Source organism: Emys orbicularis, chromosome 5, assembly GCF_028017835.1.
Source record: "Emys orbicularis isolate rEmyOrb1 chromosome 5, rEmyOrb1.hap1, whole genome shotgun sequence".
NCBI classification, from domain to species: Eukaryota; Metazoa; Chordata; order Testudines; family Emydidae; genus Emys; species Emys orbicularis.
Window position 1 is genome coordinate 56872187 of NC_088687.1, and position 545994 is coordinate 57418180.

Genomic DNA, 545994 nt, shown 5'->3' on the forward strand with positions numbered 1-545994 from the left:
AAAAGGTCAAAATCTGTCGAATGTTAGTTTCATATGATGTGTTCACTCAGCTCCAGTCACATTAGTGTCAAATAAGGCCATTTCATCTCCCATTGAAATGACTGGGAGTTTTTCCATTTACTTTGAAGACAATTGGATTAGGCCCAGTGAGAGGGACTATTACCCCCTACTCTATGACATGATGTCTCTTCTATGACTTCTGGACACCAGAATAGCTCTCCCCTCTCCCCAGCGGGCCTCCACTGTTTATTTTCTGCTCATATTTATAATCTCACTAGTTCCCTTTTAATTTTTCCCTGTCCTCTCTAGTGAATGCAGTACATCACAATTTAGAACCATATGTGAATTAAATTAATATCAGTACAAACTAATTTTAAGAGTAAGTATTCATGAGGCACTATTATCAAAGGTTTTATTAAAATCTATACTAGACTTCATTTTCAGTGTTCCCTTCATCCTCTTATGTTATAATTCTACCCAAAAAATGCAATAAAGTTTGTCTAGAAAACTTTGATCTTTATAAATCCCAGGTACTTACTGTATACAGTTTAGTAAACCTAATATTTGTACCACTATTTTACTAGTGTTATGAAAGCAACTGCATAAATGCATTTACATGATCTTTGAAAATCATAACCAAATTTGCTTTTCTCCAATCTTATTGCTCCTATTCAGTTAACTTTTCAAAACTAATTGCCATTATTGTACTATATATTTGTTAACAAAATCTCTTAACACACTAGGATGCGTATTATTTCTATCACTCTTTTTGTAATTTTCAGATGTTTCAAGTACCCTTACCTGATGTTTATCAATAGTTTTACAAGGTTTATATTACTTTCTCACTATCCACACTTCTTGTCTTTATTTTATTTTTTATTTATTTATTTATTTTGCTTAAGACAGATTAAATACTTTGGCCTCACTGAGAATATGAAGAATTCTGTAAATATAAGAGATTACAAAATGAATGGAATGTGAAAGATGATTCAAGCAATGTGATTGGCTCAAGTACAGGGCAGTAATTCTCTAGGACTGCCCTATTCATACCAATAGAAACTGCTTTGCTGATAAAATAAAAAAAATCCACATGCCTATGTCTTTTTTCATTTTCATCTTATAATAGCAATAATGACCTCAGTGTAGAGCATTTCCTGGGGATTAATGGCCGGCTGTGGTTAATGGCCCCCGGCTGAACGTTGGGACATCCACTCCTCTTAACCAGTCATTAATCTCAAGTAAATGCCCTGCACCTCAATTGTTATTGCAGATCTCTGTTGGAAAAATAAAGTGAGTTTTCTCAAACAAAGTTAAAGTCTACTGTGAACCTCTTTGTGTCATCAGGGCTAAGTGTGTCACAATATGCTAAATAGATTAAGAAGTTGTTAGTTCCCTTCTCTTCAACACCATTTTCCAAAACCCCTAAAGAACACTGTTCGTGCAATGGGTGTTTGTCTTCCTTTTTTCCCCTCCCAAAGACTTCTTGGACCAAACACACACTGCCTAAAATAGAGATATACTCTCATATTTACTGAGGCATCCTTCTAATTTATTCAATTACTACACAGAACTATAATTTGCCCCGTTACTAACAAACTATTACCAGCTTTTTTTAAATTGGGCACTCTTGCTCCATTTCTTTCCATTTTTTCCTAACATGCCAACAGAACCTTGAAATAACTGCCACTCTTACAAAGTCACCACATGCATGTTCAAGATCAGCCAACTTTTCTTTCACTGTGATTTCCATTAACCTTTATATGTGTTGACTAATCTACTGCAGAATTACATGATGAAGCATGATGGTTAAAGATAGACAAGAGGATTAGCTTTGATTTCTTTTATTGCGAGTTATTACTAGACCTCTTCAGTGCCCTCACTTAAGTTCATATCCCTCATACCTTACAAAGCAAATCTCTAAGTACCTTTGTGACCATCAATAATACTCACATAATAAATGTGTTTAATTCCATCGTTCATATATTATATTTATATATTACACAAAGAACATTAAGGTTGCAAAACCAATCACTGAAAAGTTAGAGAATGTCATAATTAAGGGTTGCCAGTGCAACATTAATTAGGCCCTCTTGTGAGTATGTATTATAACACAGTCTTTAATTTCATGATCATATACTATTTTTTCCACACATCCCCTGCACATAGAATGGAAGGTGCTCACCTTAATGAGCAGCCATTTTGTATACTGTTTTCTCCTCATTGTTCAATGTATGGTCCCAGACCTTATTGACTGCACACTATACAAATGCTGCTCCAAAGACAGAATTATTTTTACATCATCCCTGTGAATTGAGGGGATAGTATTATCTCCAGATCAGAAACAAAGGCACAGAGAGATTAAGGCCAAAAGTAACCACAAATTTTGGGTGGCCAACTTGAAATGCCTTAGGCTTAATTTTTCTGGGTACTTATCAATTTTATTGAACTTTATAAGTACAAAGCACTAAGAGCGCCAGAACCTTTGTAGAAGTGACGAGGGGCCACAAGCACCAGAACCGGGGGAGCCAGGAGGCGATGCCTCCCCACTTTTTAACATAGGTGTAGTTTGGTGGGCAGGCAACAGTGCTGCCCCCCCCCACAACTTAAAGCCTCAGGCAGAGGCGGAGTGGCATTGACAGGGGCTGTGCTTCACAGCAGCATTGCCACACCCCCAAACTGCAAGCCTTGGGCAGGCGCAGAGCAACACCGGCAGGGGCTGCACTTCGTGGCAGGGGAGCAGTTCAGGCACCATTGCAAAGCACAGCTTCTATTGATTTCAATTGCAGTTGTGAGTGCTCAGCACTTCTGGAAATCAGGTTCCATGTGTTTCAAGTCAGACATCAGATACTGAGGAACACACAATTAGCAACCACCTGTGAAAAGTCAGATTTAAGGGACTTGCCTAGCATAACGCACAGGAACTGTGTGGCAGAAGTAGGAATAGAATCCAATTATCCAGGGCAGCATTCAACTGCCTATCCATGAGACCATTCTTTCTCTTCCTTGTAGCGTCTAGGAATTAGGTAATACTCCTTTAAATCGTTTGGAAGAACTCTAGTGCAGTGGTTCTCAAAGCTGGTCCGCCGCTTGTTCAGGGAAAACCCCTGGCCACTTCCCGCAGCCCCCATTGGCCTGGAGCGGTGAACCGCGGCCAGTGGGAGCCGCGATCGGCCGAACCTGCGGACGCTGCTAGTAAACAAACCAGCCCGGCCCGTTCAGGGGCTTTCCTTGAACAAGCGGCGGCCCAAGTTTGAGAACCACTGCTCTAGTGGATCTCTCTGTCATCTGTTGCAGAGCCATCAGCTTATACATAAGAAGCTATGTATATTTGTATATAGTTAATAAACAGAGTTGTTTGGGATCCAACTATGCCAGTGCAGTTTTGCCATATTAAGTGGAGAGCAAGGATGCAACAATTGGCAAGGATGATGGGATCCTAAACCAGGAATACAGTGGGATACACTGCAGAGGTCTAAAGAAAGTGAAACTAAAACTGCAACCTGCAGCACTGGCATTGTGCATAATCTACTAATAGAAATCAAAAAGAGGTTAAAAATATCTGGCTGTTTGGGGAAAATGGACTTGTTTGATTGCTCAATCAAGAACTGGACTACCTATATCAAGAGACAATATATAAAAGCTAATGGTATCAGTGAACAGAAAAAGTGATGATATAAAAGCTAGTATCAGTTTTACTGAGGCTAGGTCTACACTACAGCGGGGGGTCGACCTAAGATACGCAACTTCAGCTACGTGAATAGCTTAGGTCGAATATTCAGCTACGTGAATATTTTAGGTTGACTTACCTGGCTGTGAGGACGGCGGCAAGTCGACCGCTGCCGCGCCGCCGTCGACTCCGCTGCCGCCTCTTGCCGCGGTGGATTTCCGGAGTCGACGGCAGAGCGATCAGGGATCGATTTTATCGCGTCTTCACTAGACGCGATAAGTCGATCCCCAATAGACCGATTGCTACCCGCCGATCCGGCGGTAGTGAAGACGTGCCCTGAGATATTGGGGCTCAAATCTATAATTTGCTGTTCAGTTTACCAGCTCCTATTAAACCAGCAGACAAAATACTTGCTGAGACAATGGAAGTTCTACAGAAACAACTATCCCCAAAGCCCCTGTTGATATTGCAGAGCGTTCCACTTTTACAGATAGAATCAAAAAGAAAATGAAACAATTCTTGAATGTGTGGCTGCATTAAGGAATTTAACAAAGCATTGCCAGTATGGAGAGAGTTTAAATAATGTAGTAAGGGACTAGTTAGTGTGTGGTATGTAAAATGAAATAATCCAAAAACAGTTATTGACTGAGGCTGATTTGACCCTTGAAATTGCTATTAAAGATGCCAGAGAGTTGCAACAGAATCAGATATATGCAACAAATAAAGTGGGGGTCAAGCAAAAAGGACAACATGAAAAAACCTCAAAGGTTATCTGCTTTTATGATGGCAAACAGTTTCATAATGCTAATGATTGTTGGCTCAAAGTCAAGTCCTGTAGAAACTGCAAGAAATTGAAGCACATGTAGAAGATGTGCAGGTCAGTGCGAGAAGCACAACCACCACCTTACAAGGGCAATACCAGAGAATTTCAGATTCATTAGTTTACAGAAGGCAACATGGAATCCATGGAGAATGCTGTAGCATCTCTACAACTGTTTAATTTAGAAGACAAACGAGGTATTGTTTGGATTCCTTTGCAAGTGGAAGGGATAAGACTTAAAATGGAGCTTGATTCAGGGTCTGCTGTTTCTGTAATTTCACACTAGGATTATCAGAAACTACTTAAAAGGGTGAAGTTGCAGAAGACCTCAATACGTCTGAAAACATATACAGGGGGAATCTTCACTCCCTTGGGTGTTGTTATGGTGAAAGTAACAACTGTAAACAGCATATGCTAAAGTTCTATGTTGTGAAGCAAAGGGTCATGCATTCTCTTGGCAGAGACTGGCTGAAAGAGATTGAGCTGGACTGTTTGCAGGTTTAAAAAAAATTAAGCACTCCAACCCAAACCAAAAATTAGCTGAACTTTTAGTTCTTATGCATAGTATAGTTTGTCTACTGTCAGCTTTGATTATATTGGTACCTATTACTTTTTGTAGAGATGAATTTGCCTGCCATCCTTAGAAGATCACATTGATTCACAATTCTTTTTTCAGTTTCCTACTAGTGGGCATTAGTGTGTAAGAGAGAGGGGGTCAACAGATAAGATATAAAATCTGGCTTTTCACCTGTAGCATATCTCAGTCAAAACCACTGTGTGACACAGCTTTTATTTCAATGAGCACACACGCCACTCCACAAGATGATACAGTCTCTCAGATTTTGTAGAAGCAGTTTTCATTCAGCTGTGTTCTTCCATCCAGGTTATTTACAAACAGTTCAATAAAGTAAAGACTATTTCAAATAAGGAATAATTATTAAATTGTTCTTAAATTAGGTATTAGACGGGGGAAATTGCCCATGTTGTACTGTATTTGTCAGAAATTTAAAAATAGCAGAATAGGGATAGATACTAAATTTTTCATTTGGCTCTCTAAGACAGTTGAAATGATCACATGGGCAAAGAGTTTCTTATTGGCTACATATCTGAATAAACTCATGAGCAATGTTTAGTCCAGCAATTACATTACACATTATACATGTCAACAAAATGTGCTCCTGACAGATTTGTTGCTAATAAGAATAAGTGATAAGTTGTGCTTTGTGCTAAAATTTTCTCATTTAAGAGACTGATGCATATATCTGTTTGATATAGTAAAATAAGATGACACTTAATACTTGCATGCTCTGGCTTGCCTTTTTTCTTTTTTTAAACACAAATCTCCAACCGCATCTTCACTGGCCCTTTGTTCTTGCAGCTGCATGTTTACAGGCACAAAAATGGTCAGCGGAATGTCTAAATATGTGAAAGCATCCATAAAAGGGTAGCCACCACTTGAATATCTTTCATGTTCAAAGCAGTTTATAAGCAAATAATAATATCACCATTCTATAGATGGAGAAATTATGGCAGATGTAACATGAACTGCTGAAAGCCACAGAAGGAGCTCTCAGGCTCACATGAGTCCTTTGTTAAAAGAATGAGCCTTTATGCCCTATAAAGGCGAACCTCGTCTTTCATTTAAGAACATTGTCTTCTAGCCCTGGTCCTTCAAAGGTAGTCTTTCAAAAGTAAACTGATGCACATCAATTATTGCAATCAACAAGAATACCTAGCTGGAAGCTGGATATAACCTATAGGTCACCCAACATAAACTGACATCAAAAATGAGAGAATAAATCAAATGAGTCTATTAATTTCTAAATATATCCCCAAAAAATCACCTCACGACCAAAATCTTTAGGTTAGCCCTGTGCAAAGTGCTGGTATAATCATAGGCAAAAAAGGGTTAAATTTCAGGGGAAGCAGAAAAAAAGTGTTTTGCAACCCACCTTAATGTTCAGGTCAGCTTTGCTAGTTAAAATGTTCAGCCCCCGCTGAGCATGCCCACTCCATGACCTCAGCTTCTACTGCAAAGACAACTCCATGCTATATCTACCTCTAAGTATGCAATGTAGTCCATGGAGTACACACACTCTGTATAGTCCCTGCAATCTTTTTCCCTCTGCTTCAGCAGCACTTGAGCAAGAAGAGAGAAGACAGGCCCAAACTACTCCTGTGACAGACGTGCAGGGTTACCACACAGGTAGATCCACAGAACCTGGAACACCATGGAGCTCTGATTCTTGGGGACACCTGAATCCCAACCACACCAGAGACCATGACAAAACAGTATTCACTGAAATAAAAATAAATTCCCTTTCACAGGATTCCTGACTTCTTTCATCTGATGCTCGTAAGAGATAATTTTTATTCCTATGAATGTGCATGGAAAGAGAAAACGACATGACAAAGTGACAAGAGAAATCTCTTTGTGGATTTTGGAGTTAGCCAGTCATGAAGCAGAAATAATATCAAACAAGGCAAATAGTGAACGATGAACAGAAAAAAGCAATAGTCACAGGAGTTAATAATGAAAAATCCATAGGCTGAAATGTATTTGTATAATCCCAAAATAATTGTGAATAACAAACTGAGCAGGTAATATCAAGTGTGCTCCTGGATAATTTGACATACAAGCAGGATTATATTAGTTAAAAAAATATATGAATAATTCATGCAGCTTTCATTATAGCTCACAGAGGGGCTTGGAAGTTGGAGTAGATAGAGCTGGTAGCATCTGTACCAGCGAAGGAAACGTGCCGAAGTAAGGACTTTTATACCCCTGAGGACTCAATAGTGGCTACAGAGTGAATCTGCTGCTACTCGGAAGCCTTTGAAGTGGATTACCTTTTCCCTTTGTAAATCCACAGTGTACAGTCCAGCTACTTGAACTATGTACTGGGATTAGTCTCATAAGTGTTATATTTACTGCGTACTACCTTGCTCTACAATATTAATATTTATTATGTAATGTCTCATTCCTGTTAAAATCCACATTGCGGTTTACCTATTAATTTCTCCATGAACTGTAAAAACACAACACCATATTGCTTCATTTTTATAGCATCTCTCAACAAAATGTATCCCAAAATGCTTTGCAAGGCTAAATAGTAGTTATTGTATTAAAATCAGGAGAGGAACAGCAAGAAGTGTTCTGTAAAGGAAGAAAAACGATTCCTGCTGTTTCCAAACCTCTGCTAAAAAGATACTAGAAATCTGGTTTCCAATAACAGTTCAGTAGTAAAAGGTATGTGTGATAATAGAGGCACGATTGTATGAAGGGACAAAAAGACCTGACTACTGCCTAGGACAATGGGGTCCTGGTCCATGGTTGGGGCTCTTAGGCGCTAAGATAATACACAAAATAAATAATAACTCATCAAAGGAGAGTATAAGGAGAGTCAAGAAAAATAAAGTATTGGATGAGGCAAGATCCAAGGAGATTCTTAAAAACAAGCATGGCAATACCGACATAGACCCTGAAACCAATGAAAGCCATTGGTGTTGTTTAAGAGTGGTATGGTGTGGTTGCATTTATTTCTTTGTGTAAAAAGGAAGGCAGCAACATTCTACACATATTAAAGTCTAGAAAGCTAGAAATTTTAAGACTATGAAGAAAGGAAATACAAGCAAAAGGAGATCAAAGCTTCACTGAAGAAATATACTACACACACTACAGTTTTAATGCTCTTAAAATTCAATTTCTTATTTCTAAAGACACCATTAAACTGTATCACCATCTGTTTAGGTAAAACTATTTATAATTATCAATACATTGGAATATTTATTAGGTAATAGTGTACAAGTATTTGTATACATTGCTTCCAAAAGCAGACAGCAAAGGAGCTAAAATGAATCTTACTCATAATTGTTAGATTTAAAATGATTTGTTGAAGTGAACAGGAGACATTTTGATAAATAGGATTCAAGCCACTGCAGCTATGCTATGTTAAAACAAAACCCACACCCTTTAATTTTAGAAATTATTTAAAGTGGTCAGATATTTTGCATGCTCTGTACACAACTGCAAACACACTATAGGTCAAACAACATGATCACTTGCTTGATAAAAGTCACTTTTATTTTAAGCAACATGAGAATATTAGCTTGATTTGTTCTAAGGCCACATTGTAAAGGATGCCAACCATTCAGTAGAATAAGACATTCACATAAGTCAACATAAGTTAACAAGTATTTCAAGAATTTTAGATTAAATTGGAAGCAAAGAAGTCAGTCTAACATTATTAGCCAAGGAGTTTTCACCACCTTTATGAATTTAAATTATTTAAGCCAGTTTCAACATTTGAGGAACTTCCCCAGACTCAAGGGAGATATTAAACATATACATCAGTAGTTCACAGATTGCTACTGCTAGTCATAAGAATCTGGTTTTAATTCCATCCAGCTATTATTTTTTCTTAAATTTAATTGCATTTAATTTCCTAAAAACACCAAAGATCAAACAGAGGAAAAAATAAACTTACTAGCAATAGACAAATTAAAATGATTCACTTCTTTTAAGACCTGAACAAAGGCAGGTACCTCATTATCCAAACTAAAAGGGCAACAAATTGTGAACCAATTTACATGGTAGCAATGGGCACTTAACACTCATATGACTGCCTACACTAGTTACACACTGAGCTGATTAATCCTGGAGTCTAGAGAGCTAGGGTCTGGGGAAACTATAGAGAAAGGAAAGAAACAGTCCAAGGAATGGGAGATAATAAACAATTGAGCCCTGTTTGCATGGAGGTAAGAAAGAGATGCAGGCTTATACTGTGGCCAGGAGCTATTGAGATGCTGAAGGGTGGACAAGGAACTAATGTAAACAATCTCCCTGACCCATCCTTTATAACTTTAAGAGCTACAGTAACCATACCATGGGTCCCATGTGGAGAAAGAGAGGTACAGACTAACAGTTCTGTCATTTCATCATGAATAGGGAAGTTCAGGCAGGACAGCTGGATCTACTGAAGTTTTATTGGCACCATCTTCTCTCCCTGAATGACAGCTCAGTTTCAGAGACCTCAGCCAGGAGATGATAAAGGGCCTCATGATCTATTCAGTCTTCCCAGCTGTCAATCAGATGGAGAGGAATCTGTTCTCTCAAAAAACTGTTTTTCTTAAGGTCACCCTCAATAAATCCAGTTACCACATATGGCTTTCAGGATGGACAGGGATTGTGGCTCCAGCCATGGGAGGGGTTAGCCATTTAAATGCCATATGCCTGCCTTAGGCGAAGAAAGGCCTTCACCCTCAAGAACTAATGAACTATTTGCAACTATGGAAGCTGACCATGTTGTGAATCTGCTGAAGAGTTGTCAAGGATACTACATGAGCCCATGGAGCTCATTTGTAGTTGTTTATTGAACACTGGGTGAATAATTCCCCATTAGTTCATTCTATTACCTTAAAATGGAGACAACAGCAGAGTTCCTCAGCTGGTGTAAATTAGCATTGCTCCACTGAAGGCATGCTTGTTTACACCAGCTGAGGATTTGGCTGAAAATCTTTGTTTCATGTATAGTTTCTGATAAATCAATAATTGCAGAACAAAATTTCTCCAGAAATCTCTCTCCAAATTCCAATCAAATGGGTGAAACTGCAACGTTTTGTCATTCTAAATCTAGTGTTAGGTGAGTGATACTTTTTGTAGAATCATTCTAGATATGTATGTAATTAAACTCTTTCATTTTATGATTTTATCCATATTTCTGTAAAAATTCCAACAAACAGGCCACACTGAAATGGACATTCTTATTGATATCTGGTGCATCTGGAGAAAACTGACATCTGGGGTGCAAAAGGAAGGTCATGGGAAGAAAAGGTAATTAATATATATAACAAAACATATGTATATGAATAACTCTATACATGTTATACATACATAGATACATATTATGATCTATTATATACAAAGCTGGTAGCAATGCCTATAGTTAATGTTGTCTAACACTTAAGACCCTGTTTTAGTTATATATAACTTTGCCAAAATTTAAATTCCTGAAATTTTTCATGTCAGCTATATGCCTCAGGATGATTTTTCTGTCTTTTTCTTTTCTTTTAACCTTCAAAAAACTAGTTCAGCTGTTTCTGAGAATGAGCCTGGGGAGAAATATGTCATTTTGCCAGTGTTAAAAAATTCTTACAACTGTTTGATTGAGAAACTCTTGTACCTTCATACTTTGGAGAACGGACTTCAGAGATGTGCTTCAGAGATAGCTGTCTGCCTATAATTGCTGTTCTGGCACTGGGCAATGGAACAGAGAAGGCAACTGTTTTTCTTGTGTTGTCAATGTTCTTCGTGTTGGAACCTTGGTGGAAAAGGAGGAAGCATTTTGTCTTGAATACAGAGGGATGAAGAGATAAGGGCCAAGCAGGTGAGAGGGAGTATGATAGGAGAAGAGGGGGTTAAGAACTGGTTATGGGGAATCGAAGCAGGTAAAATAGGAACAGAAGGGGCAGTAGGTAAGACATACTAGAGGACAGCTGCAGAATGGGGGCAGGGGATGGAAAGAGTTAGACGAGTCTATAATCAGTATAGCCTGCATCCTTCCAGAACCTGGGATAAAACCCAGATTACAAATCTGGCTGATAAAGCTAATAGTGTTGACTTAATATACTTAGACTTCTGTAAGGCATTTGACTTGGTACCACATGACATTTTTTATTAAAAACCTAGAACAATATAAAACTAACAAGGCACACATTAAATGGGTTAAAAACCAACTAACTGATAGGTCTCAAAATATAATTGTAAATGTGGATTCATCAAAGGGTGTGTTTCCTGTGGGGTCTTGCAGGCATCAGTTCTCAGCCCTATGCTATTTAACATTTTTATTAATGATCTCAAAGAAAACATAAAATCTTCAGTGATGAAGTTTGAAGATTACACAACAATTGGGGAAGTGGTAAATAATGAAGAGGACAAGTCACTGAGCTCAATCTATTTACCTTAACAAAGAGAAGGTTAAGAGGTGACTTGATTACAGTCTATAACAGGGGTCGGCAACGTTTGGCACGCGGCTCACCAGGGTAAGCACCCTAGCGGGCCGGGCCAGTTTATTTATCTGCTGACGTGGCAGGTTCGGCCGATCGCGGCCCCCACTGGCCACGGTTTGCCGTCCCGGGCCAATGGGGGCGGCAGGAAGCAGCGCGGGCGAGAGATATGCTGGCTGCGGCTTCCTGCCGCCCCCATTGGTCCGGGATGGCGAACCGTGGCCAGTGGGGGCCGCGATCGGCCAAACCTGCCGCATCAGCAGGTAAATAAACTGGCCCGGCCCGCCAGGGTGCTTACCCTGGCGAGCCGCGTGCCAAACGTTACCGACCCCTGGTCTATAAGTATCTACATGAGAAACAAATATTTAACAATGGGCTCTTCAATCTAGCAGAGAAAGGTGTAACAGGATCCAATGGTTGGAAATTGAAGCTAAACAAATTCAGACTAGAAATAAGGCATAAATATTTGAAAGTGTGGGTCATTAACCATTGGAACAATTTACCAAGATTCACGGTGAATTCTCCATCACTGGCAATTTTTAAATCAAGATTGGGTTTTCTTCCCCTAAAAGATCTGTTCTGGGAATTATTTTGGGGAAGTTCTATGGCCTGTGTTATACAGCAGGTCAGACAACATGATCACAATGGTCCTTTATGGCCTTGAAATTTTAAGATAAAAGGATGGTTAAGGTAGTTGAATGCTGCTCTGGAGAATTGCATTCTATCACTGCTTCTGCCAGAAAGTTCCTGTGTGATGCTGATAAATCATTAAAACCACACTTTTCATAGGTGGTCACTAATTGTGTGTTCCTCTTCTTCTGGATGTCCTACTTGAAACACCCAGATTCTGATTTACAGAATTGCTGAGCAAATGAAGCCAACAGGAGCTGTGTTTTGCAACTAAAAATGCTAAGTTGTTTTTTATATAGTTGAATGATACAAAAGTAGGGTGAAAATCAGAAAAAAAAGAATAATACTTTTTGTAAAACCTGGGAAATTTTCAGTAAATATCAGTTCAAACTGAAAACGAAGGGGCTTAAGTACATGACAAAGTGTGCAGTTATATGAGAAACCAATACAACGTGTATATTTTGAGTAATAAGGGTGGAGGTTGAAACACCTTCAGCTACTCGAGGTGCAGATGTACCTGTCTGGTCTTACTCTGTATTATTGGTTTTTAAACTTTTATGAAAGCAAACTATTCATTTTTTAAAAATTAGGCTCCTTTAATATAACAACTTTTTTCAAGATAAAGTGTCCCTCTAGTAAAATATTTCGGGTTTCTCCCAAATATTTAAGGTATTTTTCAACTATCGTGTTGTCCGCCTGCTCAAGACAATTGCACAAAGCAGTGCAGAAATTGCTTCTTAGAGTCATATCTACCCTTGATTCATATGCGCAACTCCCACTGACATTGGTGGGAGTTCCATAATGGATCAAGTATAGTCTATAGCACTTCGTATTAATTAAGAGAATATTTCTTTCACTTTCATCCATTGAATAGTTAAACTGTTTAAAATGTTGGGGGAAAATCACAGAGAAATACAAATGCATTGATATTACTATGGGATTATCAGTGGGAAAAATTAGTCCCAGACAGTGAAATAATACTGGATATGCAGATGGTGAGAATCTTTGACAGACAGTGAAGTGTATCCATTCATGATGGCAGCCATTATATAAATACACTGGGTGCTCCTAGACAGTGTATTCCATTCTGAAAGTTTTCCTGGTATGAGAGAGAGATTCCTTGTATATGCTGGGTCAGAATGTACCATCCTTACTCATGCTGAGTAGTCCTTCACTCCCAGAGTTAGTGATTTAAAAAGTTTGTTACATTTTGTACATTTGTACTAAGTTACGGTATCTTCTGTTAGTGGCTAGATTTTTCCCTAGGGTGACCAGACAGCAAATGTGAAAAATCGGGATGGGGGTGGGAGGTAATAGGAGCCTATATAAGAAAAAGACCCCAAAATTGGGACATCTCATCACCCTACTTTGCCCCCTGTACTCATGCTTTCTGAGCACTCAATGGAACAACTCTTGAGAATAAGTTTCAGAGTGGTAGCCGTGTTAGTCTGTATCAGCAAAAACAACGTGGAGTCCTTGTGGCACCTTAGGCCTTGTCTACACTACGAGAGTACTTCGATTTTAGTTAATTCGACTATGTGGAATCGATATTACAAAGTCGAACGTGTGTGTCCACACTAAGGACAGTAATTCGACTTTGTGAGACTTTGTGAGTCCACACTAACGGTGCAAGCGTCGACATTGGAAGCGGTGCACTGTGGGAAGCTATCCCACAGTTCCCGCAGTCCCCGCTGCCCATTGGAATTCTGGGTCGAGCCCCAAATGCCTTCTGGGTAAAAAAATGTGTCGAGGGTGCTTTTGGGCGCCTGTCGTCATCCGTCCGTCACTCCCGCCCTCCCTCCCTCCCTCCCTGAAAGCGCCGGCGGGAAATCAGTTCGCGCGCTTTTCTGATTACTGACAGCGCGGACGCCACAGCAGTGCGAGCATGGATCCCGCTGCGACCATCGCTGCAGTTGTGGCAGTTCTCAACGCATCGCAGCTTCTCATCCACCTGTACCAGAGGCAGCTGCAGATAAATCATGAGAGGAGGCTACGGCACCACCGTGACGGCATGAAGTCGGACACTAGCTCCGACCTCTCAGAGAACATGAGACCCAGCGCCCAGGACATCTCGCTGTCACTGGGTCTTGTGGATACTGTTGAACGGCGATTCTGGGCCCGTGAAACAAGCACGGAATGGTGGGACCGCATAGTGCTGCAGGTCTGGGATGAATCCCAGTGGCTGCACAACTTTCGCATGCGGAAGGGGACTTTCCTCGAACTGTGTGAGTTGCTGTCCCCTGCCCTGAAGCGAAAGGACACCCGGATGCGGGCAGCCCTGACTGTCCAGAAGCGAGTTGCCATAGCCCTCTGGAAGCTCGCAACGCCAGACAGCTACCGGTCCGTCGCTAACCACTTTGGTGTGGGCAAGTCTACCGTGGGGGTTGCTGTCATGCAAGTAGCCAAGGCAATCGTCAAGCTACTGCTATCTAAGGTAGTGACCCTGGGAAACGTGGAGCTCATCATAGATGGCTTTGCCGAGATGGGATTCCCAAACTGCGGTGGGGCTATAGATGGGACTCACATCCCTATCCTGGGACCGGACCACCAGGCCAGCCAGTACATCAACCGAAAGGGATACTTTTCCATGGTGCTGCAAGCACTGGTGGACCATCGGGGACGGTTTACTAATATCAACGTTGGATGGCCTGGCAAGGTTCATGACGCTCGAGTTTTCAGAAACTCTGGTCTGTTTAGACGGCTGCCGGAAGGTCTTTACTTCCCGGACCACAAAGTAACTGTTGGGGATGTGGAGATGCCTACAGTCATCCTCGGGGACCCTGCATACCCGCTAATGCCCTGGCTCATGAAGCCCTACACTGGCGCACTGGACTCAGGGAAAGAACTATTCAACTACAGGCTCAGCAAGTGCAGAATGGTGGTGGAGTGTGCTTTTGGCCGTCTCAAGGGGAGATGGAGAAGCCTACTCACTCGCTGTGATCTCAGCGAGACCAATATCCCCATTGTGATAGCTGCTTGCTGTGTGCTCCACAATTTGTGTGAGAGCAAGGGGGAGACCTTTATGGCGGGGTGGGAGGTTGAGGCAAATAGCCTGGCTTCTGATTACGCCCAGCCAGACAGCCGGGCGATTAGAAGATCCCAGCGGGACGCGCTGTGCATCAGGGAGGCTTTGAAAGCCAGGTTCCTGACTGAGCAGGGTCTCCAGTGACTGTTTACTTTGTGGACACAGATGCTGAACCTGCCCCCGTTTCTTTACCCAGTTACTGTTGACTATCCTTCCAAGTTACATACCCCCTTCCCCACCTTCCCAACAAATAAAATCTGTTCCGTTTTGTTAATGAACAAAGTTCTCTTTCTTACTGTTTTCGCGGGAATGTTTTAAACCGGGGACGCAGACTGTGGCGGGGGGCGGGTTTACTGTTCTGATGCAAATGATGCTTCTAAACTCCGGGAATGACAGGCTCCGCAGTGCTGGATTGGTTGTTTCAACGCAGCCTGCCAGCAGTCCTGGGCGGGACTGCGTGTATGTGTCGGCCAAGTGACTTTCTGGCAGGGGGCGGAGGGTAACAGACCCCCTGCTGCGTGGCTCTGTGATCCAGGATAAGGACCGCAGCATAAGATCTCTAACTGCCCTCCCCCGCCACAAAGTCACAGATCAACCCCCTCGCACCCCAGAACATGAAAACCGCCTCCCTGACTGACCAGGGCAACTGGTGACTGCACTGTGTATGTGTCCTGATGCTGGACCTGCCCCCGCCTCTGTAGCCTGCTACAGGTGACTGTCCTGTCCAAGTAACAAACCCCTTCCCCCCCCTCAGACAGAATCTCCTCTAAAAGACACTCTCGGAAACAGTACTTAACAGCAACAGATGTTTTATTATGAACCGCACATGAAAAGGGGGGGGAGGAAACTTGGACGTGGGCTAGTGTGAGATGGGTAGGAAAGGACTTTTCAAACTTTGTGGAACAAGAGCCTTCCATTGCTGCAGCAGTGTGCAGGGGCCGACTGAAAGTGTTAACGGCCCTTGCCGCCCCTCCTTCTTTGGACTTTTGGTGAGGGGGGTGTGGGACTTGGTGGCGGGGGAGGGCGGTTAGAGATAGACAGCAGCAGGGCTCTGTCCTCCTGCCTCCGGTCTTGCAGAACATCCACTAGGCGCCGGAGCGTCTCCGTTTGCTCCCTCATTAGTCCAAGCAGGGTTTGAGTAGCCTGCTGGTCCTCCTGGCGCCACCTCTCCTCCCGTTCCATGACTGCTCTGTGCATTTGTGACAAGTTCTCCCTCCACTGTGTCGTCTGGGCTGCCTGCTCTCGTGAGCACTCCATAAGTTCATAAAACATGTCTTCACGCGTCTTCCTCTTCCTTCTCCTAATCTGCGCTAGCCTCTGGGAGTGTGATGCCAGGCTGGGTTGGGAGACGTTCGCAGATGTGTCTGTGGGAATGTTAAAAAGGGAGTGAATTCCTGAGACAGATAAATGAAGTTGCTAACAAAGAACATAGTCTTTCTCTGTGAACAACACCATGCACTGGACCTTTCACATGCGCACTCAGGACAAGGTCGAATTTTCGGCCCTCGCCTTCAGTGCCTGGGGTCCTGCAGTTGCGATCAGAGAAGCGTTGCAGGACACCTCTACTTCTGTTGCAGGAAAGCATGGTAAGCCGTAGACTTGTGGCAGCTTAAAAATGTAATAGTAGCACTGGGCTCCTTTCGCACTGAATGCAAGGCCACTCTCTGCTGGCAGCAATCAGGGAAGCATGAGCTCTGCCCCTGTCCCACCACCTCGCGGCTGTCCCCGGGAAAGCTCCCTGTATGCTGCCCCTCTGCCGCCTCCACCGCGTGGCTGCAAAGCAGTCCCAATACTAACATTCCCCTCCCTAATTTAAAGCAGGGCGTCATGTGTGATATCACTCTCATGAGGATCTCGGAGACCGAGAGGGGAAGGATGCTTCGGGAGACCATGCAGAGGCCAGGGCCGTATGCCGCCATGCTGTGCCGTGCCATGATCCCGGACTACCTAATGGACTCATGGCGTGGGAACGTGTGTTACCATGGTGGACCGAACAAGATCGCCCTGCCGCGGAACCTGATGCGCATGATTGAGCGGTACCTCCAGGAGAGCTATGCCGAGCTATCCCAGGAGGACTCTCTGTCCATTCCCGGGCACATTGACCGGCTTTTCCTTTAAGTGCAGCATAAGGGACTACAGAGTGGAGCGTCCTGTGGTGGACTAATCATGAATATCCGGACATTATTTGATTTTTTATACATAGTTAGGACTAAATAGTTGACTAAGCCAAATAAATCATGAACACCAAATTGCTAATATCGTTAATATTCCTGTTTTGTTATAAATAAAAGTTTCTATGTTTAAATGAGTGAATGAAAAGCCCATTCTTAACAATATAAATATTCCAGTTATGTTAAAATTAAATGTTTAGATGTTTAAAGCACTCACTGCTTGATCCTTCCCCTGATTCGGTGTCCGGGGTAAGGGCTGTGGACGGTTGGTAGGGGATCTCAGTAAGGGTGATGAAGAGCTCCTGGCTGTCGGGGAAATCAGCGGTGCAAGCGCTGTTGACTGCCTCGTCCTCCTCATCTCCTTCCTCATCTTCCCCGTCACCTAACATTTCCGACGAGGAACCGGCCGTGGACAGTATCCCATCCTCGGAGTCCACGGTCAGTGGTGGGGTAGTGGTGGCGGCCGCACCTAGGATGGAATGCAGTGCCTCGTAGAAACGTGATGTGTGGGGCTGGGATCCGGAGCGTCGGTTTGCCTCTTTGGTTTTTTGGTAGCCTTGTCTCAGCTCCTTGATTTTCACGCGGCACTGCGTTGCATCCCGGCTGTATCCTCTCTCTGCCATGGCTTTAGAGATCTTCTCGTAGATCTTTGCATTCCTTCTTTTGGAGCGCAGCTCTGAAAGCACGGATTCATCGCCCCACACAGCGATGAGATCCAAGACTTCCCGATCAGTCCATGCTGGGGCCCTCTTTCTATTAGATTGCACGGCCATCTCTGCTGGAGAGCTCTGCATCGTTGCCAGTGCTGCTGAGCTCTCCACACTGTCCAAACAGAAAATGAGATTCAAACTGCCCAGACAGGAAAAGGAATTCAAATTTTCCCGGGGCTTTTCCTGTGTGGCTGGTCAGAGCATCCGAGCTCGAAGTGCTGTCCAGAGCGTCAACAGAGTGGTGCACTGTGGGATAGCTCCCGGAGCTATTACCGTCGATTTCCATCCACACCTAGCCTAATTCGATATTGCCATTTCGAATTTAGCGCTACTCCTCTCGTTTTCGAGGAGTACAGAAGTCGAATTTAAAAGAGCTCTATGTCGAACTAAATAGCTTCGTGGTGTGGACGGGTGCAGGGTTAATTCGATGTAACGGCGCTAAATTCGATATAAACTCCTAGTGTAGACCAGGCCTTAGAGACTAACAAATTTGGGCATAAATAAGCTTCATAAATCAGATGAAGTGGGTTTTAGCCCACGAAAGCTTATGCCCAAATAAATTTGTTAGTCTCTAAGGTGACACAGGGACTCCTAGTTTTTTCTTGAGAATAAGTTACTCCTCCAAAAGCATGAGTATGGGAGGGCGGCAAAAATCTAGCCACTACTGGGGGATACAATCAGAAGTGGTCAAACTTACAAAATGTAAGAAACTCTACTGTATAGTAGATATGTCACATGCTTGACTAAATTTTAGGAAGCATGACACAAGTGAATTCCTGTCTTTGAGCACTTTCTGCCATTCATACTAGGATAAATTTAATCAGCATACCCCATATCCTCTTCAGAATCATTCTGGCTTCTCCACATTCCATTGCCTTATCCAAATAGCCTTATGTCCTGCTTAAAATTGCTCTAATGAATACTGTGTGTCTAGTACCCTCAGTAAACTGGTGCTGCTGGCATTTTCCATTCCTCCTGTTTTTTCCGTCATGTGTAACGGAATAATTACTGCTTGTTCTCAGTCTTGTGGTACTTTCTCTGTTTTTCAACCTGCACTAATTACTTGATGCAGGTTTTTTACTACCTCTGATTCACCATCTTTTCATACTTTAGTTCTGATTGCATACATTCCTGGTCTTATTTCTCTATTCATCTCCTTCACTAGCCTCTCCACATCCTCCAGAGGCATTTCTTTCTTGGTGTATATTGCCAGCATCTTGTACCACTGCAGCTTTATTTTGGTTTTATTTTTGTTTCTCCATTACTTATGTGGTACCTATTTTTAAGCAAACTGTAAAAGAGTCCTTTTATAACACATATTTCATTAATTCCAGGGCTATAACTTTTCAGTCATGGGATTCAATATCTTAAATAATTGTAAGAATTTTTTCTGTTTGATTCTTCCATTATTTTTTCCTGCAAAAATATTTACAAAGTCAGCTTCTATCTTAACTCCTGACATTGCCCTTCATCTGTCGTCATCTTTACCTCCTTTCTGTCTTCATCAGTCATCACTAGGACATCCAGTGTGAGATACAAAGGGGAGGGGCGGAGAGGGGAAAAGGAAACAAATTGATGTGAGCAGTAGAATCATAGAATCATAGAATATCAGGGTTGGAAGGGACCTCAGGAGGTCATCTAGTCCAACCCCCTGCTCAAAGCAGGACCAATTCCCAACTAAATCATCCCAGCCAGGGCTTTGTCAAGCCGGGCCTTAAAAACCTCCAAGGAAGGAGATTCCACCACCTCACTAGGTAAAGCATTCCAGTGCTTCACCACCCTCCTAGTGAAATAGTGTTTCCTAATATCCAACCTAGACCTCCCCCACTGCAACTTGAGACCATTGCTCCTTGTTCTGTCATCTGCCACCACTGAGTACAGCCGAGCTCCATCCTCTTTGGAACCCCCCCTCAGGTAGTTGAAAGCAGCTACCAAATCCCCCCTCATTCTTCTCTTCTGGAGACTAAACAATCCCAGTTCCCTCGGCCTCTCCTCATAAGTCATGTGCTCCAGACCCCTAATCATTTTTGTTGCCCTCTGCTGGACTCTTTCCAATATTTTCACATCCTTCTTGTAGTGTGGGGCCCAAAACTGGACACAGTACTCCAGATGAGGCCTCACCAATGTCGAATAAAGGGGAACTATCATGTTCCTCGATCTGCTGGCAGTAAGAAGTAAGTGTACAGAGACAAAGAAAAAAGAAAACAGAGTGAAGGATATTGGGGTGCAGAAGTGTGAGAGGTACATCAGATAGCAAAAGATGAATGGACAATTGAGGATGGAATGAAGGGGTTAGCAATAAGGAGGGAGAAGGAAGGAGGATGAAAGACAATGGGAAACAGATAAAATATAGATAGCAGAAAGAGTCACTGCAAATGGAGGAGGCACAGGACAAAAACAGAACAGACGGAGAGGAAGCAGAAAACAAAGTAGGGGAATAAAGTGAGGAAACATAGGGGAGATTGTCCGTATCAAAACAACAAAAATCGGATCAATTATTTTTACCAAAATTGGAGATGCAGAGATCATAATGAGGAACACTATGGCCCTGTGTAGAGGGCTTAAGACAATAAACAGAAGGCACATTTTAAAATAAATGAGTACACAGTGAATAGAGCAGTTGTGCTGCTGTGCACTCTAAACAGGAAAAGGGTACATGAGTTATTGCCATTAGTCCAGTATATATCTGCCATTTAAAAGGCAAACAGCATACTAAAAAGGCATGAACAAAGTAACTTATATGCTGTCATATGTTTTTTCTACTACTTACTTTTTGATAACCTGTGCCTTGCAGTGTCTTGCATAAATCTATTACAGCTGGCAGGTCATTACTGTCATCACTCAATGAGGTACTGTAAATGTGAACATGGATATATTGTTCTCATTGCTTTTCTCAATGTTTGCTAAGATGTATTCTGTCCTGTTCCTGCTAAACTCTATAAATATTTTTAATGGAAATGGAATACACATCAAAAGACGTGATATTATTGCTTTATGAGGCACTGGTTAGACCTCATGCTCAGTTGTGCTCGTTTTTCCACAGAAAGACTATTATTGAACATTGTAATGGGGTAACCAGGATAAATTCAGCTTTTGAGATTATTTCTTATGAGGAAAGGCATGTTGGCAGCTCCCAGTGACTTCAAAGTGTACCACTTGTGTGTATCTGAGGGTAGAATTTGGCCCATAGAATTTATTTGCATAGAGGTAAAGAGAAAACTTCAAGGTAATCAAATAGAATCATTCAAAATTATAAAAAATATGAGAGAAAAATTATGCTTATCTCTTCATACCACTTTGAAATGTATTAATTAAAAGTGCTTGGTTAGTATCATTATGCACATTTTACAGATGGGGAAAGTAAGGCAGAGAGGTAAAGTGTCTTGCCATAAGTCACACACCAAGTCAGCGGGAAAGAAAGGACTAGAACCCATGAGGGAAATTCTGGTCCACTGAAGTCAATAGCAAAATTTCCATTGACTTCAACAGAGCCAGAATTTCATTCCAGTCCTCCAGACTCCCAATCCACTGGCTCTATCCAAAGGACTAGGAATGAGAAACTATTTAGACCAAAGAGAATGGTGAGTGGGGAAGAAAGGGGGTAGGCACAGAACAATCTAAAAAATAGTAACTAAAAATAATCAGGAAATTTAGGCAGAATCATTTAACATGAAGTGTAATAAGTATATGAAACTGACTGCCAAGGTTATCAAAGCTGGGATTTGTGTCAAAACTGTGGGAGTAAGGGAAAGTGATGGAAGGAATGAAGAGTTATATATATTTAGGGTCTGAGTGACATCTGATTTTCAGGGAGTTAAGTGTGGGTTTTTGAGAGCCTGAAAGATGTGTTATTTTTAGCAAGGCTCTTGCAGACTGTCTTAGAGATCCTTATTTGTAGCAGCAGCTACAATTTGTAGCTTGAGATTTCTATGCTTCTGAGTAATAGCTTTGGGATACTGAGGCCCATGCTGATGGGAGATGGGTTGTGGTGTCTTGGGCCTATTAGCTCCTTTTGTGTGGAAAGAGGAAACTAGGCAGGGTAAAGTTATTGTTTAATAAATAAAATTGTTTATTAGCTATAGGTGGGTGGTGTTTGATAACTGCTCTAAAGGTTCATCTGGATTTTTTTCGAGAAGCACAGGATGCTGGCTGGCTGTGAACCTACTCTTCAATTCATATTATTTTATTCAAGTTTAATGGCAAATAAGGATTACACCATCCATGATTGTTAGGGGTGTATAAAACTTGACTAGACAGCACAAAGCACTAGAAAATATACTATAGGAAACAATCCTGCACTTGCAGGGAGACAGACTAGATGATCTAAAGTACTTTTTTTTTTCTCTCTCTAGAGTCTTTGATTATAGTAATACATATGAAATAGTTCTTTGATCATTACATTTACCTCCCAACCAATTAAAGTAATGTAGAAAATAAACTTATTTCAACAGCACATCATTAACCTTGTTTCTAATGCAGAGCTTGTAAAATATTGAAGTGTGCTTGCTGTCCTCTGTGTTTCCCTCCATCTGAGACCCTGGGATACTAAAGACAGCCTGTTTTCTAATTTTGGAATTATGTACAAAACGTGGCCACTGGAGCACTTTTGTTATCTAAACAGTTCCCTATAACAGTTAAACATAGAGAAGCACAATCAAATCTTATCTGATAGATTGGTAAGTAGGATGTGCTAAGATATTTCAACTGCTAAGCAAAACTAAATATGCAGCACATGCTGAAGCAACAGTCTGGGAGCCTTCAAAATTCTTCCATTCCTGCAAGGTGAAATCCACTGAATAACACTGAGTTCCTGTAAAAAAGACATACTTTTCTTTCAGGATAACTGGAATTAGAAGCCTCCAGGACAAATGGAGAAACCATCATTTCCAGGGTTCTCTGGATTCAATTAATTAATACCCTACAGTTAAGACCAGGAGCATTATCTGAATCGGTCTTAGGTATTTCTATAGCACCTACAAGCTACTTTTTCTATAAGTACCTCTTTAATGGTTGTACTCTGAAAAGTGACTCCATAAAAATGGAACTGTGGGATTACGTGATTATTGTCTCTCAGTGATTTTATGACAAATTTCCTACGTTTACAAGTAAAATAATATTTTGTTTTCTAAACACCAGCTGTGCAAATTTAGCCTGAAAATCAAACAGTGTTCTTTCTGGCTCATTCTTCAGTAATAAAGTTTCTGCATTTGGAACATAAAGTCATAAGCAGTTCTATGATGCTGAATGAGGAAAGGACATCGGACATAGGCGGTTAAGAAGCAGAGTGGAGTCCCCAAAGTTTCCACAGTGGAGGCAGAGCTATCTGAGGAACCCTTTGCTCAACTGGCTTTAGGACCTCAGCCACCTGCCTCTCCTCAGCAGCTTCCTAAACTCCTGTGCTCAAAGGAGGCCTGCAAAGGAAACAGCATGAAGTGACCCTTATGAAATTTCCTGGACTGCTGTCTCTCTTCCATAAGACTCTGCCCGGGAGGGTAAAAGATAACTCATTAGTAACATCTCTTGAGCATGTGGCCGATTCTGCTGAATTTTATCCTGTATTTGCAGACCTTGGGGTAGATCCTCAGCTGGTGTCAATTGTCAAAGCTCAGTTTAAGTCAATGGATCTATGACAATCTGCCCCCTTCTCTTCTAAGTGTGGGTCTCAGTTACCGGTCAGCACAAATACTTTCATATACAGTCCCAAAAGAGAATTTCCTAGTGCCCAGATGCCCATGATGAAATCCTGGCCCCATTGAAGACAATGGCAAAAACTCCTATAGACCTTAGTGGAGACATGATTTCAGCCCCAGAGATCCGCTCAACTGTTGGGGCATTAACACTTTCCAGTAGCTTACCTCATACATCCCTCAAACATAGGGTTACTTTCCTAAATTTAGGAAATAGACCAGGAGATAGAAATGCAATAAGTAAGGGAAGGAAACCACCAATTTAATCTTTTCCTCTTCAACAAAATATTTACTTTAAAATTTAATTCCCTACTACCATTTCTTGATTATGATGTTAGATATGTATCAGTGCCTATGAAAGATTCTGGGCACTGGTTGGAAAAGAAAGACTTTGTTACCAGCCAGGAGGTCCAAGAAATCACCAACCAGGAGCTTGTTTCCACTACAATCAGAAGGAAGCACTGGACATATTTGGGGCACGTACTCCTGATGCCAATAAACAGACTCCCATATGAAGCTGTTAAGTAGAATCCAACTGGTGTGAGGAAACAAGGTCATCCAAGAGAAAAGACAAATAGCAAATGACGAGGGATGGAAGAGACTAGTTTCCACCCTGTGCACCAGTACTGATATGTAAAGTAAAAATGTAACAATATGCCATCAATCTAGTCATGGAAATTTGGATATACACATAATTTCACACTCACCATCCAAGCGAGCACCTTCACCCAAACTGAACACATCCTCACAGAAGATCTGAAAAAACTGGAGGAGTACTATTGATTATAGTGACTCCAACTGAGCCCTAAAAAACATGTTTCCACATTCCATGTGCACAACCACCATTCAAATATGGGCCTGAATGTCACCTTCTGCTACACCAAAATCAGGCACAAGGATTTTCTGAAATATCTCAGAGTGGTTCTAGATCGTAGCGTGGCATACCATCAACATCTGATGGAGACCATGTCCAAAACAAAGACTAGGAACAATATCTCCTACAAACTAGTTGGGACCAGTTGGAGAGCAGATGCTCATATCTTGCAGAAAGCCACCTTAGCCCTCATCTTCTCAGCAGCTGAATATTGTATGGGCAAGTATCGTACATACAAACTTGTTGACATGCAATTGAACACTGCTGTGAGAATTGTCACAGAAGTGCTGAAGTCAACAACAATCATTTGGTTCCCCATATTCATGCATATCTTATCACCATCCCTCTGAAGAGAAGCAGCAATAATATGTGAATAGACTATGCAGTGATGAACCCAGACTTAACTATCTATGAAGATCTCTAACCCCCTGATCCCCAAGATACCACTTTACGTGCAGAAATCCCTTCTGATTAGCAACCAAAGCTCTGAAAACCTTGGGACTGTCACCAAAAGACAAGCGGAGGAGGCTGTGGGAAAACCTGAGTATGATCCTACAGAGCAACCACTTGCTTCACCATGCCATGTAAGATATGAATCACAGTGAACTACATCAGAATATCACACAGGTGTTGCAATTACCTACTACACAAATGGAAAATGAAGGACAGTTTGATATGCAAATATGGAAAAGACATCCAACCATGGAACATTTAGTGAACTTCTGCCCTCTTAAGATCCTTCTCCGGAGGGACAGCTTTGATTCATTCCATGTCACCAGAAGCCATACAGTGGATGACAAAATTGGAAGTTAACCTTTAATATTGCTTTTTAAGTTGCCATACAAAAGAATAAGATGACAGTGTGTGTTAGCTGTTTCCACTGTCCATGTCTACATGCAGCTGGCATAATCTCTTTAGCAAAGCCACCACCTTCTCTGGGTGACAGGTCACTGCCAAAATACCCTTCTCCATTTCTCATGCCTTGTCTGCCTCCTGGTTCTGAAATGAGAATTGTATTAATGCCAACAGTTGGAGCATGTCTTTGCCCAGAGCTGGATCCATATCTTGGGCATCAGTTGGAATGAAGGACATGGACAGAAATCTAGAGTGTTCCAAGCCAGAAGTGGGTGAGCTGACAGCACTTATGCACTGGGGCTCAGGAAGGACAGACAAGTTCTCCCACAACACACCACAAAAGAATTCACAGAGCAGCACAGCTTACCGCAGCATCAAGAACCATGGAATATGCCCCCAGAAGCCTTATGCCTCACACAGATGAGTAAAAGCACCAGTGTGGACACAGCAACTTGAGAATGGCTCAAGTATGGCATGCTATGTGGACATTCAGAGCTGGGCTAGGCTAACCCGGGTGCTGATCATCTATATTAGTTCTGCAGTAAAGACATACCCTCTGAACTATGCATCTGATTGCTAAGCAAGGGCCAGGGGATGCAAAAGGGCCATCATTGTGCATAATTTTACAGAAATGTTTCATTATCTTCTGTGTAGGGGATGTTAGCTTACATGAGGCCACATAGCTTGAAACCACACTAGTTGTTGTTTGGGTGCATTAGGACTCAATTATCCACACAACAAGCTTCATGTGGACATGGTGGCTGTGAAATTCCTACCTGAGAAAAACACTCTCTGCTAAGAATCTTCCCCAACCCCAGTGCCCAGGGCTTTGATTCACATACTGTATTGGTGGAAGTCTGTGTGCCTGGCTACCTGCATAGGGCATAGTCATTCTCTAATGCCATCATTATAAAGCCAGGTAGATGCCTGCAGGTCCCTTTTCTCTACAAGGCTCTCAGCCTCACATTGATTTCTCGGAACATTCCTCAGAATCTCAGACAAAGAATCCAGCTGCCACTACTGCCAAAATGACCCTACAAGATGTAGAAAGCATCCACATCTAGCAATGGCTGCATAGGGAGACTTTCTTCTTTGCCATGACCTTGGTCTAGAGAGAAGGCTGACTGATCCCTGTGGAAACAGACTACAATACAGAGGACAACTTGTCCAACGTTGAAGGAATGTCCTCCAGTTGCCACTGAAAGCTCCCATTACTCTCATTGGTACTGGAGAACACATAGCCTGTCCTACAGCAGTAGAAGCTTGAGTATAGGCAGTCCCACTGCAGAATACTTTTGTGATAGCTATTCTACAGACCAGGAACCCATTTTCTCTCCTGTTGATTTCCACAACCAGATGCAAAGGCTCTTTTAAGACCCACCACATTTCTCCTGGAAGGAGCTACTTCTCGAATACCCTTGGCCCCTGGGGTTCACTATTACAGTACCCTGCCTCCCAGACTACTCACAGTAGCCACAACACACTATACTTCCCAGAGCTCAGCATCACCAATAAGGTAGCCATGGCTGTTCCCCTTACTAACTACTTTGCACATATCCCATAGCACAGGTGTGAGGAGGCACTTTCCCCTTACTTCCCTGTTAAATTATACTGTAATATGGCCACAAGCCCTCTCCTTTCCCATTTGTCATCCCTTAGGATCAATGGAGACACATGGCCTGCTAAACCCAGGGTTGTGAGTTCAATCCTTGAGGGGGCCATTTAGGGATCTGGGGCAAAAAAATTGGTCTTGCTAGTGAAGGCAGGGGACTGGACTTGATGACCTTTCAAGGTCCCTTCCAGTTCTATGAGATAGGTGCCTCTGAATGTACAGAAGTGGCACATATACTGTATGAACTGGAATAAGGAGGCACCAGAACAGAACAGCTTGGCTTTAGACAAAGTAAATGTAGAAGTGCATGAAGCATAGATAGGCAATAAGCTCTGCACTCGGAGACCGTTGTTGGATCTGTGCTTACGCAGCTGTATTGCCAAAAAATCGGTTACAGGTAAATATTCTCTTCTTAGGAACTATTAGAATTTGAAGCCCATACAAATAATGCCAATACAAATTGTAAGAACATGAACATGATCATGACCATAGCACAGATTCTGCTTTTGCTCTCCTCTGTTGAGATCAGGGTGGATAAAAATCCACCGCGCGCCGAGGGACGTACTGACCATCGCTTCCAGCAGCTCCCATTGGCCTGGAGCAGCAAACTGCGGCCAGTGGGAGCCGCGATCGGCCGGACCTGCGTACGGGGCAGGTAAACAAACCGGCCCGGCCCACCAGGGGCTTTCCCTACACAAGCAGCGGCCCTAGTTTGAGAAACACTGGTTTAGAAGATATCATTAGAGATACTTAGTTTTGCAGTTCTTAAACTGTGGATTTGTGTCTCCAGAGATAACGTGCTTGTTAACAACAAAAATGTTTTAAAATAAATAAATAATATATAGAGGTGAGAAATAACAGACCTCAACCCTATTGTCCCTCTGCAAATTTGTGTACACAGAGTCAATCCTTTACCTCTCTCTAAAAGTGCAAACTTTCAAAAAGTTCAATGAATAGAAGATTGTTGGGGGCGGAATAGATCTGGACAAGGAGAAGAAGTCTGGAGATAAACGTGAGAAGGGAGGGCCAGGTAGTAGAAACAAAAGTGAAACTGTTTGAGCAGCATATTCCAGAAGTTTTGAGGTCTTTCTGAATGTAGCCTTCATTGATTTGAGATCTACCATACCGTTCTCTCACTAGAAGGGAAAACCTATAATGGCAGCAGGCCATAAAAGAGACCCAGTTTGGGAATAAGAACCATTCAAGAAATATATGTTTGCTCCTGCTGTTTTAAAGAAAGTCACACCAGTGAACTGGTGGAAGTCACTTAAGCACTTGGATTCAGAGACTGTTGAAGTGATAATCTCACTTTTATCAGTAGTAGCTTCTTCTGCCGGTGTAGAAAGAATATGGACTAATTCATTCCAAACTGAGAAATCATTTGGGACCTGAAAAAGCAGGAAAGCTTGTTTTTCTTTTCCAGATTATGAATAAACAGGAAAATGAAGGTGAGGACGACTGAGTTAGCTGCAGAAGCCAATATTTTAAGTTTCTCATGTTGCTCTGGCTGACAAAGTCGATTTTTTTTAATATTTAATTTAACTATTTTAGTTAAAAACAATTTTAACAAAAACCTGATTATAAAAAACTAAATTCAAAAATTCATATGCTTGTTTTGTTAAAATATTATATGTTTGCTGTTGAAAAAAATCCAGAATACATAACATTGTTTTAGTTAAATAAAACAATTTAAATGTCTCTCTGGCAATGTTCTCCTCCTAATACAGCATGGCAAGAAAATCCTCCAAATATTAATGATTAACCTGTTGAATTGGAGATAGTTCACCTCCCAATGACTTCATAAATATCTGCTTCAATTACCTTTGGTAAATGAAATAACCAAACAATCATTCATTTTCTGATATAACTGTAAAATTAATCTGAAAAGTTTTCAAAATAAATCACTGTTTCAAAATGTATAGTGTGTACCTTCTAAAAATTAAACCTACATCTATCTCTGAGTTGTGAAGAATATGTATTAAGGTTATAGCAACCAACAAGAATGCCCTTTTATGTTATTATTTATGTTATTTAAATCAAATCCACCCTGGTTGAGATGCTAAGCTATGCATTGGTGTTTCTGAATTTCACTCCCCTTTGCTCCTCCCACGTCAGTGTAAAGGGAACTTGGCTGTAGACCATGCTCCTGGCAATCTAAGTAGGACAAATATCCAATCTGTTACATGCTGCAATGGTTCGTGGGGTACATAGGACTGTGAGTCACCTTGTTATCACCCTGCCTCCAGTATTAGTAAGTCTCGCTTGTGCTTAACTGGGTGTCAGCTCCCTGACACCACCAGCCTGTTAGCACTCTCCTCTGGGCTATGCCAGTCCTTACTTTGTCTTTCAGGTTAACAGTAGGTGCACCCCAGTCCCGGAGTCCCTTTGACGTATTCCCCTGTATTGCCCAACCCCGTATCCACTGATCACTCACAGAAATACCAGGTCTGCTGTCCCCAAAGGAACGGTACACACCAGCTTGTATGATTCAACTCAGGATCAGTACCTTGCTTAATATCACAGCACTTAGACGTATTTACAATAATAAATAAATAATAAATAAATAAAATTTATTATCAAAGATTCACGATTCAAGTGATAATGAGTAAGAGTATTGGAAACAAATGGTTACATGTAAAACAAAATCATAACATGTTTTCTAGAAACCAAACTTAACTGTCTAAAGAAGTTTATCTCACCCTCAAAAGTTCTCTGCAGCTTTTCAACAAGATTGGCTGAGATGTACGGAAACAAACTGCCTATTTCCTTCCTAGGTGCAGGATAAGGGGGTGTTTTCTTTGCCTTCTACACATCTCCCCGAAGTTCATTGTCTGTACTCAGAGACACTATACCCCTCCCCCTCATGGCTTGTTGTTCCTGAGTGCTGCTTCTCTGTTGACTCAGCATCTCTCCAATAACTTTGTATATAAATGGGCATCCATTGTGTTAGCTTACAATGCTTAATTTACATCCGACAGAGTGACAGATCAATAAGCATCTCTTGTCTGACAGAAAACCTGTTTCTTCCCTTCTCCTGGTGACTCATGCCTTGATACAGAATCTAAGCATATATTTTCAGTATATATACACATAGTTTCCTTATACAGTATCTGTACATCTATTTCACAATGGTATTGATAACCAGTGTGACCCTGGCTTTTATTTAAGACCTCACATGGCATTCCTTGATGAACAGACTGTGCAGACCAGAATCAGGACATTCCTGTAATCCTCTTGCCAGCTGACATTAAGCGGTTCTTGGGTCACACATGCTCAGTGTCCACTATTGGCATCTATGAAAGCAAGGGACACACTTGTTCCTCCCACTGCTGCTATCGGATCTTTGAGAGTCACCTTATTTCTTTACAACTTTCAAAGGCCACCTTCACTTTGTAGATCAATCCCAAACAGTCATGGAAGAAGAATCTGCCTACCGTGGCCACATGACAAACTCCCCAAGAGAGACAATGCATCTCAGAACTGAGATCTTGTCAGACATCAACAGTGGAACAGAAAAGACTCCCCCAGCTCCCCAAGACACAGATTGTGTCACTGAGGATGAATCCTCTGACATCCAAGAAGTCAGCTCCCATCTCCATGTTCCAGGATGTTTCTCTAGGTACTGATTCTGAAGTCCATCTTATGTTAGAAGTTCAGGTGGTGAAAACTATGAAACCCCTTGACTCAGACCATAGCTCTACGTGTTACAGTGATGCTGAATCAATCATGCTAAGCCACATCAGTCATTCTGAATAGTAGTGCAGTAGTTCCACTCCTTAACTAACTTGAAACAGACCTTGAACCTTCCATGAATGAACAGACACAAAGGCTCTTTTAAGGGCTACCACATAATCCTGCAAAGGAGCTATGTCCATATTACCCCTCACTAATACACCCAGTACCCAAAGTAACTTTCCTGACCTTTGCGTTAACTTGAGTGTAGATAACTCGAGTTAACTCTGCAGGGAAGACACAGCCAAAATCTTTGTGACATGAGACCTAAGGCCTCCGCTAGCTATGGTCCAGACACTGTCCCTAACTCCCTTATCCCAACCTAAACCTGTTTTGTGTGTGTGCATGCGCGTGTGAGAGAGAGTGTGTGTGTTGAGGGTAAGGGAGAAGTGGAAGCACCTGCTATAATTAAAATGAAATGTAGACAACAGTTTGGTTAGGAATTTAGTTTGTGGAAGCAACCTTTTCCCTTATGGAACACAGTATAAGGCAGATCAAACATTAGGTCTGGAGCTCACTGATTCTCCCAGCTGGTGTTATTGCTGCCAAGAATGCAGTCTTCAAGGACAGATGGGACAGTGAATATTCTCCTAAAGGTTTAGACAAAGATTCCATCATTTTGGTAACAACTAGATCTAGTAGTTGTTGGTAGGTTTACACACAGGATGAAAGGTGTGACTCATTCCTTTCAGAAATCACTTCACTATAAGATGTATGAATAAAGAAGATACTTATATGGAGACATAAGCTGATATGGACGTCAGATGAACTTTGAGTGAACTTAAGACCAAGCCACACTTTAAAGATAAAATAAAATAATAAAATAATAATAATACATAGCCCAGGATAGTAGAAACAGTAGCAGATGCATAACCATCTGTTTCTGGACAGTCCTAATAAAAAACATCTTCCAGTTTATTGCATAAGTTTCCCTTGTAGATAGCCTGTGACTTTGCAAAAGAATATGCTGCACCTTCTTAGTGCGCTCATGGTCCAAATCTCTTAAGGTTTCCTGATTCATGCAGTCAGCTATGACAGGAATTCTAAAAGAGCCAGGACTCAAACTGGAGGCTCTACTGCCTTGACTAGAAGGACAAGGTACGAGAAATGACATGCGCAATCAGGCGATATCCACAAACCTGTTGTCCTGTTTTATCTTCTTAATTATTTTCAAAAGTCAGAGATAAATGCATTGAATAACACCTTGCTTTAGTCCAGCAGAAAAATATCACTTAGGGTACCAACAACTCTTCCTCATCTGGAGCAGAAGTGATGATAGTTCATGTTCACTTTTGTTGTAAATAAGTGAGCAATATATCCATGAAAAAATGTTCCAACTTCTGCGTCTATCACTTACTATTCATGTTGGACACTGATTCCACTGCACATCATCTGCAAGGACCTTTCCTGGAAAATGTACAGCAACAGGAAAGATCTGATAATTGATGTAGCACTTCCAGAATTGAACTGCTTCTTGACGTAACAGACTGCAATGAGCTTTTCCCTGTTGTTTGATGTAATGCATTTCAGTAGTGCCATCTGTCAGAACGTGGATTATTTTCTAGCCAGTGTGCGGAAGAAAGGATTTGAAAACCAGGTGAACTGCCCTTAACTACAGAATTTTATACACAGCCTGGCTTCTGCAAGCTTTCAAATTCTTTATATAATCAGGTGATTGATTTAAGCACCCCATCCTATCCCTTGAGGCATATATTACAATTACTATCAAATGTTCTTAAGGATGAGCTGTTCTGCCCTATATAGTTCTTTCCATATGTTAGGGAATCCCTAATTTCCCAAGGAATGGTCACTGCAGACTAGATGTTGTCTAACTGAGGTAAGTAGACTGTCCTTAACCCCGCTGCAGGGGCTTTGAACTGAGTCTGGCAAACAAAGTGATTTAAATGTGCAAGAGGCCATGAATCCTAGCAACCTAAAGAAAAATACTATTCTTTGTTATTTGTATTGCAGCAGTGTTTAGAGGCCCCAACAAAAATTGGAACCTCACTGTGCTAGATGCTATACAAACACAAGAAATAGACTGTATTCTCGGTATGGGACTTCATTCTGGGTATTAATTAAATGGGATAGACTATCTCCAGAAATCTGTCCTATTATGGATATGCTGTAGCTGTCGTGGAGTCAATGGTGGCTCTCATAAAAGATGGTTTTGGGGTTGCTATACATGTTGATTTATCAGACCCACTAACTGAAACATATTTTAATAAGAGAGTATGGTATATTGTTTGCAGAGCAACATGTACTCCTTGGGCTGATTGGTGGTTTTTATCAGTCAGTCAGTCAGTCAAATATGGCTATGAATCCTCTGTTGCAAATCGGCTTCCACTTCTACCAAGTGAAGATTGATGAAAATTTATGGAGCCATTAGTAGTCCAAAACAGTGCACTTTGTTCTAATAGTGGTCCTTTCTGATACAAAATCTTAGATACTTCCTGCATACTCCTCTGCCGGATATGTGGAAATATGCATCTTTGAGTTTGAGAGCCCAAAACCAATCCTGTAGTTCTAGGAGGGGATTATAGAAGCTAACATCACTATCAAGAGCTTGAATCTGCAGACTCACTTCAGTTTTCTTAAGTCCTTCATACTGGAACAGAACAGTAAGTCTGACTGACACAATCAACTACTGGGACAGAATAACCCTCTGAATTTAACAACAATGCAGGCTCAACTAACTACCCTGCTGCTAACAAAACAAAAAGCTAATTGGAAAATGCAATTACGTGATTATTTACAATAAGTTAATATGAATATGCTTGATGAAGGGAGGAGCAAAGGGAGTTCCAACTGTCTTGCCTGTGGCAGTTGGAAGGAACTGAAGGCAACGGAACTGAAGATTATTATATAAACTCACACTGCTTGTTCTGTTCCAGGGGGAGCATGTGTTCCGCTCCAGCAAGTACAGCTTTCCAGGGGGGTTTCACTTCAAAATCAAGGGCATTTCTATGCCCCAGAAGCTGGCAATCTGTATAGACACTTGTTGGAGAAACACTGTTCTAAGTGACAGCAGCATGTTCCCCAAGAGTGCTCTAGGCACCAAGAAATCAATGAAGTAGTATGGAAGTCTCCAGAGTTAGATTATTTTGACACAGCTGAGTAGATAGGTAGCAATTCTAAAGTTTCCAGTATTTTAAGATAGGGACATCTTTCTTTAAAAGTTTTAATAAACTTTTTTTAAGAGATTGAGAATTGTGTTTAGCCAGCTAACTTATCTGTCTGATATGTAACAGGGGGAGAGGGAGCAGAGGTTTAACTCAATGGCATCCTCTATTGGACACTGCCAAAGATACGATTTGACGGGCAAGTGGTTCTATGTTTCTAACATTTCTTACACTTTAAATTGTATCAGAGGGGTAGCTGTGTTAGTCTGAATCTGTAAAAAGCAACAGAGGGTCCTGAATCTGTAAAAAGCAACAGAGGGTCCTGTGGCACCTTTAAGACTAACAGAAGTATAGGAGCATAAGCTTTCATCCCATGAAAGCTTATGCTCCTATACTTCTGTTAGTCTTAAAGGTGCCACAGGACCCTCTGTTACTTTAAATTGTAATTCTCTCAAGCTGGTTTCCAAGGTGTATATTTTGAGGTAAAGCTCCCTTTTATCAGACTTAAATAGAAAGCTGAAAATCCCAGATTTAGCATGTAAATATGTTCATTATCACTAAATGTAGTTCTCCATGTGAGCAGAAACTCACAGCTGATGAGTGCTTACTGTTTCTTTCTTTCTTTTTTTTTTTTTTTTTACAGTAGAAAGGAGCTCCGTTGGTTCATTCATCATGCAACTTTGAAAAATTAAGTGTTTTAGAGGAATCAGTACTTTCCAGTTAACTCAAAAATAGAAATCTTTTATCATGTAAATTAATCCTTAATTGAGAAAACATTTATATTTAAATTTTCTGAGAGCAGAAGCACACTAGGGAAGCACACTAGGGAACCTTTAGTGCAAACCATCAGGGTCTACACAATCTAATTAATGCACAACACATTAGTGTGTTTTAGAACTAACATCTCTAGAGCACATTACCCCATCATGTAGAGAAAGCTACAGTGGCCATCACCATTTTGATATGGTCAATGTCCTCATTGTTTAAATGGGTATAATGCCTATTTGCCTAACTCACTGAGATGTTGTGAACAGGTAAAGCACCATATAAGTGCTAAATATTATTAATTATATTACTAATTATTATTATTAAACCTATATTTTATTCTCAGCTCCACCATACTTCCTGTGTGACTCTGGGCAAATTGTGCCTCAGTTTTCCCCAGCTATAAAATGAGGATAATACTTCTCTACCTCATGTGGTGTGTGAGGCTTATTGTTTGTAAAGCATGTTGAAATTCACAAGTTGAGAAGGTACTGTAGCATTGCAATTTGTTTTATTATATGGGATAACATTAATCTTTCACCAGTATGAAAGTTCACAAAATAACCCTAACATGAAAATCAAGAGGCAGTGTGGCCAAGTGGAATTGCGGGAGGGGGGGGGGAGGTGAGAGAAGAGACTCAGGAGACATTGGTTTAATTTCTGGCTCTGCCACTGATTTATTTGGACAAGTCATGTCCCTCCTTGTGCCTCAGTTTCCCCATGTATAAAATGGGGATAATGGTATTGACCTCCTTTGTAAAGTGCTAGATAAGAGCTAGATATTATCATTATTAATAATAATGATTTGTCAGATTAATGTAACTCTTCAACTCTATGCATATTTATAAATAGTTTGGAATATGTATTATTCACACAATAGAAAAGAGCTGAAGGGCTAATAGATCAGTGCACATTCAAGGTAGGTGAATATTGAAATACTCTACCTAGATGACTGCTAAAAAGTGCCCTGGCTACTCACTCCCACATGCTTCAAATGTCTCACATATGTTACATATCTTGGACCTGCTAGGATTTTATGTTGCTAATGGAAGTAGGACCTTTTTAGAGGCAGTACTTGAGAGACTTTGACGGTGTTGGTTGACACAAGGATTTCATTTGGTGTAGTGCTGGCACGGCTAAGATGGAAATATATCAAAATGGTGATGGCCACTGTAGCTTTCTCTACATGATGGAGGAATGTGCTCTAGAGATGTGTTAGTTCTAAAACACACTAATGTGTTGTGCATTAATTAGATTGTGTAGACCCTGATGGTTTGCACTAAAGGTTCCCTAGTGTGCTTTAATATAGTATTCTTTCAAACATTAAAGTCACCGGAATCTATTGAACCGATTAAGGTTCAATGTTAGTGTGCATTACCCACCATGTAGACAAGCCCTGTTTCAGAGGTAGGTCAGGTTGTCAAGGCACTTGGATAGATTCATCCTAGCTGACAAAGGGAAGCTCACTGCACTCCAATGAGGATTCGACTGCCACCTCCATGGATGTTTCATGCTGGGAAAGTGCAGCTTTAGTACACAGAAATTCAGTGCTGGCTGCAGCAGGATATTTGCAGGATTGATAACTTTACTCAACTGAGTTTCTAGCAGCAACAATAATTATTAATCAATGAATTTATACTGCCACATTGTAATAAGGAGGCAAGGCATCTGAAGTAACGGACTCTCAGATCTCTTAGGCCTTTAAAGATTACAGGTGACAGCCTGTGCTGCATCTCTTAAATATACTTATGCTTTGGAACTGAGACATTTTTTGAAGTGGAAACCTGATTATAGTATTTTAATAAGCTTAATAATTAGTTTAATGTATTTATAATCCTGGACTTTAAGATCTGTGGGGCAAAGCCCATGTTCTTGTATTTATTTGTATAATGACCAGCACAATGGGGGCCTAAACCTGATTTGAGCTTCTGGGTTCCACTGGAATATGAATATGAAATAATAAAGTAGATTTGAAAGACACTGGTATAAAGGACAATCTAGTGGTATACTCCATTTGGGGGAAATGAAAGTTTGTCGTCCATTGTTAAAAAGTGGAGATCCAGGGAAAGATGGCGTAAAGTCTGAGTTATTTATACAATACCCAGTGTGGTGATTTCCTGCTCTTACCAAATGTTTAATTCTAACTGAATGAGTAAGGAGTGCATTTTAGTGCAACAGTGGAAAAGAAATGTACTGCTGTCGGAAACCAACCAGGAAGAATCAGCTGTGAAAACAGCTAAAAGACTGTTACGCAAGGCTGTTTCTTTTGGTTCATACCCCTTCTTAGCATTTTTGGCACACAGGAATACCACAGCACATGGGTGCCAAAACAATCCAGCACAGGCAGTGATGGAAAGAGGACCGAAATCCTGCTACCAATGAGGCGAGATGTTTTGCAGCCAGAGGGATGGGAACTCCTCCGAGAGGAAATGGCCAACAATCAGAGGAAGTGGCACTAGAGTACAACAGGTCAGCCAAAGACCTACTGGGCCTGGAGACAGGCACTCCTGTGAGTCTCCATCCATCTGAGAGACACCAGAAGGAATGGACTAAAGTGGTTGTGAGTAGTGCAGTGACACCAAGATCATACAAGATGATTATGCAAGAGGGACAAGTAATCTGAAGGAACAGGAGACACTTATGAGCCAGCAGATACAACACCCAGAGAAAGCCTACAGAGATATAGAGATCATCACAGAACAGAGAGACAGAGAACAATCTGGAGGCCAACTCCACAGACAGATAGTTTGATAGACTCGGAGACAGGTGACAGGAAGAGAGAGACAGGCGGTGTGATTGCCTGTTGAGGAGCTCAACTACCTCATAGACAATGGAGCCAGCTGAGTCTGTGATAAAGGAAAGACTCCAACTAGGTATGTGCTAGCAACCTCTGCTGAAGTCACATGAGGTGCAGGCCTGGGTGTCAATTATTTGTTTTTAATGTTTATATTAAAATGTTTGTAAAATAGAACGGTGTCTCACAATTAGGGTCCTATGTAAATCACGATTTCATGGAGGGCATGGAAATCACAAAAATGCCCCCAAACTGCAATTTTTAAAATATTATCTTACAGTGCTGTGCACATGCCTGTGTGGAAGACCAGACTGCTGTGCACAAACTTAGACAATGTCAAGGATGGAATGAATTACCAGCAAGCTTAGTCAGTTACAAAGGTGGAATGAATGTCACCTGCAAACTTAATCAGTATTCTGCAGACACACTGACTAAGTTTGTTGATGAAATTCATTCCATTATTAAAATTGACTACGTTTGCTAGTTAAATTCATTCTGTGCATATTTTGTGAAATTCAATACTTTTCCATTTACACTGTAATTAATTTTATTTTAAAAATAGTGATTTCCACAGGGCCCTAATCATGATCAGTGGAACTGGAGTCCATATTCCATGCTGAGACTGTTATGAACAGGACACTTGGGAAACTGGAGAACAGGTGCAGTAACCTGGAAGCAACTCAACCACATGAACAGAGCAGTTCACGGAGTTTAATAAAGTTCCTCTTGTTCAACTTAACCTTTATTTAACTTCACTCTGTGTTAATGAAACAGGACCTGTAACTGTTATACGTGAAGCTCAAACTCTGTGGCAGGTGAGAGTGTTCACAACTCGATGGGGAGTCAGTGGTAGTTTATACTGGCCAAAAGTACTTAGGAAGTACTTGCCTTAAAGAAAGAAGACTAAAGAAAGAGGCACTATTTTTTTACATTTCTCAATCCGGTAATCTATGGACTCGATCTTGCCCTCATTACTCGGGCCTAGTGAGTTCAGTTGATACTGTTTAAGGATTTGGTTCAATATTTTTTCACCACAGGAACTCTCTGTTTCAGCAGACTGTGGTGTGTAACTGAGCAAATACACACGTGCACGCCCTTTGCAGAAGGGATTCGGAGCACATCCTGTGCTGTACTCTGAGGCTGAAATGTGTAGAAAGGATACCTTTTCATTCTATTGATCCCAGCACAGCTTCTCTGTGCACAGCCCAAGAATGAGAATCGTGCCCAACTGCAACTATTTGCTCCTAATGAACAGAGAGTATATTTCCACTGGGGGTGGGGGGTGCACCCACTGGAGCTAGCTTTCAGGGAGCTAGCCTGATAAAAATAGAATGTAGCAGTGGGACCAGGCTAGCCACCGAGAGCATTGACCCACTGCTGGATGGGGTAGCCACCCTCCTAGACACATACTCAGAGTAGCTAGTCCCTCCACTTGCAGTGCTGCAGCTACCATTTTTAGCTCTCTGACTCCATGGGAAGATTTCCCCTCCAGCTGGGAATCACCCCTCCTCCCCCCTGCAGCTCCAAGTGTCCACTTCCTCTCAAGTTCATTAGGAGCACACTCTGCCTCAGGAAACCCCCGGTGTTATGTCACTTCAATTTGACAGATGGGAAACCGAGGCACGGAGCAGCACAGTGATGTGCCCAAGGTCACACAGTGAGTCAGTGGCACATTTAGGAACAGGTTTCAGAGTAGCAGCCGTGTTAGTCTGTATCCTCAAAAATAACAGGAGTACTTGTGGCACCTTAGAGACTAACAAATTTATTAGAGCATAAGCTTTCGTGGGCTACAACCCACTTCATGCATCCGAAGAAGTGGGTTGTAGCCCACGAAAGCTTATGCTCTAATAAATTTGTTAGTCTCTAAGGTGCCACAAGTACTCCTGTTACATTTAGGAACAAAATCCTAGTCTTGTGTCTCCCCTGCACTGACCGCTAGACGAGTTCTCCGGGGGGCGGGGGGGGAGAGAAAAAGCTAGAGCTACCTGGCTCCTGGTGGCTCTGTGCACGCATAGGGAGTTGGAGAGGGTGGAGCCCCCAGGGACAGGACCCAGCAGCGGTTAGATGTGGGATGCAGGTTGGCCCGGTGCTGTTGCATTAGGATGTGTTGGGGTCCGGCTGGGCATTTGCCTGGGCGGCTGGTGCAGCAGGAGCAGCCAGACTTGCTCTGTCTCCCCCGTGGCAATGTGGGGGGCTGGGGTCAAAAATCAGCAGGCTCCGGTTTTAGCCCAGAGCGCTCTGCCCCACCGCAACTGCTGCCGCGGCAGCCCGCAGCCAGCCTGAGCCCTCCCCTCTCGCGCACGCCTACCCTGTCCCTGTCCCGTTCCCCCCCTGCGCGCGCGCGCGCGCTTTCCCCAGTGCCTCTCGGTGACGTGAAGGGGCGCGCGGTGGCAGCACCTCCCCGCGCGCTGCTTAAAAAGAAGAAAAGAGAGAGCGAAACATGAGAGCCGTAGTGAGCTGCAGCCACCGCCGGCCGCGGAGGAGACATCACCCCAGCCAGGCGGCTGCTACTGTCCTACCTAGAGAACATCCTTTCTATGGGACAACAAGTGAACTGCTGCCGCCGCCGCCGCCTCACACTGCAGCAGGGGGGGACCCCTTGGCCCAGCACTCACCACCAGGGCACAACAGCACCAATTACTAAATCTGTGTCACTTGCACAATTTTAGCCCCACAACTCCTGAGCATCCTCCCACTAAGCCGGTTTTTTGGGGGGACGGGGGAGTTCTTTGCCCTTTAGATTTTTTTTATCACCATCACTCTCCAGCCCTCCCCCCGTTTTGGGGGTGCTGATTCCCTGCTTTGAAGTGCAAAAAGAAAATCAGTCGGGGAGGGGGGAGGTTCGGTTTGTTTTTTTCACTCACACGGTCCAAGGCATGATGCTGAAGATGCTCCCGTTTAAACTGCTGCTGGTGGCCGTGGTTCTGTGCTTCTTTGAGGGGGATGCCAAGTTTGGGGAGAGTGGAGCAAGGAGGAGAAAGTGCCTGAATGGTAACCCACCGAGGCGCCTGAAAAAGCGAGACAGGAGGATGATGTTCCTGGAGCCTGCCAGCGGAGGGGAGATGATGTGTCGTGGCTTGTACCCTCGCCTGTCCTGCTGCTCCAGGACTGACAGTCAGGGGCTGCTGCACATTGAGACTAAGGTAGGCACCACATGAGGCTTTTTGCATGGATGCAAACTCACTGCTAACCTGCTGGGTGGTGTCTGGTTTGATCTAGCAACATGGGTTTGACCATTACTGTATGGGAGGGTGGAGTGGTCTCATAAAATGGAAGCGTTAAAGCGATTCTGGTTTATTTCCTTGAGAGTTACATAGACCTCGCTCCAGAGCTGTTCATCCGAAGGGAGACTTAGTCAATTGGGAAGGTATTTTTAAAAGAAAGTTCTCTCCCTCTTACAACGAAGGGTTTTTACAAATTTGCGAGTTTCCGTGAGATCTTACAAATCTCACTCATTCATATCGTCCCATCTTGCTCAAATCAGCAGCTGGGTGCACTGCTGCATGTTTATTGGCAGTGCCCTTTTCTCTCGAAACATGGACTTCAGGTACAAGGACCCTGTGCTGAGGGGATGGCTTGAGAAGAAGGAAGACTTGAATGGCTTTTTTGGATTAAGTTTGTGCATTGGCAGCAGTGAACCTGTGAATTAACTTGACGGTGGTTTCCGGTTTATTTTTCTGGGGGTTAAAAAGCGTGTTCAATTTTCTCCACGTGTTTGGTCAGTAAAGGATTTGGATAGTAGATGGTGCTGGTGCATCAGAGCTTAGTGATCTCTAGTCAAGGCTCTTGTGTTACACATGATTACCTGTATCAGCTAAAAGGGACTCGACTGTTATTGATTCTCACACAGAAGGCATGAGATATTTGCCTTTTCACACTGTGTGACAATGCATATGCGTAATTTAAAATTGAGTTGCTTGAAAAGAAGCATCTCATTGGAATTTTAAAATATTTAATTTATGCTTCCTTTAGTAGCTTAATTTCTATTTATTAATGTGTTTGCGATTTCTCTAAGTTGTCCATATATAATTCTGCAGGATCTTATTGGATAAGCATGGCAATGATATTAAGTGTGTACACAGAGAGGGAAATTCCTGAATAATGTCATTAAGAATCACTGCACGTGAAATAAACAATCAGGTGTCTTCTCCTCCCCTCCACCCCTTTCACTTTCCCCCTCCCCAGTTTAGGTTTAATTAAGAATTCCTCAGTTACAACACTGTAGTTGTCAAGGTCTGAGAGACTCTTGGAAAACTTGTGTTTCAGTCTTGCTGGCCCAAGCATAATAAAAAAATACCCAGCCTGAATCGAATTTTTATGCTCAGTTCACGGTAGATTTCACTCCATTCTCATGTAAACAGCTTCTACGAATCAACATATGTGTCTGGGTGGTATCTCTCACTTTGTTTTGTAACAAAAAGCCATATTGCATCATTTAATTTGCTCAAGTCATGCAAATAGGAAAAAATCAATAGGACAAAAAGGGGTCGACTTATCCTCCTCCCCACTAAACTGCTGCCCACACACAGAGTCCTGTTGCTTATGGCAAAAGAATAACAACAACACCATTGTGTTTGTTAGTTGGTTCACTAATGGGTGAAACTGGAGAACATCATTCTCCTTCAGTCCCCAGCTCTGTCCAAATGTTCATGCCTTTTGAGGGAGCATTTGTCCTACCCCCTCTATTCCCAGATGAGTGAGAACAGTCTTACTGCAGGTTTTCAGCTGCAGCTCTCTCTTTATTCTTACCATATGCAGCAGTAGTTTGAGATTCAGGGCAGATATATTTCTTCATGCTGTCCAGAGACAGTGTCATTAAGCTCCTGTGTGGTAATTCAATTAAACTACAAAATAACTACATTCAGATAACCTTAAAAGCCTAATTGAAGTGCACAAAAGTCAGACTAAGGACTGGAAAATATGTCCTTAACTCACCCTGTTTGTAATATATAGGTATTGCAGCACATATGTTACGTGAGATCACCCACTGTTTGGAGACCCCTGCAATAGTTGGTTTAATGTGCTGAATTAAAGATGGAGTTAAGACAATTTTGAATTTCCTAGCTATTGTAGGGTTTTGTCCCTTCGTGTTATTTGAATATGTCTTTTGTTTAATTTCTTTGTTTTGTAGATAGTAATAAATCCTTGAAGTGTATGAAGTTTCAAAACAATATACCATAACATCTATTTCTAAGCATTAAAACTTACTTTATAAATATAGATTTATACTTTTTAGTGGATATTATTCTAAAAGGTTTTAAAGCCACATTATTTATCCATTAAATGTCAATGGTTACAGCTATCTTAATCTGTTTTATCATGTAAATGTCTATTTAGACAATTTTCCAAAATACATGTAATTTATACTTGATAGAAGTAGTGACCATTCCACAAGAGACATTACAGTATCATGCAAAACACTTGGAGGGAACTTTATAAAAATTGGGTTTTTGACACTATATTACACAAGGGCTCCAAAAGCTGGACATCGAACAGGTCTTTAATCTGATATAGAGTCATATTAATCCACAGGATTGAGTGTCCATGACATTAATAGGAATCTGAACATTAGCTTTTTCTAGAGCAATTTGAGCTTGCTCAGCAGGCATTTTCAATTTCAGATTGGCTTCTTGGTTAAGATGCTGTGTGTCAGCCCTGGGACAATTTTATGATCAAATTATTGATCTGTCTTTATGATGACAATACTTCCAGTCCCTTAAGCACAGCAAAGCAGCAATAAAGGGCACTGCTTTAATAAGACAAAATTAGACTGTCTCTAGTAATATTTTTGCATAATGTTGGCATTTAACTCTTTGTCTTCTAGCTTTCTAGAATATCCCCATTTTATCACTAGGTTCACTAAAGCCAGAATCAAATATTGTGACACCAGAGTTTTTGAAGGTTTGCGTATAGCCAGATAGGCACACAAGTCCTCTCTACCTTGGATGGTTTCACAGCCAAGGCTGTCAAGGAATGGGTGAAAAGTAATTGTTTTCAAGTGTGCCCTTTTACAATCATTTGTTTGCTCTGGCTCTTTCACGAACAAAGGCTATTGTTGAACACATCCAACTAAACAAATAACTCATCTTGGGGTCCCTTTAACAGCTGCCTTGGTACAATGATCTATTTACATATTAGCCTAAAATTGAAACTGAACTCTTTAATGACATAATCCAGCACTATAGTACAGAAGAAACATATGTTCAACCCAACAGCTGAACAACCTTGTAGGCATATGATTTTTAGAAATAATTGTTAGTATACCAAATACAGTTTAATTAAACATCTTAATTCACTGCCATATATTTTTGCTGTTAACATCAAACCCACACTGTTTTTTGACAAATAAAATAAACACAGGGTATGCAAAACAGATTGCTATATTACATTTATAGAATTTCGGTCTCTTGTGTCTTTCTGTTTCTCCCTCTTTTCGCTATTTTTGTTGTTGATAAACCAGTCTTGTAAGCTGTACTTTCCTGTATTCCAGTATTTCTCTTACCTTTCTTCTACCAGTCTTACTTTCCTGTGGCTAGAGATTAAAGGATGATTTTACAGATGTTGTAAATTAGTCAGCAGCAGGCATAATCATTACTACGCATGCTACAATAATGTTTGGAAGTTTTACATGTTTTCCCCAGCAAACCACTGCAAATTTGATGGTTTCACATATAACTTTTAAAATTGATACAGGAAATTACTTTGCATTTCTTTAAGAGACCAAAGATATTGTCAGTTTTAAAGGTAAAGGTCATTATTATATGTTCACCAAAAATACTGTGTTCTAAACAGTGTTTCAGCCTTGGGCTAAATCTGTTTAATTGACTTCAGTAAGGCTATTGATTTATTGAAACCAAAGCTAGAATGATGGTTCTATCTACCTTCAAATAGGTATTTCTACTGCAGACCTCACACAGAGCAAAGTTTTACCATCCTACTATGCTCAAATAGCATGAAACTTAACATAAAAATATTGTACTTGATTTTCAGATAATTTATTGAGTCCCATTACCTAATCTTTTGATTAGTTATTATATGACCAAGACACATTCCAAAAATTGAGAGCGGGATTAAATTCCTCAAGGACTAAAATCAAACCCCTTGTGGATGGCAGCTGGTCAGGAGGATTAGGGTCCTTTTATTTTAGCTTTAGCTATTAAAATGGAGTCAAGCATTTTTTACTTTAATATAACTGGGCAATTAAATGCATTTTTTCACAAGGAAAAATAAATTAGCTTTTGACTTTTTGTATTTTTTTCTCATCATGTGCACTGGTACCTTCCAATAGAACTATAGCAATATGCCTGCATCAGTTGTGGGGTTAATGCAGTAAACAAACTCAATATTTACCTCTTTGATTATTGACCTATGCTTCGCCACATACCACTACCACCAATGTATCCCAGTACTTGAATGAGATGAAGACAGGTGATTCTAGTGGACAGAGGAAAGCACTTTGAAGAGTCTGGAAACATGATGTAGTTTCCTTGGTGGTAAATACACACTCAAAATTGGGCAATTCAATCCATAGATTAAGAGTGCTCCTGGATTCCTCACTGATGCTAAACTCTCACATATCAGCATCCACAAGTTGTCTAACCTCTGTGGTTGGCTAGGAGACTCTGTTCCATCATGGTGAACAACGGCCTGGTCTCTGTTATATAGGCTTTTGTCACTTCGCATATGGACTACAGCAATGCAATATACCTAGGCATGAAGCCATCAGCCTGAAGGAAATTCCAACTGGTACAGAATGTGTACTCATGGGCTACCGTGCGCACATAAGACCTATTCTCCACTGGTTTCCTATAGAAGAAAATCAAGTTCAAGATCTTGGTTGTTATCTTCAAGGCCCTCAATGACCTGGGCCCAGAATATCTAAAAGGATCAGCTAAAATTCCTGGATGAAGACCATGGCTGACAACTCTGCTCCTCAGGCATAATGAAACTTTCTACTATAAAGGCAAAGATCATCTGTGCAGGAAACTGAGCTTTCTCGGGGATTAGTCTGAGACTGGAATGAACAGGAGGAACTAAGGGCCAACATTAATCTCACCACCTTCTACTCCAAATGCAAGGTGCGCTTCAGCTTTGCCTTCTCTAATACAAACGTGTGTCAGTGTGTACACTTAAAAAACAAAACAACCCCATACCAAAACAAAACACTACACTGCACACACAATTCTCTTATTGTGGAAAGGACAAGAGAGAGAGCCAACTACATGTGACAGATGTTAGTCATGTCGCTTAATGCACTGCTAGAAGGCACTCAGATACTATGATGATGATGGCAATATAAGAACTGTACAGAATAGACTATTTAGGGTCTGATCCTGCAGACTCAAACCAGAAAAACTCTGAAATTAATGAGGATTCTACCAGAGAAGGCAGGCCAAGTACTGTTCTACTTACTGACATTAGTGGGTCCAATTGAAGCCAATGGGACTACTTTGAGTGACTGCTTGTTTTGGGGGATGGATCCTTTGGCAGCACATGGAAGGGCTGAATAGGGCATGATTAATTTCATTTTTCTGAAGAGGGTCTGGCTTTCAAAAGTCTGAGAAATGCTTCCTTAATTCAAAAAAAAAATGTAGGTTTATTCAGAATTAGGATTGCTGCAATTAATATTTTGTATGTGATTTTTAAAATGCCATATTATTGCTAATATTTTGTCAGATTTAAAACAATAAAAAAAGCACTCTCAGATATTTGGAAGCAAAGTTATATGATTCTCATCCAGAAATAAAGTGATGAGTTCAAAATTATATTACTGGCCTTAGGCATTCTAGATGATTGATGAGCTGTGGAACAGCAATTATGAGTCAAATTATGGGCCAAAAATCTCCATGCAAGTTAAATTATTTGATTTACCTAGGGTAATTTAGCAAAATTACTGCATGTTTTCTGAAAGGAACTAATCAATATTGTTACAGTAGAATGAAACATCACAGAGTCCTTCACAGTGTGAAAAATAGTAATATCAAATCCACTCTGAGATCTGAGAACTTGCATGGTAGAAGAAAGGTTGTATAAAATGTTTGTAGCATCACTTTTAAAAAAAAATATATTAGAATTGTTTATAATTATGCTAAATCAGTAATAATGAGATGCTGTGCTTTATGTTCTGATAAGGCCTGATCCAGCTCACAATATCTTCAGTGAATGCTGGATTGAGCCGTAATGTAATTTTGGGTTGAGAGATCAAAAAGCAAACCCCTTAGTACCATGTGGTTTACAATAAGTTATGAAGTGCATAATATTACAGACTAATAGTGAAGAATGTGCTGTTTTCCCTTAACATTTATTTTTCATGGTATGCTGACATTGCATTCCCAAAGCTCTCGTGTTTACTTATACAAATTATCAAGCCTGGTGTAGTGCTTAAGTAAGTATTAAGGACAAAGTTAAAATTGAATAATAGGACAAACTGTATGTTAAGGAAAATTTCATATTTTCTATTTCATATAAACAGAAATTACTGAAAATCTAAGGCTTTTTCTACCAACAGTTTACATTGGCATATGCATGAATATAATTGCATTGAAAAGCAGAAAACTCAGAGGAACCCCTTGAGAATTCCACCATAGGAGGTTCAATAGTAGGCTCACAGTACAATCCAAAGCCTGCATATTTTATAAATACCTGGAGATTGTTTTTCTAATGTGTTCTGACTTTAGAAATTTAGTTTTAAATCTTTAGGTAACTTTTAATCTGAGCCTCTTATGCATGTAATTTAGATTTGGAAGTTGTATTTTTCAGCATCACCTATAAGAGAAGTGGACATAGGGCCTGTTCCTGCAGCCCTCGCTTATGCCAGTAATTCTTATTTATGTGAGTATTCCCCCTGATCAAGAATTACTCACACAATTAAGAGATTGCAGGCTTGAGTAGTGGGAGTAAATTAATTTGCATTTGGAAAGAGAAGCACTTGTTAGTACTCTAAAATCTGATGATTTATTGCATGTGATTCGCTTTCATAGTATTAATTTTTCACTTAGCATGGTGACTTAAAATATGGCACATTTTACTGATTCATAACTGTACTGGTTACATTAGCATGATTTACTTACATTATTTCAAAGAATCTTTTTGTATAAGACAGGGAAGTAGGTCATGTGTTTATTTGTCTCTGGTTTGTGGCTTGCAGATATTTTCTGTTACCAACAACACAGAATGTGTGAAGCTACTGGAAGAAATCAAATGTGCACACTGCTCACCACATGCTCAGAATCTATTCCATTCACCTGAGAAAGGGGAAGCATCTGAAAGAGAACTAGCTCTTCCCTTCCTGTGCAAAGACTATTGTAAAGAATTCTATTATACTTGCAGAGGTCAAATACCAGGTAAAAACTATAGCAAAATAATGGACTGAAAAAAGATGTCTAAATTTAAATGCTCTCTATTGCTTAAGAAATCTTGGATCAGATCCTGCAGTCCTCCATCGGGAAAACCCCAAAGACATTAAGGACTGTAGAATCAGGACCATAAAGGTAGATCTTTCCTATTTGAGTGAATATTTGGGTTTTTTCTTCCCAGCCTCCTCTTGAATTTCTAGAAAAAACAGTGATATATGTTATAACTTTTCAAATCTCCAGAATAAGTTATTCTCTGTATTGAAATTTCACTTTGTTCACCCAAAGAGTAAAAACAATTAGCCAACCACAATAAAGCTCTTCTAACTGATACATTGCTTTTAAAGTGAAAGAAAAGAGAAGCTGTAGTATAGTGTAGGTACTATAAAGATGTTGAATATTTAAAGTGTCCTTTTCTGGTTTGGTAATCACATACATTATTGTTTTTAAACATATGCACCAGAATTCAAAGCCCACTGAAATCAGTGGGAGTCTTTCCACTGACTTCCGTGCCCTTTGAATCAGTTCCATGATGCTGTTAACAACATGGGACCAAATCCCACCCTTAACTGACCCTGAAGGGCCCTGCCATAGTCACTGGGTTTACCTTGGCATAACCAAAAGTGGAATTTGGCTCGTGGTGCCTGTAGCCATCACATAAATGTCATCTTTACACAAGGTAGTTGCATTTTAAAAAAGTTAAAATATTGTCTTAAAAGATTATGTTAAACAACATCATCAGTAATTACAGGACTAAAACATTTATATAATTATGAGTGCCCTTTCTTCAACTGTTCTTCTCTCCTTATCAAAACACTGTTGGCACCACAGAAAAAAGTTGAACTAGTGTGATTTTTTTGAGCAGTGAAATTTAAAATAAAATAATGTAGTTCTGAGTTAGGTAAGATCATGACAAATTTGCGAATAATCATTTATAACATGAACTGTTCTGTAAAACTGTAACATAAAACATCATAGCTGTGTAATAGGTATGGCTTTAAGTGGGCAATGCTTTTATTGCTTATGTACAGTATGTACTTTGTTTTCTTTGAACTCCCAGGGGTGCGGGACTTTTCTGTAGTGTTCTCTTATTGACTTACAAAAACATTTTGAATAGAGTTGCTTTTTCCCTTTGGTGTGGTTTAACATGTATCTAAACCCATTCAAATATGAAAATATTATTATTGTCTTTATAAACTACAGAGATGTTTCTAAGGCTTTCTTAAACCAGCTGTTTCTTGCTCTTTATCACATTCCCCAGAGCAAAGCAGAATAGATCATAGTTGCCAAGACTGCCTGCCGAGCAGAGATAACAGAGTAGATACTGTAAACGTTTGGCCCATCCTGGAAGCCACCACAAAGAGTATTTTTTAAATACAAGTTTGTAACTAACCCAAATGATGAGTGTATTCTGCTGAACATTTACATCATCTTTTCATTAGAGTCTAAGTTTCTGAGAAAAATGCTCTGTAGGGAAAAAAAGTTAAGGAGGGAGGAGGGGGTAGAGAGGGAATGGGCTGAGCAGCACAGGAGCTACAGCCTCAGGATCCTCACTCCCCAGATCAACATATGTGGTGACGAATGACAAATTTATTTTTCTACAAAGTTTGTGTATATGTAAAACTGCTGAAGTGCATCAAGATGTCAAGTGCTTTTTGTGACCACCCAGGTTGCCTTGAAAGATAACCAGATGAAAGCATAACTTTAGCACTGGACAGAGCACTGTGCTTTGCAGGAAAGAGCTTACAAGCTAGCTAGAATAGGATTTTTCCTACATCAATCAGATGCTAATAATCATTCTAAATACTTGTTCTGAGAGTGGGCTGCACTAACAAAAAGTCGTTGCATACTTATGTCGGACAGGGTTAATTGATTTGTTTGGCAGAGTGGTCATTGGCACATGTATTAATATTTCATGAAGGTATTGAGATTCAGGTCACACTTTTGGGGAAAGTGACCTATAGAATTCTAGTGTCCTTCAAAATATATATGTACATTTAAAAGCAAATTCATAGTTCATTTGGGTTTTATAATCCATGTGTGAGATCTGTGTTTCCCATTTGAAAGTTTTACAAACTTGACTAGTATTGAAAAAACAAACAAAAAGAACCCACAACCTATGCTTCATTATTTAGATTGCTTGACATGAACTGCAAAGAACAGGTTCCTGTGAGGCAATGTGGCTTGGAGGAATGTGCACAGGGCTGGGAGGTAAAAAGGCCTGCGTTCTAATCATGGCTCTGCCAGTGACTCACTGTTTGGCACTTAGCACATCAATTAATTTCTCTCCCTCAATTTCTCCATCTGTGCAGTGGGAATAATACCCAACTACATCACAGGGGAATTACAAGGAGTAGTTGGTGATGGCAAAAGTGCTTTTACTCCATAAAGTGATATAGGAATGATAAGTATTTTTATTGAATAGAGCTGGTGAGCAATTTTTGGTTGAAATGAAATTTCAACTTTGGAAAAAAAACTATTTGTTTTTGTTAAATTGTAGTTTCATTTTCAGACTAGCTCTATTACTGACTAGCATGAGAAATCCATCCACAGTTCTCTCTCCATCTGCAAGTCAAAAATATTAGAGGGTACTTAGCCTTATGGGACTGATTCATTAAGAAATACCTATGAAAGTAGTACATTTTCCCCACTAATTATGAGCTTGAGTTTGCATTTTTATGCATTCAAAATACCCAATTACTTCAGCAGGAGTTTTGAATACACAAGGAATGAAGGATCGGGTCCATCCCCCCTGTTTTTGCACAAGGTCAAAATATATATATAGTAAGCTGTATACAAATAATACTTGGAAAAATTGTGTGGATATGTACTACATGAGGATGTAAAGAATGGTATAGAAGCTCCCTATTTTATCTCAGATGTCTAATCTCATTTTAGCATCTGAACTTTACATAGAAGCTCAGTCTGAGTGAGTGTTGGGGCACTGAATTTAAGTCTGTTAATGTAATTTATTTAATTATGATTTTTAAGTTTTGTAAGGTGCTCTTAGGGATGGGTGGACCTATTATCTATTTTTCTTATATCTAAATAAATAAAGGGAGGGTTTATTTTCCCTTCAGCCAATAGCATAACTTCCATTAATGCCAATGGAAGCCACATGCACCGAGGAAAAACCTATCCCTGTCTCCACAGCCACAGCAGGTTCTGACATCCAAGCCAGGGGAAGGATTTTGGGGTAGTCAAATGTAAGGGGAAGAGCAGTGGCAGACTAGGGGTATGTCTACACTACAGGATTAATCCGAATTTATATAATTCGAATTTAGGAAACCGATTTTATAAATTCGAATGTATTCGGCCACACTAGGCACCATTAATTCGGTGGTGTGCGTCCAAGCTACCGTAGTAGCATCGATTTCCAGAGCGTTGCATTGTGGGTAGCCAATAACATCTAATTGCCAATAACATCGAATTGCGGCCACACTAACCTTAATTCGGATTAACAATACCGATTTTGACACTACTCCTCTCGTCGAGGAGGAGTACAGAAATCGAATTAAAGGGCTCTTTAATTCGAATTAAATGGCTTCGTTGTGTGGACGGGTCAAGCGTTAATTCGAATTAAAGCAGCTAAATCCGAATTAAAGTCGTAGTGTAGACCAGGCCTAGGGCTAGGGACAGATATTCTATTGCTACACTATCCTCCTATTCTCCCCTCCCACAGAAGAGTAGATGCATTAGGACAACGGAACCAGCTCTGTTATTGACTAGCACCAGAAATCCATCCACAGTTCTCTCTCCATCTGCAAGTCAAAACTATTAGTAGGTACTTAGCCTTATGGGACTGATTCATTCACAGAGTGGCTCCACAATTGCTCCATGGCCTGGGGAGAGGATTCTTTTCCATTCTTTTCCATATCATGGAAGCAACTGACATTAGCTGGGGTTCAACAGCTTACCTGTCCCCTTGTGCCCATTATTCTTGTTTTTAACAGAAATTGGTTGAGGTGATTGTGTGCAGATCCAGCTCCAGATGTTACCAAAGTCAGAATCTAGATGTGGATTTTAACCAAGTGGCATTCAAACCAAAATGGCAGAAATGTTGGGAAAATAACCGCTCCCTGCACTGTAATTCCAGGAGTACTTTCATAGTTATTTGGTGTTTGCTGAAAAATGTCAAGGGCTTACAGTGTGGCTGTCTCTAGTGGAGGCTGCAACAGTTCCACACTGCTGCTGGGTGTATGCAGGCCCATTACCACACACCTGAAAAATCCACTGGGATTAAGTTGTGTGACAACCTGACCTGGTAGTCTCCAAAGGTTTCAGCAGGGGAAGCATGTGGCTGGAGTCACCTCAGGAACATAGCTAAGAGTTGAGGGGAGTGAGGTGAGCATGTTTTTTGTCAACAATTTCAGATGTGAAGCTAGAAATCTGCTCACTTATACCCCCCAAAACTTTTCAAAATCCATCATCATGGAACAAAGAAACCACAAGGAAACAGAACAATACTTTCCTTAGTCATTAAAAATATATATATTCTCTATCTCAATGAAGTTAGCAGGAATAAAGTCATTAGGTCAGATACCCAGGTGGCATAAATCAATGTAGCTCTATTTAATTCAGTGGGCTAGACGTTCATGCTGTGCACAGCCCAAGAAAGAGGGGAGTGGTGTGAATTCTGGACTTGACCTACTCCAGGCATGGTACAGGCCCAGGATAAGTTAGAGCAGCCGCTGCTTTAATTTACAGCAGGTTCCCCATGATTGTGGTGGATAAAGGCTGGAGCCGGATCAGAACCTGACTCAATCAGTCCACTGAAGACTCCTCTTTAAAGTTACAGAAAGGGAGAAGAGGCATCCACTGAACAAGATGCCAAAGGAACAATTTGAGATGTAGGAGTAACCAGAAAGTGATGGAGGTTATAAAAGGTGAGGAAGAATAAGATTTCAAGAAGAGGAGCATGGTCAATGGGTTGAAAAGCAGCAAGTTAGGTTGATAATAGTTGGAGATATAGTAGAAGATTTTGTCAGGAAGATGATATTAGGAACTTTGGTGAAAGCTGTTTCAGTGGAGGGAGAAACCAGATTAAGAGTCTAGAAGGGAGCTGAAGAAGAGGAATTCCAGACAGCAGTTGTAGAGAGTATGTTCAGTGAGCTTGGAAATGAATGGGAGAAGAGAAAATGTAGTTGGAGAAGTAAGTGAGGTCAAGGGTGATATATATTTTTTTATGATGAGGAAATTAGAGCATACTTTTAGTGTGAAGGGAATGAACCATTGGAGAATGTGGGATTGAGGGAAAACGTTAAGAAAAGGAGAGTGGGGAGTAGAGAGATCAGGATGGGAAGAAGGGAAGGGGTTACTGGGGCAGTTGGAGCAGTTAGAGGAGGAGAGCAAACAAGAAATCTCAGTTTTGGTGATGGGGAAGTAAAGAGAATGATTTGGAGGAGGAGTTAGAGAGAGAAGAAGGGAGGTCCCATCAGATCTTGTTGATTAAAAAAATCAGTGACATCCTGACCTTAGAGAGGTGGGAGCAATGGAAGGTTTAAAAGGGAGGCAAAGTTGTAAGAGAGGTGGCTGTGGTTGCAACTTTGCAATGGCAGAATTGAATGAGAATGCAGAAGTGGTGCTTCTTGACTAGTGAGATGGAAGAGCTGTAGGAGGAAAGAATGAATTTGTAGTGGTAGAAGTCAGCATGGTTTTGGGACTGCCATCCAGGATGCTCAGCTGGATGAGTTCAGGAGCAGAGGAAGTTGTTAGTGAGTGAAGCCAAAGCTGAGGGTTGGCTGGGTGACCTTGCAATGGGAGAGAGGGTAGAAGGAGTCAAGGGTGATAGAAAACATAGTGAGATAGGGATGAAGGGGTGAGATTGGGGGGAGGAGGGAAATAGCTTCTGAGCCTGGAAGCTCCAACTAGGGCCGGCTCCAGGTACCAGCTTACCAAGCAGGTGCTTGGGGCGGCCACTTCGGAGAGGGGCGGCACGTCCAGCTGTTCGGCAGCAATTCGGCGGATGGTCCCTCACTCCTGCTCGGAGCGAAGGACCTCCCGCCGAATTGCTGCCACAGATCGCAATTGCGATCGCAGCTTTTTTTTTGTTTTGTTTTTGTTTGGCTGCTTGGGGCGGCCAAAACCCTGGAGCCGGCCCTAGCTCCAACCTTCCCTAGCAAGTTTTGGATCCAGATTGATTCCCAAATCCACATGATGGGTTTAGATCTAGATTTCTTGATCTGAACAAGCCTCAACTGCAGGAATATACAACTGGGAACTTGAGCTCAGATTCCTCTCTCTTTTTACCGTTCATTTTTCAAATATAAAGAAATATAATGCCCCCGGGATCCTAGCAAAACAAGAGAGACTTAAAATGAGCAGAGAAAATTGGTCATCGCCTGTAAGGTTCTTTAAAAACATAGCAAGAGATACAGAAATTAAGAGGGCCACGCTTTACAGCCCTTAGGCATAAACCCCAGAGAAGTCAGTAGCAGCTGTACTTTACTAAGAATAGAGTAAAAACTGTAGGATTTTGACCCCTTATATAATGTAAATATTTCTTTATTGAGACAGTTTGCATATCTGATCAAGTATATGTAATATATGGCAGCAAATTTTTTTAAGTAAATGCTTTCTTATTACATGGCAGAATAATACTTAAGGGCCAAGTTCTGCCTTTTTATGCATATGCCAGACTCCCGTTGAAGTCAATGGGAATTGCACAGACATCCAAAGATAAATTGACCTTAATTGGATGGAACATATACAGGGTGGGGTTTTGAAAAGTGCTCAGAGTTGGCCTAACTCCATTAATTTCCATAGAAGTAGTTAGACCAACTCTGAGCACTTTTCAAAATACCACCCATTATGCACAACTGGAGTTGTCCTTATAGAGGCACCATCTCTTTTTGACAACTTAGCAAGTTCATCCATTGACACTGTAGAGTTTCAGAGTTCAGTTCAACCCTCAGTTTTTAAAAACAGAGTTATAGAATATGAAAAAGGAATGGGCTTGTTGAATGGCAAAAACCAGTTCAGTACATTTCATACTTGCTTACATGCTAAAATACTTCATGATACAAATAGCTACAGGCATAAAGTCAATCACTTTATGTATAAGTAAAGAACATTCCATATGGCATTGGTTAAATGAGTTTGCATCTGACTGTTATTAGAAATGAACATATACTGGCTAAAGACTGTGATCCACACATACTCCCATTTATTCTTATTGAAGACAAAATTTCAGAACAAAGAAATGTGTCCTTAATAAAAATGGCATATTGAGCATGTAGTAATTCTACAGCTCCAAATGTCCATTGCACTTAGCTTGATTGTCTGTTGTATGTAGAGAAAGAAACTACTAAGAGCTCGGTCGTGCCCTCTGAAGTCAAATAATTCAACATCAAGATTCTGGATTGGTTTTGGGTCTAGCTTGACATCTACAGAGCCTTGGAATACTGTTCCATGTTTATGTCACAATTAATCTTCACTTATTCCATATGAAAATTATGTATCTTATTTTCTCATGCATTTCTTGTGCTAGTTCCTATAAATTAGAAACAGCCACTAGCAGCTGATATTTGCTGAATCTCCAAATTCATGCCAATGAAACCTTCATACCACAACACACAATCACGTGTTCCAAATTTTATTTTCTATTACCCAAAGGCAGAATTTGGCCCATTATTTGGAATGACCGGGATATTTATTTATTAAAGGAGGATTCATATGAGAAGAATACATGATTGTGAGTTGAAGTCCAAAAGTTTTATTGACATAAGTTTGGGATAACTGCATTACTTACAAATGGTGAAGTTATATGAGAGTTATGCTGATGATCCCAACTGAGTGGCAATAAAACTTTTATACTATGTACTGCATCATTATTAATTCTATATATACCATGGCCCAAATCCTGACCCATGCAAAGTCTCCTTTTGCATTGTTCTGGCAGTGCAAAGGGAACTTAAAGATGTTCTAAACCAGACTACTTTGCTGATTTTATTCAAAACCCCAAACACTAGATATCATGAACCAAATTCTGCCTTCTGATGTACATATGAGTTTGATAAAGAGGATTAAAAATGTGTGAAACTTACTAGAAATAGGTCTATGGGTAGAAAGTAATAGTCTTGCTGTTATTGGAATGTATTGAAAAGTCAACAGCAGCACTGTTCTTTCTCATAGATCTCTATTTCTTTTTTTTTTTTCCTTCTGGTTTTCAGACTCCTTCTTTAAATAACCCCAAACCTAAAGAACTCCTTTCAGCTAAAGACAGTTTACAGAACCCATACACACTTGCTTTAGATAGGCTACAGGTATAGCTACAGAGCAGGATGAGGCACTCCCTCTTCTTAGGTGCTGGAGAGTGAAGAACTAGTCTGTGATATTGAACCTCAGGTTCTCCTGTGCTAGTGCAGAGTACTAACCACAGAGCTGTAAAGATACCTGAATATAAATGAAGTTCTGTTTTATCCTTAGTCCTCTCTTTTTGAGACAACTACTCATGCACCATTTATACTGCCTGTCTTTTGGTGCCAATGCTTCATGAAGTTTTTAAGATATTGATATGAAGTTTTTACACCCTTTCATAAATCAATGGAAAGTACCATCATTTATTTGAATGGCAGTTAGCAACATAAAAACAAAATGAAAACCAATACTCTGTAATATAATGTTGTTGAAATAATAATGCTAAGGGTCAGCTATAAACCAAAACAGCAAGAAAAAGTTAAATTAAGGCTGCAATAGCTTGAGCTTTACAACACATTGTCCTTCATTAGTGGGGTCTGCTGACTTCAACAGGTGCATGGCCACCTTAACTGAATTTTCTCTCACGTTTTTATTACTGACACTTAGTATTATTTTAACATAGTTGTTTTTTTCCTGTTTAATCACATTGCAAATAATGGGTGATAAAAATAGAGAAGAGTAAGCCACAAAAGGTATTACTCCATCTATCTGTGTTTAAAGACAGAACTTTGTTTAAAGTGCTTATTTTTCCACTCAGAATATAACCCATTTGAACATTAGGTTGAAGGCACAAAACCTGCAGCCTTGGCAATACACTAAACACTTTTATGCTCTTTTACATTTTTAAGGGTTTCTCCAAACTACAGCTGATGAGTTTTGCTTTTACTATGCAAGAAAAGATGGTGGCTTGTGCTTTCCAGATTTTCCAAGAAAACAAGTGCGAGGCCCAGCTTCTAACTATTTGGACCAGATGGAAGAATATGACAAAGTGGAAGAGATCAGCAGGTTCATAAAGATAAATGCTGTTTAATCTAAAAAAACTGACAAATCTTTGTGGTTTTCACAGTGAATCAGCTCAGTCTGTGCTTATGCTCAGCAGCTGTGTCCTCCAGATGTTATTTTCTTCTGCTGCTGTTTAAGTGCCTTTTTTTTAAATCACATTAGCTTAGATACTTTTGATATGTAGGTAACTAACAGAGTATTATGAGCCAGGCTTCTCTGTGATTCATATGTATTTCAAGTGTGTCATTTTGATCTGAAATTTATTACTAATAGTTTACAGCAGTATGGAAGTTCTCTCTACAATAATTTATTAGCAAATCTGTTTTTATGCATATGGCATTTTTTTCTCTTGTACATTTTCCACTATTGTGAATAAATTGGATTATGTTATTTAAGTATACTGCTCCAAAATAAGGCAAATTTTATCAAATTCTGAAGTCATTGGGATTTGCAATGCTTACTTTAGGAGAGAATTTGCCTATAAACATTTTACTTTCCTCTCTGTGAATTTTGCTGTCCCTCGCCTGGCTCTCAGATCTCAGGCTACTTTACTTTAACTCCCAGCTATATAAAGACAAATTTTGCTCTTGGATGTACACAGGTTACTCTCATTTACTTCAATAGGAGTGGCCACAGTGCACCTGAGGACAGAATATGGCCTTTAGAATTATCCTTGTAATACCACTTTAGGAAACTTGTATTGTAGTTCTCAGGGGCAATGTTATGTGAAAGTTCTGTGAACTGTATCTATTGCAAAATAAATAATAATAATAATAATAAAGTCTCACTGTTTTTCTTTGATTTCTTTAGAAAGCACAAGCACAACTGCTTCTGTATTCAGGAGATTGTGAGTGGTTTGAGGCAGCCTGTTGGTGCAGTGCACTGTGGGGATGGATCACATCGTCTCTTTATCCTTGAGAAGGAAGGATATGTGAAGATTTTCACTCCTGAAGGGGACATAATTAAGGAACCGTTTTTGGACATACACAAGCTTGTTCAAAGTGGAATAAAGGTTGGAATTCTTTTTTATTTCTCTCTCAACATCTACTTATATTTTAATCTAATTATTTATTACCCTCCCTGTATGTGCTATTCATTTAAAATCAAAACCATGGAGAGCATCAGCAATTTTTTTCAGGAAAATATTTTAATTTAAAGAAAAAGTATTCTAAATAGAAGATAAGGAGCAAATATGAAATATAGTAGAGTTCCAACTGATAAGGAAAGAGAGCATAATGAAGGAGTCTGCTTTCTTTGGTTAAGTAAAGGGAAAAGACATGATTATAAGAACTGTATTCATATTTTTCTCTGTGCTTTTATTGTTTCCTCCCCTTGAATGTAGCAGAGGATGTACAGCACCAGGATTACAAAGTTATCTCCACATTTACATCATTTAGGCTTGATTATGCTATTACTGAAGTTCGCCAAACTTTGGCATTGACTTCCGTGGGAGCAGGCTTGAGCCATTTAAGGAATTATTCCCACTTGAATCTTTTGGTATTACCAGTGGTTATTATAGAAGCATACAGAAGGGGGAGCTCTCACCACACCATCTAAGAAGGAGGGGGAGCTGTCCTGTGTTTTTTAGCATAGGGGGAGCTGTGCTTCCCCTCCCCCTTCCTTCAATCCCTGAGAACTACAAAAACTGCCCATTGTCTGTGGTATAATCTAAAAATGTGCAGCACACAACCTGTACCCTAAAAAATGTTATTGCACCTCTAAACGCATGCCTACAGATTAGTGAATTTTTCTAATGATGAAGCTCTTATTAAAGCACTGTGCAGAAAGACTACTATTGACTTTAATGGGAGCTGGAATGGGGCCCTGATGATTGGGCAATGATGTGACTTTATTATTCCTGGAGATGATGGTTTTCAAGGCAGTACTTCTAGATACGACAATAACATGATGGGATAAATAAACTTAAGAGAATCCAAAGGCTACCAGGTGATATTTTAGTCAGAACCCATCTATATTTTATTCCAGTATTTACTTATCATGTAAATGTTTATGCTGATAACTCAGCTGAAATCCTACTATGCGATATGTAAAATTGGAATTAAGCTTTGTAACCAGGCTTTGCATCAAATAACTGCAATCTAACTTCATAAAAAGCCTCCTTAGCTGAAATAACTCATGGACTTGCTTCAGTGAAATGAAAATATAAAAATAAAAATGAGCTATGTTGATTTAAAGTATTTATTACATGATAAATAGGCCTTTTGTGCATCAGATACAACGCCAACAGGCTGGTTTCAGATAGACCTTTCTGAGAGGGTGTTTGGATAATTTTGGGTTTGTTTTGAAACACAGGAATAAATGCAAAATACAGTAGTTTCTTTCAAACAAAGAACTAATTTCTATGATTTTATGATTTATTGAACCCTTGCCTTTGTGCCTATGTGAATCGCCTTCAGCTACTGAGCTCTAAGACAAAAGACAAAATACACAACAAATATAAAAGGATCATGTTCTGGTGTGATGTGGTGTTCTGAGTGTCTTTACATCATGGTGATGGGCATAATATAAAGGCCTAGTTACTATTAACAGAGATATTCTAGACCAGGGGTGGCCGACCTGAGCCTGAGAGGGAGCCAGAATTTACCAATGTACATTGCCAAAGAGCCACAGTCATACATCAGCAGCCCCCCAGCAGCTCCCGCCACCCTCTCCCACCCATCAGCACCCCGCCAATCAGCACCTCCTCACACCTCCTGATCAGCTGTTTCATGGCATGCAGGAGGCTCTGGGGGAGAGGAGTGAGGGCACAGCAGGCTCAGGGGAGGGGGCAGGAAGGGGTGGAGTGGGGGCAGGGCCTGTGGCAGAGCCAGAGGTTGAGCAGTGAGCACCCCCTGGCTCATTGGAAAGTTGGCGCCTGTAGCTCCAGCCCCGGAATCGGTGCCTACACAAGGAGTCGCATATTAACTTCTGAAGAGCTGCATGTAGCTCTGGAGCCACAGGTTGGCCACTCCTGTACTAGACAAAGCACCACAATTTTCAAAATTGGGGTAGTCTCCCCTGGGTCTATATTGAAGCACCCGAATAAGTGGCTTGGTTTTCAAGAAGTGCTGAGCACCCAGCAGCTCCCACTAAAAGTAATGGAAGTTGCTAAGTGTTCAGCACTTTGAAAATTAGCCCACTTATTTAGGCATATAAATACAGATTTAGAGAGACTAACTTTAGACTCCTGATATTTCAAATCTTGGCAAAGTGTTTATAAGTCTGAATTTGGGATGGCTGCATTATTGATGGGTGGTGAAGTAAATACATGTGAGGCAGTCAAATGTACATGATAACTGCAATTTATGACATGGTTCTGCAGTTTATCACATGGATATCACCAAACCATGTGTTGTGAATACTCACACAAGCACTCCTATACATCTCTTTTCTCATATATACTGTATACACACACATACTTCACTTGGTTCACACAGGAACCCTCCCAAGCAAAAAAACAACGAGGAGTCCAGTGGCACCTTAAAGACTAACAAATTTATTTGGGCATAATCTTTCGTGGGTAAAAAACCCCACTTCTTCAGATGCATGGAGTGAAAATTACAGATGCAGGCATTATTATACTGACACATGAAGCAAAGGGAGTTACCTTACAAGTGGAGAACCAATGCTGACAGGGCCAATTCAATCAGTTTGGATGTGGTCCACTCCCAATAATTGATGAGGAGGTGTCAATACCAAGAGAGGGAAAGTTGCTTTTGTAGTGAGCCAGCCACTCCCAATCCCTATTCAAGCCCAAATTAATGGTGTTAAATTTGCAAATGAATTTTAGTTCTGCAGTTTCTCTTTTAAGTCTTTTTTTGTTGTAGTATGGCTACTTTTAAGTCTGTTATAAAATGTCCAGAGAGATTGAAGTGTTCTCCTACTGGCTTTTGTATGTTACCATTCCTGATGTCTGATTTGTGTCCATTTATTCTTTTACATAGAGACTGTCCAGTTTGGCCAATGTACATGGCAGAGGGGCATTGCTGGCACATGATGGCATATATCACATTAAGGCAAAAAGTTGTTAATGGGAATTATAGCAAAACATTATGGGCCAGCATGTGTTTGCATATGTCCTAGAAATACTGCAGCAGTTAGTTATTGTCTAATGTCGAGACACATATCTTTAATAAGCTAAATTAAAAGTTTTTAAAAAGGTAAGCAATGAATAGCCAATTCTAAAGCACAAACCCAGACTTAGCTCTTTGTGCCTAAATATTGCACACAATGGAACAAATTCTCCTCTTGGTTAATACTAGTACAACTCAATTAATGTCAATGGAAAGCAGAATTTGTCCAAATAAGTACTTTAGCCCACTATTTAGCCAGTGCAAATCAGACCATTAAATAATTTCAGTTAATTCCTAGATGATTTACACCTGGATACTCTAATTTCCTACGGCTTTCTGGAGAGCACAGTGTTAAAAAAAATTATTAGTGTGATACATTAGGTATGAATCCTAGGTATGAATCACCCTTTTGTCAAGACTCCTCTCCCCCCGAACCTGTCCCACCTTTCCATAGTCCTGACTGACTCATTCCATTTGACCAATCTACAAAAAAGGGGAGATCAGTCAGCATTGGGAACAGGGCCGTCTCTAACTTTTTTGCTGCCCCAAGCAGCAAAAAAAAGCGCCGCCCCCTGAGCCCCCCTCGCCGAGCGCCGCGCCACCCCCCCCGAGCACTGCGCCCCGCGCCGCCCCCCCCGCTGAGTGCCGCACCGCCGGAGCCCGCCCCCCCCCGCCGAGCGCCGCCGGAACACCCCCCCCCCGAGCGCCACGCCCCGCGCCGCCCCCCCCCCCCGCGCCGCCGAGCGTCGCCGGAACCCCCCCCAGCGCCGAGCCCCGCGCCGCCCCCTCGCCGAGCGCCGTGCCGCTGGAGCCCACCCCCGCCGAGCGCCGCCGGAACCCCCCCCTCCAGCGCCGCGCCCGCGCCGCTCCCTGCCGAGCGCCGCGCCGCCGGAGCGCCCCCCCCCCCCCCGCGGAATGCCGCGCTCCGCCTGCCGCCCCTTACCAGGTGCCGCCCCAAGCATGTGCTTGGTTGCCTGGTGCCTGGAGCTGGCCCTGATTGGGAAAGAGTCACCACCATAGAGCCAGTAGTGCTAATTTAGCTGGAAGACTGGGAGTAAAGGAAAGACAAGCAAGAAGCCAAAGACAGTCCAGTTAGAGGGAATGATGGGTGTTCTAGTGCTTTCTAGTGGGTGGGGGGCTTGAATGGGTGGAGGCCTTTTTGCATTCTGCAGAGGAAGAAGGAAGGAGAAGTAGCTGGAAGCAGGACACTAGCTGATAGGTGGGGAGAGGAAGGCAGGAGAATGCTGAAAATGAGTACACGCAGCTTAACTGCGCTAATAGTTATATAAAACACCCAATAACTTGAAAAAGTAGAAGTGAACAAATAAAACTAAATATTCCCTAATGATTATTTTAAAAAAAGGAGTTCTCAAACATTTTTACAGTGTATATCATTATAATAGAACATCCTGTGGGCCACCTCCCTTCTCATTCCCAATCACCTTCCTTCCCATTCACAGTCACATAACATCCCTGTGGCAACTACAGACACCGTTCACATAGAAAAATAATACCGGGGATAATAATACCTGATTCTGGCAAAACGCTCTGGAAAGGAGCAATTTGTAAAAGGCTCTAACATGTTGCACTTTAACTGCCCTGTGTAGACCCTGCTGGCACAATCAAAAAGGTATCTAGTTCATGTTAACGTAATCCCTGTTTCAATTTTTTTTAAATGCAGTTATTTCTCCAGAATCTTTACAGTCTGCATATTTTGCTAATTAGTGCTTCAGGACATTAGTATGCAGATTACTGACATAATTGACCATGAATGGCTCAGGTCTGTTGTAGCTGTGTGTGGGCTGTCTGAATAAGAGATCTCTTCTCTTTACAATACAAAAGGGGGTTAAACATGTTTAATTCTCACTAATGTAACACTAATGGAAGCTGTCTGTGTACATTTTTGTTACAATGAGCCTGATTCTCTCCTTACAGCGGTGTAAATTCAAGAGTAACTACTGTGAAGTCAATGGAGTTTTAGTAATGAGAGATCAGAATCACGCCCAAAACGTTTAGGTGCAGTGTTTTTCTAAATGACAGATTTCAGAGTAGCAGCCGTGTTAGTCTGTATCCGCAAAAAGAACAGGAGTACTTGTGGCACCTTAGAGGCTAACAAATTTATTTATTTTTTTGTTTTTCTAAAGGTGACATTTTGGCCATTTTTTTTCTCAAAATACCAAAAAAGCTATTTTCTCAGTTTTCCCATCATTTTCATAGATTCATAGATTTTAAAGAAGAAACAACCATTAGATAATCTAACCTGACCTCCGGTAGAACACTTTCATCCAGTTACCTGTGCATGTCATATGAAGATTTCCCTCTGAAATGAATAAGAACTGTTGACAATTTCCCTCCCTCCCTTCATTCCCCCCCCCCCCCCCCCGCCGCCGCCCATTTTGGGTTTGGTGTAACTAAGAAACAATATTTTCACTTTTTGATGAAAATGTACTGGGTTAGGCTGTGTGTGTTACATTTTATTTTTACAACCAAGGTTTAACCTCCCTGAAAACAGCAGTTTAAAAAATTTCTGTTTAATTTGTATTTATATCTGAAAGACTGAGGGCCTGTCTATATACCAAGTAATAGCACAGTGGACAATGGACTGCAAAGCTAGTTGAACTTAATTCAATATCTCTCAAAGATATTGCAGGAAATTGCCATATCTGTCACTGGGATGAAGAGGAGGAAGCCCCCATATGTGGTATGGTCCCCTTGTACAAAAAGCAAATAGCCAGGAACATTAGTGGTGGTCTGACTAGTATTAAGTCCCTGACTATGGCATTAGTGGTCAGCTCCGTGAACAGAGAAACAATGCACAGGTATGGTGAAGCCAATGACTATATTGTCAGGGAATGAGCCACACTGCCAGTGGTACAGAGTGCAGAGGTGTTTTTGCTCCTCTGATCTGCTTGGTGATCCACATAGTGGAGTTTGCTGACAGTGCCCATTTCCCCTTCTGTGAAGCAGCTAGCCTCAACACACAAATGGGATGATCTCGTGTATTTTTCACAGTTGTCCCCCTGAAGATTTTTAATTTTTAAGCTTCATTGCAGTCAATGGGCATTTCTGCTTAAAAATTGATGGCACAATACAGTCAAGTTTGTTGAGTGAGGGGAGTTAATTCTCAGGGTTTTAATCAAAAGAAAAGGGGGATATTATATGCACTCATATGTACATAGGGTGACCAGATGTCCCGATTTTATAGGGACAGTCCCAATTTTGGGGTCTTTTTCTTATATAGGCTCCTATTACCCCCCCACCCATTGTCCCGATTTTTCACACTTGCTGTTTGGTCACTCTATATATACATAATGTACACATTATGTTAGCATAAGCACATTAAGGCTGAGGAAATATTTCATCACAGCCCAAAGACATACTGCCTAAACCTGTCTTTTCAAGTGAGGATGGTGGTGGCCTGAACGTTAAGGAAGACACAGAGACCCAGCATTCATGGGGAAAGAAAGTCCAGACCCTGGGGACCCTGGCCAGAAGCATGTTCCCAACTTGTCTCTGCACATCTCTCAACACTAATCTTCACTGGCAGCATGGCTGGCAGACATGTCCTGCTACCATAGTATTTCCTAAATTGGCCATCCCCTCTTCTTGTCTTTGGAAGCCCTGGATGGGGCTTACTGCAGAAGCTGGCTACCCTCCAGTATTTTTCAGGCACATTTCATTCTGGCCACAGAGCGGGAACTCCTTGGCTCTCCCACCCTCTACCCAACCACGATATCTATTTTGGGGAGCCTCCAGTGGGTAGTGCTTGTGTCAAGGGGCAACCAAGGGAGTTGGTGGCAAGAGTAGCCTATCACATAGACTCTGATATCTTGTTCCCCTGATTTTTCAGCCCCATTTTTTGGCCTAATAAAATTGATTTTGAGTTACAAAGCAGTATTCTACACGTGTTCCTTCCAAGTTCTATAACAAGGACAAAATTTACCAAGAAAACACGTTTTCTGATTTTTGTCTTGCATTGATTTTCACGGCATAGTTTGTTTTAAGATTTTTTAACTACTGATCATCTAGTCTGACATCTTGCATATCACAGGCCACTGATTTTCACCCAGTTAGCCCTGTTTTGAGCCTAATAACTTGTATTTGACTAATGCATATCTTTCAGAAAGGCATCCAGTCTAGATATTAAGATATCAAGAGGTGACAAATCAATCCATCATTTCAATTTGTTCCAGTGGTTAACCACCCTCACTGTTAAAAATTGGTACCTTATTTCTAATTTGAATTTCTCTGGCTTCAGATTCCAGCCATTGTTTCTTTCTCCATAAGATTAAAAGAGCCCGTTAGTTCCTCGCCATGAAGATACTTATACAGCTTCATCTCCTCATGAAGATATTTTTACACTATAATCAAGTGACATCTCAATCTTTTTTTTTTTTTTTTTGATAAGCTAGACAGATTGAACACTTTAAGTCTCTCACTGTAAGGCATTTTCTCCAGCACTCAAATTATTTTCATGGCTCTTCTTTGAGCCCTCTCCAATTTTTCAATATCCTTTCTAAAATGGACACCAGAACTGTGCACAGTATTCCAGTATCAGTCTCACCAGTGCCATATACAGAAGTAAAATCACCTCCCTACTCCCCTATTCATCCAAGGATCTCATTAGCCATTTTTTGCCACTGCATCAACAGGGAGCTCAAGTAGGGTTGCCAGGTGTCCGGTTTTCAATCGGAATACCCCGTTGAAAAGGGACCCTGGTGTCTTCTGCCTGCTCTGGCTCTGCGCAGCTCCCCGGAAGTGGTCACCATGTCCGTCCCTTAGACGCAGGGGCGATCAGGGAAGCTCCATGTGCTGTCCCAACCAGCTGGAAATGGCGGCCAATGGGAGCTGCGGGGGCATTGCCTGTGTGTGCGGGCTGTGCGCACCATGCAGAGCCACCTGACTGCGCCTCCACCTAGGGGCCAGACATACCGGCCACTTCCGGGAGCAATGTGGAGCCAGAGCAGGCAGGGAACCTGCCTTAGCCCTGCTACACTGCCATCCGGGAGCCACCTGAGGTAAGCGCTACCCGGCCAGAGCCCGCACCTCAAACCCCCTGCCCCAGGTCAGAACCCCCTCACACACCTTAACTCCCTCCCAGACCCCACACCCCAACCTCCTGCCCCAGGTGGGAACCCCCTCCCACACCCAAACTCCCTCCTGGAGCCTACACACCGCACACCCTCCCGCACCCCAACCCCGTACTCCAGCCCTGAGCCCCCTCCTGCACCCCAAACCCCTCATCCCTGGCCCAAGCCCGGAGCCCCCTCCTCCACCACAAGCCCCTCATCCCCGGCCGCACCCCAGAGCCCACACCCCCAGCCACAGCCTGCACCTCCTCCCACATCTCAACCTCCTGCCCCAGTCCTGAACCCACTCCTGCACTGCAAACCCCTTGGCCCCAGCCTAGAGCCCCCCTCCTGCACCCCGCGCTCATCTCCACCCTGACCCCAGAGCCCGCACCCCCTCCCACTCCCCAAACCCCTGCCCCAGCCCAGTGAAAGTGAGTGAGGGTGGGGGAGAGCGATGACAGAGGGACGGGGGACTGGAGTGAGTGGGGGTGTGGCCTCAGCGAAGGGGCTGGGCAGGGCAGGGGTGGGCCTCAGCCACTAATTGTTGCTAAATCATTTTTATTTTATTGTAGCATTTGGTACTAGAGGCTTTAATATATATATATATTGACTATCGAGTTATAGAATCAGCAACAGGACTGCATTATAAGCCAAGCAATTCAATTTTACCCAAAGTGTCTGAAGTAGAAATCTGAATGAAATGGGTATCCTTAAAACTGCCTTTGCGGCGTTATCACACCAAGTTATATTGTATGGAGATCAACTTTAAAATAAAACAAAACACATAATAATCTTTTATTAGTAAGACTAATGAAAACACCAGAATAATAGGGCAAAGCCTTTGAGGCCTCTAAGAAAAAAAAGAAAACCCAAAAGAGAAAACATATGTCAGTGAAATGATGCTGATGATAGGCTGTTAAGAATATATGAGCTAGACGCCATGATCTCAGACACCTTCTGCTCCATCCCCCGGCTATGAATCTTTTTTCCTTGTCACAATGGCTTAAATTTTAATAGAAAGTTTCCATAAATTTTAAACCACATATGCGTCTTCATTTCTTTAAACCATCAAATTACCTAGTAAGACTATCTTTACATACTTATGATTTCAGAGTTTTTGAAGTGTGATATTCTTATAAAGTTCCTTGTAATTATTTTAATGGTCAATACTTTTCTGAAGTTGTTACAGTGAATACAAATGTAAATGTCACTTTAATTGTTTTAAGTACACATGCTCCATTTAAATTATTGAATCACTTCTTATGAACACTTAAAGTCTAGATATACCCTAACAGCTTAACTGTTCAATGCAAGGTTTCAGAGTAGCAGCCGAGTTAGTCTATAGCCGCAAAAAGAACAGGAGTACTTGTGGCACCAGAAAAGCTTCAAAAACAGACTCCAACGAGAAACTGCTGAACTAGAATTAATTTGCAAACTAGATACATTAACTTGGGCTTGAATAGAGACTGGGAGTGGCTGGATCATTACACAAATTGAATCTATTTCCCCATGTTAAGTATCCTCACACCTTTTTGTCAACTGTCTGGAATGGGCCATCTTGATTATCACTACAAAAGTTTTTTTCCCCCTCCTGCTGATAATAGCTCATCTTAATTAATTAGCCTCTTAGAGTTGGTAGCGCAACTTCCACCTTTTCATGTGCTCTGTATGTATATATATCTTCTTACTATATGTTCCATTCTATGCACCTGATGAAGTGGGCTGTAGCCCACAAAAGCTTATGCTCAAATAAATGTTAGTCTCTAAGGTGCCACAAGTACTCCTGTTCTTTTTGTTCAGTACAAGTACATTAAAGGGGACTAGCAGGTATTAATTAGACTATCTATAAGGCTGGGAGTCAAATGCCCCAAATATTCCAGAGCTGCTCAGGGTGGCAGGACACTCATGAAATGAGCTCCTTGCCTCCACAAACAACTTTCAACACGACTGCAGGGTTAGCATGTGAAACTTTTAAAGACACCAAGAAGATAGAGTATAACTACATGATTACTCAAATAATAAAATATAATATTGTGCAAGCTATCTCTAAAACTTTAGATACAAGGTATGTATTTGCAGTTGTTACACTGAATTGAAGATGCAAATGTACCTTCAATTATTTTGACTATGCCTGATGAGTAAATCATCTTGAGAATTGAAGGTTATGGTCCTGATTCAGCAAAGCACTTAAGTAAATTCTGAACTTTAAGAAAGTGCTAGGACTTAAGCATGTGCTTGAATGCTTTGCTAAATCGTTGCCTGAGGCGGCATATTTTGAGCCCTGAATGCACTCTACAAAGTACACACAACTCCTTTTTTAACCCCTTTTGCATCTGACAAGATGAGGGCTATTTCTATTCCAAACTTTAGCTTTCATCTCTCAGCTGAATTGGCAATAGGGCTGTTCAAAAAAACATTACAGTTATTTATTATAAGAATACTGGGTTTTGGGGGTGGGTTCCCCTCCCCCATTATCTTTGTGCTCAAAGTAGCTGAAGAGTTTTGCTCAAACTCTGGAAAAACTCACCCTGGGGCAGAAACCCAACTCGGGAAAATTTTAAGATGTTACAAACAATTTAAAATGAGGTATGAAATGGAACCTGTTATTCAACCTTAATTAGAGCAGTTGCTGCCACTTCCATTATATTATAGGCCTATACTATAATCAAATGACTGACAAAGCGTTTGACCAAGTTTAATTAAAACTTGAGAACAAATACGATTTTTTAATAAAATCAATTTCATCCACAAGTTTACTGCATCATCTCCTTGGTTGCTCTGAGACATCCAAAGTATTTTTGCATAAGATGTTGTATTATCTATAGCTCTTAAATCAAAAGATAGAATGCTATGACTACTTCTAAAGAATCTAAGGAGCCTCGTAGCCACTAGGAGAATGGGTACTATTGAAAAAAATAAGATAACACGATAAAGTATTTTATAATCAGTCTGTTTATGAGTAAAATCAGATTATTTGTTATTCTATGACTTCTGTGCTCAGATATACGTTTGCCCAAAGCTCTTCATATACACCATTGAACAGTGGTATAAATATGTGTGCTTGTTTTTGAATCAGGCATATGGGCCATTTTCTGACCTCAACCAATGCACACGCTTCCCGGTGATATCAATGGGCATTCTGCTACTGACAGAGGCAGATGACACCTGGACAGAATTCACACTGATTTTCACATACAAATATCACTAAGCCCCTCACCCTCTCTTTTATAGGAATAACTCATGTAGAAGAGAGGAAATTCCAAGTTTCAAAGCAAGGAATGTCCTGTGAATTCTTGCATTGGGGAAAGGAGGTTGCCCCCCTTCATTTTCCCCCAGGAAAAATGTGGGTTTTATGTATTAACCCATGGTTTACAGCCAAGAGCTGTAGGAGGCAAGGGAATCGGCACAAATGAGCTTGCTGCCACTTTGCCACCTGACTTTACTGGTTCCTGCAAAAGCCATGATTCTGGTGGCTACAACCACTATCCCTAGAATCTCCCTTCCCGAGGGGTGGAAGTTTTCCACAGCAAGAGGGCTGTGTTCCTCTGCAGGCTTTGGAAAGGGAGTGGGGACTGGAAGAGCCACCTGAGCCTCCTCCCCCTTCCAACTTCATGGGTCTACAACTCAGCACCATCACTCTGTGGGCTTTTCCTGGGGGAAGTGGAACTCTCTCCTCCTGAGAGACCAGGCTGTTGTCCACATGCAAGGGGATTCATGTAGTCCCCTAAAATAACAATGCTATACTGTGAAATACAAACATGCAGTGCTATCCACGTATGCCAGTTGTGCAGGATTCTGCTTCAGAGCCAGCAATGTAGGTGTTTTGTTTTGTTTCATTCCACAATTCATACCACCTGGAGTCTATGTTTTAGCTGCCACCTTGCTTCTACATTCTCACCACAGGAACCATGTTAAAACCTCTGTAAGATGTGTGCATAGCCTCAAGGGGAATAAAATTGACTACTAGCATATGACAGTGATACACGATGGATTACTGTTTTGGTTCTCTGAAATGCATCAATTGGAAATAGGAGTGTCTTGGCTGTGGTAGGGGACAGATTGGGTTCTACTACACCCGACTCCCTTTCCAGGTCCTACTTTGTGCCTACACAAAAACCACCCAAAGCACTATTGTTGTGCCTCATCAATCCACTAACAGACTACTGGGATGGAAGTAATAGAAATACTCCCTGGCAGCTGCAGGCTGATAAACTCCATCACGGGGCTGAAACAAAGTTACTTCTTCGAATCACATGGGATTGTCAGTAATTCAGGAGGTCAGGATGGGAGCAGGCAGGCAGGCTTTGAGCACGATACACATTTCTGTGGCCACGCCCAATCGTTGACCTGCACACTGGGAATCACAATGTAAAGGCAGCCTGCACTTTTGAATGCCTTGCCAGAATTTGGACAGAAATTTAGGAAGGAAGTGGTGCCTAGGAGGCACAAGTAGCCCATTCCAAAAATAAGGACAATTTTAAATATAAAACAAAAAGAATGTCACTGTTTTATGAAAACCTTGAACACAAATAAAATATCCTCCCTCCTTAATTAGACACGGGACATAAGAACATAAGAATGGCCATGCTGGGTTAGACCAGTGGTCCATCTAGCCCAATATCCCGTCTTCAGACAGTGGCTGGTGCGAGATGCTTCAGAGAGAGTAAACAGAACAGGGCAATTTATCGTGTGATTCATTCCCTGTTGTTCAGTTCCAGCTTCTAGCAGCCTTATTTCTAGCTGTAAAGTCTACACGTGCTGCTCAGTAACCACTATGGAGCCTAAGCATTGTGCATTAAAAGGTAGATGGGATTTTTATAAGGTGGTGAGCTTAGAGAGGGTAATAACACTTTTCTGAGGGTTTAAGAAAATGTAACTGAATTCAGAGGAATGAAATGTGTAATCAGTCTTAATAGAACACCTTGTATGGAAAATTAAATGTACCTGCTTCTCCCATTGACCTTTTACAGATCACAATTCTGATCCTAAATAAGGATACACAATAGTTCTTTTAAGGAGGCTTGCATCTTACCATCATAAAGCAATGTTGTTTGCACGTAAAATCATTATCCTTATAATTATGGGTAGCATATGCCTAAATGTTCTAGAGCATTTTTTTTATGAGATTGAAGTAGATAATTATAACTTAAGCTAGCAGTTGTGGGGCACTGCAATGACTTTCAGGTTGTAAGCCAAGCAGATGAGGAATTGTCTGTTTATGCTAAAGAAATTTCAATCAACAAAACATTATACTGTAGTTTCTGTTGATTTTGGGCAATGTCTTCTAGACTTGAGGAACTGAGAGGGGAAAGAAGATAATACTTTATCATTTTACATGCACATGTATAGATTTTAATGTTCTGTGTTTCCTTGAGAGGAATCCCATGGTGCCAATTAACCTAACTTATTCCAAAACAATTCTCTGTTTGGAAAGAATAATTTTCATTGTGGGTGTTCCTTGAAATTGTATGCCTTATACCCTGTTATTACTGAGATGTGTGTAGTACAACTGAGTGTGCCAGCTTCTTTTCCATGCACTGTATAGATTATAGCTGTATCCCACACACAGTGCTAGATAATCCCTGTTTTAATTTTGTTATGTGTACAAATCCTTTTTGAACATTTAGCAATTTTAAAATGTAAAAGGCCATCTTCCTCTCCCATGTCATTTGTTAAAACCAAATGTGTTATTTAGAAGTGATCAAAACCAGTGAATAACATGGCAATTTTCTAATTAAAAGGAAACTATTGCTTTTTTCTGAAGCCTAACAGGCAGATCATGTTATCCTGCACAAAAAGGCAGCAAGGAGACAACGTGAGGTAGAAAACTCTGTGGCCTTGAGGCAACAGAATTTTGAACATATGATTTCCTCTAGTGGGTCGGGATTTGATAGCCCACTGAGGGAGGAAGATACGTGCTCCTCCCCTTCCTCTGATCCCAGACATCCCAAAATCCATGTGAAGGTCTTGAAGATCTCAGGGTATCCATGAATGACCAGCACGCTCACACAGAGTGCCCCAATTTCCAAAATATTTCCCCAAGCACCTCCTCATATCCACCATGAAAGCATGACTCTTAGGTGCTATATGCTTTTTGCAACCCTACTCACAAAACGGGTCATATCTCAGTTCTCTAAAAGTATTTAAAGGTGCAGAGCCCTTTAAATCTTGAGAATTAATGCTGACCACATCAACATTAATTCCTTCTGCTATTCCCCCAAGATCCCAAAAGACCAGCTTTCCTCTAGCTCCAACTCCCCTCTTCCACAACCACCAATGGAGCTCCACTTCACAAAACTCCCTTCCTCTGACAGATTATTGGTTGTCTCATCAAGTTTTCCATGGATTTTATCCCCTTTGCAGTTAAAATTTGAGAGGGTGATCTAGCTCTAATTTCATGGTGTATGTATAATCTTAATTTTTTTTTAAGTAAACAGCTAATTCATGATCTTACTGAAGAAAATTAAAATAAAAATAACTCCAAGAAAATGATGAAAGTACTGAGTAGCTGACATTTATTTTTGTTCACCAACTGTAAGTGTCTGCCTGGATTCTCATATTTCCATAGTTTTTAAAGAAATAATTCCATAAATCAATAAACCAATATCCACTTAGATTTAATTTGAGGAATGGAATATATGATCTGTGGGACAGAGCACTGAAACATACTTTTACACATTTGTTTTTAATTTACAGTAGATATTTTTCAAAACCTTGATCTATATTCACTGGCACTGAATTACAGTTTCTGAAGTTGAATTTCAAAGATTTTTTTAAATACTAGCTAAACAATTATTAGTTCTGAACTGAATGCCCTAACTAAGGGTGGGGGAGGGGACTGTTCTGTGTTTGCCATTCTAAAAATGCTGGCCTTGAAATCACACCAGCCAATTTCTTGATCATTGTGACAATCCAGATGCATCATTCGGGTTATCACTGATATAAGAAATTCCAACAAAGCAATAGATCCAACCACATGGGCCCAGGTGAGTGGCAGTCAAGTGCCAGGTCATTTTGCTTTTTAAAAACTTTATTTTATATAATTTGATATAAGGAAACTGCCACTTGCCTGCCCCTACCATCTTTAGACTTTTTGATGACTCTGAGGTCTCATATTTATATTCTGGGGTGGCCAGCAGGATTTACAGGACTTTAAAAAGAACTTTTAAAAGATAATGTCAGAAAAAAAATCCCAAGGAGACTTTTTCAGATCATATGAATTTACCATACTGAACACAAACATACAGTACCCAAGAACTACTGTAGATACTTTTTAGTTTAGTATCAGGGTGGTCTGTTGTCACAGTGCAGAGACCTCATCTAATCTCTGAAGATTAGGTCACTGAATCTACTTATCTAGGTACTTATAACACACCAGTCATCATAGTAACTAAGTACAGACAGACATATGTTTCCTTTTCCGGGCCTGTACTATATACACAACACACTACACTCAGGGAAATGTAACTCCTGTAGGGCATGTTTTGTGCATTTTAGGGTCCCAACAGACCTACTATAGAACTGAAAGTTCTTTTAAGATAAAAAATAGCAATGGTAACTGTTCTACTACTGCCTCATCCAAAATCCACTGAAATCAGTGGTAGTCTTTTCATTGACTTTAACAGGCCTTGGATCAGGCCCCTTGTGCTGTGAAGCATCACCTGGAAAAAGCATCAGATACTACAGCACTGAACATCAATATGGTTTCCATATTAGCCAACCTTATTCTTCCACACAGAGTGTAAATGTTAATAAATTTTGTGGCATTCACAGTATAGACTGCTGTGTAAAAGAGACTTGGCTTAGCCAAGACAAACTAATTTGTAGTAGCAATATTAATATTCTTTTGGGTTGATGGGCTGTATTTGATTTACTAAAATGTCCATCTTCTACTCTTTTCCCTCCCTCCACAATTTTTAAGGGTGTGAACTATAGAAGCAAGTTAAATGTCTATATGATAATCATTTTGAACTTTTCTTTATAGAAAATGCATACCGTTCTTTTAAAGTTTGGATGTGCAGCATGGAATATGAATTATATAATATTGTATGCATCCTAGGAGCATTATTGAAGATGTGGCTGTACAAAACTGACACTCTTCGTCCGGTGTCAGGCAATGTTTAGGTATGCTAATGCATAGACTAAACCTTGAACACTTTAAAGGTCTGGCAAAAGAAATTACATTTAGGATTATAGTAAAGGCAATGCAAAAAAAAAAAAAAAAAAAGTTGGCAGCTTCCACTGAAGCCATTTCTCCCCCATAATTGGATCTGCGATATGCGATTATTGAAGCAGTTAGTGTTGTTTCAGTGATTTCTCAGTTGGGAGAGGGAGAGATCAGCAGACTCTTGTCTGTAAACTGAAGATCTCTACTAAAGTGTGTGTGTAAACAAGTCATAAACCTCAAATAGAGCTTAAGAAGCCACCCAGGAGATTATACAAAATCATAAAAGATTGTCAACAAAATTACTCATGGATAATTAAGAAGCTGATAATTGAAACAATGTAAAATCCCGTTCTGTAGACAAATATCCCCAAAGGCCATGTCAAAAGTTTGAAACAAGCAGAAAAATCAATATGTAATTGCAGTATTAAGGCCCTGTCTAGTAGAAAGCAGTCTCTGTGGCTCTCCATCCACCCACTAGCCTTTCCTTTTCCTTGAAAAAAATCAGCCTGTTGCACAGCCAGCATCCAGGGCTTTCCAAGGTTTCTGGGGCTGAGAAGGCCACAGATATTTTCAGCTGGATAAAGCCCTAAGACCTTTTGGTACTTTATTTTGTGTGGCTATCTTGAATACTTGTTTTTTTTTTTTTAAATAATTAAAATTAAATATAACAAAATTAAATTCAGTCCCGGAAACTTCCAGAGCTGCCCACTTTGCTATAGTACAATATTGCAGGGTATTACTGTGTAATGTACAACTTCAAGAAGTTTTCCTTTTATTCTAGTAAATATTTGGCTTACTTAAAGAATAATAAACTAATGGTATGGAACAATTTTCCTTTAGAAACAATACATTCTAATTATTTTGCACATATAGCATATAAAAGACTAAGATGGAAATTTCAGTGTTCAAGGTAATTTAGATGGTCCTTCTATTAGATATCTGAGTATACTATGCCAAATTTTACAGGTATTTTCAATCTGAATACTCAGCAACAAGCTTTTTAATGGAACACCACAGCCAGGTAACTAGTTGAACACCAACTTCATTAGTTGTAACATCCTAAACTCTGTGTATCCTGAATCACTCTATATGAATGCCTCTAAACAAAAAATCCAACAAGGTCCCCTACAAAAAACAGCACTGCCATCAGTTGTGGCAAAGTGAGAATTATTAGTAGTTCATGGAGTGTTTAGAATGATCTGTAATGAAACCTGAAGGATCCTTTCCTTGTTCATAAAACAAATACTCACTCTGCAAGAGACCAGCCTGCACTGTTATAAGGAAAGGAATAACTTTACATATGAGACTGTTTCTATTTGTATGTATTATCCATACTGTATCCATTGCCATACTCTGAACATTTACTAGTGATGGACAGGAAACCTCAGTGCTGCCTTTGATTTATTTAATTTTCTCAGGTTTTACAATTTGTCCAAAACACTAGAGTGTATATATATGTTCACAGAAAACTGAAGGAAAACATCTGATACGCAGTATTGTATACAGCATAAAGGACGGTTTTCTGCCAGTAAACAGCTATGGAAATGCAGCACCAGATTTCAAAGTGGGTTCTAAAAGTACATTAGTTTGGCTAGAGAATTAACATTTTGCACTTAACAACACCCTGCCATACAGAAAAAAACCTCACAGACCAGAGTTTTAAGTCAAAGGTCATTCAGAGTGTCACTTTGGCAGAGCTGGGACCAAGACCTTCTTCTCCTGACTCCTAATTTAGAACTTTATTTACTGTGCTGCTGCTGCTACTGCTTCTTCTTCTAGTGCGACCTGTGCTATAATACCACTTTTGCCTGAAAAACAGATGCTTCCCAGCCTGTGCTGCGCAATGCTTACACTTCCATTTGAAAAAAGTTAGGTCCCTCCCATGCTTAAATGCTATTCTCAACTACATGATTCTGTGCTAGATTACAAACATTTGGAATTAGGATTCTTGTTTAGTTTATTGGAGGTATACACCCATGATACTCTGTTTCAATATCTACTTTTGGAAACCTTATCATTTTCACTTAGAACTTCTACAAACGCTGCTGTTCTAATTGCACTGCCTTTTTGAAAAGATCTTTGGATTGGATTAAGTCAAATTAATGTGTTTCCAAGATCATGGTCAGAATAAATGGAGGCAAACAGTTAAACAAATTCCTACTGTCTTGGTTCTTATAGTAGCAGCGGAAAGAAAAGAGTCAAATACATTTAATGTTTTATTTGAGTAAAATACTTCTGGCAAATTGCAAATACACAAATTAATTGATTTGTGTGTCATTAGCACAGTCTATTTTTAGAAATTATTTTTAGTCTACTTTGGTAACATGGACAAAAGAGTACAACTCTGCTCAAGTATCAACACTTGACTTTAGTAAATTTTACTGAAAATTGTACTAAAGAATAATTATTGGATTTAAAGTACTAAAGAAGTTCAATCTAATATAGACAATTACTGTTGAAGTTATAGGATGCAATAATTGTAGCTGCCTTATACTGTCTTGATGTAAGAAATATATAGATATAGTATTTCCCTGCAATCATCTTGTTTCACTGAGAAGTCTTTTATGGTGAGCTAGATTTTCAAAATGAGAAAAGACAAAAACAAAAACAAGACAAAAGCAGAAGGGACCCCTGGTCAGCGAAATTGTGTACATTCTTTCAAGTGACATGTTTATGAGTTGAGGAAAGCAAGGTATCCACCTCAAAGATACAGTATATGCCATTCTGATTTTTAAAATTGCTATACAGTTTATTATACTAGTGAAGTTTATTATTATACTAGTGAAAGTATGTTTTCCTCAGGTTCCTGGTCTACCAATACTTATTATTTGACATGCCTATTACTGTACATTTTAGACTGATCTCAATTGTAGGGAGTGTCTACTTCTATTTCCTGCTGGTCATGCAAACATCAATTTACAATCTTCCGGCTATGTTTACTAAACACAAATGTAAGTTTAAAATACCACTAAAGGGACCAGCACATTCAAGGAGATTCTAAATTAAGGCTACTGTTATTTCTTTATCTCATCCCAAAGAGCTTTGATATTTTATGAGTCTCGGAACAATTGAGAAATTTATGAGCCTGATTTTCAATTGTTATGGGACATTCATATTCCCAGGTTGTGTGCAGAAATCGAATTTGAACACAAGTACCCAGGAAGATGTTTAACTGACCCTTTGCATACACAACTTGATATTTGTACATACAATATTTGCACTTGCAAAACTGCATATGCATTACTTTAAAAATCAAGCCGTATATTCTCTACCAACTCAAGGAAGTGTAAACAGGTGTTTCATATGGATTTTGCATCTTTTTAAATTAACTGAGGATCACATTGGGCCAGTGTTTAGAAAAACAACTTTTTGATACCACAGACAATTACTTCTTACAATAGCTTGTTCTAGAGCACAGAAAGGGGGACATTGTTCTTGACATGGGTCCTGTGTTAAATATATGAGTTGATTCAAGAAATAGGTGTGGCTGAGCCACTAAATGAAAGTGACCATAATATAATTAAGCTCATCATCCTCCCATAAGGATAATACTATGAGATATTAATATTGCAGTAAATTACAAAAAGGAAGAGGATTTTTAATTGAGGAAGTTAGAAATAGCCTGAAGAGGAATGCAAGGAAATTAAAATCCATAGAATCAGCATAGAGGCTGCTTAAAGAGTCAAAAAGTATGCATATCGTAGAACAAATAGGAATCAGAAAGGTGAGGAATATAGCAAGATAGTAGAGCATAATCAGGCAAAAAAAATATATCCATCAATCAAATTGATTTCAAATGGAAATCCAGCTCAAGTAACACTATTAGAGCAGAGTATAAATGCAAAGCAGAGAGTAAGGGCAATAGCTTGCCATTGTTTCACATACAAAGTAAATGGGAGTTTTCTATAAACATCTATGGCAGGAGATGGTTCTATGAGGACTAAGGGGAAATTTGAAGAACTAGTAACCAAAGATATGAAGAAATGCTAATGAAATAAGAATTTCCTTAAGTAAGGTTATCAGAAGCAGCGGCCTTTGCAGAGTCTGTACATTCATTAGACAAATAGGGGATAAAAACAAAAAAAATTAAGAGATTGCAGAGAACTTAACTGTTTTCTTTGCATAACAATGATTGGGAAAGGTACACCCTAAAGTTGCTCTTTACACACAGCAAAATTGAGACAATGTGAGAAATGCTGTAGCCCAAACAATCTGTTCCATTTTGCATTTAGATGTGATGCTTGGAGTATCTTTCCCAGATCTGAATAAGAGCTCTGTGTGACTCAAAAGCTCATCTCCCTCACCAACAGAAGCTGGTGTAATAAAAGATATCCCTCACTCACCTTGTGTCTCTAATAACCTGGAACTGACATGGCTTCAACTAAACTACATAGAACTGGAGAGGGCATCCATTACTGTGACATGTTAAAAAAGACTATTTAATTTGAGAAAAGAGGAGTAAGAAGATATACTAGGGCTATAGGAAGTAATAAATGGTATAAAAGAAGGGCAAACAAGTGGTCCTTTTCCCTCTTTCCTATAATTCACAAACAAGATGGCCAATGATTAAATTAAAAAGCAGAACATTTAAAACAAAAAAAAGGAAATGCCATTTTAAACAACATAATTGCCCTATGGTACTCAATGCTGCAGGGTATTATAGAGTCAGTTCAGTACAATATAAGGAAGGGTTAAAATGTATCTAAATAATAGAATCAGTAATAAAATTGGTGAGGAAAAAATTACAAGAGCTACACAGCTCTCCTTATTTAGAAAGGTGAAAAGTGATGGTCAACAACCTCTGTATGTATTGAAGGTGTCAATTGAAGAAGGAACAGCAGCAGCACAGTAAATAAGGCACTTGAATAGGAGTCAAGAGAATAGGGTCTTGGTCCCAGCTCTGCCAAAGTGACAGTCTGAACAATCTTTGACTTAAAACTCTGTTTCTTAGTTTTCATCTCTGTAAAAACAAAGCTGCAGATACTGATATTTACGCACCTTTGTAAAATCCTTTGAGATCTCAGATGAAAAGCACTAAGTATTATCAGTTCTCATGCTTCAGGACAAACTGGTCACCAGCGGGGGTGAAAAGAAAACTTTGTCTGTGATAACAGAGTTAGTGTATAATATGGTGTGGGGGAGCTGGCTTCTCCTTAGGAACTATCAGAAATTGGATACCAGATTCTAACGGTAGAACAGACATGATGATCAGTCCTATTCTTTTCAGTATCTCATGACAGGTTTCCTGTTGTGTAAATCTCTCTGCTGAATTCCCTGCTCCACTTGAATTAGTGCACTCTCAAGCTTCCTCTGCTACAGACATATGCATTCTGGGCATTCTGAGGCACTTTTGATCATCATGGCCCCCAAGACAGTCAAATATTGAGCAGCTGTAGTAGGTCCCAGCAGACAGACTGACAAACCTAAGAACCTGTGATGAAATTACCCAAGATATGAACCTGTTACTGGGAGAATCAGGAGATCTGAGGTTGGGTAGGCCTGTATGAGATTGCAAAAAGAGGTGGAAACAACTTGGGATGAGGGCTTTGTTGGTCAGATAAGGGAACTATATACTTGGGGTGAGAGGGAGAAAGATTTGGTTGGACTGAGATGGAGGAAAGGAGAATGGAAGAAATTTGCAGTTTGCTATTCAAAGTTCGAGTCCCTTTTCTCCTGACCATCCCACCAGAGTCTTCTCCCATCTCTTTGGAAATCAAGTGCTTCCACTCAAACCTTCGACTAGAGATAGATGGGACTTGTGAAGCTGAGAGGAGACTATTTGCTTTGCTCCATTCTACTTAAAGTGTTGGGTCACTGCTTCAGATACGGCTGGCTCCAGTACACCTAGGGATTTGCTAACTTCTTTTGAACATTGATATTTAAATAATATTTTCAGTTTGTATACCTGCAAATCACTTCAAAAAAGGAGATGCTGCCAAGGTTTTAATAGCTGTAAATTGACTTCATGCAGAAAGATCTGAGAGCAGCAGTGAACCTTGACAAGTGAACCTGTAAGACATCCCCCTCCACCAAGGAATAAAATCCTTACAATTACTTTTAATGGTTTGGTTCTTAGAACTCTGCTGTCACAACAGAAGGAGGATACTTAGAATCAGGTATTAATTATATATTGAAGGAATTCAGTGCTTTCATATTTGATATATTTTTAGGTGGGGATGTTAGTTTTAAATAAGCCATATACAGTATTGCCAACCCTATGCATTCAAATATCATGAGATTTAAAAAAAAAAATACATATTGAGTTCTTTTTTTCTTTGTCTTCTGAGCCTTTGAGATACACTTATTTCACATTGTCAAGCTTTCCTCTGCAACCCTGAAGGCAAGAAAATTACTTTTTTACAAATTGAAAGCTGACATTATACTAAAATTTTTGATTCTGGGACTATAGGAAAAATTCTAAATATTGAGAAACTTGTAATAAAATAATGAGAGTTGGAAACACTGCATATATAGATATCTCACACACACACACACACACACACACACACACACACACACGTGAAAACTGTAGCTCCCAGAAATAATAGAAAATTAATAATGTTTAACAAATGGCTGAATCCCTGATGTGCTTTGGTATGTCTTCTTATGTCCAATCCTACTTTTTTCCACACACATCTTCTTATGCATGCAGAAAGACAGCAGGATCAGATCACATGAAAGAAAAGAGAGAACGTACTGGTTTTCTGGAGGGTATTTGTTTTGCTTTAATTTTCATATGGCAATGGGGAGTTTTCCCATTATACTTAATACGTTTTATGTGTGCTTATGATTTCTCCTCTATCAGTTACAAGAACAATTGCAAGGGAACATTTGTGAGTTTATGAATTTGTAGAGGAATTGATTTTACTACTTTTTAAATATTTTTAGACAGTTTCATTTGTACTCCCCAGGCTACGATGAATTGTGTACGTATATGGCCTACTACTTTTTTTTTTGTTTTTTTAAAGTAGTTATTGTACTGTTGCTCTTTCTGCTTTGGGAGTATAATTTTTGTTGCGTGGTAATGCAGTTTTAATTTTTATGTACCAGGCATTTCTAGAGAATGAATTCTGTGTACATTAGTCATTTTGCTTTCAGGAATTGTTCTATTTGACTGTAATTTAGTATAGACCCAACATTCTGTCTCTCTGTAAAGGGATTTGAAAACTCAAATACATATGGGCTCATGCTTTGCCTGTGGTGGTAAATTACAGTGTTCAGCCTCTTTTTAGGAGGAAGCATGTCTATGGATTGGATTTAACCAAAGAATAACTGCCAAAATATTGTAACATATTGACTCAAGATAGGCACTTTTTCTATTTTGAATTTTAGCAAATACAGCATTTGACAAATTTCTATATAAATCCAAATAATACCATGTGTAGATAATCACATTATTCAACATTTATGAAGTGCCCAAGTCTAGCAAAAATATAAAAATGCAGTAATAATGACATGAACTACTGCTTGAACTACTTTGAAAAGTAAGTAATAGTGCCATTCATTCCTTAAATCCATTACCAGATATAGCCTTTTGATAAGACTGGTCCAGTTCATCTGTACATTGCATATGTAAGAGGAAAAGATAATCGGCCTGATTCTAAACTAAGTTAACTGATATAAAATAGGAGCAATGACAATTATTTCAGTTGATTTTCACTGTGCTGATCAAAATTAGGTCAAATTTGCAAGTGGCTGGATGTATAATTAATGCATATCAGAGTATTTAAAGTGCAAGAGCATAAAGAACCAGCTCTGTGCCATTGGCAGAGGCTATGGACTTAATGCTGCAACCCTTGAAGTCAATGTCAAAGCTCCAGTAGACATCGGCGGTCCAGGGTCAGGCCTTCCAATGATATATTGCCATCGCTACACTGTGAAGACAGGAATGCTACGTAGGGATAGGGAGTAGTGATAAAACACAATACAATTTTTCAAAATGTAGAAAACTTTAAAATAAATATGCAAAAAGACCAATGGCAATGGCTGGACATTCTGTAGGGAAAAAGTATCCCCTAAAAATCTCTCACCTAATTCATGTAAATCTAAGGCCAAGATTTTCAAAAGTGACTACTGATTTGGGGCTGTCAACTTGAGATACCAAAAAGGGACCTGACTTTTTGAGCTGATCACTCAGGCCCCTTTAAGCTGTCTCATGCTAAGCACCCAAAAATTGATACACCACTGGTCATTTTATGAAAATTTGGGTTAAAATCCCTTTAAAATTTTGAAGCAGGAGAAATAAGGACAAGCCTATGGCCATTTCTGTTAACATTTGGTTGGTTATGTTATGCTATAGCAGTCCATGCTGTTATAAGTTGATAGATAATGCATGGAGAGTTATGTTTTCTGAATAAAGAAAAGAGATGAGAATGTATTTCCTAGTAAATGAGAATCAGTCAAATAGTCTGTGGTGTGACCCTGATTTCCTTGTGCACCCATGGACTTCCATCAAAACAGGACCAAGCCCTTGGTTTGTACCAGTTGACAAAGTTATTGCTAAATTGCTACTGTGGTCCTTCTGTCATTCCTGGCCTGATGTTTTTTTTTAAACAATTTACAAAGATGGCTTAACTTCAGAGAGATTTTATTAATGGAATCCATTCCACCCAGAAGGTGTTCTTTATAACAAACAGGAAACATCACTAACCCAAAGTCTGAGCAATGGAAAGCTACATAGATGATGTCACACATTACAAATATTATTTGTACTTGCTCTTTATTTCAAGGGAAATTATGAGAATGACATCATAATGATGACTGACTTTTATTAGTGTTTTCTCTCTGAAACTCTAGACTAACAGTTATAAAGAAAAACAGCTTTTAAAATTCTGTACCTGTTATTCTTTTCCAATACTCTTAGTGATTTTATTTCTTATTGGTAAAATCATTAATATTAAAAAACACCATGGATACTATCAACTTTTATTCCAGTAATTTGACATAAACTTAAGTTTTACTATTTTTTGGCACACAAAATAAAATTATATTATTTAATGCACATAAAAGATAGGAAATGATCACATCTTCTCTCAACTAATTGCTACTTGGATTGGCTTGTGAACCCATAAACTCTCTTGGACCAGTTGTAGCCAAATTTCTTTATAGTGATTTCTTACTATAGAAATAAATTATGCTTGCTAAGTGGTCGCTTGAATTACTAGGCTTTGCACTGGAGATTGTGTTTCTTCAACTAGGGGAGGAGAGGGCAAATTCCTCCTCTCCCTCTCCACAGCATCCACAGCCATGAAAATACCTGAATACTGCAGAATCAGTACCGCTCTGTTTTTCAACAGGGCAAGATATAGGGAGCCCACACAGGGCGCTGACCACCTGCATGCCATGGGTGTGGATTGGGGCTCTGGACTGGCTATCCATGTCAATGCAAATCCAGTGGTGAGGGGCACAGTTTTGATAGAGGCCCCAACTCCATTAACCTGCCCCAGCACACACTTTGCTTATTCAGGCTATATACTGGGGCCAGGATTTGGCCATAATAGCATTACTGTTCAAATCTCTGTGGTATTTCTGTTGTTGCCTTTATCTCATTAGTGTTCACGTCTGTTTCTCTAAATGTTAATGCCCACTTCAGCAAAGCACTGAAGTTAATGGAACCACTAAAGTGCTTATAGCGAAGAACATGCTTACATTCTTTGCTGAAGTGGAGCCTCTGTTTCCCCAAGAAGATTCAGTTTGATAAGAACTGAACATCTAATACTTCTGGACCCTTATACAAGTTGGGGCTGTTAAATAATACTGTAATAGTGTTCTCTCACCATAATGCATTATTTTAATATGTAAAAATCGCTCAAGTCGGGGAAGGATTAAAGCATAGACACCACAGTCACCTGTGCTCAGGGCCCAGCTCCTGGGTCAGAGGTTGAGATCAGAATTTCTACTGTCATTTTATTTTTAAAAATTATGTTCCTAGCCCTTATGGAGGCAAAGACAAGCTTGAACACGTGACCAGCCTGAAACAGGCACTCCAGGAGATGTGAACTGCCCCATTCATCTTAACTCTGAAACCTTCTGCCACCTCATGGAGGGACAAAGGCACAGCATTGAGGTAGGGCCATTGGGCTCCACATGGGTTGTGCCTACGGCCCCAGATTATTTTAATTCATCCTACCTGGAATTTGCTGATTTTTTTGAAAAAAATCTACACTTCTTTCCAATAGCAGGACTAATAAAACAAGACAAAGCAACACAATCAAACCAACTGAAAACTTGCAATAAAACTAGGAAATATTCTCATTTAAGGTTTTCATCTTTTACCATATTTAAGATCTTAGTCCTTCCACCTTCACCTCCCCCACCACCCATCCACACACACAGCCAGTTTCTTACTAGCATATGCCAGATCATGTAAATTTGTGGCCTCTAACAAAAATGTCATATTTTAAGTGGTAAGAAACATATCGTACCACTTAAAATATGACATTTTCTCCCATGCTGACAAATCACTTATTAATTTACAGTCTGAAATTTACAGTGACCAAGAAATCTTATTTATTGATGGTGCTTTATTTGCATAATACTAGACTGAGTCAAAACAAGCACAAATAAGTTATTTCTGAGGTTGATTTTTATCACTTTTCTAAACACAGTTGCAACATTGTGTGTATTGGAACAGAGTAACTTAGATCATGCTACCTTATTGAACCCCTTTTGGAAATGAAGAAAGATGATTTTCAGTGTAAAAGTGAACACACATCCATAATAGATAGTAAACAACTAATCATTGTAACATATGTCACATCAATTAATGTAGATAAGTTGATTAGCAATTTGTTTTATCTAAATAATTGTTAACATTGCACTCTATTTTATCAAGGGTTCACCGGGATTAGATTTGAATTTGTTATTTTAGTAAACTATACCTTTAAATTGTTGACATATAAGTTGTATAAATAGAAACTCTATAAATCTCTTCAAAAATGTGCTTTTTATGTATGACCTTTAAGTCACAGCAATCTGTTGCATAACTCTGCAGGGGAAGTCACATGGTGGAAACCTCATATTTCCTTAAATTTATGGTTGTTTCTTGGTGGTCTGAAAGATTTTTTTTTTTAAAGTTCCCTTTCAAAGTAGTAATCTGACTAAATTGTTTAATGTTTGCTCTAATGCAGGTCAATGTAAGTTCTTATTTAGATTTATAATAGGAAATATATAATGTCAGATAGCAGTGAAACCTTGCTAGCAATGTCAGGGATATCAGTGTTATGTTTCATTCTAATGAAGTGAAGATAATGCATTTAACTACATGACCACCATATTAGCTATAGTCTATGAAGAAATCTTTGTAGAAAGTAGGGGTCATGTTAATTAAAACAATTATGTACTCTTTACTCTAGTCATGAATTTTCTTCAGTACAATGCCTTTTTGATTGGTAAAACCCATCATCAGCTCTGTATCACATCATTTTTACTGACATCAAAAGAGAGGTATATATCAACTAAAAATAGAACCGAATCAGCTGCAGTATGGTGTCTTGTTTTAGAACCATTGAAATCAATGGAGCTTGAGTATATGCTTAAGTGCTTTGATAAACTGGGTTCTTAAACAACAAGATCTATGTATCAGAGAGACAAAATGGATGAGGTAATATCTTTTGTAGGACCAACTTCTGTTGGCAAAAGAGACAAGCTATCGAGCTGACAGAGTTCTTCTTCTCTAATATCTTGGGATCAACACACAACATGGCAGGGCCGCCCAGAGGATTCCGGGGGCCTGGGGTCTTCGGCGGCGGGTCCCGGGGCAGAAGGACCCCCCGCCGCGGGTCTTCGGGGCACTTCGGCAGCGGGTCCCAGAGCGGAGGGACCCCCCGCCGCCGAATTGCCGCCGAAGACCCAGAGCGGAAGAAGCTCTGGGGCCCCTGGAGCGAGTGAAGGACCCCACTCCAGGGGCCCCGAAAAACTCTCGTGGGGGCCCCTGCGGGGCCCGGGGCCTGGGGCAAATTGCCCCACTTGCCCTCCCCTCTGGGCGGCTCTGCAACATGGCAAACAAGATTCCTGTACTCAGGAATTGGTCATTTAGGAAATTTGACCCCCCAAAGGAGTTTGTTTTGTAAAAAGAAAAACATCTGCGTTAACAGAAAAATATTGCTTTAAGTTAAAAGGTGCAGGTAGGATGTAATTACTCTGATAAAATAATTGTTTATTCATGGTCTCCAATCTCCACAAAAATGCCTAGGATGCAAAATAAAAATTTGCAGCATGTAATGGAATAAAAATTAAACACCATTCAGAAACATAGAATACTAAAATAAATAGGACAACCATAATTCAGACAATTCCTTAAGAACTGCAGCACCTACAAAATCCATCGTTTTCATTACTTTGTTTTCCCCAACACCGGAAATAAATGCCCAAGACATAACAGTGATAATCTATTACATATTCTTGGGGTCTGCCCCTGCAAATACATGGTTTCTCAATGAGAGAGGCTAGCTGGTACTACCATCAAGAAGTAGTTTGAGGAGCTGGTGCGGAGGGAAGGACAATAAACTGTGATCTGGTTCCTTAGGTAGCTGGGACACCATCCATTTAAGGCTTTATATGTCAGTGAAGCAGATCTGTAATTTACTTGCTCCTCTATTGGCAGTCAGTACACAGAATTAAAGTGGACTAGATTTTCAAAGTTAGGGGTGTACAGTTGTATGCATACATTTGTGCTCACCTAATTGCTTGGGGGTGGCGGGATGGATAAGTTACGTGTGCATGAACTTACAAGCCAAGTTGCATGTGCCTACTATTGAAAATTCAATGCTCTATGTTTAAAAATTCTCTCCTGACAAGCAAATGTCCTTTCACAATTTGCATTAGCTGCAAATGAGTGAACTCTTTTGTTGATAGCTTAAAGCAGAAGGAATAAATATAGTCAAGCTGTGTGATGATGAGGGGTTGGGTGGCATTTACTGCCAAAGAGCAGGGAGTGCATTCAGTCAGAGATGAACTTGGTAGAAACAACATTCTAACCATCTCCAACACCTGCTTCTCCATCGTAAGTGCAGTCAAGGACAACTTTGGCTGTTTTCACGGAGTAGATGCTGCCAGGCACAGAATTCACCCATGCCCATCTGCCAAAATTTCTAGCTGGACTAGGTTCAGCTCAAGCTAGTTCAGCTCAAACTAGTTCTCACACATCCAAGCTGCATTCCCCTTCAGGCAGGCTTCCAAGCTGATGACAGCCTGAATAGAATCCATCAGTCAAAAGATGTACAACTTCATATCATTAGCACGAGTGATGTTTTACCCCGTGGTTTTCAGTGATCCTATTCAAGGACCTCACATTTGTACACGTTAAACAACATGGGGAAAGAAAGGGTGGAACCCTGTGTAACATAATGCAAGACAAGAACCTAGGTATGGACTTGAATTGGCCATTTTGACTTCTTGGATCCTGTCTTCCAGGTATGACTTGAGGCACTGGAGAACAATTAAGGAAACATCTGCAATAGCGTTTAGCCATGATAAGTGTACACCATTGTCAGGAGTGACAAAAACTGCTCACAGATCTATAATAGCCAACCTAGAACAATAGACAATATGTATCAATCAGATGAACATTGATCACCCTGGCCATCTGTATCATGAGCAGGCTTGAAGCTAGATTGGGTCTGGTCTCAGATCTGGGCAGTTTTGAAACATAATTTGAGTGCCCAACCTATCCCCTTTCTCCATAACCTTCCCCAAAAAGAAATGTTTAGCCACTGGTCTATAACAAGCAAGGTCAGTAGTTTCAAAGAGAGTTCTCTTGAGAATACTCACTGAATACTCACTAATCAGAGAGCTTAGAACCTTTCCCTCTCCATGCTAGGGCATTCATTGTTCTCATTAGTAACTGGAGAACCATCTCTCCTGAGGTTTTCCAAGTCAATGAGAGTGTAGGTGGAAAAGCAGTGGGATCTCAGATGAGTAGCTGTAGCTTTGTGTTAAAAACTGAAAGTAATCCCAGGCAAAGAATAGACACAGAAAACTTTGATCTGACCAATGTATCACCAAGATGTGCCTGACGCTGATGAATCGTTCTTACACATAGGTTTGAGACCAGAGCTGGGCAGGAAGCAGTTTTTCCGTCATGTGAGAATGAGAGATTTCAAAAAATTTCCTTTTCCCAAATGAGACAAAAAGTTGAAATCTCAAAAATTATGATAAAAATCTGAAAATTTTGAATTGGGTTAATTGAAACACTTCCTTTAAATTTCACCTTTTTATTTTTCCTTTTTCTACTATATTATATTCCAAAACAAAAAGTTGTCTCAAATTGAAAAACAGAAATTTGCATTCCAAAAATGTCAAAACAGGACAATTTCAAAAGTTTTTCTCAACACATTTTTGAACTGGGAAATTCGTTGAAATTGACACTTTCCCACGGAAAGTTTCAGTTTTGATGAACTGCCATGTCTGAAAAATTCCTGACAAGCTCTAGTTGAGACATTGCCCTGGTCATTCACTGATGATTGTCTCAAGACAAACGCACATTCCAGTGCTATACATCTGCAACAGCTCACTGAGACACTCAAATACTCCTCTAATTATTCCATACCCATGCCATGCCTCACACTTTTTTGTTTTATAACGATACATGCTATATACATTCCTTCACCGCAATGTGCAAAACTATCTTTGCATTCTCAGAAAGAAACATACTTTTCATTCACATATTTTAAGCCAAACCCAAATGGAATTAGTTTTCTGGATGGATGTTTCCTGCATGTCTGCAATTGTCAGCACTGCTGTGGATTTCCATCATTCTGCTAGTATAACATATTTTGAGTGATGAAGAGCGAACTGTAAATTCTTCACCATCCTGCTTTTTCCATTTGGAATATTTCATAAAAATACTCATGTCTTTCTCCAAATTAACAACACTCTTCACACTATTTTACCTGAGAGAATAAGTAAAATAGAGCTGTGTGAATAGTTCATAGCAAATAATATACCTGATGAATTTTGCCTCCTCTTCTGGCTCACAAAATATTCATGAGTAAACCAAAATTTCTTTCGATTTATTCTTCATTTGATTTTACTGGACAAATTGTGTGCATTTTTAATCTATTGGCTGGATACAAATAATTTGCAGTATTTGAAATCTGAGCTGCTCATTAATTGCATAAATATGTGATATTCTTTCTGTTCTCTGGTTGGATGACCAACAATCACAAGATGAGATTGAAGAACACACTGGGCTTTAGAATCTCAAAGGGAAATAACAACCTAAGGAGATTTAGCATGTAAACATTTTCCTTTCTGGACCACACAGATCTTGCACAAGGCATCATTCTTAGAAATACTGGGATACCCTAAGATTTATTGGTTGGAAGATTTTAAATTTAATTTTTTCTCATCATATTCACAGAAAATAACTCATGTACATGCACAGTTCTAAGGGCAAAAAGTACAGTCAGCCTTTTCTAGCTCGTTTAATTGAGTTTGTGCCAGAGTTCAGGTTTGGAGTACCATGGCCCGATGTTCCACAGCATCTCTCATAAATATACAACTTCCAGTGCAAACTGTCCCATGTACAAGTTCAAAATTCATCACCAAGCACAGAACTTTGTTTGCTTTCTGCAAGCATTTGTGCAAATAAGATTACTTAATGTTTTTGTAAAGCCATCACTAAAGAGGCACAATCACAAAAATAAAATAATTTGTATGAATAAACAGTTTTTTTTAACCTCATTTGTCCAGTTCTCAGTAAAATCCGCCCCATTATTTGGTATGACAAAATGGTGAGGAATACATATACTGTATGACTCTTTGGAGTCAAAATTCTGATTATCCCAAGTATTTGAAAAACCACTAACATATGCAATTGAAATCTGCTTTGGAGATATATGTCACATCCTTATCAAAACTATGCTGAATATCTGATACTAAATATAGGCAGAAATATGCTTCTCCATGCCTCCAATTTTCTGCAGTCCAAAAGTTCTTCAGATGTTAAGGAATAAACTAGCATTCAATTTCTAGAATATGCACACACACATTCCTCAGCTGGTGAAAAGGTAAAGTTTTTCCATATTTCTATGTCTGTTAGCAGCAGGGCTCAGACTTTAAGTCTGGGTCCCTCATCTTCACGAATAGGCAGGATCATAACTTGAATACTCGGAACAACTACAGTTAAGGTTTCATATGCTTTTCCATTCCAGCCCTCATTTTCAGGCATCAGTAGCTTTTACCTTTCAACTTTAAAAAAAAAAGTTTAAGCTGCTTCTGAGAAAGTAAAATATAACAAAAACAACCAAATTTTATTAATTATAGTTAAAGATTTAAAACCTTTTTTTGAACAGCTTTAATGCCAAAATGTGTGGGTGTAAAAAGCAGAAATCTGGCATGGAAATAGCCCCAATTGAGGAGGAGTGCCTCTGTCCCAGCAGAGATTAATATTGGTTTGACTGAATGAAGACCCATTGAAATTATGCTTTTCTATAAACAGCACATTTTTAACAATGACAATGCTAAGCCTATAATGTCTGCAGCTTAAATCAGGCCATGCAGCACATGCATGATGGCCTAGTTCATCTGTGCACTGAAAAAATTCACAAATGGTGTATGTTGAATGAGGAGTCTCTCTACCCTATTCACTGCACTTCTTGTAAAATGTGTATTATTAAAGTGTGCATTTTGTATGGAATGCATTTAAAGGGAGGTGGCTCTGGCAGTGTTCCTTCCTCATTCATTGCACTCCTTGCCTCATTCATAATATCTAGCCTAAAGACAAGACAGGAGACCCTGTCCAAATGGAAATCTTTGTGCCTTCTCCTTAGTTTTTGGATGTGTGTTTTGTCCATAATATGCTCCCCACAAAGAACATTTAAATGAATTTCATGAATCCACACTCCCTTGCAGCTGGAAAGGCCAAGTGGCTGTTTTTAAAAGACAACAGTTCACAACTAGTAACCAAAGAGGAGATGCAGAAGAGCTTGTAAGGCAGGGCAGTGCAATATCCAGAAAACTACGCGGTCACCTTCCCCACCTACATTTCACTTAAACGTGGTTATTATTCAGTACCTAGCATTTGCACAAATCAACATTCTGTTTTTAATTTACTCACAGATGATAATTGCCATTATTCTCTGGTGAATTATACTCCTAAATTTCCATATAAACTGGTCATGGTAAAACAGCATGAATTTGTTTTCAATTACTGGAGTCCAAAGTTTGTTGTAGGTTGGTCCATTTTACATAAGCACTGTCAAACTTGCCATGTGTTGCTGCATACACACTTCTCTTTTCTCCTCTCTCAGTAGAGAAAGACTTTAAAATACAGCTGATTTCAAAGTCTTATGGGCTTGTGTTTACATACATGACAATTTGTTGTTTTTAACAGCTCAGGGAGATCTTTGCACTGTAGTAAGATTTTTTTTTTAAATGGTGTACGTTTATTTTTGTAGCTGTGATAGAAGCTGTGATGATCCGTTGAAATATCATACTGTTTAAAATCAAAATTTTATACTGATTGATGACAATGTTTACAGAAGTCGTTGACATCTTTCTCCTGTTGGAAACAATGTTTTTTGAAAAAATGAAATGCTTTTCAAAAATAGCATTAATGACAGGTAGAGATGTGTCTTGGATATATGGCTAATGGCTAAAGCCTAAGAAGACCAAGGCTGTGTTCTATGAGGACTGCAGTCAACTTGGGTCATTGGTAGAATAATTTAAATTGCTAAATGGGTTAAAACTGTACTGTTTGTGTCCCTATAGGGGAAAAAGAATCTAGAAATAGTATTAAAATGTGGCCTAGGAAAAATGTTTCCTTTTTTTGTTTGAAAGGGGTAACTTTTTGAAAATGTAAAATCAAAGTTTGTTATGATTGAAAAGTCATTACTGGCCTTTCATTAAAGTGTCCATGCATTAATTAATATTAATATAATGAGCCAGATTCTCAGACCATGCCAGCTTTCTCTCTTGGACCCTTCACAATAATTTTATAGGGATATTCATTGCAATAAACAGAGAGGCAAGACATGCATTCACCACATAGAGATGGAAAAGTCCTATTAGATCATTTGACCCATTCTCCCTGCCAATGTAGGGCTGTCCCTAAATTTTTTAGTGCTTACTGCAGTCAAGTTTTACAAGTCCCAATACATTGGGCTTCTACCACCTTCCTCGGGAGACCAGTTCCACAGCCGAATGGATCTCAATCTCTGGCTACAGAAAGACCACCAGGAGCAGACAGTTTGTGGTGGTAAAGTACTGGGGAGTTGAGATATAGGACAGCAGAATTGCCAAAAAGCGTGGCTAGGAGTGGGATGGGGCAGGACATTAGGGAGCATACTTATTCATTGCCTTCCCTCAATGGTTTCTAGTGGTGAAGCACTCAGAGTCACTGATGACTTTTAAAGCTGTCATTCCCCGCAACAAAATCCCAGGGAGGACAGAGGTGGAATCACCATCTGCTTTTCCCATAGGATGAGTACTGCCTAAGGTTCAAGGGGCCACTCTGGTGCAGGAAAATGTGTAATTCACATCTTCTTAAGCCAACTTTAGTAAATACAGTAATTATCTGGCCTTTATTTTGAACCTCCCTCTTCCAGTTCTGATTCCCACTGTTTTCTGTTATTCCAATTCTCCTAAAGTAGAACAGTACATGAAGTTTCCCAGTCCAGACACAGACCTAACATGGGCTCACCGCCACCTCCTATAAATCACACTCCCAGTCAGATATCTCTCTGCCCAGAACCTCTCAATTATTGGCTGGCTTTTGGCAAGTTTAAAATTTTTAACTGCTTCCAACCAATAAGTGGGAGCTTTGCTAAAGCAGGACCCATGTCTTACTTGGGGAGTGTGAAGGAGGCAATCTGTGGGTTTGTGTTATTTTGGTTTCTGGATTTGTAAATTTCATATACTTTCTTTAGGAGGACTGGAAGAAAGAATTGTATTGTCAGGGGACCAGGATTGCCATTTGGATTAAGTTAAAGACTTGCCCAGCAGAACAGCAAAATCTGGACTAGAGGAATTTTTTAAAAAATACAGAGGACTAGGACTAGAAGTGAGAGGTCCTGCATTTAGTGACTGGTTTCCTCAAAGGAGTGAAGGTAAGGAAAAGAAAGAATAAGTTATAAAGCAATCAAGGGCATATGAAAGTTTTTGTTCTTGCTTTAATTAAAATCAGAAGAAAAATGGGAACTAGTGGGGTCATTTTTAACCTACTAGCGTTATCTGAAAATCCTAAAAACCCTTGTCTACATTCTGGCTCACTCTAAGCTCACAAAAAATTCCTTCTTTATTGGCAAAATTATGATGTATAAAATATATAGTATGCTCCTGCTAAATAAAATATATTCCTATAAATACTTATACTCCTCTACAATTCCAGAAAAAGCCTCCCTCAAACTTCCTGTACAGTTGTTCTCACATAACATCTTATCATCGATTGCATTTCAATATGCCTAATTTCTGGCTTTAAGGGCTCATTTGCAGTTTGCAAATGACATACAGAACTAGCCCCTAAAATAATTACTGTAATGAGAGTATTGACTCGTACAATTGAGAAATAAAATGTCACCAATGAGATTCTGAGTGAGGCACTGATTTTTGTTTGCATGAATTTTAGAGAAGAAACCTGTAAAATGGTGCCTGAACCACAATTCCATACTTATGTGTGGGTATGACAGCAGAAAAAAAGGTATGGCCAGCACTGGAGGGACAGTGAGAGTTTTGCATGTGGTCAGAGAGCAGAAAATAACGTATTACTCTGAGATACAAGACTAAAGGCAGGGAAATATCTCAGAGGATCCACGGTAGACGTGGTATATCTTGACTTTAGTAAAGCTTTTGATTCTATCTCACATGACCTTCTCATAAACAAACTAGGGAAATGCAACCTAGATGGAGCTACTATAAGGTGAGTGAAAAACTGGTTGGAAAACAGCTCCCAGAGAGTAGTTATCAGTGGTTCACAGTCATGCTGGAAGGACGTAATGAGTGGGGTCCCACAGGGATCAGTTCTGGGTCCAGTTCTGTTCAATATCTTCATCAATGATTTAGGTAATGGCATAGAGAGTACACTTACAAAGTTTGTGGACAATATCAAGCTGGGAGGGGTTGCACATGCTTTGGAGGATAGGATTAAAATTCAAAATTATCTGGACAAACTGGAGAAATGGTCTGAAGTAAATAGGATGAAATTCAATAAGGACAAATGCAAAGTACTCCATTTAGGAAGGAACAATCAGTTGCACACATACAAAATGGGAAATGACTGCCTAAGAAGGAGTACTGTGGAAAGGGATATAGGGGTCATAGTGGACCATAAGCTAAATATGAGTCAACAGTGTAACACTGTTGCAAAAAAAGCGAACATCCTTCTGGGATGTATTAGCAGGAGTATTGTAAGCAAGACACAAGAAGTAATTCTTCCGCTCTACTCTGCACTGATTAGGCCTCAACTGGAGTATTGTGTCCAGTTCTGGGCGCCACATTACAGGAAAGATGTGGACAAATTGGAGAAAGTCCAGAGAAGAGCAACAAAAATGATTAAAGGTCTAGAAAACATGACCTATGAGGGAAGATTGAAAAAATTGGGTTTGTTTAGTCTGGAAAAGAGAAGACTGAAAGGGGACACGATAACAGTTTTCAAGTACATAAAAGGTTGTTACAACTAGGAGGGAGAAGAATTGTTCTTTTTAACCTCTGAGGATAGGACAAGAAGCAATGGGTTTAAATTGCAGCAGGAGGTTTAGGTTGGACATTAGGAAAAACTTCCTAACTATCAGGGTGGTTAAGCACTGGAATAAATTGCCTAGGGAGGTTGTGGAATCTCCATCATTGGACATTTTTAAGAGCAGATTAGACAAAAACCTCTGGGAATGGTCTAGATAATACTTAGATACAGGGCTGGCACAACCCATTAGGCGACCGGCGCTACAATTTGGGGGGCGGCGACCGTGGCGGTATTTCAGCGGCGGGACCTTCCACCGCCCCTGTGGGGGGCGGCATTTCAGGACAGGACCTTCCGCTGCCTAGGGCGGCAGAAAAACTGGCGGCGCTCCTGCTTAGATAATACTTAGTCCTGCCATGAGTGCAGGGGACTGGACTAGACCTCTCGAGGTCCCTTCCAGTCCTATGATTCTACGCTTTCTACAAATTATAGAATTACAGATAGGAATCACATCAACCACCACATGCGCTGTGGACCCCAGTAGCTGTTTAATAACACATAGCAATACACCCACTTTATAGCAGGAAGTAAAAGCTACAGCATTCCAATGAATTCCTCTCTCTAGATATTCATACTACACTCATCACAATGGTATCTGAGTGACTACCGGGGAAACCTTTGAGAAGCATCCTGTAATTATCTACATTGGATTTTAGCCAACACCAGCGCTAATAATTCCACTTTCTGGGAGGTTCATTAGGGTCATTAATGTCTCTGGGCCAAATGCTGCCCCTATATAAATGCACAAATAACTCGCACTGGCTTCAGTGGGATTTTTGCATGTGTATCTGAGGTCAAAAAATAACTGAAGTTGGAAGATGTTGCTAAATGAAACTGAAGAGATACCAGTGTGCCCTAAAGATGGAAATATTCTTCTCTAAAGTGTAAAAGGGTTTATTTGGAACAACAGTAAACTATAAAGCAAAACATAACAAACCAAATCTTCAGACACCTACAAAATACATTGTATTATAAACAAGGAAAAAGCATAACAACATCTTGGTGACAGCTAAATGTTGAAGGCTCCCAGCTACGCCTCTTTCTAGCTGATGCACGCAGCCTGAGTGTCGCTGCTCGGAAGCACCAAGCCTGTCTAAAGCACAATGCCTCTTGGGTTCTGGGCAGAGCATTGAGAGAGGTGCCCCTTGCTGCTGATCAGGTGTAGCTAGCAGCTGTCCCTATGCAGAAGGGCAACATTTGCTCCTTCCAGATACCTACCATCTCAGGCTGCTCTACCAACATGGACACTCTTTCCTGGTTTGCAGCTGTACAGGTCTTCTGAGAAGAGTGGAGGGCTCCCCTGCATCCTCTCCCCCCACCATATTTAGACGGGTCATAATCTGGATCAGAGAAGGTGAGAAGAAACAGGCAGCTGGTTAAGAAATATTCCCTACCATATTAATACACCTCTACCCCGATATAATGCAACCCGATATAACACGAATTCTGATATAACGCGGTAAAGCAATGCTCCGGAGGGGGGGGGCGGGTCTGCGCACTCCAATGGATCAAAGCAAGTTCGATATAACGCGGTTTCACCTATAACGCGGTAAGATTTTTTGGCTCCCGAGGACAGCGTTATATGGGGTAGAGGTGTAATTCAAGACTTGAGCATCTTTCTCTGAAGTGTTTTTTCTGAGACAGACACTTTTGTAAGTGAATGAAAACAACTCAGTGTTGCAGCCTTACAGATCACATTTGGTGAGACCAAGCAAAGTCTCATTCAGAGACTAAAAGAATTCAAAATCCAAGAATTGGCTAATTTGGATTTACACTGCTCTAAAAATGAATACATGTATTGGACACACACAGTTTTTTTAATAAAAAACCCCAAAACAACAGTGGCTTGGCAAATGGAATTTACAGTAATGACAGAGGCAGAAACAGACCCAAGTGTCTGGAGGTGTTTGCAGTGCAATAGGAGAATGGAAATAGCAGTTTGGTAGGTCTAATCTACATACTACACACAACCATGCCATAGGTGTAATTGTTTTTCCTTATGGTAAATGTTTTAATTTACAGAGGCCCCTTGAATGCAGATGATTAGACAAAAGGGTAGAGTTTTTTATTTTGGATTATTGATCCTCTGTGTAGTATCTCCCAATCCCCTTCCCCTAAAATTCCTGGCTTTTTCTGTCCCTTCTTTTGCCCGCTCTTTCCTGACCTTTGACAGGAAGGCTCCTCATTTCCTCTTTATGATGAAGGAAGAAAGGCTTTGGAAGGCAGTGTGCGCCCATGCAACAATCTTGTTGCTGGGTCCCACTGCTGCAATATTCAAATTCCCTTCACATGCTGGGGCCACATGTCTATAAAATTTGCATGAAATGTTGATTTAGTTGTGACCAGGCAGAGAGTCTAATGCTGATTTTGAAGCCTATAGTATGAACCAATAAGGTAAGGCGATTCAAGCAGGAAGAGGGTCTGTTGGTATTTCCTAGGGAAATTGGAGGTTCCTAGGTGAATTTTCCCAAGCCGCAGAAGGTATGAGTGAAGCTCTGGATTTTTCTTGTTTTAACTGTAACCCTTCACTCATCCTTACTTAGTGGTACAACTCCGATAGCTAATGGGAATTGTTGCAGAAATTAAAGGCCATTTTTTAATAAGAGCTTTCACATTATCAAAAACATACTTAAGTTACTTTACAAAAAACCCACAAAATTAAACATATGGTCATGCAGATTTGCAATGAAATTTATTACATGGGAAACAGATTAAATGAAAGGCTACTAGCTGATGAGATTATACAGAATAGCCCATACAGTAATATATTCAAACAAACATTCTAAAAAATTACCACAGAAGTGATTTAATACTGAGTCAAAATATTTAAAAAAATATTTTTGACACACACACATACCCTTTTCTTTAAGTGAAAAGATGCTGTTAATTGCCAACTTAAATTGGGATAGTCCAGACCACAAGTTTATTAAAAATTAACACATGATACTATTTCACCCCCGGAAGATCAACTGGACTATGAAATAGTTTTTCAAAGTAAGCATTTGTAGCTTTATTACTGGAATTGTTTACAATTACACTAGACAAAGCACTTGAAAATATATAATAGAGTCCAATTTTGCATGCGTCAGGAAGTGGATTAGGTAACATGTTGGGTTAAGAGATACAGTGGTCACCCTTAAAATCTCACTGATTTTACCTAAGTTAATTAGATACACATTCTTTCTCAAAAACTCTGCTCCTTGTGTGTGTTCTCAAGGTTGTAGCCACTGACTCGAGACAAAAATACTTTCTTACTGCTCTTTTAATCCTCTCAGTACTGCTGAAGCAACACAGCTGAAGTCAGTGGAGTTACTCCAGTTTAACATGAATTAAGAATCTGGCCCAGTGATTCGAAATATTGGAGAACTATTAATTTCCAGACAAATTTACATTAAGGTGGAGTTAGTTGACAATATTGATCAGTAAATTAGGGATAAAACACATTAAAGGGATGTTGTAATTTATCTAAAATCAAGCATTACAAATCCATGAAATTTTGAGTTAAGGTTACACTTAAAAGAAATCCAAACATATTAAGATAAGGAACCCAGATACTTTGACATGTAGTGACATCATACAATAACCATGCCTTTATCATGAAGGTATTTTAATGTCTGGTCCCAGATTAAATGTTACTGATTTTTAATGACACGTGATTTTTTTTTCATGTTTTCCCCTTTATAGCATCGCTATATCCAACCTACTCCCCACAAGGGTCACCACGCACTCCTTGGCTGAAGCTAAGGAGCCAGCCCAATATTTCAAATTGACAGAAAAAAAAAAACAATTTTTAAAACAATTGTAGTGCTGGTGAAAAGTGACCAATTGCCAGCAAAAGGAGTTGTCGATCAGTCTCCAGAACTTCACAGAAAGTGGCAGTGCCAGCTTTCTTGTTATGTTCTGCCAATACATTTCACCTTATTTTGGATACACCTTCAAAGGGATCAGATAGTAGTTTCATATTTCATGGACTCCCTGCTAAGACTGCCAACAAAAGGTGTCAATGGCTAATGCCTGAAAATATTGCTGATCTTCAGATAAACTTGTATGTGTCCTCCAGACTTCGCTGGAGATCAGTTGCAGCCTAGGGGTGATTCAGAAAGATAGACTGTTTCATGAAAAGGATGGTGGCAAGTTATTTCAATGATGACTAAGAAAGAAAAAGTAAAATGTGGAAATAAACTATCCATCACATTTCTCATTGTGTCAATTGGCTTGACAAGTGTGCAGTATGCTCTCAGGTTGCCAGTTGCCAAGAGTATGAAGCCTGAGGGGTTGCTGTGGAGTTTGGAAACCAAAAATCCATTAATGAAAAAGAAAACAGATTTTTTTTGAGAGAGCGAGAGAGAAAACTTGAAGCCTTGAAAAAAATCAGCAAGACTGGATTATTCTGATTCGCAGTGTCAACATGAACTCCCTATAGAGATTTTATCTGGTATCTCTACCGACCTGTTCAACAATGTAAAGTGCATACCACTGCAGAAAATTGATCCTTACCTGCACAGTAGGTATGGTTTCAAAAGATACAGGACCTAGAGAGCTACCAAATCTGAAACAGTAGTTTCATCAAATAATGCTGTTTCATACTGTATTAATGGCAGGGCTGAACATCTGAGAGCAATTGCTTTCCAAGGCCAGGAAAAGCAAATACTTAACAATTCAACTTGATGAATCAAGTTATGTCTCTGGTGCTGCAGAGGTTCTGGCATTTGAGAGATGTTTCTTGAGGTTCTGTTGAAGGCGACTTACTCATTTGTAAAGTTGGGACAGGATAAACAGGAGACTGCTTATCTGAGACAATAAAAGTTTTCCACATTCAGTGAAAGCCATGTATTGCCATCTGTGAGAACAGTGCCAAAGCAATGACAAGTATGAATAGCAGTCTGGTCACATGGATGCAAAACACCACATAGCTTCAGTGTTTCATAAACCACAAATTTCTTGCTGCTAAGAAAATGCCTGGAAATCTGTGCCAGATCCTTCATGAAGCTGTTGAAGTAGTGAACTTAATTAATAGCTCTCCATTCAATTTTCTGTTTGTCCTATTCGGTGAGTAAGTCTTCACTATCCACCGTATTGGCGGGTAGCAATCGATTTATCCGGGATCGATATATCGCGTCTCGTTAAGACGCGATATATCGATCCCCGAACGCACTCACCGTCGACTCCGGAACTCCACCAGAGCGAGCGGCGGTAGCGCAGTCGACGGGGGAGCCGCGGTCGTCGATCCCGTGCTGTGTGGACCCCAGGTAATTCGATCCAAGATACTTCGACTTCAGCTACGCTATTCGCGTAGCTGAAGTTGCGTATCTTGGATCGATCCCCCCCCCCCAGTGTAGACCAGCCCTGTGATATCTTTCACCAGCAACTCCTCTTTCACACTGAGGGGAGATAGCTCTCATAAAATAAAATGCTAAGCAGAATCTTCAAATTAGGAGAAGAATGATCAACAATCTCCCCTTGCTGATGTCTTCAATAATTCACCTTGGGTGATAGGCTTCAATTTGAGTTGCCATCTTTGAGCATCTAAATGAGCTGATTCTTCTCTCCAAAGGAAGAACGGGAGTGTCCGTCTACGCACAACAGGGTAGAATCATGCATCAGAAAACTTGGAAATGTATGCCCTCTAGTTTGTAAAAAAAGAAACTCAGATTAGCTTCCTGTTTCAGACTTGATCAAGGTAACCTGGTAAAAACTCTCAGGAACTCAAATCAGCATCTAAAATAAATTCAGACCCAGCTGCAGGACTATGTTTTTGATGAACCACAAAAGAGAAAAAGATGCAGATAACTCAGTAGCACTGACTAGGCCACTGCAAGACAAAGTGGCAGACTTCTCCTCTGACAACATCTCATAGCTGACTTTCCCTAGCCAAAAACTCAGCTGATTTTGGCTGCCTCTGAAAAAGAAGGATCCAGCTTTAGTTGTACAAACTATGAAAGGTCTCATCCTATTTTCATCCTTGTTTCTCTAAGCCAGGTTTCTCTTCAGTGATTGTGAAAAAAACAAAGTATTGGAATCATCTCTCAAGTGAAAATAAATTTAAACTGTGCATTTTCTGAATGAGGCCTCCTGTTGAACATATCCCAACAGCCAAGACAGGCTCATCCATAACACTGAATTGCAAGTATCAGAGGGGTAGCCGTGTTAGTCTGGATCTGTAAAAAGCGACAAAGAGTCCTGTGGCACCTTATAGACTAACAGACGTATTGGAGTGTAAGCTTTCGTGGGTGAATACTCACTTTGTCAGATCTGAAAGCGAGTCTGACGAAGTGAGTATTCACCCACGAAAGCTTATGCTCCAATACATCTGTTAGTTTATAAGGTGCCACAGGACTCTATCACTGAATTGCAAGTGTATTTAAAAGATTTCACTCTCCTTTTAATTTAGAATTCTATATTCAGTTATCACAGGTGTGGTTATGGTTACAAAAAATTTTGCCTGCATTTGAATGGGGTTTAAAGTCTTGGGAGGAAAAAGATCACAAAACATTTCTTATTACCAGCTCCGTGAGTCTGAGGAATCCTGACCTAAGCTACCAAATAGCCATGATGTAAACAGTCACATATGAATTGAATTTGAACCATTGATTAGAATATTCTGTTTATTTGTGTGCTCTTCTGCAGATGACAGTATATTACCTAAAAGGGTAAAACAAATCTATATGCTCTCTTTTTATTTAAATACAGCAAAATGAAATTTAAGCCGTAGTAAATTACATATATTTTTAGAAGCCAGAAGCTTAAATTGCCTTCTATTTAAGTACACTGGTATTTGCATTGTCACAGTATATTATATAGATTTGATGCATAACATATAACTGTACTAATCTTGGTGGTAATCATAACAACAAGAAAAGTTGTTTGGGGATTTTCTATTTTTATTTTTAAGAATAACAAAAACCTTTCCATTGAATGGCCACATGTAAAACTATGGTTTCTGTGTAGAGAGACCGAAGCTGCTTATTACCTACAGTATGCTAGCTATGATGAACAGACCACCATAGTTGTGACAACTAATGTAGCTGCCTCCAGGGTAAAACAAAGGTTTACATATTACACAAGCAATTTAACTGTTTTCTAAACATATTGCCAAGACAGTGGGAGTTGGCAGCCAACACTGTGTTTTAGGTTTTGGATACTTGGATTAGAAGTGACTGCTGATTACAGACCTTTTTATTTGTCTTCTACGAACTACAAGCATACTAGTAACCCAGCAAAGAATTCTTCACAGCACTTAAACTTGACTTCATGGCTTCCCAAAGATTACATACACAAATCACTCCACAAAAGTGGAATAAGAGTCTTGTGCATAGATAACTACACAAGACAATTGTCTTGTTCTAACTCTTAAAGAGTAGCTGAAAGTGAAATGTTTTATAATCCTTTTTGTGTAGTAATCAGGGAAGAAAGAAAACAGTTTGGGCAAAGATTATCCACTTTGTGTTTTTCATTTGACTGCAGGGAGGAGATGAAAGAGGACTGTTAAGCCTTGCATTCCATCCCAATTATAAGAAAAATGGAAAGCTGTATGTGTCTTATACCACCAACCAAGAACGGTGGGCCATTGGACCTCATGACCACATCCTTAGGGTCGTAGAATACACAGTATCCAGGTACCATTAAAAGTCAAAAAATCAAAAACTTTATGCTGTTCATCACTCTTCTTCCTTTGGTATTCCTTATTTTTTAAATGAATTTTAACATTACAATGGATATATTTAGGTTCTTTCAGGAAGTACCACTGGGTTAATTTCAAGCAATAGTTTTGAAACAGCAGTGAGTATATTGCCTCATTCTGTTTTTTTAATACACTTTCAATTATCATTTGTATTAGTCGTTCCCAAATTATCCTGTGTAATATCTTTTGTGACATAGCGATTTCTATGAAATTGTTTGATGTTTTACTATAGAGTTACAATAGCTCTTCTGTCATTTGACTAAATTTAAGTTTATTGTTAAAAATAGGAAATCAGGAATGGCATGTAGCCAATCAGTGGCTGCTAGCAGCAAGTATCTCCAATGGCTTGTGATGGGACACTAGATGGGGAGGGATCTGAGTTACCACAGAGAATTCTATCCCAGGCATCTGGCTGATGGGTCTTGCCCACATGCTCAGGATCTAACTGATCTTCATATTGGGGGTCAGAAAGGAATATTCCCCTGGGTCAGATTGGCAGAGACTCTGGGAGTTGGGGACAGGGAGGTTCGCCTTCCTCTGCAGCATGGGGCATGGGTCAATTGCAGGTTTAAACTAATGTAAATGGTGAATTCTCTGTAACTTGAAGTCTTTAAACCATGATTTGAGGACTTCAGTAACTCAGCAAGAGGTTAGGGGTCTGTTACAGGAGTAGGTGGGTGAGGTTCTGTCGCCTGCAATGTGCAGGAAGTCAGACTAGATGATCATGATGGTCCCTTCTGACTTTTGAGTCTATGAATCTATTTTTATATCTTTATACCTCAGGAAAAATCCACACCAGGTTGATATGAGAACAGCAAGAGTGTTTCTAGAAGTAGCAGAGCTACACCGAAAACATCTAGGAGGACAGCTTCTGTTTGGCCCAGATGGCTTCTTATACATTTTCCTTGGTGATGGAATGATCACTCTAGATGATATGGAGGAGATGGATGGTTTAAGGTACAAAACCTGCCAATAGATAGGTTCCTTTTTCTTAATTATTTGTCTTTGCCTTTCGACAATAATTAGGGTCAGACATTTGAGTCCCCCAGTGTTGTGATCAGTCACCACAAACACAGAGGGACAAACCCTGCTCACCTTACTCATGCTACTAAGCATCATTGACTTTGGAGCATGAGTTAAGCAAATATTCTCAGTACATTCTTGCAGCTGAAATAAATCTTTTCATACTTGTGTGTTATCAAAGCATTTAATTAGCTGTCACCAGCAGTTGTGATTAGATTTAAACTAGGGCTGTCAAACGATTAAAAAAATTAATCGCAATTAACCGCAAGATTAAAAAAAAAGTCCCAATTAATTGCAGTTTTAACCGCATTGTTAAACACTAATAGAATACCATTTATTAAAATATTTTGGATGTTTTCTACATTTTCAAATATGCGGATATCAATTACAACACAATTACAACTTTATATTATTTTTATTATAAACATTTGCACTGTAAAAAGATAAACAAAAGAGACTCTGTGTGTTGGGGAGGAAGAGTGTGTGTGTTGGGGGAGTGCTCTCTCTTTAAGCAGAGCATTCAAGAGCCTGAACACTTTTTCAGTCAGCAGCTCTCACTCCTGAGCTAGCAGCAGCACGAGGCAGGCCCCCCCTGTTCCCTAACCGCAGCCCAGCAGCAACTTGGTACATGGGTGGAGGGAGGGGGACACCCCGACATCAGCCCTCTACCTCTCCCCCAGCACCCCTGACTGCGCAGCCAACAGGAGGCAGGCTCCTGGTCCAGAGCAGCTTGGCCAGGGATGGCTCCATGGAGTGGGGGGGAGAAGCAGCAGTGGAGCAGGATGGCTCGCCCTGAACATGGAATGGCCTTCCTCACCCATCCCTAAGGCCAGCCCTCATTACGAAGTCTCTTGTCCCTGGTCACCTCCTGCTCACTGCCACAGCCTGTGCCTCACTCCCCGCCCAGCTGCCTCCAACTCCCATCTCCAGAGGTGTGCTATTAACACTCATTAAAAAAAATAACATTAATCTGTTTTGAGTTAATCACATGTGTTAACTGCAATTGACAGCCCTAATTTAAACATGACAAAGGCTCCCTCTCCTAAATAATTTTTTTCCAAACAGGCCAATTTAAAGAAGCAAATGTACTATAAGAAAGGTTACAGACACATACTGAGATAAATCATGGCCCTGCACCAACCAGATAAACATCCAGACAGCAAATGAAGCAATCCTATTTCGGGTGCTGCCCCTACAGCTTTGTCCATCTACTTGGTTCATTGTGCTAAACTCCAGTTGGAATAACACTTGCTTGTCATTTAGAATAAGTAACGTATGAGTCCAGATGGAGAGATCTTCCCTCATTAACTGACAGGAGGTGCTACACTCAGAGGCCTCATCACCGCTGATAGACAAGCAGATGTTCTGTAGCTTTTGCAACAAGCATATTATCAGTGGCAAAACTGAAGAATAATTCCAACATTTTATTTTAAATGTATATACAATAATGGGAGACTAAAACAGATTGAGGATTGGATATGGGAAAGGACAGAAAGCAATTAATTTAAATATTTAGTCGATGCATGTTTTTGCAAAGAAGTTTTGATAGTATAATATAAATTTGAGTTATCCTTTTTCCACCCCATCATGAACGTTATGAGAAAATGTTTTTGCCTTGTTCTATTCCTTGTGACAAAAGAATTCTTGTTCACTACTAACATCAACATTTCCTATCAAAGCTCCATTCAAAGTATGAAAGGACTTTTATTTTTACATAAGCCATAAACCACCTTTGGAGTTCACTGCCACTAGATATCATTCTTGAATCCAAGAACAGGATTCAAAACCATATTAAATATACAAACACACACATTATATAGCTATATAATGAGTACAGCCACAGTTACCTTAGATAGGTTAAAACATAAAAGGGATGTAAACCCTCATGTTTCAGGGCATAAACCAATTGTCAGGATTTGAAGAAACTTCCCCTATTGGCAGGTTGTTTCATAAAGGAGCACTAAGTACCTCCTTATAAACATAATCCTGTCAGAGATAGGATAATGAACTAGATGACCCATTGATCAGTTCAGGGATGGCACTCCCTATGATTCCTATGTTCCTTAAAAGTAATCTACATATGGCTCAGTGAAATAAGTGAGCCTTATTTCACTGAGCCATATGTAGCTCAGTGACCCTTTATTGCTTCATTGTAGTACTATATAGATGAAATATATCAGCTGAAGTACTTTTTAAAATCAATTGTGTTATCCTCCAACTTTCTCAGTGATTTTACAGGTTCTGTATTACGTCTGGACGTAGATACTGATTTGTGCAATGTTCCTTATTCCATACCACGGAGCAACCCACACTTTAACAGCACCAATCAACCCCCTGAAATTTTTGCACATGGACTCCACAATCCAGGCAGGTAAGTAAGTTATATTTGTCATCGTTGAGGAGCAGATACTGTTGCGATCCAGGTGCTTCTTAGGCTTGCTAATTCCAGGACAAATTCTGCTCTCAGATATTTTATACATGCTTCTATTGAAACCAACAGGAGTGACAGACATCAGAGGACAGAAATCCACCTATAGAGTTAAGATTTAGCACCCAAAAAAAGGAATTTTAAGGAATATGTCACAGAATCTTGAATAGCACCCCTTTGAGACTGGGCCTTTGCAATACATCCATCAGGCCAGGTTGGGACCATAGTTTTGTAACTAGGTTTCCTACTCAGGGCTGGATTAACCCAGGGGCTTTAGGGGCTGCAGCCCAGGGCCTCGGGCTAAGGGGGGGCCCACAAAAATAAATGCATAATTTTATACAATTCAGTGGTCACCAACCTGTCGATCGCAATCAACAGGTCGATCCTGGAGCCTCTGCCAGTCGATCGCGATCTCCAGGCCACTAAAAGTCCAGTGGCGCAGCAGGGCTCAGGCAGGCTGCCTGCATGCCGTGTTCCCATGCCGCTCCCAGAAGCAGCCGGCTGCTGGCACGTCTCTCCGTGCCCCTGGGGGGAGGAGGAGAGTGTGTCTCCATGCACAGCACCCAGCACCGTCCCCGCAGCTCCCATTGGCTGGTTTCCGGGCAATGGGAGCTGCGGGGGTGGCGATTACGGGCGCAGGCAATGCACGGAGACACGCTCTCCTCCTCCCCCCCAGGGGCGCGCAGAGATGTGCCAGCAGCCGGCCACAGTCGCTTCTGGGAACGTCGTGGGAACACAGCATGCAGGCAGCCTGCTGTGCTGCCGGCTGAGAGCCACCTGTGGTAAGCACCTCCCGGCTGGAGCCTACACTTCGCATCCCCTCCTGCACCCCAACCCTCTGCCCCAGGTCAGAATCCCCTCCTGCACCCAAACTCCCTCCCAGAGCTGGCACCCCCTCACCCTTTCCTGCACCCCAACACACTGCCCCAGCCTGGAGCCCCCTCCTGCACCCAAACTCCCTCCCAGAAAGAAACTAATATAATAGCTGTTCTAAGGTAAGAAGTAGGCTATTTTGAATTTACTTAACTATATTCTACATGTTCTACTGAAATGTAACCACAGAATGGCTTTATGTTAATTAAAAGCCAAGTTTAGTATAGCGTTAATAGCCTCAATCCATAATTGTGATCATTTTGTTTTAAATTAGGAAAAAGACTTGTATACAGGGGCCCCACAAAATCTAATAGCCCCGGGCCCACAAGAGAGTTAATCCGGCCTTGTTCCTACTGAGCAGTAAAATGCACTGTTTCTTTGTAAGCAGGCCAATCATTTCTCTATTATGAAATTGGAAATATGGTAATGGTATACAGGAGATCTTCAACTTTAGAGAACTATTTCAAATCAAGGCTGTTTTTACTACAAGTTGTTGCCAGCTAGTGTATCTTTAATAGCACATCTTAAATGGTGGTGTCTCTCCAATGCCTAGTAGATGCATGGCTAAATAAGAAAAAATACCAGCAACATTTGAGATTATTTCACACCCTGAGAGACCCCAAGGAATACAGGGCTATAGAAGCTGAACTACAATATCTTCTTGCCCTTAGAGATAGTTGCTTCCTGACTAAGATGGAGGTACATTTATAAGACAGTTCAAGGAAGTTTGCACTGCTGCTGCCCAGGCTGTACCCGTCCTGAGCAAAGAAAGTGTATTGTTGTCAATAAAGCCCTTCCCAGAGCACTAAATTCACTTTTAGAAAGGAAAAAGAAGGAATGCATTCTTGTCCATATGCCTGTTTTCAGGATATTGAAAATTTTCTGTAGTATTTTATCTTGATCTGAACATTTGTTTAAAATGCCTCAATCAGAGGCAGCAAGGTCTAGTTGGCTAAATATGCAGATGAAATGCAGGAACTTTTATATTATATTCCCAGCTCTGCCAGGTACTTATTCTGTGGCCTTGGGCAAACCAATTAGCTATGCCTCAGATTCCCTATCTGAAAAGGGGGATAGTAATTTTGGAGGGGAAGAGAGGGTGTAAACATTAATGTTTTTACAATGATCTGAAGATATAAATCACTAGATACGTGCTTAGTATTATATTAAGAATCTTTTGATACACCTTTGTACAAAGGAGTGAGTTAAAGTGTGGTATATTAAGAAATATTTCACACAGTTTGATAGCAATAATTCTAGAGTCAGCAGAAGTCAGCTAATAAAGCCATCAGCAAGCTGCTTAAAACCCTCAGAGGTTTGTACAGATTTTTCATAGTTCAAAAAATATATTTGGTAGAAAAAAGGCACAAAATGTTCAAGTAATAAATCATCTTTTGAAGTGGCAGAAACAGAAGTATTTTTAAAATAATGGGAGAGACATCTGTTAGCTTTAAGAAAGAAAAGAGAACTCAATTAACCACTGCAACTTAAAATGAAGTGTAGAGTAATACAGAGTAATGGCTGACAGGTTAAAAAAGTGAAACCTTTTCTTAACAGAAAAAAAGGCAAGTAGAAAACAAACGGAAATATCTGGTGCAATCTCAACAATAACAAAGAGCAGAGGGAGTCACATATTTTGTAGTTCAGCAATTAGGGGCGGTAATATTAATGGGCAGATCTACACTACAGCCTAAGTCGATATAACTTATGTCACTTAGCGGTGGGAAAACATCCTACCCCTGCGCAACACAAGCTTTGCGCTGTCCACACCAGCGCTACGTTGGCAGGAGACGCTCTTCTGCCTACATAGCTTCCACTTCTTGCCAAGGTGCAGTAATTATGCCAACAGGAAAGTGCTCTCCTGTTGGCATAGCACGTCTTAACCAGATGCGCTGCAGTGGTGCAGTTGCATCCAGGCAGCTGTGCCGATGTAGGGCTGGAGTGTAAACTAGCCCAGTAACATCTAAGGCCATGTTTTGAAAAACAGAAGAAATTCAATTTGGTTAAAAAAGGAGTTGTTCTTTGCTTCCTTTCTATGGTCCAACACTGCTATGCAATAAGAATCAAGTTGCATAGATTTGGTGAGCCTTACAGAATAAAGCCGGTTAGAGTACCAATAATTTCAAACATTATTCAGCAGAGCTCAATTCTTGGTGACAAATAGGAAAAAAGTCTATCCATTCTACAGAATATGTCATGAGGCATAGGGAGGGTTTGTAGCTGTAGTTTTGTTTTTGTTTTTTTTGTCACAAAAGTATGAACGCTTTCTTATGCACACAAACTTATTTTCTTTGTGATCTGGGCACAGTGAATAATATACTCCACAAAAATATACAGACCACAAAGAGAATAGTCCTCCAAAATTTGACTTTTTATTCTATTAGTAGAGAAATAAGAGTCCATAAGAAGTACAACCAGCTTTCCCCTTGTCAGATCATGTATTTTATGACTTTTCTAACATGCTTTTTGATGCACAGGTGTGCCGTGGATCGCCACCCAACAGATGTAAATATTAATTTAACAATACTTTGCTCAGACTCAAATGGAAAGAATAGATCTTCAGCAAGAATCTTGCAAATAGTAAAGGGGAAAGACTATGGTAAGTTTTATCCAAAACTATTATGACAAACAGCCTTCAAAAAGTCTGTGGAATAATAAATATGGTAGTATTGCCATATTAGCGTGTATTGCCATAGGAAAATAGAAAAAAACAGATAAAAAGGAATATTGTAAGCTTAATAGGAAACCAATGAAAGACAAAGTACAAGCAAATAAAGGAAAGAAAAGAAAAAAAATGTAAATGACTGAGGTCTGTTGTTATCCATGTTTGTTACCATATGTGACTGCTTATAAAGAAAATTTTCTGAAAGATCAGGAAGTGATGAAAATGTATGCTTACTCATTCACATGTAACCTCTTAAGACACAGAATTTAAGTCTTAGGCAATGTGCCTCTTGTAATGGAGTCTAAATGAGAGGCAAAACAACAGAGCACAACTATGATGGGGTGACTAGGAGACGATAATGGGACTGAGGAGAGGCCAATTAACCAGATAGGCCACAGCTGAGGGGAATTAGGTGGCCTAAGAAATCCCCTGAATTAATATGGAGCAGGAACAGGTGGGGCTAGTATAAAACCAGGAATCTGGCAGCAAAAAGGGGCTGCAGTGAGGGAACCTGTAGCCACTCTTTGAACATTAGAGAGGGAAGGAAAGAAAACTAGATTGAGAGGGTGTAGGAAAAGACTCAGGGAAAGGGCAGCAAGGTTTAAGATGGTGCAGCCCTTGGCTGAGTAGAGGATCCCTGAGCTAGAGGGCAAGCCAGAGTTCCCTAATAGCCACTGGGAACTGGCACAGATGGGAAGATGGATGGTCTTAAGATGGGAAGATGTGGATGGGAAGACTGCCGGAGATAGTGTGTATGGAGGGACTTTGATATCTGGGAAGGGGAGGACTCTAGTGACCTGGCAGGAAGCCATGAAGCTAGAGCACCCTGAGTCACACAGAGAGAGAGGTGGCAGAGCAAGCAAACAAGTTGCAGAAGGGGGCGTAGGACCTGGAAAGAGCTAATCCCCAAAGCAGCCAGGAGGAGGTGCCCTAGCAGTGAGTGGGACCCTGTTCCAACAATCAAATAGGGAAACTACTGAACACTATTTAAATTTCAGTTAAAATGTTCAGTTTGGAAATGTACAATATAATATTACTTCACAAGTCATAACATGGCGCACAGTACATCAGGAAACTTGGATTTTAAAGAATTGTACATAATTTATTGACTTGGTGCTATTATTGCTAAATAAGTCTCTGAATTATATTTAATGTTAAAGTCTGATGCTTGCTGAGGACACTTGCAGGTACAGACAAAAGCCAGATGACCACAGCCCAGAGCTATCTTCTGCCTATGTTGAACATTTAACAGCTTCTAAATTCATTGTGGTAAAGTATGGTAAAGTTCAAAGCAGTGTCACTTGTATGGTATCAAGGACTGACCTAATTTCATGGGACATAGGTCTTTAGACTGACCTATGTATACCCATTTCTCCCCCAATCTGTACTGTACTTTGAAAGTAGTACAGCTGAGCTGGCTCATGCAGTAGTCCATATATGTAATACAGTCACTTCAATTTTAGTTATTTCACATATTTGGTGTTGTCATTTTATGAATGCCAAGCCAAAGAAAAATGTGATTTAAAATGGATTTGGTAAACCACTGCTCCAATGGAATTTTGACTGCATCTCTACCGTAGATCAAACTAAACAATATTGTGGTATGGAATTGTGTCCATCCAGAAGAACTTGCCAGAGCTTGTGCAGTGGTCAGTTGCTTAAATAAAAGAAAAAAATCATAATTTTGCTTTCTCCCTTGTATAATTTCATCCCTTATGCTCATAATTTAACCTGGGAAATTCAGTCAACAAAGACTTATAAGTGGCAGTCCAACTGCAACAATATTCATGTAAAATAAAAATATCTATTGGCTGTGACTTTCATTTAAAATTACATAATCGTAACAAAATCTGAGCTTGGTTTTAACCTATGTAGTCTTTAAATATAGTTTAATTGCATACATAGGATCATTTACACATTAACATCATTGAGGAGATTATCTGATATGATTTAACAGTGCACTTCTGTAAGACAAAAAATGCATGTAACTGTTGTCAACCCTAGCAGCAGTATAATGGCCTCAGCCTAAATAAGAAACTACAGCCAGCAATACTGATGCATGATACTGAACAGTACAGGCTTATTGCATTAAGAAACTGACCTTAAAAGAAGGTAGCTTTGGGCAAGATTTTCAAAAGCACAAGTCCCGCTGAAAGTCAATGGGACTTGTACTCCTACATCCCTAAACCACCCCCTTTATTATTTATAATCCTGAAGCATAACAGATCCATTCTCTGGGTGAAATTCCAGTCACATAAAAGTCAATAGCAAGACTCCCATCAACTTCAATAGGATAGTTAGGATATGACCCCTTTGGCTCTATTCTTCTCTCAGCCTTAGGTTAGGCTATGTCCCTCTATGTTTATGATGGTGTTTTCTGGTTTCCCTTATACTCAATTTCCTGTCTTATACATCCTGTACATCTCAACATTGGTGCAATTTAAATGGCAATAACTTTTCTTCATATAGTATTTGCATAATTGTTTTTAATATATGAAATTGTATTTGATCTAATGCTATGGTAGTTCCTTTTTAGAGAGCGAGCCTTCACTTCTAGAATTCAAACCATTCAGTAGTGGACCATTGGTCGGTGGATTTGTATACCGAGGTTGCCGATCTCAGAGACTTTATGGAAGTTATGTGTTTGGAGACCGCAACGGGTAGGTTTCTTAAAATCACAGTCTTAAAATATATTCACTTATGGTACATATAAAGCAACAATAATATTTTGCATGTTTGCATATTAAAGGATTTCTGCCAACCTTGCAGTGTGGCAATGCCATAGAGAAATCCCCAGGTTTGGAAACAAGATAGGGACCACTACTTTCTGAGTCATGGCATTCTAATGAATAGTAGCAGAGGTGACATACTTGATCTCTAGAGGAGGTTGAAATGGAGATATTGATCCCAAATGCTCCTCAGGGACCCCCTAATCCACCCTGATCCTCCAAACACCTATGCCCATGCTTAACTTTTAAGTACACGAGTAGTCCCATTGACTTCAATGGATCAAGCATTTAAGCATGTGTGTAAGTATTTACAAGATCGGGGTCTAACTGATTAACAGTGCAGCTTTGAATCTTGGTCTCATGGAAACATCAATGATAGAGAAAAAATAATGCTTTCTGGATGAATGGGTGCAGTCCTGTCTCACCAAGTAAGAGAAATGCTTAGTACCCATGTGCAAGAGAAACATTTTACAAAGTATTTTCAGGATATATATATTTACAATACTTTGGGCTCAATTCTGCCACACAGAGATACTAAGCAACCCGAGTAAGGATGGCAGAAGGATGAATGTTATGCTTTTTTTGTGTTTGTACAATGCCTGCTGGGAAACTATACTGTGATTAATTTTATAGAAGTGTCCATGGAACTACTTACTGCAACTCCTTTTTATTATCTGGACATTTTAAGTTCTCTTTTCAAATGCTATATAACAGTTTGCATTGTATGTGTTTGATTACAGAAATTTTTTAACGCTGCAACAGAGTCCTGTGACCAAACAGTGGCAAGAGAAACCTCTATGTCTTGGCAACAGTGGCTCATGTAGAGGCTTCTTTTCGGGACACGTTTTGGGATTTGGTGAAGATGAATTAGGTATAATAGAAAAACCTCTTATTAAGTTACAAAATAAATCTTACCAAAATTACATGCTGCACCATATAGTATTATAGTAGGTGTTTAATTGAATCAGTCTCTACAGCATAGCTTTTCTTTTCTTTTCAATTCTTTGACCAAGATTGCTATAGTATTGTCCCTCCTACTCTTTAGCGTCTATGTAAGAAGCAACAGGGAGAGTGACCATGAGGTAGCAGAACGGGTGAAGGTCCCTATTTTCAATCTCTGCACAAACGCAGAGGGTATGAACTTAAGTGAAAGGCACAAATGTAGTTTAAGTTCCATGAGCATAAGACACACATCAAAAGGAGGTCAAGAATTGGATGAAAATATCTAAATGCCATTTATTCCTCCTGTTTCAGCACTTAAAATTCTCATTCATGCTAACTGGATTTTGCATAAAGACCAATGAGAGATTTTCTTAAATTAGTAATTGACTTATATTTGCCTCTCAACACTCATTTAAATAATTAACTATGGAAGTTCAGTGCCATAGTAGGATAGGACACTAGCCTTTCACCTTTAGAAATCTGAGTTCAAATCCTGAATTTGGTGTAAAGGAAAAATGAGTTTGATGATTTCACACTCATGACATCAAAAGTTCATTAACTCCACTGACACAATTGGCAGGAATGTCTTCTTAATAGATACCAAGGATTTGTGTGGCAATGGGACTGCAATTCAATAGGATGTTTGCACAGCATCTAGCTCTAGCTGATGCTATTCCTTCGCTTTTATGAACAACAAATGCATACACCACCACCTTTAGAAAGGAAAAACTTGGTGTTAGATGCTTTCTAGTATATATAGTTTTTAAATCATAATGGATATTTGTCAGAACAGCCCACAGGCAGTTAATCATCTTTGTAACAAAGAGCCTGTCATACATTGCACATATTCACATCACAAAAAATAATGTACATGTATATAACTCCATATTTCAATAGTAAAGTTATTGAATGGGCAGATGAAATTCCCCCTCCTCTCCTCCCCTCCCCCCAATTTTGAAGTTATGTCTAAATTTTGAAATTCAGAAATCTTCAACTAGCTCTATAAAATGTTAAAAGTGAAAAATTTGGTTTTAAATTTGCATGACAAAGTTTGTTTCACATTTCTAGTTTTAATTGGTAAGAATGGTTTCATACATGTTTTCAAACAGTACAATTACATTGTATTTTCCAATGATGCAAGATATTTATTTCATGAGGTTTTCATCATCTTGCAAATAGAGCTAGATGATAAGTCAGAGGTACAACATATTATTAAAGAACACTAATTTACTAGATCTATTTCTTTAACAGGTGAGGTGTACATTTTATCAAGCAGCAAAAGCATGACACAGTCTCACAATGGGAAACTCTACAAGATTGTTGACCCCAAACGGTAAGCATTGCTTTATTCACATCACAGACTCAGATCAATCTGTTCTTAAGCAGTTTAATAAAAACAACTGGGGCAAAATATAAAATAAATACTCTGTGAAACAGAACCAATTATTTATGCTTCACTTTTCCGCGTAGCTCTGGTCATGTAATGCTTGAACAAAAACTGAGGGAAATTCTCAAGAGGCTTCCTAGCAGCAGATGTAGGAGCCACCAGCTGGTACACAAACACTCACCAAAAGTAACCACTATAAAGTATTATTTAAATGTTATAACACGATTTTTTAAACTCTCACGGGCAGCCTATATCTCATCTTCCTCAATCTCTGGACCTTACCCGACTGTAGCCTTGATGCTCATATTTTCAGAGTATTTGGGTACATTTGTGGCAGCCTAGACTCCCATATTTACAGTAGAACCTTTTGAACCAATCCACATAGAAGATTCTGCTGGGATTCTGAATCATCAGTGCCTACAGCTGAGAATATACAGTACTCACTGGTGGCAGGACAACAAATTCTTCCTGTCTTAGTGACTGATGCCCAAGGCCAGCAGGTGTGCTGTGCAAAATGGTGTAGTAGTTCACATATGGAACTGGCTGACAATGACTATATGAGGAACATACACATTTCTCCCCAAAGCATTCCTTTTTTTCTCCTGCATGGGAGGTCCCACACAGAGGAAGGACACATATGAGGGCAGATCCTCATTGATTTGCCAGCTGAGGATCTGCCCAATGGTTTCTAGAGATGTCCCTGCCTCCAGGCAGTAATATGCATGGATTAACTTGCTGTCATCCACCTCTTCTCCAGGTAAGTTTGTACAATGAACAGTGCACCCCAGAATTTATCTGTGACCAGAAAAGCAAAGGCCATACAAGAACCTTCTGTTTCCCCACCACCAAATGAATATTCCAAATTGTGTATGAAGACCTAAAAACCAGCAACTATTTCTAACAGGCCCCCAAATCCTACCCAAATGATTTATAAAACAAAATCCATAGACTCAATACAATTATTCTGACTTGTGATAAAAACAGTGATGAAATTAAAATCACCCAAAAAGGTTTTCCGAGGTGTAATTAGCACCAAAAGTTGTACATCAAAAATGAGAATTGTCAGACTCAAATGGACAAAAACATTGCCCAAGTTCTTTCTATACTACCCTATACACCAGTCAACATATGAAGAAGCAAATCCCTTTACCCTAATTTCAAGTTCTCTACAATGCAACTACTTCCAAGAGAATGATTGGGGATCTGAAAACTTTGCACAAAACCCCTCCCTTCCATACACCAACGTCCTCATCATCAGGGGTAACGGGAGAACAGGGCCGTAGCAACAAAGAACGTGGCCCCCTCCGAACGGTGGCCCCCTCCGAACATATGTCCGGGCGGGGCCCCTTATAATGCAGAAACTGGAATGCGGTATTTATTTTGCCACTTTTAGGGGCCCCCTTCCTTGCGGGGGCCCCCTCCGGTCGGAGGGTACGGAGGGCGCTCGCTACGCCTCTGCGGGAGAAATGCAGTTAAAGGGAACTCACCTTAGTTAGAGAGGTGGCCTTTTCTTCCCCTGGCACCAGCAGCTTCATCAGACTAGGCCTGTGTCATCTTAAGCCTCTTACACCTCCATCCTGCAAAAACATGCACACAGGCCACAAGATTGAACCCAATGGTAACACAAAAGAAAACAGGGCAACAACCATTGAACCAGTTGTACTAATTACTTTCACCCAACCATCCTTCAGAGAACTATTAGAATCATTCAGATCTGCCTGCTGCTTAGATCTACTTCAGCATATTTTCCTGTTCACATCAGGATAGTCCACTTATTCATCATCTTTTTACTGCTCCTATGAACAATTTGTCTTCTAACAAGAGTTGAAATTCTGAATGTTGTTGCTGGTACAGCACATGATAATGATGTGAATGTAGTAATAAATTAATTGAATTTAGAACTAGTGACAGTACAATTCTAAGGGTCTGTGATTATTATCCCACCCAGATATACTGCAATTATTTAGGAAGCAGATGTGAGTACAGTCTGTCAGTCAAGGTTATTATGTGTGTTTTATGTATGCTTTCTAGAATTAAAACATTTTTTCCCAACACAAATCTTGCTAGCCTCATTTTGATTGTTTAGTCTGTTGGTGTATGGGTTTAAGTGAATTTTACACCTTAAATCCATTATTAGTATCCAGTTACAAGGGGCTGCCTTGTTTGACCTTGGCTTTGTGTTCTTGTTGCCTTGTCTAGTAGGGTGGTCTCAAAATGACATACCTGAAAGGCCAGACCTCCCATTGCAGTGCTCCTGGTTAGGTAATTCATGTGTGGGCAGGGGGGAAGATTTGTGTTTGGTTACTGGAGAAAGTAACTTGAGCGCTATAAACATTGTCCTTGTACATTGGCATACATTTGAAATTACGTGGATTGTGGCAAAGTACATAGTTTTTGGACAAAGGAGGGTTTGTTGTTTGTTTTTAACTATTATCATTTTAGGATTTTTTTTAGGTGAACTGGACTCAGTCCAGCATCTTGGCATGTGAGCATCATTACATTTTAAGCATTAGTTTTTCATTCATTGCTAGCATACTGGTGATCAGGTATGCATTTAAGAAAGTCAAAGCCTTTGAAAAATTTAATGTCTAATGCATCATTCAGGATATACATTTTCATCTCCATACAAATATCATTTATCATTTGTTTCTGATAGTGCCCACTCTGTGCTAGCTGCTTTACAGACACACACACACAAAAGTGTAATCCATGTCCGAAGAGTTTTAAGTCTAAAAAAGAAAACAAAGATGAAGTGTAAGGCAAATGACCATACCGTACAAATAAAGTTGTCAAGATGGTTGCCTCTCAATAATACGTTTCACAATACAGTGCTGTGAAAGAGATGTTAGATATACAGACTATCCTAGTTACCCTCAATCTTGCAATTATCTATCAGCTGTTTCTTGTCAGCACCTTGGTAGTAGTGGGTCTCAGGAGACATGTGAACATGGAGCAAGTAGCAGCTTTGTTTATCAGCTCAGTGAGAACATTCCACATGGACAAACATAGCCAAATGGTGAGTGTTGGCTACAAAGGAGTAACTCAGACACGCAGAATAAGCTTCCTCTGCCAGGGGGAATGTGTTCTGTTCCCCATTCCTAGCAGCAGATCCACAAAACTACCTGCTACTGCTACCAACTAATGAAGTTACTCTTTTAGCCCAAGTGGTAGAGGTTCAGAGTTTGAATATGGAGGAGATCTGAGGTTTTATCTCTGCTAACCATAATTGGAAGTCATTATATAACCACCCCATCTGGCAAATAAAATTTTTCCCCACCACTGTGACCTCACAAACAAATTTACAGTATCAACCATTGCAAAGCCCCACTTCAAAACCTCAAGCCATGTGGTCTCTTTAAAATTCTTCCACAATTGATTGTTTAGTCAACAGCAGAAGAAACCACCCTCGCATTAGGATGTGTGGAGAAAATCCAGCAACATATCCAATGGAGTCTTCTGACCTCACTTTCTAGAGTATGATTGTCTTACATGGCAGTCAGGCTGAGTGAAATCAGAGATAGTTCATTCAGAATTAAGGTATCAGATAATTCAACTTACAGTAACAGGACCTGAGAGTGTAGTTATTCTATCTGATCTATTTGAAGTGGTCTCTTTTGGTTGAAGTTAGTGAGTCCTGAGTGAGGTTTGGTGATTGTGTGTCTGTGCAGAAGACGTAAGCCTGTGCTGGGATGGCAACATAGCAAACTTGCTAGGCAGAGGCCACTTCAGGCAGAAAGAACCTGAAGCCACAATCCTTCAGCTTACAAAATTAGTGTCACAAGGGAAAAGGCTGCAAGTGCAATAGACAGTCCACTCTCTATTTCTGATAGAAGAGACTGAGTAGGTACTCCTCACAGACTGGGGAACACAGCAAAGAGACATGCAATGAGTATCGAGGATTCTATTGTCAAATATTGTTAGCTGGGTATGCGGAGACAATGAGAACCATTTGGAGAGTTGCCTGCTAGGCCCGCAGTGTTGTGCAGATTTCCTGACACATCTAGACAAACTTCTAGAAGGACGAGGAGGAGCCTGTGGCAGTGGCATATACTGGTATAAATGACACAAGGAGGTGTACAAGATTAGTTCCGGAAGTCAACGTTGGATTATTAGGAAGGCTTAAGTCCAGGGCTCTAAGGTATCTTTCTCTCGCATGCCTCTGGTTCCATGTGCTAGACAGGGGGAACTACAGCAGCTCATTGTGCAAATGAGATTATGTGTACAGAGGAGATGGTCACATTGTAGGCACTAGGGAAGGGAGAGGCTAATATGGAAGAGATAATTAAAATGGAACCAGACTGCTGGCAAGGAAAATAAAGACGGGTAAAATTAAACTTCTAATCAGAGGAAAGCTGACAGATGCTGAGCTGCACACCAGTTGGGCAGAATCTTCTGGTGAAGATGTCAATATCAGAAGATACACTAGGTATCTAATAGGAAAGAAAAGGTCAGTAATCCCAGCTCTGCTAGAAGAAGGATGGGTTGAGGCTGAGGCATCCAATAAGATATTAGGATTTCAGATAAAGAAGATATATAAAAATAGGCACACAATCATAATTAGGCTTGTTTAGATGAACGGTTAGCATATGATACGCTGGGTGTAAATCTACAGTGCTAGCATGCTGCACATTAACTGTCTGTGTGAATCGTACTACAGTACCCTAAAAGTTTCCTAGTCCACTGTGATCTATTCTGCTTTGAAATGACAGCAGGTCAATATTACTTATCAGTATGGATGTATACTATATCAGAGTCAGGCATATCTGCGCCCATACAAAAAGGAAGGAGACAGGCAATTTTAAAAAAATCTTATTAAAATGGCACTTGTCAAGAGATAATAGGATCCAAAGATTTACTTGTCACTAATATCAGCAACTGGAAGGTATCATAGCTAATGTTGTGCTTTCTTCATGCTTACAGGAAGAGGAGAATGATCCTAGCATTTACAGAAAAGTAAAACTTCAGCATCAGGTATATTAGTTAAAACAGTAATTAAAGACAGAATTTCCTAGAAAAGAAAACTATGCCTCTCCAACCTATTAGAATTAGAGGGTATTAAGGAAAATATGTTGCCATGATATGAGAAGTTAAGTGTTGTCATGGATTATGACTTGATGAAAAGATAGAAAATAAGGAGTAGGAATAAATGCATACATTTTCAGTATGAACAGAAGTCAGTGGTGGGATGTCCCAAAGACCCATAGTAAAGCTGCACTGTTTATTTATTATCTGGGAAAAGGGGTCAACAGCGAAGTGGCAACATTTCTGGAGGACAAAGTTATTTAGGTTAAGCAACAACAGAGAAAATAAGGAGAAATTCCGGAGGGACCTAAGAAAGTAGTGCTTGGTCAGCACAATGGCAAATGACAAGTGCTAGATAAAACACATTGGAAGGAATCATTTGAACTATGTTCACATGTTGATGGTTTCAAATTAACTAACTCAAGGGAAGAAGCAGACATCATTATGGACAGTTGAATTAAAACATCTTTAAACATGTTCTGTGCTTGTACAACATCTAGCACTATGTGGTCCTAATCCATCACAGAGACTCATAGGCACTACCACAATACTACTACTACTACTAATAAAATAATAATTAACAATTAAAAATTAATACGTTAAATTGTGGAAAGTGCTCTGAAACCATTGTGATGAGTGGCTATGATAGAAGGGCAATGAAAATGGTCAGACATATAGAAAGACTTCCACATATAAAGAGAGGATGTAAAAAACCCACTATTTGATGTGGATACAAGATTAATAAAAGGTGAAATAGTGAGATATATAAAATAAAGAATGGTTTGTGGTAGGTCATTTGGGCACTGCCCTTTGCCCTCATATTACAATAACCAAGAGACAGTCAATTAAAATAAACTGAAAGGCAATACATTTACAACTGATAAAAGGACTTTTGTTTATTTTACACAATGCATAATTAACCTATAGAACCCACTACCAAAGATATTGTTGAGGCACAGAGCAGGATTCAAAAGAGCAAACAAACATGTATAGAGATAACATTATTTGTATTATCATAGTCATGGACCAGGACCCCATTGTGCTAGGCGCTGTACAAACACAGAACAAAAAACACCCCGCCCCAAAGACTTTATAATCTAAGTAGAAGACAAGTGACAACAGATGGAGACAAACTGGAGTACAAGGAAACTATGAGGCCATATTGGTCAGCAAGAATGGCAGTGCTCTCACCCCAATCACTGTCAAATTTTTTGTAGGTATCATCATCATCACTACGCTAGTTAAGGATACTGCCTGCCCATCACTCCTCCCCCCACAAAGAGAGAGAGAGAGAAAACAACTCTTAGGCTATGTCTACACTATGGACCTTACAGCAGCAGAGCTGTACCCCTGCAGCTGAGCTGCTGTGAGGTCTCCTGCGTAGCTGCTCTATGCTGGCAGGAGAGAGCTCTCCCGCTGGCATAATTTAACCACACCCAATGAGCGGCAGTAGCTGTGCGGTGGGAGATCATCTCCTGCCAATATAGTGCTGTCCACACCAGTACTTTTGTTGGTGAAACTTATATTGGTCAGGGGACTGTTTTTTTCACATCCCTGACCGACAAAAGTTTTGCCGACAAAAGTGTTAGTGCAGACAAAGCCTTAAGTTCTTATGCTTCAGGACCTAAATCAAACATTGCCTAGGGTTAGAAAGAAACTCGCCAGACATAGGTATGGAAATCCATTTAAGGAAATCCATTCCTTCCTCTGAATCATCCAGTATTTGGCACAGTCTGATACACGATTCAACTAGACAGACAATTGTTCTGATCTAGTATAGCAATTCCTTAGTCCCTGTTTATTTTTGAAAAAGAGGGCAATATCTAATACCTAATCAGGTGCTCCATGGACTTTCAAGGTAGAATACTTCCCCATACATTATGATTAGTCTTCACAGTTCTGGACTACAACATGTCTGCAAAGCATCTTTGGGCAGGCAGGAGTTGTTTTGAGTTGGACTGAGCTCCAAACTTGCTTAACCCTACAAACATGTTCCATTCAGTTTAGCATTCCTTTTTGACACTCTTCTGGGATTTATGATATCAGAAGAATATTTACAAATGAATTTATTCCAAACAAAGGCTTGTGTCTGGGGCGCTTTATGTCATTCAGGTGATTTGAAGCTAAGGTGAACGCTGTTCCAAAGAACTTCAGCTGTTATATCTTTTAATACAACTGTCTCATATGTCAGGCATTTGCCATTTTCAGAAAAATGTAAAAATAATATTTAAATGTAGCATTCATGAAGATTTTGGTTAATGAGAAATGAGAATAGAAATACAGTATTAGACCCATTCTCCAAAAAAAAAAGTCCATGTTTGATAGTTCAGACATATACTCTGAAAGCACTTATTAAAGCTGTCAACAAAATGAGCCATTTTATTGGTGAACCCACCCAGGTGGGCCATACAATCTCCTTCTATCCAAAAAGTTACTATCCCTCTAAGTCATTTAAGAGAATGGAAAGTCAGAATTAATGTCTAATTATATTTAGTTTAGTCTTAGAATGCAAAATTCTTATCTCATTTACCTAGCCACATGCAGTTACTATTCCCATAAGAGACACTAAAGAGAAATTAAAGCTCTTAGTAAATACCAGCCTAGAGAGTTTCACTTTACAGAAGTACACCACAAAAAGTCCTTTGTAACCACTATGGAAAAACTGAGGGTTTTTTTTTTAATCACAGCACAATCCACTGACTGTAACGGTTTTGTTTTCATTTTCTTACTGTTTCTAACATTGGGTATTAAGGAGCTTTCACTTTTTATCACTTTATAAGGAAAAAACAGTTCAGTTTATCTTTTGACTATTTTCTGAAGCCTGCAGGAAGCCAATTCCTCTGCCATCCCAAAGAAAGTCATACATAATAGAGCAGCTTTAGTCCAGTAAGCCAGTCTTTGCCAATTCATCAGTCAAAGTGTTATGCAAGTGGCCCCCTAAATTGATAAATTCCCACAGTGCCTGTTGACCCAGCTGCCAAGTGCTCATGCAGCAGGTGTTGTTTTCATGACCACCCTGACAGTAATACAAACTGTTTAGCAGTTGCATTGACCTCTTAGCTATTAACATTGATACAGGCTCCACTAGGGACTAGTTTTCAAACATGACAGAATTTCTTAAGACTAGAGGTCATGAACGAGTATACCATATAAGAATAAATTTTATAGGTTGCTGAGTTTAAATCTAAGAACAGTGAGGTTTTTTTCCATATTATTCCCATGTAGTAAATCTGGAGACAAGTAACGAGCTTCTGGCATGTCTCCCAGTACTTAAGGTATATTTTTATTTTAGAAACTGTACCTGAAGAGATGCAATATTTATTCTGTGGCAAGTAGTAAATTATAATGAAACAAACTTATTTTCACTTGCAATTTGCCCTAGAAAAAAGCAAAGTTAAGATACTTTTTGCATTAATGTGTGTTTGTCTATCATTTTAATAACTAAATCTAATATTTTGGGGAAGTGAAATATTCTCCTATCCACATAGCAGTGAAACCCTTTGACATCAGAGTCAGGATTTGCATGGGTATGCCCTATTCCTAGAACAAACAAAGAGACATCTTTTGGTTGTTTTACTCACCAAGCATTTTAAAAATATTGTGCCAAATTCAGCCTTGATGGCACTGCATTCACTTCAGTGGAATTACATGAAAGCTGAATTTTGCCTCCTAAATTGTATTGCTCCATGTGTACCTGAATAGAATAGCAACACACATTGCAATTAAGTCACTCACGTTCTGCATGTGGTGGAACTATCAAGAGATTTATTAAAGATGCCATGAAATGAAAGATTTTAATGTGAATTTTAATTTATTAAAACCTGGCTTATATTTGTATTCCTTAACTTCCATTAAATAATAACAGAGGTTACTCTTCTATTCCTAGTACAGTAATGCATATGTAAATTATTTTACTATCCTGATGTCTCAATTTGCTGAGTATGTCAGACCTTTATAAGACAATGAGTACCCCGAGACCAAATGCAGCTTTTATTCTATGCTCCATATATCTACAATGATTACACAGATTCATGAATGTATACTTTAACAAGCAAGATATCTAATACTGTACTGTTTATATGAATAGTTCTTTAAGATATAGAGTCTGAACAATTCTAGTTACATAGTAATTAGCAGCAGCTTTTTTGGTTGACTTCCTAGGGGCCAAATCCTACACACGATCAGGTTACTGAGCTGTGCACTTGAGTGTTTTATAGGGATTAATGGGAGGAGTGAAAGACTCTTTCCCACAGAACATCATGTGGATAGTGAGCAACTCTATGGCTACAGCTGCCATGTACTGCAACTTGGAGATTGTGGAGATGTAGGTGATACATACATGAAGTCACTGACCTTAATCTGGTCCTGAGTCCAAGAAGGGACAGTAGGTCAATAACTTTATGGAGCCCCATCTATTCTCCACATCTGCCCCATCCTCCATGTTCTATGTCAGGAGTCACAGAAGAACTACCCATGTGAGCAAAATTACAACATGCTTAAGTGTTGGCATGATCAGGCCCTCAGTCAGATTCAGGACTAATTTTACCTTTGTGGGATCCAGTTCAAAACAATTGTTCTGTGCCTGAAAACATTCTGCCCTTAAAGATCTGAGAATCATAAATTGTAAGTTCTGTGGGGCAGGAACTCTCACTTTATGTACACGTTTAGCAGTGCTCTGATCTTGAGGAATGCTTTTGGGCTCTACCATAATATACATAAGGAGTATTAGTAAGATTTTTCATATACAACTCAACAATCATCAGAGGGTTTTGTTTCACCTGCCTTTTTAATCAATCTGGTCACTGGGCTCTTTGCCAACCCGAATTTTGCCATCTTCCCTTCCACTCCAGCCCAAGTAACTAATGATGTAATCAATATTGATGAAGCGTTACAAGTACAGCTTATTGATAATTAATATTAGAATAAAAAATCAGAGTTTTATTCACAAGTGTCAACAGCAGAGAGAAATATTTGAAATTGCGTAAGTGATCAAACAGGCTTAAGTTGATATAAAATACATGATTTCCACCACATTAGTAGAATACTAAGAAGACAGAACTTACCTACCAGTGCTAACATAGATCAAGCTGTTTGATTAAATAAAAAAAAATCAATTCATGAATATTTTCACAAATAAAAGTTCTGGGTTCAGTTTCTATCATTTGTAAGGTCAATCTTTACTTCAAAATATTTTTCAGATAACTCAGCACATCTTCATTTTTACATGATTCATTCATACATGGAAGCCAGACATTCAGGCACACAATTTTGAGACACCTTTGGAAAATTTGGCACACTGTGTCTATCTGAAATTAAGCACATTACAAAGAGGCTATGGGAAGTCTCTCTACCTAGGCCCTGCCTGTGTACTAGCAGATTTTCCTTTATCACCTCTCTTCCTGCCACCACAAATTATGCTTTTGTTTAATATTATGTCCTTAAAATGCACTTCTACTCAGAAAAGGGACTTTATTGAACTGCAACCTGATACTCAATGCATCCTACTATATTTTATTACTATGATTGCCATTATCCATATAAATACCTAATCCTTGTTTAAAATCCTACTGAGCTCAGACTTCAATGATAACCTGTTGAAATGATTGCCACTAGGCTAACTGTACATTGTACAAAAAAATATTTACTTTTACCAGTTTAATTTTTTCCCTTGAATCCCCCTTCTTTTGACACTATGAGAAACAGCCAACGGGAGTGCTCAATTTACCCTGTCCGTACAGGCCCATTTTGTATAGTTCCCTCATGTTCCCTCTCAAAACAGTCCTCATCTTTTCATTTTCTCCACACATGAATATTGTTCCAGTCCTTGAAATAGTTTTCAGCATCAGGCTCCACACTATTACTTTTTATTTTATTTTTTTAGATAGGGCAACTAGAGTAGAAGTCAGTATTCAGAATAAGGACATAGCACTGATTTATAGAACACTATAACATTTTCAATACTGTTTTCCATCCTATTCCCTATGCATCCTAGCATATTACTTGTTTTTGATTCAGCAGAGTTTTCATTGAGCTGTCCAAAAACTACCATGTTCTTTTTCCTAATTTAAAACCCAAGAATGTGTATGAGGAGCTCAAGTTATTTCTTCCAACATGCATTATCTTATATTTGCCAACATTGAATTTCATTTGCCATCATGCTACCCATTTACCTAGCTTTTTAGATCCTTTGGGAGTTCCTTACAGTCTTCACTAATCTAAGTAATTTTGCTATACAACCAGTCCCATCCAGGCTCCCATTCCAACAATCAACTTACCCATTTTAGTAGCAAGCCTATGGCTGTCTCAGAAATTAAACTCTTTCAGTGAGAATCCTACCAACCCCCAGCTGCTAAATTCTTCCCTGATGACCAGACCCACTCACCAAGTTTCCAGCGAGCGACATGTATGGAAATGCCTTCCCCACCACTGGCACCACTTTCGGATCTCCTCCCCTTATGGCCCAAATTTTGATTAACAAATCCACCTCACTCAGCTGCCAAACACTCATTTAGTCCCAATCCATCGAGTGCATACTCTCTTTAAGGCACCTGAAAGTTTCTTAGCGTGGGTCACAATATAGCTCAAATAAACACAAAGGTACACCATGAATGTACGATAAGAGATCAAACATTCAAATGAAAGTTTCTTAGTGATTCTCTCAAGAAAAATACTAGGAAATAAAATGCAAAAATTGATACTAATACAATGTTAAAGCTGATTATTTAAACTAAAAACACAGAGGCAACTGAAAAATTAAGGATATGACAATAATATGGGTCTATATGCATACAGTCACGCCTGCATTTCCTATGAAATTATGCTATTCGTTATACAGGTGGTGGGTTCCATCTGTTCTTTGACAAGAAAAGCAAAAGGCTTAGATGTACATGTTTCACAAGATGCCTGTGATTGTGCATGGAATTTTATAAACAAAACATATCAATGAAATGGATGTTTGAGGCCATATGACATGTGAGCAGATCTATAGTTACAGTTACTCCCAAATTAAAATTAAAACCATATTTAATAAATAATAAATAACTATACTTGAACTGTATAATTAATAGAAAATTCTGCAGCTTGGTTTGCTTTATCACTGGAAAAGATTCCACTGAATCTATATCCTGTAGGACTTTTTAATGTATTGTGTGATGAATATTATGTTCTTATAAGACTTATTAGTTGCCAGAGTGATAAATAAATAATGGATTCCCTGAATTGCATGCTGTTTGAATTAAAGTCATGTAGAAATATATTTTTCTAAAAAAACATATGGTGGCCATGGCTACTGCAGAAAGCAGTACAGTAATTTCTTTAGTGCAGAACATATTCTGTGCTTTTGTAAATATTGAGTGCCATTGAGCATCTAAAATACCTCTATCTAGAAGCTGGCAGAAAAATTACATTACATAAAACCTATGACATACAGAATCCTGCAAGAAATATTGGTGCTCAGCAGTAAATTCTTTCTGTCAATTGAACTCGACATCCCTCAAGGTATACTCTCCATTTACACTGGTATCAAAACTACAGCAAAGTTTGATTTCATTATGAATGCACAAGGCAAAAAAAATCTGGAGTGTCAAATGGAAGTTGTAGAATGCGGCAGTGATTTTGCTAGATGTTGCAAAATGGCTGTACGAGTCATAATATATGACATAAAATACCGCCATTCAGAGTGCTCTCTGCAGGTAAAAATCAGAAACCAGGCACTTAGCTAAAAGAAAAGCCAACAGAAACAGGAGGCAGAGACATTCTAGCCTGGAGTATCTGAGCACCTAGAAGAAAAGTCCACATAGTCCTGCTGGGTGACTTCCATTGAATAACACCAAGTTCCTGAACAGACGAGACACAGAAAAGCAGGACCAGTGGAATTTTAAGGTTTCAACAAGATATACTGTTAATCAGGAAGAAGAGGAAAAGAGTAAAGACACAGAAAGCTATTGTAGTTATATATCTTTGGTACCTCTGCCCTAATTAAATTCATTAACATCCCATTATTGTCTATATAATTTCCTACTGAGTAATAAAATAACCTTTAGTTATCACTCTTACTTTAAATATTCAGTATTTTTGTGTAAAATATATCTTTGCACCCTGTAAAGGCTGGCACTATAGGATCTTGGCTAAAACATCTAAAAAAGGACAAGTGATAGAAACCCCATTGCTTTAGACATGTAATAGTGAGCTAAAAGTGTGCAATCTTGGACTGGCATGGCAATGTATATGATGAACTAATGGGCCTTTAACTACTGTGCTTCTATGACAGTTATGTGATGCCAAAATTTTAATAAGGGGCTCCCTTAAAAATCATAGACTCATAGGACTGGAAGGGAATTCGAGAGGTCATCTAGTCCAGTCCCCTGCACTCATGGCAGGAATAAGTATTATCTAGACCATCCCTGACAGGTGTTGTCTAACCTGCTTTTTAAATGTTCTGCCTTAGTTGGCAATATATGTGATATTCCTCACCAGACTCCACCATCTTCCTCATCCCTTACCAAAACCACCACTAACTTTGTATTCCCTCCAATTCCCTCACCTCCTAAAGATCCAGCTGTTCCACACTCAATCTATAAATCCTGCCCCCTCCCCCCCATATGCTTCCCTCTTTCCACCATATTATGGAGTTTTCTCTAGGTGTCTCCCCTACTTGAATCTCCTTGAACTTCACTGCCTTTTGATTCATTTCAACATCCAGTTCAGAATTGTTCTAAATTTTTTTAGCCCTCCAGCCTACCTTATTTCTCTCTACTGCCCTTCCAACTCCATACACTTGCCTAGCAGCAGCTTTCTCTTTCCCTCCACACAACTATTATTTTATTCTCACTGTTGGTGAGAATCTTCTAAAATCCCTTAATCTCTTTCAAGTTCTGTCCAAAAATCCCTTTTGTCCCTTTCCTATACTTTTTTCTCTGCTCCTCACCCATTATTATTAAAGTGTAAATTGTCTTGATTTGTCAAGTATCTATTCAGAAATCTAGGCAGCTCCTAAAATTTAAACCACATAATAAAAAACTTAAAGTGTTCAATAAAATACTTTGTAAAATATATATTAAATAAATACAATTGTTCCAAATCAAAGACAGTCCCACAAAAATGAAAATCACTAACCCTGCCATATTATGGGACCCTAGTTAAATCATCATTCAGCCTCCAGCTCCTCCTCTTATGGACCCCAATTTCCCCAAATGGCTCTGAGACACGAACTCTGCAGTGCATGTGAAAGAATACCAGGCTTCAACAGACTAAGCATGGAAAGTGAATTCCAGTACAGAGGATGTTTAGCTCACTTAAGCACTGCTGCTGATCTCAGTAGTGGCAGTACAGGCCCAGGGAGAGAGGCAGCCTCTTAGCTAAACAGTTGCAAAATTATTTAGGGCCTTTTAAGATAAAATCAAATTCTTGAGCTCCACCAGGGAGCTCCATCAGGAGGCAGTTCATCTCTCATAGCATTGGTGTTCTGTGCTACCTTCATATGTGGTTTCAATACATATTGTTTAATTCTGAATAATACCTTAGAAGACAGTTTGTATGAAATGATGCGTTAGAGAGAAGGTGGGTGAGGCAATATTTATTGTTGGTGAGAGAACAGAAGAGAGATTGGTCCAATAGAAGATATTACCTCACCCACCTTTTCACTCTAATATCCTGGGACTGACACGGCTCTATCAACACTGCATACAAAGATGCATTGTACTGTATTTTGCTAAGAACATAAAATGTGTCATCCTTCTTTGAATGATGGTTATGAGAAAAAGACTATTCCCTTAGAACCCAATCTTGCTCCCAATCTGGCAAAACCTGTATTGGTATATGTGACAGATATTGCAACCAGATGCAATATCTTTGGAGACCATATTGTGTTAAGAGTATTAATAGCTTATGTATTACTGCGTGCCAGGGACTGAATGCAATTCCTAGAGAGAGAGTTGCCACAGCTCCTCTAGGAACTAAGAACGGGGGAGAGGTGATTACAGTGAATCACTCAGATTGTAAACACCTCCCACGAGGTACCAACCCTGTAGGAGTCTTGCATATCCTAGTTCAAACTGCTTTTTTCCAGAAACCAATAGACAAAGAAATGGCTTATGGTATCAAAAGACTGTGTTTCAACTAACTCAGGGCCTTCTTTCTGATCCAGCAGATGGACAGGACCTTCTGTCCCAGGAGCCACCAACCCTTATGAAAGGGTTGGAAAGACTTGGCCTATTATGGCCCAGTAAGACTGATGGATGACCTCTAGCAAGCTTTTAGCATGTGCATAGGAACTTGAATTGTTTTATATGCTTTCTATGTAAAGTTTTTACCTTAAGAATAAATGTGCTTGTTTAGAAAGAGCTGTATGGTAACTGCTGGCATTACAGTGATCATAGCCCTCAGGAAGAAAACAAAGCACAGGGGCTGGCCTTCAGGCAGACTGGCTTGCTGGGAATATCACAGTGAAAGGCAGGGAGCTGTGCAGCGGCTGGGCAGGAGAGAGAGAGAGAGACAAGTCACCCAAGAGAGGTGATAACTGGGATCCGCAAATCCTAAGTGGGTACCCTTGAAGGACCGTGGAGGGGGAATACAGGCGACTTTATCCTGAAACTGTGACAGTTACCAATGAGAAAAGGAGCATGCCTTTATTAAGAAAAAAGTACAGTTTGCATTCCATGTTCACTGTCAACAATGACAGTCTGAATGCAGGAAAAGGAATTATATGATTCATGATAAGGTCTTTAAAAGATTTCAGCTGACAGTATTCTTATAATCCTTTTATGTGAAAAGAGATTTGTTTTCACTTACAGTATTCACATGTTTTCTATACAAAACGGAACGCTTTTCTATATGGGCCATTTTAAACAGCTTTCTTTAGAGGAAATAGAGAAAAAAGCAAGTTTTTTTTATTTCACGTGTGAAAGCATTCTCTCCCCTTGACCCTGATTTTTAAATAAGTAATTGGCTCGTATATTTTTCTACAGACCTTTAGTCCCTGAAGAATGCAAAAGAACAGCTCAGTCTGCACAGATATTGACGTCTGAATGCTCAAGACATTGTCGGAATGGGCACTGCACTCCAACGGGAAAATGCTGCTGTAATCAAGGCTGGGAAGGAGAATTCTGCAGAACTGGTTAGTATTTAGGTTCATGGCAATGAGTGAAAATAGCAATTACCTACCCCAAAAATTGGCTTTAATGACTTGCTGAGATAAAATCTTTGATAAAGCAAATTTACTGTAGCTTCTAGAAGCACAGAACAAACAGGCGCTTTGATACCATGGTGATGGGTGAAGTAGAAGACTAGATGAAAGATCTACAATAAGTAATATTTAAGGCTACAATGTGAAATCCTTAAGTAGAGCATGCAGAGTTCCATTAATTAACGGCAATAACATTATAGACTACAATATACTTCTATTTTACCTTTCAACCATGTTGTAAAATACAAAGGAAATTCTAGTAATATAAATCAGGAATCAGATTTCAAGAGACAGTTAGGTGCCTTATTCTCACTGAAATCAAAGGGAATGAGGCAACTAAATACAGTACCTTGAAAAACCTGAACCTGCAGTCTCCCCCAACATAGAATTACCACTGACTAAAATAAGAGTTACCTGCTGAGAAGGGGCTGCAGGATCTGTCCCTACAATTATTCTTTTGCATACTTTAAAGTCAGCCAGTTTGATGTGCTCTTTTATTTAAAATGCCTTTGCATTTTTATTTTATTTTTCCCTATAAGATACTGTGACTCTAGTTAATGTGTTGATTAAAGAGAATTTGATAAATATTTCAGCACAAGATATAACTGATAATTGTAAAATGTTTATAATCCACTGGGAAAATTCTCTGGGTTATAAACACTTACATATCTTAAATCCATCAAATTGTTGCCAAGCCTTCTTTTTTTTTTAAATCTATGTTCCAACTTTTTTCTGGGACCCAGTACTTTGCTCTGGGTGTGTCATCAAAGGAAGCAAAAGTTAATGAACAAACCCTAATCCCAGAGCTGAGCTGATGTCTGAGCTGATGATGGCTCAGACAAGGATGTGGGTATACAATAAAAAGCAAGTAAGACAGATGATGGCAGCACAGCACTAGATGGGAAGAGAATCCCATAGAGCAGCACAAAAGGGCAGACCCTCTGCACAGAAGCCCTAAAATCTGCAAGTCTGTACTCTGGACAGTACCCCTTCCACTTTCCCTACCCAAGGGGAGCTCCAGGAAGAAGCACTCCGATGTGAATCTAATGGAGTGCTTAATCATCTCTCCCCTTCTCACAGGTTGGCTGTAGGATGATCTGATATAGTCCAGTACTTGCAACTTAGGAAAGAGCAAGGATTCTCTCTTTACTACATGTCAGACTACACTTAGCAATGGTGCTCAGATCTCTGGATGGGACCTTGTGCCACTAACATATTCTAAATAATAAAAGTAAATAATTGTGTGTCAATCTGGTTCTAAGAGGGGCTTATAGTGAAAAATAGAAATTATTAATGAAAACCAAGAGACCTGAGTTTTTACACATCTATTTTGTCTTAGACATCATTAAATATCATCAGGGTGGCATCATCATGACACAAAACAGCTGAATATTTTCATCATAATACTGCCCATCCCAAACAAAGGGCTAAAAAAAGTTACACAATTGCAGTTACTTATTGTTGGTTTGGCTAATATTAGTTAGAACTCAATATAATATTTACAGTTAAAAATTCTCTGGAAATTCTGAGTAATTGAGTAATAAAGAATTGCAGTGGTAAATTTTCAGGGATCTTTTAAAGCGACACTAAGTGCCTAAGGCCCAAATTTTTCAAGATATTTAGGGATTGACTGTCAATGGGATTTAAGCTGCTAAATGACTAAATCCCCACTTTTAAGAAAGAGATTTAAGCTCCTAAATCAGTTAAGTGTTGCTATGAGGAGCACTGCAAGACCTAAATATCTTTTAAAATGTGGACCTAATGACTTAGGAATTTAAGTCCCATTTTTAAAAGTGACTTTGGGCCAGATTTTTAAAGGTATTTAGGTGTTGCTTTGCTCAGCATTGTAATGTCTAACTGACATAGATGCCTAAGTCTCACTGAAAGTCAATGGGACTTAGGTGCCAAGTAACTTTTGAAAATGAGATTTAGGTACCTAAGCCAGGGAGAACAATGCCTAAATACCTTTATAAACCTGAACCCTAGATTTCCAAGTGCCTAACTCACTTTTTAAAAAGAGACCGAGGAGCCTAAGTCAATTAAACACTTTTGAAAATTTTGCCATAAATCAAATAGCTATTTATATTCTCAATCCATTACTTGTGAGGTCCTCTTAGAAGCATGAAAACAGTATTTATTTCCTTCATAGTTCTGGGTATCCATTCTGCAACTTTTTTTTAGCACCAGTTTGGTCTTTGGGGACATTAACTCCTTCATACTCCATACTTTTAATTTTTTTTTCTTATCATCACAGTCACTGGCGCGAAGTAGCTCTCATGTCATGTGCATGCCTTTGATTTTTCTATTTCTTAATAAGATTCTCAACATGAATTAGAATACTTTTTCCCCCCCACAGCAAAATGTGATCCAGCATGTCGACATGGAGGTGTCTGTGTAAGACCCAATAAGTGCTTGTGTAAAAAAGGATATCTTGGCCCCCAGTGTGAACAAGTGGATAGAAACATCCGAAGAGTGACAAGGGCAGGTATTCTTGATCAGATTATAGACATGACATCCTATTTGCTGGATCTAACCAGCTACATTGTATAGTTTCTGGGACTATTTGGATACTACATTTTCAACGGGCATTTATTTTGAATCCTGTCATTTTAAAAGGACTGTTATCCTGCTATAAACACCGGTGATTCAATTTACTTTTATTAATTTAACTATAATTTCCAGACATGTGCAGATAATTTTTTTTCATGTGTATATATATATCCATACATCGGCACAGATGTATAGATGTACAACACACGCAAAACCCCATCATAAGTGTGGTTGCATAACTAGTGGAATTTTTGAAATATATTTCTTCATGTGAAATAGTTTACACAGTGTTTCCACTTAAACCACATTTTCATCAAAGGACTCTTATGATGTCATAATGGATTCTTTGACATCCCAGCAATTTTACATCTGTAACTATCTGATTATAACAATAAAGAGAGGAGTTTTGAAACATTACTGTACAAACTGCTGGATTTAATTAAATTTAGTTATAACAGTTTTTAAGGTGAAATAAACTACACTATGAGATAATATTTCCAGACTCCTTAATGCATTCCTAAATAGGCAATTCATTGTAAGATTGTAACCTTCACCTTCATCAATGTATCTCTATTACAGAATGTTATGCACTTACTTCTTTATCTGGCATAGATGCAGAAATCTGGTTATCGCAACTTAATATCAAGATTGTTTCAAGTGTTTAATAATTAAATTATATCAGCATATCTCAAAACGAGTCATCCTAGAAGGTCTGCTTTTTATCATATATATTATTTAACATTGGGCACTGGGTTCATGTTACATATTTATATTATTTTATTTTATTTTTATAATATAGACATCACCTAGATGAAACAGCTTTACCATGTCCTGTAAAATACTAAAGTTACATTTTTCACCAACTTAATTGGAATGACGGGGAATGAGAGAACAAACACTCTTAAATGTGTTGTGGATCTAATCTAGACATGTATCCTTGTGTCAACATGTATTCCTTTACGACGGATGAAAAAACAACCACCAATCAATCTTTGTAGAATTCCAGCATATCATAAAAATGTTTATAAACAGTGCTTTTCACTGTAACAGGACTGCCCAGATTATACATGATTAGGCTGTTACAGATTTCACACTGAATGGAACTTCACTGGACAAGAGCTCACTTTAGCAAATCTTGGCTACATAAGGTGTCACTTGTACAAAACATTATATGACAATTATTGCCAAATATGGTTTTAAATGTAAATGTTCCTTGAAGAGTTAACAAAAAATGAATTTTTGTAAATGTATCAATAAATTTGGTGTACATGCTGTATTCAGGTTTTTTAAAGCATTAGTTAATATTTTTAACTATAGATACCTTCAGACTGGGGGACCACCCCCAATCCACCCCTGCCCCTTGATCCCCTGTGATGTGTGGCCAGATCTGTGTGTTCATACCTGTCACATATAAGGTTTCCTTTGCACTACTGCCTTACAGAAAAACTTACCTACAAAGAGAGAACAGAACAACCACAGTGTTCCCATCGTAGTCCTATAAACTGCTGTTCCTGTATCAACAGTGGATAGTGGTTTAAGCAATGCAGTCTAACATAGTCCAGCAAGATTTCCCACCAATAAGAAAATGACCTCTATAGGACAGTGACTTTTAACTAATTTTCCATTAATGGATGTTTTCAGTCTCTTATTTTAATACATCTGAAATTTGCAAGGGAAGTATGCTTGATATTTGTCCCGATCTGTGTTAAGAGACTGGCTAAAGTGAACAGAAAGCTATACTTGCCTTCCATATACGATTACTTGGGTTTCAGCTGACCTCGTGCCAAATGGAAATTGGTTGAGAAATCTTGGTTGAGTGCTTAGTGAACAATAGTCTGCATTAAAAAGTGCATGCATAATTTTGCACAATGTAGATTCAAGTGACAGTCTATTCAAAGAAGTCTCAGGATTAAATGAGCATGGAGACCAAATTGCCCTCTTACCCCAGAAAAGGGTGGTCCCTTCTAGTCACACTAACACTTCATTGGCTAAGCAGTGTGACAAATCTTGCAATGAACCCTGCAGTCGCCTGCATCTGTAGGTTAATAGCAGCTCTTTGTCTCCACTGCTTTCTGCCTATAGTCTTTTTACTGAATTCCATCACAAAAAGTTTTACAATTAAAAAAAATGTCCTGACAACCATTTTTGTAAATTGACCTTACCAACTAATCTTCCCTTATTCAACGTGGGTGACATTAACAAAATGTGAACTTCTGGTGAATGAGCCAGCTGTCTAAATCTGTCAAATTGTGCAGTTTTATTATGCATTATACTATTCATAGAGTCAGCAAAACAAGAATAAAGTTACTGCAGTATTATTTGTAACATTTAAATATCCAACACAACTAGCACTTTTTTCACTTCCTTTAACAAAAGTAATTCCAAGCTGTAACTTACAGACTAACATGGCTACCCCTCTGAAACCTGTTCATATCAGCAGTGACTCAAATATTTTCAGTACCTAACTGAAGAGGAATGATATACCATTTTTACTAGTCACTTTCAAGTTCTTTGAAAAGAACCGAGCCCTAAGTGACATTATCTATTTTGGTAAAAGACTAAATTCTTCTAGTAAGAAGTTATCCAGAGTCACGGATGTTAGCTTATAACAACAAAATGTCTAGTATCCAGAGGGCCCCTAGTTACTGTTACTGGTGAAAAGAGACATCAGCACTCCATTAAAGACTGAGGGTAAAATCCTGGCCTCATCAAAATCAATGGCAAAACACCTGTTTGACATCAGTGGGGCAGGATTCCATCCTAAAAATTTAAACATCCATATCAATTTATAAAATAAAATCCATTTGACACATTCCAGAAAGATTGCAATACTTATTACTAAGAACCGATCTAAAATATCGGGGGTGAGGGGAAAGGGGGAGATAGAGAGGAGTTTGTGTTTCATTGCATTATTAAACATCTTTTCCATCCCGTGGAAGCAGGCCTCTCTCCATTAAGCCCCTCAGGGTGTGTAACATAACATGAGGACTGTCCATTTGAAAGAAGTTTGAATTGCATATTTTTCATTAGAAGTTTGAACTGCATATTTTTCAAAAGAAATTACACTAAATATTGAAAGGGGTGAGTAAACTAAGGTCACCCTCCTCTCACCTTTTCCTAACATGACAGTCTAAAATGTTAAAGAAGTTTGACTGCAGAGAACTGACATGCAAAAATTAAATTATTTCTGTAGCACTCTTATTGCTAGTTTGCTATTCTTATGTATTCAGTAAGAGTTTTCCAGCATGAAAAACAGAGCTTCCAAATGAAACTGGCTAAATGGGGCAAACAGCTAAGGAGACCAGGTAGGGTTTTTTGCATGTGCTTGAGTTTCTCTCTCCTGTCTTTTATTTTAATAAGGTCATTATGAAACACATCCATGCCTTTGTTTCCATCACAATATACATTTCAAACATTCCTTCAGGTGTCTTTCCCCTCAAAGAGGAAAAAATGTATTTATATCAACATAGCTCTATTCTAGCTTCCAGCTGGATTGAACCCATTTATATTTCTCATTTTACCACTTTACCACTGGCTAACTCTCTTTCCTCTCTCTGAAAAAAATAGCATGCACCACTGATCTGGTGGAAGGTCTAATATTTGCATATCCATTGAACCATCTTCTCTACTCCACATATGACAGTATGAGATGCAAAGACTTGTTCTGTTAAGAATTTGACATAAAACTAGCCCCAAATTGTTCTACTTTCTAGTCACAAAAATCATTAAGCTGATTTTTCTGACTTGTCCAACTGCAAATATTAGCCCAAAATCGTCCCTCAGATTGGCACAAAACGTCTTCCATTGGTTTTAAGGGAACTACACGTGCCCATCAAAGAGCAGATGTTGGCCCACAGTGTCTACAAGTCCTCAGAGGTTACTGTGTTCCATGCATCCAAATTATCCAAATATCAGTATCAGGGAGAACTATTCTGAACCGGCAGCCATGATAACTTCAGCATCTTTTGCTTCTCCCATTCACTTCTGTTAATTTTGGCGTGATAGCTCTTTCCTCATAGCAAAGATCAGTATTTCCATGCTGTTTCTGCTCACTATTTTTTAATCCATATTATAGACAGATGCCTCACTAAAGTGGCCTTCCCATGGCACGTTACATGCAGAATTTAAACAAAATACTGGTATTTTTAAGTGATAGTTTTGATTATTCTGCCTGTGTTATTTTTTTGGTCGATTGGTTTGGGGTTTTTTTCCACTTCTAATACTGTAGCTTGGTTGGCATTGGTCATTCACTATGTGCTGTGGTTCAGGAGTAGCAGTCTCGTGTCCCTCACTCTTAGATCATGAAGCTCAGTAGTGTCAAGGAGGTAACCTGCTTGAGCTAGGCAGTTGTTTATTATACAGTCAAACTGCCGGGTAGTTCAAAAAACAGCACTGGCATTAGCTTTGAAGGGGATTGTTTCCAGTCTAGCCATCAGAACCCTCAAATGAGAAACAAAAGGGGATTCCCCAGAATGAAGGAATGTGGATCCTCACAATTCTCTCTTTCCCTAGCATTGGATTACAAACAAGGATGAAGCTAACTTGCACACACGTGTGCCTGAGGCCCCAATCCTGCAAACACTTAAGCACAGGAGTAAATTTACACGTGAGCAGTCCCACTGAGTTGAAGATTATTCACATGTATTAAGTTAGTCACATGCATAAATTGTTGCAGGATTGGAGCCTAAGGGAGAAAACTGATACTGCCTAAAAAGAAATATTGCTCAGCTAAATTTTCACTGATTGTGCAAGTATTTAAGAAGGTATTAGATATTTAAAATAATCATTAATGTTAACTACCAAGTTAACAGTCTATTGAATTAGTCAAAATGTAATCTCATTAGAAGAACTGATCAAAAATGAGAAAAATATCATGACAAATTTTTGAAATGTCAAAGTTGTTTCCATTTGGTAGGTTTCAAAACTGACCTATTTGGGGGATTTTTAATCAATTTTTTACCCTAAACATTGGCAAAATGGTTTCCAATTTTCTTCATTTACCAAAAACCAGGTTTTCATAACCATTTTACCAAAAACCTACTTTTCGATTAAAAAAACCCTACTTTAATAAACATTTAAATAAAAAGTTTTGAAAAAAATGTTGAAAAAGTCAATAGGGTTTTGATAAAATTTTCATCATTTTCAGGGGAGAACTGGGGAATATTTCAATACACTTTTCATTCAAAATTTTTTGACTAACTCTACTTTTCAGAGTATATAAGTATGAAAACAAGAGTGGAGACCACTTGAATGCTTAGCCTTCAATTACTTTAGCGTTTCTCTGAGGGCCTGATCTAAAGTCCACTCTAGTCAACTGAAAGACTCCCACTGACGTTAGTTTTAGGATTAAGTCCTTAGAAGATATCCACTTACTCAGCAGCAGGACTTCACTGCAGATATCACTGCATACATTATCCCTTCAAGCCTGTTCCTGCAGCCATTAGTCTCGATGGAAGTTTTACTAGAGCAAGGACAGCAGATCCAGGCCTGTTGTTATGTACAGAGTATATCTAGTCCTTTTTGTGTTTTGTTACAGGTATTGCCATCAGTTATGTGAGGATTTTATTCTGTTGCCAGATTATTTTTTATTTGTTTAAAAATGTGTAGCACTTGACCCACAGTAAGTTATTCTCCTTTCACACACTTGTTCTTATCTTAGGTTTTTGAATATATGTGAGTAGGCAAGAAGGTAACTAAAAACAATGCCAATGGTCCCATTTTATGAGCCAACCATAACAAGATACTGAAGTGGACCCCAACTGGACATATAAGGTAAAATCCTGGATCCACTGAAATCAATGGCAGAACTTTTATTGATTTCAAAGGGGCCAGGATTTCATCTATTGAACTTAACAATTCACTAGAACCTTGGACACATTTTCAAATATGGCGTAAGAATTCTACACCATTCAAATCCAATCGATGGCCCCAATCCTGCAAACACACAAGTAGTTAACTTTACTACCATGAGCAGTCCCATTGGACTCAACGGGACTATTCTCAGTAATAATGTTAAGCATGTGCATAAGTGTTTGCAGAATCAGGACTTGGGTGTTTGCATACATGCACACAATATACTGGGCAAAATTATGCCTGCAGATATGCACATCCATTGACATCAATGGGTGTTGTATGCACATATTCAATGGTAGAATTAGACATGCTATATATTCATAGTAAGATCTTCCAAGAAATCAGAGTACTGCAAATAATTCCATGTGGATTTACAAAAGATGTTCTGACTTACAAGGCAGTATTACTAATACATTGTCTTGGGAAAGAACAGTGTCACCACTTTACAGCCCAATATACATACATAAGTAGTGACATATACCAAATATGCAATGGCTTAGATATGATGTGAGATTTCACTAGATAGCAAAGAGACTGATCACTCATCCATCCCCAGCCCACTTATAAGGTATTACTAATTACTAGTATGGGCTGTATATATAAAGGCACCATACTTGCTGTCCTTACTCAAACAAAATTCCCACAGACTTTAGTAGGAGTTTTCTTTACAGAAGGACTGCAGGGTTGGATTTGAAAGGAGCAATGGATAGATTTTATTGTTCTGGATGACCTACATATATTTCTAGTGATCATTTCAAACCATGTATGCTAATAGAAAACTCTTTACTGAACATGTGTACTACAATTCCTACAGTACATATACTGGCTTTTATAAACAAATATATTGGAAATTATCACTAGAAATGTGTTCAAACCAACAAGATGGTATCACATTGCATGAGATTTTTGTTTTAAATTCTACAAGCAAACATCCATCCCATTCCGAGTGACAAATGTGGCCCAGTGCATTAAATATTTAAGTTTCTTTGACATTGTCTAGGATATTTTCCCATTTGTTTAGTTTTGCAATAAAAATAAAACTGAAACAATACCTGATATAACAATATTTTAAAATTTCAAAGGTCTCCAGGACATCTTGAAATGTTAGAGAAAGTGCATGCGTGCACATGAGTGTAGCAGCTGTGTTTGCCTTACCTCTTGGGGACTGGGGTTTTTTATTTTTTTTATCTGGAGGATGTGTGTTGCTACAAAGAGTAGGAAGTAGTTTGCATCAGAAGGTGATGTGTTAATATGACATACAAATCCAATTAGTCCAGACATTTCTAGAAGGAGTCACAAAACGTAATGCAAGCCCAGCATAGTACAAGCTAGACCCCATTCACACCAAGATAAACAGTCATAACAGGTGGAAACTCAACTGATGCATTTGCAGTAATCACCATTAATATCAGAGACAATAATTCTCCCAGTCAGCCTGCTATGCCCACATGGATAATAATGCAGGAATAGAGCCTCATTTGCAGCTATTAGTATTACCATTATTTTCCCAGTATTCTCTTTATAAATTTTCAGAAATATCATACTGTTTTTATTTGAATTAGGCAAAAAGCATATTTGTAACAATTTTAATAGTAGCCACTGCAAAAAAGGGGAAATTAGCAAAATTTGACATTTGAGGACCTTACTATAATGTCATTCCTCTGACCACATATTGTAGTGTTATTTTTTGACAATAACTATCAAATACGGTACATGCATTTTAAACGTGGGAAAATATCTTCACTCAAACTATGTTTAAATATCTTTAAATCGTATTACATTACTTAACACCTACAGGCAGCACCTATCCAGCAATGCACTGGAGCGCTCGAGTAATATTAAGTACATGAGTAATCCCACTGAAGTCATGTGCTTAAGGTTATGCGGGTACTTAAGTGTTTTCTTGGATCAGGACCATAATCCATAGGTTTATATGTCTAAGTATGTGGTTACAAACCACGATGTACTGTGTGTAATTTCTTTAGGCAAGCAGAATGGTCTAATGTTTAGAGCAAAGAAATTAGAGTCAGAAGACTGGGTTTCCTGCCACTGCCTCTCTATGTGATCTTAAGCAAGTGATTTAATCTCTCTGTGCCTCAGTTTCCGATCTACAAATTGGTGATAATGCCAACTTTTGTAAAGCGCTTTGAGCTCTTTAGATGGAAAGTGCTATGTAAGTGCAAAGTATTATATTATTATTGAAGACCATGTATGTATACACACTTATGTAATATATAATATATGTATAATGCATATAAATTCTAACAAATATATGTGTAATATCTTAAAAACTGAACAGCAGTGTCTTGATGAAGTGGTAAATGCATAGAGTTGGATTTATTGTTAATCTGTGGATTTAATTTTTTTTTTAGACAAAAGGATGTTTAAGTGTATAATTACTTTTAATTTAATATATTTATGTACATGCATGCCTGGAGTTCTGGTTAGGTAGTGTTATTCTGTGTCCTTTAAGCTAATAAAATATATGAAACCATCTTCTGATCTAATGTACATGTGCTACTTTAAAAATTATTTTTGTTCCAGTATTTTTTTTAATTGTTATGACTAAATGCATAATTTAAAAATGCATTGAAGTGTTAAAATTTTGGACTGGCTTTTTAAACTTTGTTGTTAAGAACAGTCGATTCATGCCCGAGTAAAAATATTCATTGAAATGTACACCAGTTTCATTTGTATAAAATCTAATCTGCTTTCATAAAATGTGACTTGGAACGCTGCTAATATTCTGTGTGTATCTATACTTTTTTTGTTTCCAGATAAATATGAAAGTAAAAAATAAGACCATTTTGTTGAACAAGACACCTGTTTCATTGCACAAAATCTGTATACGTGTGTGTGTGTGTGTGTGAATAAAGGCACAGGAGACACTTCAAATGCATTTGTTTGGGGATCAGTTCAATGGCTAATGGAAATGGTTTTATTTTTAATTTGTTTCATTTATTTAAGATCTTCAGAAGAGCAAATTAATGCAACAACATATGTTATTTAATACTGGATGCATCACTCCCCATATTTTAAATTAAGGGGTCATAAAATTGGATGTAATTTAGAATTCTCTCTCTCTCTCTCTCCTCACGTTAAGTGTTGGATTCGGTTTCCACTGAAATCAATGTCAGAACAAATCAATCCTGGGAGCAGGAACAGGCCCAGAATACATGCATTTCAATACAGCAGAACCCCTGCTAATTCTTATTTTGTTAATGCATAGCCTTGATCCTTCTTACAAAATACAATCACAATACAAGAAGTGGTTTTATCCCTCTTCTCAGTAAAGATTAGTAGAAGAACTGGTTGAAAGTTTTCACCTGGGAGCAAAAAATAATTAAAATATGTTTCAACTAAATCAAAATGTTTTGTAAAAGTATGTTTGTTTATTTGAAATTTGCCATTTTTGATGAAAATTTAAAAGCAAAAAATGTTGATATAACTACCCTCCCACAAAATTAAATGAAATTTTTCAAAAGATTTAGTTCAAAATTATTTTTGTCAAAAAATGAAGTTATGAAATTGTTTAAATCACATAAAATCAAGTTTTTCATTAAATGTACTTAACCTTTTTTTGGATCAGCTCTAGTTAATAGCAAAGTTCAATAGTGAGATGTCACACTACACTTTTAGCTAACTAATTTTACTAAATATACCACTAGATGATGTATTATATATAATTTAATAAGGGTGTGACACACCAGAGTGCTGGTAAGAGAATGGTCTGTATTTCTTGGCCCCCGTTACATAGCTTGGTTCAGGATTATAAAATTATATACCTCCCAGTCACATGGTAGGAGTCAGTCCTCAGACATCAATAGCTATTATTACATCTTCTCTCTTCTTTGGAAAATTAAATGCAAACCAAATATAATGGCCTATGAGTTCGAAAGAGACCAATGATTTTGAGTGCCCAGTTTGATAATCCTTACCAAAGCATGAGTTTCAGGAGGTTCTGAGCACCCACACTTTAAGGTGTCTGATTTTGGCACTAAAAAATGGAGGCAGCCAAAAATCACTTGTCACTAGACTTGTCACATATACCAAAACTGACCACAAACTAATAGAGCTAATTAATAAACCATCTGAGATCAGAATTTGGCATTGTGTAGGTGACATGGCATTACTAAATTGCAACTTACGAAGTATGAGCTTACATTTTTCCCTGCCTTCTATCAGTGGTGTTAAATAGCACTGTAAAATCGGTTTGTTACTTTTAAATCTCATTTACAAGGTTTAGCCCGCTCTGTGTCTAGTTTTTGTGATCAAACACTGACGCACTATTAAAAATAGATATGGATGCTAATGGTAAAGCATAGATCAAAGGGGAAACAAACACAAAATTTTGAATTATATCATCATTTTCCCATTTTTTTAACCAACACTACCATTAGTGATGTGGGAGGGTGGGCAGCCACACAGTTAGGATTCAGATCAAATTTCAGCTTTGCGCCAGTTTGGATATTTGATTTTACTTCAGCCCTATCTCTGATTAAAAATAGCTGCTGCAGCAATTGTTCTTTTTAATTTAGATAAATATAAATTTTTGTTCTTAAGTAGAGGAAAAACTTGGGACAAAAAAGAGTTTAAAAGAGAATATGAAAGAGAGGAAGCAATGAAGATGTCAGTGCAAAGAACAAATGTGGTTTTATTTTTAATGGGCTGTATCTATTCCATTAAAAAGAAAACCAAAAGAAACGTGCAAGGTACAGTACTTAATTATAAGTACAGTGCAGCATGTGGGTCTGGTGACATCATAAACCACTTGAGTGGTTACAATTACAAATTCTTGTAATTTATTAATAAGTTATGAAAACCCACTGACATATTTATAAGCCTTGGAATTAACAGCTACCTTTCATTTCTTTTACAATATATAACACATGAATTTTACGTAGAGAATTATGTACATGCAACTGTATATTGCTAGGCCATAATTCCATCAAGGGCTTCTGATGACATCTTAAACACCACAGGCCAAATTCATCTCTGACTTCAGGGGGATTAAGCTAGGAATAAATGTGCCCAGATGAATGAAGCTTGTGTGGTTTGCCAATGACAGCAGAACCCCCAAAAGGAATTCCAGGCTTACCAAGAATACTTTGTCCTCATCATTTTAACTCATCTTCTCAATCCCTGCCCTCCTAATAAGCCTCTCCTGACTCTACTTTTTTTCTCTTTTGACCAACACATTTAGCTCTCTCTCTCTCTTGCTTTCCTTTACAGCCACTTCCTTCAAGTTGTGCTGCACTAAATCTGCCATTTATTTGCAGGTTTCTAACCAGATTAATTATGGCAAAGGGTTTGGGATTGTTGTTTTTTTGAACAAAAAAATTCTAACTGGGAGATCAGCTCCTGGTTTCACTCTTATGTAAAAATATACCACAGGTAAATGTGTGATAGAACCTTTAAAAGGGCCAGCAGAGTTGGGCTGGTTTGTTTTGGGGGAAGGGTTGGTTTGATTTCATGTTTAATGGCATGCCTACATCCTATGTACATTTCTGATAGAACTGGACAAAAGTAGGACACAGTTTTGGTTTGGCAAAACTTCCTGGGTGGTTTTTGTCTTCCAGAATCTGTACCACTCCTCCATTTAGTCTGAGTCCCATTATGTCTGAATGCCCAAAGCTTTGGGATAAGGCAGTTAGATACATGATTCTGATTTTGATCTGCCACTAGTTCCTGGTATTTTAAATTGATCATTTAGCAATGATGTTGACACTTATTACAGTTTGGTAACGAGACCTTATTCCACTCTCCTATTGATCTTATATCGATGTAAGATCAGTATGAGACTTCACTATTCACTTCAGTGGCGCTATTCCTCATTTACACCAGTATAAGTGGGAGAGGAATCAGGCCTCCTTAAGTACCCTGGTTCTCCCCTCACACTGGTTTTACTTCAGTTTATGTCCATTCAGTTCAATAGTTTACCCCAGAGTGGAATCAGGCCCCTAGAGTTCACTACAGTTAGGCACAGAATGCTAAATGCCTTATCTTGCACTTTCTGACATCATGCAAGTTGTGCTATTGACGTCAATGGGAGCAGGAGCAAACCTATAGACATACAGTATAAGAAAACTGAAATGTTGTGATGTCAGAAAGATTTGTAACACAGAGGAGAGGTATCACAACCGCTGATTATAGCTAAATGTAGCCTTCAGATAGATATATAGGCCACTTTCACTGCACCAAAAGACATACTTGCACCTGAGGGCAGAATTTGCCTCCTATAGTTTCAAAAGAAAGAACCAAACCTTGCAACACCTTACTCAGGAGAGTGTTTTTAGGGTCACATCACTATGACAGGTGCAGATATAGCTTTCAAGGTGCTTTAACTTTCAACTACAGAGAAATAATAACCTGTGTGTGTGTTTAGTGATTTAAAATGAAAGTCAGAAGTCCAGAATGCCCATGGAGCAGTAAAGCGCTAATGAAAGGTGTAGACACATCTGAATTGGAGCAAAATGTCTGTTATAAAGCACAAGATTGTTAGTGCAGCTGCAGCTTTTAATTGCGACTGAAGGCCTTGATCACTCCAGTACAAGGAGGCAGAGAGCAAAGGAAATGTACAAATCTAACTATAAATGGCTATTTCACATCTATGAATATAATATAAATTTGAAACTGAAAAAAGTGACAGAAACATATCCCAGGCGGTCTAGTGATTTTCAACCTTTTAACTTCACAGTTCAGATACCTATTGCTTCTTATGTGTGTGTATATATGTAAATGTATATATATATACACACACCTATAAGAAACGTCATGTCCATTACTGTTTATCTATATCCCCTATGAATGCATGGATTGAGAAATAGTAGATTAGATAGTTTTTAAGTTGGATACATTAATAAAGACAAATGATACTAAAGTGGCTAAAATGGGCCAGGGATCTAGGTGTAAAGTATCAAGGTACATCTAATAAACCCATTACCCTGTAGGAAATTAAAATAATTCTACAATATATAGATTGTTTTATCACAAACTACAAGAGGCCTCCACTGGTTATCATCTCATTTTTCCTCCTATTATAACTTTAAAGACCTGGTTCTCCATTATAAGGAGACCAAGGTCATGATTTTTGGAAACTACCCTCTGCAACTTGAGCGGCTGATAGAAGGCCATCCTGTAGAACAAGTCTCTGTTTTTACTTATTTAGGGATAAAGTTTTATCATTCTGGCCACTGGTCTCTTACCATAAAGACTTAAAATAAAGGGACCATATGGAGCTGAAGTTTGATTTAGGGGCCAAATTTTAGCCTTAGAGATCATTCAATATATTTTTGAGGACACTTAATTCTCCTAAATTCTACCTCACCTTGTTTTTACATGTCAAGATGGCTATTTTTACTGTAAGTAGTAGAGCTTATATTACTTTTCTTAAATATTGGTCTAAGACAGGGGTAGGCAACCTATGGCACATGTGCCAAAGGTGGCACGCAAGCTGATTTTCAGTGGCTCTCACACTGCCTGGGTCCTGGCCACCGGTCCGGGGGGCTCTGCATTTTAATTTAATTTTAAATAAAGCTTCTTAAACATTTTAAAAACCTTGTTTACTTTACATACAATAGTTTAGTTATATAGTATAGACTTACAGAAACCTTCTAAAAACATTAAAATGTATTACTGGCACACGAAACCTTAAATCAGAGTGAATAAATGAAGACTCGGCACACCACTTCTGAAAGGTTGCCGACCCCGGTCTAAGATCTGTACTTTTCCAGATTTTAGATTGCCTCATTTTTGCCTTCAGGAGATGGAGGAACCACCAGGATACTCCTTATTTTCATGGTATAAGACCCTCCAATTTATTATAACTAGGTTGGGTTTTTCTATTTCTCACTTATTGTCAATATCTTTTAACCGACATAATCAACTACTCAAACAGAGAAGTGACAGATATTACCTAACAAGAAGATCTGGCTATGATTCATGATTCTAAATTTGCCTTTTGGTTTTCTTCTTTGAAGACAGGACACGTTTTTGAAACATATTTGTATGAGTTATCAAATTATCTGTTATGGAAGGCAAATACTCAGTTAATATTCCAACCCATGGGAATTGCTGTCTTTAAAATAGTTATGGAAAAGTTCCTTCACGTCTTCATTTTTGCTCATGTAAAATTGAAGCATTGGAAGATCTACCTCATTATCTTTTGGATTGTAGAATTTTCCAGCTTTTGAGAACACTCTGGATTTTACTTCTTTTATATAAAAAAATAATGTTATTACCATCTCAAAAGATAGCATTTTTCGGATTTTTTTAGTAGTAATCAAATCTGTAGCAATTTTTGCCCTTATTCAGTTCTGATTGACATTTTAATGTATTACATGGATACTGATGTTGGTTTAGGTTGTGTATGGATTCTTTCGTATTTGCAAGAGACATATGTCATAGGGGATTTAATAAAATTGAATTGACTTGAATAATAAACCCACTACCCTGTCAGAAATTAAAATAATTTTACAATGTACAGGAGTCATACTTAGCTGCTGTAACTGTTTATGTACCATAACAGTATCATACATTAGTGCCTACAAAACATGCTAAAAGAAATGCATTCTTTGTATTTATTCTATATATTTTGTTACAGTATGGCTTTTTGTTTATGAAGTTAGGCATGCAGACACTTTGAATTATATGGTGTTTACTATGAGATAAAAAAATTCAAATCACTGTAATCTAAGTTCATAGAACCCAGTATTGTTGGCCCTTCAGTTCCTTTATTAGCCCAGAATTATAATTTATCACAGATTATACAGGTTGAAATGCCTAATAAAATGAATGGTAGGACTAGAAAATTATTTGCTGTTACTGATCTCAGCTGAAATTATTCCTGATAAGGTTAGTTTTCATATCTTATCTATTACTACGTGTCATATGCAGATTTGAGGTATTTTGGGGTTTGACTTTTTTCCCCCCATTTTGCATGGGATCACCTCATTCATATATAGACAGTGGGTTTCAAACTGTGTACATTTAAAACTGTGTATATCCTTATATGGATATACTCTATGTGTAGCACTTAATGTGGAATCGTTTAAATGTTTGCAGAGATTATTGTTGTAAGAATAGGGTAAAATGTTTGGAATGGCTCTGCACAAAGTATTAAAAGCATTGTTTGTAATCATGTGTGTTGTAATTTCTGTCTTTAAAATATTTGTGGCTGTTGAAAGGCCAAATTGTAGACTACTTACGCAGGCAGAACTCCTCTTCAATTCTGAAGGGAATGTTGCCAAAAAGAACTACAGGATCAGGACTGAAAATGGTTGGTTTATGTGTAATAATTGGTCTTTGTTTTATCATTTGTATTATCATCAGTATAGCCCCAACTGAAATCATGTCCCCATTATGCTAGGCACTGTACACACACATTTAAGAGACAGTCCCTGCCCCTAAAGAGCCTACAGTCCAAAAAGACAAAGGATGAGATAGAAGACAGTGGCATATAAAGCACCAAGTTATTTTCCTTTATCCCTTTTTCTAGAGAACTGCAGTCCCTTCACACTGGGTGAGTTTTGCATATCTCCCTAGACATAGGTGTTCCTGTAGGTTCCTACTGGGATGCAAATTAAGATATTGGGTTAGTCTTGATTTCCCCCCCCCTTATGACAAGCCCACAAACTCCCCCTTTATTTTGAGTGTACTAAGACATATCTAGGATGCCTGTTTTTATTTGGCCCCAGCAGCAGAAGCAGACAATTTATAAGGAGTTTATAGTTTCTGCCTACTGGACCTGTAAGAGAAGATTGAAGAGCAGCTTAAAAGTCACTTCATTCTGAAAGGGATGACAATTTCTAAAAAGGGATGGTGGAACAAGCCCGTGCTGGGGATGGGAAGCAAGACAAAACAATTGCAATCTGGAAGAGGAAGAGTCCCATTTTATAATATTTCAGCTCCTGGACACCCCAGGTAAAATCCTGACTCCACTGAAGTCAATGGGAGTTTTGCCATTGACTTCAGTGGGGCCATGCTGAGAAGGCTTCTATAAAAAAAATAAACCTAGACCCACGAAATAAGTTGTAATTAGGCAGCTAAACTGAAGACATCTTGCTAATGCTGATAAGGGGGACTTGGGGCCAGATTTTCAAATGTATTCAGTTCCCTTTTTGGCACCTAAATAAGGGTCAGATTTTCCAAAGGGCCCAGAAGTGTCCAAGAGACATGATTCATTTCAAATATGCATAAATATGGAGCACAAAACGTAGCTGACCCCCCCCCCATACTTGAGGCAGGAACGTTAGTCTTTCATTCCTTGATAGTATGACAGGAGCATTATGAATGATATTTCAGGACAGAGGGCTTCTCCCCCTCAATGTGACTTTAACAGAAGGCCTGTGCAATAGGGCTAACCTTCTGCGCTTCATGTACATTGTCTGCTGAATGAATTAACACCCCTTCAATATCTACAGTTTAAATATTTGCCTCGGACAACATCACCAATGCATTGAAAGCCATGGTTAAATGAGTACTTTCATGCATTTTCTCAATAGATAACAGAAAGAGAAAGCACTGCTAGTTTTGTTGTTCACAACACCCCACCTATGATGCTTGGGAGTATCTATCAAGATCTATTCAGTGACTACTTTGCACACACTTAATCTGGCAGAAGAAATGAGTGAACAAGAGATCTTCAGTGTCAACCTTTATGTTACTAAATTCTTCAGATCAGAAAAATACAATTCATATTAACAGGAGACGAGAAGATTGGTGAAACAGAACCCTAACTATTGGTTTTTGCAATGGCTAATGGCAAACAAATATTGAGGTGGCTTGATTGTTGTTTGGAATAGTTATTGCCGGACAATTTGACAAGAGTAGAAATCTAAGACTGGACAAGTGGTCTTTTTCAGGGTAATTTCTCTGTCCTAGATCACATAAAATGCTACTGTAAATAATGTATCTGCAAGCTTTGTCCATTTCACTGCCAAAGTAAATTGACTTCAGTTTAAAACAACAGCCTTCTGATGCTAGTGTTTTTAAGCTTCTTCCACCTGCAGCGGTGAATTACACACTTCCTTGCAAAAATCTGAATAACAAAAATAGAAATTGCTGAACTATGACATTAGTAAAAGTGAATATCTGCTGACCTATTGGTGGTATGCAGAGAGGACTCTAGCTGATGTAAAGAGACCTTGATGTGATATTGGGGAGGAGTTTCTGGATATAGAGGAGTATCCTAATGTCCTATAGACTAGCTAAACTGAGACCTCTGCTGACCAGTTACTTACAGTTTGTCTTTCAAATCCAAAGTGGTGATCCTGTCAGCTTCTGGCTGAATAGACTTTTGGTGACATCTGAATATGGATACATTGTCTAGAATGTACTCCAGCTCCGGTGCAGACAAAGAATTTTCAGCATGAATGTTGGCATCGTTTCCCTCTTTCCACCCCCACTTTATCAGATTGCTTCCTGAGCCCCTCCCTTGAAATTTTAGCATTTCTGAATGTGAACCTAACAAGTCATGTCTGAGTAGAAAGTTCACTCCAGTACAATAGTTTTGCCAGTGCCAGAACTCTACTCTTGGTTTTCTTAAATCAGAATATTTGGAAAGCAGTGGTGGGCATGATGCAGTTGCTCACCTGCTCCTGGAATTCCGGGCTCTCCCCTTCATAGTTACATGAGGTCATTATCAACAACACATTGAATTTATTTTAAGACTTTTCATCAGGAACAAGCTAACAACAGGATTTAGATGCACCCTGTTAATGTGCTTGACAAAGGCATAATTTAAAAAATTAAGACAATAATGAGCATGTATGGAGCTCATTGAGATGTCACCGTTCAACCCCCAGTCACAATGCAATGTGTTCTACCTGCCCTGTCAGTCTTGTGATGGGTGAAGCCAAAACTATAAATTAAGTAGGACACCAATCATTTATTAGGGGGAAAGTGGGTTTGGAGTACTACAGAAATATGTACTAGTAGGAATAATATGACAATTTATGGTTAAAGGGAATAGAAATCCTCAAGGAAATCTTAATTCTAAAATATATATTTTCATTTTACTTTCATGAGTGACATTTTACAAATCTGGAAGCTGCTGCTATCTTCGGTGTCTGGAAATTGCTAGTGTTAGCCTCAAAGTTGCCTCTTCTTCTTACTAACCAGACAAAGATAGAGCTTACATGTGTCTGTCCCTCTCACGGTACAGTTCTTTTCCTTGTGTGGCCTCCAAAATGAGCAAAATAAATTCTCTGCAAATCACAGCTTCCAGTTTCCAAACCACAGTCATCACAAGATGGTTCTTCTCCAGTACCTGCATGGCTGCTGCAGCTGATATTGGAGCAGGGTGGAGTTGTAACCTCTTGACTTTTGTGTTACTTTAACCTCATTTTATTAACAATAAATAAAACTCTGAACTACATACAGTGGTGGTATTTTACTTCTTAATTCTTCTGACCTGGGATTTGAGTCTCTCTCTGCCATCGCTGCAGAGTCCTACACAGACCTTTCCCTCCTTCATTCAATGCCCACTGAACTGCATGTATTAAACCATCCTGGCAATCTGAAAGTAGCAACCAATGAGTCATCCCTGCCTCATTCACAGCACAGCAAGTATAACGGGTAGTAGTAGTAACCAGTCAGATGCATCAACATTTAATATACACATGTGCCATACAGCTGCATTTGCTTTGAAACACTGAAAGATTATTTAAATGCACTTGTGTTGGGAAAACAATTACTGCATTGTTAAAATGTATTACAGCACATGGACTAATTACATGAGTTACTTCTGGGCAAACACTGAATACCTTCCATGTACTAATCCAAAAGGTCACTCATTCATAAATATATATATATATACACAGAGAGAGAGAGAGAGAGAGAGAGAGAGAGAGAGAGAGATACACACACAAAACTGTAATTTGCAGAGCACTTTGTAATATTGTGATGCAAATTTCTACTCAACATAAATGTTAGTCAATATTATCAAGCCCCTTGCCTTTAAGATGGTATTGGACTGGGCACAACAGGTCCTGACACTTTCTGATGTGCCTCAGTGACTAATTAAATCTTTCACATACTCTTTTGGCTACAGTACACCCTTGGGCATATAGCCCCAAAACATGCAATGTTTGAAATGTGTAGTGCTAAGACATGGTACAAAGGCTGCCAGGCCTGCAGGCCCATTCCACCTCTAACTAAAGGATAAAAGAAGGATGATTAGCCAGTCTGAACCTGAAGGATCAAGCTCTTGACAAAAACAGCTCAGGCGTATCAGTTATTCACTAATATAAATGACTTTTGCAAACTATCTAGATTTCTACACACAAAGATCTTATTTATTTGTGTAACACAAAACCCTTGAAAGTCACCAAAGTCACTAACTCAAAAAAATGCATGTACAGTATTAGAATATGCTCAAATTATCACCTCTCTCTTTGAATCCCTCTCCTGGATCCTCCCTCTACCCCACCACTCTCTCCCCACCTCACACCTCCATCCCACTGTTAGTGAGATTTTCAAGTGTTCATCACTGGACTAGCTTGGCTCCCGCTCCCATTGAAGACGTTGGGGTTTTAACATTTATTTCAATGAGAGCAAAGTTAGGCCAATGCTGAGTGCTTGTGAAAATTCTACCCTCTCTTTCTCTCCACAACGTCCATCCAGGGCCGGCTCCAGGCACCAGCTTACCAAGCAGGTGCTTGGGGCGGCCACTTCGGAGAGGGGTGGCACATCCAGCTGTTCGGCGGCAATTTGGCGGACGGTCCCTCACTCCTGCTCCAAGCGAAGGACCTCCCACCGAATTGCCGCTGCAGATCTCGATTGCGGCTTTTTTGTTTTGTTTTGTTTGGCTGCTTGGGGCGGCCAAAACCCTGGAGCCGGCTCTGCATTACTCCCTGTGCTATTTACTCCCATTTGCCCTCACTAGTCTATTCACCATTAATCTTACCACACAGTTAGCAGAGAAACTCAAAAGTACGTCCAAAATAATCTTCCCATTCCTCCAATGACACCAGTTTAGAATGCGTGTTCGTCTGCTTCTCTCACAAATGACTCCACATTTTCTTCCAGACTTCCCCTACACACTGAATACCTTCCCCGCACTAATCCAAAAGGCCACTATACCCTTTTTAATTTCAAAACTCACAAGAAATCAGCCAAATAATTAAATCTAAAATGAGCTGCAGCTGGTATAGTTTTCATTTATTTATTTTTATTTCAAATTACTCTAAACGAACATTGCCCATACAGCTTACCTAAACACAAGTGAAATTATATTATCATTACTCTCATCCTCCCTTAACATCTATCTACTGTTTCTTACAGTCATTTTCTGTGCATTGTTATAAATTAGATTGTAAACACTTCAGGTTGCCAGCCCTCCAGGATTGTCCTGCAGTCTCCAGGAATTAAAGATTAATCTTTAATTAAAGATAACGTCATGCAATGAAACCTCCAGGAATACGGCCAACCAAAATTGGCAACCTTATAAACTCTTCAGAGCAGGGATCATGTCTACTTGTACGGTGTCCCACTACTGACCAGGGCCTCCAAGTGGTATTTTTAATAGAACAATAAATAAAATAATTAAGACTCAGAGCAATATTAAATATAGGGTGACATGGATTAGTCACTATGTACCAGGGCTTGATTGTCTTTTGAGGTCATTTTGTAATTTTTTTCTGGGCCACAGTTGAATTCGGTTTGGAAATTCACCAATATATTGTTAAGTGCAATACCACGTCTGTAGAAGGTGGACAAGTCTATATGCTTCATATCAGTCCCGATGTCAGCCATGGGCATGCACCCTTCCAAAGAAAGGAATTACAAATGATTCCCTATGAAAGATCTTTCACTTGGGGGTTCTTGGGATCTTGTTTAATGGACCAACTGGCCAACGTACTACTGATGAGAAATAAAAGAAAATGGCCTCAGTTCTTACAGTGCCTGAAAGAATTGTTTTTTTTAATTCAAATTACCCTAAAAGAGTTGATTTCTGGGCAAAGAAAAGCATGAGAACATTCAGCCCAATATGTAGGCTTTGGGGTTTAGTTTGGGGTGGGGGTGCTTTGTTTTTGAAAAGGGAACAACAACATTATATGGCACTGAAAACGGGGGCTAGTTTTTAATCCTGCTAATTTTTACACACATGCTTAACTTTAAATACATAAGTAGTTTCATTGAGCTCAATGGGGACTGCTTACATACTTCAAGTTAAGCACATGAGTAAATAATTGCAGAAGCAGATCTTGAGTGAAAAATACCTTCGCACCTGTAACACTGCTAGTGTGATGTAACAGGTTTTTTTCACCTATTGGTGAGTGTACAGACTGTGCATCAGATGCCATTGCATAAAGATGGCTAACAAGAAATCTGTTCATGTTATATCACACATTTGGCACACTTAACATGTTGTTTTCTTGGTCTCCCTGGATTAGCTTGCATTCAAGACGTATCTGTGTGAATGGACAAACTAAAATCTGGAAATTTGTGGACTGCTGTAGTGCATGCTATTTTTTTTCTTTTAAAAATGTCAGATGCTTCCTGACATGCTTAGGCCATGGAAATGGAACATATTTTCTCATTAGATTAATTAATGGCTCTGCTTGGGTGGCATAATTTAGTCTAAATTTCCTTTACTTTAGTATTCTGTCATACCTAAAAGGGATCTTAATTTTGTTATGTTTTGTGGTGTCTTTAAATTTTTATGACTTCACTCTGTTTAGTCTATGGGTAATCCTTCTTTTGAAACCTAATGTCCTAGAAAATTTACTGGTTTTTCTTAAAACTGGCACTTTTTACATTTTATGGTCATTCTTGTTTCTTTACTTCTCCTTAGAACTCCATGCTGGTCCTTAAGGTGTAGTTCACAGCTTGGGGAATGTATGATTACATCGTCAAAGTAAACTAAAGCAGTACGATATATTAAACCTGACAAGACGCTGTTCATTAATCTTTGAAATATAGCCAGGTGTGATGTAGTTAAGAGACTTCCAACAAAGGAAAGCTTAACACAGCTCTTACTGGCTCAGCTAGAGGGTGACTTCCCTTACCTCATCTGGGAGAGCTGCTGCCTGGGTGGGGACTGCAAGCCGGGGCGTCATTTCAAAAACATTTGGTCTGGGGGGAGGGAGGGGAGAAAGAAACAGGGTAATCCTTTTCTATGCCAATTTTTCTCAAACCTTTCAACATATGCTCTATTTTCACTTCCAGGTTAGAATACTGAGCCCTGACTAGAGCTGGGGTGAGATTTTTGTGCATGAAAAAAATTAAGAAGTGAATTTTAAACAAGTAGAGAAGACCATCACAGGCACTGAGCACAAAACACGAGCTGAAATTCACATGTTCCATATACGTTGATCAGTATTAGGCTATGATTTGATCATGACAGGGTTTTTTTTTAATGAAAATTGTATGAACATGGTGAAAAATGCAAAATTAATGGAAATCAAACAAGGAAATATTTCAAAGCCCTCATGGCATTATTTTGTACTCCAAAATAAAATGTAGTCCCCATTTTTAGTTAAAGCATCATCGATTTAGTAACTGCTGGACTAGAGAACAGCTTTGTGAACCAAACTGGGATCCTCAAGTTTGAAAAATATTTAAAATTTTTAGAATTATTTTTCAAGCTCATTTATTTGCTTCTCTCACGACTGTCTATACATTCTAGACATGCCCCCATCCATGGAACATCCTTCCTGAGCTTCTCCACGAGGCTTCATCCCCTTCTATTTCTGCCATAGGACAAAAGGCGATAAGAATGTTCAATTAAAGCAAGATTAAATCCCCATTAAAGCTAATGGAAATTGAGCATTCATACCCCTTAGATGGCTTTGCAAGTCTCAATCACAATGACTACAACTAATGGGTCAAGGACCTTCATTTTATTTATAAGCAAAAAATTATATTTTGCTCTACCCTGCTGTGCCCTACACTTTGCTGTATCCATGCAGTTGCTGTAATCTGTGTCCTATTGCCCACTACTTCTCCCTATCATTTCATCATCCCTTTTCATTGTGTCCTGTTGGAAATTAGATTGTAAACTCTTTGGTACATAGACCATGCCTCCTCATTCATACTGGTAAGCATTTTGTTCACATTTGAGTGCTGTAAAATAATTGTATAAATAATACATTAGCACTGGGCTATAAAATAATTTACACAAAACTTTAAATTTCTAACTGAATTCACTACACCTGTGTTCCTGACCCTCATATTCATTATTGCAAATATTCTAGCAAAGGTGGGTTTACTGGCAGGAATGATTCACAGAGGAAATTTTAAAGAAAACATTGAAGAATATTAATGGAAAGTGAATTTTGAATTTGATAACATGAGTATTTACACTGGAAACCAGATTCTTCGAATTATGTTTATCCAATTGGAGAACAGAAAGACGCCATGTGATCTGTGTATCCAGTCAAAACTAAGTTTGAATGCTGTCTAACGAACATTGCAATTAACTGTTTGCTAACTATCTTCAGACAAAGTCATTCATTTAATGTATGTATGTATTTAATGAATAATTTCCAACAATTGCATATAAGGCTATCTTAAGAGGTTCACAGACTATTTGCAAACAGAAGTGAAAATCATCAAATAAATTATTCACTACAAAGTATTCACCCAGCACTAGTCTAGGTTCTGTTGCAACTTCCTAAACTAACACTACATTTTTTCCATGTACAGACTGGATAAATTCCTGCCTTGGGACTACAGTCAAGATGACTTGGCATGAAGTAAGTAGCTCTTGTTTTTGCTAGAACTGTAATAGTGGTGTACAGTAGTCTTACAATGCTTGCACTATGCAGGGCCATTACAGCCTTTTTCTACACTACTTTCTGTTGTAGAACAGGAATTTGGCAGAGACAGTAATATTTCTAGCTAGCTACATATTTGAGAAGACAGTGATTGTATAACAAATGTGTTCCTCTGAATGAAATGCTATTGACCATAGTTTGGCATATCATATCTGCAGCCAAAGCATTAGCCAAAGTTAACATTGTTGCTGGGTACGACTGTAAACCAGCTAGCTGGCTAACCAGCATCATCTGTCTTCATGAGATCATTGAAATGGATCCACCTCTATATATATTAGTGTTCTATGTATTACTGTTCACTTATTTTAATGGACCAAAGCAGGGGTAAATATTTTGCCATTAAACTCAACGTTCAGATACGGGTAGACCCAAAACCACTATTCCTGTACACCAAACTCTGGAGAAGTTTGGATCCAACTCCAGACTTGAATAACCCCTATCACCATAACTGGACAGACCAAATCCTTAGAGCCAAAAACACAAACCTACATTCCTTTTCAGGGAGACACCAACTATGGAAAATTTCAGAAAGCAGGAAGGTTTTGAAAACAGGGAGTTATTGAGAAACTGTTTTGCATCTTTAACTATGGTCAAGTCCCTGTTGTTTCCATATCCTAATCTGTCAATTGACCACATCTGACCTACCTATTCTGGATTATTTTTGAACTAATATTGCTGTTTATAGGCTTTTAATATTAAATCTGATTTCTAGCAGGATGACTCCAGAACCTTGAAGTTGATATTTATTGAGTAAGATTTTTTTCCCTTCATCCATACATGTTCCAATTCACTGGAAAGAATAGTATGGCATTTCCATTTACTTTGAATTTCTATTGTCAAATTGTATTGCAATTATTTTATTTAGAAATCAGGTATAATTTGTTACAAGACTTGTTAATATTTTACAAAAATATTGATTTCTATTTATTTAGACACAGAAATTAAAGTTAGAATATTGCAAAAGTTGTTCCAAATCAACCCCAAAACTTTGGGGTCAAAGGTTCACTAATTTACTGTATATTTTGTTAAGTATTTAATAGTTTCTATAACTAAGTATTAATTTATTGATTTCCACATTCTATAGACTCACTATGACACAAAGTGATGCTCAATGTGTCTGTATGATTAAACTGGAGTTTAAGTAAATGTTAGAATGCACAACTGTAGCTCAGAGTACAGAAAAAATCTGATTATAATGACAAGTAGTAGTCAGAGGTGGACTTCATTCCTCAAGTGCTGGTGATTGTCTTGGGAGTGGTCAGAAATTTCCTTTCTCATCGAAAAATTTTAATGATGCTGGAACAGAAAATTTGGAAATCCCAAGGATTCTAGGGCCATTATACAGCTGATAGAGTTCAGAGTAAAACTCGCAGAAGTTGTCCAGAAGCCCAGCATTCTCAGCCCACAGCTCAAGTACCAAGGAGCCAAAGTCTTACCACCTTTACAGCATGTAAGCAGAGTTGTTTGTTCAGTCAGCAGACCTAATGGCTAGGTCCTACAACTCCAGTCCCTCTTTCAAATTCAGTGTGTCCTGGGCCCCCAGGATGGGATTCAGCTGGGTTAGCTTCCTTGCCAGTAACCCTTGTCCTGCCTGTCTCAGGGAGAGGCATAGGGGAACCTGGGCCCTCCCACTGCCCTGGGAGGGCCCAGGGTCCTGGTTCAGGGCCCTGAGAGTGTGATAATGTGGGATGGCCTGGGTTTGGCCCACCTCCTGCTCACCTTCCCCAGGCTACTTCTTACCACACCCACTGTCTCAGTTTGGGGGATAAGTGTCATTGGGTTATAGTCCTTGGCTTCAAATCCCAGAGTCTTGGGGTTGATGCAAGCAACTCTCTGGTACCCCTGCACAGTTTTCCCTATGTCTTGGGTAATGTCTAAAGTGGAAGAGGGAAGTCTCACGGCCAGACCTCCTCAATAAGGGCTTATTTTTCTACTGTTGCAGTGGAGTGTTCCTCCAGGAAGTGGCTTCTCTCCTGCCCCCTCCCCATCCCCCCCAATCTGGGCTGCTGGAGCTTTCTTTATACTGGTCCTTTCCCCAGGAGCACGCTTGGCAGTGCTGAGGGGTGGCCCCAGTAGGGTTCCAGCCCTTCCCCTGTTTCAACATGGGGTTTATAAACCCCATCATAAAGCACAACATAAGACTCATCTGTTTATACAGTCCTTTCTGCAATGGTAGGATTGGCCAAGCCTTGTTTTGCCATAAGAAATGAGCAAGCAAGAATAAAGCCATTTAGAAAATGGTGAAATTTGTGACAATATGGCAAATCTGACCCTTTCAGACGAACATTGCTCACAAGTTTTAGAAATGGAACCTAGAGATCATGGCAACAAGCACAATGAAAATGCATTAGACAGAAAAAATTGTGATTCAATTGCATATTTTTGTTCTGATTCATTCTGCAAAGTTTCTGCTATTTGCTATGTTTCAGCCAGGTTGTAATGAAGTGGCTCTTCCCCAATTAAAGTGTTAGGCATGTCCTTCTGCAGTATGAGCTTGCATTGTAACTTTGTGTGCTAGTAAAAACCTCCTGCTGTTGGTGAGTATGTACCTCACCAACAGTTGGTTTCCAAATATTTGTGATGAGCTGAAAAGGCTTGACTCTTCTTTGCATGCTGTTTATTAAACTCATGATCCCTGAGTAATCATATCTGTTACACAAAACAGGTATTCTGACATCCACAGAACTGTACTCATGTCTAGATAGTTTTCTTTAATGCTGGGCAGATGGTGGTTAGTCCATCAATAGAAATGCATTAAGGGATGAAACTCATCCCAAAAAGTAAGTTACAATGTGTGCATTCCACGTCTTGAAGAAAATATGCACATTTATTAAAAAGGAGTGGTATGTAACTTGAAGTGACCCCCTGGGACCTGTTCAAACAGTATCTATAATAGTCAAATTGTAAATGCAGGTTCATTATGCGAGTAAATCAATAGCAAGCCAGTGTGGCTTCCTTCAAATGAGATGTCACTTAAAATACAGTGCAGCCTGCCTACATAAAACCTCTAAGTGTCTAATACTATGTCAAAGGTAGATAATATTCCAAACAGACATACTGTCCATCCTGAGACTGAATTAAATCATTTGTATCTCTCACTCCTTCTCTTACCCACCACTCTATCTACTGAAGACGACTATGGTTAAGGGCTAGTTTTCATCCTATAAAAATCAATATTATGCCAATTCATAATAATAATTTGTATCTATTTAGCTCCTTCTAGCTGAAGAATTCAAAGCATTTTAGAAATATTAATTAATCCTCTTAATACAAATGATGAAGTAAATATTATCACTATTATTCAGATATTATCACTATTATTCAGAGGAGAAACAAAGTGGGAGGGAGGCCAAATTTTGACCAGATTTTCAGAGGTGCTGAGTACCAATGGCTTCCAAAATAGCCCACTTAAATAAGTGACTAAATATGAATTATGTGACTGAATATGTAAATGCAGCTGTCATAACTATAAAGGGAAGGGTAACAGCCCTCCTGTGTACAATACTATAAAATCCCTCCTGGCCAGAGACTACAAAATCCTTTTACCTATAAAGGGTTAAGAAGCTCAGGTAACCTGGCTGACACCTGACCCAAAGGACCAACAAGGGGACAAGATACTTTCAAATCTTGGTGGGGGGAAGGCTTTTGTTTGTGCTCTTTGTTTTGGGGGGAGTTCGCTCTTGGGGCTAAGGGGGACCAGACATCAATCCATGCTCTCCAAATCTTTCTTAACAAGTCTCTCATATTTCAAACTTGTAAGTACAGCCAGGCAAGGCGTGTTAGTTTTATCTTTGTTTTCTCAACTTGTAAATGTACCTTTTGCTAGGGTGTTTACCTCTGTTTGCTGTAACTTTGAACCTAAGGCTAGAGGGGGTTCCTCTGGGCTCTTTAAGTTTGATTACCCTGTAAAGTTATTTTCCATCCTGATTTTACAGAGATGATTTTTACCTTTTTCTTTAATTAAAAGCCTTCTTTTTAAAAACCTGAATGATTAATTCCTCCTTGTTTTAAGATCCAAGGGGTTTTGGATCAGTGTTCACCAGGGAGTTGGTGGAAGAGTCTCTCAAGGCTACCCAGGGAAGGGAGTTAGCCCATTGGGAGTGGTGGCAGCGGACCAGATCTAAGCTGGTAGTTAAGCTTAGAAGTTTTCATGCAGGCCCCCACATTTGTACCCTAAAGTTCAGAGTGGGGAAGGAGCCTTGACAGCAGCGAATTATGTAAATATGTAACTAAGACACCTATCTTTGAAAATACTGACCTAAATAACTTGCTGGGTGTCACACAGCAAGTCAGCAATGGAGCTGAGAACAAGAACTCAAGAATCCTACCTCTCATTGTCATGCTCAAACCTCTAGTCCAGACTCAATTACATCTTCTCATGCACCCACATGCTCTCATTCCACCACTCAGACAGACAGACTTTTAAGGAGGCCTGTGTGACTTTAGAAAGAATCAGTTAACCAACCAGCAGAAACCTGCCCCACCACCTTTTGCAGGTTTCTCAGAACACAGCTGCATGGGTTTAGATAAAAAAAGTTTGAGTTATTTACTCATTCATGCTTGCACACCTCGCTACCCTTCATGTCAAGCTTTACATAAAACCTCAGGTGAACCAAAAGGTTTTTCTAAACATGTGTGGAAGTTTGTCATACCTTATGCCCACAAACTATTTGCCTGCTAAGAAAGCCAAAAGCTGTCGTGTTTTCAAAACATTAGTTTCTGCTGAAATTGGATCCTTCTCTAAACAGAGTGGGAGGTTAATTAATTTCATTCTATTTGCCTTTACACTTTGATTTTATCTTAAATATTAATTTTTGTTAAGACCACCCATCAACTAATTTATTTAATGTAACTTAATCCTGAGTTATCTGATCAATATTTAAAGATAGGCACAACTACACAAAAAGGTGCTTGGCATTTTTTCATTGTAATCATTTGATTACATTCTTATATCACGGATCTTTGTCTTTTTAATATACACAGTCAAATCAATCAAATAACATTTAAGAAACCAATGTGCTATTTTAGTGGTGAGATATGAGGCAGAAGGGCAACACTTATTGCTGAAAAGGTCTACACAATTTAACTTTGCAATCAATACTCCTCAAGCTTCTAATTCAAGGAAGTAATTAAAATCAATATACCTTTCTTTACCACGGCTGTATTTGCTACTAGTCAAAGGAGTGAAAGGTTCCCCCCACACACACCCCACATGGACAATTGTTTCAAATAATTATCAGTGCTGTAGATATATGAAAAGGAATAATTTTTGATTCTGTGGAAATTAAAGCAAGCATAATATATTATAAAAACCAGGCATGGTGATGTGTCATTTCATCCTGAATTACACACATTTTTTGCTTCAAACACCACTTAAGCAATTTCAATTGTTAGGAAAGGAAAACTTCAGTGGTTAAAGTTCTGTGATGCCACAGAAGATTGGGAATAACAGGTGTTTCAGTTCAAAGGATTGATTAAAATAGTTGGTGCTGTTTGGATATTATGCTACAACCTAAAACACACCAACACATTCCTAATACAGTGTTTGCCTGAAGAAGTAACCTGCATTACACAGGAGGAAACAGCAGGACTAACCCAAACAGCAAAATACTTGCGTGTTAAAATATTTGATGTGTAATATGTTGACTTTTTTAAATAACTTTTCCGCAACGTTTATCATCGTGGATGTATTTTCAATATTTCTTTTAAAATATGCCACCTAGTGGACCTAATGAATAAACTCTCCGTATATAATCTGCCAGTGTTGCATGTAGCATTACAGATTGTGCCACTTAGTAGGCTTGCGACCAAGTCTACCAAAATGTGGGCTTCTATCTGACAGACAGCCTTTCAGTGTATTCCCCCTTGTTTCTGGATGCTTCTGCAAACCATCTGTCTCCAGGAGTTAGGAGGTCTGCTTAAAAATAGAAAATAATTGAGACTGTCCTAGCAAAACATTGTTATTTATGAAAAACAACCTGTGCACTGTAGACTGTCTCAAAAACTGTGTAGCACAGAAAACATATGAATGGGGGAAATGAACTGCAGTTCAGGTATTAGTCTCTCTGCCAATTAAACTATGTGTGGAATCTGCATGAGCTCTTGTTCAGATATGGATATTCTTGAACATTCTTCCTTAGCCTAGGAAAGAGATATTCAATAAGACAAGAAAAGACCCATCAACTCATGAACAACAGGGAAGCCCCCGCAAATAACACCAAAGCTTCAGGAACAGCTGTTTGAATGGGTTTGGAGGATAAAGAGAAGCAATAAGACTGAGGAATAACTCCCAACTCAATAACTTATAACAGAGTAAAAGGAATTTCCAAATATGATTTGGAAAAATACAAAAAAAGTATTTTTTGTTAGAAAATTACATTTCAGAGTATTTTTTAAAAGTGTATTCAGAGAGAATGAGCGAAAGAAAGACACCACATTTCTGTTAAGCAATTGGAACGAATTGCTCCTAAAAATGTAGGTTGCAAACACAAGCAGCGTGACATTTAGCCAGCAAATATTTTTTAAATTATTTTTTAAAATTAGCCACAAAATGTTGTGATTCTTTCAAACTTTATGATTTTCAGAATAGAAACCTCATTTTTATTAGTTTTATTATATGACAGGAAGAATTAAACAAAGAACACATTGTACTGAAGATCAGTCATGAGGAGTGAATTTCATAATAGTTTGCAAGACATAAAACTAAATAGGAGCCATGTACAGTGTCTAGCAAAATCAGTGCAGGTTTCATTGATACATTTCTCCTAGAATCAGGCCTGAAGTGTACATTTACCCATTAAGAGACCAATCCTCCAAAGTCGTGAGTGCCCTCTACTCCCACTGATGAGTAGAAATTGAAGGTGCTCAGAACATGATGGCTAAGGCCCAAATTGACAATTTGTCTGACTATATTACACCTGTTTTTCCTATACAAACTGCTAAGCTGAAGTATTTTCAGTCACTTTGTCTACAGGATAAGAAAAGTCTGAGGCAGGCATGTGACATCTTTTTAAGACAGCAGCCCAACAAGACAATTTTAACCAGTCTGTTCCCATCACATTGTTACATTATAAGCCAAGTAACTGGGACTACTGGATTTTGAACATTTATTTGCTGCAATTTTAGGAGCAGCTTTTTTGAGCTCAGGTTGTTACATTTAAAAAAAAAAAGGCAAATAGGGAGTGACATTATGTGCCTGGGAAATTCAAGTCAAATATAAAAGGCTAAAAAGATATAAAGCAAATCTGTACACAGGGATTCTCAAATTAATACTGTGGATCAGCTCACTGTCCACCATGCAACATCCCTGTTGCAACTATGAGAAAAACAATGTATTTTGTTAGCTGTTTTTTAATTAAATGTAGCCACTAAGAACAAGGAGGAAGAACCAGTGAGCTCTCCCACAGACCATCCTTAAGTGTTCCACTGATCACTGTTTGGCTAATGCACTACAGCTGAAATTGTGCCCTGCCATGAGGCATGTACAGTATGTACATGTACACTCAGACATTTGGGGTTGGAGGGAGGGTTAGCACAGAGGTGCCATCTCCACAGAACCAGCTTTCAACTCGGGTCTGGATTGGCTGCTGCAAATTTCTGCTGCACACACTGCTTCCACTTTGAAAAGGAGTGGCTTACACCCCAACGAAAGGGGCTAAACTTGAGAGCAATTGGGAAGTGCCAAGAGTTCAGAAAATATCAACATGAGAGTTAGGCTGTGGTAACTAATATTGAGTATTTGCTGAGGAATAGTAGTGCTGTATGGTCATTTTTTAAAACACGTATTATGGTAGTACCCAAACACAGCAATTGGGACTGGGGCCCATTGTGCTGGGGGCTGTCCAAACATAGAGAAGAGACAATCCCTGTTCTAAAGGGTTTATAATCTAAAAGACACGACCAGATGAAGGTAGGGGATCGTTTTAATATTTTACATTTAACTAAAAAAACCCTACGCAAAATGTGTTTCTGCAAAAGGATATAACACATTGAGGGGATAAAAAATTAGCTGCCTCTTTTTACCATTTATCTTTTAAAATTAAACTTGGGGTGGGGGGACATTGTCTTCAAAAGCATATATTTGGACTGGGCGCCACATTCTCCACAGCAGATTGGTGGGACAAACAGCTCTCTCCTTGATAAGATGTAATTGTAGTCAAAGATATCACAATAAGGGTCACAGGGCACAGTACAGCTTCAGCAACTGTGGAATTCAATAACTGTTCTCATGTAGCATCATTTCCTTTTTTATAAGCAATCAGGTGACTAGTAAGACAGTTTCATTTATCATTTGAAGTTATTTTTCAGTATTCAAATAGATATAATATATGGGACTGATTTCTTTACCATGAGGTCTTTCCATCATGTTTATTTTTGGTTCCAAGCATTTATGAGTTTCTTATCTCATAAGAAATGGTATAATGCACAGGTTTTTGAGAGTATGGAGGTAAACTCAGGTGTAACATGAAGAATTGTCTATTATGAGGAAAATTGCCAAATTAGTCATAACATTTTTAATGGTTTCCCCATACGCTTATGTCCTCAGGTAACCAGGCATCCAGTAGCACAGTCAGTACGTATTGCCAGCATGTGCTTTGCGTGATGCATACATGCATATTGCCTGAGACGCAGAATAGTTCATTATTAAGTAATATTCCTAGAGTTGAGCAAAACCAGTTGTAACATTTAAACCCATGTGTGCTAGGGTTGCTTTGAATGGTTTATTCTGCATTCTTTTGAAATGGATAGGGAAAGCTATGATTGGCTCCATATGATCGGAAACAGTGATGATAGCAATGATTTATGAGCAGTCATGCTGACGCAGTATTTATCCAATGATATATTATGTACAGACAACGAAAGATGCTCCTTTAGTAGCACATAAGTGACTGAGGTAGGTTATTCTGAAATGACACCTACATATTCAGGTTGTAAAAGAACTACAATGGCCTTAAGACAATCATGGACAGTAGAGTCATGAAGGAGGCAAAGGCGTTTGTTCATTTATACCTATCTTTGAAAACCCATCTGCATTAATCCTAACACCTTTTCTTTGCAGCTAGTACATCTGGGTAGGCTAAATATTGCACGGGTTAGGATGGAGAAATACAGATGCTGCTTTCCAAGTTAGAAGATACCACATTTGTCTCTTGTTGCATGTCACTTCACCACAAGATCATTCTTGGGGTATTTTTGATCTTTCCTAATTGGTTGCAATGTGGATTCTTTTTCTGTTAGGAGTTGCACTTTCAGTTGTTTCCTCTTTTCAGTCAGTTTCCAGATGTTGTTAGTTATACATTTTTTCCCGGCACATTGTATCCTTTCCTGAACTTCTACACGATTCTCTTCTGTGTACCCCTCCACCCCCCACATTCATCTTATGATCTAAGTCAAGCTCTTGAAACCTGTTGTAAATTAACATTAATTGGCAGTTCTTTTTTCCAGCTGTGTGTATTTCTTTAGAACACATACTTTGGGGGGGGGGTTCACCTTCTGTGAGCACATTTTGGAGTCCACCAAATTGTATCCATTTCCAAGAATAACTCAGGACTCACCTTAACACCTTGTAGAGATCCATGTAGGGCCAGATTTATAAGTGCTTATGCAGCATTCCAGTGGGATCGAATAATCCACTGGGACCTTAAAGGGAAACTGCAATTTATTCTTAAAATGTTAGAATCATTTCATATAGTTGCAAACATGTGTAGAACACCAATAATTTCTTAATTTGAAAAATAATTTAAAATGATCAAAGTAACAAGAAGCCACCATCTTCCCAGTCAGCTGATTGTTTATGAGAAAGGAAGTGCTGCATGAGAATGGTTAAGAGAATTTCACAGTTGCTGAAGTCCATTCTTATTAGTCTTTTATCTTTGGTTTAATCTGAATGATTCACACTTTCTGTATACATTTTTACAGTACTGTATCTAATGCAAATTCCCTTAAAATTGCTGTATGAGAATTCCTAGCTTCTTGTATGCATTCATCTGTTTCGTTTGCTCCTATAAGTTACAGGCCAGATCTTGAAAACACACACACACACTCACACTTAATTTGATTTCAATTTTGTGGTTAAGCCCTTAGCTCTGTAATAGACCAAACTAAATCTCTAGATCCAAACAGCCCTATACTCTGGGAAAGTCAAGCAGGAGGAGATATACTCTTTCTTGACATTTGTCACAGGTAACCAGACAGAAAACGCCTGGGAGAAGTTCTCGATACAAGGTCTACAGTGAAGCAGAAGGCAACACACAGTATTAAAAGACAGTAGCTTTTCCTGTGGTTCTTTACCTTTGTCCAAACTTTTTTCGTCTATAGCAAATAGAGGCAGATCACATTTTGTGCCCCTCATGTTCTGCCAGTTAAGAAGACTGTAGTGGGTGACATTGACTCTGGTCCCACATTCATTTTCAGCAGTAAAATTTGATCCGTCTTATTTCCAGTATCCAAGTGCAGTTTTCACATAAAGACATCAGCAGAGCTCCTCATTTTTGATAAGGAAACGGAAAGTACTCCACCAGTCCTTCCCTTGACTCCCATATTGATGCTCCATGATTACCAGCCAGGCAGTTCCAGAGTGATGAATATAACTTTTTTACCGTTCATTGGCAGAAGTGCACATTGGGGCTCCTCATTCCCTGGAGGAGGTGGAAGTAAAAACCAGTGGAGAAACTAGGGGAAACAGCCATGCAGGGAGAAGCTATTAGCCAGATTAGGCACAGATGGTGTCCCTAGCCTCTGTTTGACAGAAGCTGGGAATGGGTGACGGGATGGATCACTTGATCATTACCTGCTCTGTTCATTCCCTCTGGGGCACATGGCATTGGCCACTGTCGGAAGACAGGATACTGGGCTAGATGGACCTTTGGTCTGACTCAGTAGGGCTGTTATTATGTTTTTAAGCAGTGAAATACTTGTGGCAAGTACATATAGGATTTCACAATTATTATTTTTGTTGATATGAAAATAATTTATAATGCTAAATTTAGAGATATTGCACATTTATTCAAGGAAGGGAGTAGCAAAATTTGTACTTTTCCAGCAGTGTACCTAAATAGATGCAAGGAAGGAGAGCAAAATTTGACAACTATGCATTCTGGCCCTTTGTGACACACTTTGGAGGCCTTTACAATGTATTCAGTTTTTAGGGAGTTGACAAGCATATCTATACACCTCTGTTGCATAGCTTTCTCATCTTTTCCTGAGGTAAGACACTTCTGGCAGTCTTTTCACATTTTACAATGACAATATACTGCCTAGTTTGTTGTTGAATATAACCCCTTTCCCCCAAACAAGCAAAAACAAACAAGCATGCCAGTTTCCATGTTTTTGATTTAATTCTAACAACAGAGCTCACAAATATTTCCTCGAGGGTATATTTTTTTTAAAACAAACTAATGCAATTATCAGAATGACCATTTACCTCACTGAACTGATTTACTGAGATGGCCTCCCACCCACCTTTATTCCTTTACTTATTGTGTCATGTTGAATTTACATTGGAAGCAATTTGGGACAAAGTTCTTGGGCCAGGATCCTTAGCCAGTGTAATTTGGTGTAGCTCCACTGAAGTCAATGAAGCTAGACTGAAGCTAGTGGAAGAGCTGTTCTCTTTTCTGTGAAGTGCCTAGCACACTTTTGAGTGCTTAAAATAATAAATGATTTGATGAATAAGTTAGTGTCCAGCAAATCAGAAGAGTTCTCCTTTTGTATAACATTGAATGAAAACTCTGAAGAACTGTAACTTATTAAGCCAGGTCACAGCCCCAACAAGACATATACCGGGGTAGTCAATAGGTGGATAACAGGCAAAATCCAAACATTTCCCCCCCCCAACACTTTTGAATGGACCCCAAAATCTTTTTATTTACTTATTATCTTTTTTTAATCGGTATTTTCTCTGGAGTCTGGACCTTGACTATACCTTGACCAACAAATTTGGACCTTGACAAAAAAAAATTGATTATCCCAGTCTACACTTTTGCTACATCAGAGAATTTTGGTTTAAATTCAGTGTTTAGAATTGCTTTGGCTCAATTACCACCAAAAGGGGAACAAACTAAAAGATTAGAATTGATTTAAATCAAACTTGTTTTTATTGTTGATTAGAGTAAGTGATTTAAATCACCTTTAGCATTTGAATAAAGAAATAAGAAATGTTCTTGATAATATACCAATGTTTTCTATAACCAGCTGCACATCAACAGTAATTTTGCTGGCCAAGCTTGGTGTTTAGACAGTTATGGATCCCAGTGGAGGGATGGAAAGACCAGAGTTCAAATTCAGTTTACTGTGGCACTTATCCCAGCCCTGAATCTTAGCCATGTGACCAGCAGTGCTTACTGTCACTTTAGCAGGGAAACATGGTAGCTCAGGCATTCAAAGAATACTGTATATAGCTCATATAGAAGCCGAGAGTTTTGTATGAAAATGGCAAATAACTGGAGTCATGTAAAGAGAGGTATCATGTTACTAGCATGGGCTTTATGAACAATTGAGATGATGAATGTTAATATGGGAGTGATTATAATATAAAGGGGCACATCCAGTGCTCTGACCACCCCTCGTGTGAACCACATATGCCCAGACGCATTAACAGATAGCATCCTGTTCTGCCAAGGAGAAAGAATTGGGAGAGAAGGAAAAAGGGAAGCAAGAGGTGATGCCCAGACAAGCACCACACAGAGCTACAAAATAATCACAGTTCACCCAGTGACATTAGTATTTCATAGAATCATAGGACTGGAAGGGACCTTGAGGTCATCTAGTCCAGACCCCTGCCTCATGGCAGGGCTAAGTATTATCCAGACCATCCCTGACAGGTGTTTGTCTAACCTGCGCTTAAAAATCTCCAATGATGGAGATTCCACAACCTCCCTAGGTAACTTATTCCACTGCTTAGCTCAGTGGATTGAGCATTAGCCTACTAAACCCAGGGTTGTAAATTCAATCCTTGAGGGGGCCACTTAGGGATCTGGGGCAAAAATCAGTACTTGGTCCTGCTAGTGAAGGCAGTGTGCTAGACTTGATGACCTTTCAGGGTCCCTTCCAGTTCTAGGAGATGGGTATATCTCCATATATTAAAAAAAAAAAAAAACACACACTAGTGTCCAACCTAAACTTCCCTTGCTGCAATTTAAGCCCATTGCTTCTTGTCCTATCCTCAGAGGTTAAGAACAACAATTTTTCTCCCTCCTCCTTGTAACAATCTTTTACATACTTGAAAACAGTTATGTCCCTTCTCAGTCTTCTCTTTTCCAGACTAAACAAGCCCAATTTTTTCAATCTTCCTTCATAGGTCATGTTTTCTAGACTTTTAATCATTTTTGTCGCTCTTCTCTGGACTTTCTCCAGTTTGTCCACATCCTTACTCAAATGTGGCACCCAGAACTGGACACAATACTCCAGTTGAGGCCTAATCAGCACAGAGTAGAGTGGAAGAACTACTTCTCGTTTCTTGCTTACAACACTCCTGCTAATACATCCCAGAATGATGTTTGCTTTTTTTTGCAACGGTGTTACACTGTTGACTCATACTTAACTTGTGGTCCACTATGACCCCCAGACCTCTTTCCGCAGTACTCCTTCCTAGGCAGTAATTTCCCATTTTGTATGTGTGCAACTGATTGTTCCTTCCTAAGTGGAGCACTTTGCATTTGTCCTTATTGAATTTCATCCTATTTACTTCAGACAATTTCTCCAGTTTGTCCAGACCATTTTGAATTTTAATCCTATCCTCCAAAGCACTTGCAACCCCTCCCAGCTTGGTATCGTCTGCAAACTTTGTAAGTGTACTCTCTATGCCATTATCTAAATCAGGGGTTCTCAAACTGGGGGTCAGGACCCTGCAAGGGGTCGCGAGCTGTCAGCCTCCATCCCAAACCCCGCTTTGCATATCATTTATAATAGTGTTAAATATTTTAAAATTGTTTTTAATTTATAAGGGGGAGGTCACACTCAGAGGCTTGCTATGTGAAAGGGGTCACCGGTGCAAAAGTTTGAGAACCACTGATCTAAATCATTGATGAAGATATTGAACAGAAACAGACCTAGAACTGATCCCTGTGGCACCCCACTCATTACATCCTTCCAGCATGACTCTGAACCACTGATAACCACTCTCTGGGAAGGTTTTTCCAACCAGTTTTGCACCTACCTTATAGTAGCTCCATCTAGGTTGCATTTCCCTAGTTTTGTTTATGAGAAGGTCATGTGAGACAGTATTAAAAGCTTTACTAAAGTCAAGATATACCACGTTTACTGCTTCCCCCATAGACAAGACTGTGTGATATCACCTCAGCATGACAGTATGTAATCACAATAATATATTAGTGCATCCAAATTGAGCACCTTAGCTTTAGGCCTTCTTCAGAAGGTGTCAGGGGGTGGAGACACTACAGAGGCATGCCTCTGGGGAAAAGAAACACCTCCCCCTGCTCCTGAGAGATTTCCACTTTCCAGTCCTCGGAGCAGTATTGATGGACTCTAGGAGAGGCTGTAAACTCAGAGTAGTAAACAGAAACAATTGTGGGGAGGGGTCTTGGTGCACAGCATAAGAACATACCATAGTTCATGTTCTCTAAGTGTAACAGTAGCCACCAGAGTCAGTGGATGTTAACCACTGGCATATGACAGGGATATTAACCTTCATAATCCTAATGCAAGTCAGGTGATTGGGGCTAGGAAATAAAGTTCAGTGTCTTATCAACACTATTATGTCTGTCTATTTATATAGGGAGGTTTATTATCTGCATCAGTCAGGGCTTACTAATAAAAGACAACCGAACTTGATTTTGTACAGCTTACATCATAGTCAAGTCATAGCCCAAAGCACTTTAAAATAAAATAAGAGTAGTGCAGATATTTTGTATGTAAATATGTCAGCCAATTTCCACAGCTCACTCACAGCCTTGGAGATTTGAATCAGTTTTATAGAAGGAATATTAGTCAGTATACCAGAAGATTCCCTTCCTTTTTGAAAAGGCGACAGGAATCTTGAACTTTTTATTTTTAATCTTTAACTTCCCCCAGGACAGCTGTAAAAGGGATCTTGATTTATGTCTCATCAGAGATATGTCCCCATCCCAACAACAGTACTATGCTGTAAAGTCAGCAGTCGCTACAACAAGCAGCCCTGAGGGCACTTGAACCATCTTGAACTTAGAGACAAGGATACTAAATTGGGGGACTGACTTTCTCAGGGGATTGGTAATGGTCTAGAGAACTTTTCATCTTTTGGTTACTAGTTCAGAGCTATCCCAGGTCAATAATGACCAAAGATTGCTACCACCTGAAGGCTGGTTGGTGACCTCAGTAGAATGGTGGTCTCAGTCCAGTTCCTAACCTAGTTGTCCATCTTAGAAAAGCCACTGGCACAGCTGCCACCTTTCTTGGAAATGTCAGCAGAGGGGCCAAAGACTGTCTAGGCACGGAAACCCCAAACTGTAGTCTTTCCAGTTCAAAGTCAGAGCCCATTGATTAGTCAGTCAGGATGCTGCCTGTGCTGCTTCTGGCATGTGTTTGAACAAAGATCTTCAGATTAAGGAGTTTTTAGTCTGGCACCCGTACAAACACTAAACTCACAGACAGAATTAAAGGAAAGCTAACCCATGCTGGAACCTAGAGTTTCAGAATTTTTTTGTTTTTGTTTTAACATACAAAAACTCATTTTCTCTCCTTGAAAATCTTATCATCTCAACATCTGAGACATTGATATTGATTGAGAACAATATTATCATATGGTCGCTGCCTGTCCATTGTTCTTGCTTATTTGTAGAGCTGATCAAAAATTTCCATCCCAAGGGAAATACCAATTGTTTTTTGTCCCAAAAATGTAAACTTCTCTGAATGAAAAGTTCCAAATGTTGATTCAGAAATGTTGAAAGGTTTTGTTTTGACATTTTTGATCAGAATGAAATATTTCAACATTCCCAAATCAAAAAGTTTTGTTTTGTGTAAGTTCAACATTAAACTGAGTCTGTCTGAGCTGCCTAATGGGAAATTCAGCTTGGATTTCTTGTGCCACCATTCTCCCGTCTGGGCTGGGCTCCCTGGCCAGACTGCATTTCCCATGATGCACCATGGTGGCCCTGCCAGAGGGGAAACTGTGGTCCTGCATGGCAGATGTAGTCAGGCAAGGGAGCTCAGCTCACCGCAGAGAATGGAAGCATTAGGCATGGTGGAACCTTGGGTAGACACAGATTAATGTCAAGCCAACCTAAAACAAAGTATTTCAATTTGGTTTGACATGCCAAACTTTTAACTGAGGTCTTAGCCAAAATGTTTTGTGTAGATCTTCCTGATGGAAAATTGAAAAATGTTGGTAAAATCTGTGGAAAATGTTGATTTTGGAGAAACCATGTTTTCTGTGGAAAAAAAAAATTAAGGGAAATTCCCAACCAGCTTTATACCTACATACTTTTTCTCATACTTTATAAAGTACATACATAGGAAACAATCCATTATACCACCACACCTACACTGAATATTCCTTAACATTAGGAAAATATCTATTTGGAATCACATCTTGGTGCTTCGATAGCAATGGCCAAACTGAATTACTGTAAGTACAAACAGACTAAGCAAGGTGTCTACAAAGGAAGGATAAACAAGTATATTATAAGGTTAATAAATCTTAGAGGAAGAGAGTATATTCATTTACTTTCCTGGTTGCCCCTCAGTGTGGAGACAGAGCTATTTATGTGATAAAATCCATAAGACACCAGATTTGTAGGAGCTCAGAGGGTAAGAAATTGGTAACAATTGAAGGTGAGGGGCTCACAGCTATCAGTAAATCTCCTTACTTATTTCAATATGTGCTTGTGTGATGTTCTGAACCTCGTGGGAACACCCTACACCCCCATGTTCATCCTTATAAAATGATTGTGTGGTATCTAATGCAAAGTTTGTCATGTCGGGTGTCTTTGGAAGGCTCATGATGCACCGAGCATTGTTGTTATAGTGATGTTATAGTAATTGTTGTTACAGTAATGTTATAGGTTATAATGTCATGTATATAGTTATGAGGCTGAAAATGTGTCTTCATGGCTTAAAATAAACCCAGGCAAAAACTCTCCAAGAGCAGAGAGGCAGTTCACACCTCATCAGGGCATGTATGGGACAAACCCAGCCCAGCCTCACAGGAACAAAGGAAGCTGGTCTAGGCAGCAACAAAAGGATCTGTTGGACTCTCGAGTGAGTCACCTCCCTTTCTTTGGTCAGTTTGGGACTGCAATGAGGTAATGCTTACCAGAGAGGGATAACTCAGTGGTTTGAGCATTGGCCTGCTAAATCCAGGGTTGTGAGCGGGCCATTTAGGGATCTGGGGCAAAAATTTGCCTGGGGATTGGTCCTGCTTTGAGCAGGGGGTTGGACTAGATGACCTCCTGAGGTCCCTTCCAACCCTGATATTCTATGAATCTGAAGGGGGGGCAAAGCCAAGAGGGAAGAAAGAACATGATCAAAGGGAGAGACATTTGCTATGCTCTTCCTCTCTCTTCCACCTCCATCTACAGACATTACCACCAGGCAACTGAAGCACTGATCAAAGGGGAGAGCCTGGCTGAAGAGCAACCAGCCAGTCTGTGGTGAGAAGCATCTAAGTTTGTAAGGACATTGAAAGTGTTAAGATCAGCTTAGAATACATTTTGCTTTTATTTCATTTGACCAAATCTGACTAGTGTGCTTTGACTTAAAATCACTTAAAATCTATCTTTATAGTTAATAAATCTGTTTGTTTATTCTACCTGAAGCAGTATGTTTGGTTTGAAGTGTGTCAGAGACTCCCCTTGGGAAAACAAGCCTGTTCTTTGTTAAATTGATGAACTCATATAAGCTTGCAGTGTCCAGTGGGCATAACTGGACACTGCAAGATGGAGGTTCCTAGGATTGTTTCTGGGACCGGAGGTACTGGCTAGTGTCATTCGGTTGCACAATCCAAAGAGCAGCTTACATGCCACAGGCTGTGCGTGAACAGCCAAAGAGTGGGGGTTCTCACAGCAGAGCAGGGCAGGGCTGGCTCCCAGAGTCAAGGATTGGAATGACCTAGCAAATCACCGGTCCAGATAACATCAGAGGGGAACGTCACAGCTTGAAATGCTTTGTCCTACTTTGTTAGCTATTCTGCAGAAAACTCTTGCTAATACAAAATGGTTTTGCAGTGAATTTTGGCCAGAACACTTTAGAGTTCTACTCTATCATTGACCATTTACAAAATAAAATAAATTTTAAAAAGTAAGGTTGGCCAAATGCAAACCACAAATGAGAAAACCACCAAGAAAGACCATCCTCACTGCCAAAGCTTAACGTGACCTAATGGGAGGACAAGAGGTTAGAGTTTGGTTTTATGATGCTTCGTGTAATATTTGGCAATCTAAAGGGGCTGGGTCAATCTTCCTGATCCTTAAACAAACATTGATTTTTTTTTCATTTTTTCATCATCATAATACTCTGCATTCTATTCTCCTGTGACCTAAGCCTCTTTCCCGCCGGGTGGGTTAGGTTTAGAATGTCTCTGTTCACTTACTAGTGTCATTTGCATCAGCTGGTTCCAGATGTGCTTCACCTCCACCCACACTAGGCTTTGCAGGTCCAGCAAAGTGCAGGGGGAAAGAGGCGGGTGGGGAGAAAGAGCCGTGCACTGGCAGCACATCAATTTGCTGGCAGCTTCTCACTGCGTTTATTATTCATAGCACTGGAGGGAGGGCTGGGGGCAGGGTGACTCACACAACATCTTGTCTAAGCTGAAAACCAATACTAATCCACACCCCCGCAACTGAGAATCAGATCTGGGGTGGGCCAGAGTGGCCAATTTTGCTCCAAGTGGATATCAGGGCTCAAGAGACCTGCTGCTCCAGGCTCTGAAGGTCACTTGCCATCCATTAAAAACAAAACAGGGAATGTCAAACTTAGCCCCCCTCAGTGCTTCAAAGAACCAGTATCTATTGCATTATTCTCTATGAAAGATGTTAGCATTAATATTTTTAACTAAAATGAGAGGTGTTGTGAAGTGAGACCTTTTAGGTTCTCTTTTTTTACAGTATTTTAATATGAAAATATTTCAAAAAAGCTAACAGTGCTGAGTTAGTATTTTTTTCTAATGTTAAATAAAACATGAATAAATCATCATAAAACAATTATACATCTAGGAAAAGAGAAAAGATCATTACACTCCATTTAGCTTAAATGCAACCCTACGTTTAGAATAGAACAAGAATGAATAAGAGTAGAGAAGGGGCATGAGTGGACGAGAGCTGAGGAAGCGTTGTTCCAGGTCAGCCATAAAAATGTTGGCATATTGTGGGGCCATGCGGGTGCCCATGGCGGTGCCACTGGTCTGGAGGTATATATTGTCACCAAATTTGAAATAATTGTGCGTGAGGATAAAGTCACAGAGCTCAGCAACCAGTTGTGCTGTGTCATCATCAGGGATACTGTTCCTGACAGCTTGTATTCCATCTGTGTGTGGGATCAGAGGTGAGCTGGAGCCAGTTCCCACCGGTTCGCAGGAACCGGTTGTTAAATTTAGAAGCCCTTTTAGAACCGGTTGTCTGGCGAGGGACAACTGGTTCTAAAAGGGCTTTTAAATTTAACAAAAGCTCCAGCATCTCCCTGCCCTTCCCCCGGCCCCAGCTCACCTCACTCCGCCTCCGTCTCCTCCCCTGAATGCTCCCCTGGCTTCTCCTCCCCCTCCCCGGCTTTCTGCGAATCAGCTGTTCACGCGGGAAGCCTGAGAGGGCTGAGAAGGAAGCAGTGGCTTCCCGCAGGTGAGCTGGGGCAGGGGGGCTGGGGTGCAAGGAGGGCTCCAGGCGCCGCATGGCTCCGGCCCGACCCCGACCGGCATGGCTCAGGCCCGGACCCCGGGACCGGGCCCGACCCCAGCCAGCCAGGTGGCGCAGCTCCAGCCCCGCCCCCGGCCGAGCGGCTCTGGCCCAGCGGCCCCGGCCTCCGGCCCCCACCTCCAGGCAGCGCGGTAAGGGGGCAGGGAGCAGGGAGGTGGTGTTGGATAGAGGGCAGGGGAGTTGGGGGGGTGAATTAGGGTCGGGGTGGTCAGAGGGCAGGGAACAGGGGGATTGAATGGGGGCAAGGGTCCCTGGGGGGGCAGTCAGGAAGGAGCAGGGGTTGGATGGGGCGGTGGGGGGCAGTCAGGGGCAGGAGTTCCAGGGGTAGTCAGGGGACAGAGTGAAGGGGTGGTTGGATGGGGCAGGGGTCCCGGGGGGCCATCAGGAATGAGAGGAGGGGTTGGATGGGGCGGCAGGGGGCAGTCAGGGGACAGGGAAGGTGGGTGGATGGGCAGGGGTCCCGGGGGGGGGCTGTCAAGGAACGTGGGGGGTTGGATGGGGCAGGAGTCCCGGGGGGAGAGGGGGGCACGACCCCCTCGTGGGGTGAGGAGGGAACGGGTTGTTAAAATTTTGGCAGCTCATCACTGTGTGGGATGTTTGTGTAGAGAGCCTCCACATCCATGGTGGCTAGGATGGTGTTTTCTGGGAGATCACCAATGATTGTACAGTATCTCTGCACTCTTGTTGATTGATAGAATTCCATTTCAGTATAATGCTACCCGCCTACCACATGAGAATGCTGTGTGACTTTATTAACTGGTGTTTATGAAGTGTGCTGAGTTCTTTGATCAGAAAGCACTGTAGAAGTAGAGCCCTGCAAATCTGCAGATATCTATGGACCATGTATATGCATCGGCTGCAGATACAAATTTTGTATCCACGCAGGGCTCTATGTATAAGCACAAGGTATTATTTTTATTATTTTTTATTATTTTATTTTTAAAAGTCACTAAACTAACTGAAGCTTATTATTGTTTAATAGAGAGCAATGACCAGAAGACAAGTCACTCTAAAGGTACATCAGTGGTTTCCAACATTTAGGAGGTCTTCTACTAGTTTACCAGACTAACACTTAATCTATCAGTCAGTGACTTCCATTGTTTCCGACCTCACCTATGTCTGTTTTAATGAAAAGTGAAGATTGGGCTTTCCTTTCTCCAGTCTCTTATAAGTCTGGGGTCTATCTTGAAGTGGCCTTTGGCTGCTCCAGAGTGCACTTTCAGAAAGCAGTCCAGGCTCCTAGGGCATAGCACGGAGGTTCATTTTGAATGCAGAGTACCAGTCCCAAAAACTTGAAAAAATAGTGTGGCTGCTATCAATCCCTATATCACCTTACCTAAATCTGGAGACCTCAAAGGGGTATAATAAGAATTGTTTATTGTCCCATTCATCTAACCTGCCAGTTGCATGCCATAGCATATAATGGGTAGGATCAGAGAACAATAATTAAATTGCCTGGATTTAAGGTATGTAGAGAACATTGGAATCCATTTCAAACTTGGGAATTTTGTATAAGAGAATTAAAACTCCTGTTCAAAACTTCCCAGGCATAAGCAGTTCAGGGGCATAGTGGTACCATAATCTTGTTGGTTGGTTGGGGGGGGAGGGAATACAGCGAGAGGCTGTCAGGAAAGTATTGAATAGCTGAAGCATTAGGTATTTTAAAATTAATTATATTTTGTGACCAAACTAGCAACAGCAGAGGGGTTGGGGATTGCATTATAGTGCAATAAAAACCTCATAAAACATTAAAGCAAACTCACACATCTGCAGACAGATGGGAGGTATTATGTAATACCAGTCATTGCTACAACAACCTTTCACCCCACTTGCTGCTGCAGGAGCAATGTTCATTACTAAGTACCTCTGTGGTTTCTCATTCCTCTCACTCTCTCTGACATGCACATACACATTACTTATCAAAGCGATGTCTTGCTTTAAGAAAAGGGCTGTTACACAGAGATGGACACAACAGTGGTGGATTTGGTGTTACAAACCCAAGACTAGCGCTGATTGGGATCCAAGTCCCATTTTATCTGAATCCCCAAAGTTCAGTAGAGGGAAAGGTTTGGACAGTTGATTCCAGCTTTAGACCATATTTAATGATTTAATAAAGAATAGTCAGTGGGAAAATTCCTGAGCTGAACCCTAGGATTTCATTTAATAGAGTCCTAGATTCAGAAGGATCATCTAGTCTGACCTCCTGTATAACACACACCATAGAACTTCTCAAAATAATTCCTATAATAATTTCCATTGTTTGTTTTTGGAAAATGTAACAACCCCTCCATTACATTCCCTCCTCAGATTGCCAGAAAGCATGTGTCTCAATTATATGCAAACATTAGGTGATAATGTGTGAGATGGGTTTTACAGTTTGGCACAAAGGATTACTACAGAAACCCTCCAACAATCAGCAATGAGTTGTCCAAACCACAAAGGACAATGAGAGATGAATTAGGAATGCTTAAAAGTTTGTTGCCACCAAATTATTTGAACACAGTCAGTAACGAATACTGAGGATACATTAGTGTTCTCCCCTAGCTGTTTTCTTCTCTGCAATATATTCAGATCAGCTCCCAAAGGTCCTGAATGAAATAATAAGTTACTAAGATGGGAAAACAAAGTCTCTTTCAAACTTTGAGGCCTGGTCTACACTGGGGGGGAAAAAGGGGGAAGCTAAGTCAGTCTAAGTTACGCAACTTCAGCTATGAAAATAGCGTAGCTAAAGTCGACGTACTTAGAGCTACTTACTGCAGTGTCTTCACTGCGGTAGGTTGACTGCTGCCACTCCCCCATCGACTCCGCCTACACTTCTCGCTCCGGTGGAGTACCGGAGTCGAAGGGAGAGAGCGCTCGGCAGTCGATTTATTGTGTCTTCACTAGACGTGATAAATCAACCCCCACTGGATCGATCGCTCCATAGATAAGTGTAAACATACCCTTAGTTTCCTTCATTCCTTACTTCTTGTTGACCTACTCTAAGGGTATATCTACACTACGGGATTACTCCGAATTTACAGAATTCGATTTTTGGTAACCGATTTTATAAAGTCGAGTGTATGCGGCCACACTAAGCACATTAATTTGGCGGTGTGAGTCCATGTACCGAGGCTAGCGTCGACTTCCGGAGCGTTGCATTGTGGGTAGCTATCCCATAGCTATCCCATAGTTCCCGCAGTCTCCTCCGCCCATTGACATTCTGGGTTGAGATCCCAATGCCTGATGGGGCCAAAAACATTGTCGCTGGTGGTTCTGGGTACATCCTCCCCCTTCCTCCGGGAAAGCAATGGCAGACAACCATTTCGCGCCTTTTTTCCTGGGTGAACAGTGCAGATGCTATACCACGGCAAGCATGGAGCCAGCTCAGCTCAAGACAGCAGTCATGAACATTGTAAACACCTCGTGCGTTATCGTGCAGTTTATGCTGAACCAGAACCTGCAAAACCAGGCGAGGAGGAGTAGACTACGGCAGCGCGGCGATGAGAGTGATGAGGACATGGACATGGAATTCTATCAAACCACGGGCCCCGGCGCTTTGGAGATCATGCTGTTAATGGGGCAGGTTATAGTGCTGTGTGGGTGCCTCAGTTTCTCCTATGCATTTCTCGAATGTCCAGGGGTGTGTGATTGTTGCAGAGCCCTAGGGGGCAGTGTGATGCTGACTTCACAGAGAATGGCCGACACCCTGTCTCCTGGCAACTAATGGCCTGGGATCCTCCTCTGCAAAGGTGCCAACTGAAGGTGTTGGAGAACAAAGAGATCAGGTGACCTCCTGGCCCAGGAAAGAGACAAAGGCAAGAGGAGGGGCTGGAGAGTTTTCAGTTTGGAGCTGGCGGGGGAAGGGGAGGGAAGCCCAGACCTGTGTCTGGATTCCCTGGCCCCAATATGGACCTGACTGAGGGGGTCCTGTTGTCTGTACCTGCAAGCTCTGTTTTGGACTGTGTTCCTGTTGTCTAAATAAACCTTCTGCTTTACTGGCTGGCTAAGAGTCATGGTGAATTGCAGGAAGCCGGGGGTGCAGGCCTTGTCTCCCCCAAACTCCGTGACATAGGCTAAAGCAAGTATAGTCACTCACTTCCACTTTTGGTTGGAAAGGGAACCTTTTAAAACGTTATGGTGCAAGCACAATAAGGTCTTTCTATCCCATGTAGGTAATATGTCATGTTTAGTACTCTCTGCTGGAACTATTTATACATCTCTTTAATGTAGAAATACGAAGCTTAGATTAATTTTTCTCTTTCATTATCGTTTTATATTTTATTCTACTTCCTGGCTCAGGCCTGAAAACTCAGAATTTTAAATTTTTCTAGCAAATTGCCAGTAATAGTACACTTCAAAATGTTTGCAGGATTTTCTCCAGACACCTGCTGTCAAGTACCACATGTAAGAGGCTTATGCAGTAAATGGCCTCTCATTAGAGAGATTTGCCGTATGCCATCATAAAGAAACCTATTTTCTGCTCTAACTTTTTACTATATTTTTCTCAGGAGTACAAAAGTGAGAATGATTTAATGTTCAGATATGCTCCCAAAATATGATTTTAACAAATATTTATCAACAAAGCGGGACTATTTTCTGTTTGTGAGAGAGCAGTGTCAGTGAGCCACAACGTCCTAAAGGTGATGCTTATTCCAATTTTCGTATTAGCACAGTACACAATGTTACAATGTTCAAAATGTATAAATAGCATCTGCTGACTTGTTTATCTTGAAATACACCATGTTACAGTAAAACCAGTCATGGAATAATCTGAATCCCATCAGAAGAAATTTTGCAAAGTAATCTGACATCAAAAATAGAAATAAATAAACAGGTATTTAAAGAGAACCATAGCTTACATACCAGGGTACAATTTTCTGTTTATTAATTCTGTAAAACATTTTATTCCAGAGTGTTGACGATATCTGGATTGCTTGTAGATTAAGTTATATCAGCCAGATATGGAAAAATGGTCAGCACAAATGTTTATTTCATTGTGCATACAAGAGTAAACATAGACGCGATGCCAATGTCAATGTCCCACTCTCAATAAGGCTGTAGAAAACTCTACTTATAAAGCCAAAAAAACATAAGAACTGCCATATTGGGTGAGACCAATGTCCATCTAGCCCAGTAGCCGGTCTCCAATAGTGGCCAATACCAGAGCTTCAAGGGAAGTGTGATCCACCCAGTCTTCCCATCCTGGCTTCTGGCCGTCAGATGTTTAGGGTTGCGCCAAACATGGGGCTGCATCCCTAACCATCCTGGCTAATAGCCATTGATATACCTGTCCTTCATGAACTTATCTAGTTCTTTTTTTAACCCAGTTATACTTTTGGTCATCACAACATCCAATGGCAATGAGTTCCACAGCTTAATTGTGTGTTGTGTGAAAAGGTACTTCCTCTTCCTCTTGTTTGTTTTAAACCTGACACCTATTTATTTCATTGGGTGACCCCTGGTTTTTGTATTGTGGTCTATTCACTTTTTTCCACACCATTCATGATTTTATAGGCTTCTATCATATCTCCCCTTAGTCATATCTCTTCTCAGCTGAACAGCCCTAATCTTTTTGTCTCACCTCATACACAACCTGTTCCATATCCATGGTCATCTTTGTTGTCGATCTCCAAACCTTTATCAGTTTCAATATATCGTTTTTGAGATAGGGAAACCCAAACTTGATACAGTATTCAAGGTGTGGGTGCACCATGGATTTATATAGTGGCATTATGACATTTTATCTTATTTTTTACCCCTTTCCTAATTGTTCATAAAATTCAGTTAGCCTTTTTGACTGCTTTTGTCCACGGTGAACTCCAAGGTCTCTTTCCTGAGTGGTAACAGCTAATTTAGACCCCATCAATATATATTTGTAGTTAGGATTATTTTTTCCAATGTGCATTACTTTGCACTTACTAACATTGAATTTCATCTGCTATTTTGTTGCCCAACCACAGCAACAAAACTCTTCGCAGTTAGCTTTGGACTTAACTATCTTGAATAATTTTTTATCATCTGCAAACTTTGCCACCTCACTGTTCACTCCCTCTTCCAGACCATTAATGAATATGTTGAACAGCACAGGGCTCCAGTACAGATCCTTATGGTACTCTGCTGTTTACTTCGCTCCATTCTGAAAACTCACCTTTTTTTCCTACCCTTTGTTTCCTATCTTTTATTCAGTTACTGATCCATGAGAGGACCATCCCTGTTATCCCATGACTATTCAGTTTATATGGAGATATACCTATCTCATAGAACTGGAAGGGACCTCAAAAAGGTCATTGAGTTCACCCTCCTGCCTTCACTAGCAGGACCAAATACTAATTTTTGCCCCAGATCCCTAAGTGGCTCCCTCAAGGATTGAACTCATAACCCTGGGTTTAGCAAGCCAATGCTCAAACCACTGAGCTATCCCTCCCCCCTGTTTCCTTAAGAGCCTTTGATGAATGACCTTATCAAAGGTTTTCTGAAAATCCAGGTACACTATAGGGACTGGATCACCCTTATCCATGTTTGTTGACACCCTCAAATAATTGTAATAGATTGGTGAGGCATGACTTCCCTTTACAAAAGCCGTGTTGACTCTTCCCCAGCCAATCATCTTCATCTATGTGTCTGAGAATTCTGTTCATTATTACAGTTTGGATAGTTTGGTACTGAAGTTAGGCTCGCCAGCCTGCAGTTGCCAGAATCGCCTCTGGAGCCCTTTCTAAAATTCGGTGTTACGTTACCTACCCTCCAGTCATCTGGTTCAGATGCTTCCAGTTATTCATATTTCACTAACTGTAGAAATCCCACAATGTCTTTTTTAAAAAGACAACTTCTAATACTATTGAAGATGATAAGTACCAACATTCAGTAACCAGTCTGAATCTAATGATGGGAATGGCAGCACGACAATGTGTACATTGTGATTATGTTGTGGGCCCAATTCTGAGCTCTTTTACTCTGTTATAAATCATGGCTAATGCCACTAAAGTCAGCAGAGTTACACCAGTCTAAACTTGGTGTGAGAGAAGAATCAGATCTGACAAATCAGGCCTGCAAACACTGCATACAGATATACATATATAGATAGATGTATATATATTTAGAGAGAGATTTCTATATGTATAAATGTATGTACATAGGGGTAGTTAGGATGGTGGAAGTGTATCTTTAGACAGATTAAATGAAGAAGCTAGGATAGAAGACATCCTAGAATATTGTTAACGAGAAAAATTGCTCTCTTTAACCTCTGAGGAGGACATGAAGCAATGGGCTTAAATTGCAGCAAGGGCGGTTTAGGTTGGACATTAGGAAAAACATCCTGTCAGGGTGGTTAAGCACTGGAATAAATTGATTTGGGAGGTTGTGGAATCTCCATCATTGGCGCTTTTTAAGATCAGGTTAGATGAACATCCATCAGGGATGGTCTAGATAATATTCAGTCCTGCCATGAGTGCAGGGGACTGGACTAGATGACCTCTCAAGGTCCCTTCCAGTCCTACAATTCTATGATTAATAGATATCAAGGCCAGAAGGGACATTGTAGTGGCTTTGAGTGGTTTCTCCCAGTCAGCTTCAGAGGGAGGCCACTCTGCCTCACTACACCACCTAGCTATTGATTGTCAATTGGCAGGGGATTAGCAAAGTATAGTGTCAGTTAACGGTCTAGGGCCCTGGCCCCTCGGACTCGGGTCAGGTAACCAGCAGTCAGTCATTCAACCTCCCTCGCTTGGGAAGATGGCAATCACAGCCAGGTTCTAGCCCTCTGGGCGGGACAGAGCAGTTAGCAATCTTTAGCTCAGCTCCCTGGCTTGGGCAGACAGCAAACAAACACAGGCCTTCCAGCCTCAAATGGTTAGGCTGCACTCCCCCTTCCTCATAGAAAATATATACTTGTCTATTAAATTCTTCTATTTTTAAAAAGCTATAGAAAGATTATTAATTTTCAATTAATTTTTTAAGACTTTTCAATATGAATCATGCTCTCATGGACATATTAGACAGATCTTCAGCTGGTGTAAACTGGCATAACTCCATTGAAGTCTCATGATCGGTAATGATTTACACCAGCTGAAGATCTGGCCCACTATGTTGGAATCATTGCTGTCTGGCTCACTTTTTAATTGTCCTGTGTAGATATTCTCTCTCTAGAATCCCACTCACTATCGTAAGTATAAAAATGGCATGTGGTAAGCAGTGCAGGTGGATAAACACTAGCACAGGTAAAGCTGTGTACATTTGGCAAAACAACAGTTCAGCTTGTATAGTATCTGCTAACTAGCCAAAAAAGATTCTTTATTTTTGTAGGAGGATCCTCCACAATTATTTCAGAGAAAGTGAGAGCTGTCCCACAGTGAAGCTGTTAGTAATAAGGAAGGGTTGAATTGATTTTGATAAATTAAGAACATACCCTTCACCCAAAGCTCAAACCAAACCCCAGACTGTTCTGTCTGCTGGTTCTATCTTCCCTTCGCTAGCAAGCAGGAAATATTAGAAATCCTTGAGTCAATGGAGCTCCATTGGGAATGGATCACTTGATGATTACCTGTTCTGTTCATTTCCTCTGGAGCACCTGGCGCTGGCCACTGTTGGAAGACTGAATACTGGGCTAGATGGACGTTTGCTCTGACCCAGTAGGGCCATTCTTATGTTCTTACATTAATTTATTCTGGCTGAGGATACAGCCTCTCATGAGAAAACCTCTTCATATGATATTTCCAACCCAATTTTGTAGTTCCAAGAACTATTGATAGTCCAGTTAATCAGCAGGGCCCAGTCTCTCAGCTGTGACAGAGAACTTGGTACAACTCAAGAGGAGGGGGAGCAAATATAGCTAAAGAGAAGGCTGTTCAATCTTCCTCCAGATACCAAATGTCCCCCTGGACACCTCCCAACCACACCCTTCCCCTCCCCCCATATCCCTGAAGCAGGATTGAGGGTGGTGATGTAGGAACCACTAAGGTGTCTACAGAACACAGGGATTCCCTCCGTTGGTTGGCTGGCTTTAGTGCCTGCACTGCCAGAGGGGTGCAAAGCAGCCTAGAAGCAGCAGAGAACCAGGCCCTATAACTTTGGAATATACATCTAAAGGGACCTTTAATGATTTTCCTACTGCTACTGACAGTCTTCCTTCTACAGGACAAGCGCCCTTCTTTATCTTCTTCAAAGATTGTATGTGAAGAGGAGGGGGCAGTCCACCACTGCAGTCTACCAATTCAACAATAGCCAGGTAGTAGCTCAGCTGAGTTTTTTCTACATAATATTAAATAATAAAATAATAACATGTACAGAGAATTTTTTATGTTCAGACTCTTTACTAACAATAATTACAGTAATTAGTAATGACAAGCCAAATCCTGCAGGTCTGACTCAGGCAAAATTCCCAGTGACTGAGTAAGATGCAAGCATGTAGTCCCAGTTGACTGGGTCTTCTGCAGCACAGAGATGGTCTGCAAGTATTTTAGCTGTGGTACATACAGCCACCCTACTTGTAAGTGGACAAGCTGGTACACTGATGTTCACAGATAGCCAAATTTGTTTCAAAATTATTTGGGACCCCAGTTGCAAGAAAGAGCACTTGCATCATAAACCAGCAGAAAATGTGGGTTTGCTATTCCAAAGGCCCTCTTAATCAGTCAGTACATGGCTAACCCGCCACGGAGGTTAGGAAGTATGTGCGATCCAAGAAAGTAGGGTGGAGTCCGCTGAGAAGAAATTGTTAGTTGCTCAAAAGTGCAGCTTATGCCAATTCAAGAGGGAAAAAAATAGAATAATTTCCAAAAAAGAGGGAGTATAAGTGAAAGTCCCAGTTTGTGCTTAAATCCATTTACGTGGGATTTTTCATTGCAGCATGTACTGTTGTCTTCTCGGGGTAAGCAGTGATCACCATAGCAATCTCCACATCACATGAGTCCTCTGGAAACGCCGTTTAATAACATGTGGCATGCATTAACCCTGCAATGCACAGTACCATCCTCTAGACAGCTTCACATCACTGTCTGATAGGATTTTTCTTTTGTTATTTTTAGTATTTCCTTCAGAGCAGATAATTGTTTCTCTCAGAGACAGTATTAAGGGGTGTCAGGTGCAGCCCCCTAAATCCCTACAGAAGGGTCCTTCTCTACACAAATCTCCATGTTCAGTCATAGGTAGGGACTCAGATTCCACTGCAGCACCATTCCACTTTCCTCTGGACTCCGCGGAGGGTGATCTGTGTGTCTGGTGTCTATGCAGGAGAAGTGGAGGCCAGAGAGATTCACATTATTCTCCTTCTGGACTAACAGAGTGCGACAGGGTCTATCAGGCCTTTTCTTGCCCCCGCCACCCCCTCCTGGAGGTTCCCAGAAACCCTCCCTGCTCAGGCTGGGCTACCAATAAGACTTGATTCTCCAGATATCTAGAAGGGCTTAGGGCTAGGAGACACTGACCAATCGGGAGCCAGAAGGCTAGTTAAGAAGACTTGCCTGCCCCTTCCCAGGGGCAGTGTGGGGTGAGACGAAGAGAGAATTGCTCCTCCGTGGTAGTCCAGAACTGCTGGGCCAGACCTGCAACTAAGCACTTGCCTTTGAAGTTTTGTTTGTTTATTTAAAGGTAAAGGCAGCCAATTTCTGATCTTTTTATTTTTATTTAACAGTATCAAGCCTGATGGTGAGCTTACTGTATGGGCCAAGAAGGCAACCAATACTTGCGGACCAAGGCAGGGAGTGCCTGCAGTACCATGCTTGGCCAACATGAGTCACTATAGAGCAGCCTCATCTGTGACAGAGTTTGCAAAGAAGAGGCACGCAGCCTGAGCTACCTCCAGGGTGGAGATTTCCAAGAGGAGGGTCATAGAACTTTTATGGAAGTACAGAGCCTCCATGTGGATACACAGGCCTGGTCTACACTGGGGCGGTGGGGGGGGGGGGGGAAGGGGGATCGAGCTAAGTTACATTACTTCAGCTACGTGAATAACATAGCTGAAGTTGACGTACTTAGATCTACTTCCCTTGATGTCTTCACTGCGGTAAGTCGACGGCTGACGCTCTCCCGTCAACTCCGCCTATGCCTCTTGCCCTGGTGGAGTACCGGAGTCGACGGAAGAGTGCTCGACGGTTGATTTATTGCGACTAGACTAGACGCGATAAATTGACCCCCATTGGATCGATCGCTGCCCATCGATCCAGCGGGTAATGTAGACAAGCCCTTACATGGCCCTGGCCTCTTGCTACACTGCTAAGATCTGTGGGGTTTGTGGTCTGCTCAAAGTGCTCCAACCTAATGGAACAATGTGGAAAAGTCTGCACATCATAGAGTTTTCCTCCTCTGAGCCCCATCCCATCACACAGGACAATCTTACTACTACTATCCTTATAAACTTAATTTCTAACTTAGTTTTAATTCATCATAAAGAAATGTCCTTATCTCAAGTATCTGAGGGACATCAGAAATTCAGCGGCACAGAATGTCACACTGTCTTTCTCAAATTCACCTGTCATCCATGCTGCCACTTGTTTTTTGTTGTGAACTTTCTGCAAAGTTCTATGTTTTTGGCCTCTAATGAACAAAGTGCTGCAGAAATTCCAGCTGTCTCTAGATGGCTTGTTTCCTCAGCAGTATATTTGATTTTATATCGCTTATGTTTTCCCAAATCTCTACCCACTACCTCTCGATTCCCAACTTACCCAGCAATCCTTATGGGGGTGATGGAATAGAATGGTGTCATATTGCCTGACCCTTGCATAAACATTTATTTAAAATACCCATATACAATATTTTTAAAAACTAAATTTTTGATCTTAAACCTTTTTGTGGAACAGTCCAGACACTTATTCTTTAATTAAAGAACTAATTTCGCAAGCTTTTATTTTTTTAGTATTAGCAAAATGTCCTAACAGTGTCCTTACTGTAGTCTTGCATGAAAGTAATCACTTTTCTGTACTTTTCCTATGACAAATTTATTCTTGCTATATGCTTTTATTGGCTAGTTCAGCTGGCACAACTTGACTGACAATGAGCCAGAAGATGTGAGTTTAGGGAAAACTCACGGCTCTCTCAACCGTTGGCACAGTGGAGGATAAGTGCACAGCAGAAGTGATGAATTCAAGCACAGCCCTGGGCATTAATATTGCCTGTCTGCCAGCCAGCCAACGGGTACTGCTGACACTGGATGTAAAGGCAGATATTCACACCCTTGTAAATTAAAGGAAGGTGTTAACAATTAATTGGAGAAGAAAGATGAGGCAAAGTGTTACAGGTATTCTTCAATTGCTAGAGCAAGTGAGCAGCTGTTATCTGATCCCCCTTTTAATAGGTGAAATGAGTTGCTTTACAAATTAAAATAACTCCTGATCCAATTTAAGAATTTTCTTAAAACAGAGCTGTTATTAGGAGGGAAGATTATGGAGTCACTGTGGACAAAATAAAGTAGCTAGATTATCATGATACGGGTGATATTTTATTGAGTGTTTATATCTGTGTAAAAAAGTGTGAGTCTCAGACATCTGTAACTTCATGTGCTACTGTCACCTGGGACCCTATTCTTGAATCATGAGCCACTCCAGCAAAAAGTCTGTTAATCACCATTTTAATAATATCTGCTTTTTGCCAGTGTAATATGATGCCACAGGAAATACCAACCCTGTTGGTATTGGGTGGCACAGTTATATCCCACCCCTATTCTTCCTTATCTTCGTTCTTCTCCTCTGCTAGCACTCACAATATACTGTATGTATGGAATAAAAGCACTGGCCACCTTTCTGCAGTAAATATGACTCACTGTGTAACTATAATCTCTAGTGATACTAAACCATAACATTACCGGTCTTACATTCTATGATTCATTGCAGAGAAACATGAAGAAATGAAGTAGATAAAGTAATCAGAGCACGGCAGTCACCACACTTCAAAATTCTCAGACTTTATATTTTGTCATTGTGGTACCATGGTCAATAGACCTTTTCTAAAAATCTCTTGGCCTACAGTCATTAATATAAATACCCTCAGCATGCAATTCACCCCTTCCAGAGACCCTAGGCACTACTGAAGACCCATGTAAGACCTGCAAGACAAAACTGGGGCTTAAATGGTACACAAGACCCTGTGTTGGTCCTCTGTTCTGGGATATTCAACCCTGCATGAATAAAATATGTCCCCCCGAAAAAATTCTCAGTTAATTCTGAGGTATCACCTAATATAGAGTGTGAAACTGTATCATTAATTACAGCAAGGGAAGATATTTTGAACTAGTGATATTTTTATGCGTTAGAATCATAGAATGTAAGACCGGAAGGGAACAACAGACATTCTAATCTGATCTCCCCTATATCACAGCCCACCAACCCCACCCAGCACCCGCACTAAACCCAACAACTGAAATTAGATCAAAGTATTACAGCTCGCAGCAGATTAGACTATTATAAGAACGGCTATACTGGGTCAGACCAAGGGTCCATCCAGCCCAGCATCCTGTCTGCCAACAGTGGCCAATGCCAGGTGCCCCAGAGGGAGTGAACCTAACAGGCAATGATCAAGTGAACTCTCTCCTGCCATCCAACTCCACCCTCTGACAAACAGGCTAGGGACACCATTCCTTACCAATACCCATTAATGGACTTAACCTCCATGAATTTATCTAGTTCTCTTTTAAACCCTGTTATAGTCCTAGCCTTCACAACTGCCTCAGGCAAGGAGTTCCACAGATTGACTGTGTGCTGTGTGAAGAAGAACTTCCTTTTATTTGTTTTAAACCTGCTGCCCATTAATTTCATAGAATATCAGGGTTGGAAGGGACCTCAGGAGGTCATCTAGTCCAACCCCCTGCTCAAAGCAGGACCAATCCCCAGACATTTACCCCAGTTCCCTAGATGGCCCCCTCAAAGATTGAACTCTCAACCCTGGGTTTAGCAGGCCAATGCTCAAACCCCTGAGCTATCCCTCCCCTACTTCTTATATTAAGGGAACAAGTAAATAACTTTTCCATATTCACTTTCTCCACACCACTCATGATTTTATATATCTCTATCATATCCCCCCTTAGTCTCCTCTTTTCCACGCTGAAAAGTCCTAGCCTCTTTAATCTCTCCTCATATGGGACCCATTCCAAACCCCTAAACATTTTAGTTGCCCTTCTCTGAACCTTTTCTAATGCTACAAGCAGAGAGTAGGAGTGACCAAAGTGCACCAGTGCCCAAGGTCCCTGAAATGTCAGGGAAATGATCAAGTGTGATATACCCAGATAATCCTGACAAGTGACCCACACCCATAGGCTGCAGAGGAAGGCAAAACCCCTCCAAAGTCACTGCCAATTTGACCTATCTATTCTCAATAAATAGATGCAAACTCAAAGGAAAGATCAGATGTGATCCATGGCAGCCTAAATCATCCAGAAACTACCAACAGTGTTGTGGACACAGCACTTTGTGAAAACTGTGGGAATTCTGCTTCTATAGATTCGAAGTGGCTTCAACCAAGAATGAATCTGAGGATACACAAAGATATAATAATACTTGCTCTAATATAGCACTTTTCATCAGTGGATCTCAAGGCACTTTACAATCTTTAGTGAGATGGCAATCAATATTCAAATCCTTTCTCCAGCTCAGGTGGAGGAGTGACTTAAACCAGGGGTCTCCCACATCCCAGGTGAGTGTCTTAACCACTAAGCTAAAAGTTATAAGGGAGGGCCTCCTCTCTGGGGCTGGTCTGTGCAAGTTCACCTATAAGTGCCTAATCCAGTAGGTGAACTCTGAGGACACTTACTAGCTCTGGCCCGACAGGGAAGTTAGGCAGAGGAACACCTATCTTCTCCCAGTTCATGAATCATCCCAGGGCGTAGGCATCTAGATGCCTGGCATGGATAGCAATGGATGTGTCCAGAAGCAATAACATAGACACTTTTCAGCAAAAAATGTAGGTGCCAAGTGATTTTTAGCCACCTACAGGGTTTGGCAGCAGCTGAATGGGGGTTTGTGAATCCCAGTGGCAATGATACTGGGATTTAGGCACCTAGAATGGCAGTTAGATGCCTAAATCCTTTTGTGACTCTAGTCCAGAAAGGCTAAGTGACTTGCCCAGTGTCATGCAGGAAGTCTGTGGAGGAGCGTGGAATTGAACCACAACCTTCATAGATGAAGGAGACACCTGGAAAAGAACCAAGACTTGCACTGACACTGTGAAATGCAAAACAATGATAATGCTAGGTGAAGGGCTAGTGTGATCACTAATAACAATGTATTAACTTATTTACCTATTTAAACAAGACGACTTTTAAATTGTCTGGAAATATCAAGCTGTGCACTAGCCAGCCTACGTAGCATTGTAATCCCATTACTGTTACCCTCATTCCACCCCTCCCTTTCTTTGGATTATTTGCTATAGTCCCTTGTTGTATCTTGTCTTAAATTTGACCGAACTTCATGGCAGAGCCTCTGAGCATTCCTGCAGCACAAATGTACTGTAATGTAATGCCAGCAGATACATTTTCTTTGTATTATCTGTGCTTCAGCAATTGAATACCTCCACCACTCCTGTTACATATGTACTAGTAACTAGGGTAACCAGACAGCACTGCTTGCCTCAGGATAGTACTGGTTTTCAATAATCGTCATAAGAGCAACAAAATCTATTGGGAGAGGGAGTTATATATATCACTCCATATTACCTAAGGAATATTCCAGGTCTAAAGTGTTTATACCAATATCTATACTAGTATCTGACAACATCTACACTAGTATCTCTCCCGTCGGCATAGAGCGACTTCACCAGACGAGCTGCAGCAGCGCAGTTACATCAGTACAGTTGTGCTGCTACAGCGCTGTACATGTAGACATGCCCTAAGTGTCAGACAGGGTGCAAGAGGTGGACAAAACAGACAAATGGGTTGAAGGAGGATGGGAGGATAATGTAAGAAAATGAAAAGAGTTTAGCGGAACAATGGAAGTCTCGGTTGTCCAATTGCCTCACAGGGGTGATTTATAGAGGGATTTAGAGGAGTACTTTGACTTTTCATCTGTGACTATCAGACACTCTAGACTGGGTTTTCTTAAAAAAACACCTCCTCCCTTTCCTAAATAGATCCTAGATATGCTACTGCATTCAGCAGAGCATCCCAGGCAAACACAGGGAATGCTTAAAGCAGGTTTGCTTTTGGTTCTTTGGAGAGGAGGGGGAAAGCCCACCTTCCAAATTAAATGTGAATTCAATTTGAACCAAGAAGTTTGGGTGACACATTGTGTCCATAGTTTTAAAAGGTTTCCAGAAAGAATAGTGGTGTTCAGAACTATATACATTTGATAGGAGAGGGATCAGATATGTTGGCAAGCTATTTAACTGGTTGGGAAATAAAGGCCCTGTCCAGCTCCCATAGAGTCACAGAAACTTTTCATGGACTTCAGTGGGAGTTGTATCAGGCCTGAAGTCTATCTCACAGGAGAACAAGAAAATAGATTCTGTGTCCAGAGGCAGGAGTTCTTCCAGGAAGTATCAAAGAAGATATGGACAGAGGAACATGTACAGTAAGATCAAAGACATTTTCTCTAGCATCACTGACCACAGGAACCAAAATGAATATGACACACAATTTTGACGTGCATAGGTCTCACGGTACAGGATAATCAGCCAAGAGACTCAAGTTATTTAATAATGTGTATTTAAAATCCACTAATGTGGTTGAAAATGAACGGAGAGGAGGAAAATAAGTGGATCTTCTCCAAATATATTTTCAAATACACAACAAAGTTAAAAGTGGTAAGAATTTTAAAACTAAGCTATTTGTGATATCTTTGAGAAGTGGGAAATGACAAGTAAGTTTTTGTGGTAAGGAGTTTATTTTAAAGAAATAGCAGTGAAAGAAATGACACAGTGGAACCATTTTGTGTGGTCCTGTTCATATTTCTATTGGATAGACAGAGTGCTGAGTCCACCATAAGCTTTGATTGACAGCCAAATCTGACCAAATATGATTTTAAGCTAAAATATTTATTCAAAAAATTGTTTATTATTTAAATTTCAAAACAAGCATAGCATTCAGACTAAGAACTAAGCTCTCGCCAAATTTTATAGAATATATCCTTACTATGGTTGTAGATTAAGCCTAACTCTAAACATTTTCTCAATGTACTATGTTGAGAAAACAGTTTTATGTTTTTAAATTTTATTTCTTAAAAAATACTAGCACCCATCCCTCAAAAGGTTGCTATTTAGGGGCAAAGCTGTACATTTTACCAAGATGCTGAATACTTTAAGAACTGAAACCTATTAAATATGTAAATAATATATTCAGCCTGATTCTTCTCTCACTAGTTTTACAGTGGTGCAGCTCCATTGATTTCAGTGGAGTTACTCCTGATTTACACCAGCATGAGAAAAGAATTAGGCCCTAAGGCAGGGCAAATGCAAGCTGCTGCATCTGGGGAAAAGAATCCAAATGTAGAAGCCCCGGCATAGGCATCCGGCCCTTCAACTTCTGAAGATTATCGCATGTGGCTCGGAGGGTCAGTAAGTTTGGCCACCCCTGTTACAGTGTTTCTTTGTGTGTGTCTGGCAAGACCATGCATACTTTTGTTCAATTCTGGGCATCTCAACATTAGGAAGATATGGGGAAACTGGGGAGAATTAGTGAAAAAGTAGAAAATTTTTAAAAAGTTTCTGTAGGAAGGAAGCTTAAATATGCGCAGCTAAATACGAACACTTGTACTGGAAGATTAGTGGGCTTGGCTAGAAGATGACTAATAGCTGCCTATGAGTATTTGTAAACACCAAGGTCTTGTTTCAGTTTAAGCCGCAGTCCCACACTGGAGGTGGTACAGAGGGACAAAACTCAGCAAGTGCTCCCAGAGAGGGCAGCCACTACATCAGTGTGCTTTTTGCAGTGCATGGTCCTTCAAAGAGGGCCACCTCAGAAGGCTGGTGTGTAAAGAAGTAGAACCATGGCCTTCCTCCCTTTACATCTGGATTATTCAAGGTGCAGAATAACTTCTGGAAGTGCTGAGTGCCTTCAATTTACATTGGCTTCAATAGGAATTGAGGGCACTCAGTTTCTCCAGGAGTTGCTCAGCACCTTGCAGAATCAAGCCCTTGGGTCTTGACCATATGAACACCTAATCTGTGGCAAGCTGGGGTGTAAATCTATGTCACGCTATCCTGCTGCTCACTAAGTGTCAGTGTGGACCCTGATGCCACACTGTAACAGCTCCCTATTATGCTTTGATCTACCCCACTTTAAAACTGAAGTAGATCAAGAGCGCACTGGGGAACTGTTAGTGTGCAGCAGGCTAGTCTGGGGTAGTTTTACTGTTCATGTAGACAAGCCCTTAGAGAAGGTAGTGCCACTGTGGGGTCATTTCTTTCCTATCCTAAGTGCACAGACTGAAATTGTACGGGCCTTTCTGCATGGATCCAAAGAGTGGAGGGCATAATTTTACCTTAAGGAGGAAGAGGAAATGTTTACGGTTTTGGCCATTAGGATCTACAAGATAAAATTAAGAAAAGGTACATTTAGGCTGAATGTTAGGAACAATTTCTTAATGGTGAGACCTATGACCTGTGGAATAGTTTTGATAGGGAAACAATAGTTGAAACCCACTGCCTGAAATATTTGAGTCTGGTCTGAGCAATATACAGGAGAATATACTCTAGTGAATAATTCTGCACTGGTAGGTATATGCACTGGATGACTCAATAATCCTCCGTATCTCTAATTTCCATGATTCTTTGTCACAGGAGCTGTGTCCTAGCCATAAACACTATCCTATGCGTGATATTGTACCTCTGGAAACATGCCCAAAAGAATACAAGGGTAGGGTTGAAGACATTTGAAATATTTGATTTTGTGGAGTAATTTCCAATATTAGAAACTCCCCATTAGAGGGTAAGGGTCCTATCCTGCTCCACTGGAGTGAATGGGCACTTGCCACTGACTTGAGGGAGAGCAGGATTGTACCCTGAAGATGCTATATAGAAAAAAGAATACACATCATGCTCTGGATGGAATGTTTCTTAGATTTGAAAATATTTTTAAAAATTAAAAAAATCCTATGCTACATATCACTAGTTAAAAATCAAATACTTCAAGATTTAACTTTTCAGTGTTTGGTAGTTTTTAGATGTACTTTAATTTTAATCTATTGAATGCAATTGTAAAAGCATTGAAGCCAGATCCTCAATTGGTGTAAATCAGTGTAGCTCTAGTGAATTCACAGTTGTCATGTCATTGAATTTGCACAGCAGCAGAAGTGAATTTTCAACATGCAGTGCAGATAACTGCATGATATTCACAGTATGAATTTATGTACAGTGCCAAGTGTTTATGTTTTCTAGCATAATGTATGTATGTTTTTAGTGTGTGTATTTCAGATCCACGTCTTAGCTTTTAATGAATATATTTTCTACAGCATTGCATTCTGTAGGCTCTATGTGCTCTCACATATAAAAAATGGCTGGGATTTTCAAAGCCAATATTCTTAACAGTACTTCAGACCCTTATGAAAAAATCATATGAATGTAGTTTACTTTTTACTTGTGAGGGCTCCTCAGGGCTTAAATTGAAAGAAAGCAAGGTGAGCTAAATACAACTGTTCCGTTTTAGTGGAATACACACAAGAACAGAACAGAAGGGAGAATTCTTTCTGTTAAATGATTGCTAATCAAGACCCTAGATTATTACTTTTTCACAAGTTCACTGGTTGTCCTGGAATATGTTATTAAATGTTGTTTCGAGAGGTGGGTAGAAAGAGGTGGGCGGAATGGATATCAAATTATTTTATAGGCTGCTTACTCATCCACTGCTTGTAGGTTGAAAATGAGATCAAACCCCAGTACAGTATATGTGTTTCAGAGAATATTGAAATGAAATAACTATCAACTACATATTTTGTTTGGACAGAATCTGCATTCTATTTTTTGTACTACAGCTCTAATATAGCCAATAATATAGCCTCAAACAACTCTGTACTCAAGAAAACCAGGTAAGTCCTTTCTTTAAACATTTTCTGTAGACTTGGTTATCCTGCAATTAAAGAAATGTTTGTTTTTCATTATAAAACCCATTTTGAGGGGTTTTCAGAGGTTTTGAGGGGGTTCAGATAATTGAATTTACATTTTCTTGAAATGTTACAGTTAAACCATTTTCTCTGGTTCTACTTAAAGTATCAAAGAATGCCATTTTCCTGTTTCAAATACTTTTTGATTTCACTCAATAAACATGAATATTTAAAAATACTAAAATTTCTGTTTGCCATAAATGTGATCTGACATGTTTTTCCATTTAAATTTCTATGTAAAAATAAAGTAAAACTCAGTTTTTAACATTAACAAGTACAGAACAGTCTCAGAGTATCTAGAGAATACTACACATTGACATGTTATTCTTGCTCAGATTCTAATAGCACTTAATAAAGCCAGAAACCTAGATTAAATTCTCAGTTAAAATTATGTTAAACCAAAAATACTATTAATGATGATGATGATGATAACTGTAGCACCTAGGAACCCCAGTCATGGACAAGGACCTCAATGTGCTAGGAGCTGTACAAACACAGAACCAAAAGATGGTCCTGACCCAAAGAGCTTACAATTTAATATGATAAGACAAGAGATGACAGATGGATACAGACATATTGGGGAGTACAAGGAAACAATGAGACAGTATTGTCTAAACAGAAAAGATGGACACAGGGGGAGGAAACGGGTAATACACACAGCAAGAGCGAACAATGTGATGGCAGCAAACGTCATGTTAGTTCCATGATTTATTTTCTTTCTTTTTCTTTGTTCTTTTTTGGAGGGAGGGAATACTTAGGAGGGGATCAGCTAAATCAGGGCTTCTCAAACTGGGAGTTGTGACCCCACAAGGGGTCACACGGTTATTACGTGGGGGTCGCAAACTCTCAGCCTCCACTCCAAACTCTGCTTTGCCTCTGGCATTTACAATAGTGTTCAATATAAAAAAAGTTTTTAATTTATAAGGGAGGGGTCACACTGTGTGCTTTCTGTGTGAAAGGGATAACCAATACAAAGGTTTGAGAACCACTGATCTAAATGGAAAGAAAAAGGAAGGGATGAGGGAGACCAGGGTAGGGGAGGAGAGGGGCAGGTGTGGAGTAAAGCTGGGGTGAAAAGACTGTGAGGGAGGGGGAAAGTTGGAGCAAACGGCCAATCAGCACAGGGCAGAGAAAGTTTGGACTGGAATTTCCAGAGTCCAAAGGTACCAGCTTTGGCTGCTTCTGGTGGAGTCTCTGTCTGACTGCTCTCCTGCAGTTTGCCTGTAAGATCATAGCCCGGGATGGCGAGGAGGCAGTCTAGGTTCTAGTGTCCCTAGATTGGGGAGTCTCTCCTGCATAGTTCTGGGTCCAAGGGGTTCCTGGGAGGAGGGGTGGCCCCAGTGAAAGGCCTAAACACCATTCAAGTCTCATTTGAGACTTCAGAATAAGGCTTACATGGTGCATAGGCCTTCTGCTCTCACTTTAGACAGGGATGAATTTCAGCCTGTGAGTTTAATGAGTATTAGAACCCAGATTTCCAGAGATGAAATGTATTGAGCCTTCATGCCCCATGGCATATGTATGGAATTTGCTCCTTATGGAATTTTGTATAGTAAAATGTGCTTTAGAGTGAGATTTTCAAAAAGTGCTCAGTGCTGGCCTAACTCTGCTTCCATTTTCATCAGCGGGAATTCTACTACTGACTTCACTGGGAGCAGAGTTAGGTGATGTTTAGCGCTTTTGAAAACGCCATCCTTACTCTCTTTTATCATATGTAATTCTGTCTGGATTTGTGTCCTGTCTTTGATAGGGTTAACAACATTCAATATTAGCACCATTTGCACTGCTTGGATGTTTTTGCTTATATAAAAACATGTTACAGTTATGCACTTCCTGACTGGCTGCTCAGATTGTTCATTCTTCATAGGTCTGAAGAAAAGAGAAAACCTGTTACAGGTAATTGTTAGGCTGATTCTTAAGGCAGCTTCTTGAAATGTCAAATGCTACAGCAAGCATATCAGGCAAAGGATTACTTACATTTACTTTATGAAAGAGAGTGTTTAACGAGGCTTTATAAAAACACCTTACAGATCTAAATAGGTATTTTTTTAAGTATTCCACCACAACAGTGGACCACCCAATAACAGTGATTGGAAGCCTCAGCAGACCCATCCTTAGAGGGCTAAGTATATACCCTTAATTTTATAGAGAGTTTAACTGTATTTTAGGTTATTACCTCATGCTCCAGAAAACACCTCAGTATTTAATAAAAATGAGGGTAGAACACTGATGTAGTTAAAGCATTTAGCAAAATCATAAAATAACTATGCTTCACTATAAGTGAGTGTTTAGAGTTCATTTGCCTTTAACATGTACTCTGTTATAGTATTTCATAACTGTTCACAGAATCAATACTTAATATTCATTTACATATATTGACAAAACATGAGAATGTGAGTCCAAAGGCTGTAACTCTACCAGTCATGAACTGACTGAGTAAGTTAGGCTCCTGAAGCACAGCATCATGCTCTACTTCATCTTACTTCCATTCATTCTGGAGTGCCCAAGCCCTCACTCAGGCAAAAGTGACGATGGAAGCCTTATTCCAGGGGTTCTCAAACTGGGGGTCATGACCCCTCAGGGGGTTACGAGGTTATTACCTGGAGGGTTGTGAGCTGTCAGCCTCCACCCCAAACCCTGCTTCACCTCCAGCATTTATAATAGTGTTAAATATAAAAAAAGTATTTTTAATTTATAAGGGGGGTTGCACTCAAAGACTTGCTGTGTGAAAGGGGTCACCACTACAAAAATTTGAGAACCACTGCCTTATTCCTTCCATGCTTAGTCACTCAGTTACCCGGGTGTAACTCCAGAGTGACTCCAATGATTTCAATGGAGTTTGGGGAGTTTTACTTGAGTAATGTCTGAGTAAGGGATTGGACTGTAGGAATTCAGGAGACATATTTAAAAGTAAAATAGATTATCTCCAAAGTTAATTAGGACACCAAAGCAAGACAGGAGCAGCAAATAGTGACCCTCTTTTCCAGAGTTAGGGTTGGGACTAGATTCACAAGGAGAACTTTGGCATCTAACTGCCAGTGTAGGTGCCTGAGGCTGACATTTAGGTGCCACTGGCATTCACAAAACCAACACTCACCTGCTGCTTAATACAGTCACTTATAGTCCCTAGGCCCTAAAGTCCTGTAGGACCCTAAACATCTGCTGGTGGGTATGTACAAATCTGCCTAAATCCTGACACTGCCAAGCAGCTTGGTGACCAACTCCCAGTGGGATTCACAAACTAGACATTCCTCTACCTGCCGGACCTGATCCAGTAGGCATGATCAGAACAGGGACTTGCTCCCAGGACTCCCATCTCCGAGGTGATTACCTAACTACTCAGCTACATGAGGGTATTCTGTGGTCGGTTTCTCTCACTCTCTGCTGTTGAAGCTGTTCCATTGTGTATGGAATACTTAGTCATTGGGCCAGAAAGAGCATGAAAATGGCTCTATAACCAGTGGTTAATGCACTCACCTGGAAAGTAGGAGACCTTAGTTCAAGCCCCTGCTCTAAATCCATCAGAGTGGGGATCTGAATTTATGTTTCCCACATCATGTATGAGGGCCTTAACCACTAGGCTATTGGTTATAAAGGGGGAAGGCACCTCCTCCTGGCTGTCCGTTTTTGTGGGTTAGGTGTTCTCCAAGTTCAGACACCTTTGGGAGAACTTAGTTAAACTTACTTTTATATTAAGCTGTGCTTGCTTTCACATCAGTATCAAGAGGTGGCCTCTTGGATACTGGCTCAAAGTGACAGTATATTTTCCTTCAGACCGCCCCGTCCCATTCCCATGGCCAATTAAACAAAAGAATCCAACTCTCCATTGCTCCTTCCAAGATGCCCTTTTATGGTTGAATTTGACTTGCTCTTTAATGAGGATATCCAAAAAGTCTCTAGGGTTCCTTAAGGTCCACAGCATTGGGTTCTGACTCTTATTCATCTTTGTTGCTTACAGGACATGGTGTGTTTGTGCTGGCATTAATAGGCATTATCTATAACCCAGTTCTACCATCCAGACTCACAGCAAATGGTGCCATACCCTGTAACTAGTCCAATTTACTTCATGACATGTTAGTAAAAATGCCTGAGCCTTTTCTATACTGTACATTTAGGACTGACACAGCTGCACCATAGCTGGCTGTGGCTTTAAAACTGATCCTAATTTTTTGAGTGTTGACTCACCTTTATAGTGAGAACTTGATTCTCTCTTAAATTAGATCAGGTTGAGATTATTTGCTGCCACTCATGTAGTGATTAATAGGTAGCTCTCCATGGTGTTCCAGTTTCTTCAGTCACTGATTTACTACATATTGAAATGCTCATGCATTTTACAAGTAGATTTTGGCATTCCAGATACTTGGCTGCTCACAGTCTCTAGCATACAAATTGACCTCAAGCCCAAATTCTGCTGCTTCAGGTGCTCCCTCTAAAGTTTCACTTCATAGATGTGTCCATGCTGTAACTCAGAAAAGTATCCTGACAATCACACCTGGCCTGAAAGAAAGCAAAACATCCCTTCTTAAAAATCCTAGTGTATTAGTAGACTAGCAAGGAACTAGTATCATATGATGGGCCATTTAACAGGTCTTTCCCTCCCCACACACGTCCTCAAAAAGGAGGTGATATACTGAGTGAAGAAAACAGAAAGAGAAGTAGAACTTTATAGGAAGAGATCCTTGCCCAGATGCAAGATTTACTTAACTTTTAAATCCCTCATTATTAACCTGTTTTTTTTCTGGGTCACAGAGCAGACTAATTCTCAGATTAAGCAGAATGTTGCCTGGACATTAACTACTTTGTTAAATCAAATATCTATCTTAGTACTAGGCATAGTGCCTCTCATTTGGGTATGCTACCACTATTCAGTATCCAGAACTAAGACGGCTAGTATGAATGTTTGGTCTGTTCTTCTAGAGTTGTTTGAAGACTGGTTGTGCTTTAATCTTCAGAACTAAATGCTATAATTTAGAACCCTAGGAGAATATTGGAAAGAGAAAAGTTTAATATTAGATACTTTAGTGTTGGATAATGTACTGGGTACTTCTGAGAAGGGACAAAAGTCTGTATATGGTGGAAGGAATTAGAAAAAATGCTATCAGTAACAAAGTTGATAAAAATATATTACATTTTCTGATAGATAAAATAAATACTAGTGAAATGTTCAGTCTGAATTTTAAGAGCAAACACTGAAGTGTGGTTTTCTTCAGTACAGTGATTTTGCTGTTTTATAGATGTTGGATCCTGCAGTCAATGGGAGCTTTGTCCATGTAAAGACTGCATTTGCAGGATCAGGCCTGTTATGAAAGCGATATTGGGTACTAAATTTGGCTGGAAACATCTGTTCAACCAGGCCAAAGAAAAACCAGTTTGTCCCTTCACTTTTCACTATGTTATCAGCAAAGCTGTATTTTAGTAAATATAAAGTATTCACACTGATACCAAAGTAATGCATGCTGTCGCATTAAATTATATTTCATTGTATTATTAAAAATAACAAATTGGTTTTAATCAATCAGATTGAATAAATGGCTGAACATTACACAGACAAAACATTAAACAGAAAAGCAAGCAAAACATTTCAGGCATTCACGGAGACAGAGTTTCTTCCTTCATACTAGCACCAGATTTTCAAAAACTGGCCTCTGGTTAGGAACGTGCAAGTGCAGTTTTATACTTCTAATTATTTGTGGGTTTAATTAAAGTCCCTTGGCATGTAACTACTTTTAGTTGCACTCAGGTACTGAGACGTCCAAGTGGAGTTAATTATTCCTGAAAAGTTGTCTGTGCGCCCAGTTAAAGCTGGACTGGAAATGTTGCCTGATATCTGAATTACCTAATATTGTATCAAAATCTATTGAATACTATCTCTGCACTTTGTAAGTTAATACTTAAAGTACTGTGGCTGCGAATCCAGTGGAGGCAGGATTAGTAGAAATGGAGAGATATTGTTTCCAGATCGGACATTAGTTTTGTGCCTCCCTGTGGAAATGCTGATACTGAGCAAACATCTAGTGTGAAAAAAAATCCAAACCTATTCATTTTATCCTATTTCTTCACATAAAGGATTGTTAACCTCATTACTTAAGCATAACACCAATTTGTGGAAGGAGAAATTGAAGTGCTACTCTCTGATACATTCTAAGCATGTCTTAGAAATTGACAGCATGAAAGCAACTGTCGATTGAGGGTGAGGACTTTAAAGCTGAAGGTGGTGGTGAAGATGACTTTTCAACTACATTAATCTCTTCTCCTGGAACTTTGAATATTGATAGCCAGGTTCCTAACACTCCCCATCTCAGTATTCTGCATATTGGTATCCACCATAAGGACCCCTTCCTCTGTTATGCTTGGATGACAAGTATCAGAGCCATTAAACTGTATGAACTTACTTAAGAGTATGTGTGGGCACCACACTTTAGGAAAGATATGGACAAATTGGAGAGTCCAGAAAAGAGCAGCAAAAATATAAAAGATTTAGAAAACATGACCTATGAAGAAAGGTTAAAAAAAACTCTTGAGAAAAGATGACGGGGGGGGGGGGGGGAACCTGGTAACAGTTACACTAACAAATACGTTAAGGGCGGTTACAAAGAGGACAGTGATCAATTGTTCTCCATGTCCAACAAGGCTAAGACAAGAAGTAATCTGCAGCAAGGAAGATTGAGACTAGAAAGTGTCTCCTAATATCTAACTATAAGGATAGTTAAGTACTGGAATAAGTTAACAAGGGAGGTTGTGGAATCCCCATCATCGGATGTTTTTAAGAACTGGTTAGACAAACATCTGTCAGGGATGGTCTAGGTATACTTTGTCCTGCCTCAGAATGGGAGGATGGACTAGATGACCACTCAAGGTCCTTTACGGCCCTACCTTTCCATGATTATTTACATGGCACCACATATATGTAGGGTACTTTAGAGACAACTTTATTTTAAAAAAAAAATGATAGCTCTCTGTCCAAGGAATTACAATCTGAAAGCCCAGTTTTACTCTCACTGGCATCAATGAGAGCTTAGAGTTGAGTCCAATGAGAGCTCTAAACTAGACATAGAACACACGGAATGCCAATAAGCAGAGTGGAGGGATGGGGGATGGGAAGGTGTGGGTTCCAACAGTGAAAGACCATGAGATATGCTCTTTGTTACATAAGTATGCCTCTCATTAGTTCCTTTTACTGCGCTTGCTGCCACCGCCAGCACCTTTTTTATTCTTAAATGTTCATTAAAATTTGCTAACAGAGTCTGAAAAGAGGACATGAGTGGATGGCACTCCTGTTATTCTTCTTCACACTTAGTTAATACAATGAAATCTGCAGCTGGAACCCTTCCAATAGGCAATGCTTGTCTTTAGACAATCACTTTCAGGTATCCCCACTGTTTCCTGTACAATTTCATTTGACTTTAAAGACCAGTGTCATGGGGCACTCTACTCACCGCTAGGGGCACCTCCTTGTAGCCACGTCTGGGGTGACCCACCCTTCTGCTGCTAACCCTGCCATCTATTTCTCATTCCCTGTGACTCAAGCTACTCTGTCTTCATGGTTTAGCCCGCCGGCCAGATCACTATACTCTTCTGCTTCCGGGGTGGCTTCGGGTGAACACCCCATCACCCGATGGTAGTAGACCAGCCTCTACTAAGAACTGATTTTTGCTGATAGCTTTGAAGTACTCAGCAACACTTTTTATACTGCATTTTAAAATGGCTCTTATTTTTATTTAATAGTTTAGCAGTATTACATTTGATGGGCCCAATTGTCCCATCTGTTGGACAACACAAAGTATGGAAAAAAGTGGAATATGCTCTGAGTGCTTAATATAAGTGGGCAAATTATCCAAAAGCAAGAAGTCCTAGTATGCTGTCCCATGAGTAGGCAGTAATGCACAACAGCTGAGCACAAGTCATAATGGCTGAAATTCACCCAAGAGCAGGGAGCTATCTCAGGACCTACGTATCACAAAAGGGCCTATCTGGAGGGCTTAGGTGGCATTTAAGCAGTGCATAGACCTTGTGTTGGTTCCCCTTTCATTCACTGTACACAGAAAAATGGGGAGTAATCTGGAAAAACAGGACATGGCTACAGTCTATAGGAAAGTGATATTCCAAAATACTAAACGGAGTTATTGTTCTTGCAGAACGGCTCTGTATCACTGACCCAGAGCACAACTGATATAGCTTACCTAATAGGTGTTGCTGCAGTGTAGATTAAGACCACACATGGCAATCCAGGAAAAAATGAAAAGTCAGTTCAAACCCAGCCATTGTTACACCTGTACATTAAATCAACAGGACTGAACATCTGAAGCCAATGATCTTCTAGCTTCCCCTTATAACACAACGGTTATTATGCAATTATTTATTATCAGTACACAAGTGTGTGGTTTACTGAAAGCAGAACACATTGGGGGAGCACAAATAAAAATCAAAGGGAGTACTCTCCTGATTTTATTATTCGTTTTCATAGTCAATTAAATACCTCTTTCTTTCCCATTAACAGAAGCTGCTACAGAATTTCCACCGAAGAGGTCCAACTTCCCATGGAGTGAACAGGTCTTGAGTATAACTTAGAAGTCTGGTCATAGGCTACCAAGCTCGACCACATCTGAACATGAGCTCCTAGTGCAATGCTGTGGTCAAAAGGGCAATGCGATCCTTGGATGTATAAACACGGGAATACTGAGTAGGGAGGTTATATTAACTCTGTATTTGGCTCTCATGTGACCACTGCTGGAATACTGTGTCCAGTTTTGCTGTCCACACTTCAAGAAGAATGTTGAAAAATGTGAAAGGGTTCAGAGAAGAGGAAAGAGAATGATTAAAGAATTGGAAAACATGCCTTATAGTGACAAACTCAATGAGTTCAATCTGTTTAGCTTATCAAAGAGAAGGTTGAGGAGTGACTTCATCATAGTCTATAAGTACCTACCTGAGTAACAGAACCATGGTAATAGTGAGCCCCTCAATCTAAAAGATTGGAAGCCAATTCAAACTAGAAATAAGGCACCTTTTTTAAGAGTAGTTAACCACTGGAACAATTTTCCAAGGCCTGTAGTGGATTCTCCATCACTGGCATTTTTAAAATCAAGACTGGCTGTTTTTCTAAAATATATGCTGTAGTTTGAACAGAAATTAATTCAGGAAAGACCTATGGCCTCTGTTATGCAGAAGGTCTGACTGGATGATCAAAATGGTACCTTCTGGCTTTATACTCTATGAATTTATAATCGGAATCCTGCTCATTAGTAGAAGAGAATCTGAACCATGAACATTGGAGCTAGACCTGAACCCCCTCTGCAAGGTTTCAGAGGGTTTGGCTCCATTGTTCAAGTCTATTCATGATCATTAAAAGTTATCATAAAACAGCTTTCAGTTTAGAGTTTCTAATAGAAAAGCAAAGCTTCAAGTTGTTGGTGAAGAAGTAGTGCAATCTACAGGAAAAGAGGGATTAACGAAGTCAGAGAAACGGAAAAATGCAAATAAAATCATTTAAATTGGAAAAAACAAACAAACAAAAACGTTAACTGCTATTTCCTCCTCTCCTGGCCACATTCAATATGAGAAAAAAAGTAATTACCAAAGATAACATTTAACAATTTAACTTCTAACAGGATGACATTTATCAAGAGCCATATATTATAATGGCATTAAGACATTCCAAGGGTGTTTTACTGGTTCATGTATATATTACTCAAGTGGCTGAGGGCACTTGGTTTCATGGTGCATCCAAAGTACGTATTAACAGGGTAGCACAAAGGAGTATCTTAAAGCTACATTTACTGAGTCACTTAATCTACTTTTTGGAGAACAAAAGATCAAGCATATTCCTGTTAAATAATATGTGATATCTTGTCACACAGACCACTTGATATGTATTTTGATGGCCATGGCCCCCAGTTCAGGAAAGCATTTAAGAACATGCTTAAGTCCATCCCTATTCAGCAGAGCACTTAAACACAAGCATGTGCTTAAGTGCATTGGTGTATTGAAATGACCTGCTGAATCGAGGCCTAAAAGATTCATAACTTAACATCATAGAGGAAAGTTCTGTGAGAGTAACATTGTTGTTTCCCATTCCTTAAATGACACTTTTCTCTATAAGGGATGATGTGGACCTAGCTAATTAATTTAACAGAATTCTTTCCAGAAGAATAATACCCAAAATATTTTCACATCTGTAGGAACGTTTCTGAATGGAATAATGAAATAAATAATAGTCATTCTTACCACTTACATAGAACTTAATATTTTCAAATAATTTCACAAATCCCCCGTCCTCTAATTTGTATTAATAACAATGATGAATCCAGGTGTGGAGGGCTCTACACAAACGGATCTCTCTCTTTGGAGGATGAGGGTACCATTCCTCTTCCTCCCTGTGCCCCCTCACTCCCCCAACTTTGTGGAGCCCCACAAAACTTACATGGAAAGCTTAATAGAGCCCAGGCTATAGTAACTTTTCCCCAGATTCAACACCTGGGAAGCCACAGCCAGAAGGGATCCCTGCCAACACCGCTCCACTGAAGCCATATTTAGAGAGAGCCAGGAGTACTGATAGTAAGGCTACGTCTTCACTACACGCCTGAATCGGCGGATAGAAATCGATCTCTCGGGGATCGAATTATCGCGTCTCGTCGGGACGCGACAATCAATCCCCGAATCGACGCTTGTACTCCACCAGCGCAGGTAGGAGTAAGCGCCGTCGACGGGGGAGCCGCGGAGGTCGATTTGCCGCCGTCCTCACAGCGGGGTAAGTCGGCTCGGATATCAGCTACGCTATTCGCGTAGCTGAATTTGCGTATCTTAAATCGACCCCCCCCCGTAGTGAAGACGTAGCTTATTAGTGTGTGTGTGCGGGGGAGGGGGGGGAGGGTATAGTGCCTCTTCACGGCTCCAATTTTGAATGGCTTTTCCACAGAAAGGGTCCAACCACTCCCAAGATAACACTTGGGAGCAAACTCCAAGAGGGATTCCTTGTGGAATTTTTTACAAAATAAGCTTTTCGTTCTGGAGAGGACAATCTGGCCAATAATAACAACACTAAGCACTTACACAGCCCTGAACATCTGACTGTCTCAGATACTTCATAAGTATTAGGGTCAACATATTCATAAGGGAGAGCTTAAAGTTCAATTCCTAAGTTCACATTTAGGCACCTAAATAAGTGGCCTGATTTTTAACAGAGCTGAGCATGGAGCGCTCGAAGTTTGTTATTCCCACCACTGTGGTATTTAAGGTCATACTGCTGCTCCCACAAGAATAAAGTTTGCATAATATCCAAAAGGAGTATAAAATGAATGCCGTGTTTTCCCAGTTATTCTCAGTATGCGAGAGACAAAGTAGGTGAAGTAATATCTTTTACTGGACCAACTTCTGTTGGTGGAAGGTACAAGATTTTGAGCTACACACTTGAAAGCCTGTAACTTCTACCAACAGAAGTTGGTCCAATAAAAGATTTTACCTCACCTACCTTGTCTCTCTCATAAAATAAATGTGATGTAGAGCTCCAGTAACAGATTGGCGCCTCATTGTGGTTTGTTTGTATGTTTGTTTGAAATGCTGTGGTGAAATTACTGGTCAGGAGGAAGTAGGGATAACCAGGATAAGAATAAGTGTTTAAACTGACAACCTTGCTTCAGAAGTGCCTGTAAAAACAATGACGGACAATTCACACTTCAGACAGCTGCAATCCTAAAAGCACTCTTGATCTCAAGAGTGGTGTGAGTTTGCATGTCAAAAGACAGCTTCCTGTGTGGGAAGAAGGGCAGGAAGAAGAGCTCTATCTGCCTTTAAAAATCCCACAGCTGTCTGTAGATAACCAAATGTGTGATGACAGACCTTCTGGAAAGTTTCAGATGCACTAATATCAAACATACCACTTACAGACAGAACTGTTTTTACATATGTTCTAGTCACATTCCTGTTGGCTCTCATGTGCATGAAATACCTCTGCAACAATTACTGAATTACCCTTGTTAGTGTCTTCCTTTCCAAGATTAGATAAATGCTGAAAGTCACAGAAGGAAAAGAAGATGACAACAAACTAAAAATAATATATAGTAGTTTCAATTTTTCACTGGTTTGGAGCTGTGAAAGCTTGCTGCCTGCGCTTCCTGTTGTACCTCACTGACCAAGGCTTGCACAGTACTGTAGTGAGGTGGGACAGGGAGGGTTTATACATCTAGAAAAATAAGGTTTAACAAGAACTATGAGAACTAAATGATGCTAAATGATAGGTAGGAGTGTCCATATAAAAGAAAAATATGCAAACACACATGATGCACTCGGAAGAGAATGGATCTATAGGTCAAAGCTAAAACGTAATAGGCTGGAAGTCAAGGAACTTAGAACATGATTTGTCAGATGTGCTGAGCATCCTCAACTCCAGCTGACATCCATGGGAACTGAAAATCTGAAAAATCAGGCTTTTCGAACAGGAATGGTCACTCAAGTCTCTGAGGCACTGCAGTTGCCTTTCTTGCTACTGCAAGCTCCCACTTCCCCTCCAATCGCAGTCAACCCATCACATTCCCACCTTCCCGTTTCGCCTCTCCATTAGCACTGCTTTGAACTCTTGCTCTCTATCCCATCTTCCACACCTTGCTCCTGCAGCAACAGACATCTGAGAAGAGCCTCACTCTTATATTGGAAAGCATTACCACGTGCACCTTCAGCCTTAGGGCAAGTACATCTGTGTGGGCAGAAACTGTGTCTGAAAGCTGTGAAATTCTGACAATTCCCACTGAAGTTGTGTGAGCTCAGCATCAGACCTGTAATCCTTAACAGGGCAGCATGAGTGATAAGCCATCTCACAGTAATGTATTAGACTAATTCACCTACATTTTCATCTTTCTAAAAAGATTCAAATGCTCTCCTGTTTGTCCCAAATGAAAGGAGTAATGTCCACATGAAGGGTATACATTTGTAAGATGCATGTCAAGAATGGACTCCCTGATAGAGCATGCTCTAAGTGTTATAGATGTAGACCCAAACTCTGTTCTGAGTTACACAGGTTTAAATATGCAGGAAACCAGGTGAAGTCAATAAGTTATACTGTTCAAGATTTATTCTAACATAACTAAGATTACAATGTAGGCAACAGTATTTGTTTTAAAGGACCAAAATACAATACAAGAAACACGAAAATAAAATGCATTTTATGTCTGAAACGGAAATATATACTGAAACGGCATTACTGCAAAACTAGCCTTTAGAGTTATAATTTTACTAGAAAATTTATTTCACAGGAAAGAAAGGACTGGGATTTAGGAGATCTGGGTTCAATTTCCAGCTATGCCACAGACTTCCTGTGTACGTTTAAATAGGTCACTTAATCTCCCTGCGCTGCAGCTCACCATCTATAAAACAGGGATAATAACACTTCCTTCCTCCTACTTATAGTCTACCTTTTTTATTTTGGCCATGATCCTGTACAGACTAAATACATGCTTCATTTTCAGCATGTGAATAGTCCCATTCATTTCAACCGGACTATTCATGTGCTTAAAATGAAGTATGTGTGTAAATCTTTTCAGGATTGGGCCTAAGTAGAAAAGGTAGAGAGAAAGGAAGTAGTATTATTCCTGGTGTACAGCTGGGGAGCTGAAGCAAGACTGTAAGATCTTTAAGGCAGGGACTGTCTCTTACTATGCATTTGTACAGAGCCTAGCACAATGGCATACCAATCGCAGTGGGGCATCTAGGTCAGGGGTGGGCAAGCTTTTTGGCCTGAGGGCCACATCTGGGAATAGAAATTGTATGGCAGGCCATGAATGCTCACGAAATTGGGGTTGGGGTGTGGGAGGGGGAGAGGGCTCTGGTTGGGGGTGCGGACTCTGGGGTGTGGCCAGAAATGAGGAGTTCAGGGTGCGGGAGGGAGCTCCGGCACGGGGGAGGGGAGTGGTGTGTGTGGGGGGGGGTGAGGGCTCCAGCTGGGGGTGCGGGCTCTGGGGATGAGGGGTTTGGGATGCAGGAGGATGCTCCAGGCTGGGATCGAGGGATTCGGAGGGCAGGAGGGGGATCAGGGCTGGGCAGGAGGTTGGGGCGTGGGGAGAGGCTCAGGGGTGCAGGCTCCATGCAGCGCTTACCTCAAGCAGCTCCCGGAAGCAGCAGCACGTCCCTCCTCTGGCTCCTATGTGTAGGTGCAGCCAGGTGGCTCTGCATGCTGCCCCGTCCGCAGGCACCGCCCCTGCAGCTCCCATTGGAGCGCCGGAGGGGGCCATTGGAGCGCGTAGGAGCCGAAGGGGGGCCATGCTGCAGCTTTTGGGAGCCGTGTCGAGCGGCCCCCGACCCTGTGCCCCGGCTGGAGCAGGGCAAGCCCCAGACCCCGCTCTCCAGCGGGAGCTCAAGGGACGGCTTAAAATGGCTGGCAGGCCGGACCCGGCCCACAGGCCATAGTTTGCCCACCCCTGATCTAGATGCTACCATATGATACAAATAATAATGATATAAATAAATTGCTACGTGATTCTCTTTGGACTCTATCTATTCCTAATTTGGGTTTTTATAAGGATGTGGGCCCTGACTCTCCACTGCTTTCAAGCTGTGCTCAAGCACAGCAGAGAATGGAAGACACAGAGAGCCTTAGTGTGGCCCTATGTTACTTAGCCACCCAAGCTCAGCAGAAATTGGAGCAGCACTGACATACGATCTGTAACTCAGCATAAAGCTCCCATAGCAGACAGGAGAATCTAGCCTTTGCTATGAAAGGGCTTATTTTCACTGCAGTGTTAACTCAAATTATAAACTGAGTGTTGCCCAGAACTTGAGTTCCATCCACACACACACAATCCTTTAACTCAAGTGTGTTGGTGCTTTTAACTCATGTTGACTGGTCCATGAGGCGCTATAGTCTATAGCCTGAATTAGCACAACTCATAAGCTGGTAACACAATCACTTTGTGCAGTTTAAGTGCTATTTTGAAGCGTGGCTGCTCCCTCTTGAACTGGACTAATTCAAGGGACGTTAACTCAAATGTAGATAACTTAAGTTAACTGCTGTGGAGATAGGCTAAACACAAGCTGTTTGCCAGTTAAGCTCTCAACTCCAACTCTCTTTGACAAGTGCTAAATCAGGCATCCTCCTGTCAGAATTTACTGATGGTGAGCCTTTAGCTTATTTATGTCTCCCACCTCTGTGGTGTGTGCACAAAAATGAGGTCACTTTTTAGTTAAATTAAAGGATTTTTTACTCATTCCTACTGGCAGGAAATGTTTTAATAAGAGCTGGTCTGAAAATGCTGATTTGTCAAACCTGAATTGTTTTGTGAAAACAGATTGCATTCACCAATTTTTCATCAATTCACCTGCAAGGTTCCTGGAATCTTGTCTGACAGACATGTTTTTGTCAGAAACAAAACGTTTTTGTGAATTACCTGCTAACTCATCTGGCAGGCTGCTGGGAGCCCAGGCTTCCAGGGTCTATGGTGCATGGTGGGACTGCTGAAGCACTCCATTTCCAAGGTTTCCAGATTCCCAGGCCAGCTGTCTCTCTGGGCTACCAACTACCGAGTGAGTAGCCCTAGAAGCCAGCTGGCCTGGAAGTCCTTGTGTCATAGTACTGCCCCAGGGAAGCATACTCTGGGGGTCTGGGCAGCTGCTAAGTGAAATAAACATTCGTCAAAAGAACAGGAGTACTTGTGGCACCTTAGAGACTAACAAATTTATTTCAGCATAAGCTTTCATGGGCTACAGCTCACTTCTTCAGATGCATAGAGTGGAACACACAGACAGAAGATATTTATACATACAGAGAACATGAAAAGGTGGAAGTACGCATACCAATTGTAAGAGGCCAATCAATTGAGATGAGCTATCAGTAGCAGCAGAAGAAAAAACTTTGAAGTTATGCAAATTAGACAATTAACTTAGGCCTAAACAGAGACTGGGAATGGTTGGGTCATTACACTAATTGAATTTTTTTTCCCCCATGTTAAGTTCTCCTCACACCTTCTATGGGTCATCTCGATTATCACTTCGAAGTTTTTTCTTCTGCTGCTACTGATAGCTCATCTCAATTGATTGGCCTCTTACAATTGGTATACGTAGTTCCACCTTTTCATGTTCTCTGTATGTATAAATATCTTCTGTCTGTGTGTTCCACTCTATGCATCTTAAGAAGTGAGCTGTAGCCCACGAAAGCTTATGCTGAAATAAATTTGTTAGTCTCTAAGGTGCCACAACTACTCCTGTTCTTTTTGGGGACACAGACTAACACAGCTGCTACTTTGTAACCAAACATTCGTCAGTTTCACACCTGCATCTGCATAGCAGCAGTGAAACTGACAAGAATGTCAGTCAGCTGTTGCCATGGTTCTGGGGAACTGATTTCCATGTGTCTATGTTTCCAAAACAATTTTTATTTTTAAAAAATTGGTTTAATTCCAAATTGTAATGAAAAAGTTTGAATTATTAAAATTCCCATCAATTGGAAATCCCTAGTTTTGGCCAGCTCTAGTTTTAACTTTTAGGATATTTCAAAATAGGCATTAAATTAATTAAGGGCTCCTTTTCATTTGAATTCAAGAGATTCTTAGGACTTAGGCTAATGATTTCTTAGGACAGCTGAAGCTTATGTCTTTCCTTCCAGTGTTACCTTAAATTTCCAATCTTATATTATTTATCTTACAATAGTACCCAAAATGTGCTCACTTCTTTCCCGATACAATATCTGTCCTGACCAATATAAATTCTGAGATGACGAAAGCTAAGTGAAGGGTGAAGGAAAGGAGTAACAGATACAGGAACAGTGGTCAAGGTGATGACTGGCATACAAAATTTATTAGAGTATATGTAAAGTATCCCCTACCGCTCCCAATGGTTTTTCCATTTGCTCTATTAACTGCAATTATTTTTGTTCACTTTGTTTTTAATTTTTTTAACTGTTTCCTGCTTTCAATAAGAAATAAAATACAAGACTCCAGCTAAAATTACAAAAAAGCCATACCTTTGTTACAGTTTAGTCTGAAGAATGGCATCATCAAAAAACATAACTCCCACCAACACTCCTTAGCGATTCTGTAAACTGCTTAGAATACTGTAACCTAACCTTAATTTCAGGATTTGTTTTTGATACCTTGCCTCAGATAGAAAATTTCCAGCTTTTCAGCCATAATGGAATCTCTGATCACTCTCTCATTGTACATGAAGAAACTGCACTAGCACAAAATAACATGTTTTTAAAAATCATTATTTCTTTAGATGTGAAGCATCAATCTAATTTTGTGTGGTCAACATGAAATTTACAGCAGAACTATGAGGCCTACTTAATGTATCTAAAACTACGTTTCCCAGCCACGAATGCAACCATATTTGAAAAACCAGACAAAGTTTATGGCAAAAAAATGAATGAAACACAAATAAAAATGTATGTTCACTCTATGAAGCTGAAGGGCCTGATCCAAAGCCCAGTGAATACAATCTGTTTTTCCATTGATTTCAGTGGGCTTTAATAAGGTCCACATGTAGCAAATTACTAGACAGTATTTTTTAAAAAGCAAAACATGTTTATAGATGGGGTTTTATCTTGTTTGACTTCACCATTTTTTCTATATTGTTTCATTAACAAATCAACAAACTAAAGAGCAGTTTGTTCACCTTTTACAAATGAATCAGTACAGATCCTTCCCTCCACTTTCTACTCATATATATTAATCACCGGGGACGACAGAATATCAGATGCTCTGACTGGGCTGCAATAGATCATCATGCAACACAGGTGGCCTCCTGCCTCCACCTCCTGTCCCTGACAGTATTACTCTGGGCATCTACTTAACATATGATTCTTTAAAAATGTTATAACACTTGAAAAACAAACAGCTGGCTGAACTCCTTGCTTCAGTTTCTTGGACAGCATGCTACTTGGTAAGTGATCAGATTTTGATACTGCTACAGTAATAACAGGAAATCATCTGTTAAAATCTTGGTCTCCAGTTGGAGAGGAGTGCCAGTGTAAAGAGGATATCTGGCTTTATAGCAAAGGCCTGTAAAAACAGTTTGGGGTTATTTATGGGCCTACAGGGAAGGCTTTGTGATTGGAGCTGAATATAAGAAACCTAAATATGGAGATACAATGCATTTGTGCGAAACATTCACAATGCCACTTGCGAGATAGCTAGTCAGACTACTAAATGATCATCGGTATAGAAAGAAATGTTACTGTTGAACCAAGATGTCTGCTCCCTAATCAAAATGACTGACTATAAGAAAGCAACCAAAGCTTGATATGTGGGGATACACCTATAAAATATTGCTTAAAATATTAGAGAAAAGCATAAATTAGTCAAGAATGACTTAGTGTAGAATATTAGCCCATTATTGAATGTTAGATGGAATATTTAGCACAATTCATTGTTAGACACATCACTTTTATAAAGATGCTATCAATGTTTGAGTAGCCTCACTCCGTAAAATTGGCTCTCCATAAACCTATAAAACAGTGGTCCCAAAACTGTGGGGTGCGCCACCCTAGCGGGGCATGGAGGAACATTTGGGGGGAGATGGTGAGGGCCCGGGCCAGCCACCACGGGCGGCAGGGATGGAGCACCACCCAGCCCCGCTCTACCCCCAGCTGCATCCCCACCCCGCCTCCAACTACGGCCCCAGCCTCGGACCCATGGCTCCACTCCCAGCCCCAAACCTGCTCCCAGCCGCAGCCCTGGCCTCTCTGCCTGGCTCCCAGGCTTGCTGCGGCTCCAGCCCCAGCCCCGATCGTGGCTCCAGCACCAGCCCTGGCTCCCAACCATAGCTGCTGGGGTAGGGAGAGAAGGCACAGACAGGAGTGTTCTGTGTAAGTGTTCTGCACTGTTCTTTGTAGGATACACCTTTGTGAGTTTTTTGGTCTTTTTATAACCCTCCATCTCCCAAGTACCAAAGTTATTTAAGACCAACGATCACTATATTTCATCATCTGAACTTTTGGGCATGCTGTTTGTTTTGGAGGTTTTCAGCTATAGTAAGCCAAACACTGATCTAACAATATTATGGTTTACAGTGTAGTATCATTACTTCTAGAATACACCACACAGTAAGTTCTGTAAATGTTTATGTTGTTGGTCATTTTAAAGTAACAAACAACACACAGCAGGAGAAGCGGTTTATTGACCAGCCTGTTGGTGAAGTATATTTGTCCACAAAATTAAATAAGAAATAATATTTTGAGCTAGCAAATTATCTCCCATTATCAATTCTGTTTAAAATGTCCAATATCGCCTTGTAAGGAAAACACAGCCAGTTGTTGACTTTCTCCCTTTGTTGATGCAATTCTGTATTCCAGTTTTTTCAATGAAAGGTCACAGAAGACAACTAAGAGGCATGATACTTATGCCTACAGCACAGATGAGTGTCTGGAGTAAAAAAATGTTATCCCTATTATTAGTTTTTACCCAATTATACAAATTCAAATTCATTAGTAGGCAACATAAAAAACTGTAGAAACAATTTCTAATATTGCTCAATACCTATTGTGTGCTCCTAACATCCTAATTAGGTTTGTCCGAGAACATGAGACTGTTGATGCCTTTTTGGATGGTTGGTTATGAAAAAAGAAAAAAAAAATTACACGTGTACCCTATCAAACCTTGCCATTTTCATATCTACAGAACAGAACGGCGGTTTGTGTTTATTTCAAAATAAATAAAGGGGCACCCAGTAGGAAGACACTTGGGGACCTAAGATAAATAAAACCAATCCAGTACCAATCAAAACACCACAACAGACCCCTCTGTTTGGAAGCCAGTTTCCTCAGAAGCCAATCTGCAGCAAGTCAGTATGCTTACATTAACTATAATACATTAAAGATTTAAACATGTACTGACCTTATAAGAAGGGTTTAGAATAGTCATTTGCATTTGTTTGCCCTGATGCTGCATATCAAAGAGCAAGAAAAAAATATTTGTAATTTATAATCATAATATTCTTGCATCTATACAAGGGCTTTCAGCCTATAGATCCCAGATCACCTCAAACTTCTACTAAAGTATTGTATAAACTTTACACAGAGAATTACACAAACCACCACCATGTAAGTGCAGCCAGTGCAAAGAGTGAAATTTAACATTACAGTTTAGCACAGGTATCAAAGGATATTACATCCAACTGAACCTGCAAAAGGTACAAAGGGTGGCAGGATAATCAACAAAGTTGGACTCTGGCTAAGACACCAAGGCTGATGCCGCATTCCACTGTTGCATGAATAAAAGTTTTCCATTGTGGGGGTAAATCCTGCTACCTATGTGTTATGGAACCATGGCTTACCCTCTGCAGCTCCAAGGACATGTCTGGCTGTGGCAATGCAAGAGCATATGAAACAGGACTGGGCTGGTTAGATTTGATACTACAGAGTCTACTGGCCACTGCCCTCTGTTGAGCAGGAATACAAGCTTCTGCAGCCTAAAGCCAGAAGGGTGTGATTTTCAAAAGTGTGCTAGTTAGGAGCACAAGTCCCATTGAGTTTCACTGGAATTTGTGTTCCTAGTTCACTTAGGCACCTTTGAAAAAATCTCACCCATATCTCATCCAGGCTCATCACAATGCTCACTTTTGCAGCCATGAAGTTGCTCTACAACCCATGGGGATGATTTATACAGTCAGTTCTGATTTTCAGGATTTGTCCCTTTTTGAATGGGAATTAAGACAGTGGGGAAAGAGTAATATTACTGATGTACATAATAAAACATAACTTTGTATGACTCTAATACACTGCAGAATGCTGCAAAGGAAGTTCCCTGAAGCTAAAGAACTGTAAGTGTTGCAGAACACGGGTTCATGATTACCTTTAATGGAGCTGTGAGGCCAAGAAGGGTGGCTTTATAGCACATAGCAAGGATGCATTGTGCACTCTAATTTATTTTCCATAATTTTTTTCAAGAGTTTATGAAATATTTTAAGGGCAGTGCATTTTAAATAAATATATACCTTTCTCTTGACAACTATTAATTAGCTGTTATTGTTAATAAAATAACTGGATGAGTTTGCCTAATATATGAGAGAAAAAGTAATCTGTAGAATAAGAAAATGGAAAGAAAAAAAAAGTATGTTGCATCCCACAGTATGTTATTTGGCATCTTTGATTAACAGAACTGAATAGGGGTGTAGAGCAAGTATTTGACACTAAATGTAATCTATGTCACTGGCTGAAACTTGGTGAATGATAATAGTACCTCATCTACCTACCACTGAAATTAATGGGAGTTTTATCTTTGGCCAAATCCAGTTTTCTCCTGACGTCAATAATAATTATTTTCTTTTCTTGTCCATGGTTTGCATCCAATCTACTACTAAATAAATGACAGGACTGATGGTTGTGAACACCAGCTGGGTTCTTTAGTAGGAATAGTAGCCTGAATTCAGGACTGGGGTTTCTAAATTACTGTCCATGTCATCCTTTGGGATATTAGATTATTTTGGTTTTCAACACACATGCCTCTTGCCTATCATTATTTGTTGAGTAAAGAGCTAGACATGTCACAGAAGAAGGAAGTATCCCTACGTAAGGGACTGCATATTTTAAAACGGCCATCTCCTGCGAACACCTACTATATGAAGCATGAAATCAAAAGGACTCCTCATAGCAGTTAGCACCAAAATCCATAGTACATGTTTGCAGTAACATAAAGCACATAAAAGCCCTACTTTGAGTCCCACACTAACCTTTGGGAGTTATTGCTCTCAGAAAAGAAAATGTATTTTGTATAAGACAATAGCAAAAGGGAAAAACAGTTATTAACAAGAATACTGAGCTTCCCTCCATACAAAAAGCTATAATTTTGTCAAGATATTCTAGGAAAATCAGAACCCACAAGTGGAATTATAGATCTTAGGTCTAATCCAAAACCCACTGAAATCAATGAGTATCTTTCGACTGATTCTAGTGGGCTTGGGATCAGGTCCGTAACGGGGAAAATTCATTCCTAATGTTACTGCACTAAAGGCAGTAGAGTTCAACCAGAGATGAATTTGCACGTTTATGGTAGCACATTATTTAATGTAAATACAGTTACATAAAACTGATCTCAGTGTTACATTTCTGAGCCTCCTTTTTTTTTTTTAACCTCCCTGCTCCCGTCAGTCCTGTGCCTTCTTTTCCTCCTCTGCCCTTCCTCTAGTCTTCACCCATGTTTTCTTAGCCTCTTCTCACATGGCCTTGCCCATGTTTTAATTATGCTTCCCAATTTTAATTATTTGCAGTGTGATTTTCAAATCTTTTGTCCTAATTTTGCTCCCATTGCAATCAATAGGAATTTACCAGTGTGTTCTGGTTTTTTTGGAGGGGTGGACAGAGTTGGATAAATGATGACTGCTTTTCAAAATTCCACCCATATATATCAGATTTTAAAAGGAAGATTGTTAGTTTTCTGGTCTCGCTTTTTTTAATCACAGTGTAACCACTGAACAATAAGAATGCAAAAACCCATTAAAAAATAAGATTACGTGCTTCCATTAGTTATAAATAGGCCATGCACAAGTTTCTTGTTTGCCTTGTGGTGGTTTTTATTTCAAAATGGCTTATCTTTTTTCTTCTAAGAAACTCCATAACTTAAGTATAACATTGCTCAGATGTATACAGATTTTTATTTGAATTCTTACTATTTTATGTGATCCATGGGACTTCAAAGGGTGCCAGGAAGCAATGCTAAGGAATGTTGCCTGTGCATTCCTGGCATGTCTATTGTTACATTAGAATGATGTAATGGTTACATTATATCTGTAATGACAGGACAATATAAAATACAGTTAGAAATATTCACTTTCCTTCTAGATTTCAATTCTTTTTCAGTTATACAGAAAAATGAAACCTACATCGAGACCTATTAGAATAAAAACCCAGTTAAATACATTTCTCACCAGAAACAAGACATGCACAATACCACAGTGGAGTCATTTCAAAGACATAAAGAACCCTCTTAAAAGAATGAACATCCCGTACCCAGAAAAAAATACAGTAGTAATAATTCATTAAAAATACACCTAATTAAAACACAGCTTTTTTGGACTGACCCAACCAAAATATGCAGTCATGCCATGAAGTATTCTAATGCATTATCAACAAATGGAGAAACCACCTGGAAAAAAAGAATATACATGTTATGTGAACCACAGTTATCCATTTCGTAGCAAAGCAAAGAGAAAGTTCTTTTATACATGTTTTGAAAATCTAAAAACTTCCTACAGCCTTTGTAAATACAATTAACAGAAAATGTGACTATCGAAAGCAGATTAGAAATAAAAAAACAGCGCAACTAAAACAGGTTAAAGTTACACACAAAAAAGTTAAAGTATATAGAGACACAATTCCACAAGAATAAGTCCTGTCACTTTTTTAACAGGAAAAGATATTTGAAACAAAACTGATAACAAAATCACTTTTATTGTTTCTTCATAAGAAGATTCATCTTATAGAGCGATACATCATGAAATCAATTGTTGTACATCTAGGAAATTTACCAATAGAGCTTTCTTCCACTGGGGTGTACACTTTAATTTGTCTCATGTGAGTGTCTCTTCCATTCTGATGATTGGCTAAAACAGCAATCTGAATCATAAATGTGCGAATAGGCTTCTTATGAGAATCAGTTAAAGGAACATGAATCCACCCACTTGGTTCCACTAATTCAAGTTGCTATAAAAAAAAAAAAAAAAAAAAAAAGTTTTAATCCACTTAACATGAATTACCACAAATATTTAAAAAATCTGCTCTACACAACATGTCAGATTTAGCTACATTCTAAAAACCAATTTGAAGAAATGCAGTTTAATAGTTCAAGCTAAATTCCTTGCTGGTGTAAATAGGTGCAACTCTATTGATTTCACTGGATTTGTGTATGCATTCCCCAGCTGCAATTTGCCCTTTAGTTGATGTTTTGCTAACTTAAAAACAAAAATAAATTGAAAATATCAGTAGAAAGATGGATATAAAGTTATTAGTTAACATAGTAAAAATGTTAAATTAAAGCAACATGGTTCTAATCCTCACATGTAATACATGTATCAGAAAGAAATTGGGACTAATGTCAACCTATAAAGCTTCTTTCAATTTGTTTTAAAATTTTGATCCAACCAATCTGAACTCTCAAAGGATGGAATGAATACATTATTTGGATTTTTACATAAATCCACAAGAAGTGAGGATTCCAAAATTCCACAGATTTTTGTGGGGAGGGAAGTACAGCAGAGATTGCGGATAGGTGGAGGATTTCATGATGACATGTAATGTGCTATCTGCCAAGTTCCATGACTGGTGTCTCAGCATTCCAATGTAGCCAGTTAATCAGATCTTGGTATGACAGCCTCCATTTTAACTTGGCATTGACAAAAAATGGAGTAAAGTGCAGTATAGTCATTTTTCCTCTAATCCTACAAAATTGATGTCAAAGTGTGCAGAGTTATAATCAAAGTCTAAACCACGTCATCTGTGGTCAACATGTGGAAATGGGGCAAAATGCTATGTAAAAAGTTGAGGAACAACTTATCTTGTAGCTACCCATCCTCAACAAAGCACAACTAAGATAAATTGTTTGTGAAACACTCACATGCTACAGTGCTGAGACCCATTAAAACCCATGAGGAAATTAGAAGAAAACAAATTATTAAACAGCTGTCATTAATTGAGTACGATCCATTCTGTGCACTGAATGAGACAGGAGTCCTGTGGGAAAAACAGTGCACAAGAGGGCCAAATTAAAGTTGCACAAAAAACCTTCATTCTGGCATTTCCTAACTTTTCAGTGTTTGACTTTGCAACCTGGGGGGGGGATAGCTCAGTGGTTTGAGCATTGGCCTGCTAAACCCAGGGTTGTGAGTTCAATCCTTGAGGGGGCCACTTAGGGATCTGGGGCAAAATCAGTACTTGGTCCTGGTAGTGAAGGCAGGGGGCTGGACTCAATGACCTATCAAGGTCCCTTCCAGTTCTAGGAGATAGGATATCTCCATTAATTTATTTATTTTATTTAACATGCTTCTAATGCAACTTTGTGTGTGTAGTGTTGTACAGTTTTTTAAAAACAAACACTGACTTTCACATGAGTCGTCAGGATTGGAACAGGCACCACAGACTTCTGTCACTTGCACTATGGGAATAACTGATAGCAATACTAGGTTGTTATTCTATATGTGGACCAGCACTATAGAGGGACATGTTGCTACTCGGTTCCACAGATATTTGCTGACAGCATAGGAATGGTAAGACTCCAGAATCCTGGGTCCCATTCCAGGTTTTGGATGGGAGTGTGCTCTGCTGGGAAATGATACTTTTCTCCATTTCTCTAGCATGACCCCTTTGGCCCCATCTGTCCTTATCCTGTCTCTTCTCCACCTTGGCTCTTTGTCCTGGTCCCATTCTCTGCATCTGCCCATACATCTGGCCAAAATTCAGGGATTTCCGTTTGCTAGAAATTTTGGTATTTTCTAATTTGCCTTCATTCTGACTAGGAACAAAAGCAAATTTACTGAAAATTCTCAGCGAACTGGAGATCCCTGAAAACTATTTCAGAAATATCAAAATATGGTGTTCCTGATTTGATATTTTTGTCAGTTTCACAACTGCTATTGGGTGAATAGGAGCTGTCAAATTGACAAGAATGTCAATTTCAATTCAACACTCAGTGCCAGGGAGCCTGCCAGCTCTGGGTAGCCCTGGCTGGAGCTGTGGCTCTCCGGGCTGCTAGACTCCTTGCTTGAGCCCCACGGTCAGGGAACCCCATGGATTCAAGACTCCTGTGCCTACAGGCTGCCCACTTGGGGGGCGGGGAGGGAGGGCTAGGACAGTGTGCATGGCATGCCTGCTCCAGACCCGGGGGCCCTGGAAGCCAGTCCTAGGACTCCCAAGCTCCCAGCACTGCAGGGAGGACCCTGGAAGTCCTGAGAACCATGGCTTGAGCTATCATACAGAGCCCTAGCAACCTCCTTGCTGCAGACCAGAGAAACTAACAGCCTAGAGTCCCAGCTCCAACCAGTATGACCCGGGCTACTTCTGTGGAGTGAGCAGATCTGACAGCCCCATGACTCCCTGCCACAGAGCCTAGCAACATTGGGAGTTTCAGCTCCAGCAGAGGTTCCTAGGGCAGCTGCCACAGAGCAGGGAACCTGCCAGAAACATGGAACCTGAAACAGAGAGGTTCACCATGGAAACCTGACTGTGTTTCAACTAAAGTTTTGTCAAATCTCTAACAGATTAGACTAAACATTTTGCTTCAGCAAACTGATGTCTCATTAGTCAGAAAATTTCTCACCAGTTCTACCCAGCCAGTCCCAATCTCCACTCCTCAGGCCTCTCATTCCAGTCTCAGTCTCCTTGCCCAGCAAGTCTTAGACTCCCCCTCTGGACTTCCCATCCCAATTTCCTCACTGCTCCAAGTCCCAGTCTCCTTGCCTAACTGTTCTCAGTTCCCACCCCACCAGCTCCTTGTCCAACTAGTCCCAGTCCAATCCCCCGCCAGTTCCTCATTAGATCTGTTTCCCCCCACCATTTTAGCCTACAGTCACCTTCCGTGTCCCCAACCTCTTTCTCTGTTCCCACTGACTATGTCCCTATCTCCCTCCCCAGGCTCCTCATTGACAATCTCATTAACCCACCCCCTTGTCCCAGTCTCTTGGTCCAGCCAGTTCCAGGCTTCCCAAACACCCCAACTTCCAGTCCCAATTTCTCTCTCCCCCACCCATCAGGCTCCAGTCCCAGTCTCTTCCCTGCTCCCCCAGGGTCCTTGTCCAAGTCTCCTCTCCTCCTCCCCTTAGGTTCAGATCTTGACCCCCTTGCAGTCCAATCAGGCAGCTTTTTCTTCCATGCTGCTTGGCGCCCAACAGGCTCTCAGTACAGGTGCCTGAACCCAAACTCAGCATGGCGCACAGCAGCCCAGAGCTGTGATTGCAGGAAAATCCTTCTAAATCCCAGGCTGGAGCATGCCTAGTGCAGACAGAATCTTCAGGGAATTTAGCTGCTAAAAATCTAAGAAGCCTCTACTGGGCATGTGCTTACTACTATTTTTCACAGGCTCATAACTTGTCCAAACTTGGACAAATTTTCATGAGGACAAGAAAAGGCTTAACCTTGGCACCAGTGCACCCCCGTAACAAACTTCAAAGCCCTGCACCAAAGCTTGGAGGTGCTAGAACTTCTCAGTGAAGTGGCTGTAAAATTTTTGTTAACACAGGCCAAAAAAAAAAAAAAAAAAAAAAGCATTTTCCCCTAATCTTGTTCTTAAAAACAGTTTAACTATTTTAGCTGAAACTTTCTGCACACACAAAAATTCAGCCTGAGGCAAATACCTACCATAGACAATTTTAGGCCAAATGGTTAAAGTTTGGTAAAAGTTATGAGAAACTGAAAACTGGCTCTTATAATGCTATATAATAAGTAATATAATATAATAATAATAATAATATAATATAAGAAGTATCAGGAAACCTTAACTATAGGTGGCACTAAAGCTCCGCCTATAAGAAGAATGTATAGCTGTTAACCTGTCTCAAATGACTTCATTGTCAACTGTATTATATGTGAGCAATAAACACCTATTCATATGTTCTATTTCAAATCAATTGTGCCAAGATTATAATTCCCTGGGAACCACTGAGTCACCAGCAAAAGTCCATTATAAATGGCATTGTTGTATTTTAAGTGACTTTCTATAATTTTTTCTCCAGATGCAGGCCATTCACTATATCAGATTTAAACAGCTTTTCATCACAATTAAATGCCCTGGGCAATTTTAAAATGTCTGCCAGAATGACTAATTACGTAACAGATTAAAAAGAACAAAAGTTAAATCTGATTTTAAATCTATTTAGGTGTGTCTCATTAAAAGATAAAATAAAAAGAACTGAAAAAAGCAGCAGTTACAAATGTTGATTTTAAATATTTTTAATTCAGGGCATCTCCTCCATCTCTTTCTAACCTGGTCTACAGTGTAATGATTGAAAAGATCATTGTATTGAATTTTAAATATTAAAATTTTTGAGATGGTTGGCAGTTGAGAAGGTATAAAAGATAAGAACTAAAATAAAAACACAATACAAAGTTAAAAAAGTTAAAATGGCGGGTCAATCTCACTGCTTTTGCCCTTTTGTGTTCTGCTCTATGACCTGATCAGTCTGTCTCTTCTGTCATCTCTGCTTTCAGGCCACCTCTGATTTTTCCCATCCACCTGCTCACCTCTGCCTACACTTTAGAGACATACGTATGTAATAGCAAAAAAAAAAAAAAATTTAAATACATCAGAAGCAGGAAGCCTGCTAAACAACCAGTGGGGCCACTGGACAACTGAGATGCTAAAGGAGCACTCAAGGATGATAAGGCCGTTGCGGAGAAACTAAATGAATTCTTTGTATCGGTCTTCACAGATGACGATGTGAGGGAGATTCCCAAACCTGAGCCATTCTTTTTAGGTGATAAATCTGAGGAACTGTTCCAGATTGAGATGTCATTAGAGGGTTTTGGAAGAAATTGATAAACTAAACACTAATAGGTCACCAGAACCAGAATGTATTCACCCAAGAGTTCTGAAGAACTCAAATGTGAAATTGCAGGACTACTAACTATAGTCTGTAACATATCATTTAAATCAGCTTCTGTACCAAATGACTGGAGGATAGCTAATTGGAGCCCTTTTTAAAAATTGGCGTCACGAGTTGATCCCTGCAATTACAGGCCAGTAAGCCTAACTTCAGTACTGGGCAAACTGGTTGAAACGATAGTAAAGAACAAAACTGTCAGACACAGAGATTAACATAATTTGTTGGGGAATAGTCAACATGGTTTTTGTAAAGGGAAATCATGCCTCACCAATCTACTAGAATTCTGCGAGGGGGCCAACAAGCATGTGGACAAGGGGGAACCAGTGGATACAGTGCATTTGGGATTTTCAGAAAGCCTTCGACAAGGTTCCTCACCAAAGGCTATTAAGCAAAGTAAGCAGTCATGGGATAAGAGGGAAGGTCCTCTCATGGATGGGTAACTGGTTAAAAGATAGGAAACAAAGGGTAGGAATAAATGGTCAGTTTTCAGAGTGGAGAGAGGTAAATAGTGGTGTCCCCCAGAGGTCTGTACTGGGCCCAGTCCTATTCAACATATTCATAAATGATCTGGAAAAAGGGGTAAACAGTGAGTGGCAAATTTGCAGATGATACAAAACTACTCAAGATAGTTAAGTCCCAGGCAGACTGCGAAGACTACAAAAGGATCTCTCAAAATTGGGTGACTGGGCAACAAAATGGCAGATGAAATTCAATGTTGATAAATGCAAAATACTGCACATTGGAAAACATAATCCCAACTATACATATAAAATGAAATTAGCTGTAACGACTCAAGAAAAATCTTGGAGTCATTGTGAATAGTTCTCTGAAAACATCCACTCAATGTGCAGCAGCAGTCAAAAAAGCGAACAGGATGTTGGTAATCATTAAGAAAGGGATAGATAGTAAGACAGAAAATATCATATTTCCTCTATATAAATCCATGGTACGCCCACATCTTGAATACTGCGTGTAGATGTGGTTGCCCCATCTCAAAAAAGATATATTGGAATTGGAAATGGTTCAGAAGAGGGCAACAAAAAATGATTAGGGGTATGGAGCATCTGCCATACGAGGAGAGATTAATAAGACTGGGACTATTCAGTTTGGAAAAAAGACGACTAAGGGGGTATATGATAGAGGTCTATACAATCATGACTTGTGTGGAGAAAGCAAATAAGGAAGTATTATTTACTCCTTCTCATAACACAAGAACTAGGGGTCACCAAATGAAATTAATAGGCAGCAGGTTTAAAACAAACAAAAGGAAATATTTTTTCACACAACACACAGTCAACCTGTGTAACGCCTTGCCAGAGGATGTTGTGAAGGCCAAGACTACAACAGGGTTCAAAAAAGAACTTAGATAAATTCATGGAGGATAGGTCCCATCAATAGCTATTAGCCAGGATGGGCAGGAATGGTGTCCCTAGCCTCTGGTTCATTCCCTCCGGGGCACCTCGCATTGGCCACTGTCGGATGACAGGATACTGGGCTAGATGGACCTTTGGTCTGACCCAGTATGGCCATTCTTATGTACTCTCACACTACACTAATCCATGTTATAATTTTATATTTGCAAATCAAAACACAAACTATATAAAAGGACAATGAAATTGTATTTTCCAAAACCTAATTAACCTGATTCTTCACTGTCTTGCACATTCCATAGTTATTTACAATTGTGTCAAATGTTTCTGAAATGCTACCACTGTAATTTATTGCTGTTCTCCACCCAGCTAGAACTGGTGTAAGTGATGATTAAATGTGTGTGAGGTACTGCAGAATTAGGCCCAATATACTGTTAAATGTTTTAGTTTAAATTCTACAAAGATGATGAGATGTAAGGGCAATGTGTTCTATATTGGCTTTGCTGACCTCCTTCTGCGCTAAAAAATCCAACCTATATTAATCTCTTTGATTTAAGAAGAGCATTACTACAATAATTTTCCCTCCAGAGACACCACCACTTAATTAAACCTATTGACATTAACCTCTTAATTCCAAATTTACTTTGTTTAATTTGGGAATGGAGTCAGAGAGAAAGGCGAGTCCTTGAGCAACTGGAAATTGAGGAAGAGCTGAGCAGGTGGAGTGTGAAGTGGAGAGGAGATGACAGTGGAAGAGGAATTAGGGAAGGGCAAATGGAAGCTGTCAACAAGAAGCAGCATGACAACTGGTAGGGACAAAGAGGAGTTACTCTCTGGTCAGATTTTGTGGCCAAAAAAATTTCAAAGGAGTGTTACAGATATTTCCATCTCAGCTGGTTCCAACACATGGGATTAAGCTGTTTTACTGCTTCCTGTTGTGACTTATTTGACCTATTAGCTAGTTTCTTTGGGTGACAATTATCCAATTCCCAATTACTCTGATGTGTGTAACACACTAAATTAGGGCAGAGGCCGGATGGAATCCAACTCCCATCCCAGAGAGAGATTTGTAGGCTATAACACAGCCCCTCCATGGTCACTACTCCAGCACTGATACTGGAACAGCAGCCACCACTGCAAGCACTAGTGCCATTGGATTTGCATAGTCATTGATCCCATACTTCCTTCCTACCTTGTTCCCAAACCTCCCTCCCTTTGTGTTGGCTTGTTAAAGACACTGCACAAGTCCCAACTCCATTCTTGTAGCAACTGCACCCCTGTCACAATCACAGTTCAGGGCTCAAGCAGTACAGAGCATACCTTATAACAGTAGTCTGAACCAGGGTTATTTTCATCCTATAGATCCCATCGCACAGTCCTTTCTCAGGCAAAATGCCTATGAACTACAGGAGATCCTATGTAAGTGAACCCCTTCTTTTGTACTTGACCCCTATTTAACTTAAACACTAGGAAAAGGGAAGAAAATTATCTCATTGCCATGCTTCATATATACTATCTATGATCACTTCAGAATGTTGCATCAATGAAATTGCTACATTTGCTTCCTCTTTTCTGGTGTACCATCTATTTGTTTACCTTATTTTGGGTAATTAATATCCTTGAGCCACTGAACTATTCCTGTTCCCATTTGTGGACCCCTTCCATTTCTATTAAGAGTATCAACAGCACATATAACAGCTGTGGTAACCACACTTTTCAGATACTGAGACACAAACTGGATGCTATAAGCATTCTAGAGTGATTTTATGCTATATCAAAGTAACACAGACATGACACTATGGGTACCTTAAAAACAACTTTGAAACTTTGTTCAATTTTTCTGAGAGAGACTTGATTTTGCTTTCAATAATCTGCTTCATAAAGCTGTCAAAATGGCAGCTTCCTAAATGGCAGCTTCTTTATTATATTCTGACACTTGCACTATTTTAGTGATTTACCAATCTTTAAAATTAGATGTAGCTGTTAGAGTGATCTATATTAATTGATCTTGCCTTTTTATATGCTATTGCTACCAGGGAACTTTTAAAAAAATCCAAGCTCTTCAAAGTAGCAGGCGTTCTCAATCAATAAAGCATTCTTCCAAAAAAAAAAAAAAAAAAAAGGGAAAATTAAAAGTCAATCCCAGAGGGAATAAATCCTACTTTCGGAAATATAAGGGATTTATCAATGTACAGAATCTCTCAAATATGACAGTGATCAAATATGGAAAAAATTCCTTTTCTATTTATCTGTGATTTCCTGTTACAGTGCATATAGCTCTCCATAATAAGTAAGTGGCAGGAAAAAAAAGAGCCCAGTCCCAAAAAAGGTGATTTCCTCCCTCCCCCCACCCAATAACTGCCATGCAGCACAATGTAGCTACCAGGGTTTAACTTCAGCAGGCTTCTGCATAATTCCAGTACTGGAACTGTCAACACATGAAGTAGCAGATTCTGGGCTTCAGCCATCTCTTCACTTAGGAAGGAAGAGAACCAGTTAACAGCAATGATGCACCAGTTCCAGCAAACAGTGAAGCAGATCCAAGAGAAACTTCAGAAGTTCCAAGTGAGTCAAAGGAGGGACACCACAAGAGCAACTTAACAAGCAACACAGAATCATAGTCAGTCAAAGAGCCTACTGTGAAAAGCAAGCTCTTTTGCTCTAGTGAAGCAACGACCACCTAAGGAGGTGACTTTGTGGTCATCATCAGTCACCTCCCTTAAAATGATCAAGACATCTCACTTCAGTCCATTAGGTCAGAGGAGCTTTCTATTCACTCAGGCCAGAGTTCCTGAAGAGTCATGGGGAAAGCAGTCCTGTTCCAAAGAAGTTTCAGTAGTGTCTTTAGCAGCAGTTAAAAAAGAACCTACATTAGCTGCACTAAAAACTGAAAACAAAAGTGCCAGATTTTAAAAAACAAACAGATTTGAACAACTTCAGAAGAGTAGAAAGAAAGAAGAGTTGAAGAAAACAGAACATGCTGGAGAAGTAAGAAGGCTGAAAGAATGAAGAAAAAGCATTCTTGATAAAAATTTCTAGTGACTGTCTCTTCCTTCAAACCACAGACTATTCAAATGCAGGTTAAAGCACTGCCAAGAAGCACCAGTGCCTATCTACCAAAAAGTTATGTCTAATTGGAATAAATAATGACAAAATATATAAACAGAATGGCAAGTGGTCAATGAAGTTGACTGATATAACGTACTGTAACATATTTGGCACAAAAATAATGAACACAAGGCCAAAGAGGTATGAAGGTTAACTAGACCAAGGAGACTTTGGGTACGTCTATACCCAGCTGCTAGTTCGGCGGCTGGCAATCGAACTTCTGGGTTCGACTTATCGCGTCTTGTCTGGATGCAATAAGTCGAACCCGGAAGTGCTTGCCGTCGACTGCGGTACTCCTGCTCGGCGAGAGGAGTACCGCGGAGTCGACGGGGGAGCCTGCCTGCCGCGTGTGGACCGAGGTAAGATCGAACTAAGGTACTTCGAACTTCAGCTACGTTATTCACGTAGCTGAAGTTGCGTACCTTAGTTCGATTTGGGGGGTTAGTGTAGACCAAGCCTTTATCTTACAGTTAAAGTGGACTCAAAAATGTGCTTATATTATGGAGAAGATATTCAAAATGCCAAACAGCTTGTACATACTGTTTCTGTAACTTTGGGCATGCAAATCACTTGCAGAGTTTTTGCCCCTATCACTTCCCCACACAAACAGTAATAGCTCAGAACCACTGACACTGCACTACATTTACTTCTTTATAAGTACACAGTGTACCTGTACAGTGCATTTAAAAAACCGCATGCAGACTGACTCAGTATCAATGTATAAGAAGCTTCTTAGCTCACTAAAACAAAGACTTCCACAACTTCTCACTCATCTCCACTCCAGTCAGAAAAAAAATCTCAGGAAATTAGACATTCCTTGTTACGTGCCCAGAAGATCAACATCTCTAGTTCAGTCAGAGCAGAGGACAAAGCTCATTCCAGACTTGAGGGCCTTTCACTGTGAACCCTCAGCCAAGAGGCAGACACATCTAAAGATTCTGAGCCAGATTCTCAACTGGTGTAAAATGACAGTTTCCATTAAGTCAGTAATGATTTACTTCAGCTGAGGATCTGGTTCTTTAAGCCACCCTCTGACTGGTTATAGTAGGACAGCAACAGTCTCTAAAGTAAACAGGATTCAAACCATACAGGACTTTATGGATCAATACTCCATGAATGGTACAAAGAAATTGAATCAGGATAGTGTAAGCTCAGGAACAAAGATAATTATATAAGCTCCCTATAGAGGCATCACTAAATAAGCTTCAAAGTGAATTTTGCACATGTAAGTCATAATTTGTGTGCATAAGCTGTAATAGAGAGAAAATTGCATTAAGAACAGTTACTTACAGGACAGTAACTGTGGTTCGTGGAGATACTGTTAGTGTGGATTCCAGTATAGACATGCATGCACTTCATGCACGTGAAATTAGATATTTTTGAATTGCAGAGTCTATCAGGTTTGCACACATGCCCTCTGGTTCCTCATGCTCTTTTGTAGGTGCATAAAAGGTGATGCGGCTCCCTTGCTAGCTGGAGAGTCTGAAAAATAAGGATGAAGGCAGTTTGTGGGATACATACATACTAACTCCAACATCTGGAAGAACCACAATTACTGTGGAGTAAGTAACCACTCTTCCTTCTTTGAGTATGTGTCATGTGAATCCCCACTGCAGTGACTGGTAAACAGTACCTCTTCTGAACAGTGGGATGAGGAGTATCAGCTGCATCAGTCAAACAGAGATTATAATACTGCTCTTCCAAATTTAGCAGCCAGGGCAGATGCCAAGTCCATTGTATAATGCAAATGTTAGTGGGTTACTCCATGTCACTGTCTTGCAGCTCAAGGAAATTGGCACATTTCTGAAGCAGTCAGAGGATGTTGCTTGAGCTCTGGTGCAGCAAGCCTTGATGTTCAGTGGGAGAGGTACACCGGCCAACTTGTAACGAGACACACATTGTGAGGAGATGGTCTGACCTTCAGAACTCCCAGTTATAGTCAGAAATACTGGAGAGACAACCTGAACAGTTTGGTTCTGTCAATATAGTAAAGTTCTGCAAATGTCCAGTGTACGTAACTTCTCTCCTGACATAGTGTGGGGCCTTGGGAAGACAACAGGCAGGTTAACTGATTGATTCAGATGGAACTGTGAGATCAGCTTGGGGATTAATTTAGGGTGAGATTTCACCACCACCGTGTCCCTATGAAACATCATGTAGGGAGGGTGATCTATAAGTGCTTGGAACTCATTCACTCTCTTTCTCAGCCAAAGAGATAGCAACTAGGAAGACAGTCTTGAAAGTGAGGTGAAGTAGGGAGTATTCTGAAAAAGGCTCAAAGGGAGACCTCAGGAGTCTCAAGAGGACAATGCTGAGGTCCCAGGCAGAAGCAGATTCTCTGACTGCTGGTTAAGTATGTCACAGACCTTTAAGGAACTTCAACACTATCAGGTGGGAGAAGATGGAGCATAACTGAACAGGTGGATGACATGCAGAGATTGCTGTGAGGTGGACCTTAATGGAGTTGAAAGAAAGGCCAATGTATTTCAAATGCAGGAAGTAGTCAAGGATCTTAAGTCTGCATAGGGTTCAGGTTATGCTGGACTGCTATGATAGAACCTCTTCCATTTAGACAAATAAGTCTTTCTAGTGGATACCTTCCAGCTCTGTATCAGGATCTCCTGAACTTGTCTGGAACAGTCCCTGTCCGTGGTACTTAACCAGCCAACATCCAGGCTGTCAGATTCAGGAACTTTGGATATGGAAGAAGTAATCTGATTGTGGTGCTGTGAAATCAGGTTCAGGCAGTCTGGGAGCTGAGTAGGTATATGAATGGATATCTACGACAAGTGTGTCAGTCAAAATTGCCTTGGCCAGTAAAGAGCTATAAGAATGGTCATGGCTCTGTCTCATTTGATTTTGAATATCACACTGGGGATCAGAAGAATTGGTTGAAAGAAGTAAAGGGGGTCTTGATTTCACTGCAAAAGGAAAGTGTCTGGTAGCAATCCCACACTCCTGGCCCTTCTGGAACAAAAGTTCTGACATCAGGCATTGTCCTTGGTAATAAACAGGTCTATCACCCAAATCCCCCAACAATGAAATATCAACTCGATGATGAACCTCCACAGGAACCATTCATGACTGGTCACAGACTGTCTGCTCAGGAAGTCCACGGAGTTGTTGCTGACTCTCAGAAAATGAAGAGGCTTATCCTGTGCTGGTTGCACCATGTCCAAATTTTGATGGCCTCCATAGAGGGGGGCAATGAGCAGGCACCTCCTTGCTTGTTTATAGAATGCATCACAGATGTTTTGTTCATCAGGATCTGCACTGTAGAATGTCACACAGGATAGTCTGATGGCTCTGAGTTCTACGACATTTATGTTAAATCCTATGACTTCCAGAGACTAGGTCCCTTGCATTTGTAGGTGGTCCAGATGGGCTCCCGACCCTGTATCTGACACATCTCTATGATTTAAGTTCTTGTTGGGGGAGGGGCTGAGAATGGTACCTTCTTGGATGTTTTGGGGTTCTACTCACAATGTCAGTTCTGAGAGGATATGAAGTGGAACAGAGACCTTCCTGTCCTCCGGCAGCTCACCAGAGGGTAGACTGACCTGAGCCAGGAGAAGTCTTGCAAGTAGCCTCATGTACGTGTATGCAGACATATGGCCTAATACTCGGAGGCAAATCCATACAGTCGTAGCCAGGTTTGATTTTAAGTTGAGCAGAAGCTGTCCTCGTGTAGGTATGCGCTCTCCAACCTGGAATTTATTGTAGCTCCTATGAGCACTAGTGTTTGTGATGGGATGCAAGACTATTTTTGTAGTTCACTAGAGGCCCAGCTGGGCGAATACAGTAAACATATTCCACCGTCTTCTGCTGAGAGCTGTATCTGATTAGTCAGTCGTCCAGATAAGGGTTAACTTTAAGGCCCTGTGTTCTCAGGTGAGCCACTAGCACACTGCATTTTGTGAAGACTCATTACCATAGAGAATCTGAATGGCAGTATCTTGTACTGATAGTGAGTTGGCCCCACTGTGAATCTCAGACACTTCTTGTGGGTCATGTGGATGACTATATGGAAGTACGCATCCTGTAAGCTGAGAACAATGAACCAGTTTTAGGCCTGCATAGATGGATTGAGGGAGGTAAGCATTATCATCCTGAATCTTGAGACGCTGAATGTATTTGTCATATTCTAGACCTGAGGAAACTGAACAAAGGCTCCCTTTTTCCTTTGGATAAGGAAGTATGGGGAGTAGAACCTCTTCTCCCCATGTACTCCGAAGGAGCCTCCTCTATGGCTCCTGCAAAAAGCCACGAGGCCACTTTTTGTAACAGAGTCTCATGGAAAAGGTTCCTCAAGAGGGATAGGGAAGTGGGTTGGGTAGGTGATAAGGTAAACACAGGCGATGATGTCCAACATCCACTTGTCCAATGCGATAGTGGACCAAGACCTTTACTCTGATGCCACTGGGTGAGCAATGAAGGCCAACGATGGGACTCTCTTGGGATACTGGGATCTTTTCCTTGGCAGGTACTCATGTTGTTGACCCTAATGGTAGGACAGTGTCCTCTGCGAGGACTGGTACTTACATTGCTTTCTGTAGGGTTCTGGTGCATAAATCCCTGGCAACTGTAGCCGATGAATTTTTCAGGGAATGGAGCTTTTCATCCCTTCTTTTGCTAAATAGTTCTATCCCTTTGAAGGGCAGGTCCTCGATAGTGGCTTGCACTTCTTTTGGTATTCTGGGCACTAAAAGCCAAGGGGACCATCTCAAAATGAGAGCCATGACCATTGACCTTGCTGCCATGTTGGCTGCAACTATGGCTGGCTAAAATGCTAGTCTAGTGACCTTCTGGTCTTGTGACCTTTTTCGAGGAGAGAAAGGCCCTGGACCTGGATTTCTCCCGCACTGCTGATACCACCAGGGACCATGGATTTGGAGTGTGTGTGGGCAGAAATGATTAAAGCCCTGTGGGGGCACTTGGTATCTTTTTCCCTATTCATTGAGATGTGGAAGAAACAGTGGTCAAGGTTTGCCAAAATTCCTTTGCCAGCTCCAGTATGCCCTCATGGATTGGGGGGGGGGGGGGATCAATTCTGGCTGGAGTTGTAGAACTTAGTATATAAAAAAGCTTGTGGGACTTCTCCTGTATGGCTATGGTTTCAACATCCAGGGTCTCTACAATGTGGGATAGGAGATCATGGAACACCTTGAAGTCATCAATCACTGGAGATGGGGCTAGTGTCACTTGCCTCATTGGACAATGAAGACTAGTCCATCAGTGGAAACAACAGTTGTTCCTCCACTATCTCCAGATGTGGGGCCTAATGTCAGGCTCTGGTGTTGATGACCTGCCTAACAACGACACTGGAGAGTGGGATTTCATCATCTTCCTGAATGCACAAGAGGGGCATCTTCTCTGGGACACCTGTGATGGTGGTCTCCAATAAGACCAAGATGGCAAGCTGTAGGGGTACTGGTCTGAGGTAGGCTGTCCCCGTGCCATTTATGCCTCACCTGGGGCAGAGCTCTTAGTGAGAGCCCTCTTGTACCATTCTTGGGGTCATTCTCTGAAGCACCCCTAGTTGCCGCAGGTAAAAACGAGTAGCCTGGCAAGGGTGAAGAGGAGCAGATCTCTTCAAATAGTGGTGTAATTGAATGACATGGCCTCTGTACTGGTTCTGGTGCTGGTTGCCACTTCAGTGAGGAGGATGTCCCTGAAGGGGACACTGATAACTCTGTGAGGACATATCTCAGGTTCTCGATCAATTCTGCCATTTACAGCAGTACTGGTGCTGGAACTCCTTTCTCTTGTGCCAATCCCATTTTGGCAGAGGACGTGGAAGCTCTGTTTTTGGAGGAGTGATATTTTATGTCCTTTTAGGATGATCCTGTGTAGTGTTAGGAGCTATGTTCATACTCAGTCTGGCTCTGCCTCTCAGCGTCACTTTTCTGTGTCCAGGGCAGCTTCTTTGCTGCCTTCTTTTCACTACATAATCCTAGTGCATGCTGCCTGCTCAGGGGAGTCATGGAGCAATGCTGACTCTTTTGTCTCTGCTTTGATGGTGATTGTTTCCTTTGAATCTGAAGTGACCTGCATGGATAATTCAAGGAGATGTAAACTGAGCCAAGCAGCATCCCTAAACGTGCAGGTCCTTCAGAAAAACAACCAGCATACCAAGCACCTGTCTGGGTTCTGGCTCTCCCCCAAGAGGAAGAGGCATCAGCTCTGTCCATCAGTTAGGGGGATCAGCCCATCACATGACTGGTAATGTTTGAACCCTGATGCTTTTGAGCTCAACATGAAGTGTGGTGGTTGGTGTGAAGTGCTTCGCTCCATTGTAATGGAGTGTATTGGAGAGTCTTCCACTTTTCGGGCTGGGGGGGGGGGGTTGGTGTGGAACATAAAATTTGGTAAAGGAGGGGGGGGGGAAGAGATGGATGTGAGATTTCTTCACTAAATTATTTGAAAACAATTAAAGTAGTAGGCCGGACACTTGCTGGGTTCTCGCTCATTTCCATACGTGATAAGAGGGCACAGGATCATGAGGAGACACAGGATGCAGGCATGGCCCCAACAAACATTACTATTCAAAAGACTATGATCTCACATGCATGTGGCACATGCGCACCTACCATAGGATCTAAGCAGAGACATACTCAAAGCAGAAGCAAGTGATTTTCATGTGTACAAAGAGGCCATGTCAGAAGGTAATATATAAGAGTACACTATCAAGCTCTGGTTTATTTCATGTGCTCTTAGCTTCTTTGGGGGATGGAGGGGGAGAGAGAAAGGTAGGGGTGAGAACTAGTGCAACAAGATTTTATGCCCGTTCCTCAAAGTATAACCTATAATAATAAAAAAGAGAAAAATATGCAAACAAAATATATTTTGACAATTTTTAAAAGACTACTAGCAAACTGAATTTAGTATTTCTTCACCATTATACATGGTAACAAATGAAAAAAAGTGACAGATTTTTGCAAAAAATGAAACAATTACTATAAAAACAGTATTGCATGCATTTTTAGGAGACAGACTTTTGTAAAGGGGGGAAAAAAAACAAAAGTTGGCAGCCACAACACATTTTGTATAACTTAAAATAGCATCGCAAGTCACCTCACTATGGACTATCTTTTAAAATTGTAAAACTGACAGCCATCTGAAAGGAGACCTAACAAGCACCAGGGGAACAGTTAGTTACCAGACCTGAGCAACAAAAATCTGTCGTAGTAGTGCTGACTGTGTGCCATAAATCAAGATTACAACAAGGTCTCTGAAGAGAGTGCATAAGAAGCAGAATTCGGACATAAACTCAGAGTGGAACTTTCCTGGGTGGCCATTCTGAAAACCCCTTTAAAGCTCACTCCGTAAAATCTCCTAGCTTTGTGGTTCTCTCATCTGGAGAGTTCAGGAAGCAACATTCATGACCTGCCAAGAGATGCTGACATATATGTTATGTCAGTGGATGTGTAGGACTTTATCCCAACTTTAAGAGTTTATTTATCTAGAAAGTAGGTGTGTAAACATGCCAAATATGTTTTAAAGAAGTATTTCCTTGAGTATTCTCAAGTCACTTTTGCCCAATTAAGGGACAGAGATGTGGAGACAGATATAAAAATATAATCTAATAACTTCAATATTCTAATTTTCATAGTTCATTCCAATAAGCCACCCTCTTCTCGTCCCACACTTGAATGTTTTAATTACTGAACATTTCCTTAGTATACAGCATTAGAAGCCAACACACCAATAGGTGGATCAGGATTTTCAAAGCTTCCTGAGGGAGTTGAACTCCAAATTCCCAATAAATTAATGAGATTAGGATATTAAAATCTCCTAGATGTCATTGAAAATCTCAGATGCAGCGTCCTGCATTTTGCACAGGAAATTCAAATCCTCTTTACATTATTTCTCATGTTGGGTAGTAGGTCAGATTAGAAAAGACACGCGTCTGTATTGGAAAAGAAAGCTGTTTTCATCACCAACCTTAGCAGCAAGTTCATACTGCATGATTCAGGTCCACTTTGGGGAAAAAGAGAAAATGTGTACTTAATCTCTGCCATCAGGTATCTATAACATATTGCCACATACTGTGCGTATACAAGCATGGTACACACAGGTAGACTGTGGCCTACTAGGGTATGTCTATATAGCCTGTGGAAGTGAAATTCATAGCCCGGGTCAACAGACTTATGCTAGTAGAACTTGTGCTTTAAAAATAACTTTGCAGACAGTGCTTTGAAATTGCGGCTCAGGCTCTGAAGCCTAGGGAAGAGGGTGGGCTTCACAGAAGACTGAAGAGATATGGAGAAAGAATGGGACTGGAGTAGCTACCTATCCTCCATGATTAGTTATGGAGGGGGACTGAATGGCATGCACCCTAGAATATAGGGGAAGATAAGTGGAGTCCCTGTGGGCAGTAAATAGGGAAGCCTTTATTTTTATGTATTTAGTGATTGATTTTCAACAAAATGTGATTTTTGTCTTAAAATGAGATTTTTTTTTAAACAATCATGATTTTTTGGAAGGGGAAAGGAGTCTGACTTACCATTTTTGAATGCTTGGGATAGGAAGTTCCTTACCTCAGGAACTAGGACTGACAGCAAAATCTCAAGCTTCAGGTTCTACTGTTCTAGTTAGGAATCTATGCATTAGCAATATTCACATCGCATTTCCAAAGACTGCAAGATACGTTATTTCCCAGCAATATTTTCTGTTATTTTCTGAAGTAAAGGTTTGCAAAATTGTTGAAAAAACTGCACTTTATTTCCTATGTCTGCAATTTCCATTTGTTCTGTTTCTAACATATATAATGGAAACATTCTGTTTATGAAAGTGCAAAAAAAGTCAGCTCATAATTTTCTTTCAAAATTGTTTAGCCATACCCAGGAAATCTGTCTAGACATAGCTAAGGTTAAAATATACAACATGAACATTTGAAATATTGAATTATGCAATATTAAAGGGTTTTTTTAGTGCATAAAAATCTAGCAGTATTGAATTAAATCCTACTGCAGATCAATTAAAAAAATACAAGTGGAGAGAACATAGAACCTTCATTTATATAGCACCTTTCATCTAAAAGGATCCCAAAGTGCTTCACAAATAATAAAACAGAGCATCACTGAAATGATGCAGCCACTTCTGGGGTGGAAGGCAGCAACAAATTCAGCAGGCAAGAGAAGGGGAAGATCTGAACTAGAACAGCAGAGTGAACCTCTGTTCTTACTAACCGTGCTTGAGAGCCATACAGAGTAGAAAGCAGCTTGATATTTTTCCTCTTCAAAAAGATATGCACACACAAACTACTTGGTACTCAGTTTTCTCTTCTGGAAGGATGAAGCTTTAGAATGATCTTGCTGGGATTCAGTCAGACTTCTGACCAGTTTAATTATAAGCATTTTGTGAAATTTCTTTAAATTATAGTAAGTGACATTTGAATGCTGCCAAGTCAACCAGCCTACTAGTGTAGAGGCAATATGCCATTCTGTTTTGCAAAAACTGGATTCTGAAGCAAAGGATTTCTAATTCCCTGGGCAAACACAGGATTGACATTTCCTAAAGGAGCTTCACTTGTTCTAAAGGGGGTTTGCTTGGGAGCTTTATCGCTTTTCACTTCTCCTACCAGATGAAAGCCCAAAAAATGACTACATAAAGAGCTTGAGCCACATTCATTATTGGCACAAGCAGGTGCATTTCCACAGAAGTTAGAGTTGTTCTGATTACACCAGTAGTAAAGTATATTTATGTCTAGATGAAAGACATGGAGTCAGCTGCTGGTGACAGAGATATGGAGATTCAGCTGGGATGGTTGGAAAACTTGATGAACTCTGCAAGTACCCAAATTACTTGTAGGGAGGGAGGGTCTATGCCAACTCTGAATAAGCAGATGCGGAGAAGGAGAATTATAGGTGGGTCAAGGCAGGTGGCACTAAATCTGCATTTACTTGAATCCAGTGTTCATGATCTCCTGCATGTACGCTGCAGAATGACCATGGAGAGGCTATGCTCTGGTCACAGAGGTATCATGCTGCAACCCCACCAACAGGATTAAATTCCATTTGCTCAAACTCTATATACCTCTGCCAAGTCACAGATTCTGTTACCTTTACTTTGAAGAACAAGCATAATTTCTCCTACTGTAGAGCACAGGTAATTTCCCCTAACAAAATAAACCTGATTCTTTGGATGTAAATTTCCATTTCTATTCTGGATGATCAAATTGTCTTGAACTGAATTCACTAAGAACTGAAACTTTGTTTCTGTAACATCACCTGTTTTCAGTTACAATCATCTTTCTCCTTTGTTAACATTCTTCTGAGATGAGACCTTGTATATAATATGATTCATGATCAGCCTAGGCCCAGGATTGACTGTCTTGGCACCATACTTATCATAAATCCATGATACTCCAGAAACTATATCATAATGGTAAATTCTCAGAATGGAGAGGGGGTAACTAGTAGTGTTCCCCAAGGGTCAGTCCTAGGACCAATCCTGTTCAACTTATTCATAAATGATCTGGAGAAAGGGGTAAAAAGAGAGGTGGCAAAGTTCGCAGATGATACTAAACTGCTCAAGATAGTGAAGACCAAAGCACACTGTGAAGAACTTCAAAAAGATCTCACAAAACTAAGTGATTGGGCAACAAAATGGAAAATGAAATTTAATGTGGATAAATGTAAAGTAATGCACATTGGAAAAAATAACTGCAACTATACATACAATATGATGGGGGCTAATTTAGCTACAACGAATCAGGAAAAAGATCTTGGAGTCATCGTGGCTAGTTCTCTGAAGACGTCCACGCAGTGTGCAGAGGTGGTCAAAAAAGCAAACAGGATGTTAGGAATCATTAAAAAGAGGATAGAGAAGAAGAAGGAGAATATATTATTGCCCTTATATAAATCGATGGTACGCCCACATCTTGAATACTGCATACAGATGTGGTCTCCTCATCTCAAAAAAGATATACTGGCACTAGAAAAGGTTCGGAGAAGGGCAACTAAAATGATTAGGGGTTTGGAACGGGTCCCATATGAGGAGAGATTAAAGAGGTTAGGACTTTTCAGCTTGGAAAAGAGGAGACTAAGGGGGGATATGATAGAGGTATATAAAATCATGAGTGATGTGGAGAAAGTAGATAAGGAAAAGTTATTTACTTATTCCCATAATACAAGAACTAGGGGTCACCAAATGAAATTAATAGGCAGCAGGTTTAAAACAAATAAAAGGAAGTTCTTCACACAGCTCACAGTCAACTTGTGGAACGCATTACCTGAGGAGGTTGTGAAGGCTAGGACTATAACAGCATTTAAAAGAGAACTGGATAAATTCATGGAGCTTAAGTCCATTAATGGCTATTAGCCAGGATGGGTAAGGAATGGTGTCCCTAGACTCTGTTTGTCAGAGGGTGGAGACGGATGGCAGGAGAGAGATCACTTGATCATTACCTGTTAGGTTCACTCCCTCTGGGGCACCTGGCATTGGCCACTGTCGGTAGGCAGGATACTGGACTAGATGGACCTTTGGTCTGACCCAGTACGGCCGTTCTTATGTTCTGTATTTGTTTCGGTTCTTTTGCTGTGTGTACAGTAGAATTTTCCAGAAAGAGACAAGAGTGAATTTCCCTTACTGTGATCCTGAAATAGATCCTGGGAACACTTGTCAAATCAAATGGTAGCATTCCCCCCACTTCCCCAACTCCGATCATTACCATCCATAGGCAAAGCAAGTCTGTGGAAATATAAATGGGAATATAAAAACAAACCTATTTTAGAAATCTATTTAGATGTGTCAGATGGAACTGTGCTCTGCTTGTTACTGCTTCTCTGATGCTAGAAATAGGACAGAGAGCAATCTTTGATGGGAAAGAGGGTAAATTGCTCTGATTTGAAGTAGATAATTCATATCCTGTTATTTCCATTAGCTGATTGGGAATGGGACAAAACTGTGCCTGTGATCCTTGCACAACTCCATATAGTATCCTCCCTGGATAATGTCCAGTGACCTCATTTTGATCAAATCTGTTGGTAGCCATTTGCTCCCAAACTGAAAGAGCATGACGCCAGCTGGGGGTGGGGAGGGGAAAGAGAGTCCAACTTCAGATAGGGTTGAGCTACTGACCTTCTCAGCACTCTGGCTTGGTTCCAGCTATCACCTGCAAAGTGGTTTTCTATCTTGTACTTCAGGGACTGTTTCAACATGCTATATGACCTGTAGTCCCTTCTATAGTGTCTGGGAGGAACAAGGATTGTAAAACCACTTTTCTGAGGACTCTGAATAGCCTCTGCTTTTTATAAAGTTTCTCCCTGTAGCACTGAGAGAGCTGGGAAGTGATTTGCCTGCACCTTTGATATCAATACTAAGGCCTCATATACCCACATGAAACAGATTTATGTCACACACTTTCGAGGAGAAACCCTTAGTCTTCTTTTATATTGAGAGGATCATACTTACAATACTGACCACTCATGCCAACACTGCTTGTGAAAGCATATGGACCGTGTCAAGTATATTTCATACACTTATTTTTGTAATAAGGCTGATGTTTACAGGGCTTTCATGCCCTGGCTGCTTGTGAAGGGCCTGTATAGTGAGGAAGTCACTCTTCCAGGTTTAAAAAAAAACTCTCCCTCAACAGAAACCCTGAGTCCCTGGCCACCAAGGAAGACAGACACATTCACGTTTGGTAGCTACACCAGGCTGAAACTGGACTAGTAGACATTGACAAACTTTATGTCCTTATAGCATGGAGGCCGGGGGAGCTAGAAAGAGGTAAACGGTGGGCCAAGAGACCCACCGTATTGCTTGTTCTGCCACATCTGGGCTGTGTTGCCACTTCATGGTCAGACACTGCAGGGAGGATGTGAAGTTGATGGTGAGGCTTGGCTACCTTAAGCAGCAGCTGGGAACAATAAACTGGATATTAGGGGATAGTGATAGGCAGATACTTTCCTAGTCTGTTAGGGAAGGCAGGAAATCTCCACTCCTTTCATCTTCCCAGAGAAGGGATAAACCACTACAGCTTGTCTAGGACAGCCAAAGACATCCTAAACACAGTTACACACTACTCTGCCTGAAAGTCTATCGTCTCTATATCTGACCCCCCGCCCCCTTAACTCTGATTTGGACAGCTGGCTTTCCTCCTTAAAAGGAGGAAGAATTCCGAGGATGGGTGAGTAACCACGCCCAGAGGAATCAGCACTAGTCTTTAGTTTGGCTTTTTCTGTGTTAATGTGCCACTCTGCACTCTGAGAAAGTGAGCAGGGGAATTGGATACTGAGGATTAGCTGCCATGCTGAACTCACTGAAGCTGAGCAGGGGAACCAGTGCTGATTATATTTATATCCCCTTTGGGAGTTTGTCCCTATGAGCTTGCGTCAGAGATGGCAGTTGCTGATGCTACAGGGATCAAAGTGAGATTTCCCATTTGGCATGCTTCCATTTGGCATCACTGCTCCAGTGCAGATGGGGAAGGAGCTGCTTGCCCCTGGAGGCAGTTTTTCCAATTGCCTTCCTCTGTTGCCACTACCTTACAGGTCTGGTTCTGCCCCCAATCTGCATGGTGTCTGAAGTACCCATTTTAATATATCTGTGGACCTTACCACAGAAGAGTAAGATGCATGTACAGGTGTCAACAACATAGCTAAAGAGGTTGTGAACATATAATAGCGTCAGTGTAGTCACTGCGTTGCATACATCGACTGTTGCTGCTTTTCAGAAGCCGTCCCAAAATGCCCCATACTGACAGTTAAGTCGGTGCAAGCGCTCCTGGTGACGACATGCAAAAGCAATTTAATTACTAAGGTGGCTGTACATCCATGTAACTTAAGTCAACTTTATTTTGTAGTGTAGACTTGTCCTAATATCCTGGGACCAACACAGCTACAACAACACTGCATACAATCATTTGACTTTGGCAGCTAAGCTACTAAGATGACATCAGCAACATTTAGTCAGTCAGAAAAATGGATTGACTATAATACCTTGAGCAGCAAGTTAAATCTGCTTTACCTAGCTTGAACCTAGTGTTCTCAATTACCTGTGAGACAGTTTTTCTATTTGATATTTTATGAACCTGAGTAGAGATCCAGAATCTGCCAACATACTGCACTGAGTAGTTTGGCTGCCAATGTCTCTAACAATATGCTAAAGAGCGTAATAACACAAAAATGAAAACAGGCATACACAAAGACTAAAATGCTTCAATTTTAAAATAAACTTTATAATAAGTGTCTTGGAAACTACAATTGGGTCAGATCTGACCAAATCTGGGGTTGATCTGATCCAAACAATATTATAGAAGCCATTCTATTTGAGCCTGAATGCAAGAACCAAGTAACAGTTGCAATACCAGATGCATTCATGTTATTTTAAAAGATCATCTACCACGATACACTTTACCTAAAAAAATTGAAATGAGATTTGGCATATTCAATTGGTAAGAGTTAATATTTAAATCTTTCTTTTCCTGACATGCCCACAGCCCCACTCCCCACATACACACACTTCCACGTTCTCTTTTCAAGCAGAAAAGTGAGGGACATCTGGCCCTTTTCTAATATATTTATTTATATCACAATTGATACAACTTTTATTTATATCACACAAAAAACTCTCTACTCACTTCTTTACTTTTGAAGTGTTAATGATAATCTGTGGAAAGAATCTTGTGAGCCTACCCTAGTAAACTGTAATCCAAAAATCCCTACAAATTTTAAGACACAGGGACTAACAAATATCCTATCCCACTTCACTCTGCAAATACACAGAGCCTTTATTCCAAGAAGAACTTTCAGTAAAAAATGATGTGTGAACAGCAGACACTGATGTTCACACAAGCATACTGCATACAACCCAGCAGGCGATTTTTCTGGGTTTTTTTGGATTATACTCTGAAGGTGCTGGCACAATGGAATTTCAATACCATAACTGCTTATTTGTCTATGTGCCAGCTTCTGAAATAACAGGTAAACACAAAACAAAACAAAAAACCACAAAAAACACAAAATAAAACCCCCTCTCTTTATAAATTTATGGGAATCACAAAATGTTTTTAATTCTCCAGTTCAAATGATGTAATTTATAACCATGACACAAACAGAGAAGCAGCACAAAAGAAGGGAAAATACAGAAATAACATAATGTTCCCAAGGTTCAGTTTACAAGGACCTCACACAAAGTTTTTTTTTTTTTTGCAACTCTTACTAGAAACAGTATTATTTGCTAAAAATGAAGTAGCTGCCAAAGCTATGATCCATCTAAAGCAAACATGTTTAAGATGGAAATAGAGTGTTAATGCTGAAGAAAGGCAGAATTGAGTATACAAATTTTCTCTAAAAACTGTTCGAGACGGCACTACACTAAGTTTGTTTTTTCAGCTTTTTGATTGAAAATGGATTGCATTTACAGATAGAATTCTTAAATTATATAGCTACCTTAAAACAATAACAGAAGTAATCAAATCTCAAACTTTCTAATTAAACCTTTATTCCTTCAGTAGGTTATTGGGAATTCAGCACTAGTCTTGGTTCACATGATAGAACAATGGGAAAATTTTCCGAATGGTTGAACGCTAACTCTGACAAGTGTGGAGAGCCAACTACAATACATTATATGGTAGCATAACCTGCCACCCACATTGCTGAGAGAACAGCTTTCAAACACATGCATTGAGCTGTAAAACCACAAAATCCCTTATTACATATTGTCTCTTACTTTAGGTGAAATATACCATCTTTTCCCCCATTTACAGATCTGCGGGGGGGTTTTAAAACTGTCATCTGTTAAGTTTATTCAATAGTTAAAACAGTCTTTTACAAACTGTTTCACAAATGCTATCTTGCCTGTTTTGTTTTTACACAGGCAAACAAATTATCACTGTCTTACAGTATACAATGAAGTCTGACATGTCTTCCACAGTTTCCCACAGCTTATTTAGCTATCTGGTGCTGTTTCTTTCCATGTGACATTAACCAACCTTCCGTAAAATGACAAAAGTCTAACGTAGGTGGCATCTGTATAAAACAGATTTAATTTTTGAAGACTTATTTCTGGGATGAAATGTTTTTGGGCTTTCTGATATTTTAATGAAAAATACATGATCAACAGTCATAAAAAGTCATACTCAAGATTATGTTCTTGATAGGAAATGTAGATGTACTGTATTTACTGTGATTATTTTCTATTTCTATCCAATACAAATGGATTCTGGGGATTATATTGTCATAGGACGTATGGTTCTGGATATTGGTACACTCATGTAAATAGTCAGCACTGCAGAATGACAAACATACTCCACCCTCATTACAACACACCGTGATTCCCAGCCAAGAATTCTTGTCTTGTCAGAAAAGGGTGCATTACAATAAAAAGCAATCCAACAAGCCAAATTACACAAGAGGACTCGAGCCACAGCAATGTTAAACTACAATTGTTAGGATATATAGCTCTGACTGGGGAAAGTGAGATATTTAACGATTTTATGAATGTACATGACTTCCTCGCTACAAGAAAGATCACTTAAATTTTTGCTGTGTACAAACCCTGCTCAGTTAATGATTTTGCCCCATGTTTGCTGATTGAATAATAGCATTCCAAGATAGTTAGAGAATATACAGTTTCTCCTGGGGTTTTCATTTGCAACTTTGTTGGCAGGGAAATTTTATTTGCAAGTGTTTCTATTATACTGACAGGGTCAATTAATCCAGTGAACTATTGGTCATTCTGTCTGATAGCTCAGTGGACTATTCAAGCGGGCACTTTAATAACTCACAACTGAATGCAGCCAGTTACCCTGGTAAACATTACAGCACTGACTGTCCATGGGGATTTAAGCATGTTTATTTTGGTCACGTACAAAGGTAATGTGATTTTTTTCACATTTTGACACAATACTAATATAATTGGAGATTAATTTTAAATGCTTTTTAAAACAATATTGATTGGCTCCTTTAGATTTAATAGGAAAAGGTTCAAGTATGTGGATGCTTGGATACAAAAGCATTTATTGGTCTTTCTTGGAGTGCCAGGAGGTGGCCAACATTGTCAAGGAAAGCTAAAAACAATGTTCTTGGTCCATCTTAGTGATGAAATTAAATGAGAGGCACTTTCAAGGACTCAAAAACATGTTGGATGTAGTAGAAAGGATTAAAAGCTACAGATAAAGCCCCTGAAGATGTATGCCTTAACTGAGTAGCAGATACACAAGAAGAAAATACAGAGAATAAGGGGAGGAGGGAGGAAGTAGTACAGAGAACAAAACAGGGTGATACATAACAGAAATACATAACCAAAATAAAGACATTTTAACTACATGGGGCAAATTCATCCCTGGTGTAAAGAAAAGGTTACCTACCACCTTCCGTAACTGGACTTCTTCATGATGTGTGGTTCCTATCTGTATTCCACTGTGGGTATGCATGTACTCCATGCACTTGAGACCAGAACATTCTTACAAGTAGCATAGGCATGGACCAATGGACACGCTTTCCCTTCTCTGCTGAGAGAGAGAGAGTGAGTGTGTGTGTGCGCGCGCACTCTCCAGTTCCTTCTCTATCATGAATCAAGTGTCTTGATCCAAAACAGGGGGGAAGGAGGACAGGTAATGGAATACAGATTGGGACTACACAACTTGAAGAACTCTAGTTACAGAAGACAGGTAACCGTTCTTTTTCTTCAAGTGATGGTCCGCGTGTGTATTACACTGTGTGTTACTGACAAGCAGTATTCAGAGGAGGGTGTGAGGACTTCTGTCATATTTATGATTGTAGGACAGCTGACACAAAGGATCCATCAGTTGAGTAGGCTTACGCTAGGGCATGGTACCTTGTGATGGTCTGAATAGAACTCCACATCTCTGCTTTACAGATATCAAGGAGTGGTACCTGCCAAAGCAGTTACCAAAGCAGCCTTTGCTCTGGTGGAGTGGCCCTTCACTCTGCAAGGTGGAAGCACATCAGATAACTGGTAACAGAGCAAGACAGAGCCCAAAATCCACTTGAATAGTCTTTGTAAATAAAGATCATGATTACCTTTTATATGTTCCACTAGGCCTACACAGAGCCCAGGCTAAAAAAGCTTTGCTCTTTGAAGATAGAACGCCAATTCCCAACATGTGTCCAGGGAATGGAGACTGATCCTCAATGGTGGTATGAGGTTTAGGAATAAACAGTCACAAACTGGGACATAGGTAATCTGGCCTAGCAGTCAGAGCTGGAATCATGGGCGGTGCAACTCCTGCATTTGGGGAGGCTAGGCCTGAGTGCCTGAAGCTCCCTAGAAGTGGAGGAAGCCCCCACTGGTGCCCAGACCGTGGCCCTACCGACTGCTCCACCCCAAGGCTCGCCCCCACTCGGCCTCCTCCTCCAAAGCCCCGCCCATGCTCCACCCCCACTCCACCCCAGGCCTCACTCCCATTCTGCCCCCTCCCCCGAGACTGCACTGAAGTATGTCCCAAAAGTAATGTCGGACTTCTACATTAATTAGACGATATGCCTCACTGTATGTCAGGAATCAGGACCTGCAGCTGGGTCTGGGACTAGTTAGCTGCCTGTGATGGGGTATATCTACCCTGCACTGACCCAGCTGGGGTTAATCACACACTGGAATGAAGAGGCAATGCCCCTTTGCCCCTGCTGGACATGCTCAAACTGGAGACAGGATATAAAAGAGTGTGGCCCAGCTCAGTCTGGGCTGGCTCAGGAGGACAGCAGATGCATGCTGCAGGCTCCTGCCAGGGAGTTGCTAGAGCTACAGGCTGCAGAGGCCCGGCCTCCCCAAATGCAGACATTGAGGTGCAGAAGGTCTAATACCGGTCTGCATTAGCCTTTCTTTTGGAGATGAGGAATTATTATGAATAAAATCCCTTTCCTCGATGTTGAAGTAGTACTGACTCAATGGCACTTATTAGAAAGAGGAAGTCTACCTCCTGTAAGAGTCGCCCCTTATGACAGTGGTCCCAGAAAAGGGACTAGGACACTATGGTGCAACCAAAGTGGACAGTATTGAGAACCTATTTGTCCATTGTTATTCTCTACTATACGTGCAAAAATTGAGCAAAGCAGCCACTAAAACAGATCTTGGAAGTGGGGGGACCTTGGGTAAATTCCCATCAAAAGTACTATTTGACAGGCAGTTGTAGCTGGAAAGAGGTGGCACACTCTCCTTGTTCTGCTGCACCCTCTGACACTTACATGGGGATTCATACCCTCTGGTGAAAGAAGGGCTGTGTGTTGGTCTAGGCTGAAAAGGTTGGTTTGTGTATTTCCTTTTGGGCGCTGAGGTGTATATCCTCAGAAAACAGGGGTCTGCCCTTGAATCATTTAATGACTACAATGACTCATCAGTCTGTTGATTTAACAAGCAGTCCCCTTGAAAAGGAAGGCTCCACAGTGGATTGTACTTCCCTGGGGAAACCTGAGGAATAAAGCCAGGACTCCCTGCATATAACATTGGTAGTTGCTATCAATCTAGAGGCTATATCCGCATAGTATACTGCACCTTGAAGGGATGATCTGGCTATCAGACTACCCTTGTCAATAGGGACTTGGAATTGCACTCTGTCCTCCTGAGGGAGTTTGTCACTAAATTCCAAAGCCTTGAAGTAATCGCTGAAATCATACTTTGCAATAGTACTTGGCTATTTAGAATTGTAGGCTGTAGATGTAAATACTTTTCTCCCTAGAAAGTCCAAGCATTTGGCCTCCTTATCTGAGTAAATCTTGTGTGTTGTCATCTACTCCTTTCTGTATAGCCTGAACAACCAGGGAGTTGGGGCCACAATGTGTGAAAAGAAACTCTGCTCCCTTAGTAGGAAAGAAGTACCTTTTTTCTGCTCTCTTACGAGTGGGTCTCTTGTTGCTGGGGTGTTCCATGCCACTTTGGCAGATTCTAGTATAGTATTGTTGACCACGAATACTATTGCAGTAGGTCCTGTACTCTGCAGAACGTCCAGGAGTTTGTGGAATGACTCAGACTTCCTCCAGGGGAATCTGAAGGGCATCAGCAAATTTCTTAACTGCTCCTGAAACTGTTTGTGATTGTCCAGTGAAGATAGTAATGCTGCTGCAACCGCCTCATCAGGAGAAGACGACCATATGTCTGATTGTACCAGCGGTACTGAGAGAGCCAGCTGTTGTTTTTTCTTCCTCCATAGGCTCTGGAAAGAGTTTAGGTGGGTCCCCTGATTTAGAGGGATGGTGAGAGTTTTGGTAAAAGGATCCAGCATGGGCTGAGGTAGACCTCGTGGCATAGGATACCACCCAACCCAGGGGAGCACATCATCTTATATCATCATATTGTGCCTCAGGAAATTCTGGAACCTCTATCAGGGCTGATGACTTTTGGAGGAGGCAATGGTGGTCCTTCCACAACAGGATCGCGTAACTAAGAAAATGTGGGCTCCATCTCCAAAGGTGGCGCCGTTGGAACCATCAGTGAGGAAATACCCCAACCAGTACAGGGAACAGGAGAACTATTTCTTTCATAATGTTCATGAACAGATATTGTCACAATCTCCCTTGTAAGAATTAGTTCTGATAGGATGGAAGATTCTGGATCCAGTGGGACAGTCATGTCCTCCAAAGTGGGATATTTGCCGCCATGAGGCATCTTCTCCCTGTGAACTTTCAGTGTCTGCTCAGAAGTGTATGTCGGTGCAGACGGTGTCTGGAATGGTCATCCGTCCTTCGCTGGTACCGACTGTCATACTGGTCTAAGCTCATGCCCCTTTACTAAACAGTGATGGTCCCACTGCTGCCAATGTTGCCAAAATGGAGGTACTCCTAGTTTTGGCAGCCTGCAGTTCGGTACCATGATCTCGATGGGTTTTTGAGCTTCCCTGCACCAGACATGAAGAGTCACCAGACCTTGAGGTTGTAGGGGAACCAGAACCTCCTCTTAGAAGTGGATCTAGAGGGGGATTTTTCCAAGCCTCAGGGTGAGCCTGACACAAGGAGTCCTTGGCTCTACCTTTGCCTGCTCCTGTATCTGAAGTTGTAGTGCTGGGCAGCACATTCCTCAATGCCACTGCCCGCTGGATGTGGGGAGTCTGCCCAACCCAGATGCAACTTGGGCCTGATAGCGCACTCGATGATATGTTTCCTAAGCCGTAACTCCCACGCTTGATGGGTTCAGGATGGGAAGAGGTGACTGGTACTTCACTTAGTGCAGACACGAGCTTCTCCAAGGCAGTAGAGCAGGGGTCCCCAACACGGTGCCCGCAGGCGCCATGGCACCCGCCGGGGCATCTAAGTGAGCCCGCATACTGGCCGGCGGACGAGCATCCGCTGAAATGACACCAAGAAGCAGTGTCATCCAGAGGCGTCACCGCCAAAATGCCGCCGATTTTCGGCGGCATTTCAGCGGCGACACCTATTGATGTTGCCGCTTGTCGGTGGCATTTCGGCGGATGCTTGTCCGCTGCCACGGTCCTCTGTGGCTCATCGTCTGGCGGGCGCCAGACGAAAAAGGTTGGAGACCAGTGCAATAGAGATACCTCTTGTGGTCATCGCTGATCAGGAAGGAATGAGGACAAGAGAAAGTTCTTGATGCCTGGAATTCTGGGCATAATCAGAATCCCACAACAGGAAGGGTATGTGTGGGGAGCAGATTTCTCTTGAAATCTAAGAATTTTTATATGCAAGATTTACATTTTATAATATTTAGAGGTTGGATATAGGGGGGTGAGCACTGTGGACACTGGAGAGCTCTGTCTCAGACCATGTGGAGGTAAGAAGGAAATGGAGAAAGTCAGTCTGCGCTGATCTTTATGCCCTCAGGTTGGCGCACAAGAAGGGAAAAAGCACAGGCATGGACCAGTGGACATTACTAGCAAGAATCTTCCTGTCTCAGGTGCATGGAAAACATGCATGCATACAGAGGAATACACATAGGGATCAGCACTCGAAAAACTAGGATTTCTCTGGAGTTTCATTCCTACTGTATCTCACTGACTATGTAGCAGTCTGCTACATAAACTGTAACAATGATGGTCTCCCAAGTCCCTGCAGTCTCAAGTATTAAACAAAGAAATTAGCCTTATTTGGTTTCATAGTTTATACATTTGATTTCTTGATTTTCTTGGACCAAGCTCATTGACAGCAAAGGGGAATAAGCCACAGCTGCTGGTGCCCAAGTGTACAACACAGGTTGACACAGTCCCAGATGAATTAGTATTATCTGACAATATGCATTTGCTGTGTCCATTTTCACAATCTCCTGAATTGATACAGATGGTAGTCTGCTCTATAGTTTTACGATGCAGCCACCAGCCAGAGGACACAGGCTTCCAACTGCATACTTTGGGGGTTGATTCCACCCTTACTTAGCTGGCTTCATGCCATGATAAAGTCATTGCCTTTGACCAATGTGAGAAAAAGAATTAGATCCTTTTTTCTTCTTGCTTTGTTTCCTTCAAGTTTCCCATTATGCATGTCTGAAAATTAAGTGCTCCATTCTGCAAATTTCCAGAGAGGCCATTGGTATAGTGGAAGGTCCAACCTTCTTACCATGAAGGCTTAACCCCTTTTGGGGAAATTCCCTCCTGCCCTCCCCCCAAAAGCCTCAGCTGCAAAAGGTTGTGGAGCAACACGAAGCGGAGGAGATCTCATGGACATAAGCTCCTAGAGCAGTTGCCTAGTCTAGATTTGAAGTATTTCTCCTTGTGGAGCCATGCAGTCTGTAAAAGTTACTACAGCTTCCATGATAATGTCTTGAGAGGTGTGGGAGATGAAAGGAAAAAGACCAAGATCTCAGTTCCAGACAATTTTTTATTAAAAGTCTCCAACACTACATACGGGTCTTAACTACCCAAAGAAAGTGATAGCTGGAGATAACCCTGGATCAACCACCTCACTAACCTCTTTTCCACCATTTGAGGGCTCACTTCTTGGAAATGGGGAGGGAAAGAGGAACTTCCTCTTCCTGCCCATCAACTATTTCTGGGAAGGCTTAGTCTATAAGCACCTTGCCCCTCATTTTCTGAGCCATTATTGCAAGTCTAAGGAGCATTTAAAGCAGGTAAGCAAAGTAAATGCTGACTCGGCCTTGGGAACGTGGCAATCTTCTGTAGCCATATGCTGCCAGTTTCGGCATTATATAGGTGCTACAAATATTGAATTACCCAACCATCCCCACTTAGATTCTGCAGCTGTACAGCTCAGGGAACAAGTGGGGTCAGCAGTCACAGAGGGAGCTTGGGCTAGATAAAGCCTTAAGTATGGTGAATAATGCAGAAGTGTAACAAGACTGCATTAAAATCATTGAATGTGAATAGAATTCATGGCCAGTTAAAGTACTACTGAAACCCAAGTGATTAGAAAAGAAGAAATACTATGTCTTTTTAGCCAAATAAGTTAGGTATTGTCTACATGAGAAAGTTGAACTGGTATTTACACTGACACAATGAAACTAACACAAAAGGATGTGTAGATACTATTTTGATTTAGTTTAAGTTGATGAAGAACATGTTTAACTAATCAAAATAAGCCACTTTTACATTGAAATAAGTGTGTCCACACAGCCTTTTGCATCAGTATTATATTGGTTTAAAAGCTAACTCAAATAGGTGCAACTTTCTCACGTAGCCAAACCCCTATAGAAAAAAAAAAACTATTAAAACCAAAGTGTCTAATAACAAAAAGTCAAGAACTCACAAATAAACAGTCAATTTATAAAAACGTTACTAACAAAGTCCAATTAAACAGTGATTATTCTTCAATTAGTGGGATGTTGCGTAGAAAAATCCCCAAATGGGGTTAAGGTGTGCAGATGAATCTAAGTGAGCGTAGATAAATACTAGCAACAATGAAATCAACTGGACTTTGTTAGTCTAGTACTCAAACAACAAGGTAGCAGCTAATTTATAGTACAAAATAACTGCTTGGTGCTTTGTGTAATGAAATAATATAATGCCTCTGTTATATTTGCAAATAAATTGTTAATTTTTAAACATAATTGATAGCAAGTTCACCTTGGTTAGTTTTCAACAATCCCCGAATTAATAGCCTGCTTGGTTTAGGAACACTTTGTCAGGCAATGGACAACTTTTGGTAGTAACCAATATCCAGATATCCATCTCCAAGAGCTGAAGATGGAAAGTATTTTACCTACCAGCGCTGCTATAAGCACACTTAATTCTAGACAATTTCACTTGCAACAGGTACACAAGAGAAAATATCTACATGCAGAACAGTGCTACCTTTCATTTCCAGTTGCCAGCCTGAAATAGTAGAAGGGGAGAAAGAAGGAAGAGAATGTGAATGCAGTGTTGTCTAGGGATTGGAGCACGGGGCCTCATGTCATGACTCAGTATGTGACCTTGAACAAGTCACTCAACCTATTTGCAAACCATTTAGCCCACCTTTAAAATGACTACAATACATTCACTCTGCATAATTCAAAGGAGTGTTGAGAGCTGCTACACTATACAGACTATCAAAATTTGCATTTGACTGCCCACTGAGCTAACAAGCAACTGTTTTTTGTTTGTTTGTTTTTTGAGATTACAAGTGTGTTTCATAAAGGTAATAGTGTTGATGTACTATACTTCTGTAAGGCATTTGCCATCATACCACATGATATATTAATTAAGAAAGCAGAACAATACAAAAATAATATGGCACAGATTAAACACTGGTTAATTGAGCAGTCTCAAAATGTAATTGTGAATGGGGAATTAGATCTCACGGAGATTAGAGAGGCTACAAAAAGAGAAAACCCAATAATAATGAGGGATTTCAACTATCCCCATATTTACTGGGAACATGGCACCACAGGCAAGATGCAGAGATAAAATTTCTAGACACCATTAATGACTGCTTCTAGGAGCAGCTAGTCCTGGAACCAATGAGGGGAGAGGCAATTCTTGATTTAGTCCTAAGTGGCTCACAGCATCTGGTCCAAGAGGTGAATATAGCTGAATCGCTTGTAATAGCAGCCATAACATAAATAAATTTAACATCTTTGTAATGGAGAAAATACCAAAGAAACCCACCACAGTAGCATTTAACTTCAAAGTGGGGAACTACACAAATATGAGGAGACTAGTTAAACAGAAGTTAAAACAAACAGTCACAAGAGTGAAATGCCTGCAACCAGCGTGATACAGGCTTAAATTAAATGTATAACCCAAATAAAAAAAGCAATAAGAGGACAAAAAACATGGCCACATGGCTAAACAGAGTAAAAGAGGTGGTTAGAGATAGGCTGACAATTGGAAGACAAATCCTACTGAGTAAAATAGAAAGGAGCATAAATTCTGGCAAGTCTAATGTAAAAGTATAATTAGGCAGGCCAAAAAAGAATTTGAAGAACAACTTGCAAAAGACACAAAAACTACCAGCAAAATTGCGTTTAAGCACATCAGAAACAGGAAGTCTGCCAAACAATTAAGTGGAGCCACTGGACGACTGAGGTTCTAAAGAAGCACTCAAGGAAGACAAGGACATTGCAGAGAAACTAAATGAATTTTTATGTGACAAATCTGAGGAACTGTCTCAGACAGAGGTGTTGATAGAGGAGGTTTTGGAACAAACTGATAAATTAAACAATAAGTCGCCAGGACCAGGTGGGATTCACCCAAGTGTCCTGAAGGAACTCCAATATGAAATTGCAGAACTACTAACTTATTGCTTAAATCAGCCTCTGTACCAGATGACTGGCAAATAGCTAATATGATGATGATTTTTTAAAAAGGCTCTAGAGGCGATCCTGGGAATCACAGGCCAGTGAGCCTAACTTCAGTACCAGACAAATTGGCTGAAACTATATAAAGAACAGAATTATTAAACACACATACATGAACCTGATATGTTGAGTCAACACAGCTTTTACAAAGAGAAATCATACCTCATCAATTAGAATTCCTTCAGGGGGTCAACAAACATGTGGACAAAAGTGTTCCAGTTGATATAGTGTACTTGGACTTTCAGAAAGCCTTTGGCAGGCTCACACACCAAAGGCTTTCAGCAAAGTAAGCAGTCATGTGATAAAAAGGAAGGTCCAATAACTGGTTAAAAGATAGGAAACAAGGGATAGGAATAAATGGTCAGTTTTCACAATGGAAAGCAGTAAATAGAGGGGTCTCCCAAGGATCTCTACTTGGACCAGTGCTCATCAGCACATTCATAAATGAGCTGGAAAAAGGGTAACAGAGAAGTGGCAAAGTTTGCAGATGACACTAAATTACTCAAGATAGTTAAGTCCAAAGCAGACTGTGAAGAGTTACAAAGGGATCTCACAAAACCAGGCAACAAAATGGCAGATGAAATTCAATGTTGATAAATGCAAAGTAATACACATTAGAAAACAATCCCAACTGTATATAGAAAATGATGAGGTCTAAATTAGCTGTCACCACTCCAGAAAGAGATTGTGAAGTAATTGTGGATAGTTCTCTGAAAACAGCTGCTCAATGTGCAGCAACAGTCAAAAAAGCTAATAATTAGGGCTGTCGATTAATCGCAGTTAACTCATGTGATTAACTCAAAAAAATTAATCACAATTAATCGCACTGTTAAACAACAGAATACCAACTGAAATTTATTACATATTTTGGATGTTTTTCTACATTTTCAAATATATTGATTTCTATTACAACATAGAATAGAATTTGTTTTTCACAGTGCAAATATTTGTAATAAAAATAAATATAAAGTGAGCACTGTACAATTTGTATTGTGTTGTAATTGAAATCAATATATTTGAAAATGTAGAAAATATCCAAAAATATTTAAATAAATGGTATTTATTATTGTTTAATCACATATTTAATTGTGCTTAATTTTTTTAATCGCTTGACAGCCCTACTAATAATGTTAGGAACCAGTAGGAAAGGGATAGATTATAAAACAGAAAATATAATTTCATTATATAAATCCCTGGTACACTCACACTGAATATTGTGCACCATTCTGGTCATCTCATCTCAAAAAGATATATTATAATTGGAAAAAGTACAGAGAAGGGCAACAAAAATGATTAGGGGTATGGAACAGCTGCTATATGAGAGATTAAAAAGACTGGGACTGTTCAACTCAGAGAATAAACAACTGAGGGGAGATAAGATAGAGGTCTATAAAATCATGAACAGTGAGGAGAAAGTGAATAAGGAAGTGTTATTTACCCGTTCATGTGTTATGTGAAGCAGGCATCACCCAATTAAATTAATAGGCAACAGGTTTAAAACAAACACAAGGAAGTACTTCTTCACACAAGGCACAATCAATCTGTGGAATTCATTATCAGGGGATGTTGTGAAGCCAAAACTATAACTGGGTTAAAAAAGAATTAGATAATTCATGGAGGATAGATCCATCAATAGCAATTAGCATAGATAGTCAGGGACACAACTGCACGCTCTGGGTGTCCCTAAACCTACAACTGCTAGAAGCTTGGACTGGACAACAGGAGGTGGATCATTTGATAAATTGCTCTGTTCTGTTCACTCCCTCTGAAGCATCTGGCACCACCAATTGTGGGAAGACAGGATACTTAGATGGACCATTGACCTGACTCATTATGACCGTTCTTATGGAATCATCATCAAGAGGCTGTACAGTAACTCCTCACTTAAAGTCATCCCGGTTAACGTTGTTACGTTGCTGATTAGGGAACATGCTCATTTAAAGTTGTGTAATGCTCCCTTCTAACGTCGTTTGGCAGCCGCCTGATTTGTCTACTGCTTGCAGAAAGAGCAGCCCCTTGCAGCTAGTTGGTGGGGGCTTGGAACCAGGGTGGACCAGCAGCCCCCCTATCAGCTCCCCCTAAGTTCCCTGTGCAGCAGCTGCCCAGCAGGCTAGCAATTGCAGCTCTCCCTCTCCCCCACTGCCATATGCTACTCCTGCCCTCTGCCTTGGAGCTGCTCCCCGAGACTCCTGCTTGCTGTGCGGGGGGGGGGGAGGGAAGGAAGAGGGGAGCTAATGTCAGGGTGTCCCCCTCCCCCCTACTCCTGCACCCCACTTACCCCATCTTCCATAGAGCAGGGGGGACACATCAGGGGTCAGGATGGAGGGAGCTTGCAGCAGCTGCAATCTCAGCAAGCTGATCTAATTAACAAGGCAGTGTACTTAAAGGGGAAATGCGCATATCTCCCTCCATTCCTGCTGCCTTGTAGAGAGAGAGTTAACCCTTGAGGGTTCAGCCAATTGCTAGTTCATCATTTAGCAGTAAGGGAAATACTCCACCCTCTGACTCCTCCACCTCAACCAAGCTTCACAATCATCATCACGGTGTACCAGTATTAAATTGTTTGTTTAAAACTTATAGTGTGTGTGTGTAGGTAGTCTTTTGTCTGGTGAAAAAAAATTCTCTGGAACCAACCCCCGCATTTACATTAATTCTTATGGGGAAATTGGATTCACTTAACATCGTTTCGCTTAAAGTAGCATTTTTCAGAAACAAAACTACAACGTTAAGTGAGGAGTTACTGTATTTCTACTGTGGTCCTATAGGATCAGCTCTTGGCCCTTAACTATTTAACGTTTTTATCAACAACCTGGAAGAAAAAATCATTACTGATAAAGTTTGCTAATAACACAAGGATTGGGGAAATAGTAAATAATAAAGAGAAAAGGTCACTAATACAGAGCAATCTAGATTGATTGATAAGCTGGGTGAAAGTTTTTGTTCTCTGTTTGTACAGCGCCTAGCATAGTGGGATCCTGGTACATGCCTGGGGCTCCTAGGCACACACTATCACAAATAAAATATTCATTTAAATTCAGCCAAATGTAAAGTCACATCTATGAATAAAGAATGTAGGTAACATTAATAGACTGGGGGGCTCTATCCTGCAAAGCAGTGATTTTGAAAGAGTCTTAGGAGTTATGGTGGATAATCAGCTAACCATGAGCTCCCAGTACTGTGGCCAAAAGAGTTAATGTCATCTTGGATATGTAAACAGGAGAATATCACGTGGAAGCAAGGAGGTTATTTTACCTCTATGTTTGACGCTGGACACAGTAGTAAGTAGTGGGCATGCCAGTTCTGGCATCCACATTTCAAGAAGGATGTTGACAAACTGGAGAGGGTTCTGAGATCTTTCTTTGATAGGATAACGAGTCTTGTGGATAAGGGAGAAGCTGTGGATGTGGTATACCTAGACTTTAATAAGGCATTTGATACGGTCTCGCATGATATTCTTATCGATAAACTAGGCAAATACAATTTGGATGGGGCTACTATAAGGTGGGTGCATAACTGGCTGGATAACCGTACTCAGAGTTGTTATTAATGGTTCCCAATCCTGCTGGAAAGGCATAACGAGTGGGGTTCCGCAGGGGTCTGTTTTGGGACCGGCTCTGTTCAATATCTTCATTAACGACTTCGATATTGGCATAGAAAGTACGCTTATTAAGTTTGCGGATGATACCAAACTGGGAGGGATTGCAAGTGCTTTGGAGGACAGGGTCATAATTCAAAATGATCTGGACAAATTGGAGAAATGGTCTGAGTTAAACAGGATGAAGTTTAACAAAGACAAATGCAAAGTGCTCCACTTAGGAAGAAAAAATCAGTTTCACACATACAGAATGGGAAGAGACTGTCTAGGAAGGAGTACGGCAGAAAGGGATCTAGGGGTTATAGTGGACCACAAGCTAAATATGAGTCAACAGTGTGATGCTGTTGCAAAAAAAGCAAACATGATTCTGGGATGTATTAACAGGTGTGTTGTGAGCAAGACACGAGAACTCATTCTTCCGCTCTACTTTGCTCTGGTTAGGCCTCAGCTGGAGTATTGTGTCCAGTTCTGGGCACCACATTTCAAGAAAGATGTGGAGAAATTGGAAAGGGTCCAGAGAAGAGCAACAAGAATGATTAAAGGTCTTGAGAACATGACCTATGAAGGAAGGCTGAAAGAATTGGGTTTGTTTAGTTGGAAAAGAGAAGACTGAGAGGGGACATGATAGCAGTTTTCAGGTATCTAAAAGGGTGTCATAAGGAGGAGGGAGAAAACTTGTTCACCTTAGCCTCTAAGGATAGAACAAGAAGCAATGGGCTTAAACTGCAGCAAGGGAGGTCTAGGTTGGACATTAGGAAAAAGTTCCTGTCAGGGTGGTTAAACACTGGAATAAATTGCCTAGGGAGGTTGTGGAATCTCCATCTCTGGAGATATTTAAGAGTAGGTTAGATAAATGTCTATCAGGGATGGTCTAGACAGTATTTGGTCCTGCCATACGGGCAGGGGACTGGACTCGATGACCTCTCGAGGTCCCTTCCAGTCCTAGAATCTATGAATCTATGAAGAGCCATGAGAATAACTATAAGGCATATTTTCCAACAATGACAGATCCAAAGAGCTCAATCTATTTATTTTATCAAAAAGAAGGTTAAGGGGTGACTTGATCATAGTTTATAACTACCTACATGGGAACAAAAATTTGACTATGGGCTACTGAATCTAGTAGACAAAGGTTTAACAAGATCCAAGGACAAGGTGAAGCTAGACAAGTTTAGACTAGAAATAAAATGCAACTTTCTAAGTTTGAGGATAATTAATCATTGGAACAACTTACCAAAGTCTGTGGTGGATTCTCCATTACTGACAATTTTTAAATCAAAATCAGATATTTTTCTTAAAAATATGGTCTAGTTCAAACCACAAATTAACTCAGGAAAGTTATATGGCCTCTTATGCAGGTCAGACTAGGTTATCACAATGCTTCCTTCTGGCCTTATACTTAGGGCTCTTTGTTTTCAGTTTTTATTTTATTTAATTTTTCCCAGGAATTTATTAATGTTTATTACCACAACAACAAAAACAGATGAAAGTCAGTGCAAAAACTAAATATTTATTTTGGTAGATGGAAAGACGGGAGGAAGTACTGAGTAGATTAATGCTTTGAATTACCATTCATCAATGTGGTTTGCTCCAGAACTAAAAGAGAACTGAAAATACACCTCTACCCCGATATAACGCTGTCCTCGGGAGCCAAAAAAATCTTACCACGTTATATCGAACTTGCTCTGATCCGCTGGAGTGCGCAGCCCCGCCCCCCCGGAGCACTGCTTTACCACGTTATATCCGAATTTGTGTTATATCGGGTTAGAGGAGTACAATGCCACCCCTCTATAAGAAAACAATATATCTTTAATCCCCAAATAAAACTTTTAATTTGCATAAACAGTTTACTGTTGTAGACTTAGAACTATTAGCCTATAAATATTTACATTTAATAATTGGGCCACACCATTTGCAGTGCAACTACATCCTTTTCTCCCGTTTTTGTTTTTTCAAACTTTTGGATACTTCCTTGTGTTCTGAAACTTATTCTGATACAGATTTTCCTTTTCTTCCCATTTTAGTATGTCAAATCTTTAAAGTTATCTGCTAGCAGCTTGAAAGGTGTATGTGGTGGGCGTGAGATTCATCAGTACGTTCACATGTGCATGCACTTCAGAGCTTGTGAGTGTGCCCGTTTGTTCATTTTGTGCAGCTTCTGGACTAATATATAGCCTTACTTCAACAGGCAGCTTTGCACATACACACAGACTAATGTATTATCGTAATACATGTACCTCGTGCAATGTACTGTATTTTCCTAATAAAACAAGTTATTTCATATATATTTGAATGATACAACAGTAGGGTGAAAAAAATCAGAAAAAACTAAATACTACTTTTTGTAAAACCTGGGAAATTTTTGGTAAAAACTGGTTTAAACTGAAAACAAAGGGGCTTACTTATAATACTCTATGGATCAATGAGTACAGCTCTACATTACCATTATGAAAAAGTTAGGGAAAAAATGTACTGTGTTCTTGCTCTTTACGGGCCCAATCCTGTAGTACTTATACAGATAAAATTCTCATTAAAGTCAGTGGGAGTTATAGCTACACAAGGGCTGCAGGATTTGTCCCCTGGATTCTGCTACTCAGCCTAAAATACCCAATATATTATCATGTTTCCATATTGATTTAAGAAACTTTGAGAAAACAAACCTAACTTTAAATTTAGGAACGGGGTCTCATCCAGTATGGAAACTCCTGAAGTCCATCTAGTCCAGTATCCTGGCTCCAACAGTGGCCAGTAGCAGAAGCTTCAGAGGAACAAAGACATTTGTTCATAGTGCAGATACAGACAGGTATTGGAGTATCCATGTACTTCTGTAACCATTACGGACGGCTGGTCAGAGCTCAGGACAGAGTCATGAGATCTAGATTCTAATTCTGACTTCCACTAGCTCACTGCATAACCTTCGACCATTCACTACCCCATCTCCTGTGCCTCAATTTCTTCATCAGTAAAAAGTGAGAATGTGTCCACAAAATGCTTTGAGATACACGGATGAAAAACTAATATAAGTATTTGAGACTCCACTCCTAGCTGGATGCATCCAACATTTTTTCTAGAAGACTAACATAGTAGGGATTGGAATTATGGCTATGACGTGCTGGAGCAGGCTCACAGCAACCTTTGTTAAAATTCCTCCATCAAATTGAAGGGTTGGGGGTTTCCCTGGCTCTGATGGAGCATGTTCTTCATCTAGATACTGCTAATCATCCATGCCAGAGATATCTTAATGAAACCCAGAGGAAGGGGGGGGAAAAGATTTTCTAAAAAGAAAGCCTTTTCTCTATTTGGGAATGCACAAAACCGAACTAAGTATGAGGTATCTTGATTCAGTTTCATTGGGGGGAGGCGGGGGGAGGAGGGGGAGAAGATCCCCTCAGGCTCTCATACAAAATCTTAATGCACATACTCCAATTGAAACCATAGAACTTGAGCACAGCTACTCTATCAGTATATCTGATCTATTTTAATGGAACAGAGTACCAACATTTACAGTGTGCATGCTTGAATATGTAGAATCTGGTTGCCAAGTGGTATTGCCTTCGTTCTTGGTTAGGAGAAAGCATTTTTGTTGAAAATGGGAACACACATTCATTCCCCAGTTCCTCACCCCTTCTGGCACGTACACAGAGCCCTGGTAACAAGGATTTTATTGCAGATTAAAAGGAAACATTTTCATGGGAGCTGCTTGTTAAACATTGGCAGCATATCACTAAGTCAATATTGATATATCAGTTTTTAAATGCTCTATTGATGTTCACATTTGTATATCTTTGCTAACTGTTCCCAAGGCAAATTCAGAATCCCCCGTGACACAAAATTTTTAATAAATCTGTGGGATTTGACCCCAAGTAATAAGGACAAATTTTGAAAGACGTTTCAACGTGGCCTCTGTACATGCACGTGCTTGAGTCACCAGTAGATGCAATTTTTGAGCATTATTGCTGGTGTACAAAGTGGTGAAGTTTACATACGCAAATTCTATACTTGTATACTCAAGCGCTCAAAAGTTGCATCCATGCAAACAAGGGGCACAATTCAAAATCTGGACCATAGTGACCATTACTTGAAATTGTCCACCAGCTTTCCAGAAGGCTTCTTATTTCTAACATAATAAAGCTATAAAAGCAGCCCCACAAATAGTTATATACAAAAACAAGTCATGTCCAAAGTCACTTGCACAAGTGCACCTTAAAAATGTATCTCTATTACTTGGGATCCTTCCCATCTCCACTGAACCAATACAGAGACTTACACTAACTACTCCTGCAGCCTTACAATTCAAGTATGAACAGCTTTAAATTACCTGCTAGCACTTTTAAAACTATGCAATATTTCTACTGATTCTTTTAATTTTTTTAAAAACAGGAAGGCTGTGCTTCATATTGATGTAGTAAATTAATATAGGATATGAGAAATTAAAATAAAAATATAAATTTATACAAGTTGTGTAATGGCTTATTAACTCCATTCGTATTTAGCAGATGACAAGATGTTTAGCTAAGTCTATAGTATCCAGTAAGTGAACTAAATGTATTTGTCTCATCCAAAAAGTAAATAACCATATAGCAAGTCACATATGTTGATTTGTTCACATGAAAAATAAAATGTCTGGATCTTATTTAAGTCTTCTGTTTGGTTTCAGGAAGACACCAGAATGACCGATGAAGTTCTGAAACCGCTTTGGGAATTAGTTTTAGGTGAGGCCATACCATCACTGTGTCTCTATGGAATATTGTTTATGGGGGTTCAGACATAAATGCCTGAAGTTCACTCACATTTCCAGCCAATGCAATAACAACTAGGCAGACCATATTCAGAGTGAAGTGATGTAAAGAGCATTCTGAGAGAGGTTCAAATGGAATCTCCATGAGTTTCATGTCTATACAGAAATCTCAGGCAGGAGTAGGTTCTCTGACCTGCGGGAAGTGTGTAATAGCCCTTTGAGAATCAACAACAAACATGGGATGAGAAAAGAAAGTATGACTGTGCAGGCAGTCAGCAGGCTGAATTCACCACAAGATTAAAAAGGGCATTCTTTGTTCAGCCCTATTAAAGTGCAATAAGTTGTCAAGGACCTTCGGTATCAAGATCTGGACTGGGTCCAGAACATTTTGGGCTGCCCGTATCAAGAACCTCTTCCATTTAAAAGACTAACTCCTTCTGGTAAATGTTTTCTTGTTCTGTATCAGGATTTCCTGGACCCCAAGGGAGCAGTCTCTGTCCGTGGTACTCAGCTAACCAACAGCCATGCCATTAGCTTCAGCAACTTTGGTCTGGATGAAATATCTGTCCATGATGCTGCCAGATCAGAACCGGGTGGTTTGGAAGCTAGATCAGAGGCTGACTGGACATATGGAGATCTGTCAGCCAAACTGCCTTGGCCAGTACAGAGCTACAAGAACTATCGTGGCTTTGTCCCTCAATCTTGGAAATTACCCTGGGAATCAGTAGAAAGGCATAAAGCAGGCCTCTGTTCCATTGCAGGAGGAAGGTGTCTGACAACAATCTTGAACTCAGGCTTCCTCTGAAACAATAATTCTGACACTTGGCTATGTCTATACTACATTTCACCGGCAGCGGCGTGTAACGTAGGTGTAGCTGCACACCACAGCGAAAACCAGGCTGCATCTATAGTGTAGTGCGTAGCTATACATATTAGCGAAAGGCTTTGGCATAGAGGAGGCAGTGGGGAAAGGCTGACTTTCCCCAATGCCTCCCCCCGACTGGAGACTTTCCCTGCTGCTTCCCTCCTGCCAGAGCCTTTTCTTATGGAGGGGGAAAGCTCCAGCAGCAGGAAGCTGACAGATCCTTTCCCCGCTGCTAGAGCCTTTCCCTGGGGTGGGGAAAGGCTCTGCAGCAGGGAAGACTAGACTGATCTGAGCCAGAGTTGAAAGGACCACAGGTGAACTCTGGCAAGCAAGGTCAAATACCAACATGTGGCCTAACACTGCAAGGCATGTCCATATCTTTGTAGCCCATTTTGATACTAAATGGAGTATGAATGCTTGTAACAACTGGAACCCGTCCTGGGGCAGACATACTTTTTCTGATCTGGAGTGGAACACAGCTCTTATGAACTCTATTCTCCGTGATGGGGTGAGTGATGATTTTTCATAGATCACTGGGAGAGCCAGCCCCGTAAATAGCGATGGGGCACATTCCAGGTTTGTTGCTACCCTCCACTGGATTCTGCCTCTGATCAGCCAGTTGTAGGGGTGGACACAAATGCCTTGCCATCTCAGGTATGCCACTATCACTACTAGACATTTTGTAATAAATTCTCAGTGCTGCGGAGGGTCTGAATGGCAGTACCTTGTAGTGGTAATGGTTTGGTCTCATGGTGAATCTCAGGTATTTCCTGTGCCCAGGTGGACAGCTATTTAGAAATGCACGCCCTGCAAATTGAGAGTCATGAACCAACCTTTGGCCTGAAGAGATGGAATGATGGAGGCAAGTATTACTATCCTGAATCTGAGGTGAAGTCCAGCTTCTTGGGATCTTTGTCTTTTAGTATGCCTTTTGTTGATTTTGACTTTTCCTGCACTGCTGCAATCACCAAGGCATATGTAAGGCAAGGAATAACCCTTTCCACATTTTAATATAACATAGATTCATCGCTTTAAGCAGAAAAAAAATTTGCTGGTCTTGCAGTCTAGTTGTGTGTTGTGCTGCCAAGACAAGAAAGTAGTTCCTGGGATATTTGTGAAAGCAGCATACTCAACCTCCTAATGAGGAAATTCCTCACATTTCTCTCCAGACATCTCCTCTGACCAATGCAGCACAAGTAGCATTGACAGGTTTCAGAAGCAGTCATGTATAGCTTTCCTCCATTACAGAGAGGATTGCTGGGTCTTGGAGTACATACAGAGCCGCTCTACCCCAAGAAGTGATTCTGTTAAAATGGTATTGCATATTTATATCTGTGGTTTCCAGATCAAACTGTGCTGCAACTACTGTTAGAAGATGCTTTTCTAACTGCCCGTGCCACAGGCTTAACCCGGAATCAGAGACAAGCTGCATAAAGGAGAAATGCTGTCTGACACTGGAGGGAGTGCTTTGTCATGCATTACCGCTGAAAATAAAGGGTCTAAAGGCCTAATTATGCCCTCCGTTACATCCATGCAACCCCACTGTCTTCAGCTCATTTGCACAAGTGTAAATTAGAGCTTAAACAATACTGTTGATGTACAATAAACAAAAGATTCCATCTTACTAACTCTTAGCTGGAAGGCTCTGCAGTGTTATCAGAAGTAAAAGTTTAAAATTAGTCACTAAAGGAAGCAGATAGGACTCTGACATAAATTGGGAGAAGATCTTCTGAAGAAGTTGTAATTTTTACATACTCACCTTTCAAAATAGAACCATACCTTCGAAAATCACTTGCAAATATTTTATGATCTAAAAGACTAAAGAAGGATTTGGAATGTGATTAACAGTTTTGAACATTTTTTTCTGTAAGTGTTTTACCCTTTCGGAGATAAATGCAAATGGGCTTGATGTACAGTTGCAATTCCTAGCTTGGTACACTTCAATAATACTTTGTATAAGCAATATGGAAGACTGTATGTGCATTTACATATATTACATCTTAATACATTAAGATTATGCTAATCTAAAGAAGAATTCAATTTACAAAAGTACGCCTATTAAGCAATGCTTGTTTGCTGGCTAACTACAACAGATTTAAGAATGTGAAGAAGCTGTTTTCAGATCATTCAAGTAAGGTGCGGAGTATTAATGTGGAATAGTAATGGATTTCGGTGCGTTAACAGGAAAAATGGTGGCTATTTTCTAAGGTTGCAAGCCTGCTGAAATCTGGATTCCTTACTAGAAAAAAGCAGAAAAATAAATTAAATTTACACTATTTGAATGAATTGCCAGTTTTAATGAAAGATGTTTTTATGAACTTTATTTATGAAGAAAAATTTCTCGCATCCCTAAATATAGGGATTAATGATTTCACCAGTCACATTCCCTACTAGTGATAGGATTGGGTAAGAAGACATAACCAATACTGGAATATAGTTTCCTTTATGTGCACAGTTTCAAATGTTAAATACAGAAAAGGGGCTAGATTCACTCCTGTTAGAGCAAATGGGTGTAAGTCGCATCTCTTTGCTGCAGTAGGGCCAAGTGCACGTGAAGGAGAGATTCATCCATAAGGGAGAGCAGGGAGTACATCACTACCTTCTTTTCTTGAGTGGCTCTATTATGCAAGAACGGCTTTAGTTTTCTGACTGAACTCCACTGGAAGCTTCCTAGGTGATGCAATGAATCAATAACATTGTCCAGGCAATCTGGCCCACCTCTTTTCCCTCTGGCCTTGTATCAGGCAGTTTTAGGCCTTTGGGTAAAACAGGCCTTGGAGACATCTTGCTCTCCCTCTGGCTGGGTTTTCCATCACCAGGTATACACAGATAAAATAGAAGAAAGAGGCTGAATATAACCTGATATTCAGCCTGCACTTAGCATTGTAACACTTCTTAATAGATAACTTTTCACAGTTTAAATATCTTGGTGTGGGGAGAGGGTGATATGATGAATAATCGGTAGAGACCAGAAACCCAGCATAAAATTTTACTCATATCATTCACATTTTGACTATTTTCACATCACAGGGAAGTGTAACATCTTGAACCATGCACTGAAGTCTGGCTCCTATCCCAAAAGTGCCTCTGTGGGCTGGCCCAGTAGTATTGTCTGCACTGCTGCATGCAAGAACTCTGCTTCATTTCCAGTCTCAATTTCTTGCTCCCTAGGCTGGAGTGGAATGATGCAAAGAAATCAGTGCACTTAACCCCTGGAGAGGAGGGATTACCTCACATCTCCCAACACTCGTTCCTGCAGCTGAGTAAGGGAGTAATGCTTCCAGACTCCAAAGGGAGTCCGGTCCTCCTCAGCTTGAAGGACAGTAGTGGTGATGTATTCCTCAGAAGAAGGGAATGTACTGAGGGGGGGGGGGGGAACATTTAATCTTTATGACTCTAAAAAGGTGCACCTGGGTCTCAAAATATCCACCCTAGGGTAGGGAAATGCTTAGTTAATTATTTAAAAAAAAAAAAAAAAAAAAAACCTAGGCTAACAATGTTTTATTCTTTTGAAAACTCTGATTGTTGTCAGTAGAAAGAAAACACATGAAGGCATCATAGGATTTTCATTAAACTCCATGAACTGGGCAAGTATCCATGGAAAAATATAAAAAGATTTAGTTGGATTTTCCACAGAGTTAATCAGTCCTGAAACCAACGGAATCATTGTATAATGAAGTGGCTTTTGCTTTAAAGATCTTGTAATAGTTCACACTGCTTTAACCACTTACTTCTGAGTCAGAGAAGCTGAAGATAACAAAAAACAAAACTCAGTTTCATCACTGATGAAGAGTTTAAAAAAAAGTAAAACTACGTTTTGAGAAAAATTTATTACAGTTCCCTTACAATTCCTAAAAACTTTATAATTTTCTTTTTGATATTTAAACTGTAGCACTTGATGCCAATATTTCACATGGACAGCCCAAGGAATTAGCTATTAATCTTTTACAGCATAAAAGTGTTGCACTTCATTAATTAGCAGCCTGAAGGCTACATGTTCTTCCCAGATTTGCAGTAAGGAAATGTATGTACACCTGGCATGTATAAGAATTATTGGTCTCATGTGAGATAATATCTTTAATATTAGTGAGTAGGTACTAAAACACCTCAATATAAAAAGGGAAGCAAAAGCTGTTTTGTGTGTAATTACTTTTTTCTCTACAAAATTTTAAAAGGAAAGATTTTATATGAAAAATATACAAAGGGAAAGGTGGAAAAATACTCCAGATTAGCCTGAGAAACAGCAGATGACAACAATCCAGTATATAATTAACAGCATTTGTGTCTAAGACAGTAAAAAGATAAGTCTCAAATTGTCTATGAAGTACTAAACACACACAACCTCAAAAGTGGAGTTTACTGCTTTACTTAGGTTGTATGTAGAATATTATATTAAAACATACCATTATAAAAAGATAATTACTGGAAGAATGGATTTTAGGATATGAATCCAGGATAGTAATTACAGACAACAGTGACATCTAGTGGATGCTTTGGAAATGAAACAAACTAAAATTACAAACAACGTAAAAATTCAACTCCCACTTTGATATAGTAGAGGGGTCGGCAACCTTTGGGAAGTGGTGTGCCAAGTCTTCATTAATTTAAGGTTTTGCGTGCCAGACCAGCAGCGTGGGCGGCAGACGGAACCTCAGACCGGCAGTGGGCTGAGCCGCTGCCGGTCTGGGGTCCCGGCCGGCAGTCCCTGCCAGCCAGGGTCCCAGCTGCTGGCCCCGCTCAGCCTGCTGCCGGCCCGCGTTCCATCCATCCAGGCCGACAGCAGGCTGAGCGGGGCCGGCGGCCGGACCATGGCTGGCAAGGGGCCACCGGCCAGGACCCCAGACCGGCAGCGGGCTGAGTGGCTCATCCCGCTGCCAGTCTGGGGTCCCGGCCGCCGGCCCCACTTAGCCCGCTGCCGGCCTGGGTCCCATCCATCCAGGCCAACAGCGGGCTGAGCGGGGCCGGCAGCTGGGACCCCAGCTGGCAAGGGGCCAGCGGCCAGGACCCCAGACCGGCAGCAGGCTGAGTGGCTCATTCCGCTGCTGGTCTGGGGTTCCATAATCCAGGCCGGCAGCGGGCTGAGCGGGGCTGGCGGCCAGGACCCCGGCTGGCAGTAGCGTGCCACTAAAAATTGGCACTTGTGCCGCAGGTTGCTGACCCCTGTTATAGTATATAGCACTCTCAAGCTGCTGTGACATAAATGCATGAAAAAGATCCAAAAAGAGACCAACAAGAGTGGCAGAGGAAGTGAATTTTAAAACGATGTGGGATTCACTTCTTTAAAAAACAGGAATAAAGTTTTTGTAACCTCACTTCAGGATTCAACATTCAGGATGGAAATATGGTACCTTAGGATTTATGTTAATAAACTGAGAGATAACCACGTGGTTTACAGGGGATGGATATAAATGTGGTGCCAGGATGAGATGCACTAGAGTTGAAAGCTATTCTGGGGCAACAAGTTTATCACTTATCTCCCCCCTCTCTGTTTCTGCACACCAATATTTATGTGTTTTGGTTTGTTTTGTTTTTTTAATCATTTAGGATTTCCTACCCCACTGGAGCAGCTACCACAATGCAGGACAGCTGAGGTCTCCCACTGTATCAACCAGCAGCTGATGATGAGGCATTTTAATTAGCAGGTTAAAGTGAATTGAACAATTTATGATATCTACTCCTGAGTAGTCCAACTGCTTTATTTTCTTTTTGGTCAGCTTATTTGAGACCAAGAATTGTCTCAAATTTGCTTTTACTATTTGCCAAAAAGACTTTGTATTCAAAATGCAAGCTATCACTTAGAAACCACATTGGGGGCAGAAAATTATTCAATAGCATCATAGGGATAGCTCAGTGGTTTGAGCATTGGCCTGCTAAACCCAGGTTTGTGAGTTCAATCCTTGAGGGGGCCACTTAGGGATCTGGGGCAAAATCAGTACTTGGTCTGCTAGTGAAGGCAGGGGGCTGGACTCGATGACCTTTCAAGGTCCCTTCCAGTTCTAGGAGATAGGATATCTCCATTAATTTATTTTTTATTTATTTATAAACCATTCAGACTTGTCATAGGCTTCATGACAAAAAATTTTATCACTAAATGCCAATATGGAGTTTAAAAAGCAAGATTTGGGGAGTTAATGACGTAATGATTTAACAAAGCCAGCAACTTTACAAAACATTCCATACTCAATTTTGACTATGACTTTCTCAAGGCCTTAGGCATAAGCCTTTATTTTCATGGAATTAAATGGAAAATGAGTTTCTAGTTTTGAGAATTTTGAGAAGTATTTTTGACAAATAAATATAAGATTTTTCAACATATATTTGCATTATACCCACGTGTATGCCCAACAGTTGCTGGCCAGTGCAAGAGAAGTATCAAGGAAGAGGTCACGAGTTCCATTAATAAATAAAGAAATAAGGAAATAAATAAAAAAGTATGAATACCCAAAAGCAAAGTAGTATTTACCAGCATACCTGTCTGTTTTTCAACGTACTTTTACTGATAGTCTTCAATTGTAACCTAATCCAAGCATTTTTGATCTCACATAGTTTTGAAGTACTTCAATTTTTGGAAGAGTTAGTACTGTGATTTTCCCCTCTGCAATGACTATTGATTACAGTGTAGTCAGCAGTTGGTAACTATGAAATGCCCCTTTACACTGGCAGAACAGTGCAAAGGGGCCTTAAAGTAAATGAGATTTAGACCTTATTTTTGGAATTTGACCGTAGCTATAATCGCCTGATCCAAAGCTCATTGGAGGCAGTGAGTCTTACCATTGGCTTCAATGGAATTTGGATCAGATCCCAATTCACCAGTGCAGCTCTAGCTTCCTAGAAGTAAGAAACATCTGATTGCAAAGAATATTTATGTAGCACTGTACACCTGTACCACCCACTAAAATTCTTCTTCCTAAATTCTTAAACCCTTATCTCTAGTTAGGCACCAGAATGTCTTAATTGCCCATTTGTTTCATAAAGAAATTAAGAAAGGTGATTCATGGTTGACATTACCACCTCTGCTAGTTTTCAGTCTAACGCTACAAAAGCATTTAAAACCAGAGCCTCCACATCACAGTACAAGTACACTTTAGGTGGTAAAACTACCATTGACTTCAATGGGAACAGCTAAACCAATACTGAACACTTTTGAAAATCCCATCCCTTATAAGATCTACATATTTAGGCCTTGTCTACACTGGCAAGTTTCTGCACAGTGAAGCAGCTTTCTGCACTGTAACTCCCGAGGTCTACACACTGCCAAGCCACTTAGTGAGCAGAAACTGCGCAGTTGCAGCGCTGTAAAAAAATAAAAAAGAAAAAAAATAAAAAATAAAGACGACACCCCATCGAGAGGCGTACAGCTTTCTGTGCTGGGGCTACCGCGCCGCGGTGCCAGTGTAGACACCCTGATCAATTACAGCACTACAACTGGCCTCCGGGAAGTGTCCCATAATGCTTGTTCTCACCCCTCTGGTCATCGGTTTGAACTCTACTGCCCTGCTCTCAGGTGACCAACTGTGAGCTCCACCCTGTAAATTCCTTGGTAATTTTGAAAGTCCCCTTCCTGTTTGCTCAGTGACGCGTGCAGTGGTCTCAGCCCATCTTTCCAGGTGACCATGCCTGCTCACACACCAGCCGATCCCTCGCTTGGAGCAATGCCGAGCTGCTGGACCTCATCAGCATTTGGATAGAGGAGGCTGTCCAGTCACAGCTGCGCTCCAGACATAGGAATTATGATTCCTACAGACAGGTTTCACGATGCACGACAAAAAGGGGCCATGACCGAGACACACTGCAGTGCAGGGTCAAAGTGAAGGAGCTGCAGAATGCCTACCACAAGGCGCGGGAGGCAAACCACTATTCCGGTGCTGAGCCCATGAGCTGCCAGTTCTACAAAGAGCTGGATACGATACTTGATGGCGACCCCACCTCCACTGCAAAGGCCACTGTGGATACTTCGGTGGCTCACATGCCAGTCGAGAGTGGACCAAGCCCGGAGGAGGAAATCTTGGACGAGGATGTGGATGATGCAGAGGATGACTCGCAGGTCAGAGATGCATGCAGCCAGGAGCTCTTCTCTACCCCAGAGGAGGCTAGTCAGTCACAGCTGTCAGAGCTTGGTGAAGTGCAAAACAGGAGAGGAGGCCCCTGGTAAGTGGCTTTGATTTTGGGAATTGCTGAAGCGAGTTGTTGGGGGCAGGAGGGTTGCAGAAAGCAGGCTTGTGTCTGTATGATGAGCACACCACCACATGCCTAGTCTGAGCGGCAGAACAGGGTGTTGATTGATTCCCTCTTCACAGGAATCTGCCGCAGAGATCTCCACAAAACTCTCATGGAGATACTGGGCAATCTGCTGCCACAAGTTCTTTGGCAGACTTGCTTTGTTTTTTGCCCCATTAAGGGTAACTTTCCCAAGCCACTCTGCCATTGCGCCGGGGGAGAGGGGGAGAGGACACACACCATTGCTGCACACAGGCAAGCGGCATAAGGGCCAGGGTTTGAAAGCAATATTTATTTCATTAATTGAAAGCAAACAGAGCCCTACAAAGCAACAGGCAATTTTCTTAAACCTTCACAGTGCATCGTATGCACCAATCACAATTACCTCCTAGCATTACAAGCACTGCACTCCCGAGCATAGCAACAAATATTAGTGGCTTTCAGCTTCAAATTGCTGCCTCCAGGCATCCCTGATCTTTATGGCACCGTGCTGCACCCCTCTAATAGCCCTGGTCTCTGGCTGTTCAAATTCAGCCTCCAGACGCTGAGCCTCAGTGGTCCCGCCCTGAGTGAAGCTTTCACCCTTCCCTTCACAAATATTATGGAGTGTACAGCACGCGGCTATAAGCATAGGAATATTGTCATCGGCCAGGTCCAGCCTCCCATATAGGCAGCATCAGCGGGCCTTTAAATGGCTAAAAGCACACAACAGTCATTCTGCACTTGCTCAGCCTTTTGTCGAGCCGCTCCTTGCTGCTGTCAAGGTTCCCCATGTATGGCTTCATAAGCCATGTCACTAAAGGTTAGGCCGGGTCTCCCAGGATCACAAGGGACATTTCGACTTCCCCTACGGTGATCTTCTGGTCTGGGAAGAAAGTACCTGCTTGCAGCTTCCTGAAGAGGCCAGTGTTCCGAAAGATGCGTGCATCATGCACCTTTCTGGATCAGCCTGCGTTAATGTCCGTGAAATGCCCACGGTTATCCACAAGCGCCCAGAGAACCATAGAGAAATATCCCTTCAGATTAACGTACTCTGTGGCTAGGTCATCTGGTGCCAGAATTGGAATATGAGTGCCACCTATTCCCCCACACCCCGTTAGGGAAGCCCATTTGTGCAAAGCCATCCACAATGTCACGCACATTGCCCAGAGTCACGGTCTTTCAGAGCAAGTCCAACAGTCGACTTTCCCACTCCGAATTGATTAGCGACCGATCGGTAGCAGTCTGGAGTAGCCAGCTTCCACAGTGCAATCACCATGCACTTCTCCAACAACAGGGCAGCTCTCATTCTCGTGTCCTTGTGCTGAAGGGCTGGTGACAGTTCATCACACAGTCTCATGAATGTGGCTTTCCTCATCCGAAAGTTCTGCAGCCACTGCTCGTCATCCCAGACGTGCATCACAATGTGATCCCACCACTCCTCAGTGCTTGTTTCCCGAGCCCAAAAGCGGCATTCCACTGTGGTCAGCACCTCCGTGAACGCCAGAAGAAATCTCGTGTCGTAGCTACTATGCGTGGCGAGATCAATGTCACACTCCTCTTGCTTTTGTAGTTTAAGGAATAACTCCACTGCCACTCGTGACATTCAGTGAGAGCGAGCAGCATATTGGTCAACAGTGCGGGATCCATTCCTGCAGACCGAAGAGGCAGAGTGCACAGTACACAAACCCTTGAAAGATGACACCAAATGCAGACAAAAGGACAGGGATTGCTGTGATGCGAAGAAATGCATCACGGGTCATTGGGACAGGACCCAGGATGCCCCACAACCCCGTCCGCCTTCCCACAACAGTTAGTAGCAGAAGAGGAAGAGATGCTCTGTTGGATAGCTGCCCAGAATGCACTGGTCCGAATACCGATGCAAGTACTGCAAGTGTGAACACGGTATTGCGCAGGCAACTGACAGTGTGAACACACAACAGCATTTCCCTTCAGCATGCTCTGAGCGGCAATGTTGCTGCCGGCGCTATAGCTCTGCCAGTGTAGACATGCCCTTAGAGTTATAGAGCTTTATTATGAGGAGAATGTAAATAATGGCATTGGATATTGCTGGGATCTAATTTAGGGAAGTATTTACATATTCCAAGACTACAAGAAATTACCAAAATAAAAAACCCACATTCCCTGCAAAGGCAAAGCAAAGTTTCTGACAACATATAATGATGGCCCACTTGGTGGTAATGCATTGTCCCACTATGTGAAAGACCTGGGTTTAAGAGCAAACTCTTGCAACTCCTATCCCCAAAGCCAGTGACACATGGTGAAACATACAATTCTGAAAATAAATAAGGTCATGAAAAAATTATATACAAGTTTGCATTTGACATCTCACGTTTCTAATTTTCTCTGAAATTCTATTACTGCCGTAGAAATGGTGACAATGTCTTCTTAAAAAAAAAAAAAAAAAAAAAAAAAAAAAGATAAATCATAATTATCAGATGAAGAATCACTGACCTACCCGGATTTCCTGAAGGTTGTGGAAGTTATTTCCTACTCTGACAGAGATCTTGCTTGGGGTGTAGCTTTCATCAGATTTGTAGTCTGCATAAATACACAATGTCTTCACTGTTGTTTTTCTTCTGTAAGCGAGAAGCAGCAAAGGCTAAGTAAGCATCCTAAGGAAAAATTATCCAAGGAAGGGTTTCTTGAGATTTTGTCAAGAATGAGATTTAAATATTGTAAAACTTGATACAAAATGTGACACTGCTGATTTTAGGACCACTAATGCAGTAGCAGCTAGGAATTTACATATAATTTTTATAAAGTACATACATATAAAACAACTTACAATGAATAGCAAACTACACATGCCTACAGAAACATTAGCAACCACACTGTCAACACGTCAAACAAAAAAACCCAACACAACATAAAAATTAAACACAAGCCAATGCAAATATATCTTTCATCATGCACTATGGTGCCCTGTTAAGGAAAGCAGTTCTGTGAGGGAATCAACAGAGAACAAGACTCAATTGCAGAAGTCCTGACCTCAGTCTTGGGAGAAGTCAACCACGTTAATGGAGTGCAAGAGTCTTGTAGCCAGTCGTATCTGCTACAATGGAATACAGCATGAAAAGGTGTCCCAGCTTTAATTGGCAGTTAAATCAGGGCACTAAATATCATCACGCATATCTTGAACTGTAGCCAAAAGCAAACAGAAAACTAGTGCAGACATATCACCCTATCTTAGAGGCTGTGATACTGTAGAGATAACCCAGCACAGCACTCACCTGGCAATTGCTTAATTGGTCATTTGCTACAATAAAACTGTAAGAGCATTTATAAAACAGATTTTGCAAATGAAGTAATCTAACTGGCTCCTACCCATGTTACTAAGAGAGAGCTCAATTCTGCATTCCTTGTCAATCAGAATTTTGAATGCACTTTCATGAGAGTTGTAATCACAATTTATTAGCCTTATCATATGCAACAAATCACACAAATATTTAGTACCTAAACTGGATGTTCACCAAATGAGGCTGTGACCCATCAGATTGCCAGTAAGTTTCTAGATTATCATCTCGTAACTGGTCCACTCCGAAGCCTAATGGAAAGAAAAAGGTTTACAGTCTCCTGTATTGTGTTCCGTTGCTGCTGGTATTACACAAATCATTTCAGCAGGATGGCTACCATGACCCTTGTAACGCAAGTTCACACATGTGAGAAGTACTTCTAGCCATTCAAGTTTTCAGATCTCTTTATTAAGCAAAATGCATGCAGAAGAGCTTATTCTTATAAACCCAATCCCAAATTGTGCTGAGCATCCTCAACTCTTATTGAAGCCAATGGGAATTTAAAAAATTCAGCATATCCCTGAATTAAGTCCCAAATCTGCAGATTACTGTTCTATTTTTTCCAACATCCAGAATTGTGCTAAACCTTTTACAGAACATAATAAAAGAGGAGGTCTGTCTGGCAAAGACTATAAACAATATTGTAAAGTTCTATTTGCAAAACAGAACTTGGAACTCTTAGCCACAAGCTTCACTAAAACTCAGTGAGAGTTTAAAAAAAAAAAAATATGGTGTTAGTTGTCACTTCCATTCACATTTCCAAAGAAAGATGCCAGAATTCTGATAAACCAAGTAAGATCTGCAACAAAGATTAATGTAAAGCACTTGGCCCACTTTTGTTGTTAGAACTCTCCTTGTAAATTTCTGATATGTTCCCAGCTGTGCTCTGCAAGTATTTTGCAGACAGGCTCTTATATTCTGTAGTACTTTAAATGGGGGGTGGGGAGAAGATAATCTAATTTTAACATTATAATCAGTTAAAATATTTTTAAGGGATCCTTATATTTAAGGCCTTTTTTATTTGAAAAAGCCTGAAACACTCTGTAAAAGCAATAACACTTTAATAGTGCAGTTATACTGGATACCTGTGCTGCTTGGGAGGTGGAAGGTGTGTGGCCAGACTGCACCCAAAGTATGCTATTATGAAACACACAACACTTGATATGTTTTAACAAGCTGTAAGTGTCCTGGTTATTCGTGTTCTCTATCCCAAGGCTCCACCTTGAAAAGTAAGAGGATCTGACTAAGGAATAACCTCACTGGGGATATCCACTACAGTTCCTGTGGCTGTATTTGGGTTTAGAGTAAGACAGGAAGGTGCTATAGAAGAACAATTATTACGGTTATCCTTGGCCACTTTAACCTCCCTCCTTCATATTACTCTCCTCCTGGCCCCCGTATTTTGTTGTTTTATAAATACACCTCTACCCCGATATAACGCTGTCCTCGGGAGCCAAAAAATCTTACCGCGTTATAGGTGAAACCGCGTTATATTGAACTTGCTTTGATCCGCCGGAGCGTGCAGCTTTACCGCGTTATATCTGAATTCGTGTTATATCGGGTCGCGTTATATCGGGGTAGAGGTGTAGTAGGTATTTCTGAGGTAGTGGGCCAAAATTACTTTAAATTGTTGTTTATTATGGGTCTGATCCTAAAAACCCTGAGTGGAATAGTACCAATAAAGTCAAAGGGAGTACCCATGTAAATGAGTGACAACTACATGCATGAATGCTTACAGGATTGAGCTCTATACACGTATAATACACCAGATACAATTACATAAAGGAACCATTGTAAAACTAACATAAAACAGAATAGTTTGCCATGTTACTATACCTGATTTTTCAGGTCATTCATCTATTTTGTAATCAAAAGGCTAACCTTTACTTAATCATTATTTTAAGTAATGATAATATACTTTATAATAATAAAATGCCAGACAAACAACTTTAATACTTAACTATATAATATTTTTAAAAATAAAGAAACTTTACTCTTTTGGATAAGCTGTCTACTGAATGAAAGTACACAACTGGGAGACTCCTCAAGTACACGTTTCTCTGGCAATACTTTTATTCACTGACATTATCTCTTAAATGAAGGAAGTCTAAATCTTATGATTTTTGTTTTATACCAGTCATGATTATTTGTCCCTTACCATTGCCAACCCTTTGCTACTCTTTCCCTCTTTTACTGCCATTCAACCTATTAACTTCATCCCCTTTGCTACTCCCCCACATTAGCTACAGTTCAGTTAGTTAGTGTTAGTAGCTCCATCTGCAATAAATAGTGAATATTAATAATCCAAATCTAAAAGTACATTGTGTTAACCAAAACAGAAATATATATGTGGACATCAGATCAGGAATGCTCAACCTGAGCACAGTCTCATAACCTACAATGACCCCTGTTCCCACACCTGTTGAAAATTGATTTAATTATTTTCTGACAGATATCTATGTAGCAGGGACTTGAATATGTCCAACAAACACAATATGGTCAAAGAGCTACTCTTGCTTGGGAGACATATTCAAAACCATTGTATCTCCATTGAAGATTATTGTTTTATCTTGCTCATAGCATTTAGAGTACCGCACTATAATGGCACGCCTACCCTTAAGTGTTGCTGCTATGTCAGCTGGGGATAGTTTTTTTGTTTTTTTTAAATTACATAGCTATGTTGGCAAAAGCCCCAATGTTGACACAATAACACTGGCAAAATACACCTCTACCTCAATATAACACTGTCCTCGGGAACCAAAAAATCTTACCGCGTTATAGGTGAAACCGCGTTCTATCGAACTTGCTTTGATCCACCAGAGTGTGCAGCCCCCACCCCGGAGCACTGCTTTACCGCGTTATATCCGAATTTGTGTTATATCGGGTCGCGTTATATTGGGGTAGAGGTGTACTACTTTTGACAGTAGAGTTTATTTCATTCTCTGAACAGGTATAAGCTATACTTGGAAAAGCACATTTCTGCCAGAATAACTGTGTCTACACTAGGAGGGTTTTTTGGGTATAGCTATCCTAGCAAACTATTTCTACGTTAGACTAGACCCAAGTTATTTCTAATGGACTGTAATACAATGTATGCTTAATTCATTTTTATGTCACTTTTATGTATTCTTTATTCACTTGAAGAGAAGAAACAGAGGAAATAACAGTGATCATTTGCTGATTTATCTAGTTTATAAATTAATACTAGCTTATTTATGTGCAATTTCATCATCATACAATTTTAGCAAGGTCAAAAAGATTTTATTCTCCTCAAAGGAAAAAACCCTCCCTGAATTTCACAATTACTTGTTTGTTTTGTTGTGTTTTACAATTTACCTGGCTTACAGGACGAAAGGGACCAAACAGCTTGAGAGCCTATTTCCCGAACAGTACCAGTCCTTTCCAACTGCTTGGGATCAGCACCTGGTGGTGTCTTGTTAGGTGTGGTCATTTCCCACTAATAAAAGAAGAAAAGATGGAGCGTAAGATTATAAGGTACTCTCTCATGCTCATCTTGATGAGAAAAATAGATTTTGAGCCGCTCAGCTAAGAGTTTTACACTGTCAGTTCCTAGAAATACACATAAGAATAAGGTTTATTTCTTTAACAACCTTCATGGAGCATGCAAAAGTCTCATGTTCATAAGAATATTTATCAAATGCCATTTTATGTGCATTATCTGTCTCTTCATCTCTCTTGTTGAAGTTATTCCACTTTGTATAAAATACCTAAATAGTCACCGGGCCAGAGAACAAGAATGACTCTATTACATGTGGGAGGTGGGAGACCCAAGTTCAAGTCCCTGCTCCAATGAATATTTATACAAAGCCAAACAAAAGCTTCAAAAACAGGAGAGACGGAGAAACACACACCCCAGAATACCCTCTATGCCTGGGTCTCCCACATCTAGAGTAGAGATCTGAACCCAAGTCTCCCCTCTCCCAAGTGAGTGCCCTAACCACAGGGCTACACATTGTAAGGTGGGCACCACCACCATCTCCCCTACTTTGTGGAACTACCTTTTAAAAATACCTGGAAAGAAAATGTTTTGGTTGAATGATGTGTTTTGAAACAGACTTTTTCAATTTAGGGAAATTATTTGGAAGTTTTGTATTTGGTTTAGGTCAAACCGTATATGATTTTTTGGAACCATCAGCGAATCAAAAAATCAGTTGTTCGCCCAGCTCTACTAATGACCACAGTAATGACCCCTACTGGGTCAGACCAAGGGTCCATCTAGCCCAGTATCCTGTCTTCCGACAGTGGACAGTGCCAGGTGCCCCAGAGGGAATGAACAGAACAGGTAATCACCAAGTGATCCATCCCCTGTCGTTCATTCCCAGCTTCTGGCAAACAGAGGCTAGGGACATCATTCCTGGCCATCCTGGCTAATAGCCATTGATGGACCTATCCTCCATGAATTTATCTAGTTCTTTTTTGAAACCTGTTATGGTCTTGGCCTTCATAACATCCTCTGGCAAAGAGTTCCACAGGTTGACTGTGCATTGTGTGAAGAAATACTTCCTTTTGTTCGTTTTAAACCTGCTGCCTATTCATTTGGTGACCCCCTAGTTCTTGTGTTATGAGAAGTAGTAAACACCACTTCCTTATCTACTTTCTGTACACCAGTCATGATTTTATAGACCTCAATCATATCACCCCATGTCTCTTTTCCAAGCTGAAAAGTCCCAGTCTTATTAATCTCGCCTCATACGGAAGCCGTTCCATACCGCTAATAATTTTTGTTGCCCTTTTCTGAACCTTTTCCAATTCCAAGGTATCTGTTTTGAGATGGGGCGACCACATCTGCACGCAGTAGTTAAGATGTGGGCGTACCATGAATTTATATAGAGGCAACATGATATTTTCTGTCATATTATCTATCCTTTCTTAATTATTCCCAGCATTCTGTTCACTTTTTTGACTGCCACTGCACATTGAGTGGATGTTTTCAGAGAACTATCCACAAGGACTCCAAGATCACTTTCTTGAGCGGTAACGCCATCATTTTATATGTATAGTTGGGATTATGCTTTCCAATGTGCATTACTTTGCATTTATCAACATTAAACTTAATCTGCCATTTTGTTGCCCAGTCACCCAGTTTTGAGAGATCCTTTTGTAGCTCTTCACAGTCTGCCTGGGTTTTAACGGTCTTTAGTAATTTTGTATCATCTGCAAATTTTGCCACCTCACTGTTTACCCCTTTTTCCAGATCATTTATGAACATGTTGAATAGGACTGGTCCCAGAACAGACCCCTGGGGGACACCATTATTTACCTCTCTCTATTCTGAAAACTGACCATTTATACCTACCCTTTATTTCCTATCTTTCAACCAGTTACCAATCCATGAGAGGACCTTCCCTCTTATCCCATGGCAGCTTACTTTGCGTAAGAGCCTTTGGTGAGGGACCTTGTCAAAGGCTTTCTGAAAATATAAGTTCACTATATCCACTGATACATGCAAGGCTGTGCATGAAATGGCACATTTGCAGCTGCCTTGTTATCTACACATACTGAACAGGTACTTATTCGCCCCCATCACTATAGTATCTGAACTCACAATCTTTAATCTATTTATCCTCAACATCCCAGTGAGGTAGGGAATTGCTATTAACCCTAATTTACAGATAGGTCAGAGACAGGAAGTGACTTGCCCAAGATTACACAGCAAGTCTGTTGCAGAGGATGGAACTGAAGAAGCCAGGTCTCTCAAGTCTTAAGCTAATGCCCTGTGATTCCACTCTCTCACTCTCTCACACACACACACACACACACACACACACACACACCCCTTTCAACTTTTATCTGTTTTAATTGCTTCCTTTTCCCTCATGTTAAATTTTATTGTAGTTCAATTCCCTCAAACGTTCCTATATTAGATACTAATGCTCACCAACAGATCAAACGATTATATTACCTGTTTTTTAACTTTGTCATTATTTGTTTAAAACAGCTACTTTAAAAGTAATATCTAGTTTTTCCCTACTGCTTCAGTAACCATAACAATTTTAAGAATCATTTGCTGGAATTAATTATCCAATTATAGCATAATGGAAAAAAATTGACGGAGACCTTTAAATTGCATTAATTACCATCACTGGAATAATTTTTAATCTAATGAAAGCAAAAAAAATTTCCAATTCCTCAGATCTTGTTTCCAAATTGTTTGATGTTTTGAAGATTTTAGCCAGTCCTGAAGAATTACAGGATATCTGTGGTCTGCGACCAATAGTTTTTCTTTTTACTAATCATAAATTGAATTTTTGATTCTTACACATTGATGGAAGAGAGAAGTTTTTCCTGGCTTCATGAATCTTGAATAATGTACTGTCTACTAACTAGACCAAGGTCACAGAACATTTAGTTGCTTGTGTCACGGCAAAAAATATAGTAGATGAAATTTTAAATACACTTTGCAGATTCTCACATTTATACAGAGACCAACCTTGCCACTCTCTCCCACCTAGTCACAATTAATGTAACAGTTTGGGACACAACACATCTTCGCTCCACCAAAGAAAATTATATCAGTGTACTCCAATTTACAAGAGCTATTATCATGTTAGCTTTAAACATAGTCTCTAACAAAACCTCACATTCTTAATTTTTTTAATAATAAGTTCCCTTCTTGAAGTAAAAGGAAACCCCATAGTTTCCACAGGCAAATCTCCACTTGTACAGATACCTTTGCTTTTCCTTCCAGTGGTCATGTTTTCTGTTTAAAAGTGAGCTATAAACCCCTTAAACAAGCAGAAGAAATCACTTTGCAAATGTGGACTATTTCAAGGAGATGGATAAACATATTCCAGACACTCATTCATTCTAGAGACTTTCCAGCAGAATTCTAAAGTACGGTATTTAAAAATCACTTCTTCCTGAAATTTTCCCAGAGTTTGTTGTTGATGTCTGAAAATACATTACAATCTCAAAGCCACAACTTTGAAATTTCTCACAAGACTCAGACTACAGAAAACCCCAAAACAAGGTAACATTGAAAACTAAAAAAGCAATTATTTGGCTATATTTTCATAAGAATTTATGTTTATCATCTACTGTGGCCCTGACCTAGCAAAGGCATACTTTACACATTGTGAGTAGTCCCATTGACTTTGGCCTTGGCTACACTTGCGAGTTACAGCACTGTAAAGCCACCCCCAGCGCTGTAACTCACTCCCCGTCCACACTGGCAAGGCATTTGCAGCGCTGTATCTCCGGGGTTGCAGCGCTGCATGTACTCCACCTCCCTGAGAGGAATAGCGAGTATTGTGCTGCCGCTGCAGCGCTGCGGTGCCAGTGTGGCCGCCCAATGCACTGTGAATGGCCTCCAGAATTATTCGGCAGTATCCCACAATGCCTGTTCTAGCCACTCTGGTCATCAGTTCAAACTCTACTGCCCTGGCCTCAGGTAACCAACCATGTGACCCACCCTTTACATTCCCGGGAATTTTAAAAATCCCCTTCCTGTTTGCTCAGCCCGGCGTGGCATGGAGTGCTATCAGCGAATCTTTCCAGGTGACCATGCCTCCACGCGCCAAGCGAGCCCCAGCATGGAGCAATGGCGAGTTGCTGGACCTCATCAGTGTTTGGGGGGAGGAAGCTGTACAGTCCCAGCTGCGCTCCAGCCGTAGAAATTATGATACCTTCGGGAAGGTATCAAAGGACATGATGGAAAGGGGCCATGACCGGGACGCCCTGCAGTGCAGGATTAAAGTGAAGGAGCTGCGGAGTGCTGCACAGAAACTGTTGAAAGATGGCGCCAAAGGTGGACGGAAACAAAGGGATTTCTGGGATGTGAAGCGATGCATCACGGGGCGTTGGGACAGGACCCAGAATGCCCCGCACCTACGCCCCCTTCCCACAACCCACGGCGCCAGAATGGGAAGAGGTGCTCTGTGGGTTAGCTGCCCATAATGCACCGCTCCCAATAGCGCTGCAATTGCCGCAAATGTGGCCACGACAGCGCGCTGGGCAGCTGTCAGTGTGGACAGACTGCAGCGCTTTCCCTACTCAGCTGCACGAAGTCAGGTTTAACTCACAGCGCTGTACATCTGCAAGTGTAGCCAAGGCCTTTGATGCATAAGTCTTGGCAGGATTGGAGCATGAAAAGTCAGACACAACTTCTATTTTCCCCCCTGCCCCCCCATCTCCCCTCCAGATCTGCTACAGCCCTTTCCAGCTCCTAATCCTATATATCTTGACATCTTTATGAAGAGAGGACTGCAGAATATAAAATTCCAAGTTGCTTAAAATACAATGCAAGAATATGCAGAAAGATAGGACCAAGAAAGCTTTACCATTTACTCAGACAAGAGGTATGGGTGAATTGCTCAGGTACAATTATCCTAAACTTCTGAGGTATGGGTGTTCAGCACCCTAAGTGAAAAAGAATTAACACCCAATACAGATCTAAAGCATATTGTGAAAGATCAAAGGTTTTTCTGCAACCACCAGGATACTAAAGATTGGTTGTCTGAAAAACAATTGATGCCCAAGCCTCCCAATAACACTTGGTAAAAGTCTCAAAAAAGACTCTCTACATTTTCAACCAATAAGTATGATATTTGCAGTGACAATGAGGAAGATTTTGATCAAACATATTTTACACAAGGGGTTCTGAAGAGAGACATCAAATTTACAAAAGCAATTAAAGATTTCAAAGCAGGATTATCAGATGATAGTACAATGGCAATATTGTTGCATTCTCAGTAAAGATCTGGCTTGATCTAATTAATAAAGAACTGGAGCCACACAAGTATAAAATATAAAATAATAGCCATTCAGAGAAGCTATGGAACTTTTCCCAAAACTAAGCCAGCATGATTGACCCCAAATACAAAGGTTAGGGTCAGAAAATGAAGAAGAGGCTAAAATGTGGCCATTGCAATATAAACCTGAATGACTTCCCTTCTAGCACAAAGGGTTGTTGAAGACCCAGATGTCCAAATCTAGGATTGCAAAAGAGATTGCCACAGTCCACTGCACTAAAATGGTGAGAAAATATACAGGAAAATCATTGACAATAGAATGGCTGAATTCAGAATGTTGTCACTTTTTATGAGCTGCATTCTGTCCAACCAGTTCAGCATCTATACAGCACATTTTTAATCACATTCTGATTGGTTTGTTTGGAGCTTCATAATAGGGTAGGTGCCAGAAAAGTAATCAAGTGGTAAGAGCACATTAGTGTGTAAAGGCAAATACAAAAGAGTTGTAGGCCTGCAAAGTGAAAACTTGATTAATGGGTTCTTGTATTTTATTTACAGATTTGCAAGTTATTCATTGTGAGTAATGTGCGTCTATTTCTGAATAATAAATATGCTTACCAAGTGATGTTTTCAGATCAAATGTTTTAAGAAACCATCATAATTCTTTTGGGGTGAGGGAAAATAGCAAGGTAAGAGTAATTTCCACTTTTTTCTTCCCTGGGTTATGGAAAAATCACAATTAATCTGGCTGAAAATCTCTTCCTCTCCTCTCCCTGTATGGCTCAGACCTTAGCAAAAGGGAGGAGGGGAATGCTTCCAGCTGAAATTTCTAGGGAGGCATCTTCTCCATCTAGCAAACCCCTAATACCACCAGATCATCTTTAAGTTTCTAGTGATAGCATTACAACCTTGAAATTTAACAATTTAGCTTCTAAATGGCATTAAGCTGTACATAAAAGGATTTGTTCCGTACAACACCACCCCCTCCACCTCTCATTTCCTCCCTTTGTGCTATTCCACAGCAACCTGATGGCAACACAATTCACCGGGGGAAAAAACAACAAGGAGTCTGGTGGCACCTTAAAGACTAACAGATTTATTTGGGCATAAGCTTTCGTGGGTAAAAAAAAAAAAAAAGTTTTTACCCACGAAAGCTTATGCCCAAATAAATCTGTTAGTCTTTAAGGTGTCACCAGACTCCTTGTTGTTTTTGTAGATACAGACTAACACGGCTACCCCCGATACTTGACACCGGGGGAAAGACACCTCGGTGTACTCTTGGCCAAGACTAAGAAGGGTATGTATTTTCCAGAAACTTGTAACGTCTAAGGAGAGGGCTGAAGGGTAAAGGAGTTCTCTTCTCTTTGGGATGTCTCCATGAAGTTACCCAAACAGCAGTAATCTTAATAAATATGAGATTTATTAACAAAGAAAATGGAATTAAAATAAAATGAATGGCTTAACATATCTAGACTTATACTTTTCATAAGATAAACTATATAAGGCATTCTTAGCTTAGCTACAGAGGACAAAGGAAAAAAAAGGAAAGAATACTTTGACTACTCTAGTCTGCCCATCAGACCATACTGCTGTCTACAGACAGATGCATCTCTCTTGATACTCATTGTCAAGCCCCAATCAGATATAGGGATACTAACTGTTTTCCCAAATAATTTTCTCCTCTTACAACCCCATCCCAACCCACAGTTTTGAACTCACTGCTTTCTCCAAGAGTTTGTCTACACACTGCTTTTATACTACTTCAAATACATTAGTTTGAAACCTATATAAAGTGGTTCAACCATCTAGTGTTGACACAGTTATATCATTATGCAGTGCTTATACCACTATGGTTTATTCCCCTAAACGTAAAGGAATAAGCTATACTGCTGTAATTGCTTGTACATTAGGGGTTGTACCAATAATTATTTTGGTTAAAATTAAATACATACACTCCTGACCAAAACTTAAAATCAGTGCAAGAATTGCAAACTTGTATTAGGCCTAAGAGATAGGCCACTGAAAACAAAGGGATCACGTACACTGCCCTGTAGTTTGGACTACCTTGATGTGAATAGCAGTGCATACCAAAGTGCTGCACTGTAACTCCCCTGTGTGGAAGCAAACTGAAAGGTTTCTAGTACAGTCCTCCTCAAAAAGGACTATGTTAATATGAACTAGGAGCCTTTTAGTTCATGCCTGCAGCATTCCACACAGGGAAGTTACACTTTGTTGTGCACTGCTGTTCACTGTAGTTTCAACTGAGGGGCAGCAGAGACATAGCAAAAATCTCATTAACAACAATTCACAATAGTCTCTCTAAAGGCTTAACAACCTAGCACAGATACCAGTTTTGAGGGACCACTCTGGCCAGTCATATCTAGTTTAGGTCAGGCTTTTTTACAACTCCACCAAGATACTATTTACTTTACTAAAAAATATAATTATGGGCGGGTCCCCAGGCCCTCCATCACATTCATGATAAGGGGATTTGAAATTAAATAGTTTAGCCAATCTTCAAGCCATATCAGGTTTGCGGATTCCTGACAGCCTGACCATGTTTCGCTCCTACACGCAATCTGGCAAAGTTACTAAGATAAAAACTACGCCACATTTTGGGAAGTGTAAAAATAGTACCAATATACAAAATAAACCCCTAAATCTAGTCAACACAGCCAATTAACTGTATCCAAACTCAGCTCTGCAAAGGGAGCGGGGAGGGGCAGTTTGTTCAGGTGGTGTAACCAGAGTCGCATACTTTTGGCTTAAGAGAGAGGACTGATACGTAGATACAGACTTTCTGACCCTAACCCCATGTCAGTGGTTTATGAAATATAAGGGTCCCCTCAGAGCGGAGTCTGACACACCGAGAGGTGCACCTAGCAAAAGCCACCCTGTACGGGGGTGCTTGCTGGCGGATCCGAGAAAGGCCTGAACGAGCCATGGAGAAGGGGCTTCGCTCTCACTCCAGTCAGCGGGTTCTCAGGCCGGCGGCCCCGTGCGGGGAAGCGGGCACTGCCCGTACCTGTGCAGTAGCCAGGCAGAGGCGCAGGTGCCGGCTGTGGCGGTGCCAGGTCTCAGCACCACCAGGGCCCCTGAGAAACCAGGAGCGATGAATTCACCTTCTAAACAGAGACTCTCGGGGCTCGGGCCACCAGCTGCCACCGCTCCCTGCTGGGCCCGCCCCTTGCTACGGAGCGGGAGGGGGAATATGGGAGACAATCTGCCCGGAGGAGAAGGAGAAGGGGACACTCACGTTACAGCCGCCCCGCCCACTCCGCAGCTCACTTTCCGCTCCGTCCCCCAGCGATGACGTTACACAACAGACGCGTCCTGAAGCGTCTCCGAAACTATCTTAGCCACGCCCTTGCCCTGAGGCGTCGCGCTCTTTTAGCGCCCACCTGTTCTCTATGGTGAGCGTCTCTTCCCCTTCCTCCTCGCGTCTCTATGGTTAGTAGCTCTAGCTCCGCTCTGGGGGTGGCGGCCATTTTGGCCGGGTGGCAGTAGGAGCACGTTGTGTGTCTGCCTGCGAGTGACGGGACCAGGCTAGTCCCCTACCCACCTACTCGCCCTGGCCGTTTGGTTTCCTTCCCGCCCTCCGGTAAGTGGAGTCAATAGTGGGGTTGGGGGGTGCGGCACGAGTCCTGGGGAGACCCATTCCCCGGCCAGGGCCAGGCGGCGCCGGCGAATCCTTGCACCAGCTGGTACCGTCGAGAGGCGCCGCGTCTACGACAGAGCAGGAACAACCCCCGAGCGGGGTCCGGCCGCCGCCTGGCTCTCCCCGGGGGGGGCTCATGTCTACGCGATAGCCCCGTCGCCGGGTGCTGTTAGTAGAGCTTCTCCCTTAGCCCGGGAGGGGTGCGAGGCCCGGCCCCCTCCTAGGGTGACCAGATGTCCCGATTTTATAGGGACAGTCCCGATTTTGGGATCTTTTTTTTTATATAGGCTCCTATTGCCCCCCACCCCCTGTCCCGATTTTTCACACTTGCTGTCTGGTCACCCTCCCTCTGCTGTTTAGCGCCCCCACCCAGTTGCTGCGGTATTGGGGCCCAGATCCCCCCCCCCTTCGGTACTGAATGTGTATGGGGGCACCAAACACGCAGCTCCATTGGCTTGTCAGACCATAGCCTCCCCAGTGGCAACACTGGGTTTCCCCCACACACACTCTTGTTGGGTGATAGACCCCCCCCCACCTACTCTGCCACGGGGAGAGGCCCCGATGCCCCAGTTTGCATCTGGTGGTGCCTTTGGCAAGGTGAGTCAATCTCTGTGTGCTCTAGTTTCCCCATCTGTAGAATGGACACTAATAGTCACATCAGGCTGTTGTGGTGAGAATGAGTTGATGTTTGTAAAGTTTACTTGGATGGTAAGTGGACTGCAGAGAAGTGCAAAGGATTATTTTTACTGTTGCCTGGCTATCATAAGGGCAATATTCACATAGGAAACTGGTTTGTCTTTTTCCACATGCTGTATCATTTGTGCCAGACCTCTCTATTAGGGGAGGTTGTCCCTATATTTTACAAGTAAATTTTTAGAGCCCTAGCTAAATGTCTAGTAGGAAGCTTTCCTTGCTGGGATGGTGTTTACCTGCAGAGCTATCAATTTTTGCAGAATGTGCATTTTTATTTTATTTTAAATTCTAGGACTTGTGGTTGTGAAGATAACTTTTTGATGTGACAGGTTTCAGAGTAGCAGCCATGTTAGTTTGTATCCGCAAAAAGAACAGGAGTACTTGTGGCGACTTAGAGACTGTTCTTTTTTTTGATGTGAACTGATATTGTGCTGTCTGCCCACAGACCTGGCTCATCATAGCTTTGCCATGCACCAGCAGCAGAATGAAATTGACAGCTATGTCAATTTCATTCTGCTGCTGTTGAAATCAGCAATAAAGGTAGATTCTGCAGGAACTCCATCTTAAAGGAGAGACTATCATATGTTTTGTTTCCTGTAAAAGCCAAAAATCTCTAAAATGAGGAAAAAGGAGAGAAATCCTCTTTATGGGTGCATACACTCAAGGAGGAAAGATGTATTAACTAACAGAAGGTAAGAACATAGCATAAAATCCAAGCAAACAAAAGGCATTTGTAGTTTTCAGTGTTAATATTAGTTAGTGGGGAGATTAGTGTTTACCTCTACATGCTAACGTGTTAATACTACAACTCCCTTTTTCCCCCGCTATAATTTTATGTTGTGGTGTCTAACACAAGGTAAGAACACACCCTTTTCCCCAGTGAAGACAAGGCCTGGCAGTAGTAAAGGGTGGGGGCTTCAAATTTATACAATACCTTATAGCCAGAGATTGTTATGAAAGATGGAGATCTGCCAAGCATGGTCCAGCACCCTAAGTAAGAAAGAGAGCAGTGAGATTCTTACCAACAATAGGGAAAGGCTTTGCTCCAGGACCTTTTAAAAGTGCTGTCTTATGCATCTTTAGCATATTTAGTCCTCTGATGTGTAGTTGTCTGGTAAGTCTTTTGATTCTGACATTACATTCATCACTCTTTTAATTCAAACTCTTAGTCCAAAGGAGTTAAAATGTGTCTCTCTTTTCTCCCCAAATGTATCTCTTTATAGCTTTCCTGTGCTAGCAGATATCACAATATATATATTCATCTCCTTTCCCATTCTAAGGAAATATTTGAGGATGAGGCTTCTTACATTGTATATTTTGTTGGTGTATGAATGAGTCACAATTCCTATTGTTCAACACTATTTAACATGTCCATCCATATTTCTATTTCAATGTTATTTGACAATGTGATGCTACTTTCCAGTAAACAGAAAGTTGTTAACCCTTAGCCTTGAGTTCTTTGCTTCCATATGCAGAACGTGCCTCATGAGCAGTCTGTTAAGATTAAACTTAGGGCATGTCTACACTGGCAGTTTTATCGCACAGGGAGTTACAGCGCTGCTCAGAAAGCACTGAAGGGAAACAGCTGTTCTGTGTTGATACTGTCAGCTGCCTGCGCAACAGCGTGTTCACACTTGTGGCATTTGCAGCAGTATTCGGAGCGGTGCACTCTGGGCAGCTATCCCACAAACCACCTTTTTCTCTTCTGCTGCTAAGACTTGTGGGAAAGCGAAGGGGGTTGCAGGGCATCCCAGCAATCCCTGTGCTTCCGTCTGCCTTTGGCGCCATATTTCAACGGTTTGTGTACTGCGCGCCCTGCCTCTTCAGGCTGCAGGAATGGATCCCGCACTGTTGACCAGTATGCTGCTTGCTCTGACCAACACGTCACTAGTGGCAGTGGAGTTATTCCTTAAACTACAAAAGCAAGAGGAGTGTGACATAGATCTCGCCATGCGTAGTAGCTACGACATGAGATTGCTTGTGGCATTCACAGAGGTGCTGACCACAGTGGAACGCTGCTTTTGGGCTCGGGAAACAAGCACTGAGTGGTGGGATCACATTGTGATGTATGTCTGGGATGACGAGCAGTGGCTGCAGAATTTTTGGATGAGGAAAGCCACATTCATGAGACTGTGTAATGAGCTCTCCCCTCCCTGCAGCGCAAGGACACGAGAACAAGAGGCGCCCTGCCGTTGGAGAAGTGCATGGTGATTGCACTGTGGAAGCTAGCTACTCCAGACAACTACCGATCGGTTGCTAATCAGTTCGGAGTGGGAAAGTTTACCGTTGGAGTCGTGTTGACAGAAGTGTGCAGGGCCATTAATCCCATCCAGCTCCGAAAGACCATGACTCTGGGCAACGTGCATGACATTGTAGATGACATTGTACAAATGGGTTTCCCTAACTGCGGAGGGGTGATGGATGTCACACACATTCCTTTTCTGGCACCAGACTACCTAGCCACCGAGTACATTAATCGCAAGGGGTATTTCTCAATGGTTCTCCAGGCACTTGTGGATAACTGTGGGCGATTCACAGACATTAACACAGGCTGGTCCAGAAAGGTGCATGACGCACACATCTTTCGGAACACTGGCCTCTTCAGGAAGCTGCAAGCAGGTACTTTCTTTCCGGACTAGAAGATCACCGTAGGGGTTCTCAACATGGGGGTCGGGACCCCTCAGGGGGTCACGAGGTTATTACATGGGGGGTCGCGAGCTGTCAGCTTCCACCACAAACCCCGCTTTGCCTCCAGCATTTATAATGGTGTTAAATATATAAAAAGGTGTTTTTAATTTATTAAGGGGGTCGCACTCAGAGGCTTGCTATGTGAAAGGGGTCACTAGTACAAAAGTTTGAGAACCACTGCCAAAGGGAAGTCGAAATGCCCATTGTGATCCTGGGAGACCCCGCTTACCCCTTAATGCTGTGGCTTATGAAGCCATACATGGGGCAACTTGACAGCAGCAAGGAGCGGTTCAACAACAGGCTGACCAAGTGCAGAATGACTGTTGAGTGTGCTTTTGGCCATTTAAAAGCCTGCTGGTGCTGCCTCTGTGGGAAGCTGGACCTGGCTGATGACAATATTCCTATGCTTATAGCCGCGTGCTGTACACCCTATAATATTTGTGAAGGGAAGGGTGAAAGCTTCACTCAGGGATGGATCGCAGAGGCTCAGCGCCTGGAGGCTGAGTTTGAACGGCCAGAGACCAGGGCTATTAGAGGGGCATAGTGCGGGGTCATAAGGATCAGGGATGCCTTGAGGCAGCAATCTGAAGCTGAAAGACACTAATATTTGTTGCTATGCTCGGGAGTGCAGTGCTTGTAATGCCAGGAGATGATTGGTGCATGTGATGCAATATGTGGGTTTAACATAATTGTATGTTGCTTTGCAGTGCTCTTTTTGCTTTCAATTAATAGAATAAAGATTGCTTTCAAACCAACTCAATTCTTGTATTAAAAGACAACTGGAGGAGAGAGTCAAACAAAAAAATCAGCAGCAGTGAGGGGGATGGGGGAAGGTCCGAGGAGGAGGAGGGGTCCCGGGATAGCGTGCAATGCAGTGGGTACTGTACTTCAGCAGGACCAAACTGCAGAGGGATGGGTGTTGAGTGCAGTGATTAGTGGGAGTCTGCAGTGCTGGACTGTGAGGGGGGAACAGTGGAATGCCATGCGTACAGACTGGAGCCAGGAGGTTGATAAGTGTCTTGGTGGTGTCTGGGGGGCGCATGGGAAAGAGTTTTGCGACAGCGGCTGCAGGGAAGGGTGGGCACGGAGCTGCTTGGTTTGAAGAGCTAGTATCGCCTGCAGCGTGTCCCCTTTGCACTCCATAACCTTTAAGAGCCGCTCCGTGGCTTCATTCTGGCGTGCCGCGTTCTCCTTTCGGTCGCTCTTCTTGCTGTCCCGCCACTCCTTCAATTCCTGTTTCTCGGCAGTGGAGTGCATCATAACATCACGCAGAAAGTCCTTCTTAGTTCTTGGCCGCTTTCTAATTCTGCACAGCCGTTCAGCCGGCAATAATAAAGAGGGAGGCTGGGCTCCCAAGGTTCTCTGTGAAGTTTAAACGCAACATTTTACGGAAGCAGTATTGTTTGCAACACAGGGAACACTGATTCAGTGATTTAAAACACAGCCAGTACTCACATACCTGTCACTAACTGGCTCACCCCAGGCAAGCAACAAGAGCCACAAGACCCCTAAAATAGTGAGTAGCCGCAGGGGCAAGATAAATTGCTCTTCCTGGACCCTGCTGTACACTGGCCATGTGGTTCTTGGGGAGAGCCAGCACTGTAGGGGTGGGGTGGGGGGCTGATAATCATTCCTGTCCCACACTTTCCACAGGATGCGATCATTATGGAAGATATCTTGCTGCTGAGGGTGAGCAGGGAATCAAGGGAGGGTCTTCTCCAAGAATTCGGCTTCTGCCCTGGCCCCTATGCGGCTCGCCTGTGTGCAGCAATGGTTCTTCCTCCATCCATCCCCCCCTCCCCCTCCAATGGCACAGTGGTGCGGGAAATTTACCGTTAATGGGGCAAGAAACAAAGCAGTTCTGCCGAAGAATCTGTGGCAGTGGATTGCCCAGTCCATGAGAGTTTCGTGGAGATCTCTGGGAGATTCCCATAAAGTGAGGGAGTCGATCAACAGCCTGTTCCGCCGCTCAGACTAGGCATGCGGTGGGAGACAAGTCTGCTTTCTGCAACCCTCCTGCCCCAAACAACTTTCTTCAGTGATTCCCAAAATCAGATCTATGTACCAGGGGCCTCCTCTCCTGTTTGCACTTTGCCAATCTCCGACAGCTATGACTGGCTAGCCTCCTCCAGGGTAGAAAAGAGCTCCTGGCTGCATGCATCTCTGATCTCCGAGTCATCCTCTGTCTCTGGGAATCCCTCTCATCCACATCCTCGTCCAAGATTTCCTCCTCCTCCTGGCTCTGTCCACTTTCGACTGGCACACGAGCCACCAAAGTATCCACAGTGGTCTTCGCAGTGGAGGTGGGGTCGCCGCCGAGTATCATGTCCAGCTCTTTGTAGAACCGGCAGCTTGTGGGCGCAGCACTGGAGCGGCAGTTTGCCTCCCGCGCTTTGTGGTAGGCGTTCCGCAGCTCCTTCACTTTGACCCTGCACTGCAATGTGTCCCGGTCATGGCCCCTTTCTGTCACGCATCGTGAAATCTGTCCATAGGTATAATTCCTATGTCTGGAGCGCAGCTGGGACTGGACAGCCTCCTCTCCCCAAATGCTGATGAGGTCCAACAGCTCGGCATTTATGGGGTGTGGATTACAGTTGGTCACCTGAGGGCAGGGTAGTAGAGTTTAAACCAATGACCAGAGAGGTGAGAACAGGCATTGTGGGACACCTCCCGGCGGCTAATCACAGCGCTGTAATCGACCAGGGTGTCTACACTGGCACCGCAACACTGTAGCCCCAGCGCAGAAAGCTGTACACCTCTCGTTGGGGTGTTTTGTGTTTTTTTGAAGTGTTACAACTGCGCAGTTTCTGCCACTAAGTGGCTTGGCAGTGTGTACACGTCAGGCGTCACAGCGCAGAAAGCTGCTTTACCGCGCAGAAACTTGCCAGTGTAGACAGGGCCTAAGAAACAGAACTTTGGGCTGGTCTAAACACAGTTTTTTGTATTGCTTTAACTATAATAATGGTTTAGAAACCAATATAGTTAAAGCAGTACAAAAACTGTGCGTAGACCAGCCCTTAATATTCATTCCTTTCATACATTTTTGGATTTTTAGTACATACCGATACTTCTGGCTTTTGTCAATATAATGTTCATTCACATATTGACAACTGGTTCTATATGTATTTTACTATTTTATAAATTAATTTTGTCAGGTATTCTAATTTTAAAATTGTCTTGATAGTCTTATCAATATATGTGGGGTTATCAAGTTTGGTTCATTAGTTTTATTATTGAAACATGTTTCTTGAACATTATTTGTTTTCTAAAAGTAAATACGAAGTCTTTTTACTAGTTAGTGCTTTTAAAATATGATTTGTTGAACACTTCATCTGCTTTTTGCAAAGTAAATGTTTTTAATACGTGGTGAGTTCTGAATACAGATGTTTACTTTTTAATATAATTGTATTGTCCTGTCTTCATTCCATTTTCTGTCTTAACTAACAGTTGCATATTCCTCTACATATTTATAGTAAATTGCACTTTACATAGTAATTCAGCATGCTGTTGCACCTTTTTTCCTCTTTGCAGTTGATTGTATTAAGTCTTTTATGGTAATTTGCTCATATCTAGATCCAGCACATGTAAAAATTATGGATGATCCAAATTCTAGTAAACTAAGGGTTTTTTTTGTTTTTGTTTTTTTGCTTTTTAAGTATTACAGTATAATGGAGTTATTGTTTGTTTTTTCCATAAATTCTTGCAGGATAAAGTGTTTTGCTTATATTTTGAGAAGAAAATGTTTTTTTGTTTGGTCAAAGATTCCAAAAGGAGTTGGAGCTAAGAGCCTTATGAGAGTTGCTCAAATATGCCTAGATATGCACTTTACTGCTAGCATTTTGTGTGCTTTACAATTTTTAGACACACACTTTAGAAATCATGTTAGACAATTTTGACTTGAAATGAATATGGTTTGCCAAGATCTTAAATGCTTTGTCAGACATAGTCATTTTCTCTTTAGCAGTATAGTTTGATTCACCTCTCATCATCGTAATCTTCTGGTAAACATTCTTGAGGTTGCCTTTCAAATGGAATTTACTAATCCAAATAATTTTAATTATTCTGTGGTTAGTAAAACTTGAATTGGTAGAGTACTTTTCTGTTTTCTGAGCCACCTAAACAAATTGAAAGAAGCAATATTGACTATAAATTAGATGCTTCTAAATGCTGGTTGTTTCCACAGTATTTATTAATTATACTTAACATTTTCATGTAACAAATTATGCTGTTGAGTAGGCTTGAGAGCTCTAAAATTTCAGCCTTGAGCCCAAACGACCTTTCTCAAGATGTATAGGACTTTCCAGTTAAATCCAACCAAAATAAGTGTATTTAGTAACTGTACATAAAAATTCTTGGCTCAGTTTGTTGTATGAAGATGTTACTTAGGGTGTCCAGAGCTGTGAATCACAAGTAAAAGTTGAATGTGTCGCTGCTCAGTCCTCATGGCTGATGTCATTATGGCTGGGAGGAGTGGGGGATGCTACTGTGAGTCAACAAAGGGAGCACACAATGTCGTTGTTTTTTCTCTACTGGGATTGATTGATTAAGTCTATAGGGGGCCTGAATAAACACTGGCATATCCATTATGATGCACAGTGGAAACACTTCTCTCTGGGGTCCCTACAGAGAGTATGTGAATTGGTAAATAAGTTTGTTCGGTAGTGTTATAGTAAAGATCAAATTTGATGTTGACACTTAACCTTCTCCCAAAAATCATTTACTGGGGGAAAAAATGGAGAGGAAGAAAGTATAAAGTTAATCAAATCTTTAGATTTTTTTTCTTTATTTGTACCATAACATTATAAAACAAGCTTATTTACCAATTCAATGCAAAGGCATGGGTAACGCCAGTGAACTCTGCAGACTTGTCAATAAAGTAGTGCCTACTTTACTAAGGGACTAATTCAAAACTCATCAAGGGGAATCTTACTTATTTCAATGGGTTTTGAATCGGGTCCTGCAATGAGTACCAAGCCAACGAACTCCTGCAGCAACACAGTTCTCATTGCAAAATAGTATACACTAGTAAGTAAAAATGCCAGCTAGTGATTTGTGAGTTTTGTATTGCTTATCTGGTGGGGAAAAGCCCTTTAGCTACTAAGGGTACGTCTACACTTACCTCCGGGTCCGACGGCAGGCAATCGATGTTCTGGGATCGATTTATCGCGTCTTGTCTAGACGCGATAAATCGATCCCAGATCGATCCCGGAAGTGCTCGCCGTCGACGCCGGTACTCCAGCTCGGCAAGAGGAGTACGCGGCATCGTCGGGGGAGCCTGCCTGCAGCGTCTGGACCCGCGGTAAGTTCGGACTAAGGTACTTTGAATTCAGCTACGTTATTAACGTAGCTGAATTTGCGTACCTTAGTCCGAAGTGGGGGGGTAGTGTGGACCAGGCCTAAGCATCAAATTTAAAAAAAAAAAAAAAAAAAAAAAAGGCAGTCATTGACCCCACTGTTTACGAAGGACTTTATTGGGGGAAAGGTAATATTAAGGATATATTCATGAATCCAGAACACACATACTTTCAGAAAAACCTTTTTGCATGTCGTAGGAGGAAAGTCATTTTAAAAAATGGCAAGGTCTGGAAACTCCACACACACATTAATTTTGTCTCCAGTGAGGACTAATACTTTTTAGTATATTTTAGATGATTTAATGATTCCTTTTTTTTTTTTTTTTAGTTATTCATTATAAAAAGGCCAGAGGGTCCTTGACTAAGATTTGAGACTTCAAATCTACAGGTGTGAGATAATGAGAGCTTCTACACAGCTGAGTGTTTAAGTTCCATAGATACTAAGCTTCTGAGGAGTCTCTCTTATGTTCTCTAGGCCAGGCATTCATTATTGTGTATTGGGCTCCCCAGGCTGGACACTTTCTACCCTTGTTCTGTAACTGGACTCATGTGGAGGTGGACCCCTGCCTCCAGGCAGAAAACCGCTAACATCAGTGGGCTCTATGCTGTCACAGGGGGTTTGCCTGGATAGATCCAATTGCCGGCTTGGGGCCTTAGTCTATACATTCACTGATTATTTTTAAATTATTTTAACACCTGTATTATATGTAAATACACAAGATTTTCATTCAAAAATTTCTAACAACTTATTCAAGAAAATTATTTTAAAATTATATTATGAAGAGAAATAAATAAAACTTCAGAATTGTCTGGTGTTTTTTTTTTTAAAGTAGAAAATTCCCTCCTAGACTTCCCTTATATAGGTAGCTGCTGTAAATACCTATTAAATGTGAATTTTTTAAAAAAATGCTATGGTTAAATACATTTGGAAATTGAGAAATAGTATATTTTATTTAAAAGAAATATCAGGAAGTCTAGAAATACTCAGGTTTCAGAGTGGTAGCTGTGTTAGTCTGTATCAGCAAAAAGAACGAGGAGTACTTGTGGCACCTTAGACTAACAAATTTATTTGGGCATAAGCTTTCATGGGCTAAAACCCACTTCATCAGATGCATGCAGTGGAAAATACAGTAGGAAAATATATATACACAGAGAACATGGAAAAAATGGGGGTTGCCATACCAACTCTAACTAGACTAATCAATTAAGGTGGGCTATTATCAGCAGGAGTTAAAACTTTTGTAGTGATAATCAGGATGGCCCATTTCAAAAAGTTGACAAGAAGGTGTGAGTAACAGTAGGGGGAAAATTAGCACGCGGAAATAGTCTTTAGTTTGTGTAATGACCCATCCACTCCCAGTCTTTATTCAAGCCTAATTTAATGGTGTCCAGTTTGCAAATTAATTCCAGTTCTGCAGTTTCTCGTTGGAATCTGTTTTTTAAAGGTTTTTTTTGTTGAAGATTGCGATTTTTTAGGTTTGTAATTGAGTGTCCAGGGAGGCTGAAGTGTTCTCCAACTGGTTTTTGAATGTTATAATTCTTGATGTCGGATTTGTGTCCATTATTCTTTGCGTAGAGACTGTCCAGTTTGGCCAACGTACGTGGCAGAGGGGCATTGCTGGCACATGATGGCATATATCACATTGGTAGATGTGCACATGAACAAGCCCCTGATGGTGTGGCTGATGTGGTTAGGTTCTATGATGGTATCCCTTGAATAGATATGTGGACAGAGTTGGCAACGGGCTTTGTTGCAAGGATAGGTTCCTGGGTTAGTGTTTTTGTTGTGTGGTGTATGGTTGCTCGTGAGTATTTGCTTCTGGTTGGGGGGCTGTCTGTAAGCGAGGACTGGCCTGTCTCCCAAGATCTATGAGAGTGAGGGATCGTCCATCAAGGATCATCCAGAAGATGTGCTGGAGAGGTTTTAGTTGGGGGCTGAAATACTCCGTTTACACTTGCAGCACTAAGCTTATTTTTGCTCTTTACTACCAGTTAAAGGCTGAAAGTTAGTTCCTTCCGACCTTCAGTGTATGGGGCACAAACTTAAAATATTGCATATAATATTGTTAGGTAAAAAGCAAGTCCTTACTCACCTCTCCAGCACCCGAGTTCGTGCGGAGTTGGTATGGGCTCACAATCTGTCAGAGACCAGACACCAATTCGTTGATCAACGGGCTCACACTATCCTTAGCTTAAAAGGCTTCAGAGTAATGTGGCAAGTTTATTAGGGGTGAGCATCAATATTTATACACAGAAGTAAACAAAGTGATTAACAGATCATAATGGTCATGCATAATCAATCAAGATTCTACAGGATAAAACAGGTTAAAATGTAGATTCAAAAAGACAAAAGGGGAGATGGCTACTTAAGGGGAAGAGGGTGTCATGAGTAGTTCGCAGGTCAGAGCTTTGATTAAAAGTTCAGACAGAGACATCAAGTCTGGGTTAAGTTTAAGCTCATCAAAAGTTCAGACTCAACATTCCTCCATTTGTAGCTTTGGGATAACTATTTACCAAAAGCTACACCCCATTTTAAGGAGCCAAGGGCCGCTTGGCAATTTCAGCCTGGGCCAACTCGAAGAGAGTAAGGCCCTTGGCTGAAGTAGGAAAAGAATAAACTGACCCACATGAGTCTATGAGGGAGGGGACACACTGAATACAGCAACACAGTATTATAAGGATTACTATGGCCCCAACAATACCCACCAAGAGTTTTTTAACCCACCCAAATCCAGGCAGCCAATTCCATAAGGCTCCCCACCAATCATAAGGTGGCTGGCCAGAGGAGTAGTTCTTAGCCATTTCCCTTAGATGTTTGGTACGTTGAAAAGTGTCAGAGTAGGTGTCATTTACAAAAACACAGCATTCTTCATTTATGAGGGCGCAAGTTCCTCCCTGGGCTGCTAACATTATGTCTAAAGCCATTCGGTTTTGCAAAGCTAACTGGCGCAGCTGGGACATTTCCCCGGCCTGATTCTCAAATAGGGTCGCAGTTTCATTGGTTAAAGATTCTAGTAGTCCCTGTAGACGGATGACACCACCCCTCAAGCTAATGAGACCAGCCCACCGCTGCCACGACAAACCATCACGGATATTAATATCTCTGAAGGTTTCACGGATGTTACGAACGTGGGGAAAATGAGGGGGAGTGAGGGAGATGCGAGAAGGCGGTGTTAGCCACGCTAAATAACATGACTCTGCCCAATCAGGGGAGAGAAAGTAATAAGCTTTGGGCCCGCACACCCAGTATGTTCCATACAATGCGTTTCGGGTATTCCATTGCTCAAAGTAGGAGGTAACCCACCACCCGTTGGACCATTGTTCCCCTGGTAACGCAGAGGGGTCGTTGTGCGAACTGCAGAGGCACAGTTTGGTAGTGGTGTTTTCAAAGGGCAGTGTAGTACTGCTTGAGCAGTTGTAGAAGGCAATCGTATATCCCTTAGCAATTAGTTGGACACTCTCGTGATCTGAGCAGGGCTTCTTAAAAGCTGACTCTGAAGGCTTGCCCACCCATGAAAAAGTTGGATCGGGGTGAGGGATCCACATATGGGATAAGTGGGATGCGCAAGGCTTGAAGCCAAGATTTTTGCTAAAGGCGGTGCCATTAAAATACATGTTGCATTTACTTGTTCCCACAAAAGTTGACCCCTTTTCTTTAACAAAACACAGTGATCCTGTCTGATTGGTTACCCTGAGATATCTGTTAATTGGCACTCCTGTTTTGTCCCATGTAAGATTGTGTTGGACTGGATTTTTTTCTCTAGCCGGTGGCATCCAAGTCATATTAGCAGTGGTCAGGGGAATGGGTGTGAAGGGGAGTCCCTGTTCTGCATTTACTGGAAATTGAGTACATACCCAGCAATTACTTCTATTTCCTAAAATACGAGTTTTAACCTCGTGGGAATATCTAATAAAAGCATTATCTTCATAAGCAGAAAATAAACTAAAAAGGCATAATAAAAAACATACAGTTGTCAGAATAAAAGGTCCTCTCATTTTTGCCGAGTCAATTTAAGTCTGATGTCTGAAAGAGGTAAGCTGGTCCACTGGTCGGAGGCAGTGTCCTCAGTGGTGGCAAGAGCTGCTGGTCCGTCACTGTGGTCCACTACGGCTGGCTTGACGTGGGAGTGGTGGATCCAGGATTTGCGTCCTTCCAGGAACACTGCAGTCTGGGTTGTTAAAAGAACCTGGTGGGGTCCAGTAAACCTCGGCTGGAGGGTGTCGCCACGAACAAACTTTTTGGCCCAGACGAAGTCCCCTGGTTGGAACGGGTGGATCTGTTCTTCCAGCGGCACGGTCTGGGAAAACTGCGAGGCTTTCCAAAGGGTACGGAGGCGAGCCTGTAGGGAGAGAAACTGGCACGCGGTCATATGATCCCCTCCCAATAGTGAAACATCAGCACGTGGTAGCGCCCCGCCTTTGAAAGGGGGGTGTCCATAGAGCAGTTCAAAGGGGGATAATCCCAATACACGGGTTGGGTGAGTACGAAGGTGAAACAGGACCAAGGGAAGTACCTGAGGCCACTTTAACCCTGTTTCCTGACAGTATTTAGCCAATGTAAACTTAAGCTCCCTATTCATACGCTCAACTTTCCCGCTAGACTGGGGGTGGTAGGGTGTATGAAAGGAGTGTGAAATGCCCAGTCCTTGTTCTAAACGGCCAAGGACATGACCAGTAAAGTGAGGTCCGCGATCTGAGTCAAGCACGAGAGGGATGCCAAAACGGGGTACAATGTCTCTAAGGAGAATCTTCGCCACTGTGGCAGCAGTACAATTAGCAGTAGGAAAAGCTTCGACCCAGGAAGTCAGAGGGCAAACCAAAACAAGGAGGTACTTTTTCCCAAAAGCCTTTGGCATATCTGCAAAGTCAATTTGAAGATGTTGAAATGGAGCAGCAGGCGGAGGTCTTCCACCCTTAATTTTGTTAAGAGGCGGAGCAGGTCCATTACGCTGACATGTGCTGCATGCTTTCACTATTGACAGGCAGTAGGGTTGAATGCCTGGAGCATACCAAAAGCGAGCGATGATGTCCACAAGGGCGTGCGTGCCGTAGTGACCCCCCTTATCATGGTGCCAGCGAACTGCCACGGGGTATGTGGAGCGAGGGAGGCAGGCTCGGCCATCCGGCATAAGCCAGGTCCCTTTGACCAGAGTGGCTCCGAGGCTCTCCCACGACTGTAGTTCAGCAGCGGGTACTGGTACGGGGTGCGGTGGAGTAAAGGAGGAGGCTGCAATAGCCAACGTGGGCATGGCTAAGGGTAAGACGGCAGCCGTCTTGGCGGAGGCGTCAGCCAAGGCATTCCCACGGGTGACAGGGCTATCATCTTTAGTATGGGCCCGGCAGTGAACTACAGCCAGGACCGAGGGTTCTTGGAGGGCGTCCAAAAGCTTGTGGATGAGGGGGAGGTGCTGAATGGGTTTTCCGGCAGCTGTCTGGAAACCTCGAAACTTCCAGAGGTGGATGTGACAATGCACAACTCCAAAAGCATACTTGCTATCAGTAAAAATGGTAACGGTCTTACCAGCGGCCAACTGGCAAGCTCGGGCCAGGGCATAGAGTTCGGCGGCTTGGGCTCCCCAGTTGCCTGGCAGTGAGGCGGCCTCTTGAATGTCCCATTCAGAGGTGACTGCATAACCGGTGAAACGCTTGCCATCAACATAGAAGGAGCTTCCGTCCGAGAAGAGGATGCAATCAGGGTTGTCCAGTGGCACGTCAAACAGGTTGTCCCTTATCTGTAAGATGCTATAAACTACTTCCACACAGTCATGCTGATCCTGGAGGACTGGCAGGTCAGGAAGCAAGGTAGCTGGATTAAGGGGCCCACACCTTTCAAAAATTAGGTTAGTGTCTTCTAAGAGTTCGGCCTCTAGCTGTTGCTGACGATGGGCCGAAAAGACTTGGGTTGTGCCCCTACGCAGAAGGGCTGACAAGGCATGAGCGGTCCAAACCGTGGTAAAATGACCCAGGGTCAGGCTCTTTGCCTTTGTGATCAGCAGGGCAGCTGCTGCCAGAGTCCGGGTGCAGGATGGGGTTCCCTGAGCGACAGGGTCGATCTGCTGAGAGTAAAAAGCAAGCGGGAAATGGTGGGGCCCGCTCAGCTGGGTAAGGACTCCACTAGCAATTCCGCCCCTCTCGTGGACAAAAAGGTGAAAGGGTTTGCTGTAATTGGGGGGGCGGAGAGACATGGAGGAGGCCACACTGTCCTTGAGTAACTGAAAGGCTTGGATCGTGTCCGGGGACCACTGCAAAGGGTCAGGAGCAAGGTTAGCAGTGAGTCGGTGGAGCGGTTTGCTTAACTCCCCGCAGGACGGCAACCAGGGGCGACAGAAGCCAATTAATCCTAAGAAACCTCGAAGTTGTTTCTTGGTGTTTGGCAGAGGGCAGTTTTGGATAGTCTTTATGCGGACTGGGTCCATTTGTCTCCCCTCTGGGGTTAATAGGAAGCCCAGATATCGGACCTTCTGTGAGACCCACTGAATCTTGTTAGGGTCTACCTTGTGGCCTCTGGTGTGTAGGTATAATAAAAGTGCCTTACCATCGATGCGGAGGGCAGCTTCTTCGCGGTTACCTAATAGGATGTCATCTACGTATAGGACTACCGTGGATCCCTGCGGACTGGTGAAGCCTTCCAAGTCGTGGCGGAGGCATTGGCTGAAAATCGTGGGGCTGTCTCTGTAGCCTTGAGGAAGTCGTTGCCAGACATAACTTTGTCCCTCCCAGGTGAAACCAAAGAGATACTGAGAGTCTGGGTGCACAGGAATGCTGAAAAAGGCTGATTTTAAGTCAATAACAGTGAACCACTCAGCATCCCAGGGGATTTGGCTGATGATAGTAGCTGGATCAGGAATTACTGCATGAAGAGGGACCACATACTGATTAACAACCCGTAGATCCTGTACAAAGCGCCAACGAATAGGGTCTCCATCCTTTTTAGGAGGCTTTTTGACAGGCAGTATAGGGATGTTACAGGGAGTGCGCTGAGGGCGGACTAGCTTTTGTGCAATGAATCCCTCGATAATGGGGCGGATGCCCTCCCGGGCTTCCAGCGACAGGGGGTATTGAGGGACTGACGGGGGGGTTAAGGAGGGCTTCACTTGAATCCTTACTGGCTCTGCCGAAAGGAGCAGGCCAACATCAGTGTCAGAAATTCCCCAGAGGGTTAAAGGCAAGTCAGTGAGGTCAGGGGAGAGAGAGGGGGGGGTTTCCCAATTACCCTGAGTTGGGGCCGAATCTCCTAACACTGTCATCAATAATCCTACCCCTTCAGGAGTGCAGGTTAAAGTAGCTTCAAGCTTACAGAGTAAATCCCGGCCCATCAAAGGGATCGGACAAGCTGGGGAAAAAAGAAAACGGTGAGAAAAACATTTATCAGCATAAATAACATTTAGAGGCAAAGTGAGTCCCAGAGACTGTGGGTTGCCCTCCACCCCAGTTGCAGTTTTAACCTCAGAGGATAGCCAGGGAGAGGGGGCATGATTTAAAAGAGAGAAAGTAGCTCCAGTATCAATGAGGAAGGAGACAGGCAGTCCTTGGACTGAAAGGGTTAGACGAGGCTCTTTGCTGGGAGGGGAGAAAGTGAGGAAGGAGCCGGCTAAAGACATTAAGGAAATAAGACCATCACATTGTTTGCCTTCGCCCCCGGGGTACCGTCATTGAGGAGGCTGAGTTTGCTGCAGCTGCTGCTGTTGCCCGTAGTTGATCCAGGCCTGGGGAACGGGCTGAGCTGGTGGTGCAGGGGTGTATTCGTCCCTGGTGTAAGTATCTGCGGATGCGACCGGACCCTCTGGGCGTCCCCAGGGGCATTCACGTTTAAAGTGACCGGGCTGTCCGCACTGAAAACAATTTCCTGGTGGCTGGGGTTGCCAGGACCCTCTTCCCCGAGCACCCTGAAATCCCCTGCCACGGCCACGGCCTCTGCCTCGAACACCGCCGCGAAAAGCTAAAGCCATCAACTTATATTCTTCCTTTTTCTCTTTCTTTTTACTACTTTCCCTTTCTTTCTCCCATGCAAAATCAGCTACGTCCAACACTGAAGTGACTGACTCACCTCCCCAACCAGGGCGAAACTTTAAGAAATAATCCCTTACAGGGGGCACTGACTGATTCACAAAAAATGAAATAAGAGTAGGGTGGTCTGCTTCTCTCTCAGGATCCATCTGAGTGAACATTCGGGCCCCCTCCAATAGCCTCGACCAGAACTTTCTGGGTGGCTCATCAGATTCCTGCCGAATCTGCATGAACTTAGCCTGATTAGGCGAGCGGCGAGCCATTTCTTTGAGTCTCTCTAACAATCGCTCTCGATCTGTTCGCAGCTGAGTCAGCCTTGGCTGACTCCAGTCTAGGGGATTCCAGCCAGCGGCTTGATCCCGCCTATCCATCCAAGTAGTATTAACCGCATCGCTATCCCCCCATGTCCTTTCTGCCATCCACAATCTACTACGTTCCTCTCCGGTCAAAACTCTACTTAACAACTGATCTACATCCGTATAAGTAGGATTATGACTTGAAAACAATCTTTCTAAAAGTTCTGTGATCTTTCGGGGATTTTCCCCAAAGGACCCTGACGACCGTCCCCACTCTTTCAAGTCCCATTCTAGCCATCCTTTATATTCCACAATATTAGTATGTTGTAACTGGCCATTATTGTCCACAAAAGGTTGGTCGTGCACCTGTAAAGGCATTTCTCTTACACCTTTATCACTCACAAAAGGTTTGGCGGAGGCAGCCTCTGGGCTATCCTCAGGGGAGGGATATGCAACCTGCTGCATCTGCTTGATCTTTTGCCTAGTAATTACTCCTCCCGAGGTGTGCCCTTCCATTTCCCCCTTATCCCTCTGCAGAGATTCCGATCTGGAGTCCTGCAGATTCCCCTCTGCACTCTGGAGAGAGTCCCCCTGCGGAGGAATAGGGGCAGGTGCAGTGGGGACCAACTGACGAGTCAAAACATGCCGTGGTTTACACCCTTCATTGAAATAACATGGAGGGGGTTCACTCTCGGGAGAGTACCTGACTGCCATAATTTTTAAAGATTTCCACAGCTCTGCTGCTGTGTCCCAACAAAACCAGTAACATAACTGTCCCGGATGGTCTTTTTCGATCTGGCTCCTTACTCCTCTTAAGGCAGCCTGTTCGAAAGAGCCATACGAAGGCCACCTCATCTCCGGGTCGGCCAATACCGCGGTATACCCAGTCCAATTCCTTACACACAGTGTGTACAACTTCCTCCTAGACATTCCTGTCTGTACTGGGAGTTTCCCTTCGTTCCATAACTTATTTACAATCCCCAACGGACTCTCAAGAGGCACGCTAGTCCCTTGACCCATGGTGTCTGACAGGAGCCCTCCAACTGGCGTTTATCCTGCTGTCCAGTACACGACCCCTCAATATTGAATTGGCTGGGAGAAATCTCCCGTGGCGCCTGCCAATTCGTATATGAGTGGTCTGACCACTGGACAGAGGCACCGCACCAGAAGGAAATCCCGGACGAGCCCCCAAATTGTTAGGTAAAAAGCAAGTCCTTACTCACCTCTCCAGCACCCGAGTTCGTGCGGAGTTGGTATGGGCTCACAATCTGTCAGAGACCAGACACCAATTCTTTGATCAACGGGCTCACACTATCCTTAGCTTAAAAGGCTTCAGAGTAATGTGGCAAGTTTATTAGGGGTGAGCATCAATATTTATACACAGAAGTAAGCAAAGTGATTAACAGATCATAATGGTCATGCATAATCAATCAAGATTCTACAGGATAAAACAGGTTAAAATGTAGATTCAAAAAGACAAAAGGGGAGATGGCTACTTAAGGGGAAGAGGGTGTCATGAGTAGTTCGCAGGTCAGAGCTTTGATTAAAAGTTCAGACAGAGACATCAAGTCTGGGTTAAGTTTAAGCTCATCAAAAGTTCAGACTCAACAATATCCTTCATGTATGATGCGCACACAAGACCCTGTCCCTTCCCTATCTGCTTATGAATTCAATATGCACCACACACCTCTTATTCTTCCATGTTTCAGTAGATCAGATTTTTTCCTTTTCTTTTCTGCATATAATTGTCATAGGCAGTAAGCAATCTGTAAACTCCCGAAAGATGTTGTTTGAGAACTCCCTATACTTATCATAGGTTAGACGAGAAAGTGTAGCATATCTTCAAATAACATTTCATATGTGCAATAGGAAAGACTTTATTTCTTTAATGTGAACTAGTGGAATTCTTCCATCAGTGAGGGGACTGTTTAGATTGTTGGAACTTTGAGTATTTCAAGACCTCCTGATATTAGTACATTACAACTTCTCTGTTCATAACGTCAAATTTATGTTAGTTTTATCTTGGAATATAAATATTGGCATGCTGGATACTACACTACGCTTGGTTTGAATTGTAACTTCTCTGCATGGCCCCAACCCATAGTACCCAGCAATGTTAAACTGTAACTGAAAATGCTTTGTACTTCAGTTGCCAGAGAGGCTACCCACAATGTAGGCCCAATATTATACTTACCTTAAATCATTTAAGGTGATGAGTCTTTCATCAGTAACCAAGGTTAAACCCTTTCTCAAGCACTGATCACCACCTAGAAGAGTTGTATTCATGCCATTGAACCCCAACAAGCAGTCGTGACCAGAGGCTTCAAGAGGTGGTACACCGCAGCGAGGATTCCTAAGCCTTGTCATTAGACTATTCGGTCTCTCTCCAAACCGTAACATCTTGTGAAATGCTGGTGACTTCATAACTCAACCTTACTCTATTTTAGATTGAAGTGAATAAGGGAGGTCCATAAAGGTGGAATGAAAGAGAAGATCAATGGCTATTTTAAATATCACATTATCAGAATATTTTGGACAAAAAATTACGAACACTCTTTAAAATAAAATGTTTAAAATCCATTAACTGTCAGGACCTAAATTTAGCATTCTGTTTCCTCTGCCATAGTTGATGACCTCGTAAACACCTAATACAATATAACATTTGCACCTCTTGCCCTACTTTAGCTATTTGTGAGGCTAACAACTACTGTAGGGAAAAACAGAACTCTACACTTAGGCTTTCAGTCTTTTATTTCCTCTCTTAACATACATTTATTTGTAACTTCAAGGACATTTAATAATTAATCCAAGATCCTAGAAATTTTTAAAATATTTTTTAAAATTATTCAGTTAACCTCCAGTTGCTTTTCTTTTATTTGGTTTCTTGAAATCTTTAAGCCCTTGTCATAGGGGCACCAATTGCTTGGAGAATACAATATGTGTAGTTGCTATAACTTAAACTCTCAAAATCAAATAATCAGTTTGGCCTCTGTGAGTGTGTCTATAATAGACGCACACAATTTCATATTTTCATAGCAATGGTCACAACTGTTTATGGTTTTTACTTTAATAGCAAGGATGCAGCTCTAACAAGTTCACCTCGTAGCAGGTGGCATAAATCTGTGAATGAATCACCGTATAGAACTGAAATTTACTCTGTCAGCAATAAATATGCCCACCCTCTGCCTTAATACTTTCTAATATGACGTATTTTTCTTGTAAGTAGAGTTGCATTAAAAGAGTATGCATTGACTTATGAGGAGAGGCTGGGGGCACTGGGCTTATTTAGTCTGCAGAAGGGAAGAGTGAGGAGGGATTTGATAGCAGCCTTCAACTATCTGAAGGTGGGTTCCGAAGAGGTGTAGCTCGGCTGTTCTCAGTGGTGGCAGATGACAGAACAAGGAGCAATGGTCTCAAGTTGCAGTGGGGGAGGTCTAGGTTGGATATTAGAAAAATCTATTTCACTAGGAGGGTGGTGAAGGACTGGAATGAGTTACCTAGGGAAGTGGTGGAATCTCCATTCTTAGAGGTTTTTAAGGCCCAGCTTGACAAAGCCCTGGCTGGGATGATTTAGTTGGGGTTGGTCCTGCTTTGAGCAGGGAGTTGGACTAGATGACTTCCTGAGGTCTCTTCCAATACTAATCTTCTATGATTTGCAGTTGTCATGTTGGCTTCATTTTAGAGTTGGAAAATAGTAATGAAATTGAAAGTTTGTGCTAAAGTCATTCTGCAATTACCATATTAAAACTGCCAACATTTAATTGTCTTTCTGAATTTGTTCAATGGACTGTAAGAACAATACACATTTTATTTGGGTACATGAACTTCTATTTGTAATTTCAACTAGATATAGCTTTGCCGTGTTATTGGTGATGATTATGATCCAGTTCTTTTTGTTTGTTTTTAGACCCTGAAGTCTTGGAATCTCTAATTGGTGTATATATAAACCTAAATTGCACAATATGGCCGACAAGTTAACAAGAATTGCTATTGTCAACCATGACAAATGTAAGCCAAAGAAATGCCGTCAGGAGTGCAAAAAGAGCTGTCCGGTGGTTCGAATGGGTGAGAAATGCAGTGAAACATATTTAAACAATGCAAGAGACTTTAAATAATGTGCCTAGTTGTTTGCTGTCCGCCTTAGTAGAATTTACTAGTAGAAACTCAGTGAGAGCTTTCTGAATCATACTATGAATACATTTGTGTAATATATAAGGAGCTTGGGTGAGGTCAAATATGATTAAAAACTGTCTGCAAATTGTGCACAGCAATAATGCTAAGAAATATTAACTACTCAGTTTCAGGGCTTCTTTTGAATCCTTTTTCGCTGGAGAAATTTAAGGCAACTACAGGATTTCTATGTGGCGTTTACAGATCATGCTGATAACAAACCTGATTCATCAGCATTGTGTCTTGTGTTAACATGCATTCTTTTTCACCAGGAAAACTATGCATAGAAGTCACACCACAGAGCAAAATAGCATGGATTTCTGAAACACTCTGTATTGGTTGCGGTATTTGCATTAAGGTAAAAGATATTTTTATATATATAAACTTTTAAAAAATACAATTTCAATTTCTTTAAAAGTATATACTTCTCATAAGAAACAGTGTATCTTCAGAATTGGATAGAAAAACTGTAATATAACTTCAGATAGGAGATAAACTATGCACCTTTTTATATTTAGGCTTGACAGAATTTTATTTTTTTATTTAGTTTTGACAGCTATTGATTTATTTTTAAGTATTTTTTTATTTGAATTTTGACAATTGTGAGAAATTATGGAAGGGTCGGACAATAAGGGGTGGGGTCAGACAATTATTTAATGACAGTAGACGTTGAGATTCAAAAAGTTGTTTTATAACCTTTAAAACAGAAATTGCCACCATCATGTCAAAATGTACCTAGTAATCTTATATCAAATTAAGTTCTCAAGCAGCATTTTTCTTTGTCTATTTGTATATTTTGATTATTATCAATGGAAATATTTTTTCATTGGTTTGTATGTGTGCAGTGAAATTGATGTTTACAGACTTTTACCAGTAAAAGTCTAATCCTTCCAATTCTATTTATATTATAGAGTCATTATTTAAATTGCCATATTTAGCTTTGAAAAAGTGAGCATAGGATTCATCTTGAAAATGTTGTGTCTGTTTCTCTGTTAAGCACAGAAAGAGATGTAATTTGACCCATCAATGTTATCTATAGGAGAGCTTAGTCTAGCAACAACCAGTTGTGGTTGTGGCCGAGTGGTTAAGGTGATGGACTAGCAATCCATTAGGGTCTACCTGCGCAGGTTTGAATCCTGCCAATTACGGAAGTGTTAGTGATCTCATTGTTGCAGTTTTAGGGGGGAGGGATAGCTCAGTGGTTTGAGCAGTGGCCTGCTAAACCTAGGGTTGTGAGTTCAATCTTTGAGGGGGGCCACTTAGGGATCTGGGGCAAAATCAGTATTTGATCCTACTAGTGAAGGCAGGTGGCTGGACTCGATGACCTTTCAGGGTCCCTTCCAGCTCTGTGAGATAGGTATAGAACATTGATCGTTTCTCTCGGTAGTTTCTGTGGTCAAAAATCTAAATCCGTTAGCATTTGGAGGGATTTTTTTTTAAACATATTAGCAACTTAATACATTTAAGAATACAGTAACTCCTCACTTAAAGTCGTCCTGGTTAATGTTGTTTCGTTGTTACATTGCTGATCAATTAGGGAACATGCTCATTTAAAGTTGTGCAATGCTCCCTTCTAATGTCGTTTGGCAGCCGCCTGCTTTGTCCACTGCTTGCAGGAAGAGCAGCCTCTTGCAGCTAGCTGGTGGGGGCTTGGAACCAGGGTGGATGGGCAGCTCCCCTTATCAGCTCCCCTAAGTTCCCTGTGCAGCAGCTGCCCAGCAGGTTAGCAGTTGCAGCTGTCCCTCCCCCCACTGCCCTGTGCTGCTCCTGCCCTCTGCCTTGGAGCTGCTCCCCGAGACTCCCGCTTGCTGTGGGGGGGGGGGAAGGGGTTGGGGAGGGAAGGAAGAAGGGAGCTGTCAGGGTGTCCCCCTCCCCCTGCACCCTGCTTACCCCATCTTCCATAGAGCAGGGGGGACACACGACAGGGCTCAGGACAGAGGGAGTTTGCTGGCAGCAGCAGCAGCTGCGGTCTCAGCAAGCTGATCTAATTAACAAGGCAGTGTACTTAAGGGGAAATGTGCATCTCTCTCTCTCTCACACACTGTGTCTGTCTCTGTCTGCGATGCTCTCTCCCCTCCCTCCATTCCTGCTGCCTTGTAGACTGTGAGAGTTAACCCTTGAGGGCTCAGCCAATTGCTAGTTCATCATTTAACAGTAAGGCATTCCCTGGAAAATATCCCACCCTCTGACTGTTCCACCTCAACCAAGCTTCACAATCATCATCACTGTGTACCAGTATTAAATTGTTTGTTTAAAACTTATACTGTGTGTGTGTGTGTGTATGTGTGTATATATATACACACACCTCTACCCCGATATAACGCTGTCCTCGGGAGCCAAAAAATCTTACCGCGTTATAGGTGAAACCGCGTTAAATCGAACTTGCTTTGATCCGCCGGCGCGCACAGCCCTGCCCCCCCCCGGAGCGCTGCTTTACCGCGTTGTATCCGAATTCGTGTTATATCGGGTTGCGTTATATCGGGGTAGAGGTGTATATAATATAGTCTTTTGTCTGGTGAAAAAAAATTCCCTGGAACCTACCCCCCCCCTCATTTACATTAATTCTTATGGGGAAATTGGATTCACTTAACATCGTTTTGCTTAAAGTCGCATTTTTCAGGAACATAACTACAACATTAATTGAGGAGTTACTTTATGTATAAATATTTAGTACTGACCTACTTAAAGGTAAGAAGTGTGGCACTCACGATTGTAAACAACATGCTCGGGGTGACTTGTTCTGCATTGAATTGTTACAGTGTGCATTAGTAAGTAGTAAATTTGTTTGTTTAAATTATAGAAATGTCCTTTTGGAGCCTTGTCAATTGTTAACTTACCTAGCAACCTGGAGAAAGAAACAACACACAGATATTGTGCCAATGCCTTCAAACTTCACAGGTATCTTTTATTTTTCCTCAAGCCAACTTTATTTTACCCTATCCAATTTTAAATTAATGTAAAATGTAAATAATATTCTGGACTCCTAATTTCCAATGTTATTGGAGATGTGACACAGGATGAATCTATCTGGGTTTTTATATACATAGTCTTTTTGTTGTCAAATATTCGTCTCAGATAATTTTTTTGGCTTCGTTTAACGATCTCCTTGAACTTCTGTTATAATAAACTGAATCAAAAACCTGTAACTTTAAAATTCTTGAGACAAATGACTACTGGTCTGTCATCTCAAAGGGCAGGACGAATGACAAAAACATAATAAATAAAACAGGTCTGGTGCTCATAAAGCAGCCTTTCTAGAATTGGAGCATTTTATTTGTTTATGCAGTTCTATGGTATTCCTCACTTTAGTGTGTCAGCTTCTTGCAGACCTCGATTTATCTTCACAGCACCTGAATTTTATAGGTAGTGAAACGTAGGTAGAATGTTGGGTTACTAGCTCAGTCACACAAGAAGTCTGTGGCAGACCCTAGATCCGTGTTCCAAGTCCTGTGCCTTTACCTCAAGAACTTTCTCTCCCAAAATGTTTTCTTACTCTCTCTGTTAACAAGCATTATAAAGAAGTTGGAGTACAAGTGTGTCACTTCAAAGTGATTCTCTTTGAAAGAAAATGGAGATAGATAAACTTGGAATTAGTAGTGTCTGGTTATGGTCTAACAATAGTTTTAAATGTTTTTCCCTTCATTTTTGCTTTTTTATATATATATATATATATATATATATATATATATATATATATATATATATATATATATATATATATATATATATATATAATTATAATTAATTTCAGGTAATATTGAGGTAGAGACACTGAAATGGGTTGAATCACTCAGCAAGTGTTTAAAAAAAAAAAAAAAAAAGTGCCCTAGTATTTTGCATTTAATTGTGGTGGAAATTTTGGATTACACTGAATATATGACTTTATATACAGGTTGCCTATTCCTCGTCCAGGTGAAGTACTGGGATTGGTTGGAACCAACGGTATTGGAAAATCAACTGCCTTGAAAATTCTAGCTGGAAAGCAGAAGCCAAACCTTGGAAAATATGATGTATGTATAAAATAGAGCTTGGGAAATAGGTGATGATGGTTTGATGATGTGCTCAGTCTGTCCTTGTAACTTTTTCCTGCAACTGTCACATTGATATCAATGCTTCACATGGCTCGAACTTTGGGGAAGTGTTGGTGAGCTAGATACTGGTGTAGGTGCAGTAAAGTGGTGCTAAAGGTCTCTGCGCTGTTCTGCTAATACACTTTAACTATGATTTGTTTGCCTTTTCCAGCTCTGCTTCTCCTGGAGAATGCTTAGCATTATTCCCAAAATGAAACCAATCTCTTGACCTCCATCTCCACTCCAGTGTACCATGAGGGCCCAGTCAGACTTCCCAAGATAACCAGGAGTTGCAGTTCCCTTTTAACAAGTTTTTTGCCCACGTTAAATTTGCTCTGTGTCATGTTCTCTTACTTTCATCTCTTGGGAATGTCTGCTGGGAAGTAGGAGATGCATTTTTCTTGAATCTTTTTCTGTAAAGTGAAACTTTATCAGGCTAACCTTTGTCATTTAGCCCAGGCAACCATAAGACTAATGTACACATTTCAGATTGTGAAAGAATTGAGTAATAGAGTGACCCATACTCATCGTTCCATATGAAGTGGTTTGACTTCTGACACTGGCTTATTAAAACAAATTCATAGTACACTACTTACACTCCTTTAAATTTGTTTCTTGAAGATACTGTGTGTTTCTGCTGCCAAGACCTATTTAGGGTGCTTTCTCTTGCAAGAGTAAGTGACATCACACACCTGAAAGAGTACAAGGACCTGCACTCCTTATACAGCTTAAGGTGTTTCATGTCATTAACTATTTAAGTGGAAGCATAGAAAGTAAGTGAAGTAGTGACTGACCTTTTTTTGGGCTGTTCTGTTTTTATTGCATGTATCTTTGATGTCTACTCGCGTATTGTGTTTTGGAATCTTTAAAATTAAAACATTTCAGTTTATGTTTAGATCTACAAATAGCTTAAATTAATTTGCATATTTAAAATGCTCATATAAGTCCTAATACCTAATTTCTCTGTAGGATCCACCTGATTGGCAAGAAATCTTGACTTACTTTCGAGGATCTGAGTTGCAAAACTACTTCACCAAGATCCTGGAAGATGACCTCAAGGCTATCATCAAACCTCAGTATGTGGACCAGATCCCTAAAGCTGCAAAGGTAAGAAATTTTACCAGTTAGAAAGAACATGAGAAATTTCTTTCCATTAACACATGAAAAGCATAACATTTTGACATAGTGTTTTTTGTCTTTAAAGGTTCATATTGGGTTATTTGCAATATCTGAATGCTTAAATATTAAAAAAGGTTTGATTCTTACTTTTATCATGGCAGGGGACAGTGGGGTCTATTTTGGACAGAAAGGATGAAACTGACACACAGACTATTGTATGTAAGCAGCTTGGTAAGCAATGTTCCCTCCAATTTATTTATTTATTTATTTATTTATTTATCTTTTTAACTGACCAGGCTACAAACTCCATTAAGCGCTGTCCTTGTTTTATACCATGGAAATGTGGGCAAGATTTCACGTTTTTTAAGTGAGGAGTGTTTACAGGAAGGATTGTGTGTGCATATGGGGGCTGCCCTAGGGTGGCTCCTGCCCAGTATCACACATTAGTCCCCTCCCCGCCATTCATGGGGTCCCAAAGGGAAGCTATTAACTCTGCAGCAGCAGCCTTAGGAGCCCAGCCAGGAGTCTGTACAGGGCTGTGTGTGTCAGGTTGCACCTCCCCCAGGCTGGAGGTTTCAGGACCCCACCCTGCCAGGTGCTCCTAAGAAGGGGCCTAGGTCCATACTTCCCTCCACCGCCACCTCTTGGCAGCAGCAACCACCTTGTCCATAGAAACCGACCCCTGGGTGGGTAGAGGTGCTTTGGTCCAGTCAGGCTGCAGCTCTGGAGCCTCCGCTGACCTGGGCTGGTGCCCCTGAACCCAGCTGGGCACCTCACCTGATCTCGTGCGCAAGATGTATCACAGCCAACCAGGCCTGAGCATGTTCCTAAGATGGTGAGATGCTTCCACTTCCCCTGCAGGGTGGAGGTGAGATCATATACACCTTGGGGGGGCACACCATGTCCCTGTTGGGACTGCACAGAGGAGATATGAGAGGCATGGTATTTGACCTATGCCATACATACAAGATTGCTGCGCTTCCACACAGTTTACAGAGAACATTGTTGGCAAGTTACTTTGTTCTATAAATAAATTGGTAAGACCATGGTTCATGAAGTCACTTTAAAGAGTTTTTTGAGTAATTCACATTCAATTAAAGTTATCACTATCTAACAATGGAAAACTTAAATTATGTCTAGTTCAAAGATTGAAATTTACATTGGTCTGAACTTGGCCAGGACTGGATATATTCATTTCTGGACCAATGCCAAAAAATAACTGCTAGTGACACTCTTGATATCTAGTATCTTGCAAATCTGGATTAGAAACTAATAAATCACATCGTTGTGGAACTGAGGTCCTTAGCTTTCCCTGGTATAAAACATTTACTTTTAAAGTTTGGAAAATTTTTGGATTAATTTTAACTTGCATGTGTTACCCTCACCCAATCAATTCTGACAAGATTTTAGCACCTTGTCTCTTGAGAAGCATTGAAGCTAGAAAATGCTATCCCAAAGATGAATCCTCAGCTTTCAAATGAGACTTAATGCTTTATACAGTCTTAGCGGTTTTTGAAATATTGGTTGGTAATTGGAATAATTTGATTTTTAAGGTCTACTGTCTTGGATTTGCCTGCATTAGGAACTTTTTAAAACCAGTACTGTGATTTTTTTTTTAAGGCCAATAAACTTCTTCAAGCACAAGTCCAAGAACAGCAACCAAAAGTGGAAATTTGATCCCTATGCATGAAGAAAAGCAGCAGTACAAATTTGCCACTTGATGTTGCTGACAGTTTTTTATGTCTTGCTATGGCTTTTGCAACCATTATTGTGATCCCTATATACTAAATACATTATCTATGAGCAGGCTCTAGCATAAACTTTGTCTAATTTGTTTCAAAGTATGATATTTATCATTTTATTTAATTTACATATGCTGGACATAACAAATAATCTTTGTCACCAGATTTAACTCATCTGAAAGAACGAAACATTGAAGACCTTTCAGGAGGAGAACTTCAGAGATTTGCTTGTGCTGTCGTTTGCATTCAGAGGGCCGATATGTATGCTCCATTTACTTCTATTGCACCTTCAATCCCAAAAGGCTGTTTCAGGATTTGTTCTTAAATTTAGTGCTTAATATTAGAGTGCAGTAATTTTTATTTGTAGGGAGTGGATGGCAGCACATAGAGGTGATCTTCTTTGGATGAAATGAAAAAAGTTCCTGCATTTAACAACCATATATTTTACCAGTTCCCCACAACTGGTGTCTGGGATTCTTTTATAGGAATTCTCATCGTTCCTTGCTCTTTCATCCACTCACACGTAACAGAGACCTCTGGGGTTTAGGGTCTATCCAGGCCAAGGTTTAGTATTGCTACTTGATAATATTCCTTCCTTGCAACCAGGAAATTACTGTTATGTCCAATAGCAGCCAAACAAGCTACTGCTGCCTCTGCTAATCTATCACAACTAAGATTCCCTTCCCTTCACTTAGTCCCTTCTGAGTGGTTCCTGACTTCTTGCTTTCCTGCTCTCAAGACCAGCTGATCAGAAGACTGGTGGTTTTCTGATTTGGAAGAAGTCCTTATTCCACTCTCCCAAAATTGGTATTTTTGCACTTTGCAGTGCATGTCACAAGGCTGCTTAAATTTAAACTGAATTAGAAGTCATGGGATTGCTAAAATAGTTGATTTTCTATCTGTATAGTTTGGTCAGAATTTTTGGCATGGGAATAGCTAATTTGGACTGTTTAACAACCTTATATGGTAGTTGGCAGAAGAATCAGGGAAGGTGTTGAAGCACACTAGAAAAATGATTTTTATTTGTTTTATTACTAGGAGGGTAAATTTAGATGGTTTACAGCAGGGGTCTAAAACTCAATTTATCTTAAGGCCAGTGCCAGTCCTCAGATCCTCCCAGCGGGCCAATAATGTCACTGAAGATGGTGTTCAGAAAAGAAAACGTTTATATTGTATTTTTTATTTAGAATTTCTTAGAAATAATAAAACTGTCATACAACTTTATACAATTCTTGGCCTGCCAGAGAGTTTTTAGTGTTTGCCAGACAGCTGGCAACGCTTCAGTTCTGTCAGTTTGTTGTTGTTTGTCCTCCGTGACTGAGCAGTTGAAACCTTCAGGATTGCAGAAAGGTTTGAGTCCGATAGTTGTGTTCGGTATTTTGACTTGTTTATATTCATTGGGGGGGGGGGGGGGGGAAGTGATGTTGCCTCCATGGCTGACTCTCCCCGGCAACTAATTATGCTGCCTCCATGGCTGACTCTGCCCGGCAACTAATGATGGTATCTCTGTCCCTCTCCCACAGCCAATGGGAGATGTGGGGGCCAGCACCTGCAGCAGACATTGCCAGCAGCGTGTCTGCATGCGTCTCTCGTCCGCGGGCCGCAGTGGGGAGGTTCTCGGGCTGCAGATGGCCCGCGGACCGGGACTTTGAGACCCCTGGTTTACAGGTTAGATTTTAAGATGTTATAGAAATGAAGATTCAAAATATATCTTCATTGATATTTTCCCCTCTCTTTGGGATAGCTTCATGTTTGATGAACCTTCTAGCTACCTAGATGTTAAGCAGCGTCTGAAGGCTGCCATTACTATTCGATCTCTAATAAACCCAGACAGGTAAGTATAAATTTAACATTTTCTTAGATTTTAATGACATTAGATTGTAGTTTATGGACTGACTGAGTGACTCTTCAATCTCCTTGCTAATGCAGATTTTCTTATAGTATATTTTCTAATATGTTATGTCTAGTCTACTTTTGAAGACCGTACAACAGTTCGCATTGTCAGGATTCCTTAGTCATCCTAAATTTTCCTTTTCTTAATTTCCCCCCCCAACACTATTTATAATTACACACACTCACACTCTCTCTCTCTCTCTTCCCCCCGATTTACATCCTTCAAATATTTGTGGTTTTATTTTCCCCCGACCAAACTATCTTTTCAGCTACTTTATGTAAAGAAGTTGTCAGCTCAAATGGAGAGTAAACTTCCAGAGTTGTTGCTCCCAGTATCCATTTATTGAGCATTTAGCAAAACATCTGTACTGTGAGAAGTTTGAATTTTACCCGTATTAGCTTAAAACTAAGAATCCACACCAAAAGCAGCATTGTATTGTTAATTTAACAAAATATTGATGATGTCTTGGTATGTGAGACTAGTAGCAAAATCTCAAGTGTACTTATTTCATTTTATATCAGACTATTTTTTCCATTGACAGAAACAAAAACAAACATACACAAATCTCATTCTTTCTTTTGTAGAAGTTTAACAAATAATTTTGGTTTTATTTTTCAGATATATCATTGTTGTAGAGCATGATCTGAGTGTGTTAGATTATCTCTCTGACTTTATCTGCTGCCTGTATGGTGTGCCAAGTGCTTATGGTGTCGTCACTATGCCTTTCAGTGTAAGAGAAGGTAACTCCTGACCCCTGGGTCTCTCCAACCCCCATTCCTCTTGCCCTCCCAAAAAACCAAATGAGCAAGCGCACACCGTGTGATAGACATTGTCATTTTAAGTAAATATATCTTTTAAAATGCAGAATTTTAAAGCCTCTTTTTTCTAAATATAATGTGCTATGCATGTCAACATTAACTATTTAATTGCTGATCACTTTTATGGCTGGAATAAATAAAGGGGTGGGAGTGAAGCCTATGGGGCGGGTAGAGGTTGGAACTGGGAGCTGCTGCAGGGCAGGGAAGAAGACTTGGGGTATGTTTACACTGAAATTAAACACCCGTGGCTGGCCGATGTCAGTTGACTTGGGCTCACAGGGTTCAGGCTATGCTTAGGGCACTACCAAATTTACGGTCCATTTTGGTCAATTTCACAGTCATAGGCTTTTTAAAATAGTAAATTTCATGATTTCAGCTATTTACATTTGAAATTTCACGGTGTTGTAATTGTAGGGGCCCTGACCCAAAAAGGAGTTGTGGGAGGGCAACAAGGTTATTGTAGGGGGGGTTCCAGTACTGCTGCCCTTGCTTCTGGGCTGCTGCTGGCGGCAGCACTGCCTTTAGAGCTGGGCAGCTGGACAGCGACGTCTGCCCGGGAACCCAGATCTGAAGGCATAGCCACCGCCAGCAGCAGCAGAGATGTAAGGATGGCATGGTATGGTATGGTATTGCCACCCTTACTTCGGTGCTGCTGCTGGTGGGGCACTGCCTTTAGAGCTGGGTTACTGGCCAACAGCCGCTGCTCTCCGAAGTCAGCGCAATACCATGATACCATTCCCCACCCCCAAAATAACCTTGTAACACCCCACCCCCGCAACTCCCTTTTGGGTCAGGACCCCCAATTTGATAAACGCTGGTCTCCCCCATGAAATCTGTATGGTATAGGGTAAAAACACACAAAAGACCAGATTTCATGGGGGAAGACCAGAGTTCACGTCTATGATGTGTTTTTCATGGCTGTGAATTTGGTAGGGCCCTAGCTATGGGGCTCTAAAATTGCAGTGTAGATGTCGGAGCCCAAGCATCTACACCACAGTTTTACAGCCCGTGAGCCTGAGTCAGCTGATGTGGGCCAGCCACAGATGTTTCATTGCAGTGTAGACATACCCTCAAAGGCCCCTGTGAGGGGAGAAACAAGGAGCAGAAATATTGGTGGTCCTAAGGTGAGCATATCTTCCTATTGAGGAAGATAATGAATGTAATAAGGTAATTATTAACTGAAAGTTGAATTATGACAAAGGTCATATTCTAACATTGCTTTTGGTGCACCGCTTTCATTATCAGTTGGGGAGTTCTAGTATGTACCAACGGTTGTATATAGTCCTAAACTTGTACTCCAACCCACAAGCCATAATTAAAAATGCAGTTTGGCTTTCTCTCCATAGAATGAGTTTGATACCATGGATTGTTTGTAAGCTAGGGATTTAAACAAGGGGGGGGGGGGCACCCTCCCTGCCTCCAAAAAACAATAGACAGGACACAAGTCAAGATATGAGTTCAGTTGAGCTGGCTATGCTCTGGAAACATTCAGTCTTGCATCTAGAGTCAAAGAAAAGTGACACATTTTATGACTATAACAGATGTAACTCCATTGACTACTACAATCAGAAAGCTGTGGAACATTTGTCAGACTATACTGACTTAGCCACTGTTGACCTGGGCTGAATTCAAGGCAATGAAGAATTGGAAACAACTAAAGGAAGATCTTTAGAGATTCAGGGCAGCAGATGAAAGTTACCTAACTCCACTGAATAGGGGAAGAGGGGCCAGCTGGGGGAGCAAGGAGCAAACTTGCTTAGTAGCATAGCATCATTCCTGCAGTGCTTAGGAGGAGCAGTACAATAGGGGAAGGCACAAACTCCTTTCTTGTCATTTCACTACTACTATGGAGGTGAGGGGAGCAGTGAAACTGACAAGAATTGTCAGTTTCAGTCAGCAGCTGCTAGGGTTGTGGAGAGCCTATTTTGTTTTAGAAACACCATGGGATGGAGTTTTCAGGCCAGTTTTTTTATTTTTTAATTTCTGGTTCATGTGAAACGTCAAAAAATAAAGGTTTTGTTTGTTTTTTTTGTTCTGAGACAGAACACAACCAGTTTCCAAAATGTTGAAATTCCCTGTGAACTGGGTTTTCTGAGTTTTGTTTTGTTTTTCCCCCTAGCTCTTGAGTCTTACTGCGGTGTAAATAAAATGCATTGTTTATGTATTTGAGATTTTACAGTTATTCTAATAGAGGTTGTAGAAAGTTTCATTTAACTTTGCTACATAATTTCCAATTTCTTGCTAATAAATTATTCAACAAGGTCTTTTAAGTCTAACATGCCACACAGGACTTTAGTCATTATCAATCCCTGGTCCATCTGATATTTACAATCAAGGACTAAATGTCCATGGAGTTTTAGGGGGTTTTTTACACATGATTTTACTAATGTAGCTCACTTTTCTCTTATAGGCATAAACATTTTCTTGGATGGTTACGTTCCAACAGAAAATTTAAGATTTCGAGAGGCATCTCTGGTTTTTAAAGTGGCTGAGACAGCTAATGAAGAAGAAGTTAAGAAGATGTGTATGTATAAATATCCGGGAATGAAAAAAAAGATGGGAGAATTCGAACTAGCCATAGTAGCTGGAGAATTTACTGACTCTGAAATCATGGTGATGCTAGGGGAAAATGGTGAGTATTCTCCTATGTAGAAATTAGTGTATCTAATGTGGTGTGCTAAACACTATTAAAAAATAAGTCTGTGTGGTATTGAGGTCTGGATCCAGGAAAATAAAAACATTATCTTTGAACAGTTCTGACATTGTGCACGCAACCTAAGAGCAGATCTTCCTTACTAAATTTAATGAAGTTTCAAGTTGTAAACGTACCCTATTTAAACACATTAATGGGAGTACTCCTGTCAGTTTGTAATAGTACCTCACTCTTATGTAGCACTTTTCATAAGTAGATCACAAAGTGCTTTACAAAGGAGGTAAGCCTCATTATACCCATTTTACATATAAGGAAACTGAGGCACCGAGCAGTGAATTGAGTAGCCCAAGGTTGCCGAGCAGGGAATAGAACCGAAGTCTCCTGAGTCCTAGTCCAGTGCTATCCACTAGATCACTGCCTGTATTACAGGTAGTGAGTGTATACCCTGCTTCTCAACTCCAACACAAGCTAATACACTGTCTCTAATACAGACCTGTTAGCCAGTCCTACAAGGAAAGTTGAACTTTTAAAAGAATTCAATAAAAATTGAATTATTACCACCGCATAAAACTGTGTACAGGAAAAATAGCAGTTTTGGGGCAAAGGGTTATCGCCCTGAGTTCCTTCTAAAATGTTTATTATTAGATTCTTTCCATGTGGTGGTCTATATGTAATACAGAGATTGTCCTATGGACCAACATTACTGTTTATGATCCTGTGCTGTTCCTACATCCGTAGGAACTACATCAGTGACTTGCATGGGAAAGTTTTAAGAAGTTTTTGTGATGCAGTTTAACAACTGGAAATAAGAATGAGCCCCAGCATCATGTGACTGGCCAGCTCTTTAAGAGCTGCAGCAGGTATTCACTGAACAGAATACAGACTGCTTTGAGAATTCCCATTTTTATAAACGTGTGTGTATATAAAGTTGCTCTTATTTAAACATGATGCTATTAAAGAAAGCTCCAGAGATTAGGTAATAGACTGCTGCAATGACTGTCTAAAGTAACTTCCTATATATAACATGAAACTTTTGTTTGTTAGGAACTGGCAAAACTACATTTATCAGAATGCTCGCAGGAAGACTTGCACCTGATGAAGGAGGTATTGTTTAATGTATCAATTTGAAGCATATTTTGACAATTTTATTTTGGTGGCCATTGTTTTGACTACATATTTATATTTATAGGTGAGGTACCAGTTCTAAATGTCAGTTACAAGCCACAGAAGATCAGTCCTAAGTCCACAGTAAGTTTAGGTTCTTTGCGTCACTTACACTTACGTTGGGGGGGGGGGTGGGTTTACACATTTCCAACATAAAACACATTATAGAGATGGAGAGAGAATCCTGTCTGCTTTGAATTTAAAAAACACTATTTAAATATTTTAATCTTTTTGTCTTTTTACCTTTCCATGGTGCAGTGAAGCAAACTAAGTAGTCACTTTGTCTTTTAATAGGGAAGTGTCCGTCAGCTGCTCCATGAGAAGATCCGAGATGCCTATACACATCCACAGTTTGTGACTGATGTAATGAAGCCTCTTCAGATAGAAAACATCATAGATCAAGAGGTATTAACCCACTGAGACATTTTAACATCTTATTTTTTATGATTCTTTAATGCCCACAACTAAATATTGTTACATGTTATTACTCCTAACAGGTGCAGACATTGTCTGGTGGTGAGTTGCAGCGTGTTGCACTAGCTCTCTGTCTTGGTAAGCCTGCTGATGTCTACCTAATTGATGAACCTTCAGCATATTTGGACTCTGAACAGCGTCTAATGGCTGCTAGAGTTGTCAAACGGTAAAGTGTGCGCATAGAAGGACAGGGAAAGCTTTCATTAACGTTTGTTGTTAAAGGTTTATTTCCAAATATCTCACAAATATTTTGTTCTATTTCAGTTTCATTCTCCATGCTAAAAAAACAGCCTTTGTGGTAGAGCATGACTTTATCATGGCGACCTATCTAGCAGATCGTGTCATTGTCTTTGATGGTATTCCATCCAAGAACACACTTGCAAACAGGTAACAGGATAATGTTAACTTTGACCTTCTCTGAGATAACCAAGGACAATGTACAGAACTAAACTAATGGTAAAAATATTGACAACAATTTGTATAGTACCCCACAAGCAACTAGGTTCACTGCACAGCAATCAAAATAAATTGCTATCTAGAAAACAGCAATATACAAAAATCTGAACACATACATTTCTTTTTTTTACACTGATGCTATTTAAGAAGGTACTATAGAGGAGCTAACGTACCTCTGGAAGAATTATTTTCAGATGGTTTTTTTTACAGGTAGGAAGGAATGAGCTGAGGGATCTTTTTCTAGGCAGGTGAGCAATAAGATGTGTGAAATACAAGCCAAATGATAAAATACTGCATACCTAGGCAAGCTTCTGAAGTGTAACGCTAATTGGAAAGCTCTTAAAATGTGGCATGCTGATAAAGTTGTTACTTAGTTCCTATAAATAACTTCTGGTGCATTTTGATATCAACAATATGCTTTGAATTACGACTGTCGATTAATGGCAGTTAACTCACTTGATTAACTCAAAAAATAATCACATTTTTAATAGCACTCTTAAACAATAGAATACCAATTGACATTTATTAACTATTTTGGATGTTTTTCTAATTTTCAAATATATTTATTTTAATTACAACACAATAGAAAGTGTACAGTACTCACTTTATATTTGTGATTACAAATACTTGCACTGTAAAAATGATAAAAGAAATAGTATTTTTCAATTCACCTCATACAAGTACTGTAGTGCAATCTCTTTATCGTGAAAGTGCAACTTACAAAGGTAGATTGTTTGGTTACATAACTGCGCTTAAAACAATGTATAACTTTATTGCCTGTGAGTCCACTCAGTCCTCCTTCTTGTTCAGCCAATCGCTAAAATAAACAAGTTTACTTACATTTTGCGGGAGATAATGCTGACTGCTTCTTATTTACAATGTCACCTGAAAGTGAGAACAGGTGTTCGCATGGCACTTTTGTAGCCGGCATTGCAAGGTATTTACATGCCAGATATGCTAAACATGCGTATGCCCCTTCATGCTTTGGCCACCATTCCAGAGGACATGCTTCCATGCTGATGACACTTGTTTTTAAGAAAAAATGCATTGATTAAATTTGTGACTGAACTCTTTGGGGAAGAATTGTATGTACCCTGCTCTGTTTTACCTGCATTCTGCCATATATTTCATGTTATAGTAGTCTCAGATGATGACCCAGCACATCTTCATTTTTAAGAACACTTTCACTGCAGATTTGACAAAATGCAAAGAAGGCACCAATGTGAGATTTCTAAAAATAGCTACAGCACTCAACCCAAGGTTTAAGACTCTGAAGTGCCTTCCAGAATCTGAGAGGGACAAGGTGTGGAGCATGCTTTCAGAAGTCTTAAAAGAGCAACACTCCAATGCGGAACCCAAACCACCAAAAAAGAAAATCAACCTTCTGCCGGTGGCATCAGACTCAGATGCATGTCCTTTGGAATGGTGGTTGAAGCATGAAGGGACATATGAATCTTTAGCGCATCTGGCATAAAAATATCTTGCGACGCCAGCTATAACAGTGCTCTGCGAACATCTGTTCTCATTTTCAGGTGACATTGTAAACAAGAAGCATGCAGCATTATCTCCTGCAAATGTAAACAAACTTGTTTGTCTGAGTGATTGGTTGAACGAGAAGTAGGACTGAGTGTACTTGTAGGCTAAATTTTTTTATTTTTGAATGCAGTTTTTTTTTGTACATAATTCTACATTAAAAGTTCAACTTTCATAATAAAGAAATTGCACTACAGCAGTGGTCACCAACCCGTAGATCACGATCGACTGGTCAATCCTGGAGACTCTCCCAGTCTATCGTGATCTCCAGTCGCTAAAAGTCCGGTGGGGCAGCAGGGCTGCTGCTAAGGCAGGCTCCCTGCCTGCCTTGGCCCCCTGCTGTTCCCAAAAGCTGCCAGCATGCCCCTGCAGCCTGGGGGGGCCTCTGCGCTGCCCCTCTTTGCAGGCACTGACCCCACAACTCCCATTGGCTGCAGTTCCACATTCCCAGCCAATGGGAGCTGCAGGGGCAGTGTGTGGAGCCACATACGCCCCCCACCCCCACCCTGGGGGCTGTGCTGGCTGCTTCCTCCGGGAGCAGCGCGGGTCCAGGTCAGGCAGGGAGCCTGCCTTAGCTCCACTATGCCGCCGACTGGGAGCTGCCTGGGGTAAGTGCTGCCTGGCAGGAGCCTGCACTCCAACTCCTAGCCCTGAACCCCCTCCCAGAGCCAGCACCCTGTACTTCCTCCTGCACCCCAACCCGGAGCCCCCTCCTGCACCCCAACCCCCTCCCAGAGCCAGCACCCTCACCCCCTCCTGCACCCCAACCCCCTGCCCCGGTCTCAGCCCAGAGCTTCCTTCCCTCAGCCCCAGCCTCAGAGCCTGCACCCCCTCCCGAACCCCAACCCCCTGCCCCACCCCAGTGAAAGTGAGTAAGGATGGATGGAGTGACCAGGGTGAGGCTTTGGGGAATGGGTGGGGCCTCGGGGAAGGGACAGGGTAGATCCTGGGTTGCACTTAAATTCAAAAAGTGAACTTGTGCATAAAAAGGTTGGAGACCACTACAATACTTGTGTGAGGTGAATTGAAAAATACTATTTCTTTTGTTTTTTACAGTGCAAATACTTGTAATCAAAAATATATATGAAGTGAGCACTGTAGACTTTGAATTCTGTTTTTATACTTTAAATCAATATATTTGAAAATGTAGGAAACATCCAAAAATAGTTAAATGGTATTCTATTATTAACAGTATGATTAATCACAATTAAATTTATTTATTGCTATTAATTTTTTAATTGCTTGACAGCCCTACTTTGAATGACAGTGAATTTATTCAGAGAAGGTATTGGGAGCAGCCATACTGAAAATCTACCTTTTTTAAACTTGCACAATTACATATAGTATTTAAAATGTATAATATTGAGCCAAAACAATCAGTGGTGCCACTGTACAATGAAGATCTTAATAGAGCACTCAAGGATGATGATATGCTGTGGCATCCAGCACATAATTCTAAAGTGACTGGACTTTGTTTTTATTATTTTTTTCTGGTTATATTTAAACATAGCTTTTGCTGGGTGGGCAATAAATATACTCTCACACTTTACCCTTGTGTTGTCTCTCTCAAAAAATTTTTTTGGTTAACTTGATACAGAAGATGAGTGAGTGGTATGTTCCTGTGTTCAAGTGTTTATAACAGAGCCAGAATCCCACTGAAATTCCATCTATTGTTATGACTGTCTTACTTACAAAACAAGATAATTTGTCCATCCCTATGCCCCACAGTTACTTTTTACATTGTCAATGTGGACTGCACTAGCAAGAATAATAGGAGGCGTGGACTGTTGACAATAATTGAAGTCTTTATCCTTGTATTAATTTCCTTAAGACTAAGAGGACAAATACTACAATTTTCAGATTTAAGAACCTTAAGGGTGGGCCTGTAAAACCAGAGTTAGGAATCCAAGTGGCCTGACTTTCGGAGATGCTGAACACTTGTAGTTCTTCTTAAATTTCTAATAAGAATTGAAGGTGCTTGGACCCTCTGTAAACCAGGCAATTTATTTAGCTGCCTAACCTCTAAAAAGCTTGGTTGAAGCTTTAACTTGAAACCTGAGTAGACTTAATCATGTGAGGTGTAGGAACTCATATTTGTGCATCTCTTAATCCCACTCTCCTTTTTTTATTAAATAGTCCTCAGACTCTTTTGGCTGGTATGAATAAATTTTTGTCTCAGCTTGAAATTACTTTCAGAAGAGACCCCAACAATTTCAGACCAAGAATAAACAAACTCAATTCAATCAAGGTAAGAAACTGCCTTAGAGCAGGTTAAACACAATTTTTATCTTATTTCAGGTTCTTACTTTCATTAAAGTAATGAAGTGAAAAATAACTGGGTACCTTCTTTGTACTTTGCTGCATAGCAAGCAAAATGGAATTGAGAGGCAAAGTCACGGTTGCTGGTCTTAATTATTTTTACCCTCCAAATTGTAGTACTTGAATTTATACTTTATTTCAGCACATCAAATTTAGTTTGTCTGTGAGTCTTCTAAATGGGGAAAGTATGCTGACTTGTGGTTTTTTTGTTTTTTAAAGGATGTGGAACAAAAGAAGAGTGGAAACTACTTTTTCTTGGACGACTAACAGGAATCTGAGAATCTCCATAATCAGTTTATAAAAATGCAAATGAGAATCTGAACACTTGTTTATATAAAAACAATCAGGTTTTAAAACACCCCTCATTCTGGAGCTTAAAATGTTATTGCTATGTGTAACATCAGAAGCCAGTAGAAGTGTAAATTTTAGTCTGAGCAACAGAAACTGCCACTCTTTCTGTATTTTGGTGATACTATCATATTTTCCATGTAACTTTCCAAACCAGATACCTCTCAAATTGTTATATGAATAAACCTCCAGATGTTTCAAAATTTAGGGTAGGTTTTCAATCTAAATGTAACTTATTCACATACCAAATGCTGACCAGTGTTTTTCAATTTTAAAAATCTTTGAAAGCTGTTTTCTGTACAAGATGAAGGTTTCAAAGAATGTCAAGATATAGAAATTGCTCTGATTGATTTTAAAAGCAAGTTTGACACTCTGGCTGGGGGTTTCATAAATAAATATCCATCTAAAATATGGTTCTTGTCTTTGATCACCCTAGGGTACTGCTTGATCATTTTTGGATCATTATTTTCTAAGTAATATACACATCCTTTGCTGTTTAATAGAAAAAATTACTTGTTAAGTACCTACACAGTGAGTTTTCAGATACTTTCAGTGCTGTTATATCTTTCAAGAGATCATCTTAACTGAAATGTTTATTGATCAGTCTTAATGGAGTCATTAAGTCTTACTCCCTTCTAAACATCATCTGTAACTGACACAGTACATGTTAAATACAGATAGAGGATACTGCATTAGGCTGATAGTCACTGCTTTGATTTCTGGTTCCAGCTGCTTGTGGTACAAGCAGGTGTTAAAGTACAGGAGGTAGGGTTATGTTGCTCAATAAGACTCCCTCTACTTTTCAAAAGGAATGAGAACTGGTCTTCCTCACTGGCATCTTATCTAAAGATAAGAGCATAAACTTGTAAAGGATGAGGTGTGTTTTTTGCTGTCAGAGCAGACGTAAGAAAAACAGAAGTACCAAACTGCATATAATGTATTTCAGAGGAAGCTTAAATCTCCCATGTTGAAGGACTCTGTAATTTTTCAAACCTTCTAGCTGCTTGTATGGCTCTTTAGCGGCATAACTTTTCTTTATGTAGCTTTTCTGAAGTAGATTGTAGTTAAGTATATTTATTATAGAAAATGGTGGGATCTGTCCAGGAGGCACAGCCGGTTGAACTGTTGGCTTCTACTTTTTGCAAGCTTTACTGGGTGGTGGTGGTGTTTTTTTATAGAATGCAGTATTGAAGAGGTGTGTCTTTTCTCGTTCTGAAGCATCAAGGGCAAGATTCTTTTGATTTGTGGAGGGCATTCCAGTTTCAGAGCTTACTCTTATGCTGTTCCAAATTTGTATCCTGACTCTGTCATAGGCCTGGTCTGCACTTAAAATTTAGGTTAACAATGGCATTCCAGGCTGTGAAAAATCCACATCCTTGCCAACTATAGCTATGCTGCCTTAAGAGCCCTGCCCCCTTCACAGTATAGATGCTGGTAGGTTGACAGAATGCTTCTACGAACCTAGCTGCCTTTGCTCAGGTATATAGTGTTCCTACAGTGATCAAAAAAATCCTTCTAGCACTGTAGGCTTTGCCTACACTAGGGGCTTGTGCTGGCATAGCTATACCACTATGGTCCCCATAGTATCCAGCAGGCAAGCATAACTGCCTTGAGAGGTTGTAGGGGAGAGAAAGTACTAGAGAACGTACCCCTTTCCCCATTAAGGCAATTGTTAATCAGAACCAAACCCTTGAAAGGGATTCAGGGGGAAGGAAAGCCAGTGCAAACTAACCTGTTCTTTAGTTTTGTGCAGCTTACAGCGCCTGCTGTGTACTACCTCAGACAATGCAAGGAGCCTGGGTAACAATATCAAAGAAGCAGACCTACTGCTGCAAGAAGTAAAACCAGATGATATAGGCATAAGGGAAACATGGTGAAATAGTAGTCATGACTGGAGTATTGAAGGGTAGGTGCTGTTCAGTAAAGACAAGTAAAGGTGATAGAATAAGATTAACAGTAAGGTAGACTATATAACATACAGAAATTTAGAAGTGACTGAATATAGAAAGTGGAACTATTTGGGTCAAAATCTCTTTGGGGAAGAATGGTAACAGAGGCACCACGGGGCTAGCGCTTGAGTTCTGCTATAGCCCCCACGGTCTGATATGGATAAAGATGTCTAATATTTTTAATTAATAGTACTGGGAATTGTGATGAGGGGAGACTTTAATTTCCATTATATTAATAAGATGGCTAAGGCTGATAGGGCCCAGATATTCCTGGATATACAAAAGCTGATATTTCTTCACCAAACCAACATAAAGGTGATTAGTATATTTAGTATTAGTAAACAGCAAGAATTTCACAGAAGGGGTTGTAAGAGACAACCTTGGTTTAAGTGATCATAAGATAATTCAGTTTAAATTAAATGGAAGGATAAACAAATATAGGGCTACAGTCAGGGTCCTTGATTTCAAAAGGGCAAATGTAATTTGTTTAAGAGAATTGGTTAGATAAGTGGACTGGACTGAAGAACTCAAGGATCTAAGTGTGGAGGAGTCTTGGAATTACTTTTTAAGTCAAAGCTGTAGAAAGTAGCTGGAGCCTGCATCCCAAACCGGGGGGGGGGGGGGGGGGGGGGGGAAATCATTGGAAAGTGTTGCAGACCAAAACTGGATGAACAAGCAACTCAAACAGTTTAAGAAAGCTACCTCTTTGAGGTGACAAAGTATAGGTGAGAACTGCCCAAAGCAAAGCTGGACCTTGTAAAGGAAATTAAAACCTGTAATAAAAGATTTAACCATATAAATAAGAAAACATGGAATGAAGAAGTAGGACTGCTAAGCAGTGAGGACAGGGTGGATATAAAAGATTAATAGAGGTATGACCTAAGCCTATTTTGCCTCCATTTTTAGTAATTAGCCACCCTGCCACTGTCTCCTGCTTTCGTGAATGAGGATTGGGAAGTAGATATTACCCACATCTGAGGTGGAAGCCTAACTTAAACAGCTTAATGGGACCAAATGGGGGTTCTAGATAATCTTCAAGGATATTAAAAGGAACTAGCACATAAAATTGTAAGCTTGAGAGCAAGGATTTTTAATGACTCTGTACACTGTCATACCTTCTGACTGGAGAATTGCAAATATATTACCTCTATTTAAGGGGGATCCAGGAAACTACTGACCTGTTAGTTTGGTCTCAGGTACATGTAAGGTCTTAAAACAAAATTTTGAAAGAGTAATTAAAGACAGAGGGTAAATAGTAATAACATGGTTTTACAAAAGATAGATCATGCCAGACCCCAACAGCTTTAGGTAAACAAAGGTTTCTACCCACCAGCCTTCCAAGGGATTGGGAAGGGGGACCTAACCCGTGTCAAGACTGATCTTGAAAAATTCATGGATGGGAGGGTATGATGATATTGCATATGGCCCAGCTGCAACTGCTGTTAGGAAGGAATTTTTCCCCAGTCAGATTGGCAGAGAGCCTAAGGGGTTTCATAGTCCTTTACAACTGGACCCTGAGTCTCTTGTTGGTTTGAACTAGAGCAAATGGTGGATTCTCTATAACTTGAAATCTTTAAATCAAGACCAAAGACTTCAGAAACTCAGCCAGAGGTTACAGGCCTATTACAGGAGTGGGTTAATGGGGTTCTGGAGCCTGTGATGTAGCCAAACATACTGGTCCCTTCTGGCCTGAAAATGACACTGCTTAAAACTAAACAAACCAATCTGCCTAGACCTATGAAAAGTGTACAACACTGAGAATCTGTAGAGAAAGGACTAGATCTAAATTGGGAAAAGGGGGAATGCTACCCCTACTGGCAGAGCAGGTTGCAGTCAGTCAACTCCTCCTCAGTCTCAGGGAGACACATGATATAAGTAAAAGGGGAAGCCTTCAGCACTTCAGTTGGAATATTCAGCCTCACAGTGGAGCAGAGATTCTAGTTCCTGAGTCACCAATCTCTTGGAACAGGATTAGTGGTGTAAACTTCAGTACAGGGATGGACTGGACCCACATGGACCCTGATGCCTTACCATTTCCAGCATCTTATTGATTAGAAATGTTTAATTTGTATGGCACTGCCAGATAGGGTGACCAGACAGCAAATGTGAAAAATCAGGGCGGGGGTGGGGGGGTAATAGGAGCCTATATAAGAAAAAGACCCAAAAATCAGGACTGTCCCTATAAAATCAGGATATCTGGTCACCCTACTGCCAGAGGCATAGCTGTCTGTTACAGCTCCCTGCATTGCTGCAGGTGAACCAATATTAGCAACAGTAGAAATTCTTTATTTTAAAAAAAATTCTGTGTAGACAAAGCTATCAAGACAGTTGTGTAACATTAATGCATGCCTAGCAGCAGTTTCAGTGACTGGTACCATTAAAAATCACATTGGCCACCACTGGTTCAGAGATTATTTTAGCAATAATTGTAGGCAGTTGTAGGCATTGTTAGCAATAATAATTAGGGACAACAAGACTAATCAGGCATGGCAGAAACAGCAGCATGTTGGCAGGAAAGTATTCAGGGATTTAGCAATATCCATTGTACCATAGCTGTTAAAGTTTAGTAAACAAAGACAAGCCCTGACAGTAACAGTTTATGCTGCAGTTTTTAAAGGAATCTGCATGCAGAGTTTATAGATAATGAAACAGTCAGTAGTGATAAGAGAAGGAAAGGGAAGATGATGATCAAAGCAAGAAAGCAAATTGCAAACGACACCTAACAAAAATTAAGATCTTTGCATAGACATGGACTCCTATGTTGACCAAGCAATAAATGCAATAATTTAATACTTGTACTTAAGGTTTCTATAAGTTCCTGTTTCAGTTCCCTGTTACACTTACAAATGTTTCTCTTCTCTTGTCCATATGTCAAGATTCCAATGACAGTGAAACCTTCCTTCGGGGAAAAAAAAATACTTATGTAGTACTTTCATCCACAGATCTCAAAGTGATTTACAAAGGAGAGTCCCATTTCCATTTTATAGAATAAGAAATTGAGACTAAATTACTCACCCACCATTGTTAATAGCAGAGCACAGAATCACACTAGTCTAGCTCTTAGAGCGAATGCAGATGTGTGGCTCTAACTCCCACTTCCATGCCCTAATCATTAAATCAGACTGCCTCCCCATTCCAAAGAGTAAAATCTATAAAAGGAAAGAGCATTCAGGTTTCAGTGTATTACAAAAAAGATTTTGGACCATTAAGTATTGATAAACAATTAAAAAATGAGCTGGGGGGCACCTTTACATACACACTCCACAGTATAAACTGGCTTTTTAAACCAAGGTCCTTGACTGAAAAGGTACCAATACATTTCTAAAGTGAAAATTCAACTTGAAAATGTAAGTTAAAAATTAAACCAACTTCAAGTTCTCCCCTGGCTGCACTGCCTTCAAAGCCCAGCTTCCTGCAGCCAGGGGAGGCTCATGGAGATGGGTCTGACCCAGCCCCAGGAGTGACCCCTGCAGGGAAAGAGGAAGTCCCACCCTGATCAGGACTGGCAGCTGGAACCTGTTGCACAGTTGGAGCCCACAGGTGGGGCACCCCCAGCCAGGGCACCCCAGCCCTGTCCCTCCTCTGCTCCAGGCCCAGTGCTCAGGAGGTTAAAGGGCCTTGGGCTGACTGGGGGGACAGAAGGGAGAGAACCATGGCACCCCCTGACCATGAGGCCCTGGGTGGACACCCACCCATAAGGCCAGCCCTGTCCCCGACCCCCCCTCCCCAACACCACCCTGCAACACTCACTTCTGTGCTGCTGCTGGTGGCAGCACTGGCTCCAGCAGCAGCGCAGAAGGGTGGCAATCCCACAATCCCCCTACACTAGCTTTGCAACCTCCCTGACCCTCTTTTGGGTCAGGCTCTCCATGGTTACAACACTGTAAACATCGGAAATCTTGAAACTATTTTAAAAATCCCATGACCATGAAATTGACCAAAATGGGCAGTGAATTTGGTAGGGCCCTAGACACAGCTGTGTCACCAAAAACTTTCAAGTGCAGAACAAGCTTCAGAAGACTAGAGAACTACTGAAAAATTATAACATCACTGTTGAAAGTGAAAGTTGAGCAACTGAGAGAGGAGGAGTTTTTACTCAGACTCTTTGGGTCTTGTTTTTGTCAATTCCTATTTATTTCAATGACTAATAATTTAGATGAGATATTATTAAAGACTCAGCCTCCTTGCTGCTTGCAGGTAGCAGACCTCCATTAGGGTCTGCTCAGGACTACTTTTTAAGCCAGACCTGGACCCAAACCAGACCCAAGCCCACTCAAGCTGATCCGACCCTTCTCCCAAAATGAATCAGTGGTATCGTTGCCTCCTGCCCTTGGGGATGGCGCACCAGCAGCAGCCTGCCCTGATGCATACTGTGAAAGCTGCAAAGTGAGAGGTGCTGCGACTCATTAGCACACTCACTTTGCAGTACACACAGAGGGCCGCAAGGTGGCAGGCAAGAGCAGGACATGCAGCTGCCACTATGCTGACCCTATGGGTAGGAGGAGTTCTTCAGAGGCAACCCCCCTGAGCAGGCTGGATGATTTTCCAACCTAACCTGAACCTGGCACCTGTAATTGGGTCCCCTCAGGTTCTGGTTGGGACAGAGCTGTAGGCCTCCATTCAGCAGAAGTACTTCAGCATGTGCATCACTTTATGTGCAGTCCTCTAGACTTCAATAGAATTCAAGTGCTTAAGAACACCTTGCTGAATCGCAGCCTTAGAGTTGACAAACAATCTTTGAGACCTCCCTTCTCCCAACAAGTCTACCAGGAAAACCAAAGACAGTCAGACTTGACATTCATTATTTCTAAAGCTGAAACACAAGCAAAAAAAAAAAAATCTTAACCTTTCAGCCTCTTTTATACATAACGCAGAAAGACAGGGCACAAACAAGCTTAATGTTTGAGTCCTGCAGGTCACTTTTCAAAGGAAAAGTCCACTCCTACCAATGCTATCACACTCCTTTTAACATCAGCCCTTGAGAAAATCTCTCTAGAAAGTGCACTTTTCCACATATTGAGAGAAATTTAAATCACATGTTACTCAAACCTCATAATACATACAAAGGCATATATGACTACGCATCTGTTCCAATGCCCCTAGAATTCAGTGAGCATTGGATTGAGTTCAAAGAGCAACATTGTAAGGAGCAGGGGGGAGAAAGGTACACAATGTGAAGAGTAGCTTCCTTAACCTTATTAGCTAACCATCACCCCATTATTTTATGTAATCACTGAATATGAATAGGGAAGCAAAAGCTTAGTTAATAAATCCCTCCAGTGTTCGTTTTTAATAGCACCCTTGCAGACTAAACCTAATTTCTAAATATATTTCCACTCAATTTGATTTAAATATTTTTCTTGCTCAGGTAAAAACAGTACAGCCTGAACAATTTCCATTTATAAATGCACTCTAATATATATTTTGCTAAGCGCCTAAATGTTAGTTGCTATTCAGTGCTGATTAAGAGTTCAGCTCAGTAGCCACAAATATAGTAGCAATTCACCAAGTTCTACTGATATGCCATTTGTAGATATCAACAGAACCAGAAGATTGACCATGTTATTACATGAGTGGTTTTATATCGTTTAAAAAGAAAGTGAACGGACAAACATTTATTTTTAATTAGGTGTTTTATACATGGCATGCATCTGAAAAGAATTGCTTCGTCACATGTATAACAGTATCACTCAAGTTTCCTGATCAAAGGTATACAATCTCATAGACATGAATAAAAGGGCACCATCACCTTTTACACTGGTATATACAGAGATATAAAAATAAACACAACAGTTAATTTTACAAAGCAACAGAGCTGAGTGAACAGTGTGCACACTGCACTCTCTCTGAGTTTGGATAGCTGAATATCCCAACTGCAAAGGCAATAATCAGGAACACTGCAGAGATCATCTAAGAGTCAGAAGAAACAGCAATCAGAACTCTGACACAGTGTAAAAATATAAGGCAGAAGCCGCTTTCTTCTGAATTCTGGAGAATATATTTTGAAAACCACATCTATCTTGTTTTTAAAAAGTAGTTCCAGCAATGAGTTGTACATGCAAAGCATAACCAATTTGCATCAACAGTGCAACAACAAAAAAGCTCAACAGTAGCTCATCATACAAACTTAAAAAAAAAAATGTAACATGTATTTTATGCATCTCTGCTCACAAAATATTTAGGATTTGTCAGTGCATTAGTGTTAAAGTGGCATTAAAAAATTTCTGCTATTATAACAGATGCAGAATATTTTGGAAATGCATAGCATCTACATTTTTTATTGTCTTTGTAAATATTTAATTGGCATAGGCACCATTATAGTCACACCAGTGTTAAGAATTCTTGGTGAAAACAGCCATTCCACTGAATTCCCTATCAATTCACACACAGCTATTCTTGACTGCTTGTCTCAATTTTGATTTCAACAAATGCTTTTTAAAATTCAAAAATATACCCTATGAATATTAAAAGAATTATATACAGTATATCTAAGACACAGTTAGCTGACTGCCATAGATGTAACACACTAAAGAGAAACATTCAAGTTTGACAGATTTTGAGATGAAAGGCCTTTGGGTTGGAAGCATATCAAAAACAACAGTGCGGTAGGCTGAGAATTCCTTTAGCTCAGTTTAGAACTAAGGCATTGTATGATAAAATATACATTTATATTTGGTGCAACACTACATCAATTTTAGAACCTAGATCATGTCAAATACTATATTTGTGTCATTCCAGTAAACATGTTAATATTTATCATTTTATTGTATCACAAACTGAAACCTCTAAGGAAAAAGTTCAATATTAAACTGTATTGTTTTTATACTTTAAAACAATAATTTTATTTTCTACTTCCAGAATTTGAAAAAATTCCTAAACCGAAACTTCATATTTAATTGCCAAGAAACTTAATGCTAGGACTAGGAGTTCGTTTCCCCCTAGGCCTTACTTTGAGGTTACAAGTGTACCCTATCTTAAAACAAAACAAAAAACTGGGAAGATTTTAGAAGTTTCTCCTTGAAATTTGTATTGGCATTTGAAACTTTCTAGTAAGACATGCTTATGCTAGATGCCCCCTCTGATTATCTCCCATGATTGCCCTCCTTCTATCATTTCTATATGGCCTCCCTCTAAAATTTCGGTGATATTGGTAACCATCATCTCTGCTTCTGTTGGGTGGTCCTTTCCAGGCTTCTTCATTTCTTGAGTACTGGTATCCTCCCCTACTAGACGGGTAGCCCCATTCATTTCTTGGCCTTCTGCCGCCGCCATAAGTCTGATTATAAAATTGCTTGGATCTACCACTTCTCAGCATATCAGACACCTCATTTTCATCTTCAGAGCTCTCTTCCTTTGTTCTTTGTGCCCTGCTTTCTACCAAGTTGGCCTGTAAATTATCAGTAGCCTTGGAATCTCTGGCTTTCTCTGGCTTTTCCTTATGAGCGGGAATATTACTTTTCATTTCATTTTTTGGTGGCTCTGTTACTGATGGTGAAGCATGTGACACCACTGTCTGCCTCTCGATCCCCTGCATCTGTGTAGAACGATTTTGTAGTGCAGCCTTCGCTTGTTTTGCAGGAGAAACAGCAGTACATATTTGCTCCGTCTTAGGCATCCTGGTTGAGGTTTCATTCAGTACATCACATTCGCTGCTCAAACTAGCCATAGGGGGAGGTATGGCACTGGAGTTACTTTCACTCTCTACCTTCTGAAGATGCTCCACACAGCTTGCTACTGGAACTGGAGAACTGCATTCTTTAGCCAGATATATATTTGCTGAGGGGCTAACAGCTGCCCCTTTGTCCTCAGGTGACATAACATTAGGTCTCACTACTGAATTTTCCATAAAACCCTGAAATGGGTACCCATACCAAAAGTGAGGGAAAAATGGAGGTGCTATTGGAACAGCTCCTAAAAATTGATTGTGTCCAAATGGTGGGTGCAGGAACATGTTTTTTCCTCTCACTGACTCATCTTGATCGGACTGAAGAGCTTGCACTGGGTCCTCAGATTCTACACAGACCTGTCCTTGACTTTCTGACACCTGAGCTGTAGATATAATCAGAGGCAATGATGGAGACCTAGTGTCAACTTGCAGACTCTGATCATCAGATCTGGCCTCATTCTGCATAGAAAAGTGTCTGTTTGTTTGTGCAGTTTCATTTTCATTCTGAGTTGGTGGTGCCTCTTGGAACCAAGGGTTGTGAGGATATACAGGAACAGAAACTTTTGGGTACATTCTACAAGAAGCTAGATAGGCCTGATGCAGAGGGTACAAATAAGAATGTGGTGCCCACATGGGACAGCTGTATGCCTGTAAAACAAAGATGTTTCAGTCTACTAAGGAATTAAAACAGATATAAAATATCACACTGTAAAGTCATTTGTCAACTTGAAACCCGGTTAATTTATTTTAAAAGAGATAAAAGTAATTTTATATACAATATCTGCCCTCAAGTCCCTTGACCTATTTTTATGGTTTTACAATCATTTAAAAAAAATAATCCCTATTGCTATGTGAAAGGGGAAACAGTTTAACTATACAGAAAGAACACTGTCAAAATGCTTAAACACAGACCAACAGAAAGCATAATAGAGCAAGTTAAGTTGTAGCTATGCTTTTTAAGTGTGTTCAGGTTTTCTAGATACTCTTGAATCATAGGTTTTAAAAGGACACTTAACCCACATATCCATTCTCTCAAAATCCTGAGGAAAAAACAGTGTTACCTCATCTTGAAACATGCACATACAGATCTGCAGACATCTGAAATGAGGCTCATTCCCACAAAATTCAAAAGCCATATTTAAGTGAGGTCACATTTTGCAGCCCATTAACTGAATTTATGTCACCACCTAATTAATATGCACTAACAGAAAATAGACAGTTTGCACTTACTGCAAGTACGTATTCTCCTTTGGTCTGGGAGCTGCTGGATTATCATGTCCACTAAAGGTGCTAATGTTTCCCAGGCCTACATGGAAGGAGCCTATAGGACACCAAGAATTTTACCAGTGGCTACTTCTGTGGCATTAGTGGGCATGGTAACCCAACAGCCAGTTTCCAGACCAGGAGATTCTCTATATGAGAGAAAGACGTATCTGCCCTCAAAGGTTGTCAGCAATTCTACTCTTTCGTTAGTGATCTATGGTACTTCAGCCAGTAGATAGTTCTTACGCAGAAGATGACAGACTACATCCTAAATAATGCACACTGCCAGCAATGGAAATCATATCATGATCCACAAAGTGAGTTTCAAACTTGGGTCTATGAAATGAAAGCATATTTTGAACATACATAGCAACAACATTGACTAATGGCCAGCTAATTTTCTGTTAGCCAAACCAGAGACTTTGACTAGTTATACAAAGTTATCAAAACCACTAACTTCTCTCTTTTCATTCTTTAAATTATGATAGCCAAAGAGATCTTTTTTCCAGATTTGGTCATTAAAAAACCCCACAAACCGTCTGTGGAGTAAAATGAAGTCAGGTGTACCAAGTCTGAGACCAGAGCTAATTTTTTACAATAAAGTTTGAAAAATTACCTTCCCTAAAATTTTAAGTGCAGAATGGAAATGCTTATACAGCACTTACTACAATGGTATACATGGTGCTTCTCTAGTTAAACAAAAAAATCTTTATTTAAACTGGATTTAAAATTGAGAGAATATGTCATTAACTTAAACTGGGTAGAATAGGCAGGCGTGGGGGTGATTTAGGGTTTGAATATATGGGAAAATTTACTGAGATAGATAGATTAGATAGCGCTGTATAATTTCCCATGTGGGAACTTATTCCAGAATAACACTGCCTTTTTCTGGTTTAATGTATACCACTTCCAAAGTGAAAGGCTAAACCGGAAAAAGGCATTCTTATTCCAGAACAAGTGTGTTCACATGGGCAGTTATACTGGTATACAATTATGCTAATAAATTTCCCCATTTAGACTAGCCCTTACAAGAATGCTCCAGTTAAACAACCACAGTCAGAAACCCAAGAATATTTTAGAGTATGGAAAGAATCAGTTATGGTCACACAGCATTGTTAAATCTGTCCCAATAGCAACACCAGTCTCCTATCTTCCCTTCTTTGTTTCTTTCAAACCTAAGTTTCATTATTTTTGAACCATGAATTTTTCTAAAGGATTTGGAAGTCCACAGCCATAGGCTGCAGATGTTGGGAAAGTCCACTGTACTGGTACAGTGACGGTAGAGTCATAAACATCCTCCCATTTCCCCATAGACATCCTTTTTCATAATAGCTTAAAGTACTTTGCAGACAACAACTAGAGACATCTTAAATTTGTAGATGCACTACACTTAAAATGCTTGCAGATGAACTATTGAATGTACCTCAACAGAGAGCACTGGTTTTATACATACATATATCAGATATATCATGCTTCACCACCACCCTCACTTTTGGTCTTTTATGCAAGTATTATGATTTCCTGATCTGGGCCTATGATGTTTGCATATATTGACACACTAACATGTAATGACACTGATATAACTGGTAGCATGTGCAATCTTAATGAAGAGTGGGGGATGACTGCCTTTTCAGTAGGATACTAGTGTAACTGTCAATTTGTAAAGAATGTCTTCTGTGGGCGGTTTATGGCCATGATAAAAACTAGAGCAAGTTCAACCAATGCAGTATTCAAATCAAAGCTTTCTAGTGTTTGTGGACACCAACAAGATGAATCTGTTTTTTGATGGATACAGTTCAGAATTTTTGGTTGTTCCTCAATACAGGAACTGAATTTTGTTTGGGTGTCTTACCTGCGCATGTCTAAATTTTCAAAACATTTTAAATTCTTTTAATTTAAGATTAAAGTTTAAATTCCCCGTGTTTCTAACAATTGCTTTTTGATAAATGGGACCCCCATTCAGATTCATGCCACTGCAATACAAAGCGTCAACAACGTTCTTATAAGGTGTTTTACTTGTAAGTTACTGGCACATACTTGCAGTCTTAACTCCAGCTAAAAGATAGACTTTGAAAAGAAAGAGAAAGAGAGCTCATGTCTTCAGTCTTTTGGTTCCCTTTTCATGATCAACAACAAATGGATTATTCTGACACATTTAATTGACCAGGAATTAATTTCCCAAATATAACTTCTCCGGTCTCAAAAGTGGAGCTGTGCATGAGATCTCAACAAAATCTTTCAAACTATTTGATATAAAATTTGAGATAAGAGAAAAGTTTTCAAAACATGGTAAAGGAGAGAGGGTAGCCTATTCTTATTTGAGGCTTACTTTCAATTTATATGCCTGATTTTGGAGTCACCACTAAAAACCTCAGTGAACACCCCTTTCACTTCCAAATTTTGCACATGTAGCCTGCTGCCAGCAGAGAACATCTTGCTCAAATTTGAATGATTTCAGCTAGCCATTTGTGAGATAATAGAATTCAAACAAACAACTCGCAGAGGCAGAAACCTGAACATTAGTCTTGTGTGCTACATCTCATTCACCAAAATCTTTTGAATAAACCTTAGCTGAAGTTTCTAAGAAGTTATATTTGAGATAAGACATCCAAAATCAAACAAAAACACCTTTCAAAACATGATTAACACCTATTTCCCCCACCCCCCAGTCCCGTATTTAAGAACAGCTTGTCCAGGTCATTTCTAATTTAGGTAAAAATAGAGTCTGTTGCCCACAGACAACTTGAAGAGGAAAGGACTGAGACTTTTAGAAGTGGGGGCATGTGCAAAAGAAAAAGCGCATAATGGAGAGCAAAATCTTAGCCTTACCTATGGATAGAATATAGCACTTTCATAGCAGAGGGCCCCCCCCAAATTAACAGCTTGAACAAGTTGTAGCGTTCCATATGGATTTTATATATCTGTAAGAATTTTGTTTGCTTATGAAGGATATCCAGTTGACAGTCCTAAAGACTGAAATCCTCTAACCACACAAATGGTACAGCATAAACAGCAGCAGCACAGCTTTCCCCCATGCTGCCCTGTCAATATGTCTCACCATTGACATAGATGGACCAGTTCTAGGAGTCACAGAGCTCCATCCCCATGATCTATTCAATCTTTGGTCTCTCAGCTGCCAGCCAAAAAAGTCACAATTATTGTGAATTGTGATGGTGGTGACTTGTGACATGAACATCTGTCCTCTGAGAACTGTCCACCAAGCTCCTTTCCACACAGGTCACCAAACAGCCATACAATGGTAATGCTATTCAGTCACTTTTGATTTGGGCTGGTTTTAAACCAGCAACTCAGGGGTAAGCAGATCTATGTTTTTCATTACCAGTACCCTGAGCCACTCAATCCCCACATAAAGTAGTATCATTATTCTTAATTTAAAAAAAAAAAAAAAAAAAATCCATTTTTGATTTTCCCCTACTAAAGTTACCATTTTGGGATGTGGGAGATGGAGATTAAGTAAAAAAAATCTCATTGATGAGAGTTTGGATAATTACCTTCACACCAAGATTAAAGAAAAATCGAAGAATACTTTTATCTAGAGAGAAAAAAAAAAAGTCAATTAAAACTTTAAGAAAAATGCACATGCACACACACACACACACACACACACACACACACACACACACACACACACACACACACACACAGAAGGGTGACCAGACCGCAAGTGTGAAAAATTGGGACAGGAGAGCAAAGTTCAACACTTTTCACTTTTTATTGCTACTTCAGCTGGTTCGACTCTCCTTGGACTGATATAAGATGATCTGAAACTCAACTGCAGTTTTAAATTCCAGTTTTAATAGTTCAAGGAACCAAACTCAGTTTATAAATGTAAGAGAATGTTACCAAAATGAACACACCATTCAGTCAGGTGTGGTACGTTCTACATGAACTCCTTGTATTTTTCTTTTTCAAATGCTAAAATATGCTTTTTCCCAGACCAGTAAGAAAATTGCTGATTAAAATAACATGAGATTCCATCTGCTATTTTTCACTACCATAACAGGGAACAAATGTCTATAATATGGTCAAGGAAATCTTATTTTTTTTAAATATATGCTACATAAAACGAGACTCTCTCTGATGCAAGAAAGTGAATTGGTGAATCAGATTATGAGCCACAGAGTTATGAATATCACCACTTAAAATAATTACCATTAGCAGCACAAGCTAAAAATGAACAGTACAATTTACTTATTTTTTATACAAAGAATGGTAGCACAGCAACTGTTAAATCTTTCCACACTTATAGAAATAAATTAAAGGAATACATTTCACTCTCCTTCATCCAGATTTTAAACAAAGACATTCCATTAGAAAGAATGTAAAATATAAAGGTTTCCTACCTTTAGGCAGATCATCCCCAGTATTACACAGGGAATAAGGTGGTGCAATGGCTCTCTCCCCCTTTTCATTAAAAGGGAATCCAGGGAACAATGGGTCCTGATAAGGATTCAGTGTCTGAGGCAAAGGCATCAAAGGCTGGTTAACTGCTTGTATTGACACAGGAATTCCGGCAACTGGAGCAGATGTTGCCTGGGATACAACAGAATCAGGTCCAGTTGTCAGGGCCGGCATCAATGAAGAAACAGGTATTTGGGTTGGAATACCTAAGAAAGAGGGAAGAGTGAAAGAAATGAACACACAGAATTTGGCTAAAGTACATTATAGAGAGAGAAGATAGCAAGTAACTGAAGGATTAAATCATCAGGAAGATGAATTATTTAGGGTGATACAGAAGGGTAGGAGTCCTGAAATGAAGCTGAAGGAAAATGAAGGCTCAATTCAAAGAACAATTTTCAGAAAGGGACTGAGTCTATCCAAAAGTGGTAACAAAAATCTTATCACTTGCATTAGTTAAAAATACCCTTACAGAAGACAAAAGGGAATTGAATCTTACAGCTGAATCTAAGTGACCCAGGCTGGAATGGAATAGTAATACTCCCCCAACCCCCTACCCCTTAAGAGGCAAAGGGTCATGTGAACTATTTTAATTAGCAATGACACATTTATATGGATGACTGAAGCTAACTGGGAGTTTCAAAAGCAACTAGGAGAGATGAGTATCTAATTATCTTTCAATGTCTGCTTTTCAAAATCCCACCCACAGACAATTTGAAGTCATTTTTATACACAGACTGTTCTGAACATGGTACGATAAGTCTCTGAAGTAGACCAAAGAAGATTTCTTCAAACCTGTTGGTCGATAAGTTGGCTCATTTTGCCAAGCTGGCACAATGGCTGGAATAGAAGGCACTGTAGGAGGCAAATGCACCTCAGAGAAGGGAGGAGGGGGAGTTGGATTTACACATGGTAAGTGTTCTGTCAGTTTCTATAAAGCAAAGAGACAAGTGAAGTTAGTACGGCTCACAGATAATATTTACTTAGAATAAGAGCCTAAATTCCATTCCATTCACAAAGGTTTGACAATCTAGACTTAACCAGGCTGCCACTGTCACAGTAGCAAAACACCATCTAGTAACATTAGCTAACAAGCTACAGGCAAAATAGGAATCCTAATTGCATAGCCACCTTTGGTCTTATTCATTGAATGTGCATAGAGACTGAACTACCCTCTCATCCTAGGGGTGACCTCTCCAGAAAAGGTTGTACTGATACCATGAATAAATATCAGGCTTCCGTCTCCAAGCAGTAAATTCAGCAACTCTCAGAACTATAAATGGATTTACAGTTTTTCACCTCCAAAAAGAAAAGCCACTGACTAAATGAAGCAAGCGGGCCTGCTCAGATACTCATCTTGTATGATACTGTGCTACAATAGCACAGATCAGAGGATGGTAACAACCACAAAGCCTGTTGGTGCTATCAAAACATAACCAAAGTTGTTTAAACAATTTTCTAGACCAGCAGGAGCTGGGAATATTGTAGAAGGAATGATATTGGTCTCTGGGAAAGTCCCAGAAGGTGAAATAGCTGGAGGGGGAAAAAAGATAAAGTGTTTAACCCAAGTAGCATTCACTTAAAAAGTGGATGTGGATTAACCCCTTACTCAAACTCCTGGAATGACCCTTATAATTAAATTGCAAGATCTTTCGGATAGGGACGAGGTCTTCATATAGCACCTAGCATAATGGGTTTCCAATCCTAACTGGGGGGCTTTGGGCATTACCACAATACAAAGTAATTATCTTAAATAGCTATATGGCTGTGATGGCAAGAATGCACTGAGGCCTCATGACTGAAAAACCCAAAGGTTAAACAAACATTCCTTACTTGTTCAGCAGGAGATTGAGATTGTGTCTTTCCTTGTTTCAAAGGAGATGAAGCTTTTGGATACTTGTCATCTCCACCATTCACCTATTACAAAGTTAAAATGGAGAGTCAGTGCTATTCTGTTTTTTTTTCCTTTTTTTTAATGCCATTAAAGATATTAAGCACACAACACTTTGTTAAAAGGTGGGCTGGCCATCAGATGAGTGTTTGTCAGATTGCTACTATGGCAAGCCTACTGTGATGCCTGTTGATGACCTGTTGGCAGCAGGGATCATAGTGAGAACCTCTAGATCCTAAACCATGCAGACTCAAACCTGAGAAGTACAACCACTAGAGGGGAACAGAGACCCACACTGCGAACATATGGGGTACACCAGCAAATAGAGACCCAGGTTCAGAAGCACTCTTAATAGCCCAAGTTGTGGAATTTACATTGCAGAGAGAGACTACATACACAGACGTTTAAAGGTTCTGAGGAAGGTTGAAAATAAGACAAGTCTCCCTCCTACAATAATCTACAAAAAGTACTAAAGCAGCAGCAGCCTTGGCTCTGAAGACAGCTACCTCTCTGCTAGCCACCTTATGCTGTGCTGCTTACTGCATATACGGAAGGGAGGGAGACAGGGCAGGAGAGGGAGAAAGAATTGGTTTGGTCTTTTCGTTAAATTACCTCAGATGAATTTGACTCAAACTTCTGACTGAAGTGGACCTGCCTGGAATTTGAATCTGTAATACCAAAAGATATAACATTGTAAATGAAGCATCAAATCATTTATAATAGTCACAACTTCAGTCAATATAACAAGTTGTCTTTCCAAAGTTAAATCTTCAGATTTATCATGACCTTTCTACTTCAGCTCAATTATACGTTACTTCAAAATAGCATAAACGTGGAAAGCAGAATAAGCCGAAATAAGTAGGGCTGGCCGAAAAACAAACTTTCTGTTTCACAAACATTTTCAAGGTTTCGGAATCTGTTTTCATTCTGCATTGGGATGAAAGCGAGACCTTATGAAAATTTTCACAAAAAAGAGAGACCAACTCAGCTTAGAAAAGCCAACAGTCCAGTGGTTAGGTCACTCACCTTGGATGTGGGAGACCTAAGTTCAGGTCCCTGCTCTGCCTGATGCAGGGACTTTCAAAAAATGTGAATCAGATGTAGGCGCTTCAATGCCTATTTGTCTTTATCAGAGCAGAGGAGAAAAGGGGACAGAGGTGAAAAGAGGCAAAAATAGGTACATGGGGAAGGATAGATCCTTGAAGGCAAGACCAAGGATCTTCAACATGATGCAGTAAAGAAGAGGTAAGCAGGGAAAAGACTGACAGGCAGAAAGCAGATGCATTTTGTGTTGACGCAACAATTGCCTGCTCTCCGACTAGACAACTGCAACCTTCTTCCCCATCGCCACCACAAAATGAACCCCACCAGAAGTAGGAGAGCTTAGTTACCCTATCTTTCCTCCAGGAGTTACCTTACAAATATGCAAAGAATTGTGAGGAATATGGGAGAAGGAAATCTCACACCCCTCACCCTTCTCCAGCACTACTGAATTGCAAACATACTTTTAAATTAAATCTCTCACTCACACACTTTTCTTCCGATTTCTTTCCCTGCCCTTACAATTTTATTAGATAAAGTCACTTTAGGCACCAACCTCTTTTACTTGCTTTTTCTTAGATGAACCCTCTTTCCACTTGAGCAAGTATCTCTGGCATTTCTCGATCAGCAGTTTCTGCAATGCTAATCTGGCACTAATTTCAGTATGAGCCGGCACCTAATTACTTTGATGTGGATCAGAAGACCTAGCTTTTCAGCATTTAGCTCCTGTTGTGTGCCCTCCCACATAATTTGAAAATTCCTATAAAGTTGTTTGACCCAAAGACCACACCCATAAATCAAGAAAACAAGCACCTTCTCCCCAAAGCATACAACTACATTGCACTTGACCACTGTCACAAAACTTACCCTCATGTACCCAGTCAGATGCATAAATCCACATATAGGCACATCCCCAGCTTTGAAAATCCCAGACTTGGTTACTTAATATAAAAGCTAATAATGCTTAGTCCAGAAAACATTTTCTTTTACACTACCTTTATCCTTTCGCTCTTCCATATTTCCCTTCCACCTGCTGTTTCTTTTCTCAGTAACAGCTTGGAGCTTTACGCAAGTATCAGCAGTCTGCGTAGCAGCCTGACAAACTAAATGGTTCTAAAGAAATTGAGAGAAACAAAATTCAGCATTTCACATAAAAAGGCTTGGCTATAGGAATGTATAAAACAATGTGCCATCATCTAAAATTACCACACTTGGCCTCCATGAATGCAAGCTTATTTTCAGCAGGAGGCAGAGGAAAAAATTCTAATCTCAAATTTTCTACCCACCCAATTCACTGTTGCATTCTGAGAGGGTGGGGCTCACCTTTGAGTCAAGGGCTCAGGTTATTAGGCTACATGGACAAACTTTGGAGTTTTATTCCACTTCTAGAATCTATAAATTCTTCCATTTTAAATTCCTAATATTCTTCCATATTTGAGCAGGAGCATCACAGCATTTGCCACACTGCAACAAAGAAATGGTGGTCTCCTCCAGTCTAGTTCTGCTCTTTACTCACCAGGAGGTTCCAGAAAGCTCTCCTGGGCCTGATTCTCTTCTCATGAATAACGACGGAAGTCAGGAATAACACCATTGAAAAGTTTAAGATAAGCAGAATCAGGCCCTCTGCCTGGAAATTGTCGTCCCCAAAGAGCAAGACACTCAAGGTCTCTCTCAAATCCCATTACCCTCACAATCTAACACCTATTAGTATTTCAGCCTGTCTCCCTACTTCTGTTTTCTGCAGGACTGAAATACAAAAAAAATCAAACTACAAACTCCAAAGACTGATTATGTGAAGACAACAGCTTCTTATCCAGCAGATCTGTTCCCTGTATGTATTAAGAGTTATATCTGCTTACTTTAGAAAGCAAAGCATGTTTTTTATACTCCTGTTAGTTCAGCAGAGGCAACAAGCTACTGGAGATGAAGCTGAATTCCATCCTGACTCATACATCAACAGAAGGGACAACCAAATTTCAAATGAAGGACTAAAATCCACACTCAGTTAAACCTATTCAACTCCTCTGAAGATAATTGAGTTTCTCGTAAGTAAGAGCAGAATTCAACCTAAGGAATCTTCATTACTCATGACGATACATGAACAAGTTAGAGCCCTGCTTGATTTTCAGATCCCAGCTTCAGTTTGCAGAACTGGCAGTTAGGAAAGCCATTGTTTTACTTCTAAGTAAACAGATTTCACTTGGACAAATTGAGACAGTCTTATAACCCACACTGATATTTTTATAGTCAGAGTAGAACTGTACTTCAGAACAAATCCTGCTCCCACCTCTGTCTGTACAGAGGGCCCATAACAGCAGAACTAGAGTAGTTCTACACAAAGGAAAGGCAGGATTTGGGTAATTGTACAGGGGATGTACAAATTCCTTGCATGAAACCGAGCTGAGCCTCAAGGGTCTGCTGGAACACGGTTCATTTCTACATGGATGGAGCAAGGAGCTCTCTGGCTTCAGTGACCACTCTAGTCATTACATCCCAATGCTTATATCTGTAATTCTCTAAGGAAAACTGCTAAGTGTCTTGATCTATGATCTACAGTTCTATATATTGTACTTATTTAACTTTATACAGAAGAGATGCAAGACAAGACATTTAACTTTTCAACAGTAATAAGAAAAGTTCACAAGTGCAGAGAACTAAATTTCAACTTTATAATTCACTGACAGGTTGTAAATACTACACTAAAAATACCTTATTACCTACAATTACTGAAGCATACATACAGAAAGAGCAGGAAAAGCTTGTTCATCCCTTTGCTGAATCTCATAAAGTGAGCGAGATTCTTCTATGGCCTGCTTCTCTCTGCGTTCCTCTGGAGACAGGCCAAAGTAGTTACAATCTCTGCTAATGTAGTCCAGATCTTCAGCTCTCTCCCGGTCTGGTTTTCTGTAGCGGAAGATGACCAAAAAATTGTCAAAGAAATAGTCAAATGGATACCAAGTGTGAGAGTTCAGCTACCCCAGAATTACAATTGGGGAAAGCTGAGAGAATACAGCATACTGTACTAGCTATTCAGGTCCCATGAAGCCTATAGTAAAATAGTAACTGCAGATATCAGGATTAAGAGAAAAAAGTGTGTTCCATCTACAACATATTCCATTTTAGATTCTTCCTAGGTGGTACTAGAACAGAAGTTTGGATCATGTGCATTTTCTCCTATAATTTATAAGGTGTTCTCCCTTTGTTATTTCACATGATATTGTACATCCTAACATAGGGCAAATATATACATTCAAGTGCTAATAAATGCATTTCAATAAAAGAATACACGTTTTTCTTCTTCATGCTATTAAATTTATTTTGCATTATTCTGAACTTCTGAGGAAGCCATATAAACAAAATATACTCCATCTCTCTGTGAAATGCCAGATAGTAAAAGACTAAGTACTCTTAAAAGACATAAAACCCTCATAACTTTTCTTTCTTGACTAAGTCTTCCAAATTTTCCATAGTCACTGCGACACCACAGCAAACATAATGGCCAAGAACATGTGATTTGTTGGTGCCTCAAGACAATTGCAAATCCACAGGAGAATGCTTGTCTGAGACACAATTTCAGAGACACTGTAGAGCCAGGGTTCTCAACCTTTTTCTTTCTGAGGTCCCCCAAACATGCTATAAAAACTCCATGGCCCACCTGTGCCACAATAACTGGTTTTCTGCATATAAAAGGCAGGTCCGCATTAGGAGGTAGCAAGCAGGGCAATTGCCCAGGGCCCCATGGTACAGGGGGCACTGTGAAGCTAAGTTGTTCAGGGCTCCAGGCTTCAGCCCCAAGTGGCAGGGCTCGGGGCCCCTGGCTTCAGCCCCATGCAGTGGGACGTCGGCTTTCTGCCCTGGGCCCCAGCAAGTCTAATACTGGTCCTGCTTGGCAGACCCCTTGAAACCTGCCCCGGACCCCTGGTTGAGAACCACTGCTGTAGAGGATGCTTTGGTGCTTTCTTGTAGTGGTTCTGCACTTATACTGGGATAGATATTACTCTATTATTGTGCAACACGTGGAAGTTAAGTGACTTGTGAACAGCTCTGTAAACCTGTTCTTGGCTAAAAACTTGAATACTCGATAAAATATAAAGGTTGTGATGATATATGATTGAATATGACCATTTACATCATTGATTTTACCAATTGTTATACAATAGCTACAAGTCTTGCACAACATATGTCATGTATGGTGTCAATGGAAAAGTTATGATTTTCTAATTAGGATTATCCTATTTATATGCCTGTTTCATTTTCATATCTGAAGTTATTAATATTGGCTACATACAGGCATCATACACATGTGCTGTATTCCTGGGTAACACCCACCAGGTAAAATTTACATTAAGGCCAGACAGCTATGTATTGATGGCCCATCAAGGACACTTAGCTCTCACTATGGGCCATAGAAGAAACTCTTTTTGCCCAGATAGCTCTTCCTGTGGATGCCTCAGCAAGAACGTGGGCAATGGCTGCCCCTGTGAGTCAAAGCATGTAATGACATGTGATATGCTCATGTGACTCTGGACTCCATCTTGGGACAGTAACTTTCCATACGCAGTGGCTCTGGGCTTTGTTTGGGACAGTACATTTCCAGGCACATGCCAGAGGCTATAGAAGACCCCCGAGATACACCTCTACCTCGATATAACGCTACCCGATATAACATGAATTCATATATAACGCGGTAAAGCAGTGCACTGGGGTGAGGGGGGGCTGTGCACTCCGGTGGATCACAGCAAGTTCAATATATCGGGGTTTCACCTATAACGCAGTAAGATTTTTTGGCTCCCTAGGACAGCATTATATCGAGGTAGAGGTGTATCTCCATTTTGCCTCTTTCCTGCCCCGATTCTCTGGACTGTGGATTTACAACTAAAAGGAACATTTTGAACTATGGACTGAGGACCTTCTAATCTTTTGGAAGTTATCAGAGAGACTTTACAAGCCAGCAGTCTATTCAATCACTGCTACAAACCTGATATAAGGACTTTGCAATTATTTGTATGTATATGATTAACAGTTTTTAACTCTTTTTTCTTTTATTATTAAACCTTTAGTTTTTAGTTACTAAAAGGATTGGCCTCAGCATGATTATTGGATAAAATCTGGGTTATATATTGACATGGCTATGTGGCTGATCTCTTGGGAGAACCCTATGTTTGATTAAATTGGTTTTCAGTAACCACTCAGAGTCCAATGTCTGGGTGGTGAGACAAGGGCTGGAAGGCCTAAGGAGACTGCATCTTTAGCTTCTTGTGTGGTGAGACAGAAATTTTACTTTTATTACTGGCTTCGTATAATCGAATGATAGAATAACCACCAGGCTAGGGTGAGGGTGAATTTCTCCACAGTTGGTCCTGAATTTGGCATCCTCAGCTGTGACCCACCAAGGCACGGTGACACAGGTAAAGTAGATTAAGAAGTCCACCGAGAGGAAAGAATTCATGGCTATTGGAGTTTAAGTTTTGACTGGCCCCATTAACAAATTTTATTTCTACACCTAATAAGCTACTTTAGATGGTCATAAGTGCCTAATCCAAACTGAATATTATAGCCCTGAATATCCTGACAAGCTGCTTCCAGTTCAACAGGCCCAGTTTCCTCTGTCCATCCAGGGACACAAAATGGGGGAGAGGAGGGGAGTACCTCTCTGTTAATATGTGGGCCGTAGCTTTCACCATTCTGAGAAATGAAAAACACTTACTTCATATTTTGAGTTGATTAAATGTTTTTACTTTTAGATTGGTCAGAAAACATTGAGGACAACTAAGGAAAAGCAACTGAGCACTCCCATATTTGAGAAAAGCTTCATATTAAGCCCTTATTTGATGGTCATGAACAGTAAGAGAATATTAGTTTGTTTTTCAGTAATACCCACCACCTGCTACATTTCTGGCCAATCTGAACTGTGTGCTTTGAAAAGAGGATGACTTCTCTCTCAGATACCAAAATCAAAACCCATAGAATCATAGACATTAGAAATTGAAAAGGTGGATTAGATTTATTAAATCTCAATGCCAACTCAGAATGGTCTTTTGCCCTTCAGTATTTTTGGGAATCCCACATTGTCAGCCAATGCAAGTTACATAAGATTGCTGGCAAAAGCAGCGCAAGATTAAAAGAGATTCAGTAAAGCTGAAGGACTAGACGCACTTTGACAATTCTGATAGTGAGGATAAATATAAAATTAATTGAGAAGGTCATTGGACTACAACACTACTCAAGTCCAACTTTTAAATGGAGAAAATACTTAAGAATTTTGGAGAAAGAGGGCTTCAAAATATTTTCTAAATTATTCTGAAATGATGTAATACGGAAGGCTTGTCCTAGATGCACTGCTACCTAGGCACTGATAGAAATGAATGCCCCTCCACTGCCTAAATAACTCCCATCCTCCCCCAACTCATTTCCCCTTGAAAAAAACATCTGTTTCTGCTCAATCATATGCAAGAAGTGCCTATAATTCCCAAATATTCACCTGAGTGCTTTGCTTTAGCTGCAGTTGTGCTCCAAAGAGGGTACCAAAAGAGAAAGAACAAAGGATTCTGGGGTATATCTGAGACTAAAAGCTACCCACTATATCCAAGTGAGAAAAAAAGGTGAGCAGAAACTCTGCTTTAGAAGAGTGGTTCAGAGCTGGCTTGCTGGTGAGTATCCCCTGCGGCTGAAATGCTAGTTTCACATCCCCTAAGAAGGGTGGAGGTATACACTATCCTTCATTTAAGATAAAGGCAGCACCGGAAATGCTATTTATTAGTGTGATGTACTTTTCTTCACTATATAAAAGATACAGAAACCTTCTTTTCCAGACTACTGCATAAAAATGTAACGTAGCAAACATTTCACCATGTCAAAGTTCTGTGATGAACCTGCACACAAGATTCGCTTTAGAGCAGTGGTTCCCAAACTCGGGTTCGTGAACCGCTGGGGGTTCTCGGGAAAAAATTCCCTAATGGTGGACAGAGCTGTCCCTAGGGACCCGGACCCCAGGCACCATGGGGCCAGCAGCCCGCAGCCCCTGGACTTCCAAGAGCAAGCATATCTATCACACTGAGGAGATTTAAACTTCAAGACTCCTTATAAGAAATGGAAAGGGAGGTGGATATTTTTTGCTGTTTTTAAAATTAAATAGGCAGCTAGTATAGTTTTTTAAATTATTATGAAGAACAAGTTTAAGCTTTGTTGTAACGTGCATTGTTTGCCTGGACTGCTTAAGGCCTGAATGCTTGTGTAGGAGAAACTCTAAGTTGGCTTCTTAAATACCTTCTTGCTGATTTCACATCTGATACTCCTTGATGAAACATAGCAGCCTTGTCTTATAACAGGCTTATTCAAAGTGATACAAGCTACGAAAGTGAGATCTTGGAAGAGTGTTGCCGTTTTCATAATGTAATAAAAATACTGTAATGATTAATAATAATAAATGGTGTGTAATAAGCATGGCATCAAAACAAATTTTATATTTCCAAGATCACTGCTTTTATAATTTATACTCAGGTAAAGGAGAAAATCCCTGGAAATATTCATTTTTAGGAGGGGGTTCATGAGATTTGACATTTTAGTGAAAGGGGTTCACAGGTTGTTAAAGTTTGGGATCCACTGCTTTAGAGCAAGATTTCGTAACCTAATAAATTCAGTCAAATAAAGTTGAATAATAGTATACAGAACCAAAAGTTAGAAGTGCTTCTAAAAAGATTCTGTATTTTGCAGTTTGACAACACTATCAAATTAAGAATTTTTACATTTAAGAATCTGAATCAATGTCATAAGAACAGGGGGGTGGGGGGCGCGGAAACCTTCAGGGACAAAGCCACATTTCCTATTAATTCTTTCCATATGTTAAGATTTATATGCATCCTTGCCTAAGTATACGCATGTACAGTTTGACAGTTACAAGCTTATTTTTACTTCTCGGTAACAGATTACTACTCGGAAACAATATAGACAAATGCAGAATATTTTCTAAAGATTGTTTTATCCTTTGCACTTTTTGAATTCACCAAGTGAAACTGCTATTTAATTACAAAATAAAATCTGTGTGTCTTGTCTCTGGATAACATCTGAAAACAGTCGTCATAACCCAAGAGAAATTATCTGCCAAGTACCTAAATCTATAGCTAGAGTGTGATTTTAGACATTTGCTGTCAAAAACAAAAGCAGATCTGGGGATAGTACATGTGCTCCTCCACACAGTAGCAAAATCAAAAGACCAGGACAGCAAACAATACACAAGTTAAGAAACTGAAAACAATTTATGTAAATACCATTAATCATTTTATTACTGTTACTAATACTGGCAGTTACTTTAGAATCTGTACCTATCCACACACATAGCCCTACCTCTACGATGGAGATTAACTTTATACTTAAGGATTCTCTTTTGAAAGTTCTATTTTTTCTCTTCCCTAATGGCTACGATGGAAACTTAAATGGCTCTCTCAAGGCAATCTTTAACTATAAAATAAATAAATAAAATCATGGCACAACAATGACTTTTGCTGCCATCACATTGTTTGCGTGTTATATCTTCCCCTACCCTGTGTCAGTCTCGTCCTATTTAGATTGTAAGCTCTTTGGGGCAGGAACAGTCTACTGCTCTGTGTTTGTACAGCATCTAGCAAAATGAGACCCCACGCTTGATTGGCCCTTATGCACTACCGTAAACTATTAATAAAATAATAATAAAAGTGCCAGCAAAAACAAAACAAAAATAAAAACAAAACACTAGCATCCTCTTGAATTCTTTGCCTTAATTAACACAGGTTCCATGCAATGGGTTCTGAAACTGACACACTATATTCCCTCCCCGGCCCATGGTCCTCCAAGGACAGCCACTTTAGGCTTCCAGCTCCCGGCCATCACCTCTATATGGTGGAGACCCACATCTCATTTCCCCTTGACCAGAGATTTTAAGGCTACACAGCTCCCTGCCTTACACTGTGATGTCCCCAGCAAGCCAGACAGCCTAAAAAAGCCAGCACCTGTGCTCTGCTTTCTCTCGAGGGCTATGACCAGTATATTGCCTGCAGTTATAAGATACCACACTGCTTCTCCTAAGCAAACAAATTTATTCTTAAGGTAAAAGCATTACAGAGAAAACAATAAAAGAGCCTGCACGCATGCTAAAAAGTTTACCAGACATCACACCCAGCTCCAACACAGGGATCTGGTTGGTTTCAGTCCTTCAAAACCCACAACTGGATTTTCCCCATGATTACAAGTCCATCTATTTTAGATCCAGAAACAGATCCCAGACTGGGCAGATCAGCCATTTCTTTATGCAGCTCAGGCCTTTGATCTTGGCCTTCTGTAACAGGTAATCAGCAGATAATCACCCTCTCCTCAGGAAGTAACTTCAAAAGGCTACGTTTTTGCATAACCAGAGTTGGGGAATTTGCATTAACCTCTTTAGAGATTCCCCGGAAAATCCACTTAACACTTATTGTCCCAAAAGTCCATACTTGCCTGGCACAATTTCAGTATAGTCTGTTGAACTCCCAAGTCTCACATCTGTCACATCTCCCCTCTAAAGAGGTTACATACAATTCCAGCCCACACTAATAAATAATTTTTTTTTTTTTAAACTTAATACAGTAAGGTCTTTCAAGGATATTGCCATATCTGTCACACTTGATATTGAACATCAGCTGGGATGCACAAGAAACAAGCCTTTGAGTTGTAAATGGCCCAGGCCCAAGATAATGAAGATCTTATTTCTCATTTTACCTTACAGACTGGGAGGGATTTCTGCCCGGAGTTTTGTGCTCAGTAGATGTCTGCTGAGACTGTGAGAACTGATGTAGTCTGGTTCCCACAGCATACTGTTGTCGAGGAGGTAGCACTGACTGGGTTTTTATTGGCTTGCTTTGATTCTTTGGCCCTCTGCAGTCTGCATCTGTGTCACAGAAGCAGAAACATTTCATAAGATTTTTCTCACAATTACTAGAGACAATGTTTCTGCAATTAGAAGACGGAAGAATCCTACCAGGCTGAATATTTTGCCCACATGCTGTAGAGAACTTTTTAATCTTCTTCCCTGACACAGTATTCCAGCCCTCCATAGGAGATGCCTGTGGAAGTGGTTTAAGGCTTTTCAGTGAGACAGCATGCCTGCATAACAGAAAGAGAAAAAAAATATAAAGAGGTCTATAGATTGGACTGGGGTTTGTATAAACAACACCAAATTTTACTATGACAGAAGGCTCTTTTCTGTTTCTGGGAGAAATACATTCACGTTTTCTTTGCTCTTGTGTTTAACATGTTGCATGAGCTTAATGAGGACAGTAAAAAAAAAAAAAAAAAACAGTTAAAGGTCTTATGGTTTTGAGTTCTCAGAAACAGAAATAAGGTTCTAAACTGAAACAGTTTTCAACAATTTGTACAGAACAAGCACAATTTTAACTCATAACGATGCTATTTTGTAATGAAAATAACCCAAAACCAAGTTTTGTTAAAAAAAAATATATATTTTTTGAGGGGAGGGAGAATAGCTTATCGATTTTTACGTATAAAATAGATATTTTAACATCCTGACACAAAGACAAGGCAGAGGGATAGTAAGTACATTCTATTAATGAGACCAGTGACTATGTCTACTTTCCTCCCTTGACTAAGTAGTCATTTTAAAGCAAACTAAAGAAAATATCAAGTGAAAACAGACAACTTATCAGCACTTTCTAAAGCTTTGTGGACAAACACGTACATATGTCCTTGATTTGGAAACTACAGGGCTTTTCCATCTTAATCTTTACAGAATGTCACAAAGAGCAGCACACTGGGCAGATTTCAGAGTAGCAGCCGTGTTAGTCAGGAACATGACGACAGATTTAGGGATATAGCCAGGGATATAAATTAACTTTAAATTACTGAGCATTGATTGCTTTTATCTAGGCAGGCAGCATGAACTGAAAGTGGCATTTGAATTATCTGATATGAAGATATTCAGTTTGGTGGGGGGGTGGATGAGTTACTGGTTTAAACTTGAACTGTAACTGACTGTTACTCCATGAACCTATTAAAGGCAGTTCTAATATAACTATAGCAAATTTGCAAAATAAAATACAATTTTGCAAGATGACATCACAGTTGCCAAGTGGCTTACTCCTTCCTTCCCAATGCTATGACTGGAGAAAGTGTTCCCTGTCTGGATTCCTCTCTTCAAACCTTAGCATTGGAGAGATTTCCCTCAAAAACTTATCATATGATCAGGAGTTATTCTGTGAGAGAGTGAGGAAGAAGTTACAGCACCTACAATACAACTTAAAGGGAGATGGCTCAGATAACTGAGCCATTTTGTTGCCATGATATCTGGGGATAAAGACATGAGTATTAATTCAATCAACACACAGCTCTTTCTGTATGAAATCAGGCAGACTAAAGAGTTAATTAGCAATTACATAAGTCTGCTATTCCCTTTCACAACACTTTGAACATAAAAGTTAGCCACAGTTCTAGCATCCAATTACAGAAGCATTACCAGTAATTCCCTAGTGGGAAAATATCATGCTGTCTAGAGGTTTGGAGTTTGTACAGAAAATGCTCTAATTTGAGTTTATTAAAGAATAAATATACTAGGGCTGTCAATTAATCACAGTTAACTCATGCGATTAACTCAAAAAAATTAATTGTGATTAATCGCACTGTTCAATAATAGAATACCAATTGAAATGTATTACATATTTTTGGATGTTTTTCTACATTTAAAAATATATTGATTTCTATTACAACACAGAATACAAAGTGTATAGTGCTCACTTTATATTATTTTTTATTACAAATATTTGCACTGTAAAAATGATAAACAAAAGAAATACTATTTTTCAGTTCACCTCATACAAGTACTGTAGTGCAATCTCTTTATCGTGAAAGTGTAACTTACAAATGTAGATTTTTTTTGTTACGTAACTGCACTCAAAAACAAAACAATGTAAAACTTTAGAGCCTACAAGTCCACTCAGTCCTACTTCTTGTTCAGCCAATTGCTAAGACAAAACAAGTTTGTTTACATTTACAGGAGATAATGCTCTTATTTACTTCTTATTTACAATGTCACCTAAAAGTGAGAACAGGCATGGCACTTTTGTAGCCGACGTTGCAAGGTATTTATGTGCCAGATATGCTAAACATTCGTATGCCCCTTCATGCTTCGGCCAGAGGACATGCTTCCATGCGGATGATGTTCGTTAAAAAAAATAATGCGTTAATTAAATATGTGACTGAACTCCTTGGGGGAGAACTGTAGGTCTCCTGTTCTGTTTTACCCATATTCTGCCATATATTTCATGTTATAGCAGTCCCAGATGATGACCCAGCACATGTTCGTTTTTAAGAACACTTTCACTGCAGATTTGACAAAATGCAAAGAAGGCACCAATGTGAGATTTCTAAGGATAGCTACAGCACTTCGACCCAAGGTTTAAGAATCTGAAGTGCCTTTCAAAATCTGAGAAGGACGAGGTGTGGAGCATGCTTTCAGAAGTCTTAAAAGAGCAACACTGATGCGGAAACTACGGAACCCAAGCCACCATCTGACTCAGATAATGAAAATGAACATGCATCAGTCCGCTCTGCTTTGTATTGTTATCAAGCAGAACCCATCATCAGCATAGACACAAGTCTTCTGGAATGGTGGTTGAAGCATGAAGGGACATATGAATCTTTAGCACCTTTGGCACATAAATATCTTGCAATGCCGGCTACAACAGTGCCATGCGAAAGCTTGTTCTCACTTTCAGGTGACATTGTAAACAAGACATGGGCAGCATTATCTCCTGCAAATGGTAACCAAACATGTTTGTCTGAGCGATTGGCTGAAGTAGGACTGAGTGGACTTGTAGGTTCTAAAGTTTTACATGGTTTTATTTTTGAATGCAGTTATTTTTTGTACATAATTCTATATTTGTAAGTTCAACTTTGTTATAGAGAGTGCATTACAGTACTTGTATTACGTTGTAATGAAAAATAAATATAAAAAGAGCACTGTACACTTTGTATTCTGTGTTCTAATTGAAATCAATATATTTGAAAATGTAGAAAACATCCAAAAATATTTAAATAAATGGTATTCTATTGTTTAATCGCAATTAATTTTTTTAATCACACAATTCGTTTTTTTAATTGCTTGACAGTCCTAAAATATACCATAATTTACAGAGGTACACAGCTACAAGATGTTTTTATGCTGTGTGTAGATAGGGTTGGGGAGTAAGTTCACACTTTTAGAATAGCAACGTAACTGTTGTTCAGACAGTTTCAGTTACTGTTGAAATGCAACCAGCCCTTTATCTGAAGTACTGCTATGGTAAAATGATCAAGCAGATGATGTCAAACACTAAAAAGGGGGGAACCTGCATTAATAAAGTTCTATATGATAAACTTATATATGAAAAGTTTACTTACTTTTCTCCAAGCTCTTCTACAAAAACAATAACTGGCCCATTCTCAGATCGAACCTCTTGGATATGGGCATTATAAAATTTCCCATTGTGGTCTAAGCGCACCTGTGGAAAAATTATAAGGAAAAAGACGTTGTGAGTAGTACATAAAGAACACTCAAAGAAAAGGGACGACAGATTTTTTTACCTCAGTTCCCTAAATGGCCCCCTCAAGGACTGAACTCACAACCCTGGGTTTAGCAGGCCAATGCTCAAACCACTGAGCTATCCCTCCCCCTAAGTAGTGCTATGGCAAAATGGGAGGGACAGATAGCTCAGTGGTTTGAGCATTGGCCTGCTAACCCCAGGGTTGTGAGTTCAATCCTTGAGGGGGCCACTTAAAGATCTGGGGCAAAATCAGTACTTGGTCCTGCTAGTGAAGGCAGGAGGCTGGATTCAATGACCTTTCGGGGTCCCTTCCAGCTCTATGAGATAGGTATATCTCCATATATTTTTCCTTTATTTTTTTTTTTTTTTTTTAAAAGGAAAGATTTAACCCTTGAACACCCAGCAATGTCAGCAACTGCCCCCTTGGCAATAACAGAAGTCCTGGGGGACATCAAGAAATGTTGCTTCCATGATAGTGTTAAAAATAATCAAAGGTAAACTTTAATCCCTACTACTTATTTGAATGACCCTATACAAAAAAAAAATCAAAAGATTCCCCGACAGCATTACTCTATACAGTGTTGGAGAAATCACAGCCTTCAAACCAACCTGGAATAACACTTAAAAGCAAGTAATGCATTAGAGAACAGGATAGCAACATACTGTTTTGAAAAGTATGCTCAGCTTGGTTAAAATTCTAGCATAGAACATTTTTTGACACAGATGGGACTTTATTAATGTAGTCTCACTAGGGATATTAATACCAGTCCTTTCAAAAGTTTACCTCCTGAAACAATCATTTTGTCAGTGTTTTTATTTTTTAAATAAAAACAGACATATTTCATTCTTTTGTAAAAAAAAAAAAGTCATGATACTGATTAACTCTGGTTTCTGCAGACATAATGTTTACATTCCTAAGATTAAGGAACAATAAAACGTGTATAGGCATTTTATGTGCTGAGGCTACTCACCACACTAATCACATATGTTTCACTGTTTATCCTTATCCTGTTGTCCCCATCCCACTTGTTTGTTGGGTTTTTTTGGTTTGGTTTTTAAATGCAGCTATCATTATCCTACCATATACAGAGATTGTAAAATCCCAGGAGCATGGAGAGTCTGTGTGTGTGTCCATGTGAAGTGCCTATCACAATGGGGCCCTGAATCCCAAATGGTCCCATAGGCACTACAATAATAATACAATAGAATACTGGATGCATAATGAAAATACGGTTAAGTATTACGATTTTTTCCCCACTTTGTTTTATGTCAAGATTTATTGATTTTAAGCATCCAATCACTATTTTTTCTCATCAAGAAATTCAGAAGTACGGCTGTCACTTTTCCCCTTTCCAATAACGTGATGCCTGGATATTAAAACATTTAATTAAGTTAGTACAGCATATAATAAAAAACATAAGATGAACAAACTTTCCATTACTTGCAACAGAATCCACAGGGCATGGTTAGGAACACTGCTACAGCAAAATCTCCATCTTTTTAACTCTGCTTCAGTGTCTTCTTCCTGTTTCACTTGGATATCCCCAGCGTTCTTGCCCAAAACAGCACTACTTTATTCCTAGTTAGAAACTGATTTTTTTTTTAAATAAACCATCTTATTCTACAATAAATGGCCTAAAATAAATCATAAAATTAAGACTGGGTGCAAAAGTTTGTGAGACAGGCACAAGTGTTAGTTTTTGGATGCGGACTCAGGCCCTGCAAACACTTATGCATGTGATTCAATTTAAGCACATCAACTGTCCTACTGAATGTAACTTGGGACGTTAAGCACGAGTGTCTGCAGGACTGAGGCCTTTTTGCATAATAAATTTTATCACACTTTATGCTCCCCAAGCATATCCTACTGCATCTTTATTGGCAGAGTTTCCAACTAAGGGTATTCACATAATAAATGAGCATACTCATTTAAATGTAAGCAAAAAAATTTAAATAGAAAATATTAACAATGCAGTTAAACCAAAAGCCAAGGAAAAAATTGGTCTCCAGGACACAAGGCATAGAAGTTACTATTTCAACCAACTACTTACTTTACATTTATCTCCAACTGAATATTGCATGCCAGCAGCAATGGAAAAATCCCGTTTTTGCTGATCTGTAAACAACATCAGTATATAGCAGTCAGATTACAATAATTTTCCACCTATTATAAAAATAGTTTAGGCACTGCAACAAAGAACAATCTAATTTAATTTAATTTTTGTCCCATTAGTATCTTGGGACTGAAATAACTATTTAGGCCCTGAATCTGCAAACTGACACATGTGGGCAGATCCCTGCACCTGCTCATAGCATTTTTGGGACTTCACAGAGCCCACCCTTATAGATCAGCTTGACAGAGAGGGGCTCTGGATGGGGCCTTAAATACTAACTTACCCTGTTTTGACTTTAGCCAAACTTCATATTCAACATTTCTGTAAACTGACGGATTGAGTGACTGAAGTACTTTTCTAGGCAAAAATGAGGTGGGATTTCCATTGTTCTTAAGGTGCTGTACAAAACAGAACAAAGTAGCAAGTGACCAAATACATACAGATTTACAGCCGCTCATTTAGTATCAGATCACTCACAAGTGTCAAACTGGAATGTAAAGCAGTTAGGGTACGTCTACACTTACCGGAGGGTCCGGCGGCAGGCAATCGATGTTCTGGGATCGATTTATCGTGTCTGGTTTAGACGCGATAAATCAATCCCGGATCGATCCCGGAAGTGCTCGCCGTCGACGCCGGTACTCCAGCTCGGCGAGAAGAGTACGCGGCATCGACGGGGGAGCCTGCCTGCCGCGTCTGGACCCGCGGTAAGTTCGGACTAAGGTACTTCGAATTCAGCTACGTTATTAACGTAGCTGAATTTGCGTACCTTAGTCCAAAGTGGGGGCTTAGAGGGGACCAGATGCTTATAAAAGCATTAACAGCTATGAAAGGGAATTTCCTTTCAACATACAGCAACAAAGCTAGACACTAAGCAACAGTAAGGATGGCCCCTAACCCTTGAGATTTCTAATGCAAATTTGAATATAACTTTAAGAACGATATAGTTCTCCTAATGTACCATATTTAAAAATGAAGAAACTCAAGTTACTCGAGAAACATTAACCTTTGTAAAATACAGCCAAATACAACTAAATAGGAAAGAAGTGTTAATGTAAAAATACCTTGTTGCCAGAAAGAGACTTTAATCCATTCATATCATTAACTGCAGCAGTTTTACTTCTGTAAAGAATAAGATGCTTTAAATGACGTAGTTGAAATTAGGATTCATAAACTGATCAGAAATACCTTCCATATTGTACACAAGAATTACCCCTAACCTTCATAATGAAGCTAAAAAATTTCACACTATATGCAATGGTGAATATATATTGCTCTTAGAAGCATAATTATGAAGTTCCCCAAATTGAAAGTTACTCTCTTGTTATATTCACAAATAAAATTCAGTACAGACTGTACAGTTCCAAATTAGATTTAGCAACTCACCCAGTAAAAATTTGAAACAGGAAATGTAAGTCCTTTAGATGAGACTTTAGCAATCAGGCCTGAGAGAAAACAACCCGACTCAACTGAAGAAACAAATGAGGCCATTTAATCAACTCATATTTATTACCTAGCCTGAGTCTGGTCATTCTCATTTTCCCTCATCGTCTACACCTGCTGCTATTGGAAAGTTTGCTTCCCATGAACAGAAGGGAAAAAACATCATTTGTTTCTAAGAGCAGCTGAAGGAGATCTTCTGCATTTGAACAGATTACTGCTTTCTTCATTACATAATAGCAGCTATGGCAAAATTTTAATTTCTATAAAATTAAATTCACTCTTCCTCAAAAAAAAAAAAATATAAAACTCCCTCCAGATAAATAATTAAGAAAACACACACACTAATCTCAACTTTTCCCTAAAAACAAGAAAAATAATTTTAAAATACTGCTTAACGAAAGCAGCAAAATGTATGTAATTTGTGTTGAGACAGGAGTAAGGTTACATGTACTAGCTTTCTCACATTGGTAATGAGTTTGGTGGTCTCAATCTAGTCTCAAATGACTATATGCCCTCTCAGTTACAAAAATGCCTTATTATTTAGCATCATATGCTCATAAGGATCCAAAAACTGATACATTGCAAAAGCCATGCTGCCAGGGGCTCCCCCAATTGCCCTGGGACCCCCTCCCAGTGGGCAATCCACAGAGAAGGAAGCAGCACAAGTTGAAGCAGATTCTTGTCTAAATTCTGCTCCCAGTTACACCAGTATAAATCAGGAGTAATTCCTCTGTAGTCTATGGAGATACTCACTATTTACACACATTTAAACAAGATCAGAATTTGACCTTCTTTCTGTAGTAGCTTCCTCCAGCTTCCTCCAATGATTTTCAGCATGAGGAGAATCCAACAGAGCCAGCCCCCATACCTCATTACATTCCCTCCCTCACGTATGAAGCTGGAACACTGTCAAATTCCCCATAGAGCAGCTTCTGTGGTTTGACAGGAAGAGGGGGCATGCAGCAGTGATAGACCTTCCTCTACTACAGGTGATCCAAACCTGGAATGCAGGCAAAACCACCCCTCTGATTGCAGAAGGCACCACAAAATCCTATGTAAGATCTAGTGAACAGTACAAATTTCATACTTTCATGAGCATTACAATTCACTCTCGACCTTTTTCCTCCCTCTTGTAAGTAAACTATTTTTAAAATGACACATAGTATTTTGCTCCCTGCCAGGAGCTCTACTGACTATCTAATCACTGTGAATTGCTCAACCATAATTTAATAATTAATTTTAAAATATCCCTTACTTGCAGTTGTCGTCTTCTGAATCTGAATCAGACACTTCACTGCTACCATTATTTTCCTCTGTCACACCTAGTTCCACTAGGATTTTATTCACATCAGTACAAAACACTTTTTCATACAGCAATTCATAAAGAAGAGCTGGGGGGAAAATCAGTTAGGATTTAATGACTGCAAATGAGATTTTACTCAACATCTGAGAGGTTATTTTAAATAGTGTCAAGAAAACTTTTTGAAATGTTAGGTGAAGAAGAAATGGAGTTACAATTTACAGATTATAAACACCAGATTTTTACAAGTGCAGAGCCCCTGAAGTTCCCACTGATTTCAACTGTGGGGACTCAGCACTACTAAAAACTAAGCCCTCAGCTCTTTGGGATAGTGACTTTGACCCCAATCGTGCAATTGGATGGGCATGCACACTGTGCTCGATTGAAGAATCAAGGCCTATGTCTGTAGAGTGCCTGGCACAATGGGCCCTCATACCTGACAGAGGACTTTGGGCACTACTGCAACAATAAAAAATAAACATCCAGTAAAAAAAGACAAAAAAGTTTATTTTACTTAGGGCCTAACCCTTCAATTCTCATTCATGCTCATTAACACACCTGACTTCAGTGGAAATTCAGACATGCAAGAACTCCAAGATTAACACTGACAAACTTTCTCTTATTGTTTAGAGTACAGATATAAAACTGGCATTGTGGCCAAGTGATAATGCAATTACTGTGAATTAGGAGGTTGAAGTCTCAATGATAGAATATCCAGGCCCAATAAAGAGGAACTAAGCTATCCTTTTCTATTTCTTTTGCATTTAGCTTTACAAATCATAAATACTGGTCTCTCTCTTTCCTTTACTATACGCAATCAATTTCATCATGCCTCAAAAGATGACAAGATCATAATCCAAATCTCTGGTCTGGATGATGCAGCCTTTGTTGACTAGTTCTACATGAGTTGAAAACCACATCACTACAATGGTAGGTTTAGGTACAACTATACTTTAAGCAAAGGAAAAGAGCTCTAGATGAAGATTTGTTAATAGTGCAAAACAAATAGCAATCACTCTTTTGGGCCTTTGGTGAAACCATATACTTTACTGCAAAACTTACCAACCAAAATAGTACTTACATTGGCACAAAGCAGCTCTTTCTGTATACTCTATAGGATAAACAATATCATAGTGATTTCCATTTGAAAAACACAGTAGTACCTAGAGAAGAGGAGAGAAAGGATATTTAAACAAGTGATTTGTCATGTGATCATTTTATAAAGTTAACAGCATCTTTTTTAATGCAATTCTATGTGCCCACATACTGTGCTGCAAAATTTTCAGGGCTTCATAATCACTAGAGAGAAAAAAGCTACTACAATTTTCTGTGGATATATACTGGATCTAGTCAACTAGAAAAATTCTGCTAATACAGAAAAATGTATGTAAGAGGTTTGATTTGTAGCAGAAAATTTGATGTTATAAACATGTACAATAATAAGGAATTTAAGACCCCTTTTTAAATAAACCAACTACATATTAGTACCTAACAATAGCTACCAAATATAACATACAACATATTACAATATGAGTTATTTCTGTAGACATAAGTTATTATTTCACTCTATTGTTCCATTAAATGTCCAAAACTAGGGGCCACACTGTTTTATAAATTTTATTGTTGTTTCATTTTTCATTACAAAGAGAAGACTGTTGTGACATTCTCAAACTGTAACAAGTCCTAGGCTATTAAAAATATATATTACTTGTGTATTGAGTAATGAGAACTGTGATTACCTATATGCTTTAAGAACATTTTAATTGATAATTGCATCTTATATTAGTCATAAAAATATTTTTGTTTGGTTTTGTTTTACCTTGTCAGGAAAGTCATTTTCAGTTACACGTGAAGGAGAAGCATTTGGTTCCTGATATATTATAAAATCCTTCCTAGAAAAAACAAGAATTCAAGTGAAAATATATTCAGAGTGAGAATTCAAGTGAAAATTCAAGGACTATCTACGCATAAAAAAAAAAAAGGACTCCTTAAAAAAATAAAAAAGAATAGTGATTAACATCAGTATAAGCAGAGCTAGTAAAAAAATGGGCTTATTTGCCACAGAAAATTTTGATTTTCTCAGCAGAAATTCAAATACCAAAATATTTTGGAACTCCTGGTGCAGTACCTCATGGGAGCTGTAGTTTGGTTGTCTCGTGTTCTTATTTTCCTCTATAGGCCAAGCTCTCTGGTTGAACTACATCTCTTATGGTGCGCTATGGTCCTTCACCCCCCTGGAGAGGGAAAGCAGTGCATCATGGGGATCCTAGGCCATGGTACGTCTTGGGGAAACCCAGGCCATAGAGGACAATGGGGTCATGAGGCAACTGAACTATAACTTCCATGCAGTACCACAGCAGTATTTCTAAGTCAAAATGTGTCAGTTTTCAGGTTAAAAAAACAAAAACAAACCCACACACACCATGGAAACTAGGCACTAAAGAAAAACAAACAAAACAAAAAACCTCAATTTTCTGCCCAAAAACACATTCAGAGAATTTCGACCAGCCCAAAGTACAAGTGAACCTTGCAGATTGATACAATACTATTCCTCTAAAGAATTAACATGATATATAAATCCATTACACACAGTTAACACATCTCTCTGTATGAAACCAGTAAAAGTTACACTTGGAAACATCAGACCATAAAATTCAGTGTTATAAATATCAAAGCATTAACAATCTCGACAAATGCAGAAGGTAGTTTAAGTCAGGATGTTTCTCCCTTTCTCTCCCAAGTAACTATTCAAAATTCTCATAGAACTTCTCACTCCACTAGTTTACAATGGTTAAAGTACTATAGTCAAGAAGTAAAAATAACAGTGTAATTTTGTTTCATTTCTTGTCAAATGGCTAATGAAATATGGTAACCAGTTGCAACTCATTTGTTGCTTTGCATACAAATAATAATATATTAACGGGCATGGAGACTGGGCTGCTTCCTTATTCCTATAACAGAGTTGAAGCACATTGGTGAGGCAACATAAGGAAGCTTTGACTATCCGTGCCACAGTGAACTGTTGTGCAGTTCGAGGATTTCCATCTCCAAAGCTGTCAACCCAGCATGCTGCATGAGCACTGAGATTCATCTTTTACAAAGGCATGTGTTGCCAAGTAGATGTTGCACAAATGCAGGGATGGCTTTTCAAGCGGAAATAATTCTGCCATATCATACTTAGAAGGATTCAACACAAACACACAAAAAGCCTATTCCATATTATAACTTAGCATATTCCAAATTTGCATTAAAAAAAAAAAATTATTTTATTACCTTAAAAAGTAGCACATAAAATGTCAAATGTGATACAAACTAACAAGAACTGGAAAATTCAAGTTAAAACCCACATGCTATCTTATTTGCCTTTTCTATTCCACAAGAGCATGAGTGAAAGAGAATATCAATCTTCACTTTTCATTTCCAAGTTATCAATCTCTGTCATCATAATCTTAACTTTATTTTAATCATTATCTTTGTATTTATCCTTTGGATAAAATTCCCACCTATTTTAATTCTTTGTTCAGTAATCACTATTGTTTTTCAATTTCTTCGTCTCCTAGGCTAATCAGAAACACTAATAAACTCTGCAAGATTAAGTCATGTGTTCATAGGTAAATTTTTAGAGACAGAAAAATATTCTAAAAACAAATCTAGAAGAAATAGTTTGGAAAGGAAAAATGTATTCTAAATCTCTTGATTGTTAAGTTCTTCTGTCTTTCAGGGGAGCCATCTCTTTTCTGGAGATCTAGAAAAAATTACCAGACACCAGCCAACAAAAGGTCAGTAACAAAGGCTGCAGTGGAGCACAAACTGGTCTGGTCTTCCATTTTTTTCTTGACTAGTGGCTGGCAAGAGTAGCCTGTCATCCCTCCCTATGCCTTGAAATTTATACCTCCTCTTGTTTCCATTTCTTCTCTCAGAAAGGGGGAAGGGAAACACGATTTTTCCTCCCACCTCTTCCAGAAAGAGGAGGTGGTGGGTTTCCCCTCTAAACATGCCATTGCCTCTGCTACTGCCCCTTTCCCAGTAGGGGTGCAAAACTGAAAAGATTCTTGCATTTTTCACTCTGCAGGGAAATACAAGCACCACACTCCTCCCACCACTTGCTAATGAGAAGAGGAAGTTCCCTTATATGTGTCTGTCTTGGTGTTTAATTACCACTTGGGGTCCTGGATGCAAATATATCCTGCCTTCAAAGCAATTTATCTATTTTTATTTCACCACCAGACTTCCCCCTCCAGCTATGAGGGCTGGTAAGTGGTTCTGCCTAGAGATGCAAGTCCAGATTTAGTCCTGGTGCAAGCAAATGAAATGACTGACTTCAATGGAGTTGTGCCTGTCTACACTAGCGCTAAATTTGGCCCATAACTAGCCAGCAAAAAGTAATGAAGCAACAAGACCACCAGCAGCCTGTCCTTAGAGATTAAATATGACCACTTCAATCATCTTTCATCTGTCCAGAGCTCATGGCTTTAAAACTGAGTCTCACTGACAGCCTAAAATATAAACTGCATAGAACCTCACACAAAGTAACATGCAACTTCATGCACCTAAAGCTCACCTAAGTACTTTGAAAGTAATATTTCATTGACAGTTTGGTTTTTCAACATGAATGTTCCATTATTTTAAGAGCTAATATTTCAATTAATGTTTAAATTAGCCAAATACTTTATATAAGCACCTGATTAATTGAAATAGGTTACATTTTTCCCATTATATGACTCATTAAATAGTATTCAAATTTTGCTTACTTGTACATAAGAGAAAGGGCACTTATTTCCACTTGTCCAACCCACTCCTGTATTGAAAAAGTAAAACAAAGAAATTCTTTCAAATAAACTGAAGTTTTATTGCACATTTGGATAAACAAAAACAAAAAAAATCACTACCATGAGATAATACGTAACATTCTAAGCCTGGATTTCAGCCAAAGGTTTTACTTTGTGTAGTCACACTCATTTTGGAATATGGAACAGCAAAATCATAGATTTTGTAACTTGGAATAGTGTATAGAAGCGGTTTTTCATAGTTGTTCTCTACTCAAATTTAGAGAATGAAAGTTCATCATGCATAAGAGAATGTAATCTGGCATCAAAATGTAATAAAAATAAAGTTGTAAAGGTATGTCAACCTAGGCAAGCAGTGGGTAAAATTTTGAAAACTGACTTTGAAGCCTACCTCCCACTAAACAAAGTCTATTAGGTGCTTTTGAAAATTTTACCCAATACCTTTAAACTGTCCTTGCAGGTCTTAAATTAAAGTAAGAGAAACAGGCCTAAATAAGCACCCATTCTGAGAGGTGTCGTACTGTTATTTCTAAATACAATGGGGCACGAAGATATTATGGCCTAGACAGTGCGAAAATCTTTGCCTTTTACCCTGAAAGATCTTTTGTTTCCTAACCAATTATTACTGCCACTGAGAGGTGGGAAAGAGGACAGACAACTTATTGTATATATCATAGCCAATTATTGCCCACTTGCTATTGCTGCATACATTCACCTATAAGTATCACAGTGAGATAAGAATCTGCTGTCTTCCATCCCTGCCCCTTAAAGTAATCAGCAAGAAGAAAGAGTACATGATTTAACAGGACTTTGGAGTGGAGCCCAGAGCTGGAGCAGCTCCGGAGCAGTGGAGCTGCAGGTTTTTGCCTGGAGCTGGAGTGGAGCCAGAGCACAGCTCCAAAGCCCTGCATGATTATTACCCTAAAGATAAGAAAATCATGTCCAGCAGTGTTTAACTAGTAGTTTCATTTCATTTTTCCCTGCTATGCCTTTTTTCTTTTTTTATAGATGTTCTAAATTCAGTATCATATGAACATGCTTTAAAAAGCATAATGTAATAGGAATTCACATAACGTCCATTTGTAAAATTTGTTCCCATCTAGTGTAACTGCAGATGTGGGCGATCTTACCACAGCCACACGGGATGTAAAGAGGATTAAATCGTACTCTCCACCTACAAACCATTTGTCCATCCAGTCTGGTATCTTGTTTACAAGCATCAAGATGCTTCAGAAGAAAGTATAAATCACCCATACTGGACAATTAGGCTACGTCTTCACTACCCGCCTGAATCGGCGGGTAGAAATCGATCTCTCGGGGATCGAATTATCGCGTCTCGTTGGGACGCGACAATCGATCCCCAAATCGACACTTGTACTCCACCAGCGCAGGTAGGAGTAAGCACCGTCGACGGGGGGAGCCGCGGAGGTCGATTTGCCGCTGTCCTCACAGCGGGGTAAGTCGGCTCGGATACGTCGAATTCAGCTAAGCTATTCGCGTAGCTGAATTTGCGTATCTTAAATCGACACCCCCCCCAGTGAGGACATAGCCTTACACAATATTGCTGCCTATGTAGGCAGGGAAGAGTCTTCCTAACTCCAGGCAGTTAGGACATGATCCACGTCCATTAAAATCAATGAAAAGACTAACATGGACTTCAGTGAGTGTTGGATCAGGCATTTAGGGGCCTACTCTCCTGCAGTGCAATAGTTGACATCCCTAGTAAAATGTGTTCCTATCTAGTGTAACTGCAGCTTGAGGGTGATTTTACCAGAGCCAGACAGGATGTAAAGACGATTAAATCGTACTCTCCACCTTCAATCCCCTGTACAGCATCCCTGGACCTTGGGTCCATGTGAAAGAGGGACAGTAGATTCTGTGCAGCCATTACTTCCCTGCCACAAATAACTGGAGAGGGGGCACATTTGGACTTCAGTAAGTTACCAACTTCCACAATTCCCTACCCAATGCAAGAGGAAAGCAGAGAAGCAATTCTGACACTCCAATATTTTCCAGTGAGAAACTTTATCAAAGCCTTTTTGAAAGTCCAAATTAATTCTAATGGCTCTCTTTAATCCACCCTTGATTATTCCTTCAACAAATCTGAACAGGTTACCAAGATTCTCCTTTAGAGAAGTAATATCAGAGCAACCTGGCACTCAAAACCCACATTTTAAATTCTGTTCTTTAATGTAGTTATTAGGAAAGGTAGTGGAATGAGTGTCCTGGAATTCAAGTCTTCTGTTTAATCAAATTCCAAGTAAGACACAGAAAACAAACACAAGCTTCTTCACAATGACTGGTGGAGTGCCTTAATGCTTAACTGGAGGGATCATTTCAGAGATAACCATGTAGTTCAGGTTTCCCTGTTGAGTCACTCCCTTGGCTTATCTGCAGAGATTGCCAACAAAAACAACAATCATTGTTCCGTGGTGTTATTTTTATGTGTATATCTATCCAAGCCCTAAGAAGTGAAAGTTGCTCTATTCATTACCACTCTAATGCATTGTCCAATAACTCTCACACATGACATGTGACTGGACCTTTAGTTTTTCTTCTAAAGTTTAATTTCATACTAAACCAAATCAACTGAAATTGATTTAGGACTGAGAGCTGAAAAGGTATGCAGACAGAGTTGGCACCAGGGTTTGTTGCAGGACAACAAAATGCCACTATCCATCACCTACAGCCCCCAACTAAAACCTCTCCAGCGCATCATCAAGGATCTACAACCTATCCTGAAGGACGATGCCGAAGGGTACGTCTTCACTACCCGCCGGATTGGCGGGTAGTAATCAATCTATTGGGGATTGATTTATCGCGTCTTGTCTAGACGCGATAAATCGATCCCCGAACGCGCTCCCCGTCGACTCTGGAACTCCACCAAAGAAAGAGGCAGAAGCGGAGTCGACAGGGGAGCCGTGGCCGTCGATCCCGCGCTGTGAGGACGCGAGGTAAATCGATCTAAGATACGTCGACTTCAACTACTCTTTTCTCGTAGCTGAAGTTGCGTATCTTAGATCGATCCCCCCCCCCGCCCCGTAGTGTAGACCAGCCCTTACTCTCACAGACCTTGGGAGACAGGCCAGTCCTCGCTTACAGACAGTCCCCCAACCTGAAGCAAATACTCACCAGCAACCACACACCACACAACAAAAACACTAACCCAGGAACCAAACCCTGTAACAAACCCCGGTGCCAACTCTGTCCGCATATCTATTCAAGGGACACCATCATAAGACCTAACCACATCAGCCACACCATCAAGGGCTTGTTCACCTGCACATCTACCAATGTGATATATGCCATCAAGTGCCAGCAATGTCCCTCTGCCATGTACACTGACCAAACTGGACAGTCTCTACGCAAAAGAATAAATAGACACAAATCTGACATCAGGAATTATAACATTCAAAAACCAGTAGGAGAACACCTCCCTGGTCACTCAATAACAGTGACAATTAAAAGTGGCAATTTTTCAACAAAAAACCTTCAAAACCAGACTCCAACGTGAAACTGCAGAACTGGAATTAATTTGCAAACTAGACACCATCAAATTAGGCCTGAAAAAAGACTGGGAGTGGATGGGTCATTACAAAAACTAATTTCCCCCATACTAATTTCCCCCTACTGTTACTCACACCTTCTTGTCAACTGTTTGAAATGGGCCACCCTCATTACCACTATAAAAGTGATTTTTCCTCCCTTGGTATTCTACTGTTAATCGTTAGACTGACCCCCCACTTGATAAGGCAATTCCCATCTTTTCATGTACTATGTATATATACACCTGCTACTGTATTTTCCACTCCGTGCATCTGATGAAGTTGGTTCTAGCCCACGAAAACTTATGCCCAAATAAATTTGTTAGTCTCTCAGGTGCCACAAGGACTCCTCGTTTTTGTTGATACAGATTAACAGCTGCCACTCTGAAATCTAGTAATGTAGTTACTGCACACTTTCTTTTTATTTTGTTTTCCTATACTCTGGAGAGTTCAACATCAGATTTTCAAAAAACAAATCTCCTCACCTCTGTTAGCACCTTAGATAACAAACAGAGAATTTCCATTTAGGTTTTTAATTTACCACTTGTACTTCCTTAAGCTTGTATAAAGAAAACTGGTCAGTTTCATTTTCTGATGCTTGTCCACTAGCACAAGGCAGCAAGGTTTGGGTTTTAAAAGAATATTTAAAATCAAAACAAAAAACAACACAACTGTTTTGGTTCATTTTTAAAATATATGTTTCCCTTTCAGGGTAACATAGCAATTGTACTGTAGGTAAGTTAATACTCCCTGGAACAGCAGTCTCTCTCACTCCATAGGTGTCACACACCATCAAGAGAGATACATCATGTGGGAAGCAGAGGCCTAGCACCTGTGCCAACTGTGGTACCATTGCTGGTGGTGGTGACAGAGACTATGACAGAAGAAAAAAAGGAAATGCAGCCAGAGACTGAAACAAAAACTGCTTAAGAAACCATGGTCCTCTTCTTCCATACACTGTTGTCATACCACACAAAAAGAAAACAAATACAGAAGTGAGCATCTAGCCCAGGGGTCGGCAACGTTTGGCACGCGGCTCGCCAGAGTAAGCACCCTGGCGGGCCGGGCCAACTTATTTACCTGCTGACGCGGCAGGTTCGGCCGATCGCGGCCCCCACTGGCCGCGGTTCACCATCTCGGGCCAATGGGGGCGGCGGGAAGCCGCGGCCAGCACATCCCTCGCCCGCGCCGCTTCCCGCCGCCCCCATTGGCCCAGGACGGCGAACCGCAGCCAGTGGGGGCCACGATCGGCCAAACCTGCTGCGTCAGCAGGTAAATAAACTGGCCCAGCCCGCCAGGGTGCTTACCCTGGCGAGCCGCGTGCCAAACGTTGCCAACCCCTGATCTAACCACATGTAATTTTATGATCTTTCAAAACTGTCATTTCTGAAAGAGAATTTTTTTCAAATAAATTCAAACTCCAAAACAGTGTATGTATATATCAAATGTGTCTGTACACACATTCTATATATCCGCATATAATGCACTGAGATATCTTAAACTAATTTCAGTCAACCAAAATAAATAGATATTATATTCTATAATGCAAGTTTAATTAAGTAATACATACCTGTGGGTTTTCCAAACATTTTAAATACTCTTCAAATGGCCCCTCTATAAACTGTAAAAATATGACAGCAAGTGGTTTATTAGATTATTAATTACCATAATACCTAAGAGCCCTAGTCATGGACCAGGACCCCACAATCCTAGAACAAAAAGATGGTCCCTACCCCAAAGACCTTACAGACTAAGCACAAGACAAGAAGCAACAGAGGGATACTGAGAGACAGATGTAGGAGTACAAAGAAACAATGAGACAATATTGGTCAGCAGGATAGGTAGAGGTCTCAGCATACCAAAGTCTAACTGTTGTCAAGTTTTTTGTAAGCATATTGGCAAAGGAGAGTTTAAGAAGAACAATGAGGAAGATCCATGAATGTCTGCAAGGAGCAGCTCCCAAGCACATGGGGCAGGATGGGAGAAAGCATAAAGGTATTTGTTTGAAAATTGAACAAATGGGCAATGGAACCTTTGTTTTTAAGTGTTACCACTGGGGACCTTTACACATCAATAACAGCATGAACAGAGTGTACTCTTTCCTGCACTGACCTATCATAATAAGTTATCAAATATTTCTCAAATGTAAATGAACTGTAAATGCCACTGACACCACCTTTAATTACAATAATCAAATGCTACTATGCTCCATGATTTTTTTCATGCTCCATGATTTTTTTCAGGGATTTGCAATTACAGAATTTACATCCACAGACATGTCATTCCTTATAAAACTATAAACTGCTTGTAAGAATTAGACTGTAGGCCCCTTACTGAGGATCTTTGTTTCTTACATGTTTGAAAAACTCCATGGAACAGGATCATACCACATAATAAAATTAAAAAGTCACTTAAAAATCCATTAATATCAATGACATCTTATTAATCAAATCTCAGCCGTAGTCATGGTAAAAATCTAATACTCATCAAAATGTGAGAATTTACTTACATAATTATATCATGACTGCTATAAAGTAAGTGGTAATACTCTTCAGCAATCTATTAATAGTCTGGAGCAATACCACAGAAAACCTACGGCTCAATAGCTTTTTATTTTAGTATGGTAAATACACATTTTTTAAAAGAGTCGGGGGGGGGGGGGCACTTCCAAGAAATGTAGATCTTCCAATAAGCTCACGGAGTCTAGTTATTAGTTGTAAAGAAAGGTATAATGAACGGTGTTAGAAAAATAGATATTATATGTTTAACAATGTTACAAGAAAACGTAAAGCAAATTTTTCTGCTTTCTGTATATGTTTTGTTGGCACAGCTCTCAAATCTGCTAAAAAAAACCTTCAAAGGTTGCAAAAAAAAAAAAAAAAAAATCATAAAGATGGTTTGTGCCTTATCTTCCATAGATTCTTGGTCTGTGTAGATAATGAGGCAAACATGATTGTGATTTACTAGCCGGGTGTGGAACTCCCTAGTAAGACAGACTAGGGAGGATGGATACTGACTGTAGAAAAATAGCCAAATAGCAACTCCAAGGCCACAAGAAACAGATACGTAAGAATAAGACAACTGTTTTAAGAAATAATGGAACACATTAAAGCATGGAAAAGATGGTTGGATTGAGTAAGGAGGAGGGTAGCACAGGTTAAAAAAAAAAAAAAGTTGGCATCTTCTTATCTATTAGAGTTCTAGCAGAATAAGTAATAATGTATTAGAAGGATTTGGGGTGAGTTATGATATATGTATGACAATATACTTAGAATAGAATATTCAAAGATACAGTAGCTTTAATAACTTGTGCCTGAATGATGTTACAAGATATAAAGAATTTGTATATAACAAAGGGGGTGGGGGGAGGGTAAATGCAGAACATTCACCAGATCCAACCTGATGACAGAAAGCCTGCTGGCACCCCAAGACTGGATAACTGATCATTACTCTATCCTGCTCTGTTTTATTTATGCTTCATTAAGGTAGTGGGATACTGCCCTAAAATTTTCTTACTAGTTAAGCTTGGTAATTGGTGGGTGGAAAGCACAGTCCACCCAACATAGTTAACAAGCAGCAATTCCTTTTTAGGGTCACTTGCTTTATACACCTACCTAGGTAGAATCTAGTTATTAGAAACCCTGCTACAAAACAGCAGGGCAGAGCTAGGAAAATAAAGAGAAAGAAAATACTTAGGAAGAAAAACGGCATTTACTCACCGCTTCAAATTTTTCTCTGTTTTTCCGAATGTAATTTATACAAGCGTTCCTAACATCAATATGCCGAGATTGTGAGTGTAACACCTACAGAGAGAGGGGGGGAAGGAAGAGAGAAGCTGCGGTTTCTTAAGACTCTTGATGGAAGTTAATGATTGGATGATGTAATGAATATAAGTTAAATGTGAGCTTGGAAAGAATCAATTTGGATGAATATTTATTTCAGAACTGACAACTGTACAAAATTAAATTGGCTACTTATTTAAAATTAAATGACAAGTAAAAATTTACAGTAAATTTAGAAAATATTTAATATGAAATGAATATTTATTGACAGAATTGACAGCGTAGTAGTTGTCCATCAGACTTTGTTTCCCCCTTTTCCTGTATCATCACCTTAAAAGAAAACTCCCACTATCAGAATAACTTTAAACAAAGAATTAGAGTCCAAATTTTAGTTTAGTGGAAGAAAAATTATGTGAGTAATGTACCAACACTCAAAATGAGCAGGAAACCTGGGTCAGAATCTGCAGCACTAGTCCTCCCACTGCTATTTGTATGTAAGACACTTTTTTCAAAATGCTATTTCAATGAAGTGAGGGGGAAAGTGTGACATGAAGATACGATCATCTTACTCCAAAACTTCAGCAAACTCATTCACACAATCTAAAGCAGGGAAGGGCTTTAAAGCACTTTCCTGGATGGTTTTCATACCAGGTGGCTAATCCCAGTTTTCACTAATTTTACACTAAAAATGTACTGCTGGGGGGGTGGGGGGGGGGGAGGGAAGGTTTCAAAACTTCAACCTAAATTCCCTAGTTGGAACAGGAAGATTGTGCACACATACCAATATGTCGAATTCCTCCCTCTCTGAGATGTGGTGCTTTCCCGTGGCAAAATTAGTGTTCCTTTAATCCCCACTCGCCCGTTTTTCACCCTCATCATTAACACCCACTAATGGGATCCATTTCCTCCAGATATCGCCATCGTTACAGTGCTTCTGGTTACTTAAATTAAATAACTACTTACCTGCTCGGCCACAGCCCTGAAAAGACAGGATCCATCCTTGGCAACCCGCTTTCTATATAAACCCTGAGATCGCAAGTAACTGTCCATAGAAGCGTCCCCAGGAGCCTCCACACCGCTGCTGGGATGACTCTGCTCCCCGCCATCTGGCTTGCAAGCAGCCTCCATATTTACTGCTTAATACTGCAAAGAATCCTAGCCCCACATGTCAAGACTGCCCCACGGGTAGGTAAAGGAAACCGCCGCAGCCGGTGGGGGTGAAGAGCGCTTCCCTCCGCAGCAATCGGGACAGCAGCAGCAGCAGGAACAGCAGCTGGCCTTACGTTGTCAAATTGCATGTGGGACTCATGGGCGGATTTTTACTGCATAATCTGGCTTGTTAGCTCCTTAAAGAGAGTCGCTTTCTGGCCTCCCTAGAGGGCCCGACAGCTGCTCCTGGAAAGTAACTCGAGGGGTCCAGAACCGACCCCTTCTTCAGGGCGATGATTACTGCTGGCTCCTCTTGTACACACCCAAGCTGCAAGGCGGAAAACAAAAGAGAAAGGGCATGTGCTGCTACTACTACTACTGCCAAGAAATGGTAACCTACAGTTTGTTTTCACTTTCAAACCGCTGCCAGAGATGTTACTGGGAGTTGTAGTTCTACAGAAGCAGGAAGTAGAAGCACAGTGGTTGAGGAGGAGAATCCTTCCGAGCCAGAAAGGCTCCTGTAGGAAGGGGGAGAGAAGGGACCTACTTGGTATGAGGTCAGCAAGCAGCCCTGGCATGACGTGCAGAGACAGCATACAATCCCCCTTTCCGATGCAAAACGCTTACACCAGTAAGCGAACTAGATTTTCGTATCAAACTCCTACCGCCCTCTTTCTAAATACTTAACTAGGACTCTAGTTTCAGTATCAGGTCTAGCAAGCTGCCTAGTGCACTTGAGGTTTCGATTCTTTTTGTTACTCCTCCCACATTAGTGCTGGGAGCTGTTTGTGTCGTTTCACAGGCATGTATCTTGTAGCACAGAGACTTTTTTCCTTGCCTAGTTTCTGCCTTGCTTTTTACAGCAAAACGCTGCTGGGACTTCCATGGACATGATTATCAGATAAATCAGAAATGCAATATGCGTCTCGGGCGTTGTCATACAAGCTGGGTACAGTTCCTCAGCTAAACTCCATTACAATTAAATGGTTTAAATTTCATATGGCATTTCACAAGTCTTTTATTTAAAAAAAAATAGAGCAGAAGCAAGACAATTGGAAAGGTCAATTTTCTTTTCAGTTCTATAACTAGTATACGGTAGCATAGTTGAAGAGTAAGTATTATATCAGTTAACCTGCAATGTCAACAATTAGTGATATTCCAAGTCGGGTGCTCTCAAAAAGCAGTGCAAAACAGTCAGTCCTCTACCAAAAGGGTACGTTGCATTTTTGCTATATTGTACTCTTACATTTTAACTGGCTTGAGGCCTAGCAAATTACAATAACAACCCATAAAGTTCCTTGGGCACTCCTCCCATTTTATTTGGCATTCTTCAGGCCCAGTATCCTACCTTTCTTCCTTTTTTCATTCTCCTGAAGTGTTTTCACTCACATTCGAGCTTTGCCTTAAGGAAAGGCAAATCCTAGCCAGCAAATCATCATCTTAGTGGTATAGAGACCAATAAAAATATTTGAGAACACTGGGGGTCACAAGAAACAGAAGCAGCTCTGGAGTCACAAACGTGGCAAGGTATACTACAGTCAATAGGAATAAGTAGATGCACTGACCCAGAACAGCCAGACCATCCAAGTTTCAGTTTCACTAGGCTTGCAATCCATCGAACTAGGCACCAAGGCCAATAAACCCTGTCTGCTGCGGGACCATGCAAGCAGCAGCCCGGTCTCCCTACAACGGGAGGCCTCTGAACTGAATTAACTTAACGCTGGAGTACCCAGCAGACACAGCGGCGCGAGGGACACAACACCGGCTGAAACACTGTGACACCCCAAAAAAGACACACGACTACACTCTGCTTTATTGGTCAGAGAGGCCACCCGCTCCCCGACGGGCCTGGGCCGCTCTAGAAAAGCGCCCGGCTCTGCCTGCAGCGATCGCTGAGGTTGAAAGCGCGGCTGTACGCTGTGGCGAGGGGTAAGGGTGTTAGGCCTGGGACACAGACGGAGCGCGGGAGACGCGGCGGCCGGGCTAGCGGGGGTATCCCCGCAGCGGGCCGGGCGGCTGGTGCCGTGTGTGTCACTGCGGGGCCCTGGCCGCACTCAGCAGCAGCAGGACCCGCATGCGGGCGGAGGGGGGGCGGCCCCAGCTGCGGGGAGCCGCTGGGCGAGGCGCTGGCTCCAGCCCCCTGAATTGCCCCTGCGCAGTGACTGGCACTTACCGAGGGAGAGGCGGGCGCAGCAGGCTCGGACTCTCCCTTCCTCCTCCCCTCGCGAGGGCTCCTGGCTAGCGGCGGCGGCGCAACCACTTCAATCTCCCGCGTCGCCTTCCTATGATGCTGCCGGCACCCCTGTCGCCTGCTGTTGGTTTGTTCCACCGGTCACACCTGTGCTGGTGGCTGTAGCTTGCACCATGGGTCTGCGGGGCGCGGTGGCAAGTCGAGTTGTTCCCCTGTAAGCGTCGGGAAGTGGGGTGTTTCACACGCACCCCCACGGAAGCAGCTAATGGTACAATCCGCAGACTGCTTCGCTCCCCCTGGGTATCGCTGAGCGCTCCAGTTAATGCGGAGTGGTGGGTGAGGGGCTCCAGATGGAGCGGGGAGTAGCCGGAGCTATCCCTGGAGGATTAGCCTGGCCTGGGATATTACTGCGGGGGGCTGTTTACACGGCACATGTTACAAGTTAAATTGATATAGTTAGACCAGTATAATCCCCTGGGTGCGCGCTTTTCTTCTGCACTTAAAGTAGCTTTTGTTGTTGTTTTGTTTTGTTTAAATCCCTTCCGAAACAACATAAACTGAATGGGAAAAAGTGTCTTCCACCAGAGACTGAGTGTCCGCCTGGGGCTTTATTCTGTTGTTGCTGTATTTAGGCTTGGCAGAATTTGATTTTTATTTTTTAAAACTTTAACGGCTAATAATGATGTTTATTTTAAGCATTTTTTAAAAAAAAATATTTATTTAAATTGTCTGACTTCCCTTCCCTGGGACATTATGGGTAGTCAAACAATAGTTACTTAATGACAGTAGATGTTGAGATTCAAGAAGTAAAAGCTTTGTAACTATTAAAACACAAATTGTCAACATCACATGTCAAAACATACTAAGTAAATAGCCTTAAATCAAACTAATAAGTTCTCAAGCAGCAGTTCTCTTACTTTGCCTATTTGTACATTTAAATGATTATTTATAGAAATATATTTTTTGTTTATATGGATACAGTGGAATTCATGTTTACCAACAAGAATCTAATCCTTCCAAGCCTAACTCTATTGATTTCAATTCACACCTTAGCTTACATGGTATGACTTTCCTATGTAGACAAGCCATTAGTGAAAAGCAGCAAGAAAACCTTTAGGTTAATCAAGGCTAGAGAAGAGTGTGAATCTTTCCAGAGGGATGGAACAAAGCTATTTATTATTACTTATTTGTGTTACAGCAGTACCTAAGGACTCCAGTTGAAATCGAGGCCCCTTTGTCTAGGCTTGGTACAAACATACAGAGAGAGAGAGAGTCCCTGCTGAAGACAAAGGGTTGTGGGGAAGGAATATGACCTACAAGCAGAGTGAACAATTTGATGATCTACAAATGTCATTAGGTACCAAATTTTTGTTTTTGTTTCTTTTGGTGACGAGGCAACTGCAGATGAAATTCAATGTAGATGTGGAAGTAATGTGTATTGGAAAGAACAATTTGAACCATTTATACATGTTGATATATGCTAAAAAAATATTCACACAGGAAAAGGACCTGGGTATCACTATGGACATCACAGTGAGGTGAGGAAGACTGTGACTGGCTGGGCAAGGAGTCTAGGACTGAAATTGTAGGAGGAGTGGGAGATATGGGAAGATTGAGACAGACTGGGGCAAGGATGCTTGTGGGAGACTGAGATTGTATGAGGAGGTAGGGGATAGTATGCAATTATGTAATTAATGTAACAATGAGGGAGCAAATTAAGGTTGCAAGGATAGCCTTAAATCTGGCATTTCTTACTTTTGAGAACCTGACTTTGCAACCTTAACTTTCTTTTCTCATTTTAAGTGTAATTACACAAATAGTACCTTCTTATCCTGAGCACTCTGTCTAATTTTGGTTGCCCTTTCTCAGTAAGAATGTGAGAATATAGGCACAGTTTCTTTAAATCTGTAGTAGGAAGACAGGGAGAAATGGAACTAGGGGAAGTTCTAGACAGGAGATCAAGAGAATATCTTTAGTGTGATAATAGTTTTTTTTCTTGAGGTGATTCTTTGTGAATCTTTATCTTTGTTGTATGACAAAAAATAATAGGAAAGATCCAGAGAAAGGCAATGAATATGATTAGAGATGTGAAAAGTCTTCATTATAAAGAGAATCTAAAAGACCCAGTCTGTTTAGCTGAGAGGAGACAAATAAGTAGTAGAATATATAAAATAATGAATGGTGTTGAGAAGGTCAATTGGACACACTTATTGTCTCGTAGCACAAGAACAAAGGGCCATTTGATTAATTTAAAACAAATTAAAACCGATAAAAGGTTGGTTGTTTTTTTTAAAGTGTCTTTAACCTGTGAATTCACTACCACAAAATATTAATGAGCCAAAGAGTTTAGTAGGAATCAAGAAAGCAGTGGAAACCAATATAAGCATTTAAACTACCTAGGAAACTGTTAATGGGGTTATCAACCCTCATGCTTTAGAATAAGGTATTTCTCAATGTGAGTTGTCTGTTACAGCTTTCCCCCTATTCCATTTTGTTTCTTACAGCTGTCCCCTTACTCCATTTTGTTTTTGTTCTCCTCCTGTGGCCGCCCCTCCCTGGCTGTTAAGTTGTTTACCAGGGCCACTGCCCTTCTCAAAGGGAGGGCCCCTTAAGTTGTTTACCAAGAAGCCATTGCCCTTCTCAAAGGGATGGCCACTTGTGCTACGTGCTAAGTGGGACTACTGCCCTGTTCAAAGGGTTGGTCCTGTTATCACCTTGTTAAACCTGGGCTCGGTGTAGGGTAGGCAATGTCCAGAGCTGCAAGACCTAATGTGTTTTTAAGATCCTGGGCATGAGTCATAGGCCTCATGTGCTTTTGAGTCCTGAGGTGGGAACTCACGCCTATGGTCCAGGACTCTGCCCAGGCATGTCTCTATGCTCACCTGCAGTTTTTCCCTGTATCTCCTCCCCTGTGACAGAAGGAGCCTATCAGGATTACTGGTGGGGAAACTGCCTGAGATTGCCTTTAAGAACAGGCATTTTTGAAACAAAGATCAGAAAGGTTCCTGCACTGCTACCTGGTCTGATCAGCCAGGAGTTCTGGGGGGTCCTTTCTCCGCTCTCGTTTTATTTTTGAGCATACCCCCGTTTTTAATACCCCCCCCACGAAGAACGAATTGCTGCCTGAGAGACCTCCTGATTATCGAGACCTCCTGATTATCAAGACCATACCGAGCCCTCCTTGCTTCTTCTGATGTTGTTGCTGCTTCTGCCTTTGCTGCTGCCTTGGGGACTGGTAAGAATCCCTCTGTGAAACTTTCTATACTTTTATTTTATTACTTTAGCTGCTGGCTCTGTTTCCCCAGCACACAGACTAAAGCTAAACCTTGGTCTGTGTCTTAAAACCTCTCTTAAACTCCTTGGTCTGTATCTGTAATCTGTTTCTTGCTTTGCAGCGCCTTTGCTGCTAGAAATAAGCCTGTGCCTTCCTGGACTGTATCCTGGGCTGCCAGCTTGCAGCCACCACTAGTTAAATCCCCTTCCCCCCTTGGAGCTGTATCCTGGGCACACACCACTCTGCCCTCTGGAACTACCCCTAGTATAAGGTGCACCCATTAGGTTAGATTTTGTCCTTTAGTCTAGATAAGTTGTAATTTCATTTTGCATAGCTGTAGTTAAGTTAGGTTTAGAAAATTGCTTGCATTGTACCCTGTGAGTTAGGCTTAAAGAACTGTTGCATTGTGTTTTGTTACTTGCTAATTTGTGTAGTTTTGGTTAAGTTAAATCATAGATAAGATTTTGCTGTGTTTTGTATAATTGTCTCTCTTCTGTTTAAACTTGCAGCCTGTCTGCTCTCTGTGTCTCCCTGAGTTTAAATCTCCCTCCACCACGTGCTCCTCTTCCCCCATCCCCCAACCTCACTTCTCTACCACTTTCTTTCTCTCTCTCTCTCTCTTTCTAGCGTAAAACCCCATTGGTCACCCCTTTTCTCTCTAACACAGCTCACATTTTACATTTACACCACTGTGACACATTTTTTACCTAAAGTTGTTGGTTATTTAACACATTTTACCCATACTGTTAGTTGGTTATATGCTGCTGTGACACACTCTTTACATAGAAATTGTTAGCTACCTGTTACATATATACTTCAGTGTTAATTGGTTACCAACTGTATTGTACCCCACTGTATTGTACCCCACTATTGAAACCCCCTATCCCATTTACTAAAAGAAACCCCTCCCCAATTGTCTACTTTAACAAACCCCATACCCCTCACTATTGAATTTTCCCTGTTTTTGCATTTTCTTAATAAAGAAATTAATTGGCACCCCACCTGTGTGGTAATTGCTCCCCAAGATCCCATATACCTGCTGGCAGGGACATGAGTAAGGGTATCACTATCTAGTCATATGTTTCTAGCAGGTTGAGAATGCAACAAATAGCAAGCAAGGGTTTTCCTAGAATCTTTCTCCCAAATCTGAAGAGTTTGTTTTAAATTTTGGGTGTAATTCTTCCTTTTGAATACTGACCCTCAACAGAAGACCTACATGCTGATGAATCAGGGATCTGTTCATTGGTTTTAATGTCTAGAACAGATTCCAAAAATTTGTTGCTCTGGGTGAACTCAGGATGACATAGAGATCCTCTACTGAAAAAAAGCAGTATTTTTCTCCCCATACAATACTTTGAACTGGTGTACACACACACTGTGATAAATGAAGGGGAAGTGGGGTAATTCCCTTTAATGGACACCCAGCCAGCTAGCTATAAAGTCCCTCTTGGTGGCTGTTCTCTGCTTGCTTTACCTGTAAAGGGTTAACAAAGTCCCCCAGGTAAAGGAAAGGGAGTGGGCACCTGACCAAAAGAGCCGATGGGAAGGCTAGAACTTTTTAAAATGGGGGAAAAAACTTCCCCTTTCTGTCTGTTGTTTTTTCTCCAAGAAAGAGGGGAACAGGGAGCAGTTATGCTATAAGAAGCTTTAAGCCAGGTATGATCATAAATCATTAGATCATACCTAGAACTACTTATTTGGAACTCCCAAATGTATAAGTAGATCAGAAATGGTTAGACTCAATTAGGGTTATTTCTGTTTATTTGTTATGGCTAATGGACTCCTCTGTGCTAACTCCAGATGCTTTTGTTTGCTTGTAATCTTTAAGCTGAACTCCCAAGAAAGCTATTTTGGGTGCTTAATTTTTGGAATTGCTCTTTTAAAATCTAGCAAAAGCCTAAGTTCCAAATGTATTTTCTTTCTTTTTTGGTTTTAATAAAAAATACCTTTTTTTAAGAACAGGATTGGATTTTTGGTGTCCTAAAAGGTTTGTGCATATGTTGTTTAATTAGCTGGTGGCAACAGCTAATTTCCTTTGTTTTCTTTCTCAGCTTTTCCCGGGGTGGGGGGGGAAGGGCTTGAGGGTACCCCATAAGAAGGAATTCCCAAGTGTGTCTTCCTGGGTGGTGGCAGCGTTTACCAAGCCAATGTCAGAGAAAAGCTGTAACCTTGGGAGTTTAATACAAACCTGGAGTGGCAAGCATTAATTTTTAAAATCCTTGCGGGCCCCCACCTTCTGCACTCAAAGTGCCAGAATGGGGAATCAGCCTTGACACACACTCAAACCTTTCTGAACTGACTATTAACTGTAAACAAAATGGATGGAGAAGATTAAATCCTTTCCATAACTCTCTAAAGTAGAACAAATGGTTCACTGTGATACCCATTGAATGCAATGGGAAGATTCCCATTGCCTTCAGAGGGTGTTGGATCAGGCTTAAAACATGAAAGATGAGCAAAGCAATCAGTGTAGAGAATTTATTCTATTATTATTTATTCTTTGTGTTCACTGACATCTTCTGTAATTCTGTCAGAGAGGAAGGCAGGCCCTTGATAAAGGGCCTGGATTTCTTGCTTACATTGATGAAAACCGCATATTACTGGATAATAATAATACGGAGGATCTAAGAATAATTCTACCGTCTGCGGAGTCAGTATCCCATCCAGGTTAAAAATAACCTGTGTACTCTGTTTTGCATACCTTAGTTACTTCCAGATGGGCAACAGCAGTGCTTTCTACCTGGATATGAAACCATCAGCCTTCAGAAAACTACTAATTGTATAACCTGCAGGAGTTTACCTCCTCAACAACATGGGCTACTGCAGGCACTGCAGACCTATTCTCATCTCACTACATTGGCTCCCTATAGAATATCAAAATCAAATTCAGGTCTCAGTTCTTATTTTTAAGGAGCTTAATGATCTGGGCAATATTTAAAGGATTACTTAAAGCTCTGGGACAAACACTGCAGTCAACAACTCTATTCCTCGGGCACAATGAAACTGTACTACAAGGGCCAAGACGTACAATGAACTCCTGTTAGAGCTAAGAACCACGACAAACATCATCACCTTCTGTTCCAAGTAGACAGGTAAAGAGAGAAGAAAAGAACTACATGAGACATGCTAGTCACAGCATTTCATTTGTTTTAATACCACAGTGAGGGTGCAGTGTAAGAATCTGAGTAGAATAGCAAGGTCTGATCCCATTTCATGATCAGTCCCTAATTTGGGGAAAGTAATTTTCTTGTATTTGAATTGTCAAAGGCACACTTACTTTTCTCATCTTATCAAAATCAGAAGCATCTGGTAATCAATAATGTGTCCATGTTCAGAATATTAATAAAGGGACGGATCAGAAACCATGTCTTGAGTTTTAGTATTTGAACTTTAGAAAAGTGATATATTCAGCTCCCTGAAAACTAAAAAGAAAACAGATAATTCCTTAAAGATACTCTAACTTCATTTTTTCTCATGGAAAATTTTTTACTTTAGAGTTTGAGGAATACATGTACACCATTGGCCAGGAAAAACCCTGCCTTTTACTTTAGAGCATCAGAGCAGTCCAAACTTAGCGTAGATCCGAACTTTTGTGCATGTCCTAAATCTAAAGTGACAAAGGTTTTGTTTGGCAGTTCTGCTGTTTGTGGTTATCTCACTTCCTCTGTTTTTTTTTTTTTCCTTTGCTGATGTTATATTGGCTAATAAAGAGGGAAAGAGCATGTAGTATAAGCCTGAAGTAAAATCAATAACTATTTACTACTAGTTTTAAGCCATTATTTCTCACAGAAGAATAGGAAATAATTTCAAATATGCACATTGGTGGCTATTTAACTTTTCAAAATCCCCAATAAATTAAAACACAGACAGCATTTGGTTAGACTTAACTATTTTGGTTTTGATTGGGGCATATAATGAGTGGTACTTTCTTGTAGGTGGAGTAAGTACTATTTATGTTTTAATATACATTAATCATTAAGAAACTACGCACCATGTATTTCTAAAAAAATTACAGATTAACTGTAATACACATGTCCAGAAGCTCAGTGACCTTTTTAATATAACTTTAAAATAGCAATAATCCTGTGTAAAGTTGTCCTACTGCCATTATGAAATGGAATGTATTAATTTAAAAAAAACCTAACTAGGCGTTTACTGGACATGACAACTTCATGCTCATTTCTGTAAACTTTATTTATGACCAGATTCTAGAGCCATTTCAAGAGAGAAATGCTTATATTTATATAGTGCTAGAGGTATTAATGGCACTTTAAACATAAAAGAAGACAAGTTTTCTGCCAAGAGATGTTTATAATCTATACAAATACAATGAGTAAACATGTAGTGGGAGGAGGGATGTTTATAAAGGCAATGGTGAAAGCCCAAGAGTTTGGAATGCTCCACAGTGTGTAGGCTATATTGAGGCCAAGGAAAATGAGAGGAGAAAAGGGAGGTAATCTTCAGCAAAATATTTGATCTTAATTATGTGGATTAAAAACTATTTCTGTTCCTGTTCAGAAAAAAATCCAGCTCGAATCAGTCTAGGATATTATTATGTGTAAGATCATAAGATAGAAGAAGGTTAGTTTTTCAAGTACTGTGCTAAGAAACAGAAGGTGAGAAATCTGGTAGTAGTTAGTGTTGAGATCAAGGGGAGAGTGTTTCTTCCCCCACGTACCCAAAGTTTGTGGACAGGGACCTATTTTATAGAGCAGGAAAGTTACCCGAGAATTAACAAATTTTGACAATTGTGGTAGTGTATGGAGAGAGCTAAGAGAGAGAAGTTGCTTTTCTCCACAGACTGGATATGATCAGGAAGGCTGTAGATGACTAGAGGAGACTTTCTACTTGGAAAGGCACAAAAATGGATTCAAATATATCTAATCATATTTGTGTCTAATGCCACTGCAGAATATTTATTGTTTGCCTGGTAATGTAATTGAACAAGATTCAAAGAAAATTTAAAAAGCGTATACGCATGTATCGTATTAGTGAGACATACAGAAAATGATTTAGGTACTTCTTAAGAGCCTTTCTTCTGAGGATTTCAAAGCAGTCTGCAAACTATAATTAAGGATCACAGCACCTTTAAGAGGCAGCTAAGAATTGTTATCCTTATTTTACAGGTAGGGAAACTGAGGGAAAGATTTTCATCAATTTGCCAGTGCTCATGCAGGAAGGCTGTGACAGAACCATACATAGTACCCAGATCTTTTGATTCCCATGTCTGTGTTCTGACTACTGTGTTCCCATATCTGTCCTCTCACATGTAGAGCATATATGCTTTTTTAAAATAATGTATATGGTCTGTGTAGATGTTATTTCCTTTTAGTACTCTTTGAGCTCTGGTCAAGTGTAGGTAGTCTCTTGGTCTATCCAAGGCCGTGATCAAGTGTCTTGATGTTTTGGTCTTTTGGCCTCGAGATGAAAACCTTGCCTTTGTTTCTGGGACCTTGAAGTGAAAAAATTCTTTAAATGGGCAGCAGTTAGTGCTAACACCGACTTGGTTGAATTAAGTGGGAATGCAGTAAAATTCACTAATACCTTTAAAATGAGGGTGGAGAAATTTCAGGCTGCTGATAAAGCTCTAGGGTTGCCAGGTGTCCGAGTGAGATAACACTCCAGTGAGGCAATCTCATTAGCTAATAAGAACTGTACTTGTCATCCCGTTGACACCCAGAGTCAAGTCTTTTGGCACTCATCCTGTTCTCCGCCACAGTAACAATCTCTAGTTCCAGGTAGGCAGGTTGCAGATATATATTCTTCCTTAGGGTCATGTGTTTCTGACAGTCTTTAATAGCACTGTATTTTTGCAGTTCAATACTTTATCCTTTAGATGGCACTAGATCCTTTAACATATTTGAAAAATAACAACACTCACCATATTAAAGTGTGAGATGAGGGTAAATGAGCACAGCAGTAACTTTAGACACTTTGCTGGAAGGAATGCAGCCAATACTTGTTGACAGGAAACCATAAGTATTAAATAAAGGCCTAGATCCTTGGCTACAGGCAAGAAGGCGGCAGCACGATTCAGGAGTGTAGGGTTCAGAGGAGGCAATCCTGGACTAGGTCAGTCCTCAGGCATTGCACCAATTGTTAACTATCCCAAGGAGCAAATAGAGCAGCTGGGGATTGCCAGAGTACAGGGAGGACCCACCTATACCCTGTTTCTCCCCCCCCCCCCCCCCCGCCATTCTCCCTGTGTCTGCTGCGGGGAGGCATAAGATTGAGCTGTTATGCTGGATCTGTGCCATCAGAATTTCCTTGTATGCTAGAGTGATGCTTCAATGGCTGGTTATGCCATAGTAGGTCCAGATCTGCTGTTGGTGTGTAAAGTGGGTGCACAAGGTAGGATCCAAGATTAAGATGGTAAAAAGAAGTGTAACACACAAGACACTTTTGTTGAAAATACAGTTGTGCATCTGCACATGATCTTGTACGAACCACTTCTAGAAAATTGAGTTTTAAACTATTTTCCCGGTATATGACCTTTCTATTTAATTTTGGACTCATGCATGTTTTCTAAGCATAGGGCTCAAGTGTTCATTTTATGTAAATTGCATCATACATGCAATTGATGGAGCACTTAAGGGATTGTAATGCTGTACACCTTTCTACTCCCTTGAACACAGAATCTGTTTTAACGCTATGCTATTGTACATACCTTAAATGTTGGGGAATAGGACTCCGACTATGATAGTTGGGAATGTGCCCTTCTTATTCAAAGATCTTTAAAACTGAAGCACATTGTTGAAGTGTTATCCCCACTTCACAGATGTGGAAACTGAAGCACCAAGAGATGGAGTGGCAGGTCCAATGTCACACACAAAGTCTGTGTCAGATTTGAATATAGAGCCCAGGTGGTTTCCCAATTCCTAGTCCTGTGCTTTAACTGCCTGGCTAATTCTCCATTTAACATGGTTCTTCACGTACTACTGTAGTTGTTCTGTTCAGTGGAGGAGTCCTATGCAGTGTTAAGAAATTCTCTCTCCTATTTCTAGGTCCAGATTTGGAAGAAAGACCTTTAAAATATTTTAAAGGTCCGAAATGACCTAACAGTGTTGAAACACACACACACACAAAGAATCTATGCAACATTGTCAACATTCATTTCTTCTTTTATCTTTGTGTCACTTTGGGAAAATTCAGACTCCATGTAATCAGATGCTACTCTATTGATTTCATTGGGATTCATGAAGTCAGTGAGGTTGCATCTGCTTACACCAGTCTGAATTTGGCCCTTTATTTCTAAAATGAGTCTTTCATAATAAAGTACAAATGAGAAGTGTGTATCTCTGGCTGGCTTTTGGCTCTCTGATATAAAACACTGCAGTTGTGTTGGCTTTCTTTGCAGTTACATCTGAGTTTGACTTAGTAAGGCTGTTAAAGGAATGTCTTGTTCTAATGCCATGTTTAACTCTCACTTTTTTTTTTTTTTTTTTTTTTTTGGTAATTTATTTACTCTGGAAAATTGAACCAGACTTCAGCATCTGTTTCTCAATGACATTTTGTGTGAATGTATGTTTTGACCCAGTATTACATCTGGTTTCACTAAGGAACATAGCAGTTAAGTAATTAGCCCAAAGTCACTTAGTCAATGGCTCACCCTGCCTGAAAATTCTCTACTCTTCTGGCTCCTTGTCTTTTTGTCTAGATCACATTGGCTCCCAAATGTAACTAAACCTTTATTGAGACTTTGACAGAACTTTTCATTCCGTATAATAAATCACTTTTATTTGGGAAGATGTCTCTTCACAAGTCCTGCATGAAATTTCTACAAAAAATATTTCTATAGTGCTATATAAAATGATAAGAAAAGCCCCAGCATCAGTTTACAGTCTGTTGGTTTGGAGCCGTCCGCCACCGGAACCGAGACTAGCATTGCAGGAAGTGCGGCTACTCCAACGAGACCCTGCCCCACGTCCTGTGCCGCTGCAAGCCCCACTCCAGAGCCTGGCAGCTGTGCCACAACGCCATCCAGAACCGCCTGGTGAAAGCCATCACACCGTGCCTGGGCGAGGTTGCCGTGAACTGCACCATCCCCAGTACTGACAGCCAGCTGCGACCTGACGTCATCATCACCGATGAGGCCCAGAAAAAGATCATCCTTGTCGATGTCACGGTCTCCTTTGAGAACAGGACCCCGGCCTTTCCGAGCTCGTAAGCTGGAAAAGTACGCTCCCCTGGCCGACACCCTGAGAGCGAAGGGCTACGAGGTGCAGATGGACGCCCTGATCGTCGGAGCCCTGGGCACCTTGCATAACTTGCAACGAGCGTGTGTTGCGGACCTGCTGGATCGGTCGACGCTACGCACGGCTGATGCAGCGCCTCATGGTCTCAGACACCGTCCGATGGTCCAGGGACATCTACACCTAACAAATCACTGGCCACTGACAGTACCAGGAGGCGTGAGCCGGAGCGACATCGTGCATCGACTACGAGAAAGGGACCGAGAGACTTTGTCCATTGGACCATATGAACTAGAACCATAAACTCACTGAATGTTAAATTTCACCAAATGAGGGTCAATCCATCCTCATCATTGTATCCACTCATTATATTCCACACCTGAACATAGCCTTTATATGAACAACATACCCTCATATATCAATGTCTGTACTTTGGCCCATTAACCCTTTACCCCCAATCGAGGATATTGCAGATTATGTATTCCTTACGCCATCTGATTTTAAACTGAACTTCGCACCCCTTGATAATCTGTACGTTATTCCCTGATAAGCAGAAACTTCTACGCTTAAACTCTTTATTGGATCAGGGCCAAAGTGCTCAGTACCTCACAGAATGGAATCCTATGTAAGCCATAACAGCATGTCTGATAGAACAAATAACGGGAGGCTAGGTGTTACCGCTAAGAGCGGGTTACAACTACAGATGGTAGAGAAATTGAGGAAAAAATCCCCCCTCCCCTAAAAAAAAATTCTTGACATCTTTTTTGTTCACAGATTTCAAAAGGGAATAACTTTCATTTTTGAAAATTTGGGGGTTTTCTTTTTTTTTTCTTCCTCTTTTTTTTCCTCCTTATTTCCTTTTATACCATTTCCCTCTACTTCCTTTTTTGTCACTGAAAAAAAGCAGGGGGGGGGGGTGGAAAAATGGAGAAAGGAGGAAAGTAAAAAGATACACATTTTTCTTTTCCAGTTGAGTAAAAAAAAAAAAAAAAAATCACAAAAAATGCTGACTCTTAGAGAGGCCAGTTTATGTCCAAAAAAGTCACTTAAAATATTTCTACCAGCTCTAGTTACAAAAAATAAAAATCCCAGACTAAATTCATCCTTGCTATAACTCCACTAAAATCAATCAGAAATAAATCAGTTAACTGAAGTTATGCAAGGCATAAATTTGGACCCATAGAATTATTTTGTAAAGTTCAATGTGCATCTTTCTGATTTTTAAAATATGATTTTTCTATTTGAAAATTTTTCCTGTGCTTATGAAAACAAAATATTGTCTTTTAGTTACATAGTATATGCTGTAATATTTCTCTCTGATATAATGCTACTTTATCTGCATTAAATTCCCATTCCATCCCTCCAGTTAACATTTTTTTAGTACTTACAAAATATCTTGTGTAAACATAAATACTAATATTTTGTTGGTTTGTGAATGTTGTAGACAGTTAACCAGCATATTTGAAATATACAGAAATATATGTATTGTAGAGAGCAGCTTGAATGAAATCAGTATCCTTTAACTATTCCGAAATAACTGTCCCTTGTGGACACTTGATTCAGGAATAAAAGTGATTTTTGTGCTCACAAAACAGGGGTAATTATTCCAGAATAAAATCTCTACTATTCTAGAATAAGTGCCCACATGAGGGAGTTATTTCAGAATAGCTAAATTATTCTGGAATAGCTATGCTGGTCAGTTTCCTCTGTGTAGACAAGGCCAAACTCAGATTTTGAGATGTACAGATTTCAGCAAGCCTGGAGTAGCTGGGATTCCGACACATCCTTCGTTCATTGTATATTGGTTAACATGTCCATACAGACAGTACAACCTTTAGGTAAATAGGGCTCAGGATATTCAGTTCAAAAATAAAAAAACACACACTCATTTTTAATATTATTTTAGCTTGATTTTTAAGTGCCTTTTCTATCTAATTCTCTTTACCACTTTAACACCTTATCCTTATTCTTCTGGCAGCAACCGCACCTAGAATCTTTGCACTCAGCTCACGTCATTGGAATTCTAAGCATTTCCAGAGCGGCATCCTCTCTTAGACTGCTGCAGTGACAGCTTTCTGCTGACATGATAGGGACAATTAGCTCATCCCAGTGGCTAGTCTGAGGCAGCAGAGTGGTGACTAAGTGAGACAGCCAGCATCTTCTCACTGCTAGATTAATCACTTAATTGTCTGTCAAATTACTCAATTTCCCTCCACCAGCTCTGGGATTAAGTGTATGTCTATGCTACAGTGGTACAGCTGCGGCGCTGCAGCTGTGCTGCTATTGCACCATAGTGTAGATGTCTCTTATATTAACAAGGGGTTTTTCCGTCATCCTAGTTAATCCACCTCTTGGAGAGGCAGTAGCTAGGTCAATGGAAGAATCCTTCTGTCAACCTAGCCATATCTAAACCGAAGGTCAGGCCAACCTAACTACAGTGCTCAGGGCCCAAATTTCTTCAGGGTCCTGAGCAATGTATCTACAGTGATATAATTTGTAAGGAGTCTGCCAGACAACTCTCCAACACCACATTCTACAGGCCACATCCTCCGATCCCACTGAGGGGTACCAAAAGAAACTACACCATCTGCTCAAGAAACTCCCTGCTACAGTACGGGAACAAATCTATGCAGACACACCCCTAGAGCCCGAGCAGGGGTATTCTATCTGCTACCCAAGATCCATAAACCTGGAAGTCCCATCATCTCAGGCATTGGCACTCTTACAGCGGGATTATCTGGCTATTTGGACTCTCTCCTCAGACCCTACGCTACCAGCACTCCTAGCTATCTTCGAGACATCACTGACTTCCTGAGGAAACTACAGTGCATTGGTGAACTTCCTGAAAACACCATCCTGGTCACCGTGGATGTAGAAGCTCTTTACACCAATATTTCACAAGAAGATGGACTACAAGCTGTCAGGAACAGTATCCCTGATGAGGCCATGGCACACCTGGTGGCTGAGCTTTGTGACTTTGTCCTCACCCACAACCATTTCAGATTTGGGGACAATTTATACCTTCAAGTCAGCGGCACTGCTATGGTACCCGCATGGCCCCACAGTATGCCAACATTTTCATGGCTGACATAGAACAATGCTTCCTCAGCGCTCTTCCCCTAGCGCCCCTCCTCTACTTATGCTACATTGATGACATCTTGATCATATGGACCCATGGGAAGGAGGCCCTTGAAGAATTCCACCTGGATTTCAACAATTTCCACCCCACCATCAACCTCAGCCTGGACCAGTCCACACAAGAGAACCACTTCCTGGACACTACAGTGCAAATAAGCAATGGTCACATAAACACCACCCCATACCGGAAACCCTACTGATTGGTATACTTACCTACATGCCTCCAGCTTCCATCCAGAACACCTCATACGAGACGTTGTCTACAGCCAAGCCCTAAAACACAACCGCATTTGCTCCAATCCCTCAGACAGAGACAAACACCTACAAGATCTTTATCAAGCATTCTTAAAACTACAATATCCACCTGGGGAAGTGAGGAAACAGATTGACAGAGCGAGACGGGTACCCAGAAGTCACCTACTACAGGACAGGCCCAACAAGGAAAATAACAGAACACCACTGGCCATCACGTACAATCCTCAGCTAAAACCTCTCCAGCGCATCATCAACGATCTACAATCTATTCTGGAAAACTATCCCAGGCCTCAAAGGCTTTGGGAGGTGGGGCAATCGTCGCTTACAGACAGCCCCCCAGCCTGAAGCAAATACTCATCAGCAACTACATACCACACCACAGAAACACTAACCCAGGAACCAATTCCTGTAACAAACCGCGTTGCCTTCTCTGTCCCCATATCTACTCTAGCGACACCATCATAGGACCCAACCACTCCAGCCACACCTTCAGAGGCTCATTCACCTACTAATGTGATATATGCCATCATGTGCCAGCAATGCCCCTCTGCCATGTACATTGGCCAAACTGGACTGTCTCTACGTAAAAGGATAAATGGACACAAATCAGACAACAGGAATGGTAACATACAAAAGCCAGTAGAACACTTCAATCTTCCTGGACACTCAATAACAGATTTAAAAGTAGCCATCCTTCAACAACAAAACTTCAAATAGAAGCTGCTGAGCTACAGTTCATTTGCAAACTTAACACCATCAATTTGGGCTTGAATAGGGACTGGGAGTGGCTGGCTCACTATGAAAGCAATTTTCCTTCTCTTGGTATTGACACCTCCTCATCAATTATTGGGAGTGGACAACATACACCCGGACTAGATTGGCCTTCAACATTGATTCTCCACTTGTAAGGTAACTCCCTTCTCTTCATGTGCCAATATATATTTATGCCTGTATCTGTAATTTTCACTCCATGCATCTGAAGAAGTGGGTTGTTTACCCACGAAAGCTTATTCCCAAATAAATCTGTTAGTCTTTAAGGTGCCACCGGACTCCTCATAATTTGTAAGTGTAGACCAGGCCTAAGACTGACTCTGTTCTTGGAGTATTCCCCATTCTGTGAATATATTTTTAAGATCACTTGAGGAAAAAATTGGCTCAAGCCTTGTGCAGTCTGTCTTTGTCTATTATTATTTTTCTGGCTATCATGCTGTCTGGAGTGCTTCATGACTCTGAGTGCCAACCTCAGGGCAGACTGTCAAAAACCAGGGCAGAGACCGCACACTGATTGATTGTATGTTCTTTAATTAGATTTCACCAGTGCAGTAACAAGTGTGAACTCCTAAAGCACTGTAACAGCCTTACCACAGAGTCACAGACAGACTGGAATGCATTAGGGGACTATCTTGCCACCTAGGCAAGCTGGACTTAGGGCTAGTCTATACTGGCAACGCTAAAGCGCTGCCGCAGCAGCGCTTTAACGTGCCTTGTGTGGTCACGGCAGAGCGCTGGGAGAGAGTTCTCCCAGCGCTCTTAAAAAAACCACCTCCACAAAAGGCGTAGCTCCCAGCGCTGGTGCACTGTCTACACTGGCGCTTTACAGCGCTGAAACTTGCTGCGCTCAGGGGGATGTTTTTTCACACCCCTGAGTGAGAAAGTTGCAGCGCTGTAAATTGCCAGTGTAGACAAGCCCTTAGTGATAGTTGGTTACAATACAACAAAGATCACAAAATATTCAGGTTACTACCACTCCCAAAAGACCAGTCATTTACCCCAGGTCAATTTGTACCTTAGATCTTTCACCAAAGATGCTTGTAGTCAATCCCTTAATAAACTAACTAAAGATTTATTTACTAGAACAGTAGTTCTCAACCTGTTTATCACTGTGGGATGCTATGCAGCCCACAATGTGTTACCTGGGTTGCATGTTGAGAACCACAGCGCCCCTCCCTCAAACCCTCCACAGACCCCTATGCCCAGTGCCCCGTCCACAGACCCTCCACAGAGTGGGGCCAGGAGCGGACCCCAGTTGCGCCAAGCGGTGGGATAGCCCACGCTCCCGACCCCGTGGGCCCAGCAGCCTTTAGCACACAGCTGAGCTGCAGTTGTGTGCTAATTGGGCCGTGGGTTGAGAACCACTGAATTAGAAAAAAGAAATGAGAGCTATTACAAGGTTACAGCTAGCAAACATATATACACAAATGAGTCACAGTCTATGGTTTAAAAAGTGACCGAGTTGTAGTAATCTGTCAACTCGGAATGTCTTTTAGGGCTAACTTGTGTTGACCCTGGGGATCTCTGCTTCTGTTTCATAGCTCTGGTCCTGTTGGTGTCCTTTATAGCAAACAGAAGAAAAATTTTCGTGTCAACTATCTTTATTTCCTTCTAGAATTCAAGCTTATGGGACAAGCCCTTTTGCACATAGCCTCTTCATAGGTGTGCAGGGGCGAGTAGCAAAGTCTTGGTATTGTGGTGTTCCACAATGGCCATTTAGTTTTGGTAGTCCTTCCCGATGGGCAAGAGTTGTGTAACTTAGGTCGACATAGCCCCATAGTGTAGACCTGTCCATAGGGATTTAGCATTTTGTATAGGTAATGTTTTTTTTTCCTTGGTTGGTGAGTTACATAGTTCATTTTACAGCTATATAGCAAACACTTAAGTATTACCTTATAGCGTGGGCTACAGATATTATAAGTAGGATTAATACATGTAGCAACTTTCAAGCATTTCATAAAGTCTAAACATAGTTATAAGTTCAATACCCATCTTAACCATACTAACACACAGGTGAGCTGGACTGGGTTCCAGCAATGAATTTGTCAGTGTTTGGCTGAGGCCTAAAGCCTTGGCAGGAGCTGGCACCTGGTCTGCCAGTGTCACACTGACATCATAAATTGCACTTCCAGTAATCCAGTAATACACAAATAATTTGTTTTTATGTCTATAGCTTTTGCCCCAGATTCAAGTAAATTGTTGCACTTCAGGTCTGATCCAGTGCCTGTTGAAGTCAATTGGAGTCTTTTCAATGACTTCCGTGGGTTTTGGATCAGGCCCTTAAGAGAGAAACCCTGCAGAATAATTTTTTTTTTTTATCATTCTTAACCTGCTGCAGTAATGAGAAATGGCAAACCAGGTGAAAAATGATGTTTATAAATATTCCAACAAATAAGCTTTGTTAGATAGTTATTCATTAAAAAGGTATTATTTGACAATAAAGAACTTGATTAAATGTCACTGTTAAAGATTTAAAAGGACACTTGTTTTATTATTTCTTATTGTTTTTAATAGGAAATAAAGTGCAGTGTTTACATCCGATTAACATAAGTAAAGCTCTTTGAAGAGGGAAAAAGCTACATAAATGTTAAGTATTAGTTTTATCTGCAAAAGGCCCATATTTTCATGGCAACAGTTCCAGTTGAAGGAAGAGTGGTGTAAATAAAAACCTTCATGGCATATATGTCACTTAGCATTATAAATGCAGATAGACGATCGGAAAAGAGAAAATCAAAGGGAAAAGTTTTTTAAAAAAAGAAGGGAAATAAGAGGGTATTTATTCATTCTTCCATGGAATCCATAGAGCATATCCTCCTTCTTATTACTTGTGTACACAAGGAAAAAGAGACTTTTTCTCCTAATAGTGCTAAACATTGCATAAGGTATTAAACATCTCTTGGAGGAACTGGAGTTGAAGTGTTAAAACAACACATGCGGTGGGTCCCCTGAGGTTCAACAAACCATGTAAGGCAAACAAGTTTTAGTTTTCTGCTGTGGGTGCAGGTGGCTAATTAATGCTGATCACTGCCTTTTGTCTCAGAGGAATGGAAGAAACATTTTAAGTCTCTGGCAAAAAGAAGGTGGGCAAATTGGAAAGGAAGTCAAGAGACAGGCTGTATGGAAGCAATGTGCACACCCAAATCAATTTCTAATCCAAGTATTTGTAATGTACAGTTGCAACTGAAAATCTTTGTGCTGGGGCTTAAATCAATATTTGGTTTCCTAGTAATTTTATTGTTAATATTATTATTGAACTAACAAAATAGATATAACTAGTCAGAATGGTGTGTGTGTGTGTGTGTGTGTGTGTGTGTGTGTGTGTGTATGTACAGCTCACTAAATGAATGAGGGAGGAAGGATGGTCCAGTGGCTAAAGCGTCTCAGAGACCCTGGGTTCCAGGCTAGAATCTTGAACAAGTCACTAAGTCTCTCCGTGCCTCAGTTTCCTGTCTATAAAATGGAGATAATAATACTTCCCTACCTGACAAGGGTGTCACAACAAGAAATGCATTAAAGATTAGGAGGTTCTCTGCTGCTACAATAAAGGAAGCCCTATAAGTGCCTTACTACACATTATTAAACACTAAACAGACAAAAGGGGACTGATTGAGTACAGTCTTTTTTATTTAAATAATAGGTCCAATCCTGAAGTCCATAGAATTCAGTGGCATTACTCACGAGTGACGATTTATATGATTGAATCCTATGTTTGTAACCAATGTATTTCAACCCAGATATCAAGATGACCAACAATTTATTTTTTTAAATATTTTTGTGAGTAGTTTCCCTGTTGTCACCTCTTGTGATTTTTATCGTGAGTCTCGAAATTTTTGATGTTTTTCTTAAAGCCAGGATCCTGGTATCAGGTGATTACAAGAGAATCTCAGCTTACTTTTATTTTTTAAATGAAAGATTCTGGCTCTCGTGGCTGTGGAGAAAAGCTTGAAAATGTGAACCCGGAGGGATAAAAACAAAAGATGAATGAAAAGAATGCCAAATATTTTTTCAGTCATCATTTTTACACCAATTTTATGTTTATTTTGGGACCTGATTCATGATTTTTGGACATATGGGGTTAGCAGTAATCTAGTTTATTTTTATTTCTGTGACAAAAAGTAGCATTCATCTGCTTAGATTCTTCTTACCATGAAAGACCTATGAAAGACCCAACAGATGCCATGATTAACTTTATATCTTCTTCCTCAATCTGCATTACCTCTGCTCCCCCCCAACCCTTTGGTTTTTCATGGTTTCAATCCCAAATGAGACATAACATGTGTATCTAAGTTTTGCCTTAAATATTTTTTATACCACAATGATGCACATGTTACAAACACTTAGCTAGATAGAATCCAAAAAGTATAATATGGGGCTCTCTGGGATGCAAACCCATGCAGATGGAAATAAGCAAAATAAATGGATGCTTAAATCCACTGAAAATCAGAAGTGTCAAATTTTACACAGATCTATTATTATAGATTAGAGATTTTAAGACCAGAAGGAGTCATTGGATCGTCTAGTTTAATTTCCTATATATCACAGACCATTAAATTTCCCCCAGTTACTCCTATATTGAGTTCAATAGTTTTTGATATCTTCCAGCAAGGCACCCAGTCTTATTATTTATTTGTATTACTATAGAATATGTAAAAACCTTGATTTGAAGACCGCAAGAGATGGTGAATCCATCATTTCCTTTAGTACACCTCTACCCCGATATAATGTGGTCTGATATAACGCGAATTCAAATGTAACGCGGTAAAGCAGCACTCCGGGGGACGGGGCTGTTTTACCTTTTTATATCCAAATTCGTGTTACCGCAAGCGGTTCCTCTGCGCTCCCCCTCCCCCCGTTACTTGCTGCGGCCCTCCTCGGGCCCCCCCCCCGCCCCAGCTCACCTCCACTCCGCCTCCTCCCACGAGCGCGCCGCAGCGCCGCTTCTCCCCCCTCCCTCCCAGGCTTGCCGCGCAAAACAGCTGACTGGCGCGGCAAGCCTGGGAGGGAGGAGAAACGGAGCTGAGTGGCGTGCTCGTGGGGGGAGGGGGAGGAGGAGGAGGCGGCAGAGTGGAGGTGAGCTGGGGCGGGGAGCGGTTCCTCTGCGCCCCCCCTTACTTGCTGCGGCCCCCCCGCCTCAGCTCACTTCTTCCTCCGCCTCCTCCCATGAGCATGCCGCTCAGCTCTGCTTCTCCTCCCTCCCAGGCTTGCCGTGCAAAACAGCTGATTGGCACGGCAAGTCTGGGAGGGAGGGGGAAAGCAGAGCTGCAGCGCGCTCGTGGGAGGAGATGGAGCGGAGGTGAGCTGGGGCGGGGGGGCAGGAAGGGCCGCAGCAAGTAATGTGGGGGCGCAGAGGAACCATTCCCAGCTCCAGCTCATCTCCGCCTCCTCCCCTGAGCGCGCTGCCGCCACTTCTCCCCCCCCCCCCCCTTCCAGGCTTGCTGGGCCAAACAGCTGATTGGCATGGCAAGCCTGGGGGGAAGGGGAAGAGAAGCTGGGGTGGGGAGCGGTGAATGCGGTTCCTCTCCCTACCCTGATGTAACGCGGTCTCACCTATAACATGGTGAGATTTTTTGGCTCCTGAGGACCGCGTTATATCAGGGTAGACGTGTAGTTGGATCACCCACTGGTTAACCACCCTTGCAAGCTATTGTTTTATTTACAATATTTTCAGTTTTAAATTCTCTCTGCACTGTAGATGTAACTAGGCTCCCAACCTAGTTTTAAATGGTAGCCCACTGTAGTGGTTAATGTGTGGATCAATCCAGTATATCTAGGTGCTTTAAAAGGCCCAAATTCCTGAAGCTGAAAACTTAAACTAAATTGATATGACACTCTTAAATTGAAATAAGTGTGCCAAACAACAGAGTTGCGCCTATTTAAAACAGTTTCTTAACCAATTTAGACAAATTGGTACAATTTTCTCATACACAGTGTCTTTCCTCAGGTTTTCCTATCTGTCACAGTAACCATTGGAGTGAGTGGATACTAATCTTTGCCATTTGACCAGGAGTATAGCCTTTTGTAATCCTGACCCATATGACTGTGAGTTGCTTTCCCCTGCCCTGAAGCGCAGGAATACCAAGATGAGAGCTGCCCTGACAGTTGAGAAGCGAGTGGCAATAGCCCTGTGGAAGTTTGCAACGCGTGACTGCTACCGGTCAGTCGGGAATCAATTTGGAGTAGACAAATCTACTGGGGGGACTGCTGTGATCCAAGTAGCCAAGGCAATCACTAACCTTCTGCTAGCAAGGGTAGCGACTCTGGGAAATGTGCAGGTCATAGTGGATGGCTTTGCTGCAATGGGGTTCCCTAACTGTGGTGAGGCGATAGACGGAACGCATATCCCTATCTTGGCACCGGACCACCTTGCCAACCAGTACGTAAACCGCAAGAGGTACTTCTTAATGGTGCTGCAAGCACTGGTGGATCACAAGGGACGTTTCATCGACATCAACGTGGGATGGCCGGGAAAAGTGCATGACGCTCGCCTCTTTAGGAACTCTGGGCTGTTTGAACAACTGCAAGAAGGGACTTACTTCCCAGACCAGAAAATTACTGTTGGGGATGTTGAACTGCCAATAGTTATCCTTGGAGACCCAGCCTACCCCTTGCTCCCATGGCTCATGAAGCCATACACAGGCAGCCTGGACAGTAGTAAGGAGCGGCTCAACTATAGGCTGAGCAAGTGCAGAATGGTGGTAGAATGTGTCTTTGGACGTTTAAAAGCTCGCTGGCGCTGTTTGCTGACTAGGTTAGACCTCAGCACAACCAATATTCCCATTGTTATTGCTGCTTGCTGTGTACTCCTTAATATCTGTGAGAGTAAGGGGGAAAAGTTTGTGGTGGGGTGGGAGGTTGAGGCAAATTGCCTGGCGTCCGATTTTGAGCAGCCAGACACCAGGGCGATTAGAAGAGCACAGGTAGGCGCGCTGCGCATCAGAGAGGCTTTGAAAACCAGTTTCATGACTGGCCAGGCTACGGTGTGACAGTTGTGTGTGTTTCTCCCTGATGCAAACCCGCCCCCTTTGTTGATTTTAATTCCCTGTAAGCCAGCCACCCTCCCCTCTTCGATCACAGTTGGCAAAGGAAATAAAGTCACTATTGTTTTGAAACCATGCATTCTTTCTTTATTAATTAAAAAAAAAGTGAGATAACTGACAAGGTAGCCCAGGTGGGGTGGGGGATGAGGGAAGGACAAGGCCACATTGCTTATTGTAGCCACACTACAAATCAAAACTGTTCGAATGACAGCATTCTGTTGCTTGGGCCATCCTCTGGAGTGGAGTGGCTGGGTGCCTGGAGCCCCCCCGCATTCTTGGGCATCTGGGTGAGGAGGATATGGAACTTGGGGAGGAGGGCAGGCAATTATACAGTGGATGCAGCGGCGGTCTGTGCTCTTGTTGGCTTTCCTGCAGCTCCACCAGACGCCTGAGCATGTCCGTTTGCTCCCCCATTAGCTTCAGCATCATCTCCTGCCTCTTCTCATCGCGCTCACTGTATGCTTTCCTGGCCTCTGTCACTGTATGCCTCCATGCATTCAGCTGTGCCCTATCAGTGTGAGAGGACTGCATGAGCTCGGAAAACATGTCCTCGCGAGTGCGGTTTTTTTCGCCTTCTAATCTGCGATAACCTCTGGGACGGAGATGATAGGGGGAGCATAGAAATATTTTCCCCCGCCGGGGGGGAGGGGAATAAAAAGGGAGAATAGAATTTAAGAAGATACATTTCTGAGAACAAAAGGGACACTTTCACAGTGAATCAAGCAATTCACAGCAGACAGCACATGTGCTTTAGGTACAAGGTCGCATTTTGCCTTTTATATTGAGTGCCTGCCGGTATGGTGACACTTCACACATGGCCGGGCAACAGAATTCGGTTTCCAGACAGCCATGGTAAGCCAAAGGATATGCGGGTTTGGCTTCTTCCGCCTTCATAACATGTGGGAATGGTTTCAAACTGCAGTGCCCTCCTTTCCAATAGCAAGCAATGCCGGTTGGGTTTGCCATTTAAAAGGAGGGGCTGCGGTTTTCGGATGGATGTGCAGCACACACCTCCCCCAACCCCTCCGCGTGGCTATTTGGGATGATCCCTTCACCACTCCCCCCACCGCGTGGCTATTCTCAGGGATGATCCCTTTTAGCCAAGCGCAAACAGCCCAGCATGAACGGGGTCCTTTTACTGTTCCCTTACAAAAATTCCCCTATTTCAACCAGGTGACCATGAATATCACATCACTCTCCTGAGGCTAGCACAGAAAGATATAGACCGATTTTTGCTTGAATGCGATCAAAACCCAGGACCATTTCGCAGCATGATTCCAGACCACTTGCTACTGGCTTGGTGTGGAAAAGTGTCCTGCCGTGGAGGACGAAATAAGGCAGCCCTCCTCAGAAACCTTCTGCAAAGGCTTTCCGAGTACCTCCAGGAGAGCTTCATGGAGATGTCCCTGGAGGATTCCCGCTCCATCCCCAGACATGTTAACACACTTTTCCAGTAACTGTACTGGCCGCAAATGCATCCCAAGTCTTCAGGGCAAATCAAACATTAAACACTATTGCTTTTAATCCCTGTACTGTAGTTACAAATGTGCACTCACCAGACGTGCCTTCTCTGGCTTCAGGGTCCGGGAACCCACCTTGAGAGGGTATTGGCTTCAGGGTGATGAAAAGATCCTGGATGCCAGGGAGAACGGATTCTCCGCTTGCCTGCTGCACATTCTCCTCCTCCTCCTCTTCCTCATCCACAAAATCCTCCTCCCTGTTGCGTGAGACTCCCCTCTTGCAGGTGTCCACGGACAGTGGTGGGGTACTGGTAGGGTCCCCCCCTGGAATGCCATGCAGCTGATCATAGAAGCGGCACATATGGGGCTCTGACCCGGAGCGACCGTTTGCCTCCTTTGTCTTTTGGTAGGCTTGCCTGAACACCTTAATTTTCACGCGGCACTGCTGTGTGTCACTGTTGTAGCCTCTCTCCACCATGTCTTGTGCGATTTTGGCATATATATTATCATTTCTTCTTTTTGATCGGAGCTTGGCCTGCACAGATTCTTCTCCCCATACTGCAATCAGATCCAGTGTCTCCTGTTCAGTCCATGCTGGAGCTCGTTTGCGATTCTGGGACTGCATGGTCACCTGTGCTGCTGAGCTCACCACAGTGACCAAACAGGAAATGAAATTCAAAATTTCCCGGGGCTTTTCCTGGGTACCTGGCTAGTGCATCGGAGTTGAAAGTGATGTCCAGAGCGGTCATATTGGAGCACTCTGGGATAGCTCCCGGAGGCCAATACCGTCGAATTGCATCTGCATTACCCCAAATTCGACCCAGCAAGATCGATTTTTAGCGCTACTCCCCTCGCCGGGGAGGAGTACAGCAATCGATTTTTAAGAGCCCTTTAGGTCGACAGAACGGGGTTGGTTGTGTAGACGCATTGCTTATAAAATCGACCTAATGCGTGTAAATTCGACCTAACCACGTAGTGTAGACCAGGGCTGAGAGTTCAGATAACCGATGGCCCTAACGCTGCCAGACCAAGCCTAACTGTAGCTTCCCTACAAATTCCCCACACCAATAAAACCCCCAAAGACATATGGCAATGTGGCTTTGTGATTCCAAAAAACAGCCTTGGGGGACTGATCTGTAAATAACCAATAATTTTTAAGGAAAAATTCCAATGACAAACTTTCAATCCTAGTGATAGCCTTCAAAGTATAAATCAAACTTTCTTGTGAAAAGGGAAATGCTGATCAGCACTGACACTGCAGAGGGTCGTCTCCCCCATAATTCAGGGTGAGCCCCAAAGGTGGGCCCTGCCAGCTCACCTGGTATTTCTTGGTGTTGCAATCTTATCTTAAATTAGGTTCTGCATATTTTGTACCACAGCCTTTCTGCCATCCCTGTAATTGTATTGGTGCACTTTGAAAACTAATATTTTATTTGTTTATATGCTACCGCAGATTTAAATTCCTCTAAATTAAACTGTCAGAGTTTTAAAATGGGATGATAAATCTACTTTGTATGTTTTGTTTGTTCTCACTTGGTGTCTATTGATTTTACACATTAGTCAATCTATTGTATGTCCTACTAATAAAAAAAGAAATTGAAAATTGCATTTTATATTTGTATTAAAGATGGATTTATCTAATTTCTTGTGGACTGACTGTATGTTCCTTCAGAGAATTCTAGAAGCCATTTAATCACAATTTGATTAATTCTGGGGTGTCAAAATATAGCCAGCAAGCAGGACTGCAAAACAACTTTTAAAAACATAGGGAGGTGAAGAAATGTGTTGAATTTTGTTCTCATGCTGGATAGTGGGGATATGTAGCATATAGGATTGATATTTTGGTGCAAGTTTTTTTTATTTCCTTATATACGTTGATAACGTCAGAGTATGTATAAAACTACTGCTCATAAAAGTATGAGGAATGAGCAATTTTTTAATGGCATGGGCTAAATTCTCTCTTTGGATGCTTTGAAGGATAGAATTTGGCCCTGTATTTTTAACTGTTGGTCTATTATATAAATACAAATGTCTAGAAATTTTTTGGAATATACATGATCTGGATGATATGTTTCAGTCTAGGCTCTAATTTGACAAAATGGATCCCAATTGTTTGATTTTGGGGGGGGGGGGGCACTCCATCTATCTCAGTAGTTGGAAAAATCTCTTTGTAGGGAGGAGAGAAGTTCATGAATCACCTATACTCACAACATTCCCCACCATATTTTCTATTTTTGTCCCTACCACTGGTACTTTGTAGGTTTACATGATAGGCCAGTGGTTCTCATTTAGACAGTATCAACTCTTTTTAGTCATAAACCTCGTACACTGTAATAATACCTTCAGTTAATGAGTATCTTACATCCATTTAATATACAGCTTGAAAGACAACTGACAATAGTCATCAAGGGTGATTGTATAGTAGTGCCTACTTTGTCTGCATTAAAAAAAAACCTGCCTATTCCATACAACTGGGAATTGTGGTTAGTGATATGATAATAAATAGATAGACCTTGACATCCACATACAATTTGGATCACCGCTTAGTCCTGTTTGGTGGATTGCCTACTGATGCTGTGGCAGTTAGATAGCACAGTGAGTTGATACTGCACTGGCTGATAGCAGTTCACATGGTAGTAACAGCATGGTACTAGAACCAAAAGGCCCCATCTACTAGAACATCTTGGTTCACAAAAGTTTTGGAGGTGATGGAAAAGATAATACACCCGGTACATAAGTACACAGCCAGGGAGACAAAAAGAAGACAAATATTTAGTGATGGTTTCCCTTAATTAAATATTTGGATTAATTTCACTTTCCAATGATAAGCCAAAAAGTGAGTAATTTAAAAAATATATATTAATGATGATAAATGGTCATTCAAAGAAGTACTAAATAGACATACAGGTTCAAGCAGCAGAATTAAATCCTGAGTTATCTGAAAAAGAAAATAACAGGATAAAAATATATGAGGTTGAGCAATAGAGGGTTATCAGTTATATTAAACATGTTAATGTAAAGGCTTTTCTTTTTTAGCTGTCTACATCAAACATGCTTAATGTTTGTGCTTATGAATCTCCTGGATTTGTTATTTCTTTTCCAAATATTGAATAAATGAAAAGTTTAAGTGGGAGCTGAGTTTCGAACTTCTGAAAATCTGGCACTAGACATTTCTAGTTGGGCACCCCAAAATAAACACAGCACTTAGAATTAGTGAAAGCTTCTGACAGTTAAGCTGTTTTCATGAATATACATCTATGTATACACACCCCTCCTTCCATAGGCAACAAGTGTTTAAAATAGGTTGTTAATGATTCCAGCTCTGATGGGAGTTTTAAGAGGTGCTTAGTACACTGGGCACTAGGGGTCTGAATAGAAGAAACAGTAGCAAAATCAAAAATTGAAGCGCCAGGCAATCTGAAAACCAGAGGGATATCCATTACCTGACATTATTTACCTCTTTATATGGAGGTTTCAGGTCTGCCACACCCTTTATCGTGATCAACCTCTTGTGCTCCTAATGGATGCTTTACTTCCTATCCCTGAGTATAGGGATGTAAATTTCCATTTCTAAAAGCAGGGAGAAAGGAAAGATGAGCTACCACCTATTCTCCTTCATTGGCTCCATTCTCATAGACACCTTTTAAAATAATAAAACCTGCACTTGATGTAATCCAAACAGATTTTCCTAGAAATGGAAAATGGTATTATTTCCCCTTTTATATCTTACTGTGAAGATCTATTTCACTTTAATCTGAAAGGCGTGATCCCTTCACAGTGCTTTTTAAAATATATAGCTCTTTAACCACTAGTCTTCATTATACAGAACTCAAATGTTTTCTTCAAAGTGGTCATCTGAGAATAAAAATGACAGTTGTTAAGAAAAGGGTGCTAAAGGAAAACCAAGTCTGCTGTAATACTGTGACGAAATTATCTAAGAAAACAGATAAAGGCAGTCCAACATTGTAGCGTTAGCTTTTCATTGTCTAAAAGTTATCAAATGAAACTTTAAAAAAAATTATGTGGTTTCAAAGCAGTCTGTATCTAGACTCATTATTCTACAAAATTTGAAAATGATGTAACTTAAAACTGGGAGATGTTTTCCCTGTCAGCTGAATTGAGAATAATGTACAGGAAAAGGTGATGTAATGATCATATCACTTACATTATTCTCTCCCTAATGAATAATCTTCTACACTGTGGATGAGCTCACTTACTATTATAGGAATCACATCTGTAAGCCACAGTACACTGCTGACTATACAAATGGTTTGGTGCTCTATAGTCAACCTATATCTAACAGTTTTCATTATATTTGCTAAATTATTATATGTACTACATATGAAGTAATTTTGTCTGGGTGATGAATGCAATAGAATGAAAGAAACCATAGCTTTTATTTGCAGGAATTATACACAGGACTCTCTCACCCTTTCTAAGCACAGCTATATCTCTCTCTGAAAACCAGTGCTAGACTATTATTAGTTTGGAACATCTGAAATGTGATAAATGTTTCTAACCTCACTTCAGCTAGAGCTCACATGCTCTATCTCTGTTCCTAGTCACAGCTTCCAGGCAGGCATTCCATATAGACAATTGTGAAACTGGTCTTATAACTTATCTAATATATTTTCTGTAAATGTTGAATCATAAGCTTATTTAAACCTGCTAATGAATAAGACTGGGAGTCAATTTGGGATTAAAGAAATAACATGGGTCATTGGCTAAATTTGCTAATACAGTATTATGGATGTCTTGAATATACAAGCTTGTTTTAATATTATTTAAGCATGAATAACCAGAAAAAATGTGTTTGTGTGTCTCTCCCTCAACAGAGAGTCATTCAGTTAGAAGGGGAATGTCATCTTGTTGATACCAATATGGCATGCCCTTCCTGCTCATCATTTGCATTACTAGTAATTAGGGCCCTGATTCAGGAAAAGACTTAAGCATGTGCTTAAAATTAAGCATGTGCTAAGTGCTTTCCTGAACATGATGCTTTCCTGAATCAGAGCCCTAATGCATAACATATATCTAACATAAAAAAAGACTCTTTCGATACTAAAATATATTTGTAGATGGAGCAGCAGTAGAGACTCCATAGCTAAGATTATATTGAGATTTTCATTTAAATCATTTCCTCTCACCCTGCTAAACAACCTTAGTCACCACGAAGCCAAAAGTCCACACATCTGTTATCATTCTATACCAGATGCAAGATATTTTTCCAATGTTATAGTTGATTAGGAAAAAGTGAATCCTTCTTATTCATCAAACTTTTTCATGTAAGCTAAGAAAAACCAATGGATATATGTATATCCACCCTCTATTCCTCTTATCTGACACTGTCTAGCCAGCCTTCCTACTTCCTCTATTCTGCTTCTCACATAGACAGAGGTACCGGCAAGAGCCAGTGTGCCATACCGGGGAGGCCCGGCTTCCCCAGGCGGCAATTAAAGGGCCTGGGGCTCCCAGAAGCGGGCACTATTTAAAGGGCTGGGGCTCCCGCTGCCTCTACAGCCCCGACCCTTTAAATAGCTGCCAGAGCTCTGGGGTAGCAGCAGCAGCCGGGGGCTCCGGCAGCGGTTTAAAGGGCCCGGGGCGGTAGCGGTGGCTGAGCCCCGGGCCCTTTAAATTGCTGCCAGAGCCCCCGGCTGCTGCTGCTACCCCGGCAGGGGAGGGGGCGGGCACTTACCGGTACAGAGCGGGCCGGAGCTGGCTCTGACCCCCCCATCCCCGCCCCTTCCACCCGAGACCCCGCCCCTTCCGGGGGCCAGAGCCGGCCCCAACCCAGCCCTGTACCAGTAAGTCCCTATTTCTACTTTCACCCCTGCACATAGACCTCCTTCACCCTTAGTCCTGGAGAGGCAGGGAGATAAGCTGAGATGTAGGGAGCCCTGCTGCCCAGTCCATATCCATCCTGGCTCTCTATGCCTTTCCAGCTTCTTCTGAGCCATGATTTGCATTTCTTTGGTTAGCCAGCTGGCTATTACGACTACCTGTTGTTCATGCTGAGATCTTCCCCCTGAGCCTAGGTTTCTTTTATTTTAAAAATGAGCTACAACTCACTTAAGTCCAGAAGTTCCCTCTCATTGTTTCTTTTGAATAGCAATAATTTAAATAGCTGTTTCATTGTCACAATCCTCTAAGAACTCTGCCTTCTTCCTTGCCTGTAATATTTTGAGGTATTTTTAAGTTACACATACCTATGTATAGAAGGAATGAGTAGATGATTTTATGTGCCAAGTCATTGTCACTTGGTTTCTTATAATAAGTGGGCCAGATTCTGTCCCCTGCTTCAGCCCCTATATGCCATTCTGGCGGTAAGCTGGGGCCATAAAGTGGCCCTAGTGGGAGAAGTCCTTGTCATATGGATGTGCTGAGGATGGGAGGGTGAGGGGCAGGAGTGCTATGATCCAGTTATTCTGGCCTGCAGAAAACCCCATTGGTAGCTGTAGAGAGGCTGCTGCAAGAGCAGCCTGTGTGGCTATTCTCACTTATCCTGAGGGCTGGACCAGCCCCGGTAGCTGGCAGAGAGGAATGATAGTCCAGTGGTTAGGGCAATAACCTGAGCTCAGTTCCCTGCTGTGCCACAAACTCCCTATGTGACCTTGGGTAAGTCACAGACAGATTTTCAAATGTATTTAGGTGCCTAAAGATGCAGATAGGTGCCTAAGCAGGTTAGGCACTTTTTAAAATCCCACTAGGCATCCCTCTGCATCTTTAGATTCCTAAATAAATACCTTTGAAAACTTGGCCTATAGTCTCTCTCCATCTGCATTCCCCATCTGTAAAATGGAGAACACAGGACTTCTCTACCTCTCAGGGTGTTGTGAGGGTAAATACATTACAGATTGTGAGGCTCTCAGATACTATGGCAATGGGGGGCATGTAAATACCTCAGATAGCCCAGAACCTGGGAGACAAAAAAAAGGTGGCATAAAGCCATCTTTGCTACCCTCCTTTTGAGACATGCCTTTTGTCTTGCACCTCCTGAGAGCCACAGCACTGAATCTAGCCCAGAGACGGTCTATGGCAATTAAAATCACCATCAATAGAGATTCTAAGCTGGCTTCAGTTAGAGATTTTCAGCTGATTGCTGCTTTTAAAAGTTTGACTTGCACTCATTAGATGCAGTGAAACTTTGCCTTCCAACCTCACTTTTAACCTAGGAGCTTTCTCCCATCCCCATCTGAATACATTTCCATCAGTAATTATTAGGATACATACAATTCTTCCAGGTGTATTAAATGAGGCATGGAACAGCTGTCCTTAGTTCTGTTTCTGTCAGCTCTGTGCTTTTTTTCAAGCCATGCACTGCACCTTTTCCTTTGAGAAGTGCCAAAAATTTTCCGGCTCCCTATTTCATGAGCTCTTTAATTCCCACACATTCCAAGAGCTTAACCCATAATGATTCACTCAGCCTACTGATGTGATCCAGGAGTAGGAACAAGTCATTACGTCCCTCATCACTGTTAGTCATTGAATTGCTCAGTTTACCACTCAGTTTGCTTAAAGATGCATCATGTTTATCAAAAAAGCAGGTGACAGGAATTTTGTTAAATGACTACCAGCCAAATAAAACATGTCCATTCTTGTCTATACATGGAAAATTGAAACTTAAAAATACATTAACCTCCTCAGTGTAGATTCACTGATAACTAGTGTTTTTCAGTGCATTCTATTGTGTCTGTGTCTGCCTTTTAGATTGTAAATTCCTTGAGCAGGACTATTTAATTGCATCTTGTACAACATTCAAAACCACTCTATACATAATAGATCTGAAAAAGCAAAATACATAACATTAATATATATTTTTAGTAAAACTGTAATAAGAATCTTGCAAATCATTATCTAATTGAACATAATAGTCTAAAGAGTTTCACAAGGATGCTTTTGACAATATTTTCTAGACATTTAAATTTTAATTATTTTTGCATACTTACTTTGTCAAGATAGAGCCTAAGGGCAGGTCTACACTTACTTCCTGGTCCAGCCGTAAGCAATCGATCTTCTGGGATCGATCCCGGAAGTGCTCGCCGTCGACGCCGGTACTCCAGCTCGGCGAGAGGAGTACGCGGCATCGACGGGGGAGCCTGCCTGCCGCGTCTGGACCCGCGGTAAGTTCGAACTAAGGTACTTCGAACGTAGCTGAATTTGCATACCTTAGTTCGAAGTGGGGGGTTAGTGTGGACCAGGCCTTGAGTCTTGCACCTTGTGTAGTCCTTAACAGTTGTGTAAAGTAGGTGCTATGTAAATGTGAAATGATACACCTGTACAAAGTAGGTGTATTACGTGATTCTAGAAGGTGTATTGTCAGCCCCTAACTGACAAGCCTATGAACAACTAGGTTCTATTCTCTCTTTCAGATTGCAGACCAGTCAAAACTTTAATAAAATCAAGTTTTATTACGACAAAATACAAAGTGGATATTTTTGAAAGGGACCTGCGGTCTCTAAACCAAAGCAATTCTGGGCAATAGGTGCAGACACAACAAAACAAAAAAGTACAGCACCATTGTAATTTTCACAGTAATACAAATGGAAGTTCACTTTCCCACAGCATCAGAGTAACAACAAATATAGTAACAGAAACCTCCTTAGTACAGAGAAATATTCTGTTTAAATGAAACAATATTTAGCATAAAGTGCCCCAGGTATCAGGAGCTTTTCCTCAGCAGACATGGATTTTAAACACTTCTTTTTTTTTTTTTTTTAAATTGTGTTTCAACTTGGAAAAGAAAAAACAATATTCAGACACCAAAAGAGTGAACTAGAAGGGGAGGAGGAAGTAAATTCTAAAAGTAAAGGAAATAGTAAGGAAAGAGAAGTGATTCTGAGGTACCGATCACTTCAGTCTTGTACTGCTTACTCCCATTTTAACAGCTACTGCCATGCTGTACTCCACTGCTGAGAGCTGAACTGTGGTCTGCAGGAGTTCCTGGAAATTGTTTCTTCTTGATTTGAACTCTGAGATGTCGCCTCTTAGTAAAGGAATAGGCAACAGGGAAGATGTCTCTAGATCATACATTTTGATCATATTAATGTGATTGAAGGACAATCCTTATTGTTAGTTAGAAGTAACTGGAATAAATAAACTTTTAGAGGTTGCCTGCTCTTGCTCTCGTCTATTTAGAGTATATAACAAAGGACAGTACAAATATCAAGTTAAATCACAGCAGTTCTGGTATTGCTTTAATAAGGAAATAAATCTCTCTAACCCTAACAGATTTACAGGTTCAGCTTCCAATTAGGATCCAGAAGCTTGAATTCTTCTCTGACAGGCATCTGAACTCTTTGATTTGGAAATCTGGCTGGAGGAAACCTCAAGACAACAAACCTTTGTGTGATTTCAAGTACTGGTACATTCTGGTTTCATTTGGGTTGGAACTACCACTGGAATTATTCATTCTTTATCTTGGTATTTCAGTACAGTTCCCAGTCATTGTTAAAAAGAGATACGTCAATCATTTTTTAATGTTAACAATACAAATACAGCAAATTTCTGGGATTAAATATGGTAGATGTTTATTAGTACACATCAGTACTACATAACAGTTTATAACCAGAAATAAAGAACAGTATATCAACTGAATGTAATTATCCAAATGAATTTTTTTGGTTTAGCAGAAAATAAACCCCTACTTATTCGAAAAGTACCATCAATCTTTAAAGACCACAAGTGAGCGGGAACCCAGTTTTATATCATCTTCAAAAGACGACACTTCCAGAAGCACAAAACTTTCTGAATTCAGGATTTGCGCAGAGAGAACACCACTTCATAGATAACCAGCCAAAGATGGGTTAAGGCACCGGCATTATAAGCCCATTCCTACAGCCCCAGCTTTTAGAGTCCTATGATTACATCAGAGTCTCAGCTTTCCTTTAACAAAAGATAGTTTCTAGTAGGGCTGTCAAGCGATTAAAAAAATTAATCGCGATTAATGGCACGATCAAAAAAATTAATCAGGATTAATCACACTGTTAATAATAGAATACTTTTTATTTAAATATTTTTGAATGTTTTCTACAGTTTCAAATATATTGATTTCAATTACAACACAGAATACAAAGTGTACAGTGCTCGCTTTATATTTATTTTTGATTACAAGTGTATGGACTGTAAAAAGACAAGAGAAATAGTATTTTTCAATTCACCTAATACAAGTACTGTAGAGCAATCTCTTTATTATGAAAGTTGAACTTACTAATATAGAATTATGTACAAAAAACTGCATTCAGAAATAAAACAATGTAAAATTTTAGAGCTTGCAAGTCCACTCAGTCCTACTTTTTGTTCAGCCAATCGCTCAGACAAACAAGTTTGGTTACAATTTGCAGGAGATAATGCTGCCTGCTTCTTGTTTACAATTTCACCTGAAAGTGAGAACAGGCATTTTCATAGCACTGTTGTAGCCAGCGTTGCAAGATATTTATGTGCCAGATGCGCTAAAGATTCATATGTCCCTTCATGCTTCAACCACCATTCCAAAGGACATGCATCCATGATGATGACAGGTTCTGCTCGATAACAATCCAAAGCAGTGTAGATCAATGCATGTTCATTTTCATTATCTGAGTCAGATGCTACCAGCAGAAGGTTGATTTTCTTTTTTGGTGGTTTGGGTTCTGTAGTTTCCGCATTGGACTGTTGCTCTTTTAAGACTTCTGAAAGCATGCTCCCTACCTTGTCCCTCTCAGATTTTGGAAGGCACTTCAGATTCTTAAATCTTGGGTCGAGTGCTGTAGCTATCTTTACAAATCTCACACTGGTGCCTTCTTTGCGTTTTGTCAAATCTGCAGTGAAAGTGTTCTTAAAACGAACAGCAACATTTGCTGGGTCATCATCCAAGACTGCCATAACATGAAATATATGGTAGAATGTGGGTAAAACAGAGCAGGGGATGTACAATTCTCCCCCAAGGAGTTCAGTCACAAATTTAATGAACGTATTTTTTTTTAATGAGCGTCATCAGCATCACCATCCCTGTAACCAAGGAGCTATGGGAAACCACCTTTCCAAATGTGGAACCGGCCTGACCCTGTTTAGCTGGTGAGCTGTCAACTGGATCCGAGCACAGAGTGGTATAACTTCAAGCTATATTTAATTGAAGTGAGGGACTGCCTGGTTACTGCTCACAGACAGGATAGTAAAGGCAGTCTCTCAGTTCACAAGAGGTGCCATTGGGGACCAGATCAAGGTCAGATAGGCACAGGAACATCAAAAATGCAGTAGAAGCTATTATTTGGGTTTATTATTTACCAGGAAATTATCTACATTTTCCAGCTCTCATTTTACTGCATTTACATGTGCTAAAAAACCACAACAAATTCCCAGGAATTAATTGTACACAAGTAGACTTTCAGTCCTAAATGAAACAGACAAACCAAAACAGTTGGTCTCACACACACAAAACCATATGTGTGAGCAAGCTGACAGTTTTATTTTTAGTTGTATTGTTTTCAAAATGTTTAGAGACAAAACACTTGAGATAATTTATGGAGAAATCTGAGAGTACAAAGAGCAGTTTTTGCAGATTTTTGAATACATTCTCTATACTATGAATGAATTAGGGTGACCAGATGTCCCGATAAAATCAGGACCGTCCCGACATTTTGTCCTGATATCTGCCAGCAGCACTGTGTTGGGGTTTTTTTGTTTTGTTTTTTTTTTGTGCTCATCCGGCAGGACGCGGCTTTTTTTTGCTCAGCCGGCGGGCACCCCCCACTCCCCATGTGTCCCAATATTTTCTTCCCCTCATCTGGTCACCCTAGAATGAATTAAAATCTGAGCCTGCTGGTCTCTAATGATCACTTGGAGGAATTGTACACCTGCTGACTGTAAGCACCAGCCCCTCCTTATATGTACTGGAAAAATAACTGCAACTCTGATTACATGAGTGACCTGATGCCCTGAAAAAAACAAAACTTTGTAATTCTGGTAACATTTCCCTAGATAATAGATAATTTGGTTTGAGAACTTTTGTATTTATATTATTTGTTTTGGTCTAGTGAAAGCCTAAGCATTTGAGTCTTTGTTGCCTTTTCATTTTGGCCAACCTTTCCACTTTGACTTCCCACACAACTCTTTTTGTACTCATTTCCCGTTATGACTCCTGAATTCTGGGTGAGAAGGAAATATTTGGCCTTCCCTATGGATTAACTGGTAGAAGAGCACCAATATCCATGTAGCTATTGAAAACATCCTTCTCTCTCCCAACACAGAATCTTACTTTCTAATCCCAGAGTATGAATAAATCATCTAAGAGATATGGTTTAGGGAACTACCAGAGAACTTAGGAAACATTGTAGCCACTTTCCCTGTGTCTATCAGTTATCCATTGATTTTTCCTCCAATAATCCAACAAGATTCACATCAGATGTGAGCAGCTGGATTTTGCAGCCTAGGGAGAGGTGACACAGAGAAACCATTCATCCAAATGATCATGCTCTAATAGGCCGGGGGAATTGTAACTCCCCAGCTGAGACCTCCAGGCTGGTTAGAACCCCATATGGTAGACATTTGGATGATGTGAACCAACTAAAATTTGAAAAAAAATTGCTTTCCTTTTCTTTCCCCCTTCACTATGCAGCACCATAGTTGTAATGATGCAGAACTACTGATGTGGAACCCAAAGCTTATTTGATATCATAGCAGTACCAACAAAGAGTTTTATGTACTTTTTCCTGCCTTCTCAGTAGTTTGTAAAGTATGAAGCTGACTGCTGGGTATGGACTGAAGTGGCAATACAGGAAACTAGCAGTAATAAACTTGTAAATAGAAACGTTTTCTATAAACCAGGCTGAATATATGCAGAAGCCCTTTCACATGAATTCTTTATTAAAAGAAGCATACATATTAAAAAGTATAAATTTCCAGTACACTATAATCAGACTCCCTTTTCCTTTGGATTCTTTTTCCTAGGTTTAAGCATATATGGGATAGTGTATTTAGGAATAAAACTAAATTATACAGGAAAGATACTGGCTGATTATTATTTATTGTCCTACTTATCATTCAATGAAAACACAGGAAGAGGATCTCTCCAGATGGAAAATAGCAAAACCACATCTCTTGATCTACCTTTTTTGGCAACAACATGCCAAAAACTGGACAGAAGGAAGACTGGCATAATTGGTTGGACTCATAGGAACTTTAGTCTTTTGCTTTGTTCATTTTACAGGTTAGTGTCTCCATATAACACATGGTAAGGAGGTGAAACAAATAAATGCCTTTCAGATATTTTCCTTACTGTCACTCCTTCTATGCTATGTTATACAATGTTATTTTATATAAAATTTAGGTTTCTTAAATAAACTACTTATGTAAAAAAGCAAAAAATTCCAGTGCAATTAATAAATCAAACTTAAAGAAACTTAAAGAAATAGATATGGCAGAGTGAATGTGGTATAATTAATAGAGAAATGGACTGGGGCTGTGTGGCGGGGCAACGACTCACCGGCATGGCGCCTCCTGCTGGTTGTTCAGGGAATTAGCTCTTTTCCAGCTCTGGAGCGCCCTCTGCCGGCTGGTGTCTCACCTGCTGCTGGCCCCGTGTCCCTCCCAGACCCCGGTGCCCTTTGCCCAGGGGTTCTGCCCACCGCAGTACCACCTCACTCTGGCTCTCCCCTCCCTGGGGAACCCCCAACCCTCTATCCCCACCTTGCCTCAGTGACTACTGCCAGTCTCCATTTAGCCCCTGTTCACTGGGGCGGACGGCAGTCTGTAAACCACTCATCATCAGCAAGGGGGGTTGGACCAGCTGCCTCTGACTATTCCTGGGCTGCCCCTTTGCAGCCCTAGTACCCTCTTGTGGGCCCTTGACTCGGCCTGCAGCCTGGGGCTTTGCTAGGCTGGAGCTCCTCAGCTCCCTCTGCTCTTCCCTGGCACTGCTCCACCTAGGTACCCGCCTCAGCTTCCCAGGCAGCCAGGTCCTTCTTTCTCTGAAGCTAGAGAGAGTGCGTGTCCCAGCCTCTGGTCCTCAGCCCTCTTACAGGGCCAGCTGTGGTCTGATTGGGGCATGGCCCCACCTGTGGTTGCTTCCCACAATCAGCCTAGTTTTTCCCCTGCCACAGCCCTCTCCAGGGCTGCTTTAACCCCTTCAGGGCCGGAGCGGGGTGACCACCCCGCTACAGGGGGTCAGTATTCCTGGGTTCTGTTTGTGGCTCCGGACTGACTGTGTGTATGATGTTGGTGTGTATGACTGAGGCGCAGAGATGTCTCAGTGTCTCCATCCGCTCTATGTCTCAGTGTCTCCATCTGTAGAGTGGGTAGTACTATTTATCACCCTGACAGTGGCATTTTGAGGATTTGTATTTGTACAGATTTTGACATCATTAGAAAAGAAACAGTGCAGACAAACCCTGATTTAATGAACTCCAATTTTTTCAAAATTCCCTTTTATTAGAAGTTCATCTGTATTCCCCAGGCCTCATCCTAGGTCAGGGTTCTCAAACTTCATTGCACCACGACCCCCTTCTGACAACAAAAATTATTACATGACCCCAGAAGGGGGGACCGAAGCCTGAACCAAAGCCCGAGCCCCACCGCCCCAGGCGGGGAGGCCAAAGCCGAAGCCCAAGCACTTCAGGCCCAGCAGGGAGCCTGTAACCCAAGCCCCACCACCCAGGGCAAAAGTCCTCGGGCTTCGGCAACGGGTGGTGGGGCTTCGGCTTCAGCTTCGGGCCCCAGGCGGTGGGGCTCAGGCTTTGGCTCTGGCCTTGGGCCCCAGCAAGCCTAAGCTAGCCCTGGTGACCCCTTAAAATGGGGTCGTGACCCACTTTGGGGTCCCGACCCACAGTTTGAGAACCGCTGTCCTAGACTATTGTAATCTTAATTATTTTTTAGGAAACCCAATTTTATTAATGTTGTGGGTATCCCCCAGACCTTTTGTAACATTCTTGGCTTACCTGTATAAGTACAAAGTAGAATAGGGCTGAAATCTGGAACCTGAAATCTGACCTGTCTCCACCAAATTTCACAGGATGGGGAAAGGGCTTGGATTTCAACCCCTGAATCCAAACCCACAGCTATGTTTTTGAGTCTGAGACAGATTCAGAACTAGAATGTGCCTCTTTATCAGATCCAGTTCAGATATGTTTCAGGATGGTAGAAATCCATCATAATAGCCACTGGTTTGAGCCAAAACCTCACAGAAAGCACTTACGAAATTTCAGCATAGTCAAACCCTATCTCAAATTTGGCTTCAAATCCCAACATCCCATTTTACCCACAGCCTAATCCTAGTCTCGGTACAGAGCTCAACAGTAGCACCCCATCACGTCTGCAGTGTAAAACGTATAGGGAAGACTCTTGCAGAAATGGAGAACAGAGGAGCCAGGATGTTGAGACAAGAATCATGCAGCTCCACTTAAAGAGAGTACAGCAGAACCGTCATACACATCAGACCACTAGGATCTTTGGCATGGGCCTTGTAGGCCTAATGGATAGTCAGGTCCTGCCTTACATTTGCATTATGAACTCTTAAAAATAAGAGTTATAGAAGAAACAATGATTCTGACTTAATTATTGCAAGAACATGAGGTGCCACTATAATGCAGAACATATTGTAGAATAAATCTTTTAATGCCAGATGGCAAACTGCACAATGAAGGGCACTCTAGGCTTATTGATGTATGTCAGAGACAGGATTCATGCTGTTCATTGGACTGGCAGAGTCTGATGAGCAAATCAATCTGGTCGCTATGGTTTCACTGTTGAATGGGCTGATAAGTGAAGGGCTGGTAGCTAATGCCATGTAGATACTTTCATTTGGGGAACGTCCTGATTAGCTACATTTGTGTTCTCTAAAAGGTCCTGCACCTTTAAAACTGTCAATAGAAGAGCAATAAGCATGGGGGGGGAAGTCAAAAATACGTAAGGTTTATGGGCATCTTCCTCTGCACTTAATTGTGAAGTTCTGTGTAAGCATTCAATGGTGATCTCCCCCAAAAGAAATATATAATTGTGTTAGGGTGACCAGACAGCAAGCATGAAAAATTGGGACAAGGGTGGGGGGGTAATAGGAGCCTATATAAGAAAAAGACCCCAAAATCGGGACTGTCCCTATAAAATCGGGACATCTGGTCACCCTAAATTGTGTAGTCCTGATCAGGATCTAAAATTGCCAGATAAATGAAAAGCTGTCTCAGAAATGAAACAGACTTCACACAAACTTCCTTGTGCATCTGTGAGTTTGCAGTCGTTCACACTGCACTGTCATTAGTGAGAGTCTCAAGAATTGGTTGTTTTCTCTGAGTTGGCACGACAGGTGTGATCTATAGTGCCATTACACCTTATGGGTTACATTTTCCTCACACTTCAGTTTTACATCTGTATAACTAAGAACAGAATCAGACTAACATCCCCCCCATAGTGATTTGGCATATACTGTAGATAATTGGCTAGATCCTCAGCTGGTATACATTGGCATTTCTCCAGTATCTTCAGCCTTTCAAATTAAAGACATAAAGAGTTTCGTTTGGATATAAAGAAATGTCACAATTGGCTGATCCTCATGAATTTGTTTTTGTTTAATGTTAAAAAAAAAACCACAAAAGCCTGACAATCTTCATGTGGCAGACATAAACTAAAGATGTGGGCCTTTAAGAGCTCCTGTTCTTATAAATTCTTATTGCCAAAAAGGACTAGAACTGAAATATGAGTCCACTATAGACATCATATGGCAGAAAGGGTTTCTGTGTCCTTGTGTGAGAAAGCTGCAGTGCTGAATTTGTGCTAGGGCTTGCCAGGTTTGAGCCCCGGCACCTCTAGAGTTGGCAGTTCCTAGCCCTGGCACCTCTGAGCTTGCTGCATCAGTTATGAATGTAAAGAAATTGCTTGAGCCCTAGCACCTAATTGCTTGAGCCCTGGCACCGCTTTCATTACAAATTAAGCACTGAAAGGCTATGTTCCAACCACCAAACAGTTTCCTTTCTCTTTTCCTGTTTTACCATTTTATGAAGAATCCATTGGTACAAATGTAATATTTGAACATTCACGGGGAAGAAAACCTCAGCTGTCCTTATTTCAATCACAGAAGGCTGTTTTTGCCTTCTTTATACTGAATTGTATTCACCACAAGTAATTCATAAAGCTACTTGTGAAGCAAGGTACTACTCAATGTAAGTGTAGCAGTATCAGACTATGGAAAAGCATAACATACAGCACAACTATTTTACTTTCTCTAATGTAAAAATAATATCCTATTTTAGATGTAAATGAGTTTATAGACTCCCTTGTCTCCATATAGTCATATCACAAAAACACTACACACTTCAGCACAGTTCTGCACAATGAACAATCTCTACTCAAAAGAAGCACAAGACAACAATAGTAGGAATCTTGCAAGCCAGGACTGAGAATACATGCCTCAGCAGAGTTGTGTGGGCATGCACAGAATCTGTCTGCACTAGGCTTGGCTCAAGCCACTGCTATGAGTCACTGACAAATTTAAACAAAGTGTTGCTGAAGATTAAACAGAATGAGTAAGGAGCATACATCATTTGCCCCGTGTATTCAAGATCCCCTGCATTTTACTTCAGACTCACAAACTAAACAAAACAAAAGGGATAATAAGCATTTAAGACAAATAAAAATGTGTCAGTCCCCCAAAAATATTTGAAGGCAGCTAAAAAGATGTGTTTAAAATTCACTTTAAAGTATTGTCTCCTCATCAGTCAAAACCTGCTCTCCAAAAACACCCTCAAAATCTCATTGGAGAAGGGGTCTGCAATGCTGTAATTCAGAACAGAATTCGGCCCGGTATGTTTTGAGTGTTTCTTGCCAAATATTCTGAAGCTGGAAGTGTCATGTGACACTCTGCACAGTCAATACCCTTTTAATTTGGGGAGCCAAAGCATTTTAGATTTGTGGGTAGGGAGGCAAGGCAGCCAGCCTCTTTACCTCCCTATGTCTTCCACCTCTAGAAAATATTGATAAATAGAGAGAGAGGACATGGCAACACTGCCAAAAGCACAGATAAGCCACAGGAAAGATAAAGCATAGCTCTCCTTTCACCTACACTGGTGTTACGCTCCTGTAACTCCATTGATGTCTATGGCGTACTCTATATTTCTAATGGTGGAATACAGAGAACCAGGCCCTGAATGTTCACTTCTCATTCCTCCTAAAAGGCTCTCTCACGATGCTTCAATAAAAATGTATGTAGCAGGCTGGGGTATCATGACCAGACTGTATTCTTGTTTGTATTTCTGTCTTATTCACTTTGTACTTAACGTGGTAAAATGTAATTGAGACATTTATCCTCTACCCTGGTAGAAGGAATAAATGCAACATACCATTCAATTTTCTTGCAATATATGCTAGTTAACTCAGATGTGACGCTGCTAATGCACTATGGCACATTATCCCACCCCTTTTCATTTTTTCTCATCTTTGTGTGCCACTCATAAAATCCAGATGCCATTGCCAAGCTCTTCAAACATAATTCCAGCAGCAACATGAGCTAAACAAAAGCCTCTCGTTCCTTGCAGACTCCTCAGGCAGCTGTGTGGGTGGCTTTGGAGTTTCTTTGTGGTCTTTCATGTGGTTGAGTAGCTGATGGGCTGTTTTGGCTGCCTGGCCCTTCTGGGTATCAACTCCCTTTGATTTTGAAAAATTTACACATCTTTATCCATATGAGAATAAGGTTTTGTATAAAATTCCTCTGATCTATGCAGAGTTTGCTTCTTCTTCTTTTTAATGGAAAAAATATATCTTTGCCTTGTAAGAACTAGACCAGGATTGCAATTGTTAGGCAGCAAACCTCACAACATGACATTAAAGGTTAGGTTTTGATTAATTATTTTTTTACAAGAAAAATATTTTTAAATCATCTTCTAATTATAGTTTATGGGATACTGACAAAGAAAACACTGAAAGTTGAATGCTTTCCTGTGATTTTTCTCAAGATAAGTTCCATGGGTGTTGCATCCCACAAAGGTCCTACCTACATAGTAGAAATAACAGGGAGGTCTGGTAAAAATGTGGTAGTTGAAGACAGTTCAGTCTTGTTAGCCCCCTGCTAACATCTAAAGGCCTCTAATTTTCCCTTTACTTTTATGAGATGCAACTCCTATTCTAGCACAACCTGGAAGCACAGTTCATTTCTGCCCAGATTGCAAAATGTCATATTTTAATTTTGTTAGGCCTTGTTTTCACATCTTGTTTTCTGCCCATCTTTTAGTTAACACATGGTAACTAATAAGAAGTAAAATGCTAGTGAAGACCTAGTGTGGTTTGAAGATGGGTTAGCAAATCATGGTTAAACCCTAGGGTCCCCCATAGTCTTTCCCTTGATATACTAACACTTGTGAAAATTACAAATTGCCATGTCTTTACTCGGATTTTACCATGTGTTAATTATAATATGTTTAGCTAACATAAGAACGGCCAGACTGGGTCAGACCAAAGGTCCATCAAGCCCAGTATCCTGTCTTCCAATGGTGACCAATGCCAGATGCTTCAGAGGGAATGAACAGAACAGATAGTCATCAAGTGATCATCCATCCCCTATCCCACCCATCCATCCCAGCTTCTGGCAAACAGAGACAAAGGACACTTCAGAGCATGGTTTTGCATCTCTGCCCATCCTGGCTAATAGCCATTGATGGACATATCCTCCATGAATGTATTTAGTTCTTTTTTGAACCCTGTTATAGTCTTGGCCTTCACAACATCCTCTGGCAAAGAGTTCCACAGGCTGACTGTGTGTTGTGTGAAGAAATACTTCCTTTTGTGTGTTTTAAACCTTTGACCTATTAATTTCATTTGGCAACCCCTAGTTCTTGTGTTATGAGAAGGAGTAAATAATACTTCCTTATTTACTTTCTCCACACTAGTCATGATTTTATAGACCTCTGTCGTATCCCCCTTTCGTCGTCTCTTTTCCAAACTGAAAAATCCCAGTCTTATTAATCTCTCCTCATATGGAAGCTGTTCCATACCCCTAACCATTTTTGTTGCCCTTTTCTGAACCTTTTCCAATTCCTATGCATCTTTTTTGAGATGGGGCAACCAGATCTAAACACAGTATTCAAGATGTGGGCGTATCATGGATTTATAAATAGCAGGTGTGGCCAAACTGTGGCTCATGAGCCGCTTGTGGCTCTTTTACAGTTAATTAACCAAGTTGCCTCTCCCAGAGCCCCCGGCGGGGTGGTGGGATTAGGGGCTTCTGCACTGCTGGGAAGGGGGTCTAAGGGCTTTAGCCCAGCAGGGGCGGGGGTATTGGGGCATAAGCCCCACACCCCAGCAGGTGCCGCCCTACCGGGCAGGTTGTTCATGTCTAGCAGCTCTCGAACGTCTGAAAATTATTGTATGCAGCTCAGAGGGTTAGTAAGTTTGGCCACTCCTGATACAGAGGCAATATGATATTTTCTGTCTTATTATCTATCCCTTTCCTAATGATTCTCAACATTCTGTTCACTTTTTTGACTGCTGCACATTGAGTGGATGTTTTCAGAGAACTATCCACAATGACTCAAGATCTCTTTCTTGAGTGGTAACAGCTAATTTAGATCCCATCATTTTCTATGTATAGTTGGGATTATGTTTTCTAATGTGCATTACTTTGCATTTATCAACATTGAATTTCATCTGCCATTTTGTTGCCCAGTCACACCAGGTAAGAACACATCTTTTTTTCTAGTGTGGACACACCTTAAGAGAGTAACTGTGTTTTAACTGGATCCCTGACACAGAAATTATTGCAGTGTAAATGTGGCCAAATGATCACTCCTAGAGCCTGAGATAAATATATATCATATGAAAAGTGATGACTAAAGGGAAATATGATATTTAGAAGTGATGCAGTTTAATAGAAGCAACTTGGCAAATGTGCTAAAGATCAAATTTAGGCAGAATATTGAGTAATTCTTTCTGACTGAGAGATTTTATAGGTTGTAGACTAATCTCCCAAGGGAAGGGGTGGAAGCCTTTACACTGGACAAAATGTACTACAGGAATAATTCCTGCATTGTCAGAGAAATAATTAAATGACTTAATAAGTCTTTCCATTTATAACTTTTATATTCCATTATTTTAAGTGTCTTTATGAGCTAAGGATACACAAGTAATCTCTGGCAGAATGAACCCCACCAAAGAAATACTCTACCTAACTAGGCCCCACCTTCAACTATATAAAAAAAATGGCAGTGGTAAGGTTGAGAGGAGCTTCCCATTACAGGTCCTGATTCTCCACTACATCCAAGCACAGCTTAATATTTTCTAGATTTAAAAACATTAAACAATTTCCATGTGAGTAAAAGCTTCCTCCTTGTTCCCTCCATTTCTCTTCACGATCAGCTACCCCAATAACACCCACACTTACCCCTCCTGTGGATGTTTTAAAGTCTGCAGGGATGGTCTCCCCTCCCCTAAATTTGTTTATATGCCAAACTGACTTTAAACTGCTGGCACTCGCTAAAAAAAGAAAAAATCATAAATAAATAATAATTAATAATAATAATAAACAAAAAAGTGAGGTTGAAAGTGTGCAACTAATACCCCTCTAAAATTACACTTAAATCTAATACAAGCCATCTGTCAACTGTAGCAGGAGAGACAGGGCTGCTCTTGGTGGCCAAAAAGTCGTTCATGATGGGCATTGGCTCCCCATCCCTGGAGGTGCTGTCCTGGGAAGTTGTATATGGTTCTATCTTGCCTGCCTTTGTGTCCCATATGCATATGGGATTTTTGTTGGTGGCGAAGGGGGCCTGGTTTACAAAGCTTCAGTATGCTGATGACACTCAGGCCTGTATCTCTTTCTCTCTCTCTCCTGACTCAGCCAATACTGTTGAAAGTCTTGCCAAATGTCTGGGTTAGGTCAGGGTATCGGTGAGGGATAGTTAGTGATAGCTCAATCTGATAGGATTGAGGTAATATTGGTAGGTTGGGGGAAGCAAACAGGAAATCAGGTAAGGATTGTATCTGCTCTTCTCATTGAGGAGGTGTGTCTGCCAGTTGTGGCTAGTACTCTCAGTCTGGAACTATTGGATCCCCAGCTCGGCAGTCATATAGCACCAGTTTCTAGGAAGGCTTATTTTCCATCTGAATCTGGTCAGGAGATTGCTACTGTTTCTTTTGGATGCAGACCTGTTTATCTAACTTTATCATCTCAAGAGTAGATTATTGAAATGCACTTTGCATTGGTCTCCTCCTTGAAATCAACCCAAAAACTTATGTTGGTACAGAATGTGCCCCCACCGCTTTACCCTGAACTGGATATTAGGACTTTTAATTCAGGCATGCAGGATTCAGTGGGTGCTGTGTGCCCATTAACTCCTTCTCTCCCCCTGCCACTAACAGGTGGGCAGGGAGTGAACAAGGAGAAGCAGGGAAAGAGTATTGGGTCTGTCTCCCTAACAAGCCAGCCAGCACAGCTGAACTGACAGAGGGGTGTTGTAATTGTTGCTCTATAGGCCAGCAGCAAGTGACTACCTCCTTCTTCCATGGAGCATGGGGAAAGCCAGGAAGGAATTGTGCCTCGGAGTTGTATTTCTGAGTCACAGTGCCTCCCAGTCCTACCCTTGGTGTAATGCAATATACATACCCCTCCTTGCTTAGGGCTATGTCTGAAGCCACCATCTCAGCCTAAAACAGACAAGACATTGATGATAACAGATGATTCCATTACTCTGTTACAAAACAAAAATGAAATAGTATAAATTGTATACTGTAATAATTCTGACTTGGCTCTACTGATGATGGTTCCACCATTTTACACACAATCTATAAGGAAAATATTGCAGGTTGGCAGTGCCACACATGCAAATGGGTTTGGTTCCATTAATTTACTGGCCATGTAAGATTTTCAGACACACAGTTTTATGTCTCCACTTTTCACTTTGTTTTGTAATTTAGCAAGCTGTTATAAATTAGCTGTAAAAATATTTAAGACAGGCAAAAATCCTTCCTAGTAGTTTAAGTTTGATGTGGAATCCACACAGACATGCTCACACACACACACACTGAAACTGATATGATTCAACAAAGATTCTGAATTGACTTGAAATGATTTTCTGATGCCATTTCCCCATTTCTTGGCATGCAGCATTACCCAGACGTCTTATTAACTTCCCAGAAATCTGTGAAATGTTGAGTTCCAATGCTTTCCCTCAGGCATAGAAATACATGAGTGCTTTAACCCTTAGTCTTCCTTACCCCAGAGCCAAATGAATGCAGCAGGAGATTATTATTAAGGATCTGCAACACCATGTGACAGTTAACATTTCCAAGTGCATTTACTCACATGCTGATTAAGTAGCTTAAAATTAGTCAGAATTTTTATTCCCCCCCCCATTAATGTAACATTAATTTAGACTAATTTATATGGTTTGCCCTAAAAATGACCAGTGTTTAAGAATCCAATGGCTATTCATTAGTGACTTTTCAAATGCTGCTTAGTGAATAGGTTATAGAGAACACATTCAAGACAAAAAGGTTCTTTTTCGTTATGGTTAAAAATTATTCAGACTATTTTAAATCAATATTGAAAGTGACTATCAAGAGGAATCTAACTGTATCTGCTGATTATTTGGATGGGCTAACGATACCTTCCGAGGGAAACAGTGGGGGCGAAAGACCTCTCTGGCTTTAAGATTAAGCTTGATAAGTTTATGGAGGGGATGGTTTGATGGGATAACGTGATTTTAGTCAATAGGTCAATAACATGCCATCGCTGGTAATTACTATCAATGGTCAACGTGGGTCTGGCTGGAGAATCTTGCCCGCATGCTCGGGGTTCTGCTGATCGCCATATTTGGGGTCGGGAAGGAATTTTCCTCCAGGGTAGATTGGCAGAGGCCCTGGAGGTTTTTCGCCTTCCTCCGCAGCATGGGGCAGGGGTCGCTTGCTGGAGGATTCTCTGCGACTTGAAGTCTTTAAATCATGATTTGGGGACTTCAACAGCTGAGTCAAGGGAGAGAATTATTCCAGGAGTGGGTGGGTCAGCTTTTGTGGCCTGCATCATGCGGGAGGTCAGACTAGATGATCATAATGGTCCCTTCTGACCTTAAAGTCTATGAGTCTATGAGTCTATACATGAACAATGCACAGTTGGGCTTTTACAGATCTATCACTCTTCTGTTGTGAGGCATAGATACAGGGGCAGTGGACAGATCCCTGTTTTGCCCAGTCCATCATCTTTAGTTACGTATTATATAGAAGATCCTCTTTTATGCTCGGTCTATGGAACATACTAATCACAACATCCCCTTCACCAAATTCTTCCAAAGTTTAGGAAAGTTTTTTTGAAAAAAGGCAGTTGACCTTGGTTGGGGTCACAGATGCTTTCCAAAGTTAACGTTTTGCCTCCAACTGAACCCTTAATCGACATGATTCTACCATCCTCATCTATCTATTTATCTTTTAATTAGAATGGTACATGCTTGGCAATAATGATTACTACTCCTCTTTTGTTTGACATGCGGGATGTAGAACCAATTTCCCTTAATATATTTGCTAAGTTCCTTCTTGAGGCATGTTCACTGTAGAAGACACAGATCCAGACCCTTATACCAATATATGGAGATATACCAATCTCATAGAGCTGGAAGGGACCCTGAAGGGTCATCGAGTCCAGCCCCCTGCCTTCACTAGCAGGACCAAGTACTGATTTTTGCCCCAGATCCTTAAGTGGCCACCTCAAGTATTGAACTCACAACCCTGGGTTTAGTAGGCCAAGGCTCAATCCACTGAGTTATCCCTCCCCTCGGTTTTCACAGCCCAAAAGATGGTCTTTTTCTATTGTTCTTCAGTCCTTTAACATTTATTTTGTATAATTTAATTGTATTAGATATTGTTTATAGAGTGGAAATTACCAACCACCAGATTATTTTGTGTATACCAACAAGATTCTGTGTCAAAGATAGTTTTGATTCTATTGACTTCAGTGTTTACATGCAATTGCTGAACAATAGATTTTTTTCTGACTATATAGTGATTTTTATACATTTTAAAATCATGTAAGTTATTTGGCTTGTATGCTCCTTTCTCATTCTTTGAAATGAATATTTTCTTGGATCAGTTTGAGAGCACATTTTTACTGCAAGAAACCAGCACCAACCCACTGGGCAGATCTTGTTGTAGTTCACGTGGACAAACCGTGCTAGCTCTGCTCAAGCTAGCTTACTAAAAATAGCAGCAGGTGGCAGCTCGAACTAGCCATCCAGGTACAAAACTTTGCAGGTCCATACTCAGGCGACTAGTCCTACCTGCCGCCTGTGCGGCCCTGGCTACGCTGCTATTTTTAGCATGCTAGCTCGAGCAGAGCTAGCGTGAGTACTTCTACACAAGCTGGCAATCACACCCCTAGGTCCAAGTGTAGACATAGCCCATGTGTAAGGTATAATCTTTTTAAATTGTGGGATAAGGTGAAATAAAGCTTCCATTTCTGTTAATTATACCATATAGAGGCACCCTGCTGAGTCCCTGATCTCACTCTAAAACACCATAGTCATCAAAAATATTGCTAGACATACTTAGCATCTTACGGTTATATATGTAGAAGTTCACTCTTTTTCTGTGAGTGTGGGTGCGTATGAGAGAGAGACAGTGAAAAAGAGAGAGACATTTATTTTGTATGGTCTTCTGAATTAATGGGGGGGGAAGTGCTACACATTTCCAAAACTGCCATGTGGGCAGGAGTTGGGTAAGATATATAGGCCTGGTCTAACTGTAAAATTTTGATTGACATAGCTACTTAGGGTGACCATCCGTCCTGTTTTTAAAGGGACAGTCCCATTTTTTGGGACTTTTTCTTATATTGGCGCCTATTACCCCCTACCACCTGTCCCGTTTTTTTCACAGTTGCTATCTGGTAACCCTATAGCTACTGCATTCAGGGATTTGAAAAATCCACACCCCTGAGGCTTTAGCTATGTAGACACAGCTAGGTGGCTGGAAGAATGCTTCTGTTGAACTAGCTACCACCAGTAGGGGAGGCGATAATCCTACAGCACTTGGAAAAACTGTCACTGTAGCCTGTGTCTATACTACAGGGCCACACCATCATAACTATGGTGCCATCACTATGTCAGTATAGTGCCTGTAGTGTAGACATGGTAACATGGCCTTAGGCACAAAAGAGAATAAAAGGCAGGTATAAAGAATTTTTGGAGGTTGGAAAACCCAAATGTAACTCTTGACATCTTCTGAATGTTTTATCCCAAAGCTTCTGAATTATTTTTGAAATGTGTGGTGTGTTAGCCATGAGAATGCTCTGCACGATGACTCCAGTATACATTGTTTGGCTGAGGGGTGGCTGCTGGGCATGCCATTCAGGCCAAACAATTAAATACCCCTTCTTTTAGTGACAGCCAAAACAATGGAAAACCACCGCCCAGGAACTGGACTGCATGCAACCTGGGCAGTAGCTGGACCATATGGTACAAGGGTTTTACTGGGTGCCTGATAACAAACACAGTGGTGGGGGATTGAGTTGATTGCAGTTGTGTCTGTGTATGCGAGGGACAGGCAGGAGAGAAATAACACAGAAGCACCCAGAGAAGGCAGCAAAGAAGCCCCACTGACATCCAGGAATGCACTTGTAGTGTACCCTGAGAAAAACCTGAGAGAGAGAGTTTGGGTAAAGTGCTGGCAGAAAGACTTGGAACTGTGACTAAAAAACTGTCTGTTGGTGTTTGATTCCTCCTGTGTTCAGGAAAATAGGTCCCTCTGTACATTCTTTGTAAATAAACAGGATCTGAAACAAAACCAAAAACCCCACCTCACCCTGTCATCAATTTCTCCTCTTCACAGATACAACCCACAAGATCCCAAATTTTGGCTAACTGGGTCAAAAGGGATAACATCATCATCTCTGTCCTATGTCTTTCACACATAACTGTCATGGTGGATATGTCACAAATCTCGAGTTAACTGTACCTCTGACTCTTAAGTCTCAGGTCTCTAGCCGTCGTGTTTCTCATGGCAGAATCCCATGATTCACTCTCTTCAGTGGCTTCAGAATCATGTGATTCACTGTGATTGCCTCAGCAGGGCTGACTTCAATTTAGCACTTACAATTCTGTTTTCTAAATGTTTCAATGACTAGCCAGCTCTCATCAAGCAAACTATTATTTATTCAGAACAAAAGCATTTCAGAGAAAACATAACTTAAAAACAAACAGTTTATATATATGTCTGGCTTACCAGGTGGTCACCTGTCTTCCACATGGAGACCTGGCAGGTTTAAAATACATCAGGTCCTCTGCAGGGCCTGTCTTTCTTGGTCACAACCTCATGCTGGTCAGTTACTGAATAGAGTGTGTGTGATTTTCTCTGGTCAGGGCTGATATTTTATACAATTCCAAGTCCTTTGCCTACTTAGGCCTCTTGAACCAAGGTCAAACCAGTCTATGGTGTTCCCTGAGGGGAATGAACCTTCAAAAGACTTGTTAACTGTATTATTTTAGTATTGGGAAATTGCATTAATTAACCCTCATTGTTTTCAGTTTCTGATCCATTGAGCCAGGAATAAAATCACGAGCAGGCTCATAAAGATACATATAACATTTATACAATAGCCTATGAATATTCCATGGTTCTGTCAGATTCCATAGCATCTGTCATAGATATCACAGACTTTGATGCTACAAACCTTTGATCAGGTCCACGTATCCACCGTGCCCCTGACAGAAATCCTGGATACAACTGTGATTAAGAAGATCATGTTTATTAAACACGTTATTTGCCATCTTAAAATCTGCCATTTTTGTGCATGCCCAGAATAGAAACATGTTCTGTCACCCTACTTTGATTTTTTTGGTAACCTGCATCTCTCAGATACTAATTTGCTGCTGAACTTCTTTATTTTGTAAAGATAGCATCACCAACCTCAATGATGTTTTCAACTTCCATAGACCTATGTCTATTCTATCTAAGAATGTAAAAGTTGCTTTGGTAGCATAATTGTTACTATAATAAGGTAATCAGAGCTCTCTGAAAAAGACAAAGTTGAATGTTACTGCTGGATTATGTTTTCTTACCAAGACTTTTTTTAAAATAATCTCTATTGGACTCTGTAGAATGGATTGTTTATTATCTAATTCTGAATCATCTTTGAGGCTTGACTTGGAACTGGTTTATCCCACGTCATGGTTTAGCAAACCAACGAATATGCCTGAGAAAAATAGGGCTGGAATGTGATTCCCTTATTCATAGTGGCCCCTTTCATCCCATCAAGCACATACATAACTTTATGCCTGTGTGTAGTCCCATTGACTTCAGTGGTGTAAGATTCTATGCGAGATAAGCAAGAGGATCACAATAAGGCCCAAAATGAGTATTCACATGAACAAATCACTCAATAATATATTTGTATATAACAATCTAATTCCAGCAAGGTATAGACTAGTCATGGGCAATCTTTGCAGCACAAAGGCCCAAATTGCCAACTTAACAGGAGTCCAAGAACTGCACATAATTTGCATTTAAATATACCTAGGCAGAAGTAAATATGCACACTTTGTTTAAAGGTTACAATGGAAAATATACATACTGATTTAAAATAACCACAACACTATGAGTGTATTTTCTAATCTGCACCAGTTATACATCTTTGAGGACTGCAGGGGAACAGGGCTATCACTGGAAAGACAGGCATTGGTTCCACTGGTTCTTGCTGTGCGGTTTTATCTTTGAGGGGGCCACACATTTTATGGAGCGCAGGTCTGAGTCTGTTAAGCAACTGCAGCATTTTGATGTATTCACGTTCCTGACAGAAAAATTCTGTTCACAAATACTTCAGATAAGATTGGTACAGATAGGTTTCTTGTGCAGGTTTTTCACTCAGGTGAATAAATTGCCCTCATTAGACTTGGATTGGAGCATTGAAAGTCAATTAATTCTGGCTGAACTTTGGCCTCACTTTCTCTGGGTTACAATGAAAAGGAATCTGTAAAGATCCTGGATGTTTTTTGTACCTTTGAAAGTCTACGAATGGTTGATCAAACAAGTCTTGAAGCGCTTGATCCATTCAGTGTATGGATGGCTGTCACAGTCATATTTCTTGAGCATTTGCTGGGCAGTTGGAAAATGGGAAAGGTCATTCCACTGAAGCTATCCATGGAAAAAGCTTCCAGCTGCAAACAAAGGCCTTTGCTTCCCTGACAGTGGCAAACAAAGGCCTCTGCTCATCTCTGCTTCCTCTGAAGATTCAAACAAAAGTATTCAGTCCCCTGCCAAGTTTAAGAGTTTTAAGTATCTGAAAATTAATATTTTGCTAGCTGTCAAGAGTCAAACAGTAACTTCAGACTTGCAGAGAGTGGAGTATTGCTATGAGTGAAGAGATTTGCAGAGTTCTACATTTCCCAGTAGGTTGCTGTTGAAACCCCACTTCTGCTCAGTTCCTCTACCATACACATGAGATTCTCTACTCGCTTCATGGGACTGGCTTTCACCAGTATTCTGCAGCTCCAGAGATATATTAAACTTGGGGGTAGCCTAAGGCGTGTGTGTTGTAAAACAGAGACATAGGTCTTTTCTAGTTCTATTTCCTGTGAAGTCCAACTGTACTAAATAAGCAGATTAACTGGATATTTCAGTTAAAATGGTCAGAAATGGAGTAGGCAATAATTTTAATGGCCAGTGATGAATAATAAAACTTGTAATAATATTGACATTGTTGTCATTAAGCTTTATAGTCAACACTCTAACTGAGATTAATTGGAGAGAGTTCACACTTCTCCAAGAACTACTCTTTCCAGCTCTGTCCACATAAATAAAATTATTAGTTATTATTAACTAAGTGTTTAAACATCAACAATGTGTTTGGCACAAAATAAAGACAGTCCAGGACCTGAAGTGTTTATAATCTAACAAGAAAGGCACAGAGCAGACCGTATACATTGGGAGGTCCAGAAGATACAGAAGACATTGATTCATATTCAAATATTTTTCTTAACAATAATAATAGCTAGAAATTTTTCTAACACTGAAGTTTTAACTCCATAGCGGGGTGGATTTGATTTAGTCAGGAAGACTTGATTTAATCATAGATTTCTACATAAAAGTGCATTCTTATTGGCTGTTATAACCTTAATACGTATTCTTCACAACTCAGAGATAGATGTAGGTTTCATTTTTAGAAGGTACACACTATACATCTTTAAAGTGATTTATTTTGAAAACTTTTCAGGTGAGTGTTACAGTTCTATCAGAAAATGAATGATTGTTTGGTTATTTCATTTACCAAAGGTAATTGAAGCAGATATTTATGAAGTCATTGGGAGGTGAACTCTCCCCAGTTCAACAGGTTAATCATTAATATTTGGAGGATTTTCTTGCCAGGTTGTACTAGGAAGAGAACATCACCAAACATTTACATTGTTTTATTTAACTAAAACACCAACATTATGTATTCTGGATTTTTTTCTTCAACAGCAAACGTATAATATTTTAACAAAACAAACATATGAATTTTTGAATTTAGTTAAACATTCAAGTTTTTTAAAATCAGGTGAGTTTTTGTTAAAATTGCTTTTAACTAAAATAGTTAAACAAAATATTTAAAAAAATTAAAATCAATTATGTCAGCCAGGTCAACATGAGAGACTTAAAATATTGGCTTCTGCAGTTAACTTCACCTTCATTTTCCTGTTTATTCATAATCTGGAAAAGCAAAACAAGCTTTCCTGCTTTTTCACGTCCCAAACAATTTCTCAATTTGGAATGAATCAGTCCAAAGGAAGAAAATATTCTTTCTACACCGGCAGAAGAAGCTACTGCTGTTAAAAGTGAGATTATCACGTCAACAGTCTCTGAATCCAAGTGTTTAAGTGACTTCCACCAGTTCACTGGTGTGACTTTCTTTAAAACATCATCAGCAAACATATATTTCTTGAATGGCTCACCCTTAGCTCTGAAGTTTATTGTATTTGGCATTATGGAGGGATGATTGCTGGATGTCCATGTCATAGCCAACTCCTCTTCTTCAGTAGTTAAAGTTTGACCCTGGTACCGAGTATTGAGAATATTTGCAAGAAAATGAGCTGGAGATAGTATTTATCCTATTTGTTTTTTTAATGCTTGTAATTTAACTCTGTCATTGCATATTTCTCTTTTTAAGATCTCAACTCAGTTCCTTCCAAATTTCAACACCGTCAGCAATAAAACAGCTATTTCCCTGCATTTTGTTCAAGGCTACGGAAATAGGCTTCAGGGTACTCAACATGCGTTCAACATTTCTCTTAAGCCCAATATTGAGAACTTTGGCTGTGACAGTGCCATCTATTTTTTCACAATTTTGTTCACAAACTGTCATCAGATTAGGCCAGTTCTTGATATAATGCTCAAAACAGTCTATTACTGAGTTCCATCGCATGTCTTGTGGGAGAGTTAGCTTGGTTTAGGGTGACCAGATGTCCCGATTTTATAGGGACAGTCCCGATATTTGGGGCTTTGTGTTACATGGGTACCTATTACCCCCCCATCTCCTGTCCTGATTTTTCATACTTGCTGTCTGGTAACCCTAGCTTGCTTCCTCCCACTTTTTTCAGAGCAGCTGCTGCAAAGTGGTTGTTACGGAAGTATTTTGCAACTTCAACATTAGCCTTTATTTCTGGAACACTGCATTCTTTGGCTAGGAGGTGCATCAAATGAGCACTGCAACCATATGTTATGAGCTTGGGACTCTCTTCACGCTCTTCTAAATTTCTTCTCATCTTGGATACATTTGCCGCAGTGTCTGTGACCAAACTGCGTACTAGACATTTGAATTTTTTTTCCACAGTTTGTTATAGCTTTGATAATTTTTTTCACATCTTAGCTCATAGAGCCAAGAAGCTCTTGTAACTATTCTGCTGTGTGTGCATTTCTTGATGTATCAATTGTTTCTGTAAGGAAGACATTCCCTTCTTCTGTTGTCACACAAGCACATACAACAGGATCATTGTGGATATTGCTCCACTCATCAAGACTCAGGTTAACAATTTCTAGACCTTTTGCACACTGTTCAGTTTCTCTTTCATACACTTTATCTAGAAATTTGTCTGTTTGGTGGACTGTATCCTGGTCTTAATGACTGAACCATGTTAATGAAGTGTGGGTTCTCAATCATACAGAAAGGAGAGTTTGTTGCATAAACAAACCAGGCAATTTTTTCATCAATTACCTCTTTTTGTAATTTGCTGGTTCTCATCACAAACTTATCTATGGTTGTTTCTGGATGGAGATTTTTTTTTCTTTTTGCTACTGTGGCTATGTGACATACATGATGTGACTGAAACACTGTAATTGTCAGATAACTCTGAAACTATAGAAAATGATGGTGATCTTGAGGGTGGATAGTCTCCAGAATCCTGTATGTTGAGGATGGAGTCTCCTAAACAAAATAAGTCAATACAATTATTATTACCATACTGCTCATTTAGTATTACTCATTGCATTCACTGACACTCAGTAGTACTTTAAAGGTGAACTTGTAAAAGCAAGATCTGCCTATTTCAGCTATTTATTTTTTATCACAACTGCATCTAAAATGATAGTAGCATAGAGTAACAACTATAATTTTTGCTCAAACGTGAGAATTCAAGAATAGTCCATAAGGAAGACAGACAGTCCTTAAGAAAGAAGTATGAAATAAAAAAGTTTACCAACCTGAAGATACTGCATATTCAGACATGTTCCTTTCATTATCTTCAACGCAGCTTCCTCCTGAGAAGGAACACTTCTCATGATGTTGTTTCATTCGGGCAACCAGGCCTTGCATTTCTTTGTTGCACTGTTTGCATTTTGCACGCATGCCTGTCTTACCCACAGGTAGAGGAACTTCATTAAAATATTCCCAAACTGGGTCTCTTTTACAGCCTGCTGCCATTATACGTTTTCCCTTCTAATGAGAGAATGATATGGTAGATCTCAAATCAATGAAGGCTACACTCAGAAAGACCTCAAGACTTCTGGAATATTCTGCTCAAACAGTTTCACTTTTGTTTCTACTGCCTGTCCCTTCTTTCTCACATTTATCTCCAGACTTCTCCTTGTCCAGATCCATTCCACCCCCAACAATCTTCTATTCATTGAACTTTTTGAAACTTTGCACTTTTAGAGAGAGGTAAGAGATTGACTCTGTGTACACAAATTTGCAGAGGGACAATAGGGTTGAGGTCTGTTATGTCTCACCTCTATATATTTATTTTAAAACATTTTTGCTGTTAGCAAGGGTGTTATCTCTGGAGACACAAATCCACAGTTTGAGAACTGCAAAACTAAGCATCTCTGATGGTATCTTCTAGACTGACACTGAGTCCCATTGGGTAGATAGAAAGATTAACCTAAATAATCTATACAGAAGCCCCTGGAACCCATAAAATTGAGTCCCTAATCCATAAACTATTGGAACTCATTTACAAAACTTTTCTTAAACATTACATGAATATATTGTCTCATACTATAGAATTAGAATTTATAATCCCTATTCTATGATGAGATCTTTGAGCTATAATGTATCTTAATTAAAACTATCTTTAGATAAAATTCTTTTTGAGGAAAAAACCTATCAAAAAATCTGATTTAAATCAAAAAAGTCTGATTTAAATAAAAAAAATCCAATTTTTTTTAAATCATTGATTTTTATCCACCCTGCTCCATAGTGACTGAGATGCCATAAACTGGCTCCAAGTAAGATTAGATTAGTATAACTTCAGTGGGTCATGGGTTCTGCATGACAGGACTAAATGCCCTGATAGATATTTCTGTCTCTAAATTTCTGTTATAAAATATCTTAGTACCAGAGTCCACTCCATGTGAATGTATGAATCAAAGTCAGGTTATGCTATGATTTATTCCACATGGATTAATCAGAGGTAAACTGCATACTGGATTTGCATGCACATGAATGGTATGAATTGTGTCTTTCTTTCCTTTCCTGTAGCAGGCTCCTTTGCTATCAAGGACCCCATTCAGCAAAGCACTTCAGTATGTGTTTACTTACTTAAGTCCTGTTGACTACAATGGATCTTAAGCATCCACTTAAGTGCTTTGCTGAATCAGGGCCAGAATTCTCAGCTGCATTAGAACTAAACTGGTTTCTCCTAGTATGCTTTCCAGGCACATTTAATCTTGTGCAGCCAACAGCTATCTTTACCCCCTCGTTTCTCTTTGAGTTTGTTTTTGTTTTCTTTTGGCTTGGGTTTGGGAACTTGTTCAGACTCTTCTTTGAATGCATTTGTGCACATAAAAATACTGGGATATTTACTTTGCATTAGGAATTCTAGCCTTACTATTGAGGTTTAGCTGTGTATTGCTGGGATTGGAAGAGATATATGTACTATATGCAGAAAATTGAGACTTACCACTTTTGAACTTGTTCCCACTTGTAGGAGGGCTTATGGCTAGTTACATATTTCTCACCTTAAGCATCAGATATTACAAAATTATTTTTTCTATCTGATTAATTCATTTTCCCCAACTTGATTAAGAGAAATCTATGAAAGAGGTGAAATCCTTTAGTTTTTTTAGTATATATTCAGGTAAAAATACAGTTGTGGTCTCTGAGTAGGATATGTTGATGATTTTTTAAATTATTATTATTTGCCCTATTCTGAGCTAGCTGCCAATTTTTTTTAAAAAAATCATACAACATTGATGATTGGGTTAAGTCCTTTAAATTAAATGCTATACTGTCCAATTGTACTACATAAGCATATAAGTAATATATTTGTGTTCAAGTGATCCAGCAATGAATTAGGTAACTGTTTTCATGATCAACTAATTAACAATATTTCAATTTACATTGTCATCATTAGGATTCAGATTTAACACAAATAGTACTACATAAGCAAACTTCTCCATGCAGTCCTGCCAATGGACTTCATACTTGACATAAAGAGATTATCCCTAAAGTAGAGAACATACTTTAGTCTCTATGCCTATTAAAAGAGCTGGTTGAAAAATAGAGCGAAAATTCATGAAATGATTGTGAAAATTCCCACACACACACTTTTTTTTATGTGAAATTTTGATAAATTTTATATCAAATTTCATCTGGTCTATAGCTAGCTGAAATATAAAGGGAAAACTTTTGCAATTTGATTTCCCTTATATTGACAGAGAACAAGGAGAAGTACTTGAGGAGGCCATCACTACATAAAACCTCCAGGGGAAGCATACGGCACAGACTCCTGATGGCTCTACTAAAGTTCCACACTGATGAATACCTATAAAATACTCTTTAAGTTAACAAACCTCTATGATCAAATGAAAAACAGTCTGGAACCTCGGGTGACCTTTCCTTGCAATACTATGGTAGAGAGTTCTGAATATTTCAGCAGTGTTGCTGCATTCAAGTCATAAGTCATCATCAGATGTGCCAGTACAAACAGAATCATTACATATTGACTTTGGAGATTCAGGTCAGAAAACTGGAGTGTCAGGGCAGAAGGGAACCCAGTGAGATAAATCTGACCATTCAAGGCCAAAAGTCAAAAAAAGAACTACTAGACTATTCAAGCCAAATGCATGAATGAAAATGTTAATGAAAAATGAAAACCTCACATGCTGAGTCAGTGCAGAAGCAAACTATAAACTTGGTCTATTACAAATAGATATTGTCCAATCCATTGTTGTTTGCAGTGTTGCTGTAGCCGTGTTGGTCCCATCTTCTCTCTCTGTTATGAATAGACACAGACGTGGGGCACAAATAAGGAGAAACTTGATTACCAATGTTTAGTAATTTCATTAACTCCCCAGCTTTCTCTAACTCATAGTGGTACAGAAATATCTAAGCACAATTTGTTAGAGAATATTACATACCGACACAACACCTCCCACTCTTAGCCACTCTATAATGGCCGCTATGGCAATATGGTGGTGGCACAGCCTCAGAACTAGAGTGGGGTAAAAGATGATGATCAGATTCTCTGTCCATGCCTTCGGCTCTGTAATCACAAGCAAATTAAATACAAATTAAATTTAGCAAATTAAATACATATTATTGCTGAAGTGAGAGACAGCAGAGTCCAGCTGCTTGGTGATCTGGCATAGCTCCATCCAGTATGTATCCAGTTAGTTCTATTGAAGTGGGACTCAGATTATACCCAGTCTCCCAGACTAATTTGTTTAGTCTTCTTCTGAGACATGCAAATATTTTTTTCATTTTATATTGATTGTACTAATCTATAACTCTGGTTGTATGTGCTGCTTTTGGAGACTTCAGGTGTTACAGTGACATACTGTCAGTAACACTCTGCCAGTCACAAAAACTACCATCACAGTCAATGCCTTTGTTGGTAGTTGTAGGAGAGAGAGAAAATATTGGCTACAAACAGAGGCTGAACCCCTAGAGATGTTCCCAGAGCCAGCCTTTGAAGTTTCCCAAAGCCCAATGGCTACACAGCTGCTCTCTAATATGTGGAGCCAAGAAATATAAAAGAGAATTTTAGAATGTTTCTAACCCTTTTCCTTGTGAAAAGGACCTTTCCTTGAAAACACAACATGATGCAAGCCTATCACTAAGGTTGAAAGCTTGTCACTGATTTTTCCAATAGCTAACGGGTTATTTATAGTTCTGTCTCTGACATCCAGGATTTGTCTCTAGGGCTGGAAAAAGAAAAGAAAGAAAAAAACCAGCTACATATCATTTGATTATTGCAAAGACTACAGATCCAGTTCATATTTTGTTGGGGGCAGTGCAACTCAGGCTGATAGCACTAGGTTACCGCAGGCTCCCTAGTGAGCAGCCAGTGGAACCTTTGGTCACAGGAAGAGACATCTCAGCTGCATGCAAGGCAGTATGGCCTAGTGGAGTAACCAAGGGAGTAAGGAGCTCTGACAGAAACTCCCTCTCTGTGCCAAGTGACACAGGCCAGAACTTTCAAAGCTGGGTCTCTAAAGTTAGGCACCTACATCCAGTGCAGTACAGCAATATTCAGTGTAAGTTATGAGCCTCCAGCGAGAAGCAGAAACAGCTATGGGGCAAGAACAGGATTGCCTGCTTTTATATTTTCCTTCAGCAGACACGACATTGCTGGAAAAGTAATTTTCTTTCTCTAGTGTGTTTGGTTAATTAATATTGATCATCTCTACACTAGCAAAACTTCCTTGTCCCAAATGCAGTTACACCATGGCTACAGGCCTGGATAGCTGATGGATTTTCTTCTATTGTAGAAGAGAGTTAGGTAACAGAACATGTTTTGTTCAGTAACATCAAAGTTAACACAGACCAAGCTACCTCAAAGTAGTTCTACATAAAGGAACAATAGTTTAGAACTGTTTTACATTTTCCCACTTTCAGGAATAACAAAAGAATAGAAGGCAGTTTGCTGCCAGTTGGCACCCTATGTGGAGAACAGATAGGCACTCAGTTACTATGGTGATGGAAAGCAGCATAAAACCCTATAATAGAAGGGGTTAAATGGGACTCAAGCATCCTTGTGCTGGCCCTCTGCATGGTGTGAATGTCGCCATTACAGAAATAAGATGCACAGGAACAATGGAAAAATGTGAAATTTGCAGAAAATAGAATGGGTTTGTTTTACTCTTTGCATCGTATGGTGATGGCCATGCACATATTTGCATAGTTACTAATGGTGCATGAAATATTACTCAAAATTTGAGTTAGGCACTTACTGTTATGAAAACTGAATCATTTTTTGTGGGGGGGAGGGGAATAAATTTCCATGTTAGATACATTTTTTGCTCAGAAAAATGACTCCCTTTTCTAATGAAAGGCAGCTTTAGAATTTGATTTTGACATGTTTTCATTGCAAAACAGACATTAAATTGAATATCCTGCGAAAGCAAAATCTTAGTAGCTTGTCACCCAAAATGAAATGGCCAAAAAGTTTTTGCAAAAGTGTCTTGACCAGTTTTATACAGCTCTCCTACTTTTAGGTGCTGTTCAAGCAAAGCATGTAGGCAAGTGAGTAATTTTAAGCTATAGATTTGCTTAGGTGCTTTGCTAGATCAGAAACCTTACTGTCTTTTTAAAATCCACATAATCAGCTCAGGCAGTCTGAAATTTGCCTCCCACTGGAGTTACATGAAATGTTCACAACAAAGCTTAGATCCTTGGGAAATGAGCCTAATTTCAGAGTTTGTTATATACTCAGAGTTTGTCTTGATCAGGCTGCAAAGGTGGTTTTTAGAATATGTTAGCTAGCACATTCTAAGTAAGGGCTTGTCTACATACAATTATTTTACCACTTTAACTGTCGATGCACTTATATTGGCATGTAATCCCTCTGCCAGATGCTGTTTGCCACAATAAGGGCGTGGTTCAAATGCCTAAAAGTTCCTCTTAAAGTTAACATACCCCACTGGTGTTAACCCCACTCAGAAACCTGGGTAAACTAAATTCCTTCCCTGGGGGCCTTTAACAGGCAATACACCCCTGTTTGCAAGCACTGAGTCTGTATGAAACAAGGAAAACTTTATTAAGGGTAAAAGGGAACACAGCATCAATTTGGGAAAAACACAGCAATAATAAATCAACAATATACTTATATGAATAATAAGTAAAATGCCCATCCCCACAGTAAGTTACGCAGTAGTCCTTTACCTCAGTTCCTCACCTGCTGGTGTGAATGTCTGATAAGCCAATGGGGGATGGAGGGGGAGAAGAGTGTGAGGTAACATTTTTTTATTGGACCAACTTCTGTTGATGAGTGTGGCGAGGGGACAACTCACCGGCACAGCGCCTCCTGCTGGTTGTCCAGGGAATTAGCTCTTTGCCAGCTCCAGAGCACCCTCTGCCGGCTGATGTCTCGCCTGCCGCTGGCCCCCATGTCCCTCCCGGACCCCGGTGCCCTTTGCCCAGGGGTTCTGCCCACTGCAGTACCCCCTCACTCTGGGTTTCCCCTCCCAGGGGAACCCCCAACCCTCTATTCCTGCCTTGCCTCAGTGGCTACTGCCAGCCATCATCTAGCCCCCACTCACTGAGGCAGACGGCAGCCTGTTAACCACTAATCATCGGCAAGGGGGGTTGGACCAGCTGCCTCTGCCTATTCCTGGGCTGCCCCTTTGCAGCCCTAGTACCCTTTTTGTGGGCCCTTGACTCAGCTTGCGGCTTAGCTAGGCTGGAGCTCCCCAGCTCCCTCTGCCCTTCCCCAGCACTGCTCCACCCTAGGTACCCTCCTCAGCTTCCCAGGCAGCCAGGTTCTTCTCTCTCAAGAGTCTAGAGAGAGAATCTGTTCTTCCTTCTGGCCCACCGCCCTCTTATAAGGGCCAGCTGGGCCCTGATTGAACTGGCTACAGCTGTGGCTGCTTTCCCAATCAGCCCAGCTTTTCCCCTGCCACAGCCCTCTTCCAGGGCTGTTTTAAGCCCTTCAGGGCAGGAGTAGTGTAACCACCCCGCTACAATGGGAAAGACAAGCTGTCGAGCTTACCCAGAGCTCTGTGTAGCTTGAAAGCTTGTCTCTCTCACCAAAAGGAGTTGGTCCATTAAAAGACATTATCTCACCCACCTTGTCTCTCTAATATCCTGGGAGCAATATGGCTATAACAACACTGCATACAACAATGATAAGCAAATGTCCTTTAGACATAATTTCCCCTCTGTCCCCCTTCACTGCATCCCATTTATGGTTTGGTGTCAGTGGATAGATAGTATAGTCCTAGAACCTGGGAGGGCACTCAGGCAGGCCTGTCTCCAGTTCTTAGGGTAAGTACTGCCTGGTCTGTTCCTGAGGCTCCACCACCTAACCCAGCTGTAATGATTTCAGCTACAATGATTGGTGCCAGGAGAAGGGAGTTCACCAGAGTTTACTCTGCTCTGTTACTGACACCTGCATAGCTACTTTAGTGCTGTCTCTCACCATGAAGGTACCTCTGCATTATCTCTTTGCAAGGCCTTCAGCAGAGGAGGATGCAAGATAGACACCTACCCCCTCTCCTCAGTACAGTCTTACTACCCCTGAAATTCAGAGTTCATTTACAGTTCCGATGACTCCCACAAGTGTCAAAGGATTTCTGGGTAGAAAGTTTATGCAAATGAAGCTCTCTCTGTAGCTCTCTCTGTAGCTGCTCTTTCTCCTCTTCACCAAGAGATGGTGGCAGAGAGCTCCTTTCTGTATGGAGCTTGTATCTATCTGAAGTTCTGAATAAACAAACTTATGAAGCAGCTTGTGGCTGCTTTTTTTCCTTGTTCACCGACAGAGTGTAGTAGCAAGCGCCCTACCCTCTAACTTCAGGCCAAAGGGTGTACAAGTAAAGAGGTGATTATACAGGAACAAGTTATTCTCATATAAGGCATGAATTATTTTGCTTTTAAAAATATCACACTCCTAATCAAAATAGTAAAATTGCTACTAAAACTGCAGTAGACCAGGCCTAACTTGTTCTAAAACTCTACTGTAGACAAGGCAAGCTGGTTGAATTGAAACCTAGGGCTCCTCTCTAGGGTTTATCTACTCTAAACTCAAATTCATTGATTGCCTATTAACTCAAGTTACCTCACAAGTTTGCACATGCTAGTCTGGACACATTGGTAAGCTATGAACTTGAGTTAAAAACTCAAGTGTAGACATACTCCCAAGTAAAGTACAACATGCCAAGGGGAAGGGTTGTTTCTGTACCCGTATATAAACATTTTCTTTGGTTTCAAAACATTAATCCACTGAATTTTGCCTCTGTCTTCCCTTCTCAGGGTCTCTTGGCCTACTGTGTTCTGGGTACCTTACATTATCTCAGCATGTTGGAAGTGGATGTAGATGTCAAAAGGGAATCGGAGTGCACTCACATCCACATCTTCTGTCATATTCATTGAGCTGAACTGCAGCTCAACAGAACATGCTGTTTTATGTTTCATACCTTTGTCTTAAAAGTAAAATAATGTTGTTACTGTAAACAAGGACTCCTTGCTTCTTCGTGAACAATATGCTAGGCCTTATTCTCCACTGTTTCACACCTTGTGCAGTTATTTACACCTGAGCAAAATGAGCACTAAGTGAATGCAAGATGCTACTAAATCAAGTAGCATTTTACCCCCCCCCCCCATTTTATTTCACTCCCACTTGGCACAGGAGTGAATATATACAAGGTGCCAGGCAGTGTAGAATCAGCTCTACTGCCTACACAGCAGTGTTCAAATACTTTTCCTGCTAGACTATATTATAAAGTGGTACCTCTTTGGGAAACCAAGCTACAACATGATAATGTTGCAACATGGTTAAAATAATATTTAGTCTTCCAGTGTAGACAGAATTATTAGCAGTGTTCCTTGTGGTGTATTTGAAAACTGTGTTGGAATTGTAGGCTGTCACTTTAATTGTAAGGGGTTTCCTGAACCTGGCTTACAGACTAGGGGGCTTTGTAGGCAGGCATGCGATCAGAGTCAGCCTAGAACAGAATGTGGTGAGTTATGCCTCTCTGCTTTGGGGAGCAGCTTGCTTTGTCTCTCTCTGTTTTTGGTTATTGTGTGTTATCACTCCGGATTCTAAGTATAAAAGTAGTGTTACCTAACAACTTTCCAGCAAGAGTATTTGATGTTTTAGCTAACTTCTCTGTGAGTATGCTGTGAACACAACATTAATGAACCATGTTTATAGCTTAGAATTTAACAGAACTTTATCCTGGCTCAAGAACATAGTTAAAAGAAGACTACAGCAAGAGCAAACAATATTCTATATGTGATGGCAGACTATTGTGTTGTAACCAGCTCCACAATCACTGTGATTGCATATAGTATAGGTAGGGCAAGGCCTTTTTCAACTGATACATAGAAAAATTAATAATTGTCCTGAAAACTTGTAAACATTCTCAATAGGTTTCATGTGGTAAGATCAGACTTCTATTTAGTCATTACTTTTCATGTATTTTGAATGAAAGTCTTGATTGTTTTCCAGCTCTGGTGAAGTTGTTGGTATGATGTCTCTTGAAGCCAAAACAAAGCAGCTCAAACTTTGAATCAATAAAAAGTGCTTAAAGCTAGAATTCAAAAATGGGGCTATTATTCATGTAATGCACCATGTATTTCTGAAATACACAGAACCTCTCTGAAAGCTATCTGCTTAGCTTTCTGTGGAACTCTCTGCTCCTCGCTTTCTAGGACTTTGATTCTCTAAATTACTAAGTACGTGCCTAACTTCAAGCATGTGAGTAGTCCAATTGAAGTATTTTGCTTCAATGAGGCTACTCATGTGCTTAAAATTCTACCATAGACAAGGCAAATCATACTTTAGCACATGCTAGCTGGCTGGGTTGAAGCTATCTAACAGATTTTAAGGAAACCACCTTTTAGCCTAGTCTAGATAAACACTCAGAGATTGTGAGATGCCACAGACTGATATGCCAATGCCACAGATATGTAGAGGACATTCAGTTGAATCTGGCTCTTTATTTCCTAATAAATAGGTCTGTTAATACCAAGATATCCCAGTATTTGAAAGAGGTCAGCAGCAAGAAAAGCAATTGGCTCAAACTCAAAAAAGAAAGATAAGGGATGATATTAGCAAGAATAGGGATATACTTTGAGGAACTTGCAAATACTCTAACCTAACCACTGATGAAAGGCATCAAAACTTAAATCATCAAGGTAGTGCAGAGTCTTAAAATCATAGAATCATAGAAATGTAGTACTAGAAGGGACCTCGAGAGGTCATCTAGTCCAGTCCCCTGAACTGAGGCAGAACAAAGTATTGTCTAAACCAGTGCTTCTCCAAGCCGGTCCGCCGCTTGTTCAGGGAAAGCCCCTGGCGGTCCGGGCCAGTTTGTTTACCTGCCGCGTCCGCAGGTTCAGCCGATCGCGGCTCCCACTGGCCGCGGTTCGCCGCTCCAAGCCAATGGGAGCTGTGGGAAGCAGCGCGGGCCGAGGGATGTGCTGCCTGCGGCTTCCCGCAGCCCCCATTGGCCTGGGACGGCGAACCGCGGCCAGTGGGAGCCGCGATCGGCTGAACCTGCGGACGCGGCAGGTAAACAAACTGGCCCGGACCACCAGGGGCTTTCCCTGAACAAGCGGCGGACTGGCTTTGGGAAGCATTGGTCTAAACCATCCCTGACAGGTATTTGTCTAACCTGTTCTTAAAAACCTCCAATGATGGAGATTCCGCAACTTCCCTAGGTAAATTGATGGAGTGCTTAACTACCCTGACGGGTAGGAAGTTTTTCCTAATGTCTAACCTAAACCTCTCTTGACGCAATTTAAGCCCATTACTCCTTGTCCTGTCCTCATAGGATTAGGACAACAGTTTATCACCTTCCTCTTTATAACAACCTTTTATGTACTGGAAGACTGTTATCAACATGTCCCCCCTAAGTCTTCTCTTCTCCAGACTAAACAAATCCAGTTTTTTCAATCTTTTCTCATAGGTTATGCTTTCTAGACCTTTAATCATTTTTGTTACTCTCCTCTGGACTTTCTCCAATTTTTCCACATCTTTCCTGAAGTGTGGTGCCCAGAACTGGACACAGTACTCCAGTTGAGGCTTTATCAGTGCTGAGTAGAGTGGAAGAATTATTTCTTATGTCTTGCTTACAACATTCCTGCTAACACATCTCAAAATATGTTTGCTTTTTTTGCAACAGTATTACATTGTTGACTCATTTAGTTTGTGATCCACTATAACCTCCAGGTTCTTTTCTGCAGTATTCCTTCCTAGGCAGTCATATCCCATTTTGTATTTGTGCAGTTGATTATTCCTTCTTAAGTGTAGTTCTTTCCATTTGTCCTTATTGAATTTTATCCTATTTATTTCAGACCATTTCTCCAGTTTGTCAAAGTCATTTTGAATTCTAACTCTGACCTCCAAAGTGCTTGCAACCCCTCCCAGCTTGGTATCGTCTGCAAACTTTATAAGTGTACCCTCTGCCATAATTCAAATAATTTTTGAAGATATTGAATAGACCTGGACTCAGGACAGATCCCTTTAGGATCTCACTCAATTTGCCCTTCCAGCTTGACTGTGAATCATGCCAGATTCCTTATTGCTCTTGGGCAAGCAGGTTGCAATAGGGAATACTACTACTACTTACGTAGCGCTTATCAAATATAGCTCCAAAAGCACCTTTAGAGGTAGCTAAGCGTCTTTTTCCATCTGGGGAATCTGAGATACAGAGAATGCTTTCTTCCATTCTTAACTACCCAGAAAACATTCAGATGAGGAGTTAGCCATTGTGATCAGCACCTTCACCACTTCCATCTTAGGGTATGTCTACACTGGCAAGTTTCTGCACCACAAGTTATTCCACTTTTATTAAAATGCTGGAATTAAACCGCTGTTGCGAGTCCACACTGTGCTCCTTGTGACGCTGGAGCTCATCCACATTAGCAGCTCTTGCAACAGCAAAGACAGCCATGCATTGTGGTAGCTATCCCACTGAGCAACTGGCCGCAGGATGCTTTGGGAAGGGTTTGCAATGCCTCATGGGGCAGGCACAGCATCACATGATGCAGGTTTCCCAATCCCATTGTTCCATGGGCATCCTACTACATTGCCAGCTGCTTTTCAACTGAAGCGGGGCAGAGGGAGTGTGTGACAGGGAGTGTGTGTATGGACGGGGGGGAGAGAGACAGTCTGTTTTGGGGGACAACAAGGAGTCCAAGGGCACCTTAAAGACTAACAGATTTATTTGGGCATAAAGTTTCGTGGGTAAAAAACTGTGACGAACTGGGACTGTTCTTACTGTGGGCTTTGAATGCTGACAGGGGAGTGTGGCTAGGATAGTCTGCATTGGGGGATGGGAGACTGACCGACGGAGAATACCTGAGCATGTAACAGGAGAACCCAGGAAGGGGTTGGAGGTGAGGTGACACCTTTGCCCCGGAAACTGAACAAAGGCTGTGGGAGGGGTCGCTGAGGGCAGAGTCTGAGGAGCTGGCTGGTGATGTGGCTGGGAGGCAGACAGGTCTCTGACCTCCCAAGGGGGCTGGGGTGCCCTGGGACCCCAAGATGGACCTAATTGAGGGGGGTCCTGCTGTCTGTGCCTGCAAGCCCTGTCTTGGACTGTATTCCTGCCGTCTAAATAAACCTTCTGCTTTACTGGCTGGCTGAGGCTCATGGTGAATCGCAGGAAGCCGGGGGTGCAGGACCCTTAGTCCCCCACACTCCGTGACAACAACCCACTTCTTCAAATGCATGGAGTGAAAATTACAGATGCAGGCATTATTATACTGACACATGAAGAGAAGGGGGTTACCTCACAAGTGGAGAACCAGTGTTGACAGGGCCAATTCAATCAGGGTGGATGTAGTCCACTCCCAATAATTGATGAAGAGGTGTCAATTCCAGGAGAGGCAAAGTTGCTTTTGTAGTGAGCCAGCCACTCCCAGTCCCTATTCAAGCCCAAATTAATGGTGTTAAATTGCAAATGAATTTTAGTTCTGCAGTTTCTCTTTGAAGTCTGTTTCTGAAGTTTTTTTGTTCAAATATGGCTACTTTTAAATCTGTTATAGAATGTCCAGGAAGATTGAAGTATTTTCCTACTGGCTTTTGTATGTTACCATTCCTGATGTCCGATTTGTGTCCATTTATTCTTTTACGTAGAGACTGTCCGGTTTGGCCAATGTACATGGCAGAGGGGCATTACTGACACATGATGGCATATATAACATTAGTAGATGTGCAGGTGAATGAGTCCCTGATGGTGTGGCTGGTGTGGTTGGGTCCTCTGATGGTGTCGCTAGAGTAGATTTGGGGACAGTGTAGGCAATGAGGTTTGTTACAGGGATTGGTTCCTGGGTTAATGTTTCTGTGGTGAGTATTTGCTTCAGGTTGGGGGGCTGTCTGTAAGCGAGGACTGGCCTACCCCCAAGGTCTGTGAGAGTGAGGGATCGTTTTCCAGTATAGGTTGTAGATCATTGATGATGTGCTGGAGAGGTTTTAACTGGGGGCTGTATGTGATGGCCAGTGGTGTTCTGTTATTTTCCTTGTTGGGCCTATCCTGTAGTACGTGACCTCTGGGTACCCGTCTTGCTCTGTCAATCTGTTTCCTCAATTCCCCACGTGGGTATTGTAGTTTTAAGAATGCTTGATAAAGATCTTGTAGGTGTTTGTCTCTATCTGAGGGATTGGAGCAAATTCGGTTGTATCTTAGGGCTTGGCTGTAGACAATGGATCATGTGATGTGTCCTGGATGGAAGCTGTAGGCATGTAGGTAAGTATAGCAGTCAGTAGGTTTCCGGTATAAGGTGGTGTTTATGTGACCATCACTTATTTGCACTGTAGTGTCCAGGAAGTGGATCTCTTGTGTGGACTGGTCCAGGCTGAGGTTGATGGTGGGGTGGAAATTGTTGAAATCCAGGTGGAATTCTTCAAGGGCCTCCTTCCCGTGGGTCCATATGATGAAGATGTTAACAATGTAGCATAAGTAGAGGTGGGGCGCTAGGGGACGAGAGCTGAGGAAGCGTTGTTCTAAAGTCAGCCATAAAAATGTTGGCATATTGTGGGGCCATGCGGGTACCCATAGCAGTGCCGCTGACTTGAAGATATAAGTTGTCCCCAAATCTGAAATGGTTGTGGGTGAGGACAAAGTCACAAAGCTCAGCCACCAGGTGTGCCGTGGCCTCATCAGGGATACTGTCCTTGACAGCTTGTAGTCCATCCTCATGTGGAATATTGGTATAAAGAGCTTCTACATCCATGGTGGCCAGGATGGTGTTTTCAGGAAGATCACCAATGCATTGTAGTTTCCTCGGGAAGTCAGTGGTGTCTCGAAGATAGCTAGGAGTGCTAGTGGTAGCTTAGGGTCTGAGGAGAGAGTCCAAATAGCCAGATAATCCCGCTGTAAGAGTGCCAATGCCTGAGATGATGGGACATCCAGGATTTCCAGGTTTATGGATCTTGGGTAGCAGATAGAATACCCCTGGTCAGGGCTCTAGGGGTGTGTCTGTGTAGATTTGTTCCCGTACTGTAGCAGGGAGTTTCTTGAGCAGATGGTGTAGTTTCTTTTGGTACTCCTCAGTGGGATCAGAGGATAGTGGCCTGTAGAGTGTGGTGTTGGAGAGTTGCCTGGCACCCTCCTGTTCATAATCTGACCTGTTCATTATGACTACAGCACCTCCTTTGTCAGCCCCTTTGATTGTATGTCAGAGTTGTTTTTGAGGCTGTGGATGGTGTTGAGTTCTGTACGGTTGAGGTAATGGGGCAAGTGATGCTGTTTGTTCAATTTCAGCCTGTGCACATCTGCGGAAGCACTCTATGTAGAAGTCCAGTCTGTCATTTCGACCGTCACGAGGAGTCTACTCAGAATTCTTCTTCTTGTAGTGTTGATAGGAGGGTTCCTGTGGGTCAGTGCACTGTTCAGTAGTGTGTTGAAAATATTCCTTGAGTCGGAGACCACAAAAGTAGGCTTCCAGATCACCACAGAACTGTATCATGTTCGTGGGGGGGTGGGGGGTGGAGCAGAGAGTGTGTCAGCACGCAGTCTTGTAAGTTCAGACAGCAGCAGGAAGCAACCAGTCCTGAGGAAAGGGGAGGGGGAAACCCCAACATCAGCCCCCGCCTCCCACCCTGGGCTCTCTGCAGAGCAATCTCTCTCTCTCTCTCTCTCTCTCTCTCTTTCTCACACACACACACACACACACACACGCACACACACACACACACACACACACACACACACACGCACACCTGCCTGTGTGTTCAATAGCACGAGCATTCCACATTTAATGGTTTGCTTTGTGTCCTGGAGGAGATCAGCACAGCACACAAGGGCTATCAGAAATGGTGCTTTTAAAGGGGACAAGTGCATGTCTCCAGGGCAGCCGAGTTCAAAATAATGAGCAGAGCGGTCACTTGAGGTATTATGGGACAGCTCCAGAGGCCAATTACAGCACAGAAAGCAATCAAGTGTCTACTCTGGCAATAGAGTGCTGGAGCCTCTGCGCAAATAGCCTTACGACTCTCGTTGAGGTGGTTTTTTTGCAGCGCTGCAACTGAGGAGTTTCTGCGCACAAAGAGGCTTGGCAGTGTGTACACGGCTGCAGTTTGAGCGCAAAAAGCTGCTTTACTGCGCAGAAACTTGCCAGTGTAGACAAACCCTTAGACTACTGCAACTTTCACTCTAGCAGGTGTTGAATGCAAGAGATTTAAGTAGGCTGAAGCTCGTGCAGCATGCAGTTGTATTGCAACTATAGTCTATTTTCTATATAGACTATATCTAGTTAGCTTTCATAGTCCCTTTTCATACTGTACGTTTCTCTTAAGGTATATTTCATTTTGCTAGACATTTTTAGTGTCTAGCAAAGCACAGCGATCACTCTATATCTGACCTATCAGTCCTCATTCTCAAAGGAAACCTGCACAACACTTTGAAAAGATGAGCCTGAGAGCTTAAATTCATTACTTTGCTAGACACTAAAAATCATGTACTGAATATAGACACTGTTTTATGGCTTATTACAACAATCTATAACCCACTAACCACCCCCTCCCAGCTGTCTTTCCCCCCTCCCTCTGACTGGAGGGTTGTTAATGGACCACTTCACCTTGAAAGGTCCATTGAAATATGTGGTAACTATTTATGCCAAACAATCTGTTCTGACTTGTCTGTAGCTCTGACACTCTGTGTACAGTCAGGTATCCACTATAAATTTATATTGGTGTAACTACGTCACTCAGGGTCAAGGATGTGAAAAATCCACACCTCTGATCTAACCCTTGGTGCAGACAGCACTATCTGATGGGAGGGCTCCTCCTGTCCACGTAGCTACTGCCTCTCGCAGAGGAGAATGAACCTCACCGACAGGAGAAATTCTCCTGTCAGTATAGCAGCATCTTCACTGACGCTCTATAGCAGCACAGCTGCACTGGTGAAGCTGCGCTGCTGCAGCATTTGAAGTGTAGACCTGCCCTACTTTTCCCAGGCCTGCAGAAGAGCTCTGTGTTCGCTCAGAAGCTTCTCTCTCTCACCAGCAGAAGTTTGTCCACCATGTCTCTTTAGATTTACCAGTATTTAATCTCATTTCATGCGTTTCACCTCCTTGTCACATCACAGTCTGATTCTATGAGTTAGCTACCTAAGTATGTGTAAATGCCTCTGGCAAACTTTTCCCCTGATTTCAGTTACATTTTTCTGTAGAACATTAATAAAGAGTCCCACTTTCCATGAGAACATTGTTCAAAGGTACAGTTATTCATGATAATTATGAGATGGCTTGAGTGTTTGCTTTAACTAGGATTAACTAAGAAACATTTTAAAAACCACAGGGTATGCTAGTTGCAATGGTAACGGTGTGTAATTAAAGGGTATAGGATTAACACAGTAAATATGTAAAACCTGCATAGATCAGTAGGGGAAATGGGAATATTTGAATCTAAATACAGGAGAATTATGAATATAATTCTTGTGAGTGTTGATGGCATTAACTGCAAAAATCCCTGTGAATCAAAATGCTCATATATGCCTCGGGGGTATATTTTCTGTGTGTAACGTTTATCAGCAGGGCTGCCACTAGCATTCATGGAAATTGTGTGACTGAATTCCCATGCATCCTACTGAAAATTATCTTCTTAGGGCCAAATCTTGCTTCTCTTATTCATACAAGTCATTGGTCTCATTGACTTCAAATATGATAGTAAGACAAGCACAATTTGGCCCTTATTGCCTTCTTTTTAAAAAATAGAGCCAGATTGTAAACCCATTACTCTCATTGGTGAACCCATTACTCTCATTGGTTACTCGCAGGAGTAGTCCCATTGATTTAAAGGTTCACAGACTGACTCACAGCAACTTGCTTGTGACAGTTACCTGACATGAACTTCAACTTTGTGCCATGGAACAAGATAACGCCCCCAACAGACTCAGATGCAGCTGAAGCAATATTAGGCTTTATTTACTCCTGGGGGCATTCTGCTCCAAAAAATTAAAAATTCTGTGCACAATATTTTAAAATTCTGCAACATTTTGCAAATTTTATTTGTCAAAATAACACTACATAATTACCCAAGTTTCAATTATTTTGGCAATTTATTTCAAAATACCTATCAGCAAGTATATCTGTAACAATACAGACACACACAAAAATTCCCCCAGGAGTAGAGTGTTAAAGAAACCCCTATGACAACCCAGTTCTTGTTTCTCTGCCTCCTTCCCTTCCCCAGAGCCCGGGGGGAGGGGGGAAGAGAGCAGACACCCCAACCCCTCTCCCCCAGACCTTCAGCCAATATACCCAAACCCCTCCTCCCCAGAGCCCAGAACAGAAAGTATTTTAATTTGTTGCTTTTCCGTTTCACTGAGTGTCCCATTTTTCTGTCATTATGAGAAAAGGTAAGTAGGCCTTTTCAATTTACCTTCTCTATGTCATTCAGTATGTTGTATACCTCTATCATGCATTCATTCCCTATTTAAACTAAACTGTCCTAGTCCTTGTCTACAATATGGGTGGTATAGCAGCACCACTATGGTACTGCAGCTATGCTGCTGTAGTGCCATAGTGTAGACACTTCCTACAGTGATGGAAGGGTTTTTTCTGTCATTGTAGATAAACCCTGGTCTACACTACGAGTTTAGGTCGAATTTAGCAGCATTACATCGATTTTACCCTGCACCCGTCCACACGACGAAGCCGTTTTTTTCGACTTAAAAGGGCTCTTAAAATCGATTTATGTATTCCTCCCCAGACGAGGGGATTAGCGCTGAAATCGACCTTGCCAGGTCGAATTTGGGGTAGTGTGGTCGCAATTAGACGGTATTGGCCTCCGGGAGCTATCCCAGAGTGCTCCATTGTGACCGCTTTGGACAGCACTCTCAACTCTGATGCACTGGCCAGGTAGACAGGAAAAGGCCCGCGAACTTTTGAATCTCATTTCCTGTTTGGCCAGCATGGCAATCTGCAGGTGAGTGCAGATCTCATCAGCAAAGGTGACCATGATGGAGTCCCAGAATCGCAAAAGAGCCCCAGCATGGACCGAACGGGAGGTACGGGATCTGATTGCTGTATGGGGAGACGAATCTGTGCTATCAGAACTCCGTTCCAAAAGATGAAATGCCCAAACATTTGAAAAAATCTCCAAGGGCATGAAGGACAGAGGCTATAACAGTGCCGTGTGAAACTTAAGGAGCTGAGGCAAGCCTACCAAAAAACCAGAGAGGCAAGCGGCCGCTCCGGGTCAGAGCCCCAGACATGCCGCTTTGATGATGAGCTGCATGCCATTCTAGGAGGTGCCCCTACAACTACCCCACCCCTGTGCTTTGACTCCGTCAATGGAGTAGCACGCAACAGGGATGCGGGTTTTGGGGACGAGGAAGATGATGAGGAGGAGATTGAAGATAGCTCACAGCAAGCAAGCGGTGAAACCATTTTCCCCGACAGCCAGGAACTGTTTCTCACCCTGGACCTGGAGTCAGTACCCCCCAAACCCACCCAAGGCTGCCTCCCGGACCCGCCAGGCGGAGAAGGGACCTCTGGTGAGTGTACCTTTGTAAATATTATACATGGTTTAAAAGCAAGCGTGTTTAATGATTAATTTGTCCTGGCATTCGCACCCAGTACAGCTACTGGAAAAGTCTATTAATGTGTCTGGGGATGGAGCGGAAATCCTCCAGGGACATCTCCATAAAGCTCTCCTGGAGGTACTCCCAAAGCCTTTGCAAAAGGTTTCTGGGGAGGGCAGCCTTATTCCATCCTCCATGGTAGGACACTTTACCATGCCAGGCCAGTAGCACGTAATCTGGAATCATTGCATAACACAGCGTATGGTCCCAGTGTTTGCTGGCATTCAAACAAAATCCGTTCTTTATCTCTCTGTGTTATCCTCAGGAGAGTGATGATATTCATGATCACCTGGTTAAAATAGGGTGATTTTATTAAGGGGACATTCAGAGGTGCCCATTCCTGCTGGGCTGTTTGCCTGTGGCTGAACAGAAATGTTCCCCGCTGTTAGCCATGCGATGGGGGGAGGGGTGAAGCGATCATCCCAGAGAATTGGGTGGGGGGGTGGGGTTAGTTGGGTTTGTGCTGCATGTTAACCCGAAAACCGCAGCCCCTCCTTTTAAATTGACAACACATTTTAAATAAAGAGTCTACCCATTGTTCTCTAAATGTGTCTTTTTAACTACCACTCTCCCTTTTTTTCCCTCCACCAGCTGCAAATGTTTCAACGCTCACACTATCTTCTCCTTCCCAGAGGCTAGCGAAGGTTAGAAGGTGAAAAAAATGCACTCGCGATGAAATGTTATCTGAGCTCATGCAGTCCTCCCACACTGAAAAAGCCCAGCAGAATGCGTGGAGGCAGACAATGTCAGAGTCCAGGAAAGCACAATATGAACGCGAGGACAGGTGGAGGGCTGAAGATAATAAGTGGCGGGCTGAAGATGATAGGTGGCGTCAGCTTGGTGACAGAAGGCAAGAGGCAATGCTGAGGCTACTGGAGGAACAAACTGATATGCTCCGGCGTATGGTTGAGGTTCAGGAAAGGCAGCATGAGCACAGACCGCTGCTACAGCCCCTATGTAACCAACCACCCTCCTCACCAAGTTCCATAGCCTCCTCACCCAGACGCCCAAGAACACGGTGGGGGGGCCTCCGGGCACCCAACCACTCCATCCCAGAGGACTGCCCAAGCAACAGAAATCTGGCATTCAATAAGTTTTAAAGTGCAGTGTGTCCTTGTCCTTCCCTCCTCCCCCACCCCACCCGGTGCTTCCCTCTTCCCCCACCCCTCCCGAGCTACCTTGGCAGTTATCCCCCTATTTGTGTGCTGAATTAATAAAGAATGCATGAATGTGACGCAACAATGACTTTATTGCCTCTGCAAGCGGTGATTAAAGGGGGGAGGGGAAGGTGGTTAGCTTACAGGGAAGTAGAGTGAACCAAGGGGCGGGGGAGGTTCATCAAGGAGAAACAAACAGAACTTTCACACCGTAGCCTGGCCAGTCATGAAACTGGTTTTCAAAGCTTCTCTGATGCACACCGCGCCCTCCTGTACTCTGCTAACCGCCCTGGTGTCTGGCTGAGCATAATCAGCGGCCAGGCGATTTGCCTCAACCTCCCACCCCGCCATAAACATCTCCCCCTTACTCTCACAGATATTGTGGCGCGCACAGCAAGCAGTAATAACAATGGGAATATTGGTTTCGCTGAGGTCTATCCGAGTCAGTAAACTGCGCCAGCATGCTTTTAAACATCCAAATGCACATTCTACCACCATTCTGCACTTGCTCAGCCTATAGTTGAACAGGTCCTGACTACTGTCCAGGCTGCCTGTGTACGGCTTCATGAGCCATGGCATTAAGGAATAGGCTGGGTCCCCAAGGATAACTATAGGCATTTCAACATCCCCAACAGTTATTTTCTGGTCTGGGAAGAAAGTCCCTTGCTGCAGCTTTTGAAACAGACCAGAGTTCCTGAAGATGCAAGCGTCATGTATCTTTCCCGGCCATTCCACGTTGATGTTGGTGAAACGTCCCTTGTGATCCACCAGTGCTTGCAGGACCATTGAAAAGTACCCCATTCGGTTTATGTACTCGCTGCCGTGGTGCTCCAGTGCCAAGATAGGGATATGCGTTCCGTCTCTCGCCCCACCACAGTTAGGGAATCCCATTGCAGCAAAGCCATCCACTATGACCTGCACATTTCCCAGAGTCATTGCACTTGCTATCAGCAGCTCTTTGATTGCGTTGGCTACTTGGATCACAGCAGCCCCCACAGTAGATTTGCCCACTCCAAATTGATGCTCGACTGACCGGTAGCTGTCTGGCATTGCAAGCTTCCACAGGGCTATCACCACTCGCTTCTCAACTGTGAGGGCTGCTCTCATCCTGGTATTCTTGTGCTTCAGGGCAGGGAAAAGCAAGTCACAAAGTTCCATGAAAGTGCCCTTACGCATGCGAAAGTTTTGCAGCCACCAGGAATCGTCCCAGACATGCAACACTATGCAGTCCCACCAGTCTGTGCTTGTTTCCTGGGCCCAGAATCGGCGTTCCACGGCATGAACCTGCTCCATTAACACCGTGATGTCCACATTGCAGGGGCCCATACTTTGGGCGAAGTCTGTGTCCATGTCCTCATCACTCTCGTCACAGCGCTGCCGTCGCCTCCTCGCCTGGTTTTGCTTTTGCGGGTTCTGGTTCTACATATACTGCAGGATAATGCGCGTGGTGTTTACAGTGTTCATAATTGTGGCGGTGATCTGAGCGGGCTCCATGCTTGACGTACTATGGCGTCTGCGCTGAAAAAAGGCGCGAAATGATTGTCTGCCGTTGCTCTGACGGAGGGAGGGGCGACTTGGCTTACAGGGAATTAAAATCAACAAAGGGGGTGGGTTTGCATCAAGGAGAAACACACACAACTGTCACACAGAATGGCCCCCTCAAAAATTGAACTCAAAACCCTGCGTTTAGCAGGCTAATGCTCAAACCACTGAGCTATCCCTCCCCCCGCTATTCAGGGAGGGAGGGAGGGAGGGAGGCGGGAGCAAATGAATACAAATGAATACAAAACAAATCTGGTCTCTTTCTTGTTTTGATCCACTCCATCTCTCTTTTATACATCTTAGGCTGGCAGCAGACGGTGTAGTACGACTGCTAGCCATCGTCGTCTCCTGGCTGCTTGCCAGAAGACGGTGCAGTACGACTGCTAGCCATCCTCGTCTCCTGGCTGCTTGCCAGAAGACGGTGCAGTACAACTGCTAGCCATCCTCGTCTCCTGGCTGCTCGCCAGAAGATGGTGCAGTACGACTGCAGGCAAGACTGAATCTCCATGATATGAAACTTAAAAAGAGAATGACTGAGGTCGGCTAAAAGAGCACCCAGGAGACGACGACGACGGCTACCAGTCGTAATGCACCATCTGCTTCCAAAAGGCAATGAGCTGCTGCTGTGTAGCAATGCAGTGCCAAGTCTGCCAGCACCCAGGAGACGTACGGTGACGGTGAGCTGAGCGGGCTCCATGCTTGCCGTGGTATGGCGTCTGCACGGGTAACCCAGGAAATAAGGCTCGAAACGATTGTCTGCCATTGCTTTCACGTAGGGAGGGGGGGCCTGATGACATGTACCCAGAACCACCTGTGACAATGTTTTTGACCCGTCAGGCATTGAGAGCTCAACCCAGAATTCCAATGGGAGGTGGAGACTGCGGGAACTGTGGGATAGCTACCACAGTGCAACACTCCAGAAGTCGACGCTAGCCTCGGTACTGTGGACGCACTCCGCCGAGTTAATGGTCCTAATGGTCTTGGAATGGGGACACACACAATCGACTGTATAAAATCCATTTCTAAAAAATCAACTTCTATAAATTCAACCTAATTTCGTAGTGTAGACATACCCCTAAGGAACCTCTCCAAGAGGTGGTAGCTGGGTCAATGGAAGTTAGCTGTGTCTACACTAGGGGTTAGGTCATGAATTTTTCACACCCACAGAGCGAGATAGCTAGGTCAATCTACATTTTAAGTATAGACCAGGCCCCAGTCTTTTCAGTCTCTCATACAGAAGTCTCCCCATACCCCTTTCTGAATTCCTCCTATTCCTGCTACGGCTTTTCTGACATAGAGTGACCAGAAGAACTGAACATAGGATTCCAGTGATTTATATAATGACATGCCAATATAAGCTTAATAATTAAACATAGTAAGAAGGACTGAACCGGAACATATTTTTATTTGATAGCTTGTATCTAAACTGGATTTGACCAGTCTTCACAAAAGCACTGAATAGTGTGAAATTTTACTTGCACCTATTTGTTAAATACTTCACCCACACCTGCATCGGAACAAAGACAGAAGGCTGAACTTTTTGCATAGAAGGTGACTTTTCACACATAAGTGTAACAGTAATCCTTGTGGCTTTTGCAGGTTAATACAAAGCTCCAGCACTATAAAGGTGCCTTACATTAGGTGCCTTTCAGTAAGTGGAAACTATAAATTTACAAACAATGAACAATGGCTAATCAACTTACAAGGAGTGCAAAGGAAACCTGCAATGAGTTTATTTCAAAGGTATCAAAGGAAGAAAGAAACTTGGGCTGTGAATAGTACTGTTTTGCTAATCTGATCAACATTTTAGTGGCAGTAAATCACAGAATAATTTCTTCTGACTTTTCCTTTCATTGCCATACAAATCTCTCTAGAACCGGTGAGGAAAAATATTGTTAAAAATATAACTCCTGATTTGTATAAATTCAGATTGAAACTGAATCCTTAATCCTATTTTCCTCTGTGGAATATGAGTAACTCACACTGAAGTCAATAAGACTTCGTCCACACAGAGAATTTTTGGACCCATAATTCCAAATGAGTACAGCTATACTCGTGGTAGTACCTATGGAAGCTGTAATGTAGACAAGCTCAGATGGAGTTAAGTTTCTTTGCAACTGTTGCCTAAAGAAAACCCTACTGTAAACACAGCCAGAGAATGAGTGGGGGAAATGGTGCATTTTCTAAACTAGGGAAATATCTCCAAAAAAATTGAATCAATTTTTAAAAGCAATTGGACCTGTAGTGTGGGTCCAGGCCTCTGGAGTCTGCTCAACACTGCAGCTCCAGTTAGCTTTAAAATCATAGAATCATAGAATATCAGGGTTGGAAGGGACCTCAGGAGGTCATCTAGTCCAACCCCCTGCTCAAAGCAGGACCAATTCCCAACTAAATCATCCCAGCCAGGGCTTTGTCAAGCCGGGCCTTAAAAACCTCCAAGGAAGGAGACTCCACCACCTCCCTAGGTAATGCATTCCAGTGCTTCACCACCCTCCTAGTGAAATAGTGTTTCCTAATATCCAACCTAGACCTCCCCCACTGCAACTTGAGACCATTGCTCCTTGTTCTGTCATCTGCCACCATTGAGAACAGCCGAGTTCCATCCTCTTTGGAACCCCCCTTCAGGTAGTTGAAGGCTGCTATCAAATCCCCCCTCATTCTTCTCTTCTGGAGACTAAACAATCCCAGTTCCCTCAGCCTCTCCTCATAAGTCATGCGCTCCAGACCCCTAATCATTTTTGTTGCCCTCCGCTGGACTCTTTCCAATTTTTCCACATCCTTCTTGTAGTGTGAGGCCCAAAACTGGACACAGTACTCCAGATGAGGCCTCACCAATGTCGAATAAAGGGGAACGATCACGTCCCTCGATCTGCTGGCAATGCCCCTACTTATACAGCCCAAAATGCCGTTAGCCTTCTTGGCAACAAGAGCACACTGTTGACTCATATCCAGCTTCTCGTCCACTGTGACCCCTAGGTCCTTTTCTGCAGAACTGCTACCTAGCCATTCGGTCCCTAGTCTGTAGCTGTGCATGGGATTCTTCCGTCCTAAGTGCAGGACTCTGCACTTGTCCTTGTTGAACTTCATCAGGTTTCTTTTGGCCCAATCCTCTAATTTGTCTAGGTCCCTCTGTATCCGATCCCTACCCTCTAGTGTATCTACCACGCCTCCTAGTTTAGTGTCATCGGCAAACTTGCTGAGAGTGCAGTCCACACCATCCTCCAGATCATTAATAAAGATATTAAACAAAACCGGCCCCAGGACCGACCCTTGGGGCACTCCGCGTGAAAAATCCTTTCAGTCAAACAGGTTCATCAATGCTTAGAATCCATGGGGAAATTTTTCCCAGTGTAGACCAGTTTTTAGTGTTACTCATACCTTTGCAGTGGGCAAATAGGGTCCTTGGAGTTTAGCTGATCTACTGAGCACTCTGTCAATGATGCATCACTATGGCTAGCTGTTTTTTGGCTCACTGAACAGTATGGCATAGTTGCTGGCATTTACAATGTTTTCAAGGCACAATTCTCCCAACCCTCCCACCCCCCCCAACAAAAAACTGGGGTCCGAGCTCCTAGTGGCCAGAGGGTTGTGTGCATACTCAACTGACTTTTACACGATTTTTAATATAAATCACAATTGTCAGTAATTATGGTGCCCCCACACACACACATGATCCTCTGTCCCCTAGCACCCCACTCCCTTGACAGATGCACCATACTTGCAGCTGCTGTCTTGGATGCAGGAGGCCTATTCACCTGCTGCACCCTCCCCCCTCCAATTGCCTTCAGTGGGCTTTAAGTCAGGCCCCAGATGATGCCTTCAGTGCAGCTTCCATTTGTAGTTTTAAAATATTTATTTCACACAGGCAGTACCATTGCTACTGCTCTGGTTAATGTCAGTCAGTCACCAGCAGAGCAACTGTTCAGCTTGAGCTCCACGTTGCTGTACCTCTCTGGTCCTAAGGCAGGCAGCAATACACACCCGGTTGCCATGTTAACAGTAAAATGGCTTCACCAAGAATGACCGACAGAGCCACAACAGAAATGATCCATAATGACATACAGATGTCAAATAAATAACAAGAAATGGCCAGGAAGGGAAAATTGCCAACAGCATAAAATAGCTGGGCTGAGATAAGCTATGAGCGCTGCAAGAGCCCTCGTGGTTGGTAAGAAGGCTTGTGGTGAAATCCTGGTCTCTATTGAAGTCATTGGCCAAACTCCCATAGACTTCAGTGGGGCCAGGATTTCACCTGTCCCATAGACTTCACCTGTGGACTGGATTTCACAGCCTCCATTTTTTTAAAGTGTCTATTAATTTTAGATGCCTCAGTCTTTGGCTGCCCAGCCTCAGAGATTCAGATGCCATCACAATTAGAGGAACACCATTTTGGAGATGCAGCCAGGAGAGCAAAGACTGTGGCAGCAAAGGGAGCCAGGTGGGCAGGAGGACCCTGAGGACTGGATACCAGACAACATATATTTAACAGCTGCAGTAGTACCAGTTTAGGAAAGAAACTACAGCTGCCTATCAGCTGTGCCGAGCTGAAGAGTGGCATAACAGCCAACAGGGAGCTGCTAGGAGAGATGTGTCTGGAGTGGAGGAACTGTAGAGTTGCAGGGTACAGACATCTGTCTGGAAAAGAGGGGTTGCAGCACAAGTGTGATGTGTGAGCTGTTCTTGTCATATCCCTTTAAACGTGGTTCCAAAATGCAAGGCCTGTACAGAAAGCCATTACAAAAGTATTGCCACATTGCCAGAGATAAGATGCAGCTATGGTAAATCCACCACAGTTCTTCCACCAGTAGAGAATTCCAAGGATGAAAGTGTAGAGGGGAAAAAAGTCACTTCCTTCCAATGTAACAAAAAAGTCAGGGTCCTAGTCTGGAGCTCAGTTTAACAATGGTTTGGCCTTATCCGCACTGAGCAGACAAATCATGTGAGAAACAGTTTGAAGATCCTTCCCTATACTTAGGGCCCTGTCAAACTCATGGTCCTTTTTGGTCAATTTCAAGGTCATAGGATTTTAAAAATCGTAATTTTCAAGATTTCAGCTATTTAAATCTGAAATTTCACAGTGTTGTAATTGTAGGGACCCAAAAAGGAGTTGGGGGGGGGGGTCGCAAGGCTGTTGTAGGGGGGGTTGTTGGGCAGCTGGAGAGCGGCAGTTGGTGGCCAAGAGCCCAGCTCTGAAGTCAGAGCCGCCACCAGCAGCAGCGCAGAAGTAAGGATGGCATGGTATGGTATTGCCACCTTTACTTCTGCGCTGTTGCCTGCAGAGCTGGGCCCTCAGTCAGCAGCCGCCACTCTCTGGCTGCCCAGCTCTGAGGGCCACAGTGCAGAAGTAAGGGTGGCATGGTATGGCATTGCCATCCTTACTTCTGCGCTGCTGCTGGCGGGGTGCTGCCTTCAGAGCTGGGCACCCGGCTAAGAGCCGTTGCTCTCCGGCCGCCCAGCTCTGAAGGCAGCTCAGAAGTACAGGTGGCAATACTGTGACCACCCCTAAAATAACTTTGTGATTCCCCTGCAACTTCCTTTTGGGGTCAGGACCCTCAGTTTGAGAAATACTGGTCTCCCCCGCGAAATCTGTATAGTATAGGGTAAAAGCACACAAAAGACCAGATTTCACAGGAGGAGACCAGATTTCATGGTCCCTGGTGCATTTTTCATGGCCGTACAGATAAATCATGTGGTATAGCAGTGTTTCTCAAACTGGGGTCACCGCTTGTGTAGGGAAAGCCCCGGCGGGCCGGGCCAGTTTCTTTACCAGCCCCGTCCGCAGGTCCGGCCGATCGCAGCTCCCACTGGCCGCGGTTCGCCGCTGCAGGCCAATGGGGGCTGCTGGAAGTGGTGGACAGTAAGTCCCTCGGCCCGCGCCGCTTCCAGCAGCCCCCATTGGCTGGAGCAGCAAACCGCGGCCAGTGGGAGCCGCGATCGGCCGGACCTGCGGACCAGGCCGGTAAACAAACCGGCCCGGCCCGCCAGGGGCTTTCCCTACACAAGCGGCGACCCCAGTTTGAGAAACACTGTGGTATAGTTTGTGTGTTCTGATTCAATGAACATGCCAGCACTTCTATGTCACAAATACTCTTGAGTGTGAAAATAAAATTCAATTTCTGTGAATATTCATGCAGATGACTGAAATTTATGTTTTGAACATCTGTGCCAGAACAACTTTAATGGATATATGCTCATGGAAAACAAACACAAAAGGGGCATGAACAAGGATGAATAAATTCTGTTAAGGATCTTAATTAATATTAGTAGGTTTTCTTTAATTGTTGTGGGTGGCATTTTGTGTTTGATTGTTTATTTGTTTGTTGTGTTTGATTTTGTTCCCATATTCACCTACCTCTGGTCTCACCTACTTTAAGTTACCTGCCTCACTAAAGATAGACTTTTGAAATATTAGATTTCCAACCTGATCCCTGGCACCACTGACCAGATGAGCACAGGACATCCCACTGATATATGTTTTATAAGGAGAACTGTAATAGATTCACCTCTAGTGTTGTGCATAAAATCATAGTAGGCAGAGCATTTTGAGGGGTGCTGTGCCTCAAGACCCTTTGGCCGAATGACCCAAAATGTGCATTGCTAATTATATCCCAGGCCCTCAACCATCATGGCAATTTTCAGTCCAATCTGACTATGTATATGGGTTTCAAAGCACTTTGAAAAATAAGAAACAAAAATATCCACTCAACTTTAGGTAAGGGGACCACCCAATAATAATAAGCAAGAGTGAAGCAAGAAGAGAGGAGAGTGAGGAGTTTCCTCACAAATGAAAGAAATATCAAGTCTTAGACTCCCATCTCCCCATTACCAGATATTACAACCATTAGGGGTCCACATCTTCAGTCAAAATGCAAAAACCAGCTCATTGCCTCCCTGCAACAGGACTGCTAAACTAAACTAAAGCCCTGTCTACACTAGAGAACTCAACTGTAACATTACAGTTTGTACCAGTGTGCCCACACTAGCTCTCCTTTTTTGGTTTCACACATTATACCATATCCACACCGCAGCACTCCTTACAGATACTACAACTCCCTGAAGTAGTTGCCATCATGTTGAAGGTATTGTGACAGACCCAGACCAGTGGGGTACAGGAGTCTGGTAGAGGGCAAATATACTGGTCACTGGATGAGTAGTTTTCTGTTCCCTGAGTGACCAGAGCAGGGGCTGCACTAGAGTAATCAGGAACCTGCTAGAACCAGTTAAGGCAGGCAGGCTAATTAGGACACCTGGAGCCAATTAAGAAGAAGCTGCTAGAATCAATTAAGGCAGGCTAATCAGGGCACCTGGGTTTTAAAAAGGAGCTCACCCCAGTTTGTGGTGGGAGTGTGAGGAGCTGGGAGCAAGAGGCGCAAGGAGCTGAGAGTGAGAGGGTGTGCTGCTGGAGGACTGAGGAGCACAAGCGTTATCAGACACCAGGAGGAAGGTCCTGTGGTGAGAATAAGGAAGGAGTTTGGAGGAGGCCATGGGGAAGTAGCCCAGGGAATTGTAGCTGTCCTGCAGCTGTTACAGGAGGCACTATAGACAGCTGCAGTCCACAGGGCCCTGGGCTGGAACCCGGAGTAGAGGGCGGGCCTGGGTTCCCCCCAAAACCTCCCAATTGACCTGGACTGTGGGTTCTCCCAGAGGGGAAGGTCTCTGGGCTGTTCCCCAACCCACATGGTGAAGCTCTGAGGCAAGAAAATCCGCCAATAAGCGCAGGACCCACCAAGATAGAGGAGGAACTTTGTCACAGTATATAAAAACTTATTAGTGCCTCTTCATATATTTGATTTGTTCCATTGCCTCCCCTGGGGATTCATGCATTGTGAGGGGCAAGTGCTATGGTCTTCTTCACTCTGTAGTGCCCACACACTATCCATACGCTTGCCAAGGTGGAGTGTCAGCAGCCTACCCCTGAGCTATAATCAGACCACCTGGAGCTTGTAGGCTTGTGGTGTAGTACAGTGAGCACCACTGCCTTTGGGAGATGGCAGTCAAGGAGGTATGGATATTGTACATTATCTGAGCTATCTGACCTAACATACCCAGGAGTATTTACATCACTTCTCACTCCAGACACCTCTACCTCTACCTACCCTGTTTCTGCTGTTTGCTTGTCTTCTTCCATTCCTCTATCTCCTCTCCTCTTGCATCTCTCTTAGCCCTGGTCTACACTACAGGGTTAGGTCGAATTTAGCCGCATTGTCGATTTTATAATGAATGCGTCTACACAAGCAACCCCGTTCCGTCGACCTAAAGGGCTCTTAAAATCGACTTCTGTACTCCTCCCCGGTGAGGGGAGTAGCGCTAAAATTGACCTTGCTGGGTTGAATTTGGGGTAGTGTGGATGCAAATCGATGTTATTGGCCTCCAGGAGTTATCCCAGAGTGCTCCAATGTGACCGCTCTGGACAGCACTTTCAACTCCAATGCACTAGCCAGGTACATAGGAAAAGCCCAGGGAACTTTTGAATTTAATTTCCTGTTTGGTCAGCATGGCGAGCTCAGCAGCACAGGTGACCATGCAATCCCCCCAGAATCGCAAACAAGCTCCAGCATGGAGCGAACGGGAGACACTGGATCTGATTGCAGTATGGGGAGAAGAATCTGTGCAGGCAGAACTCCGATCAAAAAGAAGAAATGCTAATATATATGCCAAAATCGCACAGGGCATGATGGACAGAGGCTACAACAGGGACACACAGCAGTGCCGCGTGAAAGTCAAGGAGCCCAGGCAAGCCTACCAAAAGACAAAGGAGGCAAACGGTCGCTCCAGGTCAGAGCCCCATACATGCCGCTTCTATGATCAGCTGCATGGCATTCTAGGGGGGGACCCTACCAGTACCCCACCACTGTCCGTGGACACCTGCAAGGGGGGAGTCTCACGCAACACGGAGGAAGATTTTGTGGATGAGGAAGAGGAGGAGGGGGAGGAGGAGAATGTGCAGCAGGCAGTGAATCCGATCTCCCCGGCAGCCAGGACCTTTTCATCACCTTGGAGCCAATACCCTCCCAAGGCAGGATCCCCGACCCTGAAGGCGGAGGAGGCACCTTCGGTGAATTCACATTTGTAACTACAGTACAGGGTTTAAAAGCAATAGTGTTTAATGTTTGATTTGCCCTGAAGACTTGGGATGCATTCGCGGCCAGTACAGCTACTAGAAAAGTCTGTTAACATGTCTGGGGATGGAGCGGGAATCCTCCAGGGACATCTCCATGAAGCTCTCCTGGAGGTACTCTGAAAGCCTTTGCAGAAGGTTTCTGGGGAGGGCTGCCTTATTTTGTCCTCCACTGTAGGACACTTTACCACGCCAAACCAGTAGCAAGTGGTCTGGAATCATTGCAGCACAAAGCATGGCAGCGAATGGTCCTGGGTTTTGATTGCATTCAAGCAACATTTGGTCTATATCTTTCTGTGTTAGCCTCAGGAGAGTGATATCATTCATGGTCACCTGGTTGAAATAGGGGAATTTTTGTAAGGGAACAGTAAAAGGACCCCGTTCATGCTGGGCTGTTTGCATTTGGCTAAAAGGGATCATCCCTGAGAATAGCCACGCGGTGGGGGGAGTGGTGAAGGGATCATCCCAAATAGCCACGCGGAGGGGTTGGGGGAGGTGTGTGCTGCACATCCATCTGAAAACCGCAGCCCCTCCTTTTAAATGGCAAACCCAACCGGCATTGCTTGCTATTGGAAAGGAGGGCACTGCAGTTTGAAACCATTCCCACATGTTATGAAGGCGGAAGAAGCCAACCCCGCATACCCTTTGGCTTACCATGGCTGCCTGGAAAGCGAATTCTGTTGCCCAGCCGTGTGTGATGTGTCACCATACCAGCAGGTACTCAATATAAAAGGCAAAATGCAACCTTGTACCTAAAGCACATGTGCTGTCTCCTGTGAATTGCTTGATTCACTGTGAAAGAGCCTCCCTTTTGTTCTCAGAAATGTATCATCTTAAATTTTACTCTCCCTTTTTATTCCCCCGCAGGTGCAAATGTTTCTATGCTCCCCCTATCATCTCCATCCCTGAGGTTATCGCAGATTAGAAGGCGAAAAGAACACACTTGCGATGACATGTTTTCCGAGCTCATGCAGTCCTCCCGCACTGATAGGGCACAGCTGAATGCATGGAGGCATTCAGTGACAGAGTCCAGGAAGGCATTAAGTGAGCGCGATGAGAAGAGGCAGGATGCAATGCTGAGGCTAATGGGGGAGCAAACGGACATGCTCAGGAGTCTGGTGGAGCTGCAGGAAAGCCAACAAGAGCACAGACTGCCGCTGCATCCAGTGTACAACCGCCTGCCCTCCTCCCCAAGTTCCATATCCTCCTCACCCATATGCCCAAGAACGCGAGGGGAGAGGCTCCGGGCACCCAGCCACTCCACTCCAGAGGATGGCCCAAGCAACAGAAGGCTGTCATTCAAACAGCTTTGATTTGTAGTGTGGCTACAATAAGCAATGTGGCCTTGTCCTCCCCTCCTCCCCCACATCACTCAGGCTATCTTATCAGTTATCTCCCTTTTTGTTTAATTAATAAAGAAAGAATGCATGGTTTCAAAACAATAGTGACTTTATTTCTTTTGCCAGCTATGGTCGAAGGGGGGAGTGTGGCTGGCTTACAGGGAATTAAAATCAACAAAGGGGGCAGGTTTGCATCAAGGAGAAACACACACAACTGTTACACCGTAGCCTGGCCAGTCATGAAACTGGTTTTCAAAGCCTCTCTGATGCGCAGCACGCCTACCTGTGCTCTTCTAATCGCCCTAGTGTCTGGCTGTTCAAAATTGGCAGCCAGGCGATTTGCCTCAACCTCCCACCCCGCCATAAACATCTCCCCCTTACTCTTTCAGATATTATGGAGCACACAGCAAGCAGCAATAACAATGGGAATATTGGTTGTGCTGAGGTCTAACCTAGTCAGCAAACAGCGCCAGCGAGCTTTTAAACATCCAAAGGCACATTCTACCACCATTCTGCACTTGCTCAGCCTATAGTTGAACAGGTCCTGACTACTGTCCAGGCTGCCTGTGTACGGCTTCATGAGCCATGGCATTAAGGAATAGGCTGGGTCTCCAAGGATAACTATTGGCATTTCAACATCCCCAACAGTAATTTTCTGGTCTGGGAAGTAAGTCCCTTCTTGCAGCTGCTCAAACAGCCCGGAGTTCCTAAAGATGCGAGCGTCATGCACCTTTCCCAGCCATCCCACGCTGATGTCGGTGAAACATCCCTTGTGATCCACCTGTGCTTGCAGCACCATTGAGAAGTACCCATTGCGGTTTACGTACTGGTTGGCAAGGTGGTCTGGTGCCAAGATAGGGATATGCGTTCCGTCTATCGCCCCACCACAGTTAGGGAACCCCATTGCAGCAAAGCCATCCACTATGACCTGTACATTTCCCAGAGTCACTACCCTTGATAGCAGACCGTCAGTGATTACATTGGCTACTTGAATCACAGCAGTCCCCACAGTAGCGTAGCTGGGGGGTGCAGGGGAAGCAGCCGCTTCCGCTCAGCACGTTTTTCAAAAGCGGCGCCTTAGTTAGGGGTTACCATGGCGCCTGCAGGCGCCCCTATAATAAAGAATCCCTAGGCAAGGCCAGCGGTGGGCACGAGCGGTTCCAGTGAGGTCAGCGGCAGGCGAGCCAATGAACGGGGTGTCTGGGAGCTGCCAGAGCTCTGGGTCCCGGCGCGGCGCGGCTCCGCGGTGGGAGGGGGGAAGCTGCTGTGGCGGCAGCTCAAGACATTCTGGCACTAGGCAGAGCGCCGGCGGCTTCGCAGCGTGGAGGGGCTGCAGCGGGGTGCCCGGCTCGGAGCGCGGGAGAAGAAAGTGAGGGACGGGAGCAGGCGCTGCCGCTGCCCGGGCACAGGTGCTGCTGCTGCTCCAGCTCCCCGGGCGGTGGGATGCAAAGTGCCCCCTGAGCAGCGCCGCCCGCAGGGGGATGTACTGGCTGCATGGTCTCCATAAGGGGGCTGCCCGGTCACACGGGGAGTGGGTCCCACGCAGGCTGAGGCGGGCAGAGTCGCGTGGCAGAGGGCTGGAGGCAGGACATCTGCCCCGTCTGTCAGCCAGCCCGCCCCCCCGAGTGGGGCAGGGACACCTGCTACAAGCCGGGGCGCGCAGCCACCCCCGTCCCCGCCGCCCTGCTCCCGGAACACGGCCGGAGCCGTGGAGCTCTCCCCGCACCTCCGCCATGAGGACCCCTCCGGCCCCCCCGAAGGCTGCGCCTGCTGCTCTGCCGGGGGGAGCCGGCAGCCCCAGCTAGCCCTCGCCACCAGCCCGCTCTGCCTGAGCCCCTGCTGGGGAGGAGGGACGGCGAGCCCAGCACTTGCTCCCAGCCCAGGAGGAGACGAGCTGGAAGCTCCCTGCCCGAGCCACGGGGACAGACTCCGTTCCCCGTGGGGAGCCGGTGTAGCGGCACAAACAGCTCCTGCTCCCGTTTTGCTACTTTGGGTGTACTGAGCATGCTCACTCGAACTGAGCATGCCCAGTAACCTTCGCTGTAGCCACTGCCCTCTCTCTGCCCTTACTTCTACTTACGATTTGCTGCCTCCTCTTTGGAGGGGTTTAAAAGGATTAAGGGGGGCAAATCGCAGCGGGGGGGCTGTCAGGGTCTGAGCAGGGGGCAGAATTTTACTGGCCTGGGGGGTTCAAGCTACTGTAGCTAGCGGCAGAAGAGGGGCTGAAGGGGAAAAATCGGTGGTGGGGGGTGAGAGTCGGGGTTAAGCTGGGGGGGGAGACACTGCCAGACCCCGTGCGGGTACAAAACCCCCGTTTAGGGAGGGTAGGGGAGGGGACAGTGACCCCGTGGGATGAGCCACCCACTGTGCTCGCTAATCTAGGGGTGTGGGGGGGGCAGAGGCTGTTTTTGTTCTTCTCACAGGACGCTGCATGTCAGCCTCGGAGCAGGGGGCGGGTTCCTGGGACTGGGGTCTTAAAGGCACAGGCCTCCAATTCCTAGCCTGTCAAAGCTTAATCACCACAGCTCCTCTCTATCCTATACAAGTGTTGCAGGGCCAGGGCCGCCCAGAGGGGGGGGCCAAGTGGGGCAATTTTCCGCAGGGGCCCCCACGAATATGTCGGAGGCTGCCCCCGCCTCCGTCTTCCCCCGGTGTCTCAGCGTGCCGCGTCCGGGAGCGGCCCTGGCACACTGCAGCGCGGTGGCTCCAACGCTGTCCGGGGCCGCTCTTGGTCGCAGCACGCTGAGGCTCCAGGAGAGGGGGTAAGCGGCATGGTAAGGGGCGGGGCACCCCCCCCGACCCCATCCTAACCATCACCATCACCCAGCAACAGCCCATTATATAATTGCAAATGTATACATACCATTAAAGCATTTAATGTTTTTAAATAATGTATTTAGTGTATTTTCAAATTATTACAAATTAATTTTTGAATGTATGTCACTGGTTATTTTTTACATTTCCAAATACATGTTACTATAGTATTGCAACTTTTTTTATGGAAGGGGCCCCCAAAATTGCTTTGCCCCAGGCCCTCTGAATCCTCTGGGCGGCCCCGTACACGGCTACGTTACTGCTCCAGCCAGGAGACTGAATGCGGTGAAATATTGTACAGACACTCCCTCCCTCCAACTCTGCCTCTCACATTTTGAATATGTAAACGTGTCTTCTATCAGTTTCTATGCCTATATGAAATCACTGCAGCTCATTTCTCTTATATCACGTGCTGAGTTGCTAACTCCCTCCCAGAGCCCACATGTCTGCACCCCCTCCTGTACCCCAATCCCATGCCCCAGGTCAGAGCCTGCACCCCTCACTCAAACTCCCCATAGCCTGCAACCCTCCTGCACCCCAACTCCATCCCAGAGCCTGCACCCCAAAAAGGGCTGGATTAACTTTTTGTGGGCCTGGTGCTAAACATATTTGTGGTCCCCAAGGGGGGAAATGGGGACATGGGGCAGGGGGGGCAGAGTCCTCAGAGCGACGGGCTGGCTGGGGGCAATGGGAGATGGGTCATGGCACGGCAGGGACAACCCTGCTCCACCCAGCCCAGTACAATGGCACTGTTTACAAAACGGGAGCTGCCAGACGCACACTGGCCAGCCCGGCCCTGCGCTCCCATCATGCTTCTTCCCCTTCGGGGCGGGCCCATGACCCCAAGGTGATACTAGAGTGGCCCCTTTGGTCCATCTGCTTCCTCCTGGTTAATGTGACAAATTGATCTATTGTACGATTGAGGCGCGCTGTTTCACGTATTTGTGTGTGAGTCCGTGAAAAGGGAGGTAAGCTTTGGGGGTACGGAGCATGCCCCTGAGCCCAAGGTGAGACCAGAGTGGCCCCTTTCATTTTTTCCACTGGCTTCTTCCTTCCTTATTTCCAATGACTTGGCTGCTCATGCACCTGTCACTGGTCCATGGGGTTGCGAATCAGGAGGGATGGGGTTTGTGGTCAAAAACACTCACGGTCTGCTTCCTCCTGGCTAATGTGCCAAATTGATCTATTGGACAATTGAGGCGTGCTGTTTCACGTTTTTGTGTGTGAATACGTGAAAAGACCCCCACAAACCCCCATGCCCAGTGCCCTCCCACAGACCACTCCGAACCCCCCCCAGATCCTCTCACTGCCCAGTGCCCCCTAGCTGTAGACCCCCCACAGCCCTCCCACAACTGCACAGTGCCCTGCCCCTCCCCGCCCAGAGCCCCCCCACAGATTCCCTCACTGCCCAGTGCCCCCACCGCCGCACTGCCACAACTGCACAGTGCCCCACCCAGACCCCTGCACACTTCCCAGCGCCCCAACACACACAGATCTCCCCACCCCCCACTGCACAGCACCCCCCCAGACCCACTAGAGACCTACTCTCCCACACCCTAACCCCCAGCCACAATACCCGGCCCTGATGGGAGGTGACTGTGTCTGCCAGGCTCATCCGGCAGCGCAGCCAGAGCTTGTCCTGGGGCAGGATAACTCCGGCCCCTTGGGGGTGCAATCAGCCAGGCTGGAGCAGGAGCAGAGCCTACCCGGGCCAGGCTCCCTCAGGACCCACATGCCTGGCAGGACCCAGCTGAGCCTCCCACACTCTCCCTCTCCCCCAGCCATCCCCTGTGACTGGCTGAGACTGGCCCAGCCTCTGCACCAATCCCAGGTGGCTCTTTCCCTGGGGAGGCAGGTGGGGCCCCACAGGTCCCAGGCAGTGGCAGTGGAGACAGCTCAGAGCTGGAGCAGTGCTGGGGAGTGGGGCATATCCCTGGGACATGACTCCTGAGATCCCACCCACACCCATTGGCCCCGTGGCCAGCAGCCCTGCCGAGCCCACATGGTGGCCCCCAGCTGCTGGGTGATGAGCCCCCTACAGCAGCGGCATAGCCAGGTTCTAACATCAGGGATTTCTTGTATTATGTATAGTGAGTGTATTATATAAAAATCAGGTAGTAGGGTTTACAATGTTATAACAAGAGATTATGCTATTATCATTATCCAGTCAACTTGCACACTACTATTTTGAATTAGTGATAATTCACAGAGAGAGAAAGAAGAAAGCTGAATTTAGAGAATAATTATTAACCAGATTCTTGGTTATTCACCAGCCACTTTGCTCCAGTCCATAGCACAAAGCACCATAAACCCAGTAGAATCTGGCCAAGAGAATATTCACCTCAAATTGACATCTGCTACACATCCCCCTCCCCCATTCCCAGTCACCGCTATTCAGCAGGGCCGCCCAGAGGGGGGGGGGGGCAAGTGGGGCAATTTGCCCCAGGCCCGGAGTTTGTTGGAGACTCCCCCCACTTCCGTCTTCCCCCATCCCATCTCCCGGCGTCCTGGATGCGGCACGCTGAGGCTCCGGTAGAGGGGGTAAGCAGCATGGTAAGGGAGGGGCCGGACAACCCCCTGACCCCATCCCCCCACAGCCATGACCCCCAGCTCCAAGCCCAGCCCCTCTGAGCCGGACACCCCCTGACCCCATCTCCCCACATCCCTGAGCCCAGCCCCTGTGAGCCGGGCACCCCCCAACCCAGAGCCCAGCTCCCCCCGCAGCCCTGGGCAACAGCAGCACCACCCCCAGGCAGCGACAGCCCATTGGCACCAACCATCACCATCACCCAGCGACAGCCCATTATGTAATTGCAAATGTCTACATCCCATTAAAGCATTTAATGTTTTCAAATACTGGATTTAGTGTATTTTCAAATTATTACAAATTAATTTTTGAATGTATTTCACTGGTTATTTTTTACATTTCCAAATACATGTTACTATAGTATTTCAACTTTTTTTTATGGAAGGGGCCCCAAAAATTGCTTTGCTTTGTAATAATTTGAAAATACACTAAATACATTATTTAAAAACATTAAATGGTTTAATGGTATGTATACCAGCTGCTTAGCTGCAGCGCGCCAGGGCCGCTCCCGGACACGGCGCACTGAGACGCCGGGGGATGGGGGAAGATGGATGCAGGGGGAGCCTCCGACATATTCATGGCGGCCCCTGCGGGGCCCCCGGGGCCTGGGGCAAATTGCACCACTTCCCCCCCCCCCCCCCCCCGCCGGGCGGCCCTGAGACATTCTCTCACCTAGACCTAGACCAGTTTCAACAGATTTAAAATTTTTATTAAGATGATGTTAAAAAAAAAAAAGTGAACAGAGTTTGAGCATAGAAGTTTCTGGTTATCAGGGAATACTGTACAGATTACACTGGTCTACAATTTTTGAGAAGTCGTCTGCTTCAGAGATAAAATGTGCTATTTATTATGTATTTTGATGTGCTGAATTCAAATATGACAATTAAAACAACTGATTGGCTACTGTTTCTAAGATATTTAAGTTTTTACATTTGATGTCTATGTATATTGTGTAGATAGTAGAGTTTTAATCATAAATTGTAAATCTAGGTCTTTTCATGTGTTTATGGTTGCTTTACATGATAATATTTCACCTGTCCTGTTTATGTAACACTTTAAAAATCAGCAAAAGGGTTATATAAATCAAATTTATTATGAAACAAAAGGCAAAAAACTACTATGTACATAGTTTAGTCCTATTCAGTGTCTACTCGGTGCTTCTTGGCTTGTCTCTTGTATTCATTAAATGGAGCATCTCTTGTCACTGTCCAGCAATAGTCTGCAAGCATTGATGGGCTCCATTTGCCCTGATAGCGTTTCTCCATTGTTGCAATGTCCTGGTGAAATCGCTCGCCGTGCTCGTCGCTCACTGCTCCGCAGTTCGGTGGAAAAAAATCTAGATGAGAGTGCAAAAAATGTATCTTTAGTGACATGTTGCAACCAAGGCTTTTGTATGCCTTGAGGAGGTTTTCCACCAACAACCTGTAGTTGTCTGCCTTGTTGTTTCCGAGAAAATTTATTGCCACTAACTGGAAGGCTTTCCATGCCGTCTTTTCCTTGCCACGCAGTGCATGGTCAAATGCATCATCTTGAAGAAGTTCACGAATCTGAGGACCAACAAAGACACCTTCCTTTATCTTAGCTTCACTTAACCTTGGAAATTTTCCACAGAGGTACTTGAAAGCTGCTTGTGTTTTGTCAATGGCCTTGACAAAGTTCTTCATCAGACCCAGCTTGATGTGTAAGGGTGGTAACAAAATCTTCCTTGATTCAACAAGTGGTGGATGCTGAACACTTTTCCTCCCAGGATCCAATGACTGTCGGAGTGGCCAATCTTTCTTGATGTAGTGGGAATCTCTTGCACGACTATCCCATTCGCAGAGAAAACAGCAGTACTTTGTGTATCCAGTCTGCAGACCAAGCAAGAGAGCAACAACCTTCAAATCGCCACAAAGCTGCCACTGATGTTGGTCATAGTTTATGCACCTCAAAAGTTCTTTCATGTTGTCATAGGTTTCCTTCATATGGACTGCATGACCAACTGGAATTGATGGCAAAACATTGCCATTATGCAGTAAAACAGCTTTAAGACTCGTCTTCGATGAATCAATGAACAGTCTCCACTCATCTGGATCGTGAACGATGTTGAGGGTTGCCATCACACCATCGATGTTGTTGCAGGCTACAAGATCACCTTCCATGAAGAAGAATGGGACAAGATCCTTTTGACGGTCACAGAACATGGAAACCCTAACATCACCTGCCAGGAGATTCCACTGCTGTAGTCTGGAGCCCAACAGCTCTGCCTTACTCTTGGGTAGTTCCAAATCCCTGACAAGGTCATTCAGTTCACCTTGTGTTATGAGGTGTGGTTCAGAGGAGGAGGATGGGAGAAAATGTGGGTCCTGTGACATTGATGGTTCAGGACCAGAAGTTTCATCCTCTTCCTCTTCCTCGTCTGACTCAAGTGAGAATGATTCTGGCGCATCAGGAACCGGCAGTCCTTCTCCATGGGGTACTGGGCGTATAGCTGATGGAATGTTTGGATAATGCACAGTCCACTTTTTCTTCTTTGACACACCTTTCCCAACTGGAGGCACCATGCAGAAGTAACAATTGCTGGTATGATCTGTTGGCTCTCTCCAAATCATTGGCACTGCAAAAGGCATAGATTTCCTTTTCCTGTTCAACCACTGGCGAAGATTTGTTGCACAAGTGTTGCAGCATATGTGTGGGGCCCACCTCTTGTCCTGATCTCCAATTTTGCAGCCAAAATAAAGGTGATAGGCTTTCTTAACCATAGTGGTTATACTGCGCTTTTGTGATGCAAAAGTCACTTCACCACAAACATAGCAGAAGTTATCTGCACTGTTCACACAAGTACGAGGCATCTCTGCGCACTTTGGCTAAACAGAAATGTGTCCCTTTGCAAAATCAAACACTGACAAATAAGAGAGCACGACACTGTATGATTTCTAGAGCTGATATAGGGCAATTTGTTCAGCAGAGTGATGTAAGCTTCATTATGATTGCATCATCCATGACTTCTAGGAATAACATGATGCAATTCATATCATGTATGACGCAATACCAGCTTCCGATTGCATCATTCATTATTTTGCCTAAAAAGCAAGTACTGTCCAAACCCAGTCATAGATTTATTCATAGATCCAGTCAAAGATGTATTTTAGTCATTTCTGGTTTAAATTGAGATCCCTTCCCTTTATAACTCACTTATCCTCTGCCATTCCCAAGTCAAGGGTCGTATATACTGACCCAATAGCGTATCTTGAAAACTAGAGCCAATCAACAATGTTAAGCATCATTTTCGTTCTCAGTGACCCAGAATTAGTAAAGTTTGACTACATTTATTTCAGAAGCATTTTGGCTGTAGAGCAGTGCTATCGATGGTGCAAAGTTTGGTTTAAAATCAGGTGGCATAAGGAATACATAATCTGCAATATCCCCGATTGGGGGTAAAAGGTTGATGGGTCAAAGTACAGGCATTGAGATATGAGGGTATGAAGTTCATATACTGGCTATGTACGGGTGTGGAGTATAATGAGTAGATATAATGATGAGGATGGATTGACCCTCATTTGGTGAGATTTAATGTTCAGGGAGTTTATGGTTCCAGTAATTCTCTACAGATTTGTCACCAAGATCAAGGACTGCAGTGAAAAGACAGCAAGGCCTGTGTGCTGGACTTGTGTGTAGAAGCTGATTCACAAATATTCAGTGTAATGTATTATATGGTGTCATCTTACATCCTTCCCAAGGGCAAAAAATCTTCTGAAACAATGAAGGCTTGGGCTCATAACCAGTGGCTGCAGAACTTTTGGATGCGCAAGTCCACATTTCTGCATCTGTGTGCAAAACTCACCAAAATAAAAGCTGCACTGACAATGGAAAAGAAAAAAAAATTGCACTATGGGGATATGCAACAACCGATTCTTATTGGTCAATCAGTGGTCTCTCTCCTAAACCAAGGTGGAATGGATTTCTTTAATGTAAGTAGTCACAACATATTGTTAAAGCTCATTTTATGCTCAATGCTGTGTTAAGATCTCTGCAGTCACAGATAATAACGGTCTTCTTGGGGAATCAGGGCACAGTATCCAGTCTGCAAGACACACACACACACACACACACACACACACACACACACTCCGCTTGAACAAAACCCCATCCCTCCCGTTTTGCCACCATCCCCCAGAGGAAGCAGACGGTGAGTGTTTTCGACCACAAACCCCATCCCTCCCGTTTTGCAACCATCCCCCAGAGGAAGCAGACCGTGAGTGTTTTCGACCACAAACCCCATCCCTCCCGTTTTGCAACCATCCCCAGAGGAAGCAGACCGTGAGTGTTTTCAGCCACAAACCCCATCCCTCCCGTTTTGCAACCATCCCCCAGAGGAAGCAGACTGTGAGTGTTTTCGACCACAAACCCCATCCCTCCCGTTTTGCAACCATCCCTGGACCAGTGACAGGTGCATGAGCAGCCAAGTCATTGGAAATAAGCAAGGAGGAAGCCAGTGGAAAAAATGAAAGGGGCCACTCTGGTCTCACCTTGGGCTCAGGGGCATGCTCCGTTCCCCCAAACCCTACCTCCCTTTTCACAAATTCAATGAAAGGGGCCACTCTGGTCAGGAAGCAGATCGGGATTGTTTTTGACCACATACCCCATCCCTCCTGATTTGCAACCCCATGGACAGGCGGTAGCAAGTTAACAAACTGTTTCACAAACTGTCACGTTGCATGGCAGAAACCGCACCCAGTTGCAAAACGGGAGGGTTGCATTTCGTGTTGTTACACCGGCTCCTAGGTCGCACCGGACTCAGCGGGAACCAGCAGGAGCTGGGCGCCCTGGCGCTGTGGGGGAGGAGGAGGTCGTTCATCAGAGGCACCTGGGCAGCCAGGTATGCGCGGACCTAATGAGCCAATGAGCGAGGTGTCTGGGAGGAGGGGGTCAGGGACCGACCATCCGCTCCCCGCTCACGTCACGTCCGAGACTCCAGCCCGCCTGGAGCTTCCCGCGCGCCTCTCCTCTCCCCCTCCCGCGGTGGCCGCCCGGCGCGGTGCCATGGCTTCCTCTGAGGTCGCTCGGCAGCTGGTGAGTCCCGCCCGGGGGCGCGTGAAACTTTCTCGCCTCTTCTCCTCCCCTCCGACCGCACCCTAAAATCTTCCTTGGCCGGGCCGGGCCGCACCCAGCCCCCTCCCCCCGGACCGAGCCCCTCCGAGGGGGGGCGCAGCATGGCCGTAGCGTGGCCAGAGGAGCCAAGGTGGGGGGCGGGACACGGCATGGCCGGAGGAGCCAGCGGGGGGCATGGCCAGAGGAGGAGCCAAGGGGGGGCACCTTTTTTATGTTTGCTCCCCCTGCACTTAGAACCTGGCTACGCCACTGAGTCCCCACAGTAGATTTGCCCACTCCAAATTGATTCCTGACTGACCTGTAGCAGTCAGGCGTTGCAAGCTTCCACAGGGCTATCGCCACTCGCTTCTCAACTGTCAGGGCAGCTCTCATCTTGGTATTCCTGCGCTTCAGGGTGGAGGAAAGCAACTCACAGAGTTCCAAGAAAGTGGCCTTACGCATTCGAAAGTTTCGCAGCCACTGGGAATCATCCCATATCTGCAACACTATACGGTCCCACCAGTCTGTGCTTGTTTGCTAGGCCCAGAATCGGCATTCCACTGTATCAACCTGCCCCACTGCCGCCATGATGTCCCAATTGCCACATCCCGTGCTTTCAGGAATGTCTGTGTCCATGTCCTCCTCACAATCGTCCTCAAGCTGCCGTCTCTTAGCCAGGTTCTTCACATACTGCAGTATAATGTGCGAGGTGTTTACAATGCTCACAACAGCAGCGGTGAGCTGAGCGGGCTCCATGCTTGCCGTGCTATGGCGTCTGCACGGATAACCCAGGAACAAAGGCACAAAATGATTGTCTGCAGTTGCTTTCACGGAGGGAGGGAGGGGAGACTGATGACATGTACCCAAACCCTCCTGCGATGATGTTTTTGCCCCATCAGGCATTGGGAGCTTAACCCAGAATTCCAGTGGGCAGCAGCGACTGCGGGAATTGTGGGATAGCTGCCCACAGTGCACTGCTCCGTGAGTCGATGCTAGCCACGGTACTGAGGACGCACTCCGCCAACTTAATGCGCTTAGTGGGGACATACCCAATCGACTGTATACAATCGATTTCTAAAAATCGACTTCTATAAAATCGACCTAATTTCGTAGTGTAGACATACCCTGGCTTAAATTTTAGTTACTTTAAGTAACACACCAATTCACAACAATGAACATACAGAGATGATAGTGTGCAAATAACAATAAGTTATTTTATTGCCTATGTACATAATGTTCTTAGTCATTCTAGATTAATTAAAATTTTGTTGGCTTGCAATTACCTTTGTAACTCCATCTGTATTTTCTTTACCTAAAATATAGTTTGAGAAGAGGTTCCGATGCAATTTTTTATTTTAATTAAAAGTTCACATAGCAGGATTACATGCGGGGGAGGGGAGGTAAGTTTTTTTTTAGAGAAATCTCAGTATATAGTTTTGAAGATATCTTTAATAATATTTAGAAAACATGTCATCTTTCGCAATTATGGACCAACAATATATCACACTCCACCAAAGGCTGCATAAAATTAAGAACAGCATTGCACAAGGCAATATTATACATTAAGGATGGCAGCATTTTTGAGCATACGTTCCACTGAAGTAGAGGCATGTCACACACAACATTGAGGCTATAGTCACCCTGCCATCTATACCAGTGGTTCTCAACCTTTCCAGATGACTGTACCCCTTTCAGGGTCTGATCTGTCTTGAGTACCCCCAAGTTTCACCTCACTTAAAAACTACTTGCTTACAAAATCAGACATAAAAATACAGAAGTGTCACAGCACACTATTACTGATAAATTACTTGCTTTCTCATTTTTACCACATAATTATTAAATAAATCAATTAGAATATAAATATTGAACTTACATTTCAGTGTATAGTATATAGAGTAGTATAAACAAGTCATTGTCTGTATGAAATTTTAGTTTGTACTGACTTCGCTGGTGCTTTTTATGTAACCTGTTGTAAAACTAGGCAAATATCTAGATGAGTTGATGTACTCCCTGGAAGACCCCCACCCCCCAGGGGTACATGTGCCCCTGGTTGAGAACCACTGATCTAAACTATACCATGACACATGCTAACTTGTGGCAACACACATCTTAAGTGCATACAAAAACAAATGTGACATATCTCTCACTTCACTGACATGCATGCCACATGTTACAAAATGTTGCCACTCCTGTTGCATAACCTTACCATGCGTGCTTGTCAAGAATTGTATATTGCTAGGCTATAAAATTCAGTGTGTGGAAGCAACCTATCCATCTGATGTTGAAAATGACGAAGAGTCACTAGACTGCCGTATAAGCAACAGCTGGAAAAGTCACTTATAACCCCCTTGCAATCTGTTCCCTTTCCATTGTATTTGCTCACACATGGTGTTGTAAGGCAATTAAAACAAAAGTTTACTCATTTTGCTCATCCCATAAGTATGAAGTTTCAAAAATGTGTGCCAAACTTATTGTCTCATATGCTGTAGCTCTGTTTACCCATGTTTTGGATTTTCAGGGAGCTGACCAAAGGAAAATGGATATCATTTTCCATTACATTCTGTGACATGCAGACTTTTGGAGCAATATTATAACTATCACAGATGAGAATATTATATTGTGTTTTGTTGTAATCTGTTAGTTTAAAGATTCTAAGTCCTTCAGGGAGTGTCACAAATCCACACAGTGTCCCTGAGTGCTAGATTTTTGCAGTAAAATTGTGTCTCTGATTGAGCTGACAGATGTGTAAAAGCACATGGAGCCAGAGAACTCCCTAGTAACTACACAGCTGCAGACACTGAAGAGAGCAAATTATCCTGGCTAAGGTCAGCATTAATTTATGCTCAGAACTTTCCTTCCAGACCTGCATTTTCTGATGGTAGAATACATCTTAGTATTATTTTGGGCTGATTCCATGCACTTTGATCAAACTTCATCCCCATTTGTGGCCTCTTCCACCACAAAGGCATAAGGCATTCAGATTTCAAGCGCTGCCTTTCCTGGAGGCACGGTGCATGCTAGCAGATCCCCATGTAGGTGCAGAAGCAACGGCAAGTCACTAAATGTATTAATAAAGCCAAACTTTAGGGATCCACAATATCACATGGCTGGAAGGCAACTTTTATCTTCTGTCCCATCCTCTTAATGCCTTTCTAGGAAGAAATAACACAGTGCTCTGTTGTTCATTTGAAAAATATTCCATTTAGCTCCTGTTGTTGGCCAGACTGTCAGTTTTCACAAAATCCCAAAGACCTTTCTTCTTCTTCTCCACACCATCTGTCCCTGTTCTGCTTGAAACTCTGACCAGATTTTTCCTGTCCTCTGAACACAGGTTTTGCAGAGCCAAAAGGTCAGTTCTGTGTAACATAATCAGATAGTGTAAAATGCACATACAGTAGTGTTGCTTGGTAGTTTGATGGGTATGGTGTGTGCTCATTCACTGTGGGGTTCCATGTCCTTGCATATTATGCTTTCAACTTTTTGCAAATGCTTGAGGATCCCAGGTACAGCTGGAAGTTTAAAAAGCCATTTTTTTCACTATACATTGACCTGATTTCATCTGAACCACTGCCTTGCTCACACCCTCCCCACTTATTTGGGAAAACTAAAAGTGAAAAGCAGCTGGCCTAAAGAGTCCTCTCAGCATGCATGCTTTAATGTAAAATGAGTCCATTAAATTAGGGGTATAGTCATAAGATGATTTTATTATCCCATGCCAACCCTGTGCAGACTGGTAAGATACTGGTGAAGAGAAATTAATTAATTCTGAGGAAATCGGTGGCACAAAAAAAATGTCACGCCCCATTAAAAAATGCTAAAACTGGCTCTGAGGTTATGCTTCTCCACAGTCTTATAAATAATATTGTACAGTAACTCTAAACTTAGTGGAAACATTGTACTGTGCATAGGCAAAAGCATTTTGTCGATCACTTCAATATTTTTTTCCAGTCTTAGCCACGAAAATTTGTTCAGGACTAACCACATAATCACAACTTTCAAAGTGACACTGTCAGATTAAAAATCATATATTAAGAAAATTCATTTCTTCATTTCTGTTATTAACTGCACTTCTGACTATTAATATTTAAATTATTTTAAAACTCTAATTTATTTTTCACTATCTATGCTGTTTAATGTTTTCATTTCTTTCATTTTAGATAATAGAAATAGATTAGTCACTTTCACTTTTGCTACTAGCTAATTTTCCCTTCAGGTTCTCCTACATCAGCACAATACTGCAGTGTTTGAATGTCAGGCAATACAGGGGGATTTTGTTTTCCAGGTAACTATTTACACTGGAATTAAAAAAAGAATAATAGAAAAATGTCTGGTGGCAGTAGGTTTTACAAAACATTGTTTTTACAAAATGAAATATGGGGCAAAATGTGACCAGACAGAGTCCCTTTATAGTTCATGCTTGCTGGGAGGAAGGGGTGTGTGCGGGGGAGGTCGAGTCACAAGAAGTATCCACTGTTTTTGAGATGAAGCATGGGAAGTTTTATCTTTTAAGAAAATTATGTGCCTGTGAAAACAGAGTTTTATAATGGAAGTCTGTATGTAACTTTAACTACTGAACAGTGTTTGTTATCCAAAAAATGCCACAAGCCCTGATCCAAAGCTCATAGTAGTCAATAAAAAGACTCATATTGACTTCCATGAGCTTTGAATTCAGGCCCTTAAGGAAAAGGCTAATTTAGTAACAATGTAAATATCCCCCCTCCCCTCAGCACTTTTAAATGAATTGAACAGATAATAGATTCAGGTTATTTAAGCAAAGTGGTGACCTTTAGATTCAGTAGACTTCCAAGTTAATTGAGTTGTATTTAAGTTCTTGTGCCATTTTATATTATTTGAGACTTCATTGTTCAAATTTTTGGAAGTTTGCTTTTAAAAATACTTGTAAGATATTCCCTAGCTCCTGTTCAGTTTTTACAATGTGGCTCTGTTCCTCACGCTGGGGTTGGGATTCCATTCTTAGAGATGTCACTTGGTACATTTTCATGGTCTCCTAAAAATCACTCTTGTTTTTTACCTACAGTATAGATATAATACCAGTCTGAAGTAATGTGCAGATCATCTCTCAGAAATGGTGACAAAATTCCAGGAAGGATTCAGAATGGTCCATTAAATGTTTTATTCTGTGTTTAATAGTGAGTCCACTTAATAAATACTTGCCATATTTTTTCAGTTGTGGGGTCATCTACCTGCTTTGGAAAGAAAGCTAAAGTGGAGTCTACCGTTTCCTTATGTAGATACAGGGTAATAACTTCGGGAGTGCTATAGCAAAATACTAGTACAGGGTCAGGAGTAGACAATCAGCGCTTTCTAGGTGCCAGAACACCATGCTTTGGTTATCTTGTGTGTCTCGTATGTGATATATAAATGTTCTGTGCCTTGGATTTAATGGGCAGTACCAGGGCAATGACAACATTTTTTTTCAAATCTACCCAACCACCTCATTTTTTTGGTCAGATTTTGTTTACTAGGGCCTAGTGAAGTCAATGGGCCTGGACATATGACTAAAGTGAATACGGTTTGACCTTGATTATCCTTATGGGATTAAGGGCTAGATGAGCACACATGTAGTCTGTGCTAAAACAGCCTATTATTTTGTTACCCCATTCTCTCCCTCTCCTCTCGGGCCATGTGTTTTGCTCACTCCCCTGTTATGGTTTATCATTTAATTGTGAACTCTTGGGGAAAGTACTGCCATTGCAATGTGTTTGTTCGGTGCCTTGCAGAATTGGGCCTGTAGGCATTAACCACGAAACAAAAGTTAATGATAATAATTCTCTGAGGTAGTGAGAGTTTCCTGAAGGCATTGCACAACCCACATTGCCAGACTGTGAAGAGCCCTTGGCTGTTTGTTATAGGGTCCCTGGACTGGAGCCCAGTTTAGAGGGTGGCCTGGGTTCCCCTACTGGGAAGTGGCAAAGGCATTAGAGATGTCAGACAGACAGCAGCACTCAGGTACAGGCCCTAAGTGAGGACTAGAATGCTGACTTCAGTAAGCACAAATCTCAGAGTTAGTGCATGTAGATTTCAGTAGTCCTTTGTTACAGATTGTGTGTGTGTGTGTGTGTCCAAGTGTGTGAGCACATGCAGCATTCAGTGCTCTTTTGCTATAGAGCACGTATGTGGGCACATGCACACTTTTAACTTGGGAGAGTATTTTCTTTGAAATGGCAGGTTTTCACTGAACCAACACCAGCCAGTGTGAGAGAAGAATACATGTCACACTAGATCCTTCATGTGCTCCCCCTGAGAAGGCCTGCTATTTATTTCTTCTATTTTATTTATTTTATTGTATTGTTTTTCCATAACCCATGCTATTGAGGTTGAAAAGTTGAGCACTCAAAAGTTAGGAAATGCCAAAATTAAGGGCACCTCTCTGGGGAGCATTAGTGCGCAGCGAGCTAGGGTATAAATCTACAGTGCACTAGAGTGCTGCACACTGACTAGCTGCATGGAGCCTGCTGCCGCACACTAGAGATTCCATAGTGTGCTTTGACCTACTGCTGTTTCAAACAGCAGTAGGTCAAAGGGCACTACGGAACTTTTAGGGCACAGTAGCAAGGTCCACAAGGTGACTAAGTGTGCGGCACGGTCGTGCACTGTAGATTTACAGCCCAGCTTGATGCAAACTAACTTGCCTTACAGACAAGCCTGTGCATAGTCTAGATGTAAAGAGTATTGTTTAATAATCAATGGAGATAAGAAACAAACAGGAGAAGGGGGGAATTCCTAAATTATTCATAAAGTTATTGAAGAGAGAAGATTTTAATTCTTCTATTTCCACCTTGTTGAAAGTGTTGCAGGGTGCTCACAAGACCTGCCAGGCAGTACTACATAACTGTGTTTTACCTGTGAGGCCAAGAAGGCTCCCCTCTGTCTGGGTACAGCAAAGAGGAAGCAGTTCCTACTGTCAAGCTATTGACTGTGGAGACCAGGTGTGATGTGGTGGCTGCCCCACACAGGGTTGAAAGGAGCTAAGCTGGCCTGGCAAGCCAATCAACTCCACCGGGTGCACCTGGAGGAGGAACCAGGGAGCGTGACACTAATTAGAAGTAGGCTCAGCTAGGCAGGAACAGGTGGGAACTGTATAAAGCCCAGGAGCAGTGAGCAGCAAGAGGGCTGCAGGAAGGCAGGCTGAGTAGGAGTTGGGAGGCTGGCAAGCTCAGAGAGGGGGGACGGCAGATGAGTAGAAAGAAGCCCAGGGAAACAGTGGCAAGGGGCCAGACTGTGAAGAGACCTTCGCTGCTTGTTATAGGGTCCCTGGAACCCAGTTTAGAGGGAGGGCCTGGGTTCCCCTACTGGAAAGTGGCAAAGGCATTGGAGATGCCAGACAGACAGCGGGTCTGGAAGGACTTTGAATTCCCTGGAAGGGGAGGATATTAGTGACCTGGCTGGAAGGCCAAGCCACGAAAAGGAGACTGCAGATCCGAGAGTGCGCGTGGCCTCAGAGCGAGACAGGATGGTGGGAGACACCACCTGAGGGAGTGTGAAAGCCTGGTGGAGCTAATTCCCAGGGTGGCCAGCAGGAGGCACTGCTAGCAGTGAGTGACCTCGGTGACACCACATTACAAAAAAATAAACTCTATTTATTTTGTTTTAGCCCATTTTAGAACTATAATTATAGTACTTATTGTGAAAGAAATACAGAATGGTCGTGGGAACTCAGAAAGATCCTGCACCATACCTAGATATGACAAACCCAGTCACAAATATAATGGAAAACCCCCAAATTATTGTATAAATAGTTTTTGCTTCTTTATTTAGAAGAGCATGGTCCCACTAAAAGGCTTGAAGTCCCTTCTAAATGTTGTTGCGGGCTGTGCCCTACCTTTGTATAAATAACACCTGTGTACCTGGCAGGTACTATTGTTTTGAGCACTTGTATAAATTAATAATTGCTGGTGAGGATATTGCTTATAATATATGTTTGCAGAGTGGAAGAGATGAGGGGGGAAGGTCCCAGAGCCCAGTCTCCAGCTCGAGCTAGAACATCTACAATTTTACAACCTCACAGCCCAAGCCCCGAGAGCCCAAGTCAGCTGACACGGGTGTCTAATTACAGTGCAGACATACCCTTATACAAATTAGATGACTTCAAGTTGGTAGGGGCTGAAAAAATTCCTCCTAGAATACTTAAGGAACTGGCTTATGAGATTGCTGAGCCAATATCAATTATCTTTGAGAACTCATGGAGAGAACCCAGAGGACTAGAAAAGGGCAAACATAGTACCTATGTATAAAAAGGGAATAAGAACAACCCAGGGAATTATAGACCAGTCACGTTAACTTTGATATCCTTAAAGCAGTGTTTCCCAAACTTGGGATGCCGCTTGTATAGGGAAAGCCCCTGGCGGGCCGGGCCGGTTTGTTTACCTGCCGCATCCGCAGGTCCGGCCGATCGTGGCTCCCACTGGGCGTGGTTCGCTGCTCCAGGCCAATGGGGGCTGCGGGAAGCGGCCCTGGCCGAGGGACCTACTGGCCGCCGCTTCCAGCAGCTCCCATTGGCCTGGAGCAGCGAACCGCAGCCAGTGGGAGCTGCGATCGGCCGGACCTGCGGACGCGGCAGGTAAACAAACTGGTCTGACCCATCCAGGGGCTTTCCCTAAACAAGCAGCGTCCCAAGTTTGGGAAACACTGCCTTAAAGATAATGGAGCAAATAATCAAACAATCAGTTTGTAAGCACCTAAAAGATTATAAAGTGATAAGTAACAGTCATCATGGATCTGTCAAGAAGAAATCATGTTAAACCAATATAATATCCTTCTTTGACAGGTAACAAGCCTTGTGGATAAGGGTAGATGTGATATAGCTTGACTTTAGTAAGGTTTTGTATACTGTCTGACATAACCTTTTTATAAGCAAACTAGGGAAATATAGCCTACATGAAACTACTATGAGGTGAGTGCACAACTGGTTGGAAAAGTGCACTCCAAGAGTAGCTATCCATGGTTCACAGTGAAGCTGCAAGGACATATTGAGTGGGGTCCTGAAGGGATCTGTCCTAGGTATTTTCATAAAAGATTGGGATAATAGCAGAGAGAGTACACTTATAAAGTTTGCAGACGATACCAAGCTGGGAGGGGTTGCAAGCACTTTGGAGGACAGAGTTAGAATTCAAAATGATCTTGAAAACCTGGAAAAATGGTCTGAAATAAATAGTGTGAAATTCTCCAGAAGTGAGGCATCATGAGTTATCCAGTATGTGAACATCCAAGAAGTCTTTCAATTGTTCCAAAAATATTTTTAAGTAGCTCTCTAGTGGCATAAAAGTTATAGAGTCCAATTATATAATTATAACAATAATTTGAGTTTTTTTTTCTTTGCCTTCTGTTTTTTGAGCCTTTAGGGTATGCCTAGGTCATGTTTTCAAGCTTTGTCTTGCAACCATGAGGGCTAGAACCTTACTTTTGTAATGAAAGTTGAGATTCTCATGTAATCCCGTTACTCCAGGAGATGGGGTTTGAGAAAAACACTAGATATCACAAAACTCATGATAAAATCACAAGAGCTAGCAACAGCATCTAGACTGGAAGTTAAACTATTTTCAGCTTTGGTTCAGCACACCCATTACTGACACCTATAATCATCAACAGATAAATGTCTTAGTATAGACCAGACTTACAGCACTGGAAAGATAACAAGAAACAAACAGCTGTGGAACTCCACAAGCTTCTAAAAGGCAAGTAAAAACTGTCAAACATTTCTTTGTATCATGTTTCTCTTGAGTATTTAAATTATTTAGATAATAAAACTGAATTTTTAACTACAATTGATTGATTTGTCAGGAAAAAAATCCTAATGGAGTTTAGGGTAAATATGGACTTTAAAATTTTTTTTTAATAATGTTCATTGTCATTTGGATTGTGGTTGTTTTTGGTATTTTTATAAATGAAAAACAGCCACAATGTTTTGTGGATTTCTTCCAGAACATATGGGGTGAAACCCTGGCCCTATTGAATTCAATGGGAGTTTTGCTATTGACTTGAAAACAGCCAGTATTTCACCCATGAATTATTCCTGTTGCTTGTGCAGCAAAAGTGAACAAACATGGTCACCGGAACAATGTCAAACCATTTGCCGATGCCAACGTGCAAACAAGGAAACAATGTCATTAGCTTTATTAGTAATATAGGGGAATAAACAATGTGTCAGATGAAAATAAGCAAAATTAGAAATTATTTTCAAGCTTCTTGAAGGATGTTTACAGTAAAGCTCATTCATAAGAATTAGTGATAAAACACTCAATTTATAATTAATATTGTTAAAAATATATTTAAGCGCCAATGATGTTACTGGTGCTGTACAATTCACTAACAAAAGGTCCAAACCTGCACTGAGTCTATTCATGTTAACCAGTACTATGCATGGTAATGATTGGAGGACTGGACCAGAAACTGTCAATTTAAAGATCCAGTTTTGTAATGAGATCCCTGTTGCACTGACATCAGTGGGCCCATACACTATCATAGGGGTCTGCCTGCTCAAATCTCAGGGCCTTAGCCCTCTATGCTAGGAAAATGACCTGTCGCTGACAGTGTATTTGTATATATGGGACAAAATTGTTTTAATAGGGACATTTCTGAAAATGTTAAGAGCACTAGCGTAGACAGCCTGCCAGCTGCCAACATTGTTTTCAGCACTGAGTCGATTACTTACCCCCAGCAATTAGATGATGTAGTGCTGAAAACGGTCTTAACATCTGGTGGGCTTTCTACACTAGGGTTCCAAACATTGCTAATATCGGTTCAACTAACTGTTTTTATTATAACCAGTCTAGTTAAAATGGCTTTCAGAGCAGTTATTGCTCCTGGAGCCTTGTATTCTCTGCATCTCCAACTAATTTTAAAACCAATTTGAATGTTTTAGCAATCTTGCCCTGTGTAGACCAGGCCACAGTGTTAAAAACACATTTGCTATGTCTTTTAACCATTGCTGCCTCAAGTGGAGCTGCATCTGTGATAGTGTAATAGTGGAAGATTTCCTGAAGTGTGCTAGTGTAGACACAGGCATGTTGCTCTGCTTGTTCTCTGTACAATACTGTATAGTCCCTGCCCACAGAAGAGTGGAACAGTAAGCCATGTACTTACTCTGAAGCTGGCCCTGCTAGATCACATCAAAAAGTCAGCATTGAGCATGACTACACTGAAAACTGATATCCATACACTAGGGAAAACTCTGAGGATGACGGACAGCACCAGAGGATCAAATCAGCTTTAAAGAGAAACATGTAGCATTTAGCTAGCTTTGCTTTGATAACAGACATTTACAATCACTAGATCATGAGAGCTGCTCCAAGCAGGGATAATTGTCTGTTATAAATGGCACTGCAGTACCTGGGAGACCGATGAGCTATCTTTAATGTGATTATACCCACAAATCAAAGTATTCCTCTGACAGAACAAACAGGTACTGCCTCTCTGATTTGCTTTTGCCAAAGATAAAAGGACACACAGCTGAAATAACATGCATTTGAGTGCTTTTCATCCTGAAGAATCCAGAAATGTATGTATGTACTTATGTATAGACTAGATAGACCAATATATATTCAAATCCCAAGGAGATATGTATAGCATTATGTTTGTAAATTATTTTAATCCTTAATGAGCTGAAGGTGCTATATTTTGAAAGCAATCTGAAACCAATGTTTTTACCACTTTCAATTGTCAAAGATCCCACAAGCACTTTTCATGTGAGCTTAGTGGTGTTAACCTAACGTCTTGACCAAATTCTAGTTAGGGTAATTACATTCTACCTACCTAAATTCCCCCAGAAGTGTAGATGTCACTTCCTTTAATTTTTTTTAATGTAATGCTCACATTTTTTTTAAAACGTGACAATTGTATATGATGCAATGGGTGTGCATAGTGCTTTGAAGTCAGATGTATAGATACGGTATTTGCACCAAGAAACTTAACATCAAAATTAGATGTAAAACATATCAGAAGTGACAAAAGCTATTGGTGAATATGAGTTATGGGAAGTGGGGTGGGATGAAAATAAATGGAAAGGGAATATTTCTCTTTCTAAGGGAGTTCCCCCTACAAAGAATAGATTATAGAATACACCTCTACCTTGATATAACACTGTCCTTGGGAGCCAAAAAATCTTACCGTGTTATAGGTGAAACCGCGTTATATTGAACTTGCTTTGATCCACCGGAGTGCGCAGCCCCGCCCCCCCGGAGCACCACTTTACTGCATTATATCCAAATTCGTGTTATATCGGGTCGCGTTATATCGGGGTAGAGGTGTGTATTTATTTTAGATGGCTCTTGTTAGGTACATTTTATGATGATTGCAGTTTTTAAACAATTTCAATTTCTTCTTTGTGTTGCATTAGAGTAGAAAGGTTACATGGAAAACTGTGTGTTGTGGAGGACTCTGAACAAAAGAAGGGAAGGATCAAACAACCTTCCTTACTTCATTGAAATTCCCTCTGAAAACATACTTGTTCTACAAAGCCTGTCAGTGCGAATATATTGAATAAGTAAGTGTACAACATCCATTTAAAAAACAAAATGTGATATCTATGCTGGGGGTGGGGGGAATGCAGAGAGGCAAAATGTATTGCCTACATTGGAATTTTCCTATGACTCCTGTACTCCAACATAAAAATCGAGACAGTTAGTAATCACAAGCAAGGATTTTTATTTAATTTCCCATCTAAAAGATGGCTCCTCCCTCAGACACATTGGGTCGGATTCTCTGCTGGTGTAATTTGGCCACCTGAGGATCTGATCAGTGGTGGGGCAAAGTTTCAAAAGTGACTCAGCAGGAAGAATCAGCAGCTGAATCATCACCATAATTTCCTGCAATAGCTGTGTTTTTCCTTGAGCATATTCCATCCACGCACTGACCGGGCCTGACCTGCTTAACTCGAGATTTGATGAGATCACAGTGTAAGACTGTATAAGCGCAGGTCATAAATCTGAGTTATGCCCCTTCAGCTGGTTGCTCTCTGACAACTGTATATTGTATTTCATGAGTGCTGAGGTACTCTCTATTGCTATACTTTATCACATGTTGCCCTTCTCTGTTTCCAAGCAGAATGATTAATACATATTCATTTAGGCGATATTATAGCTATCACAAGTGTTCTTCATGCATTACATAGTAAACTACTTCAGTCCAAATGGCAACTGTTTTATGTTTTTGTATTTGACATTTTGCCATGTTCAGGGATTCTTGAGAGAGGGATGCAGGAAAGATGATTTCATAGGTGTTGATCAGCTGCGTAGCCCATTCTTTCCCTCTCACTTCCACCCAAAGCATGATCTGCACATGTATTTATCATGCTCTGACCTTTCAAACTGTATTACAGGCAGGGCTGGTAGTGCCACCTATTATTAAGGTTGCCTAACACTTCCCATTATAAAACCATTTTTCAGTTGGTTGTAACTTTGCCAGACATAAACCATTCAAGCTGAAATTTTCTATGCAAGTTGTTTGCCTAAATCTGGACTGATTGATTTTAAATTTCAGCCAAAATGGTTCAGTCATTTCTAAGGAACAAGGTTAGAGAAAAATGTTGTTTTGTTCATGTTGAATTCTGGCAACCTTTTCTTTGATAAGGTCTTGCACCTTGCATACTTTGGTGGAGGGACTTGAAATTTGGCATGGATTAGAGACTGGGACTGGCTGGGGAGAACAGGACTGGGAGGAAAAGATGGGGTGGGAAAAGACAGGTCGGGGACAAGAATAGGCTGCAGTGAACAGGGTTAAGCTTGGGGAGAATGGGAAGAAGGGTCTGTGGCCACTAGAGAACACTCCCCTTCAAAGCCTGGGATGGAATTCAAAGTTCCTGTGTCTCACCATTCCTTAGCTGTCAGAAAATAGCTGTGAAACCCACTAGCACAATATCTCATCCCCCTCTAGTGCTGGTCCACAGAGGGATGACAACCTACTACTGCTGTCAGTTACTCCATTAGCTCAAGTGGAGAGGTCTGTTGTGATGGATCTAAAGGTTCCAACCCCGCTGATGTCCCAGGTGGGTATCAGTGCGATGCCACATAATATAATAGTTTTTTCAGTTTGCTTTTTTTAAAAACCTAGGAAAATATGCAGAGAAGAACTACGTTAAAAGAACATTATTAAGGTTGCAAAGTCTAGCACCCAAAAGTTAGGATACAGTAGAAGTAAGATTGTCTCTGCAACCTTAATTTGGCCCTCTTGTGCTTGTGCAATATGAGACAGCCCTTAATTATATGACCACCTTCTATTTTTCCCGTCTCACCCAGTGCATGGCATGGATCTGCTTTGTGGAAGAATCAGGGATAAGTAGTGAATGAGACTGTTGTCTATAGGATCCTGCTTCGTTTGTTGTGGAAGTTGGAAGGTGTGTACCTATTGTGGTTGCCGGGCAGGGTGATCAGATGAGAGACATGAAATATCGGGACACGGGAGGGAGGATGGTGTGTGTGTGACAAAAACGAGAGCCGGCAGCAGAGCAAAAAAAAGAGCCGCCGGAGCATAGGAAGAATTGGTGGCGTCTGAGCACCCACTGGCAGCTCCCCGCCCCACCCCCACCGCACCAGCTCACCTCCGCCTCCCCTGAGCGGGCTGCCGCGTCCTGCTTCTCCCCCCTCCCTCCAGCGCTTGCGCCGCCATAGCGCTAATTCGCGCAAGCCTGGGAGGGAGGGGGGAGGAGGAGGAATGTGGCGTGCTTGGGGAAGAGGCGGGGCCAGGGTGGGGATTTGGGGAGGGATCCAATGGGGCAGGGAGGGGGCGGAGTCGGGGTGGAGCCGGGGCTGAGTTGGGGGCGGGGGGGGGCACAAGCCCCCTCTGCCTGTGTGCCGCAGTGCAAAATATCAGTACAATTCGAGTCCCGACCGAACATCGGTCGGGATGCGGGACAAACAAGTAAATATCGGGACAGTCCCGATAAAATCGGGACGTCTGGTCACCCTATTGCCAGGAGATGGTGGGCCTAAGCCTTCCCGAAGCTATAAGCCCTCCCCCTCATAAATACTGGGGACAACAAATGAAGAAAGAAGTTAAAAATCAGGACATTGGAAGGGAAAATCGAGCAGAGAACTCCTGATAGTGCCCACTGCTCCTCAAAGGCAAATAGAAGGGAACAAAGCTACAAAAGTTGCAGGATCTCCTCAACATGCCACTCTTCAATGCCCGAGAGAGCTTCAGCTTTGACAAACCTTGGACAGACTGGAAACAATATTTTGCAAGAGTTTGCATTGCTACCAAGTTGCACAAAGAAACTGGAGATACTGCTATCGTCTTGAATTTATGCTATGGGGAAGCAGGCAGAGCATATCTTTAAATCCTTTGACTTTCCTTAAGACAGTCACAAAGCTGATTATGAAAGGGTTCTGGCTATGTTTGATACATACTTTATACCTCAGTGAAATGTGGTTTATGAGAGTATGTTTCCACCAGACAATTCAAGAACTGGGGGAAAATGTTGACTGTTTTATAAGAGCGCTGCAAACATTGCCTGAACACTGATTTTGAGAATGCAAAACATGAAAATATCAGAGACAGGCTGGTTATTGGGTTAACAGATAAAAACCTTTCACAGCAGCTACAATTGAAGAGAGATTGAACCCCTGCCACAGCTATACAGATAGCAAAACAGTCAGAATTAGTCAAACAACAGAACAAAAGGCAGGAACAACTTGAAAAACCTGAAATTAGCTTTGAAGCTATGAACAGACACTTGAGAGTGAGAAGTCATTATCATAAAACTCCTGAGGCAAGGAGAGTGAACTACCAGGCTCACAGGGACAAATTCTAGCCTACATGCACAACATGTGGGAAAAGTGATATTCCAGGAGATTGTGTGTCCAGCTAGAAGTACCCGGTGTAATAAATGCATGAAATATGGACATTTTGCAACTGTTTTCTGGTCCAAAGCAGTCAGGGAGTTGACTCATATGACAGACAATCAAGACCCATTGCTTCTGGGATCTATCACATGTGATGACATAGAGCCTGCCTAGAGAATGAAATTGAATATTCATGGCAAGACTATTGACTTTACAATTGACTCAGGAGCTGATGTCACAGTTCATCTCAGAAGGAACTGACAATCACCTTCAATGTTTCCCAGAGCTGACATCACCTAGCAAAGCTCTAATTAGCCCCAGAAGTACTCTGAACTGCATGGGCCAGATCACCACAAAAACAGCTTACAGAAAACGAGATAAAAGCTATGCATTCAGAGTGTATGTGGTCAAAGGACCACAGACCAACTGCCTTCTCAGGTGCAGCATGGCAGCCATGATGGGCCTAGTGAGAAAGGTGGAAGAATTTGATGGAATATTTGGTGATACTGAATTGTGAAGGGAGATGCAGTACAAATAACCTTAAGAGACAATGCTGAACCATGCACCTTGCAGGATTCCTATCCCATTACTTCATAAAGTGGAAACTGAGTGAAAGAGAATGGAATAGATTAGCATAATTGAGAATCTCTGAGCCATCAGCATGGTGTGCCCCATTGGTACCAGTTATAAAGAAAAAATGGAAAAATACAAATGTGTGTGGATCTTAAAAGACTTAATGCATCAGTCGTGAGAGAAAAATATATCCTCCTATCACTGGATAACTTCCTCCCCAAAGTGAAAGAAGTTACAATATTCACAAAGCAGGATGCCTCAAGCGGATTCTGGCAAATTTCTTTACCCACAGAAAGTGCTAAACTGACTACATTTATCACATCCTTTGGGAGATTTTGCTTTTGAAGATTAACTTTTGGAATTACCAGTGCACCTGAAATTTTCCAAAGAAAGATGTCAGAACTGTTAACCAATACAGATGGCATTGTCATTTTCATGGACAATATTCTGACACATGGATCTTTGGTGGACAAACACCACAAAATCCTAAACCTAATCAGTCAGTTCAGACAGAAACTAAACAAGGGAAAATGTGTTTTCCACCACCCCTATTCACGTTTTTGGGACAGACAATAAACAAAGATGGAATCAGTACTCGCCCTGAGAAAGTAAAAGCAATTTGAGAATTGAATGCACTAACTAATGTACCAGAACAGAGACATATGCTGGGGATGGTAAATTACTTTGGTTGATACCTACAAGACCTTTTTATAATAACTGAACCTCTGAATGAACTATCAATGTCCAATACATCTTGGCTACGAAGGCCAAATCAAAAAATTGCCTTTGAAAAGGTAAAAGAAATTATCTCAACACCTCCAGTTTTCAAGTACTATGATGTGAACAAACCCATAATGGCCAGTGTGGATGCAAGCAGATATGGCATAGGTAGTGTACTATTGCAACAACATGGCTCTGAGTGGAAGCCAGTTGAATTTTGCTCTTGTACCCTCACAGAAACAGAAAACCTATATGGATTAATTGAAAAAGAGTGCCTGGCCAGTGTATGGGAATGTGAGGACTTTTACAAATATCTGTATGGACTGGATTCTCTTACACGGATAACAGACCATAACCATTTGTAACCCTCATCAACAGAAAAGACCTGGATCAAGCACTGCTGAGATGCCAATGTCTATTGCTAAGGTTAATTTGATTTAATCCAATTGCTAAATATGTTCCTGGGAAAAATCTGGTAGTAGCAGACACTGTCACAGAGCCCAGCATTGCACTCAACTACCAGTGAGCGTGAAGATGATGTAAAGGCATGTGTGGATGCTGTGGACACATACAGATCAGTGTCAGAAAAGAGACTACACCAGCTACAAAAAGCAACCGCGACAGACACTCAACTTCAGGAAGTTCTAAATTACATTAGGGCTGGCTGGCCCAAGTATCTAAAGGACCCTAAGGAAGTGACAAGAGAGAACTTTGTGGTGCGTGGAAAACTAAGCAAGTCCAGTGGACTCATGAATAAAGGTGACTGAATTGTAATTCCAAACTACTGGTAAATGAAAGGAGAAATCCTAAACCTCATCCATGAAGGACATCAAGGATTAACTAAATGCCATGAATGGGCCAACCAGTCAGTGGGGTGGCCAGACATCAGCAAGAACATAAAGAATAAAGTATCAGCATATGAACATTGCAGAACTCACAGACCAACACAAAGAACCTTTAATAACAACACCTCTACCAGACAGACCTTAGAAGAGACTAGCTGCAGATTTATGTGAATTCATAGAACATCATTACCTGATCATTGTGGACTATTTTTCCAGGTATTTAGAAATAATGTAGTTGAAAGCCATAACATGTCACAGTGTTGTTGAGAAAATGAAGTGCAATTTTGCTTACTTCAGTATTCCAGAACAACTAGTGATAGACAATGGACCATAATTCACTGCAGCAGAATTTAAATCCTTTCAAACAAAATATGATTTTGATCCTAATGCTAGCAGCCTACATTACGCAGAAGCGAATGGAGAGGCTAAGAGAGCTGTACAGACAGACAAGAAAATCCTACAGCAGGAAAATCCATTTCTTGCTCTCCTGAGTTACAGATCAACACCAATAGCAATTACTGGATATAATCCAGGACAACTCCTGATGGGAAGACAAATCAGAACTACTGTTCCAACTTTGGAAAAGAATCTATCTCCAAAGTGGCCAGACATGAAGAGTAGCCAACTCAGATAAAAAGGCTAAAAGATCCTATGAACACTTTTACAACAGACATCACTCAGAGAACTGCCAGGTATAGAACCTGGTGTCTATGTTTACGTCAAATTGGATGGAGAAAAAGAATGGATAACTCCAGCGATCGTAAGGAAAAATAATTTAGCTCCCAAACCATATGTGATCGAGACCAACAGTGGAGAGTTCAAGAGAAACTGTCTGCATCTATAGCTTGTTCTTTCTGAGGAACAAGCTATAATCAACAGAGCAAACTCTACAGATGGCAGATGCAGAACAAGAAGACGACTCAAGGATTCCAAACAAACCACAGCCAAGCGTTGCAACTAATGGACAGCCAGATGACCAAGTTATAACAAATTGGGGTTGTGTAATTAGAAAACCAGTACAATTCAGAGATGCACAACAGATTGATCCATACTGAACTTCAAAGATAGCGTGATAGTGTAAATGGAAGGAAGGGGGAGATGTAGCGGAATGCTAAACTGTATTATACTGTTCAGCCACTAGGTGGCACCATGTATAAAATATCTTATTTAAATGAACTTTTACCAGACCTGGCAGAGCATTAAAGGATCTTATGATGAACACATCTGGTGAATAAGCAAGCTGTGTAGCCAGTCCATGTGGTACAGGGACATGACAAATGGGGTCCTGGGCAGGACAGGGGAGGCAGGGAAATAAACAGTAAGGGGATAGGGAAGGCACCCAGAGAGGAACAAAGAGTGAAGGGTGGGACTGGGCTGGGAAGCCAAGTACCAGTGAGTGGGGGAGGGGCTCCAGGGTGGAGCAGGTACCAAACAGCAATAGGAGAGGGGAGCTCTGGGCAGGACAAATAACAAAATAGCAGGGGATGAGGGGGGCTGGGCAGGGCAGGGAAGGCAGGTAACAAACTGGGGACGGGGAGGGAGCAATGAACTGCAAGGAAAGAGAGAGAGCATACATGGCCGGGGAGCAAACTGCAAGCGGAAGGGGACCACAAAAGATGGGGGGAGCAGTGAACTAGAAGAGAGGAGGACCATGGGAGACAGTGGGGAGGGTTGCATACCATGAGGGGGAGGGGCTGATGGGCAGGCATGGGGAGGAGAAGGCCCACCAGCCCAATGCAAACTGTGGGGAAGGGAAATTTCAAGGGGGGCATGTGATAATAGTCTCTGCTGCAATAGTCCCAGGGTGGGTAAGTGGAGGCAAGCAGGCCAGCAGCCTTGCAGGCCAGCAGATGGTCGTCAGCAGCAGGAGCGACGAGGGAAGGCTCCACGCCATTTCCCCCCCGCCCCCAGCAGGCAGCAAAGTGGGGGTAGCGCAGCAGCTGCCACCTCCTCCAGCAGCAGCGACAGCAATAGCAAGTCCTGCCCACAGAGCCACAGGTGCACTGGGAATGAGGCAGGGGATTACAGGATGAGGAAGGATGGTCTCACAGTTAAGCAGGTGAATGCTGCCTTGGGGAACTGAATTCTATACCTGCCTCTGCCACAGAGTTCCTGTCTGATGCTAGGTAAGTCACTTCCCCCATACTTTTTGCAGGTGGTCACTAATTGTGTATTTCCTCATTTTCTGGGTATCTGATTGAGACCCTGGGGTTTGATTTTCAGAAGTGCTACATTCTCAGATGCAGCTGAAGTGAATGGGAGCTGAACTCTGAACACTTAAGAGATACATAATGCTGGTCTTAGATGTCTCAGATTGGGCTCCCAAATTTGGGGATACTTTGGACCGTAGTCTATCTGTGCCCCAGCTCCCCAACTGTAAAATGGGGATAATAGCACCTCGTCCCCTCACTGGAGTTTTGGGAAGATAAATTAATCAATGTTTGTGAAACACTCAGCTACTACAGTGATGAGTACCATAGAAAACCCCTGAGGAAATTAATAATTCTGTCTTCAGAGCAGGGTTTGAATAGTATGTAATAAATAAGGACGAGGGCCACACATTGAACAAGAAGAAAGCAAAATATTGAATAGCTGCTCATTATTTGAGCTCCATCCATCCTGTGCACTGTCTGAGTCAAGGGTCCTGTGGAAAATATAGTGTGTGATCATGTCATTAAAGATTGTATTATACTGCATATACACAAGGGCTCCCGAATTAAGGCTGCTCTAGCACTTTTTAACTGTTGAGTGGTTGACCTTGTAACCTTAATAAAGTTATTTAATCATCGGTTGAGTTTTTTGTTTGTTTATTTGTGTGTGTGTGTGTGTGTGTGTATAATAGTACATAATGTATAGATGAGATTTGTATTTAGTATTACTCTACTTGCCTGTCAACAATTTGGCTATTTTATCTCGGAGGGGAAGGGGAGGAAAGCTTGGTGAAAATTGGAAGAGGCATGGAGTTTGAAGTTAGTTTTATTCTTCTAGGGCTTTCCTTCTACAGCAGGTTAGACAAATACCTGTGAGGGACGGTTTAGATAATACTTAGGCTATGTATACACTTCCACTTATATCGGCAAAACTTATGTCGCTCAGTGGTGTGAATATTCCACCCCCCTGAAGACATAAATTATGCTGGCATAAGCACTAGTGTGCACAGCACTATGTTGGTGGAGAGCGGGGGTGGGTTTTTTTATGTCAATAGGAGCTCTCTCCCATCAGTGTAGAGCATCTTCACCACACATGCTGCAGCACTGTAAGTGTAGACATACCCTTAGTCCTGCCTTGGTGCAGGGGACTGGACTAGATCAGTGGTTCTCAGAGCCGGTCCGCCACTTGTTCAGGAAAGCCCCTGGTGGGCCGGGCCGGGCCGGTTTGTTTACCTGCTGTGTTCGCAGGTTGGGCCGATCACGGCTCCCACTGGCCGTGGTTCGCCGCTCCAGACCAATGGGAGCTGCTGGAAGGGCGGCCAGCACATCCCTCGGCCTGCGCCACTTCCTGCAGCCCCCATTGGCCTGGAGTGGCGAACCGCGGCCAGTGGGAGCCGCAATTGGCCGAACCTGTGGATGCAGCAGGTAAACAAACCGGCCCGGCCCGCCAGGGGCTTTCCCTGAACAAGCGGCAGACCGGCTTTGAGAACCACTGGACTAGATGACCTACTGAGGTTCTTTCCAGTCCTACCTTTCTGTGCTTCCTGTTTTATGTACATGTTTTCAACAACTTGTGTAATCGTGTGTTACTGTCAGGATTTTTGAGACCTGCAACATAATTTGCGCCAGGAAGTGCAAATGGAAAATAATATATATACATTTGTTTCAAGACTATCGTTGTCAAGTACTAGACAAGAACACATTGCCCCAGGCCAACAGGTTAGGCAGCCCAGCTTTTTACACCCCTGTGTGGATACAAAATTTTTATCTGCATCCAATCTGCAAAAATGGTTTTGCAGGGCTCTGCAGATGTTACCTGCTGTTTAAGGTTTGGCTGCCTACATGTTTTAAGTACAGAGCCCAGAACCTTCTATAATTGGTGAACACAATATAGAGTAAGGCACAATAATATGAGAGGGCAAACTATTTGCATTGGCATAAAACTGTTCTATGTCCTCTGGGCACAATTATATCTTTGAAAAACTTAATTATGAGTGCTTTGCTAGGAATCCTATGTACATCCAGTTGGGCCATGAACAACAGAAGCACAATGTCTTTCCTGGTCTCTTGCCATACAAGAGAGAAATGTCCCATTTGTTGCTTTTTTTCTGTGTAGTACCCTATGCCTGGAACAGCCTCCTTTATCCAATGCTCAGAATAACTTTACTAATCTCCACATTCCACTTTAGACCTCTTTCAATTAGCCTTCCACTACTAAACATGTAATCCTGCTCTTATGCCTGGTGTATAAATATAATTCATATATACATTCCAAAATGAAAAAAACCTTTTGTTTGGAAAAGCTAATAACCATTGCATGGTGAGTAATATTAATAGTAATAAATAATAATACCTAGCTCTTACACCGTGCTTTTCATCAGTTAACAAATAGGTTAATTATATTAGTGAAGATATAAATAAACTGTAGAAGGAAAGAGATATATTGATACAGGATATATTGGGAGCCATTTCTGTACCTGTCAGCTAATGGACCTAACTGTGTTGCCAACAGTAAAGAGCTAGGTTTGAAAATGCCAAACCACTGTTGATTTTTTCTGATAAAAAAATAAGCTTCAATTTTGTATTTGACAACTGTGTACATAAATGTTAATATACTGCTCTGTAGTTTTTTAATGAGATGTAAATAGGACAGGGACTGTAAGAACTTGAAAATGGTAATTAAGATGGGAGTGAAGTTTAATTCTAGTGGTGTCTTCCAAGAAACCAATAATAGGTTTAGGTTATTCCAGTTATGTAAATCTTTTAAGTTGAGTGGCTAAAGGGAAAGCATTTAATTTAAAAAGGTCCAAAGAATCTTTGGCTACATGGACTCCAATATCCCTAATTAAAGTGGTGCACAAGACAAAGTTAAATGATCTTCAAAGGCCTCTAAATGGCCCTGGGCAAAGTCTAGAGGGAGAGGCTCTGATTTATTGTAATTCATTTTGAATCCAGAAAATTCTCCAAAAATGTTACATTGCTTCAATATATTGGCTAGAGACACTATAGGGTTACTGGCAAAAATTAATGTATCCTCAACAAATGTAATGCAATCTGCTGTTCAATATTGCTCATTCCTATACCAAAAATACCATTGCTGGAATGAATTCTTTGCATCAGACTCCATAATAAGTGCAAACAATAAGAGAGATAAGGGTTAGCTCTGTGTAGTACTATGTTTCAGCCGCAGGCTTTTGGAATCATAACCATTAATAAGGATCTTGGCTGCTATAGTTGGGTACATTAATCTTATCCAAGTAATGAATTTTGGTCCAAATCCCATCAGTAGAAAAGAAGAATGATTATTCAACCTGATCAAAGACCTCTTTGTCATCTCCAGATAGATTTGTTGCAGAAGTATTATTTAATAAAACAGAGAGAAATGAGTTTAATAATCTTATAAAGTTATCAGTTCAATGTTTATTCTGTATAAATCTTACTTAATCACGGTGGGCTAATTCAGGAAGAAATTGTATGTTAAGAAATTAAATGGGCTTCTTTAGGGTCCTTGTCTTTTTTTGTGTATGGTAGCAAACATGGCAACAAAGATAGGTCCCTATTATGCAATTGGGTCCACGCAGATGGATTTCCATACTGTGATCAAAAGTTTTCTGGTAGAAGTTGGTCAGTCTTAGGACCATATATGGTCCTTACCTTCAAGGCTCTTCATAGTTTAGCTCCACCTTACTTATCCAGTCTCTTCTGTCCTTTAGCTCTCCCAGTAGCATCTTACTAGCACTTTTGTGGTCTTCTTCCATGCTGTCCCTCATGCATGGGACATCCTCCCCAAACAGATTTACATAGTTGCTTGCCTCTCCCCCTTCATATCCTCTAATGATAATGGTTAGGCAGATGGCCTATATGGCATTCATTAATATCTCTTCCTCACCTATCCTATTTTAAAAAAACAACAACATAAAGAATGATCAAGTGGGCTGTCCCGGGTGGAGGGTGGGGAGAGCAGTATTGTTATCATATTGTTTTACTATTGAGCTGGAGGAAGAAGTCAAATATGAAACTGCAGAACTCTAGCTAAAGTTGTGAAAAACCCATTATCAGTGATGAAGAGGGAAAAAATGCTTTTCCTCTTACAAAATGCCCCACTTCCATTTATTTATTTATTGGTCTGTGCAAAATACAATATGAATGATAGGAAAATGGTTTCAGCTAATTTGATTCAGGTAAAAAATTGCACATTGATCAATATTGAACAACACTTCATGAAAATACCGGCTTTACTGGATTATTGGCTATCCACCTGGCAAAAATTTGGTGAACATAACATGAAGCAAAACTAGGGAGTTCAGCACAGCATTGTCACCAACAGAAGCCATTATCTGTAACAGAAACCCAGGGAACAAGCGAAATGAAACTTCTGCTGCCAGGCTGATTTTAACTAGAAATCATCTGTCATAATCTGCATGTAAATTCTGATCTCGCATCTCACAGTAAGAATTCCAGAGACTGAGAGCAATTATCCTATTCAGAAAAGTGGCATTTCTTTAGGTATTCGTTACACAAAATAATGAATGTATTAAATAAGACAAGACAACACTGAATCATAATACTGGCATGGATGCTTTTAATTTGAATGGTAAAGAAAAAACAATTAAGGAAATTCTGCCTACATAAATTCTCATTTTACATCTGTCTCCCACTCTCATTCTCTGCCTTCTTGCATGCAGCCTCTTAGGGCTAGATTTTCAAAGGTATTTAGGTGCCTAAAGATGCAGATAAGCACCTAGTGGGACTTTCAAAAGCACCAAAGAAATTAACATCACTTTTGAAAATCCCACTAGATATCTATCTGTATCTTTACCTTTAAAAATCTGGCCCTTTGCCATATGACTGACTTTCCCCATGCCTCTACACACCCCTTCAATTAATTACCTGTTTACAGTACGCATTTTTAGGATAGGTTTCAGAGTAGCAGCCGTGTTAGTATGTATCTGCAAAAAGAACAGGAGTACTTGTGGCACCTTAGAGACTAACAAATTTATTTGAGCATAAGCTTTCGTGGGCTACAGCCCACTTCTTCGGATGCATAGAATGGAACATATATTGAGGAGATATATCTCCTCTCTGTATGTGTATATATATCTCCTCAATATATATTCCATTCTATGCATCCGAAGAAGTGGGCTGTAGCCCACGAAAGCTTATGCTCAAATAAATTTGTTAGTCTCTAAGGTGCCACAAGTATTCCTGTTCTTTTTTTAGGATAGGTAGCCTATAAAATCTAATAATAATTAATAAATATAATAATAATTAATGGAGATATCCCATCTCCTAGAACTGGAAGGGACCTTGAAAGGTCATCGAGTCCAGCCCCCTGCCTTCACTAGCAGGACCAAGTACTGATTTTGCCCCAGATCCCCAAGTGGCCCCCTCAAGGATTGAACTCACAACCCTGGGTTTAGCAGGCCAATGCTCAAACCACTGAGCTATCCCTCCCCCCTGAAAACCTTCCCCATCCCTCAAAGAAGTGTTAACTAAATAATAGAAAGCACTATAACTCCTTTACATCACACCACCCACCTCCCCCTCACAAAAAACAAACAAACCCCAACCTTCCCCCCCACAAAATAGCAAAAATTGTGGATTTAACAAGACACCTGACAAACTGCACTGCTCAGTACTTAATTAGCTTCTTGTCACATCCCCTTAGGGTCCAGTCCTACAGTGAGGACTGTATGGGCAGACTCTTCAGCTCATTGGGGCCCACTGAAGTCAGTGGAACAACACCTGGTTTCAAGGATCTGGTCCTGGTGTTCTTAGATTGTTAAATCTTTGAGGCAGGGACTATCTTATCACTGTGCGTATATGCCTGGCACAATAGGGTCCTGACCCCTGTCTGGGGTTTGTAGGTTTTACCACAATGCAAACAATATAGGCCAATTAGCTTATCCTCCTTCTGCACTTCTCTATTTATAAATGTTTTCATTACACTTAAAAATAATTTGAAATATTTTATTTTGTTTGGATGTAAGCATTTCACAGTAGTATTTTCAACTCATACATTGCAGCATTCTACTGATGCATGAGGACCAGAAAAGGAAACCTGAGTGGTTTAATTTAATTGTCCAAATTGAATAAAGTACAAAAAGTAAACACAGCATAAATGGTTCAGAGTAAACTGGATTATTAGAGTCCATTCATTTTTAATAATAGAAGGTGCAAGTGGTAAAAGGTAAAGGGACTGGTTTATTTAAAATACAAAATTTAATCCAAGATGATCCCCCTTTTTTTTTTAAAGGAAGGCCCTGGCCACTTTGTGTGGACATTAAAGAACCCATGATACTTTTCTTGAGTTGGGGGGGTGTACCCCAATGTCCTTTACCAAAATTCCCATGTCTGCCACTGTTGTGTTTATTATACTGATTGTTTAATACCTGTTTACCAGACAGGTGGCTGAATTTCCATTATTAACCTGTATGGGAGCAAAGGTGATCTTGTGGCAGAGGCCTGAGAGCCAGACAATTTAGATTCTACTCCCACCTCTGCCACAGGTTTCTTTTGTCATCTTGGGCAAGTCATTTAGGTGAGGTTCCTGCAGATACTGAGGCCTGGTCTCAAAATTTAGGTTGACATAGCTACAGACTCAGAGGTGTCAAAAATCTACATACACCTGACCATTGGAAGCAATGCTGACATAATCCCTGGTGTAGGATCATGTAAGAATGTTTCTGTCAACCTAGCGACTCTTGCTCAGGGAGGTGGTGTTCCTACAGTGAAGGAAAAATCCCTTCCCTTGCTGTAGGCTGTGTCTACACTATGGGGTTACAGTGGTGTAGCTATGGCACTGTAGGGATGTCTCTGTAGCGCCCATAATGTAGACATGGCCTGACACCCACGAGTTACTTTATATGTGTGAGTAATCCAGGACTACTACTCACACATGTAAAATTACTCCTGTGCAAAAGTGTTGGCAGCATCAGGGCCTTATAACCTCTCTGTGCTTCAATTTATCTGTATTTTAAAATTAGGTTAATATAATACTTAGATCTTGTCTACATGGGGAAATTTACTGGCATTACTATAGCAGTATAATTATACAGGTTTAAATTAAGTTATGCCAGGAAATTTCACTGTGTAGACAAGCTCTCAGTCTTCTTCCTCAACAACTTTGTTCTGCTCCCAGCATGAGCTCTGTGGTGGTGAATCTCTGCAAAAAGCGCAGACTGCACCGCAGAATCGAGGCCACAACGCCTGGAAACACGAGATTGTTGTGAGAATATCAGCTTTAATAATAATAATAATAATACAAAAATTACTAGCCCTCATGTTTGCAGGGACACATTTGAAACGTGAAGCAAGTGTACCCTAAAGACTGCGAAACCAGATGGAAAATAAAAAATAGCCAAAATGTATTACTGTTTTTTAAAACCGTGCTTTTTAAGTCACTTTCGTGATTTTTGAACGCTAGAGGCTGGCCCTGACGAACCAAACTAATCCAGCAATGCAGGAGGAGCACGACCCAGTACTTTGTAGAGGGGCCCCAAGGCAGCTGCAGCTGCTGGCGGGGGTGGGAATTTGGAGAGGATCCCTCGCCGGCCTGGTGAGTGAGTGTGTGTGTTATATTGGCAGTGGGGTAAGTGGAGGCTGGGCGGCTCCGACTGCCTGACGCCAGTGAGACCAGATCAATCCAGGCGCAGAGGCAGAGCGAGTGCAGGGCTGCCTGGCGGCTGGAGCCGCAACAGCAGCAGCCAGGGGAGGAAGGAGCGAGCCAGCGGCCGCGGCGTTCGGTGTCTCCTCTGCCCGCTTCGCCGCCCAGCAGCCGGTAACAACTTTGCGCTTCTTTGCCCTCTCCCAAGCCGGCTCCTGTGCCTGGGCGGGGACCCCTCCTACCCGACCTCTGCGTCCTGGGGCTTGCTGGCTGGTCGGGGCCGGGCAGGGCTTGCTGCAGCCAGGGAAGTGGTTTGAATGGTGGCTACGCTTTGCCTTGTTGCTCCCCCCCTTCCCCGGTTATTTCTAACCTCAGGCTCGGGTCCGGGCTTTTTCTTTTCACCACGATTTTGGGTAAGGAGGGACGGATTTTTTTTTTTTTTTTTGGAGGGGGGACAGGGTTTTTCTCCAGCATGATGGCGTCTCTGCGGATGCCTGGAGAGAAACCTGTGACTTCTGTGCTTTCTTCTTTGCTGCCTTCCTTGGTTTAAAGTTTCTGGGTAGATTTCTTTGTTGGGCTGGAGGAAGAGAAAATAGACCCGCCAAGAGCTCTCTCCTTCCCTCTTCCTCTCTCCCTTTTTTCCCTCTCATTAGAAAACCCTATTCCTGGGGCTTCTGCTGCTTCAGACTTTTGTTCTGGCCCCATTGTGTTCAAAGCCAAGTGGGAGAAACTTGTAACAGTTCCTGTAAAGCTCTGGTTAACACAAGGCAAATGCCCTTTGTTTTTATTTGGGAAAAGCATTTCTCTAATGACTTGGCTAATCCAAATCTTTGTTCCTCCTAATGGATTTGCTTTTTGCAACAAGATTTGTTTAGAGGTCAAGGAAAGTTCACTTAAAATTTTTCTGATTATTAGGAGGTTTGGATGCACATGATTTTTCTTCTCTCAATGTGATTTTCAATTTACTTCTACTTTACAGAATGAGATTATCCAGCTATAGATGTATCTTTAAATTTTATTAAGATATGTCCATGTGCAAGTGTTCAATCATGCTTTCTAAAGTAGCTGGGCCAGACCCTATCATTTTTAATGAAGTCAGTGGGAGTTTTGATTAAGAACTACAATATTTGTCCCTTCGTTAGCAGTTTATAAAAATACAGAAGATGTGCAGGCTGGTTTTGCAGTTTTCTTGTAGAGCATATGCTTATTTGTAGTTTACTTTAGGAAAAAGAACTGATGTTCATTGCATCTAAGAATAGGTGCCACCCTTCTCTTGGGTGGAGTATTTGATGGTCAGAAACATCTAATTCTACTTTTTTTTCCATTGGTGTATATTTCAAATAAAAGCAAATATATGCCCATCCTTAGTTTATGGCAGACATAATAGGATATGATGTCTCTAGAAATTAGCATTTTAGTTAAAAGGTTATGTTTCGGACAGCTCTACATGTAAAAACTGGCAACTCTTGCCTCTTCTGAGTTCTCCTTCCCTGTAAGACTTAGCTTGTATGTGATTTTGTACTTTACACAACATGAAACTCAAAACTGAGACTAACAACCCACAGAGACCACTTTTCTTTAAATTCTGCTAGTCTTCATGTGGTCAAGTGTCTGCACTTCAGTGTGTCAAACAATGAGTGAATCCTGTAAAGGAACTTGCTGTGTTAAAACTGATTTTAATCTCGTCTATAACTACTACATTAAATTTATTGGTGACTTGCTTCCAGTTGCAACTCACAATGTAAAAATATCAATCTGGATAGGAGTTCTGTGCAGGGCAGTTGGTAGAAGATTCTCATTGCACCTTATTTAAATATTAAATACTTCATTTTTGTGACTCCTTTACAGTGGTGGCTGTCTTTAGGGTTTTTTAATGTTAAGATGGAAAAACCCTAAACCCATATATTTGATATTCCTGTGCTGCTGTTCAGACTCTCATCTTGTGATTAATTTCACACTATAACTTGGGGCTTGACAGAGATTTCTCTGGAGTTGGGTGATCCAGGAGCCTTACATAGTCTCCAGAAAGGATCAGTTCAAGGCAAGATCAGATTACCCTAAGGGTAGGGATTTGTCCTTGCTTTAGTTTTGACCCCTCCATTCCCTTGGTATGTAATCAAATACACTTTTTTCCTTACACTGTCCTCTCCACTTTTCATTTTGTGTACTCGTTGATCCAGTACAGTGGAGGAAAGAGACTAGATAAACAGCTTGAGATCCTTCAGTTTCTGTATAAGTAGTATCTACCAATTCAAGAGTTTGGAAGTTGATAAATATAGTGTTGAGTTCAAACCAGTAAGTAAAGGGATGTTTTAAAAAAAAAAAAAAAAAAAAAGTAGGGAGTAATAAGTTTGATATATTTAAAATACAATAGTGTGCACTACCCAGTCCAAGTTGTGTGTATACAAAAGCCTTCATTTCTGTAGTCTTACAAGGCTAATGGAGGCATCATCTCCGCTTTATAAATAATGTAAGTTGTGTATAATGTGGAGTCCCCAGAGACTGCAGAGAAAGCATCATTACCAGCCTTTTCAGCGTGCTGGAGATCTTAAATTGATTTACAGCACTGAACTGGTGCAAAATGATACATCAGAATGACATGGGGTCAACCTGTAAAAGTCTGTGATGTGAGCCTATTAGTTCAGTCATCATAATTAAACCACATTATGGGGGCACCAAAGCAAGCATGTGTGGCAAGGCCCGTTATGCTTCAAAAATGCGTGATGCAGAGAGCACCATGTGTATAACTTAAAACACTTTATATAAAGAGAATTTGAAATATGAAGAGGAATTGTGTGAGCAGAGGTACCCTGATTATTAACCTCCTTCTCCCAGTCATTAGCAATTGAAATGGAGAATGACCATATCTCTTTTATTGGGTGGGGGAAAAGCTGAATTTTATACAGTTCCCGAGGTTCAAAAATGATCAAGCTTTACTTGCTGACTACACAAAGTGGTGAAAGCAGGCAAATGGTTTAACACTTTTTTCCTAGTCTACTAGTGATCTTTATCCTACTAGAAGTAGTGACTCTGAATGTATCTGTTGAAATGCTTCTGTAGAACTGAGTGGTATATTGTCTTGATCATATGTTGAATTATATGACCAGACCTATTTTAAAAACTAACTGATTTTAAATCCTGCTTGTCAATAGCTCACTACTTTCCTTAGTGAAGTCAACTGTGATTTTTAAAACAGATTTTTTTCCTGTAAATAGTTTATCTGTGGCATACTAGTTTCTAGTGGCATAAACTAACTGTTTTGTATGTTAAGCATCTTAAATCTTCTTGCTATTTGTACTGATAGTAAAAGCTTCACAATGCACACATGGCAAATCCTGCTTGTGGCTCTTGTCTGTGTCCTTTGGTTTGGTATTTTGGTGGTGGTAGACTTAATTGCTGTCTGGTTTGACTTGTGTGAAATCACCACTGTATCATATATGATCTCTGCTAATTGGGAGAAACTAGGTTTTTTTGCATCCTTCTGTATTTATCTGTGATAACTACAGATTAAAATGGATTTGTGAGAGGCTATGGAAAGCACTAGAAAATCAATAGAATATTACGGGAAGATTGAAGAGACAAGTTCAGTCCGATCAGAACAAGATGCCCTTTAGGTAAGCTACTTTCTAAGCTGGAAGTAAAGCATTGAAACCCATTTTTAGGAGAAATATTTGTAAAATGTGGATAAGGAGCTCTCTTGTGCTGTGGTGAAACAGACTAATGAAATAACCTTATTGAAAGAGGGACTGTAAAACCTGTGAAAATGGACATGAGGTCACAAAGACTGCCTTGTGGTTAATGAAGTGACTCTTCTAATGTTCTTTTTATTTGTGGTTTATTTTTTTATGACCAAGTTGCCCAGTTATACTGTCTTTTTCCATTCCAGTTCCTGCAGAACTAATCTAAACATTAGTATTCAGAAATCCCTTTTACTTTTTTTATTGTGTGTGTAAGGATGTCTGAAATAATTGGAACCACCCAGTTTTATAAAGATGATTTTCTGGATACTGGTTCTTGAATTTCTAAAAGTTGTTTGGCTTAAAAAAACAAAGTAAATTTTAAAACAAAAACTTCGTTAGTTTGTTAAGCATGTTTTATTATGATGTGAATGTCTTAAGGCTCATCTACATACGCAAGTTGCAACCAGTATAGTTAAAGCAGTTTAACCTCCCTGGTGTGGACACAGTTATGACAGTATAAAGGCATACTGTATGGGAAGGGGCCTAAGCTACATGGGTATAAGGCCCCTTTGTATTAATATAACTTATCTACATAAGGGGTTGTATTGTTATAACTATCTTGGTTAAAAAAAAAAAATTACACCCCAAACTGAAATAGTTATACCAGCACAAGAAGTGTGTGTAGAACAGGCCTCTGGCTTTAAAGATCATACTCCCTTGTAGGGTGAAGTATGGAGGGGGAAGAGGGACAGAATTTTACTGCTGATGGCTGATTACAGAGATATACAATCTCAGTGGAGAACAAATGTTCATTTGCATAAAGGAAGCTGTCTTTTAGGGAAGAAAAGCCAAACACTTCAAAAAATAGTCCAATTCCAAGGAATGCAAAAGAGCCCAGATTAACAGAATTTAAGGGTATGTCTACACAGCATCTGGGAGTGAGCCTTGCAGACTGGATCCACAGACATGTGGTATTGGGGCTTGTGCTAGCACACTAAAAATAGCTGTGTAGACAGATGTTGCTTTGATGTAGCAGCTCAGGCAGTGGTCCCACCCCATCCCCCAGGCTTGAGAACTTGAGCTCCAACCCCAGCTGCACAGCTATTTTTAATGTGCTAGTGCATAGGTGGGCAAACTACGGGCCACATCCAGCCTGTGGGACCCTCCTGCCCGGCCCCTGAGCTCCTGGCCCGGGAAGCTAGCTCCCCTGCTGTTCCCCCTCCCCTGCAGCCTCAGCACGCCGCGCCGCCGGCGCAATGCTCTAGGCGGCCGGGCAGCTCAGCTGCAGAGCCTGGCCTGACCTGCGCTGTGGCGTGGCTGGCTCCAGCCGGGCGGCGCAGCTGTAGCGCTGCCAGCCACTGGTGCTCCAAGCAGCGCGGTAAGGGAGCAGGGGGGGTTGGATAGAGGGCAGGGGAGTTTGAGGTGTGGATAGGGGTTGGGACGGTCAGAGGGCAGGGAACGGGGGGTTGAATGGGGGCAGGGGTCCTGGGGGGCAGTCAGGAAGGAGGGGGGGTTGAATGGGGCAGCAGGGGGCAGTCAGGGGTGGGGGTTCCGGGGGCGGTCAGGGGACAGGGAGGGGGGGTGGCAGATGGGGCAGGGGTCCCGGGGAGGGCCGTCAGGGGGCGAGAAGCGGGGGATGGTAAGAGGGGCAGGGGCCAGGTCATGCCTGGCTGTTTGGGGAGGCACAGCCTCCCCTAACCAGCCCTCCTTACAATTTCCGAAACCTGATGCAGCCCTCAGGCCAAAAAGTTTGCCCACCCCTGTGCTAGTGTGAGCCTTGATAGCACAAGTCTGTGGAGCTGGGCTGGGAGGTGCACTCCCAGATGCAGTGTAGACTTACCCAGTGTGACTTCAGTTTTTTGCACATTTCTGTTTGCTCTAAATGTGCCCCATAGTTGAATTGGATCAGAGGCATATGATGAAGTGTGGTTCTCTTAACTAGTCTTTGTGGGAACAAAGGATTAGAAGGGACTGCAATGGTCATCTAGTCCAGGGGTTCTCAACCTTTTTCTTTCTAAGGCCCCCCAGACATGCTATAAAAACTTCACCTGTGCCACAATAACTGGTTTTCTGCATATAAAAGCCAGGGCTTGCGTTAAGGGGTAGCAAGCAGGACAATTGCCAGGGGCCCCACGCCATGGGGCATCGCAAATCTAAGTTGCTCAGGCTTCTGCTTCAGCCCCAGGTGGCAGGGCTCAGGGCCCCGGGCTTCAGCCTCATGCAGTGGTGCTGTGGCTTTCTGCCCTGGGTTCCAGCGAGTCTAATGCTGGTTCTGCTTGGCGGACCCTGTGAAATCTGCTCTGAGCGTCCCAGTTGAGAACCACTGGTCTAGTCTAACCCCCTGCCAAGATGCAGGATTTGTTTTGTCTAAACCATTCAAGAAAGATCTAGCCTCCTTTTGAAAACCTCCAGTGAAGAAGCTTCCACAACCTTCCTAGGCCATCTGTTCTATGGTCCTACTGTTCTTACAGTTAAGATTTTTTCCTGAGATTTAATCTAAATCTGCAGTACTGTAGTTTAAACCCACTGACTCTTGTCCTGTCCTCTGTGGCAAAAGAGAACAATGTTTCTCTATTTTTATTTTTATTTTTATGGCAGCCTTTCAAGTATCTGAAGACGGATATCATGTCCCTTTCCCCCAACCCCCATCTCCTCTTTTCCAAACTAAACATACCCACTTCCTTCAGCCTTTCCTCATAGTACAGTGCATTGAACTAGATACTTAATTGCGCAGCCATATCTTTTGTGCCTGGGATATTTTAATATTACAATGTGGCCACTGGTGCACCACCTCTGTACTTGACTTCCATTGAAATGACAGTTTAACACTGTGGTGACTCCAGGGCTGTCCAGTGTAGCAATGTTGTGTATGAAATACCTGGCATGCTTAAACAGTTGCAAGATAATTAAGATCCTAGAGCAGTGGTAGGAGAGTGTTTATTTGTTCAGTTGAATTTCTGTTGTAGATTTATGGGGAAATTGACTGGCATTTATTCTAGAATAACTATTCTTATTTAACTATTCCAGAATGACCCCGGCCTCGATGTGGACACTCTATTCTGAAATAAAAGTGACTTTATTGTGGAATAATTACTTCATCGTGGAAGTGAAGTTACTATTACAGAATAAAATTGCTTTTATTCAGGAATAGTGTCCACATAGGGAGTTATTCCAGAACCCCTAAATTATACTGGAGCTGTTCCAGTCAATTTCCTCATGTAGACATGGCCTCATCTGGAATACAAGGAGAAAAGAAAATTATTTTTAAACATGCCTTCATAAAATTATATTTAGGTACTGTTCAGAGCAGTATTATCCAAAGGCAAGTGTTACTGCTGACTTGGCATATGAGTAAATCATTAATGTGGTTCGCCAGTAATTTCTAAAGCATTATTTCATATTTTTGTGCTTAGAAGAGGGACTTTTTTCCTACATGGCAACAGATGTGATTTTCTAAATATGTTAATACAGATAGTCTTAATTAGAGCTGTCTATTGCAGATAGTCTAAATTTATAATTTAACTATTTCTTCAGAAATATTTAACTTGCAAGTTTTGTCATTGAAATTATTAAAATATTACACCAAAGTGATCAGCACAGTATTGCATAACTTAGAAATGAGTATGCATTTAAAAACATTTATCTTGATAATTTGATAGTGCCTCATTTGTTTTCCCCCTCCTCACTCAATAATGTAGTTGAATAGGGGAGTGATTGGTAACAGCTTTAAGCTCACAGACCTTTCCTTATCGCAAAGATTTTGTACCCAGAGGTAAGTGCAAAGGTAGTATTCGTTGCTTTTTATTTTTTTAGCAGATAAAAGTATAAATTGAGTTTCAGAATTTATAGCCAGCTTTTGTAATGCATTGTCTAGTCATATACAGTGAACCAGTGTAACTAAAATCTGTTAGGAACTTATTTAGTTAAACCAGTGCAAGCCCTGCATAGGCATACTTTTCAACTGGGTTATATCAAGTTAGCTTGCATTAATATATAGGCTTTGCACTGATTTAGCTGAATTGGGGTTTTTTAACTCATTAATTAAAGCAGTGCAATTTCTGTGTTGATGAGGCCACAGAATATTGTTAGGACTACTGTGGCAATTTTAATTACAGGAAAAATTATAGATTAATTGGGGAGGGACAAATAGAGCTGGTACTAGCTACAGTTATGTGATTATAGTCTTATACACACAAAATTAGACACATTGAAGAATCAAATGCCAATGTCATTTCAAACTTGTATAATATGAATATTTTAAACATTTTATATAAGACATTAAATTAGCAGTATTTGCAGCATACTGCATATGTAGCATATTATTCTACAGTAGAGACTTACTTTAAATTCACTACATTAGGTTATAGTAAATCTTTGAGTTTCTCATACTTCTTACATATGCCATGTTAATGTGCATGTACGTGAATTGTCTGCCTAAAATCAGCAGTGTTTAATGTTAAACCTGCTGTAATTAATTGGGTCAAATAGAGAGGTGACACAATGAAATTATTTAGGTGGAGAATCATTTGTATATAAATGAATCAAAGTAAACTAACTAGTATGTAGCCATTTTTTTTTAAAGCAGAAAAGTTGGCTTAAATGTGAAATGTCTAAAGAATCCTGTTGTGGTTTCCACATGTAAACATGTTTGGGGGAGGAGGGGAAACATTTGCTGTGTTTGTTCACATTCATGTGTTAATGAACTGCATATTTATCTTTATTCTACAAATACATTGCACTCTTTATGTAATTAGGTTTCAGTGTGGCTTGAGGTAGAAAGTAGTTAAAATTGAAAGCTTCCTACCTTGCATGCACCCATGGCTAAAGACTCTCACGTAAAGCAGATTTGATTAATGGATAAAATATACAGGTTGCAACTTGCTTATTTCCTAGATACAGTGGAAAGGAGGCTCTCATATTTGTTTCCAAAGCATAACTGAGTAAGAAGTGAATCGAGGACTTGCTGAAACTCTTAAATCTCTTGCTGTTCCTCCTGATCATTCTTTAGTAATTTTGTGTAAGCTTGGGGGCATGATTGAGTTCCTATCAGTCTCTTTAGGTATGACACACAGAAGATAATGAACAATAAAAGGTTTTTCTCACTCCCCTTTCCACTGGCCATCCCCAGCATACCAGAGAATCACAAACCACATTTGCATTTTTGTTTCTTTACAAAGAAAAATGGCTTGCAAAACAATTTTTTGCCCATTCTTTCCCCAATTGTGCTTTTAAGGTTGCTGAGCAGTTTTGTGAGAGACAAGAAAGGTGTTAATGGTCTAGCCGAAGACTAATTATTTTAAATTAGGGAAGATTCTGGTCCCATTCCTACTATTATGGGGTGAGTGGCGTTGTACACCAAAGCAGATAACGCTGTTTATGCAGTTGTCCTTTTTTTTTCTCTTGAGACTAAAGACTTTATACAAACTTTGCAACAACAATATGTTGTTTGTCACTTCTGTAGCTTTATTTGAATGGGAATGTAGTCTAGTGTGGAGAGCTGGTAGATTTTTAATACTTACTCTACCTGTAATTGTACTGCCTTAGAGAGAGAAATAGTCTCTCTTTTCTTATCTGGTCCTTCAGTCACTCACCAAAGCGGTAGGACAGTTGGAAAATGAAGGTTTCCTCCCAGGGATGTGTATGATGTAAGGAGGCAAAATGATGGCAAACAACAGCTTTATTCCCTTACGTACAGAAATCTCAGAGAAATGTTGAGAACATAAGGAGTGAAGAGATGGGATGAGCAAGTCCGTTCAATTTTTAAGACCTTAAGAAGTTTTGGTTATTTTTTGTGCTCTTTCTCATTTTTGGCGAGAAGCCAAGTAAGGTGAAGGGCCATTCTAATGATATTTTTGACTTGATCAAAAGTAGGAAACAGAGAGAGAACCTGTTCTTGTGAGAATTCCATCCAGAGTAACACACTTCAATAAAGCAGTTTGAATTCTTAAATGATTAACAGTGCAAAATCTCTGAACTGTGGGGTTTGTCTCACTAGTGAAAACACCATATTCTTCTAAGGTCTTCAGGTCTTACTACTTATGATATACAATGAGCCTGAAGTCCTTGTATTTGATAGCACACTTTCTTTGGTTTTCTGGATTGTGCTTCTGTTGTGCTAAAGATAGTTTCTCCAGCATAGACAGGCCGTAGGCACTTTCTCACTGGATTAAAGACCAACAGTTTAGCTAAATCAACTTTAAAATCAGAGTTGTGTAACCAGCTCTTCAGCTCGCATAGATCAATGCCATTGAAGTCGATGTTGATTTACATCGGATGAGGGTTTCCTGATTTGCAGTCTCCTTCTGTGATCTCTAGACATCTAATTCCATTAGCTTTGTGCTAGTGAGGATGGGACCTACATTGGTTCATAGAGGATATTACTGTATCAGTGACCTATTTAGTAGAACTATGTAGAATGAAGACCTGGTGAATACAATGAACCGTACTTTTTCTAAAAGGTGTAAACTTTAACCTTATTGAATACCTTAGGAAACCTAGCTATGTGTAGGTTACCGTCTCAGCGATTACAGCTTCCTGTTTTGCATTTTTGCCCATTGCTGGTTTTGCAGCATAGCATCCTTAATAATAGGCCCTTTATTATTCCTGTTGGTGTTGATGTGTTCAGTGCTTCCATTTGGGATGTAGGAGGTAGAGGAAAAGTCTTTGTTTGTATTACCTTAAACATGTAAGTTATAGTTTGTGTAACTTCTAGCATTAGATTTAATCTAGAGAAGTCTCTTTTGAAATATTTAAAACACAGATATTAGTTTCAAGCCTTGAAGCGTGCTTTCTGGACAGATAGGAGAGAGATCACTTAAAAAACAAAAGTTTGACCTTTAGTAACCCAGAGCAAAAAACAATGGTAGCTTAGGAGGGTTCAAGTGTTTGCTAAACTGTTTGATTATTCAAAAACAGCTTGGGCAAAGTTTCTCTCTGGGAGAGAGAAACAGTTGGCCAAGGAACCAAGAGACAAGGATGTACGGATAGGGATAGAATGCAATACAAGGTGAAGTGCTAGTGCCTTGCAAGTATGAATTATTGCTAAAAATCCTTGTCATGGTGTCACAAAGTGCTCTCTGTTACCCAGCATGCTGTGCTGTCTAGTCTGCTTCTGTCACCTCATGGTCATAAATACGCCAAGGCTCTTTTCCTTTCACTATGTGTACCTTGTATACTTCCATTTTTTTTCTCTCACACAAAACATAACACAGGCACCTTGCAGTAGGAGCTTTTTTCCACGCAGCCTCCCTCTTCAGCACAGCTCATTTTCTGTGCTTCCCTTCTGAGGCCTGGTCCACACTACCCCCCCACTTCGGACTAAGGTACGCAAATTCAGCTACGTTAATAACGTAGCTGAATTCGAAGTACCTTAGTCCGAACTTACCGCGGGTCCAGACGCGGCAGGCAGGCTCCCCCGTCGATGCCGCGTACTCCTCTCGCTGAGCTGGAGTACCGGCGTCGACGGCGAGCACTTCCAGGGTCGATCCGGGATCGATTTATCACGTCTAGACAAGACGCGATAAATCGATCCCAGAACATCGATTGCCTGCCGTCGGACCCGGAGGTAAGTGTAGACGTACCCTGAGCTCCTTCTTTGGTTTTGTGGAGTAGCAGACTTGGTTCCTGAGTCTGTGATCGTTGAATGCATTGTACTTCTATATCTTTTTCATGACTTAGGTTCTCATGCCTTTCCTGGTGTTCTTAAAGAATTGCAGAAGAGCTTTTATTATTGAGCCCCATTTTCCTTGTATTTTTCATAAATGTTGCAAGGAAAATGTTGTTACTTTTAAGGCTTCTTATTTTTCTATATAAATGGCTCCTATCATTGGTATGGTCTTTACAATCCAAAAGTATCTATTGCTGCATGGACCTTTACATGTCATACATAATTTATTTTTGTGCATGTTAATTAGAAATAAATTACTACAATGCCCTGATAGAATTCTAAATAGAGCCACTTTGTTCTTCTTCTTAGGGCCTTTGATTATGTCAACATTGTCAAATGTAGGACATACTGTACTTCTCGGAATTTTTTCCCCTTTGTTTCATTTGCCCACAGTTCTTGCCATTCCTTCCTTAGCTCATTTTTGATTAGGTGTTTAAATTCCAGTTTGCTAAGGGGATTACTAGGTTAACTTGTTCATGATTAATATTACTTTTTGCCTTTGTCTGCCAATTTGTTTCCTGCTATCTCTCTATGCACCAGCATCCCTACTATTACAATGGCTATAGCCAATTGCACAAGTTCTGTGGCTAGCTGTAATATTTCATTAAGAATATAATTTCTGCGTTCAGACTTAACACTGTAGAAAGCTCCCCCTTGCTGCCTCTTCCTTCTACCTATATCCTCCCAATTACATCGTGAGCCCAGTAATTACCACCCAGGTGCTTATGTTCCTGCAGTAGAAAGTATTTAACTGTTCATAGCTGAGCTGGCAGCCTACTTCATGCTGCAGCACCATCAGTGATCAGGGTGCTGCTGCTAGCACTCTGTCGTATCTGGATATCACTTAAGTTACTGCCCCAAGACAGCTACAGGAATTATCTAGTCAGAGATGAAGATTTCAATCAGGAATGCTGCAGCTCCTTAAAACATCTACCAAGGCCAGGCGAATACTGCAGACTTCTGCTGGCGTAACTACGTCTATCAGAGAGATGATGAGGTCTAGGGCTATGTCTATACTACGCACCTTACAATGGTACAGCTGTGCCCTGCCGGCGACAAAATAAAACCACTCCGAACGAGGGGCGGTAGCTTCGTTGCCAGGAGCGTGTCTCCCGCCGACAAAGTACTGTCCACACTGGCGCTTTTCGTCATTAACTTTTGTTGTTCAGGGGAGTGGGTTTTTTCACACCCTTGGCCAACAAAAGTTATAGCGACTAAAGCGCGGTGTGGACATAGCCTAAATGGAACTGATATAGCTATACTGATAAAAGTGCAGTTTTGCCATGATATGCTTCATCCATGCTAGAATACTGGTAATGCCTTCCATGTGTGGACCTGGACTAAGGTAGAACATATTTACTCTTTTCAAAATAATACTGTTAAATTTATCTGATGGCTTGTGATCAGTAGAAAAGCCTTTCTCTTGCTACTTAAAACAAAGGGGGAACTAATTTTAAAGTTGCTGGCAGAACTTTTAAGAATCCATTTAGGAGTCCTCTTAAAAACAAAGGCTGGCTTTACTACAAACATCTGCTAATGAAGGAAAGAGGGAGGAGTAAGATGTTTGACGATGATATACCACTGTAAGCTAATGAGTCTCAAGTACTGCAGAGTCCAGGGAATTGATAAACCACGTCCTGCCTTTTTCAAGGCCTTTTGAGATTTTTCTCATACGGAAATTTAGGAAGCAATTGCTTTTGCTTTTTAGGTCACCTTTAAAGAAACACTTTTTTTTGCCACTTATTATCTGTATAAATGGCCTCAAATTTATTTAAATATATTTTCTGCTTCCTTGAAATTTCTGTTTAATAATTTGCAATTGTAAACTCCTTAGGCCAGGGGTAGTGTCATCCTGTGTTTGCACCTCTCCTAACACAGGTGGGATCCTGATTGGGGCATTTGAATGAACCACCAGTTTAAAAAGAATACTTTTTATTCTTCCATTTGCTGGGAGGGAGATTTTGTTACAGTCCCAAATATGCCAGAGTTTCTAGCTAAGAGAGAGAAGGGAGAACCTGAGATTTGCTATTTAAAAAAAAAACAACCCACACAAAACAAAACAAAAACCACCCCAGAGATGTTTGACTTCCCTCCTCATTTTTCTGTATAGACAGTGAAGCATCTTTATATGTCAGAGGGACTGGTAGTGGCAAACCCTGTATCATTGCAGAGAAATCATGTTCATCTATAATTATTATTAAAATATGGATGTGGACCATGTATTTTGAATGTTTTTGTATATAAAGACACAATTGTATTGCAGTGATGTCTTATTGTAATAGTCATTCTACAATTCTACAAGTGCTTGCCATTTAAGTGTTGCAAAAGGTAATAGTGTCAGTGATTAGGAAAAATGTCTACTTGTATTTTAAACTGGCTATGTGTGTGTTGTTTGGATGTAGTTTTAGGGTAACCAGTACAGTTACTGTGCTAATGAATTGAATTGTTGGACTAGACAGTTTTAGAAGCATCACAGAACTTCTCTAGTCCCCTATCAGTTTGGTATCGGACCTATGGATTTGTTTATTTGAGGTGAATAACTTGTTCAAGACAGTTTTTTTTTTGGGGGGGGGGATCTGCTTAACTGCTTTTGTGCACAATGTAGCAGTAAAATGGCTGAACCACTTTTTTTTTTTTTTTTTTTAAATTTGTAAGAAGGTAATATGGCTGAATGCACACACAGCTTTTTTCCATATAATAGTCAGTTGAGCTGATTGGAAAATATTTGTCCTTTTTTGCAATGGAAAAAGTATTGACTTTTGAAAATTTTCAATCAGCTCTTATTAACAGATGGTTCATAAGTATGTCCCTGGCTTATATATCCTGCTGTGTAGACAGAACTGCATAAAGCCCTGTCAGATGTAATCAGATACCTGACATAGTTGGGTACACCATTATTAACATTTGTAGTGCACCTAGAACCTAGCCTTGATATAACTGTCCTAAAGCCTCAGACAAATCTGCCAGTGAACTTCCCATAGCTTATTGGCTGAGAGTCCCTTCCTGACCATGCACCCACTTCCACTTCTTCCCATTCTCCCAACCAGAAATGCTACCCACTTGTGTCCTTGTCTGGCAAACGACCTGTGGCTTGTGGACTGAGAGTAGAGTAGTGGGGGAAGGTGAGGGGAGGAGCACCTAAGCCCCTCATAATGTTCCCACAGAAAAGGCCCTATTTTTCCACCAGGGTTCCCCCTTCTCAATCTCCTGGCTAACTGGCAGGTGGGAAGGCTGGTTTCTGCCTTTTTTTTGGGTGGCGGGATGTTGTTCGATTAGTGCTTGCCCTCTTTAATAGCACAGCACTGTAGCAGGGAAAGTGGGCACTTTTCTCAGGCTGGGAGTCAGTAATGGGGCAAGGGACAGTGGAGCCATCTTAGGCCTGGTCTACACTCGGCGGGGGTGGGGGAAAGGGATTCGATTTAAGCCACGCAACTTCAGCTACATGAATAACGTAGCTGAAGTCGACGTACTTAATCTACTTTACCATGGTGTCTTCACTGCGGTAAGTCGACGGCTGACATTCTCCCGTCGACTCAGCCTGCACCTCTCTCCCTGGTGGAGTACCGGAGTTGACGGGAGAGCGCTCGGCAGTCGATTTATCATGTCTAGACTAGATGCTATAAATCGATCCCTGCTGGATCGATCGCTGCCCGTTGATCAAGCGGGTAATGTAGACAAGCCCTTGGACTGATATCTCCTAGAATTGACCTTTATCATCGCACTAATGCTCTCACCAGCTGGCAAACCACAGTTGGCTTAGTCAGGGATGTGGGATAGGCAGACTGGGGGGGTCAAATCCAGACTGCCAGGTGCTTTTGAATGTACACCCAAATCTTTTTATTTACTTATTTATTATTATTGTTGTTTTTCTCTGGCATCTGGACCTTGACTATACCTTGATCAAGAGATCTTGGACCTTGACAAAAATAGTCTACCCCTGGCTTTGTAACTACAGGTCACAATTTGATCAACCCCAAGTGAACCTTCAGAATGGGGCTTGCATTCACCAAACCACAGGTGGCAGTACAGCTGTGGACACGAGTTTGGAGGTTGGGGAAAAAGCTGAAGAGACCTATGGAGAGGCGAGTATTTCAATAGGTGGAGAGTGGAATGGCAGGAGTGTTGAACTGATGAACTGCAGAAGGTTTGTTGGCAGAGGCAGCTGTGAGCTGCAGCTGATAGCTCTATTCTGAACATTCCCTGTCCCCCAATGGTGGGAGAACTATTTTAAACACTTTATCAGGCAGCTTGGTCTGCGTGGGCACTGAAATAATTCAGACTCAGTTGTTTATCCCTGAAAATCAAGGCCTGTTTGGAACATCCCTTAGAGCCCCTGATTATCGCAGGAAGAAACTCTTTGTATGGATGTTAAGTGCATTTATTTCAAGTGATTGAGGGGGAACAAACTAGTTACCTAATGTAGACAAAACCTTCGATGTATTATTTAAAGCCATCTTTGTGCACTGTTGGGTGAGGGAGTTATTTGTTTTGTGTAAATGAAAGCTTAGGTGGCTCTTTGAGTATGTAGGTTCCCAAAGATCGGATTTTTTTTACTAGGTGTTTGTCAGTGCCGTGAATGTGACCTGTGCCACCTCATGCTCCTGTACAAGGGGATAAAGGGTGGAGCAGCCTTGACCCTCCTGCAGTTCCCCCTTACTGTCCATGACAGCAAGATGGAACCTGGTGACTGTTTGACCTGCTACCCTTCTCTTACTTCAGACTCATCTTTTATGCATAGTTTGAAGAAATACTTATTCACCCTTATCTTTGATTAACTATATCGTTTGGAAACTTCTGACAAAAAACAAAGAACAAAACAAAGACCACCCAACAAACAGGAAGATTTCCCCCATTTCCTCAGGTACAGCTGGGTGATGTGTCTTGAGCCAACTGCCATGTTGGACTCTCAGCCTTCAAGATTGAAGCCCTTTCTGACCTGCTATGGACTCATATCACTTGCCCCGCTGCATGGGGCTGTAGCCCGGGGCCCCAAGCCCTGCCATCCAGGGCTGAAGTTGAAGCCTGAGCAACTTAGCTTCACAGTGCCCTCTGTGACATGGGGCCCCGGGCAGTTGCCCTGCTTGCTACCCACTAATGCTGGTCCTGGCTTTTATATGCAGAAAAACAGTTGTTGTGGCATAAGTGGGCTGTGGAGTTTTTATAGCATGTTGAGGGGGGAGGAGGGGGCTCAGAAAGAAGAAGATTGAGAACCCCTGGCCTATGCCTTTTCTGTCTGGGAGAGAGCCACATCCCTGATAAGTACTAGATGTGTAAATCCTTCTCATCGAGGACTTGCAAGTCTAGGGACATATGGCTGCAACTATGTCTACTTGAGCGATTGATGTGCATTAGTGTATCACGTCAGACCTGGAGGAGACATGCACCTCCAAGGAACTCAAATGGTAGTTTTCGGCAAGTGCCCCTTCAAGCAGACACCACATAAGGAGTCTTGCAAAGGAAGGCAGAGAAGAAAACTGTCAAAATAGATATTGGTCAAATTGACTCTGATTACCCTGGCACCAGGGCTGTCAGCACCAACTGCTGCTATCTCAACCCCGAAACTGCTGCCATTCTGACATCTGTGCCAATAAATTCAGCGCTGGCCTCAGCCTCTGCACTGGCTCCTCAGTCAACAGCTATTGTTGGACCTTGCACTGGTGCCTCAACACAAAGATGAGGCTGAAAAGAAGGGCCAAGCAGAGCCAGACACAGCTCCCAGCATAGAGAGGTACTGCCCATAGAGAGGAGAAAATAAATCACTCTTCCAAGGACAGGATGCCTAAATCTGTGCCTGGAGGGTGGCACTAAGTAAAATGGCACCGATGAAGTATTTACTGTGGTGGTGATTATGGGACGAAGGTCCACCCCCCCTCCCCCAGGAGCCATCAAGATCCCCTCTGGGGGCCTTAACAGCACTGGACTCTGAAGCAGAGACATCACCCCTCAGCCCCACTGTTTAAAGAATACTTCTCCTCCCCACCACCACACTATACCTTCTTCCCAGTGTCAAGCCGGGATACTTCCCTGCTGTCCTTTGAGAGTGACCCTAGAGCTTGCCAGAGATCCCTCTCCTCTTGAAGCAAGTGTTACAGGATGCTGGGGAGGAGTTAAAGGAGATCATTAGAGAAAGCCAGCTGCCTGCCAGAACAGCCTTACAGGCAGCCATCAATGCCTCTGATGGTCAGGTTGATGGCACTGGCTGTGCCCATGAGGCGGGCCTCCTGGCTTTTAGCATCAGGAAAGATCCAGGACACCATACAAGACCTTCCATTTGAAGGAGGTGGAGATCTTCAATAAAAGAACTGATGAGCGCTCTGCTCCTTAAAGGATGCTAGGGCCACCCTCAGATCACTGGGGAACTACATTGTGGGGGGAGCAAACTCATTACCTGTACAAGATACTGCCATTCAAGCTCTCCACAGCACCAAGAGTCTTCACAAAATGTGTACTGGTGCTAGTGGCCCACCTGAGAAGCCAGGGCATTCACTTCTACCCCTATCCGGATGACCAGCTGCTCAGAGGGAAATCACAGCAGGAGACTGCAGCGAGTTTGGAATGTGCTCTATCCCTGTTTGCTCAGCTGGGCCTGCTGGTGAATAATAATAATAAAATCATCTCTTGCTCCCTCATAGGAACCGTGCTGAACTCCAGATCTGAAAATGCATATCCGCCTGAGGAGGACAGGTTCCAGACATTACATCCATTCATTCTTCAGCTGACATTAAAACAGACTACGACAGCATGGACTTGTCTTGCAATATTAGCCACATGTCAGCATTCACGTACATGACACCATGGCTTACCGGACTTCACCTACAGCCCCTCCAGCAAGTCCGGAACTTGCGGGCCTCCCAGACCACAGGGGAGAGAAGGTGCCCCCCCCTTTTTAATGCAGTGCATAGCTGTGTTGTCCATGAAGTTTTGCACTACCAAATTCCAGAGGACGTGCTAGAGCTCCACACAGCCAGCCTGATAGCTCTGTGCTCCAGGACAGTCATCTCTAACTCCAGAAAAGTCTACGGATTAGGTCCTTTGAATTCGTAGATGGTCCAATGAACTCCCCAGCCTGCCCCAACATGTCTTTGTCAGGGAGGGTACCTCTCTGTGTGTTTGTTGGGTCCAACCACCAAGCCAGCTCTGCAATGACATGCTGGGAGCACTGAAACCATCCTGTCTAATGTCTTGCTGGGGAACAGACTGATACCAATGGCACTTCACCTCTTGACAGTCAACAACAATCTGATTGCCTTCTATGATGAGAGAACTGGCTCTGTAGATATGGGGAAAGCAGTGGACGTGATATATCTTGACTTTAGCAAAGCTTTTGATACGGTCTCCCACAGTATTCTTGCCAGCAAGTTAAAAAAGTATGGAATGGATGAATGGATATAAGGTGGATAGAAAGCTGGCTAGATCATCGGGTAGTGATCAATGGCTCCATGTTGGCAGCCGGTATCAAGTGGAGTGCCCCAAGGGTCAGTCCTGGGGCTGGTTTTGTTCAGTATCTTCATTAATAATCTGGAGGATGGCATGGATTGCACCCTCAGAAAGTTTGCAGATGACACTGTGTTGGGGGGAGAGGTAGATATGCTGGAGGGTAGGGATAGGGTCCAGAGTGACCTAGACAAATTGGAGGATTGGGCCAAAAGAAATCTGATGAGGGTCAATAAGGACAAGTGCAGAGTCCTGCACTTAGGAAGGAAGAATCCCATGCACTACTACAGGCTGGGGACCTACCAGCTAAGCAGCAGTTCTGCAGAAAAGGACCTGGGGATTACAGTCGACGAGAAGCTGGATATGAGTCAGCAGTGTGCCCTTGTTGCCAAGAAAGTCAACGGCATATTGGGCTGTATTAGTAGGAGCATTGCCAGCAGATCAAGGGAGGTGATTATTCCCCTCTATTCGACACTGGTGAGGCCACACCTGGAATATTGCGTCCAGTTTTGGTCCCCCCGACTACAGAAGGGATGTAGACAAATTGAAGAGAGTCCAGCAGAGGGCAGCAAAAATGATTAGGGGGCTGGGGCACATGACTTCTGAGGAGAAGTTGAGGGAACTGGGGTTATTTAGTCTGCAGAAGAGAAGAGTGAGGGGGGATTTGATAGCTGCCTTCAACTACCTGAAGGGGGATTCCAAAGAGGATGTAGCTAGGTTGTTCAGTGGTGGCAGATGATAGAACAAGGAGCAATGGTGTCAAGTTGCAGTGGGGGAGGTCTAGGTTGGATATTAGGAAAAACTGTTTCACTAGGAGGGTGGTGAAGCACTGGAACGGGTTACCTAGGGAGGTGGTGGAATCTCCATCTGTCAAGGCTGTATCCCTACTTTGAACTTTAGGGTACAAATGTAGGGGCCTGCATGAAAACTGCTAAGCTTATCTACCAGCTTAGCTCTGGTCCCGCTGCCACCATTCTCGATGGATTCCCTCCCTGGGAAGCCTTGAGAAACCTTTCACCAATTCCCTGGTGAATACAGATCCAAACTGCTTGGATCTTAAACAAGGAGAGATTGACCCTTCCCCCCTCCTTCCTTTCACCAACTCCTGGTGAATACAGATCCAAACCCCCTTTGGATCTTAAAACAAGGAGAAATCAATCAGGTTCTTAAAAAGAAGGCTTTTAATTAAAGCAAAAGGTAAAAATCATCTCTGCAAAATCAGTATGGAAAATAACTTTACAGGGTAATCAAACTTAAAGAGCTCAGAGGACCCCCCTCTTCTGTCTTAGGTTCAAAGTACAGCAAACAAAAATAAACACTCTGGTAAAAGGTACATTTACAAGTTGAGAAAAACAAAGTAAATCTAAGACGCCTTGCCTGGCTTTTACTTACAATTTTGAAATAAGAGAGAGACTTGTTTAGAAAGATGGGGAGAACCTGGATTGATGTCTGGTCCCTCTCAGTCCCAAGAGCGAACAACCCCTTAAACAAAGGACACACACAAAAGCCTTTCCCCCCCCAAGATTTGAAAGTATCTTGTCCCCTTATTGGTCCTCTGGGTCAGGTGTCAGCCAGGTTACCCGAGCTTCTTAACCCTTTACAGGTAAAAGGATTTTAGAGTCTCTGACCAGGAGGGACTTTAGTACTGTACACAGGAGAGCTGTCACCCTTCCCTTTATAGTTATGACACGCCCCCCAAATCACAGATAGTGTTGGACGTTTGGTTCCACACTGGCTGTGATTTCTTCCTGGAGTTCTAGGAGAAAACAGAGTTAACAAGACACATGTACTTTTAGACATACTACTGATTATATAAAAACTAACAATATGTTTCATTACAAGAACAATTGTTAACCAGTTAACTCTGGGAAACTTTCCCGGGAGAGTGCATCAGCCACTTTGTTAGAAGCTCCCGAAATGTGTTGTATTTTAAAATCAAAATTTTGGAGGGCTAAACTCCACCGAAGAAGTTTTTTGTTATTTCCCTTGGCGGTATGAAGCCACTGTAGCGCAGCATGGTCTGTTTGTAGTTGGAACCGCCGTCCCCAAACATATGGGCGTAGCTTTTCCAGCGCGTACACAATGGCGTAGCATTCCTTTTCGCTGATTGACCAGTGGCTTTCCCTCTCAGACAGTTTCTTGCTGAGAAACACGACAGGATGGAATTCTTGATCCGGTCCTTCCTGCATTAAAACTGCTCCCACGCCTCGCTCGGACGCATCTGTGGTTACTAGGAATGGTTCGTCAAAGTCTGGGGCCCTTAGCACAGGGTCAGACATGAGTGTTGCCTTAAGCTGGTTAAAGGCCTTTTGACACTTATTAGTCCACTGAACTGCATTTGGCTGTTTCTTTCTGGTTAGGTCTGTCAGCGGGGCGGCGATTTGGCTGTAGTGTGGTACAAATCGCCTATAATATTCGGCCAAGCCTAAGAAGGATTGGACCTGTTTCTTTGACTTTGGAACCGGCCACTTTTGGATAGCATCCACTTTGGCCTGTAGGGGATTTATAGTTCCTTGACCCACCTGGTGCCCCAGGTACGTCACTCTGTTTTGGCCTATTTGACACTTTTTAGCCTTAACAGTTAGTCCTGCCTGCCGGATGCGCTCGAAGACTTTTTTCAGGTGCTCCAGGTGTTCTGTCCATGAATCAGAAAAAATGGCCACATCATCGAGGTAGGCAACTGCAGATTCTCCCAATCCTGCTAGGAGACCATCTACAAGTCTTTGGAAGGTGGCGGGTGCATTTTGCAACCCGAAAGGGAGTACATTGAATTCATACACCCCTGCCTGGGTGACGAAGGCGGACCTTTCCTTAGCGGGTTCATCTAAGGGTACTTGCCAGTACCCCTTGGTTAAGTCTAAAGTAGAGATGAATTGGGCATGTCCCAATTTTTCCAATAGCTCATCTGTGCGTGGCATTGGATAGTTGTCAGGACGAGTTACAGCATTTAGCTTACGGTAGTCCACGCAAAAGCGTATTTCCCCATCTGGTTTGGGAACTAGAACCACTGGAGATGCCCATGCACTGGTAGAGGGGCGGATTATACCCATCTGTAGCATGTCCTGGATCTCCCTTTGTATAGCCGCTTGGGCATGAGGTGACTCACGGTAGGGTGGGGTTCTAATTGGGTGAGCATTACCTGTGTCAATGGAGTGGTATGCCCGTTTGGTCCGTCCTGGAGTGGCTGAGAAAATCGGTGCAAAGCTTGTGCACAGCTCCTTTATTTGCTGTCGCTGCAGACGTCCCAGGGTCGTGGAGAGGTTCACCTCTTCCACGCCACCATTCCTTTTTCCTTCATAGTAGACACCTGCAGGCCACTCCGCGTCATCAGTTTCCTGGGCTGTAAACTGGCAAACGTTTAATTCTCTAGAATAAAAGGGCTTAAGAGAATTAACATGGTATACCTTAGGCTTTATGTTGGAGGTGGGGGAGGCTATGAGATAGTTAACAGCTCCTAGGCGCTCCTGGACCGTGAATGGTCCTTCCCACGACGCTTCCATTTTATGGGCCTGGAGCGCCTTTAAGACCATGACTTGGTCTCCTACTTTGAAGGACCGTTCTCTGGAATGTTTATCATACCAGGCCTTTTGCTCTTCCTGAGCATCCTTTAGGTTTTCTTTAGCAAGGGCTAAAGAGTGTCGGAGGGTGTTTTGTAGGTTGCTTACAAAGTCTAGAATGTTAGTTCCTGGAGAAGGCGTAAACCCCTCCCATTGCTGCTTCACCAACTGTAATGGCCCCTTAACCTCGCGGCCATACACAAGTTCAAATGGTGAAAACCCTAAACTGGGATGTGGTACAGCCCTGTAGGCAAAAAGCAACTGCTGCAACACTAGGTCCCAATCATTGGAGTGTTCATTTACGAATTTACGTATCATGGCCCCCAAAGTTCCATTAAACCTCTCCACCAGACCATTGGTTTGATGGTGATGAGGGGTGGCAACCAAGTGATTCACCCCATGAGCTTTCCACAGGTTTTTCATGTTCCCTGCCAGGAAATTAGTTCCCGAATCTGTAAGTATATCGGAGGGCCACCCTACCCTGGCAAAAATGTCTGCTAATGCCTGGCACACACTTTTAGCCTTGGTGTTGCTTAAGGGTACAGCTTCCGGCCATCGGGTAGCAAAATCCATGAAAGTCAGTACGTACTGCTTTCCTCTGGGTGTCTTCTTTGGGAAAGGACCCAGAATATCCACAGCTACTCGCTGAAATGGGACCTCAATTATGGGTAGTGGCTGGAGAGGGGCTTTAACCTGGTCTTGGGGCTTTCCCACTCGTTGGCACACCTCACAAGACCGGACATAATTAGCAACGTCCTTGCCCATTCCCTCCCAGTGGAAGGACTTCCCCAACCGGTCTTTGGTTCTGTTCACCCCAGAATGGCCACTGGGATGATCATGGGCTAAGCTCAAGAGTTTTACCCGATACTTAGTGGGAACTACCAGCTGTCTTTGAGGATGCCAGTCTTCCTGGTGCCCACCAGAAAGAGTCTCCTTGTATAAAAGTCCTTTTTCTACAACAAACCGGGATCGGTTAGAAGAGCTGAGAGGCGGTGGAGTGTTCTGCGCCACCTCCCAAGCTTTTTGAAGGCTGTCATCTGCTTCCTGCTCGGCCTGGAACTGTTCCCTTGATGCTGGAGACATCAGTTCCTCCTTGGACTGTGGACTGGGGCTTGGTCCCTCTGGAAGCGATGCAGGTGCTGGGGCTTTTTCCATTGACTGTGAACCGCTGTCCGCTGGTGCACTATGTGGTATTTCAGGCTTTGGCTGAGCCTCTTGGGTAGGGTTATCTGCTGCTTCCGCCAGTTTAGGCTCGCTGGTGCCCTCTGGCATTGGAGTTGTAGACGGGGTTGCAAGCGCTGGACTCAGTGCTGGCAATGGTTCTGGTGCTGGTTGCGTTGCCAGTTCCGGTTCTGGGACTGGCTTTGGCTGGGTCTCTGGGATTGGATCCACTACGGCTGTTGCAGTCGTTGGCAGGGGATCCAGTTCCACCACCTTTGTTTGGGTCTCTGGTAACACAGACGGGGTCCTGGTGGACGGCTCAGGAACAGGGATGGGGGTGGAAGCTTGCTTAGCCTGGCTGCGGGTGACTATTCCCACCCTCTTGGCTAGCTTCACATGGTTGGCCAAGTCTTCCCCCAGCAGCATGGGGATGGGATAATTGTCCTAGACTGCAAAAGTCCACATTCCTGCCCAGCCCTTGTACTGGACATGCAACTGGGCTGTAGGCAAGGTTACAGACTGTGACACGAAGGGTTGAATTGTCACTGTAGCCTCCGGGTTGATGAGTTTGGGGTCCACTAGGGATTGGTGAATAGTTGACACTTGTGCCCCAGTGTCCCTCCAAGCGATAACCTTCTTTCCGCCCACTTTCAAGGTTTCCCTTCGCTCCGAGGGTATGAGAGAGGCATCTGGGTCTGGGGTTCTTTGGTGTGATTGGGGTGTAATGAACTGTAATCGGTTGGGGTTCTTGGGGCAGTGAGCCTTTATGTGCCCCAGTTCATTACATTTAAAACATCGCCCTGCTAAGGTATCACCGGGGCGATGTTGGTTGATGGAGACTGGTGTGGTGGGGTGAGAAGGCGTCTGGGGTTTCCCTTGGGATGTAGGTGGGGCCTTGGGTTGTCCCCGGTGATAAGGTTTTGTTTCGGTTTGCCCCTTCTGATATTCGCTCCAACTGCTACTAGCTTTTTTCTTTTCTGTCACCTCCACCCATTTGGCTCCAATCTCCCCCGCCTCGGTTACAGTTTTGGGCTTCCCATCTAGGATGTACCTTTCTATTTCCTCAGGAACACCCTCTAAAAACTGCTCCATTTGCAATAGGAAGGGCAACTCTTCCGTAGATTTAACATTTGCTCCTGATATCCAGGCATCCCAATTTTTCCCAATGTGGTAGGCATGTCGGGTAAATGACACATCAGGTTTCCACCTTAGGGCTCTGAACCGCCGACGGGCATGCTCAGGTGTTAGCCCCATTCTGATTCTGGCCTTGTTTTTAAAAAGTTCATAACTGTTCATGTGTTCCTTAGGCATTTCAGCCGCCACCTCTGCTAAGGGTCCACTGAGCTGCGGCCTCAGCTCTACCATGTACTGGGTTGGAGGGATGTCGTATCCAAGGCAGGCCCTTTTAAAATTTTCTAAGAAGGCCTCAGTATCATCGCCTGCCTTGTAGGTGGGGAATTTCCTGGGATGGGAAGTGGTACCTGGAGAGGAGTTGTTAGGATGGTCTGATGCACCCTGCCTAGTTCTTGCTGCTTCCAGTTCCATCTCTTTTTTTTTCAGCTCCATCTCTCTTTTATGGGCCTCCTGTTTGGCTTTTTCTTCTCTTTCTCTCAGCTCCATCTCTCTTTTATGGGCCTCCTGTTTGGCTTTTTCCAGCTCCATTTCTCTCTTGTGGGCCTCCTCTTTGGCTTTCTTTTCTCTGTCTCTCAGCTCCATCTCTCTCTTGTGGGCCCCCTCTTTGGCTTTCTCTTCTCTGTCTCTCAGCTCTATCTCTTTTTCTTTCAGCTCCATAGCTCTCTTGTGGGCCTCCTCTTTAGCTTTTTCTTCTTTGGTAGTCATTTTCCTGGTTTTCTTGTGCTGGGTCACACCCCTCTGCAGTTGACTGAAACTGGGATGTACTTAGCTCAGGCTCCTGCTGAGCGCTGCTGAGTTAACAGAGACTTTCTAACAAGCTACTCCCGAGGATGTAAAAAGAAAAAAAAAAAAAACAATTCACCTTGTAAATTACCTTTACTAGATCAAAGTTTGCTCACTTATTGAACCGTTCTCTTAACAAAGGACCTTGTTAAAAAAACTTAACACCTCTGCCTTCAGGCAAGGAGAGATAAGATATGCATCTACCTTCAGCTCTGCTTTCCAAGCAGCTAGAAGGAAAAAAAAATCTCTTACTGGCTTTTGGGTTTAAAACGATCCCACCGCTGTGCCACCATGTCAAGGCTGTATCCCTACTTTGAACTTTAGGGTACAAATGTAGGGGCCTGCATGAAAACTGCTAAGCTTATCTACCAGCTTAGCTCTGGTCCCGCTGCCACCATTCTCGATGGATTCCCTCCCTGGGAAGCCTTGAGAAACCTTTCACCAATTCCCTGGTGAATACAGATCCAAACTGCTTGGATCTTAAACAAGGAGAGATTGACCCTTCCCCCCTCCTTCCTTTCACCAACTCCTGGTGAATACAGATCCAAACCCCCTTTGGATCTTAAAACAAGGAGAAATCAATCAGGTTCTTAAAAAGAAGGCTTTTAATTAAAGCAAAAGGTAAAAATCATCTCTGCAAAATCAGTATGGAAAATAACTTTACAGGGTAATCAAACTTAAAGAGCTCAGAGGACCCCCCTCTTCTGTCTTAGGTTCAAAGTACAGCAAACAAAAATAAACACTCTGGTAAAAGGTACATTTACAAGTTGAGAAAAACAAAGTAAATCTAAGACGCCTTGCCTGGCTTTTACTTACAATTTTGAAATAAGAGAGAGACTTGTTTAGAAAGATGGGGAGAACCTGGATTGATGTCTGGTCCCTCTCAGTCCCAAGAGCGAACAACCCCTTAAACAAAGGACACACACAAAAGCCTTTCCCCCCCCAAGATTTGAAAGTATCTTGTCCCCTTATTGGTCCTCTGGGTCAGGTGTCAGCCAGGTTACCCGAGCTTCTTAACCCTTTACAGGTAAAAGGATTTTAGAGTCTCTGACCAGGAGGGACTTTAGTACTGTACACAGGAGAGCTGTCACCCTTCCCTTTATAGTTATGACACCATCCTTAGAGGTTTTTAAGGCCCGGCTTGACAAAGCCTTGGATGGGATGATTTAGTTGGCGTTGGTCCTGCTTTGAGCAGGGGATTGGACTAGATGACCACCTGAGGTCTCTTCCAACCCTAATATTACTATTATTCTAACTTGGTGGATGTTCTGAGCAGACAATCTGTGACCAACCATGAATAGTCCTTGCACAGATCGATAGTGGAGCTGATATTCTGTCTTTGAGGATTCTCCTGCTAGACTTGTTTGCCAGCAAGGACAATGCCATATTTTATAAATTTTGTTGCTTAAGTGGAATAAGCCCATTCCTACAATGGGATGGAGGTTTGCTCTATGCCTTTCTACCTGTTCACCTAATTCCCAGGGTGATTTCCAACATCAGCAGAGAGAAGGCCATGGTCATTCTCATTGCCTCTCTATTGGCTAAGGCAATTTTGGCTGACAGATCTCTTAAAAATATCCATTCAGTCACCAATCCAGCTTCTGGGCTGTCTGGACCTGATCTCACAGCACCACTGCCTGATACTATATCCAGACCTGGAGTCACTGCATCTGACAGTATGGCTGTTGGTTGGCTGAGTACCACAAATAGGGTCTGCTTCCTCCAGGTCCAGGAAATTCTTGTTCAGAATAGGGAAATATCATCAGATGGATGTAGTCATGGAAGAGGTTCTCAATACAGGTGTCCAAGCATGATCTGGACCCTGCTCAGGCCTTAGAACTAAAGACTCATGACTACCTCTTATGCTTGAAGCAGGCTGCGCTTCCACTCAGCTCTATTTAGGCTACCTCATGGCAATTTCACCTTGCCATTGGTCTGTATAGTTATTTGGTTGTTTCTCACCCCATGGTATTACAGTTTATCAAGAAACTTTTACATCACCAGTCAGAGAACCTGGGACCTCAGTGTGGTCCTTCTCAGAATGTTCCGCACATGACCTCGCTCTGAAGTTTGGTTTTGTTGGTGGGCTCTGACTTCAGCTGAGAGTGAGTGAGCGAGCTTCAAATGCTTATGGCCAATCTCAATTATAACTCTCCACAGGAACAAGTTAGTGCTGAGACCTCACCTGAAGTTCTTTCCTAAGGTGTTCTCAGATTTTATTTAAACTGTCGATCAAGCTTCCTTTCCTCTTGCTGAAACCACCACTAAAAGAAGAAACTACTACACATGCTCCAGGAGTTTGCTTTCTTATGTAGATAGAACCAGACTATCGCCACACTTGTTTATTTTGCCGTTCTTAACTACCACAGACTTCAAATTGCAAGGGAACTGAGAGATTGTTGCAACTGCCTTGTACAGAGCATGAGGAGGCGTAGGACATATGCACGGCCTCAACCGACGCTGCTGGTCACAAGTCTGTGATCTTGCACATGCGGGGTGTATGTACACCTACAATGGGATCCGCACAGAGTACATCATCTTGAACACCTGTTACTATAAAAGTTTAAGCACAAGTTGTCAGCATGTGGTGGTGGTGGTGGGGCAGGAAAAGATATTGGCATGACCAGTTAGCAAAAACTCATGCAATTCAGTTCTTGTCCTTAGCTTTATATGGGTCTATCTGCAAAGGGGAGAGGACCTGATTTGGCATGTGACTATTCCTAGCTAAGTCAGAAAGTGTCAGTAACTAATCAGTTACATGTTAGTGGAGCTCACTGAAGTTCTGCAGCTCTCCTGGAGGAGAACTGATTGTCTGTCTGCTGTCAGTCAATTAGTGTGAAAAAGGTGCAAGTGCACCCAGCATCCCAAGTAATATTTCTTGGTTTAGAATAATGTAGGGCACATTAATAATGGAGAAGCTCAGATAAGAAAATGATATCTAGTGACTTTTACTTGTCTTGATTCCTGTTCCTAGAACATAAACAAAATAACCCACAGAAGCAACCAGAAGACCAGGAGAATATACTGTAACAGTTTCCTTTTATTGTAAAACGTCTATATTTCCTGTAAGCATAGCAGGGGCATGTTTTTTCACTTCCTTTAAAATTATCCTGTTGCTGTGCGCTGTATGATCTGTTTGCTACTGTCTGTATATCGGTGCCTCCGTCCCTTGGAACAAAATCCTCCAAGGCCTTAATGTCCAGGACAGAGGAAAACAGCAGGCATGCAATTGTGTGTATATACCTTGATTTCAGGGTGTGATAGGTATTTTTGTTTCATTCATCAATTTTCTAGCTTTATTTTATTCCTCAAATATAGGCCTGTGCCCTTCTGTTTGTGATTAAAAAGGAGGAGCACATCCAAGGTTCATGGACCTTTGCTGTATCATTCCTTGGAGGCAGTGATTACAAAGTCTCCATTTGTCATAGGACTGGTTGAGATCAATGAGTAGTACGGGCTTGTGCTGCAGGTTTCAGCCTGAGTGCACTTGTCCTTGGGCCCTGCAGCAATAGCAGCATGATTCTTGTCAATGCCAAATTGCCTATAGCTATGTTGCCACCCCCCTGCATGGTGTGGGACAGTTGCTTTGGGCAATAGTAAGGGTTTTGCTGGTGTGATTGTACTGGTATAGCTCTAATATGGATGCAATTATAGCAATATACAAGTGTTGATGCTGGTATAGCTTATGCCATTTCAGGGGACCAGCATAAGCTATAATAATCTAGCTTTTGTATAGCATTTTTCATCAGTAGATCTCATAGAACTTTACCAAAGTATCACTATCCCCATTTTAAAGGTGGGGAAACTGAGGCACGGGTGAAATAACTTGCTGAAGGTCACCCAGCAGGTCTGTGGCAGAGCTGGGAATAGAACCCAGGTCTTCCAAGTCCCTAGCCATTAGGTAACACTGTCTCTATTGCTGCATCTACTCTAGGGCTTTTACTGGCTTAACTATGTAAGTGTAAAAAAAAATTGCTTTCCTAACCTGCATAACAATGCTGGTAAAAGAGTTAAGTATAGACCAGACCTAAGTTTAGTGCCTTAACTCTCATATGGAGGGGCCACCTCAAGGAAATGAGACTGTCTTGATTTTTCCCACCTATTCAGTCTTTGCCCTTGCTTACCCACAAGGTACCAGTCTCAAATGGTGTCTTTGTGTCCAGTGGTCATTTGCCAATTTGGGGATAAACTGATAACAGTGGTCTATACTTCAGTAGAACTGTTTTGGTTAAGGGTGTGGTTGGTTGGTTGTGGGTGTGGTTGGTGGTTTCCCCCCCCCCCCCCCCTTAAACCAGTAGTTATACTGGTAAAAGCCCTAGTGTTTCTGCATTTATAGTGGTACAAAGGTGGCTTATATCAAGTATAATTATTCCCCCTTCCACATGGCGTAAGGCACCTTTTACTGACAAACAACATCCACATTAGGGGGATTATGCTGGTATAGTTAAAATAATATAACTTTCTAGCGTAGACAAGCCCAATATGTTTGTTCTCACATCACAACATGAGTTTTGATCACTACCACCTGGGATCTAGTAAGTTGGTTGGATTGGTTTTTTTGTGATTATTAGGGTTTTTTTTGTGTTGTGTTTTGTTTTGTTTGTTTTGGTTTTTTTGTTTTTGTTTATGAATGGTCTGAATATGAATAGCTAAGCTTTCTGATCTGGTCTTCCCTGAGGCTACCAAGCACTGCGTGGACGCATGGATATGCTGTTTCTCCTGTAAATCTCCAATTTTAAAAAAATCTTCAGTTTATGAGCTATAAAGAAATTCCAAACTTTCCCATCTTTGCCTCTTTTGCTTGTTAAGAGTATGGCATACTCAGGTGGATTGACAAATATTGAATAAAAGATAGTGCCAAAGAACACTTTCTGCAATTTGAAAGTGTAGCTGCTATTCACTGATTATTCTGTAAGCCCAGACTGAGCTGGTCTAATAAAATATGGAAGTCCAGTCCTGGTTTTCAAGAGACCACTAATGCTGTGCAGTAGTTAAACAGACTTTTCATTGGAGGGTGGAAATCTGGCAGATCTTGATGTTTATTTCAGTGGTTGTATAAACTTGGCTTTTGAAGCTATATTGTCTTTAAACACTTTCTTTGTCCAGAATGCTACATTTGTGGGTCAGATGGGTTCTTATTACAACACTTAAAGGGACTGCTGGACAATTTAACTGAAGGATTTAATAAAACTCAGATCTTTCTTTAAAATGAAGTAGCTGAGGAGATAGAGTAATGACTGATCTATATTGTATTTAATATAAAGGTGATTTAAAGTTTTATAAAATTGTTTCTATAAATTGAAAAAAATAATTTAGAGAATTTTCTTGCTAAGAGATGCTTTGGAGATAAATGCTATGCATGTAGCTATGTTTAAAAAAAATTTAGTGGTAAAATGGAAGGGAAGGAGCTCTTTCAAGAGTTTGTAAAGATAATTATTAAAAGCAGATATTTTAAAGGATTATTTAAAAATAATATTGGCATGGTTTTGAGAAGCCTGTTTCTGTGTTGCTGAGCTTTGATTAAAACATATTCTACTGTATAAATACATTTATTTTTTTCCTTCAGATTTTGTCTTGTGTACTTTGGTAAAGCATTGTCCCCATTTTAGAGATGAGGAGGCTGAGGTGCAGGGATAAATTACTTAATCTCTGATACATGAGATCAGGATCAGACTTTAGAAAAGTTCTAGGGCTTTTCTACACTTTGTTTTTGGTACTATATAGAGGCACCAGTGCAATCCCTTTGTGAAGATTCATTGTACTAGTGTAAAAAGTCATTGCAGCTTCACTGGGTTTGCATTTGATATAGCTATTCTGATGCAAAATATCCCATTGTAGGCAAATCCTAAAATGGACCAGCAGACTATGGTTCTATTCCATCTCCCAGTCCCATGTCATATGCACTGGACTATGCTGCCTTCTGGAATTAGACAAAATAAATCTTGTGTTTTACAAACTTGATTTTAACATATCTGGCTTCTCAAATAACATGATCTGGCTTCTCAAATTTTCCTTTGCCTTTTAAATGTACATTTTAACCATTTAAAAAATAAAAATTCCTGAAAGTGACAAATCAACAAGTTTTATTCAGCTCACCTGTGAAGGAAACCCCTCCTGCCCTACCCTGCAGAATTAGAGGGAAGTGATTTTTTTTTTTCAACTGATAAAAAGAAATAAAATTCCATGCCCTTCCCAAAGGAGGAATTAAACAATTGGGAGAATGGCGTGGGACCATGTGTTGGTTTGTAAAAGGATATAGTTTGTAAAGATGTTTCCTTTGATGCCTGTGATGAATATGGATGTATTTCCGCTGCAGAGGGTCCTGATTAAATTATGCAATTAGAGCTGACCAGACAGATCTAAATATAGGAAGAGGTTTCAGCTATCCTGCCTTTGTGTGTATTAACACACCCACACAGATGTGTGTTTGTTATTGTTGTAAACAACACCTGTTTTTTAAAGACAGTTCTTACTGTCAGGAAAGGGAATGATCTCTGTGTTTACTTAAAAAAATCACACCAGGGGCTTTATGATAAAAGGAAAGACACATTTTCCTCTTTTTACCTCTTGATTTTTTTTTAGTACTGCATTTGGTGTCTAAAACGCTTATCTTGTGATTTACAAGCTTATGTTGCAAGCTTTGATTATTTTTTTTAATTATAAAATGGTCATAAATTGAGTTTATCTGAACTGACTGTCTGTAAAACTGACAGGCTGTAGTCCAAATTATTTGGTTTAGAGGCTTTTCTGTTCTTTCAGGACTTAGCTTGTTTTTGCTATTAATTTGGGCCCATTGGATGGTACTTCACTCCCTGAGTAATCTCAGTGACTTCACCAGGAGCACTTGGGAAGTTGCTCTTTAGTGTAAGTAAAGTTATCAGAATCTGTAGCTCAGAAGGGTAAGCTTGTGTTACCAACAATAAAATCTCTTGTTGCCCACTTTGAGGACTTCTCTCCGCTCCCACTGAAGGAAGATTGGGTATGCATAGTTGGCCACACTTAAAGGATCCTAAGAGGGTACGAGTTTAGGGGAGGTGTGAAAAATGGTCTGTTCTCTTCTGTAATGTTCCACACAAAAATTAATATACAGATTGTGTAAAACTTATACACAAATGAGAGAAATTCTGTGGTTCATTGCAGTGCAGTACTCTGATCCATGGTATTTGTATTAATAGCTCATACCGCATATATACACCTACAGCTATAATTGAATCAGTGACAATTCAATTCTCCCATGACCTAGTTCCAACATGAATTAAAAACAAATCTTTTCACTGGTTGCTGCAAGAATGGGGGCAAAGGGAGAGCTTTTTATAAACTAAGCTTTCATGCTGTCTTGTTCTGTTGTAGCACCTTTTAGCTGAGAAGTTACTAACTTTGGTATGGTTACTACAGCAGTAGTGCCATAGTGTAGATGCTCCCTATGTAGATGGAAGGTATTTCCATTGAGGTAGGTAATCCCCCTCTCCAAGTGGTAGTAGCTAGGTCAAAAGAAGAATTCTTCTGTTGACCTAGCCAGGTCTACATTACGTGGGGTTAGGTCAACTTACTACAACACTCAGGGGTGGTGTATGAATTTTTCACCCCCTTGAGTGCTGTAACTAGGTTGCTCTAAATTTTATATGTAGACCAGGGCATAGTTTTGTGTGGGAAAACATTTTTGCAGGGAGCAAAGTGGGAACCAAAAGCAGGGAGGAGCCACTCTTTCTGTTGCAAGTGCTAAATATTGTATTGAAAGAAATGAATTGCTGTAAATAGGGTGACCAGATGTCCTGATTTTATAGGAACAGTCCCGATTTTTGGGTCTCTTTCTTGTATAGGCTCCTATTTACCCTCCCCCCCACCCCCGTCCTGATTTTTCACACTTGCTGTCTGGTCACCCTAGCTGTAAAGATGTGAGCTTCTTTCAGAGAAGTGAATCAAATGACTATTTTCTAAGAAGCAAATTAAAACCCCTTGTTGTATTATCTCTTTATGCCATTAATAACTAATGAAGATTGAGAAAAGAACCATGGAACTAGGTGTGGAAAAATGAATGGAAAAAAACCCTCTCTTAGGGGTTGTGTGGATTTCCTTGATTTCCACTCCCCCTTGGCAGTCTCACAATTTTTATGCCTGAATTTGTTTGGTTTTTATTGAATTGTACACATTTTAAAACCTTTTTACTGGAATTCTTTATTTTGTCTGCCCCACTGAGCACTAAAGTAAACACTAAAGTCAGTACAAGAGTCAAAGCTACCTCCTTGTTTGTCTGAACCTGGGGCTAGGGGTTGGTTCCCTTCCTCCATCAGTGGTGGTAATTTGATTGTTCTGACCCCTCTCCCCACCCACCAAAAACCAACCTCTTATCCAAATGAAGATAGATTCCTCCAGACTGTCTTGTGGGCATTTGAAGGCAGTAAAATATTCACCATCAAACTAGTCACTCGGTGTTGCTGACAGATTCTTAGTTATAATTGTCTCTTCATTGGATGCTAGAAAGAAAAATCTCGCTGTTAGGGAAGCTGCCTAGCTGAGTTTTGTTTAAATACAAAGCAAGTGTAACAGCTGTTTGTGGCAGTTTTGTTTTAAACTGCTTGTTTTTAAGTATTTCTGAAAGGTCCAAAGACTAAATAAAAGCTAGCTAAAGTGAAGAAAAAATACAAAGAGGTAGTTGCATTTGAAACAAGTTTGTTGATTTCAGCTTAGCCACGGATAGACAGAATACACAAATAAAGGTATGTGTGGTTTGACACAAGGAGTGGTTGCTAACTGCACGGGAACTAGATTTCCTTTAAACCGGGGTCAAGAACATATGGAGATCATCTTATTTTTCTGATTGTACAATACCTTTGGGATAAACATACTTATCTTCAAGGACTGGTAGTGACTTGCGCAGACACTTTTTTCCCCCAGAAGGGCACATGTGTTTTCTGGGGAAGAGAGGAGAAAATCTATGTCATCTGCTGACTCGTGTTACTTTATTTTGCTCTTTAAACTGATAAGACCACTTTGTGTAAAAGTAATACAGGAAATGATGCATTGCAAAACCCAAAAGTGGTAGAAAGGAAAACGGAATGTACTGGCAAAAGCTCAGAACCATGGATACGCTTTATAATTCTTGGAAATGAAAAAACTCCACCTATGCTATATTTTTTTTTTTTTTTTTTTTTTTTAGTTTAATACTGTCTTGACACTGGAATTCAGTGTTAGAGCAGTTCATAGCAGACTTCAGTGTGTAACATTTTCAACACAATTAATTTAGAAATGTGTGTTGTCTTTGTCCCATTTATTTTGAATAGATTATCCCGCGTAGCAAAATGTAAGTAACTTTTAAAAAAAGCAATCCTAAAGCAGACTATGGTGCATGTCCATAGAGAGAGCTGGCTAGTCATATGATGCTGGCATTTCCAGCTGCTAAATTTCATGCACTTCAATGATGGCTAGAAATATAGGCTTTCCTAATATTACTTTTTCTGTGCAGTTGCCACAGGGATGTAAAGGAATTTTGAAGGGGTAGAAATGTAGTTCATAAAACCCTGCCCTAGACTGTTATGCAATGTAGTATAGATGGGTGAAATATAAATGTGGGATTTTTCAAGAGTTCTTAACACCAACCTAACTCTGCATGTGGTGCTGGGCTAGGCCACATCTGGATGTTTTTGTAAGTCCTGTTGAGTCTTGTAGAACTAGTGTACAAGTCCTTGCTTCTATAGAGTGTGTGTCTTTAGCCTCAGCTAAATGTACAGAATACCTTGGTATGACACTTACTTTTTAAAACCATGATGGAGTTATTTTTGAAAGCAGAAAAAATTGCAAATCTTGTTCACCTTCCACATTAGAATCAATGAGACTACTAGTTTGTGCAAGCAGGATTTGATCTATTGTGTTAAAGCAGTTCAATAGCAATAAATGAAGCCCAAATGAAAAGATACCCACAACTAGTTAATGTTCAGCAACTGGCATTAAAAGGACACCATTATGTAGGCCCAAGATTTAGGGTTTGTAAAAATAAAATTGATTAGTTTAAAATCTCTCCATTCTAATGGAAACAGTTTAAAAAAAAAAAAAGAGAGGAAATAAACATTCCAATGGCTAAAACTTAATGAGAAACGTGTAGTATTGTGCTAGTGGATGTGAACCTGGAAGCAGACTATAAATAAAAGTGAAACTGATGTGTTTTTTTCATTGTCCAATCTGGAAGGATTGACATTGTTGCCGGCACAGAGGGCCCGAGGGGGGCAACAGCGGGGTTCGTTGCCCGGTGTGCTTCGCGCCAATGAACACACCAGGGTGGAGAAGCAGACAAAGTTTATTCAAGAGCTCTGAATAGGCACTAGGAGACCAGCATGTCTCAAATGAAGCACGCTGATACAAGCAGTTTTCCCCTTTTTAATCTTTCCTTCCTCCCCCTGTAGCAGTTACATTAAACGACCTTGGCTGTGTAGCTTGTTCGCAATGTTCCCTTCTGCAAGTTATTTTGTCCTTCAGCTAGAAGCATGTAGGTTCCCCTTATCACTACCGCTTTCCAGCTGCTGGCCTGTGAGGTTAGTAAAGTTTAACATGGAGGGGCTTTGGTTCACTTTGGCCTAGAGCGGGGGGCCTTCATCGACTCTCGTGGTCTTCCCCCTCCCCCCCCCCCGAGTTACCTAGGGTGATGCCTAGTGACACCAACAACATAGAGTAGAATATTAACTTTCAAAATTATTTCATGTGGAATAACCTAAGCTTGTAGTAACATAGAGAAGGCTCTTTTTAAATTGAAACTTTTAACCTATGTTCCTTTTTTATTTATTTATTTATTTATTATTTTTATAAAGGAATGCTTTAGCCTGTGCAGTTTTGGAAATCTGATCAGAGCTCAAACAGCTGTTTACTTTAGATTTGTCCCTGAAGTCACAGCCACGTTTGGGAAAGGAGGAAAATTACACACACACACATTTATTGTTACGTATTAGAGAGTATTCTGAGAGTCAAGACTAACTTCCATTACTTGCCAGTATACTCTAACCAGACGTGGAGCTCTGATGATGAGGTTCTTAACTCACCACAGCACTTAATGGAGCACTTCACAGTGCACATAAGGATAAAATCATATCCAGAGCGCATTCAGTGGTAGTAATTGAGTTTGAGTTCATCAAATACAGCAAATGTCCAGGTAACTGAATATATTCTTAATTTTGCTCCAGGCTCATGAAAATCTTCCCATTTCATTGACAATACTGTACAAAATTTGATTACTTGAATTCTTAAAGCTTTCTTAAGAGTGGGATAAACTAGCACCAAGTACAGACATGGATTAGTTATAAACAGTGTTGACATTTATTTTTTGCATATTTTATGTTTCATACAACTTCAAGAGCAACATTATCAGAACATTTTCATGACAAAATACTTTAAGGTGTTTCATTTTAATTGACAGTACTCCAGGTATGTTGATACATATGGCAAAGCCACTGAATAAACTGGTGACAAGTCCTCATTCTGGCAGAGTCCATTAAATAAATGTAAAAATATATCTGGTGACACATAGCTTCTGTCATTTTAAAGATATCTCTTGTTATGTACCAACAATTAATGCTGAAGACTTGGTGTATGATTCTGTTCAAAACTGCATGTGATTACATCTCGTTGCTTTTAATTTGTCTTGTTTTTTTCCCCGGATGGCAACAGTTTACCCCAGTTATCTAAAATTGTCTTTTCATCATAACTTTTCTGATGAACTTCATGATTTAAAATAACAACCTGAAACTATCATGTGGCCCCTGGGAGGGGTCCATATGAAGTCATGATGGCTACTTTCTACAGCCCGCATGTGTGGCTTGCATTTTTTTTAATGTGACATGGGTATTGACAAAGAGATCCTTGGTTTTAAAACTTTTGTGTTAAGTTTTAAGTCAGTCTTTGAAATGAAAAATAACTTATTGAGATGAACAAGCTGACCTAATTTATTTCAGGTCACAGTATTCACAAACTCTCTAGTTGCAGTGGTTTTCAAACTCTGGTCCCTATATCACTGGTGGTCTGCAGAATGCTGGATGGTCATGTGCTGCTGGCTCTCCTTGTTATCAGCTGCTAAGATGAAGACAGCTAAAAATACTTTTTCCACCTAAGCATTTGCTATAAACTCCATAGGGCTGTTAAATTTGTGAATGGAAGGCAGGGTGGGTTGATTTAAATCATAAATTTTAATCATGATTTAAATCAGCAAGAAGGAAACCTTGATTTAACTAATGTATTGTAGTTGTTTTGCCTTTTTTATATACAAACTCTCGAAATAGCTCCTTCCCTTTTTGTTTTATAAAGACAGATTGAGTCTTATTGGCTGGTAACATTAAAACATTGATTAACTAAACATAGCTTTTACACTAAATTTGGTACTTTTTTTGCTAACCAGGAAGATATACTGTATCTACAGACATTTATTTAAGCAGTAATCTAGTTTTAACAGATTTATTCAGGTTCTTGTTTATATTTTTACTGTTAGAAAATGGTGAATGATTCATTTACTAGCTTAATTTTTTACTTTTGATTTGATTTGCAACAAGCTGTTTGCGTAGAAATTGGATTTCTTTTAAAATGCACTAAACCAGGGATTTCAAACTCAAATCACCATGAGGGCCACATGAGGATTACATTGGCCCGAGGGCCGCATCACTGATACCTTTTCATATAAAGATACAAAAGCCTGCACCAACCCCCCCACTCCATCCCTTCCATGAGGCCCCACCCCTTCCTCGCCCGCATTCCAACCCCTTCCCCAAAGTCCCCACCCTTGCCCTGCCTCTTCTCTGCCTCCCCTGAGCACATGGCTCCCCACTCCTCTCCTTCCCCCCCCCTAAAGCGCTAAGCGCCACCAAACAGTTGTAGGCAGAGAAGCGGGGACACGGCGCACTGGGGAGGGAGGGGAGAGGAGGCAGTGAGTGAGGGGAGCTTGGCGGCCACAGGAAATAACTCTGGGGGCTGTGTGTTTGAGACCCATGCACTAAACGAACCTTCCCCCCCCCCCCCAGTAAAATCACTTTAAATGTGCTGGTTACACCAAAGGGGGCAAAACCTAATCAAACATGTTTTTTATTTAAAACTGATCTTAATAAACGGAGGAGATACTATCTGTAGTTAGTGAATTGAACTGATTATTTCTGGTTACTATGTCCTTCAAGATTTTTTAGAACTAGTAGATCTCATCAGCTCACACCATGGTGTTTTTTTTTTCCCCCCCCTTAGACATAAGAAGAGAAAC

The 545994-nt window shown here is 41.2% G+C and overlaps 6 protein-coding genes and 1 non-coding gene across 19 annotated transcripts; 4 read left to right on the forward strand and 3 right to left on the reverse strand.

Annotated features, from left to right (window-relative positions):
- Positions 1–40345: 40345 nt before the first annotated feature.
- Positions 40346–133490, forward strand: HHIP (hedgehog interacting protein). Its single transcript, XM_065405342.1, has 13 exons — positions 40346–40612; positions 47617–47812; positions 56869–57025; positions 57833–58034; positions 102473–102624; positions 103473–103646; positions 105940–106083; positions 109491–109612; positions 112215–112338; positions 113148–113278; positions 114601–114682; positions 130723–130871; positions 133297–133490. The coding sequence occupies exons 1-13, from the start codon at positions 40346–40348 to the stop codon at positions 133488–133490; spliced, it is 2094 nt and encodes a 697-aa protein (XP_065261414.1).
- Positions 133491–216246: 82756 nt separating this feature from the next.
- On the reverse strand, positions 216247–288298 carry ANAPC10 (anaphase promoting complex subunit 10). 9 transcript variants are annotated; one of them, XR_010561437.1, is made up of 7 exons: positions 288262–288298; positions 279631–279751; positions 276455–276545; positions 275457–275577; positions 219537–220569; positions 216767–216814; positions 216247–216295 (listed from the first exon to the last, which is right to left on the reverse strand). XR_010561437.1 is itself a non-coding variant. In XM_065404898.1 (6 exons), the coding sequence occupies exons 3-6, from the start codon at positions 279743–279745 to the stop codon at positions 220339–220341; spliced, it is 558 nt and encodes a 185-aa protein (XP_065260970.1). In that variant the 5' UTR covers positions 279746–279751; positions 285624–285722; positions 288128–288199; the 3' UTR covers positions 219030–220338. The 9 variants fall into 9 exon arrangements, 7 of the variants coding, with proteins under 7 accessions (XP_065260970.1, XP_065260972.1, XP_065260975.1 ...); XR_010561438.1 differs by lacking the exon at positions 216247–216295 and adding an exon at positions 216422–216468; XM_065404898.1 differs by lacking the exons at positions 216247–216295; positions 216767–216814; positions 288262–288298 and adding exons at positions 285624–285722; positions 288128–288199 and having other exon boundaries at positions 219030–220569.
- A 169-nt stretch (positions 288299–288467) lies between these two features.
- On the forward strand, positions 288468–328863 carry ABCE1 (ATP binding cassette subfamily E member 1). The gene is made up of 18 exons (XM_065404637.1): positions 288468–288606; positions 309609–309766; positions 310144–310229; positions 312672–312769; positions 313764–313881; positions 314911–315048; positions 315222–315291; positions 316967–317063; positions 318547–318636; positions 319315–319436; positions 321925–322146; positions 323212–323271; positions 323357–323415; positions 323626–323736; positions 323829–323971; positions 324070–324192; positions 327931–328042; positions 328333–328863. The coding sequence occupies exons 2-18, from the start codon at positions 309664–309666 to the stop codon at positions 328378–328380; spliced, it is 1800 nt and encodes a 599-aa protein (XP_065260709.1). The 5' UTR covers positions 288468–288606; positions 309609–309663; the 3' UTR covers positions 328381–328863.
- Positions 310938–311019, forward strand: TRNAA-AGC (transfer RNA alanine (anticodon AGC)). Its single transcript has one exon. It is a non-coding gene; the product is annotated as a tRNA-Ala (tRNA).
- A 7157-nt stretch (positions 328864–336020) lies between the features above and the next one.
- On the reverse strand, positions 336021–360168 carry LOC135879282 (OTU domain-containing protein 4-like). Its single transcript, XM_065405205.1, has 11 exons — positions 360092–360168; positions 356679–356803; positions 356420–356588; positions 349432–349594; positions 347686–347803; positions 346262–346317; positions 345592–345675; positions 344554–344689; positions 343704–343967; positions 342852–342892; positions 336021–338724 (listed from the first exon to the last, which is right to left on the reverse strand). Exons 2-11 carry the CDS (start codon positions 356752–356754, stop codon positions 337471–337473), a joined length of 2361 nt encoding a protein of 786 aa, XP_065261277.1. The 5' UTR covers positions 356755–356803; positions 360092–360168; the 3' UTR covers positions 336021–337470.
- Positions 360169–365039: 4871 nt separating this feature from the next.
- On the reverse strand, positions 365040–380605 carry LOC135879284 (OTU domain-containing protein 4-like). The gene is made up of 8 exons (XM_065405210.1): positions 380525–380605; positions 378166–378679; positions 377140–377223; positions 374991–375041; positions 369840–369886; positions 366908–366980; positions 366170–366251; positions 365040–365179 (listed from the first exon to the last, which is right to left on the reverse strand). Exons 2-8 carry the CDS (start codon positions 378328–378330, stop codon positions 365040–365042), a joined length of 642 nt encoding a protein of 213 aa, XP_065261282.1. The 5' UTR covers positions 378331–378679; positions 380525–380605.
- Positions 380555–469286, forward strand: LOC135879283 (uncharacterized). 5 transcript variants are annotated; one of them, XR_010561447.1, is made up of 4 exons: positions 380555–380810; positions 381741–381899; positions 383047–383777; positions 468723–469286. XR_010561447.1 is itself a non-coding variant. In XM_065405206.1 (4 exons), the coding sequence occupies exon 4, from the start codon at positions 402253–402255 to the stop codon at positions 403153–403155; it is 903 nt and encodes a 300-aa protein (XP_065261278.1). In that variant the 5' UTR covers positions 380724–380810; positions 381741–381899; positions 383047–383777; positions 402114–402252; the 3' UTR covers positions 403156–403269. The 5 variants fall into 5 exon arrangements, 3 of the variants coding, with proteins under 3 accessions (XP_065261278.1, XP_065261279.1, XP_065261281.1); XM_065405206.1 differs by lacking the exon at positions 468723–469286 and adding an exon at positions 402114–403269 and having other exon boundaries at positions 380724–380810; XM_065405209.1 differs by lacking the exons at positions 380555–380810; positions 468723–469286 and adding exons at positions 380822–380874; positions 402114–403269.
- Positions 469287–545994: the final 76708 nt, after the last annotated feature.

Bases quoted from the DNA above. Each gene is read 5' to 3' on its own strand.
- ABCE1 (XM_065404637.1), top strand. From the start codon at position 309,664: ATGGCCGACAAGTTAACAAGAATTGCTATTGTCAACCATGACAAATGT. The intron at 313,882-314,910 runs GTATGTATAAAA...ATTTCTCTGTAG, and splicing joins CAAACCTTGGAAAATATGAT to GATCCACCTGATTGGCAAGA. The intron at 328,043-328,332 runs GTAAGAAACTGC...TGTTTTTTAAAG, and splicing joins ACAAACTCAATTCAATCAAG to GATGTGGAACAAAAGAAGAG.
- HHIP (XM_065405342.1), top strand. From the start codon at position 40,346: ATGATGCTGAAGATGCTCCCGTTTAAACTGCTGCTGGTGGCCGTGGTT. The intron at 102,625-103,472 runs GTACCATTAAAA...TTTATACCTCAG, and splicing joins GTAGAATACACAGTATCCAG to GAAAAATCCACACCAGGTTG. The intron at 112,339-113,147 runs GTAGGTTTCTTA...GTTTGATTACAG, and splicing joins GTGTTTGGAGACCGCAACGG to AAATTTTTTAACGCTGCAAC.
- ANAPC10 (XM_065404895.1), bottom strand. From the start codon at position 279,745: ATGACCACACCTAACAAGACACCACCAGGTGCTGATCCCAAGCAGTTG. The intron at 276,546-279,630 runs GTAAATTGTAAA...TCTTTCCATTAG, and splicing joins CCTTTCGTCCTGTAAGCCAG to GCTTCGGAGTGGACCAGTTA. The intron at 275,578-276,454 runs GTACTAAATATT...TCTCGCTTACAG, and splicing joins TTGGTGAACATCCAGTTTAG to AAGAAAAACAACAGTGAAGA.
- LOC135879282 (XM_065405205.1), bottom strand. From the start codon at position 356,754: ATGGAGGGCTGGAATACTGTGTCAGGGAAGAAGATTAAAAAGTTCTCT. The intron at 344,690-345,591 runs GTAAGGAATGTT...TTTGCTTTATAG, and splicing joins CTCAATCTCCTGCTGAACAA to AAACTGACAGAACACTTACC. The intron at 342,893-343,703 runs GTAGGAAACCTT...TTTTCTCTCTAG, and splicing joins TGGGGATGATCTGCCTAAAG to ATAAAAGTATTCTTCGATTT.
- LOC135879284 (XM_065405210.1), bottom strand. From the start codon at position 378,330: ATGGAGGCTGCTTGCAAGCCAGATGGCGGGGAGCAGAGTCATCCCAGC. The intron at 375,042-377,139 runs GTGAGTAAATGC...ATATTTTTACAG, and splicing joins ACAGAGAAAAATTTGAAGCG to TTTATAGAGGGGCCATTTGA. The intron at 365,180-366,169 runs GTAAGTACTATT...TTTTCCCCCCAG, and splicing joins AAGAGCTGCTTTGTGCCAAT to CTCTTCTTTATGAATTGCTG.
- LOC135879283 (XM_065405206.1), top strand. From the start codon at position 402,253: ATGAGAGCTGCCCTGACAGTTGAGAAGCGAGTGGCAATAGCCCTGTGG.